Source organism: Cavia porcellus, unplaced genomic scaffold (genome assembly GCF_034190915.1).
Source record: "Cavia porcellus strain 051 isolate PalLab524CR breed Dunkin Hartley unplaced genomic scaffold, mCavPor4.1 scaffold_8, whole genome shotgun sequence".
Lineage (NCBI taxonomy): Eukaryota > Metazoa > Chordata > Mammalia > Rodentia > Caviidae > Cavia > Cavia porcellus.
This window is the reverse complement of record NW_026947491.1, coordinates 3,825,965-4,402,680: the sequence shown is the minus strand read 5'-3', so window position 1 is coordinate 4,402,680 and position 576,716 is coordinate 3,825,965. Positions and strand designations below refer to the sequence as shown.

At 43.1% G+C, this 576,716-nt stretch overlaps 8 protein-coding genes, 1 long non-coding RNA gene and 2 pseudogenes across 38 annotated transcripts; 5 read left to right on the top strand and 6 right to left on the bottom strand.

Annotated features, from left to right (window-relative positions):
• Window positions 1-35,764: 35,764 nt before the first annotated feature.
• Window positions 35,765-42,718, bottom strand: LOC100726253 (mRNA-decapping enzyme 1A-like). Its single transcript, XM_063254124.1, is given in 2 exon segments — window positions 35,765-39,563; window positions 42,393-42,718. A coding segment is annotated over 1 exon segment (1,749 nt). The 5' UTR covers window positions 39,538-39,563; window positions 42,393-42,718; the 3' UTR covers window positions 35,765-37,788.
• A 33,317-nt stretch (window positions 42,719-76,035) lies between these two features.
• On the top strand, window positions 76,036-88,430 carry LOC101789258 (ubiquitin-associated protein 1-like). The gene is made up of 6 exons (XM_063254228.1): window positions 76,036-76,120; window positions 79,775-79,968; window positions 80,204-80,731; window positions 82,212-82,421; window positions 87,523-87,624; window positions 88,044-88,430. Exons 1-6 carry the CDS (start codon window positions 76,036-76,038, stop codon window positions 88,176-88,178), a joined length of 1,254 nt encoding a protein of 417 aa, XP_063110298.1. The 3' UTR covers window positions 88,179-88,430.
• Window positions 88,431-99,614: 11,184 nt separating this feature from the next.
• Window positions 99,615-241,225, top strand: LOC101788926 (ras-like protein family member 12). Of its 4 annotated transcripts, XM_063254100.1 has the most exons (12): window positions 175,889-176,003; window positions 178,839-178,911; window positions 182,129-182,251; window positions 182,519-182,574; window positions 185,263-185,356; window positions 192,029-192,057; window positions 192,147-192,219; window positions 200,600-200,719; window positions 200,916-200,944; window positions 201,034-201,106; window positions 209,911-209,984; window positions 210,133-211,434. In XM_063254100.1, exons 3-12 carry the CDS (start codon window positions 182,212-182,214, stop codon window positions 210,184-210,186), a joined length of 642 nt encoding a protein of 213 aa, XP_063110170.1. In that variant the 5' UTR covers window positions 175,889-176,003; window positions 178,839-178,911; window positions 182,129-182,211; the 3' UTR covers window positions 210,187-211,434. The 4 variants fall into 4 exon arrangements, 2 of the variants coding, with proteins under 2 accessions (XP_003460761.2, XP_063110170.1); XM_003460713.5 differs by lacking the exons at window positions 175,889-176,003; window positions 178,839-178,911; window positions 182,129-182,251; ... (7 more) ...; window positions 209,911-209,984; window positions 210,133-211,434 and adding exons at window positions 106,900-107,159; window positions 108,919-108,975; window positions 113,829-113,902; window positions 114,480-114,670; window positions 116,883-118,846; XR_010049016.1 differs by lacking the exons at window positions 175,889-176,003; window positions 178,839-178,911; window positions 182,129-182,251; ... (7 more) ...; window positions 209,911-209,984; window positions 210,133-211,434 and adding exons at window positions 99,615-99,763; window positions 104,258-104,371; window positions 108,919-108,975; window positions 109,308-109,832.
• Window positions 100,608-102,341, bottom strand: LOC100727533 (kelch repeat and BTB domain-containing protein 13-like). Its single transcript, XM_003460714.3, has one exon. The coding sequence runs from the start codon at window positions 102,074-102,076 to the stop codon at window positions 100,700-100,702; it is 1,377 nt and encodes a 458-aa protein (XP_003460762.1). The 5' UTR covers window positions 102,077-102,341; the 3' UTR covers window positions 100,608-100,699.
• LOC134477121 (uncharacterized) lies at window positions 228,961-337,343 on the bottom strand. 9 transcript variants are annotated; one of them, XR_010049013.1, is made up of 5 exons: window positions 336,086-337,340; window positions 280,277-280,372; window positions 278,598-278,700; window positions 253,716-253,853; window positions 232,523-232,708 (listed from the first exon to the last, which is right to left on the bottom strand). XR_010049013.1 is itself a non-coding variant. In XM_063254095.1 (4 exons), exons 1-4 carry the CDS (start codon window positions 336,615-336,617, stop codon window positions 232,459-232,461), a joined length of 981 nt encoding a protein of 326 aa, XP_063110165.1. In that variant the 5' UTR covers window positions 336,618-337,330; the 3' UTR covers window positions 228,961-232,458. The 9 variants fall into 9 exon arrangements, 5 of the variants coding, with proteins under 5 accessions (XP_063110165.1, XP_063110166.1, XP_063110167.1 ...); XR_010049012.1 differs by lacking the exon at window positions 280,277-280,372 and adding an exon at window positions 307,318-307,468 and having other exon boundaries at window positions 336,086-337,332; XR_010049011.1 differs by lacking the exon at window positions 253,716-253,853 and adding an exon at window positions 307,318-307,468 and having other exon boundaries at window positions 232,635-232,708; window positions 336,086-337,330.
• On the top strand, window positions 336,616-360,668 carry LOC134477198 (patched domain-containing protein 3-like; annotated as a pseudogene).
• A 17,962-nt stretch (window positions 360,669-378,630) lies between these two features.
• LOC106025017 (ubiquitin carboxyl-terminal hydrolase MINDY-2-like) lies at window positions 378,631-408,448 on the top strand. Of its 8 annotated transcripts, XM_063254109.1 has the most exons (5): window positions 378,631-379,521; window positions 388,782-388,839; window positions 405,973-406,311; window positions 406,728-406,914; window positions 408,067-408,448. In XM_063254109.1, the coding sequence occupies exons 1-3, from the start codon at window positions 378,775-378,777 to the stop codon at window positions 406,023-406,025; spliced, it is 858 nt and encodes a 285-aa protein (XP_063110179.1). In that variant the 5' UTR covers window positions 378,631-378,774; the 3' UTR covers window positions 406,026-406,311; window positions 406,728-406,914; window positions 408,067-408,448. The 8 variants fall into 8 exon arrangements, 6 of the variants coding, with proteins under 6 accessions (XP_063110179.1, XP_063110178.1, XP_063110183.1 ...); XM_063254108.1 differs by having other exon boundaries at window positions 406,728-408,448; XM_063254113.1 differs by lacking the exon at window positions 388,782-388,839 and having other exon boundaries at window positions 406,728-408,448.
• On the bottom strand, window positions 382,467-412,141 carry LOC106029126 (ubiquitin carboxyl-terminal hydrolase MINDY-2-like). 8 transcript variants are annotated; one of them, XM_063254103.1, is made up of 5 exons: window positions 411,394-412,141; window positions 402,076-402,133; window positions 384,604-384,942; window positions 384,001-384,187; window positions 382,467-382,848 (listed from the first exon to the last, which is right to left on the bottom strand). In XM_063254103.1, the coding sequence occupies exons 1-3, from the start codon at window positions 412,138-412,140 to the stop codon at window positions 384,890-384,892; spliced, it is 858 nt and encodes a 285-aa protein (XP_063110173.1). In that variant the 5' UTR covers window position 412,141; the 3' UTR covers window positions 382,467-382,848; window positions 384,001-384,187; window positions 384,604-384,889. The 8 variants fall into 8 exon arrangements, 6 of the variants coding, with proteins under 6 accessions (XP_063110173.1, XP_063110171.1, XP_063110174.1 ...); XM_063254101.1 differs by having other exon boundaries at window positions 382,467-384,187; XR_001202789.2 differs by lacking the exons at window positions 402,076-402,133; window positions 411,394-412,141 and adding an exon at window positions 388,721-389,503 and having other exon boundaries at window positions 382,467-384,187.
• An 18,105-nt stretch (window positions 412,142-430,246) lies between these two features.
• Window positions 430,247-443,484, bottom strand: LOC134477123 (uncharacterized). Its single transcript, XR_010049020.1, has 2 exons — window positions 438,986-443,484; window positions 430,247-436,440 (listed from the first exon to the last, which is right to left on the bottom strand). It is a non-coding gene; the product is annotated as an uncharacterized LOC134477123 (long non-coding RNA).
• Window positions 443,485-443,496: 12 nt separating this feature from the next.
• Window positions 443,497-444,538, bottom strand: LOC134477197 (patched domain-containing protein 3-like; annotated as a pseudogene).
• Window positions 444,539-453,600: 9,062 nt separating this feature from the next.
• Window positions 453,601-573,895, top strand: Adam10 (ADAM metallopeptidase domain 10). 5 transcript variants are annotated; one of them, XM_063254090.1, is made up of 16 exons: window positions 453,603-454,829; window positions 483,447-483,597; window positions 505,309-505,427; window positions 507,959-508,117; window positions 525,803-525,903; window positions 533,717-533,866; window positions 535,865-535,957; window positions 538,014-538,197; window positions 545,333-545,496; window positions 550,635-550,818; window positions 552,992-553,142; window positions 553,886-554,069; window positions 554,776-554,884; window positions 555,334-555,554; window positions 569,624-569,750; window positions 571,727-573,895. In XM_063254090.1, exons 1-16 carry the CDS (start codon window positions 454,298-454,300, stop codon window positions 571,819-571,821), a joined length of 2,724 nt encoding a protein of 907 aa, XP_063110160.1. In that variant the 5' UTR covers window positions 453,603-454,297; the 3' UTR covers window positions 571,822-573,895. The 5 variants fall into 5 exon arrangements, with proteins under 5 accessions (XP_063110162.1, XP_063110160.1, XP_063110161.1 ...); XM_063254094.1 differs by lacking the exon at window positions 453,603-454,829 and adding an exon at window positions 455,101-455,124; XM_063254093.1 differs by lacking the exon at window positions 453,603-454,829 and adding an exon at window positions 455,181-455,468.
• The last annotated feature ends 2,821 nt before the right edge of the window (window positions 573,896-576,716 follow it).

Here is a 576,716-nt window from a genome sequence, read left to right as displayed (position 1 = left end):
GAGCAGGACTCTGAATTATAGTACATAAATGAGAAAGACTTTGTCACAAAAGAGCACAAAGCATAAGAAATGTTCCCACCATCCAGAGATCCTCCAGTTGGAAGGCCTGGGAGCTGTTGCTCACAAAGAGAGGGCAGAATCTCACTTATTCCCAAGGATAAGGAAACCCGCTCTGGAAACTTTGTAAAGGAAAGAATTCTATCCATGAGCAGGCTGATAGTGTGGATATTTTTAGCCATAGGAATAAGATAAATCTTTCAATTCAGGGACTTGAAGTTACTATTATAGATGCAACTGGAAAATTACAACTCTCTTGCTTGGCTGCTGATAGGGGAGGAAACACAGAAGCCATGGTCCTTACAAAGATTCAGCCTGCAGGGCAGGTGCTTTTCCAAGATGGAGTTCAGATACAACACTCTGTCAATTTCTTTGAAAAGATGAATCAAAAAAGACCTAGAAACTCTTCACAAGTTTTGCAAATTTTATCTTTATCTTGACAGCACTGCAGTTGAATTTTGGACTCAAGTTTCTCTGTGGTGTAAATGATTTTGGGAATAAGGGCTGAGGCGCAGAGGAACAGGTCCCTCTTAGAATGAAAAAGCCACTGCAGTACAAACCCACTCCAATTAGGGGCTGAGTCACAATTGCCTTGAAAGATTTGTGGTGTTCCTTGAAAGAGGCCTACTGTGTGTGTATCTCGTTTAGTGGGTTCTGGAAACCTTGATTTCACGTGTAACATCGTATCTTTTGTTAACAGGAACTTTTGCAGTGACTGGAACAAAAAAATCCAAATTAATTGGTTGTCTAGTTTGACATGACTGTTGCCAGTGAATAGTCATCCCCAAATTGAGTATTTTTCTTTGAGCCAAATGACATCGACACGGCTTTTAAAAGTTAAAATTTAATCTTGATTTGTAGATAATTCTGTTATTTTGGTATTTAATGTATCTCGCTATGTTACAAATATATAATTATAGTCCAATACAAGCTGAATGGATACATACATGGCCAGATATAAACATGTTTCTATGTGACTGCTTTCCTTTGTAATTTTATTTATTTTATTTTATGGATTTGGAGGTTGGTATCTTCATGGAGGTGCCCCTCGGGGATAGGCTGGCAGAAGGCAGAGGGCAAATATGGTGGTGGGGGGCTTGGACAGTGCTCAGGAAGCTGTCCCTTTGCTTCTTCCCCGTGCTGTGTCACCCACTGCATGGTTCACACTTGTTACAACAACGTGTTTGAATGGTTTCAGGGCCATTTCACTCAGCTTCTGAGCACCTGCTAGAATCTGCACATTGTCTTAAGATACGCAAAACCCCTCACTATCCATTAATAAAACTAACAACCCAATAAAAAATGGGCCAGAAATTTAAACAGACACCTGACAAATACATGATCTATGAACACATGAAAAGGTGTTTAACATCATTATTCATTAGGGAAGTGCAAATTAAATCTACAAAGACATATCATTGCACATCTATTAAAACGGCTAAAAGAAAAAAGGAAAACTGATAATATTAAGTGCTGATGAAGATACAGAGCAACTGGGACCCTTTTATGTTGAAGATGCAAAATGTATGGGCATGTGGAAAACCTTGATGGTATCCTGTCACGGTCCACGATAAGCTAGAAATCCCTTTGCTAGGTCTTTAATCTTGAGAAATGAAAACCAATGTTGGCACAGTTTTCATCTGGATGTTCACAGCATCTTTATTTCCAATTGCTCCAAACTGGAAGCAACCCCTATGTGCATCAACCAGTAAACAATGAACCCTTCATCATCTGTATGATGGGAAACCACCCAGCATAGGAAGGAGCCACTCATGGAGACCATGATAATGCGGATGACTCTCAGTGGCTTTATGTTAAACAAAAGAAGCCCACAAGCCACCAACCCCACATATGCATAAAATTCTGGGAAGGCAAGACTAAAAAGACAGGAATCAGATCAGAGTCCAGAGTCCAGGAGAAGAATTGAGTGACTTCAAAGAAAGACCAGAGAACTTTATAAGGTGGTCGGAATGTTCTAGAGCTCAACAGGAGAAGAAATTATGTGACTTTATAGTCAAACTTCACAGCACTGAGCATGGAAAGTGAGTGAAACCGCTACATGTAAATTACCTTTAAAAACCTCACATTAAAAATAAGGGTAAATAAAATTCCCAAAAGGGTTTTCCTCCATTTTATCTACCATAGGTACCTGAAGTTCCAACCACAACAATCCTACCATCTGTATTATGACTGATTCCTTTCTTTCCCATAATGCCCCAAATAGTGTTCCCTTTCCCCTGCCTTCCCACAATTCATTTTTTTCAAGCCATTGTCTCTTCTTGCCTGGGTGACAGTGATACTCTCAAGCCCCTCTCAGATGCCAACACTGCCCTTTCCACTGCTGCCGAGCAGATATGTGACAGGACCTACCTTCTCACGGTATCTTCCTGCTTGGACTCATCCACTGAGATGAAGACCACTCTCTCTTTATGGTCCAGCCTGGGTGTGATTTGTCCTTCTTCCCATCACCTTCTATAAACACCCTGTGTCCACGGACTGCACGGCTTCACCATCTCAGGAATTTCCTTCCTTCTCTCAGGAGGCCAGCCCGGGCCCCCTTCCAGATTCTATCCAAACTTCCCACTCTGGAGGAGCCCTCCTCCCACCCCACTGGGGCAAATTTTTCTGTGTCTTCATAGCAGGCATCCACCCCATGCACGCTTTGAATGCAGAGCCTCTGAGCTTGATCCTGTATGGTGCAGTTTATTGAAGGCAGGTCCCACGGTCTCTTCACTCATATGCATCCTTAATTCTGTTCCATGGTGGAACTGACTGCTTGGTGGGCAAGTAGGGATGTCCAGGAGACAGGATTCTGGGACTCTCCTGGCATTGTAACCGTGGCAGACTGAGCCTCTCTTGGAACCCTCAGCCTTGGCCTCACCTCCAAACAGGCTCCCGGCCTCCTCCTTCCCTGCCTTTGGCCCCCTAAGCTCTCCCGTACTTCTCTGTATCTGGGCCCTCAGGGATATTCACTGATCTGAGTTATTTCATGACCAACAACTCATAAATTATGGGCATTCATGCAAAGTTCCTTGAAGAGGATTATTCAAGAAAGTAACCTAACAAGCGGGATGCTTCTTCAATAGCAGGAACAGAAAAGTGGTGAATGATTTAATTCTACTCCAAATGAGCAGCATTTGCCACTATCTGGCCAATACCAAGTTTTAACTTCATGGAAAGCAGATAAAGGGGCTGTGTTGTGCATTTCCCTCAACGATCCTGTGCCCCTCAAGAGGACAGAAGGAAAGGGGAGAGCGTGTGTCCACAGACAGCACAGCACCCCGTGAGCTAACTTTCAGAACCAGCTCACTTTGTCTCATCAGGCAAAGGACCATGACTCCCGAAGTGTGTGTGTAAGTAGGTGACTTTGATGCCAGGCAGGAACGCGGCTTTGTCCTGGGTAAGGTCGATGGGGAAGATAAATGCTCCCACCATGTCCATACTTCATGCCGGCAGACAGCGCGATTGTCAACCAGTTTATTTTCCAGCAAAGGGACGAGATTGTGTGACATGTGGAGAAAGAGCCTGCATTTACCTCCCAGGTATTTGACCCTGTCCTTCTGAGAGCTACCAGGCATATTTCAAGTCTAAATCCACAGGAGAGCGTTTCCAGAGCACATGACCTGGCATTTAGGCGGGGGGGGGGGGGAACAGCCTGGACCGAGGTATGCTAAGGAGATCCAAGCCCATGACCTTCATCTCTGTCAAGTACAACACTGCTGCTCCTGTCATTTTTTTTTTCCTGGTAATACAGTGTGACTGTCATTTTTCTTTTAATTTCCCTTCCCACAACAAGTTCCTACCTTTGGAGTTCCTGGAGGAAGCACAAGATTAATCTTTCATAGACCTATTCGCCTGGGTTGGAAGGTGGTTTGTTTGTAATGTTGTCATTGCTGTGAACCCTGAGTCCCCAAGGGTGGGTATTTGTGGAACCAAGGACCTGGCTGAAAGTAATGATCTTCAGTTCAGCTGGAGAAAGCACTTGGAGCTATTTGGTTGCAATTCAGAGGGGGAGATTTTTAAAGGCAAAATCCGTGACTAGTCAATGTGTTTTGTTTACTGAAATCTGGATTTTCTGTGTGTGTGCGTGTATGTGTAAGGGGTTATGCACACGTGTGGGGCAGAAGATGTATGCTTTCAGCGTGAGCAAAACTGTCTACACAAATATATACACATACACATTCTTTTTGTGGGAGAAATTCACCATCGAATTCTCACAAGAAGTCAACATATTTAACAGAAATTAGTAGGTATTTTAATATCAAAATGCATTTTATAAGTTCAGCATTGACTCTACATTTGATCTGAAAGCAGGCAAATATTTGAGAAATGCAGACATTTGAACCTGCTAAGAAGAGATGACTACTGTGGTCTTTTCTCAGTTTTAGCATCTGTTTTATTTCTATTTCTAAAAATATTTACATTTAATATCGAGAAAAACCACATTTACAATGGTCAGTAATTGCAGAATTTGAGTTTTCTCACAGCTTGTCTACTTCCTCAGAATGCTCTTTGGTTAAAATCAAAGGCGGGAGATGCTTTATTCTGAAGCTTGGGTAAAAATGCACTTACCTGGTAGTGCTAATGCCCATATCAGTGTTTTCCTTTGTGTTAAAGCCTAAGATATCATGCTCTTACCTGTCAACATGCCTTACAACAGTTTGGTAAACGAGAACTTCTTTAAAAAATGAGATTCCACTCTACCTCCGTCCCTAAAAGCAGGAGGGTACCCGTGGCGGCTCAGCACCAGCCGCGATGACTGTCTAGAAGTCCAAGGAAGGCAGCTCTGTTTGCTGACCACAATGCCTGCGGTCCTGCACTGGGGTAAATTCCACTGCTTCGCCTTCTCTGTGTCTCCCTCTTTCCCACACTCTGGCAAGCTGCGTCATAGGAAATCCTGCAAGTGAAAGCCCCAACTCTCTCGGTGGAGGAGCAGGAAGAGAGGCCTTAGAAAGCAGTGGAGAGATCAAAAAAGGGTCCAAGGAGTGATCCCATACTGCTGTGCACGGTGTTCCGGACTCATATCTAAAGTACACATGCATTCCTCGGACCCCAGACAGCCCTTAGACTGGAGCTGCAGGAGTAGCAATCACCAAGGCCCCACACTGGCCATTCTGGTCACATGGATGACAGACCCAAACCACAATAGGAAACTGAGGTTGGAACTGCGGTCCTCAGAGGCAGACTAGAATTTGCAAGCCTGGGCCTCACTTGTTGCTGGCTTCCAAAAACAATGAAATCAGTATTCTCACTAGGACTTCGGCGAATCCTGGAGTCTCCAAGTCCAAGAGTCAAAATGTGTAGCACACAGTCCAGACTTTATGCAGCATCTGAAAAATGAGGAAAAGTTCGCCATTCAGGAGAAAAGAGATGCAACAGGCGACAACATGAGGACACACAGACGCTGAAACTATTCGGCAGAGGTTTATTTTTAAAGAAACTAAGTGTGTAAATTTATTTGCATCCTCACAATACAGCCCCTGTCTTACCTGACCTGTCTGGACCCTTTTAGTAATTTGGTAGTTTCCTTCCTTTCACTTCATTTTCTTTCCCTCAGTCTCCCTCTCTGTTTCTCTCTCTCCCCCGTCTCTCTCTCTGTCTCTGTCTATCTCTGTCTCTGTCTCTGTCGCTCTCTCTCTTCTTTTACTAGCACAAGTTTACAGAACATAATGATTGCACTCACTGTAGAGAACTGGTACAAGTATATAACACATTTCAACTCCCTTCTTCCTCCCCTCCCCTTCCTGTTATTTTTATAGCACCAAATTTAGCTATCAGAACTTATAAAGTAAGTTATATATACAGATTGAAAAACCAGATGAATAGGTCCCAGACTATATAAAACATGTAAGACTATTGTAGTTAAGGTGCACTTTTAGATATAGTATCTGCACTGGATTACAACATTTTTTTCTTTCTTTTTTTTCCTATTGTCTTTTATTTCATACTTTACATCTATATTTATTCTACATTGTGTATAAATATTGCATTTTTATCTATTTATCTGTTGATGGGCATATAGATAGTTTCCCAAATGTAGCTATTATGAATTGTACTGCTATAAACATGGGTGTGCATATATTGCAGTGGTGTGATGTCTTTAACTCCTTTGGGAAGAAGGGCAACACAGCTAGGTCAAGTGAAATTTCTACTCTTAGTTTTTTGAGAAAACTCCATATTGATTTCCACAGGGTTGCACCAGTCTACACTCCCACCAACAATAGAGAAGGGTTCCCTTTTCTCCACAGCCCCTCCAGCATTTTGTATTGGTTGATTTCTTGATGGTAGCCATTCTTTCTAGAGTGAGATGGAATCTCAGTGTTGTTATAGTTTGCATTTCTCAAATGGTCAGTGACAGTGAATAGTTTTTCATGTATTTATTTGCCATTGTATTTCTTCTTCCATTTTTATACTGGGAATCATTGTATTTCTTCATTTAAGAAGTTTCTATATTCATTTCAGATGCCCATTTTTAAAGTTAATCTTTACATTTGGTGGGGGGTATCTAATTTTTTTTTTACCTCTTCCTACATTCTAAATATTAGTCCTTTGAGGGGTAGCTGGAAAACTGTTTCTTCCATTCTGTAGGCTGTCTCTTCACTTTATTAGTGGTTTCCTTTGCTGTGCAGAAGTTTTTAATTTGATAGGATTCCATTTGTTGATTCTTGGTACTATTTCTTGTACAACTGGAGTTTGTTCAGAAAGTCTTTGCCTAGACCTATGTCTTCAAGAGTTTTTCCTATTTTGTCTTCTGTAAGATTAAGTGTTTCTGTTCTGATGTTTAGATCTTTGATCCATTTTTTACTTTAGTTTAGCTCATGGTGAGAGATACAGATTTAGGTTCAACCTTCGGCATATGGATAGCCAGTTTTCCCAGAACCATTTGTTAAAGAGACTGTCTTTCCTCTAGCAAAAGGATTTATCCCTTTTGTCAAAAATAATATAGCTGAGTGTGTCATATGGAGACTTTAAAGCAGCTCCATAATCATATTTTAAGAGATAAGGTCAAATATTCTTGCAAAGAATGGAAGGATATAGAAAAGAATGAAGTGGAAATTAACGAAATCACACTCAAATTTTAAAAACTAGGCTCGATACCAGAATGGACATGACAGAAAAAAGCCAGTGAATTTGAGGATGATAGATCAATAGAAATAATCCATGTGAAAGAGAAAGAAGATTAGAAAAATTAAAGTCAAGCAAGAGCCTCAGGAATCTGTAGAATTACACAGATGAAATTTGAATACCATATTTGCGCATCAGAAATGCTTGGAAATATTAAATTAAACCACTAGCTGAATACAGGGAAAAATCTTTTCTGTGAATAATTGCTGTTATTGGTTAAACGCAATAAGAAAAATGTAACATAGCCCTGCGTAATTTCCTGTCATTTTGTTTGCCAGGAGCCTATGACTTTAATTTCAGACCCAACTATAACTAAGTTTGTTCCAACTTTTTTTTTATTGTTTATTTCTTGCACAAAAGGCAAAGAAAAAATAAAAGGGCCAAAACTGGAAAAGGAGCAGTGCTTTTTGTATTAGTGGATGACAAGATGATCTTTATAGAAAACCTCATGAAATTGAAATAAAATACTAGAACTAATAATATCTTAAATAGTATAAATAATAGACAAAACTATGAAACTATTTGGCAGAGGTTTATTTTTAAAGAAACTAAATGTGTAAATTTATTTGCATCTATTATTGCACTAATAGTTTTGTCAATAGACAAAAAATCAGTAGTATTTCTAATTATTAGCAATGATCAATTGGAAAATGAAAGCTTAAAAATATAATTTACAATAACATAAAAAACAAGATACTTAGGAATAAAGATAGGTAAGGAAAGAAGAACATCTGTGGGCACTGCTGGCAGGCACTGAGGATTTCCTGGATTTTTTTTTTTTTTTTTTTGCTTTTGATTTTTTTAAACAGTGTCTCATTGTGTAGTTCAGGCCGGCCTCAAACTCATGGTTCTCCTGCCTCAGCCTGGGATTATAGGCATGCACCAGCAAACAGCTCGTCCCTCTTGTCATCTTGCTTGCGTTGAATTCAAGTTGTTCTTTGCTTAGCTTCTTAGAGAGGAAGTTCACATCCTTGATTTTATATGGTTCCTTCTCTCCAGATAGAAGTATTCAGAACAGTAAATTTGCCCTTGGTGTGTTGCATGTGTATCCTAAAGTTTTTGATGGGATGAATTTTTTTGTTATCGTTCAGTTTTAAATATTTTAATTTTCCTCATAACTTATTCTTTGGCCTGTGGGTTATTTATAAGTACTTAATATGCAACTATTTTGGAACTTTCCATGCATCTTATTACTGTCCTAGGTTAAGTCCACTGGGGTTAGAGAGTACACTCCGTGGGGTTCCTGTCCGCTTACACTGAGGGGCTGCTCAGCGTCATAGCCCAGCACCCCGTCTTTCTTACATGTGGCCTTGGGAGGAGCGTGTGTCAGCCCCTGGGTGCTGCACTGTTCCATAAATGCCAGTTAGGCCAAGTTACTTAACTGCGTTGCCCGACTTTCTACTGCTGATTCTGCCTGCTTGCTCCATTGATTACGAAGTGGGTCGTGTTGAAACCTGTCAGTGTGCCTTCCAGCTGGGACGTGCCTCCTTCAGTCTGGTTTGTGCATACTTCACGGACCTAGACATTTCTACACTGTATGTACTCATATATGCCTTGATCCCTTTCATCATTTTGAAATATCTTTTTAACCTCTGGTTTTAGTTTTTGGACTACTTGTTATTTATAATGCCATCTGTATTTATTTCTTCCACAGTGTAATATTTTCTAACTTGTACCTTCAACTTGTTGGTGTCTTTATATTTACCGTATGTCTTTTTTTTTAAAGCAGCACACCCCTTGATCCTGGGTTTTTATCTGATTTGACATTCAGTATCTTTTAACTGAGTCTTAATCCACTTAAAGTTCATGAATTATCATAACACGATGAGCTTTATGCCCACCACTATTTGTTTCCTCTTCTTCCCAGGAACTTACTTTTGTTGACTTTTTAACCTTTTCTAACCTTCTCTTCTCTACTTTTTGATTAATGACTATGTTTAAGGATTATATTTCACCATTGGGTTTTTGAATTCTACCACTTGTTGATTTACTGTTTTTTTCATGGTCCTGTTAGGGCTCAGATACACTTCGTTAACCTGGTGTAGCCTACCATTAATTAATATTACGCCACTTCACTTAGAAAGCAATAAATTTATAACAGTAACCTCTCACTTACACCAGCTCATCCTTTGGCACATTTTACTTCTATATTATAAACCTGTGATACACTCTTACTAATTTGAATAATTACATTTTTAAGTGTTAAGAAAACAAAAAGTCTTTTGTATTTTATTTCCATGTTCACATTCTGTGCTTTTCATTTCTTTATGCTTCTTCTACTTGGTATTATTTTTCATTGACCGCAACCATTTTCCTTTATATGTATGGTATGTAGTTTTACTGGTAATGAATTCTCTCTCATTTATTTATTTTTAGTACTGGGAATCAAACTCAGGACCTCACACTTTCCAGGTAGGTGCTGTGCCACTGAGCTATATCCCCACCCCTCATTTTTATTTTTGAAGTATATTTTTACTGACTATAATGTTTTAGGTTGACAGGTTGTTTTAGCATTTTAAAGACGGCATCTCATTGTATCTGACTTGTACTATTTCTGGTGGAAAATTACTGGTCATTTCTATTATTATTTGCTGTATTTAATATATGCTTTATTTTGGTTGCTTTTAGCATAGTCTTTTTACCTAGTTTTTAATCTATTTGGCTTTGATCTGCATAGGTGTGGTTTTCTTTATATTTTTACTAAGTTTTGGGTTTGGAATACTCTATTAGTTTACATTTCTCATCAAATTTAGACAAGAAATAAACTTATTTTTCTGCTACTTTCTTCTCCTGTGTTTTGGAGACATCAGTGATATATATAGATGGTAGCCTGATATCTTCCCATGTCATTTTGATAGTCTATTTACTTTTCTTCAGCCATCTCTCTCCGAGTTTGCCATCTTTTATATTACTTCAATTTCAATTTCACGTTCTTCTTTAGTGTTTATTTGTAAGCTAATCCACTGAATTTTTTCTTTTAGTTATTAGGTTTTTCAGTTCTTCAACTCTAGAGTTTAAAAAAAATAGTTCTCACTTATTTATTGTGGTTCCCATGTAGTGACTGACTGTATTCACCTTTCCAAAAAGTTTTTCAATGTTTAAGAGCTGCTTTGAATTTTTTGGCCCACTAAATCTTACTTCTTTGTCATCTTTAGATCTATTTCTAGTCTATTGATCTCTTTCCCCTTGCATTATGTTACATCTTCCTGTTTTCTTACACATGTGATTTTCTCTTTTATTATATAATGGGCATTGTTGAGTGATTGGACTTCGTTATGTTTCCCAAGGGTTTTGGGCTTTGTTTTGATAGGCAGTGAATTTATCATTGTCTGAAACTTTGTGCTCTCTTTATAATGCTAGTTAGAGTGCATCTACCTCTGAATGACAATCAACTATTTCTGGATGAGAATCCCACGTGAACAACTTGGGCTGTTCAGCAAGGTCTTCAAAGTCTGCAGAATTCATGTTTTGGAGCACAGTGCTCCTCCTATTAAGATCATATTGTCTGAGCTGTACATTCCTGAGCATGTACACATTTGCATTTTGCAAAGAAATTAAGGGATGCCCTATTAGATTTCCAGAGCTGATTCTCTGTAGAGCATCCTCATCCATGATGCCTGGTCCTACAGGTGTACTTACTCCATTTATCATGAATTCCAGTCTCTAACTCTTTAGCTCACCAAGATCTCAATATTCTACTCAGGTACCCCCTCTTTACTTTGTGACCTTGTTTAACTGCTGAATAGAATGACATCATACTGGGTGGTGATCACCTTGATTATTTTTCTATGCAGGGGCAATCTTTGTTTTTTAAGGATGACAGCTGTCTGCCATATTAGGTTGTCAGTGACTGGGAACAATTCACTTGTGTATTTTGTCTGGTGAGAGAATGTGCATCAGGAAGTCTAATCTGGTCTTGAGAGCTCCTTCATGATGAAAAGCAAAGGTCCCACTTATACTTTATTACATTTAATCTATTATTTAACATGGGATTGGCTAAATGCAATTGCTATTTTCCCTTGTCTGTCTTTAAAAAAAAAGTCAAAAACATAACAAGGGTGAAGATTCTGAGCTATGTGCAATGAATACCACTACAAAAATGAATTCTGCTCTGAAAGTGTAAGTTGGCATTTAAACTTGAATTCTGAATTTGGTGTGATCATTTAAAAGCTTTCAAGGAAGAATTTTGAAAAGGCACGCCAATGGCTGTGTGTAGGTTTAATATTAAACTATTTTTTTCCATCCAGAAGCCTTGATTTCCTCCCTGCATGGGCTTCTATGAATGCACTGATTGACGTGGTGGCCTGAGAATGACCACCATCGAACATCTTGATTTTCGGGCCTCGGAGTCATTGATTGACTAGTGTTGTCTTGAGCATTATGGTGGCTTGTTTTGTTTTAAAATTTAACCTCTGTGGAGGAAAGTGAAGGACAGGAGTCTATTTTATAGATCCTCATTCCAACGGTTAATGTCATGTCCACCTATTCAGATTCCTATAGTGCATGACGTGTGATTCTTTAGGCAACTGCTAGAGGGTGTCAACCTGCTTTAGATGGCTCTTTTTAAAAATGAGTAGATGCAAAAGACTTTCAGGAAGACGAGAACTCCCTTTTCTACTCTCCTAGGGTCACCCTGACCCCAGCGGGTTCGGGGTTCCACACACAGTTCTTAGTCAGATTGTGTTCTTAGTCAGATTGCTCAGCTTCCCATTAGAGCACCTACTACGTGGAGAGATAGCTGAGCTGTGGAAGCCTGAGCTCAAAGATGAGAGATTAAAAGCTTCCAGCATCCCCACTTTTGCTCTGGAATTCTGCCTTGCATCACCTAGATTAATCCCCTTCATACAGCATTTGCCATGGTTTCTTTCACTTCTTATTTGCCTGTGATCCAAGTTGGTATTTCTTGGGCCCATGATACAGAATTTCTCTTAATATCTCAACTTTTCTCTTACAGAAGGCACTGAGGAGAAAAGTGGGTATGTGGGCAGTTCAGAGGAGCTGTTATACTTTAATATCCCTGGTTATATTTTAATGAGCTACTACACTGTTTCCTAAAATTCATGCACTTGGCCATATTTGTTTAGAGATGTCATTTCCTCCTACATTTCTTGAAAGTAACAAAACTGCATTTGTTTAAAGAGCATTTCCCGTTTCACTTCCTCTCAATTGTGTAATTGGATTAATGATATTTCACCGTATTTTAATTTTGAGACTCAAAATGGACTTTACATCTTCCTCAGTTTTCAGGGCTATTTACAGAGTTGTTAAATAGTTAAGCAACAGAAATGCTATTATTTATTTAACTTTAACATGCTCTTAGATAATTCTCTGTATCCATTAATATAATGCATTTACTTGCTGTTAGAATTCAATATTTTTTTATCCCATGCATGAGCAATCCACAAACATAAGCGGCTTCAGCCTCTATTTATTTTCTAGTGCCCTTAATTCACTCCTCTGGGATAGACTCTGGGAAGAGTGGGTGGACTAAAAGATTCTTTCAATACTCACACTTAGCATTAGGTAGCCTGCCAAACCCACTTGCCCTTTATGATCTAGGGTAAGCTGGTCTCATAAGCAGAGTTGAGTTTTCCCTGAATCCTCCTGAGTTCATAATTTCCCCCTCTTTTTACCAGGAAGCTTTGTTTGAACACTTGGCTCAGACAAAAGATTCCCACATGTTTGAAAAAAATCCCTCTGCTTGGGATTGGTAGTCATCTTTAGCTTCCCCTATGCAGAGAAAGAGAGAAGATACTTTAAAATAGCAGTAATTCAGTTTATTGCAGGACAGAGTTTACAGAGGGCTTTCTAATGAAGTGCTCTAATCAGCAATAGTATCATCACCACTACTGTGCAGAAGGAAGAATGGAGCTTTCTTTTTAACCGTGGAAAGAAAGCTGTGGTTTCTGTGACAGCACAGATACAGTGCCAGGAAGGTTTGCTGAGCGTGGAAGCACCGCCTGCTTCCGGGGCTGGGCAGGGCTCCTGGCCAGCAGGGACTTTCCTGGGCACAGCTGACTCTCTGTGCTCCCAACACGCTGTCTCCTTTGAATTATTCCCAAACACACTGGTGTAGTGCGGAGGTGGGGAGAAGGCCTGACTTCCTGAGGCTTCCCATGGGAAGGTCACTAGCTACCCAGTGGCAGTGCTGAGCCATTTCCGCTCCGAGCATAAGTCTCTCAAGACTCGCGTTAAATGCAGCTCTGTGGTATGGCAGGGAAAAGGTGGGCAGAGAGCAGGCTCCCCAGATCACACCAGCACACATGGGTCTGACTCTCTTGCAGTCTGACTGCCGCTGTGACAATGGCCATGGTGGTACCCTTTGGCTAGAGAACACAGAGAATGACAGGCGATAGCACCCAGGGCTGCTAAGGTAGGCCTGAATGGGGATTTATGATGGGCAGTTCAGGGGTTGCAGTGGGCACCCAGCTCTACCAGGCCAGAGGACGTTAGGTTTCTCTTATTTATGCAGAGGGCCAAACATGAGTTCTATCCAGATATTTCAATGTGACCTCTGGGATCCAGGGATCATTCACATATGCATGCACCAAACATTCTCAAATGATTTTTTTTTTTGGTGGAATTTTGTTGAACCAGGTATAGGTAGGAAATATTAATTAACTGAACCAGTAAAACTTTTTTGAGTACCAAATATGTACAAAGCACAGTGATAAATGCTTAGAGAACATAAAGATGAAAATGATATTAATCTTCGTCCTTAAGGAGTGCATCATCACCTAGTATGATGGCACATGCCTATCTATAATCTCAGCACTCAGGAGGCTGAGGCAGGAGGATTGTTATAAGTTCCAGGTCAGCCTGGGTACATAGTGAGACTCTGTGTCCAATAAAAAAAGCCTGCTGTCTAGTTCACACAGAGTCACATGAAATAAAAGGGAGGTGGGCCCGGTACATAGAAAGTGTCATCACGTTCAGGGGTGGAGGAGGGTGGGGCAAACGAGAGGCATGAAGATGGTACACAGAGAAGGAGCCTAGAAGAGTGGGAAAACTATCACTCCTAGGTTCTTGTCTCCTATCCATGCCTCTTCCTGAGCTAGTGGCCTGGCCTGCATCCTCATCTCGACAGCAAATCGTACCACATGTGGTCATGTCTAATGTTGGACTTTTGATTTTACCACCCAAGCTGGATTTCCCCCTCTCACTCATCTCTGGGAAGAGAATCCACTCTTCAGTTGGGCAGGATCTTTCTAGTCTCCTAAATCTACCCCTTTCATTTTTTCCCTGAAGCCAAGCTTCACTCGTTCAGTGGATGTGTAAAACTTTGATTTTTGATGTGTTAGTAAGCTGAGGAAGAGCTAACAGAGACTTGCTAGTACCTAAATGAAAGATCTGATAGAAGGTGATGTCTCATATATACCTGTAAGAGAAGTGTAAGACTCCACTTAAAGCCTTCCTTTTCCATGCCCTGACTTTAGAGATTCGTGTGCTCTACAGGGATTCACACATGCGTAAGACCCCTGCCACATTTTAGCATTTTACCAAGTGTGATCTCATGCTGCCCTTTATTTCCCAATGAGAAAGTGACATAGTTATCTTTATTCTTCTCATTCCACTCATGACAAGGCTTACAGGAATAAATGACACCTCTAATCTGTCAGTTAGAATAAGGAATAACCTTATTCTACACACAGCCTAGCCCCAACACCTCTTGGGCAGTTTGGGAGTTTCTAGGCAGTCACTGGAGGTCTGATTATAAGAGAGGAAATAGGGTGATCACATTCTACAGAGAGTACAGGACTCGATTATAGAAGGCCTTGAATGTCTAACTACATAGCAATTTCCCAAACTGCATCCACAGGAGGGGGCACTCTTTCCAAAACCAAGCAAAGCAGTCAGTTAAGACACAGCAAAATATCAGAACTCTGCATAAGATTCATAAACCTTGTGTTTAAAGTAATATCTTGCTAAGGATGATCTTGAGGCCTTTATAGGTAAATGGAGGCAACTTGAGATTATCCTCATAAGTGAAATAAACAAGACTCAAGTAAATATCACATTGTCTCTCTAGTGTAAAAAATAATAAAAGCTGAAAGAGTAATAAGATCCAAAATGTGTAATAGATACTATAAAAAAGAAAGGGGAGGAAAGTGCTCTAAAGGATATAACTGTATATATGTTTAAGTGTGTAAGATAGATGATTACAAAGTTTTGTTGGATCATTGAGCAGAATGGTTTGCACTGTCAATGTTTGACTGTCTATCCACTTTTTATGCTTTGGTTTTGTAACTTGAACAACTATTTCTAAGATGACAATATGTAATGTATCAACTAGCAATTTCTTAGTGTTAATTTTTAAATTTTTTTTGAATTCTGTATTATTTCTACCTTCTTTCTATTTTATTTTTTCTTTCTTTAAATAAAAAAGCAATATCTTTGCTATGTTGTATAATATGTTAATATACTTGGACACTGAGATATGAATACACCCATACCCAAAGATGTAAGAGTCAAGGTGAAAAATATGTTAATACTGAAATAAAACTATAAAGATATATTACAGTAAAAGACAAATTGCCACTGATTGCCCTTAAAACAATCCCTCCTCATTCTGAACACACTTATCCATCATACTTACCACTTTCTGAAGCAATTCTGGACGTCTTCTACGAGGGTCTTTAGTTTCATTGTTGTAGCTGTTGTGAGGTCCTTAATTGATTCAAGAAAGTTACAACAATTGCTGTCAAATAAAAACATTACTTGGGTCCTCACCTACCATATTCACCAAATCTGGCACCATCCAGCTTCTTCTGGCTTTCCTCCCAAGTTAAAACGAGCATGAAAGGTAAATATTTTGAAATTATTCAGGACATCAAGGCAGGTGCAGCTAAAGACACTTGTGATAGAACTTCCAGAACTGTTTCAGAAAATGGCCAGAATGCTGGGGTAATTGTGTTAATGATGGGATAATTATGTTTGAAGTGTTTGAAGAGGGGGAGTATTTTGCAGGAGTATGTCCTTAAATGTAATGCATTTAAAAATTTTTAATATTCACTGTGTTGGTTTACCACTTTCACATATACACACAATTGTTTTGGTATCAGGGATCGAACTCATGACCTCGCACTTGCCAGGCAGGTGCTTGTGCTGCTCAACAAAACCCCCAGCCCCTACAAAATTGTTTTTATTGGTAAGTGTGTAATGATACTTTTTGTGAGCAAAGCAGCACCATGATAATAGCAGCTGTATAGAAAAACTAATTGTGGGTACTATCGCTGGGGCCCCAAAGATAAGCCCAGTCCTCAACACCCCCCTGAGCGTATAGCCGGTCTGTTTGATATGAGAACCATGGTGAGATAGTAGGAGGAAGAGTCCCCTAAAAATATAAAATAAATAAGAAACCTTCCAAAGAAATGCAAGCAGAACTCATATTTAAAACTTCTCAACAGCTGATGCTAGAAATAGGGAAACCCAAGACTCCATTAAAGGCTCAGAAGAGAAGCCTAAAAAAATAGAATGAAGAATTTGGAACGAATCTGAGGAAACCCATCTTGGATCTGGCTGAGCAAATTTTCAATTGTTTATTTACTTGGCATTCTCTACTGTCTGTTCGAGAATCATTAGAACATTATATGAGGAAAATTAAAAACACTTTACAATGTGGAGCTGTGCTGTGAAAGAATACAATGAGTTTCTAAGGGCTCTTGTACCTTTTCCACAGGACAGCATTTGTCATTCTGTGGTCCAGCGCTGATAAAACATTAGTAAAAAGGCTCACGGAAAAGGAAATAGCCCTGTGCAGAAACCGACCACCCAAGCATGCATACGTAGGAGGTTCCATTTGTTCTAAACCTCAAGCTTCCACCCTTCTCTGTGCCTAGAAGCAAAAGCAACATTTTCCTGTTCTTTCCAAATGGAGCTGAACCTGTGTTTTAGGAACTCTGGCTTAAAAGCTTTTTCTTCATGAGGAACAAAGTGGCAAACTTTCTAATTTAGTTAAAATTCCTGTAATTTAAGAAGCAGCTAAAAAGGATCCTGATGCAGAGAGCGGTCTGTTTGCCAGAGCCAGGGCTCCATGGGCGTGACAACTATTTTTAGGGACAATGCTAGCAGGCAGCGTTCTAATGAAAGACTTGACAGAAGTCTCCTAGATGGCTGCCCACTTCGTCTAACGCAGGCTGGAGAGAAGACTGGTTTTACAATCACGTTTTCCCTTAGTTCAAAGGTTCCGTGTGTCTGCATATTCCGGATGGTTCAAAAACGGCTGAGTTGCGTGCAGCGGGGAAAGGAGCCATTTGCAAATCCATGGATTAAGAGCTGCTGTTGGGTGTTTAGGAAGGAACAGTTCTTGGCTCAAGGAAACACAGGTTGAGAGGCATCAAATCACCCCTTGCAGTGTCACCAAAGAAAGTACAGAATAAACCCACGTTGCTGTTAATAAGGGATCAGACTTTCTCTGCAGGAAGGGATACAATCATTGTCAGGAATGCCTTGGTAAAAGGGAAAAAAAGTTTGCTGGAACAAAGAATTTGCTGGAAAAAAATTTTGCTTACCCAACAGACATATAAACAGGACATTCTTACTGACTGCCTTTGGCCGTGGCTCCTTTGGGGCAGACAGGAGACTCCCTGTCTGCCTCTGTCTAGGACCCAGTCTTCAAAGTAACCTGGGTGACAGCTGTTCCTCATGGATCTCGGGTTGTCTCTTTCAACACAGAGCTGTGCTTCCTGAAGCCCTCTCTGGTCCTGAGAATACGACTCGGCACCTAGGGGTCCTGGTTTCATCTTTTATCACTAAACACCACGAAAGTAAGTCCTGCACCAGCCTGGCCCTGTGTTCTGCCCTTGGGGAGGGCGGGACCAACAGGAAGTTCTCTCTTCCTTCCCATGGGAGGCATTTGGATTCTACAGAGCAGAGCGCATCATGGTCCTGGTACCAAGCAAGAAATCCACTGCAACTCCCACACTTCGACGGTGGCTGTTCACTGTAGGATGTGGCCTGGGTTCTGAAATGTTAACGAAGAGAGAGAGAATTATGTGTGCCTGAGAACAGTGTAATGCAGTGATTAAATGCAGTGTGGGGACTGGTACAGCAGGCCCAAGGGACACATCTGCCTGTATTTCCTCCTGGTGCTGCCACTTACTGGCTGTGGGATGGAAGACAGTTTCCCCATCTTGGTGTAGCTCAGTTTTTCTCATCTGTCAGATGGGGTTGAGAATGGTAATTGCTTTATACAGTCAAATGTATAGTTTTGCAGAACAGAGCTAGGCACTGAATAAGCACTGCCTAAATACTGTGATGATTGTGACTAATGCCCACTGAAATAGGAGCCCCAAGAAAACAAGTAATAGGGTTGTTACACTCATCTCTGTGGGCTCTTAATGTCTGTCAGGGCTCGGTCAATAGTAAGTGCTCAATAAACACTTGCAAAATAAACAAACTTGCTATCTGTGTCCTCTACTGAATGTTAGTGTTTCCTGACCAGTGACCGCACCCTCTATCCAGTGACTTCCAAAGACCTTCAGCACCTACTCTCTGATGAAACGAGCACAATTTTTAAAAAATCTAGAACTTTTGTACCATGCACACACTTCACAGAACTAAATTCCCAGGTCCTTGCAAGTGAAAGCTGTCTCTGTCTCACCAGCCTGTGGGCTCTGGCTTGCTAATGAGGACAACAGTAGATGCTGGAAATAAATGACTAAGAAGACCTGCTGTTTCCAAGGCTCAACTTTCTCAAGGCTGTGCAAACGTGAAGGCAGGTGATGTCCTTGAGCAATTCCACAGCCCAGATAAGGCTAAGACAAAGGGACTGTCCCCGCTTTGACAAATGGGACTGACCTTCCAGACTGGGTAAAACATGGTTTCAACAAAGTCTGTATCAGGAGAGAGATGATATATGGCTGAAAGTAGGTAAATCTCCAGCAGGTGTTAACTGGCTGCCTTGTTATGCAATTAACCCACAATTCATAAGCACATCCCAGAAAGAAGAGAAGTTGTATATGCTAGCTCTCCTGGCTTTTTAGTTAAGTGGCTGTATTTAAAAAAAAACATTTGTGTAAAAGAAAGATTCAGTAGTCATAGATTCTAAGAGTCTTGATTTGCATTAAGACTCTGTAATTCAGCCTCAAATAACACTTGTCTAAACAAAAATGAGTCAATTAGTAGAATCAGAGGAATTTCAAGCTTTCTTTGTGTGTTTTCCTTAGTATTTTACAGCAGCCGAAGAAGGTAACTACAGAGATATCTTTACTCTATCAGACTGGAAGTGAGTGGCAACTGAGGAATGAGAATTTTACATTTAATTTGAGTCAGAGGAGAAAAAGACATCTTTATGATTTGGTGCTCTGTCCCCAGTTTCAGAAGGAGCTTGCCTCTCTTACCCATTATCTTTTGATCTGATCCGACATGTCAGTTTGGATCTCCTTCTTGGAAGCTAATCCAAATGGTTCTTTTTCAAACTTTCAATTTAATGCCACTGTGTTTAGGATGCTTGAAATTTTGAACTACTAATTGAAATTTTGATTCAATTTGTTAAGATGAGGACCTGAGAGGGCATGATAATTAACTTTAAATAGCTGAAAGGCCAGCGATGGGAAGATGAAAAACAGTTCAGAACAGGGGCCAGGTGCTGCAGAGGGAGTTTTTAATTCATTATAAAGATGGATTCTTTGTCAATCAAAGAACATCAGAAATGAAATCGGTTCTTCCAGGGCATGGAGGTTTCCATGTCAAGAGTATCCCTAGATATCTCGAGACTGAAGATCAGGTGCTTGCTAAGGCCGCTGTTCAATAGCTGGTTCTCCTCTCTTTGAGCCACTTAGAGGACTCAAATTCCTAGCCCTTGATGGTGGGCAGGGGCATGTGATTACCAATGTAGTAGTTAATTGTTGGTGGAAGACATCAAGAGTTTTCATCTCCTACCAGAATAACCCGGGAAGCACAGAGAAGCCAGGTCATCCATGAGCCTGGTTCTCATGAAGACGGCTCTCAGCGTCCAGCAACCTCGCCATCTTGCCCTGGACATGTCGCAGGAGGAAGGGACTCTGTTGCTTTCAGCTGCCACCACGTAGCCTAACTCATCCTGAGTATGGCTCTTGTTTCCTTATCCTTGGGCAGCGAAGAATGCAGAGAGGCAAATTTTTTCACAGTCCTGGATTGGGTTACCATTGGTCATTCATGGTTCCTGTTCCACTTTTCCAGAGTCTGACTAGCACCCTAGTCTGGCCACCTGGTCAGGTTCTGGCTGCTAAGACTTAAGGGTAGGCTTGGATAGAGAAACCAGCCTTTGAAAGAGATGATCTTTCATCCTAAAAGGGGGAGCAATTATCTTCTCACTTTATATTATTCGTGTGTGTGAGGTCATGATGCTTGAAGAGAGAATGAAACACATGCTCTCTTTCATAGAAGGAGTGGAGATTATTATCTCAGAGGCAGTGCAAAGGCCTGTACTCTAAATCCACATCTAGCTGACGAGTGCTTCCCCTTTGTGTATCTCACAGACTCCTCAGAGTCCTGCTTAAATCTTCTTACTCCTCTTAGGTCCCTTTCTCACCTACAGGAACCACAGTCCTCCCTCCTACCCAGATTAGAAACCCAGGAATGACCCCTCTTCCTTCCCCTCCTTGTTCTGTTTTCTCCTCCTCCATTGCTTCCTGAGCCTCTCAGTGACCACTGACCCAATGACCTGTCCTCCAGTCTTGCTCTCCTTCAGTTTGGGGCCATGAACTCTTTTCTAAAAGAAATTGCTATCAACCCGTTGCTGAAAACAGCCTCAGTGGCTTCCCAGGGTCTTCTAGAGTCTTGGTTACTATTCTTATGGCTGAGACACACTACCAGACACCCACAACTTAAAGGAGAAGTTTGTTTTGATTCACGGTTTGCAGAAGTGTAAGTGCATAGTCTTGTAGCTTCCAGGTAGGAGAGTATGGCAGATAGACGTAACAGAGGAATTGGTACTCGCACCAGGGCATTCTGGAAGCAGAGAGAAAGTGAAGGGAGTGGCTGGGGAGACAGACAAATTTTTTCAGGCCACGCCTCCATTGACCAGCCTCATCCTACTGGAGCTCAGCTCTCAGTAGCAAGTCATCCATAAGCCCCCATAATCTGGTCATCTTCCAAGAGTCCACCGTGGAAGCACATATCCTTTGGGAGGATATCTAGATATAAACCATAGCACTCAGATGAAACCCCTATCCTTGACCAAGCTTGCAAGGTTTGTCACAGTCCAGCTCTGGCTCTGTCTTCATTCTGGTTTAGCCCATGCCCTAGCTGTCTTTGCATCCTTTCTTCCTGTATAACCTGTGAATTTTTCTTCCTGCCTGCCCCTTGGATGTGCTAACCTACCTTCTTGGAACCATCTCTCCTTCCCTCATCCTAGCTAAAGCCTTATTTCACTTGATTTCTTCTCAAAGGCACCTCCCTCATTTCCCCAGTGCTGCCCCTCTGGGCACTCTCATTCCATCAAGATCTGAGGTTTTTGTGGCTGAGTTAGACTTTCCTGTGGATCCCTGATGGTGCATGTCAATCTTCCTAGGTTGGGGTTTCCTCACCTTAGAACTTCATGTGAACATCTGGGTGCCCCTAGAAATCACTCTCACCTCCGTAAGATAGTGCAGGGTCACCGGCTGCACTTTCTGAGAGGGTAGGAAGGTGACCCAGGGAGTCCTCATCTTCCTACTGAAGTCAGGCAATTGGTTGGTGAGAGTTGCACCTTCCCTGTACCTCCTGGGGCCATGGTGGCCTGACCATTGCATTTCCCACCCCTTGAACACCAGCCCCTTGCAGTCCTCTCCAAAGGCTGGTCACAGGAGGCTCTCCCTTACTTTATCTTTACTTTTTTTAATGGCTGAAACACTCCTGGCTGGCCCCTGACTCCCTGGGCTCTCTGTCGGCATTCTCTGGCGATTCTTATTTAACCCTGTTGTTTGTTTTTTTGTGTGTGTTTGTTTGTTTGTTTGTTTGGGTACCAGGGATTGAATTTGCAACCTTGTGCTTGCCAGGTAGGCACTCATGCCACTGAGCTAAATCCCTGACTTTTTTTTTTTTTTTTTTTGGTACTGGGGATCAAACTCATGACCATACATTTACAAGGCAAGCACTTATGCCACTGAGCTAAATTTCCGGCCCCCTACCCTGTTGTTTGTTTTTGATAACAACAAATTGTTCTGCCCAGCTTCACACGATTAAGTAAAACATTAAGCACACAGGCTCAGAAACAGGACCTGCTCCCCAAGCGGGTTTTCTACTTATAGTCAAGTCAGTTAGAGTTTTAAACACCAACAGGTTTAGAATTAAACTTAATACTCTTGGAGTCTTTCTGTTTCTAGGAGAATTTCCTTCCAAATAACACACTTAATCATTATTTTCCCTTGTTTCTATTTTCCTTAAATACCTGATTCTTTGTTTCTCATGTAGTGCACACAGCTTACTTTCTGTTATCCTGGAAGATGGCATGAAATGTATCACCCTCTGTGAAGACTTAATAGCCAGAGAGGAGAATGCTTACTGACCAGTTATTAGCAGTGACATGCTGTAGACCGAGAGGCACCTGCTGGTGGGAACACCAAGTCGTCGCCTTCAATTTGCCAAGCACTTGTTGTGTGCCTACTGGGCCCAGCATTGCATTTACAGAAAAGGTCTATGTTTTCTGGAGACATGAGCATCATACAAAAGATGGTAAAAGTAAACACAGGCATGGTGGCCCAGGCCCATCAGTCTAGTAGTCCGGGAGGCTCATGGCGGAGGATCATAAATTCGAACCTAGCCTGGGCAACGTAGTGAGATCTTGTCTCAAAATAAACAATGTGCTGGGGATATAGCTCAGTGCAAATGCCCTGGGTTCAATTCCTGGTACTGCAACAAACAAAGATGGCAATGTGACCATCTCTGTACAGTGGCATTTGTTCTCCAACTTGTTGCTCAGATTAAAGGAGACCCAAGCAAAAGGATGTGCATGAAGGCCAAGGAGTGACCTAGGTGGAGGATGAAAGGGGGCTCTTAGCTAGTTATGTCTCCTCCAGGGGCTGCTGCAGAGATTCCAGCCCTTTGAAACCGGGTCTAACAAAGGACCGTGGCCCAGTGATAACAGTAATATAATAAAAATCGGTGGGTTTTCCTGCAACAAGTTAAGGAAGTGTTATTCTTCTATCCATTCCGTGGGAAGGAATTGAGGCATGAGGAGTTAAAAGACCTTGCCAGCTAGGAAGCAGCTGGATGGGATTTGAACCCAGGAGGCCTAGCTTCAAAGCCTATTGCGTGACTGGCTGTGTTTGGTGATGTCCGTCTGTGAGAAGACCAGCATTCCTGCGTTCTGTCCAGAGGGATGTGTGTGAACAGGAAGAATGGAAAGCACGTGATCCCCTCCTGGGTCAGCCCAGCCAGAGAGGGACCAGGGTCCTCTTGGTCCAGACTCAGTTTTTCTCCTGCACACTGGCTCTGAGGGCCACACTGAGTACCGGTTGTGTTGGGTGCCCTCTTCCTGCATTTCTGTAGCCCCAAACTCCAAGCCCCTCCCAAGCCCAGCTCAGCACTGTGCTCCCCTGCGAAGCTCTCCCGGCCCCGCAGCCCTCCTGCCTTTCCCTTCCTAGAGTCACTCTGCATGTACTCAGAGGCATAGAGCCCCAGGAAGTATTTTGCTCCCTGATATTACAAATGCTTGGTACCAGTATGGAAAGCACTAGAAGACTGAAGTCTCCTGACCGTACCCCCTCCTACAAGGCCCCGCTGCCTCCTGCCCCTTTTGGACTGTAATTCATACATTTCAGCACAGGGCTTGTGTTCTGTGGGTTTGGTGGGGTGGGGTGGGGGGAGACAAAAAAGAAGCTCAAGAGAGTAAAAGGTTGTGGGCTTTGGGAGAAGAGAGATACTTCCCTAATAAAAGATACATCAGCCAAATGGGGGCAGGCTTGTGCCTCTGAGATAAGAGGAAAGGTCATTTATTTAAACAGTAAATGGCTAGAGATGCAGATCGGATTTATAAGACTCCTACAAATCCATAAGAAGTACTGGCACACAGACGCATGCATAATAATCCTGAATCGGCCATGAAATTTATCTTCATGAGTAAAGAGAGGAGGGATTGTTGATGCTGTTATGATTTCTAACCCATCTTTCCAAGAAAGACAGGATTAATACCAGGAGAGATAAATCATGATGTGATTTTTGTATATATGCACAAAGCAAACACAATGAATATTTGATCAACTTCTGCAGGGCTAAATCAATTTGAAGAGATAATGGTGGCGGATTAAGTTATTGGAATGTGTGTAACTATAAAGTTTTGAATACAGTTAACTCACAAGTTATTACAATTTCACTATAACATCTGTTATCATTGAAATAACAGATGTGTTGCGTATTGTGAAATGAAGGGGAAATTGGATGTGCACACAGTTTTCAAAGGGATCTATGTTCATATTAAATTATTTGTAAGATGTTCCACTGTAGAAAATTACCACAAAGGGCAGGCCAACTGAAGAAGTGTGTTCCCCAAATGAGGATATAGAGCAAATAACATCATTAATTCAAAGTCACCTTAAAATTCGAGGCACGGGGGAAAATATTACAGGTCTTTTTGTGTTTGGTCTTGTTGTAGAATGGAAGTTATCATACTTAAGAATGTGAAAGTATTTAAAACCTTAAGCCAAAGACAGCAACTGCCCAAAATGTGGGCTTGAAATAAATAATAACAGTTTCTTAATGTTGTCCTGTACACTCAGAGGCCATGATTTTACTTCCTTACTACTGCAGTAATAAAATTATACTTTCCCCATGGCCAGCATTGATTTTGGCACAGATCATGTCTTCTTAACCCAGAGTTGGGACACATACTTCAACCCAAAGACACGTGGAAATTCGGGATTGAGGGCCTGACCTTGAGATTTTCCCGCAAAATTCAGGAACTGGTGGCCACTTTTGCTGCGCTGTCCAGCAAAGTGTTGGCTTCAGACGCAAGGGTACAGAATTTGCACCACAGTGGGCACTTTGCCAAGGATCCCATCAAGACACCCGGGAATATTTTCTGATCTCATTGTTATGATCAGTAGTATTTAGCTAATTGTTTGTGTTGAGTTTTAAAATCTGGTGGTACATTTTTATTTTCTTTGCCTCACTGTCCACAGTTGTGTTTTTCTCTCTCTCTCTTTTTCTCTCTCTCTCCTCTCTCTCTCTCTGTCTCTCTAACTCCATCTGTTTCCTTTCTGAAAGGTTTGGGGAAATGAATCCCACTGTATGATTATTTATCAAGGTTCACGGTCAGGAAAGAAATGTGGGGTTGGAGGTGGGGGGATCTAATTAAGCTTGAGTCTGTCTGGTTCTCAATTCTACTGCTGGTAACAGCTCACTCCTAGGAGAAAGAGACCCCAGTTGGTCTCCACCACACAAAGGCTTTTAATAAAATATTCAAGATTGCTAAGGACCTTTAGAATGGGTAATTTTATTCAACATACACTATGATCTTCCTGCTGGTTGTGGGCTCTGGACCAATACCCAGGAGCTTCTCTGGAAGTGCATGACTATTATGCATTATGTTAGAGAATTCTGTGAAAAGTCAATTTACTCGGAGTCACATACACCATATTTTAACTATGAGACTAAAATTGTCTATGGGGTTTAGTTTGCTGCCATGATTAAATTCTTATTCTTTTGCAAATCCTAGATTTATTTTTAACTGTCTCAATGCCACATTTTTAAAAGACAAATGAGTGGTTAAAAAAAAGGAAAAAAATGCAAAAAAAAATTTGAGGCTTCAGGAAGAATGCTCTAATAAACTACAAACTTTCATTAAATACTGCCTGTAGTGAGTTTACCTGCCGTCGGCTTTGCCTCTGGTTTTGAGAACCTGCCTACCCAGGACCAGGACTTAATGAGATGGTTCCCTTCAGTGTCTTAGACACTTAGCTCTCAAAAATCTCTATCCACAAACCAATTTTTCCCATCCGTTACAAAACGAGCAAGAGAAATTGAATGCGTGGGTTGAAATCCCTGTTAATCAATTGGACTACTCCCCGTGCGCTGTGGTTGGAGAGCAAGTTTTCATTATCTCCAATAATTAGCATCATCTTTTCTGAAACGAGCTGAATGGACTGCCACAGGACTCCGCGTGGATGTGGCATGTGTCTTTTCATTATTACCTCTTCTTTTGGTGGGGGAGAGTGAGGGGGAGGAAGGAGCAAGCAGGGGGAGAAATGGACTTTGGGAATGTTTTTCTTAACTTGGTGGCATTTAACAGGAGTGTGCAGGGGGTGGGTGGGGACCTGTTTAAATAACCTGAAAGTGTCATGAGTGTGAGCTTGGAAGGCGTAATCCACAGCTTAGGTCTTGTTCCGACAGCTTACTTGGTGAGTGAAATTGGACAAGTTCCTTAGTCCAAGTTTTTACTGCCTTCACAAAATGAAGACAATAGTAAGGCCTTTCTAGTAAGGTAATAATTATCAGCAAGATAAGGTTATGATAAGGATTAAATGAGAAATGTCTGTTACTAGTGCATTGGTTACTGCGTGATTATTCTAGCTATTAAATTTAATTTAATTCAATTTAATTTAATCTGTGCTTTAGGCCCTGTCCTGTTCTATGGAAACTCTTTGTCATTTATTAAATCTGTGTGGCTTCCTTTGATCATAGAGTATAAAGAGTCATGGCCAGGCGCTGAGAGGCACATGGAGATGAACCCATTGTCCATGAAGGGGGTGTCAGATGTCATCAAAACGGATGGAGGTACAAGGTGGGAGCTGACGAGTGTGATGGAAGATGAAGAGTAGGGAGCCTGGCCTGGGCCTGCTGATGGAAGCAGCCCTTCCATGGAGAGGCTACCAATGCCAGAAGAGACAGCGCCCTTGTGAGGCAGCTCTGGGTGATTTGGGGGGTGGTTCCTGGCAGCAGAGCTGCTTTCCTTTCAAGGAAGTTACCACTAAATGTATGTATATATCCAAAATTCATATGCTGAAGCCCTAAGCCCCGATGTGGTGGTATGTGGAGGTGATTAGGCTTAGATGATATCATGAGGGTGGGGCCCCCATGTTGGTATTAGTGTCCTTATAAGAGGAAGACAGCACAGAGCATTCTCCCTCCACTGTGCCTTTGAGACACGGCAAGTAGGCTGTGTATAAGTTACCAAGTGGACTCTCATCAGGAACCAAATCTACCGATATCTTCATCTTGGCCTTCTCAGCATCTCTCTAGAGCTCTGAGAAGTGAGTATTATGCTGCCTGGCCTGCAGTGTTTTGTTACAGCATCTGAGCTGATTAAGACGTGGGGCTTCTGTGATCTTCCCATTATCCCTGAAAGGGCCCCAGTCTTCTCCCATCAGCCAGAATCTGCTGCTGGCTCCTGGGAAGCCAATTAGCACACCCTCAGGAGCACGAGCCACCCTTGGCCTGTGGCACAGAGCCCATCTCTGATCCTCTTTGCCTCCCCTGTTTTCCTCCTGCTCCAGCAGGGGGCTTAGTGGCCTCCATTCAGCTTTGGGAGAGGGTGGGGCCCAATCTGGCTTGTTATTCACTTTGGGGTGGAGCGTGACATCAGGGACCCTGCTCAATTTGGAGATAGAGCTGCCGTTGGCCTGATGAGGAGGAAAGACACGCTCATCTTTGCATGGGAGAGGGTGCCATTTTTCCTTAGCACAGCAGCAAGAAGAGGACAAGTCTTTGGGAAGGGATGGCCGGGTGGTCAGCACCAAGACTGATGTTGTCCGTACAGTTTCTCCAGCTGTTACAAAGCAAGTGCAAGCTCATGAGACAGAAGGGAAAATTGAGGCTGGAAGGGAGGAATGGGAAAGGCTTATCAGACAGGAGTCCATGCCAGCTCTTCCTCAGATGAGCTCTGAGGGCTTTTCCTGGCTGTATGCTTTCAGCTGCGTTGCCATAGAATACTACATTTTTTTTTTACTGTATAATTCTCATATTTGACTTATGTTACTTACCTCTCTTCACTTTTTCCTTTCTGTGAATCCTTTAATGTCAGGAGCCAGTTCACACAACCAGAACCTAGCACAGAGCTGGGTTTGGAAAAGTTCACATTAAACAGGAAGTTGATGGCTGTTGTAATAAAACCCTGTCACTGTGACTGAGAGTTGGGTGGAAGTTTATTTCCTACTCACATAAAGATCCCGATGGGAGCTGCTGACTCCTGGGTGGCCCTCCTTTAAGCAGGGATTAGGGTTTGGTCCCCTCTACGAGCCGAGCCGACTTCACTGCCTCCTCCATGTGGCTTCTGAGACCCCCACACTCCTCTGCCATGGACGAGGAGGAGGGTGCTGCCCTGCAGTCTCACAGCTCGGCCCGGAGGCAATCTGCTTCTGTTTCACAGGTTGGGTAGAGCGCGGCCACAGCGTGGGGCAAGTGGGGAAGCATTGACCTCACCTGAGCATGGGAAGGAGATGAAGCTGGCTTGGCACACACTGAGCTGGCCTCTGAAATCTTGAGCAAGGCTTCAAAGAGGAGGATTTCAAGGACAGAGCCGAGGGACCACATCCCAGAGAGCAGCAGGCAGAGGAGCACTGCGGCGTGGAGGGTGGTGTGGGGCTCAGGACGCAGTACTCCTCCCGCCCCCACCCTGTGGTTTCTGCCCTGATTTCAGTATCTCGGGTGCAGCAGGGTCCTGTGGTGCCCGCTTGCCTGGCCTGGGACGCCCGGTCCAGCCCTCAGCTCAAGCTGATTAGCAGTTATCTTGCACATTCTCTGTGCTTTGGTGTCCTCCTGTGTGGAAGCGAAGACACAACAGAAACAGAACCATGGAAGTAATTTTTAGAAGGTAGGATGACAGAAATAGTCTCTACCACATAGGCATGGCACAAATTAAATGAGTTAAAACCTGGAAAAGATTTAGAGGAGTGCTTGGCATTTGATAAGCATTCAATAAACTTAGTGCTTTTCTCTCTTTTCATCTGCACACACGTGTATTCTATAGGTGTGTGTGCGGGTGTGCAAATTATAACAGCACCAGGACAGAGATACTGTAATATGTGGATCAGAGAAAGAAGGCAGAAGGTCAAAGGATTTGACTTCAGCTTCGTGCTTTGGCTAATAACCTCCCAGCTCTCTTATTAATCTTAGTTAGCTCTTCAGACTGTACTAGTCTTCTGGTTGGCTTGCTGCTCCACCAGTTGTCATCCCCTTTTTTGTGACATTTGGGGTTGCATTTTTTATCTTGTGTTGTGATGTAAGTCTCATCTCTCTCTCTCCCACCTTTTATCTGAGATCTGGCTCACTGGCACGAGTACCATGATGGCACTCATTAGTACTGGTCGGACCTCGCTGCTGCTGGCTTGCTCAGACCACAGCTCTTCTGCCGTGAGTCTTTGTTTCAGTGGGTGCACTGCCCGTGGATGCAAGGTCGTTTCCAGTTCCTTCCCTGGCCCCTCCCTGCTCTCTGTGCCCCTTCTGGCTTCCAGTGGACTGCTTTCCACAGTTAAAGGACACCCACACCCAATTTCCCTGCACGTGGGCTACAAGTTCTTGAGGTCCTATGCAAGGTCTCTTGCCAGCTCAGTAGCTGCCCCGCATGCCAAGTACAGATCTGGTGCCCACTCTCTCCCCAACTGCTGGGACAGGTGATGGGCAGCGAGTGCTGACATTTGATGAACTGCCTCCCTGCATTCTTGCTTCATGGAGAGACCAGGTGGAGTGGTTTAGTCAAGTCCCCAAATGTGACCACACTATTTGTGCTGCACTTCTCAGTCCGGAGGAGACTTGCTGAGCAACTTCTCACATGGGGCTCATGTAACTCTGATGGCTATCCTGGTGATGGCCCCCTTTCCCTGGCGTCCTGGGGGACAGGATCTGTTCTGTGCCCTGAGGACCTGCCGTCCCAGCCCAGCAGTTTTGGCCTTCTGATTGCTATTTCCAGCCTGGCTTACCTGACCATTCCTTCCCAGTATGAACAGCTGTTTCTTTCACTCCAGTTGCTGCCCGGCCAGGTTGGTGATTTTTCTTCTGCCCTTTTGTTTGTGCAGAACATAAATATTTTTCTCTTTCTGACCAGCCCGCAGTTCCATCCACCTGTGCCTGCCTTGAGCAATGTATAACTCTCGCCAGGTTCTGTTCCCTTTGCTGGCTGAAGCCTATAAACCAAACTTTTTCTTCTCTTTCTCCTTCTGGGCTGATTCAGCACTCTCTTAGCACCTGGCTGCTGGTTCACAATTAAACACACAAAGTCCATTATTTGATGGGCCTGACTGGAACTGGTGGCTGGCAGAATGAGACGTGCAACAGACAGCTCGGTCCAACTCGCCTTTCTCTCCTCTCCCTGAGTTCAAGGAGACTTAATTTACACTAGGTTAGCAGCAAGCGTGTTAAAGGAAAATGGGTTAATTGAATAATTGGTCCTCAACAAAAGATTTTGTGCCATTAAAGTGCAGCCAGTTGATGGAGTCAGGCCAGTTAAATATTTAACAATGATCACAAAAATTGGGTGTGAGCTTAGGAAGTGCACAGGAACTCAAGCTCTTAGGAAAGGGCTGAGCGGATTCCAGACTGTTAGTAGTCAAATGCTGTGGATTTGCTAGCTGCTGTCCCCGCTTCCCGGCGTTTGGTTTGACACATTTACTTCCACTGTCTGGATTGCAGAAGTTCTCTATGTTTTCCTTTTGCCTGTTTTAAAAGAATGATTTGATATTCTTGAATCACTATCACACCTCTGGTTGGAAACCAAGATTAGTAAACTTTTCACCCAAGAAAGGTTGTAGCAACAGGTTAGGCGGAATGAGGATTCTCAGTTATTCTCACTAACAAACTGTAGTGAGATAAATCTTCATTTTATTAGAATCTGGAGTCTTTCAGACACACACACCTTCATGTAACTTGTGTGTTATAGGTGATCACTGGTAGGGAAAGCTCAGCTGCCTTTCCGTTTCCTTTGACAGGCAAACTTGTAGGTTTACATGCTGCATCTTTCCCTCCCTCCCTAAGTTCTGCTTGCAGTGGGTCAAGATTTGGTGAATAATTAAAACCTAAGCATCTAATGGATACGAGATCCTATGCTCTGTACGGGATGTCATCAAACCAACTTAGGCGGTGTCAACAGGGTTTTGAACACTGGATGGAAAATTCTGACACTCCCATGGCTCTCCGAGCTGGCGTGTGGCATCCCATTTGAATTAACTGATCTTCCCATTTCTTTGACAGAGTACAATGGTACATCATGGTATTTGTATGGTGATTTGTGTCTTTGAATGTGTCTTCACCTCTTTATTGTCCCTGATCCTGACATCAAAAGAGGACAGGATGCAAGGTGGATGGGGCAGTGCCACTTATAGGAAGAAAAACCACACATCTTGGCAGTAGAGTCTGAGGGTTTGTGTCTCTGACACTGGGTCTATGGCACCCTCTGGGTCTTGAGGTGCCATCTGGGCATTGAATTAAGTATCCATTCTGCACCATGTAGTTCTGGATGTGAATTCCAGTGCTAAGAACCTCTTTTTCTTGGGCATTTGCAGTCCACCCATAGCACTAACTCTAATTGTCAAGGAAATTGAGCATTCAGTTATTCCAAACACCTTATTTTCAGGAGTGTGGGTAAGAGCATAAAACTTGAGATAGCCAACAAGAGGGCCATTTACACAGAATGATCAAAATGTACAGTGAATATTAATTTAAAATTTTTTTACAGTAAGAGGTATGTTGATATTAATCCTCCCATACCAAAGTACTTCCCCTCACTTTAAATATTCTTCCTGTGTCTAGGTATTCTCGATGATTTCTAAGGCAGTTCTGAATTGTCTTTCATGATTGTCTTTGCTAGGTGTGATAAAAAAAAAAAAACACACAGTGCATGCTGTTACCCAGCGTCATCAACGGGAAGGCACGCTTGTGAAAACATTACGACGTGCATCCTTGTCCACCTGATTCACTGGATCTGCACCTCATGACTTGTGGGTCTTCCCCAAAACCAAAGTGAAACTGAAAGGTAAATGTTTGTAATTTACCCAGGGCTGGGAGACAGCCACAGCAGTGTGACGAAAAGCCCGAAAGAAAGAGCACTTCCAGAACTGCTTTGGACAGCGGCAAGGATGATGGGACCAGCATGTTGGAAGTGAGGGGGGATTTTGAGGCTGATTAATGTGACACTGTGTCTTTTACTGCAATGCATTTTTAAACATTCAAGAGTTCACGTATTTTTCAGCCACACTTCAGAGTTGAGTCTGCCCATTTAAAGCTGAGTCAAAGCCCAGGAAAGAGAAGCAACTCTGGGCTTCCAAATTGGCTGCCAGTTGGTCACTGGGCTGCATCAAAGATGCGAAGCCACACCCACCTCAGAGAGGGTGACAATTTTCCCAGGGTTCCTCTCACAGTGATCACAAGGACAAAAGAAGTCACACCGTATACATGATTTTTGGCAAAACTGATGAATTAAATACATGTATACATATTTGTGTAAAAACATTAAGTTCAGAGAAATGATGTATTCTCAGGACATTTAAATTAATTTTAGAAGCAATGGTATTCTTTTCATTTGAGTCCTCTGTATGGAGGTTTGTTTAATACTTTGTCAATTCTCTAGGAATTTAAGACCAATAAACCACTGGTTTGGGAGTTAGCCTCCTGAGCCCACTAATCTCATGTACTTAAAATAATAATATCAAATATGGAACAAAAGCTTACTGTGGTGAAGAACTCTAATTACTTTTATCCATTTGATTTTCTCAAGCACTCTAGAAGGTTGGTACTATGATCTCATTTTACAGACAGGGAGGCTGAGGCTCAGAGAACCGGTGGCCACATCCTTCGTGAATCAGTCTTGGTTTAAATGAACAGAGTCTGAGTGTAGAACCTATAATTTTAAACACTGCTGTTCTGTCTTCCTGTTCATATTTCAACAAAAATTCTTGTAGATTTTTATTTTCTGATAAACATGAAGTGAATTTCCAATTAAAAATGCAGTAAGTTCCTGGGCATGGTGATACATGTGTAATCCCAATACTCAGGAGGCTGAGGCAGGAAGATCACTGTGAGTTTAAGAGCCTGGATTACACAGTGAGTTCAAGGCCAGCCTAGAAGACATAGTGAATGCTTTTCTCAAAAAAAAATATGCACATATGTATATCTATAGTAAACTGCTCAAATTTTTCTCCTAAAAATTTCTGAATTTGGTAATAGTGTGATGTCCAGACAGATGCCTTCCTGAATTTATGGGAAAAGGCTCTCCAAGGTTGTTGATCACAGGACCCAGGACTTTTGGGTGTGAAACTTCTGTAGCAAGCACTATACCTTTAAGGAAAATTCTAAACCTGCATAACCTCTCTCATAATTTGGGCACTTGGTACAGAATGTAATGAAGACATATACTTAAAAAGATAACAAGCGATGAGCAAATGATTATTAAGCTGGGTCTGAAAGCCCAATTATGTTTCTGCTTGCTTCTAGGTGATAAAGAGGGCAGCATGTTATGTTTTTGCCCAGCTCATTGATTCTGTAGTGTCATCCACCAAATTTTGCTGGCTGATCAGTGCAGATTTAATGTGACTATCATGGCACAAGCAGGCTTCCCATCTCGGGTGAAAGAACTTGGAATTTTTGATTTTTTAATCTACCACCCCTTCCCCCATTTAATAAGGGTGACCCCACCGAGAGCTGGAACGACCTCAGGGTGCCTCCTTTACAGCTCTGTCTCCCCTGACTTACTACCGGCTCTTTCAAAGGGTACAACTTACCAGAGAAAATGCCACATAAAATTTTATACTTCTCATATTCTGTTTCCCTTTTTAAGTTGCAAACGGAAGATTGTACCGCACTGCAACCAAAAGACCCCCTTGGGCAAGAAGCACACAATGGAGAGCTATTTATAAGGTTTATTTTTTTTTATTTATTTATTTATTTTAGGTGCTAAAACTTGGTTTTGAGATTTTATTTAAAAAATATATTTGCAAACATATAAAATTTAAGATGAAAAATGCTCATTTTAAAACATGTAATAACTTAATATTTGCAAACATACACAGATGGTATAAAACCCATACCATTAAAAATGTTAATGATGCAGTATCAGTATTGCGCTTGTGGAACAAAAAATCTTGCTGTCACCCCACAGCTTCTTGCCCCACACTGCTGGGAGCCGAGAATCCAGTACAATGAAGGTCATGAGAGCCACATGGCCAAAGCAGTGACACAGGATAAAAAGATCACTTAGAACACATATTTTTAAAACATGTTTCCTTAGGATTCGCACAGACAAAGGGCAAACACAATTCTGCATTTTTCCCACTTGGAAATGATCAATATTGCATCTTAGCATTTAAAGGAAAGATGCCAAATCCAAATCTGAGAAACATTGCACGTATCTCTCCTGCTGAAATCTGCTGAAAAACAGGCTTCCTGAGGCCCTGGCCCACTCACTGAAATGTTCTCAAGCATAGGTTTTAAAAAGCCTAGTGTAAGCTGCTCTGCTCAGATCTCAACATTTTAGACAGTGAGAAGCAGAGCACTATTGCTTCTAGAAGGTAAACGCAGCTGAAGGAAACCAAAGGGAGGCAAGAAACATGTTCTGCACACAACACGGGGCAAGGATGCAGGGCGCAGTCCCTGACCCCTCACAGTCCTCTTTGCCATGCTGCAAAAGCTCACCTGTGCCTGCGCCACCTCACTCCTCCCCAAGTTACAGTGGGATGGCTGATTCTGTTTTGTAAGCAGTTAGGCACCTTCAATTTCACATTGCATTATTAGTAATACGTTGGCAGTTATGGCCTCTACTATCAAAAAGAGAAAGATTCAAACTACATTCTTTGGGGCAGGAGAATAATAAAGCTGCATGGTTTAAAAATATTTACCTAAGAGTGGATTTGGTGGGATTTATGGTTTCTACAAGAAAACACAGGCCAGAAATATAACAAATGCATGGACATGCAAATTCTATCAGATACATTCTAAGGTAAGCCTGTGCATCCTCCTGTGAGAAGGGCCCAGGCTGACTTAAATTCTGAAAAAAAACCCAAAACACTTCTGTTCAAGGTAAGCTGTGGACATTCCACACACAGACTGCATGAAATGCTGCTTCTGACATTGATGGTCACTTGAAAACTTAGGTTCCAAGGTCAAGCAGGCCAACTTTTACACCTCACAAATCCCAGGAGAGATGCTCGAGAGGAATAAGGCCATCTGCAAGGTACATAGGTGTGTATGATTTGTTCAAAGACATCGCTTTACAACATGAAGAGCAGCGCCACCCATTGGTGATCCTGTACACATACCATGCTCTGGGCTGCAGAGGTTAGGGGAATGGATATATGAATAGATGGACTGAGTGGTCTAAATGCAGGTCTCCCGGGGTTCTGCAAAACCTAGCAAGAAGCACCTCCATCTTGGTGTTCACTTCTGTTCTAAGTTTCCAGTAAAGATGCGGCAGCAATGTAAATGTGCAATCTAAGCTAGCATGAGGTTCTGGAGAGTAAGCCTGAACGAAGAATAAGGCAACTGAACTGTGACTAGCCAAGGTCATCCAACTGCAAGAATCCAGGCTTGGCCTGGCTCTCTGGGGATTCATTTTGGCCTGAACTTCCTGGTAATCAGGACCACAAACTTCTGGCTTCTGCATTTTTATATAAACTTGGGAGTGAAACAGGTTTACCTTTTTCAAGTCTCCATGACTTGGGCACTTAAGTTTACTTTAACACTAAGGAAGCCTTATCATAGATTTTCTTTTACTGTCCATCATATTCATTCTGAGGATTAAAGGGTGACTGACTATAGCCCCTCTGTAGGGTATTCTCTTTGTACGCTCTCATATTATTAAACATACTCAAAAGCATCATTTAAATTCAAATGTCTATTATAGCGAGAATCCCTTGATTTGTCTCTTTCCTAAAGCCCCTGAGACTATACTTGGGGCATGATCAAACCAACCGGTAAATTCATTTTATGAGAACAGCCACATGGCTTTCTGCACACCATCTCTGGTGTCAGCAACACTCCTTATCTTACCGTAACTTTCTCTCACTGTAACTTTCTCTATCTTGGATTACGTATTAGCAATTCATTTTTGGTTGCTGAGTCTATATACTATCTTTGAAAACAAACTACCCCTAATAGAGTATGACAACCTATAAGCTTCCCTGAATTCTACACGATTCACACATAACTAGGTAGACAGTAAGAGAAGACACTAAACTGAGCAGAAACACTGTCTAGGAAGCATGTTAGATCAACAGAAGCCAATCAGACGAAGTATTCTTTATCCTAAAAAAACTAAGACCAAACTAAAGTATGTAATTCACAAGTAATTTCCTAAAATTTCAGCTAGAAAACCCCCCTACAGATTTATGATTGAGTTACCATTAAAGCTTAAATGATTGTTCCCAAGGAACCATCACATTTGTCAGCATTATTCACAGCTAATCCTTATGCTAGCTGGTTGAGCCACGTGGGTTTTTACCCCATCATTAAATAGTGCTCAGAAAAGTAAGCAGTGCATCTTAACTGGTTAAATACTACAAAATGATCTGTATCATAGAAACGAAGACACTTTCATTCAAAGAATATCTTAAAATTACTATTGCTGAAATAAATCAAAATCTACATTAAAATATTACTAAACACCATTACATGCCATAAAAGAATAAATATAAATCATGGCAGATCAATAGCAGCATAACAAAGCATCTTTACACATTTTCACACTTTGGGCTGGAAAAATACTCACAGCCTAGGAATACACTGGTAAAGTTCTGAATCTCACACTTTCTTCTAAATGCCATATTCAACAACAAAGTAAGGGCAGTGTGAATAACAGTTCCCTTTTCTGCATAGCTTTAAAACTGTTCTCAGTACACTTGAGGAATGGAACCAGAATGGCTTTGTCAGATTGGTCCACTGGTCCTTTTATGAAAGTGTTAAAACAAATAACAATGAATTTTATCGGTTTAGACAGAAAAGGAAAATAAAAGGCTGTGTTCCACACACAATTTAACATTTCCAAAACCACTGGAAAGTTTAACTTAAAATGAAAATTTCTGGTAGGATTTGAGCATTCCCAGTCCCAGCCTATTTCAAATTCTGTATCACCAAAAATCTCAGAAAGACCCTATTTGAACAGTAATGCTGCATTGGTGCCTGCTGCATGGCAGGAGTGTGGACATTTAAAAACAAGATGCTGACAAATTTCACAATTTTAAAGGCCCAAATGGGGGCATACATTTAAAATATACTTTGCTTGAACAAATAATTCCTAATTTGTCAACTTAAACTCTGATCCTTTAAAACTCAAAGTTACTGTTAGAACTGATTTCTATTCTGTTCCACACTTGACTGTCAGCCTAATGCCGCCTCTAGTGGGCGGGTGGGTGGGGAAGGGGTGCAGGTGAGGTTGAGTTCTGCTGCAAGGCTGGTGGCTACTTCTCCCTAAGTCCTTGAAAATGAAAGTAAGCTGAAAAACCAGACTCCCTATTTCACATACTTCTGCATAGCTGATGAAAACACCCATATAGCTTAATACAATGGTCGTTTTGTTGTTTTGTCAAAATAAAAGTCTGCTGGTGATGCTTCACAGTGAAACCTCCATTGTCACTGAGAATGTCACTTAGAAACATTCTTAAGGACTGAGTCTTTCATAGGCTCGATTTCATAATTCTCAAAACTCCATGTTCTACTTAGAAAGAAATTTCCATGATGAAGTCAATTTGTTCTTGATTGACCTCTGCCTTCGGATTTATTCTACTCCAGTCATAGGTTGTGGTTGTCTTTGCTCTTGGTCAGAACCTGCAGGTAAACTTCATGAAGTGTACTGAGGAAGCTGGAATCATTCTTAATCAGATGTATCAATGTATCCTGGAGCTGAGACTTGCTGAGAATAAGGGAAGACTTTCTCTGATTTTCTGGTGTGCCAATGGTGAGGGGAGAAGGAGAATTTGCTTTTCTCTCAAGGTCGGCAGACCTTGGAACAGTCTGCTGAAAAACACTTGGCGATAGCAGGACTGAAGATACTGCTGTGGTTGTCGCAGTAACCAATGGAGGGCCTGCAACCGAGATGGCACTGGATAGCATCTTAGGCTGGGCAAATACTTCAGGGTCCTGGTTTTGCTGCATAGACTGAAGGGGAGCAAGCACCATGTTGCTCAGGGAGGCAGAGGCCACTGTTCTGGCGGCTGCTGTCTTCGGGGGAGGCTCTATGAAGCTCTCGGGTGTGGCCAGCTGGCCAGCTGCTGGAGGAAAGCTGGGTGCTACAGCACCTTTCCCAAGTGGCTGTGTCTGTATTTGGTCATGCTGTGAAGTCAACCTGAGTTTCTGCAGAAGATCAACACTTGGGAGGGGTGTGCCAGCTGTGTTTGTCATACTCAGTGGGGCCCTGAAGGGGCTCTGGCTGGCAATTAGACTGCTGTGGCTTAGCTCCTGGATTGGCTGGTTCAACAGTGGAGACCTCTGCCTAGGTGTGGTTTTCATTGCAGGCATCATAGTGCTATTTCGAGGTAATGCAGGGGCAACCTGTGTAGTAGCAGCTTCAGGTGGCAGAGTGGGACTGAGAACGGGGCTCAATGGGCTCGTGTAGCTTGGAGCATGCCTTTCACTAGACTGTGTGATTGAAGCTGGAGTGATGAGCACCGGAGTGGAGACTTCAGGTTGGACTGTGTGGTGAGCAGCTGAATGGACACTTAGGTTTTCCAACTGAGCGGCTTCTCCAGAATGCTCAAAGGGAAATGGTAGGAACGAGCTGGGCTCTTTCTGGGTGGCATCTCCTGCGAGCTTCTCTACTTCTTCTGAATCCAGACCCATAACTGCTGGTTGTTCTTTTGGCAAAGAAGTTCCAAACAATTCTTCCACTGTCAGATGTTTATGTCCAGATGGAGCAGACTTATCTTGTGATCCAGAGGATGTCTCTTCTAGAGTTTCAGTGCTTCCTAGATTGAAAAGCTGAGTGCTTGGCTGTAACCCAGGGCTGGAGATATTTAAGTCGCCCATCTGAGCCCTCTCGTACTCATCCTTGGCTCTACTCAGCATTTCCAGGATGTCAATAGGCCTATGGTCACTGCAGCCATTGGCCTGGCTGGGACTCTGTTTATCTCGAGCAGCTTGCTGGGATCACCGTGTCTCCTCTTCTACCACATCTGCCATGAGTTTTGCTATGCGGTGACAGTCGTTCTTGTCATAAAACCAGATACTGTATATTGATAAGCTTGCATTTCTATACAGAAGAAATGGTTCATGGAGTTGAAATTCCAAATCTTTATTCACTGGTTCAACTAGATTGTGCATATTCAGTCGATTTACAATGGTAAAACCATGGTAGGGTGAGGCTGACCGTCGATATACAAATAAGGTCCCTTCTATATCTGTCTTCTCCCACTGGTTGGCCTTGGGGCAGAAGGTGTACAGAGCGACCTGGCCCGTGAGGTCTGCGATGCTGGTGATGTAGGGGTCGTGTTGCTTCAAAGCCGCCAGACTCATCTCCTGCCCCGCTCGACTCAACGACTCCATCTTGAATCTCGAAGCTGAGCCCCTCCCTATTTATAAGGTTTAAATTATCCATATTAGCATACTTAAGATTCACCAGAGTGGGTCCTTGATGCCAGGTGCAATCCACAGTGATGCCTCTGCATTTGGTCCCATCGTCCAGTACACAGATTCTCCCAGGGAGAAAATGTCCAGGGAAAGCACAGCACTACAAGATCCCTGCAGGAGTTAACTAATCTACCCCCTGCCTCTGGCAGGGCCAAAAGCAAAATCCATTTGGGGATCCACACAGGCATAGAGCACTACCTGGTTTGCAAAATCTGATTGGCTCCATCTCTTTCTACTTTTTAAGTGAGCGCTGTAGGCAAAGTATGAGAAAAATGATTTATATATAGGTGTCCATGTCTACAGTGGGCTCTTCTTGATCATTAAGTATTTATTAAAATTCTCCCATACGTAAAGGTCAGCATTAAGTTTTCAAGTTAACCCAATGTAGGGAAAAGTATGCTCACACTACAGTTTGGGTAAGAGGACAGGACACACACCAGATATGTCTGTATGGAAGATGACATTTGATTGTGTTGATATGAGTATCAGAGACCTAAAAGATACCAGCACACACAATTCTCACCACGTTCACTTGGACGTCTAGCTCTGTGCTCTCACATGCAGGGAATCTATTCACAGCATTTCCAAACTATAAAAACTTAATTTTAGTGAGACTAAAGATATCTAATTGTCCTGTCTTGAATTCTTGCCCAGAAATGTATCTGATGCCTATCCCACCACTGGTGCTGCCATTTGGATGTAAAAATCCAGAGGCCAAACCCAGGGCTCCATGCAGGACAGAGGTTCTCAATATTCCCCTGAACAAAGGTGTGGGCTTTCCCATTGCAAAAAAGGGGGTTAATGTTCCCTCACTCCATATCTCCCCAGATAAGACTCCTGTATGACATTAAACAGAAGGCTGAGTAGAAAAGCTATATATCATTCATTCGTACTTGCATTCAAAGAACTATGAAGGGTTAGACTCTGGTCTTAAAACAGTATGTGGCAGTGACCCTTGTTTGTGAATAATCAAGCCCCCGGGACATGGTGGCAAAGGGCAGTAAGATAGGCGGGTACGAGACATGTGGTCTTGAGGCCAAGAGGGAAAGAAAGAGGTCACATCACCCAGGAGGTGCACAGGTGGTTTCCTTGTTGGTGATATTTAAAGTGGGCTTTGGGAAATAGAGGATCTCATCAGACAGAGAAAGTGTGAGATTCATTCTAGGCAGAGGAATGTGGTGTAAACTGGGGGCCCCGGGAGGCAGAGTGGTTGGAGAAGGACAAGGTGGAATAAGAACCATAGAAGAGCCCTCGGGGAGGAGGCTGGAACTGCTCTTTCACGCCACATACAAAGGCCCTTTTGTGAAGCTCAGTTTGGGCGGAGCTAGCAATCTCAAACAGGCATGGATGTGCATGGCTTGGGTGAGACAGCGAGGGGTATCGAGGTGGGGAAAGCAGGAGAGGGGTGCTTGGAGGCCATTGTTCTAGTCTAGGTGATGGAAGACAATGGTTGGCCCTCTGAGGGGAGAGGCGGCCTTGGGGGATTGTTGACTGCAGAGGAGGTGATTGGGATGTAAAGACTGGATCCTGTGGGCAAAGGAGAAAAAGTGGGGGATGTCCTGAGCTGCTTTTGAGACCAGGGAAGATGAGGGAACAGGAGGAGAACCTCACACTTAAAAGGAGTGGGGTCCCGAACCCGGCAGCTTTTGAAATGAGCAGAACTGGAAGCATGCTGTGTTTGTGGGACAAGCAACTGACTGGGTGATAAAGCCCTTGATGATGGGCAGTTTCCCTGTCTGCATCCCCAAAGACAGCTGTGGGACCACTGATCTTGGCCACATCATAGCTGCCACTTGACGTGGTTCTCCAACTTGTTATCAAGATGCCTCCATGGGAAGCTAGATCTGAGGACCAGGAGAAAGTTTCTTTCAAATGTCTGTTTTATCTGAGAAAAGGTGTTTAATGTCTGAATTCTGTTACATAAAATTCTGCATGTGCTTAAAGTTTAAAATTATTTACCAATGAAATTTGCATATTAACCACTCCTCACCCCAAAGCACACATGTCCAGGGCTCCAGAACCCACAGTCTATAACCATCCATCTTCATGAGTGCAAAGAAGCACAGGATCTCATAGGGTCTAATAGGGATCTGATTGTCACCACTGCTGGGATTTGGCAAGAGCCTTGGGTCCTGCATGGGTGCCTCTTGAGTTGTGATATCCCAGAATTCCTCGGCTAAACCTTTGGGCAGAATCTGAGCAAATACAAACTTTGTAAAAACAAAAACTACACTTCAGAGCTCTTCTTTTTTTTCCTTTCTTGAAAAAACAAATAAAAACCAGAACAGCCCTAAATACTAAATTGGATTTTTTTGGTGGCCCTGAAGATTGAACCTAGGGCATTTGACTTTATAGATTCACAAAGGAAGGACACAGTGGAGAAAAAAGTCAAAGAATACACAGGTGCACAAAATACCAAATTTTCACTGTCCTCTGCCTCTTCCCCTCCCCGCACCCTCCTTGAGGCACCTCCTGGGTAACTGTTGTTATAAGGCCCTGTTGCTCACTGTAAGGCTTGGCTGCTGCCATAGCAACCTCTCCTGGGGGCTGCAGGAATCCCGTGGCCCACCCCAGCCTACTGGGAAGATAACCAAGGTGACTGCTACCGCCTTCAAGTCTGAGGACCAAACTTCTTGTACAAGGCGAAGGGAAAACGTATCTCCCGTCACTCTAGAAATTGAGCTTTTTTTTTTTTTGCATCCTCATTTCTGTCCCCCTCGTTGGTGTCCTTGCCTTGCTGCTGGGGGAGGCAGTGAGTTAGTTCAGCATACCTGGTCACGGAGACTTTGCTCTAGTGGGATCAGTTTCCCCACGGCACTTGAAGTCCCCAGCCCACCTGGTCCCTTGCACAGCCTTTCTGTCTTCAGACGTCCCAGGAAACTAAAAACAAAATGCAGCATTAGAAAGAGTGAGCCCCAGGTTTGGTGAGCCTCTCGGCACCCTTGGGTGTCATTCTGAAGCCACTAAGGGAGCATGCACCCCAGCTTCTTGCGACAAACAGCTCAGATTCTGGGTGCCACTGACTGAGCTCCCCAGCTTCAGGCTGCTGAGGAGCCCTTGATGGGTGATGGCATAGACAGGACAGCCATGCCTTCTAGAAAATCGGTCAAAGCCAGGTGTGGCAGGAGGATCGCAAGTTTGAGCCCAGGCTGGGTAAGTTAGTGACTTAATAAGACCCTGTTTCAAAGTAAAAAAATACACAAATGAAAAATTGCTGGGGATGTAGCTCAGTGAGCTGGGTCTAACTCCCAATCCACCACAATAAATAAATAAATATAAAAAGAAAAAGAAAAAGAAAAGAAAAGCACACAGAATGTTAGCCCAAGCTCAGGGAACCGGCGACTCGAACCAGCCTTCAGTTCTGTTGCTGCTCAGGCAGGCGAACATGCTGGTGGTCACACTCCTAACATATTTCAGGATCAGACACTCCAGTCCATCTTTCTCCTGTGAGTAGGGAGAGTTTCATCAAAGTTGAAACTTTCTGGAGGCCGGAAAATAGTATTAGAGTTAAGTGATGACCAGGGCCAACCACGCCTGACTCCTGCGGAGGTAGAGTGGAGGGATGGGTATAGGCACACTATATTCAAATGACTATGTGAGCTAGCCTAGCTGCCACAACTCATAACAGACCCAGCGGCTTGCACGGCACGTGCTTCTCACTGTTGTGAATGCTGGAAGGGCAGTATCAGGACATGTGCTGGGCTCTGGAAAAGGCTCCCTTCCTGGCTGGTAGGCAGCCCCCTCTTTCTGTGTCTTCACACAGCAGAAAGATCATATCTTCTGTCCCTTTTCATAAGGGGACCCCAAATCCCACTCGAGAGGGCTCTGTCCTCTGACCTCATCACCTCCCAGCATCCCCTCTGACGCCACCACTGGAGAGTAAAGACTTCTACACAGCAGTAGGGCTGGGGATACATTCACTGCCTCCATAGCGACAACTAAGAGGATTATGTAAATTAGACACATTGCTTTATTTACACACTTGACATATAAATTGGACAGGGGACAGCCTAGTGTTTTTCAGCCGAAGCTTTATTTTGGTATATCTGAAACTACCCCTCCTTTGGTGCCAGGATTCGCATGCCCTTCTTATCTCTCTCACTACCTCTGTCTCCACTGCACATCAGTCTCTTCTGTGTCTTCATCAACTAAAATAATTTTTAGACTTTAGTTCCTATCCTGTGAAAATAATGTGTTTTTCACTTTTTGGCTGTAAAAGCAGTTACTGAATATCTTTTTCTCAAATGGCATACTGTCAGGCCTGGGGAATTTGGTGCATCTCTTTGGGATAATGTGCTCTTTGAAAGAGTCTCTATCTGAGACCCAAGCCTCTCCTGGTGAGTCAGTGCCATTTGCAGACTGGGAAGAGAGAGAACAAGGCCACACCATTAAGCAAGCCTAGTCTCAGAATCAGCGCCATGCATGGGACCCCCTGGACTGGGAACAGCCAGACCCCAGCCCCTTCTAGTGCATGAGCTGGCATACAAGAAGTACCAACATCCCACCCCACCCTGTAAGTGACCAGCTGATCCAGAGAAATACAGACTGGGTTGATAGCTATGGAGGTGAAATGCAATTGGATGCCTATGGTGCTTTGGTGTTTCACTAACATTGCAGGTCTAAGGCCAGTGGTCTGATCATGGGTTCAGAGTACAGTAGTACACAGTGTGACATCTAGGGGGATCTCCTTCTGAGACTAACAGCCATTGTTGATTCCCTATGGTCTTTCTTTGAAGTCCTATATTGTTTCCATTGTTTTGTTGGGTTGGGTTTTATTCTCTTTTGTTTTATTTGATTATGTTAAATCTGCAGAAGCAGCTATTTGAAAGCAAGATATAGTAACCATTTTGGATTTACTGTTGGCTTGTTTTAAAGTCCTTTATTGCATTCATGGTTTCATTTTTATTGTTTCTATTCTATTCTGTTGTATTTGATTTTTACTATGTCTGAAGTTATCTGCAGCTATTTTGAAGACATTAAAAGCCATTATGATAACTATTGTTGATTTCATAAATGTTTTGAAGTCCTGTATCTCTTACACTGGTTTATTTTGATTGATTTTATTCAGTTTTATTCTCTTAAAAATAAAAAAAAGAATCTCTAACTTAGGAATGAGTGTATTACAGGAGAAATTCTCGAAATGCACTGATGCTTCTGTTCTTGCCACAATTCTGGTTGCAAACCGAATTGGATGAGAACCAAATCAAATTCAATGATTGGGTTCAATGTTGTGGTAGGAACTCTGATTTGGTTTTCATCCAATTCAGTTTGCGACCATAAACGTGTACAGAATAAATCTCATGAACCAAGGAGCCACTGTAATTACTTTGCAAAGATCATGCTGGAAATATGAGGAAACAAGAAGGTAGCTTCTTCTAAGGGAGAAGACAAGATAAAATAGAAGACACGACAATGGATTTGGTTTTTCTTTGACCATTTCTCATGTGTACCTTCCTGCAGATCTCTGCACAGGTCAGATTTGATTCTGAAAGGCATTTGCCTATTTCTAATTTCTAATTTGAGGCACAGTTTGGCATTTTTAAAATAAGGAACTAATTTATTTTTTCCATTGAAAATGAGCCTTTTTAAGAGCCTTGGGAGATGCCCTTCAGACAAGAAATTCCCACCACAGTGTACAAAATTGATGGGTCTTTCCTTAAAGTAGATTTTCATGTGGAGTGGGGAAAGAACATGGGAATTTCATGGTCCTGAAAAAAAGGAGGTGGAGAAACCATGGACAAGAATGAAGCCGATGTGTCTGTTTGGCTGTTTTGCAGGAGTCTCAGAGTCTAAGTGGCTGTGGACAGCTCCCTTCCATGTTCAGGTGATGAACAACCAATGTGGTGTTTCTGCTCCATGTCCCACTGGCACCGGACACAGTAGATGCTCAATGATGTTGACTGAATAAGTGAATTCTTAACAATATTACTTGGTATTCGAATGCCTGGTGGGCAGTTGGTTTGTAACATCCCAGAGGTTCAATCTGCTGTATGCTTTTCATCTGAACATCTTAGGAGAATTTTCTAGAGAATCATAGTTACCATATAATAACCGTAAGGCACAGAGAACAAGTGTCGTAAGCCTGATCTTGATTTTGCCAGTATTGTCTTGGGACACTCTTCATGCCTTGGTTTCTCACTTGTCGAAAAGGATACGAACGTCTCACAGAGCAGCTGTAGAGCAGAATGAGATGGGTGGAGCTGAAGGCACAGGCCAGGCACTTTGTAGGTGTTAAGGAATATCCAGTTATCCCAAGTCTCTGATGGCAATCCTTTTAGCGAGCCATTACTTCTTCCCCTCTGTGACCTAAGTCAGTGATGATGGGCCTAAAATTAGGTGGGGCTGGGAGTTCCCCTGTTTTTAGGCCCATGGATTGTCTCAAAGTGGTGCATTTCAGAAGAATAATGAGGTCCTTCGGGGAGATACTGGTTGGTTCCCAGGGCAGGGTGGAATGTTGGGATTTGACCAGGATCATGACCCAACCAGGGATGTGGTTCGGAGTCTCCTCCCACAAGAAGACTTAGATAGAAGGCAAATTTTGTAACACTTTTTAGGAGCAACGGACTCTTTGGGAGCCCTGGCACTTTTCTGCTTAGTGATCCAGAACTTTTGCAAAGGCACGTGATCAGGTTTTTATTCAGGCCTCAGAGCTAAACATTCAGTGGTACCCAAGGCCTGGGCATGAGCTTGATGGAGGCCAAGGACCATGACTTTCTCTTGGAAGCTGCACAGTTTCTAGCCAGGCCATGTAGGAGCAGGTCAGTATTTGCTGGGTGAATGAATGAATGAAGTAAGGCCCAAATGGAGTCTAGCCAGAGAAAGGAGCTAGGACAGTGAGAATGGCAGGCAGGGAACCGACCTGGAGAGTTGGAGGCTTGTGGTGGCTGGGAACAAGGTTGGAACATCACAGATGTCACAGACAATGAGAGTGCAGATTGTAGACCAGTGCAAAGCCCATGCCTATTCCCACAGAAGTCTCTGTGTTGGTGGCACCCCAGTTTGCACGGTCTCTAGGCCAGCTGTAGTCTTCTTAGTGGGCATCTCATTAGGCAGCTTGGGGCAGCCCTGTTCTCTCTAGAGAGTTGAATTGAACAGGGAATATGAATTAATCCATCTTCTATTGCCAATAACACAACATCACAAACCTTGCAATAGGGGTTAAATTTCAACACATGAACCCTTGAGGGCGCTCAAACCAAATCCAAATCATAGCAGGCCAAGTTGGGGTCAGCTTGGGTGCCAGGGTTTCTTAATCTGACTTTTGTGATTGCCTACTTCCTGATTCAAGTGAGGCCAGAAGATCTAAGGTCCTGTACGTGAGTCACCTTTGGGCGGCAGCTGGCACTTTTCTGCTTAGTGATCCAGAACTTTTGCAAAGGCACGTGATCAGGTTTTTAGTAGTCCATCCCTCCTCCTCCTCCTCTCCTCCCCCTCCTCCTCTTCTCCTCCTCTTCCTCCTCCTTCTCCTCTTGGTTCTCTTCTTCCTGTCCAAAATTCTTCCTTCCTTCCCTCCTTCCCCTGCTCTTACCTTGAGATCCATCGCTTCACCCCGGAAGCAGCCTGGCTTCATGGGTGCAGGAGATGGGTGAGCTAGGACTTGTGCAACATTTACTTATCTTTCCTCAAATGCATTCTACTAGGGGAATAGCCTCTAAACACCACTAACTGCTTTCAATATTGATCAGCCCCCACATACCGGCTCTTCCTATCCTCTGAAGCAAATCTAGACCCAATATCATTTCACAGTCCTCAGGTTCAAAATGATCATACCCCTAACCATCAAAGCTTCTTCTCTTGACAATAGGGTCAAAACTATGGATTTCCTCACCAGAAATAACCACTCACCTGCTTGCACTTGGTCTTGAGTACTAGTGCAGGGGGGAGCCATGAAATCCTGTGTTAAGAACCCTGGTTTGAATTGAAGTGTCATCTCTGGGCTTAATTCTTAGACCTCCTTTACTCAGAAAGATGCTGGGTAGGGCAAAGACAGAGTAGTGTTGTACAGCAGGGCCTGAAGCAAAGGTCTTTGCAAAGATAAATTCAAGTCCATCCTTCCTCATTATTTCCCTCCGTCTCTGAGGAGTCACTTGCATGACTACGAAACCCTAATTATTACTTTCATTGAAGGTGGAAGTAACTCAAAACCTTTAAAAGTAACGCTTATGAATATGTTATAAAAAGTTAGTCTGGGCTTATTGAAGTAGAAAATATTCTCAATGACTATTAATGAAGGGATATGACACTAGATACAGGGTTACAATACCAATGAACCAAAATTGAGAAAGATAAATCTTAACAAAAATGATTAAAATAATGGATGCTAATATAATTTTTTATATGTTCCAAATTTTTAAGGGACATGAAATCGCTTTGGAATTCAAGGTCAGCAGATTACCTGTTTAAATGCCAGCTCAGCTCCAGCTGTGCCATTACTAACTTCCACGAGCACTGAAAAATCTATGTGGGGTCTATTTCCATTTCCCAATTTTGCTCTTTCCAGGAGAGAGAAGTTAAAAGGTGAATCCATCACCAGGTTGGTATTTAAGCCCATAATCAAGATGATCAGCATAACATTTAAGGTACAGGCTGCTGAAAATAATTGATAGTCTTACACACAGGCAATCTCATTAACATAGGACGGAGATTGCAGGCACGTGTCAGAGAGTCAGCACAAAATCCACTCGGTCAAAATTCCTGAAAATTGCATCCTCAGGTAACTAAGGAGATGTCTTCTTTTCAGGGGCTGGGGAGCGATTGTCTTCCTTCTGGCCTGCTGCTTTCACCCTGGTGGTCCCTGCGCCCGCTCCTCCTCCCTACAGCCTAGGCTCCTCTCGGCTTTTAGCAAAATGGAGATGCTGGTCAGCTCATTGACTGCCACTGAGGAAGTCATTGCTCTCTAGGTGATGACTTCACACTCCTTTGGGGATCTTTGTCTACTTTCCAGTGCTCTATCCTCTTCAGCCTACTTCATTTAAAAGGATTATGGATAAGCATGTTGACTTCTGATGTCTGTGTATCTCTCCTTCTCTACACATACAAAACACACATGCACACACACACACATATGTGTGCACACACTCACGTCCTCTCTGTTTAGACTGAGAGTTACATTAAGGAATGATGTATAGCCAGCATTTCTAGATGTTTCAGTAGGAGGCTTTTCAGTTTATCTTTAGGCCGCTGTCTTTCCAAAACTACAAGGTTGGCTTCATGTCCTTCCCTCTCTGTTCACAGCAGTTTCTAGAGGATTCTAGGCTCTTGCCCTATGCTACGGAGATGACATGATAACGGTCCAGATTTTCCCTGCCACAAATCCAGAGGGAACGTGATGCCCCCTTGTGGTAGCTTTACTAACACAAGAAAACGAATTTCACTTTTCCAGAAGCACCTGGGGCTTCACTGGCACACATCTGGGCTGATGCTCCCTTTGAGCTCCCCCTTCTGGTTGGGGATGGTATAGACCACGTGGCTCAAGACCTTCCACCTAGGGCGGTGTCCTAAACAGCCCAAGCCACATGGATAACTATGAACAAAAATTCAGTGTTGTTGTCCAGGAGCAGGGATGTGCAGAGTCACTGTCAGACAACATTTCAATTTCTTTTTTACTCCGACCCAGCTCTGAGTCTATTGAGATGCATCCAATTCTTGTTACCTCAAAATAGGGGCTTTGCCAAATGTGAGGTCAGCAAACGGGGATCAGGGAAAGGATATTGTTTCACAGTGGGTTTATTTTTATTTTGTCATACAGGAGATGAAAGCCAGGGCCTTTGCATGCTACACGCTAGGGATTGTGTTTCCCCTAAAATAAGACCTAGCAGGAAAATAATCTGCCTAGAAAACTAGAGAACCTCAAATGCTGGTGCCAAGGCAGTGTGGTACAGTAGAAGAACATTGCAGAGGAGAAATAATATATGGGGTGCAGCCAGCAAGCCTTCTCTTTGTGCCTTTATATTCCACCCAAGCCTATGGATTGGTGCCATTTATACCCAGGTTGGGGCTCCCATTATTCACACCCCTAATCCCAGTATCACAGTCCTAATCCACATGCACATGCCTAATCCAGTCACCTTCCACACTTCCCAGCTCTGAGCCGATGAGGCTTTTTGGGGTCATCCAGATAGGAACCCTGACACAGTGTTAAGGGCCTATCCTCACCTTACAGAGTAGCCACCAGGCAAGAGGAGGTGGTGGCAGGGGTCTCTGGGTAAGGAGTGGTCTACGATATGGACTTAAAAATCTTCAGAGCCTAAAAATCAAGATAGACATCAGCGAGTTTTTAACACCAGGAGTCGGTGATACCATTATAAATAATAGCAATAACATAGTTACACAGCAATTTACCATTCACAGGACATTTTTACACTCATTTACATTTAATGGCATCTGTAAAGCTGCTATGAATTTCATTCCTAGCAGCAGAATCCCCTGCAAACATATCCAATAATCTAGTGATTTGTGGAAGTAACAGCTTGTTCCAAAATTAAAATGCTATTTTGCCACATAAGTAAATATGTGCTTCAAATTACAGGACCATGACCCAAAATTTTATGTACAAAGATATTTCTAATAACAAGAAAATTAGGAACTGCATGAATATTGAACAGTATTAGAATGTTAAATAAATCATAGTGTATCTATTGCATTGCATTGTGAGTGGATGATTTTTAAGTGATGCTCTCAAAAACGTCTAAAAAAGGAAAAAGTTCATCATACACACGTGATAAAAACAACAACTTAAGAACCTGAATAAACCTGTGTTTGCAACAATTAACACATAGTGATGCCTAGCATGCATGATGGGCAGAGTAACATTAAAAACATTTAATAGTATTTACCAACCAAACAGAGTAGCCACCATCTATTTTCAATTGGTGTGGTCTGGCCAAGGGGTTCGAAGTCTTTATCCTCAAAAGTTAACAGTGGTTAGATTATGGGGGCAATTTATCTTTTCCTCTTTTCATATTTAAGAAAAACTTGTCTTTCTCTGCTTTTTACATTCTAAAATAAGAGTGCCAAGAATACACTAATATATCATACTTTCACTCATATGCAATGTATCTACCACAGGTCTCAAAGGAATTAAATTAGTGCTTAATAAGTGATAATGATATTTATGATTTTGAGAGGCACTGGGGTTGAATCCAGGGCCTTGACATTAAAGCTACATCCCTGGCTCCTTGTGCAAATTTTTATTTTGAGACAGTGCTTCATTAAGTTACTGAACTGTTCAAACTGGGCTTGAATTTGCCTGAGCCTCCAGGGGCTGGGATTATAGGCAGACACCTCTGTACCCAGCAAATATACTTAATAGTATTCAGTGTGTGTTGGCATTTAAAAGTCCTTTGGGAGACAATACCCGGGTGCAGGCCTCTGATCTGAATGGAAATTGCCTGCCTCCTCCCCGTAGTCCTAGCCATGAACTTTGTACCTTTATTCCCATCAAACAAGGACAGGAATGATCCTTGGCTGTCAAGGCTGCGTGAACTAAACAAGTTACAGCACGCAAAGCCCTTAGATTGGTACCAAGGAAGAACTCAGTAAAGATGAGGCGTTGCTGTATTTTGGTGAAATTATTTCACTTCGACACAGAAACATCTACTACTAAGGAAGTCTCAGAAAGAGACCTGGGCTTGGCCATCAATAAGGCCCTCAAGACCTGAGCATCCAGGGTGCAAGGTGGAGACCTTCATCATTATTTTCCTCCCCTGCCTACCATTTCCTGGCACTGTGTAGTTCAGATTTTCCCTGAGAAGACCTCCTCCTACCGACTCTGTAGTGTGGTTAAACCCTTCCCCCATGAATTTCACCTGCTCTGCCCTCCTGTTGCTGTTTCAGGTGACTTACAGAGTGTGTTGGTTGCATGGATTTCCATGATGCATCGCAAGCTCTGTCTCCTTCCTAACATGGCTGCAGCGAAGTGAAATCCGTCTGCTGGTTTGCCGTTAACAGGTGTGAGGCTAATAGGGTACTGAGCCGCGAATGACTAATTAGGAACCAGGCGAGGCTTGTGCTGGCAGCGTGGATGGTGAACCCGACCCGTCCAGTGAACCCCGAGTGGTGGGATTTAGAAGAAGGACTGAGCTCGCTTCGCCCTTTGCAAAGCGGTCCTCTGTCCTTCCCAATTTCCTAGGCAAGTGGCAGTCGCTGGGAAAGAAACCCGGATCCCTGGCAGGTAAAAGGATGGTGAGGGAAACTGCTGTCCCTGCCCCTCAAGTTGGGGAAGGTGAGAGTGGGTGGTCCCTGAGCAGACAATCTCAGAGCACCGGGGTGCACCCTGATAATTTGAGAAGCTGCTAATATTTATAGAAATGGGAATGTATTTAAAATTCAAACATATAATTTCTACTATTTTCAACCTCCCATATGTGGTATCACCAAAAGTAAATTTTGAGAGCAGTAGTGGGAAAATACTGCCCGGGGAGAAAGGAAAGTTATGGTGAGAGGCTGGTTTCTATAATAATTTATTTCACAATTCGAGCAAATTCCTTTCCCTAGGGGAGTATTTGACAGAGTAATTGCACTGGGGAGCAGTCACTGTTTTGTTTCATTTTCTCTCTCTTTTTAAAACTTTCTTTGTGAAGCAAAGTGTTATAAATCTTCCTGAAAGAGCAATTTAAACAAGATATGCAGGCTGTGAGATAGTTTTATATGTGCGTGTACATATATATAATGGAGATACAGTGATTCATTCATTAATTCATTCACTCATTCATTCCCCAGAAGGATGTCAGAACAATGAAAGGAAGAAATTAGAAGTCCTGGAGGATAGACATACAAGGAAGTACACCTTTGCATCATGGGAAGAAACCAGCAGCAAAACCCATTGCCCTGAGCTCAACTTGGATCGCACCAGACCAAGTTGTAATGATCTTATTAGTCATAAAGCTTTTTAAAAATTATAATTGCACGTATAATACAAAATTTTAAGCAATGAACTTCTACAAATGTTTGAGTTTTAATGTTTGATCACCTGATAGTGTAGACAATTGGGCTCTAAGGTAGAGGGATTTGGGAGGTTTGTGTTCCTCTCAGTTTTTTCCTGTGGAATTTGGCAGCTGCCTAGTTCTGGTTTTGGTTCTGGCTCCTTCTTTCCATCCTCAGGGGCCTGGAGATACTACAGGCTCTTGTAACCTCCAGTAGACCTCTAATATGCTCAGTTGCACCAAGGTTTGGGGTCTGATACCTCTGTTCCTCCTATGAGTATGTGTATCTTTGTTACTTTTCTCATTGCTGAGATAAAATGCCCAGCACCCAAAATAAAAGGAGGAAAGGTTTATTTCAGCTCAGTCTATAGCGGTTTCAGCCCATAGCTGGCTGGCTCCAAGGCAGGGTGGCATGGCAGACATGCACAGGAGGGAGAACAGTTCATGGCAGGCAGGAGACAGCAAAGAAGTGAGAAGCAGCAGGCTGCCTTCTTTCTGTCCCTTTATATTCCACTCAGGTTGCAAGCTTATTCACTGATGCCACCTGTACCAAGGATGGAGCACTCTTAATCCCAGCACCCCACCCTTAACCACAGCACCCACCCTTAATCCCAGCATCTCACCCTTAACCCTGACATCACATCCTTAATAATCCTCTTCACACACCCTACTCCAGCCACCTTTGAAGCTCCCCATCTATGACCACATGAGGCTTTGGGGGGAAATCTAGATAAAAGCCATAACAATTTGTAAATGAAAAGACAGCACAAATTAGAGAGATGAATTTTAGGATGAGCAGAAAGGTGGAATTTGATGCATGACTCTTTGTTCATGAGGAACACGTATTTCAGAGAGGAAGGTTTGTTACTGTGGACAAAGCACATCCACAGTGCTCACCTGCCGCATCTGCAGGGAGAAGGGATGCTTGCAAAAACGAAAGCATTGGCTGTGTATCATTTAATAGGCCTATGATCCCAGCCCTCTAGGAGGCTGAGGTAGGAGGATTGCAAATTGAAGATCAGCCTGGAAAATTCAGAGACTGAGGGAGGTCTTGTCTCAAAATAAAAATAAAAGGAGACTGGGGATCAGTTTAGTGCAAAGGCCCTGGATTCAGTGCATAGTACTGTAATTATATAAAAATTAAGTCACAAAGAATTTTAAAAGTAAGAGAGAGAATTACAGGCAATGGGAAAATAAGAAATAGTAATTTGATTCTAAAGCAGAAGATTAACGCTTCAAATGGAAATTAAATCATTTATTATATTATTGCTATTATTTTTACTATTCTAAAAATATGACAAGTAGAAAATTGAGAAATTAACCAAAATATTTCCCATACTCCTTTCTTCAACAGGGAAATTTTATTTTTTAAAAATATGTGTTTCCATTGTCTCACCTTATAGATTAAGACTAATATTCAGAAAAGTTGAGTGGCCTGGTCACAATGCCATAGCACATAGGGAACACCTCAAGTGAGGGTACCGTTTTAAGGAAGCCCAAAGGAAAAGTTTTGATAAAAACTTGTCTGCCAGCCTCTGTCTAGTGTAGACTCGATGGTTGAAGCTTTCTGCTGAATTGCATTCTCTCTGTCTTACTTAAAAGGATGAAAATTGTAGAGCAAGCTTTAAAAGCAGAGCAGAGTGAGAGGTGGGTGTGGAAGCACATTCCTGTAACCTGGTACTCTGGGAGGCTGAGGCAGGAGGACTGCAAACTGGAACCCGGCCTAGGCAACTTAGTGAGGTCCCATCTCAAAATAAAAAATAATAAAAAGAGTCAGCTAAGGATGTAGCTGAGTGCAAATACCCTGAAATCAACCCCTGATGCAAAAACAAAGAAATAAACAAAAACCAAAAAAACCCCAGGCTGGACTTGGATTCCTGAACTAAATTGGATACTATTAATGGTTTTTGTCTGCATGGTTTTTCCTCTTAGATGAGAGTGGCAGCATCTTTTTTTGTGAAAGCAAATGTAGAAAGGAAAAGAAAAGAAATGCATTTCTGAAGCCTTAACAGTGGCCTTCTAAGAACTAGTGGAAAAATCCAAGCTTGAGGAAGGAGGAAAGCCCAGACCCTGGTCCCTGGGCATCCAAAGCCCATGCCCTCAGAATGACTCCAAAGTTGGGCAGTCTGGGGGCGTCACCTCACCTCCTGCTCCCCAATTCTGGATCTTGCAATTCAGTGTCTATTGGGCTCCTTTTTCCTCTTGAGCTCAGATTCCACTATCCAGGGAGCTGAGCGCAGTGTGGACTTTCCTGGCCCCTGAAATAACCCTGAAAAATACTCCTCGGATATTTTTAAAAATTGAGAAGACCTGAATCATTAAAGAATAAAATTTGGGTACTCTAAAGTAATAGTTTATCCCCTGCTGACTCTCCAACACTTGTTTCAGGCTTGTTGCTTTTTTTTTTTTCTCGTGTGAAAATTTAACTTTCTTATGACGTTTGCAAACTTCTCACTTTTGACTTGAAGCTCGCATCTGACTCATCCATTTATACCCTGCAGTTAGACTCCACACCTGCGTCCTGGGCATTCACAACCAGCAGTGTGTACATGTGACCGCAGTGCTGGTGTCGTAGGTGTCGGTCTGCGGGTCTTCAAAGGGTCTGGCTGTGTGCAGAGGTAGAAGGCCCGAGGAAAGTCCTGCTGATTAAGCCCTCTCTCCTTGATGAGCCAGAGGTGTGGTCCCGTGGCTGTGCTGCACTGCTTGTACGACCCAGGGCCTCTTGGGACGTGAAGATACAACAGAAATTGTCATCTGTCTCCAGTGTCAGCCAGGGTTGATTTCAGTCTGGGCTTTGTTGCTCATTACTGCCTAGCTAGCTATAGGTTTTCTTGTCCTTTTGAGCTTCTGGGACCTCAGTGGAGGAAAGGGCAGCTTCTGGGCTAGACAGGCTGAACAGAAATTCAGGTGTGAACCGAAGATGATGCCAGCACAGTTTTGGAGGTTAGAAGAGCGGGGCGTTCCCATAAACACCCTCTGGAAATGGTTACATATTTGTGACCACCACAAAATTACTAGGAAGGTCTCACTTTTTGCATATGTGAACCCCTCTCAGATTGGCATCCTTTCTCTTTACAGAGGCCCAATGACCAGTGTAACGAGAATCTTCTGATTCAGTGTTGGGCAAACTATGGCCGTGGGGCTGAATCTCACCTGCACCACTGTTTTTATCAGACAGCTTGGAGCATGGCAGCACTGATTCTTTAACCACACCTGACCCTTGTTCTGAGAGGAGGTGGGTTTGATCCTGCTGGTCCCTCCTCCTCTTGGGGCATTTGGGGGCCAGTGGCTGATCTGCTCTACTCTCTTGATGGAGCTGTTCTTTGGGGTGCCCCATCCCCACATTCCCTAGCAGCACCAGCAGCTTTACAGCTTGTCCTAGGAGGGATGTATCGTGGACACTAAAGGCAGATCAGCAGAGTGCATTTGAAATCTGTGGGTGCCTCTGCTCAGGTCCTGCTACATGAACAATGTACTAGAGATTCGGCTTTACAACAGCAAAAGCTAAAGACATCTTTTGCTTTCAGGTCTCCTTCCTGGTCACCAGGAGGAGCATTCTCAAAATAGAAGGGATGCAGAGACCTTGAGGGTCATAGGACAGTTTGGGGGCTACAGATTAACCCTCCTTTGGGCTCACTGGTGGGCTAAACTGAGCTCTTACCCAGCCTGGAGACCAGGAAGTCCTTCGGGCTAATGACAACTTAGTAAAGAGAGCTCTTTCTGCCTGCTTTGTGAGCTAAATATGAACCAGATCTATTTGACTACTTGGAGACCTCGTTGGTCTTTTTCCGTGTAGAAAGCTCCGGAGCCAAGTTTGGAGGCTGACGCCCTTCTCCTGATCATCGCCCCTCAGCCTGGGAAGAAGGATGTTTCCCACCCTCTCCCTGCACCCTAGCCCCTCTGCTTCCCTCTGCCTGCTTCCCATGCTTGTCGCTCCTCTGGGCACTCTGTTCCTTTGGCCAGGGCTTCCCCTCAAGCAAACCCTCCTTTCTCCTTCAAACCTCCATCCATCCTCCATCTCCCCTGCTGTGAACCTTGGCTCCCCCCTCCCCAACAGACTCTTTTCTTCCTGTGAGCTGAGAACGTTTCTTTCACCCCATTGTAGCCTCCATCAGATGGTGTAATTCCATTTTTATGCCTTGCTTCCTTAGACAGTGGGCCATGTCCCTTTCATTTTTGTGTCCCCAGTTCCTGGCTCAGTATCTAGCACACAAGGAAATGCAGAGTGATCCAGCATCAAGGTTACACGGCCCAGTTAGAAGCTGCAGGACCCTGGCTTGTTTCTTCACCTCTGGAAGCCTCAGTTCCTCTGCTGTCTGGTGGGAGCCATAACAGTTCCCAGCCCTGGGATCATCGTGGGGATTAGATGGCTGAATTAGGTTCAGGATTTACTGTGGCTCCTGACATTGTGTGTCAGTGTGAACTGCTATAAGCACTCCTTCCCCCAAAGTACTGAGTAACTCATAAACAACAGGACCAGGCAGCACAGAGGTGACCAAATCGCTCCTTCGATAAACATGGGCTTGTGGAAACCACCGACAAAGGTGAGAGTCCGTCCTAAGTGGAAAAGTGGTCTGTGGCACAGGGAGGGCCTGGCTTCTCCCAAAGCTATGCCTCCTTTTCTGGAAGGCCTTCTCCCCACATGGGCAAAGTTTGGAGTCTCTGAACTTTCTTTTTCTTCAATCAGGTCAAGCAATTGCAGACAGGGAGGGAGGAACACCAAAGGCCAAAGAACGGGCCTCACACCCAGCTCATTAGTATCACCAGCATCCTAACAAATGGGAGGCCGGAGAGACAGACCGAGCGGCCACTTGGTCACATGGTGGGGATCTGCCCCGGGGCCCTGCGCACATTGAGCAGCCGGGCACAAGTGCCATCTATATTTCCCCGCACAGCCCCGGCCCCCACTGCCCTGTCAGCCTGCTGAGCGAGCTTGGCCGCGACTCTCGGACTTCGCAGAGAAGATTTATTCCCCAAGACTGACCTACATGGACGCATGTCTCTAAATTCACAAAAGCTTGAGTTTGATGGCAAGCAACAAAAGATCAGAGGAAAAACAGGCACAGCATTTAAATCAAAATGATGAAACTGGGTAATTTCATTAGCAACAGTCGTATTTACTGGAAGTCACAGATGGTGCAGTTTAGCTCGTAGCCAGGTTTTTAGGACAAAATAAGAATGAAGAAAGAAATATTTCAAGGGAGAGGTGGTTAAAAATTAAATAGGCACCAGATGGCTCAAGACTGTCTTTCCTATAAATTTGGTGAACAATCCAAAGGCTTTCTGAATGGGATTAGAGTTTGCAAAGGAACTTTAAAGGCAATAAACAAGGCCTTTTAAGAGAGTGATGTTAAGTGTGGAGTTATGTTGAGTAGAGGTTACAGTTAATTATATAACCAGATTTGATTTTACTTAGCTAATTGTTATGCATTCATTCATTTATTTGCTGTTTGTTGAGACCCTAATGTGCTAGATCCTGTCTCGGAAATCATCTGTTAACAGTGCAAAGGAGGGTTACACTTTCCTGGAATGCTGGAAAGCGTCTTGCTGAGGCTCAAGGGAAGGAACTTCAGCCCTGCAGAATTCTTGTTTCGCTCTGGGATGTGTGGTAGAAAATACTCCAATGATTCCTTACCTCATAGAGATTAAACCCCAAACTTCTCACTGTGCAGCTGGCACTGCAGGTTTTCTGAGCTAGGGCTTCTCGAAGGAGTTACGCATCAGGCTATCAGGGAGACCTGGCTTTCAGCAAGAACCCAGTGGTGCTGTTGCATGCTAGGGACGGAGAGGTGCTGACCCAGCCCTTCTCTCTGGTCCTCCTCACCCCTCCTCTGCCCGCTGTGGGGTTGGGTGTCTTGCTGCTCCCTGAACTACCACATGTTCAGTGGCTGCTTTCGCCATCTGGTCCTGTTTTTGCCCACATCTCAGCTTAAGAAGTGTTGCCTCTGAGACTAGAGCATCTTTCCTGCTATGACCGGACTGGACCATGTGAAGCCACTTTGAGCACTCTGCCTCTGCCTGTGGCTGGAGGGGGTCTGCTGTGGGGCTTTGAGTAGAGGAGAAACAAGTTATGGCATTTGTTAGCAGATGTTTATAATAGGGATGTGATAGTTTTTATAGGACTCTCCCTCCTGTTGAAATAAATTATGGACAGTAAATATCTACAGCCACTAAGGGCACTAGAAAGTAATATATAGCAGCCCAAACTGGAGGCAATTTAACCTTGGAGACTAGACAGAGGTACGGGGTGAGGCCACATCATGTGGACATGCCCCGGTCTACAAGATTACAGCGGGTTAGCTCAAGCAGGAAGCTACACTCTCCATAACCATGCGGGCCAACAGGAAGGAGCAGGATACACCAGACCTTGAGGACCAACCAATGTGCAGATGAGTTTTTCTCAATTCCTTCAGTGACTCCTGAATTCTGCATATCCAAGCAAAGATTCCAGGATCCCAGAGGAATCGTGAGTGATCAGAAGCACTAGGTGACACCTGGGGCTTTCCATTAATGCCCCCGAGAAACCACCCCTGAGAGGACAAACCACGCTTGACATCAGCCTGCCTAACAAAGTCTGAAACAAAGCCTCTGCAGGTTCACAGTGATACCGGTAATTAAATGTCTGCAGGAACAAAACTTGACACTCTTTGGTGAAAGATCGACATGCTGAAATAATAGAATTTCCCCAGCAGAGGAGGCTGGGAATGGATGTACTACAAAGTTTTATATTTTTATTTTAATTGCTGTTTAATTGCTTTCTTAAACATTAAGGAAAAAAAACTCAGTTTTAAAAAATAGTTTCAGATTAACATCACACTGTAAGTACTTTAATTGTCTGGTTCTAAAACCCAAATAAACCCACATAACTAGTGCTGCTTCCAGCCTCTCCAATGTCTATGTGTAATGCAGGGGAAAACCATCTACTTGTCTTTGGGTCATTATTGTATTTTGTGCACAATTTTAGCTCTGTCTCAATTTAAATGCTGGAATTCCACTCTAGTGCTCAGAAATTTTATTATAGATATACACGATGTTGCTAGTATTTTGTTCTTTCAGTTGCTTGAACTCTTCTGGCCAGTGATTCTTTCCTGCTCTAATTCAGACACTTACTTTTAAGGTCAAACCTTAGACCTTGTTATTACTAAAAACTACAATGCCTCCAATAATCTCCAGTCCGAACTTCCGTCTGTGACTCCGCCTTCTCTTTTTCCAGTATGCACCCTTTATCACACCGTCTCCAAAAGCTTTTCCTCTGCTGGCGTGAACCTACATGCATTCGGTCTCTTCTTAACTTTCCTCTTTTCTTGCCTCTCTTTTGCCTCTGTTGTCTCTCTCCTGATTTTTGTTTCAGGCTTGATGAGCCACAAGCCCAGTTAAACCCAATTCTTGATCTCCCCCAAGTCTCTGGCTTTGCAACTGGAGAAAAACTCACAGCCAAGCGAAAGCTCCAGGACCCCTCATGGGGCCAAGGGCATAGCTTAGTGGCAGAGCACTTACCTAGTATGTGGGAGGCCCTGGATTTGATTCCTCACATACACACACGCGCACACACACATATGCACACCACATATAGGGACCCTCATGGTAGGTTTCTCGCTGACTCTCTTGAGATAGCTATTTTTCTCTAAACTCTTCAGACCTTTTCTTCATCCTTCCACCCAGACTTTGCTTCCTATTTCAGTGAAAAATAAAAAGTAAAAAGAAGGTCTCAGCAAAGGGCTTGTAGAAGCCCACCAGCTCATGCACCCCCATCTATTCCATGCCTGCTTCCTCTGCCGATGGTCTGATGCTGTGGACAAAGCCGGGCACCCCTCACCACGCCCTGCCCTACCTTTCTGGGGCAGCAGTCCAGCACCTGCTTCTCCCCTTCCTTCCTGGACCTGCAGCTGTTCTCTCTCCATGGGCTCCTTCCCCAGCCACCACCTTAAAATGCTAACTCTCTGCCCCTCTCCTCAAAAGCTCTGTGTCTGCCCCTGTGCACTGTAGCCCTAGGGCTCTCGTCAGGCTTCTGATAACCTCGGGACCATGTCTTAGGCCCCTGGTGTGGTGCCCTCTGGTCCGTTTCTTTTTCCGTTAAGTAACATTATTTTTCGGCGGAGCTATGGGTAATCATGATTTTCTTCTTTTTACTTATTTGTTCTTACTAAATTTTCTATGATGAATATGCAATACTTTGGATAAAATGGGAAACAATAAAATTATATAAAAAGAAACACCATATTTTATGAATAATTTACAATCAATTGCATTTTTATAGCAAAAATTGGCAGTGGGCTGCAGCGGAGTGGGCAGTGGGACGGAGGCCAGTTCTGCTCCTGATGGCTCTTGCGCAGCCTCTTAAATTCTCTGAATTTCAGATTCCTCAGCTGTGATGGGGGAGGAACTGCCGTGCTCCCAGCCTTCCTTTCAACAATGTTGTGAGGATCTTAGAAGAGAAATGGATGTGAATATACATGGCGGCTGTGGAAATCTAAGCCCTTAATGCTCCTGACACAGATATTTGTTGTGAGCTACAGGCTAATATCTCTCCTTTACTAATGAGGGAGCAGAGGTCCTGAGATGCCGCAGGTTTAAAACCGCATCAAAGGAGAATACTCACAAGACCGGCTTTCCGTACTTCTTGGCCAAGTTCTTCTCTGTGTCCCAGTTTCTTCATCTGCCCCACTTCCAAAATATCTAGGGAGATGAAGCCATCTTCCTCCTATCAGAGAAGTTTGGAGGACAGGCTGGACAAGAAGGGGTGCTCTGAAAGCATCTCGGACCACCAGATGCTACAGTGGAGATGTTGGCTGGAGACCACTGAAAGTAACTGGGCTGACATCTGTTGGAGAAGGTGTCTGCTGGCCACATGTGACCTCTGAGAAGAGTGATCTCATAGCTTTGCTGTGTGCTGAAGTGCAGTCTGGGATCTTTGACAGAAGGGCTGCTTTGGTGTGGGAGCTCTGACTTAGGTATAGGCAAAACCTCAAGTATTTGTGGTTACTGTTTTTCTTCTCATTTTTCTTTGTCTTTCTTCTCTCTCTGTATCTCTCTCTCTTTTTTCCATTTTCTTCCACGGACTAGGTTTGGATTTTAGTAAGCAAGGAATGGAAATCCCACTGACAACTGAGAGGGAATAAATTTAGTGTATCTTCTGGACATGACCCAGTCCCTGTGTTAATCATCTGCTTGGCTACTTCCCTTCCTTTTATGTGATCTTAAACCCAGCTTTGGAGCCTCCTACTCCAAGGTCTGATGAATTAACCCTAGGACCCACTGAAGAGGAAATTTACAAAGCATCAAATTAGGGAATGAATTCCTGTGTGGCTCAGCCCTCTATGATTTGGATTACAGCTTGGGCCCAAACTCCTAGGAGAATACTCGATTCTTACTTTGTTCACATTATCACTGCCATCCTTCACTCACAGAGAAAAGCATGTCTGCGTTGCACCAAGGATGTTCACTGACATTGTGTCATTTGATTATCTATATTGCCTTATACAGCACGTACTGGCTCAGTTAAAGTTCTCCAGCCCCACTGCATGGGATGCATCTGCACAGGTGAATCCCAAGTCAGAAAGTAAGAAGCCCCTGGGCTGGGATGAGAACTAACTGTCTGTAATTCCAGAGTGGAGCTCTTCCCGCTGCCCTAAGCAATTTTTCCAAAGCTTTTCCCCTAGAAACTTTCCCTTTACAACACTTCCTCGTCTCCTCTTGCACATCAGTGCAACAGTTTGCTTACTTGCTTCTTTGTTGGGAGCCGCAGCCCCGAGCCCGGTCGCCTCACTTGGCGGACGTGAGGCCTGTAGTAAAGAATAAAGCCTGAGGTAGATTACCCCTCCCATCGAGCACGTTAGTTTCCTGCTTACCGCGTAAGCAACCCGCTCAACAATATAGTCTGCCTGGCAACTGATGATGTTAGCCAATCAGCTTGCCTTGCTCACTTTAACATGATTGGACACTGTATCCATATATATACTGGTGCCACCCCTGGGGGGGAAGGAGAAGCCCGGAAGTAGAAGCCCAGAAGGAGCCGCGGGGAGCGGACCAAAGGAGGCTTCGGCTGGGAGCGATCCCAGGGCAGGCTGTACGGAGAAGAAAAATAAAAGAAAAGGTTGTCCACTGCCAGACTTTGTCGTGTGTCCTTCCTGCCGGCCGGGAGCGACATCGACATTTGGAGGCCCGCACGGGGACTGATCACCCCCGAGACGTGACAGCGGACAATGCTCCAGTACAGAGCTGCGAGACAGGTGAGTTGGGGATAAGCCTGGGCTCTGGGTGGCGCGCACCTACAGGGCTTTTAGACTCCCCTCAGGCTCACGCGTAAGTGGCGGATTCCTTGGGCCTCACGCGGTGAGTAACATATTAAAAGATGGGAAACATGCTAGGTAGCAACACTAAGAGCGAGGGTGGTTGTGGAGAAAGCTCTCAAGAGCTTACAAAAGTACGCAGGGTATTTGAGCAGGCCCAGTCAGGGAGCTCCCGAGAGGGGCCCGTCAAGGGGAACAAAGATGCTAAGGAGAAGGACGGGGCTCTAGCCTCGGAGTCGTCTGACTCCGAGGACGAGGGAAAGTTGAATGGCAAGGAGGCCAAAGAGACCAGCTGTCAGGAGCCTAAGTCGCTCGATAAGGAGTCGCAGGGTTCTTTCCCAGTAATTCAGGGTACCACAGAGCCATTTGTTGACTTTGTGGCCCGAATGCAAGATGCTGCCGATAAGATATTTTCTGATCCGGGAGTGGCTCGACCGCTGGTAAGGCAGCTGATTTTCGAGCAATGTACAAAGGAGTGCAAGGCAGCGATAGCTCCTCATAAGAACAAGGACCTCAACGCCTGGATTAGGATATGCAGAGAGATAGGGGGGCCGCTCTCCAACTCGGGAGTGGCTGCTCTCCTGGCCGCGGCTGTACAGCAGAGGGGACCTCGCGGGTTAGAAGGGGAATGTAAGGCTAAAGGGTGTTTTGCCTGCGGGGAGCCAGGACACATTAAACGTCATTGCCCAAACAATACAGATGCTAGGCCTCGCCCTAGGAATGAAGAACCATATGTTTGTGGGTGATGCAAGAGGGGATCACACAAAGCTGAGGAGTGTAGGTCGGTCTTTGATGCTCAGGGCAACCGTATTTGTGGACGAGATGTTAGAGGGCCAAAAAACGGCCAGAGGGGGCCCCCTTCACAGGCGGGCCCCCGCCCCAGAGACAGGACAGCTCAGGATGGCAGCCTTCAACAAGGGCCACCCCTGGGTCAGCAGGTGTGGACCTCAGTGTCGCCTCCAGACTTATATTAGTGCCTGATATGGGTGTTCAAGTGGTTGAAACCACCTTTAAGGGACCGTTACCCGAAAATTCCGTGGGTCTGGTGATCGGGAGATCCTCCACGGCCCTTCGGGGTCTCACAGTAGTCCCGGGGGTCATAGACTCAGACTACACAGGACACATTAAAATTATGGTTCAATCTCTTGTGGGTACTATGGTAATCAATAAAGGAGACAAGATAGCGCAGCTCTTGCTGCTCCCCAGTCTCCACAAGAGATTCCCCTCAAAGCAGAAAATTAGAGAAAGTCAAGGTTTCGGTTCCTCAGGGGAAGTCTTCGAGGGACTCCATATAATACTTGATAAAAGGCCCATGCTCTCACTTAAGGTCAACAGCAAGAGTATAACAGGGCTCCTAGACACAGAAGCTGACCGTTCCATTATCTCTAGAAAGGATTGGCCCTCCAACTGGCCCACCAACACTGCAGATAACACGCTGCAGGGCCTGGGGATGGTGTCAGCTCCTCAGGTTAGTGCTTCAACCCTGCTCTGGTGCGATGAGGAGGGTCATCAGGGCCATTTCCAACCATTTGTGTTGCAGTTGCCAGTGTCTCTATGGGGAAGGGACATCCTCACTCAGATGGATGTCACGCTTACGTCAAACTGCTCCCCCCAGGCTAAGGATATACTCAGGAACCAGGGATATACCCCCGGCAAAGGCTTGGGCAATGCCCTACAGGGTCGGACATCCCCAATACCAGTAGAGAACAAAAAAGGTAGGCAAGGGCTGGGTTTTTCTTAGGGGCCGCTGAAGAAGCTCTCCTACCCACTTCGATCAAAATCACCTGGAGGTCAAATGATCCGGTTTGGGTACCTCAGTGGCCCCTGCCTAAGGAGAAGCTATTAGCCTTGTCAGAAATAGTCAGTACACAACTTAGATTAGGACACATTAAGCCGTCAACCTCCCCATGGAACACCCCCATTTTTATAATTAAGAAAAAGTCTGGCAAGTGGAGGCTGCTCCATGATCTAAGGGCGGTCAACGCGCAGATGCAGTCCCTGGGGGCGGTCCAGAGGGGGCTGCCAGCTCTCTCAGCCATCCCTCAGTCCTGGCCAGTTTATGTTATAGATCTTAGAGACTGTTTCTTCTCAATCCCCCTGCATCCAGAGGACACTCATAGGTTCGCCTTTACTTTACCCACCATTAACCAAGAAAGCCCTGATCTCAGATACGAGTGGATAACGCTGCCCCAAGGTATGGCCAACAGTCCCACTATGTGTCAGATTTACCTTGATTCCCTACTGGCCCCCCTACGGAAATCCTTTCCCAAGATAAGATGTGTGCATTACATGGACGACCTTTTACTCAGCGGCAGGGACCCAGACATGCTAAATAATATGCTCGGCCAGTTGGTCGAGGCCCTGAGACAAGCTAATCTGCATGTTGCCCCCGACAAGATTCAGGGAGGAGAAATGGTGACCTACTTAGGCGCGAGAATCTCCCCTATGCTAGTCTCTCCACAGAAGGTCACCATTAGGACGGATGGCGTTAGGACCCTAAATGACATGCAAAAACTATTGAGAGACATTAATTGGATTAGGCCATATTTACATATACCAAATTCAGATCTCAAACCCCTGTTCGACCTTCTGAAGGGAGACCCAGATATAGCCTCCCACAGGAGGCTCACTCCTGAGGCAAGAGCTGCCTTACAGAGAGTGGAAAAAGCCTTAGGTGGGGCTACCTTACACAAAATTGAACCAGGGCGACCCTTTGATGTCTGTTTGCTACAGACTAGTCTACAGCCCACAGCGGTGATTTGGCAAAAAGGACCATTACTGTGGATACACCCTAAGGTCTCACCTACAAAAGTCATAGAGCATTACCCGGAGGCAGTCGCTTCATTGGCCCTTGAAGCGCATGATAGAGCTGTCCAACATTTTGGCTCAGGACCACAAGCCATCCGAGTACCCTATACCGCCAGCCAGATCAAGACCCTGGCTGCCTGCATAGATACTTGGGCCATTTTGAGATGTGTTTTCCATGGGGATATAAACAATCAATACCCTAAAGACCCTATCTTGTCATTTGTTACTCAGCACCCTATAATTTTTCCAAAGGTTACTGCCTCTGAGCCATTAGTCCCAGCAACTACAATATACACAGATGGCTCCAAGACGGGGATAGGCGCCTATGTGATCCTAGGCAAGCCCCCGGTTACCATACAATTTGAACCTGATCAGCCTCAGGTGGTGGAACTGCAGATCGTTAAAATGATTCTTGAACGGTTCTCAGAAGCCATTAATATTGTCTCCGATTCTAGGTATGTGGTCAATGCTATGCAAGTGCTTGAGACTGCCGGTTTAATTAGATCCACTTCCACAGTGGCTGGGCTGTTCCTGTCTATCCAGACATTGCTTCAGAACAGACACCATAAGGTCTTCACCACCCACATAAGAGCACATACATCCCTGCCGGGGCCCATGGCACAGGGGAATGCGGCTGCTGATACTGCCACTCGCCCGTTATGGATTTTTACCTTACTAACACCAATCGAGCGAGCCCGTGCCTTCCATGATAAGTTTCATGTCAATGCCAGGACACTAGCAAACCATTTCCATGTTTCCAGAGCAGATGCACGAGATATCGTGCGACTATGTGACTCCTGTGCCACATACAAACCTGCCATACCGATGGGAGTAAACCCTCGAGGTTTGATCCCTGGTGATGTTTGGCAGATGGACATCACACATATACAGGAGTTTGGGACTCTTAAATATGTTCATGTTTCCACAGACACCTGTTCTCACGTCATATTCGCAACAGCAGAAACAGGTGAAAAAGTGTCTAATGTGATCAATCATTGCCTGGCGGCTTGGGCCGCATGGGGCAAACCAAAAATATTAAAAACTGATAATGGACCAGCCTATATAGGCAAAGCCTTCAATGAGTTCTGCAAAATGATGGAGGTTCAATTAAAACATGGTATCCCATACAATCCCCAAGGTCAAGGAATCATTGAGAGGGCTCATAGAAGCCTCAAAGAAATTTTACAAAAACAAAAAGGGGGAGTAGGCCAAGGCCTGGCCCCAAAGGCACAATTATCCATGGCACTATTCACACACAATTTTTTAAATTTAAATAATGATAATTGCTCCCCAGCCGTGGAGCACTGCAACCCTTCCCCCAACCATAAAGGGTGGGTGAAGTGGAAAGATGTCCTGACAGGACAATGGATGGGCCCGGATCCAGTGGTCAGCTGGAACCGAGGCGCGGTTTGTGTTTTCCCACAGGAATCGGGACGAGAACCACTGTGGGTACCGGAGAGACTGACACGGGCGACAAAGCCCTCGACTGAAGATCAGACCTGCCCTACCGGAGATCCATCACAGACCAACCAACAAGATGAATAGAAATAGCGGTAGCCCGAAATGGACAAGAAGATCCTCAGGCATATGCATGGCTCGCTCGCCTAGCCTACGACCGAGTCTAGGGGTGGTGAGCTTCCCACACTCCTCCTCTAAAAAATTATGACATAGCTGGGTAGGAGAGTCAATGACGGGTAAGAGCGTACTCCCCCGGTGCGACTCAACCTAAGCCAGGCCCTACCCCATCCTGCACGTAAGCCGCTGGACTGTTAGATGCTGCCCAGGTCTAAATTTCTCTCCGAGGGGATTTATTTACGGAGAGGAAATGAGTGCAAGCTTGTGTGCATCCAGGTTCCGTCCAGTTTGTGCCTGGCCCTAGAAAAAGGACGAGGGCCTCAGGGCCTTGGCAGACCATGGGACGGCCGACCAGGGTCTAAGCCAAGGACCTACGGTGGGCCTACGCATAGGGCATAAGCCTCTGCACCCAGTCCAGAAAGGGCTACGATGCGCACATTCATAAAAAATAAAAAAGGGGGAGATGTTGGGAGCCGCAGCCCCGAGCCCGGTCGCCTCACTTGGCGGACGTGAGGCCTGTAGTAAAGAGTAAAGCCTGAGGTAGATTACCCCTCCCATCGAGCATGTTAGTTTCCTGCTTACCGCGTAAGCAACCCGCTCAACAATATAGTCTGCCTGGCAACTGATGATGTTAGCCAATCAGCTTGCCTTGCTCACTTTAACATGATTGGACACTGTATCCATATATATACTGGTGCCACCCCTGGGGGGGAAGGAGAAGCCCGGAAGTAGAAGCCCAGAAGGAGCCGCGGGGAGCGGACCAAAGGAGGCTTCGGCTGGGAGCGATCCCAGGGCAGGCTGTACGGAGAAGAAAAATAAAAGAAAAGGTTGTCCACTGCCAGACTTTGTCGTGTGTCCTTCCTGCCGGCCGGGAGCGACATCGACACTTCTTCAACCTTCGTCTTTCCTTACTGAAAAGCACAAATATTTAAAATTTTGTCCTCAAGTGTGCTGGGATGCTGACCAAATCCATCCAGACAGGACCACCTGTTCTGTGATGAACGGGGGAGTTTCATGGGAGAGGAAATGTCTCCTCCCTGCAAAAGGCTTTAGAAGTGACATGTTGGTTTTCTTAATAATTGGATGGCTAGAGTTTTCAGGGAAAGAGTCTGAATCCAGGAAGTACAATCTAAATGTAAATGAATGTTTGGGTATTTTCAGGGGCTCTGGCGTTGGAATTTTGATGTGGCAGTGCTTCCTAACGCTCAGGGAGCTGCCGTGGGAGGTGAAGGTGTAGAGAATCACTCCTTTTCCCCGGTCCCCTTAGGGACAGGGAGAAACCGATCAGCTCTGGCTTCGGGCCCTCTGCAGGCCTGTTAGAGCTTGCTGCACTCAGCTGATGAAAACACAGTAATGGAAAAGTGCTTATTGGGCTATAAAGGGAGTGACAGAAATGGCCCCTGGCTCTCAGTGGTTGCAGTCCAGCCGGACTGCCCTTAGGGAACTTGTCTTCTGTCCCTCTGACCCTTGTCCTCTTTGTCCTTGACCTCCCTGCTGCACCTCATGCTGTGGGCTCAGGAAGCCCAGGGCGCAAGGCTGCAGCCCTTGCTCTTGGCTCTACCTTTCCTCCTGGAGACAGCTCGTCTGTCCTCTTGGCTCCAAAGGCCCCTCTCTACTGTTGTTTCTCCCCCAAGATGGACTTCTGGTTACAGCATGTTCCTACCCTCTTCTCGAGGATGACCTTGTCTCCTCGCAGGTGGAGAACACAGGTAACACTGGGCATGCCTCTGAGAGGGCAATGGTGGATGCTCAAAAGTGGTTTGTTTGTTTTTTAATTCACATAAGACCAAATTAAACATTCACTGTCAACAAACACATAAAGGCAGATAAGGAATGATTTTTAAATTAGCATGTTAAAACAGATAATGTAATCTTACCCATGCTACTATAACAGAAAGCCACCCACATAGTAAATTATAAACAATAGATGTTTGTTTCTTGCAGTTATGGAGGTTGGGAAACCCAAATTGTGGGCCAGGGCAGGGTCTCAGGAGAGCTCAGAGGCCCTCACATGGTAGGAAAGGCAGAGGGTAAAGGCTCTGTGAAATCTTTATTCTATTCCTGTGGAAAGAACCCCATGAACCAGGCACCTCCTAAGCCCCTAAGTCTTGATATTATTGCACTGGGGTTACCCTTCAGCAAGAATTTTGGAAGAGACACAAACAATTGAACCACTACAGGTACAGAACCACTCTTCCAGGCTAAAGGCTGTGGGACTGGAACAGAAGCGTTTGCTTCTTAGGTGGGATGTCAGTATTCTCAACTTGTGTTCTCAATTCAATCCATCCAGTTAAAAACTATTTATTGGGCCTCTGCTATGTGCCAGGGAAGCTGTGGACTGGACACTAAACCATGACTATAAACCCTCTGGGAGGTGATCTTCTAGGAGCAGACAGGCCAACAAGGGCACAAGTGGACAGCACACTGAAGCAGGGATAACTAGACTATCCCGGGAGCAGAAGGAAGTGCTGTGTGTTGGTTACTTTTCTTTCTCATTGCTGATCCAAAATACCTGACACCCAAAGTTAAGGAAGGAAGGAAGGAAGGAAAGGTTTATTTAGCTTACAGTTTGTAGAGGTTCTGAGTCACAATCAGTCCCCCCCCACACACACCTTTCCCTTTCTCTCTCTCTGTTTCTTGTTTGCCATGGGTTGAGGTGCTTTCTTCTGCCACACCTTCCTAACATGCCACTTCTGCTTTGGAGCCAAATGACCATGGACTAAGGCTCTGAAACCATGAGCCAAATAAAAGTCTCCTCCTCTAAGTTGCAGGTGTCAGATGCACTGCCCAAGTGGCTGATTGTCCCCACCATGTGTTTCATGGGCTCTCTGGGTGAAGTGGGGACTGTTATCTCTATTTGTACAGAGGGGACACTGAGGCTCACCCTCTTTCATTCCAACCAGTGGGCCGGCAGCATGCAGGCCTCACGGAGATATCTGACTCCTTAGCTTGTGAACATTTTGCTGCCTTCGCTGGGTGGTTGCAGGTAAGACCAAATCTTACCTGCAGACTTTTCAACAGTGAACTTATTTTTCTGGCATGAAACTTGTAAGTTTTTATTGTGGAAATTATAGCCAAATGCTTGTATAGAAGAACATTATATGGTCAGTAAAAATCACATTGAAAGGGTTTTCATGATACAGAAACCTGCTGTGATACAATGTTAAGTGAAAAAGCACGTGTCCAAATGAAAAACCACAAATTAATCAGAATTTTACCATTCAGAGCAACTTAGCATTTACTTGGCATTTACCAAATTTCCTTCCAGACTTTCTTTTATGCTTCTCTTCTTAACAGCTGACATTGCATTTTATGTGTGATTATGGGCCCTACTGTTATGTTTGGATCTTTTTTTTTTTTATTTAAGGAGAAAAGAAGAAAAAAAAACAGTGAAAGGGTACAAGTTATACAGATTTACAGAGGAAAAAAATGAACAGTAGGAAATCACTAGTTAATGGATTACATATTGCCATCTTAGAATTAATTGTTCAAGTCACAAAATTAAAGCTTGTAGAGTGGACATTCCAACAATGATACTGCAAACAGTTCTGTTCAATGATCCAATAAAACTCTGTGATATCATTTTCTATCTTATACACTTAAATATACATGCAGTTATATAGTTTAGAGCACTTTCTTTTCCTCTCTTTTGTACAATGACTATTACACATTTTGGGTTTCATTGCTCCCATGGTTCTTACTGCTTTTTTGGAAGAGAGTAAAACCAAATGTGACATAACAGAACAGAATCGGTCAAGTCAAAAGGGTGGACATAATAGATAATGTAAAAACATAATACAAGGTGATCAACAATGGTTACCATAATGCCTCCCGCTATCTCTAATAGAATTGCCTATATCATTAGTTATAATACAATTGAACAAAACAGTAAAGAACAAAACCGACAAAACCAAAACATTGGAGACATTGTAGGTCTTCAAAAGTAGATAAAAGTCAACGAGAATGGGTGTTATAATGAATCTCATTATCTTCACAGCTGACGCCTAAACTTTCGAACCTGATACTATCCAGTAAAACAGAATAGGGGAACATCAGAAAAAAACAAGATGGTGAGAGGAATACAGGGCTTCAAATCGAGATAATAGAAAGTCAAAGTGGGTTACTATAATATATCCTGCTATTTTTTTCCCTTTAATTAAACGGATAAAAAAAATAAAAAAGTAAATAATGGAGTGGAGATTGAGATAAAAGAGGGCATAACAGCGAAACAGCGCAGATCAAAACATAACCATTTAAGCAGAATAGTGTTTCACCACCAGACAATTCCGACCTAAAAGTAGTTACCATATTGACTCTTTCCTTGAAGTCCTTGAGTACAACTTCGTATACTGTAGCATTAAGTATATCAAAACAATGTAAAACCATTTAAGAGAATGACAGCATTACAGAGTATTTAGAATTGACTAACAGAAAATGAACAATGGTTTCTGTATAATCTCCTTGTCTTTAAAAGGTTTTTGCTTATACTATTGTACATAATAAAATCCAATAAGATACAACCTATTTAGACCATTGGAGACAGAAGAACAAAGGCTAGATGAGACTTCAAAACAAGATACTAAATCAGTATTACCTATTAAGATGTCATTTTCTCCAAAATAGCTGTTCCTATCATCTAATCTTCTCTGTCTCATTTCTGTTGAGCTCTTTTTCTGTCAGTAGCTGTCAGTTTGTCTTCTTCATTTTGTTCTCTGCTCCATTCGTTGTGGCCTCCCTGCCACTATTTCTGGGTTCTTTGTATTTTTCTTTTTTAAGAATATCCTGCAATACTTTCTGTAGCGTTGAATTGGTGGTTGCAAATTCTCCCAGTTCCTCTTTATCCTGGAAGCACCTTGTTTTCCCATCAATTTCCAGGGACAGTTGTGCAGGATATCTCAATCTTGGCTGGAGATTATTATCTTTCAAAGCTTGAATTATTTCCCCCCACGCTCTTCGTGATTTGATGGTTTGTGCAGAGAAATCTGCTGTAATTCTGATGGGTGTTCCCTTGTAAGTGGTCTGTTTCTTGTCTCTGGCAGCTTTTAATATTCTGTTCTTGTATTGAATTTCTGGAATTTTTATTATTATATGCCTGGGTGTTTCTCTGTTTGGGTTGTAGGTAGCTGGGGTCCTATATGCCTCATACATCTGAGTATCTTTACCTTTTGCTAAATTAGGAAAGTTCTCCTGGATTATTTCTGTGAGTAGCTTTTGTAGTTCACTTGTTTGTGTCCCTACTTCTTCTTTTATGTTCTTAATCCTTAAGTTATGGCTCCTCTTATCATCTTCTTGTCTTTGTATTATTGCTGTTTGTTTCTTTGTTATTTTTAAGAAGTTTTTCATTTCATTCTCCCATATTACAAGTCTGCCCTCCAGATCAGATAGTCTGTCCTTAGTTTCTTTCAAGCTGTTATGCCAGTCTTCGATAGACTTCTTAGTTTCTTGATAGTCCCTTTGAACCTGCTTCACGTACTCTACGCTTTCTCTGTTTTCTCCATCAAACGATTCTCCCCTCTTTTTCTGTTTTTCCATTCCACCATCTGTTTTTTCCTGGGTGGTGCTTAGCATTTCTCTAACTATTCTGCATACTTCTAGCTTCAGGTCGTTGATAACTTCATTCCTGAATTGGTCTATGAGGCTCTCTATATGGCACTTAATGTCTATTGGTGCGGTGTCCGCTATTGCCTGTTTCTCAGAATTGGGGGTCAAGGAGCCTTTCTTGTTGCTGCCTCTTCCCATATTCTCTGTTTCTCATATATGCAAGCTTATATGAGAGGCCCAGCTTCTCTCCCTGACAGCCACAGCCTGATCGAATTGCGCCAGTTAGGTGTTCTGCTCACCGCTGTGCACTAGGCAGCCTATGCGGGGCCCGCCCCTCCCGGCCACCGTCAGGCTCTGGGATCTGGGTTGGGCTAGTCTACTGGGTCTGCCGGCAGTGTCACGCAGGCCAGGCACTTTTCACCAATCCCGCCCGAGAGGGGGATGTGTGGCTGGAGTTGCCACCGCGCCCTGCTCCCGTAGGACTGCTCGGGCCCAGAAAGTCCGCTGGAGTCAAACTGTGGTGGAGTGTCAGTTTCTCTCACTCACCTCACCACTAGTCGGTGCACACCTCCCTGCCCGTCCTGTTTTCGACTCCGTTCACAGACTCCCATTCACAGAGCTTCTGCACGTCTCTCTCCTTGCCGAGCCGATGTAGAGGCAGCCAGCCACCGCGGCGGGACACCCAAATCGCGGCTTCCAATGGCGCGGGGTTCAGCCTCCACACCGAGGCTTTTCTGTTCCTGTTTTAGCACCAGGACTGCATTCCAAGTTGGTTTCTCTCAGCCCAGTTCGTTCCTGAGTCAACAGAGCATATCTCCACCTGCTTATTCTCTTTAGTCCGCACCATTCCTGGCTTCTGAGCCTAGTTTTTCAGAGAGCCTCCGGTAGTTGCTGTTATCTGTTTTATAGTAATTTTCACACAGAAACATTAATGTCATCTATCTCCACACTGACTGCTATCAAGTTATAAATGATTGCAGAACCAAAAAGAGAACCTCCTTTTTGATTAAAGAATATATTCAACTTTCTAAGATGTTTATTTAAATAGAGGTTGTCCCGCCCACTAAATAAAACTTCCCTCGGGTGGTTACATTTTGAACCCAAAACTAAGAAGCCAGCATGTAGATAGTAATAAATCTGCTGTGAGCCATTACAAGGTCAGATAGCAGGACACTGAGGAATAAGAAAGTCTAGTGAGAAGGGGACAAACACCAGAGAAACAAAACTGGGCTTTACATCAGAAGAACATTAGAATTCTCAGGAGCAACACTAGAAGCTAGAAAAAATACCTTCGAAATTCTAAAAGAAAATTATTTCCAGCCTACAACTCTGTTGAACCCAATCATCAATTAAACCTAAAGACAGAACAAGCCATTTTCAGACATGCAAGTCTTCCATATACCACATGTTGTTTCTGGGAAGATACAGAAGGCTGTGAGTGGCCAAAACAGTGAAATAAACTAAGAAAAACAGAAAGTGAGAGAGCACAAGGGACCTAGGAAACAAGAATGCAGCCAGACAACACATGAATGCAATTCCCAGGGTGTGGCAGAGACTCCAGGACAACAGCTATCAGCCATTGTAAATTTACACTGCAGCACACTGGGAAGTTCTGGGACAGACCTCTGCACAGAGAGAAAACCTGCACGACACAAATATATATGATGCACTGAAGAGAGACTTATACCACCAGTGAGGTGGATTTAGGGGTACATCTATAACAGGTACATCATAAAACTCAGCAGTTTAAAACAAAGAAAAAGGAGAAAGGAAGTCTGAAAATGTAGCTCAGCGCACAGCCCTCTCTTCACACAAGAGAGGTCCTCAGTGTGACCCCAGCATGGGGCGGCGGGGGGATGAACTACAGGAGAATAAACACAAGTGAGAACAGGAGCTCTGTGGGCTGCAAAACCACGCAGAAATCAGTGCTCACCACTGCTCACAGGCCTGCCAATCACACCTCCATCGGCGTCACACACCCTGGCCCCAAGGGCTCCTGCACTGCGTTCTCACAGCGCTGCTCCTGGAACATGCCCTCCTCAGGGGTGGGCTCAGATGGCCCTGTACATGAAACCCTCTTTTCTTACACAGCTCCCACAGGTTTTCAAATCACTGAAAACAGCTATGAGATATTCCTTTACACCTACCGACCAGCAGATGTTTAAAAGTGCCATACATCTCACCATCAAGAGGATGAACATCATCCAGAACAACCACCGTGGGACACACCTGCCAGGACCTTGTTCCCTCCCAGAAGTCTGAAGAGTCACTTCTCCTTCCACAGCCAGCATGTGTGCTAAAGGAGTACACAATAACTTTTACCACTGTAATATTTTTATAACATAGAAGCTTTTACCACTGTGATATTTTTATAACATAGATGCTGCTGAAACAAATCAAGTTTTCATTTACAGGAGAATGGCTAAATATGTTGCGTATTATTCATAAAATATCCTCAGTGGTTAAAAATGAACTAAAAAAAACTGAATGAACTACAACAACATGAATGAAAAAGCAAGTCGTTCCAGTTCCAATACCTTGTTAAAAAAAAGAAAAAAAAAAAAAAAAGAAAAAGCAAGTCACACAATAAGATTTACGAGCACATGATTCCATTTCCATAAAGTCAGAACATCAAGCTAACTATAAGTGCTCAAACTCTAAAGAAAGCAAGGGGATGAAACAAAAGTCAAGATGGTCATTATCTCGGTCATTGTCTCAGGGAGACAAAATGGCATTAGCAGACAGCCCAAAGGATTTTGGAGTGTGGGGAAGAGAAGGGGGGGGGTGGAGAGAGAGAAGGAGAGAAAGGAGTGGGAGAGAGGAAAGAGAGGGGAATCTTTCACAGTAAAAAGATTCCACAATAAAATTCTCTGATGAATAAACAGAATATGAAACTTGCATACACTTTCCACCAAGAAGAGAGTCAGTGTAAGGAGTTGCCGGCAGTCACTGATTAGTCCAAAAATCCAGAACTTAACTAGCTTAATCTGACTCAAAATTGAACACTCTTTCTAGTTACAAACCCAAAGAGCTTGGCTGACTCGTGAAATACACATATACTTAACCCTCAAAACTAAAGGGCACATAGCAGGCAGCAGAAAATGCCAAAAGCTTCCAGTCAAACTCACTGACAAAGCTGAGTAACAGAGGGTGGGGCACCGCAGGGGAAACAGACACAGGACTTGGAGGAGCCGGACAGACAGACAGACAGCAGAGCCTCAGCCTGCAAGGAAGGAAGCCTGCAAGAGGGATGCCTACTGCAGCCTCCACAAGAAGACATGGCCTTCACGGGCTCTGTGGACAAGGCTGTGAGCTCCGTGCTGTCCCACTCTTGTTACAACGAGGAGGACGTGCTTTGGTGGGGTGAGCAAGCAGGAAAAATTCCTCAACCAAGAGGCCAGTGCCCTGGCTGGCTGGAGAAGACCAGTCAGGCAGGAAAAGGTGCATGCATGATCGGAACAGGCTGCCAAGGTCTTCTACATGACTGCGCACAGGAATATGGAATGAACAGGTCCACAGGAGAATCAGTGAGGGGAGGCTCTTCCCTCTGGATCTACGCCAAGGTTTCTGGACCCACCCGGTAATCCTCTGAGTCAGAGCACAAACAGCTGCTTACCTGTGAGCAGGGTGGTAAATCGCAGTACTGATCCCATGAGGATAATGACTACTGAAGCTGAAACTGTGACTCTCTTGGTAGCTCTGATTTGTTTCAACACTAAATTTCAGAAGGTAAGCAAGAAATAAATACCATTAAACTTCAACAGACATCATTACATACCCAATACGATATCTGTAACGTGGAAGACACGTAATATCAAAGATGTAAAACAATCAGAACTCTGACAGTGTTAACATGACTGATGGATACAGCCCTGTTGGTAAAAAGTCTGGTAGTTTCTTACAAAAATAAACTGCACTGACTGTACGATTCATTGGAAGGGAAACATCAGGAGAAATGATGATATATATTCATAAATACTTATAAAGGATAGGCATAGCTGCTGTATGACAGCAGCCCTAAGCTGGAAACCTGGACATCTAGAAACAGAAAAATGGATAAACCAAACACTCAGCACTCATGTAGCCACACACAGATATCTACACATTTATTCACGGTATTCATAAAATACTGACCACTAGTAAGACAGGAATACACGACTGAGTGGCATAAACTATGGATGAATCTCAAATATTATGCTGATTAAAGGAGAGTTTACAAAAAGGATCCACATACATGATTCCACTATTATGAATTATCAGGACAGACAAAACTCATCTGTGATTTTTTTCTTTTCTTTTTTTGGTACCAGGGCTCACTTATGCCACTGAGCTAAATCCCTGGCCCTCAACTGTGATTTTTAACAAGTTTTTTAAACAGTTACTTGTTTGGGGGTAGACGTGGAAAGGGATGCTGGGAAGGAGAAGATGGAACGTCCTAGCATGGTGGCACCGTCCAGAATCCCCACAGGGGTTTTGACTGCATAAATGTACACACTGGTACTAAGTCACAACAGGTACAACTGAGATTTGTGCATTTCACAGAATATAAATTTTACCGGAAAGAAAACTCATCAAACACTGAACCCTAATTAATGATATGCATGCTAAATCTAACTGCTGACATCTCCAGCTTACTCTGAAATACATTAAAATACAAGAAGACACAGAGATGGATAAATGGTAAAAATATGATCGATAGTACAGTAAAATCCTAATTATAGAATCCAACTGGAAATACATGAGTGTTTAAGATACAATTCTTTCAACTATCAAATTGTACTTCCAACTTTTCATAACAACATGCCAGGACATAAAGCAGCACCACTAACTGATGTGAAACAGAGAAATAACACTGCACCAAATACACTTCCCAAAGCGCCTTTTACCTGACAAGGTAACTTCTGAGTTCTCCTCGGTAATTGATGACCAAGAGTTCTGCTAACCACTGCGCACTGGCTTTGTATTCTAAAAATATCAACCCGGCGATGGCACAGCTCAAATCACCAGCAAAACTCGATGCCTTTGAGAGAAAAGAAAACTGCATTACTAAAGAGACGCTCCATAAATAACGATGCACAACTGGGGGGCATGTGAAAGCCCAGTGCCAATTGCCCGGTCTACAGCAGTCCTCCCAGCTCTGGTTTTTTTAATTACCTGTAATCTTTCATTTACTCGGGCAACACCACAATACATAACTTTGAAGTAGAGGGGTAGAGAAGCACATTTTTATTCAAACCGTACATCCACTGCAACACAGACAGAACTCTCCACCCTTCCACCCTAGAGAACTCTAGAAGCAGCTTTCCAATGTCAGCATCCACTGCCAGCAGTAGTCTAAATGGAAAAGTCTTCACTTCCATTCGCCTAATCAGACGGCTGAGGACAGGGAAGCAAGAGACCTGTAGGGACGCTCACCTACCTGTCACAGCCTCTGGCCTCCAGTCACCGTGGATTCCAGAGGCAGAACCTCACAAAACTGAGGCTTCTGCAGAGGAACAGACATCTCAGAAGCCCCCGCTGCCCCTGGGACAGCCAACTCTTCCCAGGAGACACCCTACACAATGGGGACGTAGACAACAACTGGCCAGGCCCAGCCTGCCCCTCAGCCCACAGAAGCAGTCCTTCCTTTGCACGGGCCAGTCTGAGTCTTTCTCACAAAGCTGCTCCTGCCGAGACCTTAGGGCTTGCGGGGCCAAGCACATGGCACCAGCTTCCGTCTCCAGAGAGCTCCTCAGAACCTGTCCAGGAGCTGTGGAACTCCTGTAACCTGAGCCCAGATTTCTCCATGCATATTCATTTCCTGAATGAAAACCATTCTCGGAATTCCTGGCTCTCAGTATCAGAGTTCCCAGCGGAGGCCAGCAGCAGCAGTAGCAGTAGCGCAGCCTCTCTCCTCTGATTTGAATTCATCTTTATCCAGTGTAGAAAGAGTTGTGGTAGCATAAAGAGAAGCAGGCAGGTGAAATTGGCTTTCATGCACCAGAAGACCAGCAATTCCTGAATGCAGAGATTGGGGTCACTCACAGCACCCAAGTTCAGAAGCTGCCGAAGGCTGGGCAGGCCACAGTGTGGCACAGGCTCTAGGCACCTGATTTCTCAGCTCTCAGCAAGAGAAGAAGAAAGCAGAAAAGGCTGCACAGAGACCTGTCCATCCCCGTGTTCAATTTGCACAACCAGCCCTGCCCATGGCTCAGCAAGGGATAGGAACTACCGCGGGCCACACACAAGACAGGTTACACACTATGAATAGAAGCAACATAACTTCTTTTAAAAAGTACCTTTCTCATAACCCCGGCAGCGCAACCAGCAGGCCACATTCCCTTCCTCACACAAAGCACCCCCAGAAGCTGTGGGCAGGACATGCTCGTGGTCGGGACGGTGTCCCTGTGACCACAGGCTAAAGGGCAGCCATGTGTGTGAGGCCCAGCACGCAGGAAGTCAGCAAGAGCCAGGGGCTCTCAGAAGCAGCCTTCCCCTCCGCTGGTGGCCCCATCACCTGCAAATGAACACCAACTCAAAAGGGGAACTTTCCAAAAGTATCTTGCAGTTCATGCATCTTCGAGGGCTAATAGAGCAGCTGCACCTCGGACCTCGGTTCCTTAGGATGCTGGCAGGATGTGCATTCCCAGAGCGTCATTTCATAATCTGGAAATAGGGATGATACTTGAAGCTATTTAGCAAAGCTCATCAAAGATTAGATCATCACATTTCATGGTCCCCAAAGTTACCTTGAATAGCAGCAAAGAAGAGGGGGGAGATATTGTCACAGGGACTTTGGAGCTGGACCTCAGATGCCCAGTGGGTAACTAAGAACAGAATAAAGTTTGGCCTCTCCCTTACCACTCCAGAACTTGGGATCATATCCCTACAACGTTCTTTAGCCCTACATGTACCTAGACTGTCCTTCAAGACCGAGGACACCAAGATGAGAGTGATTTTCAGAATTCGGAAGGACATCCAACCACTTTTACAGAGTCCAGTTCCAAACCCCCTGGAACAATGCCTAGAAGTCTTGAGTCATTGTCCTAACTCTACAGCCACCTCAGACTGCAGGAAAAGCCGCACCTTGCACATCACCCCATGACGCTGTCACATTAGGGAGAGCAATTACACCATGCAGGGAAACAGGCTGCGTCCCAGGAGCTGGTATCTCACAAGGGAAACCAATATCCTCAGATGAGAATGGCTGTCCAAGGACCTCAGGAAACTATGTGAGCTGCCCCTCAGCCAGACCTCTGCCTCCCCACCAGCTGTGCAACGCCCCAGTAAGGGCTGCAAAACCCCAGCCCTTGCCTTTGCTCCTCTTTTGTATAAAAACCCCAAAGTTCATTTAGCGTGCTTCCCAGTATGACCACGCTGATAAAATCTTTCCAGCCCTTTACAGCTTAGGGACAGGTGGTGGGAATCCCAGCCCTGGTTCGCCCCTCACCACCCCTTTCTCCACAGCACGACTTCAGCCTGGAAAGGAAGGCTCTCTTCTGTGCTGAGGCTGCCACCCGAGGATGCGGCCCCTACCCGTGCGGTGATCAGGGCACGGCGTCGGCCCCTCCAGCCTGGCTCTTGCTGCTCAGTCCCGACAGCGGCCTGGCACCTGCACCTGCGGAGCCCGGACTCCAGGAGCCACCCGGAGGCGAGCAGGAGGCCGGCAGCGGTGGCGACGAGGAGGACCCCTCGTCGGCCAGCGAGGACGAGAGGCGCCCTGGTGGCTCCCGGCCCAGCTCTCCGGCCACCCCCGACCCCGGCCGGCGCCCCTCGCTGCTTGAGCGGCTGTCGGGGAGCAGCCTGGCCGCGCGGCCACGCGCGCTGCTGCACTGCTTCCGCCGCCACCGTGCTTGCAGCCTGAGCTCGGTGCCTGCGCCCCTGGGGCCCCTGCCACCGCCACCACCGCCGCCTCCACTCAGCCCCACGCTGCCCCCGCGGCCCGCCACGGCCGGCGCCATGGCCCCGCTGCGCAGCCACAAGCCCACGGGCGCGGTGAGTAGCGCGCGGCCGCGGTCTCGGTTCCTTCCGCCCCGTCTCGGGAGCCTTCGGCCTAGAGGTCCCAGCTCCGGGCCGTCCGCTCGCGGCCCGGGCTTCGCCGCCGGGTTCGCAGGCAGGAGCGGCTCCTCAATGCGCAAGGGCACAGCTGCTGGCCTGACCCGTAGCGGGTGCTCGGTGAACCTCTGTTAAGGAAAAAAGCCACAGATCCGGGGCTTTGCGGGCTGGCCAGGCTCCTGGAGAACGTTCCGGGTAGTGCGACTTCCCGCCAGAAACCTAAAGACGGAGATAGCAAACCTCAGCACAGGACCCAGCACCAGACCGGCGTCCTGTGTGGAGAGAAGGCCAGGCTGCCCGGGATGGGGCGGGTGTCACAGCCCAGCCAAAGAAGCAGCAGCCTCAAGGCCCTCACTTTGTCCCTTCCAAGGCCCTGTCCCCAGTCTTGTGTTTATAGCCATGTGTCCTTCTTTAAGAGATCCCCTCTAGATTGTTTAAGCAGCAGGCTCAATAAAATCTGGATCCGTAGCAGATGGTGTGGGACAGGATGGGTAGCAGAAGGTGGCACTTGGGCACAGCTTTCTGTCCTGAAGTTGGGCCAGGAGATGCTACTGAATAAGGCCGAGGTGGAATTAACCAGAGACAGACTGGAGGCCCCTGACCTTAGACAAGTTGTGGGTGCTGATGTTCTCCACCCTGGGGTGGGGCAGGGTGGAGGACCTCTAAGGTGGAGATGGCGGGGGAACTCATGCCCACATCCACACACTGCTCTGGCTTTCCTTGGGAGGAGGGGCCAGGGCTGTGCTTAGGGTTTTGCTGGCCTGTGTCCAGAAGCACCCCAGCTCAGATCTCACTAAAAGTAAGATAAGGAACCCCTGGGGTCAGGGCCAGGCCCCACATGTGTACTGTGGCTCAGGTCCTTAACTTGTCTGAACTTTGACCTCCATATCAGTTAAACAAGATAATAGGATGGTTCTATCCTAATTCTTGGGAATTTTTTCCTTCTTTCTTTTTGTGTAGGGGAGGGAAAACTGGGTCACATCATATTGCTCATGTTGGTCCCAAACTTTGGGGCATCCAATGATTCTCCTACCTCAGCCTCATGAGTAGCTGGGAGTGCAGAGTATGCTATCATGCCCAGCTTCCTGTTACATTCATTGGCAGTGTTCAAAGCAGTACGTGAAACTCGGCCTCACCAACAGTGCCTTGTATCCACTGCTTTACTGCTCTTCCTGCCCCTCGCCCGTTTGCTCCCATCTCAAGCCTCCTAACAACTCTGTAGGCTGCATGAGAGATACTCATTTTGCATAGGAGTAAAGTGAGTGATCCAGGGAGATGGGGAGCTGGAGTCTGCAGGACTCAGCTCTCAGCAGCACCAGCGCCACACTCTGTATAGAAGGTAGTACTGGAAGCCGCTTTTTCAAATGTCCAGCCAGGCCAGCATCTCCTGTGCTAACTGATGCACCATTCTCTGTTTCAGTCCCTCAGCCCGTATACCTGCCTGCCGTCTCTTAGGGAGACACCCCAGCCTCTCAAGCCCTGCAGATCGCACCCTGATTCTGCAGCTGACCTGCTGTCCGCCCTGAGTCAGGAAGAACAGGAGCTCATCAGGCCTGTGGTCACCCTGGGATACCCCCTGGCCAGGGCCATCACAGCTCTTCAGAGGACGGGGAGACAGAGCCTGAGCCAAGTGAGTAGGAGCTATGGCTGGGGTGGCTACAGCCGAGCCAAGCAGCTGTGGGGCTTTTTGCCTTTAAGTTAAAGAAGACTTGTTCCTTTCTTTTTAGAGGTGTAAATTACTGGGGTTTGCAAGCAAGTTTCTAGACCCTTCGGATGCTTCCCCTGCAGGAATTTATCAGTGGTTCCCATGCCCACTGGCAGAGGCTCAGTACTCTACCCTTGTCCAGTTCCTGCTCCAAATACAGGGAACTGGAGCTTTGGACAGTTTGAAAGCTCTCCAAAATTTATTCTAGAGAACTTATTCTAGTGGGTTGCTTGTTTGCAGTACTGAGGATTCAAACTAGGGCTTTTGCCTTGAGCTATATCCCCCTCCTCTTACTTTTTTTTTTTTTTAACATTATGCTAGGAGCCAGGGATTTAACCCAGCAGCTCAAGAGTTTGCCTGGTAATCGTGAGGTTGCAAGTTTGATCCCTAGTAAAAAAAAAAAAAAAAAAAAAAAAAAAAAAAGGATGTAACATTAACATAGGATCTCACAGAGTTGTGAAGTTGCCCAGGCTGGGACTCCAACTTGCAGTCCTCTTGCCTCAGTCTCCTTGGATGCTGGGATTACAGGCATGCGCCACCACACAATACAACACAAAGTCTGTGTTGTCCAATATAGTAGCTTCTACCCATATGTGGTTATTTTCAATCTGTGATTAAAAAACTGAATTTTAAATTTTATTTAGTTGTCATTAATTTAAATTCAAATTCAAATAGCCACATTTAGCCAGTGGCGACCATACTGGGGAGCACAGCTCTAGCCACTCCCCTCAGGGAACAGTTTCCCCACATTGTCTCTATCTTTCAACTGCCCACCTACCCCATTAGTCCTAACTATTTACTGGGTACTTCATGGGGTGGGCCAAGAGCTAGGGGGAAGCCAAGGCACATCTAGCCCTGCATGGTAAGCAGGCTTTCCTGGAAGCAGGCACAGGTGGAGTTGGGCAGACAAGATGTTAAAGAGACCCTCAGGACCAGACCTGAGGAAGAGAAGCCAAAGAAACATCCACCAGCCCCTCTATTCCAAGGCCCCTTTGGCCCCTGAGTGTCTTGAGTGGGCTGACATCGTGGTTGGACCTTTACACATCTACTTCAGCCAGCGTTTGCCTGTAGAAAGGGGTGACCCGAGGGACGCAGGTCTCTATAGCAAACTCAAAACTTTAGTAGCTCAGCACAAGAACCATTTATTTGCTCGAGATACTCTGAGTTGATAGTCAGGGTCGGACACAGCTAGGTGGTTCTGCTGGTCTCACTGTGGCTGCAGGTGGGCAATTTAATCAGAACCTTACTGATGGCCCAGTGGTGGTGGAATTTGTCATCTAGGCCACATGGCTGCAGTCCAGTTTGGTTCCAAGAGAGCACATGTGAAAGCTGCAAGGCCTCCCGCAGCCTCTGCTGCACTGGGACACCATCGTTTTCATTGTACCCGGTTTCTCAGAGCATGTCTTAGAACACCCCAGACAGACTCAAAGGGAGGAAAAGGAGACTCTGCCTCTGGATGGGAGGGACCGTGAAGAATTTATGGCCATCCTCAATGGGCCACGAGGAGGTTCCAGAGTTCAGCAGAGGCTTCTGTGGGTGCCAAGCTTTGAGCTGGACTTCGAAGCCAGATTAAACTGACTTTGATGTAAGGAAAAAGGACGATTTTCCAGGCGGGACAGACAAGTAAATGGAGGGGCAGGGACGGGAAGGAGGAGTTTGAGAGGCCCCGATCCAACAGTCTTTTGGAGGCGAGGATGCAGGAGACAGGCTGTGGGAAATGACAGAAGGGGACTCGGGAACAGACTGAGGGCTGGGCTGAGAATCTGATAAATGACCCAAGGTACAAGGGAAGCATGGTAGGTTGGGGGTGGTGGCATGAATGCCACTGCCCAGCCCCCTACCCCAGTGTGACATTCCCTGAGCATCGGATTGGACAGCAGTTCCCAGGGCAGTTGGCATTTATTCCTTTTTTTCCTGTCTCTGTCCCCACGTCAGAGGGCTTGGGCACCTTCTCCGCAGTCTCACCCTCTAAGGGCTGAGGTGGAGCCTGCTCTGGGGAGGGAATGGCAGGAGTGGGACTCTCATGCTGCAGCCAGAAGCAGGGTGCTGCGGCCAGGCTGGGGGGCAGGGTCATGCTCCTGAGCTGACCCTCCTGCTTCTGCTCTACCCCAGCTCTTCAGTCTGTGTCTTTTGCGGGAGGAGAAATTTCAGCATGGGCACCCAATGGCTACCCCGAAACTCTCTCTGCCCCAGGCCCTAGCCTGAGAGCATACAATTAGGTCCCCTTCTTTCCCATTCTGCAAGGTTGCTGCACTGTTACTGCCCTGAGCACTTTGCAGAAAAAAAAATGAAGACTAGGTAGGTTCAGCTGACCAGACAGGGGCAGCCCCAGGGCCGGTGTGACCCGGAACCTCTGTTACACAGTGCTTTTCTCCCAGTTCCTGTGTGAGAACTCTGAGGACAGCAACCCAGGCTGCTCTTAGATTTACTATATATATATATATATATATATATATTTTTTTTTTTTTTTTTTTTTTTTTTGTCTTTTTTGTTTTTATCGGTACCAGGGATCGAGCTCACGACTGCCTGCTTGCAAGGCAGGCGCTTATGCCTCTGAGCTAAATCCCCAGCCCCTGCTCTTAGGTTTAAGACCAACTCAGCCCCCAGCTGCAGCTGGGGAGCTTGGCCAAGAAGCACGTCAGGAGGCTGAGGGGCCAGGTCCACTAGGGGGTGCCAGTGAGCCCCCCAATCCCTTTGGGCCTGGTAAAGCTACAGTCATGGCCCATCATGGCCAGGTCTGAATGCAAGTCACAACCAGGACAGGGCAGTGGCCTCCCTGGGGTGATACCAAGGGTCTCTGCAGTGGGGACACTGTGTTCCCAGACAGAGACTTGCCACCTTTGTGGCATCAATAGGTGATCTTCCTCCCCAATGGACAGTCATGGGGTGGCCCCAGGGGCCCTGCCCCCCCCCATTCCTCTATCCTCCCTTCAACCCCTCCTTTGGATGCCTTCATCTCCCCTCCCTGTTCTGTGAGGTTCCCCCATCATCTGAGCTATTGCTTGGGGTTCAGATTGCTTCCCCATGACAGATAAGCCATAGGCTGTACACCGTGTAATCCAGCAGTCTAGGAGGTTGAGGCAGGAGGATCACAAATTTGAACCTAGCCTGGGCAGCCTAGTGACTTAAGGAAACCTTGTTTCAAAATAAAAAAGGGCTGGAGATGTAGCTTAATGTGAAGACCCCAGGTCCAATCCTTAGTACAGAAACAAAAACAAAAACAAAACAAAACAGAACAGAACCACCAGATAACCTAAGGGAGGGCACTGGTGATGGAGTCAGTGGAGAAGAGGAAATGCAAAAGCTAGGTTTTGTGCATTGCGCTGTCCCTCCTCCTACAGGCTTGCTCTGCCCATTGCCTGGCGTGGACGAAGGTCCATGGCAAGGCCCAGACTCGCCAAGGGAGCCCAGACACAGCAGGGCCCCTCTCTGGGGGTTCCCCACTCACAGGACAGAGGAGGAACTGGGCATGGGCCTCGAGACTCTCTCACCCACCCTGGGTCCCGAAGCAAGCCGGGGAGCTTCTGCAACCCTGTAGGCCCCAAAAGCAGTCGGAGCAGCAGAATCTTTCCAGATGCAGATCCCCAGGCCTGCCCTGAAGGTGGTGCTGATATGCAGCATGGCTTGGTGTCACCTGTCCCTGGAGCCACATGTGAGGATCACCTGAGAATTATTAACACCACCCAGTGTCCTGGCCACAGCCTCAGGAAGTGAAGGCCGTGGTTTTCCAAGCATGCACGGTGGTTGCCGTGCACCCCAAGGTTGAGAACCAGCACAGTGATAAGCCAAAAGCTAAAGGAGCGTCCACTGCCCAGCCCTGCCCTCTCCACCCTCCTCCAGGCCTGTCCACTGTCCCCCTGCAGGACAAGGCCCTAATTAAGTGAGAGCTAGCCCAGCCATCGTCCTGGAATCACCTGCCCTGTCTGGACCTCTGTTTCCTCCCCTGAGCAGGGTGGTTTGGGTGTGTGTCTTTTAGTGTGTGCTCAGAGCAAGGTCCTGGTGACCCAGGCTAATCCTCTGGTCAGTGCGCTAGCCTTCATCTCCCAGCCTGCCCATCCTGCCCTCTGCACGCTCTGAAGGTCTGCAGAAACCTGCCCTGCTCCATCTCTGCACACAACCCTAGCTCCCCCAGTCAGGAGCCGTCCTCTGGCAGACTCTGGCGCAGCCGTCCTCTGTAAATCCTGCTTTGATTCACCTGGCCCTAGTGTTGTCTTGCATCTGATTTATCTCTCACGCTAAGTTGTAAGTTCCCTCAGGGACATTCTTAATTCATTTCATAAAGGCAGCATTGGCTGTTGTAAGACCCCTTCCAGCTGCCATGCTGAGACCAGGGACACAGGGGCAAGGGATGCAGCTGTGGGGTAAACCAAGCAGCCCCTCTCAACTGGAGCAGCAAGCACAGGTGGAGAAAGAGGAAGTGGAGCAATAACAGGGCTGTGCTTGCCATGCAGGGAGCTCGGGGTGCCCTGGGAGCAGCAGGGACACAGCCAGTGGAGACCCATGTGCCAGAGGCTTCCGGGGGCTGGCGCTGGCCCTGGCCTTTCAGCATTCATCACCTTTACCTGCTGTCTCCTGAGGGTAAAGGGGCCCTGGTGATTTACACAGGGAATAGCACCCAGGATTTGGGCCCACTGGGCCCCTCTCCTGCCCCCATCCCTTTCCCAAGCTGTAGAGGCTCAGGAGGGTTCCCGGGAACAGATGTGTCTAGTGAGGGGTGGAGGTCCTGACGCAGCAGGTACTCACCAGGAGAGGGCAGTGTGTATGTTTGATCGCAGGAGGTGGGGGGCTCCCCACTCCCATGGCCCCTTTCCTGGATTTCATCCTTCATTTTGGGACAGCGGTGGGGGATGTGGTCCACTTGTTCCCAGGTCTAGGCCTCTCCTCAGGTTGTGTGGGCTCTGGGGCTCTCTGGGCCCGGTAGCATGTGGGGCTTTGCTGGCCCACCTGGCCCTGAGTTCAGAGCACACCCCACTGCTGCTCGTTGGTGCTCTGTTACCATCCCATCCCGTCTGCCTCTTCTGTCTAGTTTCTCGGCTACCTCAGCGCCCGGGAGAGGCTGCTGCAGCAGGGCTATGAGGAGGCCCTGGTGGACGAGGCCATGGAGCTGTTCCAGAACTCTGAAAGCAAGGTCAGCGGGGACGGCAGGATGGGGATAATGGCGGTCCCCAGAGCGGCCGCAGTAGGATAGGAGATGAAATGTGGACAGAGGTGGGAAACAGAGCAGGCAGCAGGAGAGGGGCAGCTGGAGGCCAAGTTTCAGGCTGGAAGCTGGTCACTGGGCTGGACAGGGTCCTGGGGCTCCTTATCCTGCACCCACGCCCAAGTACAGGGGTTGGGAGGAGCAGGAGGTGGGGGCCAGGCCAGGCCAGGCCAGAGCCTTCTGTCCTGAGCAGAGTCAGGGAGGTCAGAGGCCTCATCACCCTGGAGGTGCAAGACCACTTTAGGGGCCACCCAGCCTGGTCTATGAGGCCACAGCTTCCTGGGTGGAGGAACAATGGGCACAGGGACAGGGCACTCAGGGACCCAGCTGTCCCCACCCCCTCACAGGCCAGGGAGTTCCTGCGCCTCTGGGAGCAGTTCAGCGACATGGGTTTCCAGCCGCAGCGGATCAAGGAGGTGCTGCTGGTACACGGCAACCGCCATGAGCAGGCCCTGGAGGAGCTGGTGGCCGGCACCCAGTGACTGTGAGGCCACTGGCCTGTGTCCTTGAAACCCAGCCGGAGCCACACAGACAAAGCTATGCACGTTCACTATAAAAAACAAACAGTCCCAAGGCAGGGGAAACACTGAGGTCAGCTGGCGGCGCTCCAGGAGGACTAGGCAGGGGCCAGTGAGGTGGGACTGAGCCTTGCACCCTGCCTGTGTTCCATGTGTACCCTCTGTGTTAATAACTTTGCTGTTGAGAAAATTAAAACAATAACAGTAGCAACAGAATGACGGGCAGTTCTTTTGAGTCCTGTAGGCTGCTGGTCTTGGGATGGAAAATATATCCCCACTGAGCCTCAGAAGTTCCGATTTGGGTTCTGTGGATGTCGAGCTCAAGGGCTCTTTGGGTCTCCATGTCCCCAAAGGAAAAGCAGAAAATCTGATGAAGTCAATGTTTGACCTGGCCAGTGCCCATCAGATACTCTGACTCAGAAAGCACAGCATGGTGGCCTCCTGGGTGTTCTTTCATTGGTTCTTTAAGACACAGTTTCATTGGTGTGGGACGATGAAGGCAGTCCTCCTGCCTCAGCCTGCCAAGTATCCGGGGACTACAGGTAACAAGCTCAGTTTGTTTTATATAACGGGTTCTCTGGGGTTCTTTACAATGGCACAGGCCCAAGGCCAGTGAGTGTGGCCTTCTGGACCAGCCAGGCTAGGCCCCCTTCTGCCCTGACAGTCCAGCCCGAATGTCCCCTTTCATCTTCTGGGAGGTGGGGAGATTAGGACCAGGTTGTCTCCAGCTGCCCCACATCTGTCTGTTAGAGGCCCCCGGGGGAGCCAAAGGGTAACTTGCTGAAGCAGCCTAGAGGTCAGAGGCCAAGACATGGGTGCCCCATTTTTTCTAGTCGCCCCACGGCAAGTGGAGTCCAGGCTTCTCAGCCACTTGCAGGCAAGGCTGTATTTGGTGCTGTGAAACCACAAATAGAAACACTCACGTTGCTCAGAGCTCAGAGGCTGGGTCTGGCGGTGTCTCGGAGACTTCTGCAGCCCCCATAAGAAGTCTGGGACTGGGCCCAGTTCCCTAAGCCCCATCACACCACTAAGCCCCAGTATTCTTCGGCCTTCAAATCACTTTAAATCAATGCACTTTAAGGTGATGCAAAACTGAGAAAATCAGCAAGATGGCACAAAGTTGGGTCATGTGTCTATTGCCAAAAATAAAGCTAGCCTTGGAGAAGATGATTCAATTAGAGTTCAGTTTCTAAGATGCAGTTTTAGGGTCAAAGTTATTTCGGTTCTGATTAAATCTACCTGGCCTTAGTCTACTGCTTTATTAAGTTCCTTGCTGTAGAGGTGCCCAGTTGTCAAGCCCTCACCCATTTAACCACTCCCATCTTCTCCCACCTACACCAACCTTTCCATCCTGAGACAAGAACTATTTGCTTAAGGATGAGACAGCAGACCAGGCATGGTGGAGCTTACTTGTAATCCAAGCACTTGGGAGGCTGAGGCAGGAGGATTGCTGCAAATTCAAGGACAGCATAGCCTTAAAAAAAAAAAAAAAAAGGAGAAAAGAAAAAAATTCCAGGCAGCAATGAGCAGATTGTTAATTTAAACATGTTTTAGGAAGCAGAATAATGTAGTTTAGAAGCATGGACCCTGAAGTTAGATCTGGGCTGAAGCTGTTGCCTATCACTAACCAATCTGGAAAGTTCCAGCTCCTTTGTGCCTTACTGATTCGTAAAATACTGATACTGAGACTTTTCCATTGTGCTGGGTGGAACAGCACCCGGGAAGCTTGTGACACTGTCTCTGTGAGCATTTGGACCGCTCCTCACTGTGTGTGATCACTCACTCTGACCATCAACTTCATCATCCTTACGGCTGACAGACCTCCAGCTGGTACGGTGGGGATTCTTGGTGTCCCCCAGGCTCCTGTGTTGAAGGCCGCTGGTGGCAGCGCTCCTGGGAGATGCAGAATCTTTAAAAGGTTGGCGGGAGGAGGTGGGTCAGGGTGTGCAAGCCCTTGGAGGGCTGTTGGGACCCTGCCCCTGCTTCCTGCTCTCCACACCCTAGGCTGCAGAACACGCTGCTGAGCAACCAAGGCCTCAGGATCTGTGGGTGACAATTCTCCTTCTCTCCTTCTGAGTTGATTTTCTCAGGAAGCTGACCAGTCTCCCTGGCTTTGAAGTCAAACTCAGAGCACCTGGGGGAAGCTCTCTGCGCCACCTGGAGGAGCAAACATATCCACAGGCTCCTGCAGGGCTCAGGTGGCTCCAGGAAGCAGCTGTGTGCAGACGCGGTGGCAGCTCTCGAGGCTTGGGCAGGGCGCTGGATGGCGTGGCCCCCACTGTTGCCTCTTCTGGCCTCCAAGCTGAGCCTCGATGCCCTGCTTCACCATGAGGCAGCCTTCCGCAGTGGACGACGTCCTGGAGGGGCTGTCAGGCCAGGGTGGGAGGGGGGACATGTGCTGGGCTCAGGCAGTCTGAGGTCAGCGGAGGAGTTGGGGGTCTGCACCTGCCTTGGAGAGCACTTGTTTGCCCACTTGTCTACTGGTGACCCTGCCCCTGGCCTGTCTGGGAGGGCTTCTCCACTGACCTCTGCACTGGATAGGCAACCATGCTTACCTTAGACATTGGCTCAGGGAAGACTTGGGTGTCTTTCCTCACAGGGTTGGGAGGCTTCTGGGCCCCCTCTTTAGGCCAGCAACTCCCTCATACACCTACTCACCCCCAGATCTTGAGGCCCAGACTTTGTCTTCCAGATGCCCCAAGGCCCCGTGGAAACTCCCTGTCTCTGTCCTGCCACAAAGCCACCTTCAGCTCCTTCATGTGGGGAGAAGGTGACAGTGAACAGGCCAAGATCCCACCCCGTTACCAGCTGTGCCTACTCAGCCAACCCCTTGCTTGCTAACACCTGCTCCGAGCTCTGCTCTGTCCTGGGGAGAGGCGACACCACCCAGAGATCCAAAAGCGCCGGCCCAGATATTGACACAAACACAAACCAGTGCCTGATTCTCCCACCCAGCAGCCTTGGTGGCACCGCAGACCTGCTGGCCCGGGAGTGGCAGAGGAATCACAACAGGAAGTGGCCTGTGCCCTGGAGTGGGTTCCCCAGGCTGGGCCAGGCAGGTCGGCGCTGGGGCCAGGATGACAGCGGGAAGGCAGAGGGACTGGCAGTGCTGGCCCTGGTTCCAAGGCCCTGGAGGGGGCACACAGCCAGCTCCCCCTGCAGGATAGGCCTGGCCAGGCACCCCTGCCAGCTCCATACCCAGCCCTGCAGTGGGGGGCCCAACCCCCTTGCCCCCCCATCCCCTGCCGGTGGCCCTCCCTCCTGCCATTCTCCTCCTGAACCTGTCCTTATAAGGCCACCCACTCAGAGACGTGAGTTCCGTGTCCTCTGGGCAGCTGCCCACACAACGTCACCGGCTATTTAACTGCTCAGGACTCTTGTGACTTTTTATTTATTTTTTGTCATTAAGAAAATGTTTCCAGATTGACTGTGCAGGGTGGTGCATGCCTGTCATCCCAGCCCAGGAGGCTGAGGCAGGAAAATCGCCATGTATTTGAGGCCAGCCTGGATTACATAGTGAATTCATGGCCAGCCTGCACTGGAGTGAGACCCTGACTTAAAAAAAAAAAAAAGGTTTCCAGATTGAGCAGAGACATTAACTGGGTGTCAGATGAAGGAAGAAAGATGGAAGCCAGAGAATAGGGGAGCCAGGGACCCCAGACATGCCAGCCTCAGACCATAGGCTCAACACAGATTCCAGATGCCCAGCAGCCAGGCGAGCCCACGGGCTTCAGCAGCCCCTTGTTCGGTTCCCAGTGTGTTGGGGACGCCCGTCGTCCTGCTAAGGACTGTCTTCATGTACTGTCAGAGTGCCTGTCCTCCCAAGAGAGGGCACATGTCACCGCTCAGGGCCAGTCTGACTCTAGCTGTAACCTTGGAACCCACACTTGTCCTGGCTGTGGCTTCTGAGGAGCCTGCCCCAGCCAGTGCTCTGTCCTTCTCAATGAGCCTAAACCACCTGGAGTCCTTGTGGCAGATCCCACCCATCACTTTGCCAGGGCTGCTGCTGCCTGCTGAGCTCAGCTCCCTGCTGGCTACAGCGAGAGACTTGGGCAGAGAGGGAGGGTCTCCGTCTCCGGCCAGGGGAAGGGAGTCCCGTGGAAGCTGCCTGCCACAGTGGGTCTGGAGGTCATGGTGCTCAGGGCACTGTCACCACCTCTCAGGGCTTGTGCTGAGGGCTTCCCCAAGGTGAGGCTGGGAACAGCGGATGCACTCTGTAAGTCCTCCACCCCAAGCTGGACATAGCTTGTAATGAAGAGGGGACACACAGAAGTGTTTACTGGATGAAAGAGAACAGGAAAAGGCTGGGAGAGCACCATGCTTACAGGGAACAGATTTCCAAAGCGGTTTCCCTGACTTCCCAGGTGAAAGACCCACCAGAGAGTGTGATTACCCGTGCTGCTTAGTGGCCAGACCTCAGCACCCAGAGAGGCCAGACGGCCAGGAGCAGCGTGAACAGAGGCCCAGGGTGTCCTGGCGTGAATCCGCACAAGGCTTCCCACACCATGGTCAGCACACCTTCTACACGGCGGCAGGGCTGAGCAGAGATGAGCCACGATCACTGTCCCCAAGTGGTCAGTAGAGGCTGGGCTCTGAGGACAGCGTGGTGCTGTGGCTCAGGGAAGCAGTTAGCCCTGTCCCTATAATGAAGGACTTTGTTCTGTCATCCCAAACCCCGCCTTATGGGGGCAGGTGGCCAAGGAGATGGCCTGTGACCGTGCTAACTGTTTGGGGCGTTAAGCGTAGGAGGCCACTCAGAGAAACTGTTTGAGCTCCTGGGGCCGCGGGGCCCTCAGTGACAGCCTGAGGGAAAGACACTTCCTCCACTTCTAGCTCTGCAGGCAGATGGGAGCACCCCAGAGGCTGTCCCTTCGCCCAGCATGTACCTCCCCTGGCTCCACCAGGGGAAGCACTGTCCTGCACCCTAAATGAAGTGGGATCAGGGCTTGAGCCCACAGGAGGAATAGTGGGAGCCTCCTTTCTGGGGTTCCCATGTGTGCCACAGGGCCAGACTGACTGCTACGGCCAGGCCCATCCGTGGCTCCTCTCCAGGGACAGAGATTTCTGGGTTACTGACCTGGGCTGGGCTCTGATTGTCCCAGGCTCCTTCTATACACAGTCACATGGTCCCAAAAGCCCTTGGAGTTCAGGTGCGATGGTGCCCACTGATGATGCCTGCCTGAGCAAGCCCCAGGGAGGTTAAGAAACTGCCCCAGATCACATGATCTGAAAGTGCTGGAGCTAAAACCCAGAGAGGCTGAGCTGCTAGCAGGAGCCCCGACTACAAGCTCTCATCTGACCCACAGCTAGTGTGTGTGCCCCAGACTCGAGCTGCCACGCTCAGTGACAGTCTCCATGTGAGGCTCAGAGAGGCCAAGCGACCAGTCCATTGTTACACAGCAGGGTTGGGCCTGGAGCCAGGGTCTCCAAGCTCCTGCTGTGGTCCCTTTGGGCCCTTGGGTAAAATTGGCAGTGGTCACATCTGATGGGACAGTAGGGAGCCAGGCCCATGTAGAGGTGGCAGAGGCTGGATGCCCAGAAGCTCATGTGTCTGCTTTTGATTCCATTCCCAGCCACTCCTCGGAGAGCTCCTTAAGGTCAATATTTTCCCTCAAATTCAAGGGCTGTGGGAAGCTAGGCCACAGCTTCCAGTTCCTGAGGCACCGACCCTGCCTGGAAGGCAGTTCTCAGGTTCCCACCATTGTAATATGGGGCCAGGCGCTGAGAGAGACATTTCCCAGAGTCCTTTACTGTGCCCAAGCCTAGCCACCCAGGGACAGAGGCCCGGAGAGCGGAGGCCCAGCAGGAACAGGGCACATGGCCAGCAGGCTCCTGCCAGGGAGGGTGACAGCGCCATCACTCATGCTGGTCATTAGAGGAGCTCCGAGGGGAGGGGCTGTTTACAGGGCAAGGCCACTCGGGACAAGCAAGCTGGGGACAGCAGGGCCTGGAGAGGCTGGGGAGGAGACTGAAGGGGCTGCACAGGAAGGCCACCTGGTGGGAGGAAAAAGGGAGGAGCCAAGAAACAGTCTCCTGACCTTGGCTTCTGTGGCCTCCCAGCTTCTTCAGTGCCCCTCTGACTACCCACAGGGCAGAGTGTGGGGGCATCCAGCACCACTTTCTGACACCTCCTCAGAGTCACTGTGAAGCGCTCTGTTTGCTGCACAGAGTGAAATCCAGGTTCAAGGCTCTCCACACTCAGGCTGCAGCTGGCCACTGTGCGAGGCCTCTTCATCTCCATTTATACAGGAACCATCTTTGCCAGGATCACCTGCTGGCAGGCCATGCAGCTGGGGCAGGAACCCAGATCTCTAATGCCAAAGCCCAGACTTAGTGGCTCCACCAGCTTCTGTCCCCTCGAGTGCCAAGCTCAGCCCACAGGATGGTGTCCCACTCACTGCCCTGCGCCTTCCTCGCCGGAGCTGTCCCTGAAGGGTGGAAGAGGAAGTGGAGTAGAAAGGAGCACGGAAAGGAGGGTTGCACACCGTGGAAGTGCTCGTCTCACCTGGGATGCCGCCCTGGGATGGCCAGGCAGAGCTGGTCCCCTTGGAGTGCCCAGGCTCCCTCTGCTAAGGGGAACTTTGCAATTAGCACCACTTTGCAAGCCCTGGGGAGAATGAAACTACTTACCTGCAAAGAGAAGCTGCCGTGGCTACGAGTGGGCAAAAGTGTGTGTGAGAGAGTAGGAGAGGGGAATTCCAAGGGTCCAAATGTCCAGATTCCACCCACTCCTGAATCTCTTTGCTGAATCAGGCTGCAAAAAGAATGGGATGCAGAGGGTTGAGATTTATTTATTTGTGGTGTTGGACCCAGTGCCTTTGCACTGAGCTACACTCCCTCTCCTCACCCATTTATTTTTTATTTTGAGATGGGGTCTCGTTAAGCCGTTGGTTTGCCCAGATTGGGCTCAAACTTTCGATCATCCTGCCTCAGCCTCCTGCAGTACTGGGTTTACAGGCCCAGCTGAGAGGGGTGATCTGTGGGGTGAGGGAAGACCGGCCTGATGGCTTACACAGGGCTCTCCCTCCTGGATATCCTGGCAGGAGTGTAGGTGGCCAGCTTGGCATGGCAGGAAGAGGTTCCGATGATATAGGATTTAGCTGGGGATGGCCTTTGTGCTGCTGCTGCTCATGTCTAGTCTTTTCCTGGCTCCTGACCTCACTTTCCTCCCCTGTAAAAAGGTGGGTGAAAGCCGGGCATGGTGGCTCACGCCTGTAATCCCTGTAATCAGCACTCAGGAGGCTGAGGCAGGAGGATCGTTGCGAGTTCCAGACCACCCTGCACTACAAAGTGAGCTCAAGGCCAGCCTGAACTGCACAGTGAGACCCCGTCTCAAAAAGACAAAAAAAAAAAAAAAAAAAGGTGGGTGGATGAGATGTGCATTCCCTGCTCTGAGGCTCTGAGGCCCCAGGGACCCTACAAAAGTTCCCTTTTACTTGTTCCTAGTTGCTGAGACACCAGAGTGGGCGGCCCCCTTTTTCCTGTTTCCCTCGCCAGTGCAGCTGTGACCTGAGGGCTGCAGAGAATCTACTGGGATGAGATACCCTCCCTCGGGTCCCACGTCCCTCCCTGGTCCAGGATTCGCATGCTCAGAGGTGGCCCATCTCCTGACAGCTGTGTCTTCCACCAGCACAGTTAATTTTCCGCTGTTCAGAAAAGTGACAGCAACTTGAAGCAAAGCAATTGGGATGTAAAAGAGCCCCAGCTGCTTGGAGCCAAAGGAAAATAAACAGCCGGGGCCTATGTATACTCCACTGCCAAGAGCAGCCATTCTTCATGGGCTGATTAGCACTGCCGGCCCCAGCCTGGTCCCCTGCCTGGAGGGGAGAGATGAGACCCAGGAACGCTGCTGCCCTCAGACCCACTCTCCCCAGCCGTGCTGCGGACTTGACAGAGTCTTCCTGGCCACCTGCCCATGCCCGGGGCCCTACAGAAGCGATGCCCTCCCCTCTGAGACCTGAGCTTGCCCTCTGCCTCCCTGAGGGTTCCCCTGATTGACTGATCAGTGAGATCATTCAGTCTTTCAGCAGATATCCAGTGAGCACCATTCATTCATTCCACAGGTGTTTACGAAGCCCCTGCTATGTTCCAGTCACTGTTCTAGGTCCTGCTTGAACTGGGGGTTTAACTTAGTAGAGGGATGTCTCAGTCTGCTGGAGGGGGCCCTGGGTTCAGTTCCCTAAAACTGAAAAGCAACCCCTGCCCTGAAAAAACCCCTTCTGCCCTTAGGAAGTTCAAATTTTAGTAGGAGGAGAAAGACAGTGAGTAAAGGTAAATGGAGCACAAAAAATGATGCTCAAGTGTTTTGGAGAGAAATAAACAGGAACAGGAAGTAGGGAAGGCAGAGAAAGAGGAGGCAGACTTTAAGGTCAGGAATGGCCTCAGAATGACAGTGACATCTGAGCAAAGACCTGCAGGGGTGGAAGGGAGGGAGGTGAAGCCCGGCAGAGGGACAAGGATCAAGTACCCAGTGCTGGGGGTGGGTCTGGGGTGTCCGAAGAAGGATGGAAATGAGGTGGTGATCCTGAGCAAAATCCTCTGGGTTTTGCTCCAATGGGTGAAGAGCCACCCAAGGGCTCTGAGGGCAGGAGTGACATGTCCCGTTGCCATACCAGCAGGCCAGAGTGGCAAACAAGGCCACAGCCTCCCAAGGAGGGAGGCGGGGTGTGGGAAGGCCTGACCTCTCCTGCCCTGGTCCCTCGAGCTACATAAACACTTGGAGGGCCAGGAGGGCATGGGTGCCAGACACCCAGAGCCAAAGTCCAGGGGAAAGCTTGTGGACAGCTGTGCAGAGCTGCAGACAGTGTCTGTAGGGTGTGCTGAAGTGTTCCCTGCTGCTTCGAGCACTGGGGGTTAGGGGGTTGGATAAAGACCAATTTCAGCTGGGTGTGGTGGCGCATGCCTGTAATCCCAGCACTTGGGAGGCTGAGGCAGGAGGATCACTGCAAGTTTGAGACCAGCCTGAAAAGCATAGTAAGACCTTGTCCCAAAAAGACAAAAAACAAAACAAAACAACCAAAAAACCCGAGCAGAGTCAGGCTCTGGCCTCTGATAGATTCCAGCCCTCGCCCCCTGGACTCAGGTGTCTCTGTAATGGGCCCTCTTTGCACCTGCTTTGTAACCGGAACACCCTGCAGTGGTTGAGAGGCCAGGGGACGAGGTGTGAGGCCCCTACTCCTGCCCCTCCACTTAACAGATCCTGGGCTTCAGGAGGGCAGCATCTGCCTCCTGCTGTCGTCCTCACCTGCAAACCAGGCAGGGTGCCTGCCCCAGGGGCCACCCTGGCTAAGGGTGGGGCACAGTGGATACACTCACACAGTTTTAACCTTGCGGACCCTGGGGCCAGAGGAGCAGATAGAGTGGCATAAAAGCCTCACCCACAGTTCTTGAGAGGAAATGGGAGCTGTGAAAATGCAAAGCCCCAGGCGTGTACATTGTCAGGAGAGGCCCATGAGGTTCCAGCTAGAGCCCGGGGCGTGAGAATGCAGGAGAGGGAGGGGAAGGGGTTGGCCCCGGGGAGCAGATGAAGCCCCCAAAGCGGTGGGCACAGAGAGTAGGGTGAGAGGGGGCGGATGCCAAGGGGCCCATCTGAAAAAGTCTGTCCATTTCACAATGCCAGTCCAGCAAATGCAGCACGAACAAGCCTGTTGCCCGGGTTCAAAGCTGCGCGCTGCCCCTTCAGGTCATGTGACTTCTGAGTTTTTTTTTTCCTCCCTTAAAAGGAGGCCCAGAGCTGCTGCTGAGCTACCTATCATTTATAATCCCTAAAACCTTGCCTAGGATGTTAGCACATGCCTGTAATCCCAGCTCTCAGGAGGCTGAGGCAGGAGGATTACCATGAGTTCAAAGCCAGCCCAGACTACAGAATGCGACCCTGTCTCAAAAAACCAAAACAAACAAAAAATCTTAAAAGCTCCAGTCAGTCCACTGTGGGAAATAGTTCTCTCCATGTGAATACTGTGCTGTTGTGATTCTGTACCAAAGACATCTCAGAGGGCCAGGACTTTAGCCAGCACCTGCTTGGCATGAGGTCCCGAGTTCAGTTCCTGGTACTGCCCCCCCCCCCAAAGACATCTTAGAATGCTGCTCACGGCAGAGGAACCACCAAATAGCAGGCGGCTATTCTGTGGGTGGGAGAACCTAAGGCGATGGGTCCCAGGGTCACACATTTCACATGTCCAGTACTGGTCAGGAGGCAAGAGCAAGAAGTGCTCTGTGCTGTTAAGAAAAACTCTCCTGACAGCTCTCTGGGAGGCTGAGGCAGAAAGATTGCAAGTTTGAGCCCCGCCTGGGCAATTTAATGACGTAGCACGATTTTGTCTCAAAAATGTGCTGGGCATGGGGCTCTTGCTTAGAGGGAGAGGGAGAGAAGGAAGGGAGGGAGGGAAAGAAGGGAGAGGAAGGGGAGGGGAGGGCTGTGGGAGTAGGGCAAAAGGACCACAGGTCTTTTCAGCATCCCTGGGGCCAGCTTGAGCATCAAAGTTATTTGATTACTAAGAGGCACGTACCTTTGTCCTTATAGCTCGGATACAAGAAGTCTTTTGTTCAGGGCTCAGATTTCAAAAAGTCCTATGCTACCCTGCAGGTGCATATGCCCAAGTATGGACGTCCATGTACATGAAGGGGCAAAATACTTTCTCCAGGACAGAACCACAGACGTGATGGTTTTATTGCCCCTTAAGACATTAACCAGCTTCTCAGCAAACATATTTCAGCGTGTCTTTCCCAACTAAATTTATAAATCTCAATCTCTCCAATGTTCTTTCTATCCAGCTTTGTGTTTGTCTGGTTCCATTATGAGTCCCGTCAGTCACTGATGTGATATAAATTATACTTTAGCAGAACCGGAACTCAGAGGCTCTGCCTTGTTGTGTGGCTTTGGGTCAGTCCTTCAACTTCTCCACGTCACATTATCTCACTGGCTACACAGCGAGGACGCCGGTTCCCTGGACTGCATCCGGAGGGGACAAGGACGTCAAAGTACTTCCTAGCATTCACAAGAGCTCAGGTTTTCCTGTGGTCACTAATTGGACAAGGCTATTCTAGGGCTGGAAGGTCTGGGGCCATGAAGGCGGCCTTCTGCAGACTTGGAGCACCCGGCAGCCTGGCGCCAGTTTGCTGCCTAGAAGCCAGTCCTAGATGTCCGAAGGAGGACGAGACTGCATTTAACAATGCAGGTTAGCAGGTCCCTAACTAGTGGCCCCCACAGCTTGGATTCTTTCAAAGTCTCATTTTATTCTGCAGGTGTAGAAATGCCCTTGGCCAGCAGCACAAGTCCACTGCCCTGACTATTGCGCATGGCTGCTGCACGTGGACACACAAACACTCAGAATGACGTCACAACCAGGGATCCAATGAACAAGGCTGGCAGCCAAGGTCAGGCGAACAAGGAGCTGGGCCAGCTGACCCTGAACAGAGGAGGTACGAATCCAGCTGACAGTGGGAGAGGACAGGAAAGGCATTTCTTCCAGGCCCAGGGAGCAGCAGGAGCATTGGCTGGGAGGAGAGATGGAACTCACAGGACGCAGACGAAGGCATACATGGAGCAGGTGAGGCGGCAATGGGCTCACACCGTGCCTGACCTGAAGCGTGAGGGTTAGTGCTCCACTGTTCCTGTGGGGATGGCAGAAAAGGGAACTGGCAAACAGCTGACACCTGCATGTTCCCTGAGGTTCTTACGTCCCCAAGGGGAGACCCTTCCCTCAACCACAGGCTGCACAGGACCAGCTTACTTGTGTCTGCCGTAAATCACCCTCTTCCCTAAGGTGCCTCAGCACCCAGATCTGGGGGGTGACTCTTCCCCACTGGCCTGGCCTTCCCTCCCCAGTCTCCTCTCCAAGTCTCCCTGGTGTGAGCCTGCCTATCTCCTCTGTGCAATTTGTCCTCTCTCCTCCTTCTGGAAGTTACTCATTTCTCCTTATATCCCCTTGGCCCAGCAGTGCCTTTTAAAATTTATTTACTTATTTACTTTAAACCAGCATGCTGCTTTCAAGCCTTCGTGGAAGGAGACAAATACGTGTAAACCTTTTGTTGGACTGAACCTGTCCCCTTAGAACTTGAGCTTTTCTGGGGTAGAGCTCGAGCCCTGTGGGCCCCTGCCTGGAGACCACACCTCTCATTAGGCCTAGCACCAACATACTGGGCACCTAGGTTCCTGCCTTTTGATTGGCAGTTTGGTTACAATCACTTAACCCATGTCTAGCCATGCTGGATTAGTGGCCTAGTCCCGTACAAGCATGGGTTATTTATATTCTCAGCGCCCCTCCTGCTGACCTTGTGACCCACCAGCTCCCAGCCGAGACCAAGATCTGAGGGCCCGACCCCAGCACCCTCGGTGCCCCCTGAGCTTCTTGGTTCACATCACTATAAGACCAAGAACGGAGAGTCTCCACAGGTAAAAAGTTCTCAGTGGCTCCCCTCCCAGCTTTACGCCCAGCTTCGGCTCAGGGACGACTCCTGTTGCCTCCTTTAAAGTCAATCTGAGATCACAGCTCTGGCAAAGGCAAGGCCACAGGTCCGGGAGCTCCAGCGGGCAGCCTCAGCAGAAAGGTCTGCAGGGAACCGGGGCGAGGGAAGCCGATCTTCTCCCTGAGCAGCGGCCAGGTGCCACCTCCAATGGCATACAGTAGCGTGGACACGCGGTTGACAGTGTAGACAGTATCACCGCGCACCGCGGCCGTGAAGAGCGCTCCCTTGCTGTTGACGAACTGGCCCGGCAGTGCAGTCCACTGGCCGGTGACCAAGTTGAGACAGTCGATGGCGCAGTGCAGAAAGTCGTCGCAAGGTCCATTGCGCACCACGTAGAGGTTGTCGCGATGGGCCACCATGCAGTGGCCATAACTCTGCGGACGTCGCAGCTCAGCCACTGGCTGCCATGCGTCGGTCTGCGCCACGTACTCCATGATGGTCGTGGTGTCCGCGGGCCGCCACAGACACATGAAGAGGCGCCCGCACGCCTGGGTGCAGGGCACACCTGCAGCAGGCTGCGGCAGATCGGCCACGAAGCTCCAGCAGCCCGCGGCTGGGTCGTAACGCTCCACGGAGCTCACGGGCGTCCTCTGGAACTCGCCCCCGATGGCATAGAGGCAGCCGTCGAAACCGGCCAGCGCCGGGTCATAGCGTGGCTGGTGCGGGCTGGGGAACTCGCACCATGTGCCGTCATCGGGGTCGTAGCAGAAGCCCAACTCCACCACCTCCTTACTGGCGCCACGCACGCCGCCCACGATGTACAGCTTGTTGCCCAGCGTGGCCACGCCCGCCAGCATCGTGCTGGCCTCCAGGGGCAGCGCGGCCAGCGTGCGCCACGCGTCCTCCTCCTCATCCAGGTAGCACATGGTGCGCGACGCGTCCTCCAGGAAGCCGGGCGCGGGCGTGTGCGTGCTCAGAGCCACGTAGCAGCTGGGCCGCAGGGCAGCCACGTAAGCGCGGGCCTCGGGCAGCGCCAGGCCGGCAGCCAGCTCGCGGGCGCCGTCGCGGATGAAGAGCGCGGCGCTGTGGAACACGTCGTGCAGGCCGAAGGCGGCGGCGGCGTCACACAGCAGCGTGCAGTTGTCCGATGTGAGGCTGTGCTCCAGGAAGCGCGCGAGCGCCGGCGCCTGCAGGAAGGCGGCGCACTCCACGGCCTGCAGCAGCTCGTCCTCCGCCGCCAGCGCCGGCCGCTGCCCTCGCAGCACCTGCAGCGCAGTGCGAAAGCCGTCGGCACTCAGCGCCCCCAAACGCACCTCGGCGGCGCGCGCCTCCCGCATGCCCGAGCGGAAGAGGCCGCGGAAGAAGCCGCAGTGCTCCACCAGCAGGCCCTGCTCGGCCTGGAACAGCTGGCCGCCCACCCACACCTGCACTGGGACCTCAGGACCTTGCGGCATGCTGGGCCGCCAGGGCTGGGAGCAGTGGGCCACCGGCACTGGGGCTCCCCAGTGGCAGAACAACTTCCCCTGGGATATAAATACTTCCCTGGCTAAAGATAGTACGGCTCATGTGATGCAGTGGCCTGCAGGCTGCATGGCCGAGGGCCCGGAGGGCATCTGGAGACCTGCGGGGTCACTCAGGAGAACTAGTGACCCTAGTGACCGGATACTGGGCGCCTACTGCATGCTGGGCACTGCAGCACCGCTTGCACAGATAGCCCGGTTAACTCTCGCCCTGTGCCCTTCTGCAAAGCAAAGATCCTAACTTCCCGCTTTGCTTTCCTTATCTATAAAGGGACACATATTTCACAAGATGGGGCATATCTGCAAAGCATTCTGAACGAGGCTCAGTGTGGGCGGCTCATCCAGGGAGATTCAGAGAGAGGAAGCCAGGGAGCAGGATTAGTACACAACCCAGACCATCGGCTCCGAAGGGTGGGCCAGGCAGAAGTTGAGCAAAACGAGGGACTCAGGGCCAGGGTTCTAGGGCAGCCTGAGTTTCTGGCCCTGCTTCTAGGTGAGCTGGATGCTTTTATGAGCTCAGTACTGTTTGTCAAAGCGTAGGAGTAGCATCCCTGCCTTGCAGGTGAATGACCAGTAAGCTACATGTGCAAATAATCCCTGATGAGATGGGAGTGAGCCGCTAACTTCTGTTGTCTATCTGCCAGGCCCCTTTCTTGCAGTGTGGCTCTACTCTGGACCCCACGAGAGGGAAAATCAGGGGGGCGGAGGGAGGGAGGATGTGCCTGTGAGTGGGAAAAAGCATTCTGGAAATAATAACAGCTAATTTTTTTTTTTTTTTTTTTTTTTGGTGTTACTGAGGATTGATGGGGATTGAATGCAGGGCCTTGGAATCCAAAGCTATCTCCCCAGCCTTTTATAGTTTTAAAATTTATTTTTATTGTTAGACAGGCTGTTATTAAGTCATTAACTTTGCTAGGTTGGGTTTGAACTTACAGTCCTCCTGTCTCGGCCTCCCGGAGAGCTGAGATTGCCCATGTGCCATAGGTTTGCACCATGACACACTAGCTCTGTTTCACAGACGAGGACACTAGGGACCGAGAGGTTTGGTCACATGGCCAGAGAGTGATAGACCTAGGACTGGAAGCAGCCAGTTTGAATCTAGAGCATCAGTGTGAACATCTGTGGTACAGGTGCCCCAGCTGCTGACTGTTATCATTGAAAGCTCTAGAAGGTTCACCATCACTGGTCTAGAGTGTGTGCCCCTGGCCACTGTGCTCTGCTGCCTCCCTGTGCTATGGATGTTGGGCAGTTAGATGGAGCCTTGGACTTGTAGTCACTTACAGGGGGTGGAGGCGGTTGGGTCAGAGGGAAAGACAGTGACCCAGGCCTCCTGCTGCTCAGCCCATGGCAGAATTTTCCTGGGTATTCTGCTAAGACTCTGGGTCCCACAGTGTCAGGTGGGAGTTTATGAGGATGGTAACTGTCATTGTGAGAGGCGGGAGGAGGATGCGCATACCTCATTCCTCCCCCCACCCCAGGACTCACTGCCACAGATGCTTGGTGAATCTGCAGACCCCACTCGAGTGGGGCCGGTATGGGGGGGCTACTTGTCTGAGCCTGGGAAGCTGCAGGCCTGTAGGAGGAGCCAGAAATATCTTCCACTTTCTGCCCCAGGGACCAGACAGGAAGAGGCAGCAGCAACGGAGGAGTGGGCAGGAGTCCCCATGAGGACTGTCCCAGGCCCTCTGCCAGCTTCTCATCTTCCCTGAGGCTGGGCACTGGCTGAAAGGCCTGGAGGTCCAGGCAGCAGGGATGACACCTTCTCTCGGGGACCAGTGCGGTGCTCTGTATTGGCTTAGCAGTGCCAGGTCCCGACTGTGTCCTTGCCAGAAGCTGTAGTGTTGGGGAGAGGCCTACCTGTCCCCAGCTCACAGAAGAAGAGGGGAGACTTGCGGATGGAAGGAGCTTTTCCAGGTTAGGAATGGGGACAAGACGGGACAGAACCCTGGGCACCGACCATTGGACCTGTCCCCAGCCAAACCATGCCATGCCTTGTCACCTGTGCTACTATTAGCAGCAGGCAGTGAGGCCCAGGTCCTGTGGGAGGGCAGGGGATGGGGGCCAGGGCCACAATTCTTGTCCAGATGGTTCATTCTAGTCACCTGGTTGCAACAGGAAGCAACCAGGAGTCATCACCAGACCAGTTCCTGCAGCAAGAGGAGTGCGACCCCTCCCGGTGGAAGTCGGTGTCCGCCTGGCTGCAGGTGTCCCCGTGCCCAGCCTGAGCAGGTGAGTCTGGTGCATGTGCCTGCTCTCTGCCGCACTGAGGTGAGGGGAAAGGGTCACCCAGTGGGGGAGGAGATCACCGAGTGAGCAGGGCTCTGGGGCTGGGGCGTGGTGAGGAGTAAGTAACCTTTGGCCCCATCCAGAGCCCCAGGGCTGCTGCCTGCTGCTGGGAGCCTTTCCTCCTCCCGGCCTCGGAGTGTCCCTCTGGGACTTGGAGAGGACTAGGCAGCATCCTGGCTGTGGTCGGCCCACGGAGTTCCCAGGCCCTGGCGACCCCGAGCTCCCTCCTTCTCCACTGTGCAGTCCCCACGCCGTGCGAGGAGGGGTGAGAGCCCAGGAAAAAAGCCCCGTCAGATCCTGAGCCTTCTTCCTACAGCACAGGCCCAGCCTTGTTCCTTCACAGGGGCAGGGCCGGCACGCAGCAGGGGTCTGTGGAGTGGGACCCCGGGCCTACCCTGGGGAGCTCCTGGTCAGATAGGGACTGACCCAAGGAACCCTCCAGTCCGATGGAGGAGATTGGTCCTGGCTCTGGAAGCCCCTGGAAGGGGAATGGGGAAGCCCCACCCAGAATGAAGTCTCTGCCCATGGGGTAATGAGTGGCTTGCACTGTCTGCACCTGGAGAAGGAAGAGTCCTGGAAGAGTCAGAATCCCTGCCAGGGCTCTGTGTGTATGCGTGCACATGCCTGGAGATTGAACCCAGGGTCTATACCCTGAGATATTCTCCCAGCTCTTTAAAGTGTTTTGTTTTGTTCCAGTCCCTAAATTACACAGACTTGGCTGGAATTCGAAATCCTCCTGCCTCAGCCGCCCAAGAGTGCTGGGATTGTACTGTATGCCATGACACCCAGCTCTTGCCTGGCCTTTCACTTGGCTTGTAAAAGCTCCCCAGCCCCTCCATACTTCCATACTGCAGTTCTTGCATCTGGAAAGTGGAGTTTGGAGCTGACTTCTAGGATTCTGTCCAACTTTAACATATGAATTTATCATCAAACCAGCGCTGGAGTGGTTGCCCTGTCTCTAGGAAAGGCGGTGACATCGTGAAGGGCTTGGACAAGCTAAGCTTTCCTGGAGTGGCTCCCGGATGCACCTGGGACCTGGCATCAGGAGGGCCTCACAAAACTGCAGTTCACACAAGAGACAGATACCTGCTGCACACCCTGCCCTTCCTTACCGAGTAACAGCCTTGGTGGCCTGGGGGTGGAGAGCAGAATCCAGCTGCTGACCCTAACAGAATGACCTTTCTTCTGAGCCTAAGGCCCCAAACCTCTGCTCTAAGCTGCTGCCCACGGAGTTCTTGGTCCGTGGCAGAGAGCTGTGTGCTTTGGGTGCAGATGGAGCAGGGGGAATTCACTGCTGCTTCTTGGGGCCCTGAGCCAAGCTCGGTGTAGCACGGCCTTGTTCCTTAACTCTTCACAATCTTTTGCAGATGAGGAATTGAGGTGCAGAGTGTGTCCCCAGATCTCTGGTGACACTGATTCTCTCTTCCATGTCCCCACTGGGATGCAGTCTGTCTTCACTGGACACACACAGAACAGGCACAACCTTGGGGCTGGAACTTGGCTTCCACTTTCCCAACTCTTACAACTCAGAGGAAAACGCTGGGCCATTGGCTGTGTGAGCAGCTCTGACCTAGAGTGTGATGGAAACCAACTCCTTGGGGTACCTTAGAGTCTTAATAATGCAGCTGTTGTACTGTGATCACCCAAACAAAATTCCATACAAACACAATTCATGTCCAGTTCAGGAAGCCAGTTTTCCTTCTTGTGACCACCCTGTGCGGGCCCGGGCTGCCTTGGCTTCTCTTGTGGAAAGGAAATTGGCCATCTGAGGGACAGGGGACGGGGAACGGGGGTAGTGAGGCTCCTGTCCCCTTCCGGGCTCCAACCTGGAGTGTTTCCCAGAAGATGGGGCTGTCACTCTCTTAGGCCAGAGTCACATCATGGCATTTTAGATTGATTTCCCTTCACCTGTTGTTTTTAAAGTTGAGGAAATGAGGGGACTCACCCAAGGTCACCCAGGGGAAAGCGCACACACTAGATCCAAAGGGCCTGTGCTCTCGGTGAGCCCCCTCTCGGTCTCCAGCACCATTTACACAGCAGCCTGCTGCCTTGCAGCTCATTAGCGCCCATCAGGAGAAACAGTAACCCGGGTGAATTAGGTGTCTGAAAGCTGAACCCGTATTGGCCACGAAGCCTTGGCAGGGACGCTCTTCTCCCCTGTTCGCAGCAGCCTGGCTTTTGCAGTGATGCCAGAGCCCCTACACCCAAGGGCCAGACTCGGGTGTAGAGGGCCAAGGGTGTGAGCTAAAAGCTCCAGACAGCAGAGTAGAGCTGGGCGTCTTCCCGGAGGAGGAGGAAGGGCAGGTGGGTGGTGGGACAAAGGAAGGGGTGAGTTTTCCCGCTGCTGGGAAAAGACCGAAGGAAAGGCTGGAAACAACTGGGGTCGCCCTGCCTGAAGTCCTTGGCGGACGCCGGAACCCCCTGTCTGCGCCGGGGCGGGATGAGCCCTTAAAAGGAGCTCGCGGGCTCGGCCCCGCCCCGCCCCGCGGCGGGAACGCAGCGCGAGGCTCGGACCTACTCGGGTCCGCGCGGGGTGCGGGGCGCGGGGTGCGGGGCGCGGGGCGCGGACACCGACGGGCACGCAGCTGGGGCGCTCGGTGTGACCCCGGGGCGCTCTCCGCGGTCGCCATGGCCTCGGTGTTCGGAAAGCCCCGCGCCGGCAGCGGGCCTCCGAGCGCACCCCTGGAGGTCAACCTGGCCATCCTGGGGCGCCGCGGGGCGGGCAAGTCCGGTGAGTGGGACGGGGAGCCGTGGTTTTGGGGCTCGGGGTCCTCCGCTGGCTTTGAAGGCTTCCATGCACAGCCAGACCCGATAAGCCTCTGTGATTTTTCTTCTTTGCCTCAGTTTCTCCATTGCTGGTGTTCTCAGCTCTTCCGCGCTTGCGCGCAGCCCCTCGGCCTGGTTCTGCGCCTCGGCTCCTGGCTCCTCTTCCCTCTGTCTCTGTCTTGCGTGGCTGTGACTGTTACTGTGTCCGCTCCTACCCTGCACCCTCTCTCTTTGGGTCTGCAAGTCCTCGCCCTGCTCCCATCTCCTCTCTCCGGCGGTGGAGGGGCCAGCCTGCCAGGGTGACTGGCCCTGAACTGGCCTGTTGGGCACTGATCTTTGAACTTGGTCACAGCCTCGCAAGTCCTTCAAAGGAATAGGTAGAAGTACCTGGCCCTGGTGATTTCTCAGGCAAGGGTCCGTCCCGTCCCCTCCCCCGCCATCCCCGTTCCACATGGGATCCCAGAGCCTTCACACTGAGCTACACTCCCAACTCTTTTTGTTTTTAAATTTTGAGACAGGGTCTTGCTAAGTTATGAAGTTGCCTCAGCTTAGCTTGGACCTGCAATCCTCCTGCCTCAGCCTCCCAGAATGTTGGGACTACATGTGTGCATGTCCGGGGCTGTCTCTGGGCCACACTTGTCTCTGAGACTTGTCTTTGATGAACCAAGACCTTGGGCTTCCACTGAGATCATTTCTGCCAGTGCTGAACTGAGCCTTCACCGCTCTTGGCAGCTGTCACTACAGAGAGAGGTTGGCCTTTTCCTGCCGTGACAGTCGCAGGCAGCTGCATGTGGGGAGACATAGGGAACCTCTCTACTGGCTCTTTGTCCAGTTATGGCTATCAGTGAGTGTCACCCTCTGCTCTGTGAGCTGCAGGCTCCCTTCCCCAGGGTCTCCAAGACTCACAGGGAGAATAGGGTTGCTTCGATTTTCAAGCTGCCCTTCTGTCTGGGAAGGGTGTTGGGATCTGGTTTTCCTTCAGAAAAGATTCGTCCTTGTCCCTTTGAAAATTAGCTTGCTGTTTGTAGCTCAGCAGCTGGTCCGAGGGACTCCATGAATCAAGGAATTTAAACTTCAGAATCTATTCCCTCGGCAGCGGCGTGTGTTGGCAGACTGACCCTGTGGGGAGTCCTAAGAAAGAACCAAAAGGCTCTTTGGACTTTGTAACAGGCCAGCGGCAGGGCTGGCTGACCCTAACCTTCATGTGGCTGAACTCCAGACAATCAGAGTCCCCTCATTGCCCTCTGCCTGCGAGAGCTTCGTCCTGGGGCTCCGTGTCTTGCTGGGATGTCCAGCAGGGATGAGGGCCCTCGGAGAGCTGACCCGTGAGCTCCAGGACCTGGGTTGCAGTTGCTAGGACCAAGCTCTCGGGCCTCAGACCTCCATGGCCCGCACCCCAGCTCTGCTCTCAAGGGCTCTTTGGGTTGTAGCCAAAACTGGAATGCATGTCCCATACTTTGGAAGCTGTGTGATGTGACTTGTCCAAGATGAGGACATGTGCCTTCGGTTGGGGTCTCACTGGGCTGGCCCGAATAACTGGTTCACAAGTCTTGGCCACTGCTTTTGGGTCTCTGTCAACACCCCCTTAGCCTGACCTCTCCCTGCCTTCTTGCTATTAAAAAAATCCTGGGATGCAACTAGCTGGGGCTCGACCCCCGTATTTCTGGTTCCTTTTGAGCCACGCACAACGGTGGAGACTGAGACCCTCTTTCTGCTTCCTGCAGCCCTGACTGTGAAGTTCCTGACCAAGAGGTTTATCAGCGAATATGACCCCAACTTGGGTAAGAAGCCACTGGTTCCTAGATCTCCCACAACCTGCCTGTGCCCCACCTGGAGTGCTTCTGGGGGCTGGCATCTGGGGACAGAAGTAGGTATCACCAGGATCACGTGGCCAGTGGGAAAGTTTTGTTTGTTTTTTGTCTTTTTTCCTGGCACTTGGGGGTTCTCATTGCACTACATCCCTGGCCCCCCCCCCCTTTTTTTTTTTTTTTTGAGGCAGGGTCATGCTAACTTCTTAAGTTGCCCAGGCTAGACTTGAACTTGTGATACTCCTGCCTCAGCCTCCCAGAGTGCTGGGGTGACATGGATGCCTCTCCCATCTCCCCATCCCCAGCTCGTGGAAAAAATGTTTTAAGTGTCACAGATCCCCCTTCCATGGCCCATTCCAGGCGACCTGGAGGTCGGCCCAACTCCGAGAACTGAGAAAGATTGATTTGCCCCAAAATATGAGGTGTGGTGAAACTTTTAAAAAATGAAAATAAAAAGTTCCAAACACCGCAGATATCCACATCCAAATAAGTGGTGTTCTTCTAGATGATCACTCAGTGTTCTTTTCCAGAAAAGCTGGGCAAGAAAGACATTTGGGAAATGTGCTGGGGGTGGGGTGGCTTCTGACTCTTTTGAACCACATGAGAAGACTCGTCATGCCTTTTGTTGATTTTGTAGTCAACAACACAGACCCAGGTGGACCCAGAGCCTTGCACATTTGAGGCAAGCTTTCTGCACTGAGCTATACCCCTAGACCTTTTTAAATTTTATTTTGACACATCTCACTAAGTTGCCCGGGCTGACCTCAAATTTGCTGTCCTCCTGCCTTAGCCTCCTGAGTGACCAAGATTAAAGGCGTGTACAACTTCAACCCATTTGTCTAGCTGTTTAGTCATGTTATAGTGTACCGGTCAGATCTGGGTTCAAATCCTTGCTTTGCCAGTTACTGGCTGTGCAGCCTTGAGAGAGTTGTTTCTGTTTCTCCACCTATAAAACAGGAATGCAAACACCTATCTCAGAGAATGACTGTGAGGAGTTAGGAGGTAACACAGGCGGAAGATCCAGCCTCCTACTTGATTCACGATCGTCTTCACTGCGGGCTCACCAAGGCCTGGTGACTGAGATTCCCTTAGATTAATCAGATTACTGCTTTTGAAAACATTTTCAGCTGCAGGATCTTTTCCTAAAATAACTTCTCACAGGGAACCTTAATACTTAAATAGAAGCAGAATTTTGCTAGTTCCAGTCTCATTTACATCTCACATTTATAACTTTTTGTTTGCTTGGTTCTTTTATTTTTGTTTTTGAGACAGGCTTTCACTATGTAGTCCAGACTGGCCTTGGACTCATGATCCTCCTGCCTCAGCCTCCTGAGAAGGGAATTTGGTGTGCTCTACCAGGTTATTGCTCCAGCAGTAACATGTTTTGTAAACAACCTCCTGGGACCAATAGGGTATCTGAATGATGATAGGTTTGAAAATGGGCGTTCGGTTAATTCCCCATTGGGAAAAACTGAGTGAAGGATGGGGTAGGAAATCTGCAGAGAGACCCAGGGCTCGGTGACACAGGCTGGGCACCCTAATGGTGCACCAAGCCCCTGTGACAGCCACTAGGATGCCCAAGGGAAGAGCTGAGTCTGCTGGTGCCACTAGCTCCTCTGGTCAGGTCAGCAAGGCTGCTGAGTCCTGGTGCTGGAGCAGGGGACCCTCGGGGGACATTCTTCCCATTTTTTCATAAATGAAATGATCCCTTCCTCCAGAGAGACCTTAACAGGACCCCAGGGTGTCCAAGAGAACTTGGTTAAGCCAGGAGATTGTAGGACAGCTGATGTGGTGACCATCCCCAGGGACTGCGATCAGCAGAGGTCACCTCCTGAGGAAGAAGGACACGGATGCAAGTGTCCTGCTGACCTGAACAGGGCTCAGGAGGGGACAGAGCTAGAGTAACAGAGGATAGGGGAGGTGGAGGCCTGGAAGGAAGGTCGCACAGGCAGTCGTCAGGTGTCTGCCAGGGGACAAGGCAGATTCCCAAGGACATTCTTCCCTGTACAAATAGTATGTTGGGGTGCTTGTACTAAATACTACTACTGATGCATCCAAAATTCAGACCTCACTGCTCATCCCAGCTCTTTCCTGGCAACCCCTAGTCCATACCTTGTCTCAGGGTCCCTGGGTGAGCCTGTTCTGGGGAGGTTTGTGCTTCTGGGTTGAGTAACTCTGGGGTTCTGACCTGGTGGTGGAATGCATGGTCAGACTGCAGGGGAGAGGGGAGCAGCAGCCCTCTTATTCACCGCCCTGAGCTGCAGAGACTTTTGGGGCCCAGTGGCATTGCCGGGGTTCTGTCCCATCGCTGGGAACTGCCTCCACTTGCTGGTTCCTGGCCCCCTCTTGGTTCCAGCAGCAGTCGGGACTCTAAGGCCCAAGTCTGTCTCTCTGTGGAGAGAGCTTGGCCGAGTCTCAGACAGATCTTGGCAGACAGCTCTTTTGCTTTTGCCAGGGTTCCCCGAGACCTGGGTGCATTTGGGGGCCCCCTGAGGTGGCACCTCAAGCTTAGTTCCAGCAGGGGCCACAGCACAAGGCACAACACAGCCTCTTCATGGGGCCACTGAGTTCCGGTTTTAGGGTTAGCAGAGCTTCTATTATTGTCACCCATTTTACAGGCAGAGAAATAGAGGACTCAGTGATTTGCCTAAGATCAGAGAGGCTTGGGCACAAAGGAAGACAAAGAACTACTCTATTTGCGTTCACCAGGGGCAACCTATGTTATCGGGGGCCAGTGTCAGAGGTCCATGTAGCACTGGGTTCTCTCAGCCTCAGTTTCCCCATCTGGAAGATGGAACTAACAGCCTGAGCGCTGTTGGTTTCAGACCTGTGCTGGGCTGTGGGCTGTGACTATCAGAGCTGATAGGAGTGGTGAGATTGGTGCTGGTGAAGGGCTTTGCTGTGTCCCCTGCTGGGGTCCCCAGGTGCTGGTGTCACCATCTCTTGTCTTCTGTCTGCTCCAAACTCTGACCAGAACTTTTTTGGGTGCCTTTTAAAAAAATGATTGTTGCTGTAAATGACAGAAAAATACTTTGGAACGAGGCTCTTTTCTCAACCTTAAAGTGCATGAACTCTCAGAGCTGGGAGTTACATAGTGCCATATTTCAGGACCCAAGTGCCCTGTGCCAGGGAGGACTGGGTACTTCTCGTCCTCCCGTGCCCTCTGCACAGAGCCAGGGCCCGGCTGCCCCACCAAGAGGCTGGGGTGTGAGGGGTCTGGGTGGGGAGCAGGTCCCCTGTTTGTGTCCTTTCTACCAATAGGGTGCTATGTGGCATGGCCAAGTGAGAGACCAGTGGCTGGGGACCAAGGCTGGGCTGGACAGGACTTCGTGCCTGCTGGAGGGACCAAAAGAGGTGCCCCAGACAGCATCAACAGGAAAATAAAGACGAATCTGAACATGACATCGGCATCTAGGGACAGTTCTTCTTGGGCCAAATATAGTTAAACATTGGGGCATGTTTTCCATTTGATTTTTTTTTGTCTTTGCATAAAAGCATCTATTTATCCAAGTCCCTGGAGCAGGCTGGGGCAGAGGTGCTGTCTGAGATTCATGCTGGATGCAATGGCCCCTGGCATGTGTCCAGGGTGGCTGGGCTGTATCTTCAGCCAGGGTGGGGGTGGCGTCTCACAGGCTGCTGCCAGGGAGCCAAGAGCATCTCAGTTCTGCCAAGCAGGGGTAAGATACCTCGGGAGACCCCCAGGGAAGGGTGTGTAGCGTGCTACAGTCACGGGGAAGATTGGGGGTGGGGACACTCAATGCAGATGTGGCATCAATGTCCCATCTGCATGCCTGCCCGCTGACCTCTAGCTGATTTCTGGTTTGAGGTCATAAGAAATGGAAAAAATAATACTCAAAAACTTGTGAAATCCAAATGAGGTCAACAGTTTGGTTCATGGTAGAGTACCAGGGTCGATGTCTGGGTTTGGTAATCATGCCAGGGTTATGTAAGGTATTAGTATTGAGAGCAGTTTAGGCAAATGTTCACAAGAATGCTGTGCTCTTTAGCAACTGGAGAGACTGAAATTATTTCAGAAGAAAATAAAAGGTCAGCTAGGTATGGGAGCCTGTCCTGTCCACTTCGGCGTGCCCCAGCCCCCTGCCCTTTCCAGGTGGTGTCAGGCCCTGTGCGCATCCAGGCCCTGCACAGCCCTGGCAGATGGGCTGTTAAAGTGCAGGCTAGGAGCAAGCACTTACCACAGCATTCAGTGCAGAGGAAAGGCTTGGGGACCGATGGCCACCGTCACCACCTCACTCCCATTTAGGGGTGATTGCAGATTCCCCCTGAGCGCTGAGCTGACTTGGTCCAAGCACACAGCTCAGAAATGGCTAACGTTGGCTTTGTTTCCACATCTGGGGCTTAAACTTGTCACACGGTTGAGGATTATTTGTAAAACCCTCTTAGAGTTTTTCTTTGGGGTCCGACCACCCTCCGTCCAAGATGTCATGTGCTTCTCTTTTCCCTTGTCTCTGCCCCCCGCCCCCGGATGGGTGGTGTCCTTGGAGGGTCTCCCATGGACCAGGTCCTGGTGTCAGAAGGACTTGGGTTTGGGAAGGAAGGGTGGTGGGCAGTGCCACTCCTGAGTCTGCAGTGAGCCAGGTCACTGGCCACTGGCCTGCCCTACAGGGATTTATGCTGTGGCCTGTGATGCTCTGAGCCCTGCAGCACAGCAGCCCCTCCTCGGTGAGAGTCCTCCTGCATCCGCCTCCGCTGGCCCCAGAGCAGCACCCAGGGGCCCTCCAGTTGGCACAGGGGTCCAGTTGTGACTCAGTCACAGCTTCCTGTCTAGTAGCCTGTCCTGCCCAACCTGTCTGTCTGTGTTGCAGAGGACACCTACAGCTCTGAGGAGACGGTGGACCACCAGCCCATCCACCTGAGGGTCATGGACACTGCAGACCCGGTAACCTCCCCACTGCCCCTTGGAGGGCAGGGAGTTTGGGTCCCTTTAAAAGTGCAACTTGCTGTGTGGTCTGAAATGAGACACTGACTTCCCTGAGCCCAAATCTTCCATCTGCCAAATGAGGAGGATGGGAAGGGGGCTGGGGAGTTACCCGTGGCAGGTCTTGGGCCCTGTGCAGTCAGACAGGTGCATGCCTGTCCACACAGATGCTTCTGTGAGAGCCCCTTGGCCATCTCCCCCTCGTCCTCCCTCTTGGCTTGAACTTGACCCAAAACCAGCAGTGCCCAGAGACAACAGGTCCCTGGAGGGGCTGTGCCATGTCCTTGGCATTGTGCCCAAGCAGCCAAGGTCTCCAAGTCTCTGGCTGGCTGGCTGGCTGGCTGGGGCAGGGCAGGGGGTGGGTCATGAGACAATGTCTCCTTTCACACCAAGCCAAGTCCGTGGTCAAGTGTGCCTTTGGAAAGGGCTCGGGTGGGGAACAATACAGAGACCCGGCCTGGACAAGTGGGGGTGACTGCTCAGGTGAAGGTTTTTATCCCATGGCCTGTGACCTGGAGGGCTTCTCCCCTCACTGCAGGACATCCCCAGGAACTGCGAGCGCTACCTGAACTGGGCCCATGCCTTCCTGGTGGTGTACAGCGTAGACAGCCGCCAGAGCTTTGAGGGCAGCAGCAGCTACCTGGAGCTGCTCGCCCTGCACGCCAAGGAGATGCAGCGCTGCTACCCGGCCCTGCTGCTGGGCAACAAACTGGACATGGCCCAGTACAGGTGAGCGCAGTGGTGCCCATGGGTTAGGGAGCTGCCTGGAGGACGTTGCACCTAGGTAAAGGCATTGAGAGCAGAAAGGGCCTTGGGCTTCCCAGCAGCCAGAGACCAGCAGGGCAGGGCTGGACCCTGAATATCAGAACAGCAGCCACTCCTTCCATCCTCGTGGGTTTCTGGTTTCTCCTGGCCTCGCCCTTTCTTGCCCAAGCCACTGTGACCTCCGTCCCATCTCAGCAGCTGAACAGTTGATTCCATGCCCGTTCCATTCCAAGGCTAGGCTTCCAGAGGCCCTTGGGTCAGGGGCGTCACTCTGGTCCAGCCAGCTCTGTCTCCACCCCAGTGCAGCCCCCCAGGCTGTGCCGAGGGCAGCTCTTAGATGCTGGACCTGAGCCAGAGGTCAGGACCAGGCCACAAGGTGGATGACCGCAGAGTCTGCAGCCGTGTGTTGCTTGGCCGGCATGGTGTTCGACAAGACAGGAACTGGAATGTTTTGGGGTAGGGCCCACTCCTCCCTGTGACCACAGCCTGGCTGACCACAGCCTCGCTGTTCCCCGAGGTTTCCCTCCAACTTCTCCTGGCCCTGAGGCAGCTGAGACTGTGATGCCACATTCGATGGATGAGTAATCCTCCTGGACTCTCCCTGGAAGCCATGTCCTGTCCCCCTGCCGTCCCTTTCAGGCCCCTTGCCCCTGCTTTCCCAGGCCCTGAAGCTCCAGTGACTGGTGTTAGCAGAAGAGGGGACCTTTGGTATAGGACAGGCTGGGTGGGCAGTGGGAGAAGGGAGTCGTGGTTTCCCAAAGCAGGCCACAGTCAGGGCCCAGGAGAATGACATCTTGAGGCAAGGAAAGAATGTGTGGCATTAAAGTGACTACAGGGTCTGAGGAATCCCAGGGCCTGTGAGAGGGTGTTGGAATACCAGGCTTCAAATAGGCCTGTTTTCAGCAGGGAGACATAACCAACAGGTCCCTGTTCACTGCCAAAGGGGTGGTCTCAGAATGGTTTGGGAGCAACTGACCGAGAATATCAGGCTGGAGTGAGGCAGTGTCATTGGGTCCCCAGGGATGAGTCAGGACGCTTCCCCCTCTCTCTTGGGTCATGTCCCAGTCTTCGTGACTCAGGACTCGCACTGGATGTTTTAGCTGCCCTGAAGTCAGCGTCCTTCCCCACACCCGCCCCATGAGTGTCTTGCAAGCTACAAGGTGGGAATGGTGTTAGAGCAGCGATGCCCACGCCCTGAGAAGCTCACCAGGCTACAGCAGAGCAGGATAAAGGACAGAGTTCAGGGTGAAGCTCGTGACAAAGGCAGAGTTCCCGCGCTGGGTGGCTTCCTCGGGCAGCAGCGGCAGGTGCAAACTGCCCGTGCACAGCCCTGGGGTGTGTCTCTGCGGCAGGGGGTTAGATGCTCTGCCCCTGCCTCTTGGATCCCGGTCACCTCCTCCCTCTGTTGCTCCCGTCACTGGGGAGCAGGGCCTGCACCCATCAAGGCCCACCCTGGGGTCTTCTGTCATCTCCTGAGCTGGGCCATTGTCCCTGGGAATGGTGGGTGGGGCAGCCCAGCAGCTTTGGCTTTGGCCTCCAGACTTCTTCCCTCTCAAGAGCCCATGTGCTCTTTCCCCTACTTCCATTCCATGGCATTCGGGCCAGAAGCTTCTAGAACCTTCCCAACCTCAGATGTTCCTTCCGGTCATCATAAGAAGTGGGCCAGGACCAGGCAGGAAGAGATGTTGCCCCTTCTCTTTGTGTCCCCAGCTCATGTGAAATGTCATCAGCCCTGCTCTCCCTGGCTGTCCCCTGGGCAGGAAGACAGCTGTCCCTTTGAGTCCCAAAAGCTCTGCCTGCCACAGGCTTCCTGAGTCACCTGTGTGGTCCCTTCAGCTGCCTTCCTCAGGCCAGGACCACCACAGGGGCTCATTCCTGCCTGAGGGGCCAGTGCTGTGATGGAGCAAGGAGGCTGGGATGGGGTACCTCCAGCCACAAGCAGGTCTATCTGGGGTTCCGCCTCCTTCCTCAGTGTGTCATCTACAACATATTGAGCCCTGACCTGAAACAGGTACTGCGCTAAGCACTCAGTGCCACTTGTGTTTCTTAGTTCTGACAACTCCGAGAGGCTGATGTCACAATCCCATGATGCTGGTGTGAAAATGAGCTGGAGAAAGGTGAGGAGCTGCGGCCCCTCTGACTGGCCACCTTGCCTGCCCCTCCCTCCCTCCCGCAGGCAGGTGACCAAGGCCGAGGGAGCAGCCCTGGCCGGCAGGTTCGGCTGCCTCTTTTTCGAGGTCTCCGCCTGCCTGGACTTCGAGCATGTGCAGCACGTGTTCCATGAGGCGGTGCGGGAAGCGCGGCGGGAGCTGGAGCGGAGCCCCCCGGCCCGGCCCCTCTTCATCGCTGAGGACAGGGCCCCCGTGCACCAGGTGCCGCTCACGGCCAGCGGCTGCACTTTCAACACGCTGTCCACCTTCAGCCTGAAGGAGATGCCCGCCGTGGCTCAGGCCAAGCTGGTCACAGTGAAGTCATCACGTGCCCAGAGCAAGCGCAAGGCGCCCACCCTCACCCTCCTAAAGGGCTTCAAGATCTTCTGAGGCCCATGCCCCTCCTCGGCAGCCCCGGCAGCAGGACAGCGGCTGGCTTGTGATGCCGGCCTTTCTCACCGATGGACTGCTGGCCCCGCCCACTGATGGACAGCTGAACCTGCCTCTGGCACCAAGCAGAGTCCCCACATTGAGCCTAAGGCACTGGGTGGGCTGCTGCTGCTTGGTCTCTATGGTGTCCTTTGCACCTAGGACCCTGGAGGGAAACGGCCATTGCCACAGCCCAGAGACCTGCCATAGCAGGAAGAAACTGTGTCCATTCTGCTGCCGTAACTCTAGCCAGGCTAGCTGTGTCCCATGGTAGATGGACAGTTCCCAGAGGACCCAGGAGGGGCGGCCTAGGGGTCGTGGCGCCACCTGGTGGGAGGCAGAGGCAGCGCAACTGCTTAGAAGTAGGAGCCTGACCCTGCTATCCTCTTCTGACCTCACAGGATACGCGGGTAGTGACCCCAGTTTATTCAAGGAAGATCTGCTTAAGATAATTCTGCGGGGCTGCTGCACAGGCAGGGGCTCTGGGTCGGGTATTCCCAGCGCTTCCCCTTTCAGGGAGGGGAGAAGAGAACCTCCAGTGGGCTTTCATCAGGATTCAGGGTCTTCTTCCCCACTTTGCTAAGGACTGTGTGCACACCCTCAGGACCAGGTCCTCAAGTCTAATGACCAAGGCTGCAGAACACAGTGTCCTCTCTGGTTTCAGGAGAGCCCACAGAAGGCAGGGTCGCATGCCACCTGGCAGCCACCAATGCCGGCTCAGACAGGAACGGTGTAAAGCTTGTAACAGGGTTTGGCCGGACATGTGACCTTCAGCAACAGATCTGAGCTTTCAAAGCCCAGTTTTTTTTTCTTCTAGCACTGGGGATTGAACCCCGGGCCTTCACACTGAGCTATATCCTCAGCTATTTTATTTTATTTTATTTTATTTTGGGAAACTAAGTTGTCTAGGCTGGGCTGAAAACCTGGGATGCTCCTGCCTCATCCTCCCAGAGAACTGAAATTACAGGTGTGTGCCACTGCGCCCAAGCCAAAGTCCACTTTGGTGAGACAGAACCTGAAGTATGTCGGGCTAATAGAGCAAAGTTTTGCATAGATTCTATGGTGTCCCCCTTAACAGCTTATGCCACAACATCATGGCTCAGATGGAGCCGCAGGTTCCTCCCTGCGGTTCCCACTGTTAGCCAGAGGAAGCTTCAGAGGCAGTTGTCTTCCAGCTCTGTTTACTATGAGCAGGTACAGGAGGAGTCTCTGGCTTCCTGAAGGGCTGAGAAGGGGATTCTGACTCCAGAATCCTGCTTCCTTCCATGTCAGTGCCCCATTCCAGGAGCTTGGACTCAAAATCCCCCTAAACCAGCCTTCAACCCATTCTATGGAGGGAGAAGCTGAGGCCAGGGGGAGGCTGTGAACCATTCCAGGCCACCGGCGGAGGGTCCCTGCCAGGCTTCCCGAGCCCTAGGCTGCTACGGGTTTTGCACTTTTCTTCAAGCCACTTGTGTGTTTGTGTATATGTGCGTGTGTATCACAGCCACTTGAACAGTCTGTGCACTTCCCACTGCCCACTACCAGAAGCATTTTTAATAAAAGATTTTTTTAACTATCAGGAGCACTGTTTGACTGCAGTTCATTGTATCTGCTGATAAAAGCAGGCTGCTGGGGGAGGAAGCCCCGATGTCTGGCTGTGGGGAGCCCCGTCTCCGGCAGTGTGGTGTGGGCCGCGCCTGCTCTAGCTCTCGGTTTCTTGCTCCTTTAATTCAGTCCACAGCGGGACCAGGGCTGGCTTTTCTGTGAGCAGTATCTCTCCTAGGTTGTTCAGGCTGTTGTTGTTGCCACTGGTTCTGGCCTCCTTTAGATGCAGGAGCGCAGGTGTTTCTTTGTCTTGTGGCTGCAGCTTTCGGTTTCTGGGAGGATGGAGGAGGAAATGTGGTGTAAAACGCCCAAAGCAGCCATCAGGCCTGATGATGTAGGCCTGTCATCCCTGCACACTGGGAGGTTGAAGCAGGAGGATCACAAGTTCAAGGCCAGCCTGGGCAGCTTAGCAAGACCTCATCTCACCTGATATCCCTTCCTGTGTTGTACAGGTTTCTTGTGGATCCACACGGCATGCATACAAGCAGCTGTTTTCCCATTAGTGTGGTGCTGGGGATTCAAACCCCTGGCCTTACACACTCTAGGCAAGCGCTCTACCACTGCATCTCAGCCCATCCAATTTTCATGCATTAATATTTTCTCCATGTGTATGCATTTTCAATAGGTGCATATATTGTGTACCTTTTGAGACAACAACCCAAATTTTAGACATTTTATGAACAGAATTGGAAAAGTGTACAGAGATGCATAGCTCAGTGGTCTAGGACTTGCCATGCGTGGGGTCCTGGCTTGATCCCCAGCTGTGGGATATGCACTTTAAATATGTCTAATAATGTTATAACAAGCGCCAATCAACAACTACAAAACAAAATCACAGGGTGGCTGCAAACCCGAGCCCTTCCCAACTGTTAGACACCACAGGTAATGAGGGCTTTTGTCTGACCACTTAGCCAGTTTGCTTCTAGAGGACATTACTTTATCATCTTTTTAGTATGAAACTAATCTCTGCACTTTTTTTAGATTTCATTAGTTTTCCCATTAATGTACTTTCCCTGCTCCAGAGTTCTCTCCAGGCCAGGTCTGATGGTGTTCAGCCACCCTAACTTCTCCAGGTGATCCCTGCATTTGAGACATGGCTACTGGCTGTGGCCCCTGCCCAGCCCAGCGCAGGCCACCATCCCCGGGGGCAGGTGGGGACTGCTCACCTGATGCTGCACTCTGGGCCTTCTCAAGCTGCTTTTGGATACAGTGTTGATTTCTGTTGTTCTCTTTGCTGATTTCTGTTGCCTTCTTCCTGGTCCTCACCGGAGCACAAGATGACGGTCTTTGTTCCCAAGCTCTCCCCAGGAAAGTGCAGCTGAGCCCACAGAGTAGTAGCTCTGCCCTTGGCACCTCACCCCAGCCTGCCACCGTCTCTGCCACTGCAGGTGACTGACCTCTTTAGTGGGTGGCCTTTGGTGGCAGAGCGGCTCCGCCTAACCTCAGGGATCTGAAGTCACCATCGTTGTCGAGTGCCCACCCTGTGCCTCTATTTCCTAATTATCATCAATATTTAACCACAGAGCAGCGAATCAAGGCTGGAATTTTATAACTGGTGCTTTTGATTAGGGAAGATTGTGGCGTCATGTGAATTCCTCAAAGGGCTAGAAAATGAGACCTTTGGAGGGCAGGGCTGAGAGAGGCCGGGAAAACCGGTGAACCCCAGAGGAGGAAGCAGTCCAGGATCACCTGGAAGGTGTACCTTCCAGGAAGCAGGAGTGGGGTGCTCCCATCTATGGTCTGTGCACCCCAAGTTCCATGACCCCTGGCTCTACATTGCCAGTGATCATTGTTACTAGGTGAGCAAGGAGGGACTCGTGTTCTTCAGATGTGGAGACAGAGGCTGAGTCAGGCTCAGATTCCTAGCCGGGTGTGGTAGCACATGCCTGAAATTCCAGCACCCAGAAGACTGAGACAGGAGGTTCCCTGAGTTCAAGGCCAGCCTTGGCTAGTCTCAGCTTTGTACAAGACAGCATTGTCCAGAAGAAAAAGAACTCAAAAGGGACCCGGCATGGAATTCTGGTTCCTCTCCATTTCATAACACTTTCATTCATTCATTATGATAGAGTTATTTCCAAAAGATGAAAAATATTAACAAAAGATGAGAAATATAAAATAAAAAGCGGCCTTTATTCTGAGAACACGGAGAGAGATGACCGGCACCCCACCGCTGGTGTCCGGCGATCTCTCCGGCGGACACGTGGCGTGGGGGCCTGTAAATAGCCTCGGTTTGGGGTGGAACCTAAGGCGGGCATTAGGGATACACAGGTAGCCCATTGGTCCTAGGTTTGGCGCCATATGTAAATTCCCAGGGGCGGGAAGATGGCGTCACAGGTAACTTCCTAGGGGCAGGGCAAGATGGGGCTTCCTGCTTCCGGTTGTGGCTTTCCTGGCTACAGTGTCCTGTCTGGGCCAAAACCTTTCATATCCCGTCTTATGGTTATTATTATGAAAAGGGGCGAAGATTTCTCTCTTTAACTACTTCCTGCTGGCAAAGGGCGCTGTACTGGAGCCTAGGGGAGTCGACGGGATGAAGGTTGATGCCCAGGTAGACGCTGGTACCAGGTGTTTTGGCCAGGACAGCTTCACTGGTGAATGCACGTATGTCAGACTGGAAAAACAAAGAGACAAGATGTTATGAGGAGACATGGCACTGTCATATTTAAGGACCCAGGTGAGGTAGAAGGAAAGGTGCCTTTGATTTAGACATATCATTCTATCAGGACCATGTTGAGGTAGAAACATTTCCATGGTAAGGCAGAATTCTGAAAATTAAACGTGGGGTTAGGAGGAGTGGAGTTATGAGAGGTGATTACTCCCCCATCTGAAAGCATAAAAGTTAAGACGGTAGGTTGGTGAGGCTTGTCTCTGGTATGCATGATGTTGGAGTCTGTAGGCAATACTGTTAAAGAGTCCTGCTGTAAAAATGATCATTAATAGAATGTAAGAAATTAGGAGCCAAAATGGATAACAAAACATGACTTAGCCTGTTAACTGTGGCTGCGAGGCCTTTGTGAGACGGAGACAGGTAGGTGACAGAAGATGAGATGACCACTCAGAATGATGAGATTTAGGGCTGGGAGGGCACCTCTTAGTCTGAGTGATGTGAAACCAGGATGGCAGTCTAGCAACTTTGATTTAGGCATGGGTCGCTGTAACCTGGTTGTAGTCTTTGGAATGATTTGCTGTAACAGAACTTTAGCAAGTATGAGAAAGGCTTTTATGTATCCTGAAAAAGTATAAACCAAGTGAGAAGACTGGGACCTGCACAAAATAGGCCCTGTTTGTAAATGGCATAGGTTGACCATCAATACCCCCAGAGATTGAGGACTTAATATAGCAGCCTGAATACTCAGGAAGACCTCTGTATATATGGCCTCTATGTCCACAAATATAGAGAATGTCTTACCTGAGACTTTAGTGCGACTTGGAATCTGAGACGGACACCTTAAAGGGGGCTGTTGTTGCCCTGAACTTCTTCAGTCTTCAGCAGCAATTTTCTGTCGGTGACGAATCTGGCAGTGTCGACATTTCCTATGAGGGCTAGAACTTAGGCTGGCTTACTCACTCTCTGGTGGCTAGGACAGTCCAGTAGCCCTGGAGTAAGGTCTCAAAGAATGCCAGGATGGGGCATTTTCTTGCCCAGTATCTTCTGCTGCATTTGAGCGTGGTCCATGGAGGGGGCAGGCAGCTCCACCTTGTGTAGGTTTACCTGTCTCAGAACCCCAAGTGTCACAAGTGTTAAAAATATTAAAAACCATATTAAGGTCTCTATATGGTTTGAAGGTCAAGTTTTGCCTTTTTGTTTGGGATTTGGACTACAGTAGAATTAAGTAAGTATGCAGGAATTTAATATTGGCATTTTAGATCAGAGAGCAGGCTTTATCTGGATGGCACACCGCTTTTTTTATAGGGTGACACGTAGAATTAACAAAAAAGCTTTAGTCTGCCAAACAAGGCTTTAATGGAAACATTTTGCAGTAAAGGTTTAGCAATCTTATGAATAAATCAATCAAAACTGATCTAATACTGTCAAATTCTGAACACATTTACTTTTAAAGTTGTTATTTGCAGTGGTATGAACCAAGACAAATAAAATAAAACCTTAAAGAAAACTCTTGTCTTGAAATAGAGCTAGTGGTTCCCAGCAAAAAGGAATTTATAACCTTAATTGTTACACGGGAGAATGCTGAAGGCTTTGACTGATAAACAAGGCTGGTAAAATTATCAGGTGGCCAGTAACTTTGATTAAATGGTTTGAGAATTGTAGTAAAAAAGCATCTTTTGAGTGGAGCCAAATTGTAAAAAAGCATGCCTGAGCAGAGCCGCTGAGCTGCTGTTTCGCGGCACTCCGGCAGAGCACGCCCAGTGGGTGGGGCAAGCGCTGGGATGTAGCGCGCAGGGGCGGACTCAGACTGCCCACGGAAACGTGTAAGGTGGCAGCAGCGGCGACAACGACGGCGCACAGGGGAGGGAGGGGCTGGGACGGCGCATGGGGGAGGGGCTGGGAGGCGGCTTGACACAGCGCGCGAAGCTGGAACTGCTCGCAGGGCTCGAGGATTAGAAAGCCAATTTAGGAACACAGCTGGGTTTTGATTAGCTTCCTGGACCTGTTTTAAAAGTTTGTTATAGTTAGTATGCTTGTCCTGCTCTGGCACAGCTATAGGCCCAGAGTCATTATAAACGTCCTTAAAATGTAAATCATAACAATTAGTAATAAATTCAAATTGCCTGATATAATTCTGTGGGTCAACAGAAAAGCTACCTAATTTAAGGGTAATCTGAGATAGATCAGAAAGGGAAAAAGGCACATGGATGTTAACAAGTTCCTTGGGGCCAGCTTGCTCCCGAAGCGGTAGCAGCGCCTGAGGAGTTTCTGGAGCAGAGGGCCCTTGAGCAGCCATCCTTCCGGTAGGCGCATGTGAGCAATCATCTGTAGAGCGGCTACAGAGCTGCTGCCGGTCACCCTGGGAAACACGAGCAGATGGCGTCTCACTGTGTGCCTTGCAGTGAGAGGACTGCTGTCGGCAGCACAATGAAGCGTCATGTGCACTGCAACAGGGCGGCTGTTGCAGTTCACAAGAGGAGCCACAAGGAGACGCCCGTTGACAGTGAAGGCCCTGGAAACATGGCGGCGCCCTGTCACATGACCCAAAACATGACGGCGCCCTGTCACGTGGCCCGAAACATGGCGGTGCCCTGTCGCCATGTGGCCCTCCGGAACATGGCGGCGCCATGCCACGTGGCAGAGGGTTGCAACATGGCGACTGTTCCCCGCGCAAGCTGGAACAATCACGCGGCCTGCTGGAAGGACATAGCGACCGAGACCTAGTATGGTGGGCAGGCGGTGAGAATGCTGTAGGGGATAGAGAATTCTCAGGAGAGGAAGTCAGAGACTGCAGGGAAGCACTAACAGAGAGATCAGAGCCGCTGGGAGAGATATGGGTCCCTGGAGACGGAGGGGGAGATGATCGCACAGCGGGAGGTATCTGCAATGGAGAGGGATTAGAGCTGCTGAGAGAATCAGGCATAGGGGGAGGAGAGAGCGGTCTGGCGGGAGTTAACGGCAGGGAACAAGTTTGGTGGTAGGCAGGCGGTGGCTGGGAAAACAATGGAGGGCAGGACGGAAAAGTTTGCGGCGCAGTAGACTTAGCTAAAAGTATCTCAGCTGGAGCACAAGACTTAATGAGAGATGGGCGTGTTCTCAGAATAAGAAAGGCTTGGACATAAGGGAGTTCTAATAACTTGTTGCCAGCTTGACAAAAATCGTACAAGTTCCTGAGAATGCAGGGGTCAAATGTTCCTTTTTTGGGCCAAGGCTTGCCGATAAGCGGGTAGGTTGGCCAGACCTCCTGGCAGTAAAAAGTTAGTTGTTTAGTTTTTATGGTACCTTTAATTTTTAGAGTACGTAAATTAGAAATTAGGCATTGTAAAGGCGTCTTTTGGGAGTTAGAAAATACGTTCCCCATGACTGATTCAGGCAAGAAAAAAAACCGGAGGTCCAGAAAAAGTCGTCACTTATTTGTGGTACCACGCGGCGGCTATGGTTCCAAACCATAAACTCCCGTCGTCACTGAGAGATTTACGAATGGAGTCTACGTGGGGTCAGTAACAGTTTTGCCCGTGAAAGCGCAAGGCTTTAAGGGAAGTGAGGCATTCTTTCAGTGTGGGCGGTCCCAAAAATCTCTGCTTTGGGCTATCCGAACCCAAAGAACGTGAGAGATTTTGTGGGTGCAGGTTTGCCCAGAAAGAACCCTGCCCTGGGCGGTCCTAAGGACATGAAAATGCACAGACCCACGCAGACGGGGAGAACATTCCACTGGGGCTGCCCAGTGCGAAAAGTTCCCCAGGGAGTGCTCACCTGAAATCAGTCTGGCCGATGCGGAGTGCAGGCGGCTGGCGACAGGACCGTCTCGTGAGAGGAAAAAGCTCGGGATTAATCCAGGTTGTTATCTGGTTATTGGCTAGGAAACTCTGGGTATGTGGCCCAAGAGTCAGTTGCCTGCCGATCGAGTCACGGCACCAAATGATAGAGTTATTTCCAAAAGATGAAAAATATTAACAAAAGATGAGAAATATAAAATAAAAAGCGGCCTTTATTCTGAGAACACGGAGAGAGATGACCGGCACCCCCACCGCTGGCGTCCGGCAATCTCTCCGGCGGACACGTGGCGTGGGGGCCTGTAAATAGCCTCGGTTTGGGGTGGAACCTAAGGCGGGCATTAGGGATACACAGGTAGCCCATTGGTCCTAGGTTTGGTGCCATATGTAAATTCCCAGGGGCGGGAAGATGGCGTCACAGGTAACTTCCTAGGGGCAGGGCAAGATGGGGCTTCCTGCTTCCGGTTGTGGCTTTCCTGGCTACAGTGTCCTGTCTGGGCCAAAACCTTTCACAGTAAATGTTGCTTGAGCACGTGCTGTGTGGATCCTGAAAGGATCTTGCCCTAGTATAAATTGCAGTACAGTTATGGCGGTGGTCTACTCTGGTGGAAGGCCAAAGTGGAAATGCTTATCATTTCCTGCTTCTTCAGCCCTAATTACAACTCTCCTTCCTGTTTGCATGCACGTGCACACACACACACACACACACACACACAGAATTTCAATCGGTTCCTCACACATCACCAGTATCTACCCCATATGCCACTCCTGATCAGAGGTCATATAACCCTCTGCCTCTCTGTGTCCAGTGGAAGGAGACAGCCCAACCGCCATGGGTTGTGTGCTCCTTTCTACGTCCTCAACTCAATAAACCTGTTCATTTTGTACTTTTGCTTCTCTATTGCACCAGAATACTCTATCATTATGGTGCCCATGACTTGGATGGCAGAGTGCGTTAGCTCCTGGGAGTCACTCCCAGTTCGAGCTCCCTGCCTATGAACTATCTTTTATTTATTTATTTTTTTATTTAAAGATAAAAAAGAAAGGACATAAAAAAGAAAGCAGTAAAAGGGTACAAGTAATACAGAATTTCAAGAAAAAAATTCCTGTGGGGGCTGGAAATATTTCTTATTCTTCATTTTTCATCTTTTTAATGTATATTAGGGTATTAATATTATTACTATTTTTGGTTCTGGGGATTGAACCCAGAGCCTTCACACTACACTATATCCCGAGCTCTTTTTATTTTTTGTTTTGAGACAGGCTCTCACTAAGTCATTAAGTCACCAAGGTTGGTCTCAAACTCATGATCCTCTTGCCTCAGCCTCCCAGGCTGGACCACCAAATACTTTTATCCTGCTCCACACTGCCAAAAACCTTACCTGACAATTGTGCTGACCCTACAAACCATATCCATTCTACTCTCATATCCCCCCACCATATCCACAAAGCTCTCCTTGCTCGCCTGTGCCACCATCTTCTCCTCCGCCTCCTACCTCCCTCACTACTCCTTCATTACCATCTTCTCCTCACCTCACCTCACCACTCCTCCCCAACTCCACTGTCATCAGTTTCTCCACCACCACACCATAGCAGATCTCACTCCTCTCTCACCACCGTCTTGCAGCTGCTTGCACTCACTGCCATCTGATGACCCTTCCTACACATTGTCTTCATTATCCCCACCCCAGCCATCTTTGACATGATGCTCACCCCACCCTCTCCCCTTTACAAAGTGAGAGGTACCAAATGCTTAATCCACATTCATGTCCCTTTTTCCCTCTCCAGTCTCTCAAATATCTTCCAGCATGTAACATCCTTTGCTGCTGACCCGTACAATGATATCATAAAAAGCTCAAATTCATCCTTCAATCCTATCTACAAGGATCTTGATGCTATTCTTGCTTCCACTCTTTGCCCTCAACAAAAGATTAAACTTCTATTTTATTTGCCAAGCAGCACCAAACATTCAGACTAAATTCAAAAAGTCAGACCTTGGTCTTCAATCCCCCTAGAGATACCTCTTAGGTATGGCTTTCCATGCCTTCAACAGTGGAGAAAACAACAAAAACAGGATGACCTTAAAAAGGATGCATTTTAGGCTAAACTCAAATGCCAATTTCTGGCCTCAGTAGCTTCAGCTACAGTGGAACTCAGGGCTCAAGATAAAACACAGGTAGAAAAAATGACTAGAAACCTGAGCCCCTCTCCACCATGCTTTGAGTGCAGCAGATAAAGGACACTGGATACAAGCCTGCCCTGACCTGTGGCCATGAATGGGAACTTGTCCCATCTACAACCAAGAGGGCCACTGGAAGTGCAACTGCCCTGTGAGAACGAGTACGTCATCACCTTCCCTACCCTCACAGGCTAAGACATTGCTGCCTTGGACTCATCACCAGCTGATCTGCCCAGCATCACCACTGAAGAGGATAGACAAGGCTTGGGGCCTGCAGGCTCCACCAAATTATCTCTCCAAGAGCCCCATGTCTCACTGGATGTCTCAAGTAAAACTGTCTCTTTCCTTGTTGACAGAGGCCACCTATGGTATTCTTCCTGAGTTTTCAGGGCAGTGTTTCTGCTCTGCACGCTCTCTTATGGGAATTGACAGCCAGCTTACATGATCTCCCCAGACAGGACCTACTTCCTGCAGATTCCAAAACTTTTCCATTACACACAACTTCTCAGTATCCCAAACTATCCTGTACCTCTTTTTGATAATCTGCTCCAAAAACTCAGTTTCTCTTATACTCTCTGCCCATGGGGGTCAGACTCCCAAGCCAACTGTCATGTGCTGCTGACTCAGCCTCTCCCCTTCCCTCCTCCACTGTCAACCCTACAGTCTGAGACATCTCCAATCCTATTCATGCCAACACATTACTTGTAATTCACCTCAAACACCCCTCACTTTCCCCATATCCAATAGCCCCTAAACATCAACAGGGGCTCAAACCTATAATCTGCTGCTTATTATCTAGTGGGTCTCCAAAAGTCACTCACTCACCCTTCAACTCCACTATTGTCCCTATCCTCACATCCAATGGCTTCTATCACGAGTCCAAGATCCTGGAGATACTAAAAATGCAATTGATAGTGTCAGTTCATCTGGTGGTGCCAAACGCTTACGCTATACTCTCATTTTTCTTTGTGTACCTTTCACTTTTCTGTATTATACCTTAATGATACATTTTAAACTATTTCCTGACACCTCAATTGCCAAGATTTCTTTGCCTTCCCATGGACAAATCGACACTGCAATCTACACAACTTATTTAGAGTCCTACCTCAAGGCTTCATGGACACTCCACACTTCAGCTGAGCCCCTGCTGCTGATCTCGTGGCTCTCAACCTTTTTTTTTTTTTTGTGGCTCTCAATCTTAAACCTGACTTTCTTCTCCAATATGCAGATGAGCTTCTCCTCTATTCTCCAGTCTATCCTCTAACTACATAACATCCAGCTACCTTTCTCAACTATCTCTCAAGTCTCAAACATAGGGTGTTCCCTATTAAAGCCCAAATAGCTTCACCAAAGATTAAATACCTGAGTCTCACTCTCATCCCCACCTATAACCTCAGACCACAGAGCTCATCTCCATGATCTCCAGGTGCTAACTTCAAAACAAGTTTTATCTTTTATAGATTTAAAAACTTCTTTTATCTCTGGATTCCTTACTTTGCTACACTAGCCCAACCTCTTTATAAAGCATCCACAGGTTCTTTATCAGAAGCCTCACATCCACTACTCCTATTTCTCATTTTCTAAATTAAAAGAGCCTGTTTCAAAGGCCCCAGCTCTCATTCTCCTTAGGCCAACCCAAGATTTCTACCACTCAAGATCATAATGCTGTAGGAGTTTTAGTACACACACACACACACACACACACACACACACACACACACACCCTTCTTTCCAAGCAGTAGCCTATCTCTCAAAACAGACAACATGATACAAAGCTGACCTCCCTGCCTTTGTCCACTTGCTTCAGCAGCCTCACTAAGACAAGGGGCCAAACAGTTCACTTTAAAACAGTCAGTTATTGTCCACCTACCCCATTGCTCCAGTGACCTTATTTTACACAAGATACTTCCTGCCTTAATGACATCTCACCTACAAGTTGACTTAATTCTTATACAGGATCCTACAATCACCATCTCTGTTAATATCTCCCTGAACCAAGCCACCTTACTTCCCACCTCTGACGAGACCCCTTACACAATTATAGTGAGGTCCTGCAGATGACTCCTACTCCCTTCCCTCACATTAACAGTATTCATCTCCCTACAGCTTCTGATACACAGTTCATAGATGACAATACAGCCAACACAAACCCTCAAAAGAGGACAAAATATTCTATAATCAAAGGTTTCAAATCATAGAGGCAAGCTCACTGCCACTCAAAACATCTTCCCAGAAAAGAAAACTAATTGCCCTCACATGGGACCTCACACTAATGACAAAATCATAAATATCTATACTGACTCAAAATATACATTAAACATACTTTACTCTCATACTATGTAACAAATATGAGATCTAAGTAATCACAAGGGACCCCTAATCACTAATACACCTCTCATTCTTAATTTGTTAGAGACAACACAACTTCCAAAACAAGTAATAATCATTCACTATAAGGGACACCAAACATCATCAGGTCTATCTGTCAGGATAGTACCTGTGTGAACACACAGGCTAAATTAACTACACAACAACCATATGTCTCTCATCTTTCCCCCCTTATCCCAAACACATTGACTTCACTTCAATATTCATCTACACAGTGACAGTTAATTCACAAACCCACAAGTTCTTCCTCCCAGATCAATGTTTTAGACCTCATCACTAACATACATAACTGCTTTCATCTAGACAGTCAAGCCCTATATAAACTACTAAGTCTACTCACTACTCATTCCTCTCTAAAAATATTCATCAGGTCACTCACAGCTGTTTTGTGCCAAAACCTCTCCTCAGAGACATTTATCTGCTTCTTTCCCAACCTATCAACTTTGTGAACACACTCCAAATAAAGACTGATTTTACACATGTGCCTCATCATAAGACCTACACACCTCCACCTCACCCGTTCATAGCCCAGTGTTCTGTTACTCTCTTTACTTCCTTGGCATTTTTTTACTGCTGGTCCTCATACTGCTGCTGTCATACTTCAATCTCTCCCTACAACACCAAAACTTTTATTGTTCACTAAAATTTTAGATTCAAACACCTTACACTGCCTAAAACAAAGCCTTCAGTCTTACTTCCTCTTCCACTACTCCTATTCATTCTCCTTCTAGGACACACAGCCTTACTGACAGTCTACTGCACAGTTTTCAACCTCACTATTCCTTTCTCCCACATAAATCCCAGCCTAAAATCTCAAGTTCAAATAAAAATTCTCCAATATTACAACACACAACAAATAACCCCAGCTCAAACCCAGCATCTCCCTACCTTTTCCATAGTGCCCACATCTTCACCCCAACATCTCCAAATCTGAAAACAAAACCTGTATGATGATTAACTACCTGGCCATCCCCAGGCTAGCACAAACCCATGGGCCAGCATACTAGGAAGACCTGGTGAGCATGCGCAGAACCTACAGAGACATGCACTTGCAGAGAAGGTTAGGTTCCTTGCTCAGAAGCCGTGCACGTGCAGAGGCAGTTAGGCTTCTTGCTCGGGAGCCGTGCACGTGCAGAAGCGGTTAGGCTTCTTGCTCGGGAGCCGTCCGCGTGCAGATGCAGTTAGGCTTCTTACTCAGAAGCCGAGCACGGGTGAGGTGGTTGCGATTCTTGCTCAGGACTTGTGGAAATGCACATGTACAGGGCCATTAGAGCCTAGAGACTGGATAAAAGAGGTTGCTTGGCGTTCATTGAAAGTCAGTGAGAGGTCAAAGGGGCCTGAGATTCTGCCATGAAGAGGGTCTACAGGATGCCCAGTGAGGACCGGAAACCGCCAAGCAACAGGGACGGTCGGAGGAGTCACAGGGCTGCCATGCCAGGCACCTTTGGCAGCTCAGTGCCCAAGCTCCACAAGGCTGCCCGCAAGGGCGACAAGGCCAAGGTGGAGCGTCTCCTCCAGAAATGGAACACGGTTTACAGAGACAGCAAGCAAAGGTAATGGGGCTGCAGGCCCAGGGGCTGTGAGTGGGGCCAGGATGATGCGGGAGAGGAAGAAGTGGGTGAAGCGGGGGCAGGGGGATTCCCACCACCCTGGGAGGCAAAGCTGGCCAGAGAGTCGATCCTCAGGTGGTGTCCATAAGCTGCAAAATAAAAACCAAACATTCACTGGTTTTTAGTGGACTTATACTTCCTGTGTAGACTACATTATTGACTGCAGAAAAGCTATTTAAACATGGTAACACGTGTATAGAGTTTTATTTTTAGTATCACGTTAAGAGATGTACTGTTGTACATAGTATTTAAAAAGGGAACTATGACATGTTTCCTGTAATCTACAAACTTAGGGTGGAAACTTAACCTGATGAAAATCTAGTGTCCATTTACTATCAGTGTACACCTGTGCATGTATGTTCTTTACTAAGGAACCTTATAAGAAAACTGAGATGGGAAGGTGGCTGCATGTTCTTGACTAGAAAGTTCTGTTAGTCTCAAAATGTGAGCTTTCTGTGTATCAGCTTTATAGAAGCTAAATAAAAAAATCGCATAAGACTTGAGTGTCCGTAGCCTCTTTCGCTATGGGGTCACTAAGAAAATGTAGTGAAAGCCCACCTTCGTAGGTATCACGGTAAGTCATTTTCACAAATTAATTGTTTTCCAACAGCCCAAAAGATAAATAAATGAATGTAACTTAGTAGAAAACCTGGAAACATTCAAATATCTGTCAGATTTTAGAAGTTGAAAAATTGGAATGACTCATGAATGAAATGCCTGTAAAGTGTTTCCAAAAAACCTGGATTTTTATGTCACAAAAGTTTCTGGTGGTGTATTGATTAAAAATTTTATATCATACAAAATGAGAAAAGTGGCAAAGGAAAACACATAGCCTATTTGAGCCTTCCTAAGAATGACACCAACAATGAACATTCATTTTTCTGTGTTGGGGGTTGCTCCTAGAACATGGTGCATGCGAAACACACTACCACTCAGCCATCCCCTTCCCCACCTGCATTCTGAAGGTTGACTACCAAAAGAAAAATTAAATTCTCATTTATATTGGAAAATCATTAACAAAATGAAAAACATACTTGTGAGACATTTATAACAAGGGCCTGGGATATTAACTCAGTGGCACAGTGCCCACATGAAAATGTGAGGTCAGGAGTTAGATTTGCAGTGCCAAAAAAATAAAATAAAATAATAAAATAAAATAAAATAAAGGAGAGATAAATAGATACATCATAAAATACATCATACATCAGATGAAACAAAATCATACATACATACAGCAGATAAAAAATGTATCTTAAACTTACAGGGTAATTTTTAAAAAATCATCAAAGAAAAATATTGAATACTAATTTACTTCCATGCTAGATAGCACACACTGTGAGCCTCATATCCTGGGCTGTACTGCTGAGCTATATTTAACTCTAAATTATGTGGTTGGTTTGACAAGTGACCTGTAAACATAAAAAGAAATGTTTAATGTCCCTGATAAGGGGAATTTAATTTTACAAAGGAATCAAATGTTTTCCAGTTACAGAGTGTGAGAATGAAGAAAAGTTTATTCTGCTGCTTAAAACTGGAGATGGCTTATGACTTTTTCAAATAGGAAATTTGATATAAGTACTATACCACAGTCTAGGAAAGCATGTCTCCACCAATCAGCTCTCTTCTAGAATATCTTTAGGACATACAGACGCATTTAATGTGCATTTTTTCAGTATTGCTTAAAATAGTGATGGATTCACAGAAGAGAGTGTATCAGTTGCAGTGCATTCATAGGATGGAGTGATATATAATCACTGAAATTGGCATCACATCAATATATTCTTAACAGGGAAAGATGCACTTTCATATATCCACTGAGCAAAGAGTCAGTTTAATTTTGCATACACACAGATAGGCTGCAGTCTTGTTTTAGACAGAAAATGTATACAAATTGTGGCAAAATTTGTTATTTTCAGGCATTTGACATTTTCTGTTCTTTTTTATTATCGAGAAGTTCATTCTAGTTGTAATATTTAGGAATTTATTAAATTTTTTCATTCTAACAGTTTCATTGGCCCAGAAACAATGCTGAGTATTCTATATTTTGACATTTTTGTGCCTTGCATTTTGCATGTTATGATTAGTATTGGCAACGGTACTGTGTGCTCTTCTTTCCTTTCTCTTATCCTTGATTTCTATAATAGATATGAAACTCTAGTGAAAGTTGACTATTAATAAAATAATCCTTGAGAAAAACAGAAATATTAGTTAAGCACAGATAATTTTCATTTTTATGTGTGTGTATTGGTATTTCTGATAACTTTTTACTTCTTCCGAAATAAAGAAATTATCTGTATGTATAGATTTTACTGTGAATCATGTGATGATGCCTTACGAAGAAACCTTTTTAAAAGCCACTGCTGTGGGATTTTCACATGGAGAGGCAGGGCACTCCAGCTGCCCGAGGAGGCAGCTTCATTGGTGCTGACACTAACTCAGCAGATTCATGATTAACATGGTATAGTTACCCCCTTTTATACAATTTTTGTCTTTTCATCTCCCTTATATGGGCACATGCAAGGATTTTCCAGTCTGGCCGGTATACCTTAACATTCTATAGGCTGGTTTATGTTATAGTGTTATATCAGTAGCATACACAGAGGCTGATGTTAAAAAAAGCCCCCCATACTCCAAAGGTCAGGAGGGGCCCTCCCACACCACCGGTTATAGTTACACAAGACCTGTTGTCTTCTGAGCTGTGTGTGGCTTTCCAATGACAGAGGTGTTAAAATATGAGAAAAAGTGTCTGGAGGCTTATTGAAATAATTCTAACCCCACAAGGTAGGTCCATTTGAATTATTTTATTTTACTTAATTGAAATATTGCCTTTGTTAAGTAGTAATAGGAGACATTATAGTATCAGACAATTATTGAGCTGTTACTTGTTTGAGAAGTTATTCGAAAACTTTTGTGTGGATTCTTACTTAACCATCACAGTGGTGTCTTGTGAGAGAACTGCTTTCAGTCCTCATTTTGTAGGTAACAATCCCGAGGCACAGAAAGGCTAAGGGATGGCTAGAAAGTAAGAACTTAGAGTAGGAATTAAATTCCAATTGAGCTAAATCCAAGGCCTGCTCTTTCTATTCCAGTGGGTTGCACTAGGCTGGGAGGTAGCGCAGTGCAGGGATCTTGTTTAGTATGTGCAAGACAGCAGCTTCCATCCCCCGCACCACACACAAACGCAGCATCACCCACTTGCTCTTCCATTCACAGGTGAGTAATAAGAGATGCTAAGCATTCTATGTTTTCAAAGATAATTAAATACTTATTGTGAAAGGTATTTAATGTTCACAATTCCATGAATAATTATGAATTTTGAAATGGAGTGCTGTAATTTCCTAATAATCTTTCTGACTGTCCCAGGACTGCTCTGCATTATGCCAGTGCCTATGGCCATCCAGAAGTGGTGAGACTCCTGATACAGAAAAAGTTTGACCTTAATGCCTGGGACAGTGACCATGACACCGCTCTGATTAAGGTAAATAGCAGCCAACAATTTCAGCATGGGAGGGATTGTATTTAAATGCTGAAAATCAAAGTCAGTTGATGTAATTTGAATATAACTCCTTGGCCAGGCATGTGGAAAGTGTGTTTGGAGTTTCTTGAGTTGATGGTGTCTCCTCTGTTACAATACCCACAGGCTGTAAAATGCTACGAGGAAGACTGTGTTAGTATTCTCTTGGAACATGGTGCAAATCCAAATATTGCCAATGCCAAGGGCAACACTGCTCTGCATTATGCAGTTTACAGTTCAAAGTCTTCACTAGCAGCAAAACTGATTTCGCATGGTGCCGATGCTGAGGCAAAAAACAAGGTATAGAGCACTGAATTTTCTTTCCAAAGTTTCTGAAATACTTTCCTGTTCACAGTGACATATTGGTTGGTCAGTTCTCCATATTTAGAAGGTCAAGTGTTTCATGGATGGAAATACACTGTTTTAAATAACTTAATAGTTAATGTTTTCACTTTCAATGTTGATAGTTTTAATGAAATGCTAGAGGATGTGAGTTTCTATTATGCACTTACAGCAAGCATTTGTGAAGACACTGAAATTTAAAAAGTAAATCATTTTTCTGTTATTTTTTCCAAATGGTTATATTTTCTTTCTTTTTTTTTTTTTTTTTTTTTTTTTTTTTTTTTTTTTTTTTTTGCACCAGTGTAAAACAACACAGGACAGCAAAATTAGCCTCAGAAATAGGTATTATTTTAAAACTTAAACAGAACAACAGTATTTTACAATAAGTGGTAATTTTGTTGCTGTTGACAGCTCATAAAAATGATCCATTTTTGATTTTACTTAAATGGGAAAAATGAGAAGGAAAAATAATTAGAAATAATGCAGGCCCATAGAGTTTGCTTTGTTGGTTGGCTGTTTTTGAAAAAATATTTTTTCTGGTTCATGTGCATAGATAAGATCAATTTTTAGGAAAAATACTTTTTTTTCTATTCAGTACTGGAAATTGAACACAGAATATTCATACTGAGCTGCATCTCCTGCTCTTTTGTGTTATGTTTTACTTTGAGGTAGAGTTTCAAATTAGTTGCCTAATTTGAATTTAAACTTGCAATCTGCCTACCTCAGCATTCCATAGTGCAGATAATCTGGTTGTACTCAAATTGGGAATAAAAATTCTTTATTTTTTTCTTTTCTTTTTTCTTTCTTTTTTTCAATACTAGGAATCAAACTCTGGACCTTGCACTTACCAGGCAGGCATGGTGCTGCTGAGCTATATTCCTGTCCTCTTAAAAATTTTTAAATAGTAAAGAGAATGATATAAACCTGAAATTTTAGGAGAACTGGATCAATCCAGTTTTTCACTGGATGCATGGTGATTAAGTGGGAAACAAGGGAAATGAATGAATAATAAAGAGAAGTCCTCTCCTTTTCAGTCAGAAACCGCAACTAAGATAAGAATCTGAATTGTCCTTTCAAACATATGATGTCTTGCTGGGAGCTGGGAGTTAAGGTGCTTGTATGATGAGATCAGTTGTATTTTGAACATACTAGTCCCTGTTCTGCCCTGTGCCAAGAGGATTAAATGAAGCTTCCATGGAGTACCTGTCTCTCACCTTCCCTCCTTTTGTCTAAATTCTCAACTAGTAAAAAGTAGTGGCTGTGTAGATGAGAGATGAGACTGATGTCATCTTCTAGGTTCTCTAGTCCTCATCTAGACTTGTGCGTTTCTGTGGTCAGGAGAAAGGTTTGAAACAGTTGAGGCTCTGCCCTGGAGATTTGGGTTCAATAAATGTCTTAAGCCCTGACATGGATATTTCGAAATATTTCCTCAAGATTCTGACGTAGCTCAGAAGCATTTAATGGACAGGCATGTTTAATGGTGAATTCCTAATTCTCAGAAACTGAAGAAATCTCTAGATGAGTTGGATTAAATACCACTTCCTTCTAATCTCTCCTTTCCAATAAAATCAGACCAACTTTCATTTGTCTTTCTCTACCTCTGTCCATGGGAAGTGAAAAGGAGTATCATCAGTGAAACCTCTTATTTTGCAGAATCCCACCACTTTCCCTCCCATCTGCAGTCATTCACTGCCACTGTGAAGCTCTGTAGAAATTCTCTGATGGTTGAGATTGAATCTTGAAGAATGTCACATCTCTTTATCATCATTAGTGCCTCTCTTTATTATCATTAATGGCCCAGTGTTGACAAATGGTGATTTGCAGGAGTTTGAACAATATCCATCTTGAGCCTGTATTTAGTTGAAGGCATGTGATAGACTATTTCAATGTATTAAGTGACCCCCCTGGTGAAAATCCATGAAATTGTAAGAACATAGGTGGGAATGTTTTATACATTTTTATTGCTTATTTTTATTTTGTGTGTGTGTGTGTGTGTGTGTGTGTGTGTGTTACTAATGATTGATCCTAGGACTTTTCCATTGAGCTGCATCCCCAGCACTCATCACTCATCACTTTTAAAAATTTGAGACAGTGTCTCACTAAGTTGCAGAGACAGAAATCAAATCTGAACTTGGATCCCTCTTCTTAGCCTCCCAGAATGATAAGATTACAGATGTTCCTGTCCCCTGTCCCGCTGGGAATAGTTTTGATAATTTCCTTTTGGCACTCCTTTTTACCTGCTTAACAGTCAGGGAGAACTGCATACACATGGAGGAAAAGTATGCATGCTGGAAAAATTATTAAAATAGGTATAATCTTTTTTATTTCATAGCAGGACCTCTCTTTTTGGTAAAACATGATGTTAAGGGAAGAATTTTACATTGTACACAACCATTTGGAAGCACATGCACAGCAAAGATATAAGCAGAACACTATGGACTAAATGTGCCTTTTAGCTCTATGCAATTTGCTTCCATCAACTGAATTCACAATGAAATTTCAGAAAACGTCTCCATAATTTGAAGTTGGAGATGCTCACAAAGAAGAGGCTGTGCTGTCTTCAGAGCCCCTGTGACTGTGAGGGTGTGCCCCCTGTACAGGAAGCTCCCATGGCTTATCCAGTTTGCTATTGGCTCAATTCTGTACTTCTTCCTGCCCACTACTGTGCTTCTGTGAGAGTTTCCAGTTCTTAAATGATGGTATATTTTAATGTAGTCAGGAATTTCAGAATATCTTATATTCATTTATAAGGATGTAATCTAGATTTTAGAATGAATATTTTAAAATGGAATGAAGTTTAGAGATTCTTTAAAAAAGGTTTCCCATATACTATAAGTAACCATGTTCCTATTAGAATGCCTGAAGGTATTATTAATTATAATCACAACTGGATAGTTTGTGCATGTTACCAAGAATTTTGTATCTTCTTTTTCAGCCTTATCCCTTAAAAATATAAGCGACTTAGTGAGTTTCATTATGATACAATTTTCATATTGAGAAAATTCTGAGAAATTTTTCATATTATGCAGTGTTAGAATTTGTTCATTATGAGAAAATCCATCTTGAGCAGTATTAGAATTTATTTATTATGGGAAAATGCAAATTAAGCAGTATTAGAATCTTTATTGATGAACTATATTTTACCTCTGATTTCTATAACATTAGTAATTAAAATGCAAACAGAATATAACTTATTAAAAACAATAGCTATGCTGCGTGGGGATCTTAGCATTATCAGCATAAATGACAATTGAAATTTTGTACTGATCTTTTCCACTTTCATCTAGTAATAGGACAGAACCCCATGGATTGTGTAGTAATAAGGGATCCATGTTCACTTGGATCATGTCCTCAGGGACTCCTTGAAAGCTGGAATGGTTAAGAATTGTATTTGGATCCTTACACTAGGTGGAGAATCCAACAAGTTTCTTGCCTAACTCAGAAAAAATTTCCATAGTACTAGAAAGCTCTCAGCTCTGTATCCCTGAAACTGTTAATTCCTCATGTTGATATTTGTCAGAAGAAAAGTAATGTTAAATAGGAGTAAAGCAAAGGTAAAGAGATTTTAATACTGAGGAAATAATGCAGTTTTATAATTTCTCAAACATGATTATCAAATCTGTTGAGACATAGAAGTCATGGAAAATTATTCTTTGGAAGATAGGCTGAGAATTCCTGCCCTAGGGATGATGATTTAACTCATTAATTTAATCCAAATCCTTCAATAATTTTTGACTGTGCATTATGGTTGGAGCTACTGAGAAAAAAGATACAGCCCCTGCCCTGAAGGTGCATTTGATTGAAGCGGGAGATGTTACATAACTCTGAGTACCATGATAAAGGCTGTGATGGAAAGACCCTTGGAACCAGTGACTGGAGCGAGTTGTGACCCTGGGGTTTCTGTAGCCACTGTGGGCAGAGAGCATGCACTGCAGAGGGTATGGCAGGGCAGCACGTGTGGAAGCACTGGGAGTGAGAAGGAAGAGACTGCTGTGTGTTGTTATCTATATCAGGTTAACAGTCAGGGTCCTTCACAAGCTGTTCAGTTCAGCTGAGAAGCAGGCAGTTGTGTGGGTTTTAAATTGTTTCTGCTTCTCCACAGGAAGGCCTCACACCACTTATGCTTGCTCTAAGGGAAAACAGAATGGAAGCGGCAGCATTGTTAAAAAAGACAGGAACAAAGAATGTGGTGAATGAGCCGGAAAGGTATGGTTGTTCTTTTTTTAAACAAGAGTTCAGCAGTGTTGTGGAGTGGTAATAAGTCAAATAAGTCAGTAGGTGAAAGACTACCTTAGTGACTGGTGTATAATGAAAAAGATCAACACAAACCATCAGATAGAAAAATTATTTGGATTGGGCAACATAAGGAATACTGTGCAGTACAAGTCATGCTCTATTATTGAGTAATTTTGACTGATATCTGCTTTTTAATGAGAAGAATAACTTTTGTAGTAAAACAATAAGGAAAAACACTGTGTATTGCTATGTTCATGGAACTTCCTCAGAGTACAAAACATAAGCCTAAATGCTTCATATAAAAAGGAAAAAGTGTAAATGTTTCTTTTCAGTGATTGAAAATGAGCTAGTAATATAAACAAGTTGGCACATAAAATATTTGGAGAAGCAAAATATGCAATTTGGAGAAGTATGCTCATATAAGAGAAACCAGAAAATATTTGAACTTGTGTTTCAGACTTATTTCAAAGAACTTTATATCCTCAAGTTGCATTCATTTATCTATGAGTTCCTCAAGGTTATCTTTCTTTTTCATAGTGCAGTATTCCATTGTGTATAATTGCCATTTTCCTTGTACATTATTCTCTTGATGGATGTACACACTATTTTAGAGATGTAGCTGTTAGAAATTGTGCTGCTGTAAACATAGATATATATATATATCCCTGTATGTATGATTTTAACTATTTTGGAAGATTTCTGCAAGGGGACATAGCTGTCTCAAGTGGATTTCTATTTTCAGTTTTTTTGCGGAAACACCACACTCTTTCCTGTAGTGTTCATACTGGTTTATATTCGCACCACCGTTGTAGAAAAATCCTTCATTCTCATCACCATTTATCATTAGATTTTTTTCATGGAAATCTTTGTAAGATAAAATGCTATCTTTGTGTATTTTTAATTTGCATTTATGTAATTTCCAGAAGCAATGATGAGTTTTCCATGTTTTTATTGGCCATTTGTACTTCTAACAAGTATCATTTCATTTCATTTGTCTGTTCTTCTGAGTTTTCTTTGGTAGGTCTATACTTTGATGCTTGTCCTCTGCCTGTGGAGTGGCTAATGAAAGTATTTTTTTTTTCCAATCTGAAGATTGTCTCCTCATTCTGTTGGTTGTTTCCTTTGCAATGGAGAAGCTTTTTAATTTCATGAGACTCCATTTGTTGCTTGTCTATATTGTATTTTGTGCCATTAGGGTTTTGTTCAGAAAGTCCTTGCATGCCTGTGTCTTTGAGTACTGCCCATTTTGTCTTCCAGAAGATTACTTCTGTTTTAACATTTAGTTCTTTGGCCCATTTTGGTTATAGTTTAGTACATGGTGAGATATGTGGATCTAGACTCAATCTGTTGCACGTAGGTATCCAATTTTCCCAGCACCATCCCTGAAAGAATATCTTTACTCTGGTATGTTTTTGACTCCTTTGTCAAAGATCACCCAGCGCTCTGGCTCTGTGTGCTTTGAGTTGTCTCTGTTGTGCTCTCTTCAACTGATGCACATGCCTGTTTCTATGTCAGTACCATGTGGGTTTCATCACTGTAACTTTATAGTGTAGCTCTGAGCTTGGGATTATGATGCCACCTGCTTTGCTTTTGTTACTCAGGATTGCTTTTGGTAGTCTGAGTCTCTTCTAATTTCCCCCAATTTTAGGATTGTTCCATTAGCTCTGTGAGAATTGACTTTGGTATTTAGCTTGGGGTTGCACCAAGTATGTTTACCAATATTGAAAGTCAGGCCATTTTGACAGTATCGATTCTGTCTATCCAGAAATGAGGACTATTTTTTCATTTTGTGATATTTTCAGGTGCCTAGTTTTGAGTGGTGTAATTTTCACTATACAATGCTTTGCTTTCTTAAGCTAACACCTATCTATTTAAGTTTTTTTAAATGCTGTCATCAATGATATTTTTCTAATTGCTTTTTCAGTGGGTTCTTCAATTTTTTTAATTAAAGAGAAAAAAGAAAGGAAATAAAATAAACAAAGCAGTAAAAGGGTACAAATAATATAGAATTTCAAGAATAAAATACAGTAAGATATCACTAGTTAATAGGTTATATATTGTCATCTTTGAAATAGTTGTCCAAATTATAAAATTAAAGCATGTACAGTGAACATTTATAGAATGAGTTTGCAGAATGTGCCGATCAATGATTGAACAAAAGTTCAGTAATATGGATTTCCATCCTATACACTCAAACATACATGCAGCTATATCCCTCAGACCACCTTCCTTTCCTCTCTTTTTAATAACAATTACACTTTTTGGGTTTTTTTACTCCCACAATTCTTATTATTTTTTTGAAGAGAATAAAACCTAACGTGGCTAAACAAAGCAGAGTCGGTTAGAACAAAAGGTTGGGCATAGTACATGATGTAAAAATAAAATATCAGGTGATGTAAAATGCTTACCATTGTGCCTCTGCTATGTTTTTAAAAAGTTGCCTATATCATCAGATATAATAGAATTGATCAAAACAGTACAGAACAAGACTAATAAAACCTACACTGGAGACCTCAGAGGATTTCAAAAGAAGATAATAATCAAACCATAATGGGCATCTTAGTGAATCTTATTGCCTTGAAATTGGTTGCCTATACCCTCAAACTTGATACTATCAACAAAATAGAATATAGTAAAATCTGACAGAACAAGATGGGGAGAGCAATACTGGGCATCATATCAGGTTAATAAGAAAACAAAAATGTTACTGTAATATATACCTCTATTGGGTTCTTCAATATTGTATAACAATGCTATTGATTTTATCTGTGTGTGTGTGTGTTGTATCCTGGTATCCTGATAATGTTGGTTAACAGTTCTAGAATTGTGTGATGGAGGGTTTTGTGTCTTGGAAGTAGAGGATCATGTTATCTGCACATAAAGGTCTTCTGACTCCGTTCTTCCCTACATGTATCCCTTTTATTTCTTACTCTTAAATAATTGTTCAGGCTATTACGTGAATGACCACATTGAACAGCAATGGTGATAAAAACAACTTCTTTGTCTTGTTCCTGATTTTAGAGAGAAGGCTTTCAATGTTTGCCCATGGCATGTGTATTAGCAGTAGATTGGTCATAAATGGCTTTTATCATGTTGAGATGAAGACCTTCTGAACTTACTTTCTTCAGGGTTTTAATCAAGAATGAGTGTTGCATTTTATCACAGGCTTTTTCTGAACCTATTTAAATGATCATGTGGCTTTGGGCCTTGATTCTATGAAGATGAGGAATTTTGTGTTTGTGTTTATTGAGCCATCTTTGTATTCAGGGGCTGAAACCTGTTTGGTAGGGTGCATGATCTTTTTGATAATTTGTTGTATTTGGTTTACTAGTGTCTTAAAGATTTTTGCATCTATGTTCATTAAACAAATTGTCCTCTAATTGTCTTTTATGGTTGTATTCTTTTCTTCTTTGGTGGTGAGGATAATGATAGCTTCCCAGAATGATTTTTGAAGTCCTACTTTTATTTTTATTGCAGAGTTTGCAGAGTATTATTATTAGATGTTCACTGATGTTCTTAAAGAATTTCATTTTGAGCCCGTCAGGTTCTGGTTTTTCTTTTTAAATTTTTTTATTTAAAGAGAAAACAAGAAAAAACAAAACTGAAGGAGGGAAGAAATAATGATTAAAACATAATTTAAAATTAAAAATTAAGAAATCACTAGTTGATAAATCACATATTGTCCTCTTAGAAATAGTTGTTCAAATTACAGAAGTAAATCATACAAAGTAGACATTCAAACAGTGAGACTGCAAACAATTGTGTTCAGTGATCCAACAAAACTTAGTAATATGGTAATTAATCTTACATACTTACCCATGCATGCATTTATATCCGTTAGAGCATCTTCTTTTCTCCTCTTTTTCACAATAGCAATTACACATTTAGGGTTATGTTACTCCTACATTTCTTATTACTTTTTACACTAGAGAGACAATGTCATATTTATAAATATGATTCTTATTTATTTCACTAGTGAGGACAGTCTCAAGTTGTCTCCATTTACCTATGAAGGCCTCAAGATCATCCTGTTTTATAGCTGAGTAATGTTACATTGTATAAAAAACCACATCTTTTTCATCCACTCTGCAGTTGATGTGCATCTTGGTTGTTTCCAAGATTTAGCTATTACAAATTGTGTTGCTATGAACTTGAGTGCACATACATGACTTTGGCATGACCTTTTCAGGTTTTCTGGGAAAATATTCAGGAAGGAAATAGCTGAATTGAATCGAACTTCCAATCCTAGTTTTCTGAGAAATCTCCATACTGATTTCCATAGTGGTTGCACCATTCTACACTCCCACCAACAGTGGAGCAGTGTTCCTTTTTCCCAACAGCCTCACCAGCATTTGTTATCAGTTGATTTCTTGATGGCCACTATTCTTTTCAGAGTGAGATGAAATCTCGATGCTGTTTAAATTTGCATTTCTCGAATGACCAGTGATGGTGAACATTTCTTTATGTAATTATTTGCCGTTTGTGTATCTTCATCTGAGAAATGTGTGTTCATCTCAGATGTCCATTTTTGGAGAGGGTCTTTGAATTTGGGGGCTTGATGTTTTTCCGTTCTTTACATGTTCTGGATATAAGTCCTTTGAGGAGTTGTTGGCTAAAATTGTTTCCCATTCTGTGGGTTTTCTTTTCACTCTGTTGGTGATTTCTCTTGATGTGCAGAAACTTTTGAATAACATGAGATCCCAGTTGTTGATTCTTTGACGTGTTTCCCATGCAGTTTGCATTTTGTTCATGAATTCTCTGCCTACCCCTATGTCTCCAAGTCTTCTGCCTACCTGGTCTTCCAGTAGATTTAAGGTTTCTGTATTAATATTTAGGTCTTTGGTCCATTTAGACTTTAATTTTGTGCATAGTGATAGGCATGGATCTAGTTTCAGTCTTCAGCATGTGGAGAGCCAATTTTTCCAGCCCCATTTATTAAAGAGTGAACATGTTTAGCCCCATTTTCAAATATCAGGTGGTTGATTGTCTTTGTAGTTGTGCTTGCATCTTGTAATCTGTTCCACTGATCCTCAGGTCTATTTCTTTGCCAGTACCATGCTGATTTTATCACTGTGCCTTCGTAGTATAGTTTCAGGTCAGGAATTGAGATGCCTCCTACGTTGCCTTGCTTGCTCAGAATTGCCTTTGCTATTGTAGGTTTCTTCTTTTTCCACGTGAATTTCAGGAGTGTTTTCTCTAGATCTGTGAGGCATGTTATTGGTATTCTGATTGGGATTGCATGAAATGTGTAGAACAGTTTTGGGTGTATGGCCGTTTTCATAATGTTGGTTCTTCCTAACGAAGAATAAGGAATTTCCTTTGATTTTCTAATATCCTCTTTAATCTCCTTTTTTAGCATAGCATAATTTTCAGCATATAGGTCTTTTACATTCTTAGTTAGGTTGATTCCTAAATATTTCATTTTTTAGATGCAGTTGTGAAAGGCTATCTTTCCATAATTTCTCTCTCAGTGAGTTTTTGTTTGTGTACAGGAATGCTATTGAGTTTTGAGCATTGACTTTGTATCCAGCTACACTGTTGAATTTGTTTATTACTTCTAGTAATCTTTTCATGGTGTTTTTGGGTCTTCCAAATAGAGTATCATGTTATCTGCAAATAATGATAATTTAACTTCTTCCTTTCCTATCTTTATTCATTTTATTTCTCTCTCTTGTCTGATTACCCTAGCTAGTGTTTCCAGAACTATGTTGAATAGAAGTGGTGATTGTAGACATCCTTGTCTTATTCCTGATTTTAAAGTGAAAGCTTTCAGTATAGTATTGCCATTTAGTATAATGTTGGCTATAGGTTTGTCATAGATGGCCTTTATAAGATTGATGCAGACACTGCGTAGTCTGAGTTTTTGAAGGGTTTTTAATCATGAACACGTGTTGGACTTTATCAGAAGTTCTGCATCTATTGAAATGACCATGTGGTTTTTGTTTCTGATCTGTTGATGGGATGTATTACATTTATTGATTTGCATATGTTAACCATTCCTGCATTCCTAGAATGAATCCCACTAGGTCATGATGTATAATCTTATTGATGATTTGCTGCATTCTCTTTGCCGGTATTTTATTGAGAATCTTTGCATCAATATTCATTAGAGAGATTGGGCTATAGTTCTCCTTTTTGGTTGGGTCTTTCTCTGGTTTTGGTATGAGAGTTATACTTGCCTCCAGGAATGATTTAGGGAGGATTGCTTCCTTTTCATTTTTTTTTGAAGAATTTAAGGAGTATTTGCATGAAATCTTCTCTAAATTTGTTATAGAATTCTGCCACGAATCCCTCAGAACTTGGCCTTTTCTTTTTGGTAGATTTTAAATTATAGTTTCAATTTCAATAGCTGATACTGGGTTATTTTAAAATGCTACATCTTCTTGGTTGAGTTTGGTCGTTCATATGTTTCTAGAAATCTGTCCATTTCCTCTGTGTTTTCCACTCTATATGACTAGAGACCTGTAAAGTAGGTATTCATGATGTTTTCAATTTCCATGGAATCTGTAGTTATTTCCCCCTTCTCAGACCTTATTGCATAAATTTGAGTTTGTCTTTCTTTTTCTTTATGAGGTTAGCTAGAGGCTTGTCCGTTTTGTTTATTCTCTCAAAACACAAGCTTTTTGATTCATTCTTTGCATTTTTTTTGTTTCAATTGCATTGATTTCTGCTCTAATCTTTAGAATTTTCTCTCCTATGAGTTTTGGGTTTAACTTGCTCTTTTTTTTCTAGAAGCTTGAGATGAAGGATTATATTGTTTATTTGAGCTTGTTCTGTTTTCTTGATATGACAATTTATTGCTATATATTTCTCTCTTTAGACTGCTTTCATTTGATCCCACAGATTACAGTATGTTGTTTCTGCATTTTCATTGATGTGTAGGTACTGCTTTATTTCTTCTGTAATTTCATCTGTAACCCACTGGTTGTTCAAAAAGTTGTTATTTAATTTCCATGTATTTATGCAGGTTTTGCAATTTTTTGCCATTAATTTGCAATTTCAGTGTGCTACAGTTAGATAGTAGGCATGGGATAATTTCAGTACCTTTGAAGTTACTTTAAGAATATTTTATGGGATACTATATGGTCTATTCCGGAGACTGTCCCATGCACAGCTGAGAAGAATCTGTATTCTGACATGCTTGGGTGGAACACTGCAAACATCTACCAAGTCCAGTTGCTCACAGGTATATTTCGGTTCTATTATTTCTTTTTTTATTTTTTATTTTAAAGAGATAAAGACCAAAAAGGACAGAACAAAGAACATCAGAACAGAACAATGTAAGCAACACAGTACTTCACCACAAGACAACCCAATATTAATAGTAGCTACCTTAATGTCTCTTTCTTTGAAATAGTTGAGTGTATTAACGTACAATAGTATCAAACATAACAAAATAGTATAACACCATACAAGAGAATGAAAGTATTATAGGGCCCTCAGAACCAAATAACAGAAAACAAATAATGGCTACTATATTGTCTCCTTTTCCATAAAAAATTTGTGTATACTATCACACATATTAAAATCCAATAAGATACAACATGATAGAATCAACGGAAACAGAAGAACAAAAGCATAGTAGGACTTCAAAGCAAGATCAAATTAAATCAGCAATGGCTGCCAAAATGTCTTTTTTTCTTCAAAATAGCTGTTCATATCATCACACATAATGAAATCAAGCAAATCATTAAAACTATCCCAATTAATGAATGAAAACATCATAAGACTTCAAAGCAATGTAACGGGCAATCATGATTACCATAAAATTTTATGTACACTTATCGTTTCTTACACCAGGGAGACTATACAGTATTCATACATGTGAGTTTGATTTGTTTCACTTTTGAGTATGGCCTCAAGTTGCATCCACTTATTTATAAATATCCCAATGTGATCATTCTTTATAGCTGAGTAGTACTCCATTGTATAACACTATCACAACCCTTTTATCCATTCCTCAGTTGATGGACACTTAGGTTGTTTCCAAGATCTGGCTATTGCAATTTGTGCTGCTATAAACATGGGTCCACATATATCATTGTGGTATGATGTTTTTAGTTCTTCTGGAAATATGCTAGGTCAAATGGGACTTCCAATCCCAGGTTTTGAGGAATCTCCAGACTAACCTTCACAGTGGTTGCCCCAATCTATTCTCCTACCAACAGTGTACAAGAGTTTGTTTTTTCCTACAGCCTCTCTAGCATTTGTTGTTGGTAGTTTTCTTGATTTTGGCCATTCTTTCTGGAGTGAGATGGAATCTCAGTGTTGATTTAATTTGCATTTCTTTAATGACTAATGATGATGAACATTTTTTCGTGTATGTATTTGCCATTTTTATCTCTTCATCTGAGAACTGTGTAATCATCTTGGATGCCCATTTTTGGATTGCATGTTTGAATTTCAGGGCTGTGATTTTAAAAATTCTTTGTATGTTTTAAAGAGAAGTCCTTTGTCTGAGAGACAGTTCACTAAGATTTTTTTTCCCAGCTTGTCGGTTTTCTACTCACTACGTTGGTGATTTTCTTTTGACATGCAGAAACTTTTTAATATGTCGTGATCCCAGTTATTGATTCTGGGAAGTATTTTCTGTGCATTTTGACTCCTGTTCATAAATTCTCTACATACCACTATGTCTTCAAGATTTTTACCTAATTTATCTTCCAGCAGATTTAGTGTTTCTGCTTTAATATTCAGATCCTTGATCCATTATATCTTAGTTTAGTACATGGTAATAGGCATGGGTCTAGTTTTAGTTTTTGGCATGTGGAGAGCTATTTTTCTAGCACCATTTATTAAAGAGACTGTTGTTCTTTCAGTGAATATATTTGGCCCCTTTATCAAAGATAAGGTGGTTGAGTGTGTTTGTAGTTGTGGTTATATCTTCTAATCTATTCCATTGATCTTCAGATCTGTTTTTATTCCAGGACCATGTTGATTTTATTATAATAGCTTTGTAGTATAACTTCAAACCAGAGATTGTTACGCTTCCTGCCTTGCCTTTGCTGATTAGAATTGCCTTTGTTATTCTAGGTCTCTTCTGGTTCCAGATGAATTTTAGGAGTCATTTCTCTAGATCTGGAAGTCGGTTGATGGTATTTTCATGAGGTTGCAGTGAATCTGTATAACAGTTTTGGGAGAAGGACCATTTGGAAAATATTTATTCTTCATATCCCCGAATAAAGGATGTCTTTCCATTTTCTGAGATCCTCTTCAATTTATTTTTCAGGGTATTATAATTTTCCCTGTATAGATCATTTACTTGTTTTGTGAGATCAATTCCTAAGTAGTTCTTTTGGATGCTACTGTGAAGGGTGTGGCTTCTCTTATTTCTCTCTCAGTGATTTTGTTTTTAGTATATAGGAATGCAATTGAGTTTGAGTATTGACTTTGTATCCAGCTACATTGCTGAATTTATTTATTATATCTAGGAGTCGTTCAATGGAGTTTTGGGGGTCTTCTATGTAGAGTATCATGTCATCTGCATATACTATTTTAACTTCTTCTTTTCTTAACTTTAGCCCTTCATTTCTCTCTGTTGTCTAATTGCTCTGGCTAGTGTTTCCAGTACTATGTTGAATAGGAGTGGTGATAATGGCATCCTTGTCTTGTGCTTGATTTTAAGGTAAAGGCCTTGAGTTTCTGGCCATTCAATATGATCCTGTCTGTGGGTTTGTCATAGATGTCCTTTATCGTACTGAGGTAAAGACCATCTACTCCCATTTTCTGTAAGTTTCTTATCATGAATGAATGTTGGACCTTACCAAAAGCCTTTTTCTGCATCTATAGAAATGATCATGTGATTCTTACTTTTGGCTCTATTGATATGGTGGATTACACTGATGGATTTACGTATGTTGAACCATTCCTGCATGGCTGGTATGATTCCCCTTGGTGTGGCGTATAATCTTCATGATGATTTGCTGCATCCTGTTTGCCAATATTTTGTTGAGAATTTTTGCATCTGTGTTCATTAGGGAGATTGGTCCATAGTTGTCTTTTTAGTTGGGTCTTTCTCAGGTTTTGGTATTAGTCTAATATTTCCTTCCAGAAATGACTTGGGAAGAGATACTTCCCTATTGATTTCATTGAAGAGTTTGAGGAGTGTCAGCATTAAGTCTTTTTTAAAATTGTATTTAAGGAGAAAAACAAAAAAAACCAGAAATTGGGAAGTTTTTTTATTTCTTGTAGAATTCCACAGTGAATCCGTGTGGGCCTGGGTTCTTGTTTGTAGGTAAGAACTTAATTATATTTTCAATTTCACTAATAGAAATTGGGTTATTCAGCAGTTTCACAAAAGACCCAGCTTTTGTAGGTCATATGTTTCTAGGAATCGGTCCCCTTCTTCAGTGTTATGAACCCTATGAGACTACAGGTTTTTGAAACAGGTATCGATGATTTTCTGTATTTCCACAGAGTCTATAGTGATTTCACCGTTTTCATTCCTTATTGCATGAATTTGAGCTCTAACTTTTATTTGTTTTCTTTCTTTCTTTATTCATTTATTCTTTCAAAGAACCAACTCTTTCACTCATTGATTCTTTGTAATGTTTTCTTAGTCTCTATTGCGTTAATTCGTGCTCTGATTTTTACAATTTCCTCCCTTCTTATGGCTTTGGGCTTGACTTACTCTTCTTTTTTAGATATTTGAGGTATAGCATCAGGTTGTTTATTTGTGTTCATTCTGTTTTCCTGATGTGGGAACTCAGTGTAATAAATTTTTCTCTGAGGGCCACTTTCATTGCATCCCACAGATCCTGGTAATTTGTATTTGTATTTTCATTTGCTTGAAGGCATTGTTTAATTTCTTCTTATTTTCCTCTGTGACCCACTGATTGCTCAAGAGTGTATTATTCAACTTCCATGTGTTCGTGGAGTTTTTGCAGTGCCTTTTATCATTAGTTTCTGATTTTATAGTGTTATGATCTGATAACATGCATGGGATAATTTTCCTTGTTTTGCATTTACTTAAATATGTTCTTTGGGCTAGTATATGGTCTATTTTAGAGAATGTCCCATGTGCTGCTGAGAAGAATGTATATTCTGATGTTTTTGGATGGAACACTCTGTATATGTCTATCAAGTCCATGTGTTCGCAGGTGTAATTCAGTCCTGTTATTTCTTTGCTGATTTTCTGTCTGGTTGATCCGTCCCTTAGTGCCAATGGTGTGTTAAGGTCTCCAATTATAATTGTGTTGTTGCTTATTTGATTTTTCATTTCTATTAATACTTGCTTTGTATAGCTGGGTGCTCTGGAATTTGGTGCATATATATTTAAGATTGTTATCTCTTCCTCTTGAAGTTTCCCCCTAAATAGTATGTAGTTTATGTAGTATGTAGTTCTTTATCTCTTCGTATCATTCTTCATTGCAGTTCACACTGTGTGTGAACAGAATGGCTACCCCCAATTTTTTTTTTTTGTTTTGTTGCATGAAGTATTGTTTTCCACCCTTTGAGTTTCCATCTATGAGTTTCCTTTTGGGTTAGATGTGTTTCTGGTAGACAGCATATGGTTAAATATCATCTCTTGATCTATTCTGCCAGTTTCTTGCTTTTAATTGGTGAATTGAGACCATTTACATTAATGGGTATAAGTGTTATACTTTGGCTTATTGTTGACATGTTATCTTTCTGCTGTTACATTTTTACCTTTCCATTCTGTTTGTCTGCCTTGCTTCGAGGATTTTTGGATGTGTATCTAGAATGTCTTTTTATTCTTTGTAGGGTTGGTTTGGTGGTCATGAAGTTCTTCATCTCTTCTTTGTCATGGAAGTGTCTTATTTCTGCATCCATTTTGAAAGGACAGTTTTGCATGGTGCATCAGTTTAGATTGGAAGTCGTTTTCCTTTAGGATCTGAAATACTTCACTTCATGGTCTTCTTGACGTCATTGTGTTGAGAAGTCTCTTGTGATTTGGATTGGTTTTCCTTTATAGATGATCTGTCTTTCTCTCTAACACCTTTTAATATTCTATTATGTTGGATTTCTCAGATGGTGATTATTATTTGTTTGGGTGTAGTTTTATTTTAGTTATGGCTATTTGGAGCTCAATATACTTCAATAATGCATATGTCAGTTTTCATTCTCGTGTTTGGGAAATTTTCAGCTATTACTTCTTGATATCATTTGTGTTGTAACCCCTTCTTCATTTATCCCTGTGAATCTTATGTTGTTTTTCTTTGAATCATGTTGCAGTGGTTGAATTGTTATTTCCTGATTCCTTATTATCTTTAAAAGATCTCTCCTTTCCTATTCACTAGCTGGAATCTTGTGTTCAAGGTCTGAAAATCTATCTTCACTTTTATTGAGGCAGTTTTGACAACTTTCAATGGAATTTTTTGATTTCCCGTTATCCCTTTGAATCTTCATGTATTCTGTTTGTTTCTTACATTGTTCTTCTAGGGATTCTATGTTTTTGCATTGTTCCCTTAATTTTCTAACTGTGTCTTCTTTAGATGTGTTCAGCATTTCTTTCATTTATTTTTTTCATTTCTTCTTTTACCTGAGAGATTATTTGTAATTTGAATTCTTTTAAGGCTTCCTGGAGTTGCTTTTTTATTTCAGGTATTTCAGGTGTATGGCTTATATTTCTTGGTATATAAGCTTTCTTGGGATGGGCTAAAGGTTTGAAATTGCATTTTGGTGTTTTGTCTTGTCATTATCCTCTATTTCCGTGTTTCAAGTGAGGTTCCAAAGCTTCTATGTTGGAAATCACCTCCAATGCTCAGCTCTTGGGTCTGAATGGAAGTTGCTGAGCATCATCCAGTCAGGCCCCCAGGACCTCCCGTGCTAACTCCAGTGTTCTGAGAAGCCTGGTGGGCTCCTAACCACTGCTGGTGATGGTCCACAGGTCTCCCTGGGCAAGCACATATGCACTGGAAATCACTTCACATGCCCTCAGCTCTCCAGTGTAACCTATTGTTGTGCAGAATCCACCACTTTCCTTCCCCCCTGTGGTCATTCAGTGCCACTGGTAAGCTCTTTATTAATTCACTAATGGTTAAGGTTTAATCTTGATGAATTCCACATCTCTTTGTTATCATTACTGGCTCTCATTATAATCACTAGTGGCACAAAGCTGACAAATGTAGATTTTCAGGAATTTGAACAATATCCACCTTGAATCTGTATTTAATTGAAGGCATGTGACAGACTATGTCACTGTATTCAGTTAAGAAAGCCCTGGCAGAAATCAATGAAATTGTAAGAACAGAGATGGGAATGCTTTTTAAATGTGTATTGCTTATTTCTTAGTGTGTGTGGGGGGGGGCATGGAGGATTGCACCTAGGACCTTCTCACTGAGCTGCATCACCACCATTCAGCACTGCTCACCCCTTGTTAAATTTGAGACAGTGTTTCACTAAGTTTCAGAGGCAGAAATCAGACATGAACTTGGATCCCTCTTCCTAGCCTCACAGAGTGATAAGCTTACAGGGTTGTACCACCCTATCCAGCTGGGAATTGTGGTAATTTCTTTTTAGCGCTCCTTTGAAACTGTTTAACAGCAGGGAGAACTGCATACAAATGGAGGATAAGTATAAGTGTTGAAAAATTATTGAAATAGGTATAATGCTTTTCATTTCATGGTAGGACCTCACTTTTTTGGTAAAACATGATGTTAAGGGGAGAATTTTACACAGAAATGCTTGCTTTGTACACAACCATTTGGCAGCCCATGCATACCAAAGGTAAAAGCAAAACTGTGACTTAAACGTGGCTCTTAGCTCTATGCAGTTTTCCTGCATCAATTGAACTCACAAGGAGGTTTCAGAACCCTGCTCCAAATTTGAAGTTGAAGATGCTCAGAGAGAAGGGACTGTCCTGTCTTCAGAGCCTGTGTGACCATGTCAGTGTGCCCTTTTACAGACCCACCTCTGTGTTTCCCTGTGCCAACTGCTGACTGTGCCTCTATGAGAGTTTGCAGCTCTTAAAAGATGGTATATTTTAATAAAGATTCTGGAATTTCAGAATATCTTTTATTCATTTATAAGAATGTAATCTAAGTGCTGGGGTTTTATCTCAGCGGCATAGGCGCCTGCCTTGCAAGTGTGTGCTCATGAGTTTGATCCCTGGTACTGATAAAAAAGGACAAAGACAAAAATAAAATGTAATCTAGATTTAAGAATAAATATTTAGAAATGGAATGGAATTTAGAAATTGTTTAAAATTGTTCCCATATGCTAATAATGTTGTTCCATGCTAATAATCATGTTCCTATCAGAATGCCTGTAGACATTAATAATTAAAATCACAACTGAATAATTTATGCTTGTTACCAAGAATTTTGTATCTTTCATTTCAGCCTTGCCCCTTAAAAATATGTGTCTTACTGAGTTTCATTGTGATACAATTTTCATATTGAGTGGTATGAAAATTTTCATATTATGCAGTATTAGAATTTGTTCATTATGAGAAAATCCATCCTGAGCAGTGTTATAATTTATTTATTATGTTAAAATCCAAATTGAGCAGTATTAGAATCTTTATTGATGAACCATATTTTACATTTGATTTGTATAACATTGGTAATTTAAATGGAACCAGAATAAAACTTATTAAAAGCAATAGTTACGCATGGGGATCCCAGGATTGCCGTTATATATGAGAAGTGAAGTTTTGTACTCATCTTTCTAACAGCTGAGATAATATTTTCATCTAATAATAGGACAGAAAGAGCCGTAACTGGTTTAATAAGAAGTGATCCAAGTTCACTTGGGGCTGATCTCACAATTGAGTGACCATGTAATGGGGTACTCCTTGAAAGCTGGAATGGTTAAGAATTGTAGTTGGATCCTGTCACCAGGTAGAGAATTCAGCAAGTTTCCTGCCTAACTGCTTTGCATGGTACCGAAACTGTTAATTCCCTGAAACTGTTAATTCCTCAGGTGTTGATATTTGGCAGAAGACAAGTAGTGTTGAATACGAGTAAAGCAAAGGTAAAGAGATTTTAATACTGAAGAAATAATGCAGTTTTATAATTTCTCAAACAGATGATTATCAAATCTGTTGAGACATAGAAGTCATGGAAAATGATTCTTTGGAAGATAGGGTGAGAATTTCTGCCTAGGGATGATAATTTAACTCATTAATTTAATCCAAATCCTTCAATCATTTTTGACTGTGCATTATGGTTGGAGCTACTGAGAAAAAAGATACAGCCCCTGCCTGAAGGTGCATTTGATTGAAGCGGGAGGTGTTACATAACTCTGAGTACCATGATAAAAGCTGTGATGGAAAGACCCTTGGAACCAGTGACTGGAGCGAGTTGTGACCCTGGGGTTTCTGTAGCCACTGTGGGCAGAGAGCATGCACTGCAGAGGGTATGGCAGGGCAGCACGTGTGGAAGCACTGGGAGTGAGAAGGAAGAGACTGCTGTGTGTTGTTATCTATATCAGGTTAACAGTCAGGGTCCTTCACAAGCTGTTCAGTTCAGCTGAGAAGCAGGCAGTTGTGTGGGTTTTAAATTGTTTCTGCTTCTCCACAGGAAGGCCTCACACCACTTATGCTTGCTCTAAGGGAAAACAGAATGGAAGCGGCAGCATTGTTAAAAAAGACAGAAAGAAAGAATGTGGTGAATGAGCCGGAAAGGTATGGTTGTTCTTTTTTTAAACAAGAGTTCAGCAGTGTTGTGGAGTGGTAATAAGTCAAATAAGTCAGTAGGTGAAAGACTACCTTAGTGACTGGTGTATAATGAAAAAGATCAACACAAACCATCAGATAGAAAAATTATTTGGATTGGCAACATAAGGACTGTACAGTACAAGTCATGCTCTATTATTGAGTAATTTTTTGACAGATGCCTGCTTTTTAATGAGAAGAATAACTTTTGTAGTAAAACAATAAGGAAGAACACTGTATTGCTATGTTCATGGAACTTCCTCAGAGTACAAAACATAAACCTAAATGCTTCATAGAAAAAGGAAAAAGTGTAAATGTTTCTTTTCAGTGATTGAAATGAGCTAGTAATATAAACAAGTTGGCATATAAAAATATTTGGAGAAGCAAAATATGCAATTTGGAAAAGTATGCTCATATAAGAGAAACCAGAAAATATTTGAACTTGTGTTTCAGACTTATTTCAAAGAACTTTATATCCTCAAGTTGCATTCATTTATCTATGAGTTCCTCAAGGTTATCTTTCTTTTTCATAGTGCAGTATTCCATTGTGTATAGTTGCCATTTTCCTTGTACATTATTCTCTTAATGGATGTACACACTATTTTAGAGATGTAGCTGTTAGAAATTGTGCTGCTGTAAACATAGATATCTATATATCCCTGTATGTATGATTTTAACTATTTTGGAAGATTTCTGCAAGGGGACATAGCTGTGTCAAGTGGATTTCTATTTTTAGTTTTTTGTGGAATCACCACACTCTTTCCTGTAATGTTCATACTGGTTTACATTTGCACCACTGGTGTAGAAAAACTCATCACCATTTATCATTAGACTTTTTTTCATGGAAATCTTTGTAAGATAAAATGCTATCTTGGTGTATATTTAATTTGCATTTATGTAATTTCCAGAAGCAATGATGAGTTTTCCGTGTTTTTATTGGCCATTTGTACTTCTAACAAGTATCATTTCATTTTATTTTTCTGTTCTTTGAGCTTTCTTTACTAGGTCTATACTTTGATGCTTGTCCTCTGCCTGTGGAGTGACTAATAAGGGTTTTTTTGTTTTGTTTTGTTTTGTTTTGTTTTGTATTCTGAAGGTTGTCTCTTCATTCTGTTGGTTGTTTCCTTTGCAATAGAGAATCTTTTTAATTTCACAAGACTCCATTTGTTGATTCTCTATCTTGTATTTTGTGCCATTAGGGTTTTGTTCAGAAAGTCCTTGCCTATGCCTGTGTCTTTGAGTACTGCCTATTTTGTCTTCCAGAAGATTGCTTCTGTTTTAACATTTAGTTGTTTGACCCATTTTGGTTATAGTTTAGTACATGGTGAGATATGTGGATCTAGACTCAATCTGTTGCACGTAGGTATCCAATTTTCCCAGCACCATCCCTTGAAAGAATATCTTTACTCCGGTGTATGTTTTTGACTCCTTTGTCAAAGATCACACAGCGCTCTGGCTCTGTGTGCTTTGAGTTGTCTCTGTTTGTTGTGCTCTCTTCAACTGATGCACATGCCTGTTTCTATGTCAGTACCATGTGGGTTTCATCACTGTAACTTTATAGTGTAGCTCTGAGCTTGGGATTATGATTCTGATGCCACCTGCGTTGCTTTTGTCACTTTTGAGTCTCTTCTAATTCCACCAAATTTTAGGATAATGTTTCTTTAGCTCTGTGAGAATTGACTTTGGTATTTAACTTGGGGTTGCATGAAGTCTGTTTACCAATATTGAAAGTCAGGCCATTTTGACAGTATCGGTTTTGCCTATCCGGAAATGAGGAATATCTTTTCATTTTCTGATATTTTAGTTGCCTTTTTCTGATTTGTGTAATTTCCACTGTATAACTCTTTGCTTTCTTAGGTTAATGTCTACCCATTTAAGTTTTTTTGATGCAATCGTGAATGATACTATTTTCCTAATTGCTTTTTCAGTGAGTTCTTCAATATTGTAAAACATTGCTATTGATTTTCATCTCTGTATGTGTGTGTGTGTTTTATCCTTGTATCTTATTAACCTTGGCTAACAGTTCTAGAATTGTGTGATGGACAGTTTAGCATTTTGTAAGCAGAGGGTCATGTCATATGCAAATAAAGGCCTTGAATGACTATATTGATCAGGAATGGTGATAAGAAGCCTCCTTGTCTTGTTCCTGTTTTTAGAGAGAAGGCTTTTAGTGTTTCCCCGTTGCATGTGATGTAAGCACGAGGATGGTCATAAATGACTTTTATCATGTTGAGATGAAAACATTCGGTACTTATTTTCTTCAGGATTTTGAGAATGAGTGTTGCATTTTATCACAGCCATTTTGCATTTTATCATAGCCGTTTTCTCAGCCTGTTTAGCTGATCGTGTGGTTTTGGGTCTTGCTTCTTTGTAGATGAGGAATTAGAATTATCATTTGTGTTTATTGAGCCTCTTTGTATTCAGGGGCCTGAAACCTGTTTGGTACAGTGCATGATGGTTTTGATAATTTATTGCTTTTGGTTTACCAGTATCTTATTAAGGATTTTTACATCCATGTTCATTAAGCAAATTGTTCTCTAATTGCCTTTCGTGGTTGTATTATTTTCTAGTTTTGTGATGAGGATAATGATAGCTTCCAAGAATGACTTTTGAAGTCCTACTTTTATTTTTACTGCAGAGTTTTTGTGTTAGATATTCACGGAAGTTGTTATAGAGTTTCATTGTGAACCCATCAGGTTCTGGGCTTTCTTAGCTGGTATTTTTTTTTTTTTAAGTTCTCAAATTTCCTTACCTGATGCTAAAAGATTCAGGATTTTCATATCTTTTTGTTCTTTTTTGGTAATCCATATATATCTAAGAATCTCTCCATCTTTTCTGAGCAAAGGCTTAGCATATACTTTCATGAAATAGTTGCTAATAACTTCTAGAAGTTTGACAATGTCTATTGTGATTCCACATTTTTTATTTCTAATTGTAGTATTTTATATGTTTTGGCTTTTGATAAAATTGGCTTATATTTGATTTACTTTGTTTATTTTTTCAAAAGCTCTTCAATTCAGTGGTTCTTTTTTTCCCTTTAGTTTCTATTCATTGATTTCTGTAATGAGGTTGATAGTGTTTTTCTTTTTACTAGCTGTGTGCTTGAATTGTTCTTATTTTTCAGTGACCTTGCGATGCATCATTATGTTTTTGAGCTCATCCTATTTTGTAAAAATGAGAATACTCACTTCTCTATACTTCCTATATTGAACTAGTTTCATTGTATCTCATAAATATTGGTGCACAACTAACTCTAGGAACTGTCTTATTTCTTCCTTAATTTTCTCTATGACTCAGTGATTGTCTTTAATATCCATCTGTTTGCACAATTTCTGTAGTTTCTTTTGCTATTGATATCTACTTGCATCGCACTGTAATCTGATAGTATGCATAGTAAAATTTTTATTCTTTTGCATTTACTTCGTTGTGCTTTATTAACCAGAATATGGTCTGTCTCCAAGAAAGTACTATATGAGACTAAAGAATGTATCTTCTGTTGTCTTTTGGAACACTGTATACAGTACATCTCCAAGTGACAAACATTCAAGTTGCAAAGTTTCAGAGATGCAAATGGGACCTCACATTACAGAAAATTGTAGATGCAAAGAAATCAGAAAGGTTGCTTGTGTGTCTACCAGACACTGCTACAGTTGTGCTGTTGTGTACTTACAGTATGTACAGCTTTACAGAGCTACATCAGAACCTGGGATGTCTGGAAGCAAGCAGAAAAGCAGCAGTGATATGGATGTTGCTGCTAAGAAGTGCAAAGCAATAACCATGGAAACAAAAGTGAAAATAATTAATTGCATTGTGTCTTAGTTACTTTTCTTTCTTTGCTGACACAAAATACCCAACACTGAAAATTAAGGAAGGAAAGATTTCTTTAGCTTACAGTTTGTGGAAGTTTCTTTCCATAATCAGGTGGCTCCAGGGCAGGATGGCATGGCACCAGGGCAACACATTGACAGCAGCAGCTTGCAAAAGCATCCAGAGCAATAAGGAGGAAGAGAAAGCCTCTTTCCCACCCTTATACTCTACACAGCCCACTGCCCCAATCCAGAGCAGGTGTAACACTCCCCAAATGTCTGTCCTCTTCTTTCACAGTATGAGGAAATTTACAAAGAAGGATCCTGGATCCCTGTTGAGTCTCTCATAAAAGGTGTAAAGTTCTCAAGTTGACACAGTGTATCAACCACAACAGATAGAGGTAAAAAAAATAGTATACATGGCTGGTTTTTATAACATGAATCATGCAACCATGTCCACAGTTATGAAGAAAAGGAACAATATATTGAAATGTGTGTGGTCCACTGTGCCAATGAAGCCATTTTGCTGGACTTACAGAGAAATCTGACTTACAAAATTCTCCCTGAATAGAACTTATTAATAAGTCAGGGAAATTACTGTATATATATTAAGTCCATTTGTTTAATGTTTGGTTCAACTTTTACATTCCTTTGTTAATGTAATTTTGTTTAGTTGAAGAATTTTTGATAATGGTGTGTGTAAATCTTTTACTAAAATTGTATTGATATTTATTATATAATTTTCATTAGGTTTTTTGGGTCAAGGTTAGTCACTGTTGCTTGGCATGTTTATAAGTATTATCTCTTTCTATTGAATAAACACATTAATGTAACATTTGTTTTGCTTTCTTTTCTTTCTTAATTTCTCTCTCTCTCTCTCTCTCTCTCTCTCTCTCTCTCTCTCTCTCTTCTTTCTGTTTTTTTTTTTTTTTGTGTGTGTGTGCATGTCTCCTTTGAATAGCTTTGCCTTGAAAACAGGATTACCCCTCCTGCTTGTTTTGGGTTCTCTTCGTGTTGAATATGGTTTTGCAAACTTTGATTTTTTAATCCATGGAATTTTTATTGTATGAATATCTTTGTTTGTTTGTTGCTGCAGGGTCTCACTGTGTATTACAGGCTGTCCTTGAACTTGTTTATATAGCTCAGGAAGGCCTTGAACTCACAGTGATCTCCTTGTCTCAGTGTGGCTTTACAGGCACGTGTATTTCTTGCATAGAGCATACTTTTGGATTATGTTTCTTGGTCCATTCTACTAACGCAGGCCTTTTGATTAATGAGTCCATTTACATGGCAGTTATGACTGGTAAGTACTGATCTGTTCCTGTATAGTAATTTCATGTTGTTTTCTTTTCATTCTACTTGTTACCCTACATGATGTATTTGTTTGATTACATCTTTGACATTTTTAGCTTCATTTTGTCCTAAGATATACTTGAAAAGTTTTTGGAATATTTGTTAGGTGGACATAAGTATCTTTAGGATTTATTATGGAAGTATCTTATTCATCAATTTTGAGAGATAATTTTAGTCAAGGTTGGAAGTTGCTTTCCTTAAGAGCTTGAAACACTGACTTCCATGCTGCCCTTATCTTTAAGTTTTGTGCTGAGACATCCATTATAAATTCTGCTGGCTTTTCCTTAATAGGCAATTCATTGCTTTGCATCAGTAACTTTTAAGATTTTGTACTTGTGCTACATGTCATTTTTAAGTATGTGGCATGGAGTAGTTTTTTCTGATCAAGGCTACTGTGATCATACTTTACCTGCTTGTATGATTTCTGCTACTTGCCTCAACAGGCTTTCTATGTCCATTCTGCTGTCTTCTGATTTTCCACTAATTACCATTCTTCTTGTATTAGTGCTCTTTGAATTTTCTAGGAGATGTCAGGTCCATTTTTCTTATCCCTCTGTACCTCTAAGGTACCTCTCAGTAAGTGATCATTGACCTCAGCCTGTCTTCTAGATTTTCAGTGTTTACATTAAATATTTTTTGAATTTCAATTGTTTTCTATTCTAGATATTCATATTTTGTAATTCTTTATATAGTTCTAAAAGCTATTTCTTATATTTTCTTTAATCTTGTTGATCATCTGTTTCAGGAGGGTCAATATTTGATTAGTTGTATGTTGTGAAAGTTTGCCAGTTGCCTGTGGAAGTGTTTTATCTGGATACCCTTTCAGAAATGTCTGCTGTGTGGTTTATGATTTCCTCCCTAGGGCCCTCCAAACTGGTTGCGGGGGGGGGGGCGGTATTGGGAGGTTGTGAAGGCATTTTGTTGCCTTATCTTTTCATGTTTCACTTTCTCTGTTTGTTTTTCATGATTGAGTTTACAAATTTTATGGACTGGCGTCCTGTTTTGGGGGGAGTGAATCAGTATTGTTTTTGACATCCCCACCCCAAGGTGTGTACCTGGTGGCATAGAGAGAAATCTAATGTAACTCTGATATGTTACATTGGCTGTTGTAATAAATTCAACAACAATGGAATCACATTGCAAGTGAATATTCACAAATCCTAGACACGAGTCATGAACAGCACTTAACCAAAACAAGGAGGACTATCAGTTAAGTGAGTTATACTACCCTGTAGTAGTTCAGGCCACTAAATTCTGCTGGATGTAAGTGGTACAGTGCAAACATACAGCTACAGTATATGCCTTCTTTAGAAGTGGCCCTCTAACTATTACTTCCACCAAACTTGGCCTTCCAGAAGAGAATACGGGCCCCATGATCTTCCTGTTCACAGCCCATACTTCCCAGGTGACCACAGGAGATCCATATTTAGCTCTCACCATGTGTAGCCTATCTCCCAAAGTTCTCACTTATTCTCTGAGGAAGGCTATCAGTTCAGTGTTGTACTGAAACTCTCTCTGGGCATTGGTCACTTCCTGGCGCAGGTCGTTCTGTTGGTTTTTACCTTTGTGGCCCTGTGCTGAGGGGAACCCAGTGCTGGAGGATAGTGTGTTCAGGTCTGGGTACTCCTTACCCTCTTTAGATGTCAGGCAGGCATCTATGTCAGCTCGGAATGCAATGCTTACTTACTGGGTTGTCCTCCAACTCTGCTTTGGGACAGGGGGCATTGGCTTTATCTGAGGGTGGGGTACTCAGCCTGAGGTTTGCTGTTTGTGCTCTGATTTTGCTGGTCATTTGACCATCCGTTAACTAGAGAAGTTTGACATCTTTTCATAAAGCACAGAAGTTGGGACTGAATTGAGAGCTTCACAGATGTGAAGCATCTGTCATAGCACTGAAATACAACCCCAGACCCTATCTTGGGACTTGAGAATCATTACCCATAGGGATCCCATGTAATTGCTAGTACAGTTCTCTATGGTGTACAAGTAGTGTCACAGTTTTGATTTTTCTAATTAACCACTTGGGTCTTGACATGTCTAGTTTCGCATAAAATCTTTGTTACTTTGCAGTAGGAGCTCTCTCCTAAACCCTCGTCCCTGAATTTTCCAAAAATCCAAGACATTGCTTAAGACTGAAGAATTCAGTCCTCTTTCATGAGTCAAGTGTACTTTTGTGGTTTGTGTTATTATTAAGTATCTCTCAGTGTAGTGGTGATTAACTTTTAGTCCCAGGTTGTCATTACTGACCCAGATCCCTGAGCCTTCATGGTAATACACACTTACACTTAAATTGCAGCTTGTTTTATTGTTTTGGTTTTTTTTTTAGTATGTGTGCTTTTATGCTCAGTTTTTGTCCCTGAACTGGAAGCACTTTACTTTGGTGGCTGAACCTCGTAGATTCGCCCCATGCATGGTAAACAAAATGACTCTTCCCACCTCCTCAGAATCCTACATGGATCCTACACATTGGTGGAGACCTTCACGGTGGCTCATGCTCTGAGACCTTCATTAGTCTTCTGCCAGAAAATAAGAGCTGGGATCATTGTAAAGTACTGGAAAGACCCAAATAATGTTTCCAAAAGAGATCAATGTTTGTTTTTTCTTTGTCAACAGGTCTTTACCGAGAAGTCTCTTTATACCAAGTAGCACCATTACATAAGTTGTAAAAGGTCCTGAATTAAGCCTTAAATTGGCAGCAACTTCTGTTTGGCCTCTGAAATTGTTTACTACTGAAAATCTATTTTTGTCTTGGAATCAGGACTCTAGAATATTTACAGATTTTTGTCTCATACAGAAGCAATTAAATGAAACTCTCTGAATTCATAGTAAAGAAAACTAAGCCCCAGCATGATGCAATATGTCCTGCACACAAGAGGGTTTTGCCTTCCATGTCAGTTGGAGACAGACAGAAATTGAACCAGCCAATCTTTGTTAGAATCACACTCAGAGTTTTGTTGTGTAGAGGAAGAATATTAGTCCATTCCAGGTCTTTAAAAGAACTAACTCTTCACTTCATTAGTTCTCCGTATTATCTTCTTAGTGTCAGTTGCATTAATTTCTGCTCTGATCTTTATAACTTCCTCCTTTATATGGGTTTTAGTCTTGCCTTCCGCCTCTTTACCTATAAACTTGAGATGCAACATACAGTTTTTGCTCTTTCTTTTTTTTTCTTTTAAATTTTATTTAAGGAGAAAAAAAAGAGAAAGGGTATAAGTTATACAGATTTACAGAAAAAAAAATAAACAGTAGGACATCACTAGTTAATGGATTACATATTGTCATCTTAGAGATAATTGTTCAAGTGACAAAATTAAAGCTTGTAAAGTGGACATTCCAACAATGATACTGCAAACAGTTCTGTTCAATGATCCAATAAAACTCAGTGATATCATTTTCTATCTTATACACTTAAATATACATGCAGTTATATCATTCAGAGCACTTTCTTTTCCTCTCTTTGGTACAATGACTATTACACATTTTGGGTTTTATTGCTCCCATGGATCTCATTACTTTTTTGGAAGAGAGTGAAACCAAATGTGACATAACAGAGCAGAGTTGGTCAAATCAAAAGGGTGGACATAATAGATAATATAAAACCATAATACAAGGTGATCAACAATGGTTACCATAATGCCTCCCGCTATCTCTAATAGAATTGCCTATATCATCAGTTATAATAAAATTGAACAAAATAGTAAAGAACAAAACCGACAAAACCAAAACATTGGAGACATTGTAGGTCTTCAAAAGTAGATAAAAGTCAACCAGAATGGGCGTCATAATGAATCTCACTATCTTCACAGCTGTTGCCTAAACTTTTGAACCTGGTACTATCCAGCAAAACACAATAGGGGGACATCAGTCAAAAACAAGATGGTGAGAGTAATACAGGACTTTAAATCAAGATAATGGAAAGTCAAAGTGGGTTACTATAATATATCCTGCTATTTTTATTTATGTTTTCCTTATTTAAAAGGATAAAAATAAAAAAAGTAAATAATGGAGTGGAGATTGAGATAAAAGAGGGCATAACAGCAAAACAGCACAGATCAAAACATAACCATTTAAGCAGAATAGTGTTTCACCACCAGATAATCCTGACATAAAAGTAGTTACCATATTGTCTCTTTCCTTGAAATCCTTGAGTACAACTTCGTATACTGTAGCATTAAATATATCAAAACAATGTAAAACCATTTAAGAGAATGACAGCATTACAGGGTATTTAGAATCAACTAACAGAAAATGAACAATGGTTTCTGTATAATCTCCTTGTCTTTAAAAGTTTTTACTTATACTATCATACATAATAAAATCCAATAAGATACAACCTGTTTAGACCAATGGAGACAGAAGAACCAAAAGCTTGATGAGACTTCAAAACAAGATGATACTAAATCAGTATTACCTATTAAGACGTCATTTTCTCCAAAATAGCTGTTCCTATCATCCAATCTTCTCTGCCTCATTTCTGTTGAGCTATTTTTCTGTTATTAGTTGTCAGTTTGTCTTCTTCATTTTGTTTTCTGCTCCATTCACTGTGGCCTCTCTGCCGCTACTTCTGGATTTTTTGTATTTTTCTTTTTTAGAATATCTTGCGGTATTCTCTGTAGAGTTGAATTGGTGGTTGCAAATTCCCCCAGTTCCTCTTTATCCTGGAAGCACCTTGTTTTTCCATCAATTTCCAGGGACAGTTGTGCAGGATATCTCAATCTTGGCTGGAGATTATTATCTTTCAAAGCTTGAATTATTTCCCCCCACGCTCTTCGTGATTTGATGGTTTGTACAGAGAAATCTGCTGTAATTCTGATGGGTGTTCCCTTGTAAGTGGTCTGTTTCTTGTCTCTGACAGCTTTTAATATTCTGTTCTTGTATTGAATTTCTGGAATTGTTATTATTATATGCCTGGGTGTTGCTCTGTTTGGGTTGTAGGTGGCTGGGGTCCTGTATGCCTCATACATCTGAGTATCTTTACCTTTTGCTAAATTAGGAAAATTCTCCTGGATTATTTCTGTGAGTAGCTTTTGTAGTTCATTTGTTTGTGTCCCTACTTCTACTTTTATGTTCTTAATTCTTAAGTTATGGATCCTCTTATCATCTTCTTGTCTTTGTATTATTGCTGTTTGTTTCTTTGTTATTTTTAAGAAGTTTTTCATTTCATTCTCCCATATTACAAATCTGCCTTCAAGTTCAGATAGTCTGTCCTTAGTACCTTTCAAGCTGTTATGCCAGTTTTCAATAGACTTTTTAGTTTCCTGGTAGTCCCTTTGAACCTGCTTCACGTATTCTATGCTTTCTCTATTTTCTCCATCAAACAATTCTCCCCTCTTTTTCTGTTCTTCCATTCCACCATCTGTTTTTTCTTGGGTGGTGCTTAGCATTTCTCTAACTATTCTGCTTACTTCTAGCTTCAGGTCATTAATAACTTCATTCCTGAACTGATCTATGAGGCTCTCTAGATGGCGCTTTATGTCTATTGGTGCGGTGTCCGCTCTTGCCTGTTTCTCAGGATTAGGGGCTGAGGAGCCTTTCTTGTTGCTCCCTCTTCCCATATTCTTTGTTCTTTATATATGCAAGCATATATAGGAGGCCCAGCTTCCCTCCCTGTCAGCCACAGCCTGATCGAATTGCGCTGGCTAGGTGTTCCCGCCCACCGCAGCACACCAGGAAGTTGCAGACCAGGCAGCCTACATGGGGCCCACCCCTCCAGGCCACCCTCAGGCTCTGGGATCTGGGTTGTGCTAGCCTACTGGGTCTCGGCCAGCAGCGTCACATAGGCTAGGCACTTCTCACCAATCCCGCCTGAGAGGGGCATATGTGGCTGAAGTCGACACAGCGCCCTGCTCCCGCAAATCTGCCCAGTTCCAGAATGCTTTCCGCTGGAGTCAAACTGTGGTACAGTGTCAGTTTCTCTCACTCACCTCACCACAAGTCAGTGCACGGCTCCCGTCCGTCCTGTTTTCGACTCCGTTCACCAATTCCCATTCTCAGAACTTCCGCACGTCTCTCTCCCTGCCGAGCCGATGCAGACGCAGTCGCCGCGTGGTGGGAAACCCAAATCGCGGTTTCCAATGGCGCGGGGCCCAGCCTCCACGCTGAGGCTTTTCTGTTCCTGTTCTAGCACCAGGACTGCATTCCAAGTTGGTTTCTCTCAGCCCAGTTTGTTCCTGGGTCAGCAGAGCATATCTCCACTGGTTTATTTCTCCTTACTCCACACCATTCCTGACTTCAGAGCCAAGTCTTAAAAGCAGCCTCCATAGCTGCTGTTATCTGTCTGCTATGTTCTCCCAGAAGTCCCAGTTTTTGCTCTTTCTGTTTTTCTGATGTGAGACTTCACTATTACAAATTTCCCATAGGACTACTTTCATTGCATTCCAAAGGTTTCAGGAAGTTGTATCTGCATTTTCATTTAATTGTAGACATTGTTTAATTTCTTTTTTAATTTCATCTGTGACCCATTGGTTGTTCAGGAGTATGTTATTTATTTCCATGTGTTTATGGAATTTTTGCGGTTTCTTTTGGTGTTAATTTCCAGTTTCACTGGGATGTCATCAGGAAATATGCCTGGGATAAGTTCAGTTCCTTAGTACTTACTTAAGCATATTCTGTGGGCCAGTATATGGTCTAGATAATGTCCCATTTGCAGCTGAGAAGAACATGTATCCTAATGTTGTTCAGTGGAATGTTGTAAACACTTACCAAGTCCACTTGTTCACAGGTTTTATTCAGTTCTGATATTTGTTTGCTGATTTTTGTCTACTTGGTTTATGTCTTTGTGACAATGGGGAATTAAACAGCTCTATCACAATTGTATTAATTCTTATTTGATTTTCCCTGTCTGGTCATGTTTGTCTGATACAGTTATGTGTTCTGCTTGAAGTTTTATTCCAGGTCTTGATATCTGTTACTTTTCTGCCATTGGCATAACTAGTTCAGTAGTAGAGAACAAATATGTTGTCCAATTTAATGAGATATTTATATATAGACTTAGTTATAAATTATTTAAAAGTTGATATGCCATGAATTATAAGCCACAGAGAAGAGAAGAGCTCATAGTCCAAATTAAGACCCATTATTTTCTGGTAACTACAGCACTTGAATACTACAATCTGAAAATACACACGTTGGGTTGTAGTTGGAATTCCAAATTAGGTGAGCATTTAGGAACTACTCACCCCTTACTTTATTATTTCTGAGAGCAGGTTTCTATGTTACTTCATCAAACCTTCATGGGATTCTGGTAAACTAAATTAGCAAAGTCCTTACAGTTTATAAGACTTTGAGTCTAAGGGAAATGACGTATGCAAAAAGAAACTGCTGTTGGTTTTCGAGCCGGAGCTTGTGATTTCAAGACAGTTTCTCTTAAATTGTGCTAATCCAGCTAATGCTTGGAGTTGTCTTGCCTTTCTTGATTGATGCCTGCCTCACTTTACTTACTGTTTTTTCTTCCTTAATTACAGGTGTAATAAAGTTTTGTAGACACGACAGATTTGAAGTATTGGAGTAAAGTTTTCATATTAGATCTAACATTGTCTGAAATACGCTTAGTAATTTAATATGTTTTATATCAATTTTAAATCACTTTTTTGCATAGAAAAAATTCTCAATGTGAAGAAAAGGAATCTTCAAATTCTGACAATAGCCCTCCAGGTAAGACTTCTCATAGTGAATTACACTTGGTGGCCCTGTCTTGATTTTCAAAGACAAAAGGATGAGTGTGAAGGCACAAACCTGTAACCCCAGCACTGGCGAGGCTGAGGCAGGAGTACCTTCTTGTGTTGAAGGCAATCCTGCACTACATAGTGAGACCCTGTCTCAAAGAACAAAAAACAAAAGACAAAAACAACGAAAAAGGAAAAGAGTAAGAAAAAATTTTGAACACAGAAGAGGAGTTAAAACAATCACTGTGTCAATTAAATTTATATTTCCTTAATTTTTTTAATAATTCCAAACTCAGAATTATTTAAGAAATGAATCACAAGAAAGACCTAATCTAAAATATTCCATTTATTTAATTTTTACTTCTAAAATTCTAAACACAAAAAAGAATTTTAAACCCGTGTGGCTACTTTCTGTGCACTAACATTAGAGTAAACTTTTAATATTTTAACTAATGGATTAGACTTAGTAAAGGAATATTACTACATGATTGTATTACTGAAAAGTGATTTTTGTGACTAAAAATAGCATGCTAAGTCACTTTTATCATTATTTTCCATCCTAAGTATGTCATTTATATGGATCTGTATAATTTGTTACTCCTCAGTTCAGGAGATAATATCTATCACTGCTATTTTGATCTTGGAATTATCTCCAATTGTATACCAAGTTTCTGTAACAAGGTAATGGTAGATTCAGTAACGATGCTCAATTAATAGTGTTTTCTCTTTGTTTCTTTTCTTTATCTCTTCTGTTCTCTTATTTGTAGTGGTTGCAAGTGAATCTGAGACCTCTTTAACACGAGGCAAGTACCCCTCCACTCAGGTGTATCTTTTGCAACAAGAAGTTTGTTTTTTATATCAGGTTTTAGTTCACAGAAAAATTAAGAGGATATCCAAAAATTTCTGGTTTATTATGTGCCTCTCACACATGGGTTGCTTTCCTCAGGGGCCAGAGGCCTCCACTACATTAGAATGCTTGTTATGGACTATGATTTACAGGAGTCCATTGTTACAATTCAAAGTATCACTTTTAGTGTTCTCTATCAGATGGCTGTTTTGAAATGTGTAACATATTTACTGTTGCATCTATGTTTATTCTTCATTTTTTCTTAACACTGCAGAATTCAGAAGTATTTAAGAAATTCAGTATAGGAAATTAATGATCTAAATACTCCATTTATTTAATTTTTACTTCAGAAATCCCATACATGAAAAAGAGTTCTAAATCAGTATGGCTGATTTATACACACTAACATTAAAGTTTTAATTTTTTAAGTAAATGTGTTAGACTTAGTGAAAGAAAATTATTATATGGTTATATCACTAAAAAGTGAATTTTTGACTAGAACTAATATGTTAAGTCACTTTTCTCAATTATTTTCACTTAGTTGTGTAATTTATATTTTTCTGGATATTTTCCCGTTCTTTGCTTTAGGAGATTATACCTATACTGTGGTGCTTTGATCTTGGAATTATGTGAATTTGTATAGTGAGCTTCTGTAACATGATACTAGTAGATTTAGTAACTATTTTCATTTAATAGCTTTTAACCTATGTTTCTTTCTTTTCTCCTGTATGCTTTTCTTTCCTTTTGTCTCCTTTTTTGCAGTGGTTGCAATTAAAATTGAGGCTCCATCCATGCCAGGCAAGTGCTCTATCAGTGAGCTGTACCCTTTGCACTAAGATGTTTTTTTTTTAAAATCAGGTTTAATTTTGCAGCAAAATTGAAAGCAAGATCCAGAGATTTTTGTTTGATCACGTGCCTCTTGCACATGAGTTGCCTCCTTCCACAGCCAGTGCCCTCCGCTAAAGTAGTACACTTGGTGTAGACAATGACTTACACTGGCCCATCATTACCAAGCAAAGTCTGCAGTCAGTGTTAGGATTCACTGTTAGTGTTCCCCATCTCATGGGTGTACTGTAAGGTGAAGTGTATATTTGCAGTTCAATTTATATTTGTGTTTAATTTTTTGTTAATATTCCATATTTAGAAGAATTTAGGAAATGGATTATAGGAAATTTATAACCTAAAATACTTCATTCATTTAATTTTACTTGAATTCCTATACATGAAAAAGTTTTAAATCACTATGGCTACTTTGTGTGAATTAAGATTAAACTTTTAATATTTTAAATAAATATGTTTTACTTAGTAAAAGAATATTACTACAAGAGTGTATTACTGAAAAGTGATTTTTGTGACTAAAATTAAAATGTTGTCACTCTTATGAATTATTTTCCCACTTAAGTATTTAATTTATATGGCTTTGTATAATATTCCTGGATATTTTCTGGATACTGGATATTTTCTGATACTAATAGTGTGCTACTTTGATCTTGGAATTACCTCCTATTGTACATTGAGTTTCTATAACATGGTAATAGTTTCAGTACCTGTCTTTAATTAATAGCTTTTCTTCTTTGTTTCTTCTCTTCTGTTTTCTTTTCGGTTCCATTCTTTTCTTTTTTGCAGTGGTTGCCAAAAAACCCGAGATTCCATTCGTACCAGGCAAGTGCTGTACCATGGAGTTGCACCCTTTGCACTATAAACTGTTTTTTTAAATTTCAGGCTTAAGTTCACAGCAAAATTGAAAGGAAGATCCAGAGATTTGCAGTTGATCATGTACCTCTCACACATAAGTTGCCTCCCTCTATGGCCAGTGCCCTCCCTTAGACTAGAACACTTGTTATAGACAGTGACTTAAACCGGTCCATTATTATAATCCAAATCTGCAGGTAATATTAGTTTCACTGTTAGTGTTCTCGATCTGATGGGTCTACTCAACTGTGTAGTGTATTTAGTGTTGAACTTATGTTTGTTCTTAATTTTTTAATACTGCAGAATTCAGAAGTATTTAAGAAATGCAGTATAGGAAATTTTTATCTAAAATACTCCATTTATTTAAGTTTTACTTCTGAAATCGTAAACATGAAAAAGAGTTACAAATCAGTATGGCTACTTTCTATGTACTAATATTTTAGCAAAGTGTTAATATATTAATAAATGCATTAATCTTTGTGAAAGTGTATTATTACACAGTTGTATCAGAAGTGATTTTTGTTACTAAAAAAAGTGTTAAGTCACTTCTCAGTTATTTTTTCACCCAAGTTTATAACTTATATTGTTCTCCATATTTTCCTACTCATTTATGAGACGTTACCTGTACTGTGCTAGTTTGATCTTGGAATCATCTCTAATTGTATACTGAGTTTCTGTAACATGGTAGTAGTGGATTCAGTAACTACCTGTAATTAATAGTTTTTTGTCTTTCTTTCTCTCTCTCTCTCTCTCTCTCTCTCTCTCTCTCTCTCTCTCTCTCTTTCTTTCTCTCTTTCTTTCTTTCTGAATGTTTTTGCTTTTCATTTTTGCAGATATAACCTTACCTGGGACTCCATCCTTGCCAGGCAAGTTCTCTACAACTTAGCTGTGTCCTTTGCACTAAGAACTTTGTTTTTTAAATTAGGATTAAGTTCAAAGAAAAGTTGAGAGGAAGATCCAGAAATTTCGGTTGATCATGTGCCTCTCACAGATGGGTTCCCTCCCTTCACAGGCAGTGTGCTCCCTTCGAGTAGTACACTCCTTATTGATGATGACTTACCCTGGTCCATCGTTGCCATCCAAAGTCTGCAATTAACACTAAGGTTCACTGTTAGTGTTCTCCATCTGATGGATCTATTCAAATGTGTAGTGTATTTGCTGTTGCATTTATATTTGTTCTTAATTTTGTGTTAAATTCCACAATTCATAAGTATTTAAGACATGAAGTGTAGGAAATTATAATTTAAAATATGCCTTTTATTGAATTTTAACTTCTGTAATCCTGTACATGAAAAGGTGTTTTAAATCAGTCTGTCTAGTATCTGTGCACTAACATTATAGTGAAGTTTTAATATTTTAATAAATGCATTAGACCTAGTAAAACCATTTTACTACATGATTGTATCACTAAGAAGTGATTGTTGTGAATAAAAATAAAATGTTAAGTCACCTATCAATTATTTTCTTGCCTAGGTATGTGACTTATATTGTTCTATATATTTTCCTATTCTTTGGTTTAGGAGATGATACCTATTCTGTGCTACTTTGATCTTGTAATTATCTCCAGGTATATACTGAGTTTCTGTAACATGGTAGTAGTAGTTTCGGTAACTACATTTAATTAACAGCTTTTTCCTGTGTTGTTTTCTTTTGTCTTCCCTTTTGCAGAGCCTCAACCTATTCTTGTGGCTCCATTCAGGCCAGGCAAGTGCGCTATCACTGAGGTGTATCCTTTACACTACGAAGTTTGCTTTTTTATATCAGGTTTAAGTTCACTGCAAAATTGAAAGGAAGCTCCAGAGATTTGCAGTTGATCATGTGCCTCTCACACATAAGTTGCCTCCTTCCATGGCCAGTGCTCTCCCCTAGAGTAGTACACTTGTGATAGACGATGAGTTACCACGAGTCTACCCTTATCCTTAAAATCTGAATCTGCAGTTAATGTTAGGGCTCACTGTTAGTGTTCTCCATCTGATGGGTCTATTCAAATGTGTAGGGTATTTACTGTTGCATTTATGTTTGTTATTAATTGTTTGTTAATACTCCATATTCAGAAGTATTTAGGAGATTAATTATAGGAAATTTATAATCCAAATGTTACACTTCTTTAATTTCTACTTCTGAAATCCTATACATGAAAAATAGTTTTAAATTAGTATGGTTACTTTGTGTGTACTAACATTAGAGTAAACTTTTAATTTTTTAAGTAAATGTGTTAGACTTAGTAAAAGAATATTACTACATGGTTGTATTACTGAAAAGTGATTTTTGTGACTAAAAATAAAATTTTAAGTCACTTAACAGTTATTATCTTCCCACTAAAGTATGTAATTTGTATTGTTCTGTATAATGTCCTACTCTGGTTTAGGAGGTGATATCTATACACTGTTACTGTGTTTTTGAATTATCTCCAATTGTATACTAAATTTCTGTATCATGGTATTAGTAGGTTCATTAACTTTCTTTAAATAATACCTTTTTCTTTGTTTCTTTGTTTATTGTCTTTTTTTTTCTGTTTCATTGTCTTCCTTTTTGCAGTGGTTGCCACTCAACCCGAGACTCCACTCAAGTCAGGCAAGTGCTCTACCACAGAGCTGCACCCTTTTCACTAAGAACTTTGTTTTTTATGTCTGGCTTAGGTTCACAGCAAAGTTGAAAGGAGGATCCAGAGGGCTTTGATTGATCATGTCCCTCTCACACAAAGTGTTTTGCTTCCCTCCATGGCCAGTGCCCGCCCCTAGAGGAGTACCCTTGTTACAGATGATGACTTACAGTGGTCCATCGTTATCATCTAATGTTGGCAGTTAACATTAGGGCAAACTGTTGGCGTTCTCCATCTGATGGGTCTACTCAAATGTGTAGTATATTTACTGCTGCATTTATATTTGTTCTTGTTTTTTTCTTAATACTGCAGAATTCAGAAGTATTTAAGAAATTAACTGTAGGAAAATTTTATTCCAAAATACTCCATTTATTAATTTTTACTTCTGAAATCCTATACATGAAAAGAGTTTTAAATCACTATGTCTAGTGTCTGTGTAATAACATATAGTGAAGGTTTAATATGTTAATAAATGCATTAGACTTAGTAAAAACCATATTACTGTATGATTGTATCACTGAGAAGAGTTTTTTGTGACTAAAAATAAAATGTTAAGTCACTTATACATTATTTTCCCCCCCAAGATTTTAACTTACGTTGTTCTCCATATTTTCCTATTCTTCAGTTTAGGAGATGATATCTAGTCTGTGCTACTTTGATCTTGTAATTATCTCCAGGGTATACTGAGTTTCTGTATCTTCTGCAGTACTGGGTTCAGTAACTATCTTTAATTAACAGCTTTGTTTCTTCTCTTTTATTTTTTATGTGTTCTCTTTTCCAGGGATTGGTAGACCTGGCACTCCACTCACGCAAGGCAAGTGCCCCTCCACTGAACTGTGCCCTTTGCACTATGAACATTTATAAACATCAGGATTAAGTTCACGGCAAAATTGAAAGGAAGATCCAGAGATTTCCAGTAGACTGTGTGCCTCTCACACGAGTTGCCTCCCTCCATGGCCAGTGCTGTCCTCTAGAGTAGTACACTTGTTATAGACGATGACTTACACTGGTCCTTGGTTCCCATCCAAAGTCTGCATTTAACACTAAGTTTCACTGTTAGCATTCTTCATGTGATGGTGGATTGGAATTTGTTGTGTGTTTCCTTTAGCAGTGTCATGCCTCAGACAGCTCCTTTGTGCTATTTGTTCATTGCCTCCCTGGCCCTGCACCACCCCACCAATACTGCAACCACTGAACTTTTCATTTTCCTGGCAGTGATCATTTTAGCAGATCTGCTCCATCATTGAAATGATACAGTGGATAATTTTTGAAGATTAAAAGCAATAACTGTTCAAGCTAACTGAATGTAGCCAATAAAGCTGTTACTTGAACTGCCTTTTTTCCTCTTATTGGGGATGTTGCTAGGGACTGAAGCCAGTGCTTTGGCCATTCCAGGTCAATGATTTACCATGGAGCTATACCTCCAGCCTTAGTTTTTGTGTTTTTGATGCTTGTATGAATATGCGCTGATGGCATGTGCTCCACATGCTGAGCTGGCCTGCTTTCTATGTGGATTCCTCATCATGAGGAGGGTTGACAAAAGTGACATCATGCTGAACTTCAGAGCACGAACTGCACCACCTTGTTCTGTTGGGTCCAGACAGAACCTTTGAGAATGGAAGCAGACACTGGCGAGTGCTGTGCTTCTCAAAGTGCCTCAGATCTTTCATTCTTACCTGGAGATGGGAAGTAAGATGAGGGAGTAATGAAAGCTATAGGTGAGTCAAAATGCTCCTCTTCCTTTAAGTGCAAGTCATGTTAAGTTAGTAAAACATGACCGATTTTATCATTATTATTATTGGTCCTCACTCCTTCAGTACTAGGGACTCAGTGGTCTTGTGCGTGCTGTGCACACATGTTTACCACTGAGTCCAACCCCAGCCCTGACTTTATATGAATAGGTTCTCTGTCACGGGAAATCAGAGGCTTTTGGTTCTTTGTGTTGTTTTGTTTTTTTCCCAAAGTTTACATGACGTAAAATTTTGTCTTTCACTTGTCACATTCTGAGAGGCTCAGTGAGTTAGTGGTTTCATTTGTATGTTTTCATTATTCCATGTAAGATAGTGCTCCCTGGCAGCTGGTTGCAACCTCCCCGGTGCTGGCTTTTAAGCTTTTCAGACTGGACCAGCTTGTAAAGGCTTGAGCTCTGAAGTGGTTCTTTCCATGGGAAGTAAGATAGCAGATGAACTTGAGCCCTGTTTGCATCACACATATGACAGAGAAACCAGGGAGAACTAAGGGAGCTCCTTAGAATCTTCCCTAGGAGAGGAATAGCAAGAGTAAGTGCACAGACTTCTCCTGAGCTCTTCTCCACTGAGAGCTGGAAATCATTGCAATGGTGCTTGTTTCAGGTGTGCTTCCCATATTTTGCCATGCTGCAAATTAGAATGCCCTTTACAGCTTCCTTGAGCTAAAGTATTTCCTCTTCAAACTCTACAGTTCCAACTGAATGCTACAGCAGCTGCCTTGTGTCTTAAGAAAATAAGTGTATCTTTTATGATCGTTCCTAGTGCCACTACTCTAGGAAAGTCATGCTCTTTGTTTGCCATGTCAGCTTATGCCAGCGATACTGCTAATGGTACCATTTCTGTCAATATAATACCTTCAGGTAGGATGTCATTGTGCACAGCACTTTGCTCATTTAGCTATCAAATGTAGATAAATTCTCTTCTTCCCTGCATTTCTTAAAAATAGGAAGTGAGATTTCTTAATGCATTGCATATCAATAGCATAATTAATACTGATTGTAGAATGGGCTACAGATGCAGCCCAAAAGACTATTTTGTGTCAAAACATCAGAGTTATACTTTTAATAGTTTATATTTTTGTTAATTCAAAATATATTTTACCTTTTTCTTTAATAGCACCTGCTATTTCTGAAGATGAATCTGTAACCAGGTAAGAACTTACAGGTTTTTAAATATCATACGGTGACTAATTAGTGAGTGCAGAAAAAGAAAATAATCTTTTTTAGTGTTCTGTTCCAGGCCAGACAAAGTACCTGTACTGTTTTAATCCAGTTTTATTAATTTGGCTGCTGTTATGAATGGGGGTTATTTAAATAGTCCATGGTCTCATAATTAAGAAGTAACTGACCCATGTGTTGACTGTTAGCCTGCCTGGCTCCCAGATGCCTTCCATTGCCCTCTGCAGTGCTGGGATCCAAATGCAGGTCATTTAAGATGAGTGTAGAAAGTCACCATAAGGGACATGTCAAGTCTGCTTAGTTTTCCTGAGAAGCTGGTGAGTTTATTCTAAAGATAATGATTGAATTGATAGCCAGTTTCTTGTTTTTACCACTATAGAACTTAGGGGAGATGTGGTAGTTAAGACTACCTTTATGTAAATCATCTTATATTATTTATGTGAACGGTTTATTGCAATGACATTTTTAATGCATGTGTCTATTCACCAATTTCCCTGTTTGGTTTTCCTTTCAGGCTATTACTACTGCCTAGTTCTATGATTTTTTTTCCTCTTAAGTAAAATATTTTCTTGACTTTTTAAAAAATTTTTCTTCTACTTGGTATTTTTTTTATTTCTGCTGCCTTAGTATTTTTTTTTTTTAGTACCAGAAATCAAATCTCACGACTGCATGCTTGCAAGGCAAGTGCTTATGCTGCTTAGTATTTCTTATTGTTCCTTAAACAGAGTAAAAAAATAAGTAGACTTTCAGGTTCTAAGGAATCTAAGAGACCAATAAAAATACCTTCTATTGCCTCAACCTGCTTAACATTCTAGCCACATGGTTGTATCATAGAGAATTTGAAGCACAATGATATTAAAGTGACTTATCTGAATATAGTTCATGGTAAAAATGAGATTGAAATCAGGTTCTATCATTGCTGAGACTAATACACTTCCTCATGTCTCCTTCTGTGAGAGTTTCCATAGCAGAAGAGAGGAGCAGGTCTAGCATGCCCAGTGGGAGAGCATGACAGTAGAATTCGTGAGGGAAGGCAAGTTTGAAGAGCAGCGTCGAATTGGGCAAGACTTGGGTATTAGAAATCAGAAAGTTGAGGTTTGTCACAAGTTTAATAAAGATAATAGAGAAATTGAAGCCCAAATTAGTGAGCTTTGTTTCAAAAGGCATATTAAAAGTGGAGGTTTAAAGACACCTGAAAAGATTGTTGCCCTTTGTTCAGTTGGAGAAACTGAGAAACTTGAAGATTGGTGTTGGATTGCTTAGGGTAATGTGAGCCATTGGGAAGTCTCTAGAGCAGGGAGGAATGTCCCATGGCCGCCTTCCTTCTCAGTTCATGTAGGGTGGCTCAGGCCCCAAAGTCCACTGGGAACCATAAGTTGCTGAACTTCATGGGCCTGTGACCCAGGACAGATGTCTCTCACCTCCACCTCTTTACTCCATTGGCTGATGTGCTTCCTGTAGATGGAAGGTAGGCCTGGAAGTCAGACGTGCCCATTTGATTATCAGTACCTTGCTTCTGCTGAGGGTAGGTGATTGTGACACAAATAGCTTTCTTTTCAGGAACAGCTACTGTTGCTTACTTGAGTTCATCCTTGTTGCAGGAATCTATGCCTTCATAGACTGAAAAGTTTAGGTGAAGACTCTTGTGGAGCCCTCCATTGAGCAGCCCAGGAGTAGGAGCCCTTTCAGAAGGACTTTACATTAGACTTAGGATAACAGAGGAGCAGCTACCAGGGCTGATTTTCCAGCTAGATCCTGCTTGAATGTCAGTGTGTCTGTGAAAGTTTCACCAATTTATGTGTAGGTGAAAAAAGCAAAGCCATACAGGAAAAATAATTGGATTTTATAATTTTTAATAGTTTAATTTCCCTGGGAAGAGATTTATCAACTCACATACACATTTTTTTCTTTGATTTCCATACTTTTAACCTTCAGATATTTTTATAGTTCAATGTCCTGTTTTTATGGTAAAGGGAAGAAACAGAGTTGTCTTACTGTAAGGGGCTTTGATAGTAGAAAAAGACTGCCATTCCAGAGTTACTTAGCATCATACTGACTTTCACTAACTTTTGCATTAATGGGGTAAATTGCTCAACCCCAGTGTTTTAAAGGAGGAAAGATTTATTTTGACTCAGTTCAGGCTCCAAGGAAGAAATTCCTTAGCAGGGAGACAAGGTAGAGGAAAGCTCCTGCAGGCAGGAGCAGTGAGAGGGCTGAAGAACCAGGGGTGAGAATTCACCCATCCAGGTCAGGACCCAGTGGCCTGCCTCAGAGCAGACCCGACCTGCTAAGGGCACAGTGAGCTACTGAACTTGCAGATGGACGAGGGCATGCTGAGTATAGGGTCCCCATGGTCCAAACACCTTCCCACTAAAGGGGACACTTTAAACCAAAACCATCACAACCAGATTAGTCATTGAAACAGAGACAGACCAGGGAAAGGGGACAGTGAATCTTTTCACCTTGAGGTTACCAGGCATTTTTGAGTCCAGGTAACAAGTTTTGTTGGCCATTGATTGCATTTTCACTTCAGCCTTCAGAGGAGGCAATTTGTAAAGAGAAATGACTTTTAGACTGTGCTGGTCTCTTGGCTGTCACGCTTTGGGAGTGAAAGTGAGACTATGCTGAGTGTTTTGTAGATTGGAATAAGTGAAGACAGAAGGAAACATCTAAAATATTTCAAAACTACAAGTCAAATTTTAGTTGTGTCAACCACGAACCATCATTTGATACACAGATAGCCAAGCTTTCACCAGTTTTTAAAGAATGAAACTCACCCACTGCTATTGTGTGTTTTTGCTCCCCAGCTCTTCCAGCAAACCCAGTCCTGTTAATTCCTGGCCTACATCAGATGACACTGACTTTCTTCTGGATAACAAGGTAAGTCTCTTTCGTAATGTTAGTTTTCTTCCTCTTAGTTTTGCATTGTATTGCACTTAGTCTTCAAATTTAACAGTGGTGTAGCTACCCTGAATTTATATGGAACATTGATCCACGAAGTTCATTTTAGAGAACTATGCCTAGTCAAAAAGAATTTCCACCCCTTTGGTAAATAACTGGTACATACTTTGAAGTATTTGTGACTGAAAAAACTAATGGGTTAGAAAATATACAATGACAGGAAAATTGTGTCTGTCAAACCTTTGCCATGATGGCGGAAATACAAAATTTGGTCAAGGATCATTTGGATAAGTGGACCTTGCCATGGCTTGAAAATCTTACTACCAAGATCTTCATAGCACTCATACCTATATAAATATTTTATGATCTTATTAGTCCTTTCAATAATCAGGGAACTTTGGTGCCTTCATTTGAGCAACTTAGAGATAAAACATTTTTTCCTTTAAGTGCATTTTATTTTACTGTCATACAGTTTTTATGAGAGCTTTTCTGTTGCCTTTATTGGTTCTGTTGGATTAAAATAATATTGGAAACTGTGACAACTTAGAAATTTAAAATGTTTCATCAAAGTTATCTGTATCTGTGTCATCAAACTTTAGAAGTGCAGGATTTTCATTGTTGCTATTTTATTTCTTTTGTTCCTGGGAGTTGATCACAGGGCCTGTGCAAGAAGGACTACCCCTGGTCCTCATTTTTTTTAATTAATTGAATTTGTTTTTTAATCAGGACTGGAATTTGGGATCTTTAGCCTCACCTTCAGTGCTGGGTTGAATGTGCTACTACACCTGCCTGCACCGTGTTTTCTAAGTGATTCCTCCATTAAGAGGATAACATTTTTAAAATTTTTCATCTTTTTGAAGAATACTTGTTGTGGTCAAAATAATGACCAGTCCTAGAACTAGATGGTCTAAAAAAGCAAGTGGTAATGATTAAGTAATTGTAAGCATTATAGTTTTTAAAATATACAGTTGAAGTGTCCAAATCTCATTCTGACATTTCAAGTTTCAGAAGTTTTTGTACTTCCAAATATTCATTTAAAACTCCCACAGTACTGTGAGTTTCTGGAGATTAGAAAGATGTTGTGTGAATTCTGAAGACCTGCAGTGAGGTGTTTTGTATTAAGAGGCATTTTAATACCATTTGAATGTTAATGAATGGATTTCTACCTAGTAGAATTTTTCAAGTAATGTATGCATGATTTATGTAATAAATAAGTACATTGAGTTTCTAAAAATATGCCCTAAAGTGTATATTTCCTTACTGTGCTTAGGATATATAATTTCAGGTTATGTTTAATGTTATGTCAAATAAGGAAACAAATCAGAGGAATGAATAGGTATGATACACACAGTACATTGTAGTATCCTTTAACTCTGAACATAGGTTAGAATGTCATCTTAAAATTTATATCTTTTCTTTTAGCCAGCTCCATGTTTACTAGGTGCATCTTTTCAAAGTGTAATTTTTCTATAGAATCCTGATTAGCAGTTGTTTCTCTGAATGAAAAACTCATGGAACATACTGTGTTTTCTTCTCTCTCTACTATAAATGCTTCAGTTCTCAGGTAGTGGTAAATAGCATGCAACCTTTCTTCCATTTGTAACTGTCATTGCATATGGTATAAATAGAAAATTAGAAGTATTGGGATATGCCATTTATTGGGAGAATAGGAATTTTTAAATAAGGTTTTACATTTCTCCCTCATGTTATAGTAGTATGCAAAAATACCTTATTCTGTAAATATATCACCATTTCCCTTCTATAATTTACAATATGTTTCCCTTTTTGAGAATGGACCTGGTTATACTTATCAGTTGGGCTTCTGACTCCTAGCTTCAGGAACCATCGTACCTCAGCTGCCCTATTAGCACAGGACACAGGTGCACATCAGCAGGCCTCCATTTCATTAAATCCTGGAAGATTTTTCTTTGAACAGGAATCTTTGGCAAAATCTTCAATGGACATTTTAGTGTTAAATCTTATGATTAAATTTTAAAATCATATTTATGTAGTGTCCCAGAAGTCAGCATTTACATATATCAATAAAAGTTTATGCTCATTTCCTGAAAAAAAGTTAGTGTATATAATTGAAAAATGGCATCTCCTTGATTTCATTTGAGGAATTTCAGAACCATGGATAACATAGTTAGCATTACTACATCAGTTTGCTGTATTCTACAAATACTTCACCTTTTGAACTGATATGATTTCCTGAGTGAGGTCATCTTCTCCCCTCCTCCTACAATGTGTCTGCAGTCCCAGGCCTCCAGCTTGATGTCTTTCTGTAGGCCTTGACTGTGACCTTTCCGCGCTGATATTGGATGGCTCCAGACCTCTGAAGCTGAGAATTCCTGGCCCCAGCCACTCTTCTGATGACTATCGAGTCTTTCTTACTCTTTACATTCTGAGAACTGTTTTTCATTTCTAGACTCATTTTCTCACCCATCATGTAGACATTATATTCTTTTATGCTCTGCTGCCCATTAAACTCTGGCATTGATCTTACACTGCTGCCAAGAATCTGCAGATTTCCTTTTCACAAAGGGAAAGTTCCCATTCCAGCCTGAGATGAGTCTTGTGTGGTTCCCCTTGCTGCTCCTTTTTATCTGTTTGTGCCCTTCTGGAAACTATTCTAGTTGTATCATCTTCCTTGGGCAGCCCTCTTTTGCTGCATTGTTTCATGCCTCATCCTTTTGTTTCTGGTGTCCCTTTTTGAATTCTGAGGTATTTCATTTGTTCTTTAAATGAAATGGTATTCTTGAATTCAGAGGTGTTGCCTATCACTTGTAATTATTTTTGAAATAAGTATTGGTTGAGGTTTAAATGTAAATGTGATAATTTGACTTCCCTAGACAGCCTTCCTGTGTGCTTTCTCTCCCTTTCAAAAGAAATGGCCTTTCCTGAGCTTCCCAGATAGAACTGATTGTACTTGATTTGGATGAGTATCTTTGTACCTCATTTGTAGAATAAATGAAACACATTTCACTGTTTTCATTTGTGTTCATGTATCTGCATCTACTTCCGTGCAGAGCAGAATGTGCTTTCTGTTTTCAGCTTTTCCCAGAGTAGTCACTGTGATTTGATAAATTTTTTCCCGTGATTGTTTCCATTATGCTGGGTGGGTCACTGGGAAATTGCATGCTTTGTAATGCTATTTTTGTTTTTGTTCTGCCTTTTTTTTTTTTTTGTTATAAAGAAGCAGAAAGGCCAAAAATTATAAGGCTGGAAAACGGTAAGTTTGTTCTTGTAAAAACACAAGAAGAGCAAACAGCCAAAAATATGACTAATGTGGATGAAGAGAAGAAAACTCCTCAAACTGGTAAGTTAGTGACTAGCTATGAAAATCGTTCTTGTTCATATGCTATTATTTTCAAATGTGTGTAGATCCAAAACATAATATCCATTTCTTTTAAAATTTTATTGTCTTATTTTTCTTCCACCAACATATTTCTGAACCTGTTTCTGAAATTCTTTTCACATTGACTTGTATCTTAGTGAAATGTTCATGAATGCAGATGGATTTGCATACATGAATAAAATTTATTGTAGTGAATATAACTAATGTGTCTGTGACTACATTTTATAGATACTGTGTTGCCACTGGAAGCACAGACAGATGATGAATCTCCTTGGGATTCTGAGGTATTGCCTGTAATTATTTTTGAAATAAATATTGGTTGAGGTTGAAATATAATGGGAAAATTTGACTATACTTTCTCACCTGTTCATATACCTGTAAGAAATTTTTCCTTACAGTTTTTAACCACAGTTCCTAATTTCCTGTGTAGCTTAGCTGTTTAGTATGATTATGTCTCAAAGAGTTAATGCCACTGGGTTCATAGCTGAATGCAATTGCCCTGTGCTGAATCCTTTGTACTGCAGGTGAAGGAATAAATGAATGGAGTCTGAGCACACCTTTGCTACCTGTGTAAGATTCATTTAAGGAAGCCAGTGCAGTTAAAAACTAGGAGCAACATGTCATAAGCAATCAGCTTGGATTCTAAAACTAAGCTGAGCAAAAACTGAGGAATTTTTCCCAGTCAGTCTATGGCCAATGGGTGAAAATTCTGCTGAGATTCAGACAAAATGTTTGGATCATAATTTTTACAGTTTTTTACTTGACAAAGTAATAAATGATAATTGCAATAGTTAATATGTTTGGGTTTCCTGGTGTCGATCTGAACGTAGTAATTCAATAGAATCAAGGACTCAAGATGTAAATACATGGTGTTATACTCACAGTTTGGTGTTCTATTATTTGAAAAAACAGAAACCAATTTTGAATGTGGAATGCAGTGAGTCTCTTTATGGCAGCCATGCTTGTACTGATAAAAATGTAAATAATGACAAATTGTGTTAGAGTGAACATTTTGATTTTTTGTTTGTTCTGTTTTGTTTTTCGGTTACTGGGGTTCAAACTCACAACCTTGTGCTTGCCAGAGAGGCACTTCAGCCACTGAGCTAAATCCCTGGCCCTAGAGTGAGCATTTTGGGAAAGGGCTAATGTCTTTGTTCCATGCAGCTCCTGCATTGTGGTACCAGGATGGTGGTTGAAGTCACAAGATGTGTTAGTATTCTGTCTGTTAGTAACTGCTAAATCTTGGAAACATAATTTAACGAATTTGGCTTTTGGTGACCTTATTATACCATGAAGATGGCACATGATCTACTACTTATGTGATGCTTTCTATATGTCATAGGAAATTTGTGACAAAAATTATAAAAATACTTTGAAAGTATAAAAGGTTTTACCTGAATAAATATTGAAGATTTTTTCCTAAACATGAGATCAGCAAAATAATAATGTGAAGAAAAGAGTAAGAAAGATGAGAGAGGCATGTAGATTGCTGGTTTGTAAATGGTAAAACTCTTAGTAAAACTGTTGATGGAGACAGCATATAGGAAGAGAGTGGCTTGGTGCTTGAGGCTTCCCTGATGAGATTTTAAATGTGAACTTGAATAAATCTCTGTTTTAGAGTACCACTGTGTACCAAGTAGTGAGATACTGAATATCTTAGGTGAAGACTTATGTTATCATGATAGAGCAGTCAAATGAACAAGAAGCACTTTTTATTTCATTAATTTGAATCCATCCTGTGGCCTTCCCATGGCACTGCACCACCAGCCATATTAGACTTGAGACAGGGTCTTTCTATGTAACCACATTCCCAAGACTGGGCTTGAACTGGTGCTTGTCATGCCTTACCCTTCCAGAAGTTTGGAATTACAGGTGTGCACCACTAGCCCTGCAAATGTTAAAGAATTTTCAAGGGGGGTTTCAGTACAGATGGAAATGAGAGTGAACTGCTGCTAATATAAGAGTGAACAAGAGCCAGCACAGTAAAGTCCAGGAGGACACTGTGGGCAGGACCATGAGCCCTGTCTGTCCATCACTGCAGCACCCTACAGTGACCAGGAAGCAGGAAGTGCAGTTACTTCCTCACAGTTATTTACGGTTTTGCAACAGATAGAAAAGAAAATGTGTAAGTCGGTATGTTGTAAATTGGGGGCACTTTGTAAAAAAAGTTTTTATGTTGCAGTCTTTTTTCATACTTTTTCAAAGTTTTTCTTAATTGGGAAAGAGTTGTATATAACATCTCATATTCATGTGCTATTTCTTGAATATAACATGAAGTTATCAGTATATTTTTATTTTCAAACATTTTTCTATCAGTAAAAATATTATCTCAGAATTGCTTTTCTTTCAAGTCCTTGTTTACACAAGTGAAGTAGTGCCTGCAATGATGTTTTTACTCAGCATGGCTCTCTGAAGTTTCTTACTGGCCGAGTATCTTAACAGTGACATGACTTCTGTGAATAGAATGCTTAATGCTGAATAATAACAAGTATATTTATAAGAATTTGTTTATTCAGGGAAGGGAAAGTGATATTAGGGTGTAAAGGGAACCAAGGTAATCAAGAAATGATAACTCATGTAGCAGTTCCCCAAAACAAGTGTAATTGTTACATATCACAAACATGCACTCATAAAAATGGCTTCATGTAAATCTGTATGTTTCAATGTTACATTCATTGGAGAGTGCAGCGTACTGTTGACTCTTGTGAAGATAGGATGAAATAGGTTTGTCAGACAGAATTTTGTCTCTGAATCCTTCCTGTAGCATTCCATGCCTGCTTTACAAAGTCAGCACCCGTATGGAGACAGCAGCTGGGCTTGTCATAAGGTTCACATGGGAGACATTTTGGTTCTCAGTATATGCTTCCCATTATTAAACCTGCTTGCCTTAAGATGGTAAAAATCAGATAGCTTCTTTGGAAATGAGTAAGAAATGCTTCTGTAACTCATTACTGCTATATGAATTTTCACAGAGTATCTCTGAGAATCTTCCACAGCAGCCTGTCAATCCTTTTCCTGGGGATGCAGATGATGGAGGAAAACATGCAGGAAATACACAAACAAAAGGTAGGAAATATGTGTAATTTATTTAGAGAAGTTATTTGATAGTTATTTAGCTAAAAGTAGAGCATTGCTGGATTATAATAGTCAAAAAACTACCCATGAATTGGATAGTAAGAAAAAAGAAGTAAATCAGTAGTAAGTTTTATATACTTTGAAGTTTAAGTAATAGGTTAATTTGAGGGTCACTGAGGGAGCTACCTTGTTAGCACCATTTCAAGGCATTCTAATGTCTGAGGGAAGTTAGAAAATTAATAGGAAAGAAAGGAGTGAAGAATGCGAAAGCAATAATACAAGGAGTAAACAAAGAAAACAAAGTATGGAGTGTGGAAAAATGAAGTAATTCTTTTTTTTTTTTTTTTGGTCTTTTTCCTTTTTTATTGGTACCAGGGATCGAACTCACGACTGCCTGCTTGCAAGGCAGGCACTTATGCCACTGAGCTAAATCCCCAGCCCCTGAAATGAAGTAATTCTTAAGAGAAGGAAGATCAAGGTAGCAGAAGTGTAGAAATTGTATCAATTGAGCATTGAGTAGCAAAACTTGATAGAGAAGTAGAGCAGAAGTTTTTCACTTTCCCTGTCTTCTTACCACTGGAAAGGCATCAAGGACTGAAGTACTAGATTATGCAGAGCTCTTCTTTATTCACTACAGATCAGAATAAACAAGCAAGGTCAGCTATATGCGTAGTTTCACTGGTACCTTGGTTCATGCACTTACTTCTCCCACAATGCTGGTTGCAGAATTCCATTTACAGTTTACCACTTAAAAAGAGTTGCTGTTTCATCATGTAGTGTATCCAGAATGAGACAGTAAAAAAATAGAAAGAAAGGAATGCTTTTTGAGATCAGCAAAGTCATAGTCTCAGTAAAAAGTCCATAAGAAAGTGGTTGACATTCGTGCATTTTCAATTTGGGTGACATGATGAGGAGGAAGTCAGCACCACTTTCCAAAACGGGAAAGAAGGGAAGGGAAGAGGATTTGGAAGAGACTCAGGGAAGGGAAGAGGATTTGGAAGAGAGTGTGTGTGCCAGATCTTTTGTGAAGAAATGAAGCCCCTGTTGGGGAACATGTTACACCACATATTTGATTCACAAGGACTGAGGAAGTGTATTGGTAGTAAGTTCTCTGGAAAGGCTGACACCACTCATCCTCAGACCACTGGAGGTGGCCCAATATCAAGTTTCCTGTAGAGAAATCTGGAGAAGAACCATAGGTTGAGAACTAGATCAAGACATAACAGGGTCAAGGGGGAGCATAAATCTTTTTTTCTTAATTTTATTTTAAACAGGGTAAAATTAAGCATAACAAAAGATAACAAAACAAAACATAAGAAAGCAGTGTAAGAGACACATTTCAAAGCAAGACATCAGTAGATCTTCACTATCTGTTATACTTTCTCTTGTTTTCTTCCAAATACTTGTCCATATCTTCACATACAGTGAATTTATACAAAACAACATAGTATAAAACTGATCCCGGGGCTGGGGATTTAGCTCAGCGGCATAAGCACCTGCCTTGCAAGCAGGCAGTTGTGAGTTCGATCCCTGGTACCGATAAAAAGGAAAAAAGACAAAAAAAAAAAAAAAAAAAAAAAAAACTGATCCAAACAGGGTGGTGAAGGCATTTTACGGCTTCAAGACCAGACAATAAGGAAGTCGACAATGGCTGTCATAGTGTTCCTCATTCTCTTCAAAATCACTGTCCATTCCTTCATGCATTTTGAAATTAAACAAAACAGACTAAAATCACTTGGAATAAAGAATAATAATTTGCTGGATTTCACATCATGATGCTACGGAATCAGAACTGGGTCCCTTAGTGTCTCTTTTTCTTCGAAGTAGTTGTTCTTTTTATTGTGCATTATATAATCAGTTCTCATAAACTGTTTAGAAGTTCTACACATGCACGAGTCTCTATATGGATAGCTATCCTTTCTGTATTGGAGGGAAAAACAAAACAAGACAAAACAAAAACTCCTAGAAAAACACAAAATGAAAAAGTCATATAAAACCATGACACAAGGTGACCTACAATGGTTACTATGATGTCTCTTGTTATCTTCAATAGAATTGTCTATATCATCAGGCATAGTATAATTGAACATAGCAGTATATAACAATATTAATAAAAACAAAACATTGGAGACATTATAAGACTTCAAAAGCAGGTAATAATCAAACCAGAGTGGGTATCCTAGTAAATCCTGTCATCTTCAGTGTAGTTGTCTATACTCTCAGACTTGATACTATCAAATCATAACAGATTTGAATAAGATCAGTCAAGACGAGACAGTGATCTGACAAACCAGATTCAAATAAGATCAGTCATAATAAGACAGTATAAGTAATACAGGGCTTCAGATTAAGTTAATAGGAAATTAAGGATGGTTACTGTGGTATATCCTGCTATTTTTGGAGTAGCTGTCTGGCCATTAAGTCTACTACAGGTAGACAGGCTGGAATAAAATATAACCAAACTAAACAAAATGATGAGAACAATGTGGATTTTAAATCGTGGTACACTATTAACAATGTCCTCTGCCTTCCTTTTTAGACAATTCCTTCCCTTTTACTTTCACTTTCATGGGTTACATTGTACATTTTGGTTCCCACTAATTCCCTTTAGTTTGTAGGTTAGGGATGCAACCTGTTATTTACCCAAGTGGTTCTGAAACTTTTTACCCCTGGGCTTGATCTTAAGTTGTTTTCCTGCACATACAAAAGCCTCAAGGCTTTTGCTTCATTATAGCTTCTTCTCCACTGCAAAAGTGTCATGTCTTTCCAAGCGGTCTTCAGGTGCTGGACGAGCTGCCCCTATTTCTCTCTGGTTCCCTGTCACATAGAGCATTGTTTTTTCATATTTGACTTTTGGTCCATAAACCCTCTTTCACGTTAATTATATTTCCCATACAGAGGAAATTTTCGATGGGCCCTATCTCCTGATCTACTCTGCCTGTGTTTCTTTTTGTTAGTGTATCAAGGCCATCTATGTTAGAGATTATAGCCAACCTTCTCTGCCTCATTTCTGCTATGCTATTTTTCTGCTATTGGTTGTCTACTTTTCTCCTTCATTCCATTGTCTGCCCCATTCATTGAGGCCTCTCTGCCACTGTTCCTGAAATCCTGGGTTTTTTTTCTCCCTCTCTAGAATGTCCTTCAGTATTTTTTGTAGGGTTGGGTTGGTGGTCACGAACTCCCCCAGTTCCTCTTTGTCATGGAAGCATCTTGTTTCTCCATTAATTTTGAGAGACAGTTTTTCAGGGTATGTCAATCTGGATTGGAGGTTATTTTCTTTCAAGGCTTGGAATAATTCACTTCAAGTTCTTCTTGATTTGATGGTTTGTGTCAAGAAGTCTGTCATGAGTTTGATGGGTTTTCCTTTAGAGGTGATCTATTTCTTTTCTCTGACAGCTTTCAATATTCTGTTCTTGGGATGAATTTCTGGGATCTTGATTATTATATGTCTGGGTGGTAGCTCAGTTTTGTTTTAGATGGCTGGAGTTCTGTATGCCTCAAACAGCTGAATATCATCTCCTTTTCCTATGCCTGGGAAGTTTTTCTTAATTATTTCTGTGAATAGCCTTTGTATCTGCTTTGTGTTTACCCCTGCTTCTTCACTCATTTTTATTCTTAAACTATGGATCATCCTCTTGTTGTCTTCTAGCCTTTGTATTGTTACTGCCTATTTCTTTGTTATTTTTAAGAGATCTTTCCTTTCACAATCACACATTGCAAACCTATCAAGTGTTGTTAATGTATCCCTAGTTTCCTTCAGGCAATTTTGCTATCTTTCAATGTAGTTTTAAATTTCCCGGTAATCTCTTTGACTCTGTTGCATGTATTCTAGTTTTATTTTATGGTCTTCTATGAAGGTTTCTCTCCTTTTTCGTGTTCCTCCATTTTTCCATCTATGTCTTCTTGGGAGGGGCTTAGCATTTCTTTTATTAATCTTACATCTTACTGTAGTTGTATTAATATTTCAGTTTTCAGTTCATCTATAATGTCATGAAGATATTTCTTTATGTCAGCTGATACCATGTCAAATATCTCATGTTTGCTGCCCTCAATCTGTTCGGTATATACCTCTCCTGGCCCCCATATTCCCTGGTTTGACTGGAGGCTTTTTCTTACTTCTTTCTCTTGTTATGTATTTTGCTTCCTCAATACAGGTGTATCGTGAAGGTCCCAGCCCCTTTCCTATTGGTTATAGTTCTTCTGAAGTGTGCTGGCTAGGGATTGCAGCCTTCTCCATTTTGTTGTTGGTCATTGAGGTGCAAGCAGGGGTGGTGTAGGATGGCCCGTACCCTCTGAGCCAGTCAGCCAGTGCAGGCCTTCACCACATTAGTTTGTGCAGCGAGGATGGAACTGGTTTAGGAAAATGTCAGGGACAATTTCAACTCTGGCTATTGGGTGCTGGCCAAAGGCATGACCCAGCCCTATCAGATCCCACCCATGTGCTCTTGGCAGGGAGCAGCCAACTGAAGTCACTGCCATTCCTTGTTCTGGCCCATCCTGCCCAATGTCAATATGTCATCTGGTTGGTCACCTAATCTCTCCCAGGAGGGCCAGATTCTGAGCACTCACTGCAGGTTAGTGCAGGTCTCCACACTAGCTCTGTCCTCCATTGGGCTTACCAAACCCTGACTTCAGCACAACTGTGGCTCCAGTGAGAGCACTGCCATGCGAGTCCAACTGGCTCAGGTGAGAGTGCCACACCCGTGAGTTGGACTGGCTCTGGTGAGCGTGCTTCTGGCTCCAGCCTTCTGTCCACATTTTTGTTTTCTTTTTTTTTTTAAATCTTTTTCCTCAGTTTCTTCCTGAGTCATTGAGAGTCCATTTCCTTTCACCCAGTCTTCTGCATGGTGGTAAATTCTAAGTGTCTGATCTGTTTCTCCCAGAGAGGCTCTGTACCTTGTTAGTTACTGATCCACCATCTTTCCCGTGACTGCTGAACAAGGACAATCTTATAACAGAATCAACACTCAAAAGTCAGCTACAACTTGAAGATGTCTCTGAGGAGTAGTAATTTCCCAAGTCATTGTTATTGATATCAGCAATAAAGATAACTACCATAAACAATTTATAAGGATCAGTGCAGCAATTTCACTGAAATAAAAATAGAAAATGCGAAGACATAGAAGCCAAATGGAACTCTGGATCTGCAAGTCCCCAAAGGCAAATTTAAGAGGCAATGAGGTGGAACAATTGAAAAGCCACCCTTCTGGACTCTTATGAAGTGGTATCAGTGAAGGTAACAGAGCAGATGCATGAGGCTCCCAGTGTCTGACCTGTTCTCCCCGTCCTAAGCTCCACCACAGCTCAGCACTCCCCCAGGGCAGGACTGCTGCGGTAGGTCGTGCCCCTAGAGAGCTCCCTCCTGGGAACAGAGACTGAATGGGAATCATACGCCTCCTCAGCCTCATCCCATAAATCTTGTTTTTATTTCTGAAAATATTTCTAGCCAAAGGGGAAAGAGTAAAGAGATGAAAAACAAATTGTAATTCTAAGATACTACTGCCATTTCTGCCAAATAAAGAAAGGAATGGTAGGAATAATCCATAAAAAGCAGTAAATGGAAACAATCAAGACCATCGAACTAGAGGTCAGTTGGGAGAGGAACAGGGATTTATTGGGGGAAGAAAATAGGAAATAACAAAGCTAAACATAATTTTGGAACAAATGATGAAACATGAGAGCACTTACTCCTCACAGCTTCAGTGTTTGTGCTCACAAATGGCAAAGTCGATTCTTGCTGCTGCAGAGATGATTAGAAGCAGGGACAAGGGCTAGACTTGCCTTACACTGTAGGTACTTCCCTCCCCTCCTAAACTATCAGGCATCAGAGATTTCTGTTAAATTGATAATTATTCAAGTGACATTAATGTACACATAGAAGCATTGACTCATTTTAAGATAAGTAAGTTGTGATAAAATAGCTTTTTCACACAAATCCTTTAAAAAGTAACATAGAGACACTCTTTGGTTCATTCCTTCAATGCGGTATCAGTGGAAATCACTGAGAAATTCTCACGTAGCTTCTCCTCAGCCCTGTCCCCAACTTTCACAAAACCTGCTTGTGTAAGGAGTAATGATATTGATGAGTAGTATATAAAAATCTCCCTAGGCATGGTGCGTATGCTTTCAGTTCAAGCTATTTGAAAATTTGAGGGAGAGGGATCACTCATTTGCAGGAATTTAAGGGCACCTTGGCAGCATAACAAAACCTCATCTTTTAAAACATAAATAGCATTGACACACCGTTTGTGAGCTCTGCTGTGCTGGGTGTCTCGAGAGCACCTACGTGTAGTGCAATGCTGTACCAATGGATGGTGTGGTTTGTTCAATTTATATGCTGTTCTCTTCTTTCAGCTTTGACAGTCAGCCTCTCAGGGTCATGATGGATCCCAAAATCACTTTTTCACAACACCCAACATGTATAGATTGGTATATACTCACTTCCTGTTTAGTTATGGCATTTGGAAGAATAATGTCACATTGGAAATCATGTTCAACCTGTATTCTAATTTTTCTCTCATATTGATCTGACCAATGGGAAAGCAAAGTCAAAAATCTGAAGAACTCATTTCCAAAGCAAAGCATGTACCCTAACTCTGTGAGAATGTATGTTTGGCTTTCTCATATTTTCTTATATAGATTATTTTTCATTTTCCTTTTTAGATTTACCTGACACACATCTTCACTTGAAGGTAATGACTGTATATTTGTGTTCTGAATCAACTTCACATTTTGGAGCTGTGGAGTGTTCATTAAGCATTTGACTTTAAAACCCATTCAGCCTGCCATGGAAGCAAAAGATTGTGTTGCGAAGAAAGCAGTAGGAATAAAGGATGTAAAGACATTTCAACCAGGTAAATCTAGCAATACACATGACTCTGGAAAGAAATACAGTAGCTTACTGTGTTTGATGTACCCACAATCATCTCCATTTTTTCTCCAAATTTTGGAAAGCTTTGACATAAACACTGAAGATGTAAGTATTGGTGTCTGTGTTTGCAAATAGGTGCTAAAAAGCACAAGAGAAAACAACTTTTAATGTGTTGTTTACTTATGTTTCAATACCCAATGTTCCCAGTTTGCATCCTTTTTTATTGACAATTTTAAGTTTTATTTTAAAGAGATAAGACAAAAGAAGACAGAACAAAGCAGGTCAGAGCAGAACAATGTAAGCAATACAGCACTTCACTACAAGACAACTGGATATTAACAGTAGCAACCAAAATTTGAAATAGTTGAGTATACCTTCACATATAATAGTATCAAACATAACAAAATAGTGTAAAACTATTCAGGAGAATAAAAGTATTATAGGGCATTCAGAACCAAAGAACAGAAAATTAATAATGGCTATGATATTAACTCTTTTTCTATAGCAAATTTGTTTATACTATCACATATATTAAAATCCAATAAGACGCAACATGATAGAACCAATGGAAACATAAGAACAAAAGCATAGTAGGGCTTCAAAACAAGATGATATTACATCAGTGCAATGGCTGCCATAATGTCTTTTCTTCAAAATAGCTGTTCATACCATCACACACAATCAAATCAAACAAAACAGAATAAAACCATTCCAACTAATTAATGAAAACATTATAAGGCTTCAAAGCAATGTAATGGGGAATCAAGACTACCATAAATCCTTTTGTACTCTTACCATGTCTTACATTAGGGAGACTATATGGTATTTAAATATGAGTTTTTATTTTGCTTATGAGTATGGTCTCAAGTTGCATCCATTTATTTATAGATATCTCAATGTGATCCTTCTTTATAGCTGAGTAGTACTCCATTGTATAGAAATACCACATCTTTTTTATCCATTCCTCAGTTGATGGACACTTAGACTGTTTCCAAGATATGGCTATTACAAATTGTGCTATTATGAACATGGGTGCACATATATCACTGTGGAATGGTATTTTCGGTTCTTCTGGGAATATGCCCAGAAGTGAAATAGCTGGGTCAAATGGGACTTCCAATCTCAGCTTTTTGAGGAATGTCAAGACTGACCTCCCCAGTGGTGGCACCAGTGTACACTCCCACCAGCAGTGCAGGAGAGTTCCTTTTTCCCCACACTCTCTTCAGCATTTGTTGTTGGTGGTTTTCTTGATCCTGGTCATTCTTTCTGGAGTAAGATGGAATCTCAGTGTTGTTTTAATTTGAATTTCTCTAAAGACTGATGATGATGAATATTTTTTCATGTATTTATTTGCCATTTGCATTTCTTCTTCTGAGAATGTGTATTCATCTCAGATGCCCATTTTTTGATTGGGTCTTTGAATTTCAGGGGTCTCATTTTTTTAAAAAAAAATTCTTTATATGTTTTTGAAGTCCTTTGTCTGAGGGACAGTTTAGTGAGAATTTTTTTCCCAGTTTGTGGGTTTTATTTTCACTCTGCTGGAGACTTCTTTTGACATGCAGAAACTTTTTAATAGGACATCATCCCAGTTATTGATTCTGGGAAGTATTTCTTGTGTGGTTTGATTCCTGTTCATGAATTACCTACCTACCTTTATGTTTTCAAGATTTTTATCTAAGATTCAAGATTTTTGTCTTCCAGCAGATTTAGTGTTTCTGTTTTAATATTCAGATCTTTGATCCATTTAGATTTTAGTTTAGTACATGGTGATAGGCATGAGTCTAGGTGTAGTTTTCGGCATATGAGGAGCCATTTTTCCAGCACCATTTATTAAAGAGACTGTCATTCTTCCAGTGAACATGTCTTTATCAAAGATAAGGTGGTTGAGTGTGTTTGCACTTATGGTTGTGTCTTCTAATAATCTATTCCATTGATCTTCAGATCCATATTTATTCCAGTACCATGCTGATTTTATTACAGAAACTCTGTAGTATAACTTCAAGTCAGGGATAGTGATGCCTCCTGTCTTGCCTTTGCTACTTCGAACTGCTTTGGTTACTCTAGGTCTCTTTTGGTTCCAGGTGAATTTTAGGCGTTATTTCTCTAGATCTGTAAGGTTTGTTAGTGGTATTTTCATTGGGATTGCATTGCATCTGTATATAACACTTTTGGGCGAACGCTCATTTTCACAATATTTATTCTTATCCATGAACAATGGATGTCTTTCCATTTTCTGATGTCTTCAATTTCTTCTTTCAGGGTATTATAATTTTCCCTGTAATTCTTTTACTTGTATTGTGAGATCAATTCCTAAATATTTCATATTTTTGGATGCCAGTGTGAAGGGTGTGGCTTCTCTTATTTCTCTGTCAGTGATTTTGTTGTTAGTGTATAGGAATGCAATTGATTTTTGAGTATTGACTTTGTATCCAGCTGCACTGCTGAACTTATTTATTATATCTAGAAGTCTTTCAATGGAGTTTTGGGGGTCTTCTGTGTAGAGTATCATGTCATCTGCAAATAATGATAATTTAACTTCCTCTTTTCCTATGTTTACTCCTTTTATTTCTCTCTCTTGTCTAATTGCTCTGGCTAGTATTTCCAGTACTATGTTAAATAGGAGCGGTGATGAGGGACATCCTTGTCTTGTGCCTGATTTTAAGGTAAAGGCCTTCAGTTCTTTGCCATTTAATATGATTCTGGCTCTTGGTATGTCATTGATGTCTTTTATCATACTGATGTAAAGACCATCTTATTCCAATTTTCTGTAAGATTCTTATCATGGATAAGTGTTGGATCTTATCAAAAGCTTTTCTGCATCTATAGAAATGATCATGTGATTGTTACTTTTGGCTCTATTGATATGGAGGATTACATTTATTGATTTATGTTTGTTGAACCATCCCTGCATGGATGGGATGCATCCCACTTGGTCATGGTGTGTAATCTTCTTGATGATTTGCTGTATCCTGTTTGCCAATATCTTAATGAGGATTTTTGCATCTATGTTCTTTAGGAAGATCTTTTTTAGTTGGGTCCTTCTCAGATTTTGGTAGTAGGGTAACAGTTGCTTCCAGGAATGACTTGGGAAGAATTGCTTTCCTTTTGATTTCATTGAGGAGTTTGAGGAGTGTTGGCATTAAGTCTTCATTGTATTTCTTGTAGGATTCCACAGTGAATCCACGTGGGCCTGGGCTCTTCTTTGTAGGTAAGGACTTAATTATGTTTTCAATTTCATTAATTGAATTTGGGTTATTCAGCAGTTTGACATCTTCTTGACCCAGCTTTGGTAGTTTATATGTTTCTAGGAATCTGTCTATATCTTCTGTGTCATCGAACCTATGAAAGTAGAGGTTTTTGAAATAGGTGTTAATAATCTTTTGTGTTTCTGCAGTCTACAGTGACTTCACCTTTTTCATTCCTTATTGCATGAATTTGAGTTTTTTCTTTCCTTTTTTAAAAAAAGTTTGGTTAGTGGATTATCAATTTTATTTATTCTTTCAAAGAACCAACTCTTTGATTCATTGATTCTTTATATTGTTTTCTTAGTCTCTATTGCATTAATTTCTGCTCTGATTTTTATGATTTACTCCATTCTTATGGCTTTGAGCTTGACTTGCTCTTCTTTTTCTAGATGTTTGAGGTGTAGCATCAAGTTGCTTGTTTTTGTTCTATAGTCCCGATGTGGGAGCTCAGTGTAATTTTTCTCTGAGGGCTGCTTTCATTGCATCACACAGATTCTGGTAAGTTGTATTTATATTTTCATTTGCTTGTAGGTATTGTTTAATTTCTCTTTTAATTTCCTTTGTGACTCACTGAATGCTCAAGAGTGTATTATTCAATTTCCATGTGTTTGGGGGATTTTTGCCATTTCTTTTATCATTAATTTCTAGTTTCATTGTCCTATGATTTGATAAAATACATGGGATAATTTCAACTCCTTTGCATTTACTTAGATATGTTCCATGGGCTAGTATATGGTCTCTTTTAAAGAATGCCCCATGTACGGCTGATAAGAATATGTGTTCTGATGTTGTTGAATGGAACACTGTATACGTTTATCAAATCCATTTGTTCACAGCTATGATTCAGTTCTGTTATTTGTTTGCTGATTTTCTGTCTGGTTGATCTCTCCCTTAGTGCCAAGGGTGTGTTAAGGTCTCCTGTCATAATTGTGTTATTACTTATTTGATTTTTCATTTCTGTTAATATTTGCTTTGTATAGCTAGGTGTTCTGGAATTTGGTGCATGTATATTTAAGATTGTTATCTCTTCCTCTTGAAGTTTTCCCCAAACTACTATGTAGTGACCTTCTTTATCTCTTTGGATTATTCTTGGTTTCAAGTTCACATTGTCTGCAAATAGAATAGTTACACCCAATTTTTTAAATTCCTGTTGCATGAAGTATTGTTTTCCATCCTTTGACTTTCAGTCTATGAGTTTCCTTTTGGGTTAGATGGGTTTCTTGTGGACAGAGTTTGGTTTGATGTTGTTTCTTAATCCATTCTGCCAGTCTGTTTCTTTCAATGGATGAATTGATTCCATTTACATTAATGGTTATAGCTGTTCTATACTGCTTTATTGTTGACATGTTTTCTTTCTGCTGTTGTATCTTTACCTTTCTATTCTGTTTAATTGGTATGTCATAGGTGTCCTTTATCATATCGAGGTAAATATTGCTTAGTAGTCTTTTCCTATGTGTATCTAGAATGTGTTTCAGTATTCTTTTCCAGGTTAGTTTGGTATTTATGAAGTTCTTCAGCTGTTCTTTGTCACGGAAGTATCTTATTTCTCCATCCATTTTGAAGGACAGCTTTTCAGGGTATATCAGTCTGGGTTAGAAGTCATTTTCTTTTAGGATCTGAAATACTTCGCTCCATGCTCTTCTTGACTTCACTGTTTGTGTTGAGAAGCCTTCTGTGATTCTTATATGTTTTCCTTTATAGGTGGTCTGTCTTTTCTCTTTAACAGCTTTTAATATTCTATTCTTATGTTTGATTTCTGGGTGGTGATTATTATATGTCTGGGTGGTTATGGCTATTTGGAGTTCTATATGTTTCACTAATCCATATGTCAGCTTCCATTTTCATGTTTGGGAAATTTTCAGCTACTACTTGTGTAAATAGCCTCTTCATATCATTTGTGTTGTCCCCTTCTTTTTCATTTATCCCTATCAATCTCTTGTTTTTATTTGCATCATGTTGCATTGCTTGAATTGTTATCTCCTGATTCCTTGTTATTTTTAAAATATCTTTCCTGTTCACTAGCTGAAATCTTGTCTTTGAGGTCTGAAGTTCTATCTTCACTCCTTGTGACAGTTTTGACAACTTTCAATGAAATTTTTGTTTTCCTGTATATCTCTTTGAATCTGCTTCATGCATTCTGTTTGTTTCTTAAATTGTTCATCCATGAATTCTATGTTTTTACATTATTCCTCTAATTATTTAACTGTGTCTTCTTTAGATATGTTCAGCATTTCTTTTATTACCTTTATCATTTCTTCTTTTACTTGAGAGATTATTTCTAATTTGAATTCCTTTAAAACTTCTCAGAGTTGCTTCTTTAATTCATTTCATATTATTTCAGATATTTCAGGTATATGGCATATATTTTCTTCTATGTATATGGTTTCCAGGCTATCTTGGGATGGCTGGAGGTTTGATATTGCATTTTGGTCTTCTATCTTGTCATTTTCCTAGAATTCTGTGTTTCAAAAGATGTTCCAAAGCTTCCCCTGGGTGTGTTGGTAATTGTCTCCTGTGCCCTTGGCTCCTGGGACTGAATGGAGGTTGGAGATCATGGTCCAGTCATACCCACAGGAACTTTCATGCCATCTCCAGTGTTTCAGAAAGCTGGGTGAGCTCCTAACCAGGGTTAGGGATGGTCCAAAGGTCTCCCTAGGCTAGCACCAATGTGCTAGAACTAACCTCCAATGCATTCATCTCCACTGATTGAAGAAGGTCACAGCGTATAGTCCATTTGAGTCCATGAAAGCTGCAGAGATCAGTATAGTGTGGCTGGAAGCTGGGCGGGCACTTAACCACTGGGAGCAATGATCTTAAACTCTCCCAATTTGGATTCTTATATTTCACAGGGATCCACAGATCTAACTATAATATTTGAAGATGGTTTGAAAGTTTGTGGATTCTTGGTGGAGTGCTGGGTCCTCTGGCACATCCCTGAGTCCCTATTAATTCAGGAAGTTGTGGTAAGAGGTTCACTGGTACCCAGGACCTTATCTCTCAGTTCAACATCACCAGCAAAAATGCCTCCAGTAATTCTGATTTGTACCTTGACTAAAGCTTTCCTTAATAACAAGCCAAATGCATTTCCATTCTATTTCATCTAATTATTAGAATATTCATGTTTGTAAGCAGTCAGATGTTCACAAAAGCAGACTGTATGAATGTGTATATATGGTGTGTTACGGTTTGATTAGTAAGAATGGGGTCTCTAATCATTCCTTGGTGCCTGCTAGATAGAATTTTACAGACCAGTGATTGTGAAACTTAGGTCTGAATTCCTTGTATAGTAGTTAAGGTTCTTACAGATTCTACAGGACCTTTTATTTTTAAGCATGTTGAAATCTATTGACACTGTAGAAGAAACTGAATCTGAAAGAGGTAAAATATAGGGACCTGGGATTAAATTCAGCAGCATGAGTGTCTGCTTGCCAAATACAAGATGATGAGTTTGATCCAAGGTACAAAAAGAAAGAAAGAAACAAGCAAGAAAGCATTAAAATAGTGGCATGCATACATATGTTGACATTCATGAGAGCTGTGATTCAGAATCTTTTGAACTGTGACACATGACGTATTACATCTCTGAAAACCCGTTGTGCTATGCCTGAACAAGAAATAGAATCAGCATGAAATGGAACATAACTTTTCATATGATTGGTCTTCTTAGAACCTAAGCCTCCAACAATTCTAATGCACTGTTAAACTACCATTCCAAAAACATGGGAAATCCACGAAAGCCATATGATAAAAAACTTCTTCACTGGGAAATGCCTTTTAAACTCTTATGTCTCCTGTTTGTTTTGACTTGTGTTAAAATTTGCAAATCTTCCAATGTGATTTATAAAGAAAAAAAGATATATTTTCATTATGCTTTCCTTTGCTGTCTCCTGGTGCTCTGCATTCACTAATGTGAACCTAGGTCAGAGACAGCAAACTTCTAGGCCTTTCAATGATGGCAAAGAGCCCACTGTGCAACATGTGCCAAAGGTTCACCACGATTCACCTGGAATAAACCAGTTTGCACATGAGCACATTTAGGTCACTGAAAGCTAGCACTTTTCTTAGGAATTTATGATGTTATCAAAACCCGGAGAAGGGAATTCTCACAACACTGATGTATTGAAGAATGTATCTCATTGTAGTTCCCCATTTGAAAGTAGAATATTCATTCACATCCATGCCTTTGACTGGGGAAAAAATAGTGTGTTTATATTCAAGTGGATAATTTTCATATATTTTTTCAAATTGCTTTCATTGGTGCATTTTAGATATCCATAAGGATCACATTCATTAAAGGAAGTTTCTCCCTGTACCTGATAGTCTTATTTATTTTTCCCCTAGTCACTTCTTCTCCCTTCAACTCCTTATCTTACTGTCCTTATTTAAAAATTTTGTTTCCATTTTCTTCTGTTTGCTCCTTTTTTTCCTTTACATCCTTTACTTCCTTACCCTCCCACCACTTTACCATTTCTATTTGAATATTTTCTATCTTTTGCACAGTTGGGCCATTACACTTTTCAGTTTCTCCCACTAGCAAACAATATGGTATTGAAATTTGTGCTTGTGACTCATTTCACTTAACCAGTGGAGTCTTTGTCCCCATTCTTTCCATCCACCCTGCCTCTTCTTTGCTTCCCCTTTCTCTGGAAGAATTGCTCCCTATTTCACAATGCCTTTTACACACTTTGCTCATTCTTTACACACTTAACATCTCAAAGCAGTGAAATATAATTCATATCCCTAAAGTTTTAACAATCAAGAGTACTAAAAACTAAAGAGTGGAGCAGGGGATTTAGTTCAGTGGTATAAGTGCCTGCATGGGAAACACAAGGTCATGAGTTCGATCCATGGTATACCCCACCCAAAAAAAGAAAACAAAAAAAAAATTAAAGAGATTGTTGGAAAATCACAATACTACTAAGTTAAAACAGAAGAAAGAGAGATGATGGTAACAATCAGACTTGGCTTAGTGAGTGTCAAGCACAGAAGCAGTGGAACAATTATTGGACTGTGGGGCAGAGAAATACATGAGAGTACTTCTGAGGAAAGGGTTGATATATTAATTATGTTTGTATTGTCATTACATCCTAATAAGTAAAACTTTTTGTTCTGATTCAGATTGGAGTTTCACCGAGTCTAATGAGACTCTGAAGAGATCTGAGAAATTGATGCTTGGCCATCAACATCCACTTCTGGCAGAATCCGTGATGAAGAGTCCACCAGCATTCCCAGAATCTGGTGAGTCAACCTTACTGGGTAAAAACTGATGAATATCAGACCTGTGTTTGTGTCAGGCAGTTGTCCTCACTGTGTTGCATGATTTGGGTTTCCAAAGCAAAGCATGAAGATTCAGCCAAAGCCTCACAGTACAAGAATGTGTCTTTGGCTTTCCCATATTTCTTTATAAAGTTTATTTTTCCTTTTTCCTTTACAGAATCAGGTGACACACATCTTCATGGGAAGGTAATGACTGTATATTTGTGTTCTGAATTAACTGCATAGTTTGGAGCCGTGGAGTGTTTACTAACCATTTTACTTTAAAACCCATTCAGGCTGCCATGGAAGAAAAAGATTCTGTTGTGAAGAAAGCAGTAAGAATGAAAGTTATACAGCCATTCCAACTAGGTAAATGAAGCAATACAGATGACTCTGGAAAAATCACAGTACCTTAAAGTGTTTGATGTGCCCAGAATCATGTCAGTTTTTTTCTCCAAATCTTTGGAAGGCTTTGACATTAACAGTGCAGATGTAATTATTGCTGTCCATACTTGCAAATAGAGTGCTGATATGCATAAGAGAAAACAACTTTTAATGTGTTGTTTACTTATGTCTCAATACCCTATGTTACCAGCTTGGACCCGGGGTACTTCACAGGTATCCACAAAACTTACTATAAAATTCCGAGTTGTTTTCAAGTTTGTGGGTGCTTGCTGGAGAGTTGATCCTTCTGGCACCTTCCTGAGTCCCAGTTAACTCAGGAGGCTGTGGCAAGAGGTTCACTGGTCCCCACCATCACATCTCTCAGTTCACCACAGTGAGGAAAAGTGCTTCCAGTAAGTCTGATGTTTACCTAGACTAAGCTTTCCTTACGAACAAGCCCACTGTGTTTCCACTTTATTTCATCTCAGTATTGATATGTTCTTGATTGCAAGCAGATAGATTTTCTCAAAAGCAGACTCTTACAAGTATGTATGTATGGTGTCTCATATTTTGATTATTAAGAAGGTAGTCTACAATCATTCCTTAATGACTGGTAGATACAGTTATTCAAAACAGTGATTATGAATCTTAGGCCTGAATTCCTTGAGTAGTAGGAAGTTTTCTTACAGATTATACAGAAGCTTTTTTTATAAGTATGTTGACTCTATTGACACTAGTAGAAACTGGATCTTAGTGAGGCAAAATACAGTGAGCAGGGATTTAGCTCAGCAAGATACATATCTGCCTGGCAAGTGCAAGTTTAGGAGTTCAACCTTAGGTATCACAACAAAGAAACAAACAAGTGGCAAAATAGCAACATGCAGCACATATGCCAGCATCCATTAGAGCTGTGATTCATGAATCATTTGAACTGAGACATGTGATACATTATATACCTGAAAACCTCACTGTGCTATGCCCCAACAAGAAAGAAAAAGCGTGAAATGACAGATAACCTTTGGTATGATTGGTCCTCTTACAACGTTATACTCCATAGATTTTAATTCACTGTTAAACCACCATTCCTACAGTATGGGAAGTCCATGAAAGCCATATGACAAAGAGATTTTTCACAGTGAATTGTCTTTTAAACTCTTATGTCTCCTGTTTTCTTCCACTTATCTTCAAATTTTTAAATCCGATAATGTGGTTTCTAAAGAAAAAGGGTATATTTTCATTATGCTTTCTTTTCCTGTCTCCTAGCACTCTGCACTTGTTGGTACTTGTTTGTGTCTAGGTCTAGGTCAGAAATGGAGAAACTTCTAGGGCTTTCAGGGATAGCAAAGAGCTTGCTGTGGCACATAAAAATAATACTGACCCAACGTTTATGAGCTCTACCTCTGTGGAAATTTTGAGAGCACCTTACCTCCTGTTGATGAGGCCCTCAGTTTCCCATGCTGTCCCTTCACAGCTATCTGTGTCTCATAACCATTTTCAACAGTGAAAATACTAATTCACTGGCTGCATAGCTGAACAGCTTCAAGAACAATGGAAAATACCATACCAAAATGAAATGGCAATGAATATTAGTTCATGTGGATCTGAGGAAGCCTCAGAAGTAAGAACAGATACTCAAAAGAGAAATATAGACTAGGGGGGAAGATGGCAGATCAATAAGTAGCAAGATAGCGAGGCTCTCTGAGAGAAACAGCTAAGATGCTAGAATTTAATGCCATGGAGAAGACCAGAAAAAAGGAGAGGGATTCTCATGACTCAGGAAAAAGCCAAGGAAAAATGAAAGAAAAACATGGGTGGAACCCTGAATCCAGATGCACTTTCATTCAACAGAAGTGCTCCCACATTGCCCTAGGCACCCTGGAGTCCAACAACTCACAGTCCTGCTGAAGTTGGGGGTTTTTGAGCCTGAGTACCTTAGCAGGAGGGTGTGTAACAACAGAGAATGGAGCTGGCATGGAGATCTACACTAGCCTGTGGTGAGTGCTTGGAATTTGGTCCTCCTGCAGGAGGTGGTGATCAGCTGGGTGACATGCTGGAATCAGGCAGGATGGGCCTGAATCCGGAACTGTAGTTGCTTCATTTGGCCTCTCCTGATGCAGAGCAGATTGGTGGGAACTGCTTCAACTGGGTCATGCCCCTGGAACAGGACCCAATAGCCAGGGATGAAGTTGCCCCTGAAACAGTCCTGAGCCAGTTCCATCTGTGCAGTACAAACTAAGATGGTGAAGACTCACATGGTTGACTGGCTCAGAGGGGAGGGGCCAGCCTGCACTACCCCTGCTTGTACCTCACTGATCAACAGCAAATGGGAGAGGGCAGAAATCCCTCGCCATTGACTTCAAAGAAATCATAACCAATACAGAAAGGGCCTGGGACCCACACTATGCACTTGTCGGGAAGAAACCAGAAACATAACAAGAGAAAGAAAGAAAAATGTGTCTTCAGCTACCAATTCAAACAGTATGGGTCTAGGAGAGGTAATTACAGAAGAGATCAAGGATAGCAGACATGAAGTATTGGAAACAGCATCAGCTGACATAAAGAAATATCTTTGTGACATTATAGAAGACCTCAAAAGAGAAATAATAATACAAGTACAGCAAGATATAAGAAGACTAATAAAATAAATGCTAAGCATGTCTCAAGAAGACACAGATGGAAGAATAGAGGGTCACAGAAAAAGGAGATAAACCTTTGATGAAGAATATAAAAAAGTGTAGAATACATGAAACATATTGAAAGATACTACCAGGAAATTAAAAACTACATTGAAAGATTGCAAAACTGCCTGAAAGAAACTAAAGATAGACTATGAAAACTTGAAGACAGGCTTGCAATATGTGATCATGAAAGGAAAGGTCTCTTAAAAGTAACAAGGAAACAGGAAATAGCAATACAAAGGCTAGAAAATGACAACAGGATCTATAACTTAAGAATAAAAAATGTGGGGCTTCTGGGAGAACATGGCGGACAGATAGCAGCAGCTACAGAGGCTCTCTGAAAGACCCAGCTAAAAATTCATGAATGGTGCGGAGTAAGGACTCATAAACAAGTGGAGATATGCCCTGCTGACCCAAGAACGGGATGAGAGAAACCAACTTGGAATGCAATCCTGGTGCTATAACAGGAACAGAAAAGCCTCAGTGTGGAAGCTGAAGCCTGCGCCATTGGAAGCTGCGATTTGGATTTCCCACCGCATGGCGGCTATGTCTACATTGGCTCAGCAGGGAGAGAGACGCACGGAAGCTCTGAGAACAGGAATCAGCGAAGGGAGTTAAAAACAGCACGGGCGGGGAGCCATGCATCCAACTCTGGTGAGTGAGGGAAAACTGGGACTCTCCCACGGTCCAGGAGACTCCAACAGAGGACATTCCGGGACTGGGCAGACTTGCGGGAGCGGGGCGCTGCAGCGACTTCTGCCACCTATCCCCCTCTCAAGCGAGATTGGTGAGAAGTGCCTAGCCTACGTGACGCTGCTGGCCGAGACCCAGTAGGCTAGCACAACCCAGATCCCAGAGCCTGAGGGTAGTCTGGAGGGGCGGGCCCCACGTAGGCTGCCTGGTCTGCAACTTCCTGGTGTGCTGCGGTGGGCGGGAACACCTAGCCAGCGCAATTCGATCAGGCTGTAGCTGACAGGGAGGGAAGATGGGCCTCCTATATACGCTTGCATATATAAGGAACAAAGAATATGAGAAGAGGGAGCAATAAGAAAGGCCCTTCGGCCTCCAATCCTGAGAAACAGGCAAGAGCGGACACTGCACCAATAGACATAAAGCGCCATCTAGAGAGCTTCATAGATGAATTCAGGAATGAAGTTATTAATGGCCTGAAGCTAGACATAAGCAGAATAGTTAGAGAAATGCTAAGCACCACCCAAGAAAAAACGGATGGTGGAATGGAAGAACAGAAAAAGAGGGGAGAATTGTTTGATGGAGAAAAAAGAGAAAGCATAGAATACGTGAAGCAGGTTCAAAGAGACTACCAGGAAACTAAAAAGTCTATAGAAAACTGGCATAACAGCTTGAAAGAAACTAAGGACAGACTATCTGAACTGGAGGGCAGATTTGTAATATGGGAGAATGAAACGAAAACATTCTTAAAAGTAACAAAGAAACAAACAGCAATAATACAAAGACTAGAAGATGATAAGATGATCCATAACTTAAGAATTAAGAACATAAAAGAAGAAGTAGGGACACAAACAAATGAACTACAAAAGCTACTCACAGAAATAATCCAGGAGAATTTTCCTAATTTACCAAAAGATACTCAGTTGTATGAAGCATACAGAACCCCAGCCACCTACAACCCAAACAGAGCAACACCCAGGCATATAATAATAACAATTCCAGAAATTCAATACAAGAACAGAATATTAAAAGCTGTCAGAGACAAGAAACAGACCACTTACAAGGGAACACCCATCAGAATTACAGCAGATTTCTCTGCACAAACCATCAAATCACAAAGAGTGTGGGGGGAAATAATTCAAGCTTTGAAAGATAATAATCTCCAGCCAAGATTGAGATATCCTGCACAACTGTCCCTGGAAATTGATGGAAAAACAAGGTGCTTCCAGGATAAAGAGGAACTAGGGGAATATGCAACCACCAATTCAACTCTACAGAGAACACTGCAAGATATTCTGAAAAGGAAAAATACAAAAAATCCAGAAGTAGCGGCAGAGAGGCCACAATGAATGGAGCAGAAAACAAAATGAAGAAGACAAACTGACAACTAATAACAGAAAAAGAGCTCAACAGAAATGAGGCAGAGAAGATTGGATGATAGGAACAGCTATTTTGGAGAAAATGATGTCTTAATAGGTAATACTGATTTAGTATCATCTTGTTTTGAAGTCTCATCAAGGTTTTGGTTCTTCTGTCTCCATTGGTCTAAACAGGTTGTATCTTATTGGATTTTATTATGTATGATAGTATAAGCAAAGACTTTTAAAGACAAGGAGATTATACAGAAACCATTGTTCATTTTCTGTTAGTTGATTCTAAATACCCTGCAATGCTGTCATTCTCTTAAATGGTTTTACATTGTTTTGATATATTTGATGCTACAGTATACAAAGTTATACTCAAAGATGTCAAGGAAAGAGACAATATGGTAACTACTTTTATGTCAGGATTATCTTGTGGTGAAACACTATTCTGCTTAAATGGTTATGTTTTGATCTGCGCTGTTTGGCTGTTATGCCCTCTTTTATCTCAATCTCCACTTCATTATTTACTTTTTTATTTTTATCCTTTTAATTAAGAGAAAATAAATAGAAAATAGCAGGATATATTATAGTAACCCACTTTGACTTTTCATTATCTTGATTTAAAGCCCTGTATTACTCTCACCATCTTGTTTTTGACTGATGTCCCCTATTCTGTTTTGCTTGATAGTACCAGGTTCGAAAGTTTAGGCAACAGCTGTGAAGATAGTGAGATTCATTATGACACCCATTTTCATTGACTATTATCTACTTTTGAACACCTGTAATGTCTCCAATGTTTTGGTTCTGTCGGTTTTGTTCTTTACTGTTTTGTTCAATTTTATTATAACTGATGATATAGGCAATTCTACTAGAGATAGTGGGAGACATTATGGTAACCATTGTTGATCACCTTGTATTATGCTTTTACATTATCTATTATGTCCACCCTTTTGATTGACCGACTCTGCTGTTATGTCACATTTGGTTCTACTCCCTTCCAAAAAAAAGTAATAAGAACTGTGGGAGCAACAAAACCCAAAATGTGTAATTGTCATTGTACCAAAGAGAGGAAAAGAAAGTGCTCTAAATGATATAACTGCATGTATATTTAAAGGTATAAGATAGATAATGATATCACTAAGTTTTGTTGGATCATTGAACAGAACTGTTTGCAGTCTCAGTGTTGGAATGTCCACTTTACAAGCTTTAATTTTGTGACTTGAACAATTATTTCTAAGATGACAATATGTAATCTATTAACTAGTGATTTCCTACTGTTTATTTTTTTCTGTAAATCTGTATAACTTGTACCCTTTCTCTGCTTTTTTTCTCCCCAAATAAAATTTTAAAAAAATTTTAAAAAAAGAATAAAAAATGTGAATGAAGAAGCAGGCGTAAACACAAAGCAAATACAGACTATTCAAATAAATAATTAAGAAAAACTTCCCAAGCATAGGAAAAGGAAATGATATTCAGATGTATGAGGCATGCAGAACTCCAGCAATCTTTATGACTCAGAAGACTTTATGACTCAGAAGAAAGCTGTGTGGGCCGTGACCAACTACATGAACGATGGGGCAGTTGGCCAGGTTTATACTTTGTGCAGTCTAGTAAAATAGAACCATTGATAACTGTGAAAGATAGGAAAATTATTTTTGTCCTTCTGGATGCCATTTCAAATATTTTTCAGGCTTCTAGAATCTAGGCAAAACTGAGCAGCTTAGTGTAATGATCAAAGAATGTGGGCGTTTGGCAAGCTTGAAGGTCTACGAGACCGTGAGAATGAGTCTGTGAATAAGGTCTCATTAAACTTGATTGAGAAGTATGTAGAGCAAGATCAAAATGTTGTGCCAGAAACTACCTCTGAAGGCTGCACTTTCCGGATTTAGGATTTGGCTCCTGGTACCTTTATCTTCTACGCATGCAGCTGAGGGACGCATCAATTTTTCTTGTGTCCTATGTTTGGCACAAGTTTGTCTGCTTCTCTACTGAGAACTCTTTTTTAAAATGTGATTTGTGTTTGTAGCACTTTTTACAATGAAACTATACTTGAACAGTTGCAAACTGTAAATATTATATGAAGGTTATCCTCTGAAGGGTTTCTTAGCACTATGTGGAATCTCATATCTTGCATTTTCCTGTGAATAAAGATTAACTTCCATTCTTTGCTTTACCATTCTAAAAAATTAAATCACTAAATTCAATTAGTAGGACAATCTATTCATTGGTGTCACCTGATATGTATTCTACTTTATGTAGCAGCTAAATTAGTGCCCTTAATCATGTGATTACATTGATAAGAAATCTTGAAACATAATGTATATGTCCTTACCATATCTTATAGACTACTAGTTATCTCCTAAATTAATGGGTATAGGCTATAAACCCAAAATTATTTCCCCACAGATGTGACTTCTTTGCATCTCCTGCTCTCCTTGCCTTCCTCTCCCCAACCTTTTCGCTGGAGACTAATCTCAAATAAATTCAGATCCCTGCACATGCTAAGCACATACTCTACCTCTGAAATTCACCTTCAGCCCTTCTCTTATGTGTTGATGTGCGTGGTAACCTCAAGAAGCAGGGCATTTTACACAAAACACTAAATGTGTTCCCTCCACATCGCAACAGGTGAAGTAAGAATTACAGAGTAGACTCAAGCAAGTTAAAGAAATCTAAGTAGTTCATTTCACAACTCTTTTGTGAAATATCTTTTGAAAAATAATTAGTAGAGTGTTGTTCTCCAAGGACGCAGTTGTATACATTTATTTATTTAATAAAAATTCATTCTATAATGGGTACTCATGATTGCATATCTGAATATTTCTGGAAATAGAATTTATGAACTGTTTAAGAGGTTTAGGCCTGTATCAGCTTTACTTGACACTGGTTCCTTCTATGAATTCATCTCCCTCCCTTTATTCATTTGGCCATCATATTCATCCTCCTGACTATTGAGAGTGATTGATCTCTGGAACAGATGTGAACATGAGCCACTGTTCAAAGCACTGATGTGCAAACATCTCAAAGTTACCTTTAGGCTTGCATGATCTGACTTCTACTTCTGTATGTTCAGCCTTCTCATCTGTCTGCCCTCATTGATCTCAGGCATTCCTAAACAGCTAGTGATATTTTCCATTGTGATTCCTCTATTTTTAGATCAGTATCATTCCCATTTAATATTTTTTTCTCTTGCTGCTACCTTTCATACTCCCACAATTCCCTGCCTTGTGTCTGGCTAACCTCACTCTAATTCTAAGCTCATCATTACCTCTAGAAAAGCCATTCCCGATACCTTTTATTTATGCTCTCTAAACCCCAGTGCTTAGCACTTAGCAAGAATTCCATAAATAGTTTTTGAGTAAGATGAAGGAAGACTTGTATACAAAGAAGATTTAAAAGATTGTCCCATGCAATACAGGATCAAAAAGTTTAATAAGGAAGTAAGTTTGTTGTTTGTGTGGTAAAGATACAGTGGAAACATTGATGAAAGGGAGCCCCAAAGAAAGAAGCAGTTGTTTTATATGGAGAAGGTAAACATAATCAAGAAATAATTCACATTATAAACTGAGTCTTAAAAGATTTTTTAAAATGTTGCCAGAAGAGTGGATGAAGACATTGCAGACATAAAGAAAAGGGTGTTCACTGATAAACATGTAAAGGTAATAGTAATTTACAGACCTTTAATAATAACATGCTGAGCTGTTTAAAAGTAGCCAAGATGTGTGGGAGAATAATGCATAGAGTGGATTTATATGTTTCTGTTGTATTTGAAATATTTCTGACTTCCATCTATGCTTAGGGAGTAAATTCATGATGAAGCTCTAAGAGGTCCCTATATCTTCAATATAGTGATATCTAATATCTTTCCAAATAATTTGTTAATTTGGGGATAATTACAAGTATTTCTATGTAAATATCCAAAAATTAGGATTAATTCAATTATTTAATTCTTAACTGGAAAATAAAAATAAATTTGTATTAGTTTTTCTATTTCATAAAAACTCACTTTTTATCTGTTCTAAGTAGTTTATTTTACATAAATATATAAATTTTTCAGAAGAACTGAACATAGAAGTGACATTAAAGGAAGATTTGAGAAGACGTGATGACAGTGAAAACAGCCAGGACCAGGTAAGTAAAAATGTAAATTTATATGCCTAGTTTAACATTGTTTTGTTTTCTTTAATAATATAGTATAAGCCAAATGAAATGACTTTTCTGACTCACATTTTAGAATCAGTAGTTTATGATTTAATATTTACTTTTGAAAATATTTCAGTCATGCCAAGGACGTGGCTCAGTGACACAAATGCCAGCCTGCATATACCCCTGAGTTTGATTCCTGAGACCCCCTCCAAAAGAAAAAACTTTTAACCAGTTATAAACAAGTTATTCTTAGAATCTATAGTAACTTATGTCTAAGTTTTAGATTTAAGGCAAAAGTGCTTCCATGTGTGCAATGTTCTTAAATGACGAAGAAAGGGAGTCCAGGTTCAAGCCCTTTTGTTAAGCAGCTCATGTTAGGGCCAGTGGAACAGTGATGACCACTGTTGGATGCACAACAAATGGTGATCATTCCCAGAGCCTCAGCAATGTAGTCCTGAGTCCTGTTAGAAAGGAAAGAGACAATATGGTAACTACTTTTAGGTCAGGATTATCTGGTGGTGAAACACTATTCTGCTTAAATGGTTATGTTTTGATCTGCGCTGTTTCATTGTTATGCCCTCTTTTATCTCAATCTCCACTCCATTATTTACTTTTTTATTTTTATCCTTTTAATTAAAGGAAAAAAATAGCAGGATATATTATAGTAACCCACTTTGACTTTCCATTACCTCAATTTAAAGCCCTGTATTACTCTCACCATCTGGTTTTTAACTGATGCTCCCCTATTCTGTTTTGCTGGATAGTGTCAGGTTCAAAAGTTTAGGCATCAGCTGTGAAGATAATGAGATTCATTATAACGCCCATTCTCTTTTATCTACTTTTGAAGACCCCCAATGTCTCCAATGTTTTGGTTTTGTCGGTTTTATTCTTTACTGTTTTGTTCAATTGTATTATAACTAACGATATAGGCAATTCTATTAGAGATAGCGGGAGGCATTATGGTAACCATTGTTGATCACCTTGTATTATGTTTTCACATTATCTATTATGTCCACCCTTTTGACTTGACCGATTCTGTTCTGCTATGTCACATTTGGTTTTACTCTCTTCCAAAAAAGTAATAAGAACCGTGGGAGCAATGAAACCCAAAATGTGTAATAGTCATTGTACAAAAGAGAGGAAAAGAAAGTGCTCTAAACTATATAACTGCATGTATATTTAAGTGTATAAGATAGAAAATGATATCACAGAGTTTTATTGGATCATTGAACAGAACTGTTTGCAGTATCATTGATGGAATGTCCACTTTACAAGCTTTAATTTTGTCACTTGAACAATTATTTCTAAGATGACAATATGTAATCCATTAACTAGTGATTTCCTACTGTTCATTTTTTTCTATAAATCTGTATAACTTGTGCCCTTTCTCTGCTTTTTTTTTCTCCTTAAATAAAATTAAAAAAAAAAAGAATTGAATTGTACTTTCTAGTCTCTAGCTAATTCCATTGCCTACATTGAACGGTCATAAAGTCAACCCAGCTGCAGAGACTCATACCTTCCCAACTGAGACTTTGGTGTTAGGGTACAAACAATAATTTCTTACTTCAATGTAAGAAATCAGTAAGTACTTCATCCACTCTGTGTAGTAAACATTAGAATATATTAGAAGTGGATTTAACAAACGTAGTTCACATGGATGCGCAACACTTTTGTGGTATAAATTTGAATCACTCTGACTGGTGACCTTGTCTCTCAGTAATTTAAAGTCTACCTATACTCCAGTTAGTAAGCTTTAGAACAAAGGACTTTTTAATGAAGGATTCGCTGTTTAAAGGGTGACATTTTAGTTAAGTTTCTCATTGATAAGGCAAAATACCCAGCACCCAAAGTAAAATGAAGAAAGGTTTATTTAGCTCATGTTTTGTAGAGATTTCAGTCAGTAATCTGTTGGGCCCAAGGTAGGGCTGCATGGCAGAGGGGCAAACATGCATGTTGCCAGAAGACATCAAATGCAGCAGAAGACCTGAATAGGGTCTTCACTTTTTATCTTATCCAGACTACTAGGATTAGGGTGATGCCAAACCAATCAGTGAATTGATGTAGCAGGCACACCCTTAATTCCAGTACCACAAACTAGATTCAGTGACCTTGAAAAAGCTCTATGACTGCATGGGTCTTTGAGGGGACAGGTAGGCCCAAGCCATAACAAATGGTAAGATAAAATATCTTTATATGGGAACAGATTTATAATATTAAAGATCACTTAGTACATATTTTTAAATTTAGAACATAAGTTTAGTCTACACACAGATAAAGTGAAGGTGTTGGTTCATGTTTTTCTCTTTGTTTTAAGGTAAGGTAGATTATTTTTCAACCACTTTGTTGCAGTCCACTGAGGAAGAAGTAGCTATGTAAATTAAGTCATCAATGAGACAGGCTAAATTTTAATTTTCTACTTTCCCTTTTTCCAAACTTTGTGGTTTCTTAAGAAGAATATTATGTTAAAAATATGCTCCCCTGAAGAAAAGGCATCAGAGAATCAGACCAAGGAAACTAATCTTCCACTTCTACATTTGGAAAAAGTCTCTTAAGAATCAGAAACCATTATAGATTTTGAGAGATTGGATATATCTTTACACTTGGGAACTCATTATGTGAAAAAGTATAAGAAAAATTGATCAAAAACCATATAACCATGTATCACTGTAATATATTTTCTTTAACTCTTTTGGGATGATGCCTGGAAAGAAAATAATTAGAACAAGTGGAATTTCTAATTTTAGTTTTTGAGGGATCCCCATACTGATTCCCATGGTGGTTATTCTAGTTTACATTCCACCAACCATGTAAAATGGTCTCTTTTTCCCACAACCTCTCCAGCATTTGCTGTTTTTGATTTCTTGATAACCATCCTTCCTGGAATAATCTGGAGTCTTACTGTTAATTTTTAATTTGGATTGCTTTAATGATCAGTGATTTTCAACAATTTTTCATGTACTTATTGACTACTTGTATTTCTTCTGAAAAGTAGACTCATTTCAGTTGCCCTTTTTAAAACTGAGTCTTTTATTGTGGGGGGTCTATTTTGCTGATTTTTTAAAAAGAGGGTAAAATTAAACATAACAAAACATCATAAGATAACAATATAAAAGACACAGATTGCAAAGCAAGACAACTGGAGATCTTCACTGTCTATCATTTTTTCTCTTGTTTTCTTCCAAATAGTTGTCCATATCGCCACATACAATGAATGCATACAAAACGTAATCGTATAGAACTGATCAGAACAGGATGATGAAGGCATTTTAGGTCTTTAAGACCAGACAATAGGGAAGTCAACAATGGCTGCCATAACGTCTCTTACTCTCTTCAAAATAGCTGTCCATACTTTCATGTATGTTGAAATTAAACAAAACAAAACAGGCTAAAATCACTCTGACCAAAGAATAATAGTATTGCTGAATTTCACATCATGATGCTATGGAATCAGCACTGGTAACCTTAGTGTCTATTTCTTCAGAGTAGCTGTTCATCTCATCATGCATTATATTATCAACTCTCATGAACTTTTTAGAAGTTCTACACATGCATGAGTTTCTGCATGTATACCTGTCCTTTCTGTATTAGAGGGAAAAGCAAAACAAGACAAAACAAAACAAATTACTAGAAAAACCTGAAACAAAAAAGACATATAGACAACAATAGAAAGAGCCTAGAACACTGAAAATATAGGCCTTCAAAACAAGGTGGTAGGAGCATAACTAGGGTTGTTATTTTATGTAACGATCTTCAAGAGTTCCTCAGATAACTATTCAATAATATTCACAATTGTTCCAATCCTATGTGAGTTTGATTTATTTCACTTGTGAGTATGGTCTCAAGTTGCATCCATTTACTTATAAATATCTCAATGTGATCATTTTTTATAGCATAGTAGTACTCCTTTGTATAAAAATATCACATCTTTTTTATCCATTCCTCAGTTGATGGGCATTTAAGTTTTTCCAAGATCTGACTATTTCAAATTGTGCCTATAAACATGGCTGCACATGTATCACTGTGGCATGATGATTTCAGTTCTTCTGGGAATATGCCCACAAGTGGGATAGCTGGGTCAAATGGGATGTCCAATCCCAGCTTTTTGAGGAATCTCCAGATTGACCTCCATAGTGGTTGCACATCCCCACCAACAGTGCAGAAGTGTTCCTTTTTCCCTTCAGCCTCTCCAGCTTTTGTTGTTGGTAGTTTTGTTTATCCTGGCCATTCTTTCTGGAGTGAGATGAAACCTCAGTGTTGTTTTAATGTGCATTTCTCTAATGATCAATGATGCTGAATTCTTTCATGTATTTATTTGCCACTTGTATTTCTTCATCTGAGAAGTGTGTGTTCATCTCAGATGCCCATTTTTGGAATGGGTCTTTGAATTTGGGCATCTGATTTTTTAAATTCTTTATATATTCTAGACAGAAGGTCTTTGTCTGAGGGACCGTTCACTAAGATTTTTTTCCAATTTGTGGGTTTTCTTTTGGCTATGCTGGATATTTTTTTGACATGTAAAAATTCTTTAATAGGACGTGACCCCAGTTATTGATTCTGTGAAGCATTTCACATGCAGTTTGAGTCTTATTCATGAATTCTGTACCTACCCCATGTATTCAAGATTTCTACCTACTTTGTTTTCCAACAAACTTACTGTTTCTGTCTTAAGATTTTTAGATCTTTCATGCATTTAGTCAGTTTAGTACACTGTGACAGGCATGGTTCTAGTTTTAGTTTTTGGCCTATGGAGAGCCAATTTTTCCAGCGCTATTCATTGAAGAAACTATCTTTCTTCCAGTGGACATGTTTGGCCCCCTTATCAAAGAAAAAGTGGCTGAGTGTGTTTGTTATTGTATCTTCTAATGTATTCTATTGATCTTTACATCTGTTTTTATTCCATACCATGCTGATTTTATTACAGTAGCTTTGTACTATAACTTCAAGTCAGGGATTGTGGTTCCTCCTGCCTTGCCTTTGTTGCTTAGAACTGCCTTTGCTATTCTGGGTCTCTTCTGGTTTCAGATGAATTTTAGGGGTGATTTCTCTAGACCTGTGAGGTATGCTAATGGTATTTTGATTGGGATTACATTAAAGTTATATAACACTTTTGGGAGAATGGCCATTTTCACAATGCTCGTTCTTCCTATCCATGAACAAGGGATGTCTTTCAATTTTCTGAGATTCCCTTCAATTTCTTTTTTAAGGGTATCATAGTTTTCCCTGGACAGATCTTTTGTCTCTTTTTTCAGATTAGATCGTAAGTATTTCATTTTGTTGTTGATATATATTGTAAAGGGTATGGCTTCTCTTATTTCTTTCAGTGGTTTTGTTGTTAGTGTATAGGAATGCTATTGATTTTTGAGTGTTGAATTTGTATCCATCTACTTTACTGAATTTATTTATTATACCTAGGAGTGTTTCAATGGAGTTTGGGGGTTGTCTGTGTAGAGTATCATGTCACCTGCAAATAATGATAATTTAACTTCCTCTTATCCTGTCTTTACTCCTTTTATTTCTCTCTCTTGTCCAATTGCTCTGGCTAGTATTTCCAGTACTGTGTTGAATAGGAGTGGTGGTAAGGGACATCCTTGTCTTGTGCCTAATTTTAAGGTAGAGGCTTTCATTTTCTGGCCATTTAATATGATGCTGGCTGTTGGTTTGTCATAGATAGCCTTTATCATATTGAGGTAAAAACCATCTATTCCCATTTTCTGTAAGGTTTTTTTTTATGATGAATAAGTGTTGGACCTTATCAAAGTTTTTTTTGTATGTGTAGGAATGATCACGTGGTTCTTATTTTTGGCTCTATTGATATGGTGGATTAAATTTATTGATTTGTGTATGTTGAACATACACATTGTTCCTTGCATTCCTGGAATGCATTCCTGGGATGAACCCCACTTGGTCATGGTGTATAATAATCTTGATGATTTGGTGCATTCTGTTTGCCTAAATTTTATTGAGAATTTTTGCATCTATGTTCATTGGGGAGATTGGCCTATAATTCTCTTTCTTGGTTGGGTGTTTGGTATAAGGTTTTGGTATTAGAGTAATGTTTGCTTCCAGGAATGAGTTAGGGAGAATTATTCCCCTTTCAATTTCATCAAAGAGTTTGAGGAATGTCAGCATTAAATCTTCTTTGAATTTCTTGTAGAATTACACAGTGAATCTGTCTAGACCTGGGGTCTTCTTTGTTGGTAGGGATTTAATTACATTTTCAATTTCATTAATTGAAATTGTGTTATTCAGAAGTTTTACATCTTATTGACCCAGTTTTGGTAATTCATGTATTTCTAGGAATCTCTCCATTTCTTCTGTGTAATCAAGCCTATGAGAGTAGAAGTTTTAAAAAGAGATTTTCTGTATTTTCACAGGGTCTGTTGTGATTTCATCTTTTTCATTCCTTATTACATGAATTTGAGTTTTTTCCTTACTTTTAATAAGGTTGGCTAGAGGCCTGTCAATTTTATTTATTCTTTCAAAGAACCAACTTTGTTATTCATTTATTCTTCATATTGTTTACTTAGTCTCTATTGCATTGTTTTCTGCTCTGACCTTTATAATTTCCTCCCTTCTTTGGGCTTTAGAAGTGATTTCTGAATTACTTGGTTGTTTACATTTACTGCCACCATTTCATTGCTTTTTACTGGGCTATCTTCTTAGCTCCATTTTGGTCATTCATATGTGCCTAGAAATCTATTTCTTCTATAGTCTGACAATTTATTAAATAGAGGTTTTCAAAGTTGTTACTTTGAATCTATGTTTTTTTCTTGCCAGTGTCCATGGTGATTTTGCAGGATAGAAAAGATTTAAGCATGAAATAGGCATGTTACAAGTAGATTTCTTGGCTTTGTAGAAAGGCACATTTAAGTAAACCTTGCTTGGTGGCACAAACCTGTTACCCAGCACTCTGGGAAGCCAAGGCAGGAAGATAGCAAGTTTGAGCCCAAAGGGAGCATCTTAACAGCTTAGAAAAACCCTGTCTCAGCATTGAAAATGTATATAACAGATACATCCCAGGGTTATACCCTCCTCACCCCTGCAAAATTTTGTGGTAACCATGGATGGTTATGGAATACACACTTGTATTCACAGCTCCTTAGGCTGAAGCAAGAGGACTCCCATTACAATCCCATCCTGGGCACCTTAGTAAGACCCTATCTCCTCTAGAAATAAAAAGGCCATCCTGGCTTATAGCTCAGTGGCAGAGCACTTGCAGAACATAGAAGAGTAGTTTACACAGTGCTAGTCGGTTTTGCTCTTTACTAGTTACATTCTGGTTTCCACTTGTGAAGAGTTCACATATAAAATGAGGTTATCTAAATATGAAAATATGTCCAGAAAGAGTTCATTTCTACTATCTAAATAGTGGGAATTTGGGAAACCATTCTTGTGATCCTTGTTCCTTCATCAGCGTTTTTCTGAGTCTCCCAAGTTGCATGTAACCTGGGACAGTATTAGTGCCCTTACCTTGTGACCTGAACCAAGATAAACACAGAGCAAGTTGCTTGCAAAAACTAACATCTGAAGTTTTATTTGTCTATTACTTTAGTGATAAATTGCATTTGCTATGTTTATACCATAAAAGAAGTTGAAATGCAACAGAAGCAATGAGTGAGAAGAGATTTAAAAGTTTATCTATGTTTGAGATTTGCTGTGAATCTTCCTAGTCAAATGAGTCCATTTTTCTACTGTCATGTGTGCAAATTTACCTTTTTACTCAAATCACTCATGGACTGTGTAATTCCAAGATGACCACCTATTTCCACATATTTATTATTACTGCTCTTAAATTTTATTTCTGAATAATCACACTTGTAATTTATTGGCTTGATTTTTTTGAGTTCACCTGGTAATCTGTCCGTTCCTGCATTATACAATTGTATTCTTTATTGGTGTCATGAGGTGCAGGAAATGCCACTGAGAAGCTTTGCAGGAATCATTTAATCTGAATTACTTCTGATTCCCTGTGTTTGTTGTGTTGGCTTAAGTATATATTTCAGTGAGTACCCACAACTGTCTTGAAATCCCAGTTAGAGTATCCAAATGGAAAAAGAATTGTGAAAAGCAAGGGAAAGAATACCTTGATCCTGAAATTGTAAGATTCTTTTGTTCCAGAAAGCCCTACAGTAACACATTCTCTAAACAAAAGACCCACTATGCCTTTGACTTTTTATTTCTACCAATAATACAGGGGATGAAAATGTTGGATAGCAAGGTGAATGAAAATAAAACCTAGTGCTTTTCAAAATTTGGAAAGTTCTGTTTCTTTCACTCAAACAAAAATGGAGCAGAATGTGCAAAAATTTCATTGACCTGTAATGATAAAGTAGACACAAAAATATTGTTTATGCCTCAGCGTGGTGGCACATTCCTGTACTCCCAATACCCTGGAAGGCTGAGGCAGGAAGATCACATGTTTGATTCCAGCCTTGGTGACATGATCCCAGTGATGTCCTGTCAGAAAATTTAATATAAAGGGTGGAGGATATAATTCAGGGTGAAGGTCCTGGCTTCAATCACCAGTGCTGCAGAAAAAAATACATGTCTTTCTGGACTGAAATTATGACAGCTGAACTGAGTCAAGTGATACAAAGAACAAAATATTTAATAAAGTCAGTGAGTGAAAAGTAAGTTTTCCTTTACATCAAACTTTCTTTAAAGGTTGAAGGAAAAAGAAAGAGTGGAAAAACTGACACCCAGCAGTTGCCTACTGAGAAGAAAGAAGAACATGATAGGTAAGACTATGGAAATATTTGACCATAAATAGTTACTGTTCTGTACAACAAAATCTAACATGAGCCTGTGTTTGTGATTAAGAAGTTATTTGCTTTTACTAGAGATACTCAGCTTTGAATGACTGTCAGAAAAATACAGACAATTTAGATATCATTTTTCCAATTGTCTTGAGAAATGTTTTTTAAACATTTGGATGAATTAGCCAGTCTGAGGAAACAGACATCATTATGTACTGTTAGTAAGTGAAATTATTAAGTGCATTTGAACAATTTAATAGCATTAATTAAATCTCAATGATTTCATTGTTTTAATCTAATGCCTTCTCTTATGAAACTGAATCCTCCTTGGAAAGGAATACAAGATCCATGATCACACACATGTACATAGCTATTAAAGACATTTAATGTACATATCCTCTAGGCTAAAATTGGTGAGTGTATATACTTCATATACATAATATGAGCATTAAGCTGGTATAACAGGTTGATAATAATTATGTAAATGTGTTACCTATATACATTCATATGTTGAAGGATTAACTATTAACATTCTCATAAAGTGTGAGATAGTCTAGATGCTTAGCAGTAAGGAAATAATTGAATTGCTATATCCATAAAATAATATAGCATGGAGCCTTTAGATAATATTCATTGTGATTATTTCACAAAATATTTTTAAAGCATTGTTTAATAATACGTCTTCAGCAAATTTGCTGTAATACTTGTTATATGTGCTAAGTTGCCAAAGAAAGTTGCAGGCTGCACTGAAGATCTTATTACCAAGAAATTTGGTAGCTGTTAGACTTTTGCTTTTTCTCAGGATATAAGTACTATAATCTGGACCTTCATGTTCATCTGAATATTGCCAAAGGATTGCATGAGGATCCATGATTGATTAGTTTTCAGTATATTAGGTAAAAATCCTTTAAAATGTCACCAAAGGGTCTTTTAGTAGTAAATCAGGAATTAACTTTTTTCTGCAAAGATCAAGTAGTAGATATTTTAGGCTTCATGGCATGAAATCTCTTTTGTGGTCATCTAGAATCTGAGGTAGACAACAAATGAATGTCTGTGGCTACATTTCAGCAAAATTGATCTACAGAGCTGAGGGATAGTTCTGTATTAGAGCGCTTGCCTAACTCACAAGAGGCCTTGGGATTCGTCTCCAGCACTGCCAATAAAGAATTTATTTTAAAGTTAGATGATAGACTGGAATTGCTCCACTGACAATGATTCACTAAACCTTAATGCTAAACCCTAGTTTGCTGCTAATGTACTAAGCCAGTCTTTTAAAGTTTCCCACGTGTACATCATTGTCTCATTTTTACAGATAATGCACTCCACTGTATTTTTCAGCAGTGAATATAGAAAACTTACAAAATTCAATTTATAAATTAAAGTTACTTTATTTCCCTTCCTCAAACATATTTTATGTTTTTCCTGTCTTATTTGTTGTTGTGGAGTGTATACTTTACTGTCGTCCATAGAATTTGTGTGTATTTACTACAATATCACCAGTGCATACAAAAAGGTGTAGCACACAGTGAGTAGCTAGTCAGTATTTACTCAGTGTGAGTAGAGTTTACTCCTTGTGTATTATTTTAAACAGTAGGCTAATTTGTCACTTACAAAGGTTTGACTTAGGAAGCTGAGGCAGAAGGATTGCAAAAGCGAATCCTGCTTAAGAAGCTGAGCAGGTCCTTGCCTCAAAATAGAAAGGGACTGGGGGTAGCGCTCAGTGTTAGGACACTCTTGATTCAACCTCCTGTACTAGAAAAAAAAGGGTTCAGGAAGAAAATTCATTCTGAAAGTTTTAGTTTTTACTCTACATTAATATTTTTTTCATTTAGGAAGAAATTTTGAATATTGTGATTCTTCATTCTTTTAGGGTAGTTTCACTTACAGTACAGTGGATTAAAAGAATTGCAGGCTTCATTTGTAGTTTATTAAGAAAAATAAAACACAAAGATAGTAAATTTAATAGGCTTCAAAAAATATGATGTCCAAAGGACTAAAACTTTCTAAACTGAAATTAAAAGACAAAATTGGAATGTACTGTGTTGCTTCCTCTGGAAAGAGAGCTATGCTGGTTGGGCATGGTGTTGTTATAACACAGGTGCCTGAGTGCTACCTCAGTTCTTGATCTTGATTTTTTTCTGTGATTCTGGTTGCAAACTGAGTTGAGTCAGAACCAAATAAAAGTTAGTGGTTGAGCTGAGCAAGGTGGCACACACCTGCAATCCAGCAAGTTTGACTTGGGATGCTGAGACACGAGGGTTGCTGTGAATTTGAGGCTTGTCTTGGCTACATAAATGAGTTCTAGGCCAGCCTGTACCTCATGGTAAGATGCTGTCTCTAAAATTTTTTTGTTCTGTGGGTAGGTTCAGTGTTGATCTTAATTGGTTTAGATTTGATTTAGTTCTTGTCCAGTTTGTTTTGCCATCAGGATTGTGGAGACAATTGAGTTTGTGAACCCAGGTACCATTGTATATGATTTTGCAAAGAGAATTTAAAAACTGGCCAAACTTCATAAGGAAAGTGATTTTCCATCTGTAGCTATATTAGTGTGCCTTGCAGGAAGCAAAGTGTTAGCATTAAGTGGTTGTTTGGTTGGATGCTTGGTTGTTTGGTGGGTGAAGCCAGTGACAGTTGACTGAATCAACACGGGGTTGCCACAACTCCAGTCAGTCCTTTCGTAGGCTTGGACTAATTTCAACCCAATGCTTCGTTTAAAAATTATTTTTCATCTACTGCTTAAAATGAACAATTTCATACTCTAGAGTTGTAACCTTGTTTTTGAATTGAGTTGCTTAAATGACTTTTTATTTTTAAAGCAGTGGACCCAACGTGCCTTTGAGGAAAGTAAAGAATAAACATCAACAGCAGCACTCCACGGAATCTGTGACTTCCTTAGTGTCTAAAAAGGCCCTTTTCCTGTTTGCTAGTCTCCAACAAGTGATGTGTATTTAAAGATTACAAGACACTGTCAAAGATGGAGGAAGTTAAAACCTCTGTAAATGTTTTATTTTCCTTTAATGGAATGTTAGCAGGAATTGCTTTTCTAGAAATAAAACAGAACAGTGTAGTCTACAGGGAAAGCAAGAGGATACCCAGCCTCATCATTGCTGCAGAAAGATTGGCTAAGAGAAGCACAAATGAATTTGACAAAGAGCAGTTTCAACACTGGTCACACAGGAAGCTGACTACTGGGGACGATCGGACAACACTTCAGACACCTTTCACTGGCAAAGTTAGGGAAGCAGGTGTTCTGAGCAAGAATGCAGCATTTAAGAGTTATTTTCTTAAGATTTTAGAGTGTATTCATACACCACTAGAAACCATCAGTAGAGAAAGATATGTTTATTCATTTTAATTTTTAAGAATATTTGTAAAACTCAGAAATTATGTGATTATAACTGACAATGGATGCTGATATGGATTAACACAATCACAGTGGAGCCACACTTGCATGCCTTTCAGTGCTGCCCAGCAGGATAGTCATGCCTGTGCCATCAGTGTTTGAAGCTGTGGGAAATGTCAATGTGGTCTTAACATCACTTAACAACACTAAATGCTTAAAGGTAGTTATTTCATAACATAAGGCATACTCCCACGATGTCACAGTTCAGAGTTCTCAGCCTCACTCTTTCACTGATTTTTAGTTGGATCCTAACATTTTTTCACAGAGCCCCCCACAGTTTCATGGCAACCACAGGGACCCTCCACAAGGAGTTTCTGGCAGGAGGTTTGCGAGTAGTGCATTCACACGTTACTCAGTTCTTCTGGCTTTGGAGTGCTTGCTGCCTTGTAACCCATCTCTGCATTGTAACAGGTTGATGCACTGCATGTGTCTGTCTCCATTGTTGTCAGTTGTGTTCTTAAAAACCCTAAGATCCCAATGACGCTGCCAAAATGCCCCACACTAAGGTTTCATCAATACAATATTTTATTAAATTACGTAATTCCAGAAGTCATAGCATATTTATAGAGTTTAAACTATAAAAAAGGCATTGATAAGCATTTTTATGATCATATCTGAAATTTGCAGCCTTTTGCAATTGCAAGTGCTCTAGGACCAGTACTGTGCATTTAGGGGATCCACTGTACTGTGGAACATTCCTGGGTTTAAATTCTTACTGTCTGTACTTGCACCTGTGCAAGTTACTTGGCATATCTTCACCTACCTTAGTGATGTATAAAATAAGATGTTACCACTCAGAATTGTGTTTCACACGCACACACACACACACACACACACACACACACACTCTTCAAGTAGGTGTGCCCTTTGGAAGAGATTAAATTGAAAGATATAAAATATGACAGATAGGAAGGAAAAATATTTGAAAGCATTTCATTAGGATACTAAATCAACATATACAGCCAGATCATAGCTAGAACTTTATATTTTCTAAAAAATGCATGTTATATTTTCTTCTATTTTGACATGAATAAAACAATAAATAAAACCAATCAAAACAAAACAGTGAAAGTGATACACAACTTTAAAACCAGACCATAAGAAATCAACAATGGCTACCATAACGCCTCTTGTTGTCTTCAAAATAGCCGGCCATACCATCAGACATTATAAAATGAAACAAAACAGAACAGAAACCAATAAAACAAAATAATGAAAGCAATGGAAGACTTCAAAAACAAGATAATAAGAAATCACCATCAGCTTCAATAGTATGTCTTGTTATCTTTGAAATAGCTGTCAATAAACAGAATAAAATGAAACAAAGTAAAACAGAATAAAACTAAAACAAGCCAAACAAAACCCTGAAAGTGATACAGAACTTTAAAACAAGATAATAGGGAATTAACAGTGGCTTTCACCTGTAGAAGGAACTCTCCCATAGCTGCTATACTGCATATTATTTTCCACCAAGTAAATGCTCAGAGCACTGGGCTAGGCCTGCAAAGTGAAATGCTAAACACTACAGGCTTAAGTTGTTTTTCTTCCAGCCTCAGTAGCTATTATCCCAGCCTGTATGTCTGTGATCAGCTGGTTGCTTGCAGGGGTTGGGAGGGCCTCAGCTCTTATCTCCCAGCCCAACTGCTGGCTCACAGGAAGCCATTGGCTTCATATTTTTACTTCCCTTGGCCTGTGACTGTCACTGACTCAGAGGAAGGGGTTGGCTTCTTTTTTTCTTTGTCTTTTTCATTTTTATCAGTACCAGGGATCGAACTCACAACTGCCTACTTGCAAGGCAGGCGCTTAAGCGGCTGAGCTAAATCTCCAGCCCCAGGGGTTGGCTTCTTGATCCACTTAAAAAATACATTTTAAATAAGCAGGTTTCACTTCAGACTTGTCTTAAAAGAAGAGGACAAGAAAAAAAGTCTCAAGGAAAAATGTTCTCAAGAAGTTGAAGCAAAACAACAGCTTGAAATTTCTTATGCAACACTTGAAATGGAAGTGAAGGCTTGAAAAGTGAATCAGGTAAATTAATCTTTGATGAAAATTTTATATTGCTGTTGTATCGGCATTGTAGTATTTCTTTGATTGCATATTTACTCATGCATTGCTTACATTGAGAACATGATCCAAAGCATGTGTGGTTTGTTATTTTCATTATTATCCAAATGTAAGCAGGTGGCCACACACACTTACATCTCCCACATCACTGGGCAATATCGTTTCAAGGACCATAGTTGAGCATGCAGTCCAGTGTTGAACAAAACATTCTTATACATCACACGTCCCTATTATGTGGGTTGAAAACAAAATGTTAAATCACCCTCAGAAAACCTCACATATACAGCTAACTGTATTTATTATAAATGTTGACATCTAATAGCTCAGTTTGTTTACTGAATAAAGAAATGAAAGGAGTTTAATCATGAACACAAGTGTCAATTTGAGTATTCTTATGATTTAGCTAATTTTGAAGCTAGTGAAGTGTTTAATGAAATTTTATTTTATACCATTTGTGCCTATATTTAATAAATGCTTTCACTCTTTAACAAATTTTAGATTTCATTTATGCAATTTAATATTCACAGCCTTGCATGTTGGCACTCACCTGTAATCGCAGTCCTGGGAGGCTGAGACAGGGTGAGTGCTATGAGTGCTAGGCCAGGTGGCATGAAATAGCAAGACTGTGGCTCAAAAAACTATTAAGGACTTAATTATACTATAACCGATAATTTCTTTGAAACATTGACATAATAGCATTGACAATACTTTAAGAAATACAAAATTGAAAGTACGCAATCTAATGGAGAATTTCATGTCAACTGATCATATTTTCCTTACCATGAAAAAGTGGAGTTTTGCCTTCATCACATAGCTATGCGCAGGATTCACAGACCAGGCATTTGACCAACCTAAAAGCTCTTGTGAAGTACCATACCACACCGTTCATTTGAACATCAGACTGCTTTCTGAAGAGGCCTAGCAGTTGCTACAAATGAATTGATTTGAGGACCTTTATTTAGCAGCAGGGCCCAATAGTATCAGCTCAGTGGGTTAGCCTCCACTCATGGGCATGTTATGTACATACCGCTTAACCCAGGAAGCACTGTTTGAGTGATCATTGCCCACTGGGCACTGCTATGTGAGAATAAGCTGTGAGTTGTTACAAATCAAGTGCCACTGACTACTTGAGCTAACTGATGAGTCTCACTGGACTGCAGGGATGTCTTTTGGGCTGCATACTCTGCATTTATTGCCACCTTCATCATGAGTGACCAGTTCAGCTTGCACAAAAAGCCTGTCCCATTGTCCACCACCTGCCAAAAACATCACATTTTGCTTTCTCTCCCCTGAGGTCAGCTGAGGAGGTCCCTTGGAGCAGGAAAGTATCTCCCTTTTTCCTTCCTCCCATCCACCTGTGCCTTTCTCATTACAGCCCAGTACAGAGCCCTGGGCCATTCTGAAAACTCCAGTATCTCCTCTTCACCTTCCAGACAGTTCTGGCACTGGTGACTGAACCCAGGGTCCTCCACAGAGCTTTATCCATGGGCGATTTTTGTTTCTTTCTGAATAGGGCCTCTCTAAGTTGCCCTGGGCTCAAATGAGCTAGCCTCATGCATGAGCCAACACTATTGCTAGGACAATAGACATGTGCAACTATACCTGGATTAATTAATTTCTTTCTGGTTATTGGAGACAGGGTTTCGCTGCGTAACCCAGGCTGGCCTTGAATTTACTGTGCCTCTCCAAGGTGGTCTCATGGTTACAGTAACCCTGTTGACTCAGCCTCCTGAGTGACAGAATCACAGCTGTGTGACACGAAGCCCAGCTTCTGATTTAAATTTTGAGAGCTCTTCTGAATAAATTATCAAGACTGCACTTGACCTCAGGAAACTTTTGCCTCAGCTTTCCTACAATATCAAACTTTATCAAAACAGAAAACACAATAATACCTAATAGGAAAGATTTTATAGAGCTCCCACTGCCATTGACTGGTGGAGTTGGAACTCTGGCCCAGGCATGCTGGTGTCTGTCTAGATACTGTTTGTCCAACAGTTCCTGGAGACATCTAGATGTTACTGCAGTGTCATTTCTGTATTATTATCATTGGCATTGCTCTTAGTCATATAAGCATTATTCATATCATAGTTGATAAATAGTACTTGGAATCCATAAAGTAGGATGTAATGCGTGGAATGTAAAAATACAACTAAAAGGACAGCACAAGTAAAGGGACTTCCTCTTTCTGTCCATTTTACCAAAATATTCACCTTTATTGTTTCCTGCAAAATAGTAGTCTCCCCCTATTGCCCAGGCTGGTCTCAAGCATCAGCTTTCCAAGCATCCAGAAATGCAGGTCCATAGCACTGTGCTAACCTTCTAGTTTTGTCAGTTTGAGGACCTGCTAACAGTCTAAAATCAGGAACATAATATATTTCAGACCTAGAGCTGGGGTCAGTAACTTAAGTAGTGGGGAGAGGGTGTTATTTTGTAAGGTGTGGGCCATTGGATCCCTGCATCAGCAGTTCAGCTAACGGTGTAGACACAGCACAGAGGTAACTATAAACCATATGGAAGTGGAGCATTATAGCTGTGTTCACTACAGTTATGAAACAAACACCAGGGATGGGCAGGTTATTAATCAACTTTTTGTTAATTTTCAGTTGACAGAAGCCCAAGATCAAGGTAGAAGATCTGTGCAACATGATGAAAAAATGGAAGAACCCTTAGACAGGTATGGCTTAATGATATACAGATAACTTGAACATCTATAAAGGAAATCAGCAGCACAATATGAGACATATTGCAGTTATAGAAGTAGTAAATCTTCATTAGTCCAAGGGAAAAGTCTAGCTTTGATAAATGTACCTGAAAGGAGTAATTTAGGGGAGCAGATATAGTACAGTGAGGAGAGAGCATGTGCTTTCCATGTGGAGCCCTGTGTTCACCCCTAATAATGCAAAAGAAAAAGTGTCAACAAGCACAATGAGAAAAATCTTACTTGCCAAGTCATCTACTTTTTCTAACTTTTAAAATTATGAGTACTCTTTCAAAGATTATGTGACTTTTTAAACAGATCTGTGCAAACACTCAAATTGGAGAATTTGAGCCTGAAAAAGAAAATTCAAAAGCAAGGGGGTAAACTTGAACGAGCTCGGAAACACTTGTTGAGCAAGAGATTGGTAAGTGCATTTCTTTTTAATTTCTATTGTTCTAGAAAGCAGTTCCTCCTCTACTAGTATGTAGGAATATTTTAGGCACTATGAAAATCTTACTGATAAAAACACTTGTTGCAATCGTATTGATACCTCCTTACTAGCAGTAGTGACGTGCTCTTAACTTTAAGGAAGATAAATGGTTTCATGCAATTCATGACTTTGGCAGTGATATTTTATTACAAAAGATTTTTGTAGCCTAAAATCCCTATTTTACACATACCACATTTGTTTATCCATTATCCATTGAAGGATTTGAGAGTTATTCCCACACTTCTTTGGCAATAATGCTGATCTGGACATTGATATATTACTGTGTGTCATGAGTCTCAGCTAATATGATACAATAACTTTTAAAATTCCAGGAAATTGAATTGCTGAATCTAAGACTTTGAATATCTGTTGCAATGAAAGCTTTTCCATGATATTTTGAAATTTATATGGTCACCAAGAATGGATACTAGGGCGCTACACAAGCATTTTCCCCAGAGACACTGTATTTCTCTTTGACTGTAAGCAAGGAAAAAGATGCCAGTAACAAAGTAGAAATGGATATTTCTCTTACTGAGGAACTAGTGGTCCTAGCTTGCAGTTTCATGATTTTTCCCCATTGATTAGTGTTTATCAGCCATTTAAACTTGTCCAGTCTAAGAGTAACGCATAAGACTGGGTGACAGTTTGTTGATGTGTAATGAAAACCATGTACCTCTTGACCAGGCAGAGCAGATTCTCCTGTGGCCCGTGTTCTCCTGTCTGGGAATTAGGACCACAGGGACACATTGTGTGCATGGAAGTGGAGATGTGAGGTGGCTCCTTCCACTGACTGATTTCTTAAAGTCACAGCAATTTAATCCATCGAGCTCCATTACACAGATGCTTGCTGCTATGTCTCCTGCATACCTGTCCCCCAAACCCTCATGGAGTATAGATGAGGTTTTTTCATAGGTAGCTAGATCTCTAGAATATGATGTTGGGATTCAGGGTATGTGATTACCATGTTGGTCCACCGGTTGGTTTAGCATAGTTCTGGGATCAAGGATGTGATGTTAAGATTAAGGGTGTGAGTGCTACCTGCCCTAAAGGTGAGTACCTGGATAAGATGTAGGGCCAGAAAGAAGCTTGATGATGCTGCTGCTGCTGCTTCTGCTGCTGCTGCTGCTGCTACTGCTGCTGCTGCTGCTGCTGCTGCTCCTGCTTGTCTTCTGGTCCGTGATGCCCCTCTGCAATGCCTCCCTGTTCTGGAGCCAGCCTACTATGAACTGAAACCTCTATAAACTGTGATTTATGAACCTTTCCTCTCTTAACTTGTGAGTCTGGTTATTTTGTCTCAACAACAAGAAAAGACTTGTTATAAGGGAGCTACAGAATTCTGCCTAGTGTTTTCTCTGATAAAATGTGGAGAAATAATTTTTTCTAGAATTCAAATAAATTAGTCCTGTTGTTGTACTATACTTTTCATACACATAACATGCTGACATGTTGATAAGGTGTCATTTGTGAATTAAAATGCCAGGGGCCATCATCTTACTTTAAGTGTCATATACAAAGGTATTGAGATGTTGAAAAATTGGTAGTGGTACCATATATAACTGGAAAATATTTTTTTTTTATTTAAGGAGAAAAGAAGAAAAAAAAAAACCATGAAAGGGTACAAGTTATACAGATTTACAGAAGAAAAAAATGAACATTCGGAAATCACTAGTTAATGGATTACATATTGCCATCTTAGAAATAATTGTTCAAGTCACAAAATTAAAGCTTGTAGAGTGGACATTCCAACAATGATACTGCAAACAGTTCTGTTCCATGATCCAATAAAACTCTGTGATTTCACTTTCTATCTTATACACTTAAATATACATGCAATAACTGGAAAATATTTAAAAAAGCGATGTGAACCCATAGGAAAGCAACATTATAAAAGAAATACAAGGTGACTTATACTGGGTGGCATTCTAACAGTGAGGCCACCAGCCCCATGTTAGAGGATCACAAAATTCAGATTGAAACCCATATGACTCACTATGCAAAGTGCAGGACTCAGTGCAGAAGGAATCCATACTAAACAATGGCTAATGAAGTTTTGTCCTGGGAGAAGTAAACTAAAAGGAAGAAGGGAAAGTGTAAATGACCCCTGTGCCGAGACATTTTGTGTACCCCAGCCTGGCCTTGAATTTACTGTGCCTCTCCAAGGTGGTCTCATGGTTACAGTAACCCTGTTGACTCAGCCTCCTGAGTGACAGAATCACAGCTGTGTGACACGAAGCCCAGCTTCTGATTTAAATTTTGAGAGCTCTTCTGACTAAATTGTCAAGACTGCACTTGACCTCAGGAAACTTTTGCCTCAGCTTTCCTACAATATCAAACTTTATCAAAACAGAAAACACAATAATACCTAATAGGAAAAATTTTATAGAGCTCCCACTGCCATTGACTGGTGGAGTTGGAACTCTGGCCCAGGCATGCTGGTGTCTGTCTAGATACTGTTTGTCCAACAGTTCCTGGAGACATCTAGATGTTACTGCAGTGTCATTTCTGTATTATTATCATTGGCATTGCTCTTAGTCATATAAGCATTATTCATATCATAGTTGATAAATAGTACTTGGAATCCATAAAGTAGGATGTGATGCGTGGAATGTAAAAATACAACTAAAAGGACAGCACAAGTAAAGGGACTTCCTCTTTCTCTCCATTTTACCAAAACTTTCACTTTTATACTTTCCTGCAAAAGAGTTGTCTCCCCCAGTTGCCCAGGCTGGTCTCAAGCATCAGCTTACCAAGCAGCCAGGAATGCAGGTCCATAGCACTGTGCTAACCTTCTAGTTTTGTCAGTTTGAGGACCTGCTAACAGGTCTAAAATCAGGAATATAATATGTTTCAGACCTAGAGCTGGGGTCGGTAACTTAAGTAGTGGGGAGAGGGTGTTATTTTGTAAGGTGTGGGCCATTGGATCCCTGCGTCAGCAGTTCAGCTAACGGTGTAGACACAGCACAGAGGTAACTATAAACCATACGGAGGTGGAGCATTATAGCTGTGTCCACTACAGTTATGAAACAAACACCAGGGATGGGCAGGTTATTAATAAACACTTTTGTTAATTTTCAGTTGACAGAAGCACAAGATCAAGGTACAAGCTCTGTGCAACGTGATGGAAAAAATGGAAGAACCCTTAGACAGGTATGGCTTAACCAAATGACTTGAGCATCTATCAAGGAAATCAGCAGCATAATATGAGACATATTGCAGTTATATAAGTACTAAATCTTCATTAGGCCAGGGGAAAATTCTAGCTTTGATAAATGTACCTGAAAGGAGTAATTTAGGGGAGCAGAAATAGTACAGTGAGGAGAGAGCATGTGCTTTCCACGTGGAGCCCTGTGTTCACTCCCAATAATGCCAAAGAAAAAGTGTCAACAAGCACAATGAGAAAAATCTTACCTACCAAATCATCTACTTTTTCTAACTTTTAAAATTGTGAGTACTCTTTCAAAGGTTATGTGACTTTTTTAACAGATCTGTGCAAATAATTATTTTGAAATCAATATTTTAGGATTGAATTGGAGTATTTACGCCTAAAAGAAAATGTGAAAAGCCTCGAAATGGAGATTTTGAGCCTGAAAAAGAAAATGAAGAAACCAGCAGGAAAACTTGAACGAGCTAAGTATATATTTTTCTTCATTTTGGTTTCTGATCTCTGGGCTTTAGCTAAGATGAATAAGTTAGTGTATTATGTTAACATACCAAAGAGGATAGTAACCTTGCTTTATCCTTCAATAAACATGGTGTTTACTTTTCTCTTATTTCTGAGACAAAATACTCAACCCTAATAATTCAGGGAGGAAAGATTCATTTATCTCAGAGTTTGTGGAGGGTTCAGTCCATAATCATCTGGCTCAAGGGCAGAGTGACATGGCAAAGGGGCAAGAGTTCCACTTGACAGGAGACAGCAAGAGCTTCATTGAGCCAAAGAATAAAGAGTAAGCCTGTTTCCCTCCCTTGTATTGTAATCAGACTACCACTCCCGAGAGTCGGTATAGCATTCACACCATCTCCGTGCCCTCTTGTACAGGATGAGCATGTTTACACAGTGAGGACATGGAGCTTCTGTTGAGTCACTTCCTTAAATGTCTAAATTTCTCAAGTTAAAACAGAGTATCAGCCACTGCAACCATTATCAGTCATTACAAGGCTCATGGATTAAACAGTTCAGCCCAAGAATAATTTTTCAAGAGTATAGTTCATAAAAATCAAGCAGTGTTCAGGCAGTTTGACAAAGACAGATAGTAGTCAAAGTAGTGATATGAATTTAAAATTCCAAAGCCTATTTGTATCCCGTGGGGAAATGTTGTTATATGGTCTTCTGCATGTGAACACACTTGAACAGGTTAAAGAAAAGCTGTATTTCTTTTCTTCCCTTTCTAAGGACACTACATTTGTTGTACTTCTGAGATTAAAAATTAAAAATTGCTCCACAGTGTTCCTTTTTCCTCATTAAAGAAAGGAAAATAAAGTTTTAATACCAAATTACTAAGCATACAGAAGTACCTGTTTTAGAACCCAGTAGTTGAAATCTTTATATCTGATTTTGAGTATTAAACCAAATAATTTTGTTGCTTTTCAACTATTATTTTTCATGTGCTTTCCATTCTTTCATGTCTCCTAACTGATCAGAAAGTCCAAAGAAACCAGTTTTCCTCCTAGTAATAACCTACAACTGAAAGGAACTTTAGAAAGCCTTCTTCCTCAGTCGTCTCAACATTTATCTTCTATTCAAGCTGATCATATTAGCACTGTTATTGATAAATGAGCCTCATTATTTGTGAGAACCTACTAGGGGGCTAATTTCTGATTAATTTTTTTTCTTCTTGTCTGTTTTTTTTTTTTTTTTTTTTTTTTTCTTTTTCTTTTTCTTTTCCTTTTTATCGGTACCGGGAATTGAACTCATGACTGCCTGCTTGCAAGGCAGGCACTTATGCCGCTGAGCTAAATCCCCAGCCCTCTTCTTGTCTGTTTTTAAAAACTTCTTTTTTTCCCTCCTTGTACATGAAACTTATGCTGGATTGTAGTAAATTACCCCCAATTTAGTAGTTTAAGACAGTACTTATCTTCTGCCCAACGCTAGGGCTTGAGAGCAGCTTGGTGAGGACAACATGTCTCTGCTCCCCTAAGCTCATTGGTGCAAGCTGGAGGCTGCAGATCTGGAATATCGAGGGCTGGTTCACTGATGGGTCTGAGTGTGGTGGCCATGGGCTGGAACCATATCCGAGACAGGCAGGTGCTCTAAGTGTCTTCCTCCGCATCTGGTCAACAGTGTGAGACAGCATTCTTCGCCTAGTTTGGGAAGCCACAAGACATCACTTTTAGCACACTCTAGTCAGTAGAAACAAGACAAAGGTTGACTTACATGTTATCTAATAGAATATTGTAAAAAACATGTCCTAAAACCAGTACACTTTACAAACCAGCTATAATGTTTTTTTTTTTTTATTTAAAGAGAAAAAAGAAAGGAAAAAAAAAAAAAAAAAAAAACAAAGCAGTAACAGGGTACAAATAATACAGAATTTCTAGAAAAAAATATACAGTAAGAAATCACTAGTTAATAGGTTATACATTGTCATCTTAGAAACAGTTGTCCAAATTATAAAATTAAAGCACATAAGTGGACATTCATACAGTGAGATTGCAGACAGTTCCATTCAATGATCCAACAAAAGCTTAGTAATATGGTTTTCCATTCTACACCTCAAACATACATGCAGTTATATCCCTTAGACCACCTTCCTTTCCTCTCTTTTTTACAATAACAATTGCACTTTTTGGGGTTTTTTTACTCCCACAGTTCTTATTACTTTTTTTGAAGAGAATAAAACCTAATGTAACTAAACAAAACAGAGTCGGTTAGAACAAGAGGATGGGCATAGTACATGATGCAAAAATAGAATATCAGGTGATCAAAAATGGTTACCATTGTGCCTCTTGCTATTTTTAAAAAGATACTAAAATCGAACAACCCAGGTTAAAACCTTTGCAATTAATGAATGAAAATATCATATGGCTTCAAACCAATATGGTTGGGAATCATAATTACCGCATACTTTTATGTATTCTTATCATTTCTTATACTAGGAAACTATTTGGTATTAATACATGCGAGTTTGATTTATTTCATTTATGAGTATGGTCTCAAGCTGCGTCCATTTATTTATAAATATCTCAATGTGATCATTCGTTATAGCTGAGTAGTACTCCATTGCATAAAAACACCACAATTTTTTATCCATTCCTCAGTTGATGGACACTTAGGTTATTTCCAAGATCTGGCTATTACAAACTGTGCAGCTATAAACATGGGTTGACATATATCACTGTGGTATGATGCCTTCAGTTCTTCTGGGAATATGCCTAGAAGTGGAATAGCTGAGTCAAATGAGGCTTCCAGTCCCAGATTTCTGAGAAATCTCCAGACTGACCTCCACAATGGTTGTACTAGTCTACACTCCCACCAAGAGTGCAGGAGAGTTCCTTTTTCCCCACAGCCTCTCCAGCATTTGTTGTTGGTGGTTTTCTTGATCTTGGCCATTCTTTCAGGAGTGAGATGAAACATCAGTGTTGTTTTAATCTGCGTTTCTCTAATGACCAGTGATGGTGAACATTTTTTCATCTATTTATTTGCCATTTGCATTTCTTCATCTTAAAATTGTTCATTCATCTCAGATGCCCATTTTTTGATTGGATCTTTGAATTTTGGGGGTCTGATTCTTTCTAATTCTTTATATGTTTTAGACAGAAGTCCTTTGCCTGAGGGGCAGTTCACTAAGATTTTTTTCCCAGTTTGTGGGTTTTCTTTTCACTATGCTGGAGATTTCTTTTGACATGCAGAAACTTTTTAATAAGAGGCAATCCCAATTATTGACTCTGGGAAGTATTTCCCGTGCGGTTTGAGTCCTGTTTGTGAATTCTCTACCTACTCCTATGTCTTCAAGGTTTTTACCCAATTTGTCTTCCAATAGATTCAGTGTTTCTGTTTTAATATTTAGATCTTTGATCCATTTAGATTTTATTTTAGTGCATGGTGATAGACATGGGTCTAGTTTTAGTTTTCGACATATGGAGAGCCAGTTTTTCCAATACCATTTATTAAATAAAGAGGCTGTTGTCCTTCCAGTCAACATGTTTGGCCCCTTTATCAAAGATAAGGTGGTTGAGTGTTTGTAGTTGTGGTTGTATCTTCTAATCTATTCTACTGATCTTCGGCTCTGTTTTGGTTCCAGTACCTTGTTGATTTTACTAGTTGCTTTGTAGTATAACTTCAAGTCAGGGATTGAGATACCTCCTGCCTTGCTTTTGCTCCTTAGAACTGTCCTTGCTATTCTAGGTCTCTTCTCGCTTCAGATCAATTTTAGGAGGGATTTCTCTAGATTTATTAAGTATGTTGATGGTATTTTTATCGGGATTGCATTGAATCTGTATAACAGTTTTGGGAGAATGGCCATTTTCACAATATTTATTCTTCCTATCCATGAGCAAGGGATGTCTTTCCATTTTCTGACATCATCTTCAATTTCATCTTTCAGTGTATTATAATTTTCCCTGTATAGGTCTTTCACTTCTTTTGTGAGAGTAATTCATAAGTATCTCATTTTTTGGTTGCTAGTGTGAAGGGTGTGGCCTCCCTTATTTCTCTGTCTGTGATTTTATTGTTAGTGTATAGGAATGCTATTCATTTTTGAGTATTGATTCTGTATCCAGCTACATTACTGAATTTATTTATTATATCTAGGAGTCTTTCAATGGAGTTTTGGGGATCTTCTATATAGAGTATCATGTCATCTGCAAATAATGATAATTTAACTTCTTTTCCTATCTTAACGCCTTTTATTTCTCTCTGTCTAATTGCTCTGGCCAATATTTCCAGTACTATATTAAATAGGAGCGGTGATAAGGGACATCCTTGTCTTGTGCCTGATTTTAAAGTAAAGGCCTTCAATTTCTGGCCATTTAATATGATATTGCCTGTTGGTTTGTCATAGATGCCCAAATTATATTGAGGTAAAGATCATCTATTCCAATTTTCTGCAAGGTTCTTATCATAAATGAATGTTGGACCTTATCAAAAGCTTTTTCTGCATCTACAGAAATGATGTGATTCTTACTTTTGACTCTATTAATATGGTGTATTACATTTATTGACTTACATATATTGGACAATCCCTGCATACCTGGGATGCATCCCACTTGGTCATGGTTTATGATTTTCTTGATGATTTACTGCATCCTATTTGTCAATATTTTATTAAGGATTTTTGCCTCTGTGTTCATGAGGGAGATTGGTCTGTAGTTTTCTTTTTCAGTTGGGTCCTTCTCTGGTTTTGGTACTAGAGTAATATTTGCTTCTAGGAACGATTTAGGAAGGATTGCTTCCCTTTCAATTTCATTGAAGAGTTTGAGGAGTGTTGGCATTAGGTCTTCTTTGTATTTCTTGTAGAATTCTGCAGTGAATCCGTCTGGGCCTGGGCTCTTCTTTGTAGGTAAAGATTTAATTACGTTTTCAATTTCATTAATATAAATTGGGTTACTCAGTAGTTTTACATCTTCATGACCTAGCTTTGGGACTTTGTATGCTTCTCGGAATCTTTCTATTTCCTCTGTGTTATCAAACCTTTAAGAGTAGAGGTTTTTGAAATAAGTGTTGACGATCTTTTGTATTTCTATAGCGTCTGTAGTAATTTCGCCTCTTTCATTCCTTATTGCATGAATTTGAGCTTTTTCTTCCCTTTTTTAAAATAAGGTTGGCTAGGGGCTTATCGATTTTATTTATTCTTTCAAAGAACCAACTCTTTGATTCATTGATTTTTTTTTTTTTTGGATTGCTTTTTTAGTCTCTATTGCATTGATTTCTGCTGATTTTAATAATGTCTTCTCTTTTGGCTTTGGGCTTGACTTGCTGTTCTTTTTCTAGATGTTTGAGGTGTAACATAAGGTTATTTATTTGTATTTGTTCTGTTTTTCTGATGTGGGAACTCAGTGCAATAAACTTTCCTCTGAGGACAGCTTTCATTGCATCCCACAGATTCCAGTAAGTTGTATTTGTGTTTTCATTTGTTTGCAGGTATTGTATAATTTCTCCTTTAATTTCCTCTGTGACCCACTGATTACTCAAGAGTGTGTTATTCAGTTTCCATGTGTTTGTGGGATTTTTGCAGTATCTTTTATCATTAATTTCTAATTTCATAGTGCTATGGTCCGATAGCATGCAAGGGATAATTTCAACCCTTTTGCATTTATTTAAATTTGTTCTCAATGATGGGGCAGATAGTGGAATGAAGGGGAAAAGTAGAGAACCAATGGCAGAAAAACAGCATAGCAGAAATGAGGCAGAGAAGGTTGGCTGTAATCTCTAAAATAGATAGCATTGATACACTAATGAAAAGAAACACAGGCAGAATAGATCAGGAGATAGGGTCCATCAAGATGCTCTGTGTATTTTGGTGAGAGTGTAGACTGGTACAACCTTTGTGGAGGTCAGTCTAAGATTTCTCAAAAAGCTGGGATTGGAAGTCCCAATTGTTCCAGCTATTCCACTTCTAGGCATATTCCCAGAAGAACTGAAAGCATCATACCACAGTGATATATGTGCACCTATGTTTATAGCAGCATAATTTGTAATCGCCAGATTTGGAAACAACCCAAGTGCCCATCAACTGAGGGATTGATAAAAAAGTTGTGGTACTCCACAACACTTCTATATAAGGAGTACTACTCATCTATAAAGAGGGATCACATTGAGATATTTATCAATAAATGGGCGCAGCTTGAGACCATACTCATAAGTGAAATAAATCAATCTCACATGTGTGAATAATATAAGAAATGATTCAAATATATAAAAGTATGTGGTAATCATAATTCCTCATTGTGTGGCCTTGAAGCCTTATAAAACTTTCACTCATTAACTGGAATGGCTTTATTCTGGGCTGCTTGATATTATTGCCTGTGATGAAATGAACAGCTCTTTTGAAAATAAGACATCATAATAACTAGTGCTGATTTAATATCATCTTGTTTTGATGTCCCACCAAACTGTTGCTCTTCTGTCTCCATTGGTTTTATCATGTTGTATCTTACTGGATTTTATTATATGTGATAGTATAAACAAAAATTTTTATAGGCAAAGAGATAATATAGAAACCATTGTTCATTTTCTGTTAGCTGGTTCTAAATACCCTGTAATACTTTCATTCACTTGAATGGTTTCACACTGTTTTGATATGTCTGATGCTATAGTATACGAAGTTATATTCAAATATTTCAAGGAAAAAGACACTATGGTAACTACTATTAAGTCAGATTATTTGGTGGTGAAGCAGTAGGTTGCTTTGACCTGTATTGTTATTTTGCTATGTCCTCTTTTACCTCAATCTCCCCCTCATTCATTAAAAAATTATTTATTTATTTTTATTGTTTTATTTTTTTTAATTAAGGGGAAAATAAAAAATTAGTAGGATGTATTATAGCAACTTTTTTGATTTCCTATTAACTTGATTTAAAGTCCTGTATTACTCCCACTATCTTGTTTTGACTCATCAGACTCTGTTCCCCTCTGTTTGATAGTAACAGGTTTGAGAGTATAGGCAACTACTTTGAAGGCAATAAAATTCACTATGATGCCCATTCTGGTTTGACTATTATTTTTTTTAAAGTCCTGTAATGTTTACAATGTTTAGGTTTTATTAGTCTTGTTCTCTACTGTTTTGTTCAAATTAATTATACCTAATGATATAGGCAATTCTTTTTAGGGAAGCAGGTGACATTCTGGTAACCATTGTTGATAACCTTGTAGTCTGTTTTTACATCATGTACTATGTCTATCCTTGGTTTTGACTGACTGCTTTGTTTTGTCATATTTGGTTTTGTTTTCTTCCAAAAGGAGAGTAATAAGAACTGTGGGAGTAATAAAACCCAAAACGTGTAAAATGTTGTAAAAAAAGAGAGAAAAAAAAGTGCTCTAAAGGATACAACTGCAAGTGTATTTATGTGTGTTAGATAGATGACCATATTACTGATGTTGGACCATGGAACACAACTGTTTGCAGTCTCACTGTTTGAATGTCCACTTTGTATGCTTTAATTCTGTGACTTGAGCAACTGTTTCTAAGATGACAATGTGTAATCTATTAACTGGTGATTTCTTACTGTTGTTTTTTTTTTTTTTTTTTTTTGTAGTCCTGTATTACTTGTACTCTTACACTGTTTTGTCTTGTTTTTTTTCCTTTTAAACAAATTTTAAAAAATAAAAATAAAGAAGAGCCTGGAGCGAAATATTCCAAGCCCTGAAAGAAAATAACCTCCATCCCAGATTGATATACCCTGCTAAACTCTCTCTAGAAATTAATGGAAAAACAAGATGCTTCCAAAACAAAGAGGAACTTGGAAAATTTGCAACCACCAATCCAATTCTACAGAGAATACTGCAGGGCATTCTAGAGACAGAAAAAAGTACTCGGATTCCAGGAACAGTGGCAGAGAGGCCTCAATGCATGGAGCAGAAAACAGAATAAAGAAATAAGCAGATAACTGATGGCAAAAAAAGAGCATAACAGAAATGAGGCAGAGAAGGTTTTACTCAAAACTGATCCAATTGATAGTATCAAGTCTGAGAGTATAGGCAACTACACTGAAGATAACAAGACTCTACAATGCACATTCTGGTCTGATAACTGCCGGTTTCTGAAGTTCTATACTATATACAATGTTGTGTTTTTATTATATGCTTATATATTCAATTATACTATGTGTGATGATATAGCCAATTCTATTGGATATAACAAGAGACAACACAGGAACTATAGTAGAACTCATTGTACAACGGTCTTATGTCTTTTTCTTTCCATGTGTTTATAGGAATATGTTTTGTTTTGCTTTGTTTTGTTTCTCCCTCTAATATAGAAAGGATAGAAATACATGTTTAGACTCATGCATGTGTAGAATCTATAAACAGTTTACGAGAACTGGTCTTATGACACATAATGAAATGAACAGATACTTTGAAGAAAAACAGACCCTAAAATACCCAGTGCTGATCCCGGAGTGTCATAATGTGACACCCAGCAATAGTACTATTCTTTGTTCAGAGTGATATTAGCCTGCTTGGGTTTATTCAATCTCAACATAATTGAAGATATGGATACCTGCATGTATGTTTAAGTGTATAGGATTGATAACCATATTTCTAAGTTTTTGTTGGATAGTTGAACAGAACTGGTTGCAATCTCACTGTTTGAATCCCCATTTTATATGATCCACTTTAATATCTTGAATAATTATTTGTAAGAAGACAATCTGTAATCAATTAGTGATTTCTGGTTTTTTTCTTTGACATTATGTATTATTTCTATGCATTTTCTGTTTTGTTCAGTCTTTCTTTAAATTAAATTAAAAAAAAAAAAGACACTACAGTACCCAGTGCTGATCCCGGAGTGTCATGATGTGAAATCCAGCAATTCTATTATTCTTTGTTCAGAATGATTTTAATCTGCTTTAGTTTAATCTAAACATAAATGAAGATATGGATGTTTAAGTGTATAGGACTGACAACAGTGTTACTAAGTTTTTGTTGGACAGTTGAACAGAACTGTTTGCAGTCTTGCTGTTTGAATTCCTACTTTACATGTTCCATTTTTATATCTTGAACAACTATTTGTAAAACAACAATATGTAAACATCAACTAGTGATTTCTTACTGGTTCTTTCCTCTCTGAACATATGTAGTATTTCTACCTATTTTCTGTTTTGTTTAGTCTTTCTTTAAAATTTTTAAAAAGTTGAGTGCACTAATATTTGATGCATATATGTTTATCTGTTTATGTTTTATTATTTCCTTAACCAATATGTAGTGAGCTTCTTGGTCTTTCGATCAGTTTTGCCTTGAAATCCACTTTATCTGAAATTAGAATAGCTTCTCCTGATTTTTTCTGGGTTCCTACTGAATAAAATATTTTTCCATTACAAAAAAACATGCCACTGAAAAGGTGGGAAAGTCTTCTGCTGTTCTTAGCAATGATTCAGCTGTGCCTGATACTGTCCTTGAAAAAGAGCAGTGATTGACAGGAAAGAGCAACCACAGGTGGGACAGATTGTATATTGATAAGGTGATTATTAAATTGTCATCCATCAGCTGGGTGACATGCACATGCCACAGTCCTGCTCTTTCCACATAAGCTGCAGCTCTGTATGGCAGGAGCAGTGTCCATAAAGAGACATGCTGGCTGCTGTGCCCCCTCTCCACATAGACCTCTCCACTACCAGGTCAGGTTCAGCAGGCATGGGCCTCTCCCAGGTCACTCTCTGTGTTCTCAGAGGCCAGCGGTATCCTGACGCCAACTGCTTCCCATCCTCAGGATTGAGATTACAGCAGACTCACGATGAAGTCTTGGAAGCCTCAAAGGCCTCAAAGGTGCCTCTTGTCACACAACCTGAGGCACAAGGAAACCAGTAGCATTCTTCAATTCACAGTGTGAATATAGCCCCAACTTCATGGGGACACCACCTGCAAAGCAGGGCAAGTCTCACGTGGCAGACAGGAGATGTTGGTAGCATCATCACCCTCAGTCCAATACAGGTGCCTCCTCTGCAGTGGCCCCTGCAAGTGACTGCACACAGAGGGAAACTTTCTTGCAGCAGAGAGCTTTCCAGGTCACAGGGAAAGCTAGCACCTCCCTGTTTGTAACATATGCCCTACCCTGTACTGCTGGGTGTGACCTCTGTACTACTGTGTGTGACCTCACTACTTCTTAATGTTTATTCAAGACCTTCAAGCTGTTCTAAAAAATAAAAATCCAAGCCATGCAATTAGGTTTTCCTTTATTTTCAGTTAATGAATATAATAGCATACCACTGACTTCAAAGGGAAAGATTTCCAAATAAACAGCCACTGTCAGTAAGTTCTAGCAGAGGGGGCAACTCATGGGCACATTGGGCCTGGATTAATGACAAAGGAGTTTAATCAGATGCCCAGGAACATTCAGAAATCAGATTTTCACTGCATCCCTAGAAGCACATCTGGTACACATTTTTGTCTTCAGAAATAGCAAGCAAATAACAGCAATAGAGAGAGAGAAAGAGATGAGTGCTGTGGAGCTGTCAGTGAAGGGCAGCACAGCACCACAGGACACAACCCATCTCTGAGTCCCAACAAGAAGGGCATCGAGGACCCTCACCCTGCACCTGCCACATTAAAGCTAGTCCCTTGTCTAGAGCATGCCCAGCCCTCACTGCAGAGACAGTGGTTATGCAGAACTGTGGGCCTCTTGGAAAGGACACGGCTCTCTCCTGAGGGTGAGCCCTGAGCAGCAACAGCAGCAGGCACCATTCAGTGTGGAACATGTGCAGCTTTTCTGTGTAAGAGGAGCAGGGGCTTTATACACGGGGGGACCTCTGAACCTCACATCCCATTGTGAAACTCCCAGGGTTACTGTAATCCTTTCCCAACTATTAGAAACAACTCCAACAGCTGTATATTAAATCATGAGACTTTGTCATGCTTTGTTTCACCATTTTCCCACTGCACATTTGGGCTTTTTTGCATGATAAACCAACAAAAGCATTTTTTGAGACAGGGTGTCACCATGGAGTCAAGGCTGACCTGAAACTCAGTAGGGGACCAGGCTGGCCTCAAACTCATGTTGATCCTGCCATCTCTGCCTCCAGTGTGTGGGGATTGTAGACTTACAATGGTCATATGACTGTGTGATGAGGAGTTTTCTGCCTCACTAGATTGTGAGCCCTCAGGTTTGTTTCCAGCTGTGTATTTCTGTTCTGAGGGAGGATGTAATGCAGTGGGGAGACTTCAGCATTTGTCAAGTCACTGAAGGAAAGAGCCTCTGATTTGCACTCAGGCTTCATCCACACAATGTTCCTGAGCTTCCCATCAGCTGTGCATAGTCACTTCCCTTATCTAAGGTTTTTCTGTAGTTCTTTTAATAAATCCCAGACAGAGAAAAGAAAAAAAGCACTATGTGAGGAGCACTACATCCTGGGCACATTCCACCCCAGAGGGCTGCGTGACCAAGGGTGTGGCCAGAAACAAATGCCACAGTATGCACCAGGGACTTCCCAGAGCTCCTCAGTGACCTCAGAAAACAGAGCTGCTCTGAGAAAGGCTGGAGTCCCCACCCACAACCCACAAGGACACTGTCCCTGCCCAGGAAACTGGAGCTTATGGGACCCTCTGCAGCCACTGACCCCAATGTGGGATGGAAAGTCTCCAGCTCATGCTGGAGGAAGGTGAAGAGTTCAAAGACTCCGAGCCACTGAGGGGCAGGTCACAAGCCTGACAGCTGTGTGTGTGTTTCCCCAGGACAGGGAGTCTTCATCTCCCTCCCCTTACAGGATACTTAGGAAACTAGTAAGGTCTTCAGAGCTGGGAGACACAAAGCCACTATGTGCCCACAGAATCCACTGGAAACAATGCCAGGCACTGACCACCTTCAGACTAAGTGTGGTGTGTAGCTCTATATGCTGTGCTGTAACCCATGATTGAAGAGCAAGCCAGCTCCTTGTCTTCACCAGTAACTGCACTGGGCTTGGCTTCCTGCGGCTGTGGCTGCATGGGCAGCATTTAGAGGGTGAGGGAGAGAAGGTGGTCTGGGTGTTCTGGCCTTTGACAATATTCAGCATGCTCTGACATCACAGCTCAACAGAAATCCAGTAAAGAAGTGGCAGATTTCTCTGGGCATGAACAGTTATATGAGCACAAGCTAAGCACAGAAGACACCAGCTGAGAGGAAGGTACAACAAGCCTGTGCAAGATCTCTCTTTGTCCTCTTCCCCGACACTGTCACCTGCTCTGCCTGTCCAACCCCTCTTCATGTTGTGTTTGGGAAGGAGTGGTTGGCGTGCTTGAAACTGAGGAAAGATTCATATGCACAGGAGTCCCTGCTTCACACAAATCCCAAGTCAGCGCTGCCTCTGCCCACTGTCCTTGCTGGATGGAGACTTCTGCATAAAGCATAAGAGCCCATCAGCCTCATGGCTCCTACAGGATCCTAAAGCCAGTTTCACCTAAAACCTTTCAAAGCCTGTGGCACCATCAAAACCTTAGATCTCGTGCTTACTGCATTGAGCACTGAGACACCCTGGCACACTCCAGGCAGAGAAGGGGGAGAAGTGCATCCCTTTTGCATCCCCAGTATGTCTGAGTAGGTCAGCACTGTCTGCTTGAGCAGTTCACCAGGAACCACAGCATGTTCTGCAGAGAGAATGGTGACTCCTGTTGTTGCCTTGCACTCTCAAAACCAGGATTCCTGGCATGCTTTTCTCAATGATCTATGGGCCAAACTAGATCATTTTTTCCCCAAACAATCCATCCAATCCTTATCAAATATTGTAATTTCTTTTGTAATACATTTGCTGCCTCTTGTCTTGTGAAAAAACAAAATTTAATAGTAATTACAATATTTAATATGTTTTCATCACTAATTTCTTTCAGTTGACTGATAATAAATTTTGTGCTAATATTTGCTTATGCCTTTGTGACAATCTTTTTTTATGTCTTATACATTTCATAGTTTCTTCCTGGCAATGATATTGTAACTATATGTGTAGCTGTCACTTTGAGATGCATGCATGTCAGGATGCAGAGAAGTGAAAGAAGGGAAGAAGTGCTTTTCAGGCACAGTGGACAGCTGGCTTTGGGAGAGGGGATCAGGGTAGAGGGCACAGGCCAGATGAGCTGTGCTGTGACACAAAGTCCCTCTTTCCTCATCCCTCATCTCTCCATCCCCTTCTCCTCAGTGCAGGGCAGTAGCAGGGAGCTCTGTGGCAACAGGGTGGACTCAATGAACAGCTGCTCAGACTTTCTGGGACACCAGAGCCGCCTCCTCTAGATCAGAGCAGACATCTCCACCTTCTGCATGAATCAGACCTTGGGTTATCAGCTGGCCTACAGCTCGGGTCCTATGGAGCATCTGCCTCACACTATGTCTGCCTCTGAAATCTCCATTCAGTGCCCCAGGCAGCTGATTGAAGGGGGTGATGCACACTGCCTGCCTTGCTTTCCCTCCAGTGGCCATAACTTCCTACTGCTCTGTGGGAAAGAGTCACTGTCCCCACACATGTGGTGATGGCAAAAATGTCCCTTCTGCTGTGATCTCCATGTCTTCTTTTTGTCAGCCAATGCCCACTACCCATGATTCAGCTGTCACCTCCTGAGAACACCTTGCCCTCCTCCCACCAGCTGTTCCTTGCTGGTTCATCTCAGCTCTTCCACAAACAGTGAGAAACAGTCTTCACCATGTGCTTGGTGCCATCATCTAAAGTTGACCCTCTAGCTGTGTCACACAGGTGCAGTGACACAGCTCAATTTTGTATACATAGTCACTAATTTTAAGCACCTGAGTTCTCTATTCCCAAAATTGACCACCAAATTTGAGGATATAAGAAGGAACTTACAAGAGTGTTTATTGAATAAGAAAAGAGCTCTTAATGGTTACCAAGAATGGAAAGGAGTCCACCATATTTTAGTTACAGCACCCTTCTGTGGATGGAGGGGTGGAGTTTTGCATGTCAGGGGTGAGCTCAAAGAGAAACTGCTTTTCTTGCATTTATTGATCTCTACAGATCAGGATGGCAGAGTGGAGAACAATGGAGAAATGGCTGCTTTGATTTTTGGGTGTCCAGATGCTTCAGTATAGCACTGAGTGAATGAGAAGGAAGCAAGTCTGTCCCCAGCATGGGCAAGGATCTGGAATGAGACCTGAAGCCCAAGAGAAGAAAGAAAAGCATAAACAACATCGTAACCCCTCTGACCAGGTAGACCTAGTGCATATCAGACATCACCCATGAAATGCCTCATACATTGCTGAAGCATGAGCATTGTTTAATTGTGGGGAAAAAAAAGACCAAAGGAGATTTGGGCCAATTCTGTGTCATTTATCATTGTATTATCCCTAATCCCAAGTGAGTGCAAGTTGCCATCACATCCATCATTCAGAACTGTACACAATATTCAGTCAAATTCATGAACCAAAATCTAAAAACAGTGACAGGTCAAACAGTTGTCCCACACAGGAGCTCCTACAGCAACATTAGTCACAGATTACAAGTTCTTTGGCTCAGGAGGTCCCACTGTACTCACATTTCCACAGTGAGGATCCCACAAGTCTCTTGATCCAGTGAAGGAAAAGTATGCCAAGAGTACTGTTAGTATCAAAGCAATGCCACTGCCCAATTCATGTTTGGTGTCAAAGAACCAACTAAAGGAGAGCTTCAAGTCACTTTCAGGGGCATGAGACTTATGGAAGTGATGGGGGACAGATTGTTTTCTGCTTGTTTCTTCTAGGGAGAGAATTAATTTCTGTGTGCTGTGTGGCATGTGCATGGTGACATATAATGGCATGTAGACTGTTGTGTCATCTCTGAAGACAGTGTAGATTCCAAATCACTCCAGTTTATAAGTAATTTTCATTGGGTTTGAAGCCAAAAAGTCCCAACTCTCCAGAGTCAGGTGGAAACTGGACATTTATGGAATTTTCAAAACTTAAAACAGGAAACCATTTTTCTAGTTACCTCACCTTGTCCCAGTTTGTCTCAATGGTGACCCGCAGGTACCTATTCTAATCTGAAAATCATTGAGACCAATCAGCGTGCAGCAAAAGTAATCCTCTAGGTGGTCTGAACATTAGTTCCCACACCAGAACCAAGTTTCATCTGGAGAAAGTTTCCCATTCTCATTACGGCCTGATGAACCCAACCCAAAACCTCAGACTCCCCTTTGATTCTAGAACAAACTCATGTCTGAGCAGTTCTGAGCTCTAGATCAGATCTCTAGGCACCCCACAATATATGAGCTCTACATCAGTCTCAGAATTGTTTGTAATGAGATGCATTTCTTCAGATGGAATTTAAATCTGAAACCAGGCCCATGACATAGAACCATCAGCTTACAAATGCAGTATTACCTTAGATGCTTAGATGCTAAGATGGTAAGGGTCAAGATCTTAGAGTCTTTGCCTCAACAAATTACTCTCAACTATTAAAATACTGCATGTAGCTTTCAAGGCACTGTTTAAGATTTGTGGGAGCTAATCCCACCCTCTGAGAAAAAGCTAATCCCTTTGATTCAAAGTAAACAGCTGAATGTGAACACATTCACAGAGAAATGTATCACACAGAATTTCTCATAAGGAACCTCAACTGCCACTTTCTACTGCTTTTGACTTCTGCTATACTAACATAGAATGCTGGTAAAATTAACACCCTCCACAGAATTGTAGAGAATGAGGAGGTATTGGAGGTAGTAACCAGGATCAGATCTCTGAAACTACCTGGGAAAATCTCTAGGCCTCCTCGAAGGCCCACATTTATTGAAGAACTCACCCCAGTGTTCATCCTACTACACACACAGCGCTACCTTAGCTGTGCACCACAGCACTCAATTTGTGCTAATTAACCATTACTCCACACAGTACTTTGTCAGTCATGCCCCAGAAGAGGACACTGAGCTTCTCAGAGAAATGCATGGTGTCTACTACATACAGGAAGTTTTTCTTGACTATTCTGTCTCAGGCATACATAGCTGAAGATGAGGTCCTCTATTGAAAGCCCGATAAGTACTTTTGGCCCCTAATATTTGCCAGTGCCATACTTCACATGGCCCTGTGGAGAAATCATGTTGTAGTCAAAGAATTTTCTCAAGGAAATTCAATTTTAATGTAGAATATAGAACTTCCATCCTCAAAGGACTCTATCCACAGCCTGCAGCTGCTCACACCAGTTTCCACTGTAAGGAACACAGTGCTCACTGCTGTGAAGGCAAAATGTTATTTAGTTGTAAGCTTCAACCTCTGAGTCCCATCTCTGGAAATCTGTATTCCACAGCTACAGACTCATTGTCAGCCCATCTTATCACACACACATGCATGTTCAGCTAATGCTACTGATCATGGAAATCATTTGTTAACACTGAACCTGACACTGAAAACTAATCCCAGTTGTATGGCTGAACCAACCTTGAGATGCCCCCAGGGTGCTCATCAGTGCCTCCATATTGAAGTTTCTATTCGACTGGTTCAGGACCACCTATCTAGAGACACTGAAGAAAGTATCTTGCATTTCCTTGAGTGACAGCTACAAACAGTAAATGTTCCCATGGGAGCTCTAGCTGTGTTTTGCACAATTGAAGTCATACAGCCTCATTTCCTCATCATCCATTTGCAAAAGGAACCTTTTGCAAAAGGGCAACATCCGATTCTGGGCCAACACAATTGTTCTGATTCATTCTCAACATGATCCCTGCAGAACAGGGGTGCATCCCCTAAATTAAGAGGTTCTTATTGTAAAAGTTAAGTTTCTTGTGTTTAATTCTATAGTTGTGCTGCAGAGACCAGAGATGTGAGCTATTTATGTGAGAATGACCTGCTGGCCAGTGTTCACAACTCAGGGTTCTCGGAGTTATTTTAGCTTGTTTGTGTCTACTTCTGTCAGCAGATGTTTGGCCTAGGAATTAGGCAAAATTCTGATGAGTGCAACTCACACAATGTTGCAAACATCTTAGTGAGGGGATGTGCCTACCAATTTTCTGTACCACTTAAGGAAGGAACAGGGAAAATAACAGTTTACTGGAGCCTTGCATCCTGCCACATTTCAATGTTATCTCTGGCTTCCATTTTTTCTCCTTCTAAAATTCAAGGTTGCAACATGGCAACTGTCAGATGCTTTTCTGTCAGGCAAAAATACCTTTTACTGTGTTAGTCAGTGAAAAATGTCATTTATACAGACTTCTAGGTTTGAGTTTCTCCCATTGTTGTGAAGAGTTGGCACTTCTCATCTAGGTACCTGTGATGCTCTGATGGGAGCTCTGCCCTGCAAGTCTCCCATATCATGCCCCAGTGGTCACCTTGTGTCTGACTGAATGGAACACCTTGGGATTTTACACCAAAAAATGATCTGGGACCCTCAAAGTCTGGGTAGATTGGGCCTACTTCTACCTGTAGTCTGTGGGGTCTGAGACTCAGCTGTTGTGCTTTGGCATCTTAGGCTGCCATAAACTCTGCTCTTTTAAGCCTTCAGCCTCCCCATGCTCAGATGTCTTCTGCTAAACCTCACCAGCCTCTATATTAACATTGCTCAATAGGTGAGGTAAAAAAGAAATCAGCAAGGAACAAATAAGTACAATGAGAGGTAAAATGAAGATTTATACATGTTCACATATAGATTGAGAAGCTTTACTGACAGCTCCTGGTACATTATTTTTTTGGTACAACTTTAATTGGCCAGGTAAAGTTCATTCTGGGTGGCCCGGGCTACCCATGGAGCAAAGGGAAGAGGAAAAGTCACAGGTACTCTGTCTCTCCCTGAGGATACACAGTACCCAAGACAGCCTGAAGATCTAGAGATTGATAAGAAGGAAAATAGCCATCAGACTATATTATTAAGGGCTGTGATCAGGTAACAATGTCACCAAACTAAGTTGGAGTGACACAGGCACTTCTAGCCCACTGAAATGAACTGGGCTGATGGGAAATGTAACCCTGCCATGGAGGATAGCAGCAATAGCTGGAGTCTTGAAGAGACTCTGAGAAGTATCTTTTTTAACCCAAGATGCACCATATGTGGCCCACCAATATGGTCACCTGCATCATTGTTGGCTCCAAGCAAGTAGTAAGTTCCTCACAGATATTCTGCAGAAAAGATTTCAACAAAATCCCCTAATGCTGAAAAGAGTGTCACTCATTTCCTGGAAAATAACGTGATTCCATCTACAAGAGGCTGGTCTCAAGTTTGAGAGCCTGAATGCACTCTCAAGTATCAACATGAGAAGCTGTGTCTCAGTTCCACCATGGGGAATATTCTAGGTTCTATCAACTTGTGTCTCATCTATATTGTTTATACACTCCAGTTTTTTCTGTGACATTACCACCCATGTAGTTACAAAGTAATCTCCAGAATAGATGATTACCTTGTCCTTCTTGTTAATGAGGGTTGAGATACCACCAAGAAAGCCTCACTGCTCCTCCAATGCCTGCTTCTTTACCAGGCAGCTGCTCCTGTAGCCCTGGAACTGTACCAAATTTCCTCACCAGCATAGCAATGCAAAATTTCATGTTACAGTGAATTCATGGGGTGCACACACTACTTTGTCATAGCAGTCAAGGGTCCCCTGGCCCAGAATCACCTGTCATGTATTTGGCCTCAACCAGTTCACAAAGATTCCATGATTTCATTTTTCCACACACATGACCAGGAAGCAGAAACAGCTTTGAGATTCCTTTTCAGAGTCTATGAATCTCGTTGTGCATCACACTCATTGTATCATATTTCCTAAGAAATAAACACCTAGGGACTGAACTATACTGCTCTGAATTTTCTGACCACAGATTCATCATTTAGAACCTAGATGCCAATCTTGTGTATAGGACTCAAGGACTTGGGTGAACCATCAAGCCATTCCACTCCTGGATAAAAAGATCTCATTGCTTTGGAAGCTGAAGAACTCAGAGAAGTTGTCATGAAAACTCACATTAAATATTTCAAATGTTCTCACTTCCTAAGTTTCCTAAGAGAAATCTAAAGCTATGAGGAGAATATCCCTAATGCAATCTGTGGCATTTGGAGTCTCCCTCCCATCCTATCGACCCTTGACATGTGAGATGATTGAGACCAGTCAGGGTATAGCAGGACCATTGAAATAACTCCAGCAGGGGCACACTGACCTTTCCTATGGAACAGAACTAGGATTTCCAACCAAGAGTGTTTGCCATCTCAGCATTCTCCTGATGGCCCCAGCTCAAAATCCAGGCTCTTTCCTCAAATTCTAGAACTTCTGCCTCAACAATTCCCATCAGCCATGTTTTGGATCTCTACAAAATGTATTTAGGTACATTACATAATTTTGTATGGTGTTTTAAGTTTTCCTTGACCTCTTAAACTGCAGGAAGGAAAATGAAACCTTTGATAGTGAGTTTTTAAGTCTAAAGTGGGGCCCAATAATTGGGCCTCCCACATAACAGGTAGTATTGCTGCAATATCACTTTAGATTTGATAATGAGCCAGGGTAAGTTCCTGGTCCCTTTGCCCCAGAAAGGTATCTTTGCAGGCATTGTGTGCACTGTAACAGCTTACAGCATCAATAGCTTAAGAGCTAAGCTGGCTGATGATGAGCTCTAAGAGTCACTCCAGTGCCTCAGGGAAAACATTGGGATGTCAATTGTATTGTGCAGGAGAATAAGACATATAGTAATGACTACTGGGAACTTCAGCCATAATTTTCTCTGCTTCCTCTTAGACTACTTCATAGTTCAGGTAAAGTTAACAATCCACAGAAAGGATAAGAAAAAAGTTATGGCCACAGTGTCTAGCACCATCCCAGCTCTGAAACAAAGTAAGGAGTCTTCTAGTTGCACATTAAGCAATGAATCTGTGGGTCTTTGCCTGCCAGTTTCTTGGCTGTACACCAAAGCTGCTGCCATTTCCCTCCATTAAAATAGACTCAACACAATATTCTGTGTTTAGGGTTACTGTTGCAGAAGAATGTCACTCTGAATTTGTAGCAAAGAGTGCACAACATTCACTAGACACAGGTAGTGTTTCTTGAGATGTCTGAGGCAAGATCAGTTTAAGATTCGTGTTGGGAACCTCAGCTTAAATAGGACACTAGAAGCACTGATGCCATACATCACCTTGCCCCATATGGAGAAGCAAAGTTATACTCAAAATCTTGCAGTCCACACCTAACTGGCACTCTTGAGACAAATTTTGAGTGCCCAGGATTCACACCCCCATGGCATAATCCTGCTCACAAAATTCCACACTCAGGGGCCCATGCCACTGAGAAAACAAAACTAATCAGTTTCAGACCAGCACTAGTGACCCAGTCACAGAATGCTCTACGTTCAGCTTAACCATCCCTCACAGTCCCTGTCAATTGCACTCACATTTAATAAAGTTAAAGATCAAGGATATTCTTCCAGGGGGAGACCCAGCAGTGTCTCCTGAGATCCACTGAAGATGCTGTGAAAACAAATGACCATTCTGCCTCCCTGCTTAGCAATAGTGAACCTACTGCTACATGGCCTAGCGTCAAATATCCCACTTCCCCTATCCCCCCCCCCATTAGCAAATGGGAACCAGAAATCTGAGCATCTCCTGGGGGGTTGACCATAGCAAATAAGGGGGACTTCCTTCCACCATTTCTTTGAAGGCAAGTATTTTTATTACTGTTTTGCTTTTTTCTGATTAATGGTACTGCTCTATTCAGTATTCTGTTTTGATAAGTTCTATAGTGTTCTATATTTCATCTCATTTTGATATAAGGGATTGAAAGAACAACTATTATAAAGATAACAAATATACTGTGATACCTATCACTGTTATTCTGGTAACCTGCTGTGAAGTTCTGTACCAATTTCACTGTACGATCTTAGTTGGCTTTATTCTGACTTGTTCTGTTGTATACTTTCAAAATAAAAATTAAAAAAAAAACATCAAGGCTATTAGGGAGATTTTCACTCCAGGTTGTTTTGTCTAACAGTGCTGTTATCAGGGACAAGCTGAAGAATCCTCCAGACTGCTTACAAAGGCCACAGCAATGGACGCCAATATATTCCATGGCTGCCATACCAGGGAGAGGCCTCTCAGAAGAGGATATCTTCCATTTATTTCAATGACAATTTAACATTTATGTAAATTGGGTAGGTAGAGAATTCATGAACAGGAATCAAACCACATGGGAAATCCTTTCCAGAATCAATAACTGAGATCACAACATATTAAAAAGTTTCTGCATGTCAAAAGAAATCTCCCACATAGTGAAAAGAAAACCCACAAACTGGGAAAAAAATCTTCATGAACTGTCCCTCAGACAAAGGACTTCTGTCTAAAACATGTAAAGAATTAAAAAAATCAGATGCCCAAAACTCAACGCCCCAGTCCAAAAATGGGCAACTGAGATGAATACACAGTTCTCAGATGAAGAAACACAAATGGCAAATAAATACATGGAAAAATGGTCATCATCATTAGTCCTTAGATAAATGCAAATTGAAACACTGAGATTCCATCTCACTCCAGAAAGAATGGCCAGGATCAAGAAAACTACCAACAACAAATGCTGGAGAGGCTGTGGGGAAAAGGAACTCTTCTGCACTGTTGGTGGGAGTATAGACTGGTGTAACCACTCTTAAGGTCAGTCTGGAGATTTCTCAAAAACCTAGGATTGGAAGTCCCATTTGACACAGCTATTTCATTTCTAGGCATATTCTCAGAAGAACTGAAAACATCATACTACAGTGATATATGTGCACCTATGTTTATAGCAGCACAATTTGTAATAGCCAGACCTTGGAAACAACCTAAGTGCCTATCAACTGAGTACTACTCAGCCATAAAGAATCACATTGAGATATTTATAAATGGATGCAACTTGAGACCATACTCATAAGTGAAAAATTAAACTCACATGTATAAATACCATATACTCTCCCTAGTGTAAGAAATGGTAAGCGTACATAAGATTTTATGGTAATCATGATTCCCCATAACATTATAAGGCTTCAAAGCAATGTATTCATTCATTAGTTGCAATGATTTTGTATTGGTTTGTCTGATTTTATTATCTGTGATGGCATGAACAGCTATTTTGAAGAAAACAAGACATCATAATAGCCAGTGCTGATTTAGTATCATCTTGCTTTGAAATCATACCATGCTTTTGATTTTCTGTTTTCATTGGTTGTATCATGTTGTATCTTATTGGATTTTATAATGTGTAATAGTATAAACAAATTTTCTATGGGAAATCTGATAATATAGTAGCCATTGTTCATTATCTGTTATTTGTTTCTGAATGCCCTCTAATACTTTCATTCTCTTGAATGGTTTTATACTATTTTGTTATATTTGATACTACTGTATATGAAGTTATACTCAACTATTTCAAAGAAAGAGACATTATGTTAGCTACTGTTAATATCGGATTGGTCTTGTGGTGAAGTACTGTGCTGCTTACATTGTTCTGTTCTGATCTGCTCTCTTATGTCCTCTTTTGTCTTAATCTCAAAATAAAAAAGTTTAAAAAACAGTACTGGCTGTCTTCAGACACCTTAATCACACATCACAAATGTACTCAGCCTTATGACTCTCTCTTTAAATTCAACCTGCCCTTTTTAAAAACTATATTTACGATGGTTTTTTATCACATCACATACGTCACTCTTCTCTACTTTGAGACTCACCGGCACCCTCTCTGCATTCATAATCTCACCTGACTGAGTGAAAAAAGGAGGACTAGCAGTAGAAATCAAAAACATTCCCGACATGGGCAGGATTTCATTTTTGCAAATACCTGCCACAATGGTTCCAGCAGAATTCTCCTCATTCCACCATGGTCCTGATGACCTCAGCTCCAATGTTGGTTTCTTTCTGGGTCTAGGAGTCATTCTCACTTTTATTTTGAGAAATTCACCATGTAATATTTTAGTTCCTGTAGATAATATGGCCTGGTTACAAAACACCCAGTCATCTGAGTTCATACAATAACAGCTGAGGCCCTAAACTTGGCTAAGATGAAATTTCTGGTAGTCCTAAGGAGTCACAGCACATCTTTTTAGACACTATATATTGAAGTAGTATCTTTAAGGACATTGATCCAGATATTTGCAGAATGACCATGAGTTCTGAGAGAAATACTTTGGCCTCAAGGAAGACAGCTCAGTGTCAACAGTATCTTGCAGAACATTTGTATCATGTCAGCATCTCTTATTGACAACCTGGGCCACAACTTTCTACTTAATTAGGTCAATGTACATTTAGGCAAATTTAGAGGCTTTACAAGGTTTAGAGTGAGAATGTGTGAATATCAGCCAGGATCAGAGCTAGGAGACGTTTTTAAGAAACTTCTAGCATGATTTGAATTTATCAAATTAAATTCAAAACAGGAATTCCTATGGGTTGCCTCAAAGTCCTTCTTATTAGCTGGTACACCAAGTGCTATTTTTGTCCATTAAGAACTGGCTCAAAATATTCTTTGCTTCCCTGGTCCCAAGAGCTTCTAATGTTAATTCCTAGTATTAAGGACACACTGTCTTCTCTCCCAGCCACTCGTTGCCCCAAACAAGGTCCATAAAGATCCACAATAAATTTGAGCACTAGAAAAGGACAACACCATACTCAACATGGTCCCGTGGGACAGGACAGTGCATTTGAAGTATTTAAGAAATGTTAGTCCAAACTGACTTACAGAAGAAGAAACCCCAAAGGGATCTTACATAGTCAAAGACTGGTCCTGGTCAAATTTCCATTGTCTGGATCCCATGTACTTACTGAGGCCAGAACTCAATCCAGATACAGTCTTCAGAGTCTGTGGCCACTGGATTTTAGTCCCAGCCTAACTGTCTCTGTCAGGTTGCACATCAACAATGATAGTCACCATAGCATGTTAGCAAGAGCTATAGATCAAGCTTATCATTTTAGGCAGCAACGAACCTGGCACTAAAAATTAACCCAACTGATGTTTGACACAATCTGGAAAAATGCCTAAGCTGCACACACAGGCCTCTATAAAAGTTCACAATTCTGGCCAAGTGGCCCCGGACAAGTGAGGGCTACTACCAAGAGGTAGCATCCATTTCCTTGAATGGCATCTTAACTCTTATAACAGAGTAAAAGCTCCAAGACGAGCTAAATTTGTTTTTGTGAGATTGAAGCACAGCATTGAGTAAGCCAAATTTCTTTCACAGGGGTTGCAAACAAATTGTAGATTAGGGATTCAAACACAAAGCCTTACCTTGAGCATCAGTAGCAAGATATCAAATCCCTGGCTTACTCTTGTATTTTCTGTCCCTTTGGGTGCCTCCATTTACCTACCAACCCAACTTTCTGCTTCCACTCAAACAGGACTGTTATTAGCAGGCCAATGACATCACAATTTCAGAAGAGCTGTCACCTGAAGACCCTCAAATCCATGTGTGTTGGTTGATGGGCAGCCCAGTTCCCTGGGTGGCCATCTTCAGTGAGCTAATGCCCTTAAGACTATTTTTTGATCACAATTTTGTTAACATCCCAAAGCAGTGAATAGGAAAATTTTCAAGCTATTTTGTTACCCAAATCACATTTTCCTGAATGAATACTTAAGAGTGGAGAATGAACATGTTTCCCAAAAATGAACAGGCAGCCACACTATTGGAAAATGTGAGATCTGACCTGTGAATATGTCACTGTTTCCCACAACCTCAGGGAGAAGACTCAAGTCCTTGGATAGAAGGCTTTGATTTTTTGGAACTGTCAAGGAGAAGTGAGTTTAGTGCATTCAGATCGTAACTTAGGTTGCTCAGGTTATACGCCTCACCACTGCAGCACTGGTGAACTCTTGGATGGGCACTGGATTGCAATGCTCAGGTGTTCCCTGCCCAAATGCTAGCAAGTCTTGGGTGTGATGTTCCATTCAAGTGCAGATAGGAACTGTAGGATAGTATTCTTGAAGAGAAATATGAATCATGGGTCTTCTTGGAGGCTAGAGGTTACTGGCCTGACCATGAAGCTGGAATGACCATATGTGGTTTGGGGGCACTGAGGCACAACACTCAGTAGGGAAGTCCATTTTCCTCCCCACCTAGCTTTCTAGGCCAGGACAGTATACTACTGCACACTAGGGTCTCTGGGCCTCTGAGTGCCTCCTGCCCAAATGCAATCATTGCACATTTGGATGCAAACACTAAGAGGCACACATTTGCCGAGCCCTTCTGGGTACACTTGTGGTGAACTGACAGCATGACTATTGCCCTTGTCTTGGAAATTCAGGCTTGGTCATGAGAAAACCACAGAGAACCTAGTCTTCCCAGAATAATGGAAGAGTGCGTTCTGGCTGTCCCTGCAGCTCATAAAAGTCTGATTCTAGTATAAACTCCATCCTGTACTGAGGTCAGGATGGGATGTGGGTGCCTGAGCCTCCTGCAGGGCTCCCAACCTGGGAGCCAGAAAGGCAGTGAGGCCAGAGAGAGGGCCAGGGAAGGTACCTGCAGCATGCTGTGGTGACAGAGGTTGCCACTCATCCCACAGGAAAGACCTCCGTATAGAAGCACACATGGATCAACCTCACGTTAGTCCTGTGTGAGCCTGAGTTCCTGAGGGTAAGTGGGTAGCACCATTCTTTCTGTTGACAGAGTTCCATCCCACCACTGGAGAGCAGTGCTGTGCACAGAGCAATGAGGTCTTACCTGACCATCCTAGATGGCCCAACTTGACTTGAGGTGACTTAGTTGGGTGTCTATTCCATATGGTGACTTCTGGTGACTCCTAGTGGTGTCTGTCATTATCTCTACTTCTTGACTGCATCCCTTGAAGAATGGTGAATTGTGACTCAGATATCTCTGTCACAAAGGGAACATTGCTAATGCCCCTGGCTTCTGTGAATTAGCAGGCACATCAAATGCAGCATCTTTACCTAAGGCACTGTGAAAACCCATGAAAATTCTCCCTAGACTGGCACTGACAGTCTCCTTGCTTTAGAATCTGCACTCCACATTCTGCTCTAAGAGAATCCTTATTACTGGACTTCTGTCCTGGTTTCCAGCCTTCTGTGTTTTCCCGTCACTCCCTCACCTGTACCTACTGCTTTCTGCCAAAAAGGGTGATCAGGCACATCTTTGAGATGCTGTCCCAGGACTTCAGTCTGGATCTTACTGCTGAACAAGCTTACTCTCTTGACTCTGGAAAGCTGTGTCAGAGAGGACCACCATAACTGAGCTTGAGATCCATGTTCTCTACTCTGCACTGCTCTGGCCTCTTTCCCTCCAGCAGGTCCAAGAGTGGTTACAGGAGAAGTCTGAGAAGATCAGGGATTAGCTGAGGATTCAGGGAGCCATGCATGGCTCAGAGGCCCCCAAACTCCTTCCTGCAGTGGGTATCACTAGATATCTGTGCCCTCCCAGGAACCACTTTAAGGAGCTTACCTCCAAGTGTCTCAGGCTCATGTAACATATTAAACTGTCCTTAGGTCTTATCCCTTACTTTACTCCCTAGAGCCCAGAGTAGCCATTCATGGCAATTTGAAACACAGAGTGGTAAGGCTACCACAGATGTTCTTGGGTCTCACATTTCAGGCATATGCTAGAAATGTCTCTTCAGGCGTATGCTAGAAATGTCTCAATACCTAGGCCAAAGGCCATACTTAAACATCAGTCATGGTCTCCTGTCCTATCTTCATGGGATTCAGAAAAACATACAGAGCAAGAATCTCCAGACTTGCACAGGTTGCAGGTCCATGAGTCATGTGGGAGGTATTTGCCAAGACTGTCTCATTCAACAAGTTGAGATGATAATAACTGAGTGGCCAAGCCAGAACCACTGGCCAGACAGCTAACTAGTATCTGACTGACACTGTGTGGAGCCTGAGATAGATGAGAAAATTCCTACTCGGGTAGGCAGAGGTACACACAGCATGAGTGCCAGCTCTTGGCCCTGGCTCCAGACTTCACAGGGGAGCATTCCTATGAGTCACCTTCCATGTATAACAGTATGTCAGGCCACTCCTATACCCAGTAGAGGCGAGCCCCCCTTCTTCCTACTTACTTGTTGAGAATAGAGAGCACAGGAGGCATGAGTAAAACTGCACAGGAAAGAAACTGGGAATCCCCATGAGTGTTACCAGAAGGCAGATGGACCATAACCCTTCTAATGTATGAACAGCAAGCTAGGCCGTATTTTACAGAGCTATCTCACTGTGCCTAGAAATCCATGCAATGATGGATCAAAACCTGGAGACTGGACACAAATGCCCCATTTCACTCTGATCCTGCCTGCAAGACTGAATAGATGACTCTGCCTTTATCCAGGCAAAGATAGGTAAAAGCCACACCATTGCATTGTGTCAGTCCTTGAAGGACAACATTAGGGGTGGCTATGAGTAAATTCTCTTCATCAGAAAGAGTCACCTACAGCAAGCATGCCACACCCAGCAAAATGATAACCAAGGAGAATGCGCTTTCTGCAGACAGAGACTGTCCCTGGTGCTATGATTTATTCTGTGTCACCTGTTACCACTTCCAGCTTCATGTTTCCTAAGGATTTCTGAGGTCCCACCCAAGTCTATGTGTGTTCAGAAACCAAAGCCTGCAGAGGTTGCGATTCAGTCACCTAACAATCTCTCTTCTCTTATAGACACCAACTACGCTCAGCTTATGAAAAACAGGGAAAGTCATGGATCCTAAGGTGCATTATGCCCTAATGTCACAGTCACCATACATCATGCTCCAAATGTGTGTTCCTGATTGGGGACACTGAAGCCTAGAAACACTGCTGGGGAGGCCCAGGCTCCAGCAGGCTGCACCTTGGTCAGACACCAGTCTGCTCAACCTGCCTCCTCTCCATTTTCGCAAGCATTGATCTCTAACACACTTATCACCTATCACAAAGCTTGACCTCCCTATTCAGGGCCTCACAGAGGAGCAAGTGTTCCAAAAGCATGGAGAGGCCTCATATGCAAGCCCCTCATTGCAACAGGTTTTCCTGACCCTCACCTGTGCAGAGAATAAGTGTGCAGTTCACTGTTAGCTCCTGCAGGTCCTACACAAAAGCCATGGTGACCCAGAGGCTGGGCACTGATCAGGCCCGAACTCATCTCCAATAGCCTCTCAGGAGCCACCACCAAAGAGGAATCTGTCCCTTCCTGACATGGCATAGGACCTGGCACACATCAAATGGGAACTCGACTCTGACTGGCCATAGCTGCATAGTTTTGGGTTTGGAAGACAGATGCCTTTGCCAATAAATACTAAAAACTATCAAAAGAAATGCTCAGAAGGATTATTTCCATTTATCCAGCTTCTATGGAGAGTAGTATTTTAATACACCTATTTCTATAACTACTTAGCTTTCTTAGGGTAAACCCTACTCCAGAGGATTTCATACTGTCAAGGCTTGAATGACATTTGTATATAGGTGCATACTCAGTTCTAAATTGCCTCAGATTTGATTTCCAGAGAAATCATGTGGGTTTCCACACTGATTAATGGGTACATTCATGAATACTCAAAAGAGCTGAGCAATGGTGCCCTGTGGCCTCAATATAAGCCTCAGAGCTGTGACCTCTCCTGAGCTTGATTCCCTCAACTATAGTAAAATTTATTTGTTTGAAGAATGAAAGGATTTCTTCTGCATAGCTGAACAGCTCATATTATCTACTGATGACTTCATTGTTGAGCTTCATAAAGTGAGGACATTAGGTGGTTTGTCTCACGGAAGTTCGAGTGCACCTGTGTCCATAGCACTGTGATGTGTCCATTCAACTGCCTCATGAAAGAGAGGACTGTATTCAGAAATGGGATGGTTTCAGCCATGGTTATACCAGTAAAGGCTCTCTGAAGGGATACAAGATGATTGTAACTTACCTAGAACATGAGGAATTAGAATGCTATGAGGGAAAGGTCACTAAGCAGGCCTCATGTCCTTGAAAGTCAAGCTAAAGAAACTGAATCTATTGCCAGCCCAAATGTTTACTGTACAACCCAGTAGAGAAAAGCCAGGTCTTTTTATTAAGATTTGACTCTGTTCAATACAATAACTCTTATGGAGCAGATGGACATTAAAATCTGACTCACAAAGACATAGAATGGCATCTGCATAGGGCAGGTTTTAACACAATCAGCACCCTGACTTGATGTCCCAGCACTGGTTCCTTTGTGAAACATCTTCTCTTTGCATTCTCTTGTCTCTATCTTGGCGTCACAAATCAAATAAAAATGTGGAACACAAGAGAATTGGAAATTTTCAATGACCCACAACTTTTTTAGTTGTCCATTTCTTTTCCCTCACTTCCAGTCAACTCTGAACCACTTGCAAATAGAGATGAAGGGCTCAAACTTTAAACTTCTCTAACACTTTGACTTCTGCAGTGATACTCCTGAGATACAGTTATGAAAATTTTTGTATCTACAATGGTCCAAAGTGACTGAGAGCATTAATCGCTGGGAAGTGATCAGAGGTTCTATCTAAGCTCCACTCATATCAGCATTTTGGCTATACCATGTCAGACACCTCAATGCCACTGTTTTAAATGCTGACCACTCTGGTTTCTGCAGTGGGTGAAGCAGTAGATCCACAATCTCTGCTGGTAGAGTTTAATATGCAGAATGCTGGTTCCTAGCTTCTTGATGTAAGGACATCAAGTAATGGGTCATTCCAGTGAAGTGAATGTGGAGGTTAAGGAAGCCATGTGTCACTCCTGATTCTTCCATGTATGCAATGTGATATTTGTCTGGATACTAAGGCTGGACCTACAATTCTGCTACAGTCCACAGGCTTCTTCCACATTGGCCATATTCCAGTGGAAGTAACAACTTACAAGGATCTCAGATGGATCCAGAGTGCCTCATGCATTAGGTCATAATGGAAGAGTTATTACTTCTAAGATTCCCCAGACTTTATAGTGAGAATGTGACTGTATGGATTTGCCAGTGGCTCCAGGATGCCATTAAGTGAACTACACCTGTGTGCAGGTTTTCATCTCAGCAATAGTTAAGTGAGTCCAACTAATTTGATACTGTCTAGCAAAATACCATTGCAACCCACCATGGGAAGAAGCAGTACCAGCATGGAGCCAAGATTTACTTGGGCCTGAGGAAGTTTGTCCTAAAGAGTACAGATGTGCAACCTGATGATATTATTTACTCAGCTTCATCAAGTACTGGTTAAAAGGGTGCAGTGGATAAGAACTAAATCCTTTTGTCATCAATTTAGACTTTAAAGTCATTGCAACATTGACACTGACTGCAGCTCCAGAGGATTCTTTTTCTGATACCCATCAACTTACTGAGTTGGGCTGAACCTATTTAGTATGCCGAATGTTGCTGTTGCTCCATGCCTACAGGAAGCTTGATAAAAGCACCAAGAACCAACAAGCTGGTATAAGCTGCAACAGGGTGATTTCACTGACTGTAGGGATGCAGCAGAAACTTCAGAGCATCATGACAATCTGTAGTTAACTCCTGGTATCTGAGGAGTTATTGTATGGAGAAGTTCTGAGTCAAGGTGGCAGATACTCTTCCTAATAATTATTGTTCATGAACATCTAGAGCTGCCCGGTCATCAGACAGCCATGCTGCTGATGGCTCTTCAGTGCTTGATCAATTGAGAAAGTGCAGTACCAACATTGCTTTCTGCCAGTCCATGAATTTAAGAACCATCATGAAAGCAGGCTGCTTAAACACAGTACTATACAGAAAATACAAGCACTGAGTAAAATACAGTTCGTATATTGGACCAGGACTCACATGGAATTTGGATTGGTACCAAATGAGCAGTGATATTTGGAGGAAGACTCTAGGATGGCTAACAATGCCTTTCATTGTTGAACAGATTCAATGAGCTTCAAAACTATCAATGGCAGAACTACAGACAGTGGTTATTCTTTTCTCTATAACTTCCTCCAGTGTGTTTCTGGGTTGACCATGGCCAGTAGTATCTTTGATGTCATCAGCAAGCTACATTAAGATTCACAGAGGGATGATTTTTGGAAAATGGCAGAGGCACCTCAGTACTGGAGGATTTGCAAATCCCTTTGATCCACTAGCTTTCATGTGCATCTGATGACTGCATAGAATATTCTGTGTCCTTCAAGATCTCAAATCATCCAGCCTTTACTTCCAGCTTCATGTCAGGCTATACTAACACACAGCTTGAGTATACCTTACATTTCCAAGCATAATTTATTCACGCTTGTGATTGCCAAGGGTAGCACTCTGGATTTCTCAAGCATGGTACATTTTACATAAAAGTGTTCCTAGCTGGACACCAGGCACACTGAACTCTTCCTAGATTTCAAGAGTACAGTTAAAATATCCACAGATTGAAGGCCTGGACATCATTATGGAGTCCTGTGCAAGTCCCATGCCATTGTGATTCATGTCAGGTAAGCTGCTTCACTGTGGCATGGGGACTGGCAAGGCTTGAGGCCTTTGAACTCAGTACCCAGTTGCTCAACTCATTGAGTCCAAAAGCAAGAGAACTTTCTTCCATCTTAAACTGACCAACCACTGATTTATGGAGAGCTATTATCTTGCAGTAATTTCTTCCCACTGCCTGGGATACTGGTTGCCCCTCCTGGTATGCAGGTTGGAAGAGGAGAAGTACAGCATCAGGAGGGTCATATCATCAAAGAGCAGTCTCATGTTCTTGGAGCATCCCTGAGTGTCAAGTGGTCTACTTGAACCATGATTAGACTTTGTGACCTTGACCAGACACTTGATCTCACTTATAATGTTCATATTTAAACTTTTGTACTAGTACCAGGTAATCAGTGAGAGAGGTGACCCTTGAAAGACTCCAAAGACCTGCCTTGGAGTCTGCTGATCATGTTCCTAACTCAGGGAGTGAGTGGCTTCTGCTCAGATACAATTGACAGGCATTAGGTCATCATCTGCCTTGGTTCAAACAAGCTACTCAACAGACTTTAACCGCTGCCAACATTCTTGGGAAGGCTTCAGCTGCTACTTGATCACGCTTTCCATCACCAAGTTAAGAACATGTGTTTCTTTAAGTGAGACCCATGCAAGCATCAAGTATTTAATCTTTCATGATCTGAAAGCTCACACTGAGATCTTGGCCTGTTACGAAAGGCATTTTACAGGTGGCAGTGTTTCTTATGTTCAAGGATATCCCACTGGAACAGATACTAGACCTATTCCTTATAAATGAAGTCATGATCTATGTTTACTCAAGCCCATGATCATTCATGATCTATATATGGTGCTCTTCAGGCAAACCTACACTGTGTGTTATCACCTGAGTGCCATAGTTTTAGTATCTGCACCATGGAGAGCAACTGAAAGGTTCTCAAATATGAAGCAATAATAAATACATGCAGTGGAACACCACGTTGATTAGGATATGCTATGGCCCTTACCAGAGGACAGGCAGGTAAGTGACTGATGATCATCCTGCCAGTCTTGAACCTTTCACTTCCATGTGTCTGAGATCATGATATGTTGGTGGAGGTTTTAGAGACTGATGAATTGCTTGATACCACACAAAACTATTCTCATTTCTCCTCTTTGACACAGTCGGGACCTAGGGCTATGGTTTCCTTCTGCCTAGACATTAGGAATCAAGCATATAGTGAGTGCATTGTATAATAAATAAATTAGAGCTGATTCAACTCTGTCATGAAGGGATGAATGGACTTAACTTTGCCCCCTACCAACTTGAAATACATTCTTTCCTTAAAACTAAAAGGACAACTTGAAAGACTTTCAAAGAGACATTTGGGTCAAAGGGCTGATGAAAGCTGTGAGAGACACCATGCTTTCTGCATATTTCTATCGAGGGCAGAGAACTTCTCCAGGATGTGCCACACAGCGGAGTGAGGATGCTTACTGCATATTTCAATGACATTGCATTGATGACAGTATAGATTTAGTTATTACTCAGAATGCATTTTTCACATTGTTTCATGGTTTTGGTGACAGTCTCCATTAGGGCAGTGAGGGTGTTGCTCAGGATGGAGTCCAGTTACAGCACGGAGTTTGGGGCAAACCAAAGGTGGACACCGCAGCAACTTGAACCATTAGGTCCCTGTGCACCAATGACCACCTCAACTCTGCCTGAAACAACCCAGGATGGAGATGACCCTGCACTGCACAGCTAGAAGTGCTACCTTGTATGCACACAGGGTAGATTCCTGTGTCAGGAGCAGATACAACTAGTGGTACCAAGAGGAGAACCTGGAATGATTCAAATGGGAGTCCTGGCCTTGAGGCTCCCACCTTACTGCTCTAATGACCATACCATCCCTCCCCTGAGCACAGCTCAGTGTTCTGCAGAAAGAAATGGCGCAGGCCTTTCAGCAGGCAAAGACTGAACCCACTTTGTACAATGTGGTCCAATTTTCAGATTTCATCTTTGGCTTCAGAGCAGACACTTAAGTAGCTTCATTATTTTTGAAAATTGCTTATTTTGGTTTTGCCTCAACAGAACCTCATGAAATACTTTGTTTTCCTTCCTGGAGTGAGAAAGGAAGCCCATAAGATGGAACTCCTAGTCAACAACTAGAATCACTGCCATCTCATTTGGAACCCTGAGCCTGGCTGGGGTAATGCAAGGCCCTGTACCACTGAGATCAACTCCTCCTCTGCCAGGCAGCAGTCCCCTTGCCTTGTAGCCCTACCTCACTTCCTTACCAGTACAGCACTGCTGAATTCACAGCACAGCATGAGAGTGAGTGCCTGATGCTTACCCACTCCCTCTTCCCTATCAGTCAAGATTCTCTGGCCCTGAATCACCTCCAGTCATGTGCTTGGTCTGAACCAATACATGACTTCATGATGTCACTTTTCCTCATATATGACCAGGAAGCAGCAGCAGCTTTCAGATTCCTTTTCAGAGTCTAGGAATCTCATGTATCAATGTGATTGTATTTCCTATTTAAAAAAATCACATAGGGACAGTGTCGAGCGATACTGCTCAGACTTCTGACCATGGATTCACCATCATAAAATGCCAGATGCCACATTGTGAAAGATAAGGACTTTGTGCAGACCATAGATCCATTTCAGGATGGAAGGATTTCACTGCATTGGAAACTGTAGTGCTCAGAGTTGTTGTTGGCCAAACTCCTCACACAGTATCTTTCAAATGTTCTCATTTCCTAAGGTTCCTGGGGGAAACATGAAGCTATGAGCAGAACACATTCCCACCCTACCCTATTCCATTTTAAGTCTCCAGGCCACCATCTCTTGTCTCAGTAATCTCAGATAAGACAATCAGGGTATAACAGGATCACTGAAATAAGTCAGGCAAGGGAAAAATGTCATTTCCTACGGAACAGAGCCAGGGTATCCATCCAAGAATGCTTCACAACTCAGTATTCTTCTGATGGCCCCAGCTCAAACTCCAGGCTCTTTCTCAATGATCTAGAAAGGCCTGCTGCTGCAACAATTCCCATCAGCTGTGGTTCAGATCTTTACAAGATGTGTTTAGCTAGCTTAGGTATTTTTAAGAGTATTTAAAATTTTCTTTTACCTCTTGAAAATGCAGTGTCAAAGATTTCATTTTCCTTCATGCCATTTATGTCTAAAAGAGGGCCCAATAATTGGGTCCCTGGGTTACAGATAGTGTTGCAGCAATCTCACTGTAGACTTGAAAATAGGTTAGGCCAAAGTGTTTGGATCCTTCGCCCCCAAAAGTTCTTTTTGTAATCATTGTGTCTCTTTGCAGACATTGTGACATGGAGCTTAAGGCATCCATTCAGAGCTTTGCTGGCTGACAATGAGCTCTGAGAAGCATCATACCAATGCCTCAAGGAAAATATCTGGATGTCAATATTATTTTGCAAGAGACACACAGAAGTGCTTCCTTGGACCCTCAGTCATAGTTTTCTCTGCTTTCTCTTAGACCAGGGTAGAACTCAGGTAAAGTTAACAATGCACACAAAGATGAGAATGAGAAGCTATAATGACAGTTTGGTGCAGCCTCCCAGATCTGAAACAATCTAGTGAGTCTTCTAGCTCAACATTAAGAAATGGACCTGCAGGGCTTTCTCTTCAGATATCTCAGCAGGTCACCATAGCTGCTGCCACTCCCCTCCGTCAAAATTTACTCAACATCATATTCTGTGTTTAGTGGTATTGCTGAGTATATCAATCTGTATTTGTAGAAATAATTTCAGAGCATTCACTAGATACTGGTAGTGTTTAAATTGTCTCAAGCAAGATTGGTTTCCAAAACTTGTGTTGAAGGGCCTACAGCTAACTTTGGGCTCTAGGAACATTAATGCCATTCCTTCTACTACTATGCAGAGAATTAAAATTTTAGGCAGAGAATTGTCTCAAGACTGACAATTAGATATTGATTTCAAGATTTTGAGTATCCAAGAACCACACCCAGCGTAGGCTGGTCCTGCTCACAAAGCCCACACTTTGAAATACCCATGTACTGAATTTGCCATTGAGAAAGCAAAACTAATCAGTTTCAGACTTGGCTAAAAAGACCTTACTTACAGCATGTTCCAGGTACAGCTTAATTGTCCCCCAGGGTCCACATCAATTACACTCACATTAAATTAAAGATGAAGATAATTACATTAGTTTTCACTCCAGGTTCAGTGTTACCTAACTGCTGCCATGACTGACAAGCTGGAAAAGCCTCCAAAATTCTCACGAAGGCTGCCATATTGGACCCCATTCTTTAACATGGTTTCAGAAGTGGGAGGCCTTCAATTTGTGTTAGTAACAAAAAATGTTAGTAGCTAGACACATTATAGTAATGTTCCTCTAAAATAAGCTCATCTTCTTTCCAGAGGATCTTATGAATTCTACAAATGGCAAGAAAACACACCAATAACCTTGCTGTGATGATGATACCTATAGTTTCCCTTTTAATTTGGTCTTGTGTGTCACCTTTGCACTGCTTCAACCTGCCAACTGCAGGCCTCTTCTCTCCAAACTAGATCAGTCATTGCCAAGAGTAATTGCAAACCACCATCTCTACAGGGTCTAGGTGATCAGACTAGTCACACAACCACACAAGCTAGTGATGGGAAGCCCAGTGACAACAAAGATCATCCATGAAAATCAGTAGAAACCTTTCAGAGTCAGATCTCAATGTGTACTGCTCTGGGAAATTGTCTGCTCTACAGTGCAAATATTTCTATTTGACAATTTCATTGAGAAAATATTTGCCTCATGGAAAACAAAGGAATTGGAGATATTTCATATTCCCCAAAATGACAGCTTGAACCAACGAAGGTATCTATGACTACATTTGAGAGCTGATATGGGAATGTGTCATATCCTCTTTGACTCATTTCTCATGATTGACAATGGTAGGTTAGAGGAATCAGATCTACATGGTAATAGCAAGAAACAATTTAGGATCATGACGGTACACGACCTCGCCGTACTTTGCTTCTTCATGACTAGGAAGATCTCATAATCGAGATCATCAATAACCTTGGACACTGGGGCAGTTTCTGTGCTGGTACAGACACCAAGTGAGAGCATATAAGACATGCAGGACACGATACTTGCATTTCTGCTTCCAAAATCATGGGACTGCTGGGGGATCAAAGGTTGCAGACCTAACTTCAGGGATTTCAACCTCCACATCTGCTCCTTTTCTGCCAGGAAGACAGAAACAAGAAGGCTCACAGGCTCATGGCCATACCCTCTGAGGATGCATGGCTTCTCCATGGAACCAGGGAATCAGCATTGCCATGCAGTGGAAAGGCAGGCTAATAAAAATAGTGCTGGTTGTCTTCAGCCATCTTAATCTCACATCACTTATATCTTGAGGCTTCTGATCCTTCAAAGTCAACCTATCATTTTCAAAAAAAAATTCAAGATGGTTCTTGATCACCTCATATGGTCCCTCTATTCTACCTGCAGACTCACTGACACCCCCACTGCATTCATAATCTGACCTGACCGGATGGGGAAATGGGAACCAGAGGTGGAAATCAAAACCATTCCCAGCACAGACAGGATATCATTTAGCACACACTTTCAAGCACGACTCCAGCAGCATGCTCCTCATTTCACTATGTTCCTGATGAACTTAGCTCAAGAGCTGGATTCTTTCAGCGCCTAGGAGTCATTCTCATTTTTATTTTGTCTTAGAAAGTCACCATACAATATTTGTATTCCTAATATGGCCTGTGTTATAGACCACTCAGTCATCCAAATTGCTACAGTAACACAAGTGGCCACATAATCTTGGCTAGGATGAAATTACTGCTAGCCCCAAGGACTTTCAGCTCATCTTTTCAGACAATGTATTGAAATAGCATCTTTAGAGACACTGATACAGATATTTGCTGCAGGACCATGAGTTTTAAGAAAAATCTGGGCCTCGAGGAAGGCAGCTACATGTCAACAGTAACTTGCAAGAGATTTGCAACCCTTCAGCACCTCTTTTTGACAATCTCAGCCACATATTTGTAATTAATTAAGCTCAATGTATTTTAGGTATATTTAGAGGCTGTTACATGACTTAGATTGTCAGTGTGTAAGAATAGGACCCAGGATAAGAGCTGGGAGATATTCTGGAGAAATTTCCTGCCTCATTTGAAGATATCAAATTCAATTGAAGACAGGGATTTCTATGACTTGCCTCAAAATCCTGATACTAGCTAGTACACAAACTGCTTTTTCTGTCCATTAAAAATTTACTCAAAATATTCTTTGCTTACTTTGTCTCAGAAGCTTCTAATATAAATCCCCAGCACTAAGGACATAGTATGATCTATGAAAGTCACACTGGGATTGTGTGCTGGGATTGTCTCCCTGCTGCACAGGTCCCCATATAATACCTGTGAAGCTTCACAACTACATGGGGGCAGTAGAAAGTGACACAACCATAACTGATGTGGCCCAATAGATCAGGACAGTACATTCAATATATTTAAGAAATCCCACTGTGAAGTGACTTAGAGAGGAACAATTCCCCAATGGGGTGTTATATATATTCATTATCTAGTCACACTCAAATTCCCACTGCTTGGAACCCAGCTACTTACAGAGGCCAAAACAGTTCAGACACTGGATGCAGAGCCTGTGGTCACAGGATCTTGGAGTCTTAAGCAACTACACTAAATGGTCCGTCTGGACTTAAGGAAAGTTGCCCAGGATGTGGACCTCAAGTTGCATCTCTATTCCTCACAGTCACCTGTATGGTGACTATGAGAGTTGTCTTCTCCTTTATCTCCATTTATTGCCTGAAGCCCTTGAAGAATCGGGATCAAGCTTTTTGAATTGTCACTCAAAGACCTCTGCTAGAATGGAACATTGTCAGGGCCCTGGCTTCTGCTCAGTATCATGTATGTAAAACACGGCGCCTCTGCCTAATGCACTGAGAAAACCCAGGAGAAAACTCCTCGGACAGGCAGTGACACTGTCCTTGCTTCTGAATCTTTGCTCCATGCTCTCCTGTAAGAGAAACCCGCTACTGGACAACACTCCTGGTTTCCAGCCTTCCATGTGCTGCTGATGCTCCCTGGCTTGCTCCTCCTGCCTACTGACAAAATACTCCTCTGATGTCTCTTGCAGATGGAGTTCCAAGACTCCTGTCAGGATCTTTTTCATGATTAACCCTCACTCTCCTGATTTTGGCAGGCTGTGTCAGGGAGGACCTCTGTATCTAAGCTTGAGCTACTTAGACTCAACTCTGTACTCACCTGGCTTCCTGCCTTCAGGCAGGTGACAAAGTGGGTTGCACAAGATGTCCAGGCAGATTAGGGAGTAGCTATGGGGTCAGGGAACTGTGTATGGCCTGAAGGCACCCAAATTCCTTCCTGCAGTTGTTGTTGCTAGAGATCAGTGTCCTCACAGAAAAGGAACTCTCTTCCAGTGGTGCCAAGTTCCTGTGGGACATTAAATTGTGCATGGCCAGATCATTTGCTTTCTGGACTCCCTAATACAAGAGTAGCCATTCAAGACAATGGAAAGCACAGCGCTTGTGGGGCTAGTACAGATGCTCTAGGATCACACACTACATTGTGGGCATACTACATGTGTGTGCTAGAAATGCTTGTGGGTCACTATCAAATGCTGTTACTTAAATGTCAGATACTTTGTCCTGTTCCAACTCCATGTGATACAGGGAAACATATGGAGCAAGAGTTCCCAGACTTTTATACACAATGCTATTCCATGAGGCAGGTGGGAGGTGTCTACCAAAACAGGCTTGATCACTTCCTGGTGATGACATCTGAAACAGTGAATGAGACAGATGGCTAATAAGCATCTGGCTGTGGTATCTGAGGCAAATGTGCAAATTTCTTCTCGGGTAGCCTGAGGTGTACACAGCATGACTGTCTCTGGCCTGACTCCATGCTTCATAGGGGAGCATCCATATGAGACACCTTGCACATATAGTGGCATAGCAGGCCATTCCTATATCCAACAAGGGTGAGCCACCCTGTTTCCCACTTACCTCTTATGAATACAGAGGCACAAGAGGTTTGAATAAATCTCCACAGGGAATAAACTGGGAATCCCTCATTCCCATGAGTGTCACAGGAAGGTGAATGGACCATGATCCTTCTAGTCTATGATCAGAAAACTAAACTTTATTTTAGAGAGATGTCTCACTGTGGTTACACACTAGAAATCCATGCAATGATAGCTCAAAACCTGGGGACTAGAGTCAAGTGTCCCATTTTATTCTGATCCTGCCTGCAGGACTCAATGGACAACTTCACCTTCACCCTAGGCAAAGATGGGAAGAAACCTCACCACTGGATTACACTGGGCCCAGCAGGACCACAATGTGTGTGACTACCATTCAAAGACCCTCTGTCTTATGATGAATGTGCCACCACCAACTAGATGGCAACCAAGGGAAATGAAATTTGTGCAGAAAGACACCATTCCTGGTGCCATGACTGCTTCTGTGTCACCTGTGACCATATTCAGCTTCACTTTTCCTGAGAGATTCCCTAGGTCTTTTCCAAGTCAAGCTGTGTTCAGAAGCTGCAGGATTCAGAGGTTGCAATTCAGCCACCTAACAACACCTGTTCTCTTATGGACACAGACCAGGCGTAGCCTGTGAAGAACAGCATGGAAAGTCATGGATCCTAAGCAGAATAATGTGTGGGCTGACTATGACTTTGGAGCATAATGCTCTAAATGTATGGGCATGATAGGGACACTAAAGCCTTGCGACTCACTGAGGGGGGGGGGCCAGTCTCCAGGAGACAATTACATGGCCAGACACCACTGTCTCCCTCATCTACCTCTTCACCATTTTCACAGGTGTTGATCCCCAACACACATGGGATCTTAGCACCTATCGCAAAACTTGACCTCCTTATTCAAGGCCTTGTAGGGGAGCAAGTGGTTTAAGAACATCCAGCGGTCCCACTTGGAAGCCCTTCCCCTTCAAGCAGTTGTTCCTAAACCCTTAACCTTCAGAGAATGACTGTGTAGTCCTCATCAATTCCTGCAGCCCTGGACATAGGCCATACAGACCCAGAGGGTGGGTTTGGATCCAACCCAGGCCCATCTCCAACAGGCCCTCAGAAGTGAGCACCAGGAAAGGAGGACTGGAGGCTCTTCCTGACACGGCATGAGACCTGGGACTCAGTGAATGAGAACCCCACTCTGCCTGGCTAGAGCCACAGTCTTCGATTTGGAAGAAATAGACATCTCTGCCAAGCCAAAGATTAAAACCTTTCAAAAGAAATACTAAACAAGATTATTTCCCTCTATCCACCTTCTACTTATAGAGGTATTTTTGAATACATTTATTTCTAGAAATCAGACTTCCTTTAGGTAATTTCTCCTCAAGATTTCATATTGTCAAGGTTTGGGAAATGTTTACACACATGTTCATTCTTGTTCCACAACTGTCTCAGAGATTTAATTTCCTTAAAATCCACCCAGATTTCCACTATGGTTAATGATCACTCTCATGAGTGCCAAACAGGCCTGAGTATACTATGCCATGTGGCTCCCAGATAAGCCTGAAAGGTGTCAGCTGTCCTGAACTGATTCTTGATTCACTCAGCCACACTATAATTTGTTTATTGAAGACTGAAATGAAGATTTCTGCTCCACAACTGAGCAGCTTATAGACCAAGTCATAATTTAACTTAACTGTTGAGCCTCAGAAGTGAGGGCACATCAGGAAGACTAAATGCAGATGTCTTATGGCCTGGATGATTCATTTGGGAATGCCAACGTATGATGTATGTACCATTGTTGCCCCTGATTGATGGGTCTTGGCATTTTGCTGTAGTTTGTCAGTTTAATCCTTGAACAAAATGGATTTTAAAAAATGGTGCTAGGTTCACTTGAACCTTCATGAGACAAACGACCTATGTCCCTAGCACTGTGATATATCCTACATTTCCTTCATGTCCTCCAAATCACCTCGGGAGAGACAGGGCCCTGTTCAGAAATGGCAGGCTTTGAGCCCCACTTATACCAGCCAACCCTCTCTCAGGGGATGTGGGATGAGTGTAACACATCTAGCACATGAAGAATTAGAAAACTATGAGGAAAAGGTCACTAAAGAAGCCTCATGTCCTGGAGAGTCAAACTAAAGAAACTGCATCTATTACCAGCTCAGACACTTAGCAGCCCAGTAGAGAAAAGCAGGACTTAGTATGATTTTACTCCGCTCAGTACAGTAATTCTATGGGGAAGATGGAGATCAAAAATCTACTGACTCACAAAGACAAAGAATGGTACAGGGTAGCTTTTAACATGATCAGTACCATGACTCACGTCGTGGCACTGGTTTCTTTGTGAAACATCTTCTCACCCTTCTATTCCTTTGTCTGCATCCTGGAGGTAATGATCAAATAAAAGGCTGGAACAGAAGAGAGTGGAAAGTAGAAATCTTTCAGTGATCCTCAACATTTTTAGTTCCATCATTTCTTTCCCATCACCTCCAGTTAACTCTGAACTGCTAGGAAATAGAGCGGTTGGATGTCAGGTGTAAGTTTCCCTACCACTTGGATTTCCGCAGTTACACAAAGTTTCAGTCTGTAACTCAGGGGTGCATCTGGTTTATTGTGTCTGAGCATTCCCTGCAGATGGCTTGGGAAGGATCAGAGGTTCTTTCTAAGCTGCCCCCATTTCAGCCTTTTGACTATGCCATGTCACACAACTCGAATATCATTTTTCCAATGCTGATCACTTTGGTTTCTGCAGTAGTTGAACCAGGAGTAGATCCACTGTTCCTTCTGGCAGAGTTTAGTATACACAATGCTGGTTCTCAGTTTCCTGTTGTCCTTTAAGCAGTGGGTCATGTCAGTCCAGAGAATGTGGAGGCTGATGAAGCCATGTGTTGAGCTCGATTCTTCCATGTGTGTGATGTGATAATTGTCCAGGTCCTAAGCCTCAGACTTACGCTTCTGCGAAAGAATGTGGAAGCTCAGGAGAGGAATTCTTTATTCCCTTTTGCATCCACAGCACACCAGGGCTCACAAGCTCCTTGTCTTAAGCACTGACAAAGAGCAGAAATCAGGAGCCTGGCTGTGCTTAATCTATTCCCATGGAGACCTTGATTCTAAGCATTCCATGAGTCTTCCTGTTTTTTTATTTTGCACTGCAGATGTAATAACATTGTGCATTTCCTATCGCAAGGGGAAAAAGTACTCTTGGGAAATATCAAATTTTGGGTCCACAGCGTCATTCTGATTCCTACTTCCCAGGGCCTCTTCAGAAAATAAATCCATAGCATTTGGCATTGAGAATCAAAGGCCTCTTTAATCCTACCCCTGGGTACAGACCAACAACACAGGAGCATTTACATCAGAATGAACAGCTTGTTCATGATTCCAGCATTATCTGTGTCATTTCAGTATTTATTTCATCTTATCATGTTAGATAATGTGAGTGGGAATTAGCAAATGAATGTGCCTTCAGTGGTTGTATTCAACTTTGTGAGACACAAGCTAGAGAAACTTCTGTACCCTTCCTGGAAGGGGCAAGGAGGTAACAGCTTCCTACTCCCTCCCAACTCCCAGTGCTTTCCTAAATGCTAAGCTAGCACCGTCTCTAAATCAGATGTTCACTGTCAGCTGGGGGGCCTGTCCAACAACTTTAGACATAAAAATAATTTACACCAGGGCTTCTGGTTACATGTGTTCCTCATTCTGTGTAAGAATTTTTATTAGACTAGGGAAATGTGACTATATTAATGAGCATTCAAAAAAGATTCTGATTTCTACAGCAATATCACTCTCCCACCTCTACACACTAAAGCAACAAGAATATCCTGAATACATGGAGCACAAGGTAAATAAAGTCTTTGAAAAACAGAACTGCTTAGGACCAGCCTTGTTCTGGATGATCCAGTGATTCTTCATTCAGCCCTCTTGTCTTATCAATGTCTCTTTCCAAGTGTCACCAGTGGCTCTCACCTTGCAGCTCTACTCAGTCACCACACCAGAACATTGCAGTGGAATTTTCATACTCTATGAACCTGAATCCAAGTGGCTGAGTCAGAATCACCCACTGTTCCAGAAACCTTGTTTCATGCATTAAGTACATGAAGAAATAGACACACAGGCCCCCAAAGAGAAGGAAGCTCAATTCTTGTGCTTATTTGACATGAGTGGAAAAGTCCAAGCATGCAAGCCCGATGAACTGGTGCAGGCCCAAACGCCTGACTGTATGTTATTACCTAGAACATCAACACCTCTCACAGTATTGTTTAGATTTTTTTAATCCATGAATCATACTTAGGCTATTACAATGATGAGACTGAAGGAGTTAAGACTACTGCCACAAGAAGCTCTAGGTTAAGCTTGTTTTTGAGACTAAAGAGCCCAGATGTCCAATTACAATGTCAATGTGGGGGACACTCACATTTCTTCACTTTCCATGGGTCCTGTGTGAAATTTAAGATAAGGTGACCATTTCCCTATTTTTTCATGCCACATTTGGAGTTTCACTGGCCCTCTGCCCTTATAATCTGAAATAATTTATGCCAAGCAGAGTGCAATAAGAGAAGCTAGAACAAAGTTCTCAGTATGTTGGGAGTATCATTTCCCACACATTGTTGTCCTATACCTAATGCATAAGACACAGATTCATTAAATGAAAATGTTAGGCACAATTTTGCACCAACACTAAGTTCCCTTGAGCCACCCTAGATTTGACATAACTTGAATAGGTGAGGGTAAGGTTTACAGTGAGAAGTGAGGGAGATGGCAGCCAGGGTCAGAAGTCTGAAACAATTGTAGAGAAACTGTAGCTCCAGTTGAGGACACTCATCTGTAGTTAAGAACCCAGGTAGTTTTCTGTATGACTTTACATTTAATCAGCAACATTGCTGCCATTTATGCACTCACTCAACCAAATATTTTTCCATATTTCCAATGAAATCCAATGATCTGAATTGCTAGCATAAAATGAACAGCATCTACTCAGTATCATGGTGAATTCTAGAATGAATTTTAGGCAAATACCGATCAAGAGACCTGCTGTATTTATCCCTAACCCAGTTTCACATAATCTCTCTCAGAAACACCTGTCTACACTTGAGAATGCAAAACTGAGTTCTAGACATGGGTTACAAGGCTATATCACAGGAGTCTTCATTTCCAGGTAAACCACTCCTTCTCCGAGTCCACATTATCAATTAAACTCACCATATACCTATCACAATCAATAGTCCAAGTTAATATTTTAGCTTATATATATAACCTGGGTCTGAGAAACTGAAAGCTGACAACTTGGAAAGCCCCCATCTGCTCATCTAGTTTGCCATAATGGAGCCCATTCCCCTCCATATTTTCTAGGCCAGCTACACATTTCAAAGTAGTTATCTTCTTGTTCTGGGAATGATTCATTCCCTTTTGCAGAAGTGAAGTTGTGTGATTAGCCGGACTTGGTTTTATAGGGTCATTATCCAACAGTTCATAAACCTAGCTTTTCTGAAGAGGTCAACATGTATATTTCAAAGACTGTGTCAATACATGTATCAATATTTTGTCCATAAGCAATGAGACAATAGTATCAGTGCCTCTTTCTTGTACTTGTTTCTGCCTTTGTGCATTGTCATTAACCTTGGATCCACCCTAAGTCAAATATAGTAAGTTAGAAAAAGTAGATCAAAGCAAATTTCAAAAAAGTCTCAGATCCATGCCAAAAAACAAGGATTGTAACTAATAGTTTTCTTGTAATAGAATTCCAAGGTAATACAATATCGATAGACCTAACATTAGTTAAATATTATAACATGGTCTTGATATTTAAGTTATGAAATGTTAAAAGCAAGCATCACCAAAATAAAACTTGCCTTCGATCCGGGGGGGGGAAGAATTAGTGCATTTTCACTTGTGGTGATAACATGTCAGGTATAACCATGGACTTGGTTTTATACTAGAAGACTATGGTTTAAAGAAATATGCTTGGTTGTGAAGTGGACAAGGGATGAATTGTGATGCTTGGGTGCCCATGTAAATTGACTCAGCATAATTCTGTGTGGAGAAAATTCACCCTAGTGAGGAGCACCATCAGGATTCTATAAAAAGGAAATGAAGATAAGGATTGGTCTGTTTTCCATCAAGGGAGCTCCAGACTGTTTGCACATTAGACATCATCTATCTCCTGGCATTCAGTGCACTCCTCAGTCCCTGGCATTGACCTTTCAGCCTCCTGACATGGACTCACATGGGCCACCACATTGAGCTGTGTGTGTTTGGCTGATCTTTCAAGATCCCAAGTGTTGCAGACAGCCTTTTGTACTCTCCCTTCCCTGGCTATCTGGGCAGCTATTGGAAGTCAATCTTTTAAGTTTTATAGATTTGTTTACCTCATAGTACATATGTTTCTCTAGGAAGTACTGACAGATACAAGGAGAAAGGATCATCTCCCAAACCATAGGAGGAACAAGGGAGAGAACTGAACTAATAAGCAGATGCTTTATTTGCCTCACAGCCTCTATGGATGACTGCACACAGTCTCGAGCTACTTTTTACTGAACACAGTGGTCCTAAGCATGAGGGCTTCCAAGAACAGCAGGGACCTGTCAGCCCAGAGCTCTGGCCACAGTCTTAGAACTGGTAGATCAGGAATTGAAAGCAGATCCTCTCTGCTACTCTGAGAGTGAGCACAACCCCAGCCTGGTTTGACTGCACACTCTCTGCAAAAGAGTCAGCCCAGCAAGGCATGGGGAACTGCAGGCAGAGCTCCTCGGATGTAAAAGGCAGATCAGAAAACAGGAAATAGCCCATGAGGAGCATTTAAATTTCACCTACCCTCCAATGGCACTTACATTTTTATACATGCATAGTCGAAGTTTGACAATTTTGGAAAGTAAAATCATCTCATGCTCAATATTCTTTTGGAAAGAAACATTTTATCAACCTTTTTGACAGTGAAGATTGCAGGACACAAAGAGAAGAACTTGAAGGAAGTGCGGGGGGGAAAACACATGGAAATCACCATTTGCTACATAGAGCTGAACATTTTTTTTTTTTATAGATTTCTATACCATGATGCATGCTGTGTAAAGAATTGACTTCCTGTACCAGTGAAAGTTCCTTCCTTGGCCTAGAATGCTGAATGAATTTTGATACACTTTTATATTTTTCTGGCAGTTTCCATCATGTCCTTACAAGGCTCTATGGCTCTTCTGCACCTGTCTATTTGCGTCAGTGAGCCTGAGAGGGGAAAAAGGCAGTCACAGCAATTCCTATCATTAGGTCCATGTGATACCTATGGCCCCACTCTTTTTCCCTAATGGATAAATAAGGCTGTGACCAAGGACAGTGCTCACTTTAGCAGGGGCCCACCATGTGTGGGCAGCAAGCACCACTGGGTCTAAACACAGGAAGTTTACAGAATAATGGGGAGGACGGTTCACCCTGCAATATAGTGCCCAGAAAGCCACTCAACGCTTCACTGTTGGAATCCTTGCCCTTATGTCTCCTGCATCGGTCCCATGGTGAACACATTAATTCACCTGATAGCACAGCTCAGAACTCAAAGAACTAATTGGATTAGGCCCGTACGGGGATTGATCAACCCCGAGACGCGGCGGTGGACTGCATTCTCCAATACAGTGCTGCAGGACAGGTGAGTAGAGGATAAGCCTGGGCCCTGGGTGGTGCGCACCTACGGGGTTTTTAGACTCCTCTCAACCTCACGCGTAAGTGGCGGGTGTCTTGGGCCTCACGCGGTGAGTATGAAACATAACACCAGAACTTAAGGTAATAAAAGAGTGTAAAACATAAACATAGAAGTAAAAATAACAGAAGATATATTAAAAATGGGAAACATGCCAAGTAAAGATACCACAAAATAATAGTTATGACGTCAACGTCGGGGTACTGACGGCCGACTGTGACCCCTTACATAATATAAGTGAAGCCTCATTGCCGCTATGTGCGCCCACTGACAGAGTATTCGTTTGTGGTAATGGTCTTGCTTATACCAGCCTGCCCAGTAATTGGACTGGCCAGTGCGGCCTGGCTTATTTGTTACCAGACATAGGTGTTATCTCTGGGGACCAGCCTATGCCCATCCCGGCTGTGGACACTTTTATAAAAAGACATAAAAGAGATGCAGTGATTATGCCTCTCTTGGTTGGCCTGGGGGTCTCGGGAGCCCTAGCGGCTGGGACTGCAGGTGGGAGTTTCACTAACTAAATATACCCAATTATCTCAGCAATTGGTGAAAGACATGTCTCTTGTCGGGGCCACCCTTCAAGAGATACAAGATCAAATTGATTCCCTCGCAGAAGTTGTTCTGCAAAATAGAAGGGGCCTAGACCTACTCACTGTAGAAAAGGGAGGTATCTGTGTTGCCTTGCAGGAAAGATGCTGCTTCTACGCCAACAAATCCGGGATCGTACGTGACCGATTGAAGAAGTTACAGGAAGACCTGGAAAAAAGAAGAAAAGAGTTACAGGATAATCCCTTCTGGGGGGCCTGGAATGGCCTGCTCCCCTATGTTTTACCACTATTGGGCCCCCTGTGTTCTTTGCTTCTGCTCTTGCTTATAGGGCCATTCTTGCTCCGGTGGGTTACATCTTTTATCAACGGACGCCTTACGGCGGCCCGACGTCAAGTCTGTATGGTTGCCCACGCGGCTCTGGCGGCGGTCCAGAACGGACAAAATGACCCCCAGGCATACGCGTGGCTTGCTCGGTTGGCCTATGACAGAGTTTAAATGCTGTGGGTTTCCCACATTCTCCTCTCTGGGTGACATCATAAAGCTGGGTAGGTGAGTCAATGACGGGTAAGAGCATGCCTCCCAGGCACGACTCGACCTAAGACAGGCCCTACCCCACACCGCACGTAAGCCGCTGGATTGTTAGATGCCGCCTGGATCTAAGTGTCTCTCCGAGGGGATTACACGAAGTGACATAAGTGCATGCTTATGTGCATCCAGGTTCTGTCCAGATTCATTCCTGGCCCTGGAAAAAAGGACGAGGGCCTCAAGGCCTTGGTGGACCCGGGGACGGCCGACCGGGGTCTAAGCCAAGGGCCTGTGGTGGGCCTCCATCTAGGGCATAAGCCTCTGCACTCAATCCAGGACGGGCTACGATGCGCACTCTTCATTTTAAATAAAGTAGGGGGAGATGTTGGGAGCCACAGCAGTGCTAGGTCACCTTGCACGACGGTCATACGGCCTGTAGGAAAGAGCAAAGCCTGAGCTAGATTACCCCTCCCATCGAGTGTGCTAAGATGGCGCTTGTCTCCTGCTTCCTGCTTGGTAAACAACCCGCTCTGTAAGATAGTCTGCCTAGCAACAACTGATGTTAGCCAATCAGCCCGCATCGCGCGCTTTGAACTGATTGGCCACTGTAACCTTATAAAAGCGAGTGCCTCTCCCGCTCGAGGGGAGAAGCACGGAAGGAGCCGCGGAGAGCGGACCGGTAGAGGCTTCGGGGCAGACTGTATAAGGAGAGAATAAAGAAAAGCCTGACCACCGCCAGATATTGTTGCATGTTCTTCCTGCCGGCCAGGAGCGACACCGACACTCAGTGACCAGGTAGCTTGGGCCTGCCTCTCCACCTGTACTGTGGGTGTGGGAGGCTAAGGTTCTACTGTTGGCATCTCAGGCTGACACTGACTCTGCACTGGTATTCTAAAGAGAGGCCAAGGTCTACCTGGGCAGTTTCTCATGAGCTTCCATATTGATGACAGCTTGATTTCTAAGACTGGAAACAAGGATCATGAGAAGCCAAAGGTAGAAGTTTACTATTTTATATAACTAAATTGAGAGCCTCTCCCAACACAGAAGTCCTGTACTTTACCTGAAAGTGAAAATGAGAGAGGTCAGAAAGATCACAAGCTCATCATCCCAAGCTCCCTAGGTTTTTTGGGTTCCTCATGGAGCCAGGAAATCTGGCAAAAAGAGGAGATGCCAAGATGTACAAAGCAGGATAAGCAGCTCTCTGGAAAAAGACCAGAAACATGTACTTCCCCATGTCTTGACATTTGATGTCCTGTACCTGTCAGGAGTTCTTCAATCTTGGTGCTCCAGATCTGACTTTTCTTGGGTAAACTGTCCAGTGCTAACACTTTTTTCTTGTTGTAAACTGGATATTCTAGGAGAGAAGAAGCAACAGAGGCAAGAATCTGAATCAGCAAGGGTTGTCAGCTGTGGTAGCTTTAAGTTGAAAACTTGCAATGACACTGGTGTATTTACCCTGAAGAGTAACTGAAATAACCTGAATCCAAGTGTCATCTCTTTGAAGATTGATTTACATCAATAGTAAGAGCTATGAAGAGACCCAAGTTGAGTACTGCATCCTTTAGCCCAATATGCACAATTGATGGGCTACTTGCAACATGTTCAGGGTCCAAAGGCACACAGAAAGGCTTCCTGAGGAACTGATGGGCCATTCTGCACTCAGACCTTGCAATACAGAAACAACCTGTGATGCCTTAAGAGCAATGCCAGGGCAATTAGAGGGAATCAGTGATGCTGGAAAGGGAAGAGGAAGAATGTGATGGGGGAAAATAAAAGAAAAAAAAGTACAGAAGAACTAAAAAGAAAACAGAAACCAGGGAAAGGTTTCTCAAGAACAGAGTAGCAACAAATCCCTCATGAACTCTTTGGGCAAATATTAAACTAAGCAATTTCACTTAACATCAGTCTCAAGAGCTTATTGTCCAAGATTTATTGTTTAGTGGTTCTCTAAAAAGAACAAGAAATATGATTTAAAACCTAAGTGTTGAAGTGGGAACCTAATGAGATAGAAGAGCAGAACACCACACACCAGTTCTCAGTCCCAGGGGAGCAGAGCACTGAGCACTGGGTACCTGTCCCAAGGAGAGGAGACTGCAACTTAGGGAAGTCATCACTATGCCAGTCACTGGGAGTAGACTTCCTTACACTTGCACACACTGGGCCTTGGTGTTAGACTCTCACAGATCAATCACTGGCAGTGGATAGAACAATACTTTCCCAGGAAAGGGTGAAAAGGTAAGCTTCTATAGTGAACACTTGCCCCTCACACCCAGCAAGGTGCTTCTAGGAAAGTGTAGTAATTCAGGACAATTACCTACATGCACCCAAGTGAGTAATTCAGAACCCTGTGCCTCCCCCTTGGAGGTCAGACATACCAATAATGTGGCCAGGTACCACATGACACACCTCAGTAAAGCAAAGAAGCAGGTGCCAGGCAAAATGTTCCTGCCCAAAGTGATAAGCCCAGGAATGCTGAGTGTGACCTGCATCTTTTGGGCTGGTCTTCAGTGAAGACAGGCCATCTGGCATGGTCATACTTCACATGACACTCAACTACTCGTATTAGCTGAGACCCAACTCTGCTAAGCTTCCCACATGCAGCCCCAGATGAAAGGGATCAACCCAGAACCACAACACTGCCACCTGCCTTGGAGGTAATCATGGGGATTCTTGTTTGAAGATGACAGCTGCAAGAAGCGAGTGTTTAGTCCAGGAGATGACAATTCTTTTGTACAATACTAAGTGCCTCCTCAAGTCTAAAGGCTTCCTGTGCTCTTCAGCAGGGAATTATTCTCCTGAACAGAATGTCATACAAAGAGTGAAGCAGCAGTTTTTACCAATGAGGAATAACTTGCAGAGGATCGAGTTATGCAGCCACCCCATCCCTATTTTTAGCATCAATGTCATGTAAATTGAGGCAAGGCCAGCTGTTATTTCTCCTCTTGCTCCAACACAGGATTGGTGTACACAACATGTGGTTCCTGAACTGGAGACTTCTGTGTTTCTGAACTGAAACCCACAGGTTGTTTTTTTGTTTGTTTGTTTTACAATTACATCAATTTTCCCACTTATGCTTTTTTGTCTGAGTGAGGGTTCTGGAGTAGGAGGTGACATGTATCACACAGATGACATCCCAGCTGTTTCAGGGCATGGGACACTCAGTCCTAACACAGAGCCAGATATTTATGACCCTCAGGGCTCCTTTTTTCTGAGTACTGTGGTGTTTTTCAGAGTTGGAAGTTGAGAATCTTTCCTTTTCATACCTGGAGTCAGTCAACACCACAAAGCACGGCTACAAATTGAAAGGACCCTCAAGACCATACAACGAGGAGGGATACTCATGGGTCACTGTCTCACAAATGCTATTCCTTGTATGTCCAGGGGAGATGCTAAAGTGGATGGAAATTTTACCTAGGAAGAATGCTCCTTGGTACCACCTAGGCAATCTCTGTACTCACCATATGGGCACTCCACCTACACAGGATGGGATAGGAAACTAGAACCCCTTTGGGGTTCTTGCTGTATATTCAAGTGTATCCTGATTAGAAGGAAGCCACAGTCTTTCAAATACTCCAGGTCGTTAGTATTGCAGAAGTTCCCACATACTGGTTTAGCCCTTCATGTCTGTTTAAAAGACATGGACTCAGTGTTTACAGGTGTTATTAGGTCCCACTTTTCTTGAAATGCTAACAATGCTTACAAATGCAAAAGTCTTGAAACCACACCATATGCAGACTCCCAAGACACAGGTAGCTGTGTCTGTGAGCCCAGATAACTCCATTAGAGATGGTGACCAAGACACGACAGAGCCAGGGTCTGCCTGGTCCTCATCAGCTACCCGACGAAGGACACAGTGATGTACATATCCGCAAACTCCTCTCAGTGCTGTTTAAGGGGCACTTGGGACTAGACATAAAGTCCTTTTTGGACTCCAGATTTCATTCAGGGAAGGGAGGGAGGCCCAGATCCTTACAGGATTTCATAGTCAAGAAAGGACAGATCTGTCCTTCCTGCAGCTAGCAGAGGTGAGACTCATCCAAACCCGTACTGCCCTGTGCTCTAGGCATGAAATAAACACAGCTTGAAAGTGAGATCAACAAGTGATCTTCCTGGAAGACAAGATTCTGGTAGTGACTCCAAAAGAATGGCGTAAATCTACTCACACTGTCTACCTCACATGCCTGAAAAATTGCATACTATAGTTTTGATTTTGGTGAAAATTTCAAGTTTCTATAGCAGTAACAAATTTATTGTCCTGGGGACCAGAGCCAACATGGCAGGATAGGAATCCCAGTTCCCACAGGACAGTCCACACCGGCCAAAGCTTCCACTCTACATGAAGCTTGGCACATTGTTGGACATGAAACTGCCACATTTATGGAAGGTGCCAGGCAGCATCAGTTAAAATCTTCTGGTCACTTCTGCACATACTTGCAGGTGTGGATTTAAGACCCCACCTTCCCCAGAAGCAAATGATTGCAAGAAGCCAAAAATCTCCCAAGGCACAGGCAAAAGTTAGGGCTGTTCTTCCCTGACCCTCCATTCCTCAAGTGGTCCTGACTTCCAGTGACAGTTAAGTGGCCACTCCAAGGTGGTGACCAAGGTGGAGTTGCTCAAAGACACACATGTTCTTGGTGCCCTCTCCTCTGTGTACCTTAGAACACCTCACTGCATTCACATTCCGTGGAATTCCTCTCATCTTTTTCAGTCTGTTATCTCAGAGGCTCGAGAAAGCAGAGATTGTGAATTATTCACCCAATTTTGCAACAGAGCAGGCTCACATGAAATGCACCTGTGTCTGTCTGTAACAAGGGGAGGTTTATTCTGAGCAGCACTCCTCGTTCTAGGACTGAGATAAGAACATGGAGACCCTGACTGCATTGAAAACACAGGAGGAAAACTCAGAACTCAGTGGTGATCAACAGGTGTTGGTGTAACCTATCACAAATCTTGGGCTATTCAATGTCTTGTACATTAGCAAGTGTGCAAGAGAATGGAGAGACCTCAGGTGCAGGACACCCTGCTGCAGACAGGTGCTCCTGGACTTCAGGAAATGAGAGTCTGCAATCCCACTGGCTCCCACAGGTCCTTTAAAGCTCTGGATTGCTCTGCATATATAGACCCACGGCAAGGTTGCTGATGCAGCACAAGCCCATTCTCCAGCAATCTCTCGGATGTCAGGACTGGCAAAAGTAACCTGGGCCCACCTACCAGCTCATCAGCCCTGAATATTTCACTCTGCCTGTCTGGCCAATGCCCACTTTCCTACAGGTTTTAAGAGATACAACTCTATGTGCCCAGTCTAAAGACATTGTACTTCTCCTTGTCATGAAACAGTAGCAGAAGTGGAAACAGACTTTTGAGGCATCATTGCCCTTTTTATACCTCTCTAGGATATGCAGGACTTATCAGTGTCTTCAGTGAATTTCTATTCCACTGCAATTTTACATCCTCAGGGAGGAGGAAGTTATTTTGATACTTCACCATCAGTCTCATAACTGGATTCCTAGAAGACAGTTGTGTTCCCACTTCGATTAATGAGTAGTTCATAAGTACCAAAGAATCAAGAGCTTATGTTGGTATGAAGCTTCAAATAAGCCAACAGTGTCACCTTTCCTGAATTTTGCAGTGTAACACACTTAAACAGGAATCCTTTGACCCCGCTTTCCTCTCTGGGTGCAGGATTACAGTACCCACAGTACTCAGTTCTTGATAGAAGCACTCATGTGATGCTCTTTGGTTTAACCTAAACCTCCCTGAATAATCTGCACAGAGGCCTCTTTAAGTCTCCCATTTTCTTCACATACAGATTCAGGGGAATTGAGGTGAATTGAGGTGAAGAGGTCCCTATTCAGGATAGAGGATACTTTGTTAGCAACTTGGCTAAAACTCAGGCCACAGGCACATTTTAATTTCTCCGTAACATGAAGAGTTAGAACTGATGAGGAAAAATTCACTAAGCCTGAATCTCAATTCTGGAAACATCTCTATAGTTTATGGTGTGACTCCCTTGGGGACAAAATAACTATCATTTTGGGCCAAGCTTGATGTGTGAGCACCACGTTGGAGCAACTCAGATTTCTCCTACATTTTCAGTCTGTCTTCTCAGATGGGGCATAAATGGTTAAGCAGCCTAAGAAGGGACAGTGACTTTCCACTGGCAACTTGGAAGGAGAGCCCTTTTCATGAGGGTCCTGCTAAGCACAGTGTTGGTAGTGTCCAGGGATTCTTTCAGGCTCAGAGGATTATTAAGAACTGGCCACTTCCCAGGAAGCTGCTCTAGAATTTCAGCAACACTGACAGCTGGGTTCTGCTGAATGTGGGCTCTAGTGGTCCCCAGACCTCTTCCTTTAGGTACTAAGTACCTTACGACTGATAATGAAGTTAGAGATGCACAGAGCTATGCACATCCCTTTTTCAGTAGTAACTGATATTGGATCTTAATGGAATGTCACCCGTGGCCCCATTTCTAGGCCTCACATTAGGTAACCCCATCTGCACTGCAGTGAACCGGGAGTAAAGGGTGGAAAGTATGGGTTGAACTTTGGATTTGGAACAGGGAGGACCCTTCTAATGGAGACCATGGATCCTGGAATTTTGCAATAATGCTAAAAGTAATGCTTTGCTTTATTTTTTCTCACAACTGTTTTCTTTAAAGTTCAGGATATGTCAGACTCAGAGCTAACACACTCATTGCAACTCATTCTTAGCCTGATCCTTTCAGCACAGGGACTTTTCCAAAGAAACCAGTGTGTGCTAGTTGCTTGTCAGCTTCAGTAGGAGCATACAACTGAATCAAATCAGCATGCTTCTGGGTGAAGACTCACTTTGAGAATTGTGGAAACAGCATAAAAGCAGAGAGAGAGGTAATGACTTTGACAGATTTTCCTTGAGGTTCATTGCTACTGCTTTTCTTCAAAGGAACTTCAGTTGTTTTTCTTCTGAAGAATTTTGGCAGTTTTTATTTGAGAGCACTACAATGCTATTCTTCATCTTGGAAGTCATCTCCTGGCTCCAAGTGCAGATCCCTCAGCCTTCCAACAGATACTTCAGCTTCATCACTGGACCTTGGGCCTTTCTGACATAGATCCCCCTTTTGATCTCTCTCATCAAGGATTTTTTGGCCTCCTAATAAGGAGACATGACCGGACATTGTCATGGATTCCAGGCCTTTGACCGGATCCTATGCATCTATCTCCAGCCCAGAGACAGCTCTTTTGCACTTTCATAGCTGACTCTAGTAAACATTGACTAACACACCATGGAACTGACATTGAGAAAGATCTCTTTATTCCATACGGGATACAGAGAAGTGAATAAGGAGATTTAGGTAGATGTAAACAAGTGTTTGTTAGGTTTGTCCAGGATTTACTGAAATTTTGTCATCTAATTACACTGGGTGTTGCCTAGGGCAGGAATTAAGAGCAAAGACACTGGTCAGGCATTATTTGAGGTCCATGACACTGTGATGCAAAATTAGTCAGCTCTCTGAACCACCCAGAAAGGATCAGCAAAGTTCACTGAGCTTTCCCTTCTTACCAAGGTTCCCATGAAAGTATCATTCAGCCAAATCTCCAGGGTTTAGGTTTCCTTTCATTGTGTGGGTACTGCCAGGTATTTTTCCATTAGCCAGAAACACCTGATACTATACTAGAAATGCAAAGTATAAAATTTAAAGCAACTTGATACAAACATTTCTATCATTTCTCATCTAGGTAGCTATGACATAATTTATATTTCGAAGTTAGAGTTCTGAAAGCCACTCCAGCATATACTAAACGCAGCTAATTTTGGAGGAGTGGAATACAATGCAAATAAAATTTTGGGAAATTTATGGGAAAACAAATGGACAATCAGAAACATCTTTAGAAGGCATAGTAACTGGTTTGAATGTGTTCGTTGTGACCAATAATGGCCTAACCTGAGGGACATGGACAAATCCAGGCCACCATTACCTTCAAAATCTAGAAAAGACCAATCTTCAACAGGAAGATTGTCTAGATGTCAGATGAGGTCCATGGGATGATAAAACTGGATGCTCATGTCACTTGTCTTAATTGACAACTAATTCAAACTATTCAAATAATATTTCACCTTGACTTCCCTCCAATGATTTTTATCTCCCAGACTTAAGTGGAAGTTTCTCTCTTGGGTGCACTAATGAGCAGCTGTCCATAAAGCTCCCTGTGAGTCTCGCATGATGCAAAGATTCTTGCCCCCCACTAACTTATTATGCCTTTCACTGAGCACCACTCTCCACATCAGCACTTGTAAGTACAGTGAGGATAGGGCCACTCAGGCTGTGTCCTTATGTCTTGGAGCTGGTGGATCAAGAATGAAGAAATGCAGAGCCTACTGCTAGGTGGAGGTGGCTGGGCACAGTCCCAGCCTGGTTTGACTGTCCACTCAGGGGTACACATTGAAGCCAGGGGCCCTGAGGGGAGTTCTCCTTTATGTGAGCAAAGGTAGGGACACAAAAAAGTACAAGGGACTCTGAGAAGGATTACTTAAAACCAAACTTTTCTCCTAGAGAGCTCAGTTGTACAAATGCATGGTCATATTTGGAATTTGAGAAGTAGGACTTCAGCTTCATGGATACTTTGCAGTTCCTCCCCATGATGGCTTTTCCCTCCATTCTCAGAGGCTTAAGGCTGATAAGAAAAAATTCCTTAGCAGAGAAGTCCAGGGAAGAACACAAACCCTAGTTCATACCAGTGTCAGTGGAAGCTCAAGGGCACATAGGGCATCTGGCCAATCAAACTGCTTTTGTCATATCCTCTGTGATAAGGATCAACTGAAAAATACACAGAAAAGATAACACAGCCTTCTGTCCAAGGCCCTGTAGGGCCTCTGCATTCCTCCAAGGCCTCTGCACCTGTGGCATGGGGAGATCCTGTGGACCTGGTGTCCAACCTAGCTGAGCTCCATGGCCAGGCCTCAGGCCCAATAAAGGGATCTGCATGTGTTGATATAAACAGATGCTCCTGTCCAAATAAATGAACATGCTAATATTGCGATTTGTATCAAGGTGATACAGGAAGAAAAGTTTCTTTCCTGTCAAGACAACAATTGAAATGATAAATTCAGGGACTCTCAGAAATATCTGGAGCAGGCTGCTTGAAAAAGCTCTGTGGAATGCAGTTTCTCTAGATTATAAAATGTTGTAGGGTGCTGAGACATGGGAGGAAGAGGTACAGGCTATACAATGCAGTGAAGTTATTTAGCCCATGTTGCAGACAAATTTCCTTTTCTCATCCCACTAGTCCTTCAGGTAGAACTCTGAACACGTTTTAGCATTGTCTTGCCTCCCTGGCAACAACAGTGTCCTCTAAGGTAAGAATTCTATTGCTCACCTTGGAATCTTATTACAGAAGGGAATCCAAAGACAAAAAAGTCACTACATCAAGTTCTAGCATTGGGGTCACCCCATACCAAAAGCCCAGCATCTGTCTCCACAGATACAGTGGGTGACATCCTGGGTCACAAGCTTGTGTATCAGGGGCTGCTCTGCACAGCCAGGAGGTGCACACACAGGGGGACTCTCTGGATGTGGAGAGGGAGAACTCCCCCAGGAGCAGCAGCACTCAGAGGGCCACCCAAAGCAAGCCCAGGGAGTACTTTTCCCTCAAGTCTCCCACATTCATGGCCTTCTGGATACAGCATCTCACCTGAGAGCACAGCTCAGGATTCTGCAGAAAATAAGACAGAGAGCCTCAGGAGGCAGGGTGGATTGATCCCGCTTCTCCCTCTACACTGAGGTTCAATTTTTGTTTTCAGCATCTCAGGTTCATACTTTACCCTTGTAGCCCTCAGACCCCCTGAGCCAAGTGCAGCTCCTCATCAGGCTCTGCACTGTGGACAGTGCTATAGTTTGGTCTCCAATTATGTTAGAAAAAAATTGAGGCAACGAATGAGAATGATTAATAACTAAAAAATTCATTTGTAACTCTTATAACTGGACAGATTCACCCATCTTGACCCATCTTCCCAACATGGCACAAATTTGATCAGGCTGGTAATGCTCATGGTGGCCTAGTATGGTTGTCCTATGCAGCCCAATACAAGAAATGTAGTAGGAAAAGACAAGAAAGTTCACAACACACTGTGCTCCCGAGTTTCCAAATGTCATAGCTTTTCCATGGAGCAGAGGAGTTGGGGAAAGGGAGAAGCCAAAGTACTCACAAGGCAGTGTTAGCAATTTCTTCAATAAAGAGGGGTGGAGACCAGCAGACCACATACACACATCCCTGTGTCTTGCCATTTATGCCCAGCAACCAGATTGTCCTGATGTAAATCCACCTTTGACTTCTTTTCTTATGGGAGGTTTACATGAATAGTTTGAACTTTGCAGAAATCCTCATTTTGGTACTAAACACTTTTGGCTGATGACACGCTAGACAGGGGCCACATGCAACAGATGAAAAGACACATGAAACTGTCTAATCATTCACATGCCATTCCATCTTTTTTTGTTATAAGACACCAGTCAGCTATGCTTTGGGATCACCACTGACATCCATCAAACAAGAATCATGGTGATGGAAGCAAAGCAGAAATGATAGAATGAAAAAAATGAAGTTAGAAGAGCAATGGGAAGAAAAGGAAAAACAAAAAGATACGCCTCAAGAATGCTCAGTAAGTCTCTCAGGAACACTTTGGGCAAATAAAACAAATAGCTTACAACAAAGTCAACCACTCCTTTGCATACAGAATGACAAATTGATCAGCTATTAGTTTGGGAAATAAGGGAAGAAATGCAGTTATGACATCGCAAAGCAGAAGCATATCCAGAGAACAAGCACCAAACTCCATGGACCAGTTCTAGGTACTAGGGAGCAGAGACCTGAGCCCAGCTTAGCCCCAATATGACACAGACAGGTGTGTAGGTGTCTTTATGGTGTCTGCCACTCTTATTGACAGAGCTACTTATACTGCATTTTCATGAAACACACAGAGTGGATGGAGCAGCTCTTGCAGACACCCAAAGGTCAGGTTTCGTTTTGGGCATTTGTCTCCCATGGCTAGTAGTGGGCTCCTAGCAGCCAGCTTGGGTCAGTTAACAACATGCATTCCTTTGGTGTCACAACAAAAGGACCCTGTCCCAGTGTCTGTGGTGACAGTGTAGCTGGCCAGACACAATGGGACACACATATTTCTGAAAACAAAGTAAGGTTCACTAGTCTGGCACAGGAAAAATGTTCCCACCCAAGGTGATATTCCCTGCAAGGCTGGGTGTACTGCTCAACCTTTGGTAAAGATTGGTGCAGGCCCAAGCTCTACTTTTATTCTTGTACAAGATAATACTGCTTTTCCAACTATTCTCACTCCAAGCCATGAATATGTGGTCTGAATTGCTGGAAACACTGTAATTCCTTCGATGAGTAGGAGGTTTAAATGTCTAGACAGGGTTCATGTTACAAATTCAGAAATGATGTATGAAGTTTTCAGTTGTAACCTGAAAAGTATTCTTTGCTTTATTGGGTCATGCATCACATTCTCAATGTTATTACACTAGAATTTTTCTAGAGAATAAAAACTGTTTCTCTAACATAAGGCCTGAAACAGGAGGTGCTGTTTCTTCCAAGTGAAATAAACCATTCTATCATCCTGGCCCCAATTATTTTGTATCTCAATCTCTTCCGATGAGACAAAAAGTCACATGGTGGTCAGGGGTGGTAACTAAACTTGGGGCCTTCTAATAAGCAAAATCCATAGTCAGGACAAAAGTCAATATGTGTCCTTTAGAATCTTCACTCCAAACAACCACAGAGCTGCTCTGGATTTCCAATCTGGTGAAATGTTGGGTGAATCCTCCCCACTTTCAGGCACTTGGTATGTTTCCCAGTGTTCCCAGGGGTTCAATGCCCATTATAGCTCTAAAAATCACAGCAGAGTGAATTACCTTGCGGGGAAGAAAAGAGCTTAAAAATCAACTCTAAGGGAGATGGGTATCTGAGACCCTAAGCAGCTCCCCACTCTCCATGTCTGGGTCATACAAGAACTTTATTGTGAGAAACGTGAAGAAAGGAAAACAGAGATAAGAGACAAGGAAAGTCCTGTTTCACACCTGACCACTCTCAGCAGGGTATCCTTCCTCTGTCAAAGTTAGAACATAGATGAATTTCAGCTACCTACACCAGCACCTGCCCATTTCTGACAGAGATGGTATTTGGCCAGGTTCATTGCTTTGGTCTATCTGAGCTGAGGAGAGGAAGTCACAGCTATTTATATGCTCAGCATGAGGAAGTTAGAGGTGCTGCAAACATTAAGTTTTATTTTTTTGGATACTGGAAATTGAACACAACACCTCATGTTGCATTCGCACTGTGCCAGCCTTGACTGGCTCATTTCTAAGAGCTTGCCTACATTTTTATTTGATCAGGGGTCCTCCCCTCTAATCAGAATCCAGGGAAGGATGGTTTTAACTCTCACACAGCTCCTGATCATTTGCTCATTTGAAGTGATGCTCTGTGGTCATCTGGGGCATACAGGGCCACAAGAAACTGACATCTTCCAGAACAGGACAATGGGTGGTAGTGACTCGAGCTCCATGAGAACATCCACTCCAAGCACTGCAGCAGAGCCCTTACTTGTTCACTTCTTCTGTACAACCCCTAAGGAGCAGAGCATTGTTTTTAAGGAAGTGAACGATGAGCCAGGAATCAAGAGACAGAACAACCCCACCGCTTATGAAATAGACATTGCTCTGTCATATACCCCTAGACACATTCAGAGACAGGTCTCACTTTGGGTCCTAAATTGATATAAGTGGTTTTACAAATCCAAGTAGAGAGTTATGAGGGACAGAACAGATATGGTTATGTCTGCATTGTTTGTGAGCCCAAGTCAGAGGAGACACACCAAGGCTTCATAGATGTGGCCTTGGATTCAATGATATCCATGAGAAACCTAGAAATGCCACAGGTGTATAGAGGGAGGTTACCAAAATGTGTCCAATCTGAATGAGTTGAAATACAAAGGGCAGGTTTTCAAGGGACCATGAAAAGGTACCATCGGGGGAAGAGAAGACTAGGTGTCTGAGAGCTGGACTTGTCAGTAGGCAATTAACCAGTAGGCATTCAGGGTAGAATACTTAAGTCCAGGCCTCTAAATCAGTCTTTCAGGCTGGAAGCTGAGTTCACTCAGGCATGGCCACATTCCCTTAAGTATAATCCTTAGGGATGAAATCTGGATCATTTTGAGAAGACAGGAGCCACCATCCCAACCCCCTATAGGAAGAGTCACTGCTCCGTAAGAATGCTTGCTTGCTACATGACCCGCTTCCCCATTTGTCCCTGACTGGTCAATTTCACCTAGACAATTAAACGTATTGGTTGACCATAGCTCTGTTCCACCTCACACCCATCTACCGTGCAAGTTCCCAGTTTTCCCAACTTTAGACTAACCTCACCTCATGATTTTACTCTATAAAAATTCCAAGAAAATATAAAATCTCTGGCAACCCGCTTGGGACCCCTGGTCTCTCTCAGACAGAAGCTTTCTTTCTCTCAATAAAAATATTCTGCTCTTAACCTCCATTGTTCCTAAAATCCATTCTTCGATTTTACAGAACTTGAACTCATCCCTGAACCATTAGGATGATGGGCTGAGATGCACCACAGCACCAGAATGTCTTCTCTTTCCTTTAATTTCATGTCAGTCTTGACATCCTTGCAGTCTGCCAGACATTCCTAGGCTTCCCACAAGGACTTCAGGAAATTCATGTTTAAGGTCTTAGAGCTGTTAAGACTCCAACTTCCTAAAGGATGCAATCAACAAAGCCAAAAGGATGGGCTTTTCTCTTCCAGTTTTTTTGTTTTGTTTTTGAGGCTGGGGCCTCTGCGGAAAGACCTCTAGGTCTTCATGCTGAGCTGTCTCACTAAGTTCCCCAGGTTGGCTTTGAACTTGTGATTATCCAACCTCTGACTTTTGAGTACCTGGGACAACACAAAACCTAATACATCCTCGAAGCAGGAATTCTGCCAGCTTAAAAATAACAGACAACTGAGAATTCTGCCTGAATTCTTGTTGCCTATTACGTCTTTATAAAACTACTTCCACCAACTGGTCTTGACCATATATGTGAGTATGAATGAGCATCACTCTTCATAAAAGACCACACACAATATTATTGTATCTGAAAAATATTGAGAAGAGTATTTGATAAACAGACCAAACGCTAAATATCCAAGGGATGAGTGAGCCACTCAGGACCTATTACTCAGCAAAGTCTTTACACATAAACTACTGTAAATAAAAGTACTAGGAGTCCATAGGAGAAAGAGGAAGCGAACTTCACAGACATGAATTCAACCCCAACAGTTTTTGCATCATGTGTCTAAGCACAAGCTAGATAAGCACCTCACTGGTAACAGAGCACTTGTGAACACTCAAGTGGCCCCTTAACACCAATACTGACTTCAGAGTGAGAAAACCTGCCACACAGAAGAAACACCACCCCGCTGCTGACTTTAACTAGACTGAACCACATATAAAGTTGCTCTAAATTATCAGTGTGCTGTCAAATTCTGATCATATCCCAAATTCACTTATCTTGTAATTAAACATAAATTAATTTGCATCTACAACATTCCTCAACAGAAGGAATGAAGGACGGCCTGGAAAATAGGTAAATGTAAAAAGATGTCAGACTGAATTAAAGTGTGTTATGATCTATGAAATAAGCTGCAAATGAATAATCAGGAGCTGGACTTAATTTAGCTAAGCCATTGGATTCCATCCTATTTTCCAATTTTATTTCCATGACCATCTGTTTGATAACTCACACATTTGTTATTTTATAAGATACAAATTCTTTACAATATACTATAAAATAACAATCATAATAAAAGCCAACAATCCACATAATACACTTTCCTGGTTTTTGAACAAGACTCCAGTAAGAAAAACTATCCCAAAATAGAACTTGATTCCTGGCTTGTTTAAATTCTTAGGCCATAAGTCAGAAAACTTCAGGGAATATGCAGCGTCCAGTCAGGTGGGGATGTACACCTACAATCGCTGAGGCAGGAGGACTGCAAGTTCAAGCTCAGCCTGGACAACTTAGCAAGGCCCTGTCTCAGAAAACGACAGGACAGGACAGGACAGCAAAAGAAAGGAAAGGAGCAAGAGAGAGAGAAAGTAAGAGGAAAGGGCGGAGAAAGGCAGGGAATGTAACTCATTGCTAAGGTCCCAAGATCAATGCCAGCTCTAGGGGGAAAAATAATGACCAACAGAGTATCACTCAGGCCAGGGATACAGCTCAGCAGCACAGCGCCTGTCTGGCAAGCATGAGGTCGTGTGTTCAGTTTTCAGTATCAAAAAAAAGAGAGAGAGAGAGAGAGGAAAACTATTCAGTCTTAAAAACAATAAAACTGAGAAACTGGTTACAGCATGGGTGGACGCTGAAAACCTTATGACTGAGTAAAATCAGGCGGACACAAGCTGGTACACAGGTCAAGGCACTAGGGTAAGTGAAGTAAGTCACCCTTTAACATTCTGTGACACTGTTTATGTAAACTACCTAGAAAACCAAATTCACCGAGACACAGGGAGAGTGGCCAGCCGGGCCTTGTGGCACATGCCTGCAGTCCCACTTAACAAATGACAGCAATGTGAAAAGCTACACCAGGATGACACTGACTCCCCAGCCCCCTACACTGAGCACTGAACTATGCTTGGTGGGAACAGCTGGTTTCCGTTCCCAAGCTTTAGAAAAGCACTCTACACAACCAGACCAAAGCAAAGGTACTGGAACCACTTTGGGTGCAAAGCAACAAAGTAAACACTAAGATATAATTCCATGAGCTCTTTGGAAGGTCATGTACCTTTGGATCTTTATATAAACAAGCACCTTGTCCGTAGGCTAAAACAGGCAGAATAGAGAGTAAAAAGAAGCTGCCTTCTCCTAGAAGGTTTTAATAAACAGTATGGTTCTGATGGTCTGAAAAAATCAGAGCGGTAAAAAGTACTGCACTGCAGGACCGAAGGGCTGAACTGATGAAGTAACCTGGCAGCCCAGAGGAAGTGGAAGGGAGGGCCTGTGTCCAAGTCCTGGACAGGAACCCATATCAGGCCTGCACTGATAATAGCGTCTACCTTATCTAAGTGCGATGAGCAGCTGGGCAGACTGGATTAGTGATTGCTAAGGTGACTACACTCCCTCACGTCTCCAGAAGCATTTCCTCTGAACCTGTACCCTTTTCTCACGTTACCCGAGAGTGTCTCTAGCCAAGTGAAGACAGCTGCCAACGCTGGCATCCAGTATGTATTACCACGTCAATCAGCAAGCTTACTTCACCACTGGAAACCGGCAAGTCCTACTTCATATTACCCCACAGAAATCCAGTGCTCCTTTAAAGGAGTAAAACGGAATAAACTTGGGGATGGAGAAGACAGTCCACAGGCACTACACCACGGGGCTACACCTGAAACTTCTCCCATAGAAATTCTAGGGCTCTGGGGCTGGGGATTTAGCTCAGCTGCATAAGCACCTGCCTTGCAAGCAGGCAGTCGTGAGTTTGATCCCTGGTACCGATAAAAATGAAAAAGACCAAAAAAAAGAAAAGAAAAGAAATTCTAGGGCTCTACTGTCCTGTTTTTATTTGTTTCTTTGTTTCATACCCTTTTGGAAACTGAACATGGGGCCTCACACTCTACCAAAAAGCTACATCACCAGCTCTGTTTTATCTTTTATTTTGAGATAGGGTCTCCCTAAGTCAATGAATTGCCTGGGCAGGGCTGAACTTGGATCCTCCTGCTCCAGCCTCCTGAGTGCTGGGATTACAGACCCGTACCACAGTGCCCAGGCAGGCTCTGCAGTTTTAAGACCCCAGCATAAGAGGTGGCCCTGAGACAGGAAAGTTGTATTAAGCAGATATACGTAAAGAAATGAGTTACCAAGGGAAATAAAAGCGAAACTGTAACATGAGCTAAAGTCCGCAGTTTTGTCCTACATAAGACAAATCGTACTGTGTTCACCTTCCTCACATAGTGGGGAGCCGGTGGGAAGCAGGTGCCTTGAGAGCCTGATCACAGAACACAGGGGTACATGTGCCATGCACAACTACTGCTTAACTTTATCTACTAAGGAGGAAAAGATTTCCACAAATATTGTCCAACCTCATACAACTATTTAATCCACTAGCAAGCAAACTATTACTATATAAAACACTGAAACAATTACAGGATTTAAGAATAGGGGGACACTTCAATTATTCAAATCCCTAGTTGTCAACTATACATATAAAGCATTAAAATCGCCTAAGTTCACTAATCTCAAAAATCGGGAGAAAGGTAACCTAACTGAGATCACACAAATGAAATCAGGAATCAGAATCAGAATCAGAACCAAGTTTTCAATGCACCAACCCGCAGCTTTTCCACAACATCACCCCTGGCTCCCTGCTGAGGATGTTACAGCTTTGGCTGCAGGAAGACAAGATGCAGTCCTCCTGGAGAGGGGCAAAAATAAAAGGGTGACTCCAGAGTGCAAGGGGGTTACATCTGAAAGAAAAATGAGTCGTTTATGGAAGTAAAATCAGTGGCGCACACTTGTATCTCAGAAATGCTATCCAGCCTGGAGTGATGGCACGCCTGTAATCCTAGCACTCAGGAGGTTGAGGCAGGAGGACTGCAGCTGAGTTCCAGACCAGCCTGGGCTACAAAGTGAGTTCAAGGCAAGCTTGAACTGCATGTGAAACTCTGCCTCAAAAAAGACCCCCCCTGGGCTGGGGATTTAGCTCAGTGGCATAAGCACCTGCCTAGCAGGGCGAGAACGTGAGTTCAATTCCTGGTACTGCAAAAGAAAAAAAATCCAAAAAAAAAGATCCCCCAAAAATTATTTAATAAATAAAACCAGAAATGCTATCCAAGTTAATTTAACACAGTGAACACTACTGACTCTCAAGATACAGATTATGAAAGTAAGCTATCTTTAAGAGTAAAACAACAGAAAAGTCATATAATCAGAATAATTTTGTGATGGACAAATGTGTTTGTATTTCACAAAATTAGCCAAACCATACTTAAAATTATGCTCCCATAACCAAATACCCAAAAATATACTGGTTGTTATTATGAATCAGTAAGAGATTCAAATAAAAAAATCTTTGCCAGGCACAGTGGTACACCTCTGTAATCCCAGCACTAAAGAAACTGAGGCAGGAGAATCGCTAGGAATTCATCGCCAGACTGGGCTACATAGTGAGTTTAAGGCCAGCCTGAACTACATAGAGGGAACCTGTTTAAAAAAAACAAAAAGCTGGGCTTGGTGGCACACACCTGGGGGATTGCTGCAGTTCAAGGCCACAGTGGGCTACAAAGTAAGTTCAAGGCCAGTGTGGGTTACAAAGTGAGTGTAAGGCCAGCCTGAAATGCACAGCAAAATCTAGTCTCAAAAAAAAAAATTTTTAAAACAACAAACTCTTTACTCTTAAATGTGACTGTTTTATTTTAAAACGAAAAAAGAAAAGAGTTAAAAAGGCAATACAGAATTTCAAAACAAAATAAGGGATTAACAATGGTTAGTATGTTGCACATTGTTGTCTTCAAAGTGGTTTTTAAGTGAGGGGGGATTTAGCTTTGCAGTAAGCACCAGTCTGCCAAGTGTAGGTTATTGAGTTTGATCCCTGGCACCAAAAAAAAAAAAAAAAAAAACAGTGGTTGTTCAGATTAGCAGAATATTCATGAGAGCACAGACCATTCTTTTTGTTGGGCTAACAGATAAGTAGTATAATCATCTGTACACACACACACACACACACACACATATAATCTTTTCCTTCCTTCCCTTTTCTCCTGTCCCCCATCTGCTGTTTCCTCTCTTTTTAGCCATTTCCTCCCCTTTCACTTTCCCAAAATCTATTGTACATTGTGGATCCCACTAACTCCCTCCATTTTTTATACTAGGCAGACAGCACGATGCTCACCTTGGGTGAACCATTTCACCCCTGAGCATGATTTCCAGTTGCATCCATTTACCTCCAAGAGCCTGGAGATTATCCTTCTTTACAGCTGAGCACAGAAATACCATACTTTATCCATTCTGTTGTTGGTGGCAAGGCACTTCTGCCTTTTTCTGGACTTCTCTCACATAGAGCATCATTCTTTCCTTGGACTGTCAGTCTATGAACTTCCTTTTGAGTTAAATGAGTTTACATATACAGCACGCTGATAGCTCGTTTCTTGATCCATGCTCCCTGTTTTTTTATTCATGAATTGAGGGCATCTACATTAATGGTTATGACTGATGTGATTTTAAATCTGATTTTGTCATGTTTTCCTCCTGCTAGTTCCCCATTTTTCCCCTCTGTTTAATTGCTTGCCTTGCTTGGTAACTCTTTTTTGTTCTTGTTCTTTAAATTGTGGTCATTTTTATCTCTGTGGAGGGCTGGCTTGGTAGTCATGAATTTCTTCAGCTGTTTTTTGTCATGGAAGAATCTTATTTCTCCATTAATTCTGAAAGATAGTTTTTCAGGGTACATAAATCTGAGTTGGATGTTATTTTCTTTTAAGGCTTGAAACACTTCACTGCAAGCTCTTCTTGAGTTGATGGTTTGTGTTGAGAAGTTTGCTGCGATTCTGATGGGTTTTCCCTTATTGGTGATTTGTTTTCTCTAACAGCCTTTGATATTTTCTTCTTGTGATAAATTTCTGGGATCTTGATTATTATGTGTCTGGGTGTGGATTTACTTTGGTTATGGCAGGTTGGAGTTCTAAGATACCCCCCATTTCTCTGTATGTCATGCCCTTTTCCCATGCTTGCAAAGTTTTCTGCCATTTCTGTAAATAGTCTTTTTATGTCATTTATGTTGGCTCCTGCTTTTTTCACTGACACTTATCATTCTCAAATTATTTTTCTTTGTGTTATCTTGCAGCTGTAGAATTATTTCCTGACTCCATGTTATTAAGAGATCTTTCCTTGCATGATGTAATCCTGTCTTTAAGGTCTGAAAATCTATCTTCAATTTTGTTCAAGCGGTTTTGTCAGTTTTCAATGGAGTTTTTAATTTCCCGGATATCTTCGAATGTTTCATGCATTCTAATTCTTTCCTATATTGTTCCTTCAAGATTTCCCTCATTTTCCTATGTTCCTTTTTTTAATCTATGTATTTAGACATGCTCAGCAATTCTTTCATTATGTTTGTAATTTTCTTCTTTTACCTGAGATATTATTTCTGCTGCTTTCTTTTTTTCCCTTTAAAAGAAAATAAAACCAAGCAAAATAAAAGAGAATAAAGCCATTCAAAACAAAACAGTGAAAGTTACGTAGGATTTCAAAACCAGGTAATAAGAAATCAACAATGGTTACCACAATGCCTCTTGGTATTTTCAAAATAACTGCCCACATGACCAGACACAATAAAATCAAAACTGAACAGAATAACACTAATCAAAACAAAACAATGAAAAATGACACAGGACTTCAAAACAAGATAACAGGAAATCTACAATGGCTACCATAATGTATCTTGTTATCTTTGAAATAGCTGCCCACACCATCAGATATAATAAACTCAAAACAAAACAGAATAAAGCCAAATAAAACAATGAAAACCATACAGGACTTTAAAACAAGATAATAGGGAGTTAACAATGGCTTCACCTTCAGAAGGAGATCTTCCATAGTTGCTATATTGCATATTGTTATTCTCTAAATAGATACTAGACTACTAGCTTTAGGCTGCAAAGTCAAACACTAAACAATACAAGCATTGTTTTTTTACTTCAGTAGCTATGATCTTAGCCTGTATTTCTTCCGATCAGTCTGTTGCTAGAGGGTCAGGGCTCCGGAAGGGCATGAACCCTTGGCTCTTCTTGTCTCTCAGCCTGCTCACCAGAAGAGGTTGGCTTCTTATTCTCCCTGCAGTCTGTGACTAGTGCCGATTCACAGGAAGAGGTTGGCTTCTTGTTCTCCCCATGGCCACAATTGGTGCTGGCTCACAGGAAGGGGCTGGATACTTCCTGATCTGGTTTCGTTTACAGCCTCATGAAATTGTTGCTTGATTTCAGTTGCTATCATTTCAGGTGTACAACTTCCAATTTCTTCCATGCCCACGTTTCCTGCCCTTGTTCTGTGTGGGCTGGAGGTCTGAGATTGCATTTTGTTCCTTCATTTTAACATTTTCCTGGGCTCCTCCAGATGAACGAGTTGTGGGGCCCAGCCACTTCTTGTGTTGGCTGCCCATCGGTGGTGTAGAGGGATTGGCCAGGCTCCTGGGTTTCTCCAAACCTGGGTTCCAAAGGAGGTGGTATGGTGCAAGGCAGGCTTTTTTGGACCTGCACAGCTACACAGAGACTTCCCCAAAGGTAGCCCCTGGCACACAGGGGTGTGGCTGGCGCTATATTATTTTATTAACATTAATGAAAGCTCAACAGGAGAATGTTTTGCTTTGGTTTGGTTTTATTTTTCAGATAGGGTCTCAGACTATGTAATTCAGGTTGATACTGAACCTACTACGAAAGCCCAGGCTGACCTTGCACTTGCAGCAATCTTCTTGCTTCAGTCTCCTGAGTGCTGGGATTATAGGCATATACTACCATATCCAGCCAGTAGTGTGATATTTTTAAACTGATTCCCTATCTCAGAAAACGACTCCAGTAACCACCTAGCTGCTCAAGCCAGAAATCGGTCTCCTTCTTTCTACCTTGGCATGTCAACAAGTCCAATCATCCCACCTTCAAAATCCCTCTCAAATCCAATAACTCCTTCATGGTCTCCAATACCATCTTAATCCAAGCCCCAAGCCCCCGGGGACTAGGACATAGGCCCTGAGTGGCCTCAGTGTGGCTACTTCCTATCCTCCCAAGTGTCTACTTTCGCAGCCTCAAAGTTCCCATTAACCCTAGATGTCCAAGTAGAAATGGTCACTGTGATGAACCTGCACTCTGAGACGTGCTCACACACACCTGCCCTGCCTTGTTTAAAACTACTCCCCCAAGCAATCAATCAATCAATATAAATAATAACTTTCAAAAGCTTTCTTCCTCACATTTTAAGCGCCAGTCACACTGAAATTCCAATTCCAAGAACATGCCACTTCTGGTCTCAGTATCTCTGCACCTGCTGTTTCCTGTGTCCAGAGCACGCTTCCTCTTTTCGGCCACCATTTGCCCCCCTACTCACTCCTGCTTCTCTAGTCACCCACTGACCTGTCAATTCCTAAAGGCACCCTTCCCGCCTGAGCCAGGCCCTCCTCCATTCCGTGGCACCCTTCAGAGCACCCTTTCCTACCACCAATGTAAGCTGCGCCTTCCGGACCCCAGACCTGACCCTCCCCAGAACCCACGAACTCCACACCAACCGGGGCCTGTCCTGCGCAGCTACTGCTAGTGACAGCCTGCCAAGCACAGGACAGATAGTTGATAAACGCATGAAATGGTGAAAGGGTTGGAAATTACGGCACACTAAAACTACAGAAACGTCTTCTACGGTTTAAATAAACTTAAAGCTAAAGGACATACATTCATTCATTCAATCAACAGAACACAGAAAGAGGGCTCAAGTTCCTATGGTTGAGAGTTCCTTTAGCTCGAGGGTGGAGAGGACAGGGAAGTGCAGGTAAGAAGATGTGCCATGCACATGCTCCAACCCTGCAGTAAATGTAGTCACTGTGCCCTGCAAACGTGGTAGCACACAGCAATCATTCCAACTACCAGGAGGCTGAGGCAGAAAGATCACAACTTCAAGGTCAGCCTGGGAAACACAGCAAGACCTGCTCTCAAAAGAAGTAAAAAGCAGGAAATGCAAAGCAAGACTACAATGAGATTCCACTTTGCCCCAGCAGAATGTCTATCCTCAAGAACACAAAAAACAGTAAGTGCTGATGAGGACCAGTGGGGACAGGGATGAAGAAGCCCTCTGCCCTGCTGGTGGAAATGTACATCTGTACAGCCTCATGAAATAACAGAGGAAGATTGCCTGAAAAACAACTACCCTCGATACCACTGCTAGGTCTATACACAAGTTGAAATCGCCATACTACTGGATGACTGTGCACCAGTGTTTTTTACAGTACAATTCACAACAGCCAAGACATGCATCCAGGTTGGGTTTCCATCAACCAATGCAAGGGTAAAGAAAATGTGACATGTATACGCAATGGAGTATTACATAGCCACAAGGAAGAATGAAACTCTGTCATGTGCAAGCAAATGGATGGATCTGGGGCACCATGAGTGACACAAGCTGGCCTCAGACAAACATCAAATGCTCCCCCCCAGTATCTAAAACAGATGACGAGGAAGCAGAAGAGGGACCATGACTGGGCCAGAGGAAGACAATACAGGCAGATAGAGCAGGTGTCGGGACAGTTTTGCACATTGAAGCCTCCCCTTGTGTGACACAAGAAGGGAGGGCAGGACAAGGGGTAACGGGTGGGTGAAAATGACCAAGGCTGTTTGGCACATGAGCGAACTGCCAAAGTGAAGCCTGGTAATCTGATAACCAACTGACAAAGCAAAGAAAGGAAGGAAGAAAGAAAGGCAGGCTGGCCATGGGAGACAAGAAGGAATTTTTAAAATATGAAAAAGAAAAAAGATAAATAATAAAAATGTTAGAAGGGACTAGGGGTACAGCTCAGGGGTGGAGTGCCTGCATTCCACCCCCAGCAATGCAAAAGCAGTGACAACACTGATGATGATTCTGCTACCTGACACAGGACTTCTCCCACCCCATTATAACTGAGACTGATCTGTATAGGCTGTTTGGAATTTACTAGCACAGAGTGATTACGACTTAAGACTTCAGAGCTGTACTCAAAATAAAATCTTAACATTATTCCTACATACAAGTATCGAAAATACTTGTTAGCCACCAGAAATAGACAAGGAATCGGTATGCAGAAGTGATTTTGAAAGGGAACTGTCTATGTAATTACCAAAGAAACTGCTAAAACATCGTCCTTCCATACAAAACTTCACTAAGGCTTGATAAAATTATTCAGACAAGCATATTATAATAAATCAATAAACGAGACACATTCATTCAACAGTTACTATAAAATGTCATGGTATAATGAAATATGACGGACATGTAAGTAATGCTTAGTGAGTTAAGACTCTTTCTGTACCTTAACCCTACATTAAGCTTAATCACTTAAACAGAAAAGGTACATCAGCATTAAATCTGATGGGTTACTTATCTCACAAAAGGTCTAAATGCACATGCAATATCTAACGTGAAATATAACTTAAAGGGAAAAAATGGACAAGAATTTCTATGTCTTTTTTTTAAAATCTACAGGAAATTGAACTTAGGGACTTCCACACAGCTACATTCTCCACTCTTTTATTTTTAATATTGTGGGGCTGGGGATTTAGCTCAGCGGCATAAGCGCCTGCCTTACAAGCAGGCAGTCGTGAGTTCGATCTCTGGTACCGATAAAAACGAAAAAGACAAAAAAAAAAAAATTTTAAATATTTTTAATATTGTGATGGTCTCAGCTCCAACCTACAGTCTTCCTGCCTCAGCCTAGCAGACTGCTGTGACTACAAGCATGGACCAATACACACAGCTTGCAAATGCCTAACTTTTGACAATCACCCTCCATGTCACTGACCCTGGACACAATCACATTCAACATCTGATCATGCTACTGATTCAAGAATGCTTGACTCAGAATTGGAGTTGGAAAAACACTTTTATACTCTGGTTTTTGCTTCAAAGCAGAAAGGAAAATTCGCTTCAAGGTTTTTTTGGGTTTTTTTAAATTCATTTCTCTTTCTTCCAGGTAAGGGATCAGTGTTTCAAGAAAGTGGGTAAAAAAAAAAAAAAAAAAAAAAAGAAGAAGAAGAAGAAGAAGAAAGAAAGAAAAAAAAGAAAAGAATGCTTCTGTTAAAGTCACTGGTAGAATCTCTAAGATGATAATATGTAATCTATTAACTGGTGATTTCTGACTGTTTTTTTTTTTGTAGTTCTGTATTACTTGTACCCTTACACCACTTTGTTTTGTTTTGTTTTTTTCTCTTTTTCCTTTAAATAAAATAAAAAAAAAATAAAAAAATAAAGTCACTGGTAGAGATGGAGCACTTTCTGAACCGGCCTCACGTGTACAAGGCCCTGGATGCAATCTCCGCAGCACAAGAAAAAGCAGCACAACTCCAGCGATGATAGTTTCCAGTATACACTCCACCTTCAAGTGTGTTTGGTCAGGTAAAACTAACATGGACACAGCCCAGGCTGCCGAGAACCCTGAGCCTCTGGGTGCCAGCATTGCAGGTATCACTGCTGTGCCCGACCACCCTGGGAACCACTTCTTCCCAGCCAGTGGTTCAGATGCCTTTAAAAACTATTCACTAGGATTTTAATTTCTGTTTATTAGAGAGGATTAGGCTGAATGAAATACACTAGTCCTACAATACCCATTACTGGGATGAAGTAGCTACACTGTATGTGACACAAAGTAGGCAGTAAATTAACATTCTTCCCCTATGAAAATTTTTGCTCAAATTTTGTTGGGAAAAATTTAACTACCAAAAAACACTATCTTTAAAATTCCTATTTTTCTACATCCATAACAGCAGCTTATTTACACAACTGAAATTGATGAGCAGGCATTCTTTGGCTTCCTGGATTCTTAACTGTGCTTCTCAACTCTGCTAATCCTCCTATAGAGTTAAAAGTTTTTGCTACCCAACTCATGAAATAACGTAAACCTAAGACACTTCCAAACTAACCCACAAAATATTATACAGAACCAAGGCTCCATATTTCAACTGCGTCTTACAAAAATTACAAACAGAATTCTTCATGAAATGACAGCACGTTCACACTACATATCCATGACAGATAAACCAGGGATCCAAGCTGGTTGCAGGATACAGCATGTAATTTACTCAGGAGGCTGAGGTAGGAGAATTGTTGTGAGTTTGAGACCAGTCTCTAGGCTACAAAGCGAGTGCACAGGCCAGCCTTAACTGCATAGCGAGACCCTGTCTTAAAAAAGACCAAAAAAGGGGCTGGAGGTTTAGCTCAGCGGCATAAGTGCCTGCCTTGCAAGCAGGTAGTCGTGAGTTCAATCCCTGGTACCGATAAAAAGGAAAAAGACAAAAAAAAAAAAAAAGACCAAAAAAAAAAAAAAAAATTACAATAAGTATGGGCTAAGGCTGTAGCTCAATAACGATTGTCTAGCATGCTCAAGGACCTGGGTTCAACCCCCACTACCACCCCAAAAATAAGTGCATACAGTCACTGGGTGGTGCATAATACATATTTACATGAACATACAGAAGACAGGAGAGTAGGGCATGGTAAAGCTGGCTGGGGAACTGGGTGACAACCTCTTAACACAGGCAAGACCAGTTCCTAAAGCCATGTGGTGGTCCTCAGTAGGCGACCCTTTGGAAAGAGGGCCTAGACCTAGCATCAGCCTGGGGTGTGAGACCTCAGTGCGCCTCTCGGGACCCATGTACAAGCTCTCTCTCACGGACTCCTCCAGATCTGGACCAAAAGGCCACCATGCCGTGAAGAGCTGCCACAGCAGCTCTCCTCACAGCAGCTTCTTCTTCCTCCAAAGTGCGCCTTTTCCTTTCTGCTCTACCCAAGCTCTCTTTGCTGAGCCAGTTTCTTCCTCTCTCTTCACTTTGACTTTTTCAAGTTATTTCAAAAACTTTTTGAACTGTTACTTCACTCGTTTTATTCAGTTGTTTGCTTGAGACAAGCAGAAGCTGAACTCCAACTGCAGAAGGGCAGACCAGCAACCTAAAACCCAGTAACATTTATTTCATAAGCCACTTTTAGAAAGAGCTGCCCAGTAACGTAAGTGTTGAAAGAAAACAAATTTTCTTTTTTGTCTTTTTCCTTTTTATCGGTACCGGGGATTGAACTCACAACTGCCTGCTTGTAAGGCAGGTGCTTATACCACTGAGCTAAATCCCCAGCCCCTAAAACAAATTTTCTAACCAATATGAAAATCCTGTATCTTATAACACAATAAATAAGTTGACCAACTACTTCATGATTACTAACTGCTAAGGGGTTGGGGTGTAGCTCACTAGCAAAAAAACTTGCCCAGTATTCAAAAGGTCCAAGTTTTGATCTCCAACACTACCAAAAAACTTTTTAAAAAAAGGAAGCACCAGGCAAGGTGTAGCATGCCTTTATTCCCAATATTCAGGAGGCTGAGGCAGGAGGCTCACTGAGAATTCAAGGCCAACTTGAACTACACAAGACACTACCTCAAAAAACTAAAAGCATTGGGCTGGGGATTTAGCTTAGTAATGCCTGCATGGCAAACTTGAGGTCATGAGTTTGATCCCTGGTACAAAAAAAAAAAAAAAACTAAAAACATTTAGGGAAGAGCCACCTTGCAGAACAGTTTTAATCCTGAATCGCAGAAGCTGGGAAACTTACTGGAAAGTTAATTAACACAGAGGTCTCAATCTAGGCAACACCAGCAGACTAGGAACAAATAAACAGTTCTGAGTTTTTGCTTTGTTTTCAATACTAGGGTCTAAATACTGGGCCTTCGCACAGATCTGTGTCTCAGCCCTGGTTTTATTTTTATTTTGAAGGTTCCTAAGTCATTAAATTGTCCAGGGTAGGCTCAAATTTGTGGTCCTCCTTCCTCAGTCTCCTACAGGCTATAATTACAGGCATGCATCACCACGCCCAGCTCAAAGGAGCCACAGAACAATTACAGCAGCAAGAAAAAAGGAACAGCAAGGATTTCACAGATGACTACCCCTGGCAGATAAAGATGAAAAACAAACAAAAAGCAGAGTTCTGAGTCAGTCAGGTTATATTCCAATCTGCTATGTGAGTTACTTGCGCCTTGGCCTAGCTTCCTTAGACACACAGAGATTTGCTTTGGTCTGGGTGCTGAAAGGTTAATGAGAAGGCACAGGGGAGCGCAGAGACTTCAATAGGCACCAAGAACCGTAGCTGCCTCAGCTCTGCTTTCACAACAGAAAGGCAGAACCTGTCCACCAGGGGCTGACAAAACAGACAGGAGAAATGAAATGACTTACTCAGTGGCACAGGACTAGTTACCTTTCTGCTGGCACTGGAAGACACACTGGCCATGAACATACAAGACGTGCCGGGAAACTGTGAACACTCTTCTTTAAAGACTTAAGAAGACCTCAATCACACATTCAAAAACATTGAAATTGATTGTTCCCATAAAAATGTAACCAGGCAATCTATTTTTTAAAAACATTTTTAATGTGTGCACCAAATTCTAGTGGAGGCTGAATTTCCAAACGGGGACATTTTCATTAGAGAAAAGAAGTACAAGTCTCTTCTTCAACACAGACTCTAGGGGAGTTTCCGCCATAGTCTGCCATCATCATACTCACCTTCCGAGGGCATGGAAATCTAGCCGTAAAAACTGGTCCTCGTGCGAGACTGCTCTCTTGGCACGCTGGTGCCTTTGGTGTAATGAATCCACATTATAAGATAATCCTTCATAATGTCTAATATATTTGTTTAGAGGATTTCCATACTGACCTATAAAAAACAGACAACAATTTAAATTAATACTTTTTCTTTTTTGGTGTGAGATATTGCCACGTAGCTCAAGCTGGTCTGAAACTGAAGATCCTCCTGTTTCAGTCTCTTGAGTGCTGAGATTACAGGTGTGCAACATACAACTGGTCTTAAGATAGCATTATCCTAAAGACCTCTTTTAGCTCTGGTACAAGTCCATAAATATTCAATATCTATCAATAGGTATTGGACAACCGTCTCATTAGTCTCACACTAATTATTATGAAGTCCTCATAAATATTATTCTCTCTTTGTACTCATTTTGTCTGTAGGTACAAGACTGGGAATCTACCCAGGAGGTCTCCAGGACTTAGCTGACTCTGAGATGGTCTCACTGAGCTATCCATGTGCTTGCTAAGCTGCAATGCTTCTGCCTCAGCCTGCCCAGTGCTGGGACTACTGCTGTGCACCACCGTGCCTGGCTTTTCTCGAGTGTATCACTATTATGGCAATTTCAATCACACACACAAGTTTGGACATTAGCAGCAGGCTTATCTTAGATGCAGAAGTTCACTTTTATTACACTTTGCTGATAAAAACTGTCAGGATAAGATGGTGATTGTCATTTGTTCTTTCTGGATCTACTAAAATAATCTTGAGTGTGGTAGCACATACCTATACTTCTAGCAGCTCTGAGACACTGAGACAGGAGGGTCTCAAGTTGGAGGACACCCTTGGGAACTTATGGAGACCCTGCCTCAAAATAAAAATTTTGAGAGGGGATGGGAATGCTGCTCAGTGTTAAGGCACTGGTTTGCTGTGCTCAAAATCCTGGGTTCAATCCCTAGCACCAAAAAAAAAAGAGGGGGGAGAAAAGAAAGATAACCTTAGTGTTTTCCTTGTTAGCTTTTCAGTATGATGAATTAAACTGATTTTTGAATGTTAAACAAACCTTGCATTTCTGAGATAAAGTCCATTAGATATCATCAGGTTCAATGTACTGCAATTCTGTTCAGCTTTTTTTTTTTGGCCCAGGGCTCAAACTCATGACCTTGCGTTTGCCAAGCAGGCGCTTTACACCATTGAGCTAAAACCTTGGCCTCTGTTCAGCTTTTTGGAGTTGTTTTTGACACATTCTTGCTATGTTGCCCAGATGGGCTTCAAAATTGAAATCCTCCTGCCTCTGTTTCCTAACGAGCCAGGATTACCAATATGCATCATCACACCCAGCTATTTAGAATTCTTGTTGTCCACATCTTTGATAAATACTGACTTGTAGTTTTCTTGTATTATCTCTGTCAAGTTTGAGCACTCAGTTTAAAAAAAAAAAGGGAGGGGATGAGAAGAATTATCACTTTAGTTCTCTGGACAAGTTTATGTGGAACTGATATTTCCTCCTGATCATTTGGTAAAATTACCAGTGACGCCATCTTAGCCTAGAGTTTTCTTTGTGAAAGATTTCTCACTACAATTTCAGCTTCATAAATAGATTAAAAGCTATTCACGGCATACATTTCTTCTTGGGTGAACTTCAATTCGAAGCATTTAGCACACTATAAATGTTCTCCGAGTGCTGTTAGCAGCAACTCACGAATTCTGTAACGTTTCTATTTTCACTCTGCATGGTGTACTTTCGCCGTCCCTTTTGATTTCTTCTTTGATACATGTGCTGTTCAGAAGTCTGTTGTTTAAACTAGGTGTGGCAGAGCACACAGGAAGATCCAGAATTTAAAATCCACCTGAGTAACTTCCTAAGATCCTGTCTCTAAATACTGCAAAGAGCTGGGGATTAGCTCGGTGCAAAGGCCTAGGTTCCCTCCGCAGTAACAACAGTAAGATCAGCGGTCTGTTCCCAAATGCTCGGGATTTTTCAAGTGCATCTGAAAACAGTGCAATTCTCTCACACACACTGAGGTTTCTCTTCCGACGCAGAAGTTCTCTCTGAACAAATACAGGTGTCGCATTTGCTAGAAAGGAACTAAGTATACCCCCCTTTTGTCAGGAGCGGGGTCTCCTGACAAAATGTCCACCTCTGCTCGTACTGGTGGGATGGCTTATAAATGTCAATGAGGTCAAGTTGGTCAACAGTATTTCTCATCTGATGTCGTAGGATGAGTTAAAATACAAGAGCGAGCTGGTAAGCTCAATGCAAAGGCTCCAGGCTCAAATCCAGGACAAGGAGTGGGGAAAAAAACCACAGGCATTAAAACCGGTATCAAATCACCTCTGGGCCACGTATGTAAAATGTATAAAACAGAAGCTTAAGCTTTAGCTTGGGTCTCATTGCCAAGCATCTCATTTTGTGTATATAAATATTCCAAAAGCAGCAAACATTCTGAATCTGTAACTTGTGGCCCCAAGCTATCCTAAGAAGAGACACAGAACCTGACATTGACACACTTCTGGTCCATGGTACATTCTGCTTATCACCCCAACAGTATACGGTGTGTTTTAAACAGACAACTGTCTTTCAAAGGGATCTAAGAAGAACAGAGCCACACACAGGCCTCACTTCCAGGCTCCTCGCCTCTTGGGCAGACACACACTTGCTACCTCCACGGGTGCCATTCCCTTACCATCTGGTTGACTTCCTCCAACATTTATTCCACTGGGGATATTTTTTCCCAGCTTTTTATGTCAGAAAATGTCTTTCTTTTATCATTGCTTTTGAAAGTATTTTTACTGGGATCAAATTCTAGGTTGACAGGGCTAGCTTTTTGTCATTAGGCTCTCAAAGAGTTGCTCCAGCACGATTTCATACGCACTCTCCCAACAATAAACCGACTGTCATTTCTGCTCCTCAGAATACAACCTCTCCTCCTCCTGGATGGCTTTTAAAACCTTCCTCTTGATTACTGACTGGTGTGATCACATTTTTGCACTGTGGTTTCTGTGAACAACTTGAATCTGTGTGCTTATAGGGCTTTTTCTGTTATCGTTTCTTCAAATTCCCAAAAATTTTTCTTGGCTTCCTTACTCTCTCCTCTTCAAGGATTCCAATTATAAATATATTAATCCACTCAAAGTAACACACTAATAGTCTTTTCATCTTTCTTAAGTATCTTTTTTCTCTCATGTTGAGTAATTTCTATTACTATGTCTTCTAGCTTCTGTCTTCTATTCTGCAAGGTACAATCTGTCTTTAATTCTATCTGGTACATTTCCATCAAAAACATCATGACAGAGTTTGTGGTTTCTTTCTTTCTTTGGTACCAGAGATCAAACTCATGACCTAGCACTTGTCAGGCAGGTGCTTATGTCTCTGAGCCAAATCCCCATCTGGGTTTGTGTTTTTATGGGGTGGTTTCTTTTGGTTTGGTTTTGGTGCTGAGAATAAATTCAAGGCATTCACACTGCACTAAATCGCCAGACCCTTTTTTTGTTTTTAGAGACAATCTAAATTGCCAAATTGACCAGGCCAGGCTGTAACCTGAGATTTCCCTCCCTCAGCCTTCCAGACATCAGGGATTACAGGTATCCATCAACATACCTGGTTAAAAAACACCATAGTTTCATAGTCAAGAGTGCTGGCATATGTCTGTAATCTCAACACTCAAGGCTGAGGCAGAAAGATTTTGAATTGAAGGCCAGCCTGGTCTACATAAACACAGATAGATAGATAGATAGATAGATAGATAGATAGATAGATAGATTGACTGATATATCTCCTGATCTATTTTTCACATTCCTTTAGAGTATTTTTAAGCTTATACTTGGACTTTTTTTTTTTTTTTTTTTTTGTACCAGGAATTGAACTCACAATCTCACACTTGCCAGGCAAGTGCTTATGCCACTGTGCTAAATCTCTGGTCTATACTTGGATTTTTAAAAAATACCTTAGACAAGAGAAAAGATCAGAAGTTAAGCCAGGCACAGTGTTGCATACCGTGTAAACCCCAGTAGTCTGGGAGGCTGAGGCAGGAGCATTAGAAGTTCAAGCCCAGCCTGAGCAACTTAAAGGTCTGTGGCTGTAACTCAGGGCAAAGACCCAGGGTTCAATGCCCAGTACCACCAAAAACAAAAAAAAATCATCAAGAATGAAGAAGCTGCAGTCTAAGAACCACTGTGAGCTCCCTTCCTTGTAAAGGCCAAACGCTGTGTTGCCTCAGCCCCATTCATGAGCCAGATTCCTCCCCAGTCTTGTGAGGGGCGGCAGCACCACTGGGCTTTGCCGAGCTGCTGCTGCTTGCACCAGAACAGCAGTGAAGGCGGATGAATTCTGCCACTGCTGAAAGCTTACAACAGGAACCCGCGGTGCTGCTCCCCTGAAGCCCAAGTGACAAAAGCTTGACTATTTACAAGGGCCAGAGAGTTACTAAACAAAGTCAGCTTTTCTTTGTCCCACACACAAAGCCATCTTATACAGCAACATAATGGTCACTTCCACTGGCAAAGAACCTACCGTAAGGATTTTCCGGATCTCTGCAGCCGAGATGAGAGATGATACACGCAATTTAGCCAGGAAAGCTAAGCATACTTACAGGAACGTACAGTCACAAAGCTCACCTCATCACCATCGTCTTCCACGAGTGGCCTAGGAATGTTTCTGCTAAGTAGGCCTAATAGAGGTATTTATATGATCTCAGTAATGTGAAAACTGACATTAGGGTGGTACACTCAAATTTACTCAGTGGGTTCTCTACCCCAACGCTTAATGCGGAGGGAAAAGAGGGTTAAAATGCTCAACGAAGAGCAGCTTGGGGGGGCTGGGGATTTAGCTCAGTGGCATAAGCGCCTGCCTTGCAAGTGTGCAGTCGTGATTTCGATTCCTGGTACCGATAAAAACGAAAAAGAAGAGCAGCTTGGAGCCGGTAGCATGCATCTCAGCTACTCAGGACGCTGGGGTGGAGGATACAGGCTGCCGATGCAATCTGGCAATACCCTGCCCCATACCCTGCCCCAAACTACAGGACTAAAAGGGCTGGAGATGTCCCTCAGGGCGCCCTGTGCTCAGTTCCCATTACCGCACAATGAACGCGCATAAATGTGGCCTGCTGTTGCCTGACACACACACGGCTGTGCAGGGTGAACCCCCATTCCACTAGCTGAGTCAGGCTCGCCAGCCCGGGCCAAGCATGGCTATACAGCACTGCAAGCCTGAAACCACTTGCGCGAGTACGTACACTACAGAAACTAGAAAAGAGTGCAAGTCACAAGGCTCACTTTCTTATTTGTCAACAGAAAGAATTCAATACCGGGTTTAACAGACAGAAGTTACCCACAGGGAGCCACTGCTCCAATGGGGCACTGCAGTGCCAACTCCCTGACCCACTGAGCCCCAGCGCCACTTCCTAAAACTCTCCGGAGAAGACAGAACCCCGGAACGCAAGGCTACAGATGACGATCACGATCCCACACCTGCAAATAGGAAGCAAAACACAAAATAAGCAGCCACTTAAACGCAACTTGGAGGGGAAAGGAAGTCACCCCTCTGAGTCACACCTGGGCACAGGAGCTTCGCTCAGCCTCACAAATTCTGCATAAACACGTCACAGCAAAAATCATGAAAAAACAACAAAAAATGTTTTATTCTGAAGCAGAGCACTGGAGGACATGCCAGTTATCTTAGCACATGGAAGCCTAAGGCAGAACCATTCCAAACTTGAGTCCATGCCTAAGCAACTCAGTGAAACTGTCTCTAAATAAAAAAGGTCTGAGGCTAGAGGTCAGAGGTCAACTCCTAACACAAAATTAATTTAAACCCAATTAAGAAAGAAAGAAAGATTTGGAAACAACCACAGGTAAACTACAAACTCAGGCAATACTAAGAAATGTTTATCACTTTTCTTCAGGCAAAAGGTTCTTAATTTTTAAAAGTGCATTTTAAAATATTTAGTGGTAAAACAACATGAAATCCATTAACTTATATTCAGATAACTGCAGGGGGCAATAAGGATGCAAATGATTAATTCAGAATCCACACCAGCACTGGCAGAGTAATACAATGAATTTCGTCTACCTCCATAACAATCAGAGAAAACTAGAGGAGATAGTGCAGACAAGCCAATGAGGCGGAAGCTACGTCAGCTCCAACTCACTGCCTACACCATTTTCCAGGTCACAGAAAAGCAGGGAGTAGTGAACGAGAGCGTAAGGTCCCGCAGGGCAGCTGGGCAGCTGAGGCCAAGGAGGCTGGCACTCAGCGTCTGGCAGCCACATCCCACCCCAGTCTGTTTACAAAATGATTCGATCGTGGAAGAGTAACTATACCACTATAGAAACGGGCCACAAGCTGCTCAGACAGGGCTGGGAAGTCAGTCAGTGTTCGTGCTCTGCCACCAGAAAAGACAGACCTGCCTCAAAAGGTACGGGGTAGGGGTTGCGGCGCCCGGAGAATCCCTATTTAGTGCGGTCCAAATTGCCCCTGGACAAGAGGCTATTCACAGCCCACACTAACAGAGCTTAAACCATCTTCGAAACAACAAACAAAGTGGATGTAACCGAGTTCAAGTAGCAAGTACCCAAACAATCTGAATGCATTTAAAGGGAAGACAAAATTAAACACCCCCAAAATATAACTCAGAATGTTCTGTATCCAATCAAAAATTACCATGCATATCTAGAAGGAAAATACAAATACACATTTTTTCCCCCATAACTAGAAGAGAAATTGATATTAGAAGCAAATTTTAAAGATGAAATTAGCAAATGGGAAACCAGGCATGGTAGTGTGCTCCTGTAAACACAGCACTTAGGAGGCTGAGGCAGGAGGATCATAAATTCCAGCCCAAGCTGGGCAACCTAGAGACCCTGTCTCAAAAAATAAAAAAGCCTGGGGACTTAGCTCAAGGTAAAGGTCCTGGGTTCAATTCCCAGTACCAGAAAAGTATTAGCTGATTTTTATTTACGGAGCATATGAAAAATTTAACTATAACTCTAAGATAGTCAGTGTAACCAAGGAGAATAAATACATAAAAGGAAAGTCACAGAAAGACAAACCATAGGCTAATGCCTAAAAACTAGAGGTCAACATATTTGTATATTAAAATGAACTGCTGTAATTTTAGCATTCGGGAGACAGAGGCAGGAGGATTGTCATGAGTTTGAGGCCAACCTGAATTATAGAGTAAGACTCTGTCCAAAACAAAACAAGAAAATTAAATGAACTGTGGGTGGGAAGTACCAAAAAAGCCAGAGAGAAAGCATGACATATAGAGAAAGAAGCACCACTACATGTAAGGCAAACCATGCGCTGTAGTTTGTAAAGTACCACCAAGCTTTCTCTGTGCTAGATTCTAAAATGAAAATATCTTTCCTAAGTGAAAGGTGAAGACTTGGAAGCTTTTTTAAACATGGAAGCTACTATGTATTCATCCAATGGCATAGACCCCCATTTCTAACTATGTTAAAGGACAGTGTTTCAGACACAAAGAATGAAAATTCAAACAAACATGAAACCACACTGTTACAAATACTAACAGATTAGCACTCTCTACAATTACAAGTCTGAATGCAGCTGAAGCAACCCTTCTCAAAATAACAAATTTTAAAGATGGCTGAGTATGTACATCAACGCACTGCTCCAAGTTCAATCCCCAGAACCAAGAAAAAAAAGAAAGAGGAGACACAGCCTTAGTATGATTTAATGAATACATGATATGATGAAACACTAAAGTAAAAACGTCCTCATTCAGTGGCACTCACTATATAGGATAGGAAGTTTAGCAAGAGAAAACATGGTAAGTAGACGAAAGTTTTAAAAACAAAAAATGAAAATGCCATGAAGAAAGTAACTGTGGATTTCGCATGCAAAATTGAAGGGTTCATGAATCCCCTACAGAGGCTGAACCAGTCAGGGTTCTCCAGAGAACCTGGAGAGACAGAAACAGAACTGCAGACACAGAAGCAAGTCAGGATTTACTGGAGACTGGGCAGCAGGCCTGTGGAAGCCGGAAGTGTCATGACAGGTCACAGAGGAGTTCAGAGGCCCAAGGATGGAGTAATTTACACTCCCCCAGAGAACCCTGCTACTCAAAGATTTCACCACTAGCAACACAGGCATCTTTCAGAAACTGAACATCAGTTTTGGGTTCCCCCACCAAACCTGTGGATCAATTCTCCCAGAGATTCTGTTGGGAGTGGGAAAGAGAACAGGCGTGAAAGTGCCTTTCCTCTGCTTGTTGGGATGGTACCCACCACACTCAAGGGATCAGGTCCACGCTCCCAACTGGGCCCATGGACTCCTGGAAACCCCCTCAGACACACCCTGAAACCGCGCTCTGCCAGCTCCCCAGGTGTCTGTTAACCCAGTCAGGCTGACACCTAAAACAGGCCATCACAGAGGTCCACTGATACCCAGCTAGTAGTCCTGCAAGAGCAAGGGTGGGTTGCTGCCGGTTCTGCAACATTTCTGCTGTCAGGGAAGCAGACGTCAAAGGGAAGCGAGCTGAGCTACACAGCAAACACAGGTAGCTGGCCGCTGACTCTCCTACATTACTGACAAACCTTTTCTAACTGGTGCATCACCTGAGACATCCGTTTAGCCAGGGGGCTGGGGAGATGGCAGTTCCTGCAGCACCCGCCCTGTTAAGGTATTAAGTGTTTAGAGTAGAGCAAGCCCCAGAGAAAGGGAGAGAGGGCACAGCCGCTGATCTAAACCGGGATTTTTGTGTAGGGGAACAGGCACACGGATCACACCCAGAATCCGGAGGGCACCAGGCAGTTTGGGCAGCAGATCGGGTGGGTGGGGTCAGCAGGACCTGCCTTGTGAGGTGTTCCCAGCACTGCCTGTCCAGAACTGCTTTTAATGTAAGGTTCTAGTGGGTGAGGAAAAGGCAGGACGTGTACCTGGAAAAGTCTGGAGGGGCGAGGTTGGGACTCCGCACACAACTCTGGTCTCACCAACAGTTGATGAATAGGGCCATCACTGAGCACACGGTTCTCTCTCAACCTTTAAAAGCAAATGTTAAGGGGCTGGGGATTTAGCTCAGCGGCATAAGCACCTGCCTTGCAAGCAGGCAGTCGTGAGTTCGATCCCCGGTACCGATTTAAAAAAAAAAAAAAAAAAAAAAAAAAAAAGTAAATGTTAAACTGAACCTTCCAGCCTAAGGTCTCGCAAAATATAATCACTGAAGAATCATGAACTCTTTTTCTTTGGTCTTTTTCTTTTTATCGGTACCGGGGATTGAACTCACGAATACCTGCTTACAAAGCAGGCGCTTATGCCACTGAGCTAAATCCCCAGCCCCAAATGATGAACTTCTTAAAGGGTAATGCTTTACTGAAGGTAAGGCGAATGTTGATTTTATTTATTCTACTCACAACAAGTTAGAATATTCTGAACTGTCTCTGTCTTTGAGTTCCTTTTCTAAAGTTTTATAATCCAGGGAAAAGTCAGTACCACTTTGAGTCAACATTTTTATTTTAAAAAAACACAATTCAGTCTGCTTAGTTGTATTATACTTTACATACACCAAAACTCAAAATTAGTTTTAATCTGTGAATTTATTAGTATAAATCTATGAATACTGAGAAATGTATTAACTACAACTATCACCATAATCATAAAACACAGACATCAACCCAGGAAGTTTCCTGTGCTCTTTACAATCAATTCGATGTTTTCTTATTTCCATCTTGATTTATTCCTTGACACATGAGTTATTTAGAAATACAAATGCCTGGGGGCTGGGGATTTAGCTCAGCGGCATAAGCGCCTGCCTTGCAAGCAGGCAGTCGTGAGTTCAATCCCTGGTACAGGTAAAAATGAAAAAGACAAAAAAAAAAAAGAAAGAAAGAAATACAAATGCCTACTATTTGGAGATTTTTCTGGATATGTTACTGATTCAATTCTATAGTCAGAAAAGATAAAGATTTCCACCTCTTTAAATTCATAGAAACAGGCTTTGTAACCTAGAATTAGGGACTGCTGTGGCCTTGAAAAGAACATGTTTTCAGCTGGGTGTGCTGGCACACACCTGTGATCCCAGAACCTGGGAGGCTGAGGCAAGAGGATCGCCTAGAAGCCAACCTGAACTACACAGAGAAACCCTGTCTCTCACACACACAGGTTTTCTGCTGTTGGGGGAGTGCTCTGCCGATGTGAGTGGGTCAGGCTGCTGCTCAAGGCGGCAGCACTCAGGTCTTGCAGGTCCTTACGGGGTGTTTCTCACTGTCTGCTCAGAAAGGGTGGCTCTGATTCCACCTCTAGTCAGATTGGTCTGCTTCCTTCCGTTCCATCAACGTTTCTTCACGGTCCTGAGGCTGTGTCCTGGTTGGGTCAGGGTTCTATACGCCGTGCTTCACCAGCTTCCGCGTACTCTGCTGGCCGGCTGCATCGTGCTGCCATCACAGTGACAGGTTCTGCCAGGCTGACCCCAGCTGCACGCTCCCCAGGGGGCCCTGCCTGGGGTTCTGTGTTCTCAGTTGCTCAGCTGCTCTTTCTGTTGGTTTGTTTTCTTTCAGGATCAAGCTGGGGGCCTTCATTTAGGATCCTTCTTATTCCTTCTCTGGCCTTCCTCCCTGGGTTCTCCCCATAATTACACCTACAGTGGCCCCAGCACCTCAAAGTCACCGATGTGAACCTCTGGTCCTCGCTTCTCGCCTGCCCTCCTGGGTCTGCTAGCCCTGGCAGGCAGCCAAGGGAGCCTTCCAGCACCAGAGGAAACATGCCTCTTTACCCGTCCTGAGTTCTGTTTATTTTGAAGCTGACTTTGTCTGATGTTACTGTAACCACTTCTCTTTGGGTGTTTGGATGGTACAGTACATCTTTCTCCACCCTTTATATTTCTACTCATCTTTATTTTTGTATTTCAAGTATTTGTTAGACAACATATATTTACATTTCCTTTGAGGAAAAATGATAGTATTTGCCTTTTAATTGTTGTTTGCTTTTAATGCAATTAATGGATATGGCTGAGTTTAAAGCTAGTCTTTCTCTTGTTTTAATCAGACTTTATTGGTACATTCTAGGTATACATAATAATCACTTCATCACTCAGAATTTGCACCTGTACATGCTATAACTTGACTTTTCTCATTTTCTTCCCCTTTCTTCAGTTCCTCCACCCCTATTTACAAAAACTTTATTTCCATTTTTATTTTATTTTTTTTACTTTTCCCTTCTTTCCATTCCCCCAAAGATACCAGTCTTATTACTTATTTTCTGTTCCATCTGTTCCTTGTTTCTTTCTTTTCCTCTATTCCTATGTGCTTTGGGATTAACTGTTTTTTAAAGGCTTCTATTTTGTCTCTATTATTGGTTTATGTGACATACCTGTTTATCATTCTTTTTATTACCTGTATTCTGATTTAACTCCCATCAGTTTAGCTGGTATTCCAGCTGACTTGTATTATCTACTGTAAATTCTCCACATGAACCAGACAGATGGTTACAAAGCGAATTTGGGCAAAAGATCTCATTCTATTGCGTTGTTTTTCATGGTGCTGGGGCTCATCCGCAGCCTGGTGTGCTCTGGACATCTGCACTGCCCTGCGCTCCACCATGCACTCCGAGCTTACACTAAGATTCACTTTAAAGGTCTCCTCCAACAAAGCTGACCACAAAGGTCCTCAAGGTACAGAGCGCCTCCTCTGTGATCACACTATTGAAATTCACACAAGTTCACTGCTGATAAAATGATACTCAATGTCACACGCACAGCGCTTTATTCTCGGAAGAATACCTCTAAAATGTCCCACTAAGGCTGAAAATAAAGCTTAAAAAGAACAGTTTTACGAGGATCAGTCTCTAAGGGCTCCTGACATTGGGGCTCATGAGCCACCTTTTGGCAGCGGCACCCAGGTCTTCCCGAGAGCTGGGCACCTTCTGCCTGCAGAGACCTCTTTGCCTTCTCTGAGGGGTAGTCAAGCTATCGGCTTCTCTCTTCTTTGCACGTTTCCTGCGTTTTCTTCGCATCTCTCTGGTAGCCAAGTGCTCGCTGATGTTCTCGGGCCTTGCCAGCTGCCCCGAGAGCCCACTGCAGAGAGCGATGGGGAGTGGTGGTGGCTCCTCCCAGGCTGCACAGCAGATGCTGGCTGTCCAGCAGGAAGCCCAGCCCAGCTCGGAGGAGGGCTGGGAGCAGCGGGGCCACTGTCTACTACTACCTCAGAGAGGTAGGGTGCCTGTCGTTTTCAGAGGCTGTTTTAGGTTGTACAGCCTATCAGTGCACACTCATTGTATCATTCTGATCCACACAAAGCATACTTTCTGGCACATGCCTGTAATCCCAGCACTTAGGAGGCTGAGGCAGGAGGATGGCCGTGAGTTTCAGGCCAGCCTGGGCAACAAAATGAGTTCAAGATCAGCTTGAACTGCATAATGAAAAAGTCTCAAAAAGATAAATAAATTAATAGAAAAATTAAAACCTAATACTGTTCTATCTCAAAAAATATTGCAGTTCTGTTAAATGTATACTGACGACTTACCATGTACAGATCAAAATCCTGACCAAACTTCTCACTTTATTAGCGGTTAAGCACTTGCTATCTCCCAGGTGCTGATATCTTTTCAACTCACCCCCTGGCCCACCAAAAAACCCTATAAAGACCCGCTGATTTTAACAAAAAGTTACAGGGCCTAGGATACGGCTCAGCTGCACAAGTGCCTGCCTGGCAAGTGCTACGCCCTAAGTTCGATTCCTGGTACAAAAAAAAAAGGGAAAGTGAGACTTGACAGATATATAACAAGCCCAGTGTCACAGAGCAAGAGGAAGCAGTGCCAAGGGTATAATTTTAGTTTCAATCATTTTAGAATAATCTAACAATTCTCTTATATTGGTCATAAAGTCAGTCACTATTCATGTTTCAGATGTGACTACCAAAAAATAATCAAAAGACAGCTCACGGAGCAAGTTTTTGAATCCTAACTTGACATCAACTTTAAGATACAGAAAAACATGTAATGAAATATTAAAGAAAAATGTACCTTGACAGAGCAAAAAATATATATGTATACCCTTGATTCCCACAGTTAGTAACTGCAATTGGCATGGTGTGCTCCACAGGAGCCCCGGGTCATCTCTAATCCTGGCACTACTTACCTCAGTCAGATACTACAAAATTACCCGCTTCCACACGCAGAGTCTGCACCTACTCCACGGAGCTCTGTTCCTGTACCTTAGCAACCTGCCAGAGCTCCAAAAGCAGACAGAACACAATTCTGTCTTCCAACCTCAATAAAACATGTTAAACACACATCGTTTCTACCTAAACTGAGTTCAGCTTCTGACCTGTTCACTTCTGTGATACAAAACATCTGCGAGATCTTTCTCTTCCAGATCTTCCTGATTTCTGAAATGCGACATTGCCTACCACCTCCAGTTCCTGAGCACCTACTCTCATCCTGATCCCTATTACTTGCTGGAGTCTCCTAGTCCAGGGCCTATCAATGCACAAACATAGTATGAAACAAATCAAGAGAAAACACCAGACTCAAATATGACTTCAAGATATTGTGCCCCTTCCGTATCAACATGTAGATCCCCGTCACGGAAATGATCCCACACCAAGAGATGTTCCCACAGCCTAAAGCATCCTCCAGTGTGACCCTATCCCACTCCTACACTGTTCATGCAGTGCTCTCTTGCCTGAAGTATACTGCTATTCCTTGGAAATAGCATGGGAACCCTCCCAGCTTTCATCTTAGACCACCAGGTACCCCTCGAAGCCAGCAGCATATGCCATAACCGCCCCCACGGGAACTGCAAAGTACTAAGACTACACCGAGAGCTGTGCAATGCCACTTCCATGCTGAAACTCAACCTAAAAACAGCCAGAAGGCAAGATGCAATTCTGCCAAAACTTCGGCAAGCAAAGCCATCTCTGCTCCTTTCAGAACCCAGGGCTCCACCTGCATCCTGCGGGCCCTGATCAGAGAGGCAGGGTGCAGAAGACCACTTTACATGCCTGTGTCTGCACTGCAAATCAAAGTGGGAATCCAAACTGGGGAGATAAAACTCATGTAGCCAAACATGTCAACAACAGCAAGGTCTAGTATTGAGACAGCCGGAAGTCAAAGGAGGAAGTGACAGACCTCCTTTTTGTTTCTACTCTAACTGTCCCACCATCTACTCCTGGCCTAGTGGCCAGAGCAATGCTGCTGTCCAACAGAGTGCTATCAAGTCCCTGCTGGGCTAGACCCTTCTGAGGCGTCCAAGGCTGACCAGCGCCCTCCTACAGGGCTGTATCTTCCCCTACCTGGTCCCACTGTCTCGCCTGCCTTCACATCCTATAGACAAGTCTCCTACTCTGCCTGCAATGTCCTTCCCTAAAGAAGGGTCTGGGCCAGGATAAAAATACAGATGTCCCTGGGGCACAGCTGACCGAGACAGGAAGACTGCCTGCCTGTTCACGCCCAGCTGGGCAACTCAGAAAGACCTGGCTCGAAAAAATGCTGGAAATGTAACTCACCGTGAAGGCCCCAGGTCCAATCCCTAGTATCAAAAAAAAAAAAAAAAAGCGGGGATGCAATCACGTATTAGGTATCACTGAAAGCAGCTACTAAATACAAGTGCAGAAACTACTTTCAAAACCTTGTTGTCATTTTCATTAACACGTGACTTGCAGAACACAGTATGACAATTTTCTTCCTCTACCTTAAATCTTTTATATACACCAAATGGATTTGTACAAAAGAAAGTATAAGCTACGAGTCTAGCAGTGAAATGCAGTAACAGCAACTGCCAATCACAAAGGCTCATGTCTTAATCCCAGCACTTGGGAGATCACAAGCTCTAGGCCAGCTTAGGTCTTGCACCTGTCTCAAAAACTAAAATGACAGAGAGACAGACACAGAGACACAGGGACAGAGGCAGGCAAGCAGGCAGACTGACTAGGGCTGGCCCTCATGGCAGCCCTGTGGCCTCCATTATCACTATTACAACATCAGGGAGAGGACAGGAAGGACTGGGGGATGCCAAACTAACTCCTTCATCCCTTCCCAGAAAGAACAGAATACTCAGCAGAGGCGCTCCCCTGTGCAGAGCTCATCACAGGGAAAAGATGTCATCTAAAAATGAATAAAATAGAATACACGCCGCCCAGAGCACAGAGTAGTGTGGAAGCGACAGCTGCCCATCAGGACAGGTCTAGGCCACTGCAGTTCAGCTGTGCGCTGCCAAGTGTCTTCCGCTGGAACCTCTGCTGACTGCTTCTCCACCTAGCACTAAGCCTGACTGCCCCTCAGCAACACCTGCATCGCACAGCAGGAGAGGACCTCAAGTTATGTCACTGAGCGGCTGTCTCCACACAAAACGGGCCCTCTGCGGCTGTCAATGTCACACGCAGAAGCCCAGCAAAAGCACTCTACTTCTTCATCCTTAACTGTATCTGCCAGATATGCGGGCTTCATAAGGGATACATTAAATTCATACAGCGCCTAATAAAACTCCAATTCTGTACTGAGCATTTCCACACTTAAAAAACTAATCTTGGTTACACAAGACAAGATCATTGCTTTTTGGAACCACAAAATATTCAGGGATATAACTTTCAAATGATATATATATATACATATATATATATGTATTTTTTTTTTTCAAGAATAAGGCAGTATCTGGGTGTGGTGGCACACACCTATAATCCCAGCACTCAGGAGGCTGAGGCAGGAGGATCTCTGTGAATTCAAGGCCAGCCTCAGCTATGGAATGAATTCAAAGGCAACCTGAACTGCATAGGAAAACCCTGTCTAAAAAAGAGAAACATAAGGCAACCATGGCAAAAGGTAAGTGTTAATAAGTTTAGGAGAAAGCCATAGAAATATTAATTGCACTATGCATACGTCCCACCTTCCAGACAGTACACAAATTTTCATGATAAAACATTAAGAGAAAAAGAAAGCACATCAAACAATACGATGAAAAATTAATACAAAAAGATGCCTTCGTGCAAAAATATAAAAATGACCTCCAGGGCTGCAGATACAGCTTAGCAGCACAAGCACCTGCCTGGCAAGCACAAGGTCATGAATTCGATCTTTGGTACCAAAAAAAGACCCCCAGGTTCTAAGTAGAAAATATAAGCCGGGAGTGAAGGTGCATCCCTGTGATCCTAGTATCAGGAGGCTGAGACCAGAGGACTGCCTTGAGTTTGAGACCAGCCTGGACTATATAGTGAGTTCAAGACCACCCTGAGCTGCATAGTGAGACTCTGTCTCAAAACAAAAACTATAGACAGATCTTTTAGTCTCTATTATTGGTGAGCTTATGTCTTAGTTACTTTTAACTTGTCGTTGAGACAAAATACCTGATGCCCAAAGTTGGGAAAGCAAAGGTTTATTTCTTACAGTTTTGGGAGGTGTCGGTCCATACTCAGTTGGCTCCAAGAAGGCAGGGTGGCATGGCGGGGCCGCAGTTCATGGAGGCTGCAAACAGCAAGCCGGAAACCACCAAGAGAGCAAGACATGCCTTCTTCCTGACATTACATCACATCCTGGCTCCATCCTTAGGCCAGTGTAGCACTTATACCCCTAATCCAAGCACTAGACAATGAACCAATCACAGATGTATAATGTAAACAAACACATGAGACTTGGGGGCCACCGACATAAACCATAACAGCTTAAAAGTGCACACTGTTTTCACAATTGTAGAACTTCTTGGGGGGTGCTGGGAATACATTCAGGTACCTACACCAGCTCTCTATTTTCAGATACAATCTCTTTAACTGCTCAGGATGGTCTGAAATTCAAAACCTTCCTGCCTCAGCCTCACAAATGCTAGGATTACAAGTATTTGTCACCATACTGAGAGAACAGTATTTTTACTTCCTGTAGTTGTCTCAAAATTGCCTAGGATCCTGGTATTAACTAAAAGAAATCTGCTATTAAAATTTTATTTACTGATTACAGGTGTGCACAGTCATCTATATGTCACCGCCCTGTGGTATCTGTTTTCAACATTCTAAAAACAAATACACACCTGTAATCCCAGTACTCTGGGAGGCTGAGGCAGGAGGATAGAAAGTTCCAGCCCAACCTGAGCAATTCAGTAATTTAGCCAGACCTTGTTTTGAATTTTAAAATAAAGGAGAAGGGGGATACGGCTTAGTGCAAAAGCGGTGGGTTCAGTGTTAGTCCCAGCTACCACAGACAGACAGACAGACAGACACACACACACACACACACACACACACACACACACACACGCTGGGATTACGGTGTAGCTTAGTGGTGGAGCCTGTGCTTAGCTTACCTGAGGCTCTGGTTTCAATCCATGTACTGCCCTCCCAGAAGAATACATACATGAATTTATCTGTTACAAACTGAAATGACACTGTGTATGACGTCCTATAAAGTTTCTCCCATTAATTTTAAATGTTTTCCGATGTTTAAAGGAAAACTGTTGTAAGGAATTTACCTGAGGGACAGGGCATGTATTGTTTAGCGCACATGAAGTAAATCCTGGGTTCAATCCCCAGCAATGCACAGAACTGAAAACTTTAAACCAGGTGTAGTGACACACACCTATAATTCCACTGCCCTTGGGAACTGGAGGCAGGAGGATCTCAAGTTTGAGAATAGCCTGGGCAATTTCACACCTCAGCAAATCCCTACCTCAAAATTAAACATTAAAAAAGGACTAAGGACGTAGCTCAGCGTGAAGGTCCTAATTCAATACAGTTGCATCCCCCAAAATTAAATTTTAAAATTGTGCACACACTACAACGCCCCAAGGACAGTGCCAGGCGTCTTAGAAGTGCCCCGGAAGTACTAGCCATCTTGTTTTCCATATCCCATTAGTGGGGAGCATCTTCCCTAGAACCTGAGTGCTTCATGTCTAATTCTTGATTCTGAAACTTTAAATTTCCTGTTCTCTGTAAATTAAACACAAGAATAGGGCAGCCAGGAGTGGTAGGGTACACCTGTAATCCCAATGCTGTGAGAAGCTGAGGCAGGAGGAGCCTCAATTCAAGTGCAGCTGGGACCATTTAGCGATTCAAGAGAGACCCTGCCTCAAAATTTAAAAAAATTAAAATGGCCGGAGATGAAGTTCAGTATAAGCCCTGTGTTCAATTCCCCCTAATGCATGAATAATAAGACAAGACCCAAAGCAAAAATGTTATTAATAGGGGTAAAAGCAGAGCTAGCTTGCTAGTGGTACGTCAGTATCATCTTTTTGTGAGGGCAACATCATTTAATAAACAATTTTTTTCTGTTCCATCCAAAAATGTTGACTTTATAATCATAAGAGAGAAGAAAATCTGCAAAACTGTTTTGACATTACAAATCCTCCTATTTATAGAAAGACTCAATTACAATAAATGAGAGGACGTGTAAAGAATAAGCTAAGGCTGGCACATTTCCATTCCTCAAAAAAAATTATCAAATTGCTCCTAACAAATTTTTCACTAATGGAGTTTCAAAATTACTTACCAAGAGGACTTCTCTCCAGCATAAAGTATACTTCCTTCCTACTAGGTTCATCAACTATACCATAAATACACTGTTGACCAACACTTTTTTATTTGATATACATTCACTCTGGTCTTAAAACTGTCTTAAAAACTGGCGAGCTTCCAGAAACTATCCATGCCCTACAGTTCAGCAGTACATTTGCATGTCTTTAACGCACTCCTGGACGAGCTGCCTCAACAGTATGACTTCAGGAGATCCACGCCATGTTGGAACTTAGGACTCTGGGAAGCCAAGCCAGCACCTACCCTCCCTGGTAAGCGGAGGCAGGGTGGCAGACTGGAGCCCTTCCAGGGAGAGAACTAGCAGTGTCTCCTGAGATCCACGCCATGTTGGAACTTAGGACTCTGGGAAGCCAAGCAACTGAGGACGCTGTGAAAACAAATGACCATTCTGCCTCCCTGCTTAGCAACAGTGAACCTACTGCTACATGGCCTACTGCCACTTCCCCTATCCTCCTTCTCCCCCCCCCCCATTAGCAAATGGGAACTAGAAATCTGAGCATCTCCTGGGAGGTTGACCATAGCAAATAAGAGGGACTTCCTTCCACCATTTCTTTGAAGGCAAATATTTTTATTACTGTTTTGTTCTTTTCTGATTAATGGTACTGCTCTATTCAATATTCTGTTTTGATAAATTCTATAGTGTTCTATATTTCATCTCATTTTGATATACGGGATTGAAAGAACAACTATTATAAAGATAACAAAATATACTGTGATACCTATTACTGTTATCCCGGTAACCTGCTGTGAAGTTCTGTACCAATTTCACTGTACAATCTTAGTTGGCTTCTTTCTGACTTGTTCTGTTGTATACTTTCAAAATAAAAATTAAAAAAAAAAAAACAATATGACATCACACTGAGGACAGTACCATTTCTTTACTGGAAACCAGTCATATTCCAGAAGCAAAATGACTCCGTCTAGCAGTTACAAATGGAAGCTCACAATAGGAGGGTATGTCTACAATCAAAGATGTGTCTCAACACACTCACTTTGTGGAATAAGCCAGTCTCCGGGAAATCAACAGAATGAAGTGAGCTGGCTCCAAAGTGGAATTTTTCAGCTCTTTCAATGAACTACAAACCAAATCACATAGGGCACAAAACACAAGCAATTAAAATTTACTGAGTGTACTAACTTTCTACCACTCACAAAATACAATTTATGGGGGCTGGGGGTTTAGCTCAGCGGCATAAACACCTGCCTTGCAAGTGTGCGGTTGTGAGTTCGATCCCTGGTACTGACAAAAAGGGAAAAAAAAAAAAAAAAAAACCAATTTATAAACCCCCAAAATGGGACCATGTATGTAATTTAAACTTCTATGCTGATCTGAAACCCTTCCATAGAATTTCACGTAAGTGGAGATACAAGTACAGGTAGGAGCCCACATAAAGGAATATCACTTCTAACCTTTCTCCATTTCTCTGTCACTCACAAAAACTCCAGCCACACTCCCACTGGTGCCGTACACCGATTCTACCACACGCTGCATTTCATTTTAAACTCACTCTTATTACCTTACTTTACTCCCGTATTGCACCCCAAAACACCTGCGTCCAGGGTAAGAATCACTGCTCCAGAGCTTGCTCCACACCAAAGAAAAAGGACAGCCCCTCCTAAGTGATGGAGACTGTATCCAGGGATCCTGGAATTACTAGGCGATTCCTGCTATTGTATGTAGTACAGACACAAAACGAATTTTATGGTCTACCAAAAAAATTATTATTCTGTAACATAGCAACCCAAAATTAAATTCTGATTTCTGAACCAACTCCTAAGTGCAAATGACAACACTAGTAACGAAGCTGTCCCCTCTCCCATGCTGGATCGGATCTCTGACTCTTGCCATCACACACTGAAGATCCTGGTTCTGCACCGCGCCAGTGTGGGCAGCACTTTCTAGTCCCTTACAGGTACACCCAGTCTAACGTACACCATTGCTTTCAGTTCACCTGACACGTCTGTTTCCACAACACAGCTGACAGCAGGGTCTTTTGAAGGCTGCTTCACTAGACTACAACCTTGCTGTGTTCACAAGTCTAGTCTCCTCATCAAGCACATATTTAACACCATGACCCGGGGCCAGAGGTTTAGCTCAGCCGTAACGCTCTCACCCAGCATCTGAAAAGCTATGCCTCCACCCCACTACCACAGAAAGAAAAGTACAATTTCTCTCTAATGCAAACGCCTGTAAGAACCGAATTCAACAGATTGTGCCCTCAATAATTCTGTTAACTTCCACTGAACATCTCTCAAATTTTACCAGTTTTTCTTCCATGTCAAATCTTTTTCTATCTTTATTTCTACAATATGCTACTCCACAGTTTAATCAGCCAATTCATCAAGCAGTAATTTATTCCTTATTACATCATATAGCAACTCTTCAATATGGGCACCAATCACCACCTCACAGTTATCACAAGATCTGGTTATCATGAGAGTTCTGGTTATCATGCCGCGTTAGCATTTCTCCTTATTTCCTGCCATGGACTATCCATGCCATGTAAGTAACCAACAAGCACCTTATCGTTCTATATATCACTCTCTTTTAACCTCAAAAATTACTCCCCAAGTGGTTAATGTCCATGCAGGTTAATGAATTCTCACCCCACCTACAACTACAATACACAACTGGCACTATATTCTTGAATCTTACCATTTCCTCTACTCAGAGAAACTCAGTTATTTTTACTTTTCTTGGTCAATACTGTGGCTTCAAAACTCCTCCCAGCCACATGCACACAATCTCTGTTCTGTAAGTAGCGGTGTTCTCATGACACGCCACTCACGGTCCAGCTGGAATCACAGGAATTTCAGAAGGCATCTGCCCAGCAGCCTAGGGCTAGCATCTGCATGAGAACTGTTCTCAGAGTCCTTGTTTCTGCAACCTCCCTCTGGGTCAGGACTGGGTTCACTAGTACTAAGGCACAGCCTCACACTACGGGGCAGCATAGCTGCCCATGTCAGGATCCAGCTGGAGGGCCAGTAGCAGTTTTTCCCACTAGTCATCAGCATTGCTTCCTTTTCCTAGCGTAAAAATTGACAGCTAGATCAGCTAGAATTACTACTGCTATACTTTTCCTTCAAACAAGCAGACCTTTTACAGTTGCTTGGAAAAAGCATCAACAACCAATGAATAAATCAATTTCCACCAAAAGAAAAAACCTGAAGCTTAATACCCACACCAAAAGCAGACCAAAGCGAAACAACTCCTACAATCTGGAGGTCTACATTTTGAGTCTGAGCTTGGGACTCAGCTTTTAAGCCAATGTGTTTCTCTGCATACAGCCTTCCCTAGTTAGGATTACCTCCCCAGGGAGTGTTCACATAGTGGCCCCCACAAAATTTCAGCAACCATCCTATGACCTGCTCCCTTATACTCTCCATGCACATGAACCACACTGTCGATGCCCCACAGAGACTGTATGTTAAACCAGGCCATTCTAAAATTACACCCCCAACACTGACACTTGCATGCAGTCCCAATTTACCTGGGAGGCTGAAGCAAGTTCATGTCAGGCCACGAATTTGAGGCTGCCCTCAGCAGCACAGCAAGACCCCCTTTGAAATAACAGCAGCAAAAACACAACTTCACTAATGTGTTCTACCTATTGTAAGGTAACACAACCTAAAGATGAGGTCTAGAGGTATAGCTCAACAGTATACACACACTTAGCACACACAAGGTTTCTGGTTCAACACCCGCACCAAACCAAACACAAAAGAGAAATTTATCTTTAATAGAATCAAAAGAGCACCAAAACTGTAACACACAGGTCTCTAACATGGCTACTTACTGCAAACAATAATCAGTACAGCTGTGCAAGGGCACAGAGGCATGAAGGGAGGGTCACTGAGGAGCTCAAAGCCAGCTGAGGCTAAACGGAGATTTTTCACCAAGTTTTGTTTTTGTCTTTTGCAGTAAAGATACTGAACACAGGGGCTTTGAAGTAAGCTACACCCACAGTGCTTTTTTGTTTTTGAGACTCTCACTAAATTGTTCAAGAGTTCAACTTCAAAATCCTGCCTCTGCCTCCCAGAATTCAGGTATGCACTACCAGTTTGCTTACACAGACAGGATTATTTTCTTAGTTTACACTCCATTCAGATAGTAACACCAAACATTTTCAAGCGTGTCTAGCAGCCAGTACATTAGTCTGAAACTACAGTACTCATGACTCAGACCTAGCACACGATCTACCTGCACCTAAGTATTATCTGCTGTGTGTACCAAGTTATTCCTGTTTTTCCCCTCCACTGTGCCATCTCATTGTAACTAGCAAACACATTACTACCAGGTATCACCCTGCTTGCTCAGAAAGTATGAGCAACCTCAACACTAAAGGTAAAACACATGCTACATTTAAAGGCCAAAACTACCTCAGCCAACTGGGGTGGCACACAAGGACATCACAAGTTCCAGGTCGGCCTGAGTTACACAGTGAATGAACGAACAGCCTCAACTACTCAGAAGGACTCTGCCTCCAAAAAAAAAAATCAAACTACCTCACACTCGGAAGACCATTCCATTTTACACACCAATGTGTCACCCAAGTTTAGTTTCCCCACAGAAAGAAGTATTAGAAATGATTAAAAGATAACTCAAGTTTTTGCAAGAAGACCAAGAAATCTAACAATGAACTTGGAATACTCTTACACTAGATACAAGAATTTTTGAAAAGCACGGACCAGTAGCTCAGCAGCACAGCACCTACCCGGTAAGCACAAGTTCCTGAGTTTGATTCCTGGTACCAAAAAAATTAATTAAAAATTAAGGAATGAAATCATGCCGGGTATAGTGGCAATTAACTATAATTCCAGCACTCGGGAGGCTGAAGAGGATGGCTGTGAGTTCAAGGCCAGCTGGAGTTACAAAGTAGGTTCAAAGTCAGCCTGAACTGCAGAGACACTGTCTCAAAAAGATCGAAACAAAAAATGAAAAGCACAATTAAAAGTTAGAAAAATTATAAACTACCATGCCATGCCATGCTTCATTAATATCTAGAAAAAATAAAAACAGAAACCACAAAAATCTCTAAAAAAAAAAAAAACCGGTAGTCTCACATCACTTAAGATCACTCTGTTTTAAGGAAATAGTACACATTTAACACATTTCAGAAAACAAAACAGCCAAATTTTAAATCTCTTCCTAAAGACTTGTTGAACAGGAATCTTCTCATATCTCAACTGGTCATCTTCCTACAAGATCAAGAAAGTATAGTGTATTGTTGCACTTAGTCCTAATTCATTTTCTTAATTTCAAAAGCTAAGTTTATATCTGTATACCAAAAGGGAAAAAAAAAAAAAAAAAAAAGCAAGGCTGGTTTTTATTTACAAAGCCCTGGACTAATTTTCTTCTGTGGTTCTCTTCCCAATAGAAAAGGAAACAGTTTCTTATTTGCTCATTGGCACAGAGATGTGAAGAGGTTAAAGATCTTTTCTTCCTTAAAGCCCTTCAAACCTAATACAGCTGAGCATACCTTATCTAACTCAGAAGCAGCAATGCTTCAGATTTTAGACTATTTCCATTTTTTACAAGATGAGCATCTCTTAAATTAAAACCTACAACTTTAAATGTTCAGACTCTTCAGATTAGGGAAGCTCTCTTACAAAAGAGATTTTAAAAATGATAAGAGGGGCCGGGCGTGGTGGCTCATGCCTGTTATCCCAGCACTCGGGAGGCTGAGGCAGGAGGATCCTTGTGAGTTCAAGACCAGCCTGGGCTACAAAGTGAGTTCAAGGCCAGCCTGAACTGCAGAGTGAGACCCTGTCTCAAAAAGACAAAAAAAAAAAAAAAAAGATAGGGGGGTATAGCTCATGGTACAGCACTTGCCTGATATGTACAAAGCTCTGTGTTCAAGCCCTCACATAGCCAAATGAGTATTTTTTTAAAAATCTAATAAACTACAGCACGGTAAAAAAAAAAGTATTTTACATGCTTAGTTTCTATGAAAAAACTGAAAGACTACAGAAAAATAATTAATCAGAAAATATAGAAAATGTTAGGTAAAAGACTGCAGTCAAAAAGAACTTTTTGCTAGGGATTCAGCTCAAGTGTCCGCATGGCGAGCGTGAGGTCATGAGTTCAATCCACAGTCCCAAAAACCAACTTTTTTTTTTTTGGCAGTACTGGGGATCGAACTCACGACCTCATGCTTGCCACACAGATGCTTATGCCACTGAAAGAACACTTTTTAAAGCTGGTGGTAACTATACAGGATAAAGCTCAAACAGAAGGGAGGTAACAAAAATGAAAGCCGGTCATGGTGGCACAGGCCTGTAATCCCAGCACTCAGGAGGCTGAGCCAGGATTGCCACAAGTTGAGGCCAGCCTGGACCGCAAAGTGAGTTCAAGGCCAGTCTGAGCTATACAGCAAGATCCTGTCTTAAAAACACATGCGCACACACAGATGAGTAAAGTGGGCCCAGCATGTTATCAGTAGGGACAATGGAGGCTGTGGTGTCCATGAGTACACACTGTTTAGAGGGCAGCTGCTGCCCAGGCCCACAACTGCAGCCCAGTGCTGCCTTGACTTGAAACTCTTCTCAAATATTCACAGAACTGTGAGTTTCACTGAGAAAATACCTGATTTTCAGTGCTGATGACTACCTGGCCCACAACCAAAAACACATCTTTACACTTCTCGACCATTAATGTTAAGGGAAACAAGATACACAAGATGTAAGTATCTTGTATGAGAAATCCAAAGTACAAATAAAGAGAAAAATAACACTATAGAAAACAAGGAGATAGACCTTTTGCAGATAGGAAGGGCACAAGAGATGGAGGGAGGAGGGAAAGGGGTTAGAAAGTGAATTACGATGTGTTGTATACAGGAACTGACTCCCTGTGATGAATGTCATCCTCATACCGTCGACATACCCTAATAAAACATTTTTTTGAATCTCTAAAACAGTTGAGTTCAGAGGCCACCATTAAGCTGGTGTGAAAACTGTTTTCAAAAAGTATTAAGGACCAATGGATAAAAAGCTTAGGATTGGCCAGATACAGGGGCACACACCTGAGGGCCCAACACTCAGAAACTGAAGGCAAGAGAATCCTTGTCAAGCTCAACCCAGGCAACTTATTACGGACCCCTGTCTCAAAATGTAAAACCAGGCTTGGGATCCAGCTCTCTGCAAAGCCCATGGGTTCAATCTCCAGTACCACAAAAATAAGTCAGAGTTTAGTCACCCAGACCTAGGTCTCACACCCTTACCTGCTGTCACAAGTCAGAAAAAGTTTAAATTTCAACTTTAAAACTTTCAATTCTTGGGCTGGGGATTTAGCTCAGCAGCAAAAGTGCCTGCCTTGCAAGGGTGCAGTAGTGAGTTTGATCCCAGGTAAGGATTAACAAAAAAAAAAAAAAAAAAAAAAAAAATTTCAATTCTTAGCTTGAGTAAAAAAAAAAAAGCCTTTTATTTCTTTTCCCAAATTTCCAGAAAGCTTATTTCTGCGACCTATATGGTACAAAACAAAGCATTTAGACAAGATTTTAAATATTAAAAAAAGTCACATTCCAAAATTCATTTCATGGATGACTTCAAATGAAAACATGATGGGATTAATTTATTGCCATAACTCAAATACCCTTGGTTTTTCACACACAAAGAATTTCTTTTTCTTTCTTTCTTTTTTTGGTACCAGGGATCAAACTCACAACCTTGAGCTTGCCAGGCAGAAGCTTGTGCCATTGAGCTAAACCCCCAGCCCCCATCGAGAAAATTTTTAAAAGAAAGAAGTTAATTCGCAGTTAAATTTGTGTTAAAAGCCAGAGATTTAGCTCAGTGGCATAAATGCCTGCCTGGCAGCCAGGAGGTTGTGAGTTCGATCTCCAGGACCAAAAAAAAAAAAAAAAAAAAAAAAAAAGTTAAAAAAACATTCAGCCAGGCCAGCAGACTACTACCTGCATCTGTAGTCCCAAATACTGGAAAACCTTAAGTGAAAGGTACACTTAAGCTTTGAAGTTCAAGACCAGCCAGGCAACAGAGAGAGACCCAGTAGCAGGCAAAACACAACAGAACCAAAAAATTTCACAAACATAAAAATTAGTTGAGGGGTTTTTTATTTGCATTTTTTAAAAAGCAAGGTCTCACTAGTTAAGTTCATACTAGCCTTGAACTCACTATGTAGTCCAGGCTGGCCTTGATGTGGTCATCCTGCTTCAGCCTCGGAAAAAGTATTGGGATTACAGGCATACACCACCACACCCTGCAGAGGGACATTTCTGAAAGAAGCTTTTGCTTATTTAAGCTATTATCTAATAAAAATAGTTCCAGTAAATTTCTAATGTGGTTACAAGTAATAAAGGCTATATTTTGGTACATATCTATACAGACACTGTAAACCCTCAAAATGTTATGGTATCTTCCCACACATACAATATAGGATTGGACATATACCTGAATGCACAAGGTCAACATTCTAAACATGTAATTCACTGTAATTCAGTTGCTTCCCAGCCTAATCAGCTGTACAGTAAGAAAAAATTCATATACAACAGTGATTGACAGGTTAAAAAAGGGAAAGTAATTAAGAGTTTATTAAATACCTGAAAAATGACATGCTTTCAAAGTTAAATTTATATTTCAACAACTTCTCCCAATCTAAACGTGTATTTCTCTCATATGCTGAAACAAATATTCAATTCAAGCATCTCTAATCATATACATACCTTACGAACGACCATATATAGCTCAGGTTAAAGTAGTTTATACAATAAAATTACAAACATACCTACAAAGTCAAAAGTTACAATCTTGATGCTGACTTTAAAATGAAAGGCCTCTCAAAAAAATGAAAAGCTGTTTTCCGAAAAAGTTCTGCTTAACAGAAAGAAATTTACCTTTTAACCAATGTGCAATACATTAAAGACTCCGTTTTGAATTTTAAAACTTTCTGTAAAAAGGTCTTTACCCAGAGTATTCTGTTGATTTACTTATTTTTCAAACACCTACTACATCGTTTGTTTTCATTCTTTAAAAGATGACACTTTATATATATACTACTATTTATCAGTTAAAGCGTCTCATGTATTTGTCTTTTTATTACCTCACGGAGAATAGTATCCAATTGTACCGACAACTCCCAAAGCGAATACAGCTCGGTAACAGGTATACCTGGGGCCACATTTATAACAGAAATGCATACGTTAGACGAAAAGGTCTCCAGCCTCAATTTTTTTTTAAAGTACAGATCTATTAGCAGCTTTTAATCTAAAATCTATACCCAACCAATGAGCATTAAGACCTAGAAGTCTGCCTACATATAGAAGTACCACTCCCAGACCACGGACAGGATATGCTCGGCGGCCCCGCAGTCATCTGTCACATCGGCAAAGAACAGAAGAAGTACGCTACACCAAATATTCTAAACTATCAAAATTAGACATTCATCCAAACCATTCCTTAAATTCTTTCAAAGCGGTGCTTTGAAGCACACTTCTTTAAGTATACTTCCGGGCAAGTCCAAAAAGCCTACCTAAAGTAAAAGCACTTTACGCCACAACAAAATAATGTTACGGACTTTAACGAAAACTGGAACATGTTTTAATTGCCTTCAAAATCCACATCATTAAAAAACTACGCTTTCGGCAAAGGTGACTCCAATGTGTCGGGGGAGGGGGCGCCGAGTGCCCACTGCACCTGCGAGTTACGGAAACTCCAGCCGGCCGCCCGGGACCCTCCTGCCACTCCAAGCGACACCAGCCGGCGCCCTCTTCCTCCTCCTCCTCCTCCGCAGCCCGGCCCCGGGCGACAGCGGGCTCCGGCGAACGCGGACGCGAACACGCCCTCCTCCGCTCTCGCCCAGAGCCCCAGACACCAGGCGCCAGGCAGGCTGGAGAGGAGTCGGCGCGGGCCGGACCGCTACTGCTCCCTGCTGAATCGGGTCGGGCCAGACGGCCGCACTCGGCGAAGAACAATGCCCCAGCCCAGCCGCGGACCGCGCAACTTCCCACGCTTCTGCGCCGCGGTGCCGCCGGCCATACCGATTCCGGAACCGGGCAGGGGCCGGACCGGGCCAAGCCAGGCGCGGGGGGTGGGCGCGCAGGACGCGCCGGGCGCCCGGACCCGGACCCGGACCCGCGCTCGGGCGACCCCGCCGCCAGCACGAGTGGGGGCGGGGAAGGCCTCGCGGAGCGCGGCGCCTGCTCGGGCCGCAGGCGAGCGGACGCGGCCGGGCGCGGGGACAATAGCGCGCGGGGCCGGGCGGCGCCGGGGGACCGACGCAGCCGTCGTGCGGTGCCCGTGGCCGCGGCGCCGGCGCGCGGGGTCGTGCCTCACCTCCCAGCCCCGCCGCCCAGGAGAGGAGCAGAATTAACACTCTCGGCGACACCATCTTCCGCGGCCGCCGCCTCCTCAGGGTTAACAGCAGCACATCGACCCGGGGCGCGCGGCTGAAGGACTGGGTCCGGAGCCTCCGCGGGAAGCCGGGACCTCCCTGGCCGAGAAACGCCAGGCACCTCCTTTCCGCTGCACTTCGGAGGCCGGCGACGCGCCCGGCTCCTCCAAAACAGGGCCGTGCCTCCCCTCGCTCGCTTCCTTCCTCCCTTCCCCGCTTTCCTTCCCTCGCTCCTTCCCTCTTCTCGGCCCCCTCTCCGGGGCCCCGGAGCTCCACCTGCTTCTTCGCCACGTGACGCGCCACCGCCCAACCCGCGCGCCGAGCCGCGCCCCTGCCGCCCGCGCTCCCCTCCTCCCCTGGCGCCCCGGGGCGCTCGCATGCGCACTGGAGCCGCTTCCCGAGCTGCCCGGCCGGCAGCCGCTTCCTGTCCGCCGGCGGGGAGCTAGGATTGGGCTGGGGGCGGGGCTTGGCCATGACCCCGCCCCGACGTCCGCTTGTGCGGCGGTGGGAGCGGTACTCGCGGCGTTGCTGCAAAGCCCGGCGTCCGGAACTGGAGCGGGAGCGGCGGAGGACCGCGTTCCGCAGCCTAACTGCGGGGCGACAGAGGTTCTGGTTTCTTTTTCGATCCCTGGTGCACCTCGGCCGCCGGTAAACAAAAGCTGTGCGCAGGTCACGGAGCGCCGAAGCGCAGACTCCGCGGGCAGCAAGGTGAGGGGACACCGGGCTGACGCTTGCCCGGGGCGCTGGACGTGCCCGCTGCGGACCAGGCCTCGGCCTCCTAATCTGCGCTCCCGCACCTGCAGCTCTCCGCGGCGGGCAGCCTCGACTCCCAGCCGCGCTCCCTGCGCCCCGAGGCGCCGGCTTCTCGGGCTTGATGGATTCCGGGCTCCCGCATTGTAGGAACCAGGACTTCTTGCTAGCATTCAGGTACTCGTCAATTTGCCATCTTGCTTAAGTTGGCTGAGTTAGACAATATAGGTATTAATGTTGTTGGTACTTTTAATAATTTGGGGTTCCTACGGTAAGCTCAAAAACACAGAAATTCCAGAACTGTCCTGATTGATAGTGTCTGTTCATTTCTAATGAAATCAACAGGAAGATGGGAATGTCATGAGTTGATTGTTTTGTTTTATTATGTCAGGGACATAGTCCAGGTTGGCATCAAGCACGCTGTGTATCCCATGCCGGCTTGACAGCCTGGATCCTCCTGCATTAGCCTCTGAGTGCTGGAATTACAGGTATTATTCCAGCCTCCCGACCTTTCACCTTGAAAGATCCCATTTAGGAAACATCACGCTGCATATCTCATGTGCTGTTTACTATTCTTTTGTGGAACTACTCTCACAAATACCATTTTGTTTTGTCAAGTATTGGGAATCGAACTCAGGACCTTGCACCTGCCAGGCAGGCACTATGCCACTGAGGTATATCCCCGGCCCCACGACCACTGTTTCTTTGGATCATTTTATAGCATATTTAGTGAGCTATATCTTTTTATAACTAACCCCAGTGGTTAAGGAGAAATGACACTTTCTTCTTCAGATTCCACTGGAAAAAATTAAAAACTATAATTCTCTGTTACCGAAATGAGGACTGAAAATTACATGTGAATGTCATTTATATGTAAAATGGTCCTGCCAAGTTAGTTTGAACCGCTATTTTGTTGAAGTCTTACGTCACTGTTGATAGTTTGCAAAAGTACCTGAAAGTGATGCATTGTGGGGGGGTATCAGGTGTGCATCCATGCCATGTGCTACAAGATAGTGGACTCCCCTCTCCGCCATGAATAAACCGTGTTACTCTGGCCAAGTAATCCTTTTTTTTTTTTTCCCCTCGAGAGACAGGATCTTGCTATGTAGTTCAGGCTGGCTTTGAACTCATTATGTAGACCAGGCTGGCCTCGAACTCATAGTGATCCTCCCGCCTCAGCATCCAGAGGGTGGGAGTCACCACACCCAGCTTATATTGTCACTGTTCTCTTATAAAATAATGATAAAATGTTTGTCTCCTGCGATTGTTTTGATGATCAAATTCACATTAGTTAACATAATTGCTAAGTGCTTGTTAAGTAGACATAGAAAGATTGTCCTATGAATAGTTGAACATCCATTCGAAAGCAGTACTTGTATTAATAGCATTATGTATGCCTAAGTGCTGCTTTTTGGCTTGGTTTGGTTTATTCGTATATTAGTTGTTTGTAGTGCTAGGGATGGAATCCAGAGCCTGCTCCACTTGTGCGGGCCGCTGAGCTCCATCCACCCCATGCCTACCCTCCAAGTATGGTAATGAGACATTTTATATAAGTGAAATACTGTAGCCATCCATGGTATGTTAGACAGTCCTAGAGAAAAGTACATTTTGCACAGACTTAAGACTTATCCTGGTGAATGCAGGATAAATGTCCATCTCCTACTGAACCACCTGCCTAACTCCTTGTCATGCCTAACTGGGGACTTTAACTTCTTAGCCCTCACGGTGACAACACATCACCCTCAGGAACCAGAGACCAAGAGTGGAATCGTGAGTGTCTTATTCCCTGGTCCACCCATAACCAGGCAACAAAACCAATTTTTCTAAAAATATTTTTGTTCCTTCCCTTCTCACCTCTGCCACCTGGCTATTATTATTCCATTATTCCCAGTGCTTGCACTGCTGCAGGGGCCTCTTTTACTCCTAGTCCTGCTTTTAAACCTCATCTCAACCCGCTGCAGTTTGAGGGCCTGGGATGTAGCCCAGTGACATAGCACCTGCCTGGCAAGGCAAGGCCCTGAGTGATTCCCAGTACCAAAACTAAAAAGAGAAAAAAAAGCTTTAAAAGGTTCACCATCAAGAGGCTGAGGATTTAGCTTAGCAGCATAAGCGCCTGTCTGGCAAGCGCAAGGTAGTGAGTTCAATCTCCCATACCAGAAATAATAGTAATAACAATAAAAGGTTCACCGTCACTGTGATGGTTCACTCCTTAAACTCTCCTTGTTCTCTCCAGATTTTTCTGCTTCCTTTTAAGCGTGTCTTCATCTACATCTCTTGAATGCTCTTACTTTCTTTTCTATGCCCCTTAAGTATTATGATTCCCCAGAATCTTATCCTTGACTTTTATTTCTCATCCTTCACTCACGTGGTTATTTCTTACTACCCTGAGATGTCTATCAGTGTGGTAGACCTGGGTCTCTGTGTCCTGAAGTAAGGCACAACCTTCCAGAGATGAGACCAAGTGTAAGGTTAGGCACCTGTGCCTCAGTGTCTTACAGATGGTTGGTATGAGTGTTAAATAAGTTAATAAATGTGAAGCACTGAGACCTATAGAGAGCATGTAATAAGCCTAAAACTTTAGGTGTTATTTTACATATCTAACACTTGTAAGTCCTTTCCCTGCAGTTACATGGTCACATCGAATTCACTATGTGCCAAAGTGCCCAAATCACTCCATCAATACACTCAAACCAGCTTTTCCTCCTAAATTCCCTAAGTTGCTGTTACAGATGCCAGTCAAAAAGCAAGGTGATAGTAGGAAAAAAAAAAAAAAACTATTATGATGAGTTAGCTAACCAGAAGATGGCTGGATTATTGTTCAAACATCAAGTAAAGAACTTCCATAGGACATTTAAGGAAGTCTGTTTTTAGCCAGGGATAGGTGGGCAACAGGAATGATTCCTCTTGCAATGATCCCTTTCTTTGATGCACATTCTGATACTACCCGAAGGTCAACAAATGTTTCTGGGTGCTGTGAATCGAAGGAAAAATTATGGCCCAGGCATGTGGTACCGACCTGTGATCCCAGCCCTCTGAGAGGCTGAGGCAGGAGGATCACAAGTTGAAGCCCAGCCTGGGCAGTTTAGGAATTTAACAAGATTCTGTCTCAGAATAATAAATGGGCAGGAGATGTAGCTCAGTGTGAAGGCAGAGCTTTAATTCCCAGTAGCACGTACGAGGGGGAGGAGGAAAAGATTGTAGATGAGGAAATTTTATGAGTGATGCTTTTCTAGTTCCTTTTTTCCTTTTTTCTGGGATAGCAGACTCTACTAGTTAATATCTGCATCACTGAAATGTGGATTTTCTTTTTTGGGTGGGGGGAGGAGTACTGAGGGTTGAGCCCAGGGCCTTTGCACTGAGCTACATCGGACTTTTTTACATTTTTGAGGCTGGAACTCACTTAACTCACTAAGTGGCCTAGGCTGGACTCAATCTTCCTATTTTCCTTCCTCACAGATGTTTGGTGTGACTCGTTAAATTTTTTTGCTAAATTATTCAACATTTGAGAGGACTTATGGTGTAACCAAGATTCCACGCTTCCCGTGGAAACTGAAACGTGAGGGAGACCTGGATTCTTGCACAACCTCAAATGGCAGAAACTGAAACATGACAGCCCTCTTTGGACTGGCTTGTCTAATATCACTCCAACCCTGGTTATCTCTGTTTGTTTTTTGTTTTGTTTTTGAGACAAGGTCTAAATTGTTAAGTTGCCCAGGCTGGGCTCAAATTTTTGAAATTCTCTTGCATGCCCACAGCACCTCGCTGCGGTTATTGAGTCAATAAGATGGAGGCGCCTATAATTATGAGCAAAAACGGTTGTAATTCTTACTGCCCGCACAGGAGCAGTGAAAAGCTACTTTACAACAACATGCCCAGTTATTAGCTGGTATTATTCTAGATCAGTGTTTCTCACTGGAATCACCAGTGGAGCACTTGAATACAAATGAGTTAGCAAGGGCTGAAAGCTAGCTGGGCCCAAGGGTGCCCACCTGCCATCCCAGCAGACTGGGAGCCCAAGGAGGAGAATCACAAGTTCAAGGCCAGCCTGGGCAGCTTAGCGACCTAATGGAACCCTGACTCAAAATACAAAACAGAAAAGCCTGGGAATGTTGCTAAGTATGAAGGCCCAGGGTTCAATTCCCAGTATTGAGGGGAAAAAAGGGAATTTCGGCTTCAATGTCCAGGCCATGTTGTCCCAGAAGTCCGGAAGGCTGAGGCAGGAGGAGTAAATAAAAAATAAAAAGGATTGACAGTGTAGCTCAGTGCTCTATGGGTTAGGCTCACGTTTCCCACCCCACGCCCAAAATTACTGAGGGGACTTTGCAACATTGCTGATACCTTAACTTTTTTTTTTTAATCGGTGCCTGGGATCGAACTCACGACCGCCTGCTTGCAAGGCAGGTGCTTATGCCACTGAGCTAAATCCCCAGCTCCGATACCTTGACTTTTGTACAATTTTGTTACAGCAGGATTTCGGGGGCTGAAATCCAGAAATGTGTGAGGGCTTTTCTAGTTATTTTTATTTTGTAGCCCAAGGAACACTGAACCAAAACCTTTGGCCTTTTTGTTTTTTTATATTGAAAGTAGGATCTCATCAAGTTTCCCCAGCTGGCTCAAACTCAGGATCCTCTTGCCTCTGCCTCCTGAGTAATTGGCCAGCTGGCAGAATAACTTCTGAGGAGAGAGGTCCTACTGAAGGAGGTAGGTGTGATGTACTTGACCCCCTCCCCGTTTAACATTAGGGGAGCAGGGATTCTGAGTTGAACATGATGGAAGAGAGTCCATGAATTCATCTCTAGTACAGCCTAGCTGGGTGCATATTCAGGTCCATTTCTATTTTTTTAATTGCTTTTTTTTTTTTTTTTTTTGTACCAGGGATAAAAGTCACGACTTTGTACTTATCAGGCAGGTGCTTATGCAGCTGAGCTAAATCCCAAGCCCTACTTTTAAAAATTTTCATCTTTATTTTATTTATTTATTTATTTATTTATTTATTTTTTGTATCAGAAATTGAACATGGGACCTCGCACTTGCCAGGCAGGTGCTTGTGCCACTGAGCCACATCCTCAGCCCCCCCCCCCCCCGGTCCATTTTTAAAAGGACTACATAAGGAAAATTGAGAGAAAGGTTTCACTGCTACTGTAGCACATTTGGGCTACAATAAAACACAAAAAAAGGTGATTTTCTCCCTGTTCATCACCAGGATAGCCGAGCAGTTGCTAATACAGCATGGAGTAGAAAGCAGCAGCCCCTGGTGGAGGAGCGCAGGACTCGGTGCCTCGGTGCAGGCTGGAAATTCTGTATGCAGCCGAAAGCCCAAGCCTGGCCAAGTTGGGTGCTGGGGAGAACTTTGATTTCAGCTAAGAATTCTCTCCCCTTTGTTGAATAGAAAAATAAAGAAGTGGGTTAAAGCTGTATATATCCCAGATCCATGAAATCTTCTGCTCAGGGGTGGTTCTGATATAACCAACAATAAAGAACCATCTATTCATTTTAGTGGTATATCAACATAAAGAAAGCAAGTTTTTTGACTTCTCTGCAATTTTACCGAGTTACAAGAGAAGCACAGGGATTTAGCTCAGCTGCACAAGCGCTTGCCTGGCAAGTGTAAGGTCATGAGTTCGATCCCTGGAACCAAAAAAAGAGAAGTACAACAAACATGTTTAAACTACTGTTTTGTTTTGGGGGAGTTGTTTTGCTTTGTTGCATTTTGGTTTCTGAGAGAGGGTCTTGCTGTGTAGTCCAGGCTGGTCTCAAACTCGTGGCGATCCTCCTGCCCCAGCCTTCTGAGTGACAGGACTGAGTCAGCATGCCAAGCTTAATAGTTCTAATATACGTCTACATCATGAGGCCACAGTTAAGGTAAGAAACATTCCCATCCATCTCACACCTTTCCTAGCGCCTTTTAAGTTTTTCATTTTTATTAGTACCAGTTTGCAGGAGCACACCACGGTTATATCCATGCAGGGGAGCTGGAACACGCAGAGAACTCCTCTTTTTACTTCCCTTTCCCCTCCCTCCTTCCTACTACCTTTTGCAATCCAGCCTTCCTTGATGTCATCTGCAGACAACCTCTCATTGGCTTTCTACCACCATAAGTTCCATCAGCCTGATTTTTACGCAATTATATGTAGGCATGTACCACATAATATTTCGGTCAGCAGTGGCCCACACATGCCGTGATGGTGCAGGCAGATTCAGTGGACCCAGATGTAGGGATGCACACCTGTGACCCCAGCACTCAGGCGCCTGAAGATCACTCCAAGTTTGAGCCATCCTGGGCTACAGAGTGAGTTTGAGGCCCACTTGAACTACACAGTGAGACTCTTGTCCCCCCTCCCAAAAAAAAACCAACATTACAGTGGAGCAGAATAATTCCTGTCACCTAGTGACTTCATCATTGTAGCTGTTATATCCTAGCACAGCATATTACATTTTTTTTGTCTTTTTGAGAGAGGGTCTCACTGTGCAGCTCAGGCTGAACTTGAGCTCACTTTGTAGCCAGGCTGGTCTCAAATTTGCAAGGCTCAAATTTGCAGCCTCCCGAGTGCTGGGAGCCACCACATCAGGTGGAGTCCAAAGCCCAATGCAGTCTTTCTTCCCTGCAGAAACCTTTTGAGTGTGATCATTACCGGCAGGCTTTCCATCATCATCATAGTCCTTCTGCTGTCCTGAGCTGTCCTGACCTGTGATAGGGGTCTCCCCTACAGTTGTGCAACAACCCAATCTGTTCCAGTGCTGGCGTTCCTCAGGCAACAGCTCCGAACTGTTCTTTGCCTGTCATTGTCGAGACAACACCTGGCATCCAAAGACAGTTTGGGTTGGGAAAGGGATGGGAAGGAAAGGTTAGGTTTATGTCTTAACAGTGTTTGAGGTTTCTGTCCACAGTCCAGGAGGCAGGGCTCCAAGCGGAATGGTGGGGATGCCAGACCTAAACAGGCAGCGCAGACCAGAGACAAGAGAGAAAGACACAGTGTCTCCTTTCTTCCCTGCCCAGACAGATACAGGGCTCCCCTCGCCGGTCCCCGGACTGAATGATGGACGGATGGCAAACGTCATTCAAGGACATGGGAATGGAGCTTCAACAGATGACACAAAACCCCAAATCCTCATCTAATCCATACCAAAGATAGCAACCCCAAACCACCCCTAATGTTTTGCACCAATCCATCTCCCATATTGTCTAGACCCACCACCGGTCTGGACTACATTCTGTAGCTGGGCCGGGATCCATCCAGCATCCACTGATCAATCAGTTTATAGATTCGGATTTTAGAGGAGTGCCCCCTGGCGGCCAAAGGAGGCATGGGCATCGTCATTTAATGTGCATGCAGGGTTTTGGGTTTCATTTTTAGGTATTTATATCTCTTATTAAGCTTTCCTCAATATTTAATTCATTTTGGAGGCAGTCATTTTACTTTAGGTAGCATGTTTTTGCTTTTTGTTTTTCGGACATTTGAACTATGCCCGGCTGAGTGTAACTTAGTTGCTACAGTGTTTGTATTGATACATTTGTGCATAATGAATAGTCATCCTGAGAAATCAATGGTTGCTTGATAACAGATGGCATCTCGAGCCACGTCAGAAATGAATGTTTCCAAAACTCACTTGAAAATCCACTTTAAGATAAGTTTATGATGGAAACTTTCTTTTTATTGTACTTTGGCCTCCTGCAAACTTTCTTAATTCTCAATATCCACCCAAACCTCCATTCCCTGAACCTCCATTTCAGGGCCCCTATCCACATGCTGATCATTCCGATCACTCCAGGGGATTCAGGCTTGCCTCCACTCCTCTCTCAGGGTCACCGCTATCTCCCTGCATGCTCGCCCCTCGATGTCCGACACTAACCATCACCTGGCCCATCGAGGATTCTGAGTGTTAGCAGTAGGGTTTTGTGTTAGGGTTAGGTATTAAGTTTTGGATTATGAGTCAGTTTTTCTGTCAGTGTATCAGAATTAGGTTTTAGTTTTAGTTTTTGGGGTCAGGGATATCGTTATGTTTTGCATTTGGGTCACTGACTGAAGGACAAGTAGTTGAGCAGGTTCTACCAACAAGGTCCAGGGTTTTCACCATCCTCATCCACATGTGGTCTCAGTCTTGCAGTGGCTTGCTGACATGGAGCCCCCTTGATTGGTTCTGGCCAGCTGCCAGCAACCGAAGTGCATGAGCCAGGGCTGAATTCACACTTACTCTCTGACACTGAATCCACTTGGTAGGACCTGGCCAGCTGCCTGCAAGCAAAGCAAGCCATACAATGCCAGGTCTTAATTCAGGAAGCACTGTCTCAGGAAGCACTGTCTTGTAACGTGAAGTAAGCAACATTCTGCAGCGTAGCAAGCTGGGGCGACTGGAGCCTGGTGGGAAACAGCAGGGTTCGGGCAAGAAAGCAAGCAGCTTCCACCTTACGGTCCCAGGGTTTTCAGCATCCTGAGCCAGGGCTGAACTTGCACTCGACCTGATGCTGAGCCCACTGGTGAGTCCTGGCCAGCTGGCACGAAGCAAAAAAAAAAAAGGAAGTAAAGAAAGCAACCCAGTACCATTATTTGGCATTGTTTAGAGTATTAAGATTTACCTTTGGGCCCCTCAGAGAACATAAATTAAACTTTATCCAATCTGTTCTGCAACCTCAAGTGATAGTCCTTCTCACTAATGCTAATCATAACCCTAACCCTAACCCCAAACAGTAACCCTAACTGACTATGATCTTAACCCCTAACCCTAACTCTTAGAGAATACAAAAGTTAAAGTTTCCCAAATTTATTCTGCAACACCAAAAGATATTCTCTACACCTAATCCTAACCATAACCATAACCCTGAAACCCCTAACACTAAACACAGATCCTAACCACTAACCCTAGCCTGAGCCTAATGAACTAACCATAACATTAAGCATCACACAGGCCATAAACTTAAATGCTAAATCTAATCTAACCCTAGCCCACAGCCTAACACCTAAGCTTGATCCTCACCCAAAAATTAACTTTAAGCCCTCACCATAACCTTAACTCTATCCCTAACCCTAACTCCAACCCCACCACAAAACCTTGAGCAAAAACCCAACCTAAAACTGAAATATCTCTTATTTCTGATCCTAAAACCAACCCAACCCTAGCCCTAAACTCTTCCTCTATCCTAATTGCTAACCCTATAACCAATTTCCAACTTTAACCCCAAACATAACCACTAACCCTAACTGGAAACCCTAATTCATGGCCACAGGAAGCAGGAGACCTCACATACTCAAGGCTTTCTCAGGATGTAGGATCTGTCAGCTGAACCGATCATGGAGGAGCAGTGTGCAGACCAAGATCCCTCCGGAGGATCCCCACAGGCTGCCTGGGTTTCCCTGAGTCGGGGCCACCTGCAGTGCAGAGTACTGGACAGTTCCAGGCCTGGGGGAAGGGATGGCCCTTAGGGAAGGGGCGGGCTCAGGGCAAGGTCGGGCCACTGCCCAGCTCCAGCCTTTGCCCCTGGGAGACATGGCGGGGCACGCAGGGCCTGGTCCTGCGCGGTTACTTAGTGGCCATGGGATGAAAGTTCACCCCTTCAAGGTGAAGCCGCAGGAAGAACCTGCGACTGAACCGCAGGCAGAGCCAGAACTCAGGCTCCAGGGATGGCAGCCCGAGGAGGCAACGCCAGAGGGAGGGCCTGGGCCCAGCTGGGAGAGGCCCAGCTCCAGCAAGGTGGCAGCCTCGGAGCCCAGTTCTCGGAATGGGAGCCGCAGACCCGTGAAAGCTGAGCAGCCTCGGGGACCTCAGGGCCTGGTGTCGCTCTGCGCCACCTGCACACTGACTGCCTCTAGGCACTGCTGATCCACGCCTTCGTGCGCGTGCGCGACTGTAGGCGATCACCTCTGGGTCTTCCTGCTTCTACCTCTGCTCTCATGGCCGCCCTGGGCACCGGCTTCCAGTATGTGGGCTTGGAGGAGGAGGAGGACGTGGAGGAGAACTACACACTGATCTGGAGCCGGCCAAGAACGAGTGGCACTTAGTGCAGCAACGTTTCTCCACCAACAGCGAGAGCTTCTGGGCCTCCAGGATGAACAAGGGAACCCCTTCGCTTTCTTTCTGCTGGTCTCTGGGGGCAGCTCACTGCTAGACCAGGAATCCTTTGCAGAAGTCAAAAGATTGGACCAAGCGGTGCAGACTCTGAATGTACAGGAAAATGGAAAGTGTGTGCCAAGTACCAGGACCTCTGCGTGCCCTCCAAGCCACTCCTGTACTCCTGGCAGCATCTGGACCCTCGATCTGAGGGAGATCAGATTCCCCGTCCATGTGCACACTGGCTGCCTCATCAGCCTGGTGGGCTTCTTTGGAGGGAACAGCTGGGTAAGACAGCGGGGAGAAGCCAGTTACTAAGAGGCTAAAGCCTTGCAGCTGCTATACTACCTGAACACAGCGCAGGGAAGACAATAAGCAGAGCAGGAGGGGGGCGGTCCACTTCCTGAACCAGTTTGAGGACATGAAGAAGAGGCTGGCCTTGAAGAAGCTGCAGGTACCTTGGGGCCAGGGTGGCCGGGAGGCTGGGGAGGTGGGGGTCTGGGGGTCTGGGGAGAGGGCCTGCAGGACTTCTGACCGCTGGAGCCGTCCCTGGCCCCAGACTGGAGTGCTCTGCTGTGTTTGGTGCTTTATCCAGCTTCCTCAGATTAACACAGGAGGACATCACAAATCACGCCCTTGGGGGTGTTCCTGTGGACCAGGTAAGTCTTACATCCAACAGCTAGGTCTGCTTAGCAGGGACACTAAGATTCTCATTTCATTTTGGGTTTGGTTTTGTAATCAAATTACCTTGCAATTCTTACTAGGATTATAGTCATATGCCACCATGTCTGTATCTTACAATCTTTTTTATTTCTCTTGAATTTGAGAATGCCTTCATTTTTATGCCTACTTGTGTCTTCTGTCTTATTTTTCTTTGTCATTCTGGATAAAGTGTAGTCAATTTTATTGATCCTTTCAAAGAGCAAGCTTTTGGTATATTGGTCCCATTGCTTTTCTGGTTTCTATTTAATCTGTTTTAAACACTGGTGTTTTGATCACTGTTCTTGCTTGCTTGCTGCCGTGGTCTGAATGTTGGTGTCTTCCTGAGATCTTTACCTTGAAGCCTAACTCCCAGTATGATAGTATTAAGAGGTAGGCACTTTGGAAGATGATTAGCATGAGATTTTGAATATGATAAGAGTGATAAGTAGCCTGTTACTGCCTTCCACCAAAGTGAGGATGGAACAATCTATGAAACGAAGGGTGTGAGCTCTCTCTAGATACTGAATCAGCCAGCAGCTTGATTGGGGCCCATCTACCTCTAGAACTGTGAGCTTCTGTTGTTTTTAAGATACTTATTCTGAGATATTTTGTTATAGCAGACACAACAGACTAAGACACTTCTGTTAGCTTTGTGTTTGCTTTTTCTCTTTTCTAGTTCCACAAAATGTTGTGTTGTTAATGCTTTGATGTTTTTCTTTTTTTTTAACGCAGTGTTTATATCCATATATTTCCCTCCAAGCACTGTTGTCACTTTATAAGTTAGGGTATGTTGCATGTTCATTTCTGACCTTCAGAGTGCTTTCTAGTGTCTCTTGTGATTTCTTTTTGATTTATTGGTTACTAGTCTGTTACTGAAGCTTTGTGTGTTAGTTGGGTTTCCATTTGTTGTTCTACTATTTTTTTTTTTTTTTGTCTCTTTCATTTTTATCGGTACCGGGGATCGAACTCACGACCGCCTGCTTGCAAGGCAGGCGCTTATGCCACTGAGCTAAATCCCCAGCCCCTGTTGTTCTACTATCGATAGGAAGCTTTGTTCCCCTGTTGGTTATGAAAGGTGCCTTTTTAGTTTGTTTCTAAAAATTTGTTCAGACTTGTTTTGCAGTTTACCTCATGGCCTGTCCTAGAGAATGTCCCAGTGCCCTTGAGAGAAAAGTGTGTGCTACTGTTGTTGAGCTGAATGTCTGTGTACTTTGCAGGGTCTAATTGTTCATAGAGTTCTTCATTTTCCCAGTGTCCTTACGGATCTCAGCCAGATGTTTTACTTGTTACTGAAAGTGATAATTAACATAGCCTTTCTTTTGTTTACTGCTTATATGGAGTATCTTTTTTCTGTACTTTCCCTTTCAATCTACATATTTTTGCTTGAGATCTTTGGGAATTGTTTCTTTTCTTTTTTTTTTTTTTTTTTTTTTTTTTGTCTTTTTCCTTTTTATGGGTACCTGGGATCGAACTCACAACTGCCTGCTTGCAAGGCAGGCGCTTATGCCGCTGAGCTAAATCCCCAGCCCCAAATTGTTCTTTTCTAGAATTTCCCACTTAATATTTTTGGACCATAATTATCTATAGATAATCTGAAACCACAGAAAGCAAAACAATAAATAAGAGGAGACAACTATGTTCAAAATTCCCACTTCTTCCCTATTCAGTGTTAGATCTTACTAGAAAGACTTTTTGAAAAAGTATTTGGGATTTTGATAATCATTGCCCCAAATTGAAAGACTGAAGCAACATAAAAATTAGGAACAACATAGAGGACAAGTTGCCTTCCATTGTCTAATGAACATCAAATGCAAGGAGATTTAAAGAAATTCAAGTTAACATCCAGTTCCTTAGTATCACCACCAATACCCATCACTTTCCATGTCCTCCAAGTTTCACATCAGAAAAGCACAGAGGCTCAAAAAAAGAAATGGGAAGAAATGTGTCACGTGTAACACTTTACCTTCATTAATCTTTCTGATTTGTTCATTTTGTTTTTTTCTTATTCTAAACTCATGCACACCAACATTGATGGTTCATAGAAGTTTATTATAAAAGAGCAATTTACTTGTGCTTTGTAATTTGCATTTCCATGTTGTTTTGGATTCCGAATTTTAATTCATAGCATTTACAGGTAGGAAAAAAGTGAAATGTGACTGCAATGTATGTGTAATATGAAGTTTTTTTATAGTTAAATGTCGCCCCGTCACAGTGTATGTGTAATATGTATGTGTACAATTTTTGATGTTTAATATGTCCTTGTCTGAAGGACTTCAATTATGTTCCTGCTGTTTTGGAATCATTGAACGTACTCCTCAGTTGTCTCTCTTAGATTTCAAGTCCAAACTTGATTTCTCCCCCCTATTAAAAAATCTGGAGGGTAAATATCAGCCATTTGTTTGGAAGCAATTTTCAGCAAGTAAAAATAACACTCGAGGTCATTGTCAATATTTTAAAGCATAGTGTTGTGGATGTTGTAGAGATAAAGTCCAGAATCATATGTTAAAATGTCTTCTTATAGGTGCGATCTAAATGTGTAGTGATGCCAAGTGTGGTGGCACATGCCTGTAATCCCAGCACTTGGGAGGCTGAGGCAGGAGGATCATTGTAAATTCAAGACCAGGCTGAGCTACAAAGCGAGCTCAAGGCCAGCGTGCACTTCATAGTGAGACCCTTCCTCGAAAAGACCAAAATAGATAGATAAATAAATGTAGGGTGCATGTTTAAATTTAAAATTTCATTACAGCAAAAGACTCATTGCCATTAATTCCCCTCAAAATAACTTCTATTTCCTTTGAAAACACTTAGCCTGTTGTTCTTGCAGTATCTGAAGCCGTTCTGGAGGCCTCTTCTGTGAGAATATGCAAGTCATGAAAAAACTTTTTCGGCGAATGCTGCTGCCAAGTGTTTTCTGATAGAAAGCTGTTTTATGCTATATTCATGGCCAGGCAGAGCTCAGGAGTTGGTGAAAAGGCCACTGAGTCTGTGTTCCGTCCCTGGTATTGTTCGCCCTCTGATAGGAATTGGATAGGATCCAAATGTGTCTCCAGAAGTTTGTGTGCTACAATCTGAAAACATGAGACTGTGTTTTCATCTACCTTATATTCACTGGACCTGGCACCATTAGTCCTCCAGCTCTTCCCTAAAATCAAAATGACAGGAGAAGTCAGTGTTGTGAATCAGCTCAGGATTTGAGGCAGCCACTATAGCCTAAGTAAACACACCTCAGAAAGAGGAATTCCAGAACTGATCCAAAAGGGACAAGAGCAAAGAGTGAAGTGTATTTGAAGCAAGGGAGAGTATTTGGTGGTGGTGGAGGAGGGGTTTGTTAAATGGCAATGTTCTTTTACTGCAATGAATTTTTTTTTTTTTGTACCAGGGATTGAACTCGTGGCTGCACGCTTGCAAGGCAGGTGCTTATGCCGATGAGCTAAATCCCCAGCCCTGTAATGAATTTTTAAAAATACAATTATTCGTGTGGTTTTTCAACCATAACTTCTATATTCTCATTTCTGTTGGCCTAACAAGGAAAGAGGCGCATTCAAAATACAGCAGGTTTCAGCTCCTTTTTTTCCCCAAGTTAATAGCAACTTTCCTACAGAGCATACTTCACCAGTGGAAAAAAATTTTGAAAGTAATTTAAAACCAGGGTTTTGTATGTTTTGTTACCACAGTGCATAATGAACTAGCCTTGAAGTGCAGGGCTATTTGTGTTGTTGTTCATGGCCAGTTGGAGCTCCAGAGTGGATAGGAAGGTAACTAGGTCTGTTCTGTCTCTGCTACTGCTGGTCCTCTGCTGTGGACGGGGTGTGATCCAAGCGTGTCTCCAGAAGTCTGTACGCTGCAGGCTTGGTCCCAGTGTGGTATGAGGAGATGGTAACACCTTCAGGAAGCAGGGCCTAATGGAAAGAGGTTAGGTCATAAGGTTCTTTCTCCCTTGAAGGGAAGTTAGGTAGTTCTCGTGGGTCTCTGGATAATTGCTGTGTGATGGCAAGTTGTGATAGAGAGTTCAAGTCTCTTGAGTCTGTCTGGCTTCCTGTCTGGCTGGTGCTCTCTCCATCTTACATTCTCCCACCATGGTGCCATCTACCAGGTTATGACACCATGAGCAGGGCCTGCCACAGTACCAGTATCATGCTCTTGGATCCCCACAGCAGAACCTAAATAAACCTCTTTTCTTTACAGATTATCCATCATCAAGTATTTCATTATAGGAACAGAAACTGGACCAACGCAGCCCTTCCCTTTCCTGTCATTTTCCATTCATGCCCTTCTGAATATCGAATGCAGGTGCCCATCTCAAGTACTGAGTAAATCTTTATGATTCTGAAATGCTAGTCAGTAGATTAGTGCTTGGGTCCCTGCATGGGAATCATCCAGAAGTTTGGTAAAAGTATATATCACTAGCTTTTCCATCCTTACCATTCCATCTCAGAGTGTGCCTGGAAATTTAAAGTCTCCAGCAGACAAGTGTTGAAATTGTTGCCCCAATGTCCAGGTCAGGAATTTCGGTGAGGAAGCTGCCACTACAGATTCCACGATATTTCCCTCAAAATTTACAGATTGGGCTGCATAGGTAGCAAAGTATTGGTTGCAGTCTGAGGAGTGTCTTCTGCTGTCTTGGCAATGGTGAGCAGCTTTGGTCTGATGCTGCACATTGGAGTACCATTTGGGACCATAGTTAAAAATTCACCATTTCTCCTTCTAGCTGAGCAAAAAATGCAAAGGTGCACATTATTGTGTACATGAGATAGAGGGAAGGGGTTGTCTGTAGGTGGATGCAAAGATTCAACGTGAGGAGCCAGGAAAAAGGAAAATCCCATGCAATTATGTGTCTTTGGAGCTGGAAAAATCCAGTACCCCAAACAGACAAATAGAGAACATAAATAATAATTCACACATAACAATGGAAATCTCTGAAAATCTGAGAAAAATAATTTGAGCTCTCAATTAAATCAAGGAATACAAATCAAAGTACAAGTGACAGCTTGTTTTTTTACTCAGTCCAGCGGATGGGGTTTGGAAAAGGTTATGTGCGAAGGAAAACCCTCCTAATACCCTTCTAATTATGCTGTGGGAAAATGTAAATTGCTACACAGATTTTTTAGGCCAAGTTTGCAACAAATCAAAAGACTTAGAGAAACAGTACTTTTGACCCATCAATTTCTCTTAGAATCTGGTCACGCAATCAAGCAAGATCACAGGCAGAGAGGAACTGGCAGAAACAATTACATCAGGCTGAGATCTGTCAAATCAAATGTAGCAAAGGTAAAATATTGCAGGGGCTGGGGATTTAGCTCAGCGGCATAAGCGCCTGCCTTGGAAGCAGGCATTCGTGAGTTCGATCCCCGGTACCGATAAAAAGGAAAAAGACAAAAAAAAAAAAAAAAAAAAAAAATATATATATATATATATATATATATATATATATATATATATTGGAATGATATTCCATATATATATTGGAATGATATTCAGTCTTATATACCTATTAAATAAAAATTCCTGACTACAAAACATTTGAAATAGAGAAATAGCTATGTGTACGTTTATGTAGAACAAATTCTACATGGATATACATTGAAGCCCTAATAGGAATCATCGCTGAGGAGTGGAATCCTAGTTTTCATGGTACTTTTCAGAGTTTATTTAACAGAGCACATGAGAAAACAAAGGCATTAATTTTAGAAAGTAAGCAACTTGGAAGAGTCTGTTCCTTGTTTTCTAGAGGAGATAGTCATGTGGATTGGATGTCTGTTTTGGCCCTGCTGAGCACAGCTCCCCGAACACACAGTCACTGGGTGTACCCTGAAGTCATAAATAGTTATAGTTAAAGCATATGCTGCTGTTTTATGATAAGCCATTTCTGTGGGGTCTGTACATACATAAGAGTGTGTGTGTGATTTTGAAAACTTAGCCAAGAAATGTATAAGGACAATTAAAGTTTCTATAATTAACCAAATTAGTTTTTAAACGTCTGACAAATATCAGTTCAAGAGCTGATTATCCCAGTTGAGCAGGAGTGAAGCCTCCTGGCCAGCAGCAATAGGGTGTGGGAGTGGAGGGAGTGGCAGGCTGCACAGCTGTATGTCCAGGTACACCTCCTACCTCCTGGCATGTCGGATCACACACATGGCATGTCGGAGTTAGAGGCCAGGTTCTAATCCCAGTACCCTCCTAACTTCTTCAAAGTTGTTTACCTCCAAAATATGAAAAGTAAATTGAAGTTAAGATCAACATTTCAGTTCCAAGTACTGAGGAGATACCAGTACATGGAAGCAGAGGCATGCAAGAGTGAAAGTGTGTCCACTCACAGAAAGTTTGAAGGAGTCACAATTTATCTGAAACAGGTTCACACTGTCCTTCCTGGTCTCCTTTTTTCCCAGTCTTCACTGGTGATTTCAGAGTCCTCAACTGTTCTTACGTTCTATTCCAAACCAATCAGGAAATCTCATGGTGGAAAGGAACCAATTCATAGTAGGCAAGTAAAGACTTGGAATAGAGTATGCCATGCTGCATGTAAACTAAGACTTTTTACTGAGGAAGGCCTGATGAACTCTGTTGTAAATTCAGAGGCAACTAAGAGAAAGAATTATGGAAGACATAGTATTGAAGCAGAGATTGTAGCCAGATATGGTACATGCCTGTAATCCCAGCACTTAGGAGGCTGAGGCAGGAGGATTGTTGTGAGTTCAAGGCCTGCTCAAACTGCATAGCGAGACTTTGTCTAAAAAAAAGATTATGCAGAATAAATGATACAGAGAAAGAAAATGGTCTGTCTACTTAACCATTAACATATATTAACATGTATGAAGATTCTGTTCCTCTTTAACAGGTGTTGGTGTTGATGATGTGTTCATCGTGATTCCTGCCTGGCAGAAGACCAGCCTCATGGACAGCATAAGAAAGAGAATGTCCAAGGCCTATACACATGTGGTAGTGTCCATCACAATTACCACCGTCAGCTACGTCCTGGCCTTCTATACAGGGATCATGAGCTCTTCCAAGGCCATACATACTTTTGTGTCTACACAGGAATAAGCTTGCTTTTTTGCTATTTTTATAGCATCACCTGGTTTGGAGCAGTTATGGCCCTAGATGGTAAGAGAGAAGTAGTCTGCCTACAGTGGTTGAAAAGCCAGACCAAAAATGGTCTTCATGAAAAAAGGCCTGCTGCCTGGCCTTTGGTTCTGTCACAGATGGACAGAAACCGATGTCCACCCAATGAATGTGTTCTTTAGAGACTATTTTGGTCCTTTTCTTACACGCACCAAGACCAAGTTTTTCATAGTGCTGACATACATTTTGTACATGATACGCAGTATATATGGGTGTTATAAGTGCAGAAAGGCTTGGGCCTTTGAAAGGTGGCCAGTGATGGTTCCTACATCACACCATATTATGATGTAGGGAAGATTATTTTTCATATTATGTCCCAGGGTTATGGTTGTTGTCACTGAAAGTGTTAAATACTGAGATGAAGATGTAAGGCAAAAATTGGAAAAAATGTGTAGTGGGTTTTCAAGAAAACAAGTATGTAGATAAAAATATTACAGAGTTTTGGTTACAGACATACATGCACTATATGAAAGGTAACAGTGAAGATTCTAATGATAGGAATTCTTTTATGGACAATATTTCTGTAATATTTCATCATCAAATGAAATCATTTCTCCCCAGGGTTTCATTTGGACTAAGATGTTGCTAACCCAGTCAGAAAGAAGTGAATGTTACAACAGTTACCAGATGGAGCCAAACAATGTGAGGTCCCTTGCTTGTGTATAACCTCATATATTCTGACCAGTATGGGGGAGTACTGGAAAGCACTTTTTGCAATGTCATGGCTGCATCAGCAGCTATGTTCCTGGTCTCCTTGGTGCTTATCCCTAACCCAGTGTGTGCCTTGTTGGTGACACATGCAGTCAGTTTTGTAATTGTGGAAGTGACAGGTTTCATGGCATTCTGGAAGGTCAATCTCAGTTCCCTATCCATGATTAACCTTGTAATTTGTATAGGGGTTTCTTTGGATTTTTCTGCACACATTTCCTATGCTTTTGTTTCCGGTTCTGAGCCCTCGGCAAATGGAAAGGCAATGGAGGCCTTGCATCTGTTGGGCTCCCCGGCGTTACAGAGTGCAACCTCAACAGCAGTAGGGGTGTACATTTTAGCTGCTGCCCAAGCACACAGCTTCAGGACATTTTTAAGGTTATGTTTCTTATTATGGTATTTGGGGCTGCCCATGGCCTCATTTTTATTCCAGTATTCTTAACCTTTATCTGAAGGTCTGTTTGAAAAGCCACTAAAAAAAGGCCAGTTGTAGAATTCTGACTGACCCAATCCAATCTGATTTTTTTAAATGCACAATTAAGAAAAGTTGATAAGGGCTGGGGATTTAGCTCAGCGACATAAGCGCCTGCCTTGGAAGCAGGCAGTCATGAGTTCGATCCCTGGTACCGATAAAAAGGAAAAAAACAAACAAACAAAAAAAAGTTGATAAACTTTAAATGAAAACAGACTGCTTGACTTGGAGATTCAATTTTAAATCATTATCTAACATAGCCTGAGAAAACTTAGTTTTACATGAAAATACTAAGTTAGTATTGTCATCCTAATGACAGCTGCTATAGTCAAGTACAAGGTATAAGGTATAACTTTCTAGCCATTTTTTCCTTTTTTTTTTTTTTTTTTTTGATTCCAGGGATTGAACTCACAACCTCAGGCTTGCCAGGCAGACGAATATGCCACTGAGCTAAATCCCCGGCTATTTTTTCCTTTTATTTCATCAAAAAAAAACTGGAATTATTACTGGAATTGAAATATCTTACTTCTTGTTCATACTGTAAGTGGAATATTATTTCATTGCTTCCCTATATGCAATATTATGTGAAAATGTAATATTATGTATATTTCTAGTTTAGAGGATTTTTGTGCACTTTCTCAGTGTTATATTTTAATAAAGAAAAGTTGTTTTTCCTTCGCATCTTTTTATCAGTCCATATTGACTATACAGGTTAATGGGTTTCATTTTGGCTGATCCATACACAGCATACCTAATTTTCACCCCCTCATAATGCCTCTCGCCCCATCTTGCCCCCTAGTTTCACGTTGTTTGAGTGCATGTGTTTTGATCACTTCCAGCCCCCATTACCTACTTTTATTATACTCCCTTTGCTTTATTCACTTTCTCTTCTCTGATAGTCTCCCTTCTACTTCCTGTCATCTTGTTTGGATTACACATATATTAGGGAAAACACGTATCTGTCCCTCCAGTCTGGCTTGTTTTATTCAATGTGGTCTTCAGATCAGTCAGTCTTCCTGCAAATGACAAAATTTTGTGTTTCCTTACGAACATATAGTACTCCATTTTATATTTATATTTATATGCAGTGATACCTCAATTGTCAAACAACTCCAGGCTAGAACTTTCCATTACTCAAATGGCAAATTTCAGGGGAAAAAAAATGTTTTGTGTTTGTAACTTTGCTCAATAATCGAACCAAAAATCCAACTTGAGAAAACCTGTGTAGGCTGAGAGTAAGTCATGCAGTGAGACACAGAGGGGTGACACTTCAGTCTAAGTGCTGCTCTCTCTCAGATAATACATAGTGCTTGTGTTAATGTATTAAAAGACTCATTGTTGTACTTTATTTGCATAAAATATTGTAACCGTAGCTCCAAAGAAAGTGATGTCAGCAGTAAAGCTAAGAGGAAACCTGAGAACCACAATAGCATTAAAGAAATCATAAAATTTGTTAAAGTCCTGGAAAAATGAATTTATAAGTAATTTGGAAGATTGAAAAACAGTTATTTGGTTTTCCATTAGTCCATTAGTTCTTGAACTTTTTGGTGTTTAAACACAACTTTGGGATGAACTGAGTTCAGCAACCAAGAGTAGGTTCCCTAGTCTGGTTCCATGTCTTCACTATTCTGAATTGTGCTGCCATGAACATGGGCATACAGCTATGCCTACAATAGGCTGATTCCTTTGGATACCAAGAATCAGTACAGCTGGATCAGATAGCAGCTCTCTTAGTTTTTTAAGAAACATCCATAGTGATTTCCATAGTGGTTTTCCTAACTTACATTTCCATTGGCAATGCAGGATAGTTCTTCCCCCACATGCTCAGCATTTATTGTTTTCTGTGTTCCTGATAATACTCATTCTGACTGAGATGAAAGGAAATCTCTGTAGCTTTGATTTGTATTTCTCTACTGGCTAAGATGTCAGATGCCTTTCATATACTTAATTGTCACTTGTACTTCTTTTGAGATGTGCTTATTTGAATCATTTGTTGATTGGGCTGTTTGATTTTTTTATGTTATTTTTTAATTCTTTAATGAATTTTTAAAGTTTATATATCCAGACTGTTGTTTTTATATGATTAGTGCTTTCTGTGTCCTAAGAAATATTTGTTATGTCAAAGGTTTGGGGAAAACTCATCTATGTGTGCTGCTCAAAGCTAATAATTATACATTTAGGGTTAAGACTCACACACTTGTATATATTAGATATGAAAAGGTTACAGTTTCTTGCCATAATACAGGGACTATGGTCAGGCTAAGAGTTAGGCACAGGGACCCGGGAATGGGGGACCCATCAGGGACACAATCCTAGCCCCATGTAAGCTAGCCAAGCGGGGCTAGTGCAGCCCATCTCCATCCCTCACAACGCAGCTCAAGGCCCAGGCCCCGCCTGCCTGGTGTGTCTGTCCTGTGTGTCCCACTGTGGTTGCCACTGTCCCATCCCACCCCAGGCCTCAGGAAGTTCAGGGGTACTGTGACCCTGTCCTCTGTGCTCTAACTGCATCCCCAGTGGGCACCTTTGTCCTTGGGTGGGAGAGGTGCAGAAACCTGGGCTGGGGAAATTGTATTCCCTGGAGGAGGACACCACATTTGCTCTTCTCCCCTGCAGTCTGGTTTCTGTTTTCTAGGGGTAAGGCCAGGTGCACCTTCTGGGATGGGCCAAATGAGAGCAACAAGTCCCTCCAGGAAGTCTGACAGTCTTGGGTGCCATTTTCTGAGAACACAAGTTTTACTTTTAACATTCTTATGGCACCTAATGTATACTAGGTACTAGGCAAGGTACAAATAATTACACCTTTCCTTCCAAACAGCCTAGGCCCACAAAATCTGAGCTAGTTGGAGGTCACGCAGCACCACTGAGTTGGAAGCACAGTGCATATTGTTTGCATATGTATGGCCACAGCCTAAGAAGGTGGGTTCCCTTCCTAGTCAGTGAGTTCATCACAGTACAGGCAGCACAGGTTTGGGGTGCTAATAACAGGAGGTATGAGGCTAGGGGGCAGGTCTTAGAGCTATCTAAGAGCAGGTACTTGCCAGGTCAGGCAAGGACAGCATCCCAGTCCTGGCCAGCCCTCCAGGAGCCCACCTCTGGTCCCATCAGCAAATCTGGTTTCCACCAGAAGGTAGCCTACAGGGAGGGAGGAAGTGACTGGGCCTGGTGAGAGGCCAAAGTACAACAGAAAAAATACAGAAACCAGACAAGGAAAGCTGTAATGTTAAAATTGTACATTTTAAGAAAACCACAGCTTCGGGACACAAAATTTATTCAAGCTTTTTTCCCTTACTGGCAAAAATTTTAAGATCCTTATAGAGGCTAAGCCTGTAAACATGGCTCTGGGCCTCAGCTTTCACCTGTACCACAGCTCCTTCCCTTTGATACAGAATAAATATAATTCCTGACTTGTTAGAAATGTGCTGAATTTGTGGACCATCTGGAAATGAAGTCATAAGCCACAGGAAGAAGTTAGGAGAGGGGATCCAACACAGCTGAATAAAGAAGGAGCCACATTGGAGCTACTCAGAGAAAATCAACTAAAAACACAAGGTAATTGGAAGAAAAGGAGAGACATATGTCCTGGTGTCAGAATCAATCTTAAGTAGACTTGGAGATCAAAGGACTTTATAAAAGGATCATCAAGCCCACCAGGCTACCCATGTGTCTGTTACCTGCACAGAGCAGGAATCCGCGTTCCTGGAAAGCATCCCCCCCCCCAAATAAAAAAACGGGTAGACTACAATTCTGTGGCAAACACAATTCACACAAGATAGATCTGGGTTATATAGATGGCCCTTACCTATTTTGCTTTCCTGCAAACAGAGGGCAGTACAACCTGGCAACAAATTTTGCCAGCACACACAGGGGCAAGTGACCGGGAAATTGCTCCCTCTTTGACAGGCTGCTGGTTTCTCTTTTTGTTTTGTATTTGTCATGCACCCTAGCAGCTAACTGGAACCCCTAGGAACAACAAGGTTAGGGGCCTCGGCAATGGCAGAGAGAGTAGGGAGTGGAACAGCAAGACTCTTCCTGCCCAATGACCAATGCAGGAGATGGACACAGATTGCAGACACGGTATTCAAGCAATCTTGGGTCCAGAAAACAGTACGCCCCCTACCCTGTGACCAGCGGCCCTCAACACGGAGGGATACAGAGTGGGAAGTCACCACTGCCACCCAACCCGCAACCAGTTGCATGAGCAGCCTCAAGAGGAAAAGGAAAAGGAGTGGGAAGTTGGCATCCTCCCCCCACGACCAGCATGTGAGATGCCGCAGTTTAGAACAGAGGAGGCTGTACAAGGTCCGGGAAGGGCCACTGTACACGGGACTGGGAGCAGCCTCGGGCTGTCTCTGGCTCGAGTGCCTCAGCAACTGTGAAAGCGATGCTGAGACAAACAGAAAACAGGGACAAACCACCCAAAAAGCTGCTGGGGAGTGAATTGAGTAAATCATTGGACGAGTCAGAGTGAGTCAGTCAGTCATGACGACCAGAGTCACGAGACAATCGAACGAGGAAAAGTATCCGGTGTTGCCACCGTGTGGTCGTAGGTCCCCCCCACGAAGCTGGTGATCGATTGATTCTGCCTAGACTGCCCTCAAAGGGGCGGATGGATCCTCAATTCGCAGATCTTTAGTAGCTAAAGACAGCACCTGACCGCCCGCCCTCCTGCTTGAACTGGCCCGACCCTTCCAAAAAAGAAATAAAAATGACCACCTCATTAACTAAGTGAATCACTGGTGTGCACTGAGTCAGTCAGTAAGTAGCAGCGCGGTGAACAGTTAGGTCTGAGAGAGCAATGGGAAAACGTGAAATGTCCTGGGCCTGCGAGCCTCGAGGTTTGCTGTGCGATTGCATGAACCAGAGACGAAAAATAAAAAGCTTAAAAATACAAAATGCTAAGCAGGCGGTCGTGAGTTCGATCTCCGGTACCGATAAAAAGAAAAAAAAAATACGAAATGCTGTTATAAAAATATAGGTGGAAAGAGGAATAAATAAGTAGACGTTGATATAGATGGATGTAGAGTTAGAGAAATACATAGATACGCCTATGAGGGTCGGTCCTGCCTGCCATTCCCGGCGTTCGCTGTGTGGTCGCATGAACGCAGGATGAGACAGAAAGACTGAAAGTACAGAAGTTTTTCACAGGAATAAGAGATGGTTATCGATACACTTAGACAGGACTGTATCTCGAGCCTGCGTGCTGCGACGTTTGCCGTTCGATTGCAAAAATTTAAAAACACGGGGGAAAAAACTGGAAATCCAGAATGTTGACGATATCAATCAGACTGCGTGTGTCGGGCCTGCGAACGGTGACGTTTGCTGTGGGTTGGATCTCATGAAATCGATCCCTAAGGAAACGTATATACGGGTGAGGAATGTATGGTGACCTTTGGTAGTCCACAGACGGGATTAGACTGTGTACCTGTGCTTTTCTGTCGGTGCCCCTTCTCTCGGTCCGTGAACCGCACCCTAGTAAACCCCTAACACCTAAGTAAGTAAGCCAAAGCCTTCATCATGGTGGGGGTCAGGATTACCGCTTTAGTGTTAGGGGACGGGGGCGGGGCGGCGGGCAGTGGGTGAGGGCGCGGCCTGGACGTCGTAGATTGCGCGACCCGCCGTAAAGGTCGTCGCAGACCTTTTTTAGGCACGGCAAATGGGGGCGGGCGGATCCCGCACGGACCTGCTGTGGAGGTCGGTGGATGGATGGATGGAAGGATGGACGGCTGTCAGAGAAGAGCGGTGCGGGCTCCGCCCTACCTAGGGTGGGTGCTGCTTGCACTTTCCTTCGTTCCTGCTCTCCCTCTGCTGCCCGGCTCCCGCAAAAGTGTGGGCGGAGGCTGCCGGCCGCGGAGGAGTGTTCGGTACATGAGATAAGTGGTATGAATTTTAGAGATCCAGGAGGGTTAGGGTGAAAAAGCTAATAACCCTCTGCCGAGTTGGGGAATGGCTTTATGTGTCAAGACTGGGGGGAGGGGAGTTTCTCTTGTCGATTTGTGTATTTATGTATTTATTTAATGTTTGTATTTACTTAGGGGGTTGGCTACAGTACTAGAAAACGCAGAAAATTGAACAGATCTTGGGAGTGGTTTATTGAGAGTTGTTTACTGAGTCACAGACTGTAGTAGGGCTAGGAAAAGTGTGTTAGAAGAATCTCCTCCGTGTTGCGTTTCGGTCACAGGGATGAAATGTAATGCCAGTCTGCAAATGACTGCAGCCTTAGTGTACTTAATTGTGGTCGGAGCCAGGTGTCATTTTTCCCAGGCCCTGCCGCCAGCAGCCCTGCACGCACGTGTTTTCGATGATTTCTGGTTTAAACGGCTCCCCAAAGTTCACTGGCAGAGGTGATGCTGAGATCGTTTGAGATGATAGTATGGCTGTTGAGAAATGATTTTTTTTTTTTTTTTTACCTTAAACGTGGCTACCTTCTGTAGAGCTTATAAAGAGATTGTAAATAATCGAGTGAGGGCTTTTATCTTTAAGGTATATATAAAAAAAAATCACTGAAATATGTTTCCAGCTTGAGCCTTGATTTCTATGCCCTCAGTGGAAAATCTTCACCAGCCCCTCTGTCCCACCCACCTTTGGTGCTTTGTAATTGGTAGTTTTGATCATTTTTTTTTTAATTTCCGAGATTCCTTTACTATCCCAATCCCCACTTTTTAAAAGGTAGGCTCTTCTCCCAAATTTATTATTAATTTCAATCCATGACACGTTTTCTTATTTACATCTCCTCTGATTGAGGAAAATGTCTTTTCTCTTGTTTGTTTTTTTTTTTTTAAGCTTTTTGTTTTTTACTGTTGAGCATTCTTTTTTTTTTTTTTAAGTTTTTTTGATAGATGCAGAGGCCTGTAGAACTGATATTTATGTAACAGAATTATTTGTATCTTCCTACATCTAAGTGAGTTTTTAAGAAACAGCAGAAAAAAAATTAAATTTGAAATGTTCGGTACACAAGGACAGAATGTCCTTCCGAGCTACACTTATTTCAAACTGTTTTTCTTTAATCCATAATATTGTGGTTATTTACAAAAGACAAAAAAGAAGAAAAATTCTTTCCACGTTTTTGTGTATACACTCGGTTGGGTTGGTATCAAAACTACCACTTAAAATGGTTCCCTTCCAGGTTGTGAAGATCTAGGTAGTCATGTTAAATACAGCTACTTAGCGACCTATATATGAATCAATAGAATGATGACTTTTTTTTTTTTTTAAACGAGGGGCTCTGAATAGTGTATTCAGCTAGGTTTCTTTTTTTTTTTTTTTTTTTTTTTTTTTGTCTTTTTCCTTTTTATCAGTACCAGGGATCGAACTCAGGACAGCCTGCTTGCGAGGCAGGCGCTTTATGCCGCTGAGCTAAATCCCCAGCCCCCAGTTAGGCTTCTTAATGCCAAAGGAGATGTTAGCAGAATATTCCTGATTACTGTGGTTGACTTGACCCTTTTTTTATTCATTGTGAGTGGTGAATGACATGTTTTGTTGAAAATGAGTGCTGTTTTTATGTATCACACCTTTTATTGAAGACATATGTACTTTTTTTTTTGTCTTTTTCCTTTTATCGGTACCAGGCTATTTTTTATTTCTTATTTATTTATTTATTGGCAGTTCTGCTACCAACAGTGCATTTTCAAAGCAACCCCACGAGGTTTGAAGATGCCTGTTGATTATTACTACAGTGACAAGATTTTTACTGATATCTTGAAATTCCAGCATTTCCACACCCACTCACTGAGTGCAGTTCAGGGGTAGGGTCCAGAAAGATAACAAGTTGTGTGTGTTTGGTGATGTTCTGTAATATAGCATGAAAATTTTATCTCAAGAAACACCAGGTAAGAGTAAAAGTTGTGTTAGCTATTTGTTGTGTTGTAATGAAAAAGACAGATGGCATAATTATGCTTTTAGGCCTTTACACCTAGAGGGGCTTATGAGATTGGGGAAGGAAGCATATAAACCAACATGCTGCGTTGGTTGAGCGGTACCTTTCCTCCCATCAGGAGGATAAGGGCTTCACCTGACCCCAGCTTTGTCTTTTTTTTTTTTTTTCTTTATTTTTTTCATCCTTATGCGGTCCTTCACCCCAAGAACCTCAGAAGCCACCTTGGGTCACGGCATATGGTGCCAGAAGAAGGACGGGCTGAGAGATTGAGGGCGAGGGGACACTTCTCATGTGCGCACACCTAGGGGGAGAAGTGCATTGGTATAGGTCATTAGTCATCACTGGAGTTTATTGATGTTGGCTTCATCAGCTATAAAGAGTGGAGCATTGAAAAGCCCTTATTCTAGGGCTAGTTATAAACAGGCCAGAGAGGGGCTGGGGATTTAGCTTAGCGGCATAAGCGTCTGCCTTACAAGTGTGTGGTCATGAGTTCAATCCCTGGTACTGATAAAAACAAAAAAGACAAAAAAAAAAAAAAAATACTATCATAAACAGGCCTGAGAGAAACCCCTTCCCGCCCCAGAAAAAAAAAAAAAAAGCTAAAGACTTAGGCTTGAGAGGAGCTATAGACAAACAGGCTTAAGAGAATTCAAAGGGAAAACTGGCTTACAAGAAAGCAGCACAAGGAAATGTATCGATTTTAACAATTGTTAGATATGGGGCAGATACATTCTAAGGAGTCACAGATGTATATGGAACTGTTGGTTGTGTTTGATTCTAGTATTTACATTTTTGTGGTGGATTTGGCTTAGACAGGATCTTAATAATCATAAGCTTCTTGGGACAGCAAGTGACCTCTAAAACTTCTAAAAAGTCAACATTTGATTTCACGCCTTGGTAATAGGCTGGCTCCAATATATCACTGTCTCACTGTGACTCTGCAGTAAGTCTCCATTATCTGGTAGGGTAAATTCTCAAACTCTGTTGTTTTTCAAAATCATTGATTTCAGGCTTACTTGCTTCACAGTCACATTCAATGTAACTCTATATTTGTTTAGGATTTTAAAATTGATTTATTTATTTTGCTTTCTTCAATCAGTCAATTTTAGTTTTCAATTCATTGACACTACACATCTTGCTAAATTTCTTTTCTTTTCTTTTCTTTTCTTTTTTTTTTGGTACTGGGAGTCAAACTCATGACTTCACACTTGACAGGCAGGTGCTTGTGCCACTGAGCTAAATCACTGGCCTAAACTGAGAAGAACTGGGCATGGTGGTACACACTTGTATTCTCTCCCTCCCACCTATGGGGAATCGAACTCATGACCTTGTGCTTGCCAGGCAGGAGCTTATGCCACTGAGCTAAATCTCCAGCCCAATTAAATTTCTTGAGTTTGTTTCCAGAAGAAGGAATTGTAAATTTACATACTTGGGAGAAAATGGGAAAACAGCTTAAAGCAAGACTAGTGAAAACGTAAGCAAACCCAACACAAATCTCCTTGGACCTCTGCAGGCTTTAAAAGTTTATTTAACAGGGAGAAACTGTTGCTTTGTGCTCTTACTACTTCTCACAGGCCCCTAAAAGGGAGGGAACCAAAGAGCTGTACCAGCCTGGAGCTTTATCAGGCAAGGAAGAGAAGCAATGTTGCTTGTTTCAGGGCAGGGGCCAAGTGCCTTAGGGTTCTAATGTAATGTAACCTAATGTAATGTAATGTTGAGAGACTTAATATTGGTTGTTAAGGACTCTTAAATCTGTGTTTACAAAGTTCAAAATGTTAAAAATGAGCATGCCTTTGAAGCTAGAAACCAGTCGAAAGCAGTGTGTCTGGTTACCAAGGTGACTGGTGGATGGGTGTGGTTGGTACCTGGTATGTCCTGAAATTTGGAAGCTGGGCTGGGGGAGGCTGGGGTTCTCATTTTGTAAACATTCTGGTGTACTGTGCAGGAGTAGGGCAGAGAGACAGTGTGGATGCTGCCTGCCTCCAGTGCAGGGAGGGAAACAGCAGGCTTACGCGCCCCCTCCTTGGCTCCTACTGCTCTTCTTGCTGACTTCCACTGCCATAAACTGTTGCTCCATCAGACCCTGCCTGGTATGAAGATCTCTTGGAAGGACCCTTCCTAGCTTCTTTCTTTTACCTGACTGAATTGTCTTGCTGCTGCTGTAGTTTCATCCTTAGTAGGTTTTAAACTTTTAATAGTCCTTACTGCCCAATGAAGTCTAAGTAAAATACCCCCCTTTTTTGTCTTTGCAATGAAATTTTGAGCAAGTTTAACAATTTTAGTCTGTATCTGAGTTAAATGGAATTGTTTGCATAATGTTTCTACATTTTGAGGGAACCCTGTTGAACAGTGTCTGAGGGAGTAACAGTTCATGGCAGTGGAAGTCAGCAAGCAAGAGTAGCAGGAGCCAAAAAAGAACTTGATTCTGCCTCTCGAGAAGATGATGCTACCTCAGTCAGTACTGGGACCGAGATGCCTCAGAGACCACACCACAACTGATACAGAAAAAGATGAAGCTGGAACCCACTTTAATTGATCCAAGATACTCTGAAGATAGTAACCAAAAATAAAACCAAAGGTCTACATAGATGATAAGAGTGTACGCTAAGTCCTATGACAAAATTATACGTTACTTATAGATAAGATTTTGTCCTTTCTAAATTCTTTTATGAGAGATCTCTGCCAACTGACCTACAACAAATCTGGCTAGTGTATTTATAGTGACAGAGTCTACAATTGTATAAGACTTGTGAGATTCAATTTGGCTAAAATATAGTTGAATGCACTCTGATCGTGTAAGACGTCTGTCTATGTGTGTGTTTCTTTTTATTCTGTCTGTCAAGCAGTTAGGAGTGGACTGAGCTAGCGATTGTTCATACCTATGGAGCAGAACACACAAGTGCCCGTACAGCAGTGCCCAAGTATTGTAATCCCAAATTTTGTGTAGTCATCCAAGTATTGGAATCCCAGCAAGTTAATTACAATCTAACACTGCCAGTGCAACCCATGGCCAGAGTAAAGGCACCAAGACATATTCCAAGTTGAGGACAGCCAAGGAGTCCTAAGTACCCTCCCCGTGAGGACATGCAGACAAAGGCCCTGATCCTAGGCCTCTCCTGGAATTCATTATCTTGTGTAGAAGGGGGTGGCTCAGGGATGAGTGACAGTGAGGATGGGGGAATTACTTGAGTAACTTGAGCTTGCTGGCCAGGTAGAGAGAAAAGCATCCGCAAAATGCAGAGATAGGATATGCAGAAGGATCAATTTGCATAATTCAACTAAGGTAGCAACTGAATTGTTTTAGGAGGCTGTTGCTTCAGTTTCTGATGTGTAAACTTTTGTGTCCTGGGGAGTCATAGCCTCTTACCTTGAAGCTCCTACCCAGTTGACATTCCTGCAGCTCTACCATCCCACTGGGCTTATATATTTTACAGAGAGCAGTATGTGAGAAAATGGGAAACTGTCTGATGGCTTTAAAGATTACACATCAGTACCTCAGCTGGCCTTATTTGCAATGCTTAGAGCCAATTGAAGAGAAGAAAATGCCATAGTCTTCTCTACATAGTGGCATAAGGAAACAAGTCTCCATATAATCAAAGTTGCAGCAATTGTTCTGCATTCAAGGGGAGTCACTCAAGTTGTCTCCCACAGCCAAGTGGCATGGAGTGCCTGAGAAACACCCTGAGGGCACGGGGTGCTGAAGGTGACAGGTGTTCAATCCTCGAGGACACAGGGTATAAGAAGCGAGCTAGTTCAGCGAAAGGGGGATGATACAAATGTATAAATAGCAACTTGAGAGTCTCTAGTTATTCAAATAACATGCCAAATGTTATGATTGGATTTTTTAAGTGAAAGGGTTGCTGGCCCAGGCCGGATACTGTAGCTGGTAAAGCTAAAGAGCTCCTATCTCCCCCACCCTTAGGAATTACCTCTGGCACCAAACTAAGACCAATGGGCTACCTGTGCATCCCTAATGCCCCCTTAGGTTCCACCCCAGGCCAAGGCTACTTATATGCCTCATTCCACGTGTTCCATGGAGAGATCACCCAGCCCGGAGTGGAGATGCCACGCCCCAGGGGGTCGGGGGTGTCTCTCCCCACATTCCCAAAATAAAGGTTATTTATATTTCATACTTCTTATCTTTTCAGCCACTGCCGGTCCTCCTCCTCCTCCTCCTTTTCCTCCCCGCCACAGTTCTATCATTAAGTAATAATTAAGATAAAAAAATTAAGATGATTAAACCAAATCCCTTAGGGTGGGGGGAGTTTATTGGATAGGACTTCCACTTGGTACCATTTATCCAGCTCTTTTTCATTGCTTGGAGGCCCCAGTGATCGCCATAGTATCACGGGAGACACCCCAACTAAAGTTATAAAAATATATTACTGTAATATGTTCACATTGGTCATTGTCAAAAGAAGTAATACAGTAAGGTCTTTGATTTAAAGTTGCCCAAATGAAGCTTTTCACATGGCCATGACAGACGGTTATAAACCTCATAGTGTATTGATGGACTCATGCTTTCAGATGTCTAGGCTTTCCAACAGTGTAAAATAGGGATTGATTGCTTATAGTGAACAGAATACTGTTTCAGATTCAGACCTCTGCCTGTAACAAAAACTTACAAGATGTACATCCCACTAAAGGTAATTGGGTAAAAGCTGCTCAGGTATCAGATACAGAGGATTGACTAAAAGTAGATGTTAGATGTTACAATAGAAATTCAGGTGTGTTACAAAATAAATGTCATTGTGATTGTCACACTACAATGTTGTATATGGGTCTTGATTTCTAATTTTCTGTGTAAACTATAACTTAACATTCTACAAGTGTTCAAATGTTAAAACATTGATGGTTGTTAAAAAATAATGGTCCTTGGGCTGGGGATTTAGCTCAGTGGCATAAGCACCTGCCTTGCAAGCAGGCAGTCGTGAGTTCGATCCCTGGTACCGATAAAAAGGAAAAAGACAAAAAAAAAAAATAATAATAATAATGGTCCTGTGTTATGCTTAATATTTATTTATTTATTTATTTTTGTCTTTTTGAGATAGGGTCTCACTATGAAGTTCGGGCTGGCCTTGAGCTCACTTTGTAGCCCAGGCTGGTCTCGAACTCGAAATGATCCTCCTGCCTTAGCCTCCCGAGTGCTGGGATTACAGGCATGAGCCACCACGCCTGGCTGAGATGTTTAATATTTAGATAAGATGATTAATGTTAACCTTGCTGCCTCTGACACACTGTACTGTTATCAATCTTTCCTTCTGGATGTTCAACAACTGAGTTTTAGAGACCAAAAATAAGAGAAAGAGACAGATGGGCTAAGAAGTTAGTCAATATTTTGTACCTCACCCTCTGAGGTAAATGAGGATCCTAGACGTTAAGAGAAGCTCTGTTGTGACATTCAATATTCAGTGAGTGTCCCTGGTCTTCTGATTGAGGAGACTAGGAGACCACAGAGGAAAGCGATCATTGGTGTGTGATATGCCTCAGGAGAGTCACCAGGAGGAAAAAAAAACCTCCCAGGCTTGTACAGAAAGCAACTTGGTCAAGCTATGGCTGTGACTTACCCAAATGGCTGAGACTGACATAAATTTCCATGCCTGGTTCTGAGGTATTCCTGAGGAGACTTAACTGACCTTTATAAATAACCAAAAAACCTGGGTGTTTTTTTTTTGTTGTTGTTGTTGTTGTTTTATTTTTTATTTTTTATTTTTTTTGTCTTTTTCATTTTTATCGGTACCAGGGATCAAACTCACGACCGCCTGCTTGCAAGGCAGCTGCTTATGCTGCTGAGCTAAACCCCTAGCCCCAACCTGGGTGTTTTTAAAACAAGTCTCACTTTAACGTAGTCTTGAACATCCTGCAGAAAACGTACAACTACTACTAGAGGTCTATTAAAAAAACAAACTCAAGTCACTGATACCTTTTGACAATTGCCAACTACACTGGAAGCTGTCTACTGTTAGGGAATTCATGGACTACACAGGGGTTCCATTGCAGAATGCAAGGGCTTAAAATCCTTGGACTGTGCTTAAAATAACATCTTTTGCAGTTGTCCAGCACAGCTCCTCCAGCTTCACTGACCAGCCATCCTATGCTACAACGAAACAAAAATGAGGAATATGTAGAGAGAGAGCTATGGAATCTGGAGACTGATCATGTGTTGGCCTAACACAAGGCTGGAGGTGGGGGATCAAAAGGAAACAAGCTATGTAAGCAAGTCCTTCCAGCACCAAGAAGGCAAGGGCCCAGGCCTGCCAGGCAGACAAGTTGCTAGGAAGTTAGGGTTGCAATCCACGCTCTTTTCCAGGAGTGTATGGAGTATATAAACCAGCATGCTGCATTGGCTGAGCAGTAGCTTTCCTCCAGGCAGGAGGATAAGGGCTCCACCTGACCCCAGCTTTATTTTTCTCATCCTTTCTTGGTCCTTTACCCCAAGAACTTAAGAAGCCGCATTGGGTTGTGGAACATAAAAACGTAACACTAAAAACAAACACAATTATTTTAAAAAAGGTGGACTGTGGGGTTCCCTGTCCTGAGACCATGAACTTCCCAGAAACCCTAGATCCAGCCGCCTTCCTGACTGCACGAGGCTGAATTTTTTTCTCGGTTATTCGTGTTTCTCATTGCAGACATGAAATACTTGACACCCAAAGTTAGTTACCGGAAGGAAGGAAGGAAAGGTTTATTTATTTAGTTGTCTATTAAAATTTGGAAGGGAGTGTTTTGGTCCATACCCTGAGTGCCCCAAGAGTCAGGGATGATGTAGAAAAAGCAAGGAATGGGGAACCCGGCACAAAAATATAGGTAAGACGGCACCTTTTCCCTGCAGTTACACAGCATACCAGGCTGCACCCCTGGGCTAGTGTCAGCTACCTCTGACTACGTGAGCCTCATGGGGGTGCCAGGGGAACAGGAACCCTAACAAACGTTCCACCCCTGGCTCACCAGAGACTCATGTACATACATACATGCATCGTTTCCTACAAAAAGCAGCTAGACCGTCCGTCTTCGAGAGTCGCCACATTGCAAACGGTTTCGGCATCGCTAAAAAATCCAAGTCCCAAGTTTCCCCCAAGGTCCATGGCAAACTCTTGCCTGCCCGAGAGCACCTGTCCAGATGAAACAAGGTTACACACTTCCAGCATACAATGCACGACATGAACCAAGTATTCCAAAAAGTGACACGGGGGGGGGGGGCGGGAGGAGTACACAGCAATGGAACGCAGGACTGAGTTAAAAAATCAGGCAGGTTGACGTCTCAGAGCCCCAAGCTGGGCCCTCTGAAGCCATCTGTTCTCCAGTTACTGACTCGATCCAGGGCGCGCTCCCAGGGCTCCAGTTCTCCCTGCTACTCTGTGCCAAGAGCGCTCTGCTCACTTTTTCCCAGGCATTGTTGCCATTATTGTTTTCCTTGGACAGTCCGCGTTCCTGGCTCTTCCAAACCCTCGGCGTGGGTAGGGGTGGTCTCCACCGCGTGCGCCCTTGGCCGCACTGCCCTCTCTATCTCGGGGGCACAATTCCGCCCTCTGAAGGCCGGTGGAAGCGGCCTCACACTCAGAAGCTGTGCGTTGCGCCTGCGCTTAGAATGCGCGCCACAGGGGCCCCGCAGAAGTGCGCAACCTCCACCGCGATCAGCTGGCACGGGCGCCGGGCCCTGCCCGCTGCCGGCCGCAGGTGTCCACTGCGCGGATCGCTGACCTCTGCCACGCTGCTTGTGGGGAGGAGAAGCTCTCCAGGCCTCCCCCATGCTGGGATGCGGCGTGGCCACAGACACCTCTGGAACTGTGGTGGCCTCCGTCACCACCCGTGGACATCGCCACCCGTGGACGGATGTGGCGCCCTGCAGCTTTGTCCTCATAGCCCAGCCTGTCCCCGTTGGCGTCCGAGTCTGAGGCTGGAACAACTGGAGGCTCGTGGCCTCCGGGGCCACCTCCCGCAGGGAGCTGTCTGATTTCTTTGTTCCCTGTGCCTGGCTCCCCTCTGTCTTTACAGGGCAAGGCTTCCCGGTCCAGAAAAAGACGTTTCAAAACTTGCAGCTGCGCTTTTGCTCTATTTGCGAGGTAAATCTGGGTCAGAGCTCCCCGCAGTAGCCAGGCCATCCTTCCCAGGTCTGACTGCCTTGAGATTTCTTTGGCCCGGCAACATAGTGCTCACGTTTGTGGTGATGGAAAACTGAGGCAAGAGGATTGTGAGTTTCTTTTTCATGTGCTTTGGCTTTGACTTTTGGAGGCAGTGTCTTGCTGTGTATTCCAGGCTGCCCTCAAACTCGTAGTGATCTTCCTGTCTCAGCCTACAGTCATGACCACCATGCAGCATGGAGGATTACAGGTTTGAGGACCATCTGAGCAACTTAGTGAAACCCTGTCTCAAAATAAAGAGGGGCTGGGAGTATAACTTAGTGATAGAGGGCCCTGGGTTCGATTCCTGTAACTTCTCCCCAAAATAAACTATAGCACATGTGGTTGTGTATGGTACATAATACCTAAAAATGATTGTTAAATGACTGTCACTTTTTTTGTACTGACAGTAATACTTTTTCACACATGGTTATTTTTAAGTTTTTATTAGTATGCTTGCAGTACAAAATAATTGTATTAATCATGGAAAGCCAATAGATGTACATAACACATCTTCATTCTCTTCTCCTTTTTCACAAGATGTTTGCATTAGAGCTTCTGTGGGTTTCTGCAGGAAAATTTAGGGAGAGACCATCCATCATCTGGAGAATTATCAAAATCCAGCTGCCTTTGGTGGGGAGGTGATAAGGACTAGAGAGGCCACAGGAAAAAGGAGAGGAAAAGAAAGAGGTACCTGATAGTAGCAAGGCCTGACAGATGAGTAATGATCAGTAAAATAAGACAAACTTGCAAGTTTTCTTTCATGGTAGCTGTAAAATTTATGATCCAGCCTGAAATGATGGGATCCTAACACTTAGGAAGCTGAGGCAAGAGAATCACTGCAAGATCAAAGTCAGCCTGGGCTATGCAGTTCAAGGATAGCCTGAACTACATGTTGAGACCCTCTCTCTCTCAAAAAAAAAAAAAAAAAAAAAAAAAAATCTATGATCCAAGTAAGAAAGACAAAATTAAAAAAATTAGGGCTGGGGATGCAGCTCAGTGATTGAACCTGTGCTTAGCATCTATAAGCCCTGAAGAGTTTTGTCCCCAGCAAGACAAAAATATGATAAATAAGGGCCGGGGATTTAGCTCAGCGGCTCAAATACTTTCCTGGTAAGCATTAGGTCACGAGTTTGATCTCTGGTACATAAATAAATAAATAAATGAAAGAATAATTATGTTGGTAGTTGGGGACTTTTTAAAAATTATAAACCCTAAGGCAATTATCATTCTGTATCATCCTGTAAATTTAACTAGGAGAATACAGTTTAATGCTTTCGTTATCTCCCACTAGAAGATTTTTCCTCCTCTGAATTTTTATAACATTGCTTGAACCACACATTTCATATTAAGTGACATATTCTCAAGGATTCTCAAGTGACATAATGTCAAGGATTATCCCACGTGAATATATCTTGTTTCCTGCATTTCACCCTCCCATTCTTCACCTTCACGTTTGTTCAGTGTCTCTTGGTCACGTTCCACACAGCTCACTCCTTAGCACTATCAACGCCTCTCTGCTGACTGCTACACATGTGTGAGTCAGACAGTGTTTGGAAACACAAGGGACAGATTAAAATTACAACCGACATTTGAAGAGATGAAAGGTCATGGTGCCATTAAAATAAAAGGAATTAGAAGGAACATTTGAAAATTAAACACAAGAAGAGGATGAGGAGGAGATAAAGATCGCCTCGAGACACACATATTGTAATCCCAAAGCTGGGGAGGCTGAAGCAGGAGGACTGCAAGTTCAAGCCCAGGCTAGGCAACTTACTGAGACTTGATCTCAAAAGGAAAATGAAAAAGTAAAGGCTGGGATGTAGTTAAATGGGAAAGCCCTGGGTTTGATCCCAGTATTACCAAAAAAAAGATTTTTTAAAAATGTCAAAACACCCAGAAAAATAACAAAGCGGAAACGGGTTACACAAAGGAGCCACATACCCACTTGGAAGTTGGCATATAATGAACTGTCTCATACCCAAACTATAGAGTGTAAAGGTAAACTGAAGTCTATGAAAATTCACTTCTCATGCAGTCTTTCTCAGGAAGCTAATTAAGAACATATTTCATCAAATCAAAGAAGGAGGATGTCAGGAGAGGCAAGAAACAGAGGAATCAAGATAGAAGAGAAAAAGAAAAAAATCACTAAGAAAATTTTAAAAGAAATCCCAGGGCCAGGCACACTGATACAGACTTGCAATCTCAGAACTTGGGAGGCTGAGGCAGGAGGATCCTGAGTTCAAGATGAGCCTGAACTACATAGAGGCCTTCTATCAAATAAATAGAAAACTTAATGAAATAAAAAAAGGAAAAAAGGGGAAAATTAAAGTGAGAAAAGAAGGAAAGAAGGGAAAAGTAAAAGAAAAGTGAGAAAAGAAGGAAAAAGTGGAAACAGAGTTTTAGTAAATGAGGGAGGAGAGGGATTGAGGGGAGGGGAGGGGATGAAAACAAATCCAAGTTATATATTGAAAAAAAGATAAATTAAAAAAAAATTCAAGATGACAGGTCTTGGGCGAGGGATTTAGCTCAGCAGCATAAGCACCTGCCTGACAAGTACGAGGTCGTGCGTTTGATCCCAGTACCCCCCCAAAAAGGCAAGGTTGATATAAGCCCGCAAAAAGTAATAAGCCCCAATCAAAGAAAGATGAAGGTGCCACAGGAAGGAAGTCCCCAAGAGTAAAGTGTATTAAAATAGTTTGTTGTCTGTGACTCTTAATGGTAGATTGAAAATTACACAAATAAAAAGCAAAACGATGATATAATTATTTATTTCAGAAAAAGTATGTTCAACGAGAAAAGCACATTTGACTTAGTAGTAGAGATTTACACAACTCTAATGCTTTTAAATTAGTAAAAAATTGTGAAACAGCTGGGTATGGTGGCACATGCCTGTGATCCCAGCACTCAGGAAGCTGAGGCAGGAAGATTGCTGCAAGTTCAAAGACAGCCTGGGCGACATAGTGAGTTCAAGACCAGTCTGAACCACATATAGAGACCCTGTCTTTAAAAAAAAATGCGAAATAGCTGGGAAGTTGGATAAAGTGGAGGGGAAAATGATGTGAGATAACCCATTTTCCTTGAGAATAAATAAGAAAGATCTACAATTTTTTTGTTGTTGTTTTGTTTTCTCTATTCCTTTTTAGGGAGTGGTGGTTTTGGGGAAGGCCTTGCTCACCTGCCTGCACTGGCCTGGAACTCAAGATCCTCCTGCCTCAGCCTCCTGAGGCACTGGTTTAAATATCTATAATCTTTAAATGGAGAAATCAGAGTGTAATTGTGCTCCTCAGACGTGGGGAGAAAGAGCTAAGGAACAGCCATGAACTGAAGGGGACTGCTTCCAAAGGACAGAATGCAGAGTGTGGAGGGACAGAGCAGATAACTGCTTTGTCTCTGTATAAACTATCCAATTTCTAATACCATTACATCTTTAACTTTGAAAAATAATTTTTAAAATTTGGGTAGCCTGGAGAGCAGGCCAGGCAGGAATGATGTATGTGCTGGTAATCCCAGCACTCTGGAGGCTGAGGCAGGAGGATCACTGTGAGCTCAAGGCCAATCTGAGTTAGATAGCAAGATCCTGCCTCAAAAAAGGACCAGCCTGTGTGCTGCTCTGAATTTTTCTACATTGTATAGAGATGCAGCTTTCAGACTGTGCCACTTCATAAAGCAATAGTTTGAGCTGAATTAGTCCATTTGAATACAAGTGCCAAGAGAGAATGCCTCCTGCCTTATTTGTTCAACTAAACAATCTTCCCAGTAAAACTAAGAAATACAAACTAACCTATTCATGGCAATATTGTTATCACAGTAAATCCTGACTGTAAGGACATGAGCATATCAGAAAACCACACAGGAACCTGCTATAATGGCACACACCTGTAATCTCAGGATTCTGGGAGGCTGAAGCAGGAACATGCAAAGTCTAAGCTCAGCATGGACAATTTAGCAACTTAGCAAAACTCTTGTCTCAAAATGAGAAATTTTAAAAAGGGGTGGGTGCCAAGGACCTAGGGTTTAAATCCCAGTACCAAAACAAAAACCAAAAAACTAAACACAGGCATTTATCAAACACACCAGATGCAACTCTAATACCAGCAGTCTGGGAGGCTGAGGCAGGTGCATCGCATGTTCAAGCCCAGTTGGGCCCCTTAGTGTGAAACTTAGTCTCCAAATCAAAAATCAAACAGGCCTGGCAATGAAGCTCAGTGTGAAAGCCCTAGGTTCAATCCCCAGTACCAGGGGATGGGGAGGGGGGCACCCAATGCCACCCCCTCCTCTGGCCTATATAAAAGGAGAACCACACATGGGCATCACTGACTCCACCCTCTGGTCATCATGGTACCATGACCTTACCCAGGAGAGCTCGCAGGCGAAGAGCTAGCAGGCAAAGAACTCCTGAGGTGTTGGCTCAGCAGTGCTTGGGACTCAGACTCACCCTTTTCCTCACAGCTTCGTATCTCTGCCACTGGGCTTTGTCTGTTAGTTCTTTTTTTTTTTTTTTATCGGTACCAGGGATCGAACTCACGACCGCCTGCTTACAAGGCAGGCGCTTATGCCGCTGAGCTAAATCCCCAGCCCCCTGTCTGTTAGTTCTTTATCCATCCTCTGGCAGAGCCTTCTGCGGGTTTATCAGCCCTGTGCCTTTACTCACTCTGCAGCTGTTTTTATTTATTTTGATTGATTGATTGGCCGATTGTCTTCTTGAGACAGGGTCTCACTATGCAGTTCAAGCTGGCCTTGAGCTCACTTTGTAGCCCAGGTTGGTCTCAAACTCACAATGATCCTCCTGCCTCAGCCTCCTGAGTGCTGAATACAGGCTTGAGCCACCACGCCCAGCTTGCAGCCTCTTTTAAACAGTGTGGCCACTTCCATAGCCTGCTGTGCCTTCAATATTACCAGGTGAAGTGGAATGTATAGATTTTACACTATAGATATTCATAATTAAGACTGCAATGGAATAAAACAACTATGATTGCCTTGGTCCCACAAGCAAGTGAAATCTAGAGCACTCAGTGAGTTAAAACTGATGGAATTGTGTAACTTTCAAATTTAGGTTATTCAGTGAACTCTAACATTACAGAAGGACACAAACGTGTCTATGTGTCTGTTCCAGGTTGATGACATAGCTTGCTCACAACAGATAGTAACATTTTAAATTGAACATCCTTTATTTCACCTCATTGTTTTGCTAAAGATACAGAGAAGTAAAATAAGACATCTGTCAGCTTATTGTCCTCTGATCTCTCTAAAGGTAACCCTACCACCCTTAAAAACTAGGTATCTTTGAAAAATTCTTTGGTGCTAGGAATTTGATCCAGGCCCTGGTATAACTGAGTCACACATACATCCAGTCCAATTACAGTATATACATTTTCATGAACTCAAATAACTACATACATTCTCATCACTCTTCATCTTGGCTTATGTAATGACCAACCACTACATTCTTTTAAAAGAAAATTTGGTTTTGCTTCTACTATGAACTGTTAAATTATGAATGTGAACTGGACATGGTGGCACAGGCCTATAATCCCAGTATTAAGGAGGCTGAGGCGGAAAGATCACCGCCAGTTTGCGGCCAGTGTGTGCTACTTAGTGAGTTCAGGGTCAGCCTGGACTGCACAGTGAGACCCTGTCTCTAAATAAATAAATAAATAAACAAACAAACAAACCATTATTTGAGAACGTGTTTCATGATTTTTGCTTCTACAGACAGGATCTCGCTGTGCAGCTCGCGGTGACCTTGAACTCACTGTATAGTCGAAGCTGGGCAAGAATGCCTGAGTATCTTTCTGACTCGTTGTTGGGATTACAAACTTGCACCACTGCACCCCCCCCCGCAATAGCCCATAAACGCTTCACAAATTCAGTTTACTCAAGTAACACACCTTTACAGAACTACGAATCATTTGAGGCAACATACTAAATCCTGAATTTCTCGGCATCTGTAATATTCTCAGTATATTTCATATATTTCAATACTCTTTAAAGTGCTTAATTCAGCTGCATTTTTACCGATTTAGCTGTAGTAGGGATTGAATCCTAGGCACACTGTACACCCTCATGCCTTTTTTAAATTTTGAGACAGTCTCAGTTAGCTGTCCAGCGTGGTCTCGAACTTGTCATCTCCCCGCCTCTTCGTCCCCAAAGCTGGTATTACAGACGGCTCCACCACGCCCGGCAGGCGTGGCCTTAAAGACGTGAATGTCAAGTAGAAAAAGTCGCATTTCCAGGAGCAGGCTCTTCTCACTCCATCTCCACGCGAAGTCAAGCCAAGTGAACCCGCCCGAGCTGCTGAGCTCACTCAAGCCGAGCAGATTTATTATTACTGGCCGCGCCACCGACTCCCATTCCCGGGCGACGCTTGCATCCAGGGCGGGCCGGGGCACCACGGCGCCGGCGCAGTGCAGTCCCCGGGCAGCGCGCGAATCCCGCCTCGCACGCCGGGAGGACCGGTCCCAGCGCCCTCCAGGGACCAGCGCAGCCACCTTCAGCCCCCGGGCCACCCGCGAGCCACCCGGCATCCCCGGCATGCTGGAGCAAGATCGCGGTGCACTTCCAGCCTCCAGGAGAGTGGAGATGTCCCTCCCGGCCACGCCCCCAAGGCCCTCCCAGGTCCCACCCCGTAAGGCCGGCGCGGGCGGGAGCTGCGTGCTCGCTCCCGCCCGGACGCGCAGCCACGCCCCGAGCGGGCGATGGACGCGCGATCCCGGCGCCCTCCGCGGTGACGTACGGTGCCGGGGCCGCGCTCGGGCGCCGTAGCCGCTATTATGGCGTCTGGGGCGCGGGCTGAGGAGAGGCGGCCGTAGTCTCCGTAGGGCGAGGCGCTGGCGGCCGGGCATGGAGCGCGGCCCCACGAGCCCGCAGCCGCTGGGACACGGGGTGGCGACCACACCAGCGCCGGAGGACCGACAAGAGAACCGGCTTGCAGCGGCAGACGGTCCCGGGGCGCGGGCGACGGAGAGCGGCGGCGCGGGCGGGCAGGGGGCGGCGGCCGGCACGGGGAGCTTCTTCGACCCCGCGTCTCCCGCGGGCTCCTCCTCCTCCACCTCCTCCTCCTCGGCCGTCCCGGGCGCCGACTCGAGGGAGCCCGCAGAGGAGAGCGCGGCGGCGCCGGCGGGAGGGCGGCGGGAGGTGACCGCCCGGCCAGAGCCAGCTGCGGCCGGGGACGCGCGCACCTGCCCCGAGGAGCCCCGCCGTGCCCGCGGCGCCTGCAGCAGCGCCAGCGACCCGAGCCCGCCCGAGGACTCGCCGAGCCTAGATTCCCTGGAGTCCTTCTCCAACCTGCACTCTTTCCCCAGCAGCTCCGAGTTCAACAGTGAGGAGGGCGCGGAGAGCCGGATCCCCGAGGAGGGGCAGGAGGGCGCGGCGGGGGCGCCCGGGGCTGCGCCTCTGTGCCGGGGGGGGAGGACGAAGACGACGCCGCACTGGGGCCAGCGGCCACCAAGGAGCGCTTCCCCGGGCAGTCGTGTGTATCACATCAAGTGGATCCAGTGGAAGGAAGAGAACACACCCATCATCACCCAGAATGAGAACGGGCCCTGCCCTTTGCTGGCCATCCTCAATGTTTTGCTTCTGGCCTGGAAGGTACATTCTGCAGTTTTCCACTTCCTACAGTTTTTGGGGAGGGGCACCACGGGGTGAGGAAGCTGCAGCTTGTCATTTACTGGCTTCCTTTCTTCTTGCATGTCCCCTTTGCTTCCCGTATGAAAATTGTTCTAGATTCCCCACGTTAAAAGGATATCCGTGTACATAAACATGTGTACATACTTAATATATATGTTGATGTGCAGTGTTTACAGGCTAGTGGAACTTACAACCTAATTATTTTAAGCTGTATTTTCTGTATTAGTATCACATGTGCAAAAAACTGACGAATGGGAGAAAGTAGTCTTTGCATGACATGGAATAAGTTTTGATGTTTGTGTTCAGTCTATTTTCCACCTAATGCTTCTGTAGTTTGGTGAAGATATTTAACAGAATGGTGACAAGGAAGTTGTGGCCCTTAGACGGATTCCATTTAAGGAAAAGGACTGGTCTGAGGCCCAATAATCGTAACTTGTAGTTTTTATTCTTTTGGGGGTAAGGGGGCAAATCTCAAACAGCCCAGGCTGGCCTAGATCCTCCCCCCTCAGCCTCTCCAGTGCTGGGATGACAGGTATATGTCATCATGCCCAGTAATTTCTACATTTTCAAAGATTCTGCTTTCATTTTATGCATGATTTTTATTTTTTCCTATCTCTGACGCTACATGAAAGGGTTGATATTATTACCAGTAACTATGCATCAGAATGTGATGAGGGAGCTAAAATTATTAACAGCAACAATAAGATAGGTAGTGGGAAAAAAAAAAAAAAAGAAAAAGAAAAAAGAATGGATAAATGTGTTGAGAACTCAGTCTCTCTGAGTTACCTGCGAGTGAAACTTCTCATTTAAGCGTTCAGTTTTAGGGTGCCAAGAAGATTATCCCAAGGCACCTGTTTTATTTTCAAATTTATAACTGTACTATAGAAAAAATGTCTGTGGGAGGAAAATAGGTTGGGTTATTCTGACCAGTTAGGAACAAAAGCAAGTAAAGCAAATGCTATTTATTAAATGTCTTGACTTCCTGTTGTTAGCAAGGGCCAATCCAGAAAAACAAAAGATGAACTGAGGATGAAGCTCATGGTAGAGCACCTGCCTAGAGTGCACTGTACTCTGGGTTTGGTCCCCAGCACCCTGCCCCCCACCACAATCTTTAAAAGTAAGATTAGAAACATTGCTATCACCTGTGTAAGATAGCGCCAGTCTTTTGGAGCGGGGGCAGTGCCTGCTCTGGAGTTGTCAAAATGTTTGGGATTGCTGCACTGAGTTAGTTGACGTTAGAGAGTAGTAAATACTACTAGGTTACACAGAGCAAATAGAAATGCGTTAGATACCCAAAGGGGGAAATTTTTCTTTGGTCTAGCATAGCCCCAGAAAGCTTTATGGAATTGTGAGTCTTAAACCAAGCTTTTAAGGGAAAGAAGAATAAAAAAAATTTAATTCTTGAGGGAGAAGAGTGTAAACAAAAGTAATGAAAACAGAGTGGATATTTTGTGTACTTTTGTGTGTGTTTATTAGATGACAAGCAGTAAGTTCATATTGGAGAATGATAAAATATTGAAAAGGCAAAGAAGACACACTAGATGGAAGCACTTGAACGGCGAATTGTATTTGGTTCTATGGGCCAGAGTCCCCACTTGCTTCTGCAGGAAGGAATGCCTTAGTTTCCTTTAGGCTTTTGTCTTCTTCGTATCCATACTGCAGAACTTCAGAGGAAGGAGGGAAGTACCCAGTGCCTGGCGTGCTCGGGAGTAGATGAGCATTGCACTGGCTCTGAGGGATTGGAGAGCGTGATCACAGTCGGGGTTGCCAGTCTGTGTGGAATGCACAGGTGAGTGCAGTGCGAATCTGCCCACAGGTAGCTCACGATATAGCATGGAGGCAGACAGATAAACTAATTGTAGAGCAGTGTGCAACAGAAGTGCACAGGTCAGGGTAATTTGGGGATGAAACTGCCATCCGAAGTTTTCATAGCAGAGAGAACCTGAGAACCAGGTCTGCGGCTGAATGAGAAAAGGCCTTTGGCCAAGGGATGCTGAAGGAGAAAAGGGTGTATTGTTTGGGACCTCCAGCCTTGGCTGAAATGCATTGGAAGAAGGAAAAGAAATAGGTAGTTTTGGTTAGACTGTGAATGAGCAGACATCCTAATGAATTTTGAAGTTTCTCTTATGAGTTGTGGTTTTCAGCCTCCCTTTTTTTTTTTTTTTGCTTCTAGGTTAGTTTTGTTTTATAGTACTGGGGATTGAACCAGGAACTTTTGCCCTGAGCTATACTACATCTCCAGTACTTTTTAAATTTTTCTGAGACAGGGTCTCAAATTGCTGAGGCTTGGCTCAGTCTTGCAGTCCTGCATCTTCCTCTCAGAGTGCCAAGATTTCAGATGGGCACTTATGGCTTTCTATAGCTTTAATGCCCACAGAAATCAGTTATTACTAATCATTACTGATTGATAGGAAGATTGGTGTAAATGGAATCATTTTAGATAGGAAAGTTAATGCCAAAGTTTGGTTGTGTCCAGTTGGGAAGAAACATGTTAGGTCTCGGGAAAGAGATCAAAATGCTGAGAAAAGTTAAGTGGAAGAATTAGTGTATAGATGAAAGAACAATAATGAGAATAAATGAATTCTCCATAGGGAGTGGTCAGCTGTAGTTCTCAACCTTTTTCTATCCCAGCATACAGGAAGACTTACAAATTGCTGACAGAAACATGTTGGCTGTCTTATTACCTCTGTTTCTCCACTTAGTCCTTCGCTCCATTCGCCACAAGAGAAAGAGAGGAAGAGAGTAGTAAAAGTGGAAGAATATTTCCAGCAAAGAGCGTAAGAGTGAAACCAGCATATGCACCATTTGACATGTACAGTGGGATAAAAAGTAGAACAGTGTCATCCTAGTCAGGACGTGTCGATGTCCGCTCCCGGCCGGCAGGAAGGACACACGACAAAGTCTGGTAGTGGACAACCTTTTTTTTTTATTTTTCTTTTCTGTACAGCCTGCCCTGGGTTCTCCCAGCTGAAGCCTCCTCTGGTCCGCTCCCCGCGGCTCCTTCTGGGCTTCTACTTCCGGGCTTCTTCTTCCCCCCCAGGGGTGGCACCAGTATATATACGGATACAGTGTCCAATCATGTTAAAGTGAGCAAGGCAAGCTGATTGGCTAACATCATCAGTTGCCAGGCAGACTATATTGTTGAGCGGGTTGCTTACGCGGTAAGCAGGAAACTAACGTGCTCGATGGGAGGGGTAATCTACCTCAGGCTTTGCTCTTTACCACAGGCCGCACGTCCGCCGCGCAAGGCGAGCTATCACAGACGCGGCTCCCAACAAGGACGAGAGTCTAGAATTTTAGAAATTGGTCAGTTACCTTGGGTAATACAGTAGCATCAAGGAGCATATTGAATAGGAAAGATTTTGCCAAGAAGAACAAATATGGCTACAACATTGCCAAAAAATCAGAGTAATACAGAATCCTAAGACTTAGGTGGTTCTCTTCACAAGAAATGAACAATCTGGGTTTCTGGAGGAACAGAACAAGGAAATTTCAGAGACAACGCAGTGAGGTAGGTGAAAATTGAACCTTCATTATTTTCCATTTTTGCAAAATAATTACCAAAATCAGTAATTAAAGAGGCGAGAGATAAAAGTATTGAGAAGTTTAGGGTTTAAAAAAAAAAAATATATATATATATATATATTTATTTATTTATTTAAGACAGGGTCTCTCTCCCATGTTCTTCAGGCTGGCTTTAAATTCACTAGCCTAGGCTGGCCTCAAACTCGGCAGCTCTCTGCAGCAGCCTCTTGAGTGCTGAGGTTTCAGGTGTGCGCCACCATACCTAGCCTGCCTTAATATTTTTATATATGTAAGAGTATTAATGTAAAAACAGGGCTGGGGATTTAGCTCAGCAGCATAAGTGCTTGCGTGGCAAGTGCAAGATCGTGAGTTCAATCCCCGGTACCAAAAAAAAAAAGTATTAATGTAAAAATGGTCACTACTTTCTTATACTTTTCTTTTTGGTGGGGGGGAAAGAATGTTACAGATTTGAGGCCAATGTACTGTACACACAAAAAAACTTATGTGGAACCTATAGTGTACATTTTGATAGAGGACATAAAGTATTATAAGACCTAACCGTCGTGTTAGCATTAGCATTTTTGTAGAACGAATGCAGTGTTTTAACTGAAGATGCTGGAGATACGTAGCCTATCCTCCTTTTCGGTAGGGAGTTCTTTTCCCCATTTTCTTTTTGTAGTACTAAGGATTGGACCTAGGGCTTCTGGTCTTAGCTATAGCCCCAGCAAACACCTGCATTCCCGGCTACTCAGGGGACAGAGGGATAGAAAAGGTTGAGAACTACAGCTGACCACTCCCTATGGAAAATTCATTTATTCTCATTATTGTTCTTTCATCTATACACTAATTCTTCCATTTAACTTTTCATAAATTGTTGATGAGGTGCTGAATTGCCCAGGGTGGGCTGAAACTCACAGTCCTCATGCTTCAGCCTTCCAGAATGCTGCGATTGCAGGCACGCACCAACACGCCCAGCTTGTTTTCTTTCTTTGCTTGTTAGGAGCTAAAGCTGTGTCTTGCTGTAGGTCAAGGGAAGAATGCCAAGATCCTGAAGCAAAATTGTTTTATGGTAGACTGGTGACTCCACACATCAATCTAGAAACTGTAAGATAAGAATTGATGCATTTGATTCTGTAAAATATTTAGAGTTTAAAATTAAAAATGAAACAAATACACCCCCATACACACACCAAAAACAAACCCAGCTAAACTAAATCAAAGCACACTATAGACTGAGAGGAATACTGCATTGCCCAAGTGACCTGTTAGAGAGCTAACATCCTTTTATTGTTTCTTGAGCTAGTCTCACCGTGTATCCAAGCTGGCCATGAACTCCAGAGTTTCTGGCTGGGCCTCCCCAAGTGCTGGGATGCAGGTGTGTGCCACAATGCCTGGCTTTCCCCTCTCTGCTTGATGACATTGCTTTGCTACATACTTCTTGCTTCTCGTTGGGATTTATTATTTTTTTCCTCTTTTCCTAAACAACCATTGGAAGTCTTTTGAACATCTATTACTTACACAAAAGAAGCACAAATGGTGAGCCAAAGGTTTCATCTCAGTCTCTGCCCTCTGGGCTTTAAATGTAGATATTATAAGATGAGATTAATAGTTTCACACAGTGGTTTTGTTTCTGGAGCAGATTGAAGGAGCACAAGTGGGCCTTTCGTCCCCACGCTGTGCCAAGCATTAGGACTGGTGGTGCGTCTTTGGTTGTTCCTGATCACGAGACAGTGACACTGCCCGAGTGTGCTTGCTGCCTGTCAGTGACAGCTGTGCTCGCTTGCTTCTCTGCCTTCCAGGCGGGTCAGCTATACTCTTCTCTGTCTTCCAACCTTGTGTATTGAGACCAGGTCAAGGCTGTTGGGTACAGGAGGTATGAACAGTCATAAGCTTTAAATAATAATAATAAAGTATTCGAATTTTTTCCTCAAAGTACTGGGGATTGAACCTAGGGTCTCTCAAGCTTGCCTCTGAGCCATATGTATCCCTGGCCCTGAGGCTCTTGTGTTGTCCAGGCTGGCCCTGAGCTTGCCTCTGTCCCCTGAGTGCTGGGATTACAGGTGTGTGCCTCTGCACCCAGCTGTACTTTAATGTTTTTAAGTACTGAGTTACTCTCAGTAATGAATAAAGATACAGAGAGAAAGTAAAATGTAAAGCATGATGCATAATGGTTTATATACATTTTATTGGGTGAATCCAAAATTGAAGGGGTATTGAGGATCCTCAAGTTTTTTGAGTTCTTTGAATAAATGCGAAAGGCTGCATTTCTTGAGTCTCATTAATACTTTTAATAGTCTCAAAATAATTTCTTTGCAATTTCAGCTAACAAAGCATGAATGATATGTATTCACCCTGAATATATTAGTGTACATATGTCTGTACTGCGTATTTGAAATTAGTGAAGTGTGAAGTATGGAGAAATCCTATGGTTCAGCTGGTCCATTACCGTAAGAACAGTTGTCCCGGCCCGGGGTTTAGCTCAGTGGTGTAAGCACCTGCCCTGGCAAGCACGAGGTCATGAGTTAGATCCCCAGTACCAAAAAAAAACAAAAAGAACAGTTGTCTCCCAGTGTCTGTGGGGATTGTTCCCAGGATCTCCGTGGGTGTTCCGGTCTCTTGTATGTAATGTGTAATGGCATTGTGTTTGCATATGACCTATGTACTTTCTCCTGTGTGTTTTAAATTATTTCAATTGCTTATAATACTTAATACAATGTAAGTGCTATGTAAATAGTTGTCACACCAAATTGATTTTGTTTCTTTGTTTTTTTGTCTTTTAACTTTTTTTTTTTTATCGGTACCAGGGGGATCGAACTCATGACTACCTGCTTGCAAGGCAGGTACTTATGCTGCTGAGCTAAATCCCCAGACCCATATTTTTTGTCTTTTCAAGTAAGGGTTTTTGCTCAGCAGTTGCCACTGGCCTTGAGCTCACTTTGTGACCCACGCTGGCCTCAGATTTAAAGCGATTCTTCTGCCTCAGCTTCTGAGTGCTGGGGTCATAGGCATGGGGCACCATGCCCATGTGATTATTTTTGTTGTTGTTTTGGGGGATTTTTATTTTTTTATTTATTTTTGGCTTTTTGAGATACGGTTTCACCCTGCAGTTCAGGCTTGCATTGCTTCTCCTACCTCAGCCTCAGGAGTGCTGGGATTATAGACATGTACCACCATGCCCAGCTAGATGGTTCGAAGAAACATGGCAACTAAAGAGTGTGCATGTTCAGTATAGGTGCCATTCTCCCCTGAGCATTTTCTTTTTTTTTTTTTTTTTTTTTTTTGTCTTTTCGGTACCAGGGATCGAACTCACCACTGCCTGCTTGCAAGGCAGGTGCTTATGCCACTGAGCTAAATCCCCAGCCCCCTCCCTGAGCATTTTCTGATCTGGTTGATTGAACCTACAGATGTGGAACCTGTGCATATGGAGGGCCAACAATAATGGAAAGAATACACTGGTATGAGTCAAATACTCTGAATTTAAAATGTTATCTCACACCAAGCTGTGGGGCCGCCACCTGTGATCTCAGGACACTGGGGGTCTGAGGCAGGAAGATTGAGAGTTCAGGTCCAGACGTTGACTCAACACAAAACGAAGCAGGTTATCTCCTGAGTTCTTAACTTGCTGTTCGAGTATCAAACAGATTAGCACAGTTCTAAAGTGGCACCATTTTTCCTATAAACTTACCTTCAGTTGCCAAATTCCATAATTTGGATATTCGAGCAATCCTAATTTTTAGAATAAAAGCCTTCATTCTTTTCCTGGCAGCCTCTACTATTTATTGGTCAAAAAGTTCAGACTTAGCTGGAAATATGTTCAGGCTTTTTGTTTTGTTTTGTGCCGCAAACCTTGGGCCTTGTATGTGCTGGACAAGCTCAGGATCAGCGAGCTGCACCCTGAGTATGTTGCTCAATATTTTACTGAATGGAAGTGTTCTGTTCATTGTTTTATGAATTTGTAAATAAGGGTTTTTGAAATTTATGAGTACATTTTACGTTCCTTATAGGGGGTTGGTGTGTGTACTTCGCATATCTTCCTCCCTTTCTCATTCCCCTTCCCTCTCACTCTCTGCTTTCATCTCTTGGTCTCTTTCTCTACTTCTAGTTACCTGTCTTTTTTTTTTTTGCTGTTTATATTTTGGGTTTCTCATATAAGATTAACCATGTGATACTTAAACTTGTGTGTCTGACACCTGTTAATACTGTATATTGGAAAAGATAATTGGCTTTGGTGTTAGATCCAATTCACATTACAACCCTGTTACTTACTTTGATCAGCTGTTTTAAAACCTAGCCAGGCCAGTAATCTTAGCACTCAGGCAGGCTGAGACAGGATGATTGGTACAAACCGAAGGGTAACCTAGCTCCGTAGCCAGTCCAGGGCCAGCCTACCTGCATAGCAAGACACTGTTTCCAAAAAACCTTCATGTGGTTTTGAATTAAGGTAATACTACCTGTTTCACAGGATTGCCATGGAATAAGGGAAGAATCGAATGGCAGTTAGTAGCTAATCCAGTAAAGACCAGAGACCTTCGAAGACTCAGTTTCAGCCAGGCATAGTGCCACTAGGAAGGCTGAGGCAGGAAGAAGGTCCAGAGTTAGAGGCCACTTGGGCTACACAGTGAATTCAAGGCCTGCCTGAACTGCGTGGTGAAACACTGTATCAAATAAATAAAACCTCAGTTTTGGATCTCAAGTATTTCCTCAACTTCCAAATTGTGTTGGAGCAGGGTGTGGTGGCACACAGGTGTAGTTCTAGCATTCTGGGAAGCTGAAACGGGAAGATCACAAGTTCAGGCCTGGCCTGGACAATTTAGTGAGACCCCATCTCAAAAAACAAAACACAAAACAAAACACAAAACATACAAAGGGCTGTGGATGTAGCTTGGTGGGAAGACCGTGGGTTCAGTCTCCAGTAGTGAAAGAGAAGAGAAAGAAACAGCATTGCCAGGGTCTAAGATTCATCTTGCGTGCCCTTTCGAAGATTAACGCCTCTCTTTCCCCTGTGGGTACTATATCCTAATTTTCACAGTATCTTTTTCCTTACTGTTGTTCTTGGTATTTTTACTGCCTAAATGTGTAGCTCTAAACAGCACGTAGTAGTTTACTTCTGTTATTTCTGTGCATGTGTCTTTGCACATGTGCGTCTGTTGTTGAAGACTGAACCCTGTCGTTCTCTCCCACTGAGCTGCATCCCAGCTAAGTTGCCCAGCATGGCCTCAGACTTGTGATTTTCTGCCTCTGTCTCCCAGGTATCCGGGATTACAGGTGTATGACAGTATGCCTGGCATCAGTTTTTAAACTTTACATTACAAGTAGAATCATACAGATGAATTCTTCATTGTTTAATAGTACTTTAATACTGTATTCATTAAATGGCCAGAGTGGACTTAATGGAATGTCTGCCATATTTGGTACCTGTTCCTGCTCTATAACCAAATGGTCTGTCATGCACTGTGGGAGGTGCAAAGACAGTTAGGAATGGGGTAACAGACAGAACTTGGCTTTGAACCCAGATTTCTCAGTGTCTCTTACAGCACCGTGATACTCTTATGGCAGTAGGAAATGTTAAGGTGTGAGTATGGTAGACAAGCATAGTAGAGCTATCCCAACATACGTAAATATTTAGGTTTCTGACCTCAAGAAGTACTTGAGTCATCTGAAGCACTGAATTTTATAGACTGTTCTTTCTTTTTCAGGTGAAACTCCCCCCAATGATGGAAATCATCACTGCTGAGCAGCTGATGGAATATTTAGGTTAGTATTGAAGAGCGGATGATTTTATATTTCTTTCAAAATTGGTATATTACACAGGCTCACCTTTCTGAAGTAATAATATAATTTGAATTTTTAATTAAAAAATGTTTACAAGGATGTTAGTGTTGTTGGGTATTATATAGCCTTCTCCTAAGCAACAGTGAAATTCTGTAACAGAAATAAGGAGAGTGAGTATATCCCGGAAACAAGATGCATATTAATTCCTGTAAACCGCAGAAAGGGAGAAGGCACAGAAACTGACACTACATATAGCTAGTATTTAAAAATATTAGATAGACATGAATTAGAGTGAAAGCAGTGGGCTGGAGCTGTAACCTGGTGGTTGAGTGCGTGCCTACCTGTGCAAGGGCCTGGTTTGGTCCTCAACACTATAAAATTTAAAAATGACAAAGGTGACTTATGGCATTGCTTTCAAAACTTTGATTTTTGGATTATGCCAGATTTTGAAATACTAATTATTGGCCTGCAGTGGAATAGGAACTTATTCCAGGCTGTAAAACATTTATAATTTCATTCATTAGTAAATATACTATTTAGTTCATCTGTAATTTTTTCATAGCAAAAAAAAATTTTTTTTTTCTATTCTGGGAATTGAACCCAGGGCCTTAGTATTAAACTATATCCCCCAGTCCTTTTTAAAATTATTTTTTAAATTTTGAGACGGGGGGGGGGGGGGGGGGGCTTAGCTCAGCGGCGTAAGCGCCTGTCTTGCAAGTGCGCAGTCGTGAGTTCGATCCCTGGTACCGATAAAAAAGAAAAAGACAAAAGACAAAAAAAAAGAAATTTTGAGACAGGGTCTTTGTAAATTGCCAGTGGGCTGGATAGGAATTTGGGATTCTTCTGCTTCAGACATGCTGGGATTATAGGCAAGCAGCACTATGCCTGAAAGAATTTTCTTGATGAGGGAAGCAATGTATTTTTGTTGCTGTTGTTCTGTTTTGTTTATTTTGTTTTGATTTTAATTAAGTTTCTTGGTACATTTCAAATATACATAATCATTTTCATCTTAGGGACTTTGTGCCTGTACATTACTTCCCTCAGTTCTCTCTCTTTTTTTTTTTCTTTGCATTCTCTTATCCTCCCTTCAGTCCTTCTTCCCCTCCTTATTTACCAAAGCTTTGTTCTGTTTCTGGGGTTTTTTGCTTTTTTGGGGGGAAACAATGTGTTAAACGAAGAATTTATGTACTCATTCTGTTATCAGATAGGTAATCTTTTTTGTCAGCTGATAGTTTGTTTCCATCATTCCAAACAACCCACTGATTTGATTTTATGTTTTAATTTTTTGTAAGATAGAGGCTTAGTGGAGTAAGCCTCTTGGGATTGTAGCTTTGGAAGGCCCTTTTCTTGTGTAATTATATCATTTAATCCTTACTCCCTGGCCACGGGCCTGGGCCTTGTACTTACAGACAGATGACTGAGCACTGTACCTAGAAACCGCCGAGCAGACTTCCTTTTTATCCCTCTTAATTAGCTAATGATTTTTACACTTCAGGATTTCCAAAATCTGTGTCATGAAGAAGGCTGATTGTGCTTGCTCCTTTTGAGGAGCAGTCAGTGTGACTCCAGGGAGTCGCAGAGGGCGGGAAGGGGAGCTCAGAGGGTTAATGGCACCTGATCCCATGGGCCCAGTGGGCTGTTATGATGGAGACTTGGACAACTACTGAGTGAGCTGGGAGGCTGAGGCAAGAGGATCACACTTTTGAGCATAGCTTAGACAATTTAGCAGCGTAGATATTGCTTCAAAAAAAAAAAATTTTTTTTTTAAGAAGTTGCTCAGTGTGAGGGCCCTGTGTTCAATTCCCAGTACTGCCAAAAGAAAAAAAAGTTAGGAAAGAAAGAACAGGTATGGAGAAGAAAACAGGTAGCTGTGATTTTCTAGATTCCAGGTGAAGAAGTTTTCAAATACAGTGAGGATAGCCAGATCTCAATCAGCAGGGTGAAGACTGAAGTTGCCCATGGCTGTTGCCATCACTGGCAGAGCTTGACAGCCTGAGTGAGTGTGCTGCCTGGAGATAAGTGAGGACTGGAGGCCTCACACAGACGGCACCAGTGTAAGATGAAGCGGGCACCTCGGGAACGGGGCTGTAGTGGTCCTCAGTGATCCTTGCTCTTCAGGAGGATGAGGCAGGAAAATCCAGAGTTCAAAGCCTGTCTGGGCAGTTGAGTGAGACTTAGCTCAAAATAAAAAACCTGGCGTAGTGGCTCACACCTGTAATTCTAGCATTGTGGGAAACCCAGGAAGGATTAGCAAATTAGTGACTTCTCAAGACACCTTGATTTATGTTTTTTTGGTGTTGTTTTCTTTTTTTTTAGAGACAGGGTGTGCTTTGTAGTGCAGCTGACTTTAAACTCACTATGTAGCCCAGCATGGCCTTGAACTCACAGCTGTCGTGCCTCAGCCTTCCTGTGGTGCAGTTATAGGCTGGCTCCACCCACTGGCCTACAAACTTACTTAAAAGGGCTGGTGGCCAGGCATGGTGGTACATGCCTGTGATCCCAGCACTCAGAGACTGAAGCAGGAGGATCACTGTGAGTTCGAGGCCAGCCTGAATTGCATATAGTGAAACTCTGACCCAAAAAAAAGTGGGGCAGTGGGGGGAGTTGGGAATGTAATGCTCCCTCCCTAGTTTTAGTACCCAGTACAGCATAAATAAATGAGCTAAGCTAGGAGTATAGCTTAGTGGTAGAGTGGTTCTGTATTCCATTCCCAGTGCCTCAAAAACCAACTAATCAACAAACAAAAACAGGACTAGGGATATGGCTCAGTGGTAGAACACTTGCCGAGCACACTCCTGTCCCTGGATTGGGGGATGTTACATACAAAGCTAAGTGTGGCGAGGCAGGCCTGCAGTCCTGGCCACTAAGGTAGATGACTCAAGAGGATAACTGATCCCGAGAGTTAAAAAGTTTAAATGTGGAATGCCATATAATTCTGAAGTTTGACATCTAGTATTTGCTTAAAAGAGCTAAAAAAGTAGATGTCTAAACAAAAACTTGCACAGGAATATTTATAAAATTATTTGTAATAGCCAAAGAGTAGAAGCAGTCCAGATGTCTTACCAACTTATAAGTGGATGAACAGATATGTCCATATATAAGAGAGTTGGGCGTGGTAGCGCATGGTTCTCTTCCCAGCACTTAGGAGGCTGAGCCAGGAGGCTCATCGTGAATTTGATCCTGGGCTACATAATGAGCTCAAGTCTAGCATAAAGTGTATAGCAAAGTCCTGTCTCAATAAAAACATAGAGTTGTAAGTGAAAAATAAGGTGAATGTTTACAATTTAAAAAATTTATTACAGTAGAAGGCATTGCCATTAATCCGTGTCAAAATACTCCTCACTTTGAACATACTTACCCATGGTTCTTGGCTAATTTTCAGAGGTGTTCTGGAAGCCCTGTTTTGTAAGCATTTTAGTCGCACTGTCCCGCTGCCTTGATGTCCTGCATCAGTCAAAGCTTTTACCTTTCTAAGTCTTTCTGGCTCTGAGGGAGCAGAAGTTACGCAGCCACGTGAGTCGAGGACATAGTCATGTTAGTGCGAGCCTGTCTTGACACGGTGGGCGGCTCAGAGGCTACAGTTCCCGCCTTTGAGAGCTGCTGGGAACAAGTGTGCTCCCTTACGCTTGCTTGTTGTAAGTGGGGAGTGCGGTTCTGACGGCAGAGAGCCCCAGCAGAGCCGGCCGGCAGTGTGATTCACTGATAGCACAGAGGGGTGAGTTGGGTGATGTCAAAAGGCTGATAGCCTCTTTCCCTTCTGCTACCAAAAATGGTTTTGTTGTTACTATTTTTATTGGTTGGTTTGGTTTTTTGGCTGTGTTAGGAATCAAACCAAGAGCTTGCACATTGCTGGGTTTTGTTTGTTTGTTTGTTTGTTTTGTTTTTGTCTTTTTCCTTTTTCCTTTTTATCGGTACTGGGGGTTGAACTCACGACTGCCTGCTTGCAAGGCAGGCGCTTATGCCGCTGAGCTAAACCCCCAGCCCCTAGCTTGCACATTGCTGAGCAGACTTTCTATCACTAGATGTATTCTAGTGCTCAAGATATATTTTGGTTTTTGGTTTTTGTTTTATGTTTTTTTTTTCTTTCGTCTTGAGACAAAACAGTGTATCCAGGCGTACTCTGTAGTCCAGGCTGCCCTTGCTCTCACTACATAGCCCAGCCTGGCCTCAAACTCTTGGTGACTCTCCTCCCTCAGCCTCCTGTTCTTTGTATTTTTGAGATAAGGTCTTACATACAGTGGTACTGTATGTGAGGTACTGCAACAGATGGGAATTCTGATGGCACAGGTTGGAGAAGAGAAAAAATTTCATTTTGGGAATTTCTGTTCCTAGAGTAATGATGGCAGACTTTTTGGAGTTTTCAGTGATATGAACAGCCTCCACATGAGTGCTGTAGTTTCCCTCTCTGTCCTAGAGTATGAGTGTCAGATCCAGCATGAAAGTGGCTTGTGGGAAAGGTTTGCATAGAGAAACACAACGCATTGAGATCCCTGATAAAATAAGGTGGGGAGGCCCTGTCAGCAGAAGGTGAGATGCTGAGAGGGATAAAATAAAATGCTTATTACATGCTAGAATGTGTATTGTGACTTTACCAGTCATGATAATATGATAGTATAACCAATGTATGATAGGAAGAAAGATAGTTGTTAGGCATTGGTAGCATTGTCTAACTTCATCAGTTTGTTTTTGGTCTTTTTGAGATAGGGTTTCACTATGCAGTTCAGGTTGGCCTTGAACTCACAATGTAGTCCAGGCTGGTTTTGAACACACAGCAATCCTGCCTCAGCCTCCTGAGTGCTGGGATTACAGGTGTGTACCACTGTGCCTGGCAGCATTGTCTAACTTTTGAGAAAAGTTCTCATTATGTTGTTAATGTTTCCCAAATTAGCCTTGAACCTGTAATCCTTCTATTTCAGCCTCTCAAAGTGCCAGAATTTTGTCTGATTTCTATAAAAGTAATTAGTCTTTTGAATATACATGTGCTGTGAAAAGTGGTCAGTGTCAGTGCATTAATTTTGCCTTTGCTTTTGAATAAATTACAAAAAAACATTTTGCCTGAAGTTGACTGTTACATCTTCTTCAAATGTTTAAGTGTTCATCTGAGATAAATTTAACTGTTGCTAAACCCTGTTTTCCATTATTTGGCCTAATGTAGATACCAGGTTTTTGTTTCTTGATTTCTGTTTGTTTGGGCTGTCCCATTAATAGCAAGGTCTTGTAATTCTTTTCCTTAAAATTTGTCTTTCTTTCTCTATTGATATATCATAGCCTGAATGATACCATTTCTTCTACCCTTCAAATTAACCTACATGCCAGTGTACTCTTAAAGCATCAGCTTCACTCTTCATTCCTCTGTTTAAAAACCGGCCAAGTGTGGTAGTGCACACCTGTAATCCCAGGACTCAGAATGCTGAGGGAAGAGGATCACCTTGAGTTGAAGGCTAAACTGCATAGGAAGATCCTGTCTCAGACAACTGACATAGCATAACCAAAAGAGCCCTGGGTATGTACCTCAGTGGTAGAGTGTCCAAAGAGTCCAAAGAGCTCGCTGCAGCACCCATGCCGTGGATTAATCACCACTGACAGGAAGGCCCTAAATATGATTCCAACTTGGAAAACAAGACAGAAAGCTTAAAGGTCCCTGTGATCTTTTACACTTTTTTTTTTCTTTTTTCTTTTTATCGGTACCGGGGATCAAACTCACGACCACCTGCTTGTAAGGCAGGTGCTTATGCCGCTGAGCTAAATCCCCAGCCCCTTTGATTTTTTTTTACACTTTTCTTCTTCTTTTTTTCTCCGTGATCTTTTACAACTGAACTTCCCAGGATATTAGGATTCCTATAATTCTGTCAGTTTACTAATTCAGCCCTGTTCCTACCACCTTGGGTGTAAATCTTATGTGTTAGTCATCTTATAAACTGCTCATATGGCATGATTTCACCCCCTCTGCTGCCCCCAGTGCTGGGGATTGATCCCAGGGCCTTGCACATTCTAGGGAAGTGCTCTACCTCTGAGCAGCAGCTCCAGCCCTCCTGCCTGGCGCTCTCCCTCACAGAGCGCTCTTTGTCCCACTCCCTCTCCAGGGTCTGCGCATTTTTCTGAATGTAGTATAGACTACTGCCGCAAAGGAAGCATCTAAGCTCTGTGGGCTCTATCAATGTGTTTTTTTCAAAATCGTGTGGTATTTAAGCATTTATTACATTTATACTTTATTGTTATCCTTTTCTGTGGTACCTAGTGTTCTTTGCCCAACAAAATTAATAGTTTTTTTTAAGAACAAACTGTAGGGGCTGGGGATTTAGCTCAGCGGCATAAGTGCCTGCCTTGCAAGCAGGCAGTGGTGAGTTCGATCCCCGGTACCGATAAAAAGGAAAAAGGCAAAAAAAAAAAAAAAAAAAAAAAAAGAACAAACTGTATATCTTATCTTTTTTTTGAGTCAGGGTCTTGCTTTGTAGTTCAGCCTTGAGCTCATTATGTAGGCGAATTCAGGCTGACCTTGAACTCGTAGCCATCCTCCTACCTCAGCCTCCCGAGTGCTGGGATTACAGGCTTGGTTTTTATCCTGTTTACTGTAATCCACTGCCAGATGTATTGATTTTCAAGAAATATTTGATTGAAATGGTATTTTTGACTGGGGACAGGTACATAAGACAGCATTCTTATGTGCTTATTTACATACGTATGTAAAATTGAAAGATGGCCCCTTAAAAACTCAAACTCAGCTTTTTAAAATGTTATTCTCAGGGCTAGGGTATAGCTCAGTGGTAGAATAAATGTGTAGGATGCTCCAGGCCCTGGGTTTGATCTGTAGTACAATATGACCTCACATAAGTCTGACTTTACCATAATGTCTCTGTGCTAGTTCGCTGATCTGTGTAACAGATCTCTCCAAAATGTTCTGGCTTCAGGCTGTTTGTAGAATCGGTGGGCTGGGAGTCAGGGTGGGGTCTTCAAGGCCATAGGCAGAGGCGCAGTGGGCTCAGCCGTCCTGGGGACGGGGAGCAGCCCAGGTGCCCTCAACAGGTTATGGGTGGGCCAGCTCCCCATGGGCTGTGGGACCAAGACTGCAGTTCTGTGCCGCCCCAGCCCTGTGCGTTCCCTGCCTGGCTGGCCTTGGAGTGAGCAGCTGAGCAACAGAACTGCGTAAGTGGAAGTGACTTGTTCCTTCTGTCACGTTTTATTCTTTAGAAGTGCATTGGTAAATCCATTTAGCACTCAAGGGAAGGGGATTACAAGTGGCTATCAATATAAAGCAGATGTTTAAATTTTGTTTAATATCAAACTATCACTTAATGAAACAGTCTTAAATACTGCTTCCAAAGACTGTAACAGATGTAGGAATAGATTGATAATATCCAGGTAGACGCTGATAGCAGCTAATACATACTCTTCAGGAGATAACGTATGCATCAGTGAGTGAATGTCATAAATGATAAATCCACAGAAAAGAAGGACTCCTCCGGCAGCTAAGATCAGTTCCATTGTCTCACTATGAAAAAACATCTTCAAGAATCCTGACAGGACAGCAAACAGCCCTGCTCCAAATTTACTGAAGTCTCTCTTGAATTGTAAAGTATATACAGTCAAACCAAGAGAATCATATTTAGGGCCTTCCTGTCAGTGGTGATTAATCCACGGCATGGGTGCTGCAGCGAGCTCTTTGGACTCTTTGGACACTCTACCACTGAGGTACATACCCAGGGCTCTTTTGGTTATGCTATGTCAGTTGTCTGAGACAGGATCTTCCTATGCAGTTTAGCCTTCAACTCAAGGTGATCCTCTTCCCTCAGCATTCTGAGTCCTGGGATTACAGGTGTGCACTACCACACTTGGCCGGTTTTTAAACAGAGGAATGAAGAGTGAAGCTGATGCTTTAAGAGTACACTGGCATGTAGGTTAATTTGAAGGGTAGAAGAAATGGTATCATTCAGGCTATGATATATCAATAGAGAAAGAAAGACAAACTTTAAGGAAAAGAATTACAAGACCTTGCTATTAATGGGACAGCCCAAACAAACAGAAATCAAGAAACAAAAACCTGGTATCTACATTAGGCCAAATAATGGAAAACAGGGTTTAGCAACAGTTAAATTTATCTCAGATGAACACTTAAACATTTGAAGAAGATGTAACAGTCAACTTCAGGCAAAATGTTTTTTTGTAATTTATTCAAAAGCAAAGGCAAAATTAATGCACTGACACTGACCACTTTTCACAGCACATGTATATTCAAAAGACTAATTACTTTTATAGAAATCAGACAAAATTCTGGCACTTTGAGAGGCTGAAATAGAAGGATTACAGGTTCAAGGCTAATTTGGGAAACATTAACAACATAATGAGAACTTTTCTCAAAAGTTAGACAATGCTGCCAGGCACAGTGGTACACACCTGTAATCCCAGCACTCAGGAGGCTGAGGCAGGATTGCTGTGTGTTCAAAACCAGCCTGGACTACATTGTGAGTTCAAGGCCAACCTGAACTGCATAGTGAAACCCTATCTCAAAAAGACCAAAAACAAACTGATGAAGTTAGACAATGCTACCAATGCCTAACAACTATCTTTCTTCCTATCATACATTGGTTATACTATCATATTATCATGACTGGTAAAGTCACAATACACATTCTAGCATGTAATAAGCATTTTATTTTATCCCTCTCAGCATCTCACCTTCTGCTGACAGGGCCTCCCCACCTTATTTTATCAGGGATCTCAATGCGTTGTGTTTCTCTATGCAAACCTTTCCCACAAGCCACTTTCATGCTGGATCTGACACTCATACTCTAGGACAGAGAGGGAAACTACAGCACTCATGTGGAGGCTGTTCATATCACTGAAAACTCCAAAAAGTCTGCCATCATTACTCTAGGAACAGAAATTCCCAAAATGAAATTTTTTCTCTTCTCCAACCTGTGCCATCAGAATTCCCATCTGTTGCAGTACCTCACATACAGTACCACTGTATGTAAGACCTTATCTCAAAAATACAAAGAACAGGAGGCTGAGGGAGGAGAGTCACCAAGAGTTTGAGGCCAGGCTGGGCTATGTAGTGAGAGCAAGGGCAGCCTGGACTACAGAGTACGCCTGGATACACTGTTTTGTCTCAAGACGAAAGAAAAAAAAAACATAAAACAAAAACCAAAAACCAAAATATATCTTGAGCACTAGAATACATCTAGTGATAGAAAGTCTGCTCAGCAATGTGCAAGCTAGGGGCTGGGGGTTTAGCTCAGCGGCATAAGCGCCTGCCTTGCAAGCAGGCAGTCGTGAGTTCAACCCCCAGTACCGATAAAAAGGAAAAAGGAAAAAGACAAAAACAAAACAAACAAACAAACAAACAAAACCCAGCAATGTGCAAGCTCTTGGTTTGATTCCTAACACAGCCAAAAAACCAAACCAACCAATAAAAATAGTAACAACAAAACCATTTTTGGTAGCAGAAGGGAAAGAGGCTATCAGCCTTTTGACATCACCCAACTCACCCCTCTGTGCTATCAGTGAATCACACTGCCGGCCGGCTCTGCTGGGGCTCTCTGCCGTCAGAACCGCACTCCCCACTTACAACAAGCAAGCGTAAGGGAGCACACTTGTTCCCAGCAGCTCTCAAAGGCGGGAACTGTAGCCTCTGAGCCGCCCACCGTGTCAAGACAGGCTCGCACTAACATGACTATGTCCTCGACTCACGTGGCTGCGTAACTTCTGCTCCCTCAGAGCCAGAAAGACTTAGAAAGGTAAAAGCTTTGACTGATGCAGGACATCAAGGCAGCGGGACAGTGCGACTAAAATGCTTACAAAACAGGGCTTCCAGAACACCTCTGAAAATTAGCCAAGAACCATGGGTAAGTATGTTCAAAGTGAGGAGTATTTTGACACGGATTAATGGCAATGCCTTCTACTGTAATAAATTTTTTAAATTGTAAACATTCACCTTATTTTTCACTTACAACTCTATGTTTTTATTGAGACAGGACTTTGCTATACACTTTATGCTAGACTTGAGCTCATTATGTAGCCCAGGATCAAATTCACGATGAGCCTCCTGGCTCAGCCTCCTAAGTGCTGGGAAGAGAACCATGCGCTACCACGCCCAACTCTCTTATATATGGACATATCTGTTCATCCACTTATAAGTTGGTAAGACATCTGGACTGCTTCTACTCTTTGGCTATTACAAATAATTTTATAAATATTCCTGTGCAAGTTTTTGTTTAGACATCTACTTTTTTAGCTCTTTTAAGCAAATACTAGATGTCAAACTTCAGAATTATATGGCATTCCACATTTAAACTTTTTAACTCTCGGGATCAGTTATCCTCTTGAGTCATCTACCTTAGTGGCCAGGACTGCAGGCCTGCCTCGCCACACTTAGCTTTGTATGTAACATCCCCCAATCCAGGGACAGGAGTGTGCTCGGCAAGTGTTCTACCACTGAGCCATATCCCTAGTCCTGTTTTTGTTTGTTGATTAGTTGGTTTTTGAGGCACTGGGAATGGAATACAGAACCACTCTACCACTAAGCTATACTCCTAGCTTAGCTCATTTATTTATGCTGTACTGGGTACTAAAACTAGGGAGGGAGCATTACATTCCCAACTCCCCCCACTGCCCCACTTTTTTTTGGGTCAGAGTTTCACTATATGCAATTCAGGCTGGCCTCGAACTCACAGTGATCCTCCTGCTTCAGTCTCTGAGTGCTGGGATCACAGGCATGTACCACCATGCCTGGCCACCAGCCCTTTTAAGTAAGTTTGTAGGCCAGTGGGTGGAGCCAGCCTATAACTGCACCACAGGAAGGCTGAGGCACGACAGCTGTGAGTTCAAGGCCATGCTGGGCTACATAGTGAGTTTAAAGTCAGCTGCACTACAAAGCACACCCTGTCTCTAAAAAAAAAGAAAACAACACCAAAAAAACATAAATCAAGGTGTCTTGAGAAGTCACTAATTTGCTAATCCTTCCTGGGTTTCCCACAATGCTAGAATTACAGGTGTGAGCCACTACGCCAGGTTTTTTATTTTGAGCTAAGTCTCACTCAACTGCCCAGACAGGCTTTGAACTCTGGATTTTCCTGCCTCATCCTCCTGAAGAGCAAGGATCACTGAGGACCACTACAGCCCCGTTCCCGAGGTGCCCGCTTCATCTTACACTGGTGCCGTCTGTGTGAGGCCTCCAGTCCTCACTTATCTCCAGGCAGCACACTCACTCAGGCTGTCAAGCTCTGCCAGTGATGGCAACAGCCATGGGCAACTTCAGTCTTCACCCTGCTGATTGAGATCTGGCTATCCTCACTGTATTTGAAAACTTCTTCACCTGGAATCTAGAAAATCACAGCTACCTGTTTTCTTCTCCATACCTGTTCTTTCTTTCCTAACTTTTTTTTCTTTTGGCAGTACTGGGAATTGAACACAGGGCCCTCACACTGAGCAACTTCTTAAAAAAAAAATTTTTTTTTTTTGAAGCAATATCTACGCTGCTAAATTGTCTAAGCTATGCTCAAAAGTGTGATCCTCTTGCCTCAGCCTCCCAGCTCACTCAGTAGTTGTCCAAGTCTCCATCATAACAGCCCACTGGGCCCATGGGATCAGGTGCCATTAACCCTCTGAGCTCCCCTTCCCGCCCTCTGCGACTCCCTGGAGTCACACTGACTGCTCCTCAAAAGGAGCAAGCACAATCAGCCTTCTTCATGACACAGATTTTGGAAATCCTGAAGTGTAAAAATCATTAGCTAATTAAGAGGGATAAAAAGGAAGTCTGCTCGGCGGTTTCTAGGTACAGTGCTCAGTCATCTGTCTGTAAGTACAAGGCCCAGGCCCGTGGCCAGGGAGTAAGGATTAAATGATATAATTACACAAGAAAAGGGCCTTCCAAAGCTACAATCCCAAGAGGCTTACTCCACTAAGCCTCTATCTTACAAAAAATTAAAACATAAAATCAAATCAGTGGGTTGTTTGGAATGATGGAAACAAACTATCAGCTGACAAAAAAGATTACCTATCTGATAACAGAATGAGTACATAAATTCTTCGTTTAACACATTGTTTCCCCCCAAAAAAGCAAAAAACCCCAGAAACAGAACAAAGCTTTGGTAAATAAGGAGGGGAAGAAGGACTGAAGGGAGGATAAGAGAATGCAAAGAAAAAAAAAAAGAGAGAGAACTGAGGGAAGTAATGTACAGGCACAAAGTCCCTAAGATGAAAATGATTATGTATATTTGAAATGTACCAAGAAACTTAATTAAAATCAAAACAAAATAAACAAAACAGAACAACAGCAACAAAAATACATTGCTTCCCTCATCAAGAAAATTCTTTCAGGCATAGTGCTGCTTGCCTATAATCCCAGCATGTCTGAAGCAGAAGAATCCCAAATTCCTATCCAGCCCACTGGCAATTTACAAAGACCCTGTCTCAAAATTTCTTTTTTTTTGTCTTTTGTCTTTTTCTTTTTTATCGGTACCAGGGATCGAACTCACGACTGCGCACTTGCAAGACAGGCGCTTACGCCGCTGAGCTAAGCCCCCCCCCCCCCCCCCCCGTCTCAAAATTTAAAAAATAATTTTAAAAAGGACTGGGGGATATAGTTTAATACTAAGGCCCTGGGTTCAATTCCCAGAATAGAAAAAAAAAATTTTTTTTTGCTATGAAAAAATTACAGATGAACTAAATAGTATATTTACTAATGAATGAAATTATAAATGTTTTACAGCCTGGAATAAGTTCCTATTCCACTGCAGGCCAATAATTAGTATTTCAAAATCTGGCATAATCCAAAAATCAAAGTTTTGAAAGCAATGCCATAAGTCACCTTTGTCATTTTTAAATTTTATAGTGTTGAGGACCAAACCAGGCCCTTGCACAGGTAGGCACGCACTCAACCACCAGGTTACAGCTCCAGCCCACTGCTTTCACTCTAATTCATGTCTATCTAATATTTTTAAATACTAGCTATATGTAGTGTCAGTTTCTGTGCCTTCTCCCTTTCTGCGGTTTACAGGAATTAATATGCATCTTGTTTCCGGGATATACTCACTCTCCTTATTTCTGTTACAGAATTTCACTGTTGCTTAGGAGAAGGCTATATAATACCCAACAACACTAACATCCTTGTAAACATTTTTTAATTAAAAATTCAAATTATATTATTACTTCAGAAAGGTGAGCCTGTGTAATATACCAATTTTGAAAGAAATATAAAATCATCCGCTCTTCAATACTAACCTAAATATTCCATCAGCTGCTCAGCAGTGATGATTTCCATCATTGGGGGGAGTTTCACCTGAAAAAGAAAGAACAGTCTATAAAATTCAGTGCTTCAGATGACTCAAGTACTTCTTGAGGTCAGAAACCTAAATATTTACGTATGTTGGGATAGCTCTACTATGCTTGTCTACCATACTCACACCTTAACATTTCCTACTGCCATAAGAGTATCACGGTGCTGTAAGAGACACTGAGAAATCTGGGTTCAAAGCCAAGTTCTGTCTGTTACCCCATTCCTAACTGTCTTTGCACCTCCCACAGTGCATGACAGACCATTTGGTTATAGAGCAGGAACAGGTACCAAATATGGCAGACATTCCATTAAGTCCACTCTGGCCATTTAATGAATACAGTATTAAAGTACTATTAAACAATGAAGAATTCATCTGTATGATTCTACTTGTAATGTAAAGTTTAAAAACTGATGCCAGGCATACTGTCATACACCTGTAATCCCGGATACCTGGGAGACAGAGGCAGAAAATCACAAGTCTGAGGCCATGCTGGGCAACTTAGCTGGGATGCAGCTCAGTGGGAGAGAACGACAGGGTTCAGTCTTCAACAACAGACGCACATGTGCAAAGACACATGCACAGAAATAACAGAAGTAAACTACTACGTGCTGTTTAGAGCTACACATTTAGGCAGTAAAAATACCAAGAACAACAGTAAGGAAAAAGATACTGTGAAAATTAGGATATAGTACCCACAGGGGAAAGAGAGGCGTTAATCTTCGAAAGGGCACGCAAGATGAATCTTAGACCCTGGCAATGCTGTTTCTTTCTCTTCTCTTTCACTACTGGAGACTGAACCCACGGTCTTCCCACCAAGCTACATCCACAGCCCTTTGTATGTTTTGTGTTTTGTTTTGTGTTTTGTTTTTTGAGATGGGGTCTCACTAAATTGTCCAGGCCAGGCCTGAACTTGTGATCTTCCCGTTTCAGCTTCCCAGAATGCTAGAACTACACCTGTGTGCCACCACACCCTGCTCCAACACAATTTGGAAGTTGAGGAAATACTTGAGATCCAAAACTGAGGTTTTATTTATTTGATACAGTGTTTCACCACGCAGTTCAGGCAGGCCTTGAATTCACTGTGTAGCCCAAGTGGCCTCTAACTCTGGACCTTCTTCCTGCCTCAGCCTTCCTAGTGGCACTATGCCTGGCTGAAACTGAGTCTTCGAAGGTCTCTGGTCTTTACTGGATTAGCTACTAACTGCCATTCGATTCTTCCCTTATTCCATGGCAATCCTGTGAAACAGGTAGTATTACCTTAATTCAAAACCACATGAAGGTTTTTTGGAAACAGTGTCTTGCTATGCAGGTAGGCTGGCCCTGGACTGGCTACGGAGCTAGGTTACCCTTCGGTTTGTACCAATCATCCTGTCTCAGCCTGCCTGAGTGCTAAGATTACTGGCCTGGCTAGGTTTTAAAACAGCTGATCAAAGTAAGTAACAGGGTTGTAATGTGAATTGGATCTAACACCAAAGCCAATTATCTTTTCCAATATACAGTATTAACAGGTGTCAGACACACAAGTTTAAGTATCACATGGTTAATCTTATATGAGAAACCCAAAATATAAACAGCAAAAAAAAAAAAGACAGGTAACTAGAAGTAGAGAAAGAGACCAAGAGATGAAAGCAGAGAGTGAGAGGGAAGGGGAATGAGAAAGGGAGGAAGATATGCGAAGTACACACACCAACCCCCTATAAGGAACGTAAAATGTACTCATAAATTTCAAAAACCCTTATTTACAAATTCATAAAACAATGAACAGAACACTTCCATTCAGTAAAATATTGAGCAACATACTCAGGGTGCAGCTCGCTGATCCTGAGCTTGTCCAGCACATACAAGGCCCAAGGTTTGCGGCACAAAACAAAACAAAAAGCCTGAACATATTTCCAGCTAAGTCTGAACTTTTTGACCAATAAATAGTAGAGGCTGCCAGGAAAAGAATGAAGGCTTTTATTCTAAAAATTAGGATTGCTCGAATATCCAAATTATGGAATTTGGCAACTGAAGGTAAGTTTATAGGAAAAATGGTGCCACTTTAGAACTGTGCTAATCTGTTTGATACTCGAACAGCAAGTTAAGAACTCAGGAGATAACCTGCTTCGTTTTGTGTTGAGTCAACGTCTGGACCTGAACTCTCAATCTTCCTGCCTCAGACCCCCAGTGTCCTGAGATCACAGGTGGCGGCCCCACAGCTTGGTGTGAGATAACATTTTAAATTCAGAGTATTTGACTCATACCAGTGTATTCTTTCCATTATTGTTGGCCCTCCATATGCACAGGTTCCACATCTGTAGGTTCAATCAACCAGATCAGAAAATGCTCAGGGAGGGGGCTGGGGATTTAGCTCAGTGGCATAAGCACCTGCCTTGCAAGCAGGCAGTGGTGAGTTCGATCCCTGGTACCGAAAAGACAAAAAAAAAAAAAAAAAAAAAAAAGAAAATGCTCAGGGGAGAATGGCACCTATACTGAACATGCACACTCTTTAGTTGCCATGTTTCTTCGAACCATCTAGCTGGGCATGGTGGTACATGTCTATAATCCCAGCACTCCTGAGGCTGAGGTAGGAGAAGCAATGCAAGCCTGAACTGCAGGGTGAAACCGTATCTCAAAAAGCCAAAAATAAATAAAAAAATAAAAATCCCCCAAAACAACAACAAAAATAATCACATGGGCATGGTGCCCCATGCCTATGACCCCAGCACTCAGAAGCTGAGGCAGAAGAATCGCTTTAAATCTGAGGCCAGCGTGGGTCACAAAGTGAGCTCAAGGCCAGTGGCAACTGCTGAGCAAAAACCCTTACTTGAAAAGACAAAAAATATGGGTCTGGGGATTTAGCTCAGCAGCATAAGTACCTGCCTTGCAAGCAGGTAGTCATGAGTTCGATCCCCCTGGTACCGATAAAAAAAAAAAAGTTAAAAGACAAAAAAACAAAGAAACAAAATCAATTTGGTGTGACAACTATTTACATAGCACTTACATTGTATTAAGTATTATAAGCAATTGAAATAATTTAAAACACACAGGAGAAAGTACATAGGTCATATGCAAACACAATGCCATTACACATTACATACAAGAGACCGGAACACCCACGGAGATCCTGGGAACAATCCCCACAGACACTGGGAGACAACTGTTCTTTTTGTTTTTTTTTGGTACTGGGGATCTAACTCATGACCTCGTGCTTGCCAGGGCAGGTGCTTACACCACTGAGCTAAACCCCGGGCCGGGACAACTGTTCTTACGGTAATGGACCAGCTGAACCATAGGATTTCTCCATACTTCACACTTCACTAATTTCAAATACGCAGTACAGACATATGTACACTAATATATTCAGGGTGAATACATATCATTCATGCTTTGTTAGCTGAAATTGCAAAGAAATTATTTTGAGACTATTAAAAGTATTAATGAGACTCAAGAAATGCAGCCTTTCGCATTTATTCAAAGAACTCAAAAAACTTGAGGATCCTCAATACCCCTTCAATTTTGGATTCACCCAATAAAATGTATATAAACCATTATGCATCATGCTTTACATTTTACTTTCTCTCTGTATCTTTATTCATTACTGAGAGTAACTCAGTACTTAAAAACATTAAAGTACAGCTGGGTGCAGAGGCACACACCTGTAATCCCAGCACTCAGGGGACAGAGGCAAGCTCAGGGCCAGCCTGGACAACACAAGAGCCTCAGGGCCAGGGATACATATGGCTCAGAGGCAAGCTTGAGAGACCCTAGGTTCAATCCCCAGTACTTTGAGGAAAAAATTCGAATACTTTATTATTATTATTTAAAGCTTATGACTGTTCATACCTCCTGTACCCAACAGCCTTGACCTGGTCTCAATACACAAGGTTGGAAGACAGAGAAGAGTATAGCTGACCCGCCTGGAAGGCAGAGAAGCAAGCGAGCACAGCTGTCACTGACAGGCAGCAAGCACACTCGGGCAGTGTCACTGTCTCGTGATCAGGAACAACCAAAGACGCACCACCAGTCCTAATGCTTGGCACAGCGTGGGGACGAAAGGCCCACTTGTGCTCCTTCAATCTGCTCCAGAAACAAAACCACTGTGTGAAACTATTAATCTCATCTTATAATATCTACATTTAAAGCCCAGAGGGCAGAGACTGAGATGAAACCTTTGGCTCACCATTTGTGCTTCTTTTGTGTAAGTAATAGATGTTCAAAAGACTTCCAATGGTTGTTTAGGAAAAGAGGAAAAAAATAATAAATCCCAACGAGAAGCAAGAAGTATGTAGCAAAGCAATGTCATCAAGCAGAGAGGGGAAAGCCAGGCATTGTGGCACACACCTGCATCCCAGCACTTGGGGAGGCCCAGCCAGAAACTCTGGAGTTCATGGCCAGCTTGGATACACGGTGAGACTAGCTCAAGAAACAATAAAAGGATGTTAGCTCTCTAACAGGTCACTTGGGCAATGCAGTATTCCTCTCAGTCTATAGTGTGCTTTGATTTAGTTTAGCTGGGTTTGTTTTTGGTGTGTGTATGGGGGTGTATTTGTTTCATTTTTAATTTTAAACTCTAAATATTTTACAGAATCAAATGCATCAATTCTTATCTTACAGTTTCTAGATTGATGTGTGGAGTCACCAGTCTACCATAAAACAATTTTGCTTCAGGATCTTGGCATTCTTCCCTTGACCTACAGCAAGACACAGCTTTAGCTCCTAACAAGCAAAGAAAGAAAACAAGCTGGGCGTGTTGGTGCGTGCCTGCAATCGCAGCATTCTGGAAGGCTGAAGCATGAGGACTGTGAGTTTCAGCCCACCCTGGGCAATTCAGCACCTCATCAACAATTTATGAAAAGTTAAATGGAAGAATTAGTGTATAGATGAAAGAACAATAATGAGAATAAATGAATTTTCCATAGGGAGTGGTCAGCTGTAGTTCTCAACCTTTTCTATCCCTCTGTCCCCTGAGTAGCCGGGAATGCAGGTGTTTGCTGGGGCTATAGCTAAGACCAGAAGCCCTAGGTCCAATCCTTAGTACTACAAAAAGAAAATGGGGAAAAGAACTCCCTACCGAAAAGGAGGATAGGCTACGTATCTCCAGCATCTTCAGTTAAAACACTGCATTCGTTCTACAAAAATGCTAATGCTAACACGACGGTTAGGTCTTATAATACTTTATGTCCTCTATCAAAATGTACACTATAGGTTCCACATAAGTTTTTTTGTGTGTACAGTACATTGGCCTCAAATCTGTAACATTCTTTCCCCCCCACCAAAAAGAAAAGTATAAGAAAGTAGTGACCATTTTTACATTAATACTTTTTTTTTTTGGTACCGGGGATTGAACTCACGATCTTGCACTTGCCACGCAAGCACTTATGCTGCTGAGCTAAATCCCCAGCCCTGTTTTTACATTAATACTCTTACATATATAAAAATATTAAGGCAGGCTAGGTATGGTGGCGCACACCTGAAACCTCAGCACTCAAGAGGCTGCTGCAGAGAGCTGCCGAGTTTGAGGCCAGCCTAGGCTAGTGAATTTAAAGCCAGCCTGAAGAACATGGGAGAGAGACCCTGTCTTAAATAAATAAATAAATATATATATATATATATATTTTTTTTTTTTAAACCCTAAACTTCTCAATACTTTTATCTCTCGCCTCTTTAATTACTGATTTTGGTAATTATTTTGCAAAAATGGAAAATAATGAAGGTTCAATTTTCACCTACCTCACTGCGTTGTCTCTGAAATTTCCTTGTTCTGTTCCTCCAGAAACCCAGATTGTTCATTTCTTGTGAAGAGAACCACCTAAGTCTTAGGATTCTGTATTACTCTGATTTTTTGGCAATGTTGTAGCCATATTTGTTCTTCTTGGCAAAATCTTTCCTATTCAATATGCTCCTTGATGCTACTGTATTACCCAAGGTAACTGACCAATTTCTAAAATTCTAGACTCTCGTCCTTGTTGGGAGCCGCGTCTGTGATAGCTCGCCTTGCGCGGCGGACGTGCGGCCTGTGGTAAAGAGCAAAGCCTGAGGTAGATTACCCCTCCCATCGAGCACGTTAGTTTCCTGCTTACCGCGTAAGCAACCCGCTCAACAATATAGTCTGCCTGGCAACTGATGATGTTAGCCAATCAGCTTGCCTTGCTCACTTTAACATGATTGGACACTGTATCCGTATATATACTGGTGCCACCCCTGGGGGGGAAGAAGAAGCCCGGAAGTAGAAGCCCAGAAGGAGCCGCGGGGAGCGGACCAGAGGAGGCTTCAGCTGGGAGAACCCAGGGCAGGCTGTACAGAAAAGAAAAATAAAAAAAAAAGGTTGTCCACTACCAGACTTTGTCGTGTGTCCTTCCTGCCGGCCGGGAGCGGACATCGACACGTCCTGACTAGGATGACACTGTTCTACTTTTTATCCCACTGTACATGTCAAATGGTGCATATGCTGGTTTCACTCTTACGCTCTTTGCTGGAAATATTCTTCCACTTTTACTACTCTCTTCCTCTCTTTCTCTTGTGGCGAATGGAGCGAAGGACTAAGTGGAGAAACAGAGGTAATAAGACAGCCAACATGTTTCTGTCAGCAATTTGTAAGTCTTCCTGTATGCTGGGATAGAAAAAGGTTGAGAACTACAGCTGACCACTCCCTATGGAGAATTCATTTATTCTCATTATTGTTCTTTCATCTATACACTAATTCTTCCACTTAACTTTTCTCAGCATTTTGATCTCTTTCCCGAGACCTAACATGTTTCTTCCCAACTGGACACAACCAAACTTTGGCATTAACTTTCCTATCTAAAATGATTCCATTTACACCAATCTTCCTATCAATCAGTAATGATTAGTAATAACTGATTTCTGTGGGCATTAAAGCTATAGAAAGCCATAAGTGCCCATCTGAAATCTTGGCACTCTGAGAGGAAGATGCAGGACTGCAAGACTGAGCCAAGCCTCAGCAATTTGAGACCCTGTCTCAGAAAAATTTAAAAAGTACTGGAGATGTAGTATAGCTCAGGGCAAAAGTTCCTGGTTCAATCCCCAGTACTATAAAACAAAACTAACCTAGAAGCAAAAAAAAAAAAAAAGGGAGGCTGAAAACCACAACTCATAAGAGAAACTTCAAAATTCATTAGGATGTCTGCTCATTCACAGTCTAACCAAAACTACCTATTTCTTTTCCTTCTTCCAATGCATTTCAGCCAAGGCTGGAGGTCCCAAACAATACACCCTTTTCTCCTTCAGCATCCCTTGGCCAAAGGCCTTTTCTCATTCAGCCGCAGACCTGGTTCTCAGGTTCTCTCTGCTATGAAAACTTCGGATGGCAGTTTCATCCCCAAATTACCCTGACCTGTGCACTTCTGTTGCACACTGCTCTACAATTAGTTTATCTGTCTGCCTCCATGCTATATCGTGAGCTACCTGTGGGCAGATTCGCACTGCACTCACCTGTGCATTCCACACAGACTGGCAACCCCGACTGTGATCACGCTCTCCAATCCCTCAGAGCCAGTGCAATGCTCATCTACTCCCGAGCACGCCAGGCACTGGGTACTTCCCTCCTTCCTCTGAAGTTCTGCAGTATGGATACGAAGAAGACAAAAGCCTAAAGGAAACTAAGGCATTCCTTCCTGCAGAAGCAAGTGGGGACTCTGGCCCATAGAACCAAATACAATTCGCCGTTCAAGTGCTTCCATCTAGTGTGTCTTCTTTGCCTTTTCAATATTTTATCATTCTCCAATATGAACTTACTGCTTGTCATCTAATAAACACACACAAAAGTACACAAAATATCCACTCTGTTTTCATTACTTTTGTTTACACTCTTCTCCCTCAAGAATTAAATTTTTTTTATTCTTCTTTCCCTTAAAAGCTTGGTTTAAGACTCACAATTCCATAAAGCTTTCTGGGGCTATGCTAGACCAAAGAAAAATTTCCCCCTTTGGGTATCTAACGCATTTCTATTTGCTCTGTGTAACCTAGTAGTATTTACTACTCTCTAACGTCAACTAACTCAGTGCAGCAATCCCAAACATTTTGACAACTCCAGAGCAGGCACTGCCCCCGCTCCAAAAGACTGGCGCTATCTTACACAGGTGATAGCAATGTTTCTAATCTTACTTTTAAAGATTGTGGTGGGGGGCAGGGTGCTGGGGACCAAACCCAGAGTACAGTGCACTCTAGGCAGGTGCTCTACCATGAGCTTCATCCTCAGTTCATCTTTTGTTTTTCTGGATTGGCCCTTGCTAACAACAGGAAGTCAAGACATTTAATAAATAGCATTTGCTTTACTTGCTTTTGTTCCTAACTGGTCAGAATAACCCAACCTATTTTCCTCCCACAGACATTTTTTCTATAGTACAGTTATAAATTTGAAAATAAAACAGGTGCCTTGGGATAATCTTCTTGGCACCCTAAAACTGAACGCTTAAATGAGAAGTTTCACTCGCAGGTAACTCAGAGAGACTGAGTTCTCAACACATTTATCCATTCTTTTTTCTTTTTCTTTTTTTTTTTTTTTCCCACTACCTATCTTATTGTTGCTGTTAATAATTTTAGCTCCCTCATCACATTCTGATGCATAGTTACTGGTAATAATATCAACCCTTTCATGTAGCGTCAGAGATAGGAAAAAATAAAAATCATGCATAAAATGAAAGCAGAATCTTTGAAAATGTAGAAATTACTGGGCATGATGACATATACCTGTCATCCCAGCACTGGAGAGGCTGAGGGGGGAGGATCTAGGCCAGCCTGGGCTGTTTGAGATTTGCCCCCTTACCCCCAAAAGAATAAAAACTACAAGTTACGATTATTGGGCCTCAGACCAGTCCTTTTCCTTAAATGGAATCCGTCTAAGGGCCACAACTTCCTTGTCACCATTCTGTTAAATATCTTCACCAAACTACAGAAGCATTAGGTGGAAAATAGACTGAACACAAACATCAAAACTTATTCCATGTCATGCAAAGACTACTTTCTCCCATTCGTCAGTTTTTTGCACATGTGATACTAATACAGAAAATACAGCTTAAAATAATTAGGTTGTAAGTTCCACTAGCCTGTAAACACTGCACATCAACATATATATTAAGTATGTACACATGTTTATGTACACGGATATCCTTTTAACGTGGGGAATCTAGAACAATTTTCATACGGGAAGCAAAGGGGACATGCAAGAAGAAAGGAAGCCAGTAAATGACAAGCTGCAGCTTCCTCACCCCGTGGTGCCCCTCCCCAAAAACTGTAGGAAGTGGAAAACTGCAGAATGTACCTTCCAGGCCAGAAGCAAAACATTGAGGATGGCCAGCAAAGGGCAGGGCCCGTTCTCATTCTGGGTGATGATGGGTGTGTTCTCTTCCTTCCACTGGATCCACTTGATGTGATACACACGACTGCCCGGGGAAGCGCTCCTTGGTGGCCGCTGGCCCCAGTGCGGCGTCGTCTTCGTCCTCCCCCCCCGGCACAGAGGCGCAGCCCCGGGCGCCCCCGCCGCGCCCTCCTGCCCCTCCTCGGGGATCCGGCTCTCCGCGCCCTCCTCACTGTTGAACTCGGAGCTGCTGGGGAAAGAGTGCAGGTTGGAGAAGGACTCCAGGGAATCTAGGCTCGGCGAGTCCTCGGGCGGGCTCGGGTCGCTGGCGCTGCTGCAGGCGCCGCGGGCACGGCGGGGCTCCTCGGGGCAGGTGCGCGCGTCCCCGGCCGCAGCTGGCTCTGGCCGGGCGGTCACCTCCCGCCGCCCTCCCGCCGGCGCCGCCGCGCTCTCCTCTGCGGGCTCCCTCGAGTCGGCGCCCGGGACGGCCGAGGAGGAGGAGGTGGAGGAGGAGGAGCCCGCGGGAGACGCGGGGTCGAAGAAGCTCCCCGTGCCGGCCGCCGCCCCCTGCCCGCCCGCGCCGCCGCTCTCCGTCGCCCGCGCCCCGGGACCGTCTGCCGCTGCAAGCCGGTTCTCTTGTCGGTCCTCCGGCGCTGGTGTGGTCGCCACCCCGTGTCCCAGCGGCTGCGGGCTCGTGGGGCCGCGCTCCATGCCCGGCCGCCAGCGCCTCGCCCTACGGAGACTACGGCCGCCTCTCCTCAGCCCGCGCCCCAGACGCCATAATAGCGGCTACGGCGCCCGAGCGCGGCCCCGGCACCGTACGTCACCGCGGAGGGCGCCGGGATCGCGCGTCCATCGCCCGCTCGGGGCGTGGCTGCGCGTCCGGGCGGGAGCGAGCACGCAGCTCCCGCCCGCGCCGGCCTTACGGGGTGGGACCTGGGAGGGCCTTGGGGGCGTGGCCGGGAGGGACATCTCCACTCTCCTGGAGGCTGGAAGTGCACCGCGATCTTGCTCCAGCATGCCGGGGATGCCGGGTGGCTCGCGGGTGGCCCGGGGGCTGAAGGTGGCTGCGCTGGTCCCTGGAGGGCGCTGGGACCGGTCCTCCCGGCGTGCGAGGCGGGATTCGCGCGCTGCCCGGGGACTGCACTGCGCCGGCGCCGTGGTGCCCCGGCCCGCCCTGGATGCAAGCGTCGCCCGGGAATGGGAGTCGGTGGCGCGGCCAGTAATAATAAATCTGCTCGGCTTGAGTGAGCTCAGCAGCTCGGGCGGGTTCACTTGGCTTGACTTCGCGTGGAGATGGAGTGAGAAGAGCCTGCTCCTGGAAATGCGACTTTTTCTACTTGACATTCACGTCTTTAAGGCCACGCCTGCCGGGCGTGGTGGAGCCGTCTGTAATACCAGCTTTGGGGACGAAGAGGCGGGGAGATGACAAGTTCGAGACCACGCTGGACAGCTAACTGAGACTGTCTCAAAATTTAAAAAAGGCATGAGGGTGTACAGTGTGCCTAGGATTCAATCCCTACTACAGCTAAATCGGTAAAAATGCAGCTGAATTAAGCACTTTAAAGAGTATTGAAATATATGAAATATACTGAGAATATTACAGATGCCGAGAAATTCAGGATTTAGTATGTTGCCTCAAATGATTCGTAGTTCTGTAAAGGTGTGTTACTTGAGTAAACTGAATTTGTGAAGCGTTTATGGGCTATTGCGGGGGGGGGTGCAGTGGTGCAAGTTTGTAATCCCAACAACGAGTCAGAAAGATACTCAGGCATTCTTGCCCAGCTTCGACTATACAGTGAGTTCAAGGTCACCGCGAGCTGCACAGCGAGATCCTGTCTGTAGAAGCAAAAATCATGAAACACGTTCTCAAATAATGGTTTGTTTGTTTGTTTATTTATTTATTTATTTAGAGACAGGGTCTCACTGTGCAGTCCAGGCTGACCCTGAACTCACTAAGTAGCACACACTGGCCGCAAACTGGCGGTGATCTTTCCGCCTCAGCCTCCTTAATACTGGGATTATAGGCCTGTGCCACCATGTCCAGTTCACATTCATAATTTAACAGTTCATAGTAGAAGCAAAACCAAATTTTCTTTTAAAAGAATGTAGTGGTTGGTCATTACATAAGCCAAGATGAAGAGTGATGAGAATGTATGTAGTTATTTGAGTTCATGAAAATGTATATACTGTAATTGGACTGGATGTATGTGTGACTCAGTTATACCAGGGCCTGGATCAAATTCCTAGCACCAAAGAATTTTTCAAAGATACCTAGTTTTTAAGGGTGGTAGGGTTACCTTTAGAGAGATCAGAGGACAATAAGCTGACAGATGTCTTATTTTACTTCTCTGTATCTTTAGCAAAACAATGAGGTGAAATAAAGGATGTTCAATTTAAAATGTTACTATCTGTTGTGAGCAAGCTATGTCATCAACCTGGAACAGACACATAGACACGTTTGTGTCCTTCTGTAATGTTAGAGTTCACTGAATAACCTAAATTTGAAAGTTACACAATTCCATCAGTTTTAACTCACTGAGTGCTCTAGATTTCACTTGCTTGTGGGACCAAGGCAATCATAGTTGTTTTATTCCATTGCAGTCTTAATTATGAATATCTATAGTGTAAAATCTATACATTCCACTTCACCTGGTAATATTGAAGGCACAGCAGGCTATGGAAGTGGCCACACTGTTTAAAAGAGGCTGCAAGCTGGGCGTGGTGGCTCAAGCCTGTATTCAGCACTCAGGAGGCTGAGGCAGGAGGATCATTGTGAGTTTGAGACCAACCTGGGCTACAAAGTGAGCTCAAGGCCAGCTTGAACTGCATAGTGAGACCCTGTCTCAAGAAGACAATCGGCCAATCAATCAATCAAAATAAATAAAAACAGCTGCAGAGTGAGTAAAGGCACAGGGCTGATAAACCCGCAGAAGGCTCTGCCAGAGGATGGATAAAGAACTAACAGACAGGGGGCTGGGGATTTAGCTCAGCGGCATAAGCGCCTGCCTTGTAAGCAGGCGGTCGTGAGTTCGATCCCTGGTACCGATAAAAAAAAAAAAAAAGAACTAACAGACAAAGCCCAGTGGCAGAGATACGAAGCTGTGAGGAAAAGGGTGAGTCTGAGTCCCAAGCACTGCTGAGCCAACACCTCAGGAGTTCTTTGCCTGCTAGCTCTTCGCCTGCGAGCTCTCCTGGGTAAGGTCATGGTACCATGATGACCAGAGGGTGGAGTCAGTGATGCCCATGTGTGGTTCTCCTTTTATATAGGCCAGAGGAGGGGGTGGCATTGGGTGCCCCCCTCCCCATCCCCTGGTACTGGGGATTGAACCTAGGGCTTTCACACTGAGCTTCATTGCCAGGCCTGTTTGATTTTTGATTTGGAGACTAAGTTTCACACTAAGGGGCCCAACTGGGCTTGAACATGCGATGCACCTGCCTCAGCCTCCCAGACTGCTGGTATTAGAGTTGCATCTGGTGTGTTTGATAAATGCCTGTGTTTAGTTTTTTGGTTTTTGTTTTGGTACTGGGATTTAAACCCTAGGTCCTTGGCACCCACCCCTTTTTAAAATTTCTCATTTTGAGACAAGAGTTTTGCTAAGTTGCTAAATTGTCCATGCTGAGCTTAGACTTTGCATGTTCCTGCTTCAGCCTCCCAGAATCCTGAGATTACAGGTGTGTGCCATTATAGCAGGTTCCTGTGTGGTTTTCTGATATGCTCATGTCCTTACAGTCAGGATTTACTGTGATAACAATATTGCCATGAATAGGTTAGTTTGTATTTCTTAGTTTTACTGGGAAGATTGTTTAGTTGAACAAATAAGGCAGGAGGCATTCTCTCTTGGCACTTGTATTCAAATGGACTAATTCAGCTCAAACTATTGCTTTATGAAGTGGCACAGTCTGAAAGCTGCATCTCTATACAATGTAGAAAAATTCAGAGCAGCACACAGGCTGGTCCTTTTTTGAGGCAGGATCTTGCTATCTAACTCAGATTGGCCTTGAGCTCACAGTGATCCTCCTGCCTCAGCCTCCAGAGTGCTGGGATTACCAGCACATACATCATTCCTGCCTGGCCTGCTCTCCAGGCTACCCAAATTTTAAAAATTATTTTTCAAAGTTAAAGATGTAATGGTATTAGAAATTGGATAGTTTATACAGAGACAAAGCAGTTATCTGCTCTGTCCCTCCACACTCTGCATTCTGTCCTTTGGAAGCAGTCCCCTTCAGTTCATGGCTGTTCCTTAGCTCTTTCTCCCCACGTCTGAGGAGCACAATTACACTCTGATTTCTCCATTTAAAGATTATAGATATTTAAACCAGTGCCTCAGGAGGCTGAGGCAGGAGGATCTTGAGTTCCAGGCCAGTGCAGGCAGGTGAGCAAGGCCTTCCCCAAAACCACCACTCCCTAAAAAGGAATAGAGAAAACAAAACAACAACAAAAAAATTGTAGATCTTTCTTATTTATTCTCAAGGAAAATGGGTTATCTCACATCATTTTCCCCTCCACTTTATCCAACTTCCCAGCTATTTCGCATTTTTTTTTAAAGACAGGGTCTCTATATGTGGTTCAGACTGGTCTTGAACTCACTATGTCGCCCAGGCTGTCTTTGAACTTGCAGCAATCTTCCTGCCTCAGCTTCCTGAGTGCTGGGATCACAGGCATGTGCCACCATACCCAGCTGTTTCACAATTTTTTACTAATTTAAAAGCATTAGAGTTGTGTAAATCTCTACTACTAAGTCAAATGTGCTTTTCTCGTTGAACATACTTTTTCTGAAATAAATAATTATATCATCGTTTTGCTTTTTATTTGTGTAATTTTCAATCTACCATTAAGAGTCACAGACAACAAACTATTTTAATACACTTTACTCTTGGGGACTTCCTTCCTGTGGCACCTTCATCTTTCTTTGATTGGGGCTTATTACTTTTTGCGGGCTTATATCAACCTTGCCTTTTTGGGGGGGTACTGGGATCAAACGCACGACCTCGTACTTGTCAGGCAGGTGCTTATGCTGCTGAGCTAAATCCCTCGCCCAAGACCTGTCATCTTGAATTTTTTTTTAATTTATCTTTTTTTCAATATATAACTTGGATTTGTTTTCATCCCCTCCCCTCCCCTCAATCCCTCTCCTCCCTCATTTACTAAAACTCTGTTTCCACTTTTTCCTTCTTTTCTCACTTTTCTTTTACTTTTCCCTTCTTTCCTTCTTTTCTCACTTTAATTTTCCCCTTTTTTCCTTTTTTTATTTCATTAAGTTTTCTATTTATTTGATAGAAGGCCTCTATGTAGTTCAGGCTCATCTTGAACTCAGGATCCTCCTGCCTCAGCCTCCCAAGTTCTGAGATTGCAAGTCTGTATCAGTGTGCCTGGCCCTGGGATTTCTTTTAAAATTTTCTTAGTGATTTTTTTCTTTTTCTCTTCTATCTTGATTCCTCTGTTTCTTGCCTCTCCTGACATCCTCCTTCTTTGATTTGATGAAATATGTTCTTAATTAGCTTCCTGAGAAAGACTGCATGAGAAGTGAATTTTCATAGACTTCAGTTTACCTTTACACTCTATAGTTTGGGTATGAGACAGTTCATTATATGCCAACTTCCAAGTGGGTATGTGGCTCCTTTGTGTAACCCGTTTCCGCTTTGTTATTTTTCTGGGTGTTTTGACATTTTTAAAAAATCTTTTTTTTGGTAATACTGGGATCAAACCCAGGGCTTTCCCATTTAACTACATCCCAGCCTTTACTTTTTCATTTTCCTTTTGAGATCAAGTCTCAGTAAGTTGCCTAGCCTGGGCTTGAACTTGCAGTCCTCCTGCTTCAGCCTCCCCAGCTTTGGGATTACAATATGTGTGTCTCGAGGCGATCTTTATCTCCTCCTCATCCTCTTCTTGTGTTTAATTTTCAAATGTTCCTTCTAATTCCTTTTATTTTAATGGCACCATGACCTTTCATCTCTTCAAATGTCGGTTGTAATTTTAATCTGTCCCTTGTGTTTCCAAACACTGTCTGACTCACACATGTGTAGCAGTCAGCAGAGAGGCGTTGATAGTGCTAAGGAGTGAGCTGTGTGGAACGTGACCAAGAGACACTGAACAAACGTGAAGGTGAAGAATGGGAGGGTGAAATGCAGGAAACAAGATATATTCACGTGGGATAATCCTTGACATTATGTCACTTGAGAATCCTTGAGAATATGTCACTTAATATGAAATGTGTGGTTCAAGCAATGTTATAAAAATTCAGAGGAGGAAAAATCTTCTAGTGGGAGATAACGAAAGCATTAAACTGTATTCTCCTAGTTAAATTTACAGGATGATACAGAATGATAATTGCCTTAGGGTTTATAATTTTTAAAAAGTCCCCAACTACCAACATAATTATTCTTTCATTTATTTATTTATTTATGTACCAGAGATCAAACTCGTGACCTAATGCTTACCAGGAAAGTATTTGAGCCGCTGAGCTAAATCCCCGGCCCTTATTTATCATATTTTTGTCTTGCTGGGGACAAAACTCTTCAGGGCTTATAGATGCTAAGCACAGGTTCAATCACTGAGCTGCATCCCCAGCCCTAATTTTTTTAATTTTGTCTTTCTTACTTGGATCATAGATTTTTTTTTTTTTTTTTTTTTTTTTTTGAGAGAGAGAGGGTCTCAACATGTAGTTCAGGCTATCCTTGAACTGCATAGCCCAGGCTGACTTTGATCTTGCAGTGATTCTCTTGCCTCAGCTTCCTAAGTGTTAGGATCCCATCATTTCAGGCTGGATCATAAATTTTACAGCTACCATGAAAGAAAACTTGCAAGTTTGTCTTATTTTACTGATCATTACTCATCTGTCAGGCCTTGCTACTATCAGGTACCTCTTTCTTTTCCTCTCCTTTTTCCTGTGGCCTCTCTAGTCCTTATCACCTCCCCACCAAAGGCAGCTGGATTTTGATAATTCTCCAGATGATGGATGGTCTCTCCCTAAATTTTCCTGCAGAAACCCACAGAAGCTCTAATGCAAACATCTTGTGAAAAAGGAGAAGAGAATGAAGATGTGTTATGTACATCTATTGGCTTTCCATGATTAATACAATTATTTTGTACTGCAAGCATACTAATAAAAACTTAAAAATAACCATGTGTGAAAAAGTATTACTGTCAGTACAAAAAAAGTGACAGTCATTTAACAATCATTTTTAGGTATTATGTACCATACACAACCACATGTGCTATAGTTTATTTTGGGGAGAAGTTACAGGAATCGAACCCAGGGCCCTCTATCACTAAGTTATACTCCCAGCCCCTCTTTATTTTGAGACAGGGTTTCACTAAGTTGCTCAGATGGTCCTCAAACCTGTAATCCTCCATGCTGCATGGTGGTCATGACTGTAGGCTGAGACAGGAAGATCACTACGAGTTTGAGGGCAGCCTGGAATACACAGCAAGACACTGCCTCCAAAAGTCAAAGCCAAAGCACATGAAAAAGAAACTCACAATCCTCTTGCCTCAGTTTTCCATCACCACAAACGTGAGCACTATGTTGCCGGGCCAAAGAAATCTCAAGGCAGTCAGACCTGGGAAGGATGGCCTGGCTACTGCGGGGAGCTCTGACCCAGATTTACCTCGCAAATAGAGCAAAAGCGCAGCTGCAAGTTTTGAAACGTCTTTTTCTGGACCGGGAAGCCTTGCCCTGTAAAGACAGAGGGGAGCCAGGCACAGGGAACAAAGAAATCAGACAGCTCCCTGCGGGAGGTGGCCCCGGAGGCCACGAGCCTCCAGTTGTTCCAGCCTCAGACTCGGACGCCAACGGGGACAGGCTGGGCTATGAGGACAAAGCTGCAGGGCGCCACATCCGTCCACGGGTGGCGATGTCCACGGGTGGTGACGGAGGCCACCACAGTTCCAGAGGTGTCTGTGGCCACGCCGCATCCCAGCATGGGGGAGGCCTGGAGAGCTTCTCCTCCCCACAAGCAGCGTGGCAGAGGTCAGCGATCCGCGCAGTGGACACCTGCGGCCGGCAGCGGGCAGGGCCCGGCGCCCGTGCCAGCTGATCGCGGTGGAGGTTGCGCACTTCTGCGGGGCCCCTGTGGCGCGCATTCTAAGCGCAGGCGCAACGCACAGCTTCTGAGTGTGAGGCCGCTTCCACCGGCCTTCAGAGGGCGGAATTGTGCCCCCGAGATAGAGAGGGCAGTGCGGCCAAGGGCGCACGCGGTGGAGACCACCCCTACCCACGCCGAGGGTTTGGAAGAGCCAGGAACGCGGACTGTCCAAGGAAAACAATAATGGCAACAATGCCTGGGAAAAAGTGAGCAGAGCGCTCTTGGCACAGAGTAGCAGGGAGAACTGGAGCCCTGGGAGCGCGCCCTGGATCGAGTCAGTAACTGGAGAACAGATGGCTTCAGAGGGCCCAGCTTGGGGCTCTGAGACGTCAACCTGCCTGATTTTTTAACTCAGTCCTGCGTTCCATTGCTGTGTACTCCTCCCGCCCCCCCCCCCCGTGTCACTTTTTGGAATACTTGGTTCATGTCGTGCATTGTATGCTGGAAGTGTGTAACCTTGTTTCATCTGGACAGGTGCTCTCGGGCAGGCAAGAGTTTGCCATGGACCTTGGGGGAAACTTGGGACTTGGATTTTTTAGCGATGCCGAAACCGTTTGCAATGTGGCGACTCTCGAAGACGGACGGTCTAGCTGCTTTTTGTAGGAAACGATGCATGTATGTATGTACATGAGTCTCTGGTGAGCCAGGGGTGGAACGTTTGTTAGGGTTCCTGTTCCCCTGGCACCCCCATGAGGCTCACGTAGTCAGAGGTAGCTGACACTAGCCCAGGGGTGCAGCCTGGTATGCTGTGTAACTGCAGGGAAAAGGTGCCGTCTTACCTATATTTTTGTGCCGGGTTCCCCATTCCTTGCTTTTTCTACATCATCCCTGACTCTTGGGGCACTCAGGGTATGGACCAAAACACTCCCTTCCAAATTTTAATAGACAACTAAATAAATAAACCTTTCCTTCCTTCCTTCCGGTAACTAACTTTGGGTGTCAAGTATTTCATGTCTGCAATGAGAAACACGAATAACCGAGAAAAAAATTCAGCCTCGTGCAGTCAGGAAGGCGGCTGGATCTAGGGTTTCTGGGAAGTTCATGGTCTCAGGACAGGGAACCCCACAGTCCACCTTTTTTAAAATAATTGTGTTTGTTTTTAGTGTTACGTTTTTATGTTCCACAACCCAATGCGGCTTCTTAAGTTCTTGGGGTAAAGGACCAAGAAAGGATGAGAAAAATAAAGCTGGGGTCAGGTGGAGCCCTTATCCTCCTGCCTGGAGGAAAGCTACTGCTCAGCCAATGCAGCATGCTGGTTTATATACTCCATACACTCCTGGAAAAGAGCGTGGATTGCAACCCTAACTTCCTAGCAACTTGTCTGCCTGGCAGGCCTGGGCCCTTGCCTTCTTGGTGCTGGAAGGACTTGCTTACATAGCTTGTTTCCTTTTGATCCCCCACCTCCAGCCTTGTGTTAGGCCAACACATGATCAGTCTCCAGATTCCATAGCTCTCTCTCTACATATTCCTCATTTTTGTTTCGTTGTAGCATAGGATGGCTGGTCAGTGAAGCTGGAGGAGCTGTGCTGGACAACTGCAAAAGATGTTATTTTAAGCACAGTCCAAGGATTTTAAGCCCTTGCATTCTGCAATGGAACCCCTGTGTAGTCCATGAATTCCCTAACAGTAGACAGCTTCCAGTGTAGTTGGCAATTGTCAAAAGGTATCAGTGACTTGAGTTTGTTTTTTTAATAGACCTCTAGTAGTAGTTGTACGTTTTCTGCAGGATGTTCAAGACTACGTTAAAGTGAGACTTGTTTTAAAAACACCCAGGTTGGGGCTAGGGGTTTAGCTCAGCAGCATAAGCAGCTGCCTTGCAAGCAGGCGGTCGTGAGTTTGATCCCTGGTACCGATAAAAATGAAAAAGACAAAAAAAATAAAAAATAAAAAATAAAACAACAACAACAACAACAAAAAAAAAACACCCAGGTTTTTTGGTTATTTATAAAGGTCAGTTAAGTCTCCTCAGGAATACCTCAGAACCAGGCATGGAAATTTATGTCAGTCTCAGCCATTTGGGTAAGTCACAGCCATAGCTTGACCAAGTTGCTTTCTGTACAAGCCTGGGAGGTTTTTTTTTCCTCCTGGTGACTCTCCTGAGGCATATCACACACCAATGATCGCTTTCCTCTGTGGTCTCCTAGTCTCCTCAATCAGAAGACCAGGGACACTCACTGAATATTGAATGTCACAACAGAGCTTCTCTTAACGTCTAGGATCCTCATTTACCTCAGAGGGTGAGGTACAAAATATTGACTAACTTCTTAGCCCATCTGTCTCTTTCTCTTATTTTTGGTCTCTAAAACTCAGTTGTTGAACATCCAGAAGGAAAGATTGATAACAGTACAGTGTGTCAGAGGCAGCAAGGTTAACATTAATCATCTTATCTAAATATTAAACATCTCAGCCAGGCGTGGTGGCTCATGCCTGTAATCCCAGCACTCGGGAGGCTAAGGCAGGAGGATCATTTCGAGTTCGAGACCAGCCTGGGCTACAAAGTGAGCTCAAGGCCAGCCCGAACTTCATAGTGAGACCCTATCTCAAAAAGACAAAAATAAATAAATAAATAAATATTAAGCATAACACAGGACCATTATTATTATTATTTTTTTTTTTTGTCTTTTTCCTTTTTATCGGTACCAGGGATCGAACTCACGACTGCCTGCTTGCAAGGCAGGTGCTTATGCCACTGAGCTAAATCCCCAGCCCAAGGACCATTATTTTTTAACAACCATCAATGTTTTAACATTTGAACACTTGTAGAATGTTAAGTTATAGTTTACACAGAAAATTAGAAATCAAGACCCATATACAACATTGTAGTGTGACAATCACAATGACATTTATTTTGTAACACACCTGAATTTCTATTGTAACATCTAACATCTACTTTTAGTCAATCCTCTGTATCTGATACCTGAGCAGCTTTTACCCAATTACCTTTAGTGGGATGTACATCTTGTAAGTTTTTGTTACAGGCAGAGGTCTGAATCTGAAACAGTATTCTGTTCACTATAAGCAATCAATCCCTATTTTACACTGTTGGAAAGCCTAGACATCTGAAAGCATGAGTCCATCAATACACTATGAGGTTTATAACCGTCTGTCATGGCCATGTGAAAAGCTTCATTTGGGCAACTTTAAATCAAAGACCTTACTGTATTACTTCTTTTGACAATGACCAATGTGAACATATTACAGTAATATATTTTTATAACTTTAGTTGGGGTGTCTCCCGTGATACTATGGCGATCACTGGGGCCTCCAAGCAATGAAAAAGAGCTGGATAAATGGTACCAAGTGGAAGTCCTATCCAATAAACTCCCCCCACCCTAAGGGATTTGGTTTAATCATCTTAATTTTTTTATCTTAATTATTACTTAATGATAGAACTGTGGCGGGGAGGAAAAGGAGGAGGAGGAGGAGGACCGGCAGTGGCTGAAAAGATAAGAAGTATGAAATATAAATAACCTTTATTTTGGGAATGTGGGGAGAGACACCCCCGACCCCCTGGGGCGTGGCATCTCCACTCCGGGCTGGGTGATCTCTCCATGGAACACGTGGAATGAGGCATATAAGTAGCCTTGGCCTGGGGTGGAACCTAAGGGGGCATTAGGGATGCACAGGTAGCCCATTGGTCTTAGTTTGGTGCCAGAGGTAATTCCTAAGGGTGGGGGAGATAGGAGCTCTTTAGCTTTACCAGCTACAGTATCCGGCCTGGGCCAGCAACCCTTTCACTTAAAAAATCCAATCATAACATTTGGCATGTTATTTGAATAACTAGAGACTCTCAAGTTGCTATTTATACATTTGTATCATCCCCCTTTCGCTGAACTAGCTCGCTTCTTATACCCTGTGTCCTCGAGGATTGAACACCTGTCACCTTCAGCACCCCGTGCCCTCAGGGTGTTTCTCAGGCACTCCATGCCACTTGGCTGTGGGAGACAACTTGAGTGACTCCCCTTGAATGCAGAACAATTGCTGCAACTTTGATTATATGGAGACTTGTTTCCTTATGCCACTATGTAGAGAAGACTATGGCATTTTCTTCTCTTCAATTGGCTCTAAGCATTGCAAATAAGGCCAGCTGAGGTACTGATGTGTAATCTTTAAAGCCATCAGACAGTTTCCCATTTTCTCACATACTGCTCTCTGTAAAATATATAAGCCCAGTGGGATGGTAGAGCTGCAGGAATGTCAACTGGGTAGGAGCTTCAAGGTAAGAGGCTATGACTCCCCAGGACACAAAAGTTTACACATCAGAAACTGAAGCAACAGCCTCCTAAAACAATTCAGTTGCTACCTTAGTTGAATTATGCAAATTGATCCTTCTGCATATCCTATCTCTGCATTTTGCGGATGCTTTTCTCTCTACCTGGCCAGCAAGCTCAAGTTACTCAAGTAATTCCCCCATCCTCACTGTCACTCATCCCTGAGCCACCCCCTTCTACACAAGATAATGAATTCCAGGAGAGGCCTAGGATCAGGGCCTTTGTCTGCATGTCCTCACGGGGAGGGTACTTAGGACTCCTTGGCTGTCCTCAACTTGGAATATGTCTTGGTGCCTTTACTCTGGCCATGGGTTGCACTGGCAGTGTTAGATTGTAATTAACTTGCTGGGATTCCAATACTTGGATGACTACACAAAATTTGGGATTACAATACTTGGGCACTGCTGTACGGGCACTTGTGTGTTCTGCTCCATAGGTATGAACAATCGCTAGCTCAGTCCACTCCTAACTGCTTGACAGACAGAATAAAAAGAAACACACACATAGACAGACGTCTTACACGATCAGAGTGCATTCAACTATATTTTAGCCAAATTGAATCTCACAAGTCTTATACAATTGTAGACTCTGTCACTATAAATACACTAGCCAGATTTGTTGTAGGTCAGTTGGCAGAGATCTCTCATAAAAGAATTTAGAAAGGACAAAATCTTATCTATAAGTAACGTATAATTTTGTCATAGGACTTAGCGTACACTCTTATCATCTATGTAGACCTTTGGTTTTATTTTTGGTTACTATCTTCAGAGTATCTTGGATCAATTAAAGTGGGTTCCAGCTTCATCTTTTTCTGTATCAGTTGTGGTGTGGTCTCTGAGGCATCTCGGTCCCAGTACTGACTGAGGTAGCATCATCTTCTCGAGAGGCAGAATCAAGTTCTTTTTTGGCTCCTGCTACTCTTGCTTGCTGACTTCCACTGCCATGAACTGTTACTCCCTCAGACACTGTTCAACAGGGTTCCCTCAAAATGTAGAAACATTATGCAAACAATTCCATTTAACTCAGATACAGACTAAAATTGTTAAACTTGCTCAAAATTTCATTGCAAAGACAAAAAAGGGGGGTATTTTACTTAGACTTCATTGGGCAGTAAGGACTATTAAAAGTTTAAAACCTACTAAGGATGAAACTACAGCAGCAGCAAGACAATTCAGTCAGGTAAAAGAAAGAAGCTAGGAAGGGTCCTTCCAAGAGATCTTCATACCAGGCAGGGTCTGATGGAGCAACAGTTTATGGCAGTGGAAGTCAGCAAGAAGAGCAGTAGGAGCCAAGGAGGGGGCGCGTAAGCCTGCTGTTTCCCTCCCTGCACTGGAGGCAGGCAGCATCCACACTGTCTCTCTGCCCTACTCCTGCACAGTACACCAGAATGTTTACAAAATGAGAACCCCAGCCTCCCCCAGCCCAGCTTCCAAATTTCAGGACATACCAGGTACCAACCACACCCATCCACCAGTCACCTTGGTAACCAGACACACTGCTTTCGACTGGTTTCTAGCTTCAAAGGCATGCTCATTTTTAACATTTTGAACTTTGTAAACACAGATTTAAGAGTCCTTAACAACCAATATTAAGTCTCTCAACATTACATTACATTAGGTTACATTACATTAGAACCCTAAGGCACTTGGCCCCTGCCCTGAAACAAGCAACATTGCTTCTCTTCCTTGCCTGATAAAGCTCCAGGCTGGTACAGCTCTTTGGTTCCCTCCCTTTTAGGGGCCTGTGAGAAGTAGTAAGAGCACAAAGCAACAGTTTCTCCCTGTTAAATAAACTTTTAAAGCCTGCAGAGGTCCAAGGAGATTTGTGTTGGGTTTGCTTACGTTTTCACTAGTCTTGCTTTAAGCTGTTTTCCCATTTTCTCCCAAGTATGTAAATTTACAATTCCTTCTTCTGGAAACAAACTCAAGAAATTTAATTGGGCTGGAGATTTAGCTCAGTGGCATAAGCTCCTGCCTGGCAAGCACAAGGTCATGAGTTCGATTCCCCATAGGTGGGAGGGAGAGAATACAAGTGTGTACCACCATGCCCAGTTCTTCTCAGTTTAGGCCAGTGATTTAGCTCAGTGGCACAAGCACCTGCCTGTCAAGTGTGAAGTCATGAGTTTGACTCCCAGTACCAAAAAAAAAAGAAAAGAAAAGAAAAGAAAAGAAATTTAGCAAGATGTGTAGTGTCAATGAATTGAAAACTAAAATTGACTGATTGAAGAAAGCAAAATAAATAAATCAATTTTAAAATCCTAAACAAATATAGAGTTACATTGAATGTGACTGTGAAGCAAGTAAGCCTGAAATCAATGATTTTGAAAAACAACAGAGTTTGAGAATTTACCCTACCAGATAATGGAGACTTACTGCAGAGTCACAGTGAGACAGTGATATATTGGAGCCAGCCTATTACCAAGGCGTGAAATCAAATGTTGACTTTTTAGAAGTTTTAGAGGTCACTTGCTGTCCCAAGAAGCTTATGATTATTAAGATCCTGTCTAAGCCAAATCCACCACAAAAATGTAAATACTAGAATCAAACACAACCAACAGTTCCATATACATCTGTGACTCCTTAGAATGTATCTGCCCCATATCTAACAATTGTTAAAATCGATACATTTCCTTGTGCTGCTTTCTTGTAAGCCAGTTTTCCCTTTGAATTCTCTTAAGCCTGTTTGTCTATAGCTCCTCTCAAGCCTAAGTCTTTAGCTTTTTTTTTTTTTTTCTGGGGCGGGAAGGGGTTTCTCTCAGGCCTGTTTATGATAGTATTTTTTTTTTTTTTTTGTCTTTTTTGTTTTTATCAGTACCAGGGATTGAACTCATGACCACACACTTGTAAGGCAGACGCTTATGCCGCTAAGCTAAATCCCCAGCCCCTCTCTGGCCTGTTTATAACTAGCCCTAGAATAAGGGCTTTTCAATGCTCCACTCTTTATAGCTGATGAAGCCAACATCAATAAACTCCAGTGATGACTAATGACCTATACCAATGCACTTCTCCCCCTAGGTGTGCGCACATGAGAAGTGTCCCCTCGCCCTCAATCTCTCAGCCCGTCCTTCTTCTGGCACCATATGCCGTGACCCAAGGTGGCTTCTGAGGTTCTTGGGGTGAAGGACCGCATAAGGATGAAAAAAATAAAGAAAAAAAAAAAAAAAGACAAAGCTGGGGTCAGGTGAAGCCCTTATCCTCCTGATGGGAGGAAAGGTACCGCTCAACCAACGCAGCATGTTGGTTTATATGCTTCCTTCCCCAATCTCATAAGCCCCTCTAGGTGTAAAGGCCTAAAAGCATAATTATGCCATCTGTCTTTTTCATTACAACACAACAAATAGCTAACACAACTTTTACTCTTACCTGGTGTTTCTTGAGATAAAATTTTCATGCTATATTACAGAACATCACCAAACACACACAACTTGTTATCTTTCTGGACCCTACCCCTGAACTGCACTCAGTGAGTGGGTGTGGAAATGCTGGAATTTCAAGATATCAGTAAAAATCTTGTCACTGTAGTAATAATCAACAGGCATCTTCAAACCTCGTGGGGTTGCTTTGAAAATGCACTGTTGGTAGCAGAACTGCCAATAAATAAATAAATAAGAAATAAAAAATAGCCTGGTACCGATAAAAGGAAAAAGACAAAAAAAAAAGTACATATGTCTTCAATAAAAGGTGTGATACATAAAAACAGCACTCATTTTCAACAAAACATGTCATTCACCACTCACAATGAATAAAAAAAGGGTCAAGTCAACCACAGTAATCAGGAATATTCTGCTAACATCTCCTTTGGCATTAAGAAGCCTAACTGGGGGCTGGGGATTTAGCTCAGCGGCATAAAGCGCCTGCCTCGCAAGCAGGCTGTCCTGAGTTCGATCCCTGGTACTGATAAAAAGGAAAAAGACAAAAAAAAAAAAAAAAAAAAAAAAAAAGAAACCTAGCTGAATACACTATTCAGAGCCCCTCGTTTAAAAAAAAAAAAAAGTCATCATTCTATTGATTCATATATAGGTCGCTAAGTAGCTGTATTTAACATGACTACCTAGATCTTCACAACCTGGAAGGGAACCATTTTAAGTGGTAGTTTTGATACCAACCCAACCGAGTGTATACACAAAAACGTGGAAAGAATTTTTCTTCTTTTTTGTCTTTTGTAAATAACCACAATATTATGGATTAAAGAAAAACAGTTTGAAATAAGTGTAGCTCGGAAGGACATTCTGTCCTTGTGTACCGAACATTTCAAATTTAATTTTTTTTCTGCTGTTTCTTAAAAACTCACTTAGATGTAGGAAGATACAAATAATTCTGTTACATAAATATCAGTTCTACAGGCCTCTGCATCTATCAAAAAAACTTAAAAAAAAAAAAAAGAATGCTCAACAGTAAAAAACAAAAAGCTTAAAAAAAAAAAAACAAACAAGAGAAAAGACATTTTCCTCAATCAGAGGAGATGTAAATAAGAAAACGTGTCATGGATTGAAATTAATAATAAATTTGGGAGAAGAGCCTACCTTTTAAAAAGTGGGGATTGGGATAGTAAAGGAATCTCGGAAATTAAAAAAAAAATGATCAAAACTACCAATTACAAAGCACCAAAGGTGGGTGGGACAGAGGGGCTGGTGAAGATTTTCCACTGAGGGCATAGAAATCAAGGCTCAAGCTGGAAACATATTTCAGTGATTTTTTTTTATATATACCTTAAAGATAAAAGCCCTCACTCGATTATTTACAATCTCTTTATAAGCTCTACAGAAGGTAGCCACGTTTAAGGTAAAAAAAAAAAAAAAAATCATTTCTCAACAGCCATACTATCATCTCAAACGATCTCAGCATCACCTCTGCCAGTGAACTTTGGGGAGCCGTTTAAACCAGAAATCATCGAAAACACGTGCGTGCAGGGCTGCTGGCGGCAGGGCCTGGGAAAAATGACACCTGGCTCCGACCACAATTAAGTACACTAAGGCTGCAGTCATTTGCAGACTGGCATTACATTTCATCCCTGTGACCGAAACGCAACACGGAGGAGATTCTTCTAACACACTTTTCCTAGCCCTACTACAGTCTGTGACTCAGTAAACAACTCTCAATAAACCACTCCCAAGATCTGTTCAATTTTCTGCGTTTTCTAGTACTGTAGCCAACCCCCTAAGTAAATACAAACATTAAATAAATACATAAATACACAAATCGACAAGAGAAACTCCCCTCCCCCCAGTCTTGACACATAAAGCCATTCCCCAACTCGGCAGAGGGTTATTAGCTTTTTCACCCTAACCCTCCTGGATCTCTAAAATTCATACCACTTATCTCATGTACCGAACACTCCTCCGCGGCCGGCAGCCTCCGCCCACACTTTTGCGGGAGCCGGGCAGCAGAGGGAGAGCAGGAACGAAGGAAAGTGCAAGCAGCACCCACCCTAGGTAGGGCGGAGCCCGCACCGCTCTTCTCTGACAGCCGTCCATCCTTCCATCCATCCATCCACCGACCTCCACAGCAGGTCCGTGCGGGATCCGCCCGCCCCCATTTGCCGTGCCTAAAAAAGGTCTGCGACGACCTTTACGGCGGGTCGCGCAATCTACGACGTCCAGGCCGCGCCCTCACCCACTGCCCGCCGCCCCGCCCCCGTCCCCTAACACTAAAGCGGTAATCCTGACCCCCACCATGATGAAGGCTTTGGCTTACTTACTTAGGTGTTAGGGGTTTACTAGGGTGCGGTTCACGGACCGAGAGAAGGGGCACCGACAGAAAAGCACAGGTACACAGTCTAATCCCGTCTGTGGACTACCAAAGGTCACCATACATTCCTCACCCGTATATACGTTTCCTTAGGGATCGATTTCATGAGATCCAACCCACAGCAAACGTCACCGTTCGCAGGCCCGACACACGCAGTCTGATTGATATCGTCAACATTCTGGATTTCCAGTTTTTTCCCCCGTGTTTTTAAATTTTTGCAATCGAACGGCAAACGTCGCAGCACGCAGGCTCGAGATACAGTCCTGTCTAAGTGTATCGATAACCATCTCTTATTCCTGTGAAAAACTTCTGTACTTTCAGTCTTTCTGTCTCATCCTGCGTTCATGCGACCACACAGCGAACGCCGGGAATGGCAGGCAGGACCGACCCTCATAGGCGTATCTATGTATTTCTCTAACTCTACATCCATCTATATCAACGTCTACTTATTTATTCCTCTTTCCACCTATATTTTTATAACAGCATTTCGTATTTTTTTTTTCTTTTTATCGGTACCGGAGATCGAACTCACGACCGCCTGCTTAGCATTTTGTATTTTTAAGCTTTTTATTTTTCGTCTCTGGTTCATGCAATCGCACAGCAAACCTCGAGGCTCGCAGGCCCAGGACATTTCACGTTTTCCCATTGCTCTCTCAGACCTAACTGTTCACCGCGCTGCTACTTACTGACTGACTCAGTGCACACCAGTGATTCACTTAGTTAATGAGGTGGTCATTTTTATTTCTTTTTTGGAAGGGTCGGGCCAGTTCAAGCAGGAGGGCGGGCGGTCAGGTGCTGTCTTTAGCTACTAAAGATCTGCGAATTGAGGATCCATCCGCCCCTTTGAGGGCAGTCTAGGCAGAATCAATCGATCACCAGCTTCGTGGGGGGGACCTACGACCACACGGTGGCAACACCGGATACTTTTCCTCGTTCGATTGTCTCGTGACTCTGGTCGTCATGACTGACTGACTCACTCTGACTCGTCCAATGATTTACTCAATTCACTCCCCAGCAGCTTTTTGGGTGGTTTGTCCCTGTTTTCTGTTTGTCTCAGCATCGCTTTCACAGTTGCTGAGGCACTCGAGCCAGAGACAGCCCGAGGCTGCTCCCAGTCCCGTGTACAGTGGCCCTTCCCGGACCTTGTACAGCCTCCTCTGTTCTAAACTGCGGCATCTCACATGCTGGTCGTGGGGGGAGGATGCCAACTTCCCACTCCTTTTCCTTTTCCTCTTGAGGCTGCTCATGCAACTGGTTGCGGGTTGGGTGGCAGTGGTGACTTCCCACTCTGTATCCCTCCGTGTTGAGGGCCGCTGGTCACAGGGTAGGGGGCGTACTGTTTTCTGGACCCAAGATTGCTTGAATACCGTGTCTGCAATCTGTGTCCATCTCCTGCATTGGTCATTGGGCAGGAAGAGTCTTGCTGTTCCACTCCCTACTCTCTCTGCCATTGCCGAGGCCCCTAACCTTGTTGTTCCTAGGGGTTCCAGTTAGCTGCTAGGGTGCATGACAAATACAAAACAAAAAGAGAAACCAGCAGCCTGTCAAAGAGGGAGCAATTTCCCGGTCACTTGCCCCTGTGTGTGCTGGCAAAATTTGTTGCCAGGTTGTACTGCCCTCTGTTTGCAGGAAAGCAAAATAGGTAAGGGCCATCTATATAACCCAGATCTATCTTGTGTGAATTGTGTTTGCCACAGAATTGTAGTCTACCCGTTTTTTTATTTGGGGGGGGGGATGCTTTCCAGGAACGCGGATTCCTGCTCTGTGCAGGTAACAGACACATGGGTAGCCTGGTGGGCTTGATGATCCTTTTATAAAGTCCTTTGATCTCCAAGTCTACTTAAGATTGATTCTGACACCAGGACATATGTCTCTCCTTTTCTTCCAATTACCTTGTGTTTTTAGTTGATTTTCTCTGAGTAGCTCCAATGTGGCTCCTTCTTTATTCAGCTGTGTTGGATCCCCTCTCCTAACTTCTTCCTGTGGCTTATGACTTCATTTCCAGATGGTCCACAAATTCAGCACATTTCTAACAAGTCAGGAATTATATTTATTCTGTATCAAAGGGAAGGAGCTGTGGTACAGGTGAAAGCTGAGGCCCAGAGCCATGTTTACAGGCTTAGCCTCTATAAGGATCTTAAAATTTTTGCCAGTAAGGGAAAAAAGCTTGAATAAATTTTGTGTCCCGAAGCTGTGGTTTTCTTAAAATGTACAATTTTAACATTACAGCTTTCCTTGTCTGGTTTCTGTATTTTTTCTGTTGTACTTTGGCCTCTCACCAGGCCCAGTCACTTCCTCCCTCCCTGTAGGCTACCTTCTGGTGGAAACCAGATTTGCTGATGGGACCAGAGGTGGGCTCCTGGAGGGCTGGCCAGGACTGGGATGCTGTCCTTGCCTGACCTGGCAAGTACCTGCTCTTAGATAGCTCTAAGACCTGCCCCCTAGCCTCATACCTCCTGTTATTAGCACCCCAAACCTGTGCTGCCTGTACTGTGATGAACTCACTGACTAGGAAGGGAACCCACCTTCTTAGGCTGTGGCCATACATATGCAAACAATATGCACTGTGCTTCCAACTCAGTGGTGCTGCGTGACCTCCAACTAGCTCAGATTTTGTGGGCCTAGGCTGTTTGGAAGGAAAGGTGTAATTATTTGTACCTTGCCTAGTACCTAGTATACATTAGGTGCCATAAGAATGTTAAAAGTAAAACTTGTGTTCTCAGAAAATGGCACCCAAGACTGTCAGACTTCCTGGAGGGACTTGTTGCTCTCATTTGGCCCATCCCAGAAGGTGCACCTGGCCTTACCCCTAGAAAACAGAAACCAGACTGCAGGGGAGAAGAGCAAATGTGGTGTCCTCCTCCAGGGAATACAATTTCCCCAGCCCAGGTTTCTGCACCTCTCCCACCCAAGGACAAAGGTGCCCACTGGGGATGCAGTTAGAGCACAGAGGACAGGGTCACAGTACCCCTGAACTTCCTGAGGCCTGGGGTGGGATGGGACAGTGGCAACCACAGTGGGACACACAGGACAGACACACCAGGCAGGCGGGGCCTGGGCCTTGAGCTGCGTTGTGAGGGATGGAGATGGGCTGCACTAGCCCCGCTTGGCTAGCTTACATGGGGCTAGGATTGTGTCCCTGATGGGTCCCCCATTCCCGGGTCCCTGTGCCTAACTCTTAGCCTGACCATAGTCCCTGTATTATGGCAAGAAACTGTAACCTTTTCATATCTAATATATACAAGTGTGTGAGTCTTAACCCTAAATGTATAATTATTAGCTTTGAGCAGCACACATAGATGAGTTTTCCCCAAACCTTTGACATAACAAATATTTCTTAGGACACAGAAAGCACTAATCATATAAAAACAACAGTCTGGATATATAAACTTTAAAAATTCATTAAAGAATTAAAAAATAACATAAAAAAATCAAACAGCCCAATCAACAAATGATTCAAATAAGCACATCTCAAAAGAAGTACAAGTGACAATTAAGTATATGAAAGGCATCTGACATCTTAGCCAGTAGAGAAATACAAATCAAAGCTACAGAGATTTCCTTTCATCTCAGTCAGAATGAGTATTATCAGGAACACAGAAAACAATAAATGCTGAGCATGTGGGGGAAGAACTATCCTGCATTGCCAATGGAAATGTAAGTTAGGAAAACCACTATGGAAATCACTATGGATGTTTCTTAAAAAACTAAGAGAGCTGCTATCTGATCCAGCTGTACTGATTCTTGGTATCCAAAGGAATCAGCCTATTGTAGGCATAGCTGTATGCCCATGTTCATGGCAGCACAATTCAGAATAGTGAAGACATGGAACCAGACTAGGGAACCTACTCTTGGTTGCTGAACTCAGTTCATCCCAAAGTTGTGTTTAAACACCAAAAAGTTCAAGAACTAATGGACTAATGGAAAACCAAATAACTGTTTTTCAATCTTCCAAATTACTTATAAATTCATTTTTCCAGGACTTTAACAAATTTTATGATTTCTTTAATGCTATTGTGGTTCTCAGGTTTCCTCTTAGCTTTACTGCTGACATCACTTTCTTTGGAGCTACGGTTACAATATTTTATGCAAATAAAGTACAACAATGAGTCTTTTAATACATTAACACAAGCACTATGTATTATCTGAGAGAGAGCAGCACTTAGACTGAAGTGTCACCCCTCTGTGTCTCACTGCATGACTTACTCTCAGCCTACACAGGTTTTCTCAAGTTGGATTTTTGGTTCGATTATTGAGCAAAGTTACAAACACAAAACATTTTTTTTCCCCTGAAATTTGCCATTTGAGTAATGGAAAGTTCTAGCCTGGAGTTGTTTGACAATTGAGGTATCACTGCATATAAATATAAATATAAAATGGAGTACTATATGTTCGTAAGGAAACACAAAATTTTGTCATTTGCAGGAAGACTGACTGATCTGAAGACCACATTGAATAAAACAAGCCAGACTGGAGGGACAGATACGTGTTTTCCCTAATATATGTGTAATCCAAACAAGATGACAGGAAGTAGAAGGGAGACTATCAGAGAAGAGAAAGTGAATAAAGCAAAGGGAGTATAATAAAAGTAGGTAATGGGGGCTGGAAGTGATCAAAACACATGCACTCAAACAACGTGAAACTAGGGGGCAAGATGGGGCGAGAGGCATTATGAGGGGGTGAAAATTAGGTATGCTGTGTATGGATCAGCCAAAATGAAACCCATTAACCTGTATAGTCAATATGGACTGATAAAAAGATGCGAAGGAAAAACAACTTTTCTTTATTAAAATATAACACTGAGAAAGTGCACAAAAATCCTCTAAACTAGAAATATACATAATATTACATTTTCACATAATATTGCATATAGGGAAGCAATGAAATAATATTCCACTTACAGTATGAACAAGAAGTAAGATATTTCAATTCCAGTAATAATTCCAGTTTTTTTTTGATGAAATAAAAGGAAAAAATAGCCGGGGATTTAGCTCAGTGGCATATTCGTCTGCCTGGCAAGCCTGAGGTTGTGAGTTCAATCCCTGGAATCAAAAAAAAAAAAAAAAAAAAGGAAAAAATGGCTAGAAAGTTATACCTTATACCTTGTACTTGACTATAGCAGCTGTCATTAGGATGACAATACTAACTTAGTATTTTCATGTAAAACTAAGTTTTCTCAGGCTATGTTAGATAATGATTTAAAATTGAATCTCCAAGTCAAGCAGTCTGTTTTCATTTAAAGTTTATCAACTTTTTTTTGTTTGTTTGTTTTTTTCCTTTTTATCGGTACCAGGGATCGAACTCATGACTGCCTGCTTCCAAGGCAGGCGCTTATGTCGCTGAGCTAAATCCCCAGCCCTTATCAACTTTTCTTAATTGTGCATTTAAAAAAATCAGATTGGATTGGGTCAGTCAGAATTCTACAACTGGCCTTTTTTTAGTGGCTTTTCAAACAGACCTTCAGATAAAGGTTAAGAATACTGGAATAAAAATGAGGCCATGGGCAGCCCCAAATACCATAATAAGAAACATAACCTTAAAAATGTCCTGAAGCTGTGTGCTTGGGCAGCAGCTAAAATGTACACCCCTACTGCTGTTGAGGTTGCACTCTGTAACGCCGGGGAGCCCAACAGATGCAAGGCCTCCATTGCCTTTCCATTTGCCGAGGGCTCAGAACCGGAAACAAAAGCATAGGAAATGTGTGCAGAAAAATCCAAAGAAACCCCTATACAAATTACAAGGTTAATCATGGATAGGGAACTGAGATTGACCTTCCAGAATGCCATGAAACCTGTCACTTCCACAATTACAAAACTGACTGCATGTGTCACCAACAAGGCACACACTGGGTTAGGGATAAGCACCAAGGAGACCAGGAACATAGCTGCTGATGCAGCCATGACATTGCAAAAAGTGCTTTCCAGTACTCCCCCATACTGGTCAGAATATATGAGGTTATACACAAGCAAGGGACCTCACATTGTTTGGCTCCATCTGGTAACTGTTGTAACATTCACTTCTTTCTGACTGGGTTAGCAACATCTTAGTCCAAATGAAACCCTGGGGAGAAATGATTTCATTTGATGATGAAATATTACAGAAATATTGTCCATAAAAGAATTCCTATCATTAGAATCTTCACTGTTACCTTTCATATAGTGCATGTATGTCTGTAACCAAAACTCTGTAATATTTTTATCTACATACTTGTTTTCTTGAAAACCCACTACACATTTTTTCCAATTTTTGCCTTACATCTTCATCTCAGTATTTAACACTTTCAGTGACAACAACCATAACCCTGGGACATAATATGAAAAATAATCTTCCCTACATCATAATATGGTGTGATGTAGGAACCATCACTGGCCACCTTTCAAAGGCCCAAGCCTTTCTGCACTTATAACACCCATATATACTGCGTATCATGTACAAAATGTATGTCAGCACTATGAAAAACTTGGTCTTGGTGCGTGTAAGAAAAGGACCAAAATAGTCTCTAAAGAACACATTCATTGGGTGGACATCGGTTTCTGTCCATCTGTGACAGAACCAAAGGCCAGGCAGCAGGCCTTTTTTCATGAAGACCATTTTTGGTCTGGCTTTTCAACCACTGTAGGCAGACTACTTCTCTCTTACCATCTAGGGCCATAACTGCTCCAAACCAGGTGATGCTATAAAAATAGCAAAAAAGCAAGCTTATTCCTGTGTAGACACAAAAGTATGTATGGCCTTGGAAGAGCTCATGATCCCTGTATAGAAGGCCAGGACGTAGCTGACGGTGGTAATTGTGATGGACACTACCACATGTGTATAGGCCTTGGACATTCTCTTTCTTATGCTGTCCATGAGGCTGGTCTTCTGCCAGGCAGGAATCACGATGAACACATCATCAACACCAACACCTGTTAAAGAGGAACAGAATCTTCATACATGTTAATATATGTTAATGGTTAAGTAGACAGACCATTTTCTTTCTCTGTATCATTTATTCTGCATAATCTTTTTTTTAGACAAAGTCTCGCTATGCAGTTTGAGCAGGCCTTGAACTCACAACAATCCTCCTGCCTCAGCCTCCTAAGTGCTGGGATTACAGGCATGTACCATATCTGGCTACAATCTCTGCTTCAATACTATGTCTTCCATAATTCTTTCTCTTAGTTGCCTCTGAATTTACAACAGAGTTCATCAGGCCTTCCTCAGTAAAAAGTCTTAGTTTACATGCAGCATGGCATACTCTATTCCAAGTCTTTACTTGCCTACTATGAATTGGTTCCTTTCCACCATGAGATTTCCTGATTGGTTTGGAATAGAACGTAAGAACAGTTGAGGACTCTGAAATCACCAGTGAAGACTGGGAAAAAAGGAGACCAGGAAGGACAGTGTGAACCTGTTTCAGATAAATTGTGACTCCTTCAAACTTTCTGTGAGTGGACACACTTTCACTCTTGCATGCCTCTGCTTCCATGTACTGGTATCTCCTCAGTACTTGGAACTGAAATGTTGATCTTAACTTCAATTTACTTTTCATATTTTGGAGGTAAACAACTTTGAAGAAGTTAGGAGGGTACTGGGATTAGAACCTGGCCTCTAACTCCGACATGCCATGTGTGTGATCCGACATGCCAGGAGGTAGGAGGTGTACCTGGACATACAGCTGTGCAGCCTGCCACTCCCTCCACTCCCACACCCTATTGCTGCTGGCCAGGAGGCTTCACTCCTGCTCAACTGGGATAATCAGCTCTTGAACTGATATTTGTCAGACGTTTAAAAACTAATTTGGTTAATTATAGAAACTTTAATTGTCCTTATACATTTCTTGGCTAAGTTTTCAAAATCACACACACACTCTTATGTATGTACAGACCCCACAGAAATGGCTTATCATAAAACAGCAGCATATGCTTTAACTATAACTATTTATGACTTCAGGGTACACCCAGTGACTGTGTGTTCGGGGAGCTGTGCTCAGCAGGGCCAAAACAGACATCCAATCCACATGACTATCTCCTCTAGAAAACAAGGAACAGACTCTTCCAAGTTGCTTACTTTCTAAAATTAATGCCTTTGTTTTCTCATGTGCTCTGTTAAATAAACTCTGAAAAGTACCATGAAAACTAGGATTCCACTCCTCAGCGATGATTCCTATTAGGGCTTCAATGTATATCCATGTAGAATTTGTTCTACATAAACGTACACATAGCTATTTCTCTATTTCAAATGTTTTGTAGTCAGGAATTTTTATTTAATAGGTATATAAGACTGAATATCATTCCAATATATATATGGAATATCATTCCAATATATATATATATATATATATATATATATATATATATATATTTTTTTTTTTTTTTTTTTTTTTTGTCTTTTTCCTTTTTATCGGTACCGGGGATCGAACTCACGAATGCCTGCTTCCAAGGCAGGCGCTTATGCCGCTGAGCTAAATCCCCAGCCCCTGCAATATTTTACCTTTGCTACATTTGATTTGACAGATCTCAGCCTGATGTAATTGTTTCTGCCAGTTCCTCTCTGCCTGTGATCTTGCTTGATTGCGTGACCAGATTCTAAGAGAAATTGATGGGTCAAAAGTACTGTTTCTCTAAGTCTTTTGATTTGTTGCAAACTTGGCCTAAAAAATCTGTGTAGCAATTTACATTTTCCCACAGCATAATTAGAAGGGTATTAGGAGGGTTTTCCTTCGCACATAACCTTTTCCAAACCCCATCCGCTGGACTGAGTAAAAAAACAAGCTGTCACTTGTACTTTGATTTGTATTCCTTGATTTAATTGAGAGCTCAAATTATTTTTCTCAGATTTTCAGAGATTTCCATTGTTATGTGTGAATTATTATTTATGTTCTCTATTTGTCTGTTTGGGGTACTGGATTTTTCCAGCTCCAAAGACACATAATTGCATGGGATTTTCCTTTTTCCTGGCTCCTCACGTTGAATCTTTGCATCCACCTACAGACAACCCCTTCCCTCTATCTCATGTACACAATAATGTGCACCTTTGCATTTTTTGCTCAGCTAGAAGGAGAAATGGTGAATTTTTAACTATGGTCCCAAATGGTACTCCAATGTGCAGCATCAGACCAAAGCTGCTCACCATTGCCAAGACAGCAGAAGACACTCCTCAGACTGCAACCAATACTTTGCTACCTATGCAGCCCAATCTGTAAATTTTGAGGGAAATATCGTGGAATCTGTAGTGGCAGCTTCCTCACCGAAATTCCTGACCTGGACATTGGGGCAACAATTTCAACACTTGTCTGCTGGAGACTTTAAATTTCCAGGCACACTCTGAGATGGAATGGTAAGGATGGAAAAGCTAGTGATATATACTTTTACCAAACTTCTGGATGATTCCCATGCAGGGACCCAAGCACTAATCTACTGACTAGCATTTCAGAATCATAAAGATTTACTCAGTACTTGAGATGGGCACCTGCATTCGATATTCAGAAGGGCATGAATGGAAAATGACAGGAAAGGGAAGGGCTGCGTTGGTCCAGTTTCTGTTCCTATAATGAAATACTTGATGATGGATAATCTGTAAAGAAAAGAGGTTTATTTAGGTTCTGCTGTGGGGATCCAAGAGCATGATACTGGTACTGTGGCAGGCCCTGCTCATGGTGTCATAACCTGGTAGATGGCACCATGGTGGGAGAATGTAAGATGGAGAGAGCACCAGCCAGACAGGAAGCCAGACAGACTCAAGAGACTTGAACTCTCTATCACAACTTGCCATCACACAGCAATTATCCAGAGACCCACGAGAACTACCTAACTTCCCTTCAAGGGAGAAAGAACCTTATGACCTAACCTCTTTCCATTAGGCCCTGCTTCCTGAAGGTGTTACCATCTCCTCATACCACACTGGGACCAAGCCTGCAGCGTACAGACTTCTGGAGACACGCTTGGATCACACCCCGTCCACAGCAGAGGACCAGCAGTAGCAGAGACAGAACAGACCTAGTTACCTTCCTATCCACTCTGGAGCTCCAACTGGCCATGAACAACAACACAAATAGCCCTGCACTTCAAGGCTAGTTCATTATGCACTGTGGTAACAAAACATACAAAACCCTGGTTTTAAATTACTTTCAAAATTTTTTTCCACTGGTGAAGTATGCTCTGTAGGAAAGTTGCTATTAACTTGGGGAAAAAAAGGAGCTGAAACCTGCTGTATTTTGAATGCGCCTCTTTCCTTGTTAGGCCAACAGAAATGAGAATATAGAAGTTATGGTTGAAAAACCACACGAATAATTGTATTTTTAAAAATTCATTACAGGGCTGGGGATTTAGCTCATCGGCATAAGCACCTGCCTTGCAAGCGTGCAGCCACGAGTTCAATCCCTGGTACAAAAAAAAAAAAATTCATTGCAGTAAAAGAACATTGCCATTTAACAAACCCCTCCTCCACCACCACCAAATACTCTCCCTTGCTTCAAATACACTTCACTCTTTGCTCTTGTCCCTTTTGGATCAGTTCTGGAATTCCTCTTTCTGAGGTGTGTTTACTTAGGCTATAGTGGCTGCCTCAAATCCTGAGCTGATTCACAACACTGACTTCTCCTGTCATTTTGATTTTAGGGAAGAGCTGGAGGACTAATGGTGCCAGGTCCAGTGAATATAAGGTAGATGAAAACACAGTCTCATGTTTTCAGATTGTAGCACACAAACTTCTGGAGACACATTTGGATCCTATCCAATTCCTATCAGAGGGCGAACAATACCAGGGACGGAACACAGACTCAGTGGCCTTTTCACCAACTCCTGAGCTCTGCCTGGCCATGAATATAGCATAAAACAGCTTTCTATCAGAAAACACTTGGCAGCAGCATTCGCCGAAAAAGTTTTTTCATGACTTGCATATTCTCACAGAAGAGGCCTCCAGAACGGCTTCAGATACTGCAAGAACAACAGGCTAAGTGTTTTCAAAGGAAATAGAAGTTATTTTGAGGGGAATTAATGGCAATGAGTCTTTTGCTGTAATGAAATTTTAAATTTAAACATGCACCCTACATTTATTTATCTATCTATTTTGGTCTTTTCGAGGAAGGGTCTCACTATGAAGTGCACGCTGGCCTTGAGCTCGCTTTGTAGCTCAGCCTGGTCTTGAATTTACAATGATCCTCCTGCCTCAGCCTCCCAAGTGCTGGGATTACAGGCATGTGCCACCACACTTGGCATCACTACACATTTAGATCGCACCTATAAGAAGACATTTTAACATATGATTCTGGACTTTATCTCTACAACATCCACAACACTATGCTTTAAAATATTGACAATGACCTCGAGTGTTATTTTTACTTGCTGAAAATTGCTTCCAAACAAATGGCTGATATTTACCCTCCAGATTTTTTAATAGGGGGGAGAAATCAAGTTTGGACTTGAAATCTAAGAGAGACAACTGAGGAGTACGTTCAATGATTCCAAAACAGCAGGAACATAATTGAAGTCCTTCAGACAAGGACATATTAAACATCAAAAATTGTACACATACATATTACACATACACTGTGACGGGGCGACATTTAACTATAAAAAAACTTCATATTACACATACATTGCAGTCACATTTCACTTTTTTCCTACCTGTAAATGCTATGAATTAAAATTCGGAATCCAAAACAACATGGAAATGCAAATTACAAAGCACAAGTAAATTGCTCTTTTATAATAAACTTCTATGAACCATCAATGTTGGTGTGCATGAGTTTAGAATAAGAAAAAAACAAAATGAACAAATCAGAAAGATTAATGAAGGTAAAGTGTTACACGTGACACATTTCTTCCCATTTCTTTTTTTGAGCCTCTGTGCTTTTCTGATGTGAAACTTGGAGGACATGGAAAGTGATGGGTATTGGTGGTGATACTAAGGAACTGGATGTTAACTTGAATTTCTTTAAATCTCCTTGCATTTGATGTTCATTAGACAATGGAAGGCAACTTGTCCTCTATGTTGTTCCTAATTTTTATGTTGCTTCAGTCTTTCAATTTGGGGCAATGATTATCAAAATCCCAAATACTTTTTCAAAAAGTCTTTCTAGTAAGATCTAACACTGAATAGGGAAGAAGTGGGAATTTTGAACATAGTTGTCTCCTCTTATTTATTGTTTTGCTTTCTGTGGTTTCAGATTATCTATAGATAATTATGGTCCAAAAATATTAAGTGGGAAATTCTAGAAAAGAACAATTTGGGGCTGGGGATTTAGCTCAGCGGCATAAGCGCCTGCCTTGCAAGCAGGCAGTTGTGAGTTCGATCCCAGGTACCCATAAAAAGGAAAAAGACAAAAAAAAAAAAAAAAAAAAAAAAAAGAAAAGAAACAATTCCCAAAGATCTCAAGCAAAAATATGTAGATTGAAAGGGAAAGTACAGAAAAAAGATACTCCATATAAGCAGTAAACAAAAGAAAGGCTATGTTAATTATCACTTTCAGTAACAAGTAAAACATCTGGCTGAGATCCGTAAGGACACTGGGAAAATGAAGAACTCTATGAACAATTAGACCCTGCAAAGTACACAGACATTCAGCTCAACAACAGTAGCACACACTTTTCTCTCAAGGGCACTGGGACATTCTCTAGGACAGGCCATGAGGTAAACTGCAAAACAAGTCTGAACAAATTTTTAGAAACAAACTAAAAAGGCACCTTTCATAACCAACAGGGGAACAAAGCTTCCTATCGATAGTAGAACAACAGGGGCTGGGGATTTAGCTCAGTGGCATAAGCGCCTGCCTTGCAAGCAGGCGGTCGTGAGTTCGATCCCCGGTACCGATAAAAATGAAAGAGACAAAAAAAAAAAAAAATAGTAGAACAACAAATGGAAACCCAACTAACACACAAAGCTTCAGTAACAGACTAGTAACCAATAAATCAAAAAGAAATCACAAGAGACACTAGAAAGCACTCTGAAGGTCAGAAATGAACATGCAACATACCCTAACTTATAAAGTGACAACAGTGCTTGGAGGGAAATATATGGATATAAACACTGCGTTAAAAAAAAAGAAAAACATCAAAGCATTAACAACACAACATTTTGTGGAACTAGAAAAGAGAAAAAGCAAACACAAAGCTAACAGAAGTGTCTTAGTCTGTTGTGTCTGCTATAACAAAATATCTCAGAATAAGTATCTTAAAAACAACAGAAGCTCACAGTTCTAGAGGTAGATGGGCCCCAATCAAGCTGCTGGCTGATTCAGTATCTAGAGAGAGCTCACACCCTTCGTTTCATAGATTGTTCCATCCTCACTTTGGTGGAAGGCAGTAACAGGCTACTTATCACTCTTATCATATTCAAAATCTCATGCTAATCATCTTCCAAAGTGCCTACCTCTTAATACTATCATACTGGGAGTTAGGCTTCAAGGTAAAGATCTCAGGAAGACACCAACATTCAGACCACGGCAGCAAGCAAGCAAGAACAGTGATCAAAACACCAGTGTTTAAAACAGATTAAATAGAAACCAGAAAAGCAATGGGACCAATATACCAAAAGCTTGCTCTTTGAAAGGATCAATAAAATTGACTACACTTTATCCAGAATGACAAAGAAAAATAAGACAGAAGACACAAGTAGGCATAAAAATGAAGGCATTCTCAAATTCAAGAGAAATAAAAAAGATTGTAAGATACAGACATGGTGGCATATGACTATAATCCTAGTAAGAATTGCAAGGTAATTTGATTACAAAACCAAACCCAAAATGAAATGAGAATCTTAGTGTCCCTGCTAAGCAGACCTAGCTGTTGGATGTAAGACTTACCTGGTCCACAGGAACACCCCCAAGGGCGTGATTTGTGATGTCCTCCTGTGTTAATCTGAGGAAGCTGGATAAAGCACCAAACACAGCAGAGCACTCCAGTCTGGGGCCAGGGACGGCTCCAGCGGTCAGAAGTCCTGCAGGCCCTCTCCCCAGACCCCCAGACCCCCACCTCCCCAGCCTCCCGGCCACCCTGGCCCCAAGGTACCTGCAGCTTCTTCAAGGCCAGCCTCTTCTTCATGTCCTCAAACTGGTTCAGGAAGTGGACCGCCCCCCTCCTGCTCTGCTTATTGTCTTCCCTGCGCTGTGTTCAGGTAGTATAGCAGCTGCAAGGCTTTAGCCTCTTAGTAACTGGCTTCTCCCCGCTGTCTTACCCAGCTGTTCCCTCCAAAGAAGCCCACCAGGCTGATGAGGCAGCCAGTGTGCACATGGACGGGGAATCTGATCTCCCTCAGATCGAGGGTCCAGATGCTGCCAGGAGTACAGGAGTGGCTTGGAGGGCACGCAGAGGTCCTGGTACTTGGCACACACTTTCCATTTTCCTGTACATTCAGAGTCTGCACCGCTTGGTCCAATCTTTTGACTTCTGCAAAGGATTCCTGGTCTAGCAGTGAGCTGCCCCCAGAGACCAGCAGAAAGAAAGCGAAGGGGTTCCCTTGTTCATCCTGGAGGCCCAGAAGCTCTCGCTGTTGGTGGAGAAACGTTGCTGCACTAAGTGCCACTCGTTCTTGGCCGGCTCCAGATCAGTGTGTAGTTCTCCTCCACGTCCTCCTCCTCCTCCAAGCCCACATACTGGAAGCCGGTGCCCAGGGCGGCCATGAGAGCAGAGGTAGAAGCAGGAAGACCCAGAGGTGATCGCCTACAGTCGCGCACGCGCACGAAGGCGTGGATCAGCAGTGCCTAGAGGCAGTCAGTGTGCAGGTGGCGCAGAGCGACACCAGGCCCTGAGGTCCCCGAGGCTGCTCAGCTTTCACGGGTCTGCGGCTCCCATTCCGAGAACTGGGCTCCGAGGCTGCCACCTTGCTGGAGCTGGGCCTCTCCCAGCTGGGCCCAGGCCCTCCCTCTGGCGTTGCCTCCTCGGGCTGCCATCCCTGGAGCCTGAGTTCTGGCTCTGCCTGCGGTTCAGTCGCAGGTTCTTCCTGCGGCTTCACCTTGAAGGGGTGAACTTTCATCCCATGGCCACTAAGTAACCGCGCAGGACCAGGCCCTGCGTGCCCCGCCATGTCTCCCAGGGGCAAAGGCTGGAGCTGGGCAGTGGCCCGACCTTGCCCTGAGCCCGCCCCTTCCCTAAGGGCCATCCCTTCCCCCAGGCCTGGAACTGTCCAGTACTCTGCACTGCAGGTGGCCCCGACTCAGGGAAACCCAGGCAGCCTGTGGGGATCCTCCGGAGGGATCTTGGTCTGCACACTGCTCCTCCATGATCGGTTCAGCTGACAGATCCTACATCCTGAGAAAGCCTTGAGTATGTGAGGTCTCCTGCTTCCTGTGGCCATGAATTAGGGTTTCCAGTTAGGGTTAGTGGTTATGTTTGGGGTTAAAGTTGGAAATTGGTTATAGGGTTAGCAATTAGGATAGAGGAAGAGTTTAGGGCTAGGGTTGGGTTGGTTTTAGGATCAGAAATAAGAGATATTTCAGTTTTAGGTTGGGTTTTTGCTCAAGGTTTTGTGGTGGGGTTGGAGTTAGGGTTAGGGATAGAGTTAAGGTTATGGTGAGGGCTTAAAGTTAATTTTTGGGTGAGGATCAAGCTTAGGTGTTAGGCTGTGGGCTAGGGTTAGATTAGATTTAGCATTTAAGTTTATGGCCTGTGTGATGCTTAATGTTATGGTTAGTTCATTAGGCTCAGGCTAGGGTTAGTGGTTAGGATCTGTGTTTAGTGTTAGGGGTTTCAGGGTTATGGTTATGGTTAGGATTAGGTGTAGAGAATATCTTTTGGTGTTGCAGAATAAATTTGGGAAACTTTAACTTTTGTATTCTCTAAGAGTTAGGGTTAGGGGTTAAGATCATAGTCAGTTAGGGTTACTGTTTGGGGTTAGGGTTAGGGTTATGATTAGCATTAGTGAGAAGGACTATCACTTGAGGTTGCAGAACAGATTGGATAAAGTTTAATTTATGTTCTCTGAGGGGCCCAAAGGTAAATCTTAATACTCTAAACAATGCCAAATAATGGTACTGGGTTGCTTTCTTTACTTCCTTTTTTTTTTTTGCTTCGTGCCAGCTGGCCAGGACTCACCAGTGGGCTCAGCATCAGGTCGAGTGCAAGTTCAGCCCTGGCTCAGGATGCTGAAAACCCTGGGACCGTAAGGTGGAAGCTGCTTGCTTTCTTGCCCGAACCCTGCTGTTTCCCACCAGGCTCCAGTCGCCCCAGCTTGCTACGCTGCAGAATGTTGCTTACTTCACGTTACAAGACAGTGCTTCCTGAGACAGTGCTTCCTGAATTAAGACCTGGCATTGTATGGCTTGCTTTGCTTGCAGGCAGCTGGCCAGGTCCTACCAAGTGGATTCAGTGTCAGAGAGTAAGTGTGAATTCAGCCCTGGCTCATGCACTTCGGTTGCTGGCAGCTGGCCAGAACCAATCAAGGGGGCTCCATGTCAGCAAGCCACTGCAAGACTGAGACCACATGTGGATGAGGATGGTGAAAACCCTGGACCTTGTTGGTAGAACCTGCTCAACTACTTGTCCTTCAGTCAGTGACCCAAATGCAAAACATAACGATATCCCTGACCCCAAAAACTAAAACTAAAACCTAATTCTGATACACTGACAGAAAAACTGACTCATAATCCAAAACTTAATACCTAACCCTAACACAAAACCCTACTGCTAACACTCAGAATCCTCGATGGGCCAGGTGATGGTTAGTGTCGGACATCGAGGGGCGAGCATGCAGGGAGATAGCGGTGACCCTGAGAGAGGAGTGGAGGCAAGCCTGAATCCCCTGGAGTGATCGGAATGATCAGCATGTGGATAGGGGCCCTGAAATGGAGGTTCAGGGAATGGAGGTTTGGGTGGATATTGAGAATTAAGAAAGTTTGCAGGAGGCCAAAGTACAATAAAAAGAAAGTTTCCATCATAAACTTATCTTAAAGTGGATTTTCAAGTGAGTTTTGGAAACATTCATTTCTGACGTGGCTCGAGATGCCATCTGTTATCAAGCAACCATTGATTTCTCAGGATGACTATTCATTATGCACAAATGTATCAATACAAACACTGTAGCAACTAAGTTACACTCAGCCGGGCATAGTTCAAATGTCCGAAAAACAAAAAGCAAAAACATGCTACCTAAAGTAAAATGACTGCCTCCAAAATGAATTAAATATTGAGGAAAGCTTAATAAGAGATATAAATACCTAAAAATGAAACCCAAAACCCTGCATGCACATTAAATGACGATGCCCATGCCTCCTTTGGCCGCCAGGGGGCACTCCTCTAAAATCCGAATCTATAAACTGATTGATCAGTGGATGCTGGATGGATCCCGGCCCAGCTACAGAATGTAGTCCAGACCGGTGGTGGGTCTAGACAATATGGGAGATGGATTGGTGCAAAACATTAGGGGTGGTTTGGGGTTGCTATCTTTGGTATGGATTAGATGAGGATTTGGGGTTTTGTGTCATCTGTTGAAGCTCCATTCCCATGTCCTTGAATGACGTTTGCCATCCGTCCATCATTCAGTCCGGGGACCGGCGAGGGGAGCCCTGTATCTGTCTGGGCAGGGAAGAAAGGAGACACTGTGTCTTTCTCTCTTGTCTCTGGTCTGCGCTGCCTGTTTAGGTCTGGCATCCCCACCATTCCGCTTGGAGCCCTGCCTCCTGGACTGTGGACAGAAACCTCAAACACTGTTAAGACATAAACCTAACCTTTCCTTCCCATCCCTTTCCCAACCCAAACTGTCTTTGGATGCCAGGTGTTGTCTCGACAATGACAGGCAAAGAACAGTTCGGAGCTGTTGCCTGAGGAACGCCAGCACTGGAACAGATTGGGTTGTTGCACAACTGTAGGGGAGACCCCTATCACAGGTCAGGACAGCTCAGGACAGCAGAAGGACTATGATGATGATGGAAAGCCTGCCGGTAATGATCACACTCAAAAGGTTTCTGCAGGGAAGAAAGACTGCATTGGGCTTTGGACTCCACCTGATGTGGTGGCTCCCAGCACTCGGGAGGCTGCAAATTTGAGCCTTGCAAATTTGAGACCAGCCTGGCTACAAAGTGAGCTCAAGTTCAGCCTGAGCTGCACAGTGAGACCCTCTCTCAAAAAGACAAAAAAAATGTAATATGCTGTGCTAGGATATAACAGCTACAATGATGAAGTCACTAGGTGACAGGAATTATTCTGCTCCACTGTAATGTTGGTTTTTTTTTGGGAGGGGGGACAAGAGTCTCACTGTGTAGTTCAAGTGGGCCTCAAACTCACTCTGTAGCCCAGGATGGCTCAAACTTGGAGTGATCTTCAGGCGCCTGAGTGCTGGGGTCACAGGTGTGCATCCCTACATCTGGGTCCACTGAATCTGCCTGCACCATCACGGCATGTGTGGGCCACTGCTGACCGAAATATTATGTGGTACATGCCTACATATAATTGCGTAAAAATCAGGCTGATGGAACTTATGGTGGTAGAAAGCCAATGAGAGGTTGTCTGCAGATGACATCAAGGAAGGCTGGATTGCAAAAGGTAGTAGGAAGGAGGGAGGGGAAAGGGAAGTAAAAAGAGGAGTTCTCTGCGTGTTCCAGCTCCCCTGCATGGATATAACCGTGGTGTGCTCCTGCAAACTGGTACTAATAAAAATGAAAAACTTAAAAGGCGCTAGGAAAGGTGTGAGATGGATGGGAATGTTTCTTACCTTAACTGTGGCCTCATGATGTAGACGTATATTAGAACTATTAAGCTTGGCATGCTGACTCAGTCCTGTCACTCAGAAGGCTGGGGCAGGAGGATCGCCACGAGTTTGAGACCAGCCTGGACTACACAGCAAGACCCTCTCTCAGAAACCAAAATGCAACAAAGCAAAACAACTCCCCCAAAACAAAACAGTAGTTTAAACATGTTTGTTGTACTTCTCTTTTTTTGGTTCCAGGGATCGAACTCATGACCTTACACTTGCCAGGCAAGCGCTTGTGCAGCTGAGCTAAATCCCTGTGCTTCTCTTGTAACTCGGTAAAATTGCAGAGAAGTCAAAAAACTTGCTTTCTTTATGTTGATATACCACTAAAATGAATAGATGGTTCTTTATTGTTGGTTATATCAGAACCACCCCTGAGCAGAAGATTTCATGGATCTGGGATATATACAGCTTTAACCCACTTCTTTATTTTTCTATTCAACAAAGGGGAGAGAATTCTTAGCTGAAATCAAAGTTCTCCCCAGCACCCAACTTGGCCAGGCTTGGGCTTTCGGCTGCATACAGAATTTCCAGCCTGCACCGAGGCACCGAGTCCTGCGCTCCTCCACCAGGGGCTGCTGCTTTCTACTCCATGCTGTATTAGCAACTGCTCGGCTATCCTGGTGATGAACAGGGAGAAAATCACCTTTTTTTGTGTTTTATTGTAGCCCAAATGTGCTACAGTAGCAGTGAAACCTTTCTCTCAATTTTCCTTATGTAGTCCTTTTAAAAATGGACCGGGGGGGGGGGGGGCTGAGGATGTGGCTCAGTGGCACAAGCACCTGCCTGGCAAGTGCGAGGTCCCATGTTCAATTTCTGATACAAAAAATAAATAAATAAATAAATAAATAAATAAAATAAAGATGAAAATTTTTAAAAGTAGGGCTTGGGATTTAGCTCAGCTGCATAAGCACCTGCCTGATAAGTACAAAGTCGTGACTTTTATCCCTGGTACAAAAAAAAAAAAAAAAAAAGCAATTAAAAAAATAGAAATGGACCTGAATATGCACCCAGCTAGGCTGTACTAGAGATGAATTCATGGACTCTCTTCCATCATGTTCAACTCAGAATCCCTGCTCCCCTAATGTTAAACGGGGAGGGGGTCAAGTACATCACACCTACCTCCTTCAGTAGGACCTCTCTCCTCAGAAGTTATTCTGCCAGCTGGCCAATTACTCAGGAGGCAGAGGCAAGAGGATCCTGAGTTTGAGCCAGCTGGGGAAACTTGATGAGATCCTACTTTCAATATAAAAAAACAAAAAGGCCAAAGGTTTTGGTTCAGTGTTCCTTGGGCTACAAAATAAAAATAACTAGAAAAGCCCTCACACATTTCTGGATTTCAGCCCCCGAAATCCTGCTGTAACAAAATTGTACAAAAGTCAAGGTATCGGAGCTGGGGATTTAGCTCAGTGGCATAAGCACCTGCCTTGCAAGCAGGCGGTCGTGAGTTCGATCCCAGGCACCGATTAAAAAAAAAAAGTTAAGGTATCAGCAATGTTGCAAAGTCCCCTCAGTAATTTTGGGCGTGGGGTGGGAAACGTGAGCCTAACCCATAGAGCACTGAGCTACACTGTCAATCCTTTTTATTTTTTATTTACTCCTCCTGCCTCAGCCTTCCGGACTTCTGGGACAACATGGCCTGGACATTGAAGCCGAAATTCCCTTTTTTCCCCTCAATACTGGGAATTGAACCCTGGGCCTTCATACTTAGCAACATTCCCAGGCTTTTCTGTTTTGTATTTTGAGTCAGGGTTCCATTAGGTCGCTAAGCTGCCCAGGCTGGCCTTGAACTTGTGATTCTCCTCCTTGGGCTCCCAGTCTGCTGGGATGGCAGGTGGGCACCCTTGGGCCCAGCTAGCTTTCAGCCCTTGCTAACTCATTTGTATTCAAGTGCTCCACTGGTGATTCCAGTGAGAAACACTGATCTAGAATAATACCAGCTAATAACTGGGCATGTTGTTGTAAAGTAGCTTTTCACTGCTCCTGTGCGGGCAGTAAGAATTACAACCGTTTTTGCTCATAATTATAGGCGCCTCCATCTTATTGACTCAATAACCGCAGCGAGGTGCTGTGGGCATGCAAGAGAATTTCAAAAATTTGAGCCCAGCCTGGGCAACTTAACAATTTAGACCTTGTCTCAAAAACAAAACAAAAAACAAACAGAGATAACCAGGGTTGGAGTGATATTAGACAAGCCAGTCCAAAGAGGGCTGTCATGTTTCAGTTTCTGCCATTTGAGGTTGTGCAAGAATCCAGGTCTCCCTCACGTTTCAGTTTCCACGGGAAGCGTGGAATCTTGGTTACACCATAAGTCCTCTCAAATGTTGAATAATTTAGCAAAAAAATTTAACGAGTCACACCAAACATCTGTGAGGAAGGAAAATAGGAAGATTGAGTCCAGCCTAGGCCACTTAGTGAGTTAAGTGAGTTCCAGCCTCAAAAATGTAAAAAAGTCCGATGTAGCTCAGTGCAAAGGCCCTGGGCTCAACCCTCAGTACTCCTCCCCCCACCCAAAAAAGAAAATCCACATTTCAGTGATGCAGATATTAACTAGTAGAGTCTGCTATCCCAGAAAAAAGGAAAAAAGGAACTAGAAAAGCATCACTCATAAAATTTCCTCATCTACAATCTTTTCCTCCTCCCCCTCGTACGTGCTACTGGGAATTAAAGCTCTGCCTTCACACTGAGCTACATCTCCTGCCCATTTATTATTCTGAGACAGAATCTTGTTAAATTCCTAAACTGCCCAGGCTGGGCTTCAACTTGTGATCCTCCTGCCTCAGCCTCTCAGAGGGCTGGGATCACAGGTCGGTACCACATGCCTGGGCCATAATTTTTCCTTCGATTCACAGCACCCAGAAACATTTGTTGACCTTCGGGTAGTATCAGAATGTGCATCAAAGAAAGGGATCATTGCAAGAGGAATCATTCCTGTTGCCCACCTATCCCTGGCTAAAAACAGACTTCCTTAAATGTCCTATGGAAGTTCTTTACTTGATGTTTGAACAATAATCCAGCCATCTTCTGGTTAGCTAACTCATCATAATAGTTTTTTTTTTTTTTTCCTACTATCACCTTGCTTTTTGACTGGCATCTGTAACAGCAACTTAGGGAATTTAGGAGGAAAAGCTGGTTTGAGTGTATTGATGGAGTGATTTGGGCACTTTGGCACATAGTGAATTCGATGTGACCATGTAACTGCAGGGAAAGGACTTACAAGTGTTAGATATGTAAAATAACACCTAAAGTTTTAGGCTTATTACATGCTCTCTATAGGTCTCAGTGCTTCACATTTATTAACTTATTTAACACTCATACCAACCATCTGTAAGACACTGAGGCACAGGTGCCTAACCTTACACTTGGTCTCATCTCTGGAAGGTTGTGCCTTACTTCAGGACACAGAGACCCAGGTCTACCACACTGATAGACATCTCAGGGTAGTAAGAAATAACCACGTGAGTGAAGGATGAGAAATAAAAGTCAAGGATAAGATTCTGGGGAATCATAATACTTAAGGGGCATAGAAAAGAAAGTAAGAGCATTCAAGAGATGTAGATGAAGACACGCTTAAAAGGAAGCAGAAAAATCTGGAGAGAACAAGGAGAGTTTAAGGAGTGAACCATCACAGTGACGGTGAACCTTTTATTGTTATTACTATTATTTCTGGTATGGGAGATTGAACTCACTACCTTGCGCTTGCCAGACAGGCGCTTATGCTGCTAAGCTAAATCCTCAGCCTCTTGATGGTGAACCTTTTAAAGCTTTTTTTTCTCTTTTTAGTTTTGGTACTGGGAATCACTCAGGGCCTTGCCTTGCCAGGCAGGTGCTATGTCACTGGGCTACATCCCAGGCCCTCAAACTGCAGCGGGTTGAGATGAGGTTTAAAAGCAGGACTAGGAGTAAAAGAGGCCCCTGCAGCAGTGCAAGCACTGGGAATAATGGAATAATAATAGCCAGGTGGCAGAGGTGAGAAGGGAAGGAACAAAAATATTTTTAGAAAAATTGGTTTTGTTGCCTGGTTATGGGTGGACCAGGGAATAAGACACTCACGATTCCACTCTTGGTCTCTGGTTCCTGAGGGTGATGTGTTGTCACCGTGAGGGCTAAGAAGTTAAAGTCCCCAGTTAGGCATGACAAGGAGTTAGGCAGGTGGTTCAGTAGGAGATGGACATTTATCCTGCATTCACCAGGATAAGTCTTAAGTCTGTGCAAAATGTACTTTTCTCTAGGACTGTCTAACATACCATGGATGGCTACAGTATTTCACTTATATAAAATGTCTCATTACCATACTTGGAGGGTAGGCATGGGGTGGATGGAGCTCAGCGGCCCGCACAAGTGGAGCAGGCTCTGGATTCCATCCCTAGCACTACAAACAACTAATATACGAATAAACCAAACCAAGCCAAAAAGCAGCACTTAGGCATACATAATGCTATTAATACAAGTACTGCTTTCGAATGGATGTTCAACTATTCATAGGACAATCTTTCTATGTCTACTTAACAAGCACTTAGCAATTATGTTAACTAATGTGAATTTGATCATCAAAACAATCGCAGGAGACAAACATTTTATCATTATTTTATAAGAGAACAGTGACAATATAAGCTGGGTGTGGTGACTCCCACCCTCTGGATGCTGAGGCGGGAGGATCACTATGAGTTCGAGGCCAGCCTGGTCTACATAATGAGTTCAAAGCCAGCCTGAACTACATAGCAAGATCCTGTCTCTCGAGGGGAAAAAAAAAAAAAGGATTACTTGGCCAGAGTAACACGGTTTATTCATGGCGGAGAGGGGAGTCCACTATCTTGTAGCACATGGCATGGATGCACACCTGATACCCCCCCACAATGCATCACTTTCAGGTACTTTTGCAAACTATCAACAGTGACGTAAGACTTCAACAAAATAGCGGTTCAAACTAACTTGGCAGGACCATTTTACATATAAATGACATTCACATGTAATTTTCAGTCCTCATTTCGGTAACAGAGAATTATAGTTTTTAATTTTTTCCAGTGGAATCTGAAGAAGAAAGTGTCATTTCTCCTTAACCACTGGGGTTAGTTATAAAAAGATATAGCTCACTAAATATGCTATAAAATGATCCAAAGAAACAGTGGTCGTGGGGCCGGGGATATACCTCAGTGGCATAGTGCCTGCCTGGCAGGTGCAAGGTCCTGAGTTCGATTCCCAATACTTGACAAAACAAAATGGTATTTGTGAGAGTAGTTCCACAAAAGAATAGTAAACAGCACATGAGATATGCAGCGTGATGTTTCCTAAATGGGATCTTTCAAGGTGAAAGGTCGGGAGGCTGGAATAATACCTGTAATTCCAGCACTCAGAGGCTAATGCAGGAGGATCCAGGCTGTCAAGCCGGCATGGGATACACAGCGTGCTTGATGCCAACCTGGACTATGTCCCTGACATAATAAAACAAAACAATCAACTCATGACATTCCCATCTTCCTGTTGATTTCATTAGAAATGAACAGACACTATCAATCAGGACAGTTCTGGAATTTCTGTGTTTTTGAGCTTACCGTAGGAACCCCAAATTATTAAAAGTACCAACAACATTAATACCTATATTGTCTAACTCAGCCAACTTAAGCAAGATGGCAAATTGACGAGTACCTGAATGCTAGCAAGAAGTCCTGGTTCCTACAATGCGGGAGCCCGGAATCCATCAAGCCCGAGAAGCCGGCGCCTCGGGGCGCAGGGAGCGCGGCTGGGAGTCGAGGCTGCCCGCCGCGGAGAGCTGCAGGTGCGGGAGCGCAGATTAGGAGGCCGAGGCCTGGTCCGCAGCGGGCACGTCCAGCGCCCCGGGCAAGCGTCAGCCCGGTGTCCCCTCACCTTGCTGCCCGCGGAGTCTGCGCTTCGGCGCTCCGTGACCTGCGCACAGCTTTTGTTTACCGGCGGCCGAGGTGCACCAGGGATCGAAAAAGAAACCAGAACCTCTGTCGCCCCGCAGTTAGGCTGCGGAACGCGGTCCTCCGCCGCTCCCGCTCCAGTTCCGGACGCCGGGCTTTGCAGCAACGCCGCGAGTACCGCTCCCACCGCCGCACAAGCGGACGTCGGGGCGGGGTCATGGCCAAGCCCCGCCCCCAGCCCAATCCTAGCTCCCCGCCGGCGGACAGGAAGCGGCTGCCGGCCGGGCAGCTCGGGAAGCGGCTCCAGTGCGCATGCGAGCGCCCCGGGGCGCCAGGGGAGGAGGGGAGCGCGGGCGGCAGGGGCGCGGCTCGGCGCGCGGGTTGGGCGGTGGCGCGTCACGTGGCGAAGAAGCAGGTGGAGCTCCGGGGCCCCGGAGAGGGGGCCGAGAAGAGGGAAGGAGCGAGGGAAGGAAAGCGGGGAAGGGAGGAAGGAAGCGAGCGAGGGGAGGCACGGCCCTGTTTTGGAGGAGCCGGGCGCGTCGCCGGCCTCCGAAGTGCAGCGGAAAGGAGGTGCCTGGCGTTTCTCGGCCAGGGAGGTCCCGGCTTCCCGCGGAGGCTCCGGACCCAGTCCTTCAGCCGCGCGCCCCGGGTCGATGTGCTGCTGTTAACCCTGAGGAGGCGGCGGCCGCGGAAGATGGTGTCGCCGAGAGTGTTAATTCTGCTCCTCTCCTGGGCGGCGGGGCTGGGAGGTGAGGCACGACCCCGCGCGCCGGCGCCGCGGCCACGGGCACCGCACGACGGCTGCGTCGGTCCCCCGGCGCCGCCCGGCCCCGCGCGCTATTGTCCCCGCGCCCGGCCGCGTCCGCTCGCCTGCGGCCCGAGCAGGCGCCGCGCTCCGCGAGGCCTTCCCCGCCCCCACTCGTGCTGGCGGCGGGGTCGCCCGAGCGCGGGTCCGGGTCCGGGTCCGGGCGCCCGGCGCGTCCTGCGCGCCCACCCCCCGCGCCTGGCTTGGCCCGGTCCGGCCCCTGCCCGGTTCCGGAATCGGTATGGCCGGCGGCACCGCGGCGCAGAAGCGTGGGAAGTTGCGCGGTCCGCGGCTGGGCTGGGGCATTGTTCTTCGCCGAGTGCGGCCGTCTGGCCCGACCCGATTCAGCAGGGAGCAGTAGCGGTCCGGCCCGCGCCGACTCCTCTCCAGCCTGCCTGGCGCCTGGTGTCTGGGGCTCTGGGCGAGAGCGGAGGAGGGCGTGTTCGCGTCCGCGTTCGCCGGAGCCCGCTGTCGCCCGGGGCCGGGCTGCGGAGGAGGAGGAGGAGGAAGAGGGCGCCGGCTGGTGTCGCTTGGAGTGGCAGGAGGGTCCCGGGCGGCCGGCTGGAGTTTCCGTAACTCGCAGGTGCAGTGGGCACTCGGCGCCCCCTCCCCCGACACATTGGAGTCACCTTTGCCGAAAGCGTAGTTTTTTAATGATGTGGATTTTGAAGGCAATTAAAACATGTTCCAGTTTTCGTTAAAGTCCGTAACATTATTTTGTTGTGGCGTAAAGTGCTTTTACTTTAGGTAGGCTTTTTGGACTTGCCCGGAAGTATACTTAAAGAAGTGTGCTTCAAAGCACCGCTTTGAAAGAATTTAAGGAATGGTTTGGATGAATGTCTAATTTTGATAGTTTAGAATATTTGGTGTAGCGTACTTCTTCTGTTCTTTGCCGATGTGACAGATGACTGCGGGGCCGCCGAGCATATCCTGTCCGTGGTCTGGGAGTGGTACTTCTATATGTAGGCAGACTTCTAGGTCTTAATGCTCATTGGTTGGGTATAGATTTTAGATTAAAAGCTGCTAATAGATCTGTACTTTAAAAAAAAATTGAGGCTGGAGACCTTTTCGTCTAACGTATGCATTTCTGTTATAAATGTGGCCCCAGGTATACCTGTTACCGAGCTGTATTCGCTTTGGGAGTTGTCGGTACAATTGGATACTATTCTCCGTGAGGTAATAAAAAGACAAATACATGAGACGCTTTAACTGATAAATAGTAGTATATATATAAAGTGTCATCTTTTAAAGAATGAAAACAAACGATGTAGTAGGTGTTTGAAAAATAAGTAAATCAACAGAATACTCTGGGTAAAGACCTTTTTACAGAAAGTTTTAAAATTCAAAACGGAGTCTTTAATGTATTGCACATTGGTTAAAAGGTAAATTTCTTTCTGTTAAGCAGAACTTTTTCGGAAAACAGCTTTTCATTTTTTTGAGAGGCCTTTCATTTTAAAGTCAGCATCAAGATTGTAACTTTTGACTTTGTAGGTATGTTTGTAATTTTATTGTATAAACTACTTTAACCTGAGCTATATATGGTCGTTCGTAAGGTATGTATATGATTAGAGATGCTTGAATTGAATATTTGTTTCAGCATATGAGAGAAATACACGTTTAGATTGGGAGAAGTTGTTGAAATATAAATTTAACTTTGAAAGCATGTCATTTTTCAGGTATTTAATAAACTCTTAATTACTTTCCCTTTTTTAACCTGTCAATCACTGTTGTATATGAATTTTTTCTTACTGTACAGCTGATTAGGCTGGGAAGCAACTGAATTACAGTGAATTACATGTTTAGAATGTTGACCTTGTGCATTCAGGTATATGTCCAATCCTATATTGTATGTGTGGGAAGATACCATAACATTTTGAGGGTTTACAGTGTCTGTATAGATATGTACCAAAATATAGCCTTTATTACTTGTAACCACATTAGAAATTTACTGGAACTATTTTTATTAGATAATAGCTTAAATAAGCAAAAGCTTCTTTCAGAAATGTCCCTCTGCAGGGTGTGGTGGTGTATGCCTGTAATCCCAATACTTTTTCCGAGGCTGAAGCAGGATGACCACATCAAGGCCAGCCTGGACTACATAGTGAGTTCAAGGCTAGTATGAACTTAACTAGTGAGACCTTGCTTTTTAAAAAATGCAAATAAAAAACCCCTCAACTAATTTTTATGTTTGTGAAATTTTTTGGTTCTGTTGTGTTTTGCCTGCTACTGGGTCTCTCTCTGTTGCCTGGCTGGTCTTGAACTTCAAAGCTTAAGTGTACCTTTCACTTAAGGTTTTCCAGTATTTGGGACTACAGATGCAGGTAGTAGTCTGCTGGCCTGGCTGAATGTTTTTTTAACTTTTTTTTTTTTTTTTTTTTTTTTTTTGGTCCTGGAGATCGAACTCACAACCTCCTGGCTGCCAGGCAGGCATTTATGCCACTGAGCTAAATCTCTGGCTTTTAACACAAATTTAACTGCGAATTAACTTCTTTCTTTTAAAAATTTTCTCGATGGGGGCTGGGGGTTTAGCTCAATGGCACAAGCTTCTGCCTGGCAAGCTCAAGGTTGTGAGTTTGATCCCTGGTACCAAAAAAAGAAAGAAAGAAAAAGAAATTCTTTGTGTGTGAAAAACCAAGGGTATTTGAGTTATGGCAATAAATTAATCCCATCATGTTTTCATTTGAAGTCATCCATGAAATGAATTTTGGAATGTGACTTTTTTTAATATTTAAAATCTTGTCTAAATGCTTTGTTTTGTACCATATAGGTCGCAGAAATAAGCTTTCTGGAAATTTGGGAAAAGAAATAAAAGGCTTTTTTTTTTTTACTCAAGCTAAGAATTGAAATTTTTTTTTTTTTTTTTTTTTTTTTTGTTAATCCTTACCTGGGATCAAACTCACTACTGCACCCTTGCAAGGCAGGCACTTTTGCTGCTGAGCTAAATCCCCAGCCCAAGAATTGAAAGTTTTAAAGTTGAAATTTAAACTTTTTCTGACTTGTGACAGCAGGTAAGGGTGTGAGACCTAGGTCTGGGTGACTAAACTCTGACTTATTTTTGTGGTACTGGAGATTGAACCCATGGGCTTTGCAGAGAGCTGGATCCCAAGCCTGGTTTTACATTTTGAGACAGGGGTCCGTAATAAGTTGCCTGGGTTGAGCTTGACAAGGATTCTCTTGCCTTCAGTTTCTGAGTGTTGGGCCCTCAGGTGTGTGCCCCTGTATCTGGCCAATCCTAAGCTTTTTATCCATTGGTCCTTAATACTTTTTGAAAACAGTTTTCACACCAGCTTAATGGTGGCCTCTGAACTCAACTGTTTTAGAGATTCAAAAAAATGTTTTATTAGGGTATGTCGACGGTATGAGGATGACATTCATCACAGGGAGTCAGTTCCTGTATACAACACATCGTAATTCACTTTCTAACCCCTTTCCCTCCTCCCTCCATCTCTTGTGCCCTTCCTATCTGCAAAAGGTCTATCTCCTTGTTTTCTATAGTGTTATTTTTCTCTTTATTTGTACTTTGGATTTCTCATACAAGATACTTACATCTTGTGTATCTTGTTTCCCTTAACATTAATGGTCGAGAAGTGTAAAGATGTGTTTTTGGTTGTGGGCCAGGTAGTCATCAGCACTGAAAATCAGGTATTTTCTCAGTGAAACTCACAGTTCTGTGAATATTTGAGAAGAGTTTCAAGTCAAGGCAGCACTGGGCTGCAGTTGTGGGCCTGGGCAGCAGCTGCCCTCTAAACAGTGTGTACTCATGGACACCACAGCCTCCATTGTCCCTACTGATAACATGCTGGGCCCACTTTACTCATCTGTGTGTGCGCATGTGTTTTTAAGACAGGATCTTGCTGTATAGCTCAGACTGGCCTTGAACTCACTTTGCGGTCCAGGCTGGCCTCAACTTGTGGCAATCCTGGCTCAGCCTCCTGAGTGCTGGGATTACAGGCCTGTGCCACCATGACCGGCTTTCATTTTTGTTACCTCCCTTCTGTTTGAGCTTTATCCTGTATAGTTACCACCAGCTTTAAAAAGTGTTCTTTCAGTGGCATAAGCATCTGTGTGGCAAGCATGAGGTCGTGAGTTCGATCCCCAGTACTGCCAAAAAAAAAAAAGTTGGTTTTTGGGACTGTGGATTGAACTCATGACCTCACGCTCGCCATGCGGACACTTGAGCTGAATCCCTAGCAAAAAGTTCTTTTTGACTGCAGTCTTTTACCTAACATTTTCTATATTTTCTGATTAATTATTTTTCTGTAGTCTTTCAGTTTTTTCATAGAAACTAAGCATGTAAAATACTTTTTTTTTTACCGTGCTGTAGTTTATTAGATTTTTAAAAAAATACTCATTTGGCTATGTGAGGGCTTGAACACAGAGCTTTGTACATATCAGGCAAGTGCTGTACCATGAGCTATACCCCCCTATCTTTTTTTTTTTTTTTTTGTCTTTTTGAGACAGGGTCTCACTCTGCAGTTCAGGCTGGCCTTGAACTCACTTTGTAGCCCAGGCTGGTCTTGAACTCACAAGGATCCTCCTGCCTCAGCCTCCCGAGTGCTGGGATAACAGGCATGAGCCACCACGCCCGGCCCCTCTTATCATTTTTAAAATCTCTTTTGTAAGAGAGCTTCCCTAATCTGAAGAGTCTGAACATTTAAAGTTGTAGGTTTTAATTTAAGAGATGCTCATCTTGTAAAAAATGGAAATAGTCTAAAATCTGAAGCATTGCTGCTTCTGAGTTAGATAAGGTATGCTCAGCTGTATTAGGTTTGAAGGGCTTTAAGGAAGAAAAGATCTTTAACCTCTTCACATCTCTGTGCCAATGAGCAAATAAGAAACTGTTTCCTTTTCTATTGGGAAGAGAACCACAGAAGAAAATTAGTCCAGGGCTTTGTAAATAAAAACCAGCCTTGCTTTTTTTTTTTTTTTTTTTTCCCTTTTGGTATACAGATATAAACTTAGCTTTTGAAATTAAGAAAATGAATTAGGACTAAGTGCAACAATACACTATACTTTCTTGATCTTGTAGGAAGATGACCAGTTGAGATATGAGAAGATTCCTGTTCAACAAGTCTTTAGGAAGAGATTTAAAATTTGGCTGTTTTGTTTTCTGAAATGTGTTAAATGTGTACTATTTCCTTAAAACAGAGTGATCTTAAGTGATGTGAGACTACCGGTTTTTTTTTTTTTTAGAGATTTTTGTGGTTTCTGTTTTTATTTTTTCTAGATATTAATGAAGCATGGCATGGCATGGTAGTTTATAATTTTTCTAACTTTTAATTGTGCTTTTCATTTTTTGTTTCGATCTTTTTGAGACAGTGTCTCTGCAGTTCAGGCTGACTTTGAACCTACTTTGTAACTCCAGCTGGCCTTGAACTCACAGCCATCCTCTTCAGCCTCCCGAGTGCTGGAATTATAGTTAATTGCCACTATACCCGGCATGATTTCATTCCTTAATTTTTAATTAATTTTTTTGGTACCAGGAATCAAACTCAGGAACTTGTGCTTACCGGGTAGGTGCTGTGCTGCTGAGCTACTGGTCCGTGCTTTTCAAAAATTCTTGTATCTAGTGTAAGAGTATTCCAAGTTCATTGTTAGATTTCTTGGTCTTCTTGCAAAAACTTGAGTTATCTTTTAATCATTTCTAATACTTCTTTCTGTGGGGAAACTAAACTTGGGTGACACATTGGTGTGTAAAATGGAATGGTCTTCCGAGTGTGAGGTAGTTTGATTTTTTTTTTTGGAGGCAGAGTCCTTCTGAGTAGTTGAGGCTGTTCGTTCATTCACTGTGTAACTCAGGCCGACCTGGAACTTGTGATGTCCTTGTGTGCCACCCCAGTTGGCTGAGGTAGTTTTGGCCTTTAAATGTAGCATGTGTTTTACCTTTAGTGTTGAGGTTGCTCATACTTTCTGAGCAAGCAGGGTGATACCTGGTAGTAATGTGTTTGCTAGTTACAATGAGATGGCACAGTGGAGGGGAAAAACAGGAATAACTTGGTACACACAGCAGATAATACTTAGGTGCAGGTAGATCGTGTGCTAGGTCTGAGTCATGAGTACTGTAGTTTCAGACTAATGTACTGGCTGCTAGACACGCTTGAAAATGTTTGGTGTTACTATCTGAATGGAGTGTAAACTAAGAAAATAATCCTGTCTGTGTAAGCAAACTGGTAGTGCATACCTGAATTCTGGGAGGCAGAGGCAGGATTTTGAAGTTGAACTCTTGAACAATTTAGTGAGAGTCTCAAAAACAAAAAAGCACTGTGGGTGTAGCTTACTTCAAAGCCCCTGTGTTCAGTATCTTTACTGCAAAAGACAAAAACAAAACTTGGTGAAAAATCTCCGTTTAGCCTCAGCTGGCTTTGAGCTCCTCAGTGACCCTCCCTTCATGCCTCTGTGCCCTTGCACAGCTGTACTGATTATTGTTTGCAGTAAGTAGCCATGTTAGAGACCTGTGTGTTACAGTTTTGGTGCTCTTTTGATTCTATTAAAGATAAATTTCTCTTTTGTGTTTGGTTTGGTGCGGGTGTTGAACCAGAAACCTTGTGTGTGCTAAGTGTGTGTATACTGTTGAGCTATACCTCTAGACCTCATCTTTAGGTTGTGTTACCTTACAATAGGTAGAACACATTAGTGAAGTTGTGTTTTTGCTGCTGTTATTTCAAAGGGGGTCTTGCTGTGCTGCTGAGGGCAGCCTCAAATTCGTGGCCTGACATGAACTTGCTTCAGCCTCCCAGGTAAATTGGGACTGCATGCAAGTGTCAGTGTTGGGGGTGTAATTTTAGAATGGCCTGGTTTAACATACAGTCTCTGTGGGGCATCGACAGTGTGGTTCATGTGCATGGAGAGTATAAGGGAGCAGGTCATAGGATGGTTGCTGAAATTTTGTGGGGGCCACTATGTGAACACTCCCTGGGGAGGTAATCCTAACTAGGGAAGGCTGTATGCAGAGAAACACATTGGCTTAAAAGCTGAGTCCCAAGCTCAGACTCAAAATGTAGACCTCCAGATTGTAGGAGTTGTTTCGCTTTGGTCTGCTTTTGGTGTGGGTATTAAGCTTCAGGTTTTTTCTTTTGGTGGAAATTGATTTATTCATTGGTTGTTGATGCTTTTTCCAAGCAACTGTAAAAGGTCTGCTTGTTTGAAGGAAAAGTATAGCAGTAGTAATTCTAGCTGATCTAGCTGTCAATTTTTACGCTAGGAAAAGGAAGCAATGCTGATGACTAGTGGGAAAAACTGCTACTGGCCCTCCAGCTGGATCCTGACATGGGCAGCTATGCTGCCCCGTAGTGTGAGGCTGTGCCTTAGTACTAGTGAACCCAGTCCTGACCCAGAGGGAGGTTGCAGAAACAAGGACTCTGAGAACAGTTCTCATGCAGATGCTAGCCCTAGGCTGCTGGGCAGATGCCTTCTGAAATTCCTGTGATTCCAGCTGGACCGTGAGTGGCGTGTCATGAGAACACCGCTACTTACAGAACAGAGATTGTGTGCATGTGGCTGGGAGGAGTTTTGAAGCCACAGTATTGACCAAGAAAAGTAAAAATAACTGAGTTTCTCTGAGTAGAGGAAATGGTAAGATTCAAGAATATAGTGCCAGTTGTGTATTGTAGTTGTAGGTGGGGTGAGAATTCATTAACCTGCATGGACATTAACCACTTGGGGAGTAATTTTTGAGGTTAAAAGAGAGTGATATATAGAACGATAAGGTGCTTGTTGGTTACTTACATGGCATGGATAGTCCATGGCAGGAAATAAGGAGAAATGCTAACGCGGCATGATAACCAGAACTCTCATGATAACCAGATCTTGTGATAACTGTGAGGTGGTGATTGGTGCCCATATTGAAGAGTTGCTATATGATGTAATAAGGAATAAATTACTGCTTGATGAATTGGCTGATTAAACTGTGGAGTAGCATATTGTAGAAATAAAGATAGAAAAAGATTTGACATGGAAGAAAAACTGGTAAAATTTGAGAGATGTTCAGTGGAAGTTAACAGAATTATTGAGGGCACAATCTGTTGAATTCGGTTCTTACAGGCGTTTGCATTAGAGAGAAATTGTACTTTTCTTTCTGTGGTAGTGGGGTGGAGGCATAGCTTTTCAGATGCTGGGTGAGAGCGTTACGGCTGAGCTAAACCTCTGGCCCCGGGTCATGGTGTTAAATATGTGCTTGATGAGGAGACTAGACTTGTGAACACAGCAAGGTTGTAGTCTAGTGAAGCAGCCTTCAAAAGACCCTGCTGTCAGCTGTGTTGTGGAAACAGACGTGTCAGGTGAACTGAAAGCAATGGTGTACGTTAGACTGGGTGTACCTGTAAGGGACTAGAAAGTGCTGCCCACACTGGCGCGGTGCAGAACCAGGATCTTCAGTGTGTGATGGCAAGAGTCAGAGATCCGATCCAGCATGGGAGAGGGGACAGCTTCGTTACTAGTGTTGTCATTTGCACTTAGGAGTTGGTTCAGAAATCAGAATTTAATTTTGGGTTGCTATGTTACAGAATAATAATTTTTTTGGTAGACCATAAAATTCGTTTTGTGTCTGTACTACATACAATAGCAGGAATCGCCTAGTAATTCCAGGATCCCTGGATACAGTCTCCATCACTTAGGAGGGGCTGTCCTTTTTCTTTGGTGTGGAGCAAGCTCTGGAGCAGTGATTCTTACCCTGGACGCAGGTGTTTTGGGGTGCAATACGGGAGTAAAGTAAGGTAATAAGAGTGAGTTTAAAATGAAATGCAGCGTGTGGTAGAATCGGTGTACGGCACCAGTGGGAGTGTGGCTGGAGTTTTTGTGAGTGACAGAGAAATGGAGAAAGGTTAGAAGTGATATTCCTTTATGTGGGCTCCTACCTGTACTTGTATCTCCACTTACGTGAAATTCTATGGAAGGGTTTCAGATCAGCATAGAAGTTTAAATTACATACATGGTCCCATTTTGGGGGTTTATAAATTGGTTTTTTTTTTTTTTTTTTTCCCTTTTTGTCAGTACCAGGGATCGAACTCACAACCGCACACTTGCAAGGCAGGTGTTTATGCCGCTGAGCTAAACCCCCAGCCCCCATAAATTGTATTTTGTGAGTGGTAGAAAGTTAGTACACTCAGTAAATTTTAATTGCTTGTGTTTTGTGCCCTATGTGATTTGGTTTGTAGTTCATTGAAAGAGCTGAAAAATTCCACTTTGGAGCCAGCTCACTTCATTCTGTTGATTTCCCGGAGACTGGCTTATTCCACAAAGTGAGTGTGTTGAGACACATCTTTGATTGTAGACATACCCTCCTATTGTGAGCTTCCATTTGTAACTGCTAGACGGAGTCATTTTGCTTCTGGAATATGACTGGTTTCCAGTAAAGAAATGGTACTGTCCTCAGTGTGATGTCATATTGTTTTTTTTTTTTTAATTTTTATTTTGAAAGTATACAACAGAACAAGTCAGAAAGAAGCCAACTAAGATTGTACAGTGAAATTGGTACAGAACTTCACAGCAGGTTACCGGGATAACAGTAATAGGTATCACAGTATATTTTGTTATCTTTATAATAGTTGTTCTTTCAATCCCGTATATCAAAATGAGATGAAATATAGAACACTATAGAATTTATCAAAACAGAATATTGAATAGAGCAGTACCATTAATCAGAAAAGAACAAAACAGTAATAAAAATATTTGCCTTCAAAGAAATGGTGGAAGGAAGTCCCTCTTATTTGCTATGGTCAACCTCCCAGGAGATGCTCAGATTTCTAGTTCCCATTTGCTAATGGGGGGGGGGGAGAAGGAGGATAGGGGAAGTGGCAGTAGGCCATGTAGCAGTAGGTTCACTGTTGCTAAGCAGGGAGGCAGAATGGTCATTTGTTTTCACAGCGTCCTCAGTTGCTTGGCTTCCCAGAGTCCTAAGTTCCAACATGGCGTGGATCTCAGGAGACACTGCTAGTTCTCTCCCTGGAAGGGCTCCAGTCTGCCACCCTGCCTCCGCTTACCAGGGAGGGTAGGTGCTGGCTTGGCTTCCCAGAGTCCTAAGTTCCAACATGGCGTGGATCTCCTGAAGTCATACTGTTGAGGCAGCTCGTCCAGGAGTGCGTTAAAGACATGCAAATGTACTGCTGAACTGTAGGGCATGGATAGTTTCTGGAAGCTCGCCAGTTTTTAAGACAGTTTTAAGACCAGAGTGAATGTATATCAAATAAAAAAGTGTTGGTCAACAGTGTATTTATGGTATAGTTGATGAACCTAGTAGGAAGGAAGTATACTTTATGCTGGAGAGAAGTCCTCTTGGTAAGTAATTTTGAAACTCCATTAGTGAAAAATTTGTTAGGAGCAATTTGATAATTTTTTTTGAGGAATGGAAATGTGCCAGCCTTAGCTTATTCTTTACACGTCCTCTCATTTATTGTAATTGAGTCTTTCTATAAATAGGAGGATTTGTAATGTCAAAACAGTTTTGCAGATTTTCTTCTCTCTTATGATTATAAAGTCAACATTTTTGGATGGAACAGAAAAAAATTGTTTATTAAATGATGTTGCCCTCACAAAAAGATGATACTGACGTACCACTAGCAAGCTAGCTCTGCTTTTACCCCTATTAATAACATTTTTGCTTTGGGTCTTGTCTTATTATTCATGCATTAGGGGGAATTGAACACAGGGCTTATACTGAACTTCATCTCCGGCCATTTTAATTTTTTTAAATTTTGAGGCAGGGTCTCTCTTGAATCGCTAAATGGTCCCAGCTGCACTTGAATTGAGGCTCCTCCTGCCTCAGCTTCTCACAGCATTGGGATTACAGGTGTACCCTACCACTCCTGGCTGCCCTATTCTTGTGTTTAATTTACAGAGAACAGGAAATTTAAAGTTTCAGAATCAAGAATTAGACATGAAGCACTCAGGTTCTAGGGAAGATGCTCCCCACTAATGGGATATGGAAAACAAGATGGCTAGTACTTCCGGGGCACTTCTAAGACGCCTGGCACTGTCCTTGGGGCGTTGTAGTGTGTGCACAATTTTAAAATTTAATTTTGGGGGATGCAACTGTATTGAATTAGGACCTTCACGCTGAGCTACGTCCTTAGTCCTTTTTTAATGTTTAATTTTGAGGTAGGGATTTGCTGAGGTGTGAAATTGCCCAGGCTATTCTCAAACTTGAGATCCTCCTGCCTCCAGTTCCCAAGGGCAGTGGAATTATAGGTGTGTGTCACTACACCTGGTTTAAAGTTTTCAGTTCTGTGCATTGCTGGGGATTGAACCCAGGATTTACTTCATGTGCGCTAAACAATACATGCCCTGTCCCTCAGGTAAATTCCTTACAACAGTTTTCCTTTAAACATCGGAAAACATTTAAAATTAATGGGAGAAACTTTATAGGACGTCATACACAGTGTCATTTCAGTTTGTAACAGATAAATTCATGTATGTATTCTTCTGGGAGGGCAGTACATGGATTGAAACCAGAGCCTCAGGTAAGCTAAGCACAGGCTCCACCACTAAGCTACACCGTAATCCCAGCGTGTGTGTGTGTGTGTGTGTGTGTGTGTGTGTGTGTGTGTCTGTCTGTCTGTCTGTCTGTGGTAGCTGGGACTAACACTGAACCCACCGCTTTTGCACTAAGCCGTATCCCCCTTCTCCTTTATTTTAAAATTCAAAACAAGGTCTGGCTAAATTACTGAATTGCTCAGGTTGGGCTGGAACTTTCTATCCTCCTGCCTCAGCCTCCCAGAGTACTGGGATTACAGGTGTGTATTTGTTTTTAGAATGTTGAAAACAGATACCACAGGGCGGTGACATATAGATGACTGTGCACACCTGTAATCAGTAAATAAAATTTTAATAGCAGATTTCTTTTAGTTAATACCAGGATCCTAGGCAATTTTGAGACAACTACAGGAAGTAAAAATACTGTTCTCTCAGTATGGTGACAAATACTTGTAATCCTAGCATTTGTGAGGCTGAGGCAGGAAGGTTTTGAATTTCAGACCATCCTGAGCAGTTAAAGAGATTGTATCTGAAAATAGAGAGCTGGTGTAGGTACCTGAATGTATTCCCAGCACCCCCCAAGAAGTTCTACAATTGTGAAAACAGTGTGCACTTTTAAGCTGTTATGGTTTATGTCGGTGGCCCCCAAGTCTCATGTGTTTGTTTACATTATACATCTGTGATTGGTTCATTGTCTAGTGCTTGGATTAGGGGTATAAGTGCTACACTGGCCTAAGGATGGAGCCAGGATGTGATGTAATGTCAGGAAGAAGGCATGTCTTGCTCTCTTGGTGGTTTCCGGCTTGCTGTTTGCAGCCTCCATGAACTGCGGCCCCGCCATGCCACCCTGCCTTCTTGGAGCCAACTGAGTATGGACCGACACCTCCCAAAACTGTAAGAAATAAACCTTTGCTTTCCCAACTTTGGGCATCAGGTATTTTGTCTCAACGACAAGTTAAAAGTAACTAAGACATAAGCTCACCAATAATAGAGACTAAAAGATCTGTCTATAGTTTTTGTTTTGAGACAGAGTCTCACTATGCAGCTCAGGGTGGTCTTGAACTCACTATATAGTCCAGGCTGGTCTCAAACTCAAGGCAGTCCTCTGGTCTCAGCCTCCTGATACTAGGATCACAGGGATGCACCTTCACTCCCGGCTTATATTTTCTACTTAGAACCTGGGGGTCTTTTTTTGGTACCAAAGATCGAATTCATGACCTTGTGCTTGCCAGGCAGGTGCTTGTGCTGCTAAGCTGTATCTGCAGCCCTGGAGGTCATTTTTATATTTTTGCACGAAGGCATCTTTTTGTATTAATTTTTCATCGTATTGTTTGATGTGCTTTCTTTTTCTCTTAATGTTTTATCATGAAAATTTGTGTACTGTCTGGAAGGTGGGACGTATGCATAGTGCAATTAATATTTCTATGGCTTTCTCCTAAACTTATTAACACTTACCTTTTGCCATGGTTGCCTTATGTTTCTCTTTTTTAGACAGGGTTTTCCTATGCAGTTCAGGTTGCCTTTGAATTCATTCCATAGCTGAGGCTGGCCTTGAATTCACAGAGATCCTCCTGCCTCAGCCTCCTGAGTGCTGGGATTATAGGTGTGTGCCACCACACCCAGATACTGCCTTATTCTTGAAAAAAAAAAATACATATATATATATGTATATATATATATCATTTGAAAGTTATATCCCTGAATATTTTGTGGTTCCAAAAAGCAATGATCTTGTCTTGTGTAACCAAGATTAGTTTTTTAAGTGTGGAAATGCTCAGTACAGAATTGGAGTTTTATTAGGCGCTGTATGAATTTAATGTATCCCTTATGAAGCCCGCATATCTGGCAGATACAGTTAAGGATGAAGAAGTAGAGTGCTTTTGCTGGGCTTCTGCGTGTGACATTGACAGCCGCAGAGGGCCCGTTTTGTGTGGAGACAGCCGCTCAGTGACATAACTTGAGGTCCTCTCCTGCTGTGCGATGCAGGTGTTGCTGAGGGGCAGTCAGGCTTAGTGCTAGGTGGAGAAGCAGTCAGCAGAGGTTCCAGCGGAAGACACTTGGCAGCGCACAGCTGAACTGCAGTGGCCTAGACCTGTCCTGATGGGCAGCTGTCGCTTCCACACTACTCTGTGCTCTGGGCGGCGTGTATTCTATTTTATTCATTTTTAGATGACATCTTTTCCCTGTGATGAGCTCTGCACAGGGGAGCGCCTCTGCTGAGTATTCTGTTCTTTCTGGGAAGGGATGAAGGAGTTAGTTTGGCATCCCCCAGTCCTTCCTGTCCTCTCCCTGATGTTGTAATAGTGATAATGGAGGCCACAGGGCTGCCATGAGGGCCAGCCCTAGTCAGTCTGCCTGCTTGCCTGCCTCTGTCCCTGTGTCTCTGTGTCTGTCTCTCTGTCATTTTAGTTTTTGAGACAGGTGCAAGACCTAAGCTGGCCTAGAGCTTGTGATCTCCCAAGTGCTGGGATTAAGACATGAGCCTTTGTGATTGGCAGTTGCTGTTACTGCATTTCACTGCTAGACTCGTAGCTTATACTTTCTTTTGTACAAATCCATTTGGTGTATATAAAAGATTTAAGGTAGAGGAAGAAAATTGTCATACTGTGTTCTGCAAGTCACGTGTTAATGAAAATGACAACAAGGTTTTGAAAGTAGTTTCTGCACTTGTATTTAGTAGCTGCTTTCAGTGATACCTAATACGTGATTGCATCCCCGCTTTTTTTTTTTTTTTTTGATACTAGGGATTGGACCTGGGGCCTTCACGGTGAGTTACATTTCCAGCATTTTTTCGAGCCAGGTCTTTCTGAGTTGCCCAGCTGGGCGTGAACAGGCAGGCAGTCTTCCTGTCTCGGTCAGCTGTGCCCCAGGGACATCTGTATTTTTATCCTGGCCCAGACCCTTCTTTAGGGAAGGACATTGCAGGCAGAGTAGGAGACTTGTCTATAGGATGTGAAGGCAGGCGAGACAGTGGGACCAGGTAGGGGAAGATACAGCCCTGTAGGAGGGCGCTGGTCAGCCTTGGACGCCTCAGAAGGGTCTAGCCCAGCAGGGACTTGATAGCACTCTGTTGGACAGCAGCATTGCTCTGGCCACTAGGCCAGGAGTAGATGGTGGGACAGTTAGAGTAGAAACAAAAAGGAGGTCTGTCACTTCCTCCTTTGACTTCCGGCTGTCTCAATACTAGACCTTGCTGTTGTTGACATGTTTGGCTACATGAGTTTTATCTCCCCAGTTTGGATTCCCACTTTGATTTGCAGTGCAGACACAGGCATGTAAAGTGGTCTTCTGCACCCTGCCTCTCTGATCAGGGCCCGCAGGATGCAGGTGGAGCCCTGGGTTCTGAAAGGAGCAGAGATGGCTTTGCTTGCCGAAGTTTTGGCAGAATTGCATCTTGCCTTCTGGCTGTTTTTAGGTTGAGTTTCAGCATGGAAGTGGCATTGCACAGCTCTCGGTGTAGTCTTAGTACTTTGCAGTTCCCGTGGGGGCGGTTATGGCATATGCTGCTGGCTTCGAGGGGTACCTGGTGGTCTAAGATGAAAGCTGGGAGGGTTCCCATGCTATTTCCAAGGAATAGCAGTATACTTCAGGCAAGAGAGCACTGCATGAACAGTGTAGGAGTGGGATAGGGTCACACTGGAGGATGCTTTAGGCTGTGGGAACATCTCTTGGTGTGGGATCATTTCCGTGACGGGGATCTACATGTTGATACGGAAGGGGCACAATATCTTGAAGTCATATTTGAGTCTGGTGTTTTCTCTTGATTTGTTTCATACTATGTTTGTGCATTGATAGGCCCTGGACTAGGAGACTCCAGCAAGTAATAGGGATCAGGATGAGAGTAGGTGCTCAGGAACTGGAGGTGGTAGGCAATGTCGCATTTCAGAAATCAGGAAGATCTGGAAGAGAAAGATCTCGCAGATGTTTTGTATCACAGAAGTGAACAGGTCAGAAGCTGAACTCAGTTTAGGTAGAAACGATGTGTGTTTAACATGTTTTATTGAGGTTGGAAGACAGAATTGTGTTCTGTCTGCTTTTGGAGCTCTGGCAGGTTGCTAAGGTACAGGAACAGAGCTCCGTGGAGTAGGTGCAGACTCTGCGTGTGGAAGCGGGTAATTTTGTAGTATCTGACTGAGGTAAGTAGTGCCAGGATTAGAGATGACCCGGGGCTCCTGTGGAGCACACCATGCCAATTGCAGTTACTAACTGTGGGAATCAAGGGTATACATATATATTTTTTGCTCTGTCAAGGTACATTTTTCTTTAATATTTCATTACATGTTTTTCTGTATCTTAAAGTTGATGTCAAGTTAGGATTCAAAAACTTGCTCCGTGAGCTGTCTTTTGATTATTTTTTGGTAGTCACATCTGAAACATGAATAGTGACTGACTTTATGACCAATATAAGAGAATTGTTAGATTATTCTAAAATGATTGAAACTAAAATTATACCCTTGGCACTGCTTCCTCTTGCTCTGTGACACTGGGCTTGTTATATATCTGTCAAGTCTCACTTTCCCTTTTTTTTTTGTACCAGGAATCGAACTTAGGGCGTAGCACTTGCCAGGCAGGCACTTGTGCAGCTGAGCCGTATCCTAGGCCCTGTAACTTTTTGTTAAAATCAGCGGGTCTTTATAGGGTTTTTTGGTGGGCCAGGGGGTGAGTTGAAAAGATATCAGCACCTGGGAGATAGCAAGTGCTTAACCGCTAATAAAGTGAGAAGTTTGGTCAGGATTTTGATCTGTACATGGTAAGTCGTCAGTATACATTTAACAGAACTGCAATATTTTTTGAGATAGAACAGTATTAGGTTTTAATTTTTCTATTAATTTATTTATCTTTTTGAGACTTTTTCATTATGCAGTTCAAGCTGATCTTGAACTCATTTTGTTGCCCAGGCTGGCCTGAAACTCACGGCCATCCTCCTGCCTCAGCCTCCTAAGTGCTGGGATTACAGGCATGTGCCAGAAAGTATGCTTTGTGTGGATCAGAATGATACAATGAGTGTGCACTGATAGGCTGTACAACCTAAAACAGCCTCTGAAAACGACAGGCACCCTACCTCTCTGAGGTAGTAGTAGACAGTGGCCCCGCTGCTCCCAGCCCTCCTCCGAGCTGGGCTGGGCTTCCTGCTGGACAGCCAGCATCTGCTGTGCAGCCTGGGAGGAGCCACCACCACTCCCCATCGCTCTCTGCAGTGGGCTCTCGGGGCAGCTGGCAAGGCCCGAGAACATCAGCGAGCACTTGGCTACCAGAGAGATGCGAAGAAAACGCAGGAAACGTGCAAAGAAGAGAGAAGCCGATAGCTTGACTACCCCTCAGAGAAGGCAAAGAGGTCTCTGCAGGCAGAAGGTGCCCAGCTCTCGGGAAGACCTGGGTGCCGCTGCCAAAAGGTGGCTCATGAGCCCCAATGTCAGGAGCCCTTAGAGACTGATCCTCGTAAAACTGTTCTTTTTAAGCTTTATTTTCAGCCTTAGTGGGACATTTTAGAGGTATTCTTCCGAGAATAAAGCGCTGTGCGTGTGACATTGAGTATCATTTTATCAGCAGTGAACTTGTGTGAATTTCAATAGTGTGATCACAGAGGAGGCGCTCTGTACCTTGAGGACCTTTGTGGTCAGCTTTGTTGGAGGAGACCTTTAAAGTGAATCTTAGTGTAAGCTCGGAGTGCATGGTGGAGCGCAGGGCAGTGCAGATGTCCAGAGCACACCAGGCTGCGGATGAGCCCCAGCACCATGAAAAACAACGCAATAGAATGAGATCTTTTGCCCAAATTCGCTTTGTAACCATCTGTCTGGTTCATGTGGAGAATTTACAGTAGATAATACAAGTCAGCTGGAATACCAGCTAAACTGATGGGAGTTAAATCAGAATACAGGTAATAAAAAGAATGATAAACAGGTATGTCACATAAACCAATAATAGAGACAAAATAGAAGCCTTTAAAAAACAGTTAATCCCAAAGCACATAGGAATAGAGGAAAAGAAAGAAACAAGGAACAGATGGAACAGAAAATAAGTAATAAGACTGGTATCTTTGGGGGAATGGAAAGAAGGGAAAAGTAAAAAAAATAAAATAAAAATGGAAATAAAGTTTTTGTAAATAGGGGTGGAGGAACTGAAGAAAGGGGAAGAAAATGAGAAAAGTCAAGTTATAGCATGTACAGGTGCAAATTCTGAGTGATGAAGTGATTATTATGTATACCTAGAATGTACCAATAAAGTCTGATTAAAACAAGAGAAAGACTAGCTTTAAACTCAGCCATATCCATTAATTGCATTAAAAGCAAACAACAATTAAAAGGCAAATACTATCATTTTTCCTCAAAGGAAATGTAAATATATGTTGTCTAACAAATACTTGAAATACAAAAATAAAGATGAGTAGAAATATAAAGGGTGGAGAAAGATGTACTGTACCATCCAAACACCCAAAGAGAAGTGGTTACAGTAACATCAGACAAAGTCAGCTTCAAAATAAACAGAACTCAGGACGGGTAAAGAGGCATGTTTCCTCTGGTGCTGGAAGGCTCCCTTGGCTGCCTGCCAGGGCTAGCAGACCCAGGAGGGCAGGCGAGAAGCGAGGACCAGAGGTTCACATCGGTGACTTTGAGGTGCTGGGGCCACTGTAGGTGTAATTATGGGGAGAACCCAGGGAGGAAGGCCAGAGAAGGAATAAGAAGGATCCTAAATGAAGGCCCCCAGCTTGATCCTGAAAGAAAACAAACCAACAGAAAGAGCAGCTGAGCAACTGAGAACACAGAACCCCAGGCAGGGCCCCCTGGGGAGCGTGCAGCTGGGGTCAGCCTGGCAGAACCTGTCACTGTGATGGCAGCACGATGCAGCCGGCCAGCAGAGTACGCGGAAGCTGGTGAAGCACGGCGTATAGAACCCTGACCCAACCAGGACACAGCCTCAGGACCGTGAAGAAACGTTGATGGAACGGAAGGAAGCAGACCAATCTGACTAGAGGTGGAATCAGAGCCACCCTTTCTGAGCAGACAGTGAGAAACACCCCGTAAGGACCTGCAAGACCTGAGTGCTGCCGCCTTGAGCAGCAGCCTGACCCACTCACATCGGCAGAGCACTCCCCCAACAGCAGAAAACCTGTGTGTGTGAGAGACAGGGTTTCTCTGTGTAGTTCAGGTTGGCTTCTAGGCGATCCTCTTGCCTCAGCCTCCCAGGTTCTGGGATCACAGGTGTGTGCCAGCACACCCAGCTGAAAACATGTTCTTTTCAAGGCCACAGCAGTCCCTAATTCTAGGTTACAAAGCCTGTTTCTATGAATTTAAAGAGGTGGAAATCTTTATCTTTTCTGACTATAGAATTGAATCAGTAACATATCCAGAAAAATCTCCAAATAGTAGGCATTTGTATTTCTTTCTTTCTTTTTTTTTTTTGTCTTTTTCATTTTTACCTGTACCAGGGATTGAACTCACGACTGCCTGCTTGCAAGGCAGGCGCTTATGCCGCTGAGCTAAATCCCCAGCCCCCAGGCATTTGTATTTCTAAATAACTCATGTGTCAAGGAATAAATCAAGATGGAAATAAGAAAACATCGAATTGATTGTAAAGAGCACAGGAAACTTCCTGGGTTGATGTCTGTGTTTTATGATTATGGTGATAGTTGTAGTTAATACATTTCTCAGTATTCATAGATTTATACTAATAAATTCACAGATTAAAACTAATTTTGAGTTTTGGTGTATGTAAAGTATAATACAACTAAGCAGACTGAATTGTGTTTTTTTAAAATAAAAATGTTGACTCAAAGTGGTACTGACTTTTCCCTGGATTATAAAACTTTAGAAAAGGAACTCAAAGACAGAGACAGTTCAGAATATTCTAACTTGTTGTGAGTAGAATAAATAAAATCAACATTCGCCTTACCTTCAGTAAAGCATTACCCTTTAAGAAGTTCATCATTTGGGGCTGGGGATTTAGCTCAGTGGCATAAGCGCCTGCTTTGTAAGCAGGTATTCGTGAGTTCAATCCCCGGTACCGATAAAAAGAAAAAGACCAAAGAAAAAGAGTTCATGATTCTTCAGTGATTATATTTTGCGAGACCTTAGGCTGGAAGGTTCAGTTTAACATTTACTTTTTTTTTTTTTTTTTTTTTTTTTTTTTAAATCGGTACCGGGGATCGAACTCACGACTGCCTGCTTGCAAGGCAGGTGCTTATGCCGCTGAGCTAAATCCCCAGCCCCTTAACATTTGCTTTTAAAGGTTGAGAGAGAACCGTGTGCTCAGTGATGGCCCTATTCATCAACTGTTGGTGAGACCAGAGTTGTGTGCGGAGTCCCAACCTCGCCCCTCCAGACTTTTCCAGGTACACGTCCTGCCTTTTCCTCACCCACTAGAACCTTACATTAAAAGCAGTTCTGGACAGGCAGTGCTGGGAACACCTCACAAGGCAGGTCCTGCTGACCCCACCCACCCGATCTGCTGCCCAAACTGCCTGGTGCCCTCCGGATTCTGGGTGTGATCCGTGTGCCTGTTCCCCTACACAAAAATCCCGGTTTAGATCAGCGGCTGTGCCCTCTCTCCCTTTCTCTGGGGCTTGCTCTACTCTAAACACTTAATACCTTAACAGGGCGGGTGCTGCAGGAACTGCCATCTCCCCAGCCCCCTGGCTAAACGGATGTCTCAGGTGATGCACCAGTTAGAAAAGGTTTGTCAGTAATGTAGGAGAGTCAGCGGCCAGCTACCTGTGTTTGCTGTGTAGCTCAGCTCGCTTCCCTTTGACGTCTGCTTCCCTGACAGCAGAAATGTTGCAGAACCGGCAGCAACCCACCCTTGCTCTTGCAGGACTACTAGCTGGGTATCAGTGGACCTCTGTGATGGCCTGTTTTAGGTGTCAGCCTGACTGGGTTAACAGACACCTGGGGAGCTGGCAGAGCGCGGTTTCAGGGTGTGTCTGAGGGGGTTTCCAGGAGTCCATGGGCCCAGTTGGGAGCGTGGACCTGATCCCTTGAGTGTGGTGGGTACCATCCCAACAAGCAGAGGAAAGGCACTTTCACGCCTGTTCTCTTTCCCACTCCCAACAGAATCTCTGGGAGAATTGATCCACAGGTTTGGTGGGGGAACCCAAAACTGATGTTCAGTTTCTGAAAGATGCCTGTGTTGCTAGTGGTGAAATCTTTGAGTAGCAGGGTTCTCTGGGGGAGTGTAAATTACTCCATCCTTGGGCCTCTGAACTCCTCTGTGACCTGTCATGACACTTCCGGCTTCCACAGGCCTGCTGCCCAGTCTCCAGTAAATCCTGACTTGCTTCTGTGTCTGCAGTTCTGTTTCTGTCTCTCCAGGTTCTCTGGAGAACCCTGACTGGTTCAGCCTCTGTAGGGGATTCATGAACCCTTCAATTTTGCATGCGAAATCCACAGTTACTTTCTTCATGGCATTTTCATTTTTTGTTTTTAAAACTTTCGTCTACTTACCATGTTTTCTCTTGCTAAACTTCCTATCCTATATAGTGAGTGCCACTGAATGAGGACGTTTTTACTTTAGTGTTTCATCATATCATGTATTCATTAAATCATACTAAGGCTGTGTCTCCTCTTTCTTTTTTTTCTTGGTTCTGGGGATTGAACTTGGAGCAGTGCGTTGATGTACATACTCAGCCATCTTTAAAATTTGTTATTTTGAGAAGGGTTGCTTCAGCTGCATTCAGACTTGTAATTGTAGAGAGTGCTAATCTGTTAGTATTTGTAACAGTGTGGTTTCATGTTTGTTTGAATTTTCATTCTTTGTGTCTGAAACACTGTCCTTTAACATAGTTAGAAATGGGGGTCTATGCCATTGGATGAATACATAGTAGCTTCCATGTTTAAAAAAGCTTCCAAGTCTTCACCTTTCACTTAGGAAAGATATTTTCATTTTAGAATCTAGCACAGAGAAAGCTTGGTGGTACTTTACAAACTACAGCGCATGGTTTGCCTTACATGTAGTGGTGCTTCTTTCTCTATATGTCATGCTTTCTCTCTGGCTTTTTTGGTACTTCCCACCCACAGTTCATTTAATTTTCTTGTTTTGTTTTGGACAGAGTCTTACTCTATAATTCAGGTTGGCCTCAAACTCATGACAATCCTCCTGCCTCTGTCTCCCGAATGCTAAAATTACAGCAGTTCATTTTAATATACAAATATGTTGACCTCTAGTTTTTAGGCATTAGCCTATGGTTTGTCTTTCTGTGACTTTCCTTTTATGTATTTATTCTCCTTGGTTACACTGACTATCTTAGAGTTATAGTTAAATTTTTCATATGCTCCGTAAATAAAAATCAGCTAATACTTTTCTGGTACTGGGAATTGAACCCAGGACCTTTACCTTGAGCTAAGTCCCCAGGCTTTTTTATTTTTTGAGACAGGGTCTCTAGGTTGCCCAGCTTGGGCTGGAATTTATGATCCTCCTGCCTCAGCCTCCTAAGTGCTGTGTTTACAGGAGCACACTACCATGCCTGGTTTCCCATTTGCTAATTTCATCTTTAAAATTTGCTTCTAATATCAATTTCTCTTCTAGTTATGGGGGAAAAAATGTGTATTTGTATTTTCCTTCTAGATATGCATGGTAATTTTTGATTGGATACAGAACATTCTGAGTTATATTTTGGGGGTGTTTAATTTTGTCTTCCCTTTAAATGCATTCAGATTGTTTGGGTACTTGCTACTTGAACTCGGTTACATCCACTTTGTTTGTTGTTTCGAAGATGGTTTAAGCTCTGTTAGTGTGGGCTGTGAATAGCCTCTTGTCCAGGGGCAATTTGGACCGCACTAAATAGGGATTCTCCGGGCGCCGCAACCCCTACCCCGTACCTTTTGAGGCAGGTCTGTCTTTTCTGGTGGCAGAGCACGAACACTGACTGACTTCCCAGCCCTGTCTGAGCAGCTTGTGGCCCGTTTCTATAGTGGTATAGTTACTCTTCCACGATCGAATCATTTTGTAAACAGACTGGGGTGGGATGTGGCTGCCAGACGCTGAGTGCCAGCCTCCTTGGCCTCAGCTGCCCAGCTGCCCTGCGGGACCTTACGCTCTCGTTCACTACTCCCTGCTTTTCTGTGACCTGGAAAATGGTGTAGGCAGTGAGTTGGAGCTGACGTAGCTTCCGCCTCATTGGCTTGTCTGCACTATCTCCTCTAGTTTTCTCTGATTGTTATGGAGGTAGACGAAATTCATTGTATTACTCTGCCAGTGCTGGTGTGGATTCTGAATTAATCATTTGCATCCTTATTGCCCCCTGCAGTTATCTGAATATAAGTTAATGGATTTCATGTTGTTTTACCACTAAATATTTTAAAATGCACTTTTAAAAATTAAGAACCTTTTGCCTGAAGAAAAGTGATAAACATTTCTTAGTATTGCCTGAGTTTGTAGTTTACCTGTGGTTGTTTCCAAATCTTTCTTTCTTTCTTAATTGGGTTTAAATTAATTTTGTGTTAGGAGTTGACCTCTGACCTCTAGCCTCAGACCTTTTTTATTTAGAGACAGTTTCACTGAGTTGCTTAGGCATGGACTCAAGTTTGGAATGGTTCTGCCTTAGGCTTCCATGTGCTAAGATAACTGGCATGTCCTCCAGTGCTCTGCTTCAGAATAAAACATTTTTTGTTGTTTTTTCATGATTTTTGCTGTGACGTGTTTATGCAGAATTTGTGAGGCTGAGCGAAGCTCCTGTGCCCAGGTGTGACTCAGAGGGGTGACTTCCTTTCCCCTCCAAGTTGCGTTTAAGTGGCTGCTTATTTTGTGTTTTGCTTCCTATTTGCAGGTGTGGGATCGTGATCGTCATCTGTAGCCTTGCGTTCCGGGGTTCTGTCTTCTCCGGAGAGTTTTAGGAAGTGGCGCTGGGGCTCAGTGGGTCAGGGAGTTGGCACTGCAGTGCCCCATTGGAGCAGTGGCTCCCTGTGGGTAACTTCTGTCTGTTAAACCCGGTATTGAATTCTTTCTGTTGACAAATAAGAAAGTGAGCCTTGTGACTTGCACTCTTTTCTAGTTTCTGTAGTGTACGTACTCGCGCAAGTGGTTTCAGGCTTGCAGTGCTGTATAGCCATGCTTGGCCCGGGCTGGCGAGCCTGACTCAGCTAGTGGAATGGGGGTTCACCCTGCACAGCCGTGTGTGTGTCAGGCAACAGCAGGCCACATTTATGCGCGTTCATTGTGCGGTAATGGGAACTGAGCACAGGGCGCCCTGAGGGACATCTCCAGCCCTTTTAGTCCTGTAGTTTGGGGCAGGGTATGGGGCAGGGTATTGCCAGATTGCATCGGCAGCCTGTATCCTCCACCCCAGCGTCCTGAGTAGCTGAGATGCATGCTACCGGCTCCAAGCTGCTCTTCTTTTTCGTTTTTATCGGTACCAGGAATCGAAATCACGACTGCACACTTGCAAGGCAGGCGCTTATGCCACTGAGCTAAATCCCCAGCCCCCCCAAGCTGCTCTTCGTTGAGCATTTTAACCCTCTTTTCCCTCCGCATTAAGCGTTGGGGTAGAGAACCCACTGAGTAAATTTGAGTGTACCACCCTAATGTCAGTTTTCACATTACTGAGATCATATAAATACCTCTATTAGGCCTACTTAGCAGAAACATTCCTAGGCCACTCGTGGAAGACGATGGTGATGAGGTGAGCTTTGTGACTGTACGTTCCTGTAAGTATGCTTAGCTTTCCTGGCTAAATTGCGTGTATCATCTCTCATCTCGGCTGCAGAGATCCGGAAAATCCTTACGGTAGGTTCTTTGCCAGTGGAAGTGACCATTATGTTGCTGTATAAGATGGCTTTGTGTGTGGGACAAAGAAAAGCTGACTTTGTTTAGTAACTCTCTGGCCCTTGTAAATAGTCAAGCTTTTGTCACTTGGGCTTCAGGGGAGCAGCACCGCGGGTTCCTGTTGTAAGCTTTCAGCAGTGGCAGAATTCATCCGCCTTCACTGCTGTTCTGGTGCAAGCAGCAGCAGCTCGGCAAAGCCCAGTGGTGCTGCCGCCCCTCACAAGACTGGGGAGGAATCTGGCTCATGAATGGGGCTGAGGCAACACAGCGTTTGGCCTTTACAAGGAAGGGAGCTCACAGTGGTTCTTAGACTGCAGCTTCTTCATTCTTGATGATTTTTTTTTGTTTTTGGTGGTACTGGGCATTGAACCCTGGGTCTTTGCCCTGAGTTACAGCCACAGACCTTTAAGTTGCTCAGGCTGGGCTTGAACTTCTAATGCTCCTGCCTCAGCCTCCCAGACTACTGGGGTTTACACGGTATGCAACACTGTGCCTGGCTTAACTTCTGATCTTTTCTCTTGTCTAAGGTATTTTTTAAAAATCCAAGTATAGACCAGAGATTTAGCACAGTGGCATAAGCACTTGCCTGGCAAGTGTGAGATTGTGAGTTCAATTCCTGGTACAAAAAAAAAAAAAAAAAAAAAGTCCAAGTATAAGCTTAAAAATACTCTAAAGGAATGTGAAAAATAGATCAGGAGATATATCAGTCAATCTATCTATCTATCTATCTATCTATCTATCTATCTATCTATCTGTGTTTATGTAGACCAGGCTGGCCTTCAATTCAAAATCTTTCTGCCTCAGCCTTGAGTGTTGAGATTACAGACATATGCCAGCACTCTTGACTATGAAACTATGGTGTTTTTTAACCAGGTATGTTGATGGATACCTGTAATCCCTGATGTCTGGAAGGCTGAGGGAGGGAAATCTCAGGTTACAGCCTGGCCTGGTCAATTTGGCAATTTAGATTGTCTCTAAAAACAAAAAAAGGGTCTGGCGATTTAGTGCAGTGTGAATGCCTTGAATTTATTCTCAGCACCAAAACCAAACCAAAAGAAACCACCCCATAAAAACACAAACCCAGATGGGGATTTGGCTCAGAGACATAAGCACCTGCCTGACAAGTGCTAGGTCATGAGTTTGATCTCTGGTACCAAAGAAAGAAAGAAACCACAAACTCTGTCATGATGTTTTTGATGGAAATGTACCAGATAGAATTAAAGACAGATTGTACCTTGCAGAATAGAAGACAGAAGCTAGAAGACATAGTAATAGAAATTACTCAACATGAGAGAAAAAAGATACTTAAGAAAGATGAAAAGACTATTAGTGTGTTACTTTGAGTGGATTAATATATTTATAATTGGAATCCTTGAAGAGGAGAGAGTAAGGAAGCCAAGAAAAATTTTTGGGAATTTGAAGAAACGATAACAGAAAAAGCCCTATAAGCACACAGATTCAAGTTGTTCACAGAAACCACAGTGCAAAAATGTGATCACACCAGTCAGTAATCAAGAGGAAGGTTTTAAAAGCCATCCAGGAGGAGGAGAGGTTGTATTCTGAGGAGCAGAAATGACAGTCGGTTTATTGTTGGGAGAGTGCGTATGAAATCGTGCTGGAGCAACTCTTTGAGAGCCTAATGACAAAAAGCTAGCCCTGTCAACCTAGAATTTGATCCCAGTAAAAATACTTTCAAAAGCAATGATAAAAGAAAGACATTTTCTGACATAAAAAGCTGGGAAAAAATATCCCCAGTGGAATAAATGTTGGAGGAAGTCAACCAGATGGTAAGGGAATGGCACCCGTGGAGGTAGCAAGTGTGTGTCTGCCCAAGAGGCGAGGAGCCTGGAAGTGAGGCCTGTGTGTGGCTCTGTTCTTCTTAGATCCCTTTGAAAGACAGTTGTCTGTTTAAAACACACCGTATACTGTTGGGGTGATAAGCAGAATGTACCATGGACCAGAAGTGTGTCAATGTCAGGTTCTGTGTCTCTTCTTAGGATAGCTTGGGGCCACAAGTTACAGATTCAGAATGTTTGCTGCTTTTGGAATATTTATATACACAAAATGAGATGCTTGGCAATGAGACCCAAGCTAAAGCTTAAGCTTCTGTTTTATACATTTTACATACGTGGCCCAGAGGTGATTTGATACCGGTTTTAATGCCTGTGGTTTTTTTCCCCACTCCTTGTCCTGGATTTGAGCCTGGAGCCTTTGCATTGAGCTTACCAGCTCGCTCTTGTATTTTAACTCATCCTACGACATCAGATGAGAAATACTGTTGACCAACTTGACCTCATTGACATTTATAAGCCATCCCACCAGTACGAGCAGAGGTGGACATTTTGTCAGGAGACCCCGCTCCTGACAAAAGGGGGGTATACTTAGTTCCTTTCTAGCAAATGCGACACCTGTATTTGTTCAGAGAGAACTTCTGCGTCGGAAGAGAAACCTCAGTGTGTGTGAGAGAATTGCACTGTTTTCAGATGCACTTGAAAAATCCCGAGCATTTGGGAACAGACCGCTGATCTTACTGTTGTTACTGCGGAGGGAACCTAGGCCTTTGCACCGAGCTAATCCCCAGCTCTTTGCAGTATTTAGAGACAGGATCTTAGGAAGTTACTCAGGTGGATTTTAAATTCTGGATCTTCCTGTGTGCTCTGCCACACCTAGTTTAAACAACAGACTTCTGAACAGCACATGTATCAAAGAAGAAATCAAAAGGGACGGCGAAAGTACACCATGCAGAGTGAAAATAGAAACGTTACAGAATTCGTGAGTTGCTGCTAACAGCACTCGGAGAACATTTATAGTGTGCTAAATGCTTCGAATTGAAGTTCACCCAAGAAGAAATGTATGCCGTGAATAGCTTTTAATCTATTTATGAAGCTGAAATTGTAGTGAGAAATCTTTCACAAAGAAAACTCTAGGCTAAGATGGCGTCACTGGTAATTTTACCAAATGATCAGGAGGAAATATCAGTTCCACATAAACTTGTCCAGAGAACTAAAGTGATAATTCTTCTCATCCCCTCCCTTTTTTTTTTTAAACTGAGTGCTCAAACTTGACAGAGATAATACAAGAAAACTACAAGTCAGTATTTATCAAAGATGTGGACAACAAGAATTCTAAATAGCTGGGTGTGATGATGCATATTGGTAATCCTGGCTCGTTAGGAAACAGAGGCAGGAGGATTTCAATTTTGAAGCCCATCTGGGCAACATAGCAAGAATGTGTCAAAAACAACTCCAAAAAGCTGAACAGAGGCCAAGGTTTTAGCTCAATGGTGTAAAGCGCCTGCTTGGCAAACGCAAGGTCATGAGTTTGAGCCCTGGGCCAAAAAAAAAAAGCTGAACAGAATTGCAGTACATTGAACCTGATGATATCTAATGGACTTTATCTCAGAAATGCAAGGTTTGTTTAACATTCAAAAATCAGTTTAATTCATCATACTGAAAAGCTAACAAGGAAAACACTAAGGTTATCTTTCTTTTCTCCCCCCTCTTTTTTTTTTGGTGCTAGGGATTGAACCCAGGATTTTGAGCACAGCAAACCAGTGCCTTAACACTGAGCAGCATTCCCATCCCCTCTCAAAATTTTTATTTTGAGGCAGGGTCTCCATAAGTTCCCAAGGGTGTCCTCCAACTTGAGACCCTCCTGTCTCAGTGTCTCAGAGCTGCTAGAAGTATAGGTATGTGCTACCACACTCAAGATTATTTTAGTAGATCCAGAAAGAACAAATGACAATCACCATCTTATCCTGACAGTTTTTATCAGCAAAGTGTAATAAAAGTGAACTTCTGCATCTAAGATAAGCCTGCTGCTAATGTCCAAACTTGTGTGTGTGATTGAAATTGCCATAATAGTGATACACTCGAGAAAAGCCAGGCACGGTGGTGCACAGCAGTAGTCCCAGCACTGGGCAGGCTGAGGCAGAAGCATTGCAGCTTAGCAAGCACATGGATAGCTCAGTGAGACCATCTCAGAGTCAGCTAAGTCCTGGAGACCTCCTGGGTAGATTCCCAGTCTTGTACCTACAGACAAAATGAGTACAAAGAGAGAATAATATTTATGAGGACTTCATAATAATTAGTGTGAGACTAATGAGACGGTTGTCCAATACCTATTGATAGATATTGAATATTTATGGACTTGTACCAGAGCTAAAAGAGGTCTTTAGGATAATGCTATCTTAAGACCAGTTGTATGTTGCACACCTGTAATCTCAGCACTCAAGAGACTGAAACAGGAGGATCTTCAGTTTCAGACCAGCTTGAGCTACGTGGCAATATCTCACACCAAAAAAGAAAAAGTATTAATTTAAATTGTTGTCTGTTTTTTATAGGTCAGTATGGAAATCCTCTAAACAAATATATTAGACATTATGAAGGATTATCTTATAATGTGGATTCATTACACCAAAGGCACCAGCGTGCCAAGAGAGCAGTCTCGCACGAGGACCAGTTTTTACGGCTAGATTTCCATGCCCTCGGAAGGTGAGTATGATGATGGCAGACTATGGCGGAAACTCCCCTAGAGTCTGTGTTGAAGAAGAGACTTGTACTTCTTTTCTCTAATGAAAATGTCCCCGTTTGGAAATTCAGCCTCCACTAGAATTTGGTGCACACATTAAAAATGTTTTTAAAAAATAGATTGCCTGGTTACATTTTTATGGGAACAATCAATTTCAATGTTTTTGAATGTGTGATTGAGGTCTTCTTAAGTCTTTAAAGAAGAGTGTTCACAGTTTCCCGGCACGTCTTGTATGTTCATGGCCAGTGTGTCTTCCAGTGCCAGCAGAAAGGTAACTAGTCCTGTGCCACTGAGTAAGTCATTTCATTTCTCCTGTCTGTTTTGTCAGCCCCTGGTGGACAGGTTCTGCCTTTCTGTTGTGAAAGCAGAGCTGAGGCAGCTACGGTTCTTGGTGCCTATTGAAGTCTCTGCGCTCCCCTGTGCCTTCTCATTAACCTTTCAGCACCCAGACCAAAGCAAATCTCTGTGTGTCTAAGGAAGCTAGGCCAAGGCGCAAGTAACTCACATAGCAGATTGGAATATAACCTGACTGACTCAGAACTCTGCTTTTTGTTTGTTTTTCATCTTTATCTGCCAGGGGTAGTCATCTGTGAAATCCTTGCTGTTCCTTTTTTCTTGCTGCTGTAATTGTTCTGTGGCTCCTTTGAGCTGGGCGTGGTGATGCATGCCTGTAATTATAGCCTGTAGGAGACTGAGGAAGGAGGACCACAAATTTGAGCCTACCCTGGACAATTTAATGACTTAGGAACCTTCAAAATAAAAATAAAACCAGGGCTGAGACACAGATCTGTGCGAAGGCCCAGTATTTAGACCCTAGTATTGAAAACAAAGCAAAAACTCAGAACTGTTTATTTGTTCCTAGTCTGCTGGTGTTGCCTAGATTGAGACCTCTGTGTTAATTAACTTTCCAGTAAGTTTCCCAGCTTCTGCGATTCAGGATTAAAACTGTTCTGCAAGGTGGCTCTTCCCTAAATGTTTTTAGTTTTTTTTTTTTTTTTGTACCAGGGATCAAACTCATGACCTCAAGTTTGCCATGCAGGCATTACTAAGCTAAATCCCCAGCCCAATGCTTTTAGTTTTTTGAGGTAGTGTCTTGTGTAGTTCAAGTTGGCCTTGAATTCTCAGTGAGCCTCCTGCCTCAGCCTCCTGAATATTGGGAATAAAGGCATGCTACACCTTGCCTGGTGCTTCCTTTTTTTAAAAAGTTTTTTGGTAGTGTTGGAGATCAAAACTTGGACCTTTTGAATACTGGGCAAGTTTTTTTGCTAGTGAGCTACACCCCAACCCCTTAGCAGTTAGTAATCATGAAGTAGTTGGTCAACTTATTTATTGTGTTATAAGATACAGGATTTTCATATTGGTTAGAAAATTTGTTTTAGGGGCTGGGGATTTAGCTCAGTGGTATAAGCACCTGCCTTACAAGCAGGCAGTTGTGAGTTCAATCCCCGGTACCGATAAAAAGGAAAAAGACAAAAAAGAAAATTTGTTTTCTTTCAACACTTACGTTACTGGGCAGCTCTTTCTAAAAGTGGCTTATGAAATAAATGTTACTGGGTTTTAGGTTGCTGGTCTGCCCTTCTGCAGTTGGAGTTCAGCTTCTGCTTGTCTCAAGCAAACAACTGAATAAAACGAGTGAAGTAACAGTTCAAAAAGTTTTTGAAATAACTTGAAAAAGTCAAAGTGAAGAGAGAGGAAGAAACTGGCTCAGCAAAGAGAGCTTGGGTAGAGCAGAAAGGAAAAGGCGCACTTTGGAGGAAGAAGAAGCTGCTGTGAGGAGAGCTGCTGTGGCAGCTCTTCACGGCATGGTGGCCTTTTGGTCCAGATCTGGAGGAGTCCGTGAGAGAGAGCTTGTACATGGGTCCCGAGAGGCGCACTGAGGTCTCACACCCCAGGCTGATGCTAGGTCTAGGCCCTCTTTCCAAAGGGTCGCCTACTGAGGACCACCACATGGCTTTAGGAACTGGTCTTGCCTGTGTTAAGAGGTTGTCACCCAGTTCCCCAGCCAGCTTTACCATGCCCTACTCTCCTGTCTTCTGTATGTTCATGTAAATATGTATTATGCACCACCCAGTGACTGTATGCACTTATTTTTGGGGTGGTAGTGGGGGTTGAACCCAGGTCCTTGAGCATGCTAGACAATCGTTATTGAGCTACAGCCTTAGCCCATACTTATTGTAATTTTTTTTTTTTTTTTTGGTCTTTTTTTTTTTTTTTGTCTTTTTCCTTTTTATCGGTACCAGGGATTGAACTCACGACTACCTGCTTGCAAGGCAGGCACTTATGCCGCTGAGCTAAACCTCCAGCCCCTTTTTTGGTCTTTTTTAAGACAGGGTCTCGCTATGCAGTTAAGGCTGGCCTGTGCACTCGCTTTGTAGCCTAGAGACTGGTCTCAAACTCACAACAATTCTCCTACCTCAGCCTCCTGAGTAAATTACATGCTGTATCCTGCAACCAGCTTGGATCCCTGGTTTATCTGTCATGGATATGTAGTGTGAACGTGCTGTCATTTCATGAAGAATTCTGTTTGTAATTTTTGTAAGACGCAGTTGAAATATGGAGCCTTGGTTCTGTATAATATTTTGTGGGTTAGTTTGGAAGTGTCTTAGGTTTACGTTATTTCATGAGTTGGGTAGCAAAAACTTTTAACTCTATAGGAGGATTAGCAGAGTTGAGAAGCACAGTTAAGAATCCAGGAAGCCAAAGAATGCCTGCTCATCAATTTCAGTTGTGTAAATAAGCTGCTGTTATGGATGTAGAAAAATAGGAATTTTAAAGATAGTGTTTTTTGGTAGTTAAATTTTTCCCAACAAAATTTGAGCAAAAATTTTCATAGGGGAAGAATGTTAATTTACTGCCTACTTTGTGTCACATACAGTGTAGCTACTTCATCCCAGTAATGGGTATTGTAGGACTAGTGTATTTCATTCAGCCTAATCCTCTCTAATAAACAGAAATTAAAATCCTAGTGAATAGTTTTTAAAGGCATCTGAACCACTGGCTGGGAAGAAGTGGTTCCCAGGGTGGTCGGGCACAGCAGTGATACCTGCAATGCTGGCACCCAGAGGCTCAGGGTTCTCGGCAGCCTGGGCTGTGTCCATGTTAGTTTTACCTGACCAAACACACTTGAAGGTGGAGTGTATACTGGAAACTATCATCGCTGGAGTTGTGCTGCTTTTTCTTGTGCTGCGGAGATTGCATCCAGGGCCTTGTACACGTGAGGCCGGTTCAGAAAGTGCTCCATCTCTACCAGTGACTTTATTTTTTTATTTTTTTTTTATTTTATTTAAAGGAAAAAGAGAAAAAAACAAAACAAAACAAAGTGGTGTAAGGGTACAAGTAATACAGAACTACAAAAAAAAAAACAGTCAGAAATCACCAGTTAATAGATTACATATTATCATCTTAGAGATTCTACCAGTGACTTTAACAGAAGCATTCTTTTCTTTTTTTTCTTTCTTTCTTCTTCTTCTTCTTCTTCTTTTTTTTTTTTTTTTTTTTTTTACCCACTTTCTTGAAACACTGATCCCTTACCTGGAAGAAAGAGAAATGAATTTAAAAAAACCCAAAAAAACCTTGAAGCGAATTTTCCTTTCTGCTTTGAAGCAAAAACCAGAGTATAAAAGTGTTTTTCCAACTCCAATTCTGAGTCAAGCATTCTTGAATCAGTAGCATGATCAGATGTTGAATGTGATTGTGTCCAGGGTCAGTGACATGGAGGGTGATTGTCAAAAGTTAGGCATTTGCAAGCTGTGTGTATTGGTCCATGCTTGTAGTCACAGCAGTCTGCTAGGCTGAGGCAGGAAGACTGTAGGTTGGAGCTGAGACCATCACAATATTAAAAATATTTAAAAATTTTTTTTTTTTGTCTTTTTCGTTTTTATCGGTACCAGAGATCGAACTCACGACTGCCTGCTTGTAAGGCAGGCGCTTATGCCGCTGAGCTAAATCCCCAGCCCCACAATATTAAAAATAAAAGAGTGGAGAATGTAGCTGTGTGGAAGTCCCTAAGTTCAATTTCCTGTAGATTTTAAAAAAAAGACATAGAAATTCTTGTCCATTTTTTCCCTTTAAGTTATATTTCACGTTAGATATTGCATGTGCATTTAGACCTTTTGTGAGATAAGTAACCCATCAGATTTAATGCTGATGTACCTTTTCTGTTTAAGTGATTAAGCTTAATGTAGGGTTAAGGTACAGAAAGAGTCTTAACTCACTAAGCATTACTTACATGTCCGTCATATTTCATTATACCATGACATTTTATAGTAACTGTTGAATGAATGTGTCTCGTTTATTGATTTATTATAATATGCTTGTCTGAATAATTTTATCAAGCCTTAGTGAAGTTTTGTATGGAAGGACGATGTTTTAGCAGTTTCTTTGGTAATTACATAGACAGTTCCCTTTCAAAATCACTTCTGCATACCGATTCCTTGTCTATTTCTGGTGGCTAACAAGTATTTTCGATACTTGTATGTAGGAATAATGTTAAGATTTTATTTTGAGTACAGCTCTGAAGTCTTAAGTCGTAATCACTCTGTGCTAGTAAATTCCAAACAGCCTATACAGATCAGTCTCAGTTATAATGGGGTGGGAGAAGTCCTGTGTCAGGTAGCAGAATCATCATCAGTGTTGTCACTGCTTTTGCATTGCTGGGGGTGGAATGCAGGCACTCCACCCCTGAGCTGTACCCCTAGTCCCTTCTAACATTTTTATTATTTATCTTTTTTCTTTTTCATATTTTAAAAATTCCTTCTTGTCTCCCATGGCCAGCCTGCCTTTCTTTCTTCCTTCCTTTCTTTGCTTTGTCAGTTGGTTATCAGATTACCAGGCTTCACTTTGGCAGTTCGCTCATGTGCCAAACAGCCTTGGTCATTTTCACCCACCCGTTACCCCTTGTCCTGCCCTCCCTTCTTGTGTCACACAAGGGGAGGCTTCAATGTGCAAAACTGTCCCGACACCTGCTCTATCTGCCTGTATTGTCTTCCTCTGGCCCAGTCATGGTCCCTCTTCTGCTTCCTCGTCATCTGTTTTAGATACTGGGGGGGAGCATTTGATGTTTGTCTGAGGCCAGCTTGTGTCACTCATGGTGCCCCAGATCCATCCATTTGCTTGCACATGACAGAGTTTCATTCTTCCTTGTGGCTATGTAATACTCCATTGCGTATACATGTCACATTTTCTTTACCCTTGCATTGGTTGATGGAAACCCAACCTGGATGCATGTCTTGGCTGTTGTGAATTGTACTGTAAAAAACACTGGTGCACAGTCATCCAGTAGTATGGCGATTTCAACTTGTGTATAGACCTAGCAGTGGTATCGAGGGTAGTTGTTTTTCAGGCAATCTTCCTCTGTTATTTCATGAGGCTGTACAGATGTACATTTCCACCAGCAGGGCAGAGGGCTTCTTCATCCCTGTCCCCACTGGTCCTCATCAGCACTTACTGTTTTTTGTGTTCTTGAGGATAGACATTCTGCTGGGGCAAAGTGGAATCTCATTGTAGTCTTGCTTTGCATTTCCTGCTTTTTACTTCTTTTGAGAGCAGGTCTTGCTGTGTTTCCCAGGCTGACCTTGAAGTTGTGATCTTTCTGCCTCAGCCTCCTGGTAGTTGGAATGATTGCTGTGTGCTACCACGTTTGCAGGGCACAGTGACTACATTTACTGCAGGGTTGGAGCATGTGCATGGCACATCTTCTTACCTGCACTTCCCTGTCCTCTCCACCCTCGAGCTAAAGGAACTCTCAACCATAGGAACTTGAGCCCTCTTTCTGTGTTCTGTTGATTGAATGAATGAATGTATGTCCTTTAGCTTTAAGTTTATTTAAACCGTAGAAGACGTTTCTGTAGTTTTAGTGTGCCGTAATTTCCAACCCTTTCACCATTTCATGCGTTTATCAACTATCTGTCCTGTGCTTGGCAGGCTGTCACTAGCAGTAGCTGCGCAGGACAGGCCCCGGTTGGTGTGGAGTTCGTGGGTTCTGGGGAGGGTCAGGTCTGGGGTCCGGAAGGCGCAGCTTACATTGGTGGTAGGAAAGGGTGCTCTGAAGGGTGCCACGGAATGGAGGAGGGCCTGGCTCAGGCGGGAAGGGTGCCTTTAGGAATTGACAGGTCAGTGGGTGACTAGAGAAGCAGGAGTGAGTAGGGGGGCAAATGGTGGCCGAAAAGAGGAAGCGTGCTCTGGACACAGGAAACAGCAGGTGCAGAGATACTGAGACCAGAAGTGGCATGTTCTTGGAATTGGAATTTCAGTGTGACTGGCGCTTAAAATGTGAGGAAGAAAGCTTTTGAAAGTTATTATTTATATTGATTGATTGATTGCTTGGGGGAGTAGTTTTAAACAAGGCAGGGCAGGTGTGTGTGAGCACGTCTCAGAGTGCAGGTTCATCACAGTGACCATTTCTACTTGGACATCTAGGGTTAATGGGAACTTTGAGGCTGCGAAAGTAGACACTTGGGAGGATAGGAAGTAGCCACACTGAGGCCACTCAGGGCCTATGTCCTAGTCCCCGGGGGCTTGGGGCTTGGATTAAGATGGTATTGGAGACCATGAAGGAGTTATTGGATTTGAGAGGGATTTTGAAGGTGGGATGATTGGACTTGTTGACATGCCAAGGTAGAAAGAAGGAGACCGATTTCTGGCTTGAGCAGCTAGGTGGTTACTGGAGTCGTTTTCTGAGATAGGGAATCAGTTTAAAAATATCACACTACTGGCTGGATATGGTAGTATATGCCTATAATCCCAGCACTCAGGAGACTGAAGCAAGAAGATTGCTGCAAGTGCAAGGTCAGCCTGGGCTTTCGTAGTAGGTTCAGTATCAACCTGAATTACATAGTCTGAGACCCTATCTGAAAAATAAAACCAAACCAAAGCAAAACATTCTCCTGTTGAGCTTTCATTAATGTTAATAAAATAATATAGCGCCAGCCACACCCCTGTGTGCCAGGGGCTACCTTTGGGGAAGTCTCTGTGTAGCTGTGCAGGTCCAAAAAAGCCTGCCTTGCACCATACCACCTCCTTTGGAACCCAGGTTTGGAGAAACCCAGGAGCCTGGCCAATCCCTCTACACCACCGATGGGCAGCCAACACAAGAAGTGGCTGGGCCCCACAACTCGTTCATCTGGAGGAGCCCAGGAAAATGTTAAAATGAAGGAACAAAATGCAATCTCAGACCTCCAGCCCACACAGAACAAGGGCAGGAAACGTGGGCATGGAAGAAATTGGAAGTTGTACACCTGAAATGATAGCAACTGAAATCAAGCAACAATTTCATGAGGCTGTAAACGAAACCAGATCAGGAAGTATCCAGCCCCTTCCTGTGAGCCAGCACCAATTGTGGCCATGGGGAGAACAAGAAGCCAACCTCTTCCTGTGAATCGGCACTAGTCACAGACTGCAGGGAGAATAAGAAGCCAACCTCTTCTGGTGAGCAGGCTGAGAGACAAGAAGAGCCAAGGGTTCATGCCCTTCCGGAGCCCTGACCCTCTAGCAACAGACTGATCGGAAGAAATACAGGCTAAGATCATAGCTACTGAAGTAAAAAAACAATGCTTGTATTGTTTAGTGTTTGACTTTGCAGCCTAAAGCTAGTAGTCTAGTATCTATTTAGAGAATAACAATATGCAATATAGCAACTATGGAAGATCTCCTTCTGAAGGTGAAGCCATTGTTAACTCCCTATTATCTTGTTTTAAAGTCCTGTATGGTTTTCATTGTTTTATTTGGCTTTATTCTGTTTTGTTTTGAGTTTATTATATCTGATGGTGTGGGCAGCTATTTCAAAGATAACAAGATACATTATGGTAGCCATTGTAGATTTCCTGTTATCTTGTTTTGAAGTCCTGTGTCATTTTTCATTGTTTTGTTTTGATTAGTGTTATTCTGTTCAGTTTTGATTTTATTGTGTCTGGTCATGTGGGCAGTTATTTTGAAAATACCAAGAGGCATTGTGGTAACCATTGTTGATTTCTTATTACCTGGTTTTGAAATCCTACGTAACTTTCACTGTTTTGTTTTGAATGGCTTTATTCTCTTTTATTTTGCTTGGTTTTATTTTCTTTTAAAGGGAAAAAAAGAAAGCAGCAGAAATAATATCTCAGGTAAAAGAAGAAAATTACAAACATAATGAAAGAATTGCTGAGCATGTCTAAATACATAGATTAAAAAAAGGAACATAGGAAAATGAGGGAAATCTTGAAGGAACAATATAGGAAAGAATTAGAATGCATGAAACATTCGAAGATATCCGGGAAATTAAAAACTCCATTGAAAACTGACAAAACCGCTTGAACAAAATTGAAGATAGATTTTCAGACCTTAAAGACAGGATTACATCATGCAAGGAAAGATCTCTTAATAACATGGAGTCAGGAAATAATTCTACAGCTGCAAGATAACACAAAGAAAAATAATTTGAGAATGATAAGTGTCAGTGAAAAAAGCAGGAGCCAACATAAATGACATAAAAAGACTATTTACAGAAATGGCAGAAAACTTTGCAAGCATGGGAAAAGGGCATGACATACAGAGAAATGGGGGGTATCTTAGAACTCCAACCTGCCATAACCAAAGTAAATCCACACCCAGACACATAATAATCAAGATCCCAGAAATTTATCACAAGAAGAAAATATCAAAGGCTGTTAGAGAAAACAAATCACCAATAAGGGAAAACCCATCAGAATCGCAGCAAACTTCTCAACACAAACCATCAACTCAAGAAGAGCTTGCAGTGAAGTGTTTCAAGCCTTAAAAGAAAATAACATCCAACTCAGATTTATGTACCCTGAAAAACTATCTTTCAGAATTAATGGAGAAATAAGATTCTTCCATGACAAAAAACAGCTGAAGAAATTCATGACTACCAAGCCAGCCCTCCACAGAGATAAAAATGACCACAATTTAAAGAACAAGAACAAAAAAGAGTTACCAAGCAAGGCAAGCAATTAAACAGAGGGGAAAAATGGGGAACTAGCAGGAGGAAAACATGACAAAATCAGATTTAAAATCACATCAGTCATAACCATTAATGTAGATGCCCTCAATTCATGAATAAAAAAACAGGGAGCATGGATCAAGAAACGAGCTATCAGCGTGCTGTATATGTAAACTCATTTAACTCAAAAGGAAGTTCATAGACTGACAGTCCAAGGAAAGAATGATGCTCTATGTGAGAGAAGTCCAGAAAAAGGCAGAAGTGCCTTGCCACCAACAACAGAATGGATAAAGTATGGTATTTCTGTGCTCAGCTGTAAAGAAGGATAATCTCCAGGCTCTTGGAGGTAAATGGATGCAACTGGAAATCATGCTCAGGGGTGAAATGGTTCACCCAAGGTGAGCATCGTGCTGTCTGCCTAGTATAAAAAATGGAGGGAGTTAGTGGGATCCACAATGTACAATAGATTTTGGGAAAGTGAAAGGGGAGGAAATGGCTAAAAAGAGAGGAAACAGCAGATGGGGGACAGGAGAAAAGGGAAGGAAGGAAAAGATTATATGTGTGTGTGTGTGTGTGTGTGTGTACAGATGATTATACTACTTATCTGTTAGCCCAACAAAAAGAATGGTCTGTGCTCTCATGAATATTCTGCTAATCTGAACAACCACTGTTTTTTTTTTTTTTTTTTTTGGTGCCAGGGATCAAACTCAATAACCTACACTTGGCAGACTGGTGCTTACTGCAAAGCTAAATCCCCCCTCACTTAAAAACCACTTTGAAGACAACAATGTGCAACATACTAACCATTGTTAATCCCTTATTTTGTTTTGAAATTCTGTATTGCCTTTTTAACTCTTTTCTTTTTTCGTTTTAAAATAAAACAGTCACATTTAAGAGTAAAGAGTTTGTTGTTTTAAAAATTTTTTTTTTTGAGACTAGATTTTGCTGTGCATTTCAGGCTGGCCTTACACTCACTTTGTAACCCACACTGGCCTTGAACTTACTTTGTAGCCCACTGTGGCCTTGAACTGCAGCAATCCCCCAGGTGTGTGCCACCAAGCCCAGCTTTTTGTTTTTTTTAAACAGGTTCCCTCTATGTAGTTCAGGCTGGCCTTAAACTCACTATGTAGCCCAGTCTGGCGATGAATTCCTAGCGATTCTCCTGCCTCAGTTTCTTTAGTGCTGGGATTACAGAGGTGTACCACTGTGCCTGGCAAAGATTTTTTTATTTGAATCTCTTACTGATTCATAATAACAACCAGTATATTTTTGGGTATTTGGTTATGGGAGCATAATTTTAAGTATGGTTTGGCTAATTTTATGAAATACAAACACATTTGTCCATCACAAAATTATTCTGATTATATGACTTTTCTGTTGTTTTACTCTTAAAGATAGCTTACTTTCATAATCTGTATCTTGAGAGTCAGTAGTGTTCACTGTGTTAAATTAACTTGGATAGCATTTCTGGTTTTATTTATTAAATAATTTTTGGGGGATCTTTTTTTTTGGATTTTTTTTCTTTTGCAGTACCAGGAATTGAACTCACGTTCTCGCCCTGCTAGGCAGGTGCTTATGCCACTGAGCTAAATCCCCAGCCCAGGGGGGGTCTTTTTTGAGGCAGAGTTTCACATGCAGTTCAAGCTTGCCTTGAACTCACTTTGTAGCCCAGGCTGGTCTGGAACTCAGCTGCAGTCCTCCTGCCTCAACCTCCTGAGTGCTAGGATTACAGGCGTGCCATCACTCCAGGCTGGATAGCATTTCTGAGATACAAGTGTGCGCCACTGATTTTACTTCCATAAACGACTCATTTTTCTTTCAGATGTAACCCCCTTGCACTCTGGAGTCACCCTTTTATTTTTGCCCCTCTCCAGGAGGACTGCATCTTGTCTTCCTGCAGCCAAAGCTGTAACATCCTCAGCAGGGAGCCAGGGGTGATGTTGTGGAAAAGCTGCGGGTTGGTGCATTGAAAACTTGGTTCTGATTCTGATTCTGATTCCTGATTTCATTTGTGTGATCTCAGTTAGGTTACCTTTCTCCCGATTTTTGAGATTAGTGAACTTAGGCGATTTTAATGCTTTATATGTATAGTTGACAACTAGGGATTTGAATAATTGAAGTGTCCCCCTATTCTTAAATCCTGTAATTGTTTCAGTGTTTTATATAGTAATAGTTTGCTTGCTAGTGGATTAAATAGTTGTATGAGGTTGGACAATATTTGTGGAAATCTTTTCCTCCTTAGTAGATAAAGTTAAGCAGTAGTTGTGCATGGCACATGTACCCCTGTGTTCTGTGATCAGGCTCTCAAGGCACCTGCTTCCCACCGGCTCCCCACTATGTGAGGAAGGTGAACACAGTACGATTTGTCTTATGTAGGACAAAACTGCGGACTTTAGCTCATGTTACAGTTTCGCTTTTATTTCCCTTGGTAACTCATTTCTTTACGTATATCTGCTTAATACAACTTTCCTGTCTCAGGGCCACCTCTTATGCTGGGGTCTTAAAACTGCAGAGCCTGCCTGGGCACTGTGGTACGGGTCTGTAATCCCAGCACTCAGGAGGCTGGAGCAGGAGGATCCAAGTTCAGCCCTGCCCAGGCAATTCATTGACTTAGGGAGACCCTATCTCAAAATAAAAGATAAAACAGAGCTGGTGATGTAGCTTTTTGGTAGAGTGTGAGGCCCCATGTTCAGTTTCCAAAAGGGTATGAAACAAAGAAACAAATAAAAACAGGACAGTAGAGCCCTAGAATTTCTTTTCTTTTCTTTTTTTTGGTCTTTTTCATTTTTATCGGTACCAGGGATCAAACTCACGACTGCCTGCTTGCAAGGCAGGTGCTTATGCAGCTGAGCTAAATCCCCAGCCCCAGAGCCCTAGAATTTCTATGGGAGAAGTTTCAGGTGTAGCCCCGTGGTGTAGTGCCTGTGGACTGTCTTCTCCATCCCCAAGTTTATTCCGTTTTACTCCTTTAAAGGAGCACTGGATTTCTGTGGGGTAATATGAAGTAGGACTTGCCGGTTTCCAGTGGTGAAGTAAGCTTGCTGATTGACGTGGTAATACATACTGGATGCCAGCGTTGGCAGCTGTCTTCACTTGGCTAGAGACACTCTCGGGTAACGTGAGAAAAGGGTACAGGTTCAGAGGAAATGCTTCTGGAGACGTGAGGGAGTGTAGTCACCTTAGCAATCACTAATCCAGTCTGCCCAGCTGCTCATCGCACTTAGATAAGGTAGACGCTATTATCAGTGCAGGCCTGATATGGGTTCCTGTCCAGGACTTGGACACAGGCCCTCCCTTCCACTTCCTCTGGGCTGCCAGGTTACTTCATCAGTTCAGCCCTTCGGTCCTGCAGTGCAGTACTTTTTACCGCTCTGATTTTTTCAGACCATCAGAACCATACTGTTTATTAAAACCTTCTAGGAGAAGGCAGCTTCTTTTTACTCTCTATTCTGCCTGTTTTAGCCTACGGACAAGGTGCTTGTTTATATAAAGATCCAAAGGTACATGACCTTCCAAAGAGCTCATGGAATTATATCTTAGTGTTTACTTTGTTGCTTTGCACCCAAAGTGGTTCCAGTACCTTTGCTTTGGTCTGGTTGTGTAGAGTGCTTTTCTAAAGCTTGGGAACGGAAACCAGCTGTTCCCACCAAGCATAGTTCAGTGCTCAGTGTAGGGGGCTGGGGAGTCAGTGTCATCCTGGTGTAGCTTTTCACATTGCTGTCATTTGTTAAGTGGGACTGCAGGCATGTGCCACAAGGCCCGGCTGGCCACTCTCCCTGTGTCTCGGTGAATTTGGTTTTCTAGGTAGTTTACATAAACAGTGTCACAGAATGTTAAAGGGTGACTTACTTCACTTACCCTAGTGCCTTGACCTGTGTACCAGCTTGTGTCCGCCTGATTTTACTCAGTCATAAGGTTTTCAGCGTCCACCCATGCTGTAACCAGTTTCTCAGTTTTATTGTTTTTAAGACTGAATAGTTTTCCTCTCTCTCTCTCTCTCTTTTTTTTGATACTGAAAACTGAACACACGACCTCATGCTTGCCAGACAGGCGCTGTGCTGCTGAGCTGTATCCCTGGCCTGAGTGATACTCTGTTGGTCATTATTTTTCCCCCTAGAGCTGGCATTGATCTTGGGACCTTAGCAATGAGTTACATTCCCTGCCTTTCTCCGCCCTTTCCTCTTACTTTCTCTCTCTCTTGCTCCTTTCCTTTCTTTTGCTGTCCTGTCCTGTCCTGTCGTTTTCTGAGACAGGGCCTTGCTAAGTTGTCCAGGCTGAGCTTGAACTTGCAGTCCTCCTGCCTCAGCGATTGTAGGTGTACATCCCCACCTGACTGGACGCTGCATATTCCCTGAAGTTTTCTGACTTATGGCCTAAGAATTTAAACAAGCCAGGAATCAAGTTCTATTTTGGGATAGTTTTTCTTACTGGAGTCTTGTTCAAAAACCAGGAAAGTGTATTATGTGGATTGTTGGCTTTTATTATGATTGTTATTTTATAGTATATTGTAAAGAATTTGTATCTTATAAAATAACAAAGGTGTGAGTTATCAAACAGATGGTCATGGAAATAAAATTGGAAAATTGGATGGAATCCAATGGCTTAGCTAAATTAAGTCCAGCTCCTGATTATTCATTTGCAGCGTATTTCATAGATCATAACACACTTTAATTCAGTCTGACATCTTTTTACATTTACCTATCTTCTAGGCTGTCCTTCATTCATTCTGTTGAGGAATGTTGTAGATGCAAATTAATTTATGTTTAATTACAAGATAAATGAATTTGGAATATGATCAGAATTTGACAGCACACTGATAATTTAGAGCAACTTTATATGTGGTTCAGTCTAGTTAAAGTCAGCAGCGGGGTGGTGTTTCTTCTGTGTGGCAGGTTTTCTCACTCTGAAGTCAGTATTGGTGTTAAGGGGCCACTTGAGTGTTCACAAGTGCTCTGTTACCAGTGAGGTGCTTATCTAGCTTGTGCTTAGACACATGATGCAAAAACTGTTGGGGTTGAGTTCATGTCTGTGAAGTTCGCTTGCTCTTTCTCCTATGGACTCCTAGTACTTTTATTTACAGTAGTTTATGTGTAAAGACTTTGCTGAGTAATAGGTCCTGAGTGGTTAACTCATCCCTTGGATATTTAGCGTTTGGTCTGTTTATCAAATACTCTTCTCAATATTTTTCAGATACAATAATATTGTGTGTGGTCTTTTATGAAGAGTGATGCTCATTCATACTCACATATATAGTCAAGACCAATTGGTGGAAGTAGTTTTATAAAGACGTAATAGGCAACAAGAATTCAGGCAGAATTCTCAGTTGTCTGTTATTTTTAAGCTGGCAGAATTCCTGCTTCGAGGATGTATTAGGTTTTGTGTTGTCCCAGGTACTCAAAAGTCAGAGGCTGGATAATCACAAGTTCAAAGCCAACCTGGGGAACTTAGTGAGACAGTTCAGCACGAAGACCTAGAGGTCTTTCCGCAGAGGCCCCAGCCTCAAAAACAAAACAAAAAAACTGGAAGAAGAGAAAAGCCCATCCTTTTGGCTTTATTGATTGCATCCTTTAGGAAGTTGGAGTCTTAACACCTCTAAGACCTTAAACATGAATTTCCTGAAGTCCTTGTGGGAAGCCTAGGAATGTCTGGCAGACTGCAAGGATGTCAAGACTGACATGAAATTAAGGGAAAGAGAAGACATTGTGGTGCTGTGGTGCATCTCAGCCCATCATCCTAATGGTGCAGGGTGATGAAACTCCTCTACTATATGTCAGGAATGAGTTCAAGTTGTGTAAAATCGAAGAATGGATTTTAGGAACAACGGAGGTTAAGAACAGAATATTTTTATTGAGAGAAAGAAAGCTTCTGACTCAGAGAGACAGCAGGGGTCCCAAGTGGGTTGCCAGAGATTTTATATTTTCTCGGAATTTTTATAGAGTAAAATCATGAGGTGAGGCTAGTCTAAAGTTGGGAAAACTGGGAACTTGCAAGGTAGATGGGTGTGAGGTGAAACAGAGCTATGGTCAACCAATACGTTTAATTGTCTAGGTGAAATTGACCAGTCAGGGACAAATGGGGAAGCGGGTCATGTAGCAAGCAAGCATTCTTACGGAGCAGTGACTCTTCCTATAGGGGGTTGGGATGGTGGCTCCTGTCTTCTCAAAATGATCCAGATTTCATCCCTAAGGATTATACTTAAGGGTGAGGTTGCATTTATTTTGCCTTCTGTCCTGATATCTGGCCCACAGCAAGCTGTGTGTCCCCTCCAAAGTCTTCTGTGTTGGCTCCTTAGATGGCCCAGTCCTGTCTGCCTGCCTGTAATATTTCTAACTCAGCTGCCTGTGACATTAACAGTGTTGTCTTCACATCTCTTCATTGATTTAGGTCTGCCTTAGTTTGTGTCAGGAGTGTTACATTGTTTTCAGTGTAGAGGTGTTGGATAATTTACTAAATTTATTCCTGAGTACTGTTCAAAGTGCACCTGTGAGTGGAATTGTTTTCAGATTTTACCTTGCAATTTTTTGCTTGTGGTACATAAAAATACTAATTTTTTGCTGTTAGTCTTGTATTCTGTGATCTTGTGTTAAGCTCATTTCTAGTTTTTTTTTTTTTTTTTTTTTTTGTGGATTTCTTAGAAGTTTCACTATGAGTGATCATGTTGTTTGAAAATAAAGACAGTTTTATTCTTCATTTCCACTTTGGGCTGTGGCCTTCACAGGGGGATTCCATTCAGTGTTGATCAGCAGTGGTAGGTGTGCATATTTTTGCTCTATTTTCCACTCGAAGGGACAAGCAGTTGATCTTTGCCCCTTTATACAGGACTGCTGGTATTTTGTAGATGTACTTTGTCTTAGTCACTTTCCACATCTCTGGGACAAAATACCCCACACTAGCAACTTGGAGGTGGAGTGGTTTGTTTCAACTGATGACTGAGAAGTTTCAGGTCTGTGTGGGGTTGGAGGCTGGCTTCAGGCAGAAGCCAGTGGTGGAAGAGTCTGGTCTGTTGGGGGAAGGCTGCCCACCACAGCATGCAGCGTAAGAGAGAGACAAACCTGAGGAGCCAGGCAGGAGGATGAGCTCCTCAGGCCTCCCTCTCACCCACAGCTGCCTGCCTCTTCCTTCTGAGCACACCCAGCACTCAACAGGAAGCCAGCTCTGGCTGGTGACTTCTGTCCCCCAGCATGTCACCTCTCAAACACATGCGGCTTTGGGAGCCCTTTTGGATTAGCCCTAGGAAGTTCCTGTCTCTTCCTAGGTTGCTGAGAATTTTTATCATGAGTGGTGCCAACATTGCTCATTTGCTTTTCTAACCCTAGCGAGACCAATATGTGGCTTTTCTCCCCTTTGAAGGTAGCAAGTTACACGGGTAATTTAGAATATTAAGCCTGCCTCTTACTCCCGAAATAAACTGCTTGTTCATCGTGCCACCCCCCACCCCCGTCCTTCTCTCTCTTCTTGTGTTTTCTGTTTTCTCACCATGCTCATGTGTTCCTCTCCTGTAATATTTCTCTAGCAGTCAGTGGAGCCCACCGTCCCTCCTTCCTGTGCTTTTCTTTTTCTTTTCTGATAGTTAAACTCAGCACCTCAGACATGATAGGTAAGCCCTCTCCCTCTGAGCTCCATTCTCAGCACTTGCTGATTTTAACTTTTTTTTTTTTTTTAAATTTTACTCTTAGTTGTTTATTTTTGCAGCACTGAGGATGGAACCTAGGGATTTTTTCATGAAGCTATATCCAGTTTTTTGGAGTGAGGGTCTCCCTCCAAGTTGCAATACTGCTGATACTGCATGCACTGGACTTGCATGTGGTGAGCTGCTGGGGAGTCCAAGGATGCTGGGGTTCCATGCACGCACCATTGTGCCTAGCTCATGTTTTCTGCTTTTTGCATCTGAGAACTTTTAATTGTTTATTTGGTACTTCGTGATTTTGTTTCGTTTTTGTGGTACTGGGTGTTGAACTCAGGCTTGTATACACTAGATGAGCACTCTATAGTCGAGCTACCTCCTCTGTCCTTTTTAATTTTTTATTTATTTTGGGGGTTTTATTTATTTGAGGCTAAGTTGTCCAGACTGGCCTTAAGTTTGGAATCTTCTTGCTTCAATCTCTACTGTCTGGGATTACAAGCATGCATCAATACACTCAGCAAATTTTGACATTTTGATGATTTACTTTTTGTATAAAAATAATTTTAAGATAGACATGATGGTGCCTGCCTATAATTCAAGCACTGTGGGTGTCTGAGGCAGAAGAATTACAGGTTGGAGCACAGCTTAGACACTTTTGAAATGTAGCAAGATCCTGTCAAAAAGAAAAAGCAGCAAGTTTGAGGATCTAGTTTAGTACAAAGGCCTTGGGCTCAATCTCCTGTACTTCCAAAAAAGAAAAGAAATGGTAATCTACTATAGTCCCTTTTCTCTGTGTGTTTTCCTCCCCCCCCCCCCCCCCCCCCCGTACCGGAGTTCGAACTCATGAATTTGCACTTGCCAAGCAGGCACTATGCCACTGAGCTAAATTCCCAGCTGTTTCTTTTTTTAAAAAATAACTTTTAAAGAGCTTTAGTTTCAAGAAATTTCATACTCTCTTTTTCAGTTTGTGCTGTGCTATTGTGTAGGCGGGCACACCAGTCTGTTTAGCTAGTTCTTCAAGGCTAGGGTGAGTGCTCTTGGGGTGCTTCTCCAGTTCCCTGGGAACCACCCGCTTGCTCTGTGGTTCAGTTCTAGGCACTGGTGGGGCCATGTGTGTGGGCTCAGTCCTCCCAGTATTCCCAGCTTCAGACACCAGTCCCAGGCCTGCACTGTGCAGACTTCCTAACTGCTTGCTGTAAATTGGGGTGCCACCACCTTCCTAAAAGGTGAATTTGGTAAGATGACTCACAGAGCTCAGAATGGTGTACTGATGCCAGGTTCTGCAGGACACTTGGTGAACAGCCTGGTAGAAGAGATGCAGAGGACAACCTGCACAAAGAGGGATACACCTCCCTCCTCCGGAAACAAGGCACATTCCATCTTTGAAGAGTCTCTGCAGGGCTTTTTTTCTTTTTGAGACAGAATCTTACTATGTAGTTCAGGCTGGCTTTGAACTCACTATGGAGCCCAGGCTGGCCTCTACATCACTGTGGTCCTCCTGCCTCAGCCTTGCCAGTGCTGGCATTACAGGCGTGTCCCATCACACCCAGCTAAGAGTCTCTGGATTTACTCTTCACTCTACCCCAGCCCCACTTTAACGCAGAAACAGAAATTGCAGCCCTGTAATTGCTTGACCTTTCTGGTAGCCCCATCCTGAGGTTAGAGGTATTCTCTCAGTCACTTAGCAGCAGTTCAGGTGGCAGCAGTTCAGGTGGCCGGAGGCCCAGGTGAGCGCAGGAGTGAAGATACTTCTGCCATTCAGGACCTGTGCCAAGGGTGCTAAGAGCTTTGGGCTATGGAGGAGGCCAGTGTGTTTCTACTGTATCACAGTCTTACCGAAGAATTTCCCTAGTGCAAGCTCAATTGTTTTTCCTACTTTTGCTACTGTAGGGATTATGTACCAGTATGCGTCACAACTGTGTATGTATTCATGTTGCAAAAATGTATACAGCAACTATGTATTTACTTATACTACTCTACTATAAATTTGTATCGAGTGTTGTTTTTATTTGTTTTCTTTGCAGCAAGTCTTGCTGGGTAGCCCAGGCTGGCCTCAAACTTAGAACTGTCCTGCCTCAGTCTTTGGAGGACTGCAATGTGTGTGCTGTCATGTCTGTTTACATAAAATGTTTAAAATAACAAATTTCTTAGAGTACTCTCAAGAACATATATTTATAAGAAAAAGTATCTGTCATAAAGAAAATTTTTGTAGAAATTCTATTATGTGCAGACCTTTGTAGCATTTATATGACATAGTGTATTTTTTAAATTTAGCCTATAGGGCCAAGGACTTAGCTCAGTGGCATAAGCGCCTGCCTGGCAAGCACTAGGTCATGAATTCAATCCCCAGTACCAAAAAAAATTAGCCACTAATTTTTTTTCGGGGAGGAGGCGGTACCAGGAATTGAACTCACAACCTTGAGCTTGCAAGGCAAACACTGTGGTGCTGAGCCATATCCCTGGTTGAAGCTAATAAATTCTATGCTTAAGATTTGATTTCAAGTTAAAAACCCAGTGTTCTTGTTATGTCTTAAAGAGTAGTGACTAATTCCTTGCAACTCACCTCAGTGTTTTGGTCTTTCTTCCTTAAAAAGCACAATTAGAAAGATTGCAGTTTCACACAATGTCTTTTTTTTTTTTTTTTTTTTTTTTGAGGTTCCAAAATTAAAGTACAGAAGGTCAATGTATTTGTAAGAACTTTAAGAGTCCCAGAGGGAGGAAAAGCAGTGTGTGTGTGTTATGTGTGTGTATGTCCAGCTGTGTAAAAGGATATGTGTGTACACTCACCTTCTGGGAAGAGATGTTAAATGTCTAAAACAGATGTCCCTTTTCTGTGTGTTCTTATGGAGCTTTGGAAAAGAGGGAGAATGGCAAAACTGCAGAATGACCAGAGATAAGACAGGTAATAGTGAATAATAGTACTTGGATCAAGAAACTTGCTTTTATCTCCAGGTAATTGCTCCTGTAATTCCAAATATCAGGGTCAGTCATCCAAGAATTGTAATCCTCTTTCTAGTTCTCCTCATAATCCAAAAAGTTATATTTGTAATCCCACTGAGTCTCTATTGGAATCCCAGCAAGTTAATTCCAATCTACCACCACCAGTGCAACTCACGGCGAGAGTAAAGACACCAAGACATGTTCCAAGTTAAGGGCAGCCAAGGGGTCCTAAATCCAATCCCTGTGAGGTTGTGTGGACAAAGGCCTTGATCCTAGGCCTCTCCCAGAATTTATTATCTTGTGAAGAAGGGGGTGGCTCAGGGATGAGTGACAGTGAGGATGACGGAATTACTGAGTAACTTAAGCTGGCTGGCCAGGTGAGAGAAATGCACCTCTGTAAATTGCAGAGATAAACATATGCAGAAGGATCAAGTCACACAATCTAATTAAGGTAGCAACTGAATTGTTTTGGTAGGCTGTTGCTTTGGTTTCTGGTATGCAAACTCTTGTACCCTGGGGGTGATAGCCTGTTTACTTTGAGGCTCCTACCCAGTTGACATTCCTGGAACTATAAGCTCTAACATCCTGATGTGCTTGTATCCTGAGGAGACAGGACTGTCTGTTGGCTTTAGAGATTACATACCAGCACCTCTGCTAGCCTTATTTGCAATGCTAAGAGCCAATTGAGGAGAGAAGGAAATACCCTAGCCAGTTTTCTACATATCTCTATAATGAAATGTCTCCAAATAACCAAAATCCCAGTAATTGTTTTGCATTCAAGGGAGTCACTGGAGTTGTCTCCACAAGTTGCTGTGTAAATGATATTGTTTTCTATGTAAGAATCAGCCTGCAGGTGTTTATTTTAAAATATAACCTAGGTTGTTATTGTTTAACTGTATGTAGTTGAGAATTAACCATAGCCACTAGGTTCGCTTCTAGAGTAAATTGTTTTTTAGAGTAGAGTTCTTGTAATAATGTTATTAGTTTATGTTAATATTATGTAATGAGGTTTATGTTTGGAAGTCACACTGTACATTTACTATATCTTAAGCCGTTTCAATTCCACTATGCATCTCTTCCTTCTCTTCACTCCTGATTAATCCTGGCCTGGCTCCAGATGGCCACTTCATGGTTTCCTGTCCTCTTTTCTTTACTTTATGTATTTTTGAGGTTTTCAGGTAAGAGAAATTGTGATACTTAACTTGGGGGTGAAGCTGATTTCACTTAACACGATAGTTTCTAGTTCTGTCCATTTTTTCTGCACATGATAGGATTTCATTCTTTATGGCTGAGTGATAGTCCATGATGTCTGTCTGTCTATATCACATTTTCTTTATCCATTCATTTGTTGATGGGTGTCTAGTTTTCACAGCTGTGCTGTTGTGGTTGTGCTGTTATAAACATTGGTGTGCATGTATCACTGTAGAGTGCAGTCCATCTTTCTTTGGAGAGAATATGCCCAGGAATGGATTAAATGGTATTTGTGTTTAGTGTTTGGGGGATCCCCATACTGACTGCTGTAGGGATTGTTCTAGTTTAATCCCCACTGGGGTAGGAGGTTCTGTTCCTCCTCTCCCAGTCCTTACCAACATCTTGATGTGGGCTCTTCTGATGCAGTGAGATGGAATCCCAGGCTAGTTCTTAAATTTCTCTTATGTCTAGAGATACTGAAATTTTTAACTACACTTTTGATTGTTTGAGCTCTCTGGAGAAATAGTCAGTTCATTTGCCCATGTTTTGGTTTCACTGTTTTATTGGTGTTTGAAAGTCCTTTGTATATTTCAGACATTAATCCTCTGTCAAAGCACAGCCGGCGTTCCCATTTGGTGGGTTGTCACTTCCCTATTTCTTTTGCTGTGTGGCAGCTTTTTAATTTGATGCCCTATCTGTTGATTCTCACATTTCCTGTGCTTTTGGAGTCCTATTCAAGATGTCTGTGGTGTGCCTATTCTGATGTCTGTGGTGTCAGGTGTGTTTCCCTTATGTGACAGCAGAGTTTTTGTAGTAAAATCTTGGTTAGTGTATTTCTCCAATAAGTAAGTTATGCGACAGTATATATTTTGCAGGCTTTTAAAAATAGAAATAAGCCCTGGTACTGCAAAAAAAAAAAAAAAAAAAAGCATTTAAAATTTGGATCCTTTTAATTTCAGTTTTTCTTCTTGTTCTATTTTGCAGACATTTCAACCTGCGAATGAAGAGGGACACTTCTCTGTTTAGTGATAAGTTTAAAGTAGAAACATCAGACAAAGTACTTGATTATGATACCTCTCACATTTACACTGGACATATTTATGGTAAGTTGACCCTTACCAGAGCCCTTCCAAGCGTTTTCTACTCGGGGACATGTGTGTGGAGATAGGTGAGCAGGCACGAGAGGGGAGGTGGTGTGCGTCCTCAGCAGGGGAAGGCAGATGCCGTCTCCTTGAAGGCAGAGGGACCATCCAGGAGGACGCTCAGTTCCTTCAGAACTGAACCAGCCAGTTTGTTACCCATGTTCTTTATCCTGGAGGTCATACTCACAGTGAAACCCCAACCCGTGCCTTGGATCTGGGGTGCAGATCTGGATGATCCCTGGGGATCAAGACTACTGCGGCGAGGAGCATGTTGGGGTCTGACCCTTCACCCACACAGATCTGAGCACAGAGACTGCTGCATGGGGATTGCATCTGCCTCTGCATCCTACCTATTTTGGCTTGAGACAGAGTCTTGCTATATAGTGTAGGCTGTCTTCACAGTGATTCTCCTGCCCCAGTCTCTGAGTGCTGGGACTGCAGACATGTGACATCATGCCTGGTAATTCTTCCCCTTCATCTCCACCTCCTTTTGCTCTCTGAGCCCAAATTCATGCAGAAATAAACCCTGCATAAGAGGCATCTGTCTTGTTATTCTTCAGGCCTAATACTCTCATATCTTAGTAAATTTTGTGGGTTTTTTCCTGTTTAAAACAAAATTCAGAGGCAAGTGAATGAAGAATAAATGATGTTTGAAAAAATGACATAGTTTTTGGACCTAACTTTTAACATGTATGTTTAAGGATAAATTACAGTAGCTTCTAAAAGGTGTAAAATATTGACACTAAATACTTTTGAATTGTTAGTTTTCAAACAATTTTAATGATTGTATAATTCTCTGATCTTTCTATTTTTTGGTACCAGGGATTGAACTCACAACCTTGTGCTTGCCAAGCAGGCACTTACACTGCTGAGCTCAACCCTCACCCCTAGTTCTCCGATCTTTGAAGGAAGAAATCGGTAGTAATTTTTCTGATTTCTGTAAAAAAAGAGGGAGAATTAAAAGTAAGCTCCAGAGATCATCTGAGATGAAAATAAAGTGAAATCCATAGGAAAATCTTTCCAGGCTCTTAATGTATCTTGTTGGGCAAATCACCTGGTAGTCTGCCCATTCTTGGTAGGTGATGAAGTGCTTTGACTTCATGATGGGCATAAAGCCAGCCAGTTGGTATGAATGTGTAATTTAGAAATTATACAAAACTTGGGGGCTGGGAACATAGCTCAGTGCAGTGATAGTGAACCTTTTAGAGCTTGCAGTGATAACAGACAGCTAGCCGCGGCTCGTGTGCCACAGAGTCACCACCACTGGCTCAGTACGAGAGCATTTAGCATGCGTGAGACTGAGTCAGTGTCCAGCACCCCAAAACAAACGTGGGAGAAAGAGACAATGCTCAAGATGCATGCCGTGTCTCTATAAGCATTTTAACAAATAAATTTAACTTTGTTTTTTGCTACCATGCCCAACTTCACTATATTTACCCTTTAAAGCCCGCTATGGGTGCAGAGGAAGGTGTATGCATTCCCAGCTAGTTGGAAGCATGAGGCAGAGTATTGCTTGAAGCTAGAGATTTAAGGCCAACCTTCCAAGTGCAGCAAGACCCTAACTCTAAACTAAAATGAAAAAGAAACAGGCAAGGGTGTCAGGGCTGTAGCTCAGTGATAGAGCACATGCCTAGCATGCTTGAGGCCCCAGCGGGTGCGGGGGGGAAGTACTTCCTACCACTTTGTGTCATGCGGCTTTCATGTTCAGATCTTGTGATTAAGGACTAAAATAACATTTTTCCCCCTGTTATTTTAGCTATAGTTGATGGGACAGTATCCCAGATCTTTGTCAGATATCTTTAAAAAAGAATTCTTAATATACTTTTGTTCAGATTCCTTCTGAAATATTTAATAAAATACTTCTATATTTAAAAATATATTTATAAGACCTGAAGGTGGCAAGGAAGCCAAAAGATTCATGTGCAATATGTCAAATGGGAAAAGAGATTTTTTTCTTACGCTAATTAGAGCAGAATTTTTGTGAGTTTTGTTTTGTTTTTTTGAGACAAGGTCTTGTTATGTAGTTCAGGCTGGCCTTGAACTTGTGACCCTCCAGCCTCTACCTCCCTAGTGCTGGCCTAAAGCAGCCTCTACCGTACCTGGCTTAACACAGTACTTTTAAAGGGAATTTTGAGTATCTTTATTCTGAAAGTCTGTTTTATTAGTGGGTCAGCTTGGTTCTAGGTTTAAGTTAGATTAACAAGTACTTATTGAATGATGAAAGCATGCCTGACAGGAAGTGTTCCAGGTGCCAGGTTATGGTTGCCACAAGGCAGATGCTATGTTTTTTTATTGTTAGTAGTCATTACATATTTTTGACTGAATTCTGGTTGTTGCTCCTGTTTCAGATTCAACTTTATATATTTTGTGTGAAAATTCCCCAGTAATGTTTACTCAGAATATTTGAAAAAGAATATAAGAATAGCTTTTTAAAGGGAAATGACTAACATGTACAAGTCAAATTCTGAAGACTTTGCTGCTTTCCTTCTTAGGTGAAGAAGGAAGCTTTAGCCATGGGTCAGTTATTGATGGGAGATTTGAAGGATTCATCCGGACTCGTGGGGGCACATTTTACATCGAGCCAGCAGAGCGATACATTAAAGACCGAGTCTTGCCCTTTCACTCCGTCATCTATCATGAAGATGATATTAGTAAGTGCTTGTATTTTATTAAGTAGCCTCTTGCAAAAAGGCATCTAAGTGGTTGAAACCTTGTGGAGAGGAAGCCTGAGCTGTTCTGTTCCCTACAGTGTTAACCAGGTTGGAAAAGTTTCCTGAGTGCAGCCTCTGGTCATCCCTGTCTGCGGCAGTGGTGGTGGGAAGCCTAAGGCAGTCCTGCCTTGCTCCTGTGATGCTGTGAATTCTGCTGACCGAATCAGCCGGAGTAGATTGAACCAGGGCTCTTACAGTCTATATCAGCCAGGCTATTGTTGCTACTATCACCTTTCAGGTGTGGCCTGAAGAAGGAAAAGTACAGTTTATGTGTTTGTGATTTTTAAACCTTTGAGTGCTTCTTTTTGCAATCCTGAAATAATGACCTCAGCTTGGTAAGACTCCAGGCTTGTGTTTTGTCCTCTACATACCTGATCTTTATATAGTAATAAGTTATTGGAAGAATTCTCTATCTTTGTTTTAAGAACAGAAAAAAATACTTAGTTTGCCATTTAATTCTGCCTTTGTCTGACCATAGTTATGTAATCATGAGGCTGCTTTGTTGAAATACATTCCTCTTATTTAACTCTTGGATATTCTGTCTGTTTTTACTCTAATGAGGCTAGTCCTACAGTTTTTGCCTATTTTCCTAACTTGGCAGCTTCCTCTTGGTTTCATTTTCTTTTTGGCACAAAGGAATTTGTCAATAATTTTGTCCTCATCTCTAGTAATATAATGGCAGATTTAACCCTCAGCAGCTGTCTGCATTTCTGACTGCCCACCTGCTTGTCATTGTTGATGCCCAATGCCATTTCTTTTTTTTTTTTTTTTTTTTTTCCTTTTTCCTTTTTATCGGTACCGGGGATTGAACTCATGACTGCCTGCTTTCAAGGCAGGCGCTTATGCTGCTGAGCTAAATCCCCAGCCCCCACAATGCCATTTGGAAAAGTGATGCAGGTGTTTATGACTTCAGCTAGAGGTGAACTCAGTTGTCAGCATTCCCTGCTTATTTTTCACTCATCCTTTTTGACCCATTTTCCAGTTCCTGGCATTTCAAACTCTGTTCTTCCAGTGTCCAAGTGTTAGGTTTTTGTCTGGATGTGCCCCGAAAGCCTTATACATCATGGGGCCAGGCTTTTAGGGTTCACGATCGATTCATGGTCCAATGCTGGGATTATTGATGTGGCACACCTGCCCTAGAATGGGTAGCCTATGTATGATACAAGGAGGGAAAGAGGCTTGCTGTCTCGCTCCTCCTCCCTTTTGCTCTTGTTGCTTTTGCTGTCTTCCACCACCATGAGCAGTTGCCTCTGCCCTGCCTCCCTGCCTTGGAGCCAGCTGGTGTGGACTGAAACCTCCACAGACTGAACTAAAAAACCTTTCCTCCTTTAATTTTGGGTCAGATATTTCGTCTCAGCAATGAGAAAAAAAGTAACCAGTGCACCAAACAACAGTCCTCTTCCTTAGTAGGAATGTGAATTCTTTTGCCTTTTCTTCTGAAGGGTTTACCCAGATGGTTTCTGCTTTGCCATGTAGTGTTCTTAGTACTGAAATCAGTCTCAGGTTTACCTCCACAGACAGGGGGTACAAGTTTTCCAGGTACAGTTGCTGTGTCTTTTGCTTCTGGTATTCCAGCTAGCATTTGTCAGGGTAGCAGATTCTTCATAAATATTTAATGAAATACTGAGATGCTTTCCCTTAGGATGTTCCCTCAGAATCACACCATGCTTTCTGGTGGGGAGGAAGGTTGGGGAAGAGAGGAAGTAGGGTGATGGGTGCCCTGCCCTGCTCACCGCCCCCTCGGTCCAAGAGTGGAGCTCTTGGGAGTCTGCTCTGCCTCTCATGACCCTGCTACTACTCTTTCCTCCTCCCATTGCTTTCTTGTGTATAGCTTGAATATATTCTACTCTTTCTTCATTTTCTCATTTCTTTCTTGTATTTTAATTACATTTCCCCATGTTGCAGAGTACAGCACTGTTTTGTTGTCGCTCTGAGACAGTTTTGCTATGTAGTCATGCTGACCTTGAACTGTGTAACCCTGGCTGGCTTTGAACTCAGGTCCACTTACTCAGATTCCCAAGTGCTGGGATCACAGGCATGTGCCACCACAACCAGCTCTACAGTAGTTCTAAAAATTTTTATGTCAGGATTTCTTTTTCCCTCAAAAGTGCTTATTTACATTGGATATAAACTTAGTTTTCTGTTCTTTTTACACTTTTTATTATTAAATATTAGTGGTATTAAAAGTTAAAGAAGTAATGTTTGGAATGATTTTGTAATTCTTGCTAAGTGGAGATATATAATACAGGAAGGAACTGCTTTGAACAGAGTTTGTAATGTGTGCAAATTTAGGCGGTCACTTTTGTTTATCTGAGAGGAGGTTTTGCTGGGTTGCCCACGTAGTAGTGATCTTTCTGCCTCAGCCTCCTGAGTAGCTGAGATGAAAGATGTATTGTGCTGGGCTCAGCATTACATTCACTTTTGAAAAATTATCTGAGAGTCTGTCTGGTTAACCCTTGTAGGAGAAAACATCAGTTTTAACCTTTCAGTTTCTAAGTTGTCGCTGGGTTCCAGGCTGGATAGCAGCCTGGCTGGCTGCTCTGAAGGGACACATAATGAGGCCAGTCAGCGCTGGCGCCTGGGCACCTGCTGTGGGTCCTTAATTCTGCCTGTGACAGTAGAAGAGCCAGGGAAACACGGAGAATGAGCATAGCTGTTCTCCAGTAAGACTTCATGGGCTCTCAATTTTTTTTTTAATCTTTGGGACAGAATTTCACTATGTAGTTCAAGCTGGCCTTGAACTCACAGGACATAACATTTTTTCAACTTTAAAAATGTATATTGGGCGTGTGGTGCACACTTCTAAGTCCTGGTCTGGGGACTCAGAGGCAGGAGGATCGCTGCCAGTTGGAGCCCAGCCTGGACTCAGTGAATTGAAGTCCAGCCTGAGCTGAGTACTGAAACCTTGTCTCAAAAATCAAAACAAAACACATAGTAACCGTTTAGCTCGCACCTCAGACCAAACAGCAGCAGTACTTTCTGTCCTTCCAGCTGGGGTTCGCCTGTGCCCTCGCAGAGGCCGGGGTCGGATGACTTGCTTCTCACTGGCTGTGTGGTCCTTGTCAGCGGTCAGCGGGTTCCTCCGGGGAAGGTACGGGAAGAAGTATGCCGTGCTGGGTCCAGTGTGCGTTCAGCCTCTCCTCACCTCGGTTCCTCGCGTAGCTCAGTAGCTGTGTGAAGCCCCGCGTAGCTAACTGCAGGCACACCGAGCCTGTGTACTTGTGTGTGAGGCGGCAGCTCAGGAGACTGCGCTCAGCGTGGTCCTGTTCTCACTCACGCGCTCCTTGCTGCCCTCACAGGGAAATACCTGTGGCTCTCATTGTCCTGTACCGAAGTCTGTCTCCTAAAATCATAGCTTTGTAACTACTGCTGTGCGAGGCCAAATGCGCGCTTTCACTGGCACGAGCATTTTATTTTACAAGCAATTACAGGATCAAGGGTGCCCTTTAATGACTATTTTTTTTTTTAATGATTTACTTGATTACCGGAGCTCGTTTTTGTCCCGAAGTACCGGTTTGTGACCTGTGCACCTCTGCGAGGCTGCTGCTGCGTCCCAGCAGCCATGTCCCTTCCCACTGTGTGTGGCCGGAAATCGCGGGTGCTATCTGGCAAAAATATTTCACAGCGCTGCCCGAGCTTTGCAGACCCGGTTAGGGGCTGCATGAAGTTGCAAAGGTGAATCCTTGGGAACTGCAGTAGTGGAAAGCACCATCTCCTAGCCAAGGAAGCGCTCCCAGGTTGGCGCGGCAGGACTGCCCTTCACCCGCTGTGCCTGGTCCTCCCCTCTAACGTGAGGGAAGCGAGGCAGCCCAGTCCGGTTCAGTGGACCGACCAGACCGGACCGGACTGCTGTCCTGGGCTCAGCCAGCAGTGTGCGCCCTTCCATGTGCTGCCTGCCCAGGAGGCAATGCTCTGAGCCGCTTTTTTATGCCATATTTCTGTAGAGCTCCTTAACCTCTGGATTTAAAATATCTTAATCAAACATGCAGAGCTGCAGAGTACACTTGGATTTGGTACTTTTATTGCAGATGAAGTATCTTTTCCTGTCGCCTGAGAGCTGGAATCTGGCCCCACCTTCAGCCGCAGCTCTCCTAGTCTCTCCTTTCTCTTGAGCTTCAATGGGAAGGTGTCTAATTTATTCTACTTAACAATTAAACTTTTTACCATTTTACCATTTCAACACGGAAGATTCATTCATGTAGAAAAGTCTCTTCTTTCAGGATATTGCTTCTTTTTTTTTTTTTTGTTACTGCTTCTAATACCTTTGAAGAATCAGTTAATTCCCTGTTGTGGCTTTGAAGTTGTCGAGGTAGGTGAATTTCATCACAGTCAGGCTTGCAGCTCTGTCACTGTGAGCAGGAAGGAGGAACAGATGGAGGAGTTGAATTGTGCCTATCTGATAGCATCAGGTTGATGGTCACTCCTAAATGTGAGACTCTGAATTGACTTTGGAGTGTCCCAGCTATAGTATCCAGCGTGGAGCATGGGGACACCCCTGGCCTGTTGGGGGTGACAGGCTAGGGAAGCCAGTTGGGGAGGCTGAGGCCCAAAGTGCTCAGTTGGTAATTACTTCAGCAGAGTGGTTTGAGATTATTAAAATGTCTCAAGCCTTCAGAATCTTGAGGTATACAGGGTGTTCACCTCTGTACTGCGTCATTTAATTTATGTGCTTAGCACTGATCCTGAAGTACTGAATTTATTTCAGTGTGGTGATAGCATTTGAAACAATTATGAAAATGTAGCGGTGTGGCTGGTTGTTGGTGGTACATACCCATATATCCCAGCACTCTTGGAAGTGGACAGGAGGATGTAAGTTTGAGCCAAGTTTGGGCAGTTCAACAATGTGGTGAGATGCTGTCTCAAAATGTAAGAAGGGGGAATATGGGGATTAAGGGCAGTGTAAAGGCCCTGGGTTCACTCTCCATTTTTAAAGAATCCTAAATAACAGGCATAAAAATCAGAGAAGTTGAGACTATGAGAAAAGATATTTTATTTCTTTTTGAGACAAGCTCTTACTGTGTAGCCATGGCTGGCCTCCTGCCTCAGTTTCTCAAGTGCGGGGATTACAGGCATGCAATATAACCAATGACTTCTTTTAAAGCTAATTGTGTGTGAGAGAGAAAAAATATCTATTCCCTGGGAAAAATTTTCTCCCTGTGGTACAACAAAACTTCTGAGCTGAAAAGGCAGAAATCTTTGCTTGTGGCTCACCTAAATTTATCAGACACTGTAAATCAGAATACACTATAAGACATTGCTCTGGCTTGGAAAGCTCGTTTCTGGCTGCCACCCCTCTTTCCCCATCTAATTGAACAAAATTAGATTATTGTCTACGGTGGTGGGGTGGGGGAGGCTGCTCCACCATTTCTTTCCTGATAAGAACCTTTAAAGCAGTGCTCTGAGCCAATTCCTTTGTGGTTGTCTGGCCAGAAAAACACTTTCTAGAGAAAATACACAAAAATGCAGAAATCAAAAATACAACAAACATTTCTATACATATCACTTCTATATACATGTTCTTCGAGAACTCTTTGCCCCATGTTTAAAATTTGCTAAACTCAATGTATCTGCTTCCCCTCTGGCCCTAGTGGACTCATTTTTTTTTCTCTATAGCTCGAGTGAACCGGTTTCTCTCTCTGGTCAGCTTTCCTCTCTCTCTTGCCCTGTCTCTCCCCACTCCTCTCTCTTACCTCAGGTTTAATAGCTGATGAATTCGCCATCCATGTACTTCTTCCTCACTGTGTGCACTCATTGAGATGGTTTCCCTTCACCTGCTAGTTCTTACCCGGTCCCTATCTGGACATCATATCTCAGTGTCCTCGAGAGCTTGCTAAGTTCCTGGGTGGGGGCATAAAAGAAGATGAAGAAGATAGAGACAGAGAGCCAGGTCAGGTAGAACCCTGCGTCTGGTTGGGCGGAAGAGACTACTCAACCACCACAAGGTGAGGATTTAGACACTTAAACCATGTCCCTTTGCTTAACTAGCTCATTTCTTAACTAGCCCCTGTTCTCCCCTGTGCTCGTGGGCTGGAGCACCTGCTTCCCTCCAATACCCCATGCCCTCAGGACATTTCTTAGGTGCTCTGTGCCCTAGAGGGTATCCGATTTTGGGCACTGTCTGCTCCACATGTGTGAATGATCACCAGCTCAGCTGTTCCCAACAGGTAAACACAAAGATTGCTTCCTGTATCCCTCAGGCAAAGTACTGAGATGCACAGTGAGTGTATAAGCTACTCTTACGCTTAAGGAAAAATTTATGGTAGAAAAAGAAGGCATGTGTTTATGGAATGCAGCGTTGGTGCCTTGAGTTAATAAGGTACTCTGGACATACCGAGGTTTGCATGTTTTCTAGCACTGAGCTGTGTTTCAGTGCTGAGTGGTTTAAAGGTCACAGAAAGTGGAGGGATTTGATGACATTACACACAATTACAGTGAATATTTTTTAAAAAGATTAAGAGAAAGCTCAGTATAAAAACTTTTTTGTTATTATTGACTTGGTAAAGGGGCAATTATATTACTCCTGGAAAATGGAGCAAGTTTATATTTTAGATAAAACTTTTATGAGTAATAAATGATAGAAGTATTATTTAGGACCGTTCATGTCCTGGGATTAACTGGAGTGAAATCCAGTCTTTCATATTTGTTTAGTTTTTTGTTTTTTTGGTACCAGAGATCAAACTCATGACCTTGCACTTGCCAGGCAGGTGCTTGTGCCACTGAGCTAATTCCCCAGGCCACTGTTTGTTGAGTTTTTGAGAAAGGTCTTGCTGTGAAGCTCAGGCCTTGGACTTGGCAGTCCTCCTGTGTCAGCCTCTTGAGGGCTGGGATTCCAGGGGTGTGTCATAACTGAACAAGCTGTAGCTTCAGTACAAGTGCGGGTCAGCGACTGATGTCTGTACAATTATCTTGTAATAAAGCTTGACGACCCTGGTCCAGGACCCTTGCCCCACAAAGAACTGCTTCGAAAGAGGCATCGTGAGATCTGCTTCATTATGAAAACATAATTTATAAATTTGGGGCCTATATAACCTATGAGCAGTCTTACATTGTATATTTATTTTTGCGCAGTAGTGAAGGAATGCAAAGATGTGGGTAGCTGCAGAACCATAGGCTCAGGATTTAAAGGCATCCTACCCTGTACAGGATTCGGTCCATGCAAGTTGGTTGCAGGCATGTAGAGAGCAGTCTATTGGGATGTGCCAGAGACCTGGAGCATGGCACACATATGAAAGGGACTTAGGTTCACAGCAGCCTGATTTAACATGAGTGTCTGTGTAACCGTGCAAGTAACTTACTTTTTCCGGATACAGTTTTTGTCATGTAAAAAAAGATGATAGACCTGAGCACTAATATCGCTTAGTGCATCTGAAATTTGATGGTTCAAAGCTACTTTTCCTGTGAAGGTAGAATGGTCTTACTGATTAACAGTATACTTTGCTGTTGTTTTGAGGCAACCTTGCTACATAGTCCAGGCTAGCACTGAGCTCACTGCATAGCCCTGGGTGGCTTCAGACTAAGTGATGCTCCTGTCTCAGCATCTCACATGCTGGGATTACAGATGTACACTTAAATGTGACTTGAAATATACATTCTTCTAGTGAATTATGTAGTCTCTTCCGCCCATTTTTTGTGTCTAGTCCTTCAGATCTTATGTACCATTTTATATACCATTTTAAGCAATTTATAATATATCTTAGATCAGTAAATATAGTCTGTCATTTTCTTGTTAAATGATTACACACATTCTAATTTGTTTTATTGGTGAATACATTTAAAATAGACATAAAGATTGTTCCCTCTTTTTTTAGTGTTAAGCATGGCTACAGGTAACATGACTGTGAATTCTTCAATGTTTGTATGGTGTTTTGAGATTACATCCTAGAGGTAGTTAGCATTTCAGTTTTGTTATATATTGCTAGATGGCTCTAGGAAGTTTATATAAATTTATACCTAGGAATTTAGTATTGACTTAGTACCTTAATGTACTGCCTGTAAGTGTATTTTTCTAATTGTTCCACAGAAACGTCCCATAATTTTTGAAAATATAGAATTCAAGAAAGGGTCACATATTCTATCTGGTTACTACCAATCTGGTTGGTATTACTTTTTAACAGCCTTATTGAGGAAAGACATACAATAAATTGCTCGTGTATAAAGTATATAATTTGATAGCTTTTGGCTTTTGTATACATCAGTGAAACTGCTAACACCATCATGATTCAGCAGCTCTGAAAGCATCCTTCTCAGAATAATCTTTCTCTTCTTTCCACCCATCCTGATTTCCTCATGTACTAACCGGTTTGCATTTTTTTGGAAACAGTATAATTATTTTGAGATTCATTTGTCATATATATATATATATATATATATATATATATATATATATATGCATGCTCATGCTTTTTTATTGATTTATAGTATTGCATCACATTGATGCCATAATCTGCTACATGTTTGGGGACTTACCAGTTGTTTCAGGCTTTATATTATTTTAGAAAAACTATAGTGTTTATGAGATTAACTAATTGGCTGTTGGTTGGTTAAAGAGAAGGTAAGCTTTGTAAAGAGGATGGAATAAATTTAAGGATTATAAGCTCTGACTTTGTTGGCAGAACTCTTAATAAGAAAAGGCCTTTTGGAAATTTAAGACAAGCTTTGGAGAAGCAAGTGAGCAGAAGAAATGTTCTTTTTGTTTTTAATTTTTGAGAGAGGGTCTCACTGTGTTGTTTCGGTTGGACTTTAATGCAGGACCCTCCTGTGTCAGCCCTTGGGGTTTTCGGTATGCGCTTCTGTGCCTGGCTGGGGCTTTACTCTGTGCTGCTTGTGTGCCGGTTCTTTGCCCTGAGCCTATAGGTCTCCTTGGCAGCGCACCTCAGGCATCATTTCCCAAGCCTTTCCCGACTGCTCAGCTTCCGGTACCCTTTCTGTCCTGTTCCGCTCTGAATCCAGCAGCCCACTGGTCAGGTGCTTGACCTTTGAGAAGAAGCAGTTGTTGGCTGGATGCGTAATTAAATTCAGCCATCGTGGATGATTGCAGAGTGACAGCGACACACAGCGTACTGTAGTATTTGTTTGCCTGTCTCACCCTCTAGTTAGACTATAAGCTCCTTGAAGGTACAGGGTCTGTGTCATCTCTCTTTGTATCCCTGATGTTTAGTAAATAATAGGTTTTTTGCCCTCTCATTTTCTCCTAATATTTGAATAAATTAATGCAGTTAAAGTAACTTCAAGGCCGTGATGCTGGCCCATGCCTGTGCTCTCAGGGCAAGACCTCTTTTCAAAAAAAAAACAAAAACAAAAGCTACCACGGGCTGGGGCGAAGCTCAGCACTCACCAGTTCAAGCCCTGACACTGCCAAAGATGAACAAACAAAGGAACAGACAGGAACTTCAGGTGTGTGGGCACAGGCCGTTCTTCTGCACGTGTCCTTTGTGGTGGTCAGTCTGTAGAGGATTGGGGTGCAGTGCACACTTGGCAGGTTTAAAGGGGCCCAGCCGTGCTTCCTGCAAGAGGAGTGACAGCCAGTGGGTTGTTGCTTGTGCTAGCGTATTCTGTGTCTCTGGTTAATGGATGACCTTGGAAAAGAGGCTTGAAATTAAACTCAGCACATATTTATCAGTTAATGAAAGTGTAGCAAAGATGTAGACTTTAAAAAAATATCTGGAGGGCGAGTTCTCAGTCACAGAGAGTCTGAATGTTGAAAAGAGTCGCTGAAGCCCAAAGGGTCACACCGAAGGGCTGAGGGAGGTGGCCCACGCTTTGGGAGGCCCTTGGCTGTGCCACTCTGAGCTGGGGCCCAAGCCCGAGCCTGATTCCCAGCTCAAGCCTGCTCTGACTGCATAGCAGGGCAGGCACCAGCTGCCTCAGCTCCTGCTAGTTGGGGAAGGTGCAGGGTCCCAGCACTCCCTTTAGGGGAGTACCCCAATGCTTTGTCTCCTCTGCTAGACCCCACCACTGAAAAGGTTCCACCACCTCCTAGTGATGTCACAGGTTGGGCTCCAAGCCCCGACCCAGCAGCCTCTGGGAGCCCCTACAGACTGGTACAGGCTTCCTGACCATGTGAGTGCCCAGCAGGGTGAGAAGACACTGAGGATGCGGAGATGAGTGCGGCGCAGATTCTGCCTCTTGCACTGCGTCCTGCGGATCCCACCAGGAACTGGTTGCAATAATGAAGCAGGGTTTCTCCTGTTGACCTGAAGCCCAGACTCCTTGGCTGCCAGCGCCAGTACTTCTGTCCCAGAAGCTGCGGGCTGGGCGTTACAGAGCTGGCTGGTCCACTCCATCCCCTGGAGTTTAAAGAGTCCTCCAGCCTATCTATCCGGTCTCCAAATTCGAGGGCTCCCTCTTCCTTCTGCCGTCACTGTCAGTGTTGTTGGTAACTTGGAATAAAGGACAGTTCTCCTAGCAGAGACTCCCTTGCAAATGTGGGAGCAAAAAAGCAGTTTGTATGCACTGCCCACCACCGAGTCATTCTGTCTAAAGTCAGGTAAATGTGATAAAGTTGGACTAACTGGTCAGAGGTCTGATTCCTGTTCTGTTACTGGGGAGCTTGCGAGCCCTTTGCCATGTTGTGATCAAGGCCTTGGCCTTGGATCAGTGTCTCACCCTGCAGGTGGCAGGGAGGGCGGGGTATCTTGCAGGGAGTAGTTGGGAGGAAGAGGTAGTGGGAAGACTCAGGTGATGTTTCCTGGGGACTGCCACTGTTCCCTCAGAGACTGAGCTATGGCCACTTCCTGCTGGAGGTAGTGTCACAATGTGTGTATTATTTGTGTTTGTTTCCTGCAGCAAAACAAAAGCAAGAGGTTTGCATGCAGAGGAACTGGAAGAAAGGCGGTGGATCTAAAGGGATCTAAAGCCAGTCTTTGTTTGGGACAGGCTGAATATTCCGCACCCGTGACTCATTCTTTGTGAAAGAGTATGTTGTTTGGCCTTTTCTGGGGAACCACACTGCGTCCTATGATTCTGCATCTCAATGAGGGCCTATTCATTAGTTGAACAAAGGCTTTTTCTAGAAATGAGGATTATATTGTCAGTAATTTTAGAGAGAAAATGTCATTGTCCATTTTTATAGTCAATGTGGTAACCAGGAAAAAGGACTCCTTTAAGAAGTTTTGGAAGTATATGGGAAAAATTTTATACTTTTTTCTCTATTGAGAGAGGTTGGTACTGATAGAATTTGAAGCATGTATAGTGTTTTGTTGCTGTAGAAATATTTTTTTCACCGTAAATGTCAAGCTCTGAAAGGGAATTTGTATCTTCAATTTATGACACATTAAATACGAAGAAAATTCTGATTTTTTTGAAATACTGATTTTGATATTGCTGTTTTAAATGATAGTGTACTGAAGACTTAATTTATTCCCTTCTACAGTGGTTGAAAGTTTTAACGTTTTGACAAAAGACTTTAAGCATGCCTGTAATCCTAGCACTTGAGAGGCTGAGGCAGGAAAATTATTAGGAGTTCTAGGCCAACCTGGGCTACATAGTGAACCCAAGGCCAGCCTGGCCACAGGAGACCTGTCTCAGAACAAAGCACCAAAATGCCTCTGCATTTGTAGTTTCCCCACTGAATGCGAGACCCCTTGTAGTCTCATGTTGCTGTGCAACTCTGGCCTGTCCTTTTGATGGAGGACCCATGGTACAGAGATGCTATATGGACCTCCAGATAACAAAGGGAACTAGTATAACTCCCTACCTGCTAGATGTCCGAAATGCTGAGTTTGTGTGTTCTTTAAAATCAAGGAATGAATTCTAGGAAACAGCAGAGGTTAAGAGTAAAAAGAACTTATTGAGAGAAAGAAAGCTTCTGTGACAGAAAGGGGCCTGGAAAGTGAGTTTCCCAACAATTCCACTTCACTGGAGTGTTTAATGGAGTAAAGCCTTGAGGTGAGACGGGTTCTAGGTGGGACAAAGGTACAGTCAACTAATAAAATTACAAGTATAATTGTTAGGTAATACTGATCCAGTGGGAAGTCACAAAGTGGGTGAGAGATGGGACAAAAGTGTGGTGAACCAATAAGAGCATAACAAGTGTAGTGGCTTGGGTAATAGTGATTACATGGGGATCAAATGGGAAGCAAGTCAGGCAGCAGGAGCAATGGGATGGATGGATCAGGACTTTCCTGGAAGACATGGTCCCATGGTCCTGGGAAGTTTTGATCCAGCACTGCTGTTCATACTAAGGGAAATAGATGAGTTTAGTCCTTCCCCTCTTGCCTGAAGCCTGGCTTTCAGGGCACCTGCCTCTGGCCACAATTGTCTTATGTGCTGAGGGCCCAGGCCTGCTTAACTGGCTATTGCTAACTAATTTAGCTGTCTGCAGTCCTGCTTAGTGGAGAGAGAGGACTGCCTGAAGCTAACCAGGAGTAGGGGAGAAGAGTGGATGGGGGATACTAAGGCTTTACCTGCTGGGTCTTGACTTAGTTTTTCTCCAGCCCAGTTCAACTTCAGGAAGGAAGCTAGAGGTGCATTTAACTAAGGTTTAGTGGAGAGTGGGGAGGGCTGTGGGGTGGAAGGGGGATGCCGTGCAGTAGTGAGGGTGGGGTTGTATCGAGGCAAGGAGGTACAGGCTATCTGGTGGTGGAAGGGAGCTCATGGTAGGTGATAGAACTGTGGGGGACCGGGGGCGGCTGAAAAGATAAGAAGTATGACATATAAATGATCTTTATTTTGAGAATGCAGGGAGAGACACCCCCGAACCCCTGGGGCGTGGCATCTCCACCCCGGGGTCAGCAATCTCTCCGTGGAACTCGTGGAGTGGGGGGCCTATATGTAGCTTAGGTTAGGGGTGGTGCCTGAGGGGGCATTAGGGATGCACAGGTAGCCCATTGGCACTAGTTTGGTGCCAGAGGTAGATTCCTAGGGGTGGGGGAGATAGAGCTCCTTGGCTTTACCGGCTACAGTGTCCTGTCTAGGCCAAAACCTTTTCAGTAGGCAGCGCTGATTAGCGCAGGGTCTTGGTGCAACAGGAGGACTGGGATTCAGGGCTCTCCTGAGGAAATGGTGGTGGCTGCACAGTAGGGTGCTGAATGTTGAGATGAAGTGATCCCAAATGCTGGGAATCTGGGTGTGTACCTGTGAGTGTTTCATGTAACGGAGGGGCTGGGTGTGGAGGTGCACGGCTGTGACCTCTACTGCAGCTGCTAGGGCGCCAGAGGCAGGAGAAATAGGAGTTTGAGGTCAGCTTCGACTGTAGCTCAGTGTGATGTCGGGGCTCAGTCCCCAGATTCCCCTCCCACACTCCATCCCCAGCACAAGACTCATTCTAGGTTTCCACGGGGTCTCTACCACGGCCTCTGCATTGAGCTGCACTCTCAGTGCTGTGTTTTGGCAGACAGATTATTCCTGCCCCGCCCTGCCTTGTGTACACTTACAGGGACCCTGAGATGTTTCCTGTGAAAACTGGCTTCAAGGGCTTTCCTTTGCAGTTCCAGGTGCAGTCGTCATTTCATCGGGAGGAGGATCACCTCTGCTGTGTCCCTGGGAGAGAGGCCACCCTGTGGGGCCAGGGACATGGAGGTGATTCAGACCTGGCATGATAAGGGAAAAGTACTTACAGCTCTCTGAAGGAGCGTGTCCAGGTCACTTCTATTAATTCCATCAGATGTTACATATATGTTGTTTCCATTGAACTTAAATTAGCCTATTCTTTCTACTTTAAATGTTGACTATCTTCCAGAAAATCTAAAGGCACCATACATTGAGTCATAAAGGAAAAAGAACACAGCATACGAATTGAATTATAATTTACTTGCTTATCATACTGGAATAAAAATTAAAAATTTGAAAATATGAGATGATCTCATGTGTTTTCTATGTTGATATACATGAGTGCAGGCATTTCAAGAGCCTTTGGTGCCGTGTTTGCTGAGACTTAGCGTGAGTCAGTAACAGTGATATGGGACATATCGTATAGGGATGCTGTATGGGCCTCCAGGTAATAACAGGGAAGTAGTGTAACTCCGGCCTGCTAGATGCCCAAAATGAGGACTCTCTGTTCTCTACAATGGAGGGCCGCATTCTAGGAACACTGGAGATGAATGAAGACAGGGCAAAATTTTTTGAAACATAGCTTGGAGCTCTTGGAAAGTAGTGGGTAGCTTGCCAACCCTGCTTCTCAAGGGTGTTTTATTGAACAAAGCCATGAGGTGAGGTGGGTTCAAAGTAGAACAAAACTATAATCAACTAATAAATTTAGAAGTATAGTCGTAAGTGACCTGATCCAGTGGGAAGTCACAAGGTGGGTGTGAGGTGGGACAAAAGTGTGGTGAACCAATAAGGTTACAAGAAGTATAGCGGATCCACACAGATCTACCAAAAAAAGATGAGAACTGAAAATCTTGGCACGCTGTACTGAGAAACTTCCAAGCCTTCTGGTTGAACCTTAGTAAAGCTGTATTGGACGGTACATGTTTTCACTTTGCCAATGCCAACCGGTGAAACATCAGGTTTTTCTTACCAGCACTGTAGTAGTGTTAGTTTTCTGTTTCAGAACGATTTGAACTTGTTTCTCACCTATTACAATCCTTTAGATCTAAACTGATTTGAAAAATTTGAACCTACAAAAAAAAAAAAAGAATAATTGTGCAGTGAGCACATGTATCTTCCTACTAGATTTGCCAGGTTTTAGCATTTTGTACCTATCTCCCATATACCTTTTTATGGAACCATTTTTGGAAGTTACAGACATTATGAGATTTCATTGCAAAATTTTTGAAAATATATAGATCTCATCCAGTGTGTGTTTTCCCAAATAGTCATAATAATTTCAGCCCTAGAAGTATTAATTCAATAATATCTATAAAATCACATAAAATCTACAAAGTTTCTCTAGTTGTCTAAATGCATTTATTACATCTTTTTTAGTGTCTTTATTTTCTGATAGATTCCTCTCGTCCTGTTCTTGAAGGTTTTTTTTTTTCAAATTACATACATTGTTTTTTTTTTTTTTTTTAATTTTTATTCTTTTTAATTTTGAGACAGGATCTCACTATGCATCTCAGGCTGGCCTTGAACTCACTGGTATCTTCTTGTTCCTGGGATTACAGGCATGTGCCACCACACCCTGCTAAATTTATATTGTTATTAGTACATGTTGCAGTACTAATAATTGCTTTCATCAGGGAGAGTTGGTGCATGTACAGAACACATCTGAATTCTTTTTTTTCATTTTAAAAATTTTATTTATTTTAAAGAGGATACAACAGAATAAAACTGATTGAAACAGAACAGTATAAAATATACAGGATTTCAAAACATTACAAAATCACAATAGTTACTAACTATAATGCCTTTTGATGTCTTCAAAATAACATCAAACTATGTGCAAATAAATTCACACATAGTAAAAATTAAACAGAACAGAATAGAAACAGAAACAAAACAATGAATGCACTAAACGACTCGACCAGCCTCTAGCAAATCCAAAATTGCTATCATAATATATCTTGCTATTTTTGAAATAGGTACTCCTGCCATCGGGTTTTGACATAATCAAAATAAACAAAAGAGAATAAAACCCAACCCAACAAAACAATGGAAACAATATAGGACTTCAAAACAAGACCATAGGGAATCAACAATGGCTGTAACCCTCAGAAGGAGATCCCCCCAGATGCCACCCTGCATACTGCTGTCCTCTGAATCCATGATCAGACCACTGGCCTTAGACCTGCAATGTTCCTGAAACACCAAAGCACCACAGGTGTCCAATTGCATTTCACCTGATAGCTATTATCACAGCCTGTGTTTCTCCAGATAAGCCTGTTACTTAGGGTGGGGGTGGGGTGTTGGTACTTCTTGTTTGCCAGCCCACGCACTGTAAGGACCTTGTGTCTGGCTGTTCCTGGTCTGGTGGCAGCCTGTGCATGATGGTGGACCCCAGACTGGACTTGTTTGCTGGTGTGGTTACTGGAAAATACATTTACGAAATAAGGAAGAATTTAATTAAAAAGATGTAGAACTTTGTACAAGTGGAATAGACTTTGTGGACTGGGGATTGAACACAGTGCCTTCATCTGACCTACATCCCTATCCCTTTTTCTGTGTTTTATTTTGAGATAGAGAGGTTGGTTACTTTTCTCTCATTACTGGGACAAAATGCCTGACATCCAAAGTTAAAGGAGGAAAAGTTTATGTAGCTCACATTTTGTTGAGGTTTCAATCGATACTCAACTGGCACCAAGGCAGAATGATATGGCTGAGGGGTAACTGTACATGTTGGCTGTGGCAGGAGCAGGAGCAAAAGGGCAGACATGACTCTTTCCTTCCCTTATATGGTATGCTGGCTCCCAGCCCCAGGGCCCATGCAGCACTCACACCCCCAATTCTAGCAGTGAGCCAATCACAAATGCTAGACTCAGCTGCCTTTGAAAGGCCTGCCTGGCCACACCCCAGGACACCAACACAGCCCTGTGCATGCACCCATGGTCACATGAGGCTTTGAGGGGAGGTCCAAACACAAACTGTAACAGAGTCTCACTGTAAGGAACCAGGGAGAGCAAACAGATACAGATTTGTGGTAGCAGCAAGCATATGGTGTAATACTTGGGTGCAGGCAGATGAGGCAGAAAGACTGTCTGCAGGGAACAGTCCCACTTTTGTAGGGATTGGAAGAAGGCAGGGGGTGTTAGGCGGGAGGATTTTAGTGAACATCTGTGGCCAGAGTTCTCTGGCCATCTTGCAGCTCATTGGATGAAGTTCTTGAAATGTCTGGTATAAATTTCTGGGTGGCTCCAGATGTCCTGGGGCCTGCGCACTTCTTGGTCTTTTGTCATCTCCTTCACAATGTCCTGTGCTCACCGATAACAGCCTTGGTGCTGAGTTAGTGCCCCTGCTGTCCAGCAGGCTGGGGGCTGGGAGTCAGGTCCGATTTGGACCTTACACTCACTTAGTTGCTAAATGGCTGCAGGCCGGCCTGGAATCTATGATCGTCCTACCTCAGCCTCCTGGAGCACTGGGTTTAAAGGCATGCACCACCAGCCTGGCTTAAAGTAAGCATTTAAATGACAGCTACATTCAACAGTTAGAAATGGAACTAATTAAGGATAGATTAATCACTGTTCAGTTGCAATGGAAATACACAATACAAGTTATTAATTTTTATGGAATTCATAGGGATTGCACATGAATAAACGTAAGTCCACTTCATGGTAAACAGTCCACTTTTACCATACCATCGAACACGTACACTTCTAGCCCACTTCTCATTGAGGCCAGTTGTGGTCATAGAATGAATTCTGGCTGTGATATATTAGAGGGCGAGGGGGCTTTGTGCGCGGATCATGCGTTTGAAGGAAAAGGTCTAAATTACAGAACGAGCTATGCTGGACACTTGCGATGTTCCATGTAGCCAAGGTGGGGAAGGCTGGGAACATCCGAATGAAAAACCATTATTGTCCTGTTCCAGAATGCACAAATCACCCGTGGGACGGATAGCTAGAGAGTGGTGAGCTGTATTGGTGGAGGAAGCAGCCACATTTTAAAAACTTAGGAAGAGTAGTGCGTCTTTCTCCCCGGCACCGGCGCACACGCGTGGCTTTCATGATATGGACGGTTGACTATCAGGGGTGAAGTAACAGGTGACGTGCAGGCGGCGCCTAACCAGGACTCCTCTTTGTACCCCAGACTACCCCCACAAGTATGGGCCGCAGGGCGGCTGCGCGGATCACTCGGTCTTCGAAAGGATGAAGCGGTACCAGATGACTGGGGTGGAAGAAGCTGCGCAGGTAAGGCTCCACGGGGAGTGCACGCTTCATCCCGGGAGGGGATGTGGGCATGGGTCAGTGCAGCGAAGAATGTGGCTTCTAGAGTTGCTGGAAGGCTTGTGCCACTGTGGTAAGGCACTCACGTGTCTGGGTAACTTGTCAGTAGAAAGAAGTGGCGCTGAGGTTGGAGTAGTGAGTGTGTGAGACCCAGAAAACATTATACATCCACAGGCTACTCTGCCGAATCTGCTTCATCATAGATCTTTTAAAATTGAATTTTGTATTTTATATAACTGTAAGTATATGTATTAAAATTAAAGTTACCAACTTGCTTTGGTTTGCCTTGATGTTCACCTGTACTTTTGTTAGTCTTGTGTTTTGAGACAAGGTCTCACTACGTAGTACAGACTGGCCTTGGTCACAGTGTAGCCCAGGCTGGCCTTGAACTTGTGACCTTCCTGCCTCAACCTCCCAGAGCTGGGATTACAGGTGTGCACCAACACACCTGACCATCCATCTGTTTTAACACTGAAAGTCTCTAGACAAACAGGAATGGTTGTTTACCCTGATAAAAATTTCAGTGCTTGTGATTTTTAAAAGTAAGTTTTTGATTTTGAGGATTTTTTTAGCCATTTTATTTAATTTTCTTTCTTTTTCTTTTTTCCTCTTTAATTATAGGTGGCAGGTTACAGTTGTTGAAACATTTTTTCTTCATGATAAACATCACCATATTTTGGATAGTCTTTCTGAATGTGGTAGAGTGGAATGTTTCTTGAGCCATGCATGATCTTGAATTCAGATCTGTTTCTTGGTCTACAAAGTGGTGCATGCAGTTCTATTTCAGGTTGACTGCAAACATCATATGAGAGTTTACTCACACATTCATTAAATGAGTGCAGTATGTACAGTATTGATCCACCAAATGTCATAGATAATGTAGGAGTTCTGGCAGTATGTGGAGGTAGAAGTGAAGACTTGTTCCCAGGCAACATAGTTCAGTCGGAGGTAAAGAGAAACAGCTCAGGGTAGTAAGAGATGGGAAAGGTTACACACAGGATAGTATTCTACAGAGCAGAAAAACAGCTAACTAGCCTTGGAAGTATTTGAGGCAACAATCAGAAGCTCAAAGAATGAAGAGGAGTTAGATTAGTCCTGAAGAGATGGAAAGAATTCTCTAACCAGAAGGAAAGACTAGAGTTGTAGAAAGGGAGGTAAAGCATCTTTAACCAGGGTCCCAGAAACTTACGTTGCTGCAGTTGTTCAGCTGAAGTGATGCTGGCTTATACTAAAGGGATTAGTAATGTGGGCTGCGGGAGTGGCACTCAGGTGGTCGAGCTGGGTTGGGAGGGTCTGAGCTGAGCAGCTGAATATAGCACTAATGTACAGAAGTAAGTTGCCTTTATACTAGCAGCAGACTATCTGAAATATAGTGAAAATAAGTGTAAAAAAGAATTCCTGACTGGACATGGTGGCTCATGCCTGTAATCCTAGCATTCGGGAGGCTGAAGCAGGAGGATTGCTGTGTGTTCAAAGGCCTGTGTCATGGTTAAGTGCAGCCCTGCTGGACACAGCCACATTCACTTGTTGGTTCCTTAATCAGGCTGATTTGGAGCTGTGAGAGTGAATTGGATAGTGGCAGGGACTATGTTGCCTTAAAGCCTCAAGATTTTCTATCAGACCTTTTGTGGTGGGATTGAACCAAGGACCTTCACACTGACATACATTCCCTGCTCTTTTTATTTTAAAAGATGGTTTAGACAGGGTCTTACTAAGTTGCCCAGACTGGGCTCAAACATGCAGTCCTCCTGCCTCTGCCTCCCAGAGTGCTAGGATTATAGGCATTCCATCATGTCTGGTCACTGACGGAACTGTTGACCAAGAGAAGGAGGGAGGGAGAGCTGGAGGGAAGAAGAAGAGGCTGATAAAAGATTTAAGATGTGCTATGTACATGCGCCAGTTCCCACAGAGAATGCAGTCATTAAGTACTGCAAATATGTCCTAATAAAAACTTTTAAGAAAATGTTTATAAGAATTTCCCTCCTCTTGAGCAACCAGTGAAAAACATAGAGGTGGAGTAGACAGTTAACAAATCAACAAAGGAAATTAGATATACTTAAAAATATGCATTTAATCCAAAATAAGGTAGGAAAAAAGACACAAAATGGCACAGCGTGGATAGGACAAATAGAAGAGAAATACCAAGGTAGTAAGTTTAAATCTAACCATATCAATGATTACAATAAATATAAATGGACTAAATACTGATTAAGAACTGAGATGATTAAAGCAGTAAAAACATAAGGTCCACGTGGGCAGCAGTAGACACCTGTAATCTAGCTACTCAACAAGAGAGTGCAAGTTAGCAGGAAAACCCTGTTAATTACATCAGAAGACTGTGAACAAAGCATTTTTCAAGTTTCAGCACCAGCGTGTGGTAAACTAAAAATAGAAGAAAACCTCTTTAGGTTGTTAAAACTTTCTATAAAAACTCTATAGCTGAAAAAACCCAAAACAAAATTAAAAACAATAATAAAAACCTACAGTTGACACAACATGTAGTAGTGAATCAGTTATTAATCCTAGTAATGATTTATCTAGTAGTTAAAAAACGGTTCTGAAAATTATACTGATATGTAAAAGACCTGGACTAGCCAAAATAGTTTTCAAGAAAGGGGGAAAACCCCGCAAAACAAACAAGGCCAGAGGATTTTTCACTGCTTGGATTGTTAAGGCTTAGAGGTTGCAGCTGAGAGGAGGATGAGGCAGGAGGCTGAAGCTGAAGAACAAGTCAGTAGGAATCAGGACAGCATCTTCCTGACCTAAGAGTAAATGTGTATAGATGAGTGGGGCAGAACCGCTTACTTGGGTTTCCCAGAGGTCTCAAGGTAATTTAAAGAAGGAAAGGATAGTCTTTATGATGCAATATTAGAACAATTGAAAATCCCTGTGGAGGAAGAAAGTGTCCCCTATATACCTGCTATAAAAATTGACTCAAAGTATTAAAAGAAAAAAATTAAAAAGGGAAAATTTAAGTAAAAGGGAAAGTTGACTAAACATTATAGTAGATTTATATGCTAAAACTATACGGAAGAAATTTTTATGACTTACAAACAGATAATTTCTTAGGACACAAAACTACCCTACCAAAAAAATATACGGACTAGACTTCATCAGGATTAAAAACTTCATCTCAAAATATACGGTTAAGGAAATGTGAAAACAAGCCGCAGGCTGAGGAAATATTTACAACACATCTGTCAGACAACTGACTTCTTGTCAGAATATGCACCAAACTCTCTTGTCTCAGTTTTTAAAAAAAATGATAAAGCAGCCAGTTGTGGTGGCACATGCCTGCACCTGCAGCTGAGATAAAGCTGGGACCGGAGGCGAGGCTGGAGGGAAGCAGGCCAGAGCCCAGCCCAGGGTCCCGGGAAGCTGCTTGTTTCATCTCAAAATGCAAAACACAGCTGGGATGTAGCTCAATGCATAGGGCTTGGTTTCCATCCCCACCAGTGCAAAAATGAAAAACCAAAACCAGGAGAGTAGATAAAGTATTTGGGAAAACACTTTACAGAGATTAGACAATAAAAATATTTTGCATATTGAGATAGAAAATCATCTGGAATAAGACACTTTTTTTTCGTTGTTTTGAGGCAGAGTCTCACTTTTAGTTCAGGCTGACCTGGAACTCTGGGCAATTTTCCTGCCTCAAACTGAGTGCTGGAGTTACAGGGATGTGCCACCCCGCCCAGCTGAATAAAACAATCTTTGACAAAAAGACTGATGTGAACATTTGGAAGCACTGTAAAGTGCACATGATACAAATTTTGAGAAATACTCAATGCATAAGATTAAAAGAATTTTGAGAAATCCTCAAAATGCATAAGATTAAAAGAATTGTGTTTAAAAAATAGAAATGTGTTTGGTTGGAGAGCAACTCATAAAGACCAACTTAGTCTCAAAATCCAAATGTTTGAAAATGCTGTTCCCGTGTGTTCATGACTGTGCATGTGTCTGCAGGCAGGAGTGTGTACGCACACATCGCCTTGATGGCCCTGGGGAGGTGAGGAGGCTGGAGCCGTGCAGTAGTGCCGGGCGTGATATGTGGTGGAAAACCTGCCTGGCGCCAGCTCCCTCCCTGGTGTGCACAGCCCTGGGGATGGCTGAGGTGTAGGCTGGCAGCACTGGCCACACACGTGGCAATGAGGGGACAGAAACCATCAGGGCCTACAGGGCAGCTCTGCCTTGAGGCTGGAAGGGCTGCTGCTCAGAGGAAAGGGGATTCAGAAGGTGTCTGACCTTCCTCACAGGGATTCAGGTTTCAGCCAGATGTGGTGCCCACTCCTGTAATACCCAGGAGGTTACGACAGGGGGATTTCAAGTTTGAGCCCTCCTTAGACAGTTTGGCAATTTAGTGAGACCTTGTCTCAAAAATTTTTAAAAAGGCTGGGGATGTAGCTCCATGGAAAGCCCCTGAGTGTTCAGTCCCTTTGCTACCAAACAAAAAGTCACACATGTCATCCTCAGTCCTGGCTACATCGGGTGGGTGGTTCCAATTACGAGTTGTACCAGGCCTAGCTTCTAGAGCGAAGGGAGAAAGACAGCATCTCTGGAGTGTACTTAGGGTTTCTTGGGGACACCAGAGCCCCAGATGGTCAAATCCCATCTCTGAAGCGGCAGCGTATTTGCGTGTAACATGCAGAGGTCTTCCCTATGCTGTCAATTATCTCCAGTGTGTATACAATACCTGGTGCAGTTGTTACATGTAGCTTAGGAAATGGTGTTGAGGAAAACATCTGTGCATGTTTAGCACAGAGCTGGCTTTAAAAAAAAACTGTATTGGTTGCTGGTTGAGTCCATTGATGCAGACTGGCCCATACGTGCAGAGGGCCAGTGCAGTGCCTGGTACTCAGCTCAAGTGACCAGTCAGTGGACGAGCCAGAGGCATGATGGGAAAACAGAAGGAGCTGAAACCAAAATGTAGCGGAAGGCTGATAAGTAACAAAAGAACCCAGTGTAATTTTAGAATTGCAAAATTAACAGCAGAAATCTAGAATTTGGGGCTGGGGATATACCTCAGTGGCATTAGCTCCTGCCTGGCAAGTGCAAGGTCCTGAGTTCAATTCCCTGAGTTCGATCCCTCCCCCCCAAAAGTAATGGATGTAGATCTGCGTAGTATATCAGAAGACAATAGCACAGAGATTACTTAGAAACAAAACGATGGCAAATACAGAGGTGAGCATAAGAGATGTAGATAGTGTGAGGAAGTCTAACATTATATATTTGGCTCAGAAAAAATGGAGAGTCAGATAAAGACAGACAAAATCCAGGAATTTTCAAACTATGTTAGAGGGACACCAAGCAACAAATTTAATGAGCTCTGTATGTAGGCAGGACACATGCATAAAAAATTCCGCTGTAGTACATTATCACAAAAGCCCTAAGTCCAAAGACAAAACCTTAAAGACAGCTGTGGAAACCCCCAAAGCAGTGGCGCGTGTTCACGAGGACACCCCACAGGGCGAGGGCTCGGCAGAGGGGAGGCGCACCCCGCACAGAGGCTTTTCACCAGTGAGAAACATGCATCTCAGATGGCTGCTTGCTAATGCAGGGTCGTGTGAAGCACGCAGGCTAGGTGACCCTAAGTGAATTTGGCCTGTGTGCTGCAGCGCATTGAGAGTATCAGTTTACAGAGTTTGCACCCATAGAGTGTGATGTGCATGGAGAGAGATGAACTGGGAGGGAGGAAAATGGAATGAGTGAGTGGATGCCCTGAAGTTATTGCGTTTTCTATGAACAGGCAGAGGTTCTGAGTTATGTTTGACATTGGTTAAGTAAGAATTACGTTGTTTCACTAGGTTAATTTCTAAAAGTGTTAGCAAATAAATAACTAAAAGGCTAATAAGGAAACTGGGCTGGTGGTACGTACCTGTAGACCCAGCTGTTCTGGAGGCTGAGGTAGAAGGATTGCTTGAGCCTCATGAGTTCTAGACCAGCCTGGTCAGTAGGTATCTGGATGTAGATCTAGAATCTATTTTAGGGCCCAGGATTTAGCTCAGCAGCATTAAGTCTGTACTTGGCAAGCACGAGCTCGTAAGTTCAATCCTTGGTACCAAAAAAACTGAATCTATCTTAAAAAAAAAAAAGTTAATAAAGGGGAAAGAATGGAATAATACAAACAGAAGAAATTTAAAAAGGAAAGTGTAATGTAGAACAAATAATAAAACTATGATTTAAGTTGTCAAGAATTAAAAGTAATTGAATTAAATATGCCAATTGAAATGTAAATATCGTTAGACTGGATTTAACAAAAACCAACATCTGTCTATAGAAACTGTGCCTAATATAGAAGGATCTAGAAGGGTTGGAAGTAAAGGGTAAAGACAACAAAATCTGCTGACTCCCGTGGGAACTGTGTGATAGCAAGCAGAACGTGGGATTGAAGCTGCCAGGCCGAGCTTCTGTGCAAGTAAGAAGTTCAGTTCTCCACCGTGGAAAGGCAGCCTGGCTTTGTCTGTTACTTTATAATGCCAAAGTACAAAAAGCAAAAGTTGGGAAAGCCAAAAGGAGAAATAGAAAAACCACATGTTGAGAGAGTTCGGTCTACTTCTAAAATAGACTAAAATGAAACCCACCTGGGAAGGGCTATAAGTTTGAGCCTCAACTGGACAACTCAGTGAGGTCATGTCTTAGAATTTTAAGAAAAGGAAAACATATTTTAGAAAACATTTTAAAAGGGATAAGAATGTAGCTCAGTGCAGTGGCTCTGGGTTCAATCCCCAGTACTGTAAAGAACAAAACAGTCTCAGAAAAGGTGTGGAATACGGGAACCACTGGATGCCAGACTTGACCACTTGTATGTTAATTTCTCTGCTTCTCATTAAAGAGAGACATTTTTTGGAGGAGGAGTCCAGGCCCACACCACTATACCCGACTTTAAGGCTGACTTTTTAAGTTATATGTGGAGGCGCACTCTTATAATCTGAGCACAAGGGAGGCTAAGACAGGTGGATGGCAGGGGGTTCAAGACTGACTTTTTAATTTAAAACTTTACAAATTGTAAAATATCCACATTTTTTTTTTCTCGAGTGGAAAATTTTGCTTTCACAAGTTTGACAATAGCTGGGTTTACAGAGAACTCCTTTTTGTACAGAGTAATGTAATTGTGGACTGTAACACATACGTGTGCATTTGAAGTGCGTCTCAATATTTTAGCCATTTATAAACTAATGACAGAAACCTGGAAATCATCGAAAGGAAAACCCAAAATTAAGGGGGACATTCCCTCCAGATGGACTATGGCTTTCAAATACCTGCCCCCAGCTTTAATATATTTAGTCATCTGTGTAGAGAATGTTATGTAACCAACGGTGATGTTTACAAGGATTATTTTTTTTAAATTAAAAAAGCAGTGTATATATATTTTGGGGTACAGCACTAAAGCCGGGTCCATGCACACAGTTTCATGGGTATGCAGCATTTCTGTCTCCCCGGGTGTCAGTTCTCTGTGTGGGACCCTTCAGACTCAGCACTAGTGGTTCTTTGGAATGGGTGTGGACTGTCAGCCCCAGTTGTGCTTGTGTGCACCCCGGACTTGCTCCTCCCTTCTCTTGCCCTGTGGGCATCTCTCACGCTCCTCTCCTTCATCAGCCCCAGTGGCTTCTCTTCTACTGAGAGACATTTCTAACAGCATTGAAAAACCGGTACTGTGTAACAGCACACAGTATGAAGCTGTGCAGTGTGTGTATGCGCCCAGCCCAGTGTGTGTGTGCTTGACTATCAGATCATAAAGTGAGTCACGATACTCACCAGAATCCGTCTTTTTGATATGTAGAAACCTCGAGAAGAGCATGCTCCTAATGGTCCAGAACTCCTGAGGAAAAAACGTACGACTTTAGCTGAAAGAAATACTTGTCAGCTGTATATTCAGACCGACCACCTCTTCTACAAATACTACGGGACCCGAGAAGCCGTGATCGCCCAGGTGTGTGTGGTTATGCAGCAACAACTCTTCCGCTGTTGAGTTACACTCTGTTTTCCTTCAAAGACTGGAGTGAATGAGCATACAAGGCTTGGGAGAAGTGCAGGTGATGTGGTAGAATACATGCAGTAAGTGCTTTCAGAAGAGATGCATGGGCAGGGGTTTCTGAAGGAGAAGGCGGCATGGAATCTGCTATTGTGCTCTGCCTGTGGTGGCCTGCGGTGGTGGTGGTACTGGGGATCGCATACTAGCGAAGCATGAACACCTTTGAAAATGGTTTTCATTTGCAGTCCCAAGGGGGAGAAGGATCGAGGGGTCCTGACCAGGGTTTCTTCTGGGTAGAGGAAGATGGAGTTCAGGTGTGTGTTCTCCTTGTGTTTCACACTTTCTCAGGCTCATAGTTGTACTTGTGTCTTGTCAGTCCTTACCAAAGTTTACACTGTGGAAGATACTTCTGAGGATACCCTGAAAGAGAGATTAATGAGCCTAGTTTTTTTGTTTTGTTTTGTTTTTTTTGAGTTAGGATCCTGGTATGTAGTGCAGGCTGGCCTTGAGCTCACAGCAATCCTCTCGCCTCAGCCTCCCAAGTGCTGGAATTTCGGACATGTGCCATTATGCCTGGCAGTGGATCCATTTTTGCGCCAAAGGATTTGAAGCTGAGAGCATGGCAGTACCACCAGTGTAAATGATGGATTCATTTTGGGGGTGGAAATGAGCTTAGTTTTAACCGTGTGTAAAAACCAAGTGACTACATAGAGGGTTCAAGGCCAGATTGAACTACATGACAAGACCCTGGCTCAATTAAAAAAGCCCAAGAGCTCATTGCTTTAGGATATGAAAAACGGGGAACTGGAGCTTGAGAGAAATTTGTCTTTGGCTTTCTATGTGGAATGGAAGAGGACAGAGGGGACGGTTACAGTGGGGCGGGGTAGAGTCCAAGGGGAGGTCACCACACTGTGCTTAGTGAGCGGGTGAGGAGGGAAGGGAGTGAGGAGGAGTGGGAGACAGCAAGCGGAGATCATGTAGGGTTGGCCAAGGAACAAGCAAGGTCCAGGGGAAAGCACAGGGAGTTGTATCCTTGAGAAGAAACTGGTTTTCAGTTGCTAGAAGATTACCGATGAGCAGAAGTTTAGCAGAGGAGATGGTGAAGTTTCAAGACATGTGGAGAAAGAAAAGGGTATGGTAGCTAGAAAACACATGGAATTTGGGGGACCTCCGGGAAACTAGGGAGCACAGGAGCAAGTCTGTAGGTAGAGGAAGATGCCTCAGAGAGAAACAGCAAAAGATGTAAGAGGACATAGATGTTCTTGAACATCACCAGTATCTTTGAGAAAAACTATGTTTTTGAACACCCACTGAGACTTGGAGTCAGTAATAAAGAAAAGCGTGGCTCGACAGAAGACTTACTTTGAGGAAGACAGAGATGGATAAAGATGGGGAAATTTAAAGACTGGAAGGCGAGATGAGTACTCAGCAAGTGTAAGATGGATGCATCTCTGGAGAAACATTCAAACCATCACCTTGGGAGCCGGGTGGACCAGTGGACTGGCCAAGGCATCGTTTGGGTGCTGAGGTCAGACGATGGGAAGGTGTAATGGGCACGGTCAGCGCTGTTACAATCTCTCATCCCTCCCGCTCCTTTCAGGGGGATCTTATCCAGCATGTTTGAGTCAGTCTGTCGGGATAAATGAAGACCTTCCAGACCCTGAGGAAGCCCTGTGTGTGAAGCCCAGGCCCGTGCCTGTAGCATGGTTGAGGAACAGCTTTCATAAGACCAAAGCAAGAGCAGGGTTTTGTTTTTGCACTTGACTAGAGAAAATCTGGAAAAGACACAGACTATCTCGGCCATAGCTTACTACTCTTTGCTATTCTTTCGTCTAGTGTATGGTGGGGACATTTGAATGTTGTAGGTCATAACTAACTCTAGATTTTGGAACTGTTCATAATCTTTTTCATATTTCAAGATTACCTATAAATTGTGCTCTCTTTTTCACTTGATAGATATCCAGTCATGTTAAAGCAATTGATACAATTTACCAGACCACGGACTTCTCCGGGATCCGAAATATCAGTTTCATGGTGAAACGCATAAGAGTAAGGAACTTTAATAATTAAACAAAGTTAAGAGGTAAAATAGCAACCATGCTTATAAAAAGAAAATGGTTGCTTTTTACTTCTTCTTTATGCAATAAATACTTTAAACAATGGATAAATTTTTTTTTTTTTTTTTTTTTTTTGGTCTTTTTCCTTTTTATCGGTACCGGGGATTGAACTCACGACTGCCTGCTTGCAAGTCAGGCACTTATGCCTCTGAGCTAAACCTCCAGCCCCAACAATGGATAAATTACTTAAATAGTTACCTTGTGTCTACTGACTATGTACATTTACTCTTGGAATTTACACATATGTACACATAGGGACCCTTGGGTTTATGGTTTAAGGATTAAATCTACAGAGCTTAACTCTGGGACTAACTAGAGATCCAGTAGATCTCTATCCGGTTAACATACCATCAGGCAGGCCCTAACCCCTCAGGAACTTGCAGAAAACTGCACGTGGCTTTTTCTCACATCTTATTTAAGGCTTGAGATTGCTTTGCAGTTCCAGAGCAGAGGGAGGATACACGCAGTGTTTAAAACTGGAAGTTGGAAAAATGCTTATGCTACAATCTTTTTTGAAAATTTGTATCAAGTTTTAAGAACTCTTTCAGGGAAGGAAACGATGTTTCCTTAAACTGATTTGACGACAGCACCTTTTTTTGTGTTCCTATCACCCAAAACTCCAAAAAACTGCAGGATGGCCTTTGAGAAGGGCTGCTTCACAGCCACAGGTTGGTTGTTAGTTTAACTGTTAGAGATTATAAAGAAATAAATAGTAAGTTACAAAATTGAGCTAAAATTGATTCAAATTTTTTTTGAGTTTTCTAAATGTACATTATAGCTTTTAAAGACTCTATAAAGTAGATATACAACCTGAGTTTAAAAAACAATGTTACAAAAAGTGTTTGCCAAAGTGTTTCTTTATATTTGTTTCCCTATTTCTCTTAAAATATAGTTGACTAGATAAATGTGTGTACTAGAAAATGGTAGTGTACTTAATAACACAGCTGCAGGTGGTGCTCCTTTTTAAAGGCAGTCTAATTAAATCTTAAATTGAATTGTCATTCGGTGAAGTAAAGCTTGTAGATTTACAGTATGAGAACTCTTCATAGTCAAATATATTCAGAGAAACGTCTAAAGTCGTAAGCGAGCAAGTAGAAGTGCTAAGTAGCAAGTCAAGGTTTAAGCATTGCTCTTCAGGAAGCAAAGTAGAAAGCAGAAAACGCCTGAACGAATTTTGGTAAAGCTTTTTCTTTTGGAGATGGAGTGTTACTGTGTAGTCCAGACTGGCCTTGAACTTGCCATGTCGCCCAGGCTGGGCTTAACTCTGGGCACTCCTCCTGCCTCAGCTTCATGAGTACTGGGAGTGTGCCACCATGCCTGCCTTAAAATTGTAGTTTAAATCTCATCTGTTGACGATTGTATATAATATATTAAATAGTTTAAAATTTATATTTGATCAGTAAATATTCAGATGTGAAGAATATATTTTAACACACATAATCAGAATTCATATACTTAAAATTAAGGCTTATAGCTAGTACTACAGAAGTATCAGGAAATTTCATTTTTATATGTAGTAGTGAAAACCATCTGTGTTTCTAATCATGAGTTGTTTATAACATACATGTGGTTGCTTTTGAAAGTTTTTGTGTTATACGACTATCACCGAATGCTTCTGGTTGCTAATGGTAAACCAGATGTTCTGACCTTGTCACAGAGGTGCGTGCCTGTAATCCCAACACTGAGGGAGGCTGAGACAAGAGGATTACAAGGTCAAGTCCCATCAGGGCAGCTTGTGAGCCCCTATCTCAAAAAAAAAAAAAAGAAAAAGAAAAATTGGAAAATAGGCTGGGGCTGTAGCTCGGTGGCCAGGTGCCCCAGGACTCATTCCTCAATTCTGGCTCTGCCCTAGCTTATGGTGGGCGGCAGGAGCAGGCTGAGCCCCATTCCACCCTGGCCACGCTGTGCCTTCCCATGCAAGAGGGACAAAGAGCCTTTACTCAGATTCACCCAACACTGGTTATGTACTTTGTGTTTTGGATTTTTAGATCAATACAACTGCTGATGAGAAGGACCCCACGAATCCTTTCCGTTTCCCCAATATCGGTGTGGAGAAGTTTCTGGAGCTGAATTCTGAGCAGAACCACGATGACTACTGCTTGGCCTACGTCTTCACAGACCGAGACTTTGATGATGGGGTTCTCGGTCTGGCGTGGGTGGGGGCACCTTCAGGTAACTGCTGGCACCACGCCCCACTCCCTGCGAGGGGCAGAGGCCACTTGTGCAGAGCAGAGGCACAGTCCTAGTTACATGGCGCAAGTTTGCAAGAGTAAGCTAAGCGTGATGGGGCTGCAAAACACACGAGGTGGCTTTTCATCCTGAAAACAGTCCCGGGAAAAGCCTTCACATTTTGGTGCTTTCAGTAGCTGAAATATTCAAGTTAAATGCCATTAAACACAGCTATGAATATGTATTTAGTTTTCAAAATAGGGACTGAGAGGTGGAAGGGGACAACATCTCTTGCTTTGTCTAAAGGAGGAAAAGTATATTGTTTTTGTTGTGCAGGGAGATAAAGAACAGGGAAGCCCTGGTGAGGAGCGGCAGGAAAGGAAAACCTGCCTTTTATTATTATTTTATTGTTAGTCTTTATTTTAACCGAAAGAGAATGCTAGCAGGCATGGTGGCCTGTGCTGTTAACCCAGCATTTAGAAGGCCAAGGCAGGAGGATCACCACAGGTTCGAGGCTAGCCTGAACTACAAAGCAAGGCCTTGTCTGAAAAATCAAAAAATAAGAAAAAGGAAGTGCTGCTTGGAAAGAGATCTAGGCAAGAGCCCCGCTACCCATAGCTCTTTGCTGTTTTAAAAATTTTTTACTGGTACGTATTTGCAGTACGTACAATGACTGTATTCATCGTGGGGAGTTGGTACATGCAATAGCACATTTTAATTCTTTTTTTTAATTTAGTGAAAAAAAGTGAAATAGAAAAAAGGGTAGAAATAATACAGAATTTCAAAAGAAGAGTAGTAAATCACTGGTTGATAAGTTACATATTGTTATCTTAGAAGTAGTTGTTCAAGTTACAAAATCAAAGCATAAAAAGTAACAATCAAACAGTGACAGTACAAACCATTCTGTTTGATGAACTAACAACAACTTAGAAGTGTGCTATTTTGCACAATTAATCATACAATTCTATCCTTTAGAACACTTTCTTTCCTTTTCATTATTACAGTATCTATTATACATTTTGGATCTTATTACTTGTTCAGTTTTTATTATTATTTTTATACTAGAGACAATTCGATATTTACAAATGTGAGTGATTTATTTCACAGATGAGGGTAGTCTCAAGTTGCTTCCATTTACCTATAAAAGCCTCAAGATCATCCTGTTTTATAGCTGAGTAATATTCTGTTGTATAAAAATAACACATCTTTTTCATCCATTCTGCGGTTGATGGACATTTTCGTCATTTCCAAGATTTAGCTATTACAAATTGTGCTGCTATGAGCATAGGTGCACATATATCACTGTAACATGACCTTTTCAGTTTTTCTGGGAAAATACCCAGGAGGGGAATAGCTGGATTGAATGGAGCTTCCAATCCTAGTTTTTTGAGGAATCTCCATACTGATTTCCACAGTGGCTGCACCAGTCTACACTCCCTACAGTGGAGAAGTGTTCCTTTTTCTCCCGCAGCCTCATCAACATTTGTTATTGGTTGATTTCTTGATGGCAGCCATTCTTTCCGGGGTAAGATGAAATAAATCTCAATGCTGTTTTAATTTGCATTTCTCGAATGACCAGTGATGGTGAACATTTCTTCATGGATTTATTTGCCATTTGTATATCTTCATCTGAGAACTGTGTGTTTATCTCAGACGCCCATTTTTGGAGAGGATCTTTGAATTTGGGGGGTTTGATGTTTTTCAATTCTTTATATGTTCTAGATATAAGTCCTTTGTCTGAGGGATTGTTGGCTAAAATTCTTTCCCATTCTGTGGGTTTTCTTTTTCACTTTGTTGGTGATTTCTTTTGAAGTGCTAAAACTTTTTTAATAAGATGAGATCCCAGTTGTTGATTCTTTTTTCCTGTGCAGTTTGCATTTTGTTCATGAATTCTTTGCTTACTGTTATATCTCCAAGGTTTCTACCTACCTTGTCTTCCAGTAGAATTAGTGTTTCTGTTTTAATATTTAGATCTTTGATCCATTTTGATTTTAGTTTAGTGCATGGTGATAAACATAGGTTTAGTTTTGTGGCATGTGTAAAGCCAATTTTCCAACACCATTTATTAAAGAGGCTATCCTTCTTCCAGTGAACATGTTTAGCCCCTTTGTCAAATATAAAGTGGTTGAGTGTCTTTGTAGTTGTGTTTGCATCTTCGAATCTGTTCCATTGATGCCCAGGTCTATTTCTTTGCCTGTACCATGCTGATTTTATCACTGTGTCTTTGTAGTATAATTTCAAGTCAGGAACTGAGATGCCTCCTACCTTGCCTTTGTTGCTCAGAATTGCCTTTGCTATTCTAGATTTCTTCTGTTTCCAGATGAATTTTAGGAATGTTTTCTCTAGATCTGTTAATGGTATTTTGATTGGGATTACATTAACTCTGTGTAACAGTTTTGGGCATATGGCCATTTTCCCAGTGTTGGCTCTTCCTAACGAAGGGCATAGAATAACCTTCCATTTTTGATTATCTTCAATCTCCTTTTTTAGAGTAGTATAATTTTCAGGATATAGGTCTTTTACATTCTTGGTTAGGCTGATTCCTAGGTATTTCATTTTTTTAGATGTTATTGTAAAAGGTGATATTTCCATAATTTCTCTGTCAGCTTTTTGTTTGTGTACAGGAATGCTATTGATTTTTTTGAGTGTTGATTTTGTATCCAGCTACACTGCTGAATTTATATTAACTCTAGTAGTCTTTTAATAGAGTTTTTGGGGTCCTCTATGTAGAGTATCATGTCATCTGCAAATGGTGATAATATACATTTTAATTCTTTTTACATCCGATTTTCTTCCCCACATACCCTCTAGTCTTAGTTTTACTAGGCTTACTTTAAGTTCCTGAGGAATACTGTTTTCTATTTGTATTTCTTGCCCTTTTTTTGTTTTAAAGCCAGCAGTGAATATCCTTATTGCAACTTCCAAAGCTGCTTCTGTTTGTCTTCCTTATTGTGTGGTCAGCCCAGTTCATGGTGTTATTAAGATGCAAATTTATGTCATGGGTTGCATGTCACAGCACATAGCTTTTAATACTGTCCTGTAGTTTTAACTTGCTTTGAACTTGCTGGTGATCCTTCTGCCTCAGTCTCCCAAATGCTGGGATTATAGGCACAAGCCACTATGCCAAGCTTACATTTTATAGTTGTTATAATGTGATGTCTTCCTCCCCCTCAGATAGTTGGATGATTTAATGGCAAAGCTTATGGTCTTTTCTCCCTGCTCCTCAGGAAGTGCTATAAAAAAGCTAGGCTTCCTTTGCTTTTTCTTCGTGTAGGTCCTAGAAATGCTGCAGTTCCCAAGGCTCCCAGGGGTGCTTCTGTGGTGTGGTCCTGTATCCCCGCTGCAGAGGTACCCGTTGGAGAGCGGATGTGTGAGCCTTGGAGCTCAGAGAGGGGGGCCTAGCCCTTTGACAGGCGAATCTAGTACACACCGAAGGCCCAGCACCACCAGGCTTGGAGGTGTTTTGTTTTGTTGTCTTTTTGAGACAGGGTCTCTCTGTGCAGTTCAGGCTGGCCTTGAGCTTACTGTGTAGCCCAGACTGGTCTCAAACTCACAACAATCCTCCTGCCTCAGCCTCCTGAGTGCTGGGATTACAGGTGTGAGCCACCATGCCCTGCCTCAGGTTTGGAGTTTTATCTCTAAAACTTGCTCACAAAATGCTTGCGGGGTAAGGCGGTGTGACCTCAGGCACAATACTTCCACAAGCTGGTGTTTCCACATGCAGATTGTTGTTCACCAAGTGTGCCCTGGCCTGCAGCCACCTGGCCAGATGTGTCATCTTCTTGCAGATACCTAGTACTTCAGAGACAGGCTTTTCAGGCTGGGTATGTAGCTCAGCGGCACAGCGCCTGCCTTGCAAGTACAAGGTCATGAGTTCGATTTCTGGTACCAAAAAAAAAAAGCCTCCCTTTTCTTCGTTCCCCTCTCTTCCCCTTCTTTCCCATTCCCTTCCCCAAAAATTGAGCAGATGGTACTAGAGTTCCCCATACCCTGCCTGCTGAGTACTGTTGGGTCCTGTGGGATACTCCCCCATTGGAATCTGGAGTTTCTCTTCTGATTGGCTAAGGCCGTGGGTGTTGGGGATGTTTACTGTCTAATTGTTTGTGGTGTTTGAGCCACAGTTTGTGATGCTGTCATTTTTCTAAGGTGGCGCAGGCAGAGTTCGGGGTGAGGCACGTTTTCTCTGCCTTGGTCGTTCGTTCTCTGTGGGGTGAAGCAGGGTCCTTCCCGGGCACCTCATCCTCAGAGGTGCTTTGAGCAGCCAGGAGGAAAAGTGTGACATCTTTCGTCATCGACTGCCTCCCTTGCCCGCTTTGCTCTGCTCATGTTTCTCTGGTGTTCTAATCTCTCCTCCTTACCTCAGGCGTCAGATGCCATGTGCCTTTACTCTCTCCAGTGAACCCCTGACTCCAGTTCTTAACCTTTTTTATTCTGAGGGCCTCTGGGGAGGGGAGAGCAGGGACAGAGGCTCTGTGCTCCTCAGCCCAGCTTGTGCCCCCCTCGAAGTGAAGCTGGTAGTGTTCTCCTTCCCTGCAGGTGGTCCTTCCTCTCCCTGGCTGAATCAGTTTTCTATTCAGCATGCATTTTCTGTGATTGACTTTACAAGGCATGCTATAGAGATGACCCCTCACCCCCACCCCCTATTGCTGCAGTACCCATATGAGGTATAGGTATTAGTGTCTTTGTTCTGTAGATGAGGAAACTGGAGTTTGGAAACTTTGTGAGCAGCCTAGGGTTGCAGAGCTAAAGGAGGAACAGCACCTGAGTTCTTTGGACTCCAGATTCAGTGCATTTGGTAGTCATTGTGTCTCTGCTGTAGCACCTCACCGTCTCTTTGTGAGACGGTTCCAACAAGAAGTTGAGGTGTGTCCTGCTTCCCAAGAGAGGCTGTGTGACGGGTACTGCTGGGGTCCGTCTCCTTGTTTATGAGAGAAGAGTCACGCATGGTGTAGACTGAGCTCTGTCCCTGTCACTTGGGATGAAGCTGTGGCACCTGGGAGAAACAGGAAGTGGCCCACGTGTCTGCCAGCATGTGGCTGGACACTGAAAGTGAGGCGTATTTGCACAGTGGAGCAGTGCTCTGCTGGGATGGATCAATGTGAATCCTTTGTAGGGAAATGGATGTGCCTCAAAAACCATAATGTCGAGTGAAATAATCTGAATATGGCGTGGTTTCTTTTATATGAGAAGCACAAAATAAAAGATAATGCGAAGTAGGAAGATTTCTCTGCAGGTGGGCAGAGAAATATCGATGGAGGGAGAAGAGCGAGAGGGAGGGGAGGGGAAATAAAAGCAGTTAGGGTGTCCTGTACACCTGCCAGTGCCTCATGGTGCCCGTCACCATTGTGCGCTACAAACTCATAGGTACTAGTGAATACCAGAACAACACAGTAGGTCAAGAGCTGGGAGCCTGGGTTTGTTTTGTTTGGTTCTGGTTCTGTTTCTGGTGTTTTGAGACTAAGTGTTGCTGTGTAGCCTTGAACTTTTTATGTAGCTGAGGGTGGCCTCTGACTCAGTGATCCTCCTGCCTCAGCCTCCCAAGTGCTGGGATTACAGGTGGGTACCACCATGCCTGGCTTGAGACTGGGTTCTTATCTGTTCTAGTTCTATAAATTGATGTAAATTATTTTGCTTCAGCTTGCTTAATGTGCATTACAATTTCTTTTGTTCATTTCTGTCTATGAGTCTTGCAGTGCTTGCTAATAGTCTGGTTCTTTTTAGATAATTCTGCATACCTGACTGGTTCAGTTTGTAATCTGTTACTGTTTCTTAATGTTTCATTTTTAGTTGGCCAAATTAATCCTGGTTCATCCTTATTCTTTGGTGTAACTTGGCCTAATTTAATTTAATTCTGGGAATACTTGTTACTCAGAAATACAGTGGGAGAAATATACTATGTTCTTGTCATGTAAATGATTGCAGAACATTTACTCTGTGAGCTGTGGGCCACCAACCTGTCTGAACTCTGAAAAATGCGAGTTAAACCATTTGCATAGAAGTTTCTTGTCTTTGAGTCTCTTAAGTATTCTCTGTTCGTTCTTTTATTATTTTTCTTCTTCTGTTCATTGTCACCTGGTGACAGAGTCCAGGGTCTCTTGTGCCCATTCAGGCAGGAGCACTGTGTGTCCCCAGCCTGTTTGTTCTGAGTGTTGTCTGCTGTGTGCTGCTTTTTAGTCACTGAGTGGTGTTCTTCTGTGATGAGAAAGCCTTCTGCAGGGCCAGCAGAGTGTGGGCCGCAGTCCTAGCACTCAGTGGGGCCGGCTGATCAGAGGCTGGAGAGAATGAGACAGTGGCTCCTTCACCAAGTGAGTTCTTGAAGTTGGACAACCCCATCACTCGCTTCCTTCGCTGGCCCCTGCACCCCGCTTTGAGAGGCCGCTTCTCTGGCTTGCTGGGGTTGTTCAGCCCTGGCTTGGCTATCTCAGTGTTTTCAGTTTGGCCTGATGACTGATTGCTTTTAATGTGAATTAAAAACATTTCCTTCTTATTTTTATTCACAGCTTGTAGTTTGCAGGGTGACTCTGGATAGCAAAATGTTAGACTATAAAGCAGTGAGCTGGGTTGTAATTTAGCATATATGGTATCACTAATTGTATTCCTGGCACACCAGAACTAGCTACAATATTCTTAAAAAATTAAATGATAATTTAAAAGTTAGATGTAGTATTTTATCTTTTCCTATATGGGTTACTCCACAATATGGTATTTTTCTATAATAAATATTAAACTTTAATATAAGCAGTAATCATTAAGATAAAAAGTTATTTAAGAAGGTAAACAAATTTCAAAGACTATATTTCAGAAAAATATAGTTAAACTTTTATATGATCATCCTTTAAATTAGCTGGATCTTTAAAATACTGAAAATGTTATTAGAGTTTTAAAAATTGGCCCATTTGCTTTAAAAAACTGATAAAGATTGGCTCTAAAGATAGAGTCTTCTGTGCTTAATTCGTATTTGACAGTATTATATGGGATGAATTTGTATATGACAAATATTCAAATGCTCAATTCAATTACAATTAACATTTGTATTTTAGGTTGAAAATACAAAATGTTTTAATTTAGCTCCTTAATATTAGCTCTTTGGGGAGTGGAATGAAGTAGATAATTAAGCTTTTTCTTGTTCTGAATTTAGGAAGCTCTGGAGGAATCTGTGAAAAAAGTAAGCTCTATTCTGATGGTAAGAAGAAGTCCTTGAACACTGGAATTATTACTGTGCAGAATTACGGGTCTCATGTACCTCCCAAAGTCTCTCACATAACCTTTGCTCATGAAGTTGGACATAACTTTGGATCTCCAGTAAGTATTGCCTAACTTCTAGATTTTTAAAATGTTACTAGCCTTTCATTCTGAACGATTTTTTGTTTACAGTGAAAGCAAATACATATAACAATGTTTGGTGTTTATGTGGCAGAACACAGTAATATACCCAATTATACTGAAGGGGAAGAAGATAGAGTATTTGTAATTCAAATAAGAAATGTAAGCATAGCAGTGTCAAAACTTCATGAACGGAAGGGGCTTCGACTGGTTTACATGGACAAAATTGTATCTGTAATTCTTTTTTTTTTTATTGGTACCGGGGATCGAACTCACGACTGCCTGCTTGCAAGGAAGGTGCTTATGCCACTGAGCTAAATCCCCAGCCCCTTGTGTATAACTCTTGTTCCTAGGAGAACGTCTAGTTCGTGGTGCTTCAGACATGCTCCAGGGAGAGGCCTTTTTCTTGTCTGAAGTACACTGAGACTCTTTAGCAAGTTGCTTTTTCCTTTGTTTTTTTGTTAAAGCAGTATTAAGATTTACTGGGGTTTGTCTTTTTCTGCTGTGGAAGGAATCTACTTCATTGGGGAACAGGAATCGGCAAATCGGTACAGATGGGGAGGGAGCAGCTCTGGAAGCGGCTAGGCTGGGTTCCCAGAGCAGACTCAGCAGGCAGAGGGGCGGAAGCAGGAAAACAGAGAATTTAAAGAGGTAGAGGAGTTGCAGCCTGGATGAATTGGGGGCAGAGAGAATGTGGTCCTTTCTTGGGAAGGGTGTTGCAGATTGGCAGGCCTGCTGTGCTTGAGTTCCCTACTGTGTAGTCCTTAAGGGCTGTACCTGGCACCTCACCTCGCACCTTGACTGGACAAGAGCCCCTCTGTAAACCACCTGCTGGTAAACACTTTCAGGCTGTGGGGTATTGTTTGGTTTCTGTAGTGTTTTGCCATCCTCTGCTGTGGAAGACCATTCTGAGCTCAGGCCATGTGGTCCCAGCATCTGGCCACCCTGTGCCTCAGCATCAGCTGTGATCAGGGTTTTGCCATATCCACTTAAGATATTGTTTTCTTTTCTTGCTAAGTTGTTTAAAGCAGAATAACCTGTGCTTATATATTTTAATATACACTTTTGAAAAAGATATTTTATTATGGCCATAATGTGATTATGTTTAACCAAATTAACAGTGTTCTTTGATATCGTCTAATACCTTGATCCATTATATTGACTCTTAAGTGACTTAAAGGTCAGTAGTACACAGAAAAAGGAAATACTGAAAGATACTTTTGCGATTCTGGTAGAGCTGCAGGTTTTTTTTTTTTTTTTTTTTTTTGGTTTTCTCAAGACAAAATTTTGCTGTGTAACCCAGGCTGGCCTTGAACACCCAGTGGACCTGCTGCCTCAGCCTCCCAAGTTGGTGGGGTTACAGGCATGTGCCCAGCTAGAACTTCTTAAAGAAACATGCTTGGGAAGACCTCACTTGGAAGGTGTATGTCAACTCATTTTATGAGTTTACAAGGTTAGCTTAACACTTGTAAATATTATATTATTGAAAGATAATTTGTAGGGCCTGAGAGTGCAGCTTCGTGGTAAGCACACACTTAGCATGCACAAGGCCCCTACAATCCTGAGGGTTCAGTCCCTAGCAACAAAATGCATACATCTATGTAGAAATAAGTAGTATACTTGTGCTTAAATGTCTACAAATATAGGTCTTGGATTTCTTCAGGTTGGTGGAACGTCCCATTTCAGTAAGTTATCTTTAGCTTTCTAAGTCCCACTCTGCAATCAAGAGCTTATTATCAAAATAATACTTGAGCTGAGTTGTGGGGTCGAATGCCTGTAATCCCAGCATTTGGGGTGGCTAAGGCAGGGGGTTTGCAGATGTGAGGCTAGCCTGGGCTTCATAGAGGCTTTGAGTCAGCAAGACTGTCTCGGAAAAGAAATGCCCCCCAAAATCCCTAGATTTTTGAGATAAGCAGAGAACGGCTGCTGTTGGCCAGTATGCATTTTCAGGCACAGAGAAGGCCGCTTTCCCTGTTAGATCCCTTGGCTCCAGGCCTTGCTGGGGAAGATGTGCACCACACTTCTCCTTCGCCAGCTAGTGCAGAACCCCTCACATGTCAATCATGTGAGGCCCTTAAAACACAAACTCTATCTGGGGGTCTTCTGTATTTCTGCTGCATCCCAGATAGTGCTGCTGCAGATTCGAGGACCAGCTGTGGTGCAGAGAATCCAAACCCCAGTCACTGGCGCTGCTTGTTCGCATGCCAGGTGGCTGACTTAGTACCTTAGTGTGCTGTATTACATTCTGGTTATTGCTTAATAGATAGTGTGGTCCTCCTTTGCCTACTTTGCTGTTTCCTTCTCACACCACATAGCTAATGACACGTGCATGCTAGTTTTTTGTAATGTTGTACATTCTATTATATGAGTATAGTAGCTGCTTGTCAGATGTTTATTAATCTGTAGTAAGATCAGCTGGAACTGCATAAACTCCTGAACCTGGCTCTCTTGACACTTGTACTGAAGTCTTTTGTCTCCCTGCTGTGTGTCTGTTCCTGTCTCCCTGAGTGTTCACATTGCTTACATTACATTTTTTGCCCTGTCTCATATAGTCATTGTATGCTTACTATAAACTGCTTTAGAAGCTCTGTTATGGGAAATGATAATAAAAAGTGAGACAACTTTCTGTGTTTCAGTATGAAAATTGTAATCTACACCCACCCTTGCCAGATTCATCTTTGTATAAATACAGTTCTAATTATGCCACTTCTTTTTAAATTGTGTTTCCACTCCCAGCTGATAGTGCTGACATGATTTCTTGATCATATAGTGTAGAGTTTGCCTTGAGTCAAGCCCGGGTCTGCTCCCTGTGTTTCCTCTTCCCTTCCATTGCCAGGCCCTTCAGCACAGTCCTCCACCAGGAAGTCAGTTCCTTCCCTCCTCCACCTTTGAAATCTTGGTCCCTGCTGTTGACTCAGTGACTCTACCACCGGATATCCAGCTAAGAGAAGGAAATGGAGGATTTACAAAGACAGGGCATGGCGACGCACTTGTAATCCCAGCTCTCTGGAGGCTGAGGCTGGAGTTTGAGATCAATTTGAGCTACAAAGTGAGCTCAAGGCCAGCCTGAACTGCATAGTGAGACTCTGTCTCAAAAAAGATACATACACACACACACACAAGTTCAATTGCACTTCTCTTTTTTCATAGCAAAAATTTCAAACAGCCAAAGTGGACCCACAATTGGAAAACACCACACAATATTCATTATAAAAGGCTTGCAGTGCTTTACACTTGAAGCTGAAACACGAATACACCTGTATGCACAGCAGAGTTCAGATCTTACACTGGTGTATGATACAGCCACATACAAGTTACTTGGGAAATGGACAGATGTGAGTGATGTCAGTACTGCTTGTTAGCGATAGTAACAGTTGTTGCAGGTCATTGATTATAACTGACTTTTCTTGTCCATTTTTTGATTTTTAAATTTTTATGAGTGTTTTTTAATAGATTTTTTTGGTCAAAATTTATAGTTTCTTTGTAAAACTTTACTCTCGATTTGAACTACAGTGGTTTTGCTTCATCTGAATGTTTTTATGTATTTAGTGCCTCCGAGTAGCTTTGGACACAATGCATTGATTTTAAAGGTGGCCAGGTATTCTGAGGCCATCAAGGGTTGTGCGGTACTGGGGTTTTCTCTCCTAAAATTTGAGTGTTGAAAATAGTGCTAGTGCCATACTTTAATTAGCTGCCATACTACATTTCACAGAATGAAGACATAAAGGGAGATAATACTGGAGGATGGTAAATCTGATTCTAGGTTCAGGGGAAAAGCAAGAAGTATCAGGAAGAATAAAGATGATGGCACAGGCCACAATTTTAATACAGGTCGTTACCTCCTAATGGGGAGTGGAAAAAAGAAAGTGACTAAGTGGACTCCCTGGGCCACTCTGCTTCTCTGTAGAGAGTGTTGTTGGATATTGAAAACAAGTGTTTTGGGCCAGGGATTTAGCTCACTGGCACAAGTGCTTGCTTGGCAAGCGCAAGGTCGTGAGTTTGATCCCCGGTACCAAAAATAGAAAAAAAAAAGAGGAAAAGAGAAAAAGAAAACAAGATTTTAGAACCCAATGATTTGTGAGCCCTGCTTGTTTAAATGCGTATTTCCAGGGGGGCAAGGGCTGCTAGAGTCTGGTGGCAGTCTGTTGCTGGACCTGTATGCAGTTGATCTTTTTTTAGTTTTTTTTTGAGACAGGGTTTGATTATGCATATGAGTGTTTTTACTTTGGCAAAATTCAGGGAGCTATACTTTGATGCTGTGATACTTAAATCTATCAAAACCAAAAGCATTCAGCATGTACACTCACTGCTATATAAAACTTGTCTCCTGTGTTCTGAAAAACAATAATTAGGAGACAGGATCTCGCTATGTAATGCAGGCTGGCCTTGAACTCATAGTGACCCTCCTGCCTCAGCCTCCCAAGTACTGGGATTACAGATGCATGCAACTATGTCCAGCTTGGAGTTTTCTTAATTTCATTTAAAAATAGATCATTGTGTGTTTTTTGTTTATTTATTTTTTTGGTGTCAGGAATCAAACTCGGGACCTTGCGCTTGCCTCGCAGGTACTGTGCCACTGAACTACATCCCCAGTCCCAGAGCACTGTGCTTGTGCCTGCAGTGTACACATTTATTTTCCTTTGGTACTAGTTCCTGAGCACACGTGGATTCCTACTCTGTACACAGACCTGTGCTAGGCTCCTTTGTTCACTTTCCCTTGCCCCACTTGTTTCCTCTGAACTAGTCAGAACATGGCAGCTGAGCTTGGAATCTGAAGAATACGTAGTTTTGAAGTTTTTTACTATTTTTATTGTTTACTATTTTTACTAGTTTTAAAGGTAAATATTTGATGGACTTAATGACAGTTTTCCCTCAGTTCTAGTCCCTGCTCACAAAGCTGTAAGTTGTTGTGACCAGACCGAGATTACCCTCCTTGTCTAAGACAGTGGCCTCTAACAAAGAAAACGGTTTTCCTGCCCATAGTCTAAGGCGGTTGTGATACCTTTCTGATGGGATCCGAGGCCTCCTTTGTTCTTTTGATGAGAAACTATTTAATCAGACGACCTGAAAACCTTCTTGGATCTCCTGTTTATGTAACTCCTTATTCTGCTTGACAGCATGATTCTGGAACAGAGTGCACCCCAGGAGAATCTAAGAATTTAGGACAGAAAGAAAATGGCAATTACATCATGTATGCAAGAGCTACATCTGGGGACAAACTGAACAACAACAAGTTCTCACTGTGTAGTATCAGAAACATAAGTCAAGTTCTGGAGAAGAAGAGAAACAACTGTTTTGTTGGTATGTAAGTTTTCCCAGCCTTTTATTTTGAACCCTTTCAGACATTCAAAAAACTTAACGCATTCCACAGTGTGTACCCATGTGCCCGACATCTGTATTTTACAATTGTTAACACCTTGCTGTGTTTCCGTTATCACATACCTGTTAATCTGTGCATTCCTCAACCTATCTTTTTTGTTACATTTTAAAGTTGTAGGCCAGTGCCTGCCTGGTGAGCACAAGGTTGTGAGTTCATTTTCTGGCACCATTAAATAAATAGAGTTGCAGGCATTGCCATGGGTTATAATATTGTCTTTCTGTCTCCTTGTGGTACTGGGAATTGAATTTAGGGCCTTTCTGAACTACAGCCTCAGCACATTTTAGTCCTTATTTTAAGATGTCACTTCAAAAGTGTTACTTACAGGGCTGGGGATTTAGCCCAGTGACATAAATGCCTGCCGGGCAAGCTTGAGGTCATGAGTTTAATCCCCATACCAAAAAAAAAAAAAATGTTACTTATAAGCATGAGATCTCGAGCTCAATGCCTGCTACCAAAAAAATAAAATTTTAAAAAATATGAGACAAAAATGTTACTTAACTGAATCACACAGTAAATAACCTTTTGGGTGGTTTTTCTTCACTTGCATATTTTCCTAGAGGTTCATCTAAGTAGTTTATTACTCTTTTGTGTTGCTGAGTAGTGTTAAAGTGTGTGTATGTGGCAGGTTAACCGTTCTTCTGTGAAAGGACCTCAGGCTGTCTCCCATGTTTGGATATGAGAGTCAAGCAGCTATGAGCATTCGCATACAGGTTTTTTTCTGTGTGAATGTGGGTTTTTATTCCTTTGGGGCAGATGCCACCAAGTCACTTAGCAGACTAGTAACTCTTTTGGGCCATATTGCCAAATGATTTCCAGGTGGCTGTACTATTTTATGTTGTCATGAGCAGTGCATAAGCTAGTGTCTGCATTGTTAGCATCCATGTGTTTTCACTGTCATTCTTTTTTTTTTTTTTTTTTTTTTTTTTTTGTGGTACCCAGGATCGAACTCACGACCTCGCACTTGCCAGGCAGGCGCTTACGCTGATGAGCTACATCCCCAGCTACTCGCTGTCATTTTGATAGGAGTACACTGAAGTATTTTTGAGACAGTGTCTTGTTGTGTAACCCAGGCTGGCCTCAAACTTGTGATTCTCCTGCCGTAGCCGCCCAGATGCTGGCCCTGCAGACACGTGCCCTGACGCCCAGCGTGCTTTTCATGTCTCAGCCTGGATTTCTCTGATGACTGACAGTGTTAAACATCTTTCTGTGCTTATTTACTGTCTATGACTTCCTTGGTGGAATGTCGTTATGTAGGGTGGGCCATTTCTATCTAGTGGGATGTTTTTATAGACTGAGTTTGGAAATTTCTGTATGTAGTCTAGATACTGGTCATTCTTCAGATACTAGTTTGCAGATATTCTCTCCCACGGTCTCATGTATTTTTTCACTGTTTTTACAGACTCTAGCCTTTACTTTTAAAGGCTATTTTCTTTAATAGCAGTTGATTGAAATTACATTGATATTTTCATATTTACTGTTTTTTTTTTTTGTTTGTTTGTTTGTTTGGTTTTTTTTTTGGTACTGGGGATTGAACTCATGACTTCGTGCTTACCAGGCAAGCACTTGAGCCACTGAGCTAAATCCCCAGCCCCACATTTTACATTTGTGGTTATTTGCTTCCCTTTTTTTTTGAGACCAGGTCTCACTATATTGCTTAGGCTGGCCTTAGACTCACTATGTGGCCCAGGATGGCCTCAGACTCATGGCAGTCCTCCTGGGTCAGCCTCCCAAATCGGGGAATTACAGGTGTGCACCACCACGCCCAGATCTATGGTTTCAGTAAAGAAGTACTCTGTAGATTATGGATTCTTCATTTGTTGATGGAGTTTCCATAGTAAACCTGCTGACTGAAGTAGACCTTTAAAAATAACCACACAGCTGAGCATGGTGGCACATCCTGTGATCCCAGCACTGCAGCCTGTCAAACAAAACTCATGCTGCTTTGTAGGGATTCCAGGAGATGAAGAAGTGCATTGGCCCCTCCTTACGTAATAGAAAATAATGTATCTGTTGGAAGTCTTGCATTTAAATAGGACCTTGTCTGTATATTTATGCTGTTGGCAGGAGCTGGATGATTCTTTGTGCTTTCTGCAGAGTCTGGCCAGCCCATCTGTGGCAACGGGATGGTAGAGCAGGGCGAAGAGTGCGACTGCGGCTACAGTGACCAGTGCAAGGATGAGTGCTGCTTTGACGCCAACCAGCCAGCAGGTCGGAAGTGCAAACTGAAGCCTGGGAAGCAGTGCAGGTGCTCGGGGCTCGGGAGCGGGAGGTGCACACAGGTCAGAGCTTTGTCAAAGCTATTAGTCGTCTGTTATTTTACGCGTTTTCCCCACATGACCTGGAGTACCCTGTTGTTGGCTGTTTGAACTGCCCGTGATTGGTGCGGTGGGCGTGACAAGGTCCTAGAAAGGCTGCTCTGTAGAATGCATGTAATTTATTCTCAATGTGAAAAATGCGATTATCTTCTAGGGTTTTAGATTCTAAACTTTCACTGATTACAGGGTGCGTGCACTTTGTGATTTAGCTTTATATAGTTACTTGTCAGATTATATCAGTAGTGATGAATTATAAGCAGAAGAATATAGAATGACAATATTTACAATTGGCTGGCCCATGTAGTCTAGTTCGATTTTAGCATAAAAATGAGAGAAAAACTGATAAATTGACTAATGCGTAATATAATTGTGAATAAACACTGGTAAGTTGCTAAACATGATATCCGTCTTCCCTTATAGCCTGCCACAGAGGGCAGCTAGAGAAAGAAGGCTGACTTGAGTACACACTCACTGTAAACACCACATGCTTACCACGTTCCTGTCCTCACTAGAGTGTTTCTGGACAGTAGCATCTTTTTAACCACAGTTATAGTTGTGTACCAGTAACATGCGTATGATTTAAAAGATGAGATTTGTGATTTAAGACTTAAGACCATCTCAGTGTTTAGCAAACACCTGGCTATTCTGTGGAGTCACTGAATGTTTCTTCCAGTCCGAGTCAAGGTCCCTGCTGCACGGCGCAGTGCACATTCAAGTCAAAGTTGGAGAAGTGCCGAGATGACTCCGACTGTGCGCGCGAGGGGGTCTGTAACGGCATCACGGCGCTGTGCCCGGCATCTGACCCCAAGCCCAACTTCACAGATTGTAACCGGCACACGCAAGTGTGCATTAATGGGGTGAGTGCTTAGGTCTGCGTGCCTCAATTTTAATTGTATCGAGCCTACTTTTTCAGAATAATTGCACACACTTAAAGCTACGTGGAGGGGCTAATCCTGGTGGCTGTGGCAGTGACAGCCAGCTGTTTCCCACAAAGCCAGGCCTATTGAGTGGCATGAGCGGCTAGGGGGCTCTGTTTGCTGCGGCCTTGCCTTGCATCTTCTCAGGCTTGAGTGTTTGCTGCTCCCTGAGGAATGGAGCAGGGCAGCTAGATGTGCCACTTTATCTATGAGGCTTTTAAATTTTACAAATTAATATTTCTGTTGCCTAAATAAAAGAACTCTTCTAATCATTTTCTCTGAATATGAGATCTTGAAAGCTTTCATGGCTATCACTTCCGTCCACATGAAGCAAATTCCATTTTTCTCTGCTCACAGAGGAGCCATAATAACCAACACGAAGTTCTGCGTTTGTTCAAGTGTAGGTTTTCTTGTTGCCACTGCCTTTTTAAAAATGTGTTTGTATGATCGAGTTCCAGTTCATCTGTGTGTTTTGCCTTGCTTTGCGGTGCTTATGCCAGGCAAGTGCTCCACCTCTGAGCCATACTCCCGGCTCTGGGTTTGTTGCATTGTTTCTGCTTAGTTATTTTGACACTGAGGGCGTGTACCTCCCTGTGAATGCCAGGGCTGGCTGCATGGGGTCGGAATAACCTGTCTTTTGTTCCAGCAATGTGCAGGCTCCATCTGTGAGAAGTACGACTTGGAGGAGTGTACCTGTGCCAGTTCTGATGGCAAAGATGACAAGGAGCTCTGCCATGTCTGCTGCATGAAGAAAAGTAAGGCTTTGCTGATGCAGCAGCGTAAACTCGTTCACAAACCACCATTTTCTCCCAAGTTGTAAGCATTACACTTTGACATACAGTTTGGGCCGAGAGTTTCTAGCTAAATCTGTTTTTTTTTTTTTTTTGAGAAAAGTTTAAAAATAACACAGCATTCTGTCTCCAGCAGTACGATCTCTGCGGTGTTTCAGGGTGATGCACTAGACAGAGCATTACTTCACTGAGACAGAGTTCAAAGGTTTGAAGCCTTCCCAGGCCCCCATCAGGACTCCTGTTGTTTGCTTGTGCTGTAGCAGCGAACCTGCAGTATTGAAGGTGTAGTCCTGCTGTGCTAGCGAAGAGATGCTTAACATACACCCTTAGGCAGTCTCTTCCTTCCCTCTGTCCTCCCCAGCGGTTCCTTCCTGAAACCCAGTCTCTGCTCACATGTAGTGCTTCTCTTCCAGTGGAGCCCTCTACCTGCGCCAGCACCGGCTCTGTGCAGTGGAGCAGGCACTTCAATGGCCGCACCATCACGCTGCAGCCCGGCTCTCCGTGCAATGACTTCAGGGGCTACTGTGATGTTTTCATGCGCTGCAGATTAGTGGATGCTGATGGGCCTCTAGCTAGGCTTAAAAAGGCAATTTTTAGCCCACAGCTCTATGAAAACATTGCTGAATGGATTGTGGTAAGTATAATTTTTATTTTTTAATTTAATGTTTTACAGTTTTTTTTAAAAATATGTGTTTGTAGTACATAATGATTACATTCATCTGGGGCTGGCACATATACAGATTGCATCTGAAGGATTGTAGTAAAAATAATTTATAAAAAAAAAGAAAATGGTGGACCTTGATTTTCCTGAGGCAGGGGTCAATCATATTGTAGGAAAGTCATATGTTTCCTGTTTGTACTAACATTACTTTATTGTAAGATTTCCAGTGTCCCTGGTTACTACTTCCTTCCAAAGGTGTAGATCTCAGCCTGTGTGTCACTTGTAGCTCAGTCGGGAGATGCTGGAAGTCATCAGGCTCCTCTGCTCCTTGGCTGGGCTCCTCTGTCCCGTAGAGATGACTTCCTCTTGTTCCTGTGACTAGGACATTTCTGTGGGTCTTTTTCCTCAAGTTGTTTGGGATCACAGGCGTGCACAACCATGCCCAACCTAAGCACGTATTTCTCCAAATTGTGAAAACATTGAGTTTTCATAAAAGATTACTGAGAATAACTATCTCAGCTCACTTAGTGTCCATGCACTGCATGGTTGTGTTAAAGTTTCTGCTGGAGATGACATGCTTGGGAGTGTGCCTACCTGAACTGAATGTGGTTTGCTTTGGAAACTGACTTAGAGACCCCACAGCCTCCATTTCCTAAATGTTTTTTAGTGTTTATGTGTCTGAGTGCATATGCGTGCATCTGCTTGGGAATAAGGAGACCTTGAAAGTACAGGGCGATGTGTGTGGGGGTGTTAGCCCTTTGGTGCTCCTCTAGGAACACGCTGCAGTTAAAATCTTGTAGTTGTCCCTCACACCAGATGGGTGTGGGTTTCCTTGGGAGAACAGCTTGCATGGTCTCATAGCAGGTGGCTTGGCACAGGTGTCGACGGTTTATAGGGAAATGTGCTGGAACCAGAGTTAGGTGATGCTGTTGCACATAAGCGGGAACCTGGTCTGAGTCTCCTCAGGACACAGGGTCTCCTCCTGCTGTGGCAAGCGGAGGGGTGACGCAGTGTGGTGGGAGGAGTTGGGCTCAACTGCTGCCAAAGGCTTTTCGGATCCTGTGACCTCAAGCTGTTCACCTCTCTTGGCTTTTTATTTCCCTGGTTGGGAACTCTGATTCAGTTATTTTTCTCATTTAAAATTGTTCCCTGTCTTTTTTGATTTTGATAGGTTAGAATCTGGTATATACTGTAGAGGACAATATATGCAGAAAAAGTCTCTTAAGATCTTAGAGTTACAGTCTGCTGAGTGTACGTTGTGTCAGATATTTCAATTACTATGTCATATAATCTCAGCTCTCTCTGTTGTTGAAATTGGCCTCAAGAGATCCACCTGTCACGTAGCTGGGCCTATGGGCATGGACCACTGTGTTCAGCTTGAATGCAATATCTTTTCGCTTTTATTCAGTATTTCTAATTTCAATTCATTGAGTCAAATAGAATTTTTTATTTTATCTTATTTTGTTCTGTTTTATACACAGGGACTCATTATGTTGTCCATGCTGGCCTTTGAACTCACTTTTGTAGCCCAGGCTAACCTTGAATTTGCAGCAATTCTTCTGCCTCAGCCTCCCCAGGACTGGGATTATAGGCATGCACTACCATACCAGACTCATTAGGATTTTAAAAGCTCATTTGCTCTCACTTTAAAAACGTGTAATAGAATTGATATGAGAAATATTTTATGAAACTCAGTAAGTAAAACATGAAAATTTTATTTAGTGAAGTTAATGAAATGCTTGTCTCAGTGAATTATCAACATGAAGCCTTTGCTTTTTTTTTTTTTTTTAATTTAAAGGTAGTACAGTACAACAAAACAAGACAGAACAAAGCCAATCGAGACAATGCAGTGAAATTGGTACAGAACTTCAGGGCAGGATACAGGCTTAACAATAATAGGTACCTTAGTATATCTCGTTATTGTCACAGTAGCTGTCCATTCAATCACGTATAGCAAAATCAAACCAAATACAGATATAAAACCTATCAGACAATATTTAATAGAGAAAAACAATCAGAACAAAGCAAAGCAGTGAAAACAATATTTGCCTTCAAAGAGAAGACAGAAAGGTATCCCCCATATTTGCTATATGGCATACGGTCATCCTCCCAAGACCTCTGGCCCCAGGTCAGCAAAATCAACCCAACAATACAAGCATTTAAGTATTTTATGAGCCTTAGTTGCTATCAACTCTGGCTGACCTCAGCACCATCCAGTTGCTAACGGGAAGGGGGCTACGGGATGTTGGATTCTCAGCCTGCGTGCAGCAGGTAGGCTCGGGAGAGACACTGACTTTCTCCCTGGTGCACCTGCAGCTCGCACCACCTATCAGAAAGTTCGGCTCATTGCCTTCTTGGTCATCACCCAAGTTCTGGCATGGCTCATCTCAGGAGACGCTGACTTGTTCTCAACCTGGTGCGCTCTTGGCACTGGTACTGCTTACCATGAAGGATGGCTCCTTGCTTTCTTGGTCAGGCCCCCAAGTTCCAGTATGGCTGATTCTCGGGAGATTCTGACTTTGAAATGTTTTCTTGAGTGGAGGGTTTGCTGGATTAGGACTTGCGGCGTTGGTGTGGTTTGCCTTAAGTGAACGTGGAGCAGCACCACTTTTCTGTTGTCCTTGGACTTGATGTGCTACCCTTCCACATAGCCTGTCCCCTAAAGCCTAACGTACAGGCTCTAGCCAGGTGGAGCAGTGAGATCGTATGACCGGTTGGTCTCTTTCCCTTGTGGGCAGAGCTGGCAAGGTAGCAGGGCTTATTTTGTCATGCCTCTAGCTTGTGGTCTGGCCTTCATTGTCTCAGGGCAGTGTTAGTCTAGCTGGTAGCAACACCTGTTGAGATGCTCTGGTGTGCGTGAGAAGCTCAGGGTGAGGGAGAGGGAGGTTTGACTGTCTTTGCTCTTCAGTGCTGCCTCATGGCCTTTGGTGTCCTTTGACGGAACGTTCCTTCTCCTGCAGGGTAGGCAGAACCTTCGCAGTACAGGGCTTCTTGCTGTGATCTGCTGACTGCTACTGTTGCCATGGAAATGAAGCTTTCCTTTCTGTGGAAGAGTTGTTTTGGACAACTGTGTTTAGGTCTTTTCAGTGCATACCCCTTTTGTTTGCAGAGTACCCACTGTCCCTAACTAGGTGACAGTGATAAACGTCTTTTAGGTTTTTTTCTTAAGTTTCAGCATCCACCAGTACATCTCCTGAGACCCTGGATTCTATCTAGTTTTCTTCAAATAGGAGTGGGGTGGGGGGAGAGTGCGTGAGTAATTCCTTAGGGAATGGGAGGTGTTGCTAATCCTTCCATAGGAATGGGGGTGCTGCTAATTCTTTCATGGGAATAGGGGGGGTGTCACTAATCCTTCCATGGGAATGGGGGTGTTGCTGATTCTTCCATGGGAATGGGAGTGCTGCCAATCCTTCCATGGAAATGGGGGTGTTACTAATTCTTCCATGGCAGTGAGGGTGTTGCTAATTGTTCCATGGGAATGGGGTTGTTGCTAATCCTTCCATAGGAATGGGGGTGCTGCTAATTCTTTCATGGGAATGGGGGGTGTCACTAATCCTTCCGTGGGAATGGGGGTGTTGCTGATTCTTCCATGGGAATGGGGGTGTTGCCAATCCTTCCATGGGAATGGGGGTGTTACTAATTCTTCCATGGCAGTGAGGGTGTTGCTAATGGGGACAGTGTTACTAATTCTTCCATGGGAATTAAGGGTCTTAGTAATTCTTCCCTGCATAGTAATTCTTGGGAATGGGGGACATTAATAATTCTTTCTGTTTCTTCCATAGCAGATATGTTGTCATTTTCTGCATCATTTATGTTAGGCTTGACTTTGCAGAAACATTTTTTTATCTTTTTTTAGGTTCATCATTGTGTCCCTCCTCCCTTTTGTGGATTTTAAAAAATTTGTTCACATTATCAAAAGTTTGAAGTTTTTTGTCTTCCATGTTTGAGATTTTATTGGTTGTGTTGAAAATCAGTACAGACATTGCATGTTGTACACCACTCTTCACACAGGTACCAAAAAGTCTAAAAAGCCATGTATTGTTTTTTCAGTGTTCCAGTGACTTTCCAACTTCAAATTTGGAGGCAGATTTTTAGAGCATTAAATACCAGTTGTCTTCATATGCTGATAAAGTGTTACTCACATTCCACCAATTTACAGTTTTCTATCATATATACCACTCACTCAAATTTTTTATCTTTCACAGCACATTAACAAAATTAAGCAAATTGGACTACCATGACCAAAGATGAGAGGAAGTGTACAGGATTCTGACAGGGCAACCATCAGGAAGTAGTTTTCTTTAGGAAACAAGTCCACTAAAAACAACATGAGAATAGAAGTTATTTAAAATACCCAAGACATATTAAATGCATGACTATGATTCCAAATTGCCCTTTCATGTGCTTTGTGTTGCAGGATATAAAACTAACCCTCACCTATGAAGTGTTAAGCTGGCACCCAGACAGTCAAAGCCTGCCATAATTCAGTATCCCACTGTTTTCTAGCTGTACCAAAAAATACACAGCTAGTGAATGACTTTACCTCTAAAAAATCATTTACCCTTAAAAAATGCAATGAGGTGGGATGCCCTCCTTTTTAAAAGTGTCACTAGAGCTACTAAAAACTTAACATTTACAAAATAGTTGATGGAAATATTCATCAGGATTGCACAGAAAGGTAGCAGAGATGCCTGAGAGGCCCCCGGCGTGTGGCTGATCGGACTCGGCTTCTGGCAGAGGCCTCACTCCCCTGGTTTTCCTTCCCCCATTTTCCATGAGTAAATCTTCCTCCGTTTCTTTTTTTTTTTAAATCGGTACTGGGGATCGAACTCACAACCATCTGTTTGCAAGGCAGGTGCTTATGCCGCTGAGCTAAATCCCCAGCCCCTTCCTCCATTTCTTGATGAGCTGCTTTGGTCTGTTTTCCCTTTGCTCCCCTTTCCCTTTTGCTTGTGCTTTTTTGCCTGAAGATTTATCCTTTCTCACTGCCTTTTTTGGCAGGAGCAGGTTTAGTTGACAGCCTGGACGGTGTTCTCTTGGGCTCCTCCTACACTACCCCTTGGGCCGAGCTGACATTCCTTTGTGGCATCTTGACGACTCAGGCACGCGTGCAGGCACAGGGAGCCTTGCAGAGGCTTGCCACTTGATCGTCAGGAATTTGATGGGTTTTTTAAAAATAAGAATCACTGTTTTCTGATTTTGACTTATTTTTTCTTATATTTGCTGTAACATTATGAATTTAAGTAGTAGTACCTAGTGTTCTTGAATGAAAGATTTAGAGCAGTGTCTCCTGAGTGCTTCACTAGTTAATGGATTACATATTGTCACCTTAGAAATATTTGTTCAAGTTACAAGATTAAAGCATATAAAGTGGACATTCAAACAGCGAGACTGCAAACAGTTCTGTTCAATGATCCAACAAAACTCAGTAATATCATTGCCTATCTTATACACTTAAATTTACATGCAGTTATACCATTTAGAGCACTTTCTTTTCTTCTCTTTTGTACAATGACTATTACACATTTTGGGTTTTATTGCTCCCACAGTTCTTATTGCTTTTTTTGAAAGAGAGTAAAACCAAATGTGACTTAACAGAACAAAATCGGTTAAATCAAAAGGTTGAACATAATAGATAATGTAAAAACATGATACAAGGTGATCATCAATGGTTACCATAATGCCTCCCGCTATCTCAAATAGAATTGCCTATATCATCAGTTATAATAAAATTGAACAAAACAGTAAAGAACGAAACCAACAAAACCAAAACATTGGAGACATTACAGGTCTTCAAAAGTAGATAATAGTCAACCAGTATGGGCATCATAATGAATCCCACTATCTTCACAGCTGTTGCCTAAACTTTCAAACCTGGTACTATCAAGCAAAGCAGAATAGAAGAACATCAGTCAAAACAAGATGGTGAGAGCAATACAGGGCTTCAAATCAAGTTAATAGAATATCAAAATGGGTTACTATAATATATCCTGCTTTTTAAAAAAATTTATTTTTCCTTTAATTAAAAAGATAAAAATAAAAAAGTAAATAATAAAATGGAGATTGAGATAAAAGAGGGCATAACAACTAAACAGTGCAGATCAATACATAACCATTTAAGCAAATTAGTGTTTCACCACAAGATAATCCCAACATAAAAGTAGTTACCATATTGTCTCTTTCCTTGAGATTGTTGAGTATAACTTCGTATACTGTAGCATCAAATATATCAACACAATGTATAGCCATTCAAGAGAATGATAGTATTACAGGGTATTTAGAATCAACTAACAGATAATGAACTATAGTTTCTGTATAATCTCCTTGTCTATAAAAGTTTTTGTTTATACTATCACATATAATAAAATCCAATAAGATACATCATGTTAAGACCTATGAAGACAGAAGAACAAAAGCTTATGGGACTTCAGAATAAGCACTACCTATTATGACGTCGTTTTCTCCAAGATAGCTGTTCTTATCATCCAATCTTCTCTGCCTCATTTCTCTTGAGCTCTTTTTCTGTCATTAGTTGTCAGCTTGTCTTCTTCATTTTGTTTTCTGCTCCATTCATTGTGGCCTCTCTGCTACTATTTCTGGATTCTTCATATTTTTCTTTTTTAGAATATCCTGCAGTATTCTCTGTAGAGTTGAATTGGTGGTTGCATATTCCCCTAGTTCCTCTTTATCCTGAAAGCACCTTGTTTTTCCATCAATTTCCAGGGATAGTTGTACAGGATATCTCAATCTTGGCTGGAGGTTATTATCTTTCAAAGTTTGAATTATTTCCCCCCATGCTCTTCATGATTTGATGGTTTGTGCCGAGAAGTCTGCTGTAATTCTGATGGGTGTTCCCTTATAAGTGATTTGTTTCTTGTCTCTGACAGCTTTTAATGTTCTGTTCTTATATTGGATTTCTGGAATTTTGATTATTATTTGACTGGCTGTAGCTCTATTTGGGTTGTAGGTAGCTGGAGTCCTGTATGCCTCATATACCTGAGTATCTTTACCATTTGCTAAATTAGGGAAATTCTCTTGGATTATTTCTGTGAATAGCTTTTGTAGTCCATTTGTTTGTGTTCCCACTTCTTATGTTCTTAATTCTTATGTTATAGATCCTCTTATCATCTTCTAGTTTTTGTATTGTTGCTGTTTGTTTTTTTGTTATTTTTAAGAAGTTTTTCATTTCATGCTCCCATATTACAAATCTGCCCTCCAGTTCAGATAATCTGTCCTTAGTTTCTTTCAAGCTGTTATGCCAGTTTTCGATAGTTTTTAGTTCCTGGTAATCTCTTTGAACCTGCTTCACGTATTCTACGTGTTCTCTATTTTCTCCATCAAATAATTCTCCCCTCTTTTTCTGTTCTTCCATTCCACCATCTGCTTTTTCTTGGGTGGTGCTTAGCATTTCTCTGACTATTCTGCTTATGTCTTGCTTCCGGTCATTAATAACTTCATTCCTGAACTCGTCTATGAGGCTCTGGAGATAGCCTTTTATGTCTATTGGCGTGTCTGCTGTTGCCTGTTTCTCAGGATTAGGGGCCGAGGAGCCTTTCTTGTTGCTCCCTCTTCCCATATTCTTCGTTCTTTATATATGCAAGCGTATATAGGAGGCCCAGCTTCCTTCCCTATCGGCCACAGTCTGACTGAATTGCGCCAGCTAGGTGTTCCCGCCCACCGCAGCGCACCAGGGAGTTATGGACCAGGCAGTCTATGCGGGGCCTGCCCCTCCAGGTCAACCTACGGAAAGGCCTCACCGCTAGGGTGCACATTCAGGCGCTGGGATCTGGGTTGTGCTAGCCTACTGGGTCTCAGACAGCAGCATCACGTAGGCTAAGCACTGCTCACCAATCCCGCTTGAGAGGGGGATATGTGACTGAAGTCACTATAGCTCCCTGTTCCAGCAAGTCTGCCCGGTCCCAGAATGTCCTCTGTTGGTGCCTCCTAGACCGTGGGAGAGTCCAAGTTTCCCTCACTCACCGGAGGTCGCACGGCTCCCTGCCTGCCCAGCTCTTAACTCCGTTTACCGATTCCTGTTCTCAGCGCTTTTGCACATCTCTCTCCCTGCTGAGCCGATTCAGATGCAGCGGCAGCGGCAGGAAACCCAAATCTCGGCTTTGAATGGCGCGGGCTCCAGCTTCCACACTCAGGCTTTATCTGTTCCTGTTATAGCACCAGGATTGCATTCCCAGTTGGTATCTCTCAGCCCAGTTCATTCTTGGGTCAGCAGGGCATATCTCCTCTTGGTTAGGATTCCTCCCTCTGCACCATTCCTGGATTCTAAGCTGGGTCTCGGAGAGAGCCTGCGTAGCTGCTGCTATCTGTCCGCCGTTTTCTCTGGATCCTATCCAGCCCCACAAATCTTTATTCTTGCAAGGCTTGTGAACCTTGAAGATCCGTAGACTTCATTTGGGGAAGCATCTTGATAGGGCTTGAGTCAGTTCACTGGGATCTCATGGGCTGGGGCTGATGTCTCTGGATCTGTTATAAGTCTCCGGCCAACTTGATGCAGAACCACCCTGAGAACCATTGGTTAGAGCAGGGCTTGTAGGCTGTGGCCCATGGGGCAAGCTCAGCCCCTACTTATTTTTATATGGCTCATAAGCGAAGAACAGTCTTACCATGTTTCGGTGGTTTAAACAAATATTTGAAAAATCATCAATATTATATTCTCTGAGAAACTGATGGGAAATTCAAATATTCATAGATGACGTTTTAGAAGAGTGTGGCCACCACACCTGTGCACACACATATTGTCTATCTGTGGCTGCTTTGTCACTTTGAGCAATCACAACAGAGGCTGCAGAGTCTCAGAAAACCTGAAATATTTATCTGGGTTTAAGAGGAAATACTGGGCAAGCCCTGGTCTAAGCAGTGACCTCAGAGACTAGCTTCCTCCCCGCTTGTGTGTGGTCATCTTCTGGGAGCTGGGAGGAATACAGATGCCTGGGCCTCACCCAGGCTGTCACTCTCATCCTGATGGGTGAGAGTGGGAGACAGCACAGACCTCTGCAGGGTCCTCCATTGCCAGGTAAAATCTGTCACCTAGTACTTCTGGAAGCACATCAGAGATGCATCGTTGTGGCCCTCCCTGTGGGAAGGCGTGGCACATACTTGCTAGATGGAGGGAGCAGACTCCTTTCGTGCCACAGTTTATACAGAAAAGAATAAAAATTATGCATGTCAACTGCGAAGCCTCAGCGTCTGCCTCTTCCCCTCCAACAGTGCTGTGTACCAGTTGCTCAGCCCTCGCTGCAAGTAGGCAGCTGCTTCCCGCTGCACAGACCACTCGTGGTACGGGGGTTGGAGGCCAGGAGCAGCGGGTCTCGGCCAAGTCCAGATTGGAGTGCTTTAGTGAGGGGGGAGGGATGGGTAGAAAGAAAGCTTTCTGTGCCCCTGCCCCTGTATCTCTGGTGTCCCTTAATACCCTGGTCTCTGGGACAGGGAGGAGCCTAGCACACGGATGACATTCGTTAAACATTTACCCGTAGAGTGACAATTCTCCTTTGTTTGAGACCAACAGGTAGACAAGTTGTGATTTCTCTTTTTTTCTTTTATGTTGAGAGTGGGTCTTGCTAATTTGCTAAATTGCCCAAGCTAGGCCTCAAATCACAATCCTCCTCCCTCAGCCTCCCGGATATGTCAGGGTCACAGATGAGTATCAGCACACCTGCTCGCCTGCTTGTGGCCTTTTAGGAGATAACACGTACTCGTATTCATTAGATTAGTGGAGTGTAGCCTTCATGTTATAGTATGTAAAAGACAAAACATTTAGCTCATGCTGCTAGTTCTTTTTAAAGAGAACAGTATTAAAAACTAACTCACAGTTGACCGTACTTACACCATTGTGTTAATTTTTCTTGCTGTTATCTATCCATGTTCCATTCCCGAGACACTAAATTCTTGAAAGATTACTGCCATTGCCGCTAAAATACTGCAAGTTTGGGGCTTCTGACATATGTAGGTACCCAGAAAAATTTGAGGAAGACCAGGTCCTGAAAGCTTTTGAGTGCTTTAATGCCATATATTAGTAAATGTTGATCTGGACTCGGACAACCCCACGCCCTCAGTACTGGGGCTCAAACCAAGGACCTTGCCTGTGCTAGGCAAATAAATGTTGTCCCATGAACTATATCCCCAGCCTTTTAAAAAATACTATTTTGACCAAGTCTTGCTAAATTGCCCAGGTCCACACTGGGCCGAGACTAGATCCTTTTGATCTTCATTTTTAACAAGGTTTCAGCCACAGTTCAGTCTGAGCTGTTTCTTTATCCTTTTTCTCTCACTGCCATGCTGCTTACACTGTTCTCTATTTTTGCCGTGTGGGTACTGAAAAACTAGCAACTGCGGTAACAGAAGCAGTTTTTATAGACTCTTTTGTAAGATCTGGGTCACATTATTTGTCTAGGGTAGGCAAACTAGAAATAATAAATGGGCCATTAGCTAGTTGAGGTCACTGTTTGGAAACATGACTCACCCATGATAACTGGTTTCACAGCTTTGTTTTGCTTTGTCCTGTGTGTGTGCTGGGCTAGGATGGAGGGACACAGGCGGGGAATTTACAGTCCCATTTCAGATGGAAACGCAGGCACAGGGAAACATATTTTCAGTTTGGGGTGCTGTTTTCATGGACAGCAGGAGAGCCAGCTGGTGCTGTGTAGTTGCTTTGATGAGGTACCAGGGTGGACATGGGGTGTACACAGGCAGGGCTTGCGTTCTGCCCTCCTGGACAGGGAGGCCGGAAAGTGGAGTCCAGGGGTATTGGGTAGAGATGATGAGGTAGAGGGGCTTGAGATTGACAAACCAGAAAGACACGCTTGCTGTTTTCTTTGGAAAAGTTGATTGTTCTAACCTAGTGTGTTGGGAAGTGAGCCCTCTTTGCACTCCTGTGGCAGTCTTCCCTGTGTGAAGCCACTGTGGACACTTCGGAGACTGACTGTGCCACTGGGCGAGTGGACGCAGAAGAGGAGCGTGAGGGGCATCCCATCACACGTACCCGACTGCACTGTGTCATGTGATTGAGTTTGCTTTTATTTCTTACTTGCTGTTGGATTTTGGACCACTCTGGTGGAAGAGTTCAAGGACGAGTTCTAGTACAGGGGTGGCCTGGCCTGCTCTGTGCTCCAAATCCTTGTGGCACAGTTGGCCATCAGAAGGATGGCTGTGCACCGGGAAGGGAGGACAGCATTGCACAGTGACCCTGGCCTCTCCTGTCCCAGCACTGGCTATTGCCTGAGAGCCTGTGGGGACTGGACCGTGTGACCTGTGATGCTGCCTTCCCAGTGTAAGTTTGGGAGCTTCCAGAAGTTAACAGAATAGCTGAGGCATTGGAGAGGGGCTGGGGGCTGCATGCCCTGCACTGCCCAGGGCCTTCTGTGCTGTTCTCTGCCACCTGCTCTGGTCTGTAGCTGTCTTGGTAGGAGGCAGGAAGTGACTTTTAAAAAACAGTTTGTGAGCCTGGTATTTGCAGTTGAAGGCCAGCCCTGTTCATGTCCACTTGACATGTTCATGTCAACACCTTGTCCACTGAGTGAGTTAGCAGCAGTGAAAATGGATTGCACATGAACACTGAGCTTCGTGGCTTCTTTCTCAGTCCGGGCCTGAGCAGCGAGGCCTTGTCACCGCCCGTGTGTAGTCCCTGTGGTTCTGGGCAGGAAGGGGACGGACACGAGGCCCTGATCCTGGGTTGCAGAATCAAAATAAAGAGAAGGATGGCCGTGGGTCTCACCCAAACACAGCGCCAGTCTGAGGATTGTGTGAAGCTTTGGAGGAGCCTCAGTGGAGGGGAAACCATGCCTATGTTTCTTCTTCCCTTCTCTACTCCTTGCCTGTTCTCCAGCCTTTGCCCTGAAGGTGTTAGACGAGGCAAAGCAGAGTGATGTCTCTCACTTTCTTTGGGCCGAGATGGTGCCCACAGGATGGCTTGAAAGTGTCGGGGGTAGTCGCAGTGTGGTAGAGAAGGGCCTGGGCAGAGGCCATCTGCTCACAGGGTGGTGGCCAGGAAGTGGAGAGGGGAGATGGCACTGCGATGCAACTTTCTGCCACATCCAAGAAGCCTGTGTGGGTGCACTGAAGTGCTGGAGTATCTGGCCAGAAAGCCTGCCCAGACCCATGTCCAGTGCCCAGTGCCGTACAGCAGAGAGGGGAGCAGAGTGCAGAGAGGAAGGCTAGGAGGCTGGGAGGTGCGGGGTGTGGACCCAGCAGGGAGGGTCTGCACAGTGGGGGCAGGGTTGGACCGAGAGGACCTGGGGCTCAGGGGGAAATGGGTCCAGGGATGGGCTACAGGTGGAGCAGGGTACCCCTGAGATTTGAGTGTGTGGGGGTGCTCCAGGAAGTAAGGGGATGCGTCCAACAACACGATGCCTTTGCCCACCGTGTACAGCAGGCATATGTGTGTATGTACGCAGATAACTAAGGTGTTTGATGAAGAACAGGATATTTACATGGTTTCAAGTTCACGTCTCTGTGAAGTACTCATTGATGACCGAAGAAGAAAGGAATGTCTGACGAAGTTTGGCAGATAACATCTTAATCAGAGATGAACGAGACTCGGGTTGCCCGATAGGATGCAGGGAGGAGAACTGGTCATGTTCCTGTAATAGGGAGACTCCCCTTCTGGATGACTGCCCTGCAGGCTTCCTCAGGGTCAGAGGTTGCCTGGAGCAGCAGCTCGCGCAGCCTGTGGTGTGGCGGCTCTGAGGCCCACAGAATGGAACAGAGGGCAGAGTTTGTGGGGTGTGGAGGGCTGAGTGGTGACAGTGCTGGGTCACTGTGGGTCCACTGTTCAGGGTGAGGCCTCGCCAGGCCCTCAGGAGCTGGCGCACTGCACCTGCAGAGAGGGGTTTAGACACAGGTGCATGGCTCTGGGGCTTCACCACAGGCATTTAATGTTTGCATCATTGTTGCTGGGTAAACAGTATAGACGGGGCAGTAACTGATTGTTTTTAGACTCCAAATCATAGACAATTTTTTTCAATGAAAGTTTTGCCAGAAATAATTAGCAGTAACTGTGTATGTGTTGTAACAATCTATATTAAGCCAACGTGAAAATTCAGTTTTAAAGCTATAAATGTTTTGGTTAAAAAGTGTTTATTAGTACATGCTATTTTAAAATGCTTTGAATATTTGCAGTTGCATAGTGGAATTTATTAAGAATGGAAGTCATCATTTTCCTATTAATGAGAATATACTAACAGTAATTTAAAAATTTTTTTTTTTGTTTGGCCAGTTGATTGTTTTGATATGGATTAAGTGAAATTTTTGCTTCCTCCTTAGACTGGGTCAACTTCATTGTTTATATGGTTCCATTTTTTTATTAAAAGGCATTTAACCTATAAATGAATTAATAAGAGAAAAGAAAAATATATAAGAAAAATAAGGAGTTGAGACGTGTAAGAATAATTTCCTAGCAGTAGTCGGGGCTCGATTCCTGGTGATGCAGGTGAAGACAGGAGCCAGAGGTGTTGCTCAGCAGTACAACACATACCTCCTGGGTGCAAGAATCTGGTTTGCACTCCCAGCCACCCTTCTCCCCTGCAAAATAGACAAAACAGCGAAGGAAAGGAGGCTCTAAAAAGAGGGTCCTTCCAGCGTGGTGGTGCACACTTGTAACCCGTAAACTACATGCAGTAGTGAGTGCAAGGCTAGCCTGAGCTATGCAGCAAGGCTGTCCCCAAAACCAGGGAAAGTGGGAGTCCCAGTCTTAACTTTGATAATAAGAAAATAATACAGGTTAAAGAATATTTTCACAGTCTGTCCACTAGTAGAATTTTAAGCAAGTGACATACCTTCTAAGCCACAGGGAACATAAAAACAAAATACACTCAGTAAGCATGAGAAATAAAACACCAAGGAAATATGTCAGCCAGAAAGTACCGAGTGGACCGTGTGCAGGTGGCCCTGTTGCACAGGTGTTTATGATGTGTGGGTGACAAACATTATGGGAAGGATGAATGGGTCACTTTTTGATAGTTAAGAGAAGAATATATATGCGCAGCCTGTTTCCTGAGCCACTCAGCAGGGCTCTGTCTGTCTGTCCGCAGGCGCACTGGTGGGCCGTGCTGCTCATGGGCATCGCGCTAATCATGCTGATGGCCGGCTTCATCAAGGTGTGCAGCGTCCACACGCCCAGCAGCAACCCAAAGCTGCCTCCTCCCAAACCACTCCCAGGTAAGGAAGCCAGGCACAGCGTGTGCTCCCCGGCCCTGGCAGCTGGGATTTTCCGGGGGTGCTATGGCACATGGTCCTATGTCCCGGGATTACCAGCACCAGGGATGTGGCTGAGATTTAGTGCTTTCTGTCAGTCAGCTCCAGCAAATGACACTGGGTTGGTGCTAGTCTTGAGTGTCCAGAAAGACTTGGAACTGGACGCTTTAGTTTCTGCTTGGTTTTTTTGCTTTTGTTTCATAATCTCGCCTTCCTTGTTTTTATTTTGGTAGTTGAGCTGCTCCTCAGTGATGGGTTTTTGTATTTAATGGTTGTGCTTCATCTACTCTTTCTAGCATTCATGCTCTTGAAGCTCTTGCTGGTGGGCACAGGGACGGGGACGGGGATCGGGCGGCTACTTCCCCAGGCTGCCCTGGAGGATGTGGACCCTGGTCTGCCCGAGCTGCTGGGGTCTCTGCCCCAACTGCAAGCAGCTGCTCAGCGTGTCTTCCCATCTACCCTCTGGAAGGTGCGGCTTTAGGCCAAGGTCCTCTCTGGTTTTGCTTTGGCCCTTGGAGGAGTGCAGGGGAGGAAACAGCTGCTCAGGATTATTTAGGCCTCATCTGTTTTGTTCTCCTGCCTCAAAGATAGCATGGCCTTGTGCTGCCCTCTGGATGCCTGTCCCTCGCAGTCATGAGAGGGGCCTTCTGCTTCTCAGGGCCTTCCTGCAGCTCCTCGAGTCCCACCCTTGTCTCTGCCTGTTCCCCCGGGGAGGAAGGAGGACCGGATGCTGCGCCAGGCAGTGTTTCATACAGTCATAGGAAATCAGGTTTTGATGCTGCTTTTCTTAAATCCACAGTGTTAGCGTTCTGGAACTTAACGTGACTTAAAGAGATTTCCGAGTGTCACAGTGTACTTTTTTGATACCTTGACTGAGTTTGGTCTCCCACATTAGTGAAACAAATATTTACGTGTGTATTGATTTGTTTTGTTTTTGGTACTGGGGATCGAACTCATGATCTAGCGCTTGCCAGGTGGGTGCTTATGCCACTCACTGAGCTAAATCCCTGGCCCCTTGATTTCAATTTTAAGTACCTTTAAAACTAGCAATCCTGTGCGGAGCCTTGAGGGAAGAGCTAAGCCTTCCTGGGAATTCAGTCTCTCTGTGGCAGTGATTTGGCTCGGAACAAGGTCTCCCCATGGCGGACTTTGGAGTCTCTGATGCTCATCTAGGTTTCTCTGTCCCTGGTGTGGCTGCCATGCGTACTATGACTGTGTACCAAGCTTTGAAAATTCACTATAATAATGAAAAATTTGGGCCCGGGGATTTAGCTCAGTGGCATAAGCGCCTGCCTTGTAAGCATGCGGTTGTGAGTTTGATCTCCGGTACAAAAAAAAAAAAAAAAAGAAAAATAGATTTCAGTGTTAATTTTAATATTGAGCCCATGTTGACATTGGTAATATTTGGACTATATTGCGTTAAATGAAATAAATATAAAAATTATTTTAACTGTTTTTATGTTTTTTATGGTTACCAGAATTATTTTTTTGACACAGACTCTCACTATGTAGTTCAGGCTAGTCTCCAAACTCATGGTGTTCCTCCTGCCTCAGCCTCCTGAATGCTGGGATTGCAGGCAGGCATCATTACACCCAGCAGTTATCAGAAAGTCTTGAGGTATATGTCCATTTTGGACATTGCTGATCTGTAATCTTTCTTGGTAAAAGAGCAGCTTTGCTTTTAAAGATGGCAAAGTTCACAGTGGATGGGGCGTGGTGGCCCTTGTCTATAGTTCCAGGCCTCTGGGAGGCCAAGGCAGGAGGACTGCAAAAATGAGTGCAGACTAGGCACTGTGGCAGGTTAGTAAGTCCCTGTCTCAAAACACAGGTGAACAGTGGCTGGAGGGGTGGCCAGCTTGGTGTGGAGGCCTCGAGCCAGCTCTCTGGGACCACCAACAGTGGGGAGGGTGCGTAACTGGCGGCTTCTCTTTCCCTGGCAGGCACTTTAAAGCGGAGGAGGCCGCCCCAGCCCATGCAGCAGCCACAGCGCCAGCGGCCCCGGGAGAGCTACCAGATGGGGCACCTGAGACGCTAGCGCAGCTTTGCCTTGGTTCTTCCTAGTGCCTACCGCGGGAAACTTCACTCCAAAGAGAAACCTGTTCCGTCATCAGCTCCAGATTAGACCTTCACAGACCACAGTTGAAGACAAAGGTGGCCGGAGAGCGTGTCCTCAGACCAGGCGGCCTGGCGGGCCCTAGACAGCCCGAGAAGTCCAGCTTGGGGTGGGCTGGGGAGGGCTGGGTTTTCTTAGGGACAGATGTTTTTTAACCTGACGGCACAGAGTCCTGGAACCCCGCTGTGTGCTCTGCTCCCTGTTCTTTGTTGCTGCGTTTTCTTCACTTGCGGTCCGATGTGACTCTGGATAAACTTTTGTCTAAATTGAAATCTATATATTTTTTTCAACTGCCAGTCAGGGCGCGGAGGCTCGGCCACCCCAGCACCAGAGACGTCTCCTGCCAGCGTGCGTGCCGTGTTCCGTGCAGACTGCGTTTCCCACAGCACCGTGTTCCTGTGTGCGATGGTAAACAGAAATCGCAATACAGATGTGTCTTTGTATTATAAAATTTCTCCGCTCTTAATGAAAAATTGCTGTTTAATTGACATACTCAGGATAACCAAGGATGGTGGTGGTCAGTGGTCCAGGTTTCTGTAACGCTTTACACAGGCAGTTCCGGAGTGAGAAGCAATGTTCCTTTTCCTAAGGACAGTTGGCTCTTAGGTCATCTCCCTCTGTCCAGTGTCTGCTGTGTGCGTGAGGGGCCGCGCCCAGGGGCACAGGGGCTCTGCGGAAATGTCGGGTTTCTGCTTCATAGTTTCAGCTTTCTGATCCAGTTCCACTTTTTGAATCGATAGGTGACATTTTATTCATGTTTTGGTAGGAATTATGTCAATGAGGTGATTCTTTTTATTTGTAGCTCACTTATTTGTGTTTTCCATATATCTAAAATATGCTAATTTTGTTTCTGTCTGTTGTGGAAAAGAAATGCTGTGTTGTTATCAGAGATTTGAGCAGTTTTCCCCCAAATCCTCACTGATCATCGGTAACCACTAAGAATGAGTGACCTGCTCCACCAGTAGTTAGGTTGTAGATAGGCATCTGACATTATTTGCCCTTAAATATTTTAACCACAGTGAAGGTGAAACAGCACAATGTCCCATTCCAAGTTTATTTTTTAAGCAGATGTAAATAATTGGCTTTTTTAAAGAAAGAGAAAGCAAAATATTAACAGGCTTATTGCTATGCAGGAAATGGAAGGGGGCATTACAAAACAGTTTAAGCTTGTGACATATTTATTGCTTCTGTTTTCCAGCTACATTACTTAAATTAGAAGTAAACAGCTATGATTTTCCTGGCTTCGTATAAGAGGCAAATTTAGAGGAAGTTGAAATGATTTCTGTGTTTTGGATATTTTCCTTTTTTCTTAAGAGTATAAGGTTTACACAATCATTCTCATAATGTGACGCAAGCCAGCAAGGCCAAAAATGCTAGAGAAAATAATGGGATCTCTTCCTTGTAAACTTGTACAGTATGTGGTGACTTTTTCAAAATACAGCTTTTTGTACATGATTTAGAGACAAATTTTGTACATGAATCCCCAGATAGACTATAAATAATTCTAAACAAACAAGTAGATAGAAATGTAAGAAATTGCTTTTAAATCATTTCAATGCCTTTGTTTTTGGACTGTGCAAAGGTTGGAAGTGGGTTTGCCTTTCTACAATGGTGACTTTTACTCTGCAAGAGTTCTTAGTAACTTCTTGAGCGTGGTAGACTTCGGAACATGTACATTTTTTGCTCGTAACGTTATCCTGTTGTAGGGTTTTGGCAGGTATACACTGCCTTATTTTATTTTGAGTCTTAAGTTAAATGTTTTCTGAAAAGATGCGTGCACTGAACTCTTTCCACTGCAAATCAAGATGTGGTAAAAATGAAAAGACCAAGACAAATGAGATCTAATACTACTGTCAGTTTAATGTCCACTGTGTTTTATACAGTATCTTTTGTTCACTTTGGAAATTTTTACTAAAAATTGCAAAAAATAAAGTATTGTGCAAAGATGTAAGGTTTTTTGAAACTTGAAATGCATTAATAAATAGACTTGAAATCAGTTCGAAGGTCTATGTTCTTTGAATTCTGAAAACCATCAAAAGGAGCTTTTCCCACAAGGCAGCTTTTCTCTCCTAAATGAAAGAGACCGAAGCAGACAGAGGAGCATCTCTTACTACACAAGTGTAGTGGTTTTTATTTTAATTTGGAGGCCGTGAAGAAAATTTCCAGTTAGTTATATTTGTACTTACACACAGTGAAGATTTTTAAAACACTCAGTTAATCTCCACTGCTTCTTACTGCTTGTAATTAATACTTACTGCTTGTCTTAAAGGAAGTGCTGAATCATATTGGAAACTTGCAGTTTTATTAATATGTGTTTTTCAAAGGTTTGGATATGAAGCACCCTGTTGTTTTGAAGTTCTAGTTTAATGATAAGCCTATTTTAAAATTTTGACCCAATGTTTTCCTCTTTTGTCAGATTCATCGAAAGTAGAGAATTGACATTGTCATGTTACCTAGAAAAGGAATTGTGAGCCCAGAATACTTCTCTGCATGTAGTCTTCTCCTTGGATTCGCTTTCTTTTTTAAAATTAAAACTATTTTAAATAAGCGTTAGCTGTTAAGTAAATATGCAGTATGTCTAGAGTAGAGTTACTAGATTTTGTTAGTCTAGGCCCATCAAAATATGCTTAATTATCCATGAAACCATCATTATTTGTTAATTCAGATACAAATTTGTTATTTATAATTGCTTCAATTCTGTTTAAAATTTTACTTGTTGGCACTTTCCAAAATTCAAGTACAGTTAGATCACTGGGTGTGGAGCTGGGCATGGTGGCTTATGCTCAGAATACCAGCCCTCCGGCAAGTTGAGGCAAGAGGGTTGCAAGTTCTGATCCCACCTGGGCAGCTTAGTATGTTTCAAAAAAAAATAGAAGAACCTGGGAGGGTAGCTTGGTTTGAGGCCCTGGGTTTAATGCTCAGTACTGCAAAATTAACACAGCAGTTTCTGGATTCAGTGTTCTCCATAGTGTCAGGCGATGTCATGCAGAACTTGTGTAACAAGAGAGCCTTGATTGTTCAGTCTTGTTTTTGAGTCGTCTGCAGCACCTCTGCGCTCTGGGTACTTAGTTTTTGTCATAGTCACAGACTGAAAAAGACACGGCCAAGTGGAGCCAGCCGCCCTCAGGCTGTCTCTTGCGGTGGTCGGTAGATGTTTAAGACCCAGTGATTGTTCTTTCTCCAGAGTTGGGATGGGTGTCCTTGGCTCCTGTGCTGCTATGGGTGCTAGTGCTTGAGAAGGCCTTTAATTTCTCGTTCAGTGTTTCTGATCGAGGGTGTCAGGGCATCGGTGTAGCGAGTGCAGTGTCACCTGGGGAGGCTGTGCTCAGAGCTATCAGCAAGATGGTCAGTGTCAGTCTGTAAAGGGTCAATGTCCCCGGCAACGGGGCAGCAAGGTGGATTGCAGTTTACAGCTGCTGCCAGGGGCAGGTCAGACTTGGAGAAATCACTAAAGTTGCAAGAAATTTTAGAGAAAAAAATTTTTTTGAGAAACTGAAAGATTACTCCACAGTATGGCTTTGTTTTCAGCAATTTATATTCTTGATTAGAAACAATTTCTAAACCATGGGGTATGGAGAGCCCATCTGGTCCCTGTCTTAGTCTGGGAAGTTTATATTTGCAATCCCATGGAAAAGATAACAGAATCTTGGTGAGTGAATCCCAATCTACTACCTCCAGTGCAGCCCATGGTGAGAAAAAAGACACTAAGACACATGGCAGGCCGAGGGGTCCTGCATCCAGCCCAGATGAGGGTTCACGGGAACAGAGGCCCCGACCCAGGGCCGAACTCAGGTTTTATTAATTCTCAGCAAGGGGAATGGCTCAGGGCCAAGTGGCTGTGAGAATGGCAGGAAGCACACGAGCCAGCACTTGAGCTGGGCTGGATGGGAAGCCTGAGACCATCTCTATGATGTGCGGAGAAAGGGGTGTACAAGAGTAATCTGCAGGACACAGTGAGGTAGCTTCTAATATTTTGGGGTCACAGCTTCAACTCTGCTGTTGTAATCTCTTCTGCCCTGGGAAGGCAGAGCCTCTTCCCGTGAGGCTCCATCCCAGCCCACAGCACGGAGCCTGGCTCTCCCTCCTGCCTGGCTTTTCGAGGGGGAGCTACGGGGGTAGGGAAACACTGCCTGTCACCTCCCTTTGAAGGCTGCATATCAGCACCTAAGCCAGATAAATTTGCATTGCTTAAAGCCAGTTGAAGGGACAAGGAAAAGTTCTAGCCAGCTCTGTACAGATCAATAATGGAAATAGGGCCAGGTTTAGCTAACATGGAGATAATTGCTCTTCTTTCAAGGAGAGTCCTCCAGGTGGTCCTCCCCAAGGCGATGCAGTGGCTCACTCCTAATCCTAGCTATTCAGGAGGCTGAGGTGGCAGGATCTCTTGAGACCAAGAGGTGGAGACCAGCCTGGGTAACATAGCAAGACTGTGTTTCAACCACCCAATTACCCACCTACCTAACCACCCAACCAGCCCCTACCCAGCCCCAGCTTCCGTTTGATCACTTTTCCCATTCATAGCCAGTTTCATTTTTTTGGTTATTGTTTCTGGATCCAGTTCTTTATATTATTAGGATGCATATTAAGCCCTTTTGTTCTACAGTGCTTTGTTGTTATTGTGTCTTATGTATGCATTTATACTTACAAATTCATAGAAATTGGTGCATTGTATAATTGATAAGCTTTTCACAGTGTCTCTTCTTTCCCACAAAAAGCAACAGGATGCCAGGTGAAATTAGAGGGTTGAGTAAAATATTTAGTAGCTTCTGCTCTTCCCTGAAGTCCTAACTAAAATAACGGATCACCCTACAGCGACA

Bases quoted from the DNA above. Each gene is read 5' to 3' on its own strand.
- LOC101789258 (XM_063254228.1), top strand. From the start codon at position 76,036: ATGGCCTTCACGGGCTCTGTGGACAAGGCTGTGAGCTCCGTGCTGTCC. The intron at 79,969-80,203 runs GTGAGCTGCCCC...CTTTCTCCACAG, and splicing joins CAAGGACCTCAGGAAACTAT to CACGACTTCAGCCTGGAAAG. The intron at 80,732-82,211 runs GTGAGTAGCGCG...TCTCTGTTTCAG, and splicing joins GCCACAAGCCCACGGGCGCG to TCCCTCAGCCCGTATACCTG.
- LOC100727533 (XM_003460714.3), bottom strand. From the start codon at position 102,076: ATGCCGCAAGGTCCTGAGGTCCCAGTGCAGGTGTGGGTGGGCGGCCAG.
- LOC101788926 (XM_003460713.5), top strand. From the start codon at position 107,057: ATGGCCTCGGTGTTCGGAAAGCCCCGCGCCGGCAGCGGGCCTCCGAGC. The intron at 113,903-114,479 runs GTAACCTCCCCA...CCCTCACTGCAG, and splicing joins TCATGGACACTGCAGACCCG to GACATCCCCAGGAACTGCGA. The intron at 114,671-116,882 runs GTGAGCGCAGTG...TCCCTCCCGCAG, and splicing joins CTGGACATGGCCCAGTACAG to GCAGGTGACCAAGGCCGAGG.
- LOC134477121 (XM_063254095.1), bottom strand. From the start codon at position 336,617: ATGGCCAAGCCCCGCCCCCAGCCCAATCCTAGCTCCCCGCCGGCGGAC. The intron at 278,701-280,276 runs GTACAGGACATC...TCTTTTTTCCAG, and splicing joins GATTGAAGAACTCCTGACAG to GTCTTCCTGTAACTTCTTCA. The intron at 232,709-278,597 runs GTGAGTAGGTCT...TTCCCAAACTAG, and splicing joins AGATACCTCCCTTTTCTACA to GCGAAGAATGCTGTCTCACA.
- LOC106025017 (XM_063254109.1), top strand. From the start codon at position 378,775: ATGGAGCGCGGCCCCACGAGCCCGCAGCCGCTGGGACACGGGGTGGCG. The intron at 379,522-388,781 runs GTACATTCTGCA...TTTCTTTTTCAG, and splicing joins TTTTGCTTCTGGCCTGGAAG to GTGAAACTCCCCCCAATGAT. The intron at 388,840-405,972 runs GTTAGTATTGAA...TGTACCCAACAG, and splicing joins GCAGCTGATGGAATATTTAG to CCTTGACCTGGTCTCAATAC.
- LOC106029126 (XM_063254101.1), bottom strand. From the start codon at position 412,140: ATGGAGCGCGGCCCCACGAGCCCGCAGCCGCTGGGACACGGGGTGGCG. The intron at 402,134-411,393 runs GTACATTCTGCA...TTTCTTTTTCAG, and splicing joins TTTTGCTTCTGGCCTGGAAG to GTGAAACTCCCCCCAATGAT. The intron at 384,943-402,075 runs GTTAGTATTGAA...TGTACCCAACAG, and splicing joins GCAGCTGATGGAATATTTAG to CCTTGACCTGGTCTCAATAC.
- Adam10 (XM_063254090.1), top strand. From the start codon at position 454,298: ATGGCCAAGCCCCGCCCCCAGCCCAATCCTAGCTCCCCGCCGGCGGAC. The intron at 508,118-525,802 runs GTAAGTGCTTGT...TTTGTACCCCAG, and splicing joins CTATCATGAAGATGATATTA to ACTACCCCCACAAGTATGGG. The intron at 535,958-538,013 runs GTAAGGAACTTT...TTGGATTTTTAG, and splicing joins TCATGGTGAAACGCATAAGA to ATCAATACAACTGCTGATGA.